General features: G+C 50.3%; 14 protein-coding genes, 1 long non-coding RNA gene, 1 other non-coding gene and 1 pseudogene across 50 annotated transcripts; 9 read left to right on the top strand and 8 right to left on the bottom strand.

Annotated features, from left to right (window-relative positions):
• Window positions 1–1258: 1258 nt before the first annotated feature.
• On the top strand, window positions 1259–19491 carry FOXN4 (forkhead box N4). Its single transcript, XM_036354324.1, has 9 exons — window positions 1259–1344; window positions 12286–12431; window positions 13375–13499; window positions 13603–13713; window positions 14038–14165; window positions 14782–14878; window positions 15881–16088; window positions 17479–17871; window positions 19130–19491. The coding sequence occupies exons 1-9, from the start codon at window positions 1259–1261 to the stop codon at window positions 19387–19389; spliced, it is 1554 nt and encodes a 517-aa protein (XP_036210217.1). The 3' UTR covers window positions 19390–19491.
• Window positions 19492–24779: 5288 nt separating this feature from the next.
• On the bottom strand, window positions 24780–111016 carry ACACB (acetyl-CoA carboxylase beta). Of its 5 annotated transcripts, none has more exons than XM_036353890.1 (53): window positions 110843–111016; window positions 97360–98003; window positions 75942–76074; window positions 73988–74126; window positions 70687–70796; window positions 70351–70432; window positions 69037–69135; window positions 67618–67727; window positions 67403–67513; window positions 65197–65406; window positions 64769–64939; window positions 63869–64030; window positions 62670–62833; window positions 61114–61264; window positions 60909–61012; window positions 60454–60535; window positions 59653–59798; window positions 59272–59422; window positions 58072–58206; window positions 56430–56576; window positions 55513–55701; window positions 54615–54715; window positions 53373–53461; window positions 53169–53293; window positions 52381–52494; window positions 52088–52201; window positions 51233–51322; window positions 49883–50001; window positions 49338–49475; window positions 48460–48559; window positions 48273–48380; window positions 46606–46662; window positions 46331–46372; window positions 45213–45428; window positions 43744–43899; window positions 42523–42726; window positions 41599–41754; window positions 40261–40383; window positions 39887–40156; window positions 38442–38539; window positions 37362–37482; window positions 36462–36572; window positions 35218–35361; window positions 34510–34630; window positions 32876–32972; window positions 31754–31850; window positions 31199–31334; window positions 29805–29982; window positions 28363–28475; window positions 27966–28120; window positions 27258–27428; window positions 27026–27162; window positions 24780–26412 (listed from the first exon to the last, which is right to left on the bottom strand). In XM_036353890.1, the coding sequence occupies exons 2-53, from the start codon at window positions 97992–97994 to the stop codon at window positions 26286–26288; spliced, it is 7359 nt and encodes a 2452-aa protein (XP_036209783.1). In that variant the 5' UTR covers window positions 97995–98003; window positions 110843–111016; the 3' UTR covers window positions 24780–26285. The 5 variants fall into 5 exon arrangements, with proteins under 5 accessions (XP_036209783.1, XP_036209782.1, XP_036209784.1 ...); XM_036353889.1 differs by lacking the exon at window positions 110843–111016 and adding an exon at window positions 109753–110045; XM_036353891.1 differs by lacking the exon at window positions 110843–111016 and adding an exon at window positions 103104–103223.
• A 4299-nt stretch (window positions 111017–115315) lies between these two features.
• Window positions 115316–124626, bottom strand: UNG (uracil DNA glycosylase). Its single transcript, XM_036354248.1, has 7 exons — window positions 124462–124626; window positions 123618–123824; window positions 122607–122702; window positions 120123–120220; window positions 118948–119036; window positions 117878–118056; window positions 115316–116531 (listed from the first exon to the last, which is right to left on the bottom strand). Exons 1-7 carry the CDS (start codon window positions 124591–124593, stop codon window positions 116391–116393), a joined length of 942 nt encoding a protein of 313 aa, XP_036210141.1. The 5' UTR covers window positions 124594–124626; the 3' UTR covers window positions 115316–116390.
• A 154-nt stretch (window positions 124627–124780) lies between these two features.
• ALKBH2 (alkB homolog 2, alpha-ketoglutarate dependent dioxygenase) lies at window positions 124781–134210 on the top strand. 5 transcript variants are annotated; one of them, XM_036353885.1, is made up of 5 exons: window positions 124784–125912; window positions 126909–127348; window positions 128618–128816; window positions 130314–130632; window positions 133776–134210. In XM_036353885.1, exons 2-4 carry the CDS (start codon window positions 127072–127074, stop codon window positions 130618–130620), a joined length of 783 nt encoding a protein of 260 aa, XP_036209778.1. In that variant the 5' UTR covers window positions 124784–125912; window positions 126909–127071; the 3' UTR covers window positions 130621–130632; window positions 133776–134210. The 5 variants fall into 5 exon arrangements, 4 of the variants coding, with proteins under 4 accessions (XP_036209781.1, XP_036209780.1, XP_036209778.1 ...); XR_004974863.1 differs by lacking the exon at window positions 128618–128816 and having other exon boundaries at window positions 124781–125912; XM_036353887.1 differs by having other exon boundaries at window positions 124783–125912; window positions 127071–127348; window positions 130314–134210.
• Window positions 131034–150334, bottom strand: USP30 (ubiquitin specific peptidase 30). 3 transcript variants are annotated; one of them, XM_036353884.1, is made up of 14 exons: window positions 150132–150246; window positions 148474–148649; window positions 146490–146599; window positions 145207–145389; window positions 143193–143296; window positions 142840–142938; window positions 142272–142317; window positions 140424–140518; window positions 138089–138148; window positions 137276–137362; window positions 136563–136643; window positions 136248–136467; window positions 133945–134065; window positions 131034–133427 (listed from the first exon to the last, which is right to left on the bottom strand). In XM_036353884.1, exons 3-14 carry the CDS (start codon window positions 146587–146589, stop codon window positions 133175–133177), a joined length of 1449 nt encoding a protein of 482 aa, XP_036209777.1. In that variant the 5' UTR covers window positions 146590–146599; window positions 148474–148649; window positions 150132–150246; the 3' UTR covers window positions 131034–133174. The 3 variants fall into 3 exon arrangements, with proteins under 3 accessions (XP_036209777.1, XP_036209776.1, XP_036209774.1); XM_036353883.1 differs by lacking the exon at window positions 148474–148649 and having other exon boundaries at window positions 142272–142314; window positions 150132–150334; XM_036353881.1 differs by lacking the exon at window positions 148474–148649 and having other exon boundaries at window positions 150132–150331.
• Window positions 150335–157235: 6901 nt separating this feature from the next.
• Window positions 157236–193020, top strand: LOC118678568 (SV2 related protein). The gene is made up of 16 exons (XM_036354387.1): window positions 157236–157485; window positions 165175–165335; window positions 167955–168040; window positions 169186–169284; window positions 170409–170480; window positions 172292–172416; window positions 177160–177223; window positions 178512–178637; window positions 179290–179418; window positions 181160–181233; window positions 183138–183214; window positions 186208–186315; window positions 188892–189003; window positions 190097–190178; window positions 190754–190843; window positions 192341–193020. Exons 1-16 carry the CDS (start codon window positions 157451–157453, stop codon window positions 192545–192547), a joined length of 1647 nt encoding a protein of 548 aa, XP_036210280.1. The 5' UTR covers window positions 157236–157450; the 3' UTR covers window positions 192548–193020.
• Window positions 193021–195828: 2808 nt separating this feature from the next.
• On the bottom strand, window positions 195829–214019 carry DAO (D-amino acid oxidase). 3 transcript variants are annotated; one of them, XM_036354379.1, is made up of 11 exons: window positions 213904–214019; window positions 208620–208822; window positions 207465–207579; window positions 206347–206423; window positions 205611–205676; window positions 204216–204270; window positions 202893–202997; window positions 201981–202063; window positions 200492–200609; window positions 199752–199850; window positions 195829–196531 (listed from the first exon to the last, which is right to left on the bottom strand). In XM_036354379.1, exons 2-11 carry the CDS (start codon window positions 208811–208813, stop codon window positions 196526–196528), a joined length of 918 nt encoding a protein of 305 aa, XP_036210272.1. In that variant the 5' UTR covers window positions 208814–208822; window positions 213904–214019; the 3' UTR covers window positions 195829–196525. The 3 variants fall into 3 exon arrangements, with proteins under 3 accessions (XP_036210272.1, XP_036210270.1, XP_036210271.1); XM_036354377.1 differs by lacking the exon at window positions 195829–196531 and adding an exon at window positions 198304–198602; XM_036354378.1 differs by lacking the exons at window positions 195829–196531; window positions 213904–214019 and adding exons at window positions 198304–198602; window positions 213778–213873.
• Window positions 214020–222229: 8210 nt separating this feature from the next.
• On the top strand, window positions 222230–271366 carry SSH1 (slingshot protein phosphatase 1). Of its 5 annotated transcripts, XM_036354369.1 has the most exons (15): window positions 222230–222415; window positions 228062–228102; window positions 247460–247563; window positions 249410–249474; window positions 249980–250101; window positions 252140–252208; window positions 253216–253281; window positions 255816–256010; window positions 256465–256558; window positions 257408–257536; window positions 259590–259636; window positions 262485–262631; window positions 264136–264336; window positions 267392–267950; window positions 268214–271366. In XM_036354369.1, the coding sequence occupies exons 1-15, from the start codon at window positions 222350–222352 to the stop codon at window positions 269444–269446; spliced, it is 3138 nt and encodes a 1045-aa protein (XP_036210262.1). In that variant the 5' UTR covers window positions 222230–222349; the 3' UTR covers window positions 269447–271366. The 5 variants fall into 5 exon arrangements, with proteins under 5 accessions (XP_036210262.1, XP_036210263.1, XP_036210265.1 ...); XM_036354370.1 differs by lacking the exons at window positions 222230–222415; window positions 228062–228102 and having other exon boundaries at window positions 247479–247563; window positions 249410–249493; XM_036354372.1 differs by lacking the exons at window positions 222230–222415; window positions 228062–228102; window positions 249980–250101 and having other exon boundaries at window positions 247490–247563.
• Window positions 271367–288588: 17222 nt separating this feature from the next.
• On the top strand, window positions 288589–351874 carry CORO1C (coronin 1C). 2 transcript variants are annotated; one of them, XM_036354374.1, is made up of 11 exons: window positions 288589–288734; window positions 314948–315147; window positions 332220–332342; window positions 339106–339235; window positions 342249–342430; window positions 343384–343503; window positions 344605–344709; window positions 346546–346691; window positions 347966–348023; window positions 348125–348370; window positions 349448–351874. In XM_036354374.1, exons 2-11 carry the CDS (start codon window positions 314953–314955, stop codon window positions 349565–349567), a joined length of 1425 nt encoding a protein of 474 aa, XP_036210267.1. In that variant the 5' UTR covers window positions 288589–288734; window positions 314948–314952; the 3' UTR covers window positions 349568–351874. The 2 variants fall into 2 exon arrangements, with proteins under 2 accessions (XP_036210267.1, XP_036210268.1); XM_036354375.1 differs by lacking the exon at window positions 288589–288734 and adding an exon at window positions 313781–313969.
• Window positions 307773–307879, bottom strand: LOC118678660. The gene has a single exon (XR_004974957.1). It is a non-coding gene; the product is annotated as a U6 spliceosomal RNA (small nuclear RNA).
• Window positions 351875–359251: 7377 nt separating the features above from the next.
• Window positions 359252–367589, top strand: SELPLG (selectin P ligand). Its single transcript, XM_036354249.1, has 2 exons — window positions 359252–359705; window positions 365524–367589. The coding sequence occupies exon 2, from the start codon at window positions 365529–365531 to the stop codon at window positions 366795–366797; it is 1269 nt and encodes a 422-aa protein (XP_036210142.1). The 5' UTR covers window positions 359252–359705; window positions 365524–365528; the 3' UTR covers window positions 366798–367589.
• A 14130-nt stretch (window positions 367590–381719) lies between these two features.
• TMEM119 (transmembrane protein 119) lies at window positions 381720–388273 on the top strand. The gene is made up of 2 exons (XM_036354304.1): window positions 381720–381803; window positions 386149–388273. Exon 2 carries the CDS (start codon window positions 386161–386163, stop codon window positions 387004–387006), a length of 846 nt encoding a protein of 281 aa, XP_036210197.1. The 5' UTR covers window positions 381720–381803; window positions 386149–386160; the 3' UTR covers window positions 387007–388273.
• A 14994-nt stretch (window positions 388274–403267) lies between these two features.
• Window positions 403268–409743, bottom strand: ISCU (iron-sulfur cluster assembly enzyme). The gene is made up of 5 exons (XM_036354320.1): window positions 409588–409743; window positions 407914–408027; window positions 406989–407099; window positions 405108–405186; window positions 403268–403779 (listed from the first exon to the last, which is right to left on the bottom strand). The coding sequence occupies exons 1-5, from the start codon at window positions 409699–409701 to the stop codon at window positions 403694–403696; spliced, it is 504 nt and encodes a 167-aa protein (XP_036210213.1). The 5' UTR covers window positions 409702–409743; the 3' UTR covers window positions 403268–403693.
• Window positions 409744–409943: 200 nt separating this feature from the next.
• On the top strand, window positions 409944–444070 carry SART3 (spliceosome associated factor 3, U4/U6 recycling protein). Of its 7 annotated transcripts, none has more exons than XM_036354310.1 (21): window positions 409944–410350; window positions 411026–411449; window positions 416223–416349; window positions 416623–416727; window positions 419914–420098; window positions 420753–420858; window positions 422060–422184; window positions 425758–425913; window positions 426593–426731; window positions 427178–427285; window positions 427955–428032; window positions 428158–428216; window positions 429417–429526; window positions 430503–430615; window positions 431438–431514; window positions 432092–432257; window positions 432368–432420; window positions 434018–434473; window positions 435258–435410; window positions 436171–436361; window positions 436672–437617. In XM_036354310.1, exons 2-21 carry the CDS (start codon window positions 411132–411134, stop codon window positions 436847–436849), a joined length of 3003 nt encoding a protein of 1000 aa, XP_036210203.1. In that variant the 5' UTR covers window positions 409944–410350; window positions 411026–411131; the 3' UTR covers window positions 436850–437617. The 7 variants fall into 7 exon arrangements, 5 of the variants coding, with proteins under 5 accessions (XP_036210203.1, XP_036210208.1, XP_036210206.1 ...); XR_004974920.1 differs by lacking the exon at window positions 409944–410350 and adding an exon at window positions 440240–444070 and having other exon boundaries at window positions 410482–411449; window positions 436672–437058; XR_004974919.1 differs by lacking the exon at window positions 409944–410350 and having other exon boundaries at window positions 410482–411449; window positions 436672–437058; window positions 437432–437620.
• LOC118678519 lies at window positions 431125–434014 on the bottom strand. Its single transcript, XR_004974929.1, has 2 exons — window positions 433772–434014; window positions 431125–433519 (listed from the first exon to the last, which is right to left on the bottom strand). It is a non-coding gene; the product is annotated as an uncharacterized LOC118678519 (long non-coding RNA).
• FICD (FIC domain protein adenylyltransferase) lies at window positions 435392–446353 on the bottom strand. Of its 12 annotated transcripts, XR_004974927.1 has the most exons (6): window positions 446253–446353; window positions 444151–444511; window positions 439155–440580; window positions 438692–438763; window positions 438253–438297; window positions 437725–437837 (listed from the first exon to the last, which is right to left on the bottom strand). XR_004974927.1 is itself a non-coding variant. In XM_036354316.1 (3 exons), the coding sequence occupies exons 2-3, from the start codon at window positions 444449–444451 to the stop codon at window positions 439505–439507; spliced, it is 1377 nt and encodes a 458-aa protein (XP_036210209.1). In that variant the 5' UTR covers window positions 444452–444511; window positions 446253–446353; the 3' UTR covers window positions 437873–439504. The 12 variants fall into 12 exon arrangements, 4 of the variants coding, with proteins under 4 accessions (XP_036210209.1, XP_036210210.1, XP_036210212.1 ...); XR_004974922.1 differs by adding an exon at window positions 435392–435519 and having other exon boundaries at window positions 437733–437837; window positions 438253–440580; XR_004974924.1 differs by lacking the exon at window positions 438253–438297 and adding an exon at window positions 435392–435519 and having other exon boundaries at window positions 437733–437837; window positions 438692–440580.
• A 2112-nt stretch (window positions 446354–448465) lies between these two features.
• Window positions 448466–448587, top strand: LOC118678692 (annotated as a pseudogene).
• The last annotated feature ends 16578 nt before the right edge of the window (window positions 448588–465165 follow it).

Here is a 465165-nt window from a genome sequence, read left to right as displayed (position 1 = left end):
CTGCTGCCACCGTGGGCCAAGTGTGAAGAGGGGTGTCCCTACCCCTGCGCCCCGCCCCACCTGGAGCCCCAAGGCGCGCCAGGCTGCGCCGGCTGCAGTCCCCTTGACCCTGCCCTGTAACTGACCCTCGGGGGAAAGACCCCCCGCGGGGCTACTGCGCATGCTCCGAGCTGGACAGCTCCAGAGAGGGAAATTTAAAAACGGTTCTGGCTGCGACGGCGACCAAATTGCAGGACGCGAGGGGCGAGCGCGAGGGCGTCCCCCTCCGCAACCCTCGCCCACCCCAGGAGCGCGGGTAGCGGCGGCCCGGCGAGGACTGGCTCCAGGTACCGCCATGCAAGGTCGGCTTTGCTCCCTCCTCCCGGGAAGTGCCCGGCACCGCATTTCCAGGGCGGAGACCCGTGCACCGGGCTTGCGGGGGCGGGCTGCCTTATTCTCCTCTATTTTTATTTATTTTTTTCCTTCCTGGGAATCCCTGAATGACTTTCAGGGCGGATCTGAGAGTCTTTGGTGGGTTTCTGTGTACGTTTCAGGCTTTGAGAAACTTAGGAAAGATTTCTTTTTTTAAAGGCTGTTTTTTACGGCAGCGGTGGGTGGGGGTTGGATCGGCTTGCCGAGAAGGGCAGGTGGCGTTTCTGAAGGCATTTCCAGGGCGGGAGCCATGCGGGCATTCCTCCTTTTGCAAGTGGGAACTGGGCTGCCCCGGAGAAACAGGCAGGACACCTCCAGCTGTCCTTTCTTGCTTTTTATTTTCAAAGTGATCAGAACTGCGTGCGGTTGAAAATATCAGCCTGGGAAAAGGAATCAGGTTTTTCTGATGTCTATTGTGCGAGCCCACATTTCCCAAGTCTTGACATTTAGATTCTAGAGTCTTCCTCTGCCCTTCCCCCATTCATTCGAAAGGACCTGGAATTTCATTCCATTCTCTTCCTTCGCTTCTAAAACCCTGTGGAATTGCCCTGGGAAAGTGACCTGGGACGCCTAGGAATTCTCTAGTACTTTTTTTTTTCTTCCTGGTTCTTTTCTTTTCTTTCTTTCTTTCTTTCTTTCTTTCTTTCTTTCTTTCTTTCTTTCTTTCTTTCTTTTTTCTTCTTTTCTCTTCTCTTCTCTTCTCTTTTCTTTCCTTTCTTTTCTTTCCTAGTATACTGTTGGTTGGTTGAACTCCGTCCCTCTGAGCTGTGGGAAAGTGGTGGTTTCTGCCCTGTCCACATCGTTGCTCATGGCAGCTTTGTCTTCTGCTTGTCTTTTCTCCAAGGAGATGATAGAAAGTGACATCTCATCCATAATGTCAGGAATTATTCGACACTCAGGGCCAAGTCATCACCGCTCTCCGCAGGAATACAGGTGAGGGCTTCCACCAGAACAAACGTTATGTTTCGTCATTGTGTAAAGGGGTGCGTGCTGTTGACGGTTCCTGAAAACGATTGTTACGTTGCATTGTGGGATTCTGTAGGAGAGCTGGGACGTTCTGATTTCCAGGCTGGTCTCTCTGAGGGTGCTGAGCTCATGGCCCGGGGCGGTGGGATCTCTAAATGCCTGTGGTCCTTTGTCCTTTGCAAGAGAAGCCCTCTCCTGGTTTAGAGACTGGGCATCCTGGCGAATGTTAAGATGACAAAAGCAGCCATGGCTTCCCCTCCAGTGGCCCTAACAGGGCTCCAGGAAATGCCCCCCAAATCGGGGTCTGGCTCCCATCCTCCTTGGTGCACTCCTGGGTTCTACTCCTGGCTGTGTGACTTTGGACAAGTCCCTTGCCCTCTCTGGGCCTCCGTTCCTGGTCAGTTAAATGATGCTCTTGAATTAGATGGTCTTAAGGTCCCTTCTAGGTCTCATGTGTTTGAAGAATAAATGAGATGGAGACTGAGGCCAAAATACAGGACTTCTTGAGACAGGATGAAGGGAAATACAAGTGTGGGTGTGGAGGCGGGATGTGTGGGAGGCTTCACCTTTTTCTCTTCAAACCTCAGGCCTAGAAAGGCCCTTGGGGGGGTCAACTAGTCCAGCCCCTTCTTTTACAGATGGGGAAACTGAGGCTGAGAGAGGAGAAGGGGCTTGTGCAGAGTCACACAGCAAATGGGAGGGATTAGAAGAAAAAAGGAAGGACCTGGAATGCCCCCTCCACCCCCCACAACCTCTCTCCCTTGATCTCTGAGAGACCTGACATGGTTCCCAGCCCCACCCCCATGGCAAGCACCAGATTATGGAGTGGGAGCAGGACAGGGGCCGGCCTGAGATGAGCAGGCTGTCACCTCACGTCCCCCATCCGCCTCCGGTGCCTTGTGGGGAAGACCCCCCTCCCCCGCCTCAATTAGAGGGAGGCGGCTCCCTGAGGGCTGTGGGTCTGGAGGCTGCTTTCTGAGGCCCAGATGAGAAGCAAATTCAAACACACATTTGCCGGGAGCCTGCTGTGTGTGGAGCTGCGACCCCAGGTGTGGGCCAGGCACACAGGAACCGGTGAGCACCTGCTGTATGCCAGCCCCTCCCTTCCAGCACTCATCTCAGCCTGGGACGCTGCTCTGATGAGTCGTATTGTACAGGTGGGGACACTGAGGCCGGAGACATGAAATGGCCCTTCCCAGGATCATACAACCAAAGGCCTCTGGGTTTCCCGCCAGCGCCCAAGGGTTTAAATAATGGCAGGCAGAGTGGGGGCAGCGTAACGGTTGCGAGTTTGGGCTCTGCAGTCCATTAGAATCCCAGCTTCTCTGGCTGTGGGGAGCTCTCTGAGCCTCAGTTTCCTCATCCATAATATAGGGATAGAGGTAGCACCCACGACCTGGAGTTGTTATAAAGATTAAATAACAATTTCTGACTCTGCTGCTTGCCCATGGAATGATCCTGGGACAAACGGTTTTTGTCATTCACATGGATTCAGGGTTGTTTTCTCATGTGAAACAGCTAGTATGTCTAGGAGGCAGAATGACAGCAGCAGCAGCAGCACCATCATCATCATCATCATCACTGGTGGTTTCTTAACCCTTATTACCTGCCTGACCTGGGCCCAGCGACCCCATCAGAGTAGCACTGTTGTGCCCATTTGGCAGATGAGGAAACCAAGGCCCGACCAGATTAAATGGCTTCACAAGGTGATGCCGCTCATTATGGGCACAGTGAGAACTTGCCACCTGAGGCTGTGGCCTCCACAGGGTATGGTGGCTGCCACCCCCCATGCCCCATTGGTGAAGAGCACAGGTGCTGGGACAGAATACGTGGTCCGACCACCTCCCAGCTGTGTGACCCTGGACAAGTCACTGGCCCTCTCTGTTCCTCAGTTTCTTCATCTGTGCAGCGGAACAATGAGAGAACCCAATTCTCGGGTTATTAGGCGGTTCTGCGCCTCCATCTAGAGAAGTTGTTTAGCCAGGCCTGGGGCAGAGGGGACGTTTTCATGATCATACACCAACTCCCCCCTCACCCCACCCCACGAATCCCACTTTCCCCTGCGTAATGGCCCTGGAGAGGTTTATGGGCTTCTCATCCGCCTCCCAGGCCTCGGAGAATGGCTCCAGGGACCCCTCAGGGCTGCTGGTCCAGCCTGGCTCCAGCCCCCACGCAGCCCTCCACAGAGCCGTCTGCCCCTCATCCCTAGGGGCCCAGTTTGGCCGTTAACTTTCAATGGTTGTGTTCAGGGAGGTGGGGGGAGTGGGCAGCAGCTGGAGGCGGCCGCCCTGTCCCCAGGGAGTCAGTGGCCCGGCCTAGACAACAAATTGGCAGCAATCTCCCTGCCTGCAACCCTGTGGCCAGGGGCCAGGGGTTGGGGCAGCCCTGACCTCCCGGGCAACGGCAAACGGCTTGTGCTCAATGTGGGTTAGCTGCTTTCCCCCTGGCTCAAAGCCTCTTAGAAGCGCTAAGAAATCGTTATTAAGCACCTACTGTGTGCCGGGCACCTGCTAAGCTCCTTAGCAAGTGCACCATCCCATTTCATCTTTATGGCAACAACTGTGAGACAGGTCCTGGCATTATCCCAGCTTCTAGACAAGGAGGTGGCTCCCCCAAAGGCATGCACGCAGGAAGGGGCTGGACCACAGATTTTAACCACCTGCCTTGACCTCTGGAATTTATTCTAGAGGTCAAGTCCAACAACCCCCTTTTACAGACTGGGAAACTGAGGCCCAGAGAGACGAGAGAAGGCTGGCTGCTGGCTCCTCAGGCCCTCACCTTCTCCCAGGACCATGCCAGACCCTCCTCTCAGAAATTAGGTGACCTTGGGCAAAACCCCTTCTCCTTGCTGGACAATGGTTTTCTCACCTGTGAACCACAGCACGGGGCACACAATAGATACTTAATAAATACTCATTGGGTGGATGGGTGGTTGGGTGAACATCGTGTGAGATATAACACTTCCAGGCTATATGCTCGTGATGACAAAATCCTGTCCCATGGACCAGACGGGCGGACACCACTTGCCTTTCCTCCAACCTCCCCCCGCCCCGCCCGCCCTCCCACAGAGCTCTGTGTGGTGATGGTTAACCCCCTGTCAGTGTAGCCCCACCCCCATCGGTTGTAACCTCCTTGCAGAGCGTGTGGGCTCCACCTGTCAGAGGCGGGACCGTCCCAGCATCCTTACAGTCCTTCACTCTCCTGGTGCCTGAACAGCTCCTCAGCCTACACTGTGGGCAAGGAAGAGGGCAGCCTCGCTGAGGTCTAGCCCTCCTTCGGGGTCCTGCAGTCCCACCCCCAGAAACATGCATGCAGCGCGCGTACACACACACACACACACACACGTCCCAAGCCAAGTTCTAGAAAGGGAAGATGCCCCTTGCCTAATTCCTAATGTAATCATTTCACATTATGCTCCCTCCCCCTTGGGCATTTCTGCACTTGCTTTTGAGTTCCTTTTTCCTGGAAACGGCTACAAAAGATATGTTGGCTAAATAAACACCCCTGTGAAATGCTTAATCCTTTCCGTGTAAAGGTTGAATTAGAAACAAGAACAGTTTGTGGTGAGGTAACAGTTTCTTACTAACCACATCTGGAGGAGGCAGGTGAGACTTCTTGTAACCAGCGTGGAGGTGACATCCCAGGGAGGTCCTGGCATGCTTCTGCACCGCTGGGGTGGTCGTCTGACCCCCTAGTGACAGTACTTTCTGGACAGATCCCTCCCAGTAACCATGAAAGGCACGAGGAGAGAACGCAGTGAGGAGGCAGGAAGAATCACGGTTTGAGTGCCTCCTGTATGCTGGCCACTGTCTTACAGTTTATCCGCCCTCTGTCGTGGAATCATCGTTACTAACCCATTTTACAGATGAGGAAACTGAAGTGCAGGGAGGTGAAGTGACTTGCCCAAGGTCCCACAGCTACAAAGGGGTTGACATGGGATTTGTACCCCCAGCAGATGTTCCTTCTACTGCTCAATTGCTATATCAACTCTAAGGAACCCCGAGATAGGAAATAAACGGTTCGCCGTGGGCTTGACTTCAGCTCTGTAGGCAAAGATCCCCACAGAACTGTACTCCATCCACAAATATGTGTGGCCCTGTGCGGGCACCTTTGCAAGAACACCATCGCATGTCACTGAACAGACAGGGCAATGGTCCTGGGGTCCAGTTCGCCTCGGTGGACAAATATTTGTGAGAGAATGAAAGCCTGGACTGGTATCTCTGAGTCTATATTCGGGTGTAGGACGAAGTGATCCCTGTCTTCCAGGAGCTTAGCGTCTACAAGGCGGATGTAGATGAGAAGAGATGCCCGAGTAAAAGTAATGGGTGATCGTGGGAGTCTGTGTCACGTGTAGACACGAATGGCACAGATCATTCTAGGGGATGAAAGATTGGCAGGTGTTGACTGGTCTGGGAGGGCTTCCTGGGGGCAGTGGTATCTAAGTGGGCAGAAAATGGAGAGAGATCGCGGCATGCAAGATACGTTGGAGCTGGGATGGAGGCTCTGCCTTCCTTGTCTACTCCAGCAGGTATGTAATAAGTGCCCACAGGCTGCCAGGCCTTGTTCGGGGAGCTGAACAAAACAGAGGGCTCCCCATCCTGACCCTTGTAGAGTGAAGCTCAAAACGTGTATAAATGCAAAACAAAGGGCCACTAGGGTTCGGGGAGTGGCCAGGAAGGGACTCTCAGAGGAGGGGACGTTTAGGCTGAGATCAGAAGCCTGAGAAAGAGCCTGCCGGGAATGAGTACATGGAACAGCATTTCAGGCAGAAGGAACAGCATGTGCAAAGAGAACAGACTGTTGGAGGAACTAAAAGATAAACAGGTTTGCCAGAGCAGAGGGGATGGGAAGGAAGAGAAAGGAAGGAGGGAGCCAAGGGCCAGATCATGGCAAGGAGCTGGACTCTGCTCCCTGACAAGTTTTCAGGACAGTGACAGGTTCTGGTGTCCCTTTTGAAAGGCCACTCTGGCCGCTGGGTGTTTCATAAGCGCATCTCTAGCTCTTGAGCCGCTCACTGTCCTGCACTCTTCCCGTGGTTTACCTGCTCGGAACCAACCAAGCGGCAGGCCCTGTGATCACCTCTGTTCTGCACAGGAGGAAACGGAGGCTCAAAGGCATCGGGTCGCCTGCCCAAGGACCCCCCATTAGGAGTGGAGCCAGGACTGGAATCCAGGTCTCCCTGGGCTCACCCCTCTAGTGCCCTTCCCCCCCTGGCTCATCTTCCATCCCTCCAGCAACATGACTGATTAAGGACATGGTTGAGGTTGTCAGGTTGGTCCCCCCCGTCAGTGTAGGATGGCAGCCAGGGGTGTCTCACGTCCCCCAGGGCCACCACAGGGTCCCCTGACCATGGCTCTGCCACCGTGGAGGCACCTAGCAGATTCTTCTAAAAATGGAATGACGGTGGTTTGCTCTTCCCCATTTACTTCAGCCAGGCTGGCAGAGGCTGAGGGAAGAGGCTCCAGGGCGAGTGGTTTAAAGCCCAGCCCCTTTGCTGACGTGCTGTGTGGCTGAGGGGCATCTCTTCCCCTCTCTGGGCCTCAGCCGTCCCATCTGTGAAATGGGTATGACCAGTAGCCACCCCACAGGCCGTCGGGAGATGAAGAAGGTGCAGAGCTAAGAGGACTGGCAGGAAGGTGGGCACGCCACGGGGTAGGTCTCCCTCCTCTCCCCTAGGCCCACTAGAAAGTGAGCTCCTTGGACACGAGTTTTGTCTACTTCCCGGAACAGGGCCTGGCAAGTAGAAGTTCGGGAAATGTTTGTGAAATGCTTTGACCGTCTGCTAGTGGCCATCCCCACGGAGGCCACTTTGTGCTGAATCCGTGCTCTTCAGAGGACGTTGGCCGTAACGGAACCTCTGCCGTGCAGGGCACATTGATGAGCTGGGCACCTGCCTGCATGGGCTCATCCAGTCCTCAAAACAAACACCCTGTGAGCTGGGTGTAGGTGTCAGCACCCCATTTAACAGATGAACAAACCGAGGCTCAAAGAGGCAGATGACGCCCGACAAGGCTCACAGCTACTAACTGGCTGGGCGGGATTCAAACTCGGCCTGGCCGACCCCAGAGCCCACACTCATAACCACGGCACAAATGTCACAAAGAGAACAATGAGGGGGGACGTGGCCTGGGCTCCCCGGCTGAGATGGGCTCACGCAGGGCCTGGGCCTTGTGAGGAGCCAGAGCCCTCTGAGCAAACCCACCAGGGCTCACGGAACAATGAGCTGACAGCACGTAGGAGCCCTCGGGAAATGCTGGCTGCGCCACGACCCTGATGACATGTTATTCTGGTGTTGGTTTTCCCAGGGTGCCACCTCGCTCCTAACCAGGCTCTGCCCCCCTTTCCCACCCCTCAGCATCCCCCCATTTCCCGGGTGCCCTGCAGGCTGTGGGTCCCAGTGGCAGCCCCGCAGAGATGGAAGGGACTCAACCAACCCCTTGTGTTCCGGATGGGGAAACTGAGGCCTGGGGAGGGCAGGTGGGAGGTGCTGGGGAGGAACCTGGGGCTGCTGCCAGGAGGCAGCTGAAGCACATTGACCTGCTCGGCCTCACCTTTCCTATCTGTGAAAGGGGTGATCATGCCCCCTAGGGGTGTGTGTGTGTGTGTTTTCATAAGGAAAAGATGGATTTGGCTGAGCTTTGAAAAGAAAGAAGTGCCCCCCAGCGTGCAGTGGGGAGCTGTGGGCAGCCTCCTGAATCAGGAGGTGACTCTGAAGTGCCGGACAGGTATTTGTATTTTTTTTTGCCCCCAAAGCTGGCCGCTCACTGATGGGGAGCCCTGTCTGTGACAGGCCCCCCCCCCCCGGGTTTGAGGAAGGCGCATTGTCAGGGGTCACTCCTGAAACCCTGAACTAGGCGTGTCCGCTGCTTTTTCAGCCAATGCTTAGTGAACTGTTCCCATATTGTCCGCAGCCCGTGTAGTGTAGGTGCCATTTTATTCCCACTTTATACACGGGGAGACCGAGGCCCAGGGAAGGTGTTACCTGCCTCTGCTCACACAGCCAGGAAGCGTGCAGGTGGGGCCCACCAGCCTTGGGGTCATGCCTGCTTCTAACCACTGTGCTACTCTGCCTTCCTGGAGCCCCAGCGCCAGTGCTGTGCGGAGGAAACGTCTCCTCTGCCACCCCCGCTTTTCAGATGGGGAAACTGAGGCCTCAGAGGGACAGGAGCGTGCCAGGATGGTAACGCTTTGGGAATGCAATGAGGGGGTTACCTGCACACGACTGCCATGAATTACAGCATCTTTGGAGGCTGTGTGAGCTCACCTTTCACCCAACAGAGGCCCTCGGCTCCTGCTTGCATGCCCCTGGGACAGGGAGCTCACTACTTGGTGTGTGGCCTCCGTACCCAGCTCCCAGGTTTACAGAGCCCTGCCCTGTCATCTCCTTGCTGCAGGGGGTGAGCTGGGGTACTCGTTTTTTTATTTTGTTGTTGACAGTGTTGCAGATATCTGCCTTTTTTCTCCCTTTTTGCTGGGGGAATCTTTTATAAGGAAACATACTAAAACTCAGAATCCCATGAAGTCAGCTCCTGAAATTTCCAAACCTAACTCAGATTTGTGCTTGTGATCAGGAGATATAGAAACACCACAGATTTTTTGCATTAAGGCCAAAAGGAATGTGCTAGACCCGTGGTCGGCAAACTGCCCCTTGAGTGTGGCTCTTCCTAAGCCTTAGGAGTACCCTATTTAATAACAGTGTACCTACCTATATAATTTAAGTTTAAAACATTTGGCTCTCAAAAGAAATTTCAGTCGTTGTACTGTTGATATTTGGCTCTGTTGACTAATGAGTTTGCCGACCACGGTTCTAGACCATTGCCTCCTGGTAGGACTTTCTGCACCGTCCACTGTGGCAGCCACCAAGCACGTGGGATGTGGCTGGTGTGATGGAGACGCTGAGCCTGTGATTTTAATGTTAATGGATTTAACTGTAAATAGACACAGGCAGCTAGTGGTTCCCTATTGGCTGGCACAGTGTGAGAATTTTCTAGAACGCACAGAGCACGTTCTTCAACCACTCCTGCAGGGCAGGGGAAAGGACAGTGGGCTATAATGAACCCAGTCTCCGGCTGGGGTATCCCAGACAAGCCCGTTTCCTCCCTGGCCTCAGTGTCCCCATCTGGCAAATGGGAAGGCAGTAATGATAACAATACCTGTCTGATCAGACTCTTGTGAATTTGACATGAGACCAAACACGTAACCCACTTTAGCTCAGGGCTGGCCACACGCCAGGGGCTCGCCACCCCAAGCTGTGTCCACGGGGGAGGATGGGGGCGGGGCATCTGGGAAACCTGGGTCTGTGTGCTCATTTGTCCAGCCATGAGGACTTACTGAGCACTGTGTGCCCAGCCCTGAATTGGACACTAGGGGTCCAGCTCCTCCCTCAGGGGGTGTGTGGTTCCTGCTTCAGCATCAGGAACTCCTGGGGCCACCTGCACCCAGCAGGGGGCTCTGCCCCTGTCCTGGCCTCCTCCCTGCCAGAGCTGGGGTGGCCCCAAGGTCTGGGGGTGCAGCCCCTGCCCTCCTGGGGACATTAGCGGGGCTCGGGAGAAGGTGGGGGTTTGTGGTTAACCAGGGTGCTCCCTGGGGCTCAGGTGGGGGGACACTAAAGGTGCTCAGAGCATTGATGGGACTGCTCAGGCCTCAGTTTTCCTATCTGTGAAATGGAGGGAGAATGTAGCCCAGGCTCTGGCATACACAAGTGCTCAACAAACGAAAGCCCTAGTGGGAGCAACCCCAGGAGCAGGTGTATGTGACCCCCAGAGCCCAAACCTTAGAAGTCCTCCACTCCCTTGAGACCCTAAGTTGATCATGAACATTAATGATATTAATATGAATGACAGCTAAGTCAGACACTGTTCCAAGTGCTCTACACGCAGTAACATTTAACCCTCACAGCACCCTATGAGACAGGAACTGTTTTTATCCCCATTTCACAGATGAAAAACTGAGGCTCAGAGAGGTTGAGTCAGTGGCCCACAGGTAAGTGGAGACCAGGATTAGAACCCAGAGCCCAAGCCCTTAACCACCATAGATACTGCCTGCGAGATGCACCCACCACCAGAGGTTTGACCCAGGAAGCTGGTTTGTTTACAAGCCACCCCCCCACTATCTGGGGGCTCCAATGGGGCCCCCACCTTGAGAAACCTGCCAGCAAGGACTCCCTTCCACTCCTCCCTGTGGCCCCAGCACCAGGCGGAGCGGTGAGGGCGGTGGGAGCTACAGCAGGTTGCTGAGCGGGAGTGGGGCTCCCACCACCAGAAGCTGGGCGGTGGGCGGGCCGGCCGTGGGGTGAGCAGGGGTGGGCGGGAGCCAGCCAGGCATTCCTGACAGCGGGTGGCACGCCCGGCTCTCTCCCTCAGCCTCACTCCGGGGTCTCCACGGGCCGAGGGGACAGATGGCATCACCCAGGCCCGGGCCGTGGCTGTCACTCGCCGGACGAGTTACAAGTGGCCCAAGGGGCGGCAGCTGGGGGGAGGGGGGGCTGCAGAAACAATGGCATTGAGGCCCCAGGACAATGGGGCCACGTGCCACAGGGGCAACAGTCGTTTGTCACACAATGGGCCGTGGGGGGCAGACGGCAGCCGGGCCAACTGCTGCCCCGACACGGGCCCGGCCGAGTTTTCAAATCATTTCCAGGCCGTGTTTTCCTGCGAGGCAGCCAATCGCCGGGCAGCTGGGCGTCACCTGATGCCAGGTCGGTGGGCCCAGGCCCTGTGACAACTGAGCAGCAGTGGCCATGGCAACGCTAATTGTGGCCCTAAAACACAGGGAAGGAGAGCGCAGGAGACATGGGAAGAAGGGGGAAGCGAGAGACAGGAAGAGAGAGGAGGGCGAGAATACCCGACCGGGGGGCCCGCAGATGGCAGGGGGCGGAGGCCGGTGCCCGTCTGTGGGTCCCGGTCACGTGCCCGAGAGAAGCAGAGGTGGCACTTCTTCCCGCTTTCTCTCTCCCTCTCCAGCTCTCTGTGTGACTCTTGGAGCTTGGAATTCGCACCCGGGGCTCACGGCAACAAACCAGACAGCCCCTGGCTCAGGGGGGCAGGTGTGGTGGGCAGGGGGTGGGATCCTGGCCTGGACGAGGTGCTGCTGCGGGCCCAGTGCTCTCACAGATCAGGCACCTGCCTGGCATCCTCGCTGGGCAGCCTTTCTCCTTCCATGGAAGGTGCTGTTTGGGCTCATGAATCTGTTCTTTGCCTGGGGCGCATGGGTCCTAAGTGGAGCCTCCAGTGGACTCGGTGCCCTGGGCCTCAGTTTCCCCATCTGTAAAAGGGGGATATGAGCATATCCTACCTGTCAGGGTTGCTCTGGGGATTGAATGGGCCTATGCTTTTTTGTTTTTCATTTATTTTTATTGATTTCAGAGAGGAAGGGAGAGGGAGAGAAACATCAATGATGAGAGAGAATTATTGATCAGCGGCCTCCTGCGTGCCCCCTATTGGGGACAGAGCCCACGACCTGGGCATGTGCCCTGTCTGGGAATCAAATTGTGACCTGGTTCCAGTGGGACTATGCTTTTTGAGCGCAGATGCCATTACCTCAGTTTCCCCATCTGTAAAATGGGTACAATAGTACTACCTGCCTTATGGATTAACCGGGAATGTTTCAATGGCCTAATTCCTCGAAAGGACTTGATATGGTGCTTGGCATATAGTAAGTGTTCAACAAACATTAGTGCTCATCATCTTGGGGCCGGGGCTAAGGAACGTGTTAGAAGAGTGAATGCAGGAATGATCTGAGGCTGGGTAACCTGGCTGCCAAAGGGAGGGTCCTGGGACCAGGATGGGGAGATTGAAGGGTGGGGGAGGCTCGGGGAGGTCAGGGGCTAAGGAGGAGACTCCAGAGGTAGGGGAGCCCCTGGAGCTGGCCTGAGCTCCCGCCCCTCCCGAGCGCCTGCCCTCCCTGCAGGCTCCTGGCCACCACAGGCGACGAGGACCTTCCCGGGGACCTGCAGTCACTGTCATGGCTCACGGCCGTGGACGTGCCCCGGCTGCAGCAGATGGCAAGTGGCCGCGTGGACCTGGGTGGCCACAGTGCACCACACGCTCACCCAGGTAGGCCCAGGAACAAGGTGGGGCGGCGTGAGGAGGGGACAGGGGAGGGGCGACACCTAGGAATGCCACCCACCGATGGGGTGGCCATGGCCGGGTCGCGCTTGGGGCCTCTGTCTCCACATCTGTGACATGTGCCTAATTCTGTCGTCCCCAGAGGCATGTGATTGACTCATTGGCTCCCCGCTATGTGCCAGGCCCCCTGCGAGCTGAGGGTTCCACGGAGAACAGACAGCCCCGCCCCTGCCATCTAGAGCAGCTGGCAAACGAGGGCCCGCGGGCCTGTTTTAGTACAGCCTTTGTGTACAAGTGGATTTCACATCTTTCAAGGGTTGTAAAAAAAATAAAAAAATAAAAGACAGAAACCACCTGGCTGGCCAAGTCTAAAATATTGGCTCTCTGACCCCTCATAGCAGTCTACTGCCCCTGACCTAGAGGTGAAGAGAGAATGCATGGAAGGTGCTGAGCGCAGGGCCTGGCACACAGCAGGTGCTCAGTCAATGGCAGCTGGTGGCAGTGACCGCAAGTGAATCAAATGCCTAGAGAGACACAGAAAGTGCTGAGCAAAAGCGATCAGCAAAAGCAGCATCGCCGTGCACTGGAAGCATTAGTGGCTGAAAAACGAGCGTCCAGGAGTATTTCTTTCATTGAACAACTTGTCCACTTCATGGGTGGTAGCCACGTGGTACAGATGGGGAAATGGAGGCTGGCCCAAGATTATCCCCAACCCATTCTTCATCACCACCCCCCAGGGAAGTGTTTTGCCAGCACCTACTACGTGCCTGGCCCCAGAGGGGTGGTATGGTGAAGAGTCAGGGCTTCAGGTCACGTGGCCTGGGTTCCACCCTACCACGTGGTCTTGAGGGAGGTGCCCAGGGACTGGGCTGTCCCTGCCAAGGCCACAGTGCCTCCAGCTGCGTGACGTCTCTCTGTTTCCCTCCTGCAGGTTCCCTGGCTGGGGTGGCTGACCTCCATGCAGGAGCCACCCCAGGGCCCCTGCTCCATGGCCCGGCAGGCATGGCCCCCCCGGGCGTGCTGGGCCTGGGCCCCATGGCCAGCCACAGAGCCAGCGTAAGTGCGGCTGCATGGGCTGGGGAGCGAGGGGGGATCCTGCAGGCTTGGGGTCTGTTCAGTCCCTCTGACCCTCTGTCTCTTCCTCTCCCTGCCCCTGCAGATGACCCAGTTCCCTGTGGGGGGGCAGCCCCCCTCCAGCCTGCAGGACCCACCGCAGATGTACTCTCCGGCTTCCCAGCCACCGTTTCCGCTCCCCCGAGGCACCCAGCAGGTACCAGGGGCTCGGAGGGGCCCTGGACTCGGAGGCAGACACCCCTGACTTCGACTGGCCAGGGACCCCTCTGAGCCTCGGTGTACTCCCCCGGAACATGGGGGTAACATTCCCCACCGAGTCCATGCCAAAGGCTCCTTCCTTCAGTTCTCCCTAAAGCCCTGCTGTGGGTGCAGACCAGACTGTCTCCGGGGGGCTGTCCACCCCACACCTCATCTCGCTTTTCTAGCCCGGGGCGGGGCGGGGGGATTACCCTGAGTGACTTATGCCCTGTCTCACCGTCTCTCTCTCTGCTGCCTGTACCCTGTCCCTGCCTGTGGGAAGTGCCCTCCTGTGGGCCTGTATGGCTCCCCGTTTGGGGCACGACCTCCCTACTCCCAGCCCCGCATGGCTGTGCATTCATCTCAAGAGCTGCACCCCAAACACTACCCCAAGCCCATCTACTCCTACAGGTGAGGTCCCGGGTGGGCCGCGGTGAGGGGGGCTCGCGGGGTGAAGGATGCCTGTAGGGCACCTCAGACAGCTAGGTGTGGTGGCCCAGACTTTCCAAGGGGGAGGATGTGGGGACTGGGAGCCCCCAGGTGTGATATGCTGTCAGGAAGGGCCACCATATGGTTAGCCGACCCCCAGGGTGGAGAATCCACTCCAGAATTGGGCCCAGGGCAACACTCTGTCACTCGCAAGCTGTGTGGCCTTGGGGAAGTGGCTTGGCCTCTCTGAACCTCAGTTCCCCCTGATGTCTAAAGTCATCAAAATAATAGTGTGTGTGCCTCACAAGGTAAACAGCCTCGTTAGCGTCTGAAGGCCCACAGACATTATTATGGGGAAGGGATAAACAGAGGAAAAGATGGGGTTTCTCAAATCGCCATCAATGGCTGAGCTCAGGGTCAAGGAAAAAAGGGCAGGGGGAGGGGAAGATGTAGGGCCATGAAGAGGTATCTACCGTTAGCACCATGAGTGTCGGGGCTGGTACCTGTGGGTCAAGCAGGGCAGGCTTCCCGGAGGAGGGGACCTTGGGCCGTCGGCCCGAGACGCCTTCATGCCTGGCCTGCCCACCTTCGCCTTCAGCTGTCTGATCGCCATGGCCCTAAAGAACAGCAAGACGGGCAGCCTGCCTGTGAGCGAGATCTACAGCTTCATGAAGGAGCACTTCCCCTACTTCAAGGTGAGGCGCCGCACGGGGGAGAGGGGGGCGGTGCCAGAGCTGCTCTGACCTCTCCCGAGCCCTGTCAGACCCAGAAACGGCCCCAGGCCGAACCGAGCCACCCTCCCGGGCTCCCAGTTATGCCTGAGACCTGGCAGTGAGGATGCTTGCACATGTGCACTCCCACAGGCACGGGCAGAAAAATCCAGAAAGAGAAGGGGGTATTTGAGCTGGGCTCTGCGGCATCCCGGGGGCAAAGGGCAGAGGGGGCAACCTAGTTACTCAGCACAGGCTCCGTATAAAATAGAAGGATGCAGGACACACCCCCGGCGAGAGCCTTTGCCTCTCTGAGCCTCGGTGTCCTCGCCTGCGAGATGGGGAGAGTCGTCCCCGGCTGGCAAGGTAGCGAGGATTCTGCATGTCAAGGTCCTGGCAGCTCCCAGCACGTGGTTTTGTCATTAGTAATGTTGTCCCTGTTGGCATCAAAGGAGAAGCTCAGAAGGTGCCAAGCTGTGGGGTCCCCAGCCTGGACAGTGTGCTTAGCAGAAATATTGTAAAATCGTGGCGGGAAGGGTGGAGCGGGGAGGGAGGGAGGGAGGGAAGGGCAGAGAGAGAGAATAGGGTACCATATGAGGTGCATTACAGTATCCGGTTACCGAACAATAAACTAAGAGCATTTACAACTGGCTGGCAGTGAATACACTTGACCGGTTATCCATGCATTAGCATCCTCTCGCTTGCTTGCCCCCTGAGTGGGCGAGAAAGTGGAAAACCCAGCAGCCCTGGGCCCTGTTCTCAGGTAGGAACCACGATGGAGCTGAGCTGTCGCTGCCCCTTTAATCAGGGCATCGGCCCTCCAGTTTGCCACAGTCCCCACCGCTCTCTCTCGTCTTCCCAACTCGAGGTTGAGTGTTGGGCCCTGTCCTGTAAGCCCGTGAGGCCCGAGCCTGAGACCCCCCCTGGAAGGAGGGTTTGCAGGGGGGGTGTCTGGAGGGGGCTCCTGCTGCCCACGTCTCCCCACAGACGGCGCCCGACGGCTGGAAGAACTCGGTGCGACACAACCTGTCCCTGAACAAGTGCTTCGAGAAGGTGGAGAACAAGACAGGCGGGTCCTCGCGCAAGGGCTGCCTGTGGGCCCTCAACCTGGCCCGCATCGACAAGATGGAGGAGGAGATGCACAAGTGGAAGAGGAAGGACCTGGCTGCCATCCACCGGAGCATGGCCAATCCGGGTGAGGCCCAGACCCGCCCGACACCCCCATACACGCACACACACACACACACACACATCACCGCCCCGCCCCGCCCCGCCCTCCTTCCCTCCTGTGACTTCATACCCTCCCTTCCCCACCCTCCCCAGGGGCCGCCGGCTGAGGGGCCTGGGCAGACACGTGACCAGCTGTGGAAGCCACACGAAGCAATCCCTAGTCCTCACACAGAAATGCTGGCACGGGTCTAAAAAGTAGTAGCGCCCAGAGTGGGCCGGGAGGTGCAGAAACAGGCGCCTGCATGTGCCATGGGTAGGAGCATAAGTTGTTCGACTTTTCCAGGGCAAGGTAATAGGTCCAAACCCTGCACACTGTACCCATTTATGGGTCCGGTTATTCTGCCTCTGCCAATTAATGCTGCAGAAACCGAAGATTTGTATGTATGCGCATCTATCAACACTCGCATAGGCATATATCCACACTCATTTCCCTAGATAGTTGAATGTATGTGCACACACACACACACACACACATCTATACATGGATAGCTATCTATATAAAAGCCTAAGCAAACGTCTGACCGTCCGGCTGGTCGTTATGCCGCACACTGACCACCAGGGGGCAGACGCTCAACGCAGGAGCTGCTGAGCTGAGGTGACTTGGCAGCTGGGGTTCTCGGGTGACACACCCAGAACCAGAGAGGAAGGAGCCTGATTCCGGGGTGCATCACCCGAGAACCGCCCTCTCGTAATCCGGGACCCTTCGGGGGATGTTAGAGAACCGATTTCGGCCTGAACCCCCGCAGGCCAGGCCGAGGGGCCCCACCGGTGCACGGATTGGGCCTCTAGTCTAAATATAAAGAGAGAGAGAGAAAGACCGGAAGAAACATACCAAAATCTTTACCATGAATAGAGAGAACACTGATAATTAATAGATTCTCTGCTTTTCTGTATTTCCCAGCTGGGGATCGAACCTACAGTCTAGGTGTGCACCCTGACCGGGAATGGACCCTGCACAGGACATGCTCCAACGAACTGAGCCCCCCCGGCCAGGCCGCAGTAACATCTCCTACTGTCTCTTAGGAGCAGGGAGTGGCTAGGACCCCTTCCGTGCTCATTCCGTCCCAGCCTCACGGGCCTTGGGAGCCCTGCCTCGCCTCCCTCTTGCAGGGCCGTGATGAGGTTCAAGTGAAGCCCAAGAGCTCGGGGCCACCCTCTAAGGCTCTGTCCCATGAGGGGAGCCACTGTCATGGTCCGAGCCGCCTCTCGTTCCTGACCAGCGTGGGTTTCATCACATTCCCACAATGACCCTGTGCAGGGCCTGAGGTTCACCGAGTCCGACAGGCTTGCTCAGGTCGCCCGGGCCCTCGTGCGGGGATCCGGGCTGCCAAGTGACCTCTCCCCCTTGCCTGCAGAGGAGCTGGACAAGCTGATCTCGGACCGGCCAGAGAGCTGCCGCCGCCCTGGCAAACCCGGGGAGCCCGAGGCACCTGTGCTGACCCACGCCACCACGGTGGCCATGGCCCACGGCTGCCTGGCCGTCTCCCAGCTCCCGCCCCAGCCGCTGATGACCCTGTCCCTGCAGTCGGTCCCCCTGCACCACCAGGTCCAGCCCCAGGCACACCTGGCCCCAGACTCGCCTGCCCCGGCCCAGACCCCACCCCTGCACGCCCTGCCGGACCTCAGCCCCAGCCCCCTGCCCCACCCGGCCGTGGGCAGGGCTCCCGTGGACTTCATCAACATCAGCACCGACATGAACCCCGAGGTGGATGCCCTGGACCCCAGCATCATGGACTTTGCTCTGCAGGGTGAGGCTGGAGGAATGGGTGATGGGAAGAGGGGCAGGGGAGAAGGTGGGAGGGGGGGCGGGGCAGGAAGACAGAGGAGGGCTGTCTGCATTCACCCCCAGCTCATTCCTTCAGCCAACACTTCCAACCACCTGGGAACAGCACATTACACCAAGCTATACATTCATGGTGCTTACTGTACACCAGGCCTGGCCCAGCTTTTCACAGGCAGCCTCCCACCTCACCCCACAACAAGCAGGCCTGGGAGGCCTCTTCACAACCCATTCAGCCAGCGAGGACACTGAGGCAAAGAGAAGGCCCAGGGTCACCTGGCTAGTCAGTGGCAGAGCCAGGATTTCAACCCCAAACGTCCCATCAGTAGCTGCTGCAGCCTGCATGTGCCAACCTCAGGCCAGTCACGCTGACCCCGCTGCCTGGCACACGGCCATCCTCATGCACAGGAATGAATGAGTGAGTGAATGAATGAATGAATGAACGAACGAACAAGAGAAGGTCAGGTTTCAGTGAAGGCTCATGATCCATCCACTCACTAACACAGGTGTACCTACTATGTGCTAGCCCATAGCCTCTGCCCTCCAGGCATGTCTATCGAGGAAAATGGACAGGCAAGCAGCATAGTCAGCCAGCAAGCTAGTGCGTTAGTTGTAGCTGGGAAACGGGGGTGTCGGAGCCTCCCTGCTTCTCCCCACATTCTTGTGTTAAACTGATGAAGGGAGTCACTGTTTTGTCCTCCGGCTTTGACCAGGATGGTACCCCTGAACGAGGGCCGAGTGCTTCCACGCCTCCCTGGTTTAGGGGGTGGGTTCTCAGATGCCTCCATTTCATCCGGGGGAGCTGAGGCTCTAGAACAGCGGTTTTCAACCTGTGGGTCGCGACCCCTTTGGCAGTCGAACGACCCTTTCACAGGGGTCGCCTAAGACCATCCTGCATATCAGATACTTACATTACGATTCATAACAGTAGCAACATTACAGTTATGAAGTAGCAACGAAAATAATTTTATGGTTGGGTCACAACATGAGGAACTGTATTTAAAGGGCCAGAAGGTTGAGGACCACTGCTCTAGGAGGAAGTGACGTTCCCAGGGGTGCCCCGTGGGGAGGTGAGGGCTGGGGCTGGGACTCCGGCCCCTCCAGGTGTTTCTCCGACAACACGGCATGTGTTTAAATCCCACACGTGGTCCCGGCCCCTCTCTAAGAGGGGATTGGAACTCCGGTCTGACATGAGCCAGCTCACTGAACGCCTTTGTCTTTGGAAGGGAACCTCTGGGAGGAGATAAAGGACGAGGGCTTCAGCCTGGACACGCTGGGGGCCTTCGGAGACTCCCCCCTCGGCTGCGAGCCGGGGGCCTCGGGCCTGACCCCAGTCTCTGGCAGCAGCGAGCAGTCCTTCCCGGACTTGCAGGTGACGGGTCTGTACACGGCATACTCGGCCCCGGACAGTGTGGCCGCGTCGGCTGCCGCCGCCTCCTCTCAGTACCTGGGCGCCCCTGGCAACAAGCCCATAGCCCTGCTGTGAGCTGATGGCCTCGCCCACCCCAAACCTGGGCCTGTGCTCCTCCCGCTCCCACAGGGGGCTGAGCCTCTGGGGGGCTGCTGGCCCCCCCGGCCCCCCACACACCTCCACAGGAAGCCTGTGGGGCCTCCCAGGTCAGGAGGACAGAGGAGAGTGGACAAGCATCCTGATCTTCTCCCTCCCCGATGCTCCTGGGACCGGAGATGCGAGGCCTCCAGCCGGCCTCCCGCTGGGCCCCGTCCATGACCTGCAGCCCATTGGGGTCACCTCGCTGCACCCCGGAAACACCCTGGTGGGAAGGAAGGCCCTTTAATTTATTCTCCTCGGATGAAACATCTGCCGCAGCCTCGAGTGGACAGGCCCTGAGGCCCAGGGTGGCAATCTGACTTCTCTTGGACTGCAAGAGGCTGAACTCGGAAATGGGTGCCCGCACCCCCCTCCAACACCCCCCCCGCCGCCGGCCTCCAGGCCCACTCCTCCTGTAGTCTCCCAGAAGTCCATAGAGCAGATTCCCCGGCCACGCCAGGCACCGTGACCCCGCGTACATTTATTTATATTTATTGGAGCCCAATCAAGCCACCTCTTCAAATCCAGCCCACAGCACCGGAATGAGATTCCGGGTCCCTGTCTGCATCCCGGCAACCCTAACACCTACCAGGGGTCCTCAAACTACGGCCCGCGGGCCACATGCAAATACAAATATTGTATTTGTTCCCGTTTTGTTTTTTTACTTCAAAATAAGATATGTGCAGTGTGCATAGGAATTTGTTCATAGTTTTTTTTAAACTATAGTCCGGCCCTCCAACGGTCTGAGGGACAGTGAACTGGCCCCTGTTTAAAAAGTTTGAGGACCCCTGAAAGCTCTCCGCGAACCCCGTCGCCAACGGGCTCTTCGTCCCCTTGCGGCCGGGCTGCTCTGTAGAAGGAACAAGCACTTTTGATCTGTGAAGCATCCAGTTTTGAAAATGTAGAGACCAGATAGTTTCCGAACTGTCCGTCATGATTCCGATCTTCCCCGCGTGGACGAAGGGGGGGGGGGCGCCACACTTTTGGGTCACCAGGGCTTCCTAAGGGCAAATCGGTTTGAAAGAGAGGAGTGGGAGGGGGGGTGGAGGGGCTTTGTGTCTGGAATTTAAGGCGCCCTAATGGGAAGGAAGCAAACTGAACGCTGGAAAGCGCGACCCACGCAGTGAGGGGGCACGAAGCTGCGATGCTGAGTATTCATTGGCACTTGTCCATTCCATTGCCCTGTGGCCATTTTAATGTGGTTTTTCCCTCTTGTTGCCAATTACTGACCTGCCCAGTGGCGGGCTCTGTAGACAGCCGGGGCGGAGGGGAGCCAGGTGCATGGCGTGGAGAAAGGGATCTCCCAGCTAGTGGCTTGAGCAACTAGATGTTTTGGGGGTGGGGGGGAGTTCCCCAATCCGCAAGCCAGAATTTTCCAATGAACCAGCAGGTCAGCCAGCCCCCGGGGAGGCTGGGGGTTCAGCCCTGTCTTGAAGAGCCATCTCTAAATCCTCAGACACAGCCCCGTGCTGCCCGTCTGCCCGGCTCTGCCGGCTGCTTTGTGGGACACGCCCCCACACGTTACGAAGTTTGAGCTGTTGTTAATGAAGCCCCGAGTTCAGGTGACGCGGGGACTATGTAAGCGTAGTATTGGATAACTTGTCTGTCAATAAAGGCTGAACGGCAGCTCTGTGGCTCCCAGGGCGGGGTGGGCGGGGTGGACAGCAACATCACACCTCGCAGGGCAGACCCTGTTTACAGATGGGGAAACTGAGGCCCAGAGAGGTGACACCACAGCCACACGAATCCAGGTCTTCTGATGCCAGGTTCCCATCACCCCGGACACTGGGAGGAGACTGTCACCACCAATAAGTTAGCACGGCTGCCACTTGCTGTCCCTCAGTGCCAGGCTCCTGACGGGCACCGTCTCAGCAGGGAGGTGAGCCCCTCTCAGGAAGGGGAGGGTGGGGAGGACTCTAGTCCAAGTGAAGAGGAGCACCGCGTCCAGCGCTCAGACTCCAGAGCCGGAGCCCAGCGGGACGAGGTGGGGCTACCTCTGGCGACCCCTGGGGTGGACGGACGAAGGCTGCGGTGCGAGCAGCTGCACCCTCACAGTGCCAGGCCCCGGGCTGGGCACTGCCGTGAACCAGCTGTCAGTCCCCATGACAAACCTGACAGGCGTGTCATTCATATTACACCCAGTGTGCAAATGAAGAAACTGAGGCTCAGGACACAGACACCAGGGGTGAGGGCATGAGTGGGGGTGAGGGCATGAGTGGGGCATGGGGGGCTAAGGACACGTATGTAATGCCTTAGTCAATAGCGAGGAACAGGCTCAGAGGGTAAGCAGGTGACTTGCCACCCAACACAACAGCAAAAGGATGTGATTAGGAGTCTAACTCTTAAGCCCACCCAGGAAGTGGCTTGCAGCCTCCCTGGGGAGGCCAGATTCTCACACTCTCTCTCTCTCTCTCTCTCTCACACACACACACACACACACACACACACACACACACACACACACAGACAATTAGCAAGTAAAAGGGTATGCGAGGAGGGGGTTGGGGTGGTATGAGGCCGTGCTGAAGGGAGCCCCCCAGTGGAGACCAGGCAGATGGCAGGGCGAGGATGCCTGCAGCACCCCAGCACCTGCTTCTCAGCTTGGCTCCAGGGGGGCCCTGTGACCCAGTCCCGGCCGAAGAACGCATCACAGCCTCCAGCTGCCCCCAGCGACTGGTTGGGGTCAGAGGGCAAGTGACCGAGGCCTGTGGGTCACAACCCGTACATAGCACCACCCAAGGACTCCCTAGAAGTGACCGGACAGGGGCACCCTCCGGGGCGCTGACCCGGGAGGAGAAAGCCTGAGCGGGGGGTCACCATGAGGAGAGGGTGGGAGCCGTGACGAGTCTGACCTCCGTGCCTGACACAGGCAGGTGGGCCCAGGCCCCACAGGCAAACCTGCCAAGGTCGCAGCCACAGGCCAGGATGCACTGACACCGAAGGAGGCGTGAAGGGGAGACCGGAGGGGCCGGCTTCACGGAGGCTCGCTCTGGAGATGGGCAACTAACGGGGCACCAACCACCTGAGCCCTGCCACCTGCCGCACTGAGTCCAGCACTCACAGGCGGCCTCTCCCTGAAACTGCGTGGCCACCCACCCAGTGCAGGCATGGTCCCATTTCCCAGGCGAGGAAACTGAGGCCCAGAGATGGTGAGAAATCACCCACATTCTAACAACCAAAGTCATCAAACACTGGCGAACGTGTAGGGGGGCTTATTCCTCCTCCTCCCCGTGGGACGTATAACCCCTGGGGTGGGCAGAAGAACGGCCTAAGACTCCTTATCCAGAACCCGAGGCCATGTTACATCAAGGGGCATGGAGGGAGCAGGTGCAATTAAGGGTGCTGATTAGCTGCCCTGAAGAGAGAGTCTTCTGGATTCGCCAGGTGAGCCCAATGCAACCACGGGATCCTTATCAGGAAAAGAGGGAGGCAGGAGGGTCAGTGTCAGCTCTGAAGGTGGAAAAATAAAACAAAAAACCAGAAAACCGCATCTTCCCTTAGAGCCTCCGCGAGGACCCAGCCCACCAGCACCCTGGTTTGAGCCCCCTGAGCCCCATGTTAGACTTCTGACCGCCAGACCCGTCAAAAAATAAATGTGTGGTGTTTAAGCCACTGCGTGTGGTCATCAGGGCGGCAGCCGCAGGAAACACACATCACCCTGTTCACAGAGGAGGAGACGGAGGCTCAGAGTGGCTGAGCACTTACCTGTGATGAGTGACGCGCAGGACGGATTTGGACGCCCTTCCTCCCCAAGGTCTCCTCAGCCTCAGATGGCCCGGCGGGCGGGCGGACGTGGGAGAACCTCCGAGGGTACACTGCTGGGCTCTGACCCCAGGCCTGCAGGCCTGCCGGCTCCTGGAGTAGCGTTGGCTCATCAAGGAGGTTTAGGGAGGGGGGGGGGAGATACGGCCAGAGCGGGGCACAAGGTGCTGGAGCCAGGGACCGCCACCTCGTGCCCACCTGTTCTTCCTCTGGGTGTAGATGCCGGAGCCCTGAGTGGGGGGGGGGGGGGGGGGGGGACAGGACAAACGCCAAACTAAGGACTGAAACGTGGAGAACTTCCTGGGCGGGAGGCAGGGGGCGTGGCAGCCCGGGCAGGAGCAGCTGGGCGGGCGAGGGAGGCACAGGACTGGCTGATGGTGTTTGTATATCCCGTCTGGGGTGTTGGGGAGATGCCAGTAAAAAGACTCAGTGACTTTTGAGTTAAAATTACTTCTAGGCGACCCCTCTTAGGATGGCTACCCCTCTTAGGATGGCTACTATTAAGAAGAAAAAGCTGCCCAGCCAGCGTGGCTCAGTGGTTGAGTGTTGACCTATGAACCAGGAGGTCACGGTTTGATTCCCGGTCAAGGGCACTGGTGGGGATGTGCAGAAACCAGAAGCCTGCGTGCTGATGGTGGGATGTAAAATGGGGGTGGGCGGAGGGAAACAGTATGAAGGCGCCTCAGAAAAATGAAACAGAACCATCATATGACTCAGCAAGTCGACCTCCAGGTATAAACCCCAAAGAAGTGAGAACAGACTTGACCAGATATTTGTACATCCACGTTCATAGCAGCGTTACCCACGGCAGCCCAGCGGTGAGAGCCGCTGCGATGTCCGTCGGTGGGTAAGTGGATGAACAACACAGTGGACTGTTAGCCACCTTGGAAAGGAGACGCTGACACGTGCTCTAACACGGATGCACCGTGAGGCCGCCACGCTAAGTGAGCTAAGCCGTGGCAAAAGGACCAATACTGTGGGATTCCTTGTCTGAGGTCCTAGAGCAGCCAAACTCCAAAAGAGAAAGCAGATGGTGGTTCCCCGGGGCTGGAGGGGAGGGGGACACGAGGAGTTAGTGTTAGTGGGTTTGGAGTTTCAACTGGAGCCGAATAAAATGTTGTGGAGACAGAGGGTGCTGGTGATGGTTGCACAACAACGAATGTACTTCATGCCACTGCACGCCAGACTGGTACGTGTTATGCATATTCTGCCACAATAAGCAATGTCTTCTAGGCCCTTGGCCTGTGTTTCCTGCAGACGACGCTGCTTGGAGATATACCACACGGGTCAGGGTATCACAAGACAAAACTCCCCCTCAACTGCATCCACAGCCAGTAGCCTGTCGTGTTTGTGATCGAGCTGGAGAGGCTCGGTACTCCCCCTGTAGCCTTCAGGGGAGGAAGTCCAGTCCCGGCTGTGTCCTGAGCTGGGGGCTGGCTGCAAAGCCAAACGGTGGCAGGAGGATGGCGAGCTCCGGGGGAAAGTCGTGGGGGGGGGGGGGGGGGAAATCACCTGGGGAGGCGGGCTGCCTTTGCTGATCCAGATATTCAGTCAAGGCCAAATGCTTCCTTTAAAAAATAATTTATTCCACACATCTCATGGTGGGTTCCTCCACCCCCAGTCCCTGGGTAGCAGCTAGTCGTCAACCGGTCTCTCCCTGCAGAATCAAGGGGCGTCCCCGACACAGAAGACATTCGGTTCCCAAAGCAGCACGGGCTCCCCTCTCCCTGGCCTCGGGATGGAGCCACCAGTAATTCATCAGTCCCCCACCCCTCACCGCCCCTACGCCAGCGATGTCATTAGCTGGTGACCAGACTTTTTTTTTTTTTTAACTCAAGACAGCCTCAAGCATCTGGCGTGCGAGGGGCTTCCCTGGGCAACCATTGTCCTCCAAATTGGCCAGGCGTCACGTTGGATGTTCTCAAACTGCCCGTCACTGACGTGGGGGTGGCCAGCTCCCCCCATGGCCGGCACCCAGACGGATGGATGAGGCCGGGAGGGCAGGCCCTTTTCTGTGCAGCCTGCGGGGCTGTGCTGGTGGGCGTGTCGCAAAGGCTCCCTGAGCAAATCGGCGTGGTCCTGTGGCCCAGTCCTGGGAGACCAACAGCTCTGCCCCTCGGCTGGATCCCGCCACAACATCAAGGCACCGGAGGAGAGGGTGATGGTGACTTGAAGGGGCCCCCCACAGGGGTGGTGGCCATCCCAGCCCTGATGCCTGTGAGCAGGTGGGCTGTGAGTTTGAGAGGGCTTTCCGCTGCCTCTGGAACCCCAACAGGGCAGGAGGGTACCTGGAAAGGGTGGCCAATCCCGTGGTGGGGGCGGGGCTGGTCCTTGTTCTCAGAGGGATGGGCAGGCAGGGGGCTGTGAGCCTCCCAGAAGAGATCTCCATGTGCCTGGGACCTTACCCCTGGGCAGCTCTGCTCATTTTCCACTCCTTTCCCCAAAACGGAATCTCTGCCCCTCAGCGCTAAGCACGGCCTGCCGATGGGCCAGCCCTAGCGACTCACTAGGGGACACTGGGGAACAAGATTCCATTTTATTCTCTTAATAAATATCACGGGTACCCTTGCCCGGGCGACTCGACAGTCTCCAAATAGCATTGTTACAAAAATAGGTTTCTCTTCTTCGTCTTGTCTCTTTATTTCTTTCCTCGGCCTCTGTGTTCTGCTGAAATATAGATGTTTACAGCAAGAGCCGGTCTCCAAGTAAAAAAAATAAGATCCCATGATCTGATATAAAACGAGCCTCAAAGGACACCTGGGTCCCGCACGCCAGGCACCAGAAGGGAAGGGAACCCGGGCGCTTGGGTTCAATTCGATTCAGTGATGCAGCAAAAATGTCTTCAGAGACAAATATTCCCAACAACGGAGAGGAGGCGCTTTCCGCCTGGAGAGGGCGCTCCTGAGCGGTTTATTGGACAGGAGTGAGTTGGGAGCCAGCAGCCCTGCAGAACTGCCCGAGGACTTTTTGTTTTAAAAAGCAAACCCCCAAGGTCCTGGCAAGGGCCTGCGGTCGGCGGGCCGGTGCGGTTCCTCTTGCCCGTGGTGCTGCGAGTGGCCAGTGGGCAGCGCTCAGGTGGAGGCCGGGCTGTCCATGGTGGACAGGAGGTGAGCGACCTGGGCCCGCTGGGCGGGGCTGATGTGCTCGCTCATGTACATCATGCAGTCCACAGCCACCTCCGGGTTCTCTTGGACCAGGCTGCAGGGGACGGGAGAGAAGGGTTGGGGTCACCCAGCGTGGCCCTAAGAATCGCTGTGCAGGGCCATGTCACCTTCCTGGGGGGGCAAAAACCCTGAGCTCCCCAACCTCTTCCTGCTGTGGTCACCATGGGGGGTGACGGTCCCGTGGGGGGCAGGAGGGAATACGGCCTGGGGGTCAGGCTGCCTCGAGGAACGACAGGGGACACTACAGGTCACTAGTTGTGTTACTGAGACCTGAACTTCAGCTTCATGCCCCTAACGGGGTCCCACATGATCTACTTCCTTCCTTCCAGGGGACCCCCTGAGAATGGGGGTGAGCAAACCATCCAGAAAGGCTGATACCGAATGGGAGCCAGCAGCCCAAGGCCTGTGGGTTCTCTGGCCATGACCTTGGACAAGCTGCTTTCTATTCCAACACGATCCTGAACTGAAATCCTCGCACACCCTTGCACGGCACCCCCAGGGCTCTGGGGGAGTCGCGGCCTCTTTGCTGGGGGCTGGGCCCAGGGCTGTGGTGGGGACCTCGGGGCCTGCAGTGTTGGGACAGGCAGCTGGAGGCCGATCCCAGCTCTGCACTTGCTGGTCAGTCCGAGGGATGGGCGGCCACTCACCCTCGGATGGTCTTGAGGACAGAATCCCGCTTCAGGTACTTGATGTTCTCGCCGATGGTGGAGCGCAGGCCGTCGCCCACCTGCCAGTGCTGCTCCAGCCACTGCACCACCATCTGGTTGTTGTCCCACAGGTAGGCCTGGGGGAGCGGGGGAGCAGAGGCTGCCTCAGGGGGGCCCTGCGCAGCCGCGAGGCCCACCCAGCGTCCACCCGCCCGCCTCCGCCCTGGCCCACCTTGACGGCGCCCTCCGTCTCCACGAACCAGCGGCGCAGCATGGACTGGATGTGCACGTGGCTGAGCTCGCTGCTGACCTGCAGGATCTCCTGCTTCACCTGGTCCTCCAGCAGCAGGCGGCGCAGGCGCCAGTACAGGAAGGTGCGCGAGGTCCTCCACTCCAGGATGTCCTGCGGGCAAGCCCAGGCCTGAGTCGCCGCTGCCCGGGGCTGAGCCGGCGCTGGGAGCGGGCTCTGGGATCATGCCCATTTCACAGGCCAGGAAGCTGAGGCCGGGGAGGTGAAGACACCTGCCCGAGCAGTGGCAGAGCCAGGACTTGGCAGAACAACAGACGGGCTTCCCAGAGGCAAGGCGTAGCAGGTGACTGACTCTGGGACGTCCTCTTGGGGGTGGGGCCCTGGGGCAGGGGTTGTGATGGCCAGAGGTGGGTGAACACGGGGCAGAAACCACGCTTCCCACATCCGGCTCAGCAGTTACAGCCACACACAGACTGGTGGTCCCAAACCTCCCTGCCTATTGAAATCTCTTGGGGATTTGGGGGGAAAAATACTGATGTCGGACTCCCACTCCCGAAATCCTGATGTAACTGGTCTGGACATGGGCTTCGGGATGTTGTGAAGCTGCCAGGGCGAGGCTGACATGCAGGGTGAGCCCAGTCTCCTCCCTGAGCTGGAAGCCAGTGCCTGGCCGTAGCCGCAGGTGCTTACGGAGATGACGCCCTTCTCCAGCATCCTGCCCGGCGTGTCGTGGAGGTCGGCGAACTGCACCGCCACCTGGTGGTAGATGGGCAGCAGCAGCTCCTCCCGGGCCTTCAGCCGGCCCTCCAGGTCCTTGCGCTCCTTGTCGGACAGATCAGCCACTCCTGCGGGCCCGGGCACAAACCAGAGTTTGCAGGAGGCCTGAGCTCTAACTGTGACCGCTCCCCCAAACCAAGCTGCTCCTGTAGGGTCAGAAGCACCCCCACAATGGCGAGATGGGGCCGACCTGCTACATGTGAACATTTAAAATCTCTCCCAAGCTGGTAGCTGTTTGGGTAGGTCTCCCACAGCGGCGTGGGCTGGGCCCCCCCGACCGCGGAGGGTGGCGCACGGCAGACCCTCGCACCTAACTGCTCCACGAGCTTCTTGTAAGTGGGGTCGATCCTCCTCATGGCCTTTATCTGGTCTTTCTTTCGGAACTTAATCTCCACTGTTCCCTCCGGCTCCAGAACGCCCCCCCTGAAAAAACAAGAGGCAGGGGTGAGGTGGGCGAGGGGTCCCCCCGCCTGTGCCAGCCAGCCAGGAGACATGGGGTTGAGGCAAGGAACCAGGACGTCTGGGTGTCAGTTCCGAGCTCTTTCACTGACTCGCTCTGTGACCCTGGGCAACTCACCTTCCCTCTCTGGTCCTCTGCTTCTATATCCGTACAATGAGGGGCTGAGCCTGTGTTTTAAATAAAGTTTCTGAACTCTAGGAGGCCCTTTCCGCTCTAAGTGTGTGACTTTTTCCAGGACAGTACAGCCCTCCGGCCCCTCAGCTGGTCCTTCTTGACCTTCCTAAGGGCTGCTCTCCCCCAGCCAGGGTACCGTTTCTTATCTCCTTACAGCTCTCAACAGCACGATGAGGAGTCCAACCCGGTCCCATAGGAGCTGCCCTCCCATATCCAACCCTCTCACCCACCCCTCAGATTCCTCTGGCCCCCTTTTCCTGTGATAACTTGGAAGCCCTGAGGAATATTGTATGTAGCTCTGAGCTTCCTGGCAGCCAGAGCAAAAAGTGAATGAGGCTGCTCATGCCTGAGTCCTCCAGGAGGATCTGGGCACCCTGGACGTGGGACAGGGTTAGCCGATCTGTGCCCTACCACAATGCCTAGCATTGCCTGGTATGTGGTAAGGTGCTTGATACATAGTCACTGAATGTATGGATGAATAAGGGCGTGAACACAGGAATAGGATGCCTGTATTTTGGGCAGAACTACTCTTAAGGCCTTTATATCCTGTACAGCACATAGCAGTGAGTCTTCACTCTGCCAAGGTTTCTTTCCCTGAAGACCTGGTATCCTGTCATGTGAGTCTTCATTCAGTCGTGTGTTTGCCGCTATTTCTCAACCACCCAGTTGGTGTGACTGTGCCAGGCAGGCCCTGGGTTATAAAACTGGACAAAATGCAGCCCCTTCAGGAACTCAGAGCTCTGGGAGAGACTCAGAGTTCAGTGAGGACCAGGTGACTGGTTCTCACTGGTCTTATTTCCCTTTTCATCCTGGCTGCCAGGTAGCTCAGATGCTTTTGGTCTTTCCTTACTTGATTGCAAACTTCCTTGGGGAGCAGAGGAGTGTAAGTTAAGAGAGAACAGACAATTCCTCCACCACCTCTTTGCTTCGGCCACTTGCTCTAATGAGAAAAACCCAATTGGATACTGGACGCGAGTTTCAGGTTAAACTGGAAGCGCTCCATCCTTCAGAAACAGAGCGCCCCCGAGATCCCAAGCTGGTGGCTCAAAGGTGAAGGGGCCTCCGACTGGCAGAGAGAATAAGAGAAGGCTGAGCCAGGCTGAGGGCGACACACCCACCTGCTCTCTTTGTCTGCGTACATCTCTATGCACAGGGGGTTGATGGTGGAGTCCAGGACCACCCAGGAGCCGCCCCGGAGCTCCGCGTAGGGCGGGATGTAGATGAGGATGGGCTGTTTGTACTGCCGGAGGCCGTCCACGATGTAGGCCCCGAACTTCAGCACCTGGTCATACATATCTGAAAAGCAAAGCGACTGCCCCGTGAGGCGGCTCCGGCCCAGAGCTCATACGCAAGCAGTGTGTGTTGTGCTGGGGGCTCTGGGAAAGCGTGCGCGGCTGGGAGGCTGCCTGGCTCTGTGAAAAGAGCCTGGGCTGAGAGTCAGGACCGGCCCAGGCACAGGGGGCTCAACCATCTGTGTGGTTGTTGTTTTTTAAATACATTTTTATTAGTTTCAGAGAGGAAGGGAGATGGAGAGAGAGGTAGAAACATCAATGATGAGAGAATCATTGATCAGCTGCCTCCTACACGCCCCACAATGGGGATCCAGCCTGCAACCCAGCCATGTGACCTCCTGGTTCACAGGTCAACACTCAACCACTGAGCCACGCCGGCCAGGCTTAACCATATATTTTATAACAGGGGTGATGTGTCCGTGCGACCCGGGAACAGTCGCTCGCTCTCCCTGCCTGGGCCTCCATGTCCCCATCGCAAAGGGAAACATGAGGGCATCGAGCACTAAGGTCCCTTCTGGCTCTGCCTCTGCCACACCCTGTCCCACGTTCCCAGCCACAGACGCACAGTCCCTTCTGCTCTTACTTCCCAAGGAACACCCAGGTATGTCTCTCCAAGTGCCAGACACCCTCCGTGGTCACACTAACGCAGTAATAAAGTCAACTGTAACCACACGGGCCCGAGAGGGGCCCATCGCAGCCTGACCTTGGCCCCCCGAGGTTGGCCCTATTCATGACCCCCTTCACAGAGGAGGGAACTGAGGCTCAGAGAGGTCGCCCAGCGAGTGAGGACTCACCCCAGGTCTGCCCGCTTCCCAGGCCAGCTCTTTCCTCCACACCCCGCTGACAGCCACGGTACCTGCCAACATGCTCGGGGCTGACTGCCGGCCACAGAGGCTCCCAGCAGCCCCCTGAGGAGGGCGGGGCATCTTACTGAGTGGGGAGCATGGAGCTGACTGCCCCATCCCTCGGCAGCTTCTGGGACGCCCCTCCCCGCCCTGCCACTCACGGCGTGACCTCAGGCAAGTCCCACCAGGAACCCTCAGTTTTCCATCTGTGAAATGGGCTGTTTCCAGAACTGCTCCCATTCTCAGGGTTGTGCAGGGGGCTCAGCTAAGACAACGATGGGACCAGATACAGAAAACACGGTGTCGCCACCCCGAGGGGGTGTCCTGGGTGCTGGCCCTGTGGTTTGAGGGCACCCACAGGGGAGGCTGCCTCACCTTTCATGCCACCGGAGAAACCCCTCCAGTTGGCAAAGATCATCAGGGGCAACTTCTCCTGGTTGAAATCCTTGATAACCTGGGCAGTCTTGTAGGCGGAGTCCGGGAACCACACCTGGCCCGCCTGCTGGGTGATCTGCAACACAGAGCCAGCCGCCTGAGAAGGCTCTGGGCAGGAGCGGCCTCGGGACCTGGGACAGGCGGGCACCCTGACCAGCGTGGGCACCAGCACCAGAGCCAGGCTCACAGGGAGGGCGCCTCCCACTGCAGCCCAGAGAGGTCCTGCTGTCCGTTTACAGGCTCAGAGGGGCCTGAGCTCGTCAAGCCAGAGGGATGGGCGAGAGGCGGGAGGGACTCCCGGGACCCTCTGGCATCCTCTGAGGAGGAAACTGGTGTGGAAGGTTCTGCCACCGCAGAGAGGGGGCTGGGGAAATGGCACTGAGTTCCAGGCTGTCTCCTCCGAGCCTCTGAGCTGGAGAGACAGGTTCGCAGCCACCAGGACCCACACCTGTGGCTGAGCCCACGAATCAGCAGCCCCAGCCCCCGGCCCCTCACCTTGGCCTCGGAATCCAGGTTGGCGGGGTCTGCGGGCACCACCACCTCCACCGTCCGCGTCTCCACGGCGATCACGCCGACAGGGATGCCCCCCAGCCTGCGAGGTGGAGCACAGGTGAGCGGGTGCAGGGCGCACCCCCAGGCAGTGCAGGGGGCGGTGGGGCCCACCCAGCCCGGCTGTCACACTACGGGTGTCCTGGGAGTGGGCAGCGGTGGCTGGAGGGAGGCTTGCAGGGCCAGCGCTGCTGTCACTGCAGGGAGTTTACTGGACGGCAACGCAGCTGTCCAAAGCAGTAAGCGCCTCGCGAACCGGCAGCTGGAAAGGTCCCGTGGTGCTCACTGGGGCCACGGCCACCACGGGAGGGGAGGGCCCGCCAGTGACAGCCTGAGGCAGCGCTGGCTGCGAGGACTCCCCGTGATGATGCCACGTTCTCCGTGCCACGAGCCACCCGGGGCTACCGAGCGCTTGGAATGGGGCGAGTATGACTGAGGAACTGACACGGCACCCCCTTTCATTTTCATTCATGCACATTGGAGTTGCAGCCACCACAGTGGGCAGCTCCATCGTGCCAGGCGTCTGCGGGGTGGACTCTGAGGATGCCGCTTAGGGCTCCATAAAGAGCGGAACTCTCCCTCAGGCCCCTGGCGTCACCTAAGGAGATGATGGCTCCACTGCTGGGGAGTGAGCTGCTCAGCTCTGAGAGCATTCAAGCAGTGAAGCCTTCCACAAGCTATGCTGGACAACAGGATTCCTGCCCGTGGCCCTCCCGAAATGGAATCCCGTTGTGAGTGTCTGTGCGGTTTTCTAGCCAGACTCCCAGGGCCACCTCTGAGTCCCAAAGGGGTCTGTGGCCCCCGGGGCTGGAGCGCCCTGTCCCAGGGGTGGGCCAGGGGCAAGGATCCCAGCCCCCAGCCAGAAGGTGCCCGAGATGCCTCCCAAGGCCACAGACAAACCGAGACTTTATGAAGAAGCTTGTCGTCCAGAAAACCACCCACCAAATTAAGTCCTTCCTTTGGGAAATCCTGGGGCCAAGAAGCAAGTGTCGCTGGGGCCACCTGTCCTGGCACCTGGGAGTCCCCATGCCTGGCGAGGCCAGGGGTGCAGCCTGCGTCCTCTGTTACCTTGCTCGTCCCGTCACCACGGTCTGGGCCCAGGGCGCCAGGATTTCCCTGAAGCTGCCCTGGTCGAAGAATCCGCTCTGCCAGGACCCCTTCAGAGCTGTGGGCAGAAGGCAGAAGCCCGGGCTGAGGGGCCGGGTGGGTGAGGACCCCCGGGGTCCGCTGGAGAGGACAGACTGTTCTGGGGTTTCTCTAAGGACAGCCTGACCTTGACCCCACAGCCCAAATGCTTTTTCCCCGGAACACGACACAGATCTCAACCCCTTGCAAAGAAATAGACAAATAAGTAATACAAATTTTAAAAATTAAAAACAAAAAAACAGAACAGGTCTGCAAAATGTATTCCAAGTCAGGGATTCAGTCCATATAGAATATCCGACCACATCAATCCCCATCAATGCCAAACACCGAGAGGCCCTCATCACATCTCTGCTGCTTCTTCCCAAGAGGCGAACAGCTGATGGGCGCCTTCAGGGGGTGGGTTTCAGAAAGGGACCATCTGCCCCGAAAAACTCATCCGTGACCCCTGACCTGCTGGCTGTAGCTTAATAACATTGAATCTCCCATTTAACAGAGTAACGTGTTCAGTTTCAGAGAGATAGATAGATAAGTAGAGAGAGGGAGAGAGGGGGGGAGGGGGAGAGAGAGAGAGAGGGAGAAGGGGGGAGAGGGAGAGAGAGGGAGGGGGGGACGGGGGGGGGGGGAGGTGTGACAAGTCGGCTGCGCTCCTGGAGGGAAGTGGTGATGTGAGCCACCCCTCGGTGTGCATGACTGCAGGTTGGATAAGAACCACCAAGCAGCGGGAGGGTCTCAGGTTGCAGGTGTGGGAACAAGGCGGCCCCACTTCAAGGTCAGCCTGAGGCCTGGCCGGATGGAGAAAACCATCACTAAGAAGTTGGACATTTTTAAATCAAGATAAAGCCGGCCCCCTCTGTGCGCACAGGTGAGAAGGGCCAACAGAAACGGAAGAGGGGGAGCAGGCACGGGGCTTCTTGCTGGCAGAGCCCAGGCGCCTCCCAACAGGCCCCCCTGCACTGCGCAGGGAGGAGCAGCCGAATGCTGAAGGTTCAGCCTTCGAAATCCGAGACTCGGGGCGATGGTAACAGGGTAGCTCGGCTTTCCTGTCCTGTTCTGGGTGCTCAGAGTGTAATCATATACCTCCAGGGGACAGACCTGCTGCTTTCGGAGAGGGAGAGGATGTGCGTGTGCAAGTGCATGTGGTAACATGCATGCACATGAGTATCTGCATGTGTGTGTGCATGTATGCAGAAGAGGTGAAGTTGCCTGTCCTGGGTAAACTCACAGACAGCTCCGTTGTGAAGGTTTAACCAAACAGAGAGAGAAAGAAGGAGGGAAGAGGGAGGGAAAGGAGAGAGAGCAGTCCTCGAAATCCTGACGTGCCAGCCAGGGCTCTGCATCTCATCTCCATCCTCAGCTCCAGAAACCGGAGGCTGGTTCCATCCTCCTCGGTCAGTCACTCGGGAAAGGCACAGAGTAAAACCTCAATTCCTCCGCGCTCTCCGCAGGGGACCTCAGGCACCCCCTCAACCCCGATGCTCCTCACCCAGGGCTCCTGCGTCTCAGGCCCAGGAAGGAGACCCGAGACCCAGGTCTCAGGCAAGTGCCTGGGGACTTACTTGGGTGAGACCTTCCTGCAAGCATCCACCGGGGGTCGTAGGGGGCTCTCGACGGGAAAAATTCAATCTCTCTGTCAATGGGGTCAGTGGGTGTGATGATGGGGACCGGGCTGTGATTATCCTGGAAAAGAAAGCTGGGTCTCCAACTCTGCTCCCCGGGTTCGTCAGCAACGCCTGTGACCTGCCCCTCGCGCTTCCCTCCTCTGACTGTGACTGTGGCTGGCTGCCCAGTAGAAGCCCAACCCAAACAAGCTCGTCTCTACGATTCTGAGTAGCATTGGTTGAGGGCCCACCAAGGGCTGGGCTCCAAACGTCATTTCACTTCATCATCAGGGTAACACTCTGGGGGTAGGGGCTATTGTTGTGCCCATTTCACAGAGGAGGAAACTGAGGCTTGGTTGTCCCCAGGTCTGATTGCTACTGAGGGGGAAGCCAGGAATCAAATCTAGCCCATCCCCTCCTAAAGGATCAACCGATGGCATCACTGGCCATTTATTTTTCTTTTTAAGGCCAAGAACAACTAGTGCAGGGTTGGGTGCCTGGGAGGGAGGGAGTCAGGGAGGGAGGGAGAGAGGGAGGGAGGGGTAAAGAAGCATTCACCCCACCACACCTGCAGGGCTCCCTGCTCCCCGTGCTCCCACACCACACAGCCAAAGAACGTCATGACAGCGTCTCCAGGCTCTAAGCTGTAGGAGAGGGATGCTGCACCTTTGGCATGTAGGACAGCCACTCCAGGATGGTATAAACGCCCTCGAAGTCGTCGGGCACGGTGATGTGGGAGACGCCATTGTTATGCATGATCTGCACGCCGCCCAGCTGGTTGTTGGACGTGTAGACCTCTCTGCCCAGGACCTGCTTAGACACGGCCGGGTTAGCAAGGTTCTGCCCGGCCCGGGGACCATCTCCCTCCTGTTTGGTGGTCATCTCCCTCGGTGGCCCTCACCCCGGGCTGCACGTTGGAATCACTGGGAGCTTTTACACACCCGGATTCCCGGGCTGCACCCGGTCCAATTATATTAGAGTCTTTGGTGTGTGTTTTAACTTCTGGATAATTCTAACATGCAGCCCAATTTGAGAAGCAGTGTGTCCTTTGATGACCTTGATTACGATGACTTATGACGACTTTGCTCATCTCAAAAGCAAAACCTGCCCGACTGGCATGGCTCAGGGGTTGAGCATCGACCTATGAACCAGGAGGTCACAGTTCCATTCCTGGTCAGGGCACATGCCCAGATGCAGGCTCGATCCCCAGCAGGGGGCATGCAGGAGGCAGCTGATCAATGATTCTCTCTCATCATCGATGTTTCTCTCTGTCCCTGTCCCTTCCTCTCTGAAATCAATAAAAATAAAAAATAAATAAAAAGGCAAAGCCCTCCCTCATGTTTCTGACTCAGTGGGTCTGGGACGGGGCCTGAGGATCTGCATCTCTAACCCGTCCCCAGGGGGCACTCATGCTGCTGGTTCGGCCGCACTTGGAGACCCTCCATGGGATTTGAGAACATTCTATCAGGGAAGCTTTACAGCAACGCGGCAATGTTGCCATGGCGTGAACAAAGCGGAAACCACACTGCACATTCACTGAGACTCAGCACAGGGAGGGAGGAGATGAGAGGGAAATACACCAGAATTACAGCAGGAGCACAGTTACATGTGGGGGTCTTTTTCCAATTTTCTGCAGGGTACAATGCTGTCTTAGGAATTTTAATAATTTTTGAAATTAACTAATTTTTGAAATTTAAATGTCAGGAACATAGAGCCAAATCCTTTTTGTTCTTTGGTTTTTGCTTTTTTGGCGGGGGTGGGGTGGCGTGGGGGGATTCATAAGAGGCCCAGATATTTGCAAACTGGGAAAACAGCTCTTACATCAGTGGGAATGATACCGGTTTCACACTGAGAAGACACCACCAGGGGACGAGGGGACGGGAAACGACCCCCAGCCCCTTCGCGCTCACCTTGTTGAGGGCGCTGGCTCCGGTCAGGATGATGTGGGAGTTTTCCACCTGGATCACCCGCTGGCCCAGCCTCACCAGGTAGGCCCCGATGCCCAGGGCGCGGCAGGTCACCTGTGGAGACAGGACCCCTTCTGAGTTCCCGAGGCTGCCCCGCCCCCAGCAGGAACCCGATGGACACAGATGGCGACCGGAGTCAGGGCTGAACAGCAGAGGCGAAGCCTGACCTTGAGGCTCCCTTGACCTTGGCTTCCCACCCAGGAGTAACCCCATCAACCAAGAGGGGTGCTTCAGACAGGCAGCAGGCACGGAACGTTCTGGTTCCCCCTCCCAAGGCACGCAGGGAGCCCTTCTGAGCTGGGTCATCCATGAGCTCTCGCAGCCGCTCCCACGACCCAAGGACGGCTGAGGGTGCGTGTGAGACGGGACATCCCAGCGAGGGCTGTGCCGCCTGGGAGTCTGTGCCCAGGTCAGTGCCCCGGCTCTAACAACGTGCTATCACGTGTGAAAGAGTCCGTCGCGGGGGAGGCTGGGGGAGAAGTGCCCGGGACCTCTCTACACTAACTTGTAACTGCTGGGGAGTCCAAAACTATTTCTAAATAAATGAATATGTACACACACACACAGTTGACCTTTGAACAACACAGGAGTTAGGAGAGCTAACCACCACCCCCCCAATAAAATCAGTGAATAACTTCCGATTCCCCCAAAACAATTACTAAGAACCTACTATTGTGTTATATGTATTGGGAGCTGTATTGCTACAATAAAGTGAGAGTACCTTGGCCAGTGTGGTTCAGTGGACCGCCCCCTCGTTATCAACTCTTTCCTTTTGTGACTATTTTAAACTTCCTAAAATAAAAGGTTGAGACACAACAGACAATGAAACCAGAGGAGACTCACCAAGCTGATGGTGACGATCTCGTCATAAGCCAGGGAGCACTCCCCTGCGATCATGCCTGAACCCCTCAGGTTCTCCACGCCCAGGCCATCGTCCTTCCCAATGATGTCCGTGATGACATACCTTCAAGGACCAAACACGAGTTAAAACGCAAGGTGGGGTCCAGAGAAATCCCAGGCTGGCCCCTTTCCCAAGGGCCTGAGGCAGGAGGGGCAAGCAGGGGATAAAGCAGCCAGAGGCAAAATGGAAGTCGAGGTCTGGGACCTTCGTGATTGGCCCTAAAGTTTCTAGGAGACCGTGCGGAGGCTGTCTTAGTGACATGTCATCCCCACCGTGCCTTCTTCCTGAAGCAATTGAGAACACCATTTGGTCTACACAGAGATGGGGAAGCCACTTAGCTCACAATCAATCAATCAAGACTGGTCACCCAAGTGTGAGAGGCACTGTACTTCCTAACCTGTTCGAGATTCACAAGGCACTGAGCACCTTAAAGGTTTGGGGGAGGCCCTTAGGAAAGGTGTTTGTTAGATTTTCATGTAACCCAGTGTTTCCCAAACCTACTTGATTATGGAAATTTCTCCTCCTCCCCACGTATCACCAACTAACATTGCAGAAACCTCAGCCTGGGAAATTCTGATTTAGTCACTCTCACTAAAACAGCAACAACACACCCACCACTTTCTCTGGAAGAGGCAGCTGGTAGCTGTGATGTTCAGGTGGAGCTGACCCCTGCCCCGCCCACACCTTCCCAGCTTGCCAAACCATTGCTGCATCCGTTGGCTAATTTGATCCTGTAATGTGAGCCTGCAGCTCTGGGGACTTCATGGGAGATTGATCTGACCCCCCCTTATAATGTGCTATCTTTTTCAGAGGCACAGCTTATTTGGGGATGACAGGGAGGGGTTCACCTTCGAGAACACCCCAGGTATTTAAGTCATCAGTGCCAAAGCTCCAGGGTCCCACTGTACACACCCCCACCCTCTTGGAAATACCACCACAGCCCGAGGCAGAGAGACAGGTTCCCCAGGAATAGCTGAAATCAACCCCAGGCCAAAGGAGGGAGCCACCTGCCAGTCACTTACCTGGATTCTCCTTCCTCCTCGATGTGTTTGCAGTGGACAGAGTTCAGGGAGCTGATCCTGGTGTACTCTTGGGGGGTCAGGTACAGGTACTTAAAGCCCTTAAAAACAATAACAACAAAAAACATACTCCAGTGAAACTATGAATCCATTTTCCTGCCCTTGGCAGCCACTGTTTTTAAAAACATATCAACAATGCAGAATGGATGTTAATAACGTGTAAACGTGTTAACGATATGTTAACATGTCTGACTTAATACCATGCTCATAAGAGCTATAAACGCAAGATCTGCGTTGTGCTAATGCTTTCCACTCAGCTTCACAGCATCGCCTCCTGTCTCCCTGCTCTGATTCTGTTTCCCAGTTACCTTCTCACTATCGCTCCCCTAGGGCCACTTGACTGTGGCTCTTCCACAAAATACCACCTGTGGGCACGCACGTACAGTGCGATTGAAACTTCGTGGCCCATGTGCAGAAGTCGGTATTTTGTGAAAGAGCCAATGTCAAGGGCCCAAAGAGCCACATGTGGCTCTCGAGCTGCGGTTTGCCGAGCCGCAGTTTGCCGACCACTGCCCTAGGGAGATTTTTCAGACTGTTTTCCTTATTCCCGGCCCACATGTTGTTGTAGTACTCTGTGTGTGTTATGTTTTTCACATTGAAAATCATTTCCTCTTTTGTGTGTGTGGCGGGGGGGCATGATTGCCCCCTTCGAAATGCAGGCTGTGGTTGCAAAGAGGGACTCTGTCCCCTGCATTTTCACGTCATAAAACGTGTGCTCTCACTCCTGTGGCCTTCCAGTGTAGCTGGTGTCTCCACGTCTCCCCACGGTTTTTAACAAATCTCCGAGGCCAGGGACGATGTATATTTCATCTTCGCATTCTCAGTGTTTGCTGCGTTCAGGAGAGACAGTATATATTCCATATCTGTATATACACCCGCATTAGCTCAGGGTTCATAAACCTTTTTCATTACTGTCCCCTAAGGAGCCTTTTTAGGCATGTTTTCCTAACGGCCATCCCCTCCCATGAAATTTAAAATATATATATGTATATATATGTTGTTGTTATTGTTGATTTCAGAGATGAAGGGAGAGGGAGAGAGAGAGAGAGAGAAACATCAATGATGAGAGAGACTCATTGATCAGCCGCCTCCTGCATACCCCACACTGGGGATCAAGCCCGCAACCCAGGCATGTGCCCTGACCCGGAATCGAACCCTGACCTACTGTTTCATAGGTCAACGCTCAACCACTGAGCCACGCCCAGCCGGGCTCCCATGAAATTTTAATACCGATACACCGTATGCCCGTTTATGTAGGATATCTGTGCACTATGTGGAAAAAGAGTAATAAGACTCGTTTCACCCCCTGTGGGCACTGCCGCCTCCACTGGAGATAGGGTGCCAGCCGAGCAGAGCGACGCTGCCACACTGCTCCTGACCTGACGTACCTTGTGGGGGTCTTCGGGGTCCACCCACGCCACCTTGAACACGTGCTTGATCTCCTCGGCGAGGCCGATGCGGGCCCCGCTGTTGGCGGCGAGGTAGATCTGGGGGATGCCCTCGGCCCGGGCCAGCTCGGACGCGCGCAGGTACAGGAGGTCCTCCCCGACGCCGAAGGACCCGATGCGGAAGGTGATGTCGTTGCTGATGAGGATCACGTCCCGCCCTTCCGGATACTCCCGCGTCTTCAGATTCATCTTGAAGGCCACCATGCCCACCTGGTGACGACACAAAGGCGCGAGGGAAGCGGGTTTGTGTCTTCGGGGGGACACTCTCGGAACGGGCGGTTCCGGCCAGGCGCTGGGCTCCGCTGAGACCTGACCTCGTTTCCTCCGGGAAGTCGGTTCATCTCCACCAGCTGGCCCTGCGGGTCCAGCACCAGCTCCGTGTATGTCAGCAGGTCTTTGGGGTACTTGTCTGGGGAGGCCCACAGTTTAAAGAGAGCCTGGGGAGAGGGGAGGCAAAGAAAAGCCTGAGTCACCAGTAGGGAGGCTCATTTACTAGCTCTTTCTCTTTTTAAATCATGAGCTACTTTTTCTTTTCCTATTTAAAAAAAAAATTTTTTTAATTGATTTCAGAGATGAAGGGAGAGAGAGAAACATCGATGATGAGAATCATCGCTGGACTGCCTCCTGCACGCCCGCTACTGGGGATCGAGCCCACAACCTGGGCATGTGCCCTGATTCGGAATCGAACCGCCACCTCCTAGTTCATAGGTTGATGCTCAACCACTGAGCCACACTGGCCAGACAATCATGAGCTACTTTTAACATGCAGAACAATAAATCTCATGGTTTTATCAAATCATAATTTTCTGTAGTTGCTTAAGATTTGTTTAAAAAAAATAAGATGTGGTTGGAGCCCTTATTGTACCCCTCCTCACCCATCCCTGACTCTCCTCCCCACTGCTACCCACAGGGAATCATTACCCTGAATTTAGTGTCTACCAGTCCTCTGCATGCTTGCATGTTTTTTTGTTTTTGTTTTTGTTTTAAATATATTTTATTGATCCTTCACAGAGAGGAAGGGAGAGGGATAGAGAGCCAGAAACATCGATGGGAGAGAAACATCGATCAGCTGCCTCCTGCACACCTCCTACTGGGGATGTGCCCACAACCAAGATACATGCCCTTGACCAGATTGAACCTGGGACCCTTCAGTCTGCAGGCCGATGCTCTATCCACTGAGCCAAACCGGTCAGGGCATGCTTGCATGCTTTTATTTCATCATGTATGCATACATTTAAACATGTAGTAGTCTTTTGCATGACTTAAACTTTAAATAAGTGATATCGCACTACACACATCCTTCTGCAACTTGCTTCTAAAGATTTTTTTCAATAAATACTATAAATGCATTTTCTCATCATTAGGATTTCCTCAATAACATTTTCTTTTCTCCAGCTTACTTTATTGTAAGAATACAGCATGTAATACATGTAACATACAAAATAGGTGTTAGTCAGCTATGTTACCCAGTAAGGCTAACAGTAGATTAGCAGCTACGTTTTGGGGGAATCAAAAGTTATATGAAGATTTTCGACTGCACCAGGGGTCGGCACCCCTAACCTCCACTTTGCTCAAGGGTCACATGTAACTTCTTTTTCTTCCTTTAGATAAGGAGACCCGGGCCCGTGCTGCGTCTCAGCCGCGGGACTTGCCTGCCTGAACATTTCCGGGAAGTCGTACACGTAGGTGGTCCCCAGGGACTGGGCCTGGAACCGCTTGGCCTGAAGCAGGTCCTTGGTGACGTAGGGAGTGTTGATCAGCATCCCGTGCTGGGCTCCTTGTTTGTTGCCAAAGGAGTGAAACATGATCTGGACCAGAAAGAAAGAGAGAGCGTGAGGGAGACACGTCTCCATGAAATCGCAGCGTGGGGAGCAAACCTTGTCACCTTACGGGACAAAGCGAGTGCCTGGCATTGCTAATCTCTCTTCTGCCTCTGTGGGCAGCCAGCACAAGGAGGGACAGTGGCAGATGTGGACACAGCCCCCAGAATATAACTGTGATAGTACCACACGTGCACACGCACACGCGCACACGCACAGACAAACAAGAGGGCCTCAAAGTGGATGAAACCCGAAGGAAGTCTGAATTTGGGTTAACAGCACTGAGCCCGGGTCAGTTTCCTAGTTTGACAAGGTTGGGAAATGGGGTGAAAGTACATGGGAACTTTCTGTGCTACTTATTTCTCTGTATTATTTTTGCAACCTCTGGAGAGTAATTATTTCAAAACGAAAAGATAGTTGCTATCCTAAAAATGGGATATTTCACTCACTTCACAAAAGTCTGTCCTAAAACATAGTTGTGGGAAATACCTATGTCCCTAAGGGAACCGATGAGGGAGGCTGCAGTATAATCACCCAGGGCACCCCACATCCGATCCCGGACATGGTCCCAGAATGGATTAAACACGGAGTCCCTGTTCTTCCCAGGGGAGTGAACAACGAGGATTCAGCAAAGCTTGGAGGGGCTGCCGGATCCCGCGTGGCCAGGCAAGGCAGCCACCGAGCGCGTTTCCCTCCACGTCCCACTCGAGGGCGCAGCCTGCCTCTGCCCTGACCTGGGGACCCGCCCGGCCTTACGTTTCCGGATCTGGGGTCGGTGACTTCCTTGTAGAGGCTGATGTCCAGGTAGTAGCCTGACTCGTTGGTGATGAACAGGCGGATGGGGATGGCGCTGCCGGCGGCCGTCTCGCGGATGTTGATCTTGACCTCGGCCTGGAGCACGCGCAGCTTCCACAGCCGGCTGCCGTAGCGCATGACCATGGAGCGCACGGCCTCCTCGATCTGCCCAGGTCACAGCAAGGCCCGTGTCAGAGCCCGGGCGGCACACACTCCCAGCAGCTCTAGCACTGACAGCCATGCAGTGAGGACACGCCGAGTGCAAAATGCCCGGGGCACGGTGTGCATCCAACAACTGCTGGCGACTAATGACCAGAGGCACCTGGCCAAGCACTCAGAGCTCATTTCCCCTTTTGTTTCGTGACTCAGAAGAGCCGGCATCTTTTTTTTTTAATCCTCACCTAAGGATATTTTCCATTGATTATTAGAGAGTGGAGAAGTGTGTGAAAGACATACACACATCGATTGGTTGCCTCCTGCACCAATCCCGACCAGGCTGGGGAGAAGCCTGCAACCGAGGTATGTACCCTTGACCAGAATCGAACCTGGGACCCTTTGGTCCACAGGCCGACGTTCTATCCATTGTGCCACACTGGCTAGGGCGGTGCTGGCATTTTTATCCCCCGTTTAGATGAGGACACGGAGGCTGGTGACCAACAGCTCGTGCTCCTTTGGGACACACCTGTATCCCATCATGCATCTCCAGCCCACCCATCTTCTCTGCTGGGAAGTGGGGGGACGGGTGGGCGGGGGCACCAGCATGGGCTCTCTGCACCCCACAGATGCCAGGATGAGGCACCAGGACCTCTTCCATCCCACAATTACCACCTTAAACCCTGCCTGGTCATGAAGAAAGAGCCAGCGGGGTGCCCAGCAGAGCCTGGACCCGGGGACAGGATACCCTTGTTTTTCAAGACGTTTGGGGCATCCGTGTGGTCCTCAAAGTGAGGCACATTCACGGAGGGTGAATGCGGACAGGGACAGTCCCAGGCTGGTGGCTCTAGAATTACACGGTGCAGGGTTTGTCTTCCACCTGCAGGACAGAGGCCCCCAGCACACACATGCGCGTCCTGTAACTCGGGTCTCGAGCGCCAGGAGGCGGTACCCAGGGCAGCATGGCACAAAGAGCCATTGGTCCCCAGGAACTGAGCCCGAGCGGGTGAGGGCCCCCAGAGACGAGACCTTGTAGGGGTCCATGATGACGGTGGGCACGAAGTTGAGGAAGATGTGGTTGCAGTCGGTGCGCACGCTGGTGTTGTTGAAGGCCACCTCCAGCTCGTCCATGGCCTCCAGGAGCAGCCGCTCGCCCTCATTCTGCAGGTACTCGAAGGAGGCCTCCTGCCAGGGAGGGGGCAGCCGCTAAGGCAAAGCCTCGGAGAGGAATCGCTCTTCTCCCAAAGGTGTGCCCGGCGAGCACAGCAGAGCCCCTCCGAAGGCCAAGGGCTGACAAAGGCTGTGCACATTCACTGTCTGTGTCCGGACACTCGGACAGCTGGGGCCTGGCTGGCCCTGGAGGGCCCAGAGTCAGCCGAGTCCTCGATAGGAAACCACTCCCCCACGAGCACACCTTCCAATGCAAACCAGCGCCTCCAGAGCCCTCGCCCCAACCACCTCCTCCGTGGGGCTCTCACACTCCAGGACGCTCCCCCCTGCTCAGGTCACGCCAGCTCAGGTACCGACACCTACAGACAGCCCTGTGCTCACAGCCTGCTGAGACTCCCCAAACTGGCCAATCCCAGGCCTGCTTACCTGCCTCACCCACTCCTTCCTGCAAAAACCACAACAAAGGCTCTCACCCATAACAAGCCCCCCCGCCCCCCCACTCCCACCTCCTGATGGCCCTGGTGCATCTCCATGTGGCCCTCCACGGCCTGGTGAGCCCCCCTCTTGGGCACTGTAACAATTTTTCCAATGGCAACTGTCCCCTGATCTGCTGGCCACACTGCACCTCAGCAATAATAAAACCGATGCAAACATCTACTTGACCGAGGCAGCAAATCAGAGATTAGCTCAACATCCATCAACGGGGGATCAGTAAAAAACGTTACACACACGGGTACATCCACGCACGGCACCCACATGGAGTGGGTCATCCTCATTAACATGGAAGGAGGTCTGTAAGTCCCTGGCCAGTAAAAAAGCAACACTCTTCGAATGGCCTGTCCACCTGAGCTGCCTGGAAAGGTTATGCATGGCGCTAGGTATGGACGTATGTGTCTAGAGAGGGTTACCAACAAGGCCGGCCCGAGTGGCAGGATTCTGGGCCCTTTTTTTTAATTTTTAAAAGCAGTTTTGAAAATTGTTTGAAATTTTCACAACATAATCATGGATAACTTTTCTAAATGGGAAAAAAAAAAAAAAGACCACATACTTAGCCAGCAAGTATCACTTAACAAAGCCCTGTCTTCTTTCTATGCCCACAATTCTCTTCTCGTGCAGAGACCATGTGACAGAAGAAATAAATCCATAGGCCACCAGTGTCCACCTGTTGCCGCCCGCCTGGGGTGTCCCAGGGGCCGGGCTGTGTGTGCCCAGGGCACCCTGCGATCCCCGTGCGGCCCAGGGCCTGGCACAGAGCAGGACAGCAGAGGGAGGGCCAGCGCCTGCGTGACAAGCTCAGGGGAAGAAAGAAACACCCCGAGACACGTTACCTTTGTAATCAGGTCCGAGTGCCTGATGATGGCGCGGATGAAGAACCTGTAGTCGGTCACCTCCACGCCCTCCTTGACCTTGGCAGCGCCCAGGTAAAGGTGCATCTTGTGGTTGGCGCAGGGCACGGCCGTCACGTCGAAATTGCGCATCCGGCTGAGCTCCAGCTGGAAGGCCAGGGCGGGCTCCAGGTGACGGTAAATTCGATCTTCTGCAAACTGCAGGCCGACGGAGAGAGGACGGACAGACAGACAGACACCCAGTTGGACGCTGGACCATGACCCTGCTTGGTCCACACCGTCCTGCAGACCGCTGGTGTCTGCGGGTTTAGCCCTCGAAATGTATGGTCATTATGTCATAATTGTGAGCAACCCCCTGGGCTCAAGCGGGCTGGGACTCTGCAGAGATCCAGACGACATGCCAGGCTGGCGTGCGGGCAGGAGGCTCCCGGGTGAGCCCAGCTGGTTCCCAGCACCTGCCCACACAGCCAGGCAGATCCCTCTCTGGCATAGGACAGGGTATTTCTCAAAAAGTCACTGACCCTTGGTTTCCTTATGGAAATTCGTCCTCAAAAGAAAGCAACGGATAATGCTTGAGACTAGAGACTGGCCGGCGTGACTCAGTTGTTGAGTGTCGGCCTGCGGACCAAGGGGTCTCGGGTTCGATTCCGGTCAAGGGCATATGCCTCGGGGGCAGGCTTCTCCCCGGCCTGGGCCTTGGTTGGGGCTGGTACGGGAGGCAACCAATTGATGTTTCTCTCACATCGATGTTTCTCTCTGTCTTTCCTGCTCCCTTTCACTCTCTCTAAAAATCAAGAATTAAAAAAAAGAGAGAGAAAAAAAAATAGGTTGGGAGGACCATCTTTCTGAGTCTACCCGCAAGTCCAAAAATTGTCCCCATGACAGAGGGACACCTGCAGTGGGCTGAAGGGTGGGAGGCGCGAGGTCTGAGCTCCACATGGAAATTCGGGGTTCACCTTGGAAATACCCGAGAGGAAGGGGGAGTCTGCATGGAAGTTGCCATGTTCTAGAGCACGGGGATATCTTAAGGACTGGGACGGTTTTCCTGAAAATCAAAGATGCCGGGGAGGAGAGAACAGTATCACTGCTTTTGGTCATACCTCATCTCTTGCTCTGAAGGTGAAAAACTTGGGAAATTCTTTCTGCAAAAGAGAAATCCACACAGAAGACCATTAAATCCAGCAGGGCGCGTGTCAACACGCGTGTGCCTGTTCTTAACGATGACCCCATCTGCTTCTAGGATGAATCGTTTGGAAAGCCGTCCTCCCTAGCGCTCCATCTCTCCCACCCCAATCTGCAGCGTGAACGTCAAGTGAACGGCTCTGGGTCTTGGAGAAGGGAGGAGACGCAAATGGGGCGCCGAGCGCCGACTGACCTCCTGGGCGATCAGGAACGTGATTCTTCGGAGCCCGTAATCCACAAGGATGTTTTTCTGCATTGAAAACCAAGCACACAACGCAGTGGTATCAGCCACAAAATGGGATCAAGTCTTGGTACGTGTTACCGCGCGGATTGGCCTTGAAAGCATTATGCTGAGGAAGGTGCCAGTCACAAAAGACCTCAGGCTGTCTGATGCCATTTATATGAAATGTCCAGAACAGGCAAACCCGTAGTCGGACAGGAGATGAGCGGCTGCCAGGGACAGAGGAGGAGGGCACCAGGTTGAAGAAAAATGGGGAGTGACTGCGAAAGGGTAGAGGGTTTTTTTTTTGGGGGGGGGGGGGGCGAGGGGGTGAAAATATATTATAATAATGTTTACACAACTCTATGAATATACCAGGAAGCATTGGTACACTTTAAATGGGAGAATAGTGTGCTCTGTGAATTATATTCAATGTTATATTAAAACATACAGACTTTTTAACATGTCATGAAATCTTTCATGACGCTGGCAGGTCGCCAGTTTGATTCAGGGTCAGGGCACATTCCCAGGTAGTGGGTTCCTTCCCTGGTTGGGGTGCATGCAGGAAACAACCAATAGATGTTTCTCTCTCTCTTCCCCTCTCTCAAAAATCAATAAAAACATATTTTTAAAAAAACCTACTGATAATGTTCTGTTAAAAAGAAGAAACAGGCCGGGGGAAATATGCCAATACTTTACAGTGGCTGCCTCTGGACGGTGAGGCCGTGGGCTTTGTTTTAAAACCTACTTTTCTGATTTGTCTGCACCTTAAACATGTTCTATAATGAACACCGCCAGCTGCTGACTGACCAAGCAAAGGCTAGGTACATCACTGACATTCACGGCACTACCCATGACACGGCACCAGGCCAGGTTCCCTGGGGGACCTCAAGTCCAGGCCATCAGGACAATATGGGGAACACAACACACACAATTACCACCGAGCCAGGAGGGTCAAGAACTAACAGCCAAACAGCGCGGCTGGCAGATGTGATTATATATGAACTAAGATTCTTAGCGTCCCAGATGGGGAAACTACAGATCAGAGAGGTGCAGTAACCTGCCTGAGGTCACCCAGCACCTTCCTGCTGTTTCTCCAACCTACACCTGCCAAGCTGCTCCACATCTGTTTGCAGCTGAGGCCCTTGAGCATACTAAACAGGTGGCCCTCTTGCCAGGGTGAGACTGGCAATGGCCACCGCGTTTATAAAAGCAACTGAGGCTACCTGCGTACACGGATGTCAATGCCAGTGACCATTTCAAAACGGTGACTTTTCTGGGCTATCCCAACACACATTCCACAAAACCCAGAACTATATACTGAATGTGTTTCTGTGCTGAGTGGTGTATAAACCCTGCCATTTCATCATTGCACAGCCTAAGTGTACAGACTCTGTCATTTCATCATTACAACCCTGGGAGAGAGAAACGCCACCCCCGTGTTATGGGGAAGAAGCCAAGCCTCTGCCTCGTTCGGCCACCGCTGCCCACGGTCACGGCCATGGGGAGTAGCAGAGCTCGGGTGAGAAGCCAGCTCTGTGGCTCTGAAACACTCAGCAGGTCCCGGGCGCAGGGGACACCTCCCCAAGACAGCCCGTCCTCCTCCCCCGGGACCCAGAACCAGAGGCACACGCGGGCACCTTGGACTGCACGAAGGTCCGCAAGATCGGAACCAGCTCCTCATCCTCCAGGTGCTCGGCGCACTGGATGGCCACGTTCAGGATGTGGATGGGCTCTTCGCGTAAGTTCTAGGAGGGAACAGGCAACGGTGTAAAGCACCCGGGCCCTGCCCGCCCCTCCCCCGCTTGCTCCTGCTCAGGCACTTACCTTGCAGTCCTCCTCACAGTACACGGAGGTTTGGGCCTTGCTGAAGAGGGGGGTGTCCCGGGGCACGTTGGCGAAGCAGGAGATGACATCATCGAAGTTCCTGGGGATGCGAGACAGAGAGGGAGGGCTGAGGGCTTGCTCCACCTCGGCCGTGGGTCAGGCCCGAGTCCTCCCTTCTCCCAGCCACCACTCTGCGAGCTAATTCTGTTCCTGACCAGGTCCAAGGCATCAGGGACCGGGTCTTTCCCAAGAGGGAAGAATGAGCCCATGTGATCTGAGATCACGAATAAAAGAAAGCCTGTCTGAACTCTGGGGCATCAGCTGGGCCCCCCTTTTACCAGCTAGGAGGCCCTCATGATTCACCCACGTCTCTGAGTCAACTGAGGACAACAGGAGTAATCACTACAGCTCCTGGCACTGTAGTGAGGACACAACATGACCCAAGCACAATGCGTAACACGCAGGAAAGGGTTAAAAAAGGGGCACTAATTATAGTAGGACTGATCACTGACATTCACTATGTTATTTACATATCAATGATACTTTAAATACAATATTAAAATGTACTATTTCACTTAATTTTTCTGGTGACCCTATGAAGTAGTTCCTTTGCTTATTCCCATTATACAGATGAGAAACTGAGGCACAAAAAAGGTCAAGTAGTTAGCTTCGAGTCTCACAGTTAGGAAGCACAGAGGCAGAATTCGCACACAGGCAGGCTGACACGAAAGCCCCCACTCTTGGCTACAATATTATTAAGCTGAGATTATTCATTTGTTGTGCAATATATCTGGGCCGCCCCCACCCCATGTGTCACATGAACAGAGACAGCTCACTCGGCCCCTCTCCTCGGGGTGCTGGGGAGGCACTCTGGGTACCTGGTGAACTCCTCGAATCTCCTGAAGGCGACCATGGCGCCCATCCGCTGGCACAGGGGGGAGAAGCCGCTGTCCATGTAGAGCTCGGTGCTGTGTCTCAGCAGGTCGGGATTGGTGATGCTCACAGGCACGGCTATCCTGCAGGGGGACGGCCGGTGGGGGATGAGGCCGCTGCTGCGGATCTGGCCCCACGAACTGCTCCTGCCCTGGAAACTTCGGTGAGCCAGCATCGGAGCTCTCCCCAAAGGGGGCATCAAATCGGAGGTGGAAGGGACTGAGGTCAGCGCCAGGGCTGAGGACTAAGAGCTCAACAAGTGAATGAATGTATGAATGAATGAATGAATGAATGAATGAATGAATGAAGCACGCATAGGAGTGTAGTCCCAACAGGGTCCCCAGGTAAATCCAAAGTAGTGAACTCAGCCAAACGGGATGAACACTCTCAGCGCCAGTTTCTAAGGGAGGGTCCTGGACCCGGAAGCCTGGGGAGGGGCAGGCTCAGTTGTAGACACACCCCAGGCCTCTGCTCCCCTAACACTGCGTACCGGTTGGGGTGGGAGGAGGGCAGCATGAACTGGAATTCCACCACGCAGGTGCCGTCCGGGAGCTGCCGGTGCTGCAGGCTGTTTAACTCGTAGGCGATGTAGCCCCTCCGCACATACACCTAGAGGGACAGGAGCACAGAGGACATTCTCTCAGGGGAGTGCCTTCGACACCTGAGAAAATTCAGGCTGGAGAAATGACCTCCAAATTGTCTCTAAGCCATCGTTAAGAGCAACTTCGTTCACATTTCAGAATGTCACTTCCTCTGCAAAGGGCTGGATAGATAGTAAATATTTTAGGCTACAGGGGATATATCATCTGTATCACAACTACTTAATTCCATGCTGTCACAGACAATATGTAAATGAATGGACATGGCTGTTCCAATAAAACTTTATTTATAAAAACAAGCAGGGGGCCAAATGTGGCCCACAGGCTACAGCTGACCAACTCCTGCTCTAGATTAGTCCTGTCCAATAGAAATGGAATACAAGCCACGTATGCAATTTTAAACCACTTTAAAAAAAGGTATCAGGTAAACAGAATTTTTTTTTTTAAATATATTTTATTGATTTTTTACAGAGAGGAAGGGAGAGAGAGAGTTAGAAACATCGATGAGAGAGAAACATCGATCAGCTGCCTCCTGCACACCTCCTACTGGGGATGTGCCTGCAACCCAGGTACATGCCCTTGACCGGAATCGAACCTGGGACCTTTCAGTCCGCAGGCCAACGCTCTATCCACTGAGCCAAACCGGTTCCGGCAGGTAAATAGAATTTTAATAATAACTTTATTTCATCCCTAACACCTAAAGTATCACCATTTCAACAGGTAATCAATATGAAAACTTATTGGTTGCATCTGGAGTTTGGATTTGGGGAAATTTCTCACTATGCCTGATACAAATGGTTTATGGAGCCTAAAGTGTGCAAACTGTATGATTTATGTTCAACATGTGCTTTCTTTCTGGGAGTTTAGAATTCTGGCGTGTGCTAGCCAGTTAGTGCCTATGTGACCCCCCAATAAAAGCCTGGATGCTGAGTTTAACTGTGCCCTGCAAGGAGGCGGCAGGAATGGCACACGAGATAGCAGGGGTTGCCAGCAGGGACTCTGTACGAGGGCAGACCTAGTGTGAACCCTTGTTCTGCCACTTCCTTGCTGTGTGACTTCAAGCAAATTGCTTCACCTCTCTGAGCCTCAGTTTTCTCCTCTGTAAAATGGGAATAGTAATGGTACTATCTTATCAGTAGAATAAGATCATGCCTGCAAGGTGTGTGGCCCGGGGTCAGGTGTGTGGATGCTAGAACTGGCCCGTGTGGTACTGTGCGGTCCTAGGAGCCTCTCCCACTTACCTCCAAGGACGCCATGCAAACCACCTTGTTGACGTGATAGAAGAAAGTGGGCAGGACGTCAAATATGGTCGTCTCCGAGAGTATTAATTTCTACAGGGAATGAGAAGGGAAAAGAGAGAAAAGTAAACCTGAATAAATTTTTTTAATATATATTTTTTTATTAATTTCAGAGAAGAAGGGAGAGAAGAGAAATAGAAACATCAATGATGAGAGAATCATTGATCGGCTGCCTCCTGTACGCCTCCAACCAGGGATTGAGCTCACAACCCAGGTATGTGCCCTTGACCAGAATCAAACCCAGGACCCATCAGTCTGCAGACCAACGCTCTATCCACTGAGCAAAACCGGCCAGGGCAGTAAATTTTAACCAACACCCGGATGAGTGGGAGGGGTGGGAGCAAGGGGGAGAAGCCGGTGGTGTTATCGCCAAGTGCAGCCAGTGCCCCAGGCCCATAAGATCTGAATGTGGGGCAGTTCTGAGTTCTGAGCTGACTGCACGGGGCCCCCAGATGCAGAGGGCCCACCTGAAAGCTTGTAGATGAGCAGAGGAGGGGAGCAGGGGAGCCCCGGGAAGACGAAGCCAAGACTCAGCCATGTGAGGCTGGCAGCTTCACAAGCTCCATCGCCTCCTTCCCGGGCGAGCCCTGCTGCCTGACCTTCCCCCCGCCCCCCACCCCCGAAGCCCCCTTGGGCAGCCCCGGCTTCACTGGACTAAGCCGCTGGCACCTGTGACTGTGCCTTGCACCGAGGGCCAGGGAGCCCGCCTCCCCCCAGGCCCCACCTGGGCCAGGGAGCCCGCCTCCCCCCAGGCCCCACCTTGCCCTGTGGAAGGTGGAGGGATGGAGCCAGCCTCACCTTGAGGTTTTCCGGGCAGAACTGGTGGCCGTACCTGTCGATGGCCGACAGGAAAATGGACTCCACCTGGTTGTGCCTCAGCTCGTAGGAGGGGAGGTGGGAGGCGATCAGGACCTGTGGGGAGGGGAGGGAGGGGCCGGGGTGAGCCACCTCACAGGGGAGAAGCCGGGGGCCGGGCCCATTGGGCTGGATGTGGGCGGCAGCAAGGGGCTGTGCCCGGTGGGGACGGAGCATGGCGGGAGGACGGCGCCCCGCGCCCCGCACACAGTGGGGACCGCGTCCCACAGCCCTACCTGTCTGGCTCTGAGGGCCACTTTGCAGTGCTCGGTCTTGCTCAGCTGCGTGAGCTCACTGAGGATAGCAGTCAGCTCCTCCGACAGGGAAGGGTCTGGACCACAGAGTTCATCCTTTGGGGGAGGAAACAGAATCGAAGCGGCTTTTGTCCGGCAGAAGGAAACGTGCCGGCACCACCCTCAGCCAGGGTGTGGCTGCCCCGGCAAACCAGACAGCTGCCCGGCCTCTGCAGACACCTGGCACAGCCGGAGACATCCCCTCCCCTTCCCACCATCACCCTATCCATTCATTCATCCACCCAAACACACCCTAACTCCCCCGGTAAGAAAAAAAATACATCTGAGTCTCTGCCTGCATCACTACCAAAGGCCAACAGTGATGGGGTGCTTCCTATGGCCAGGCAAGCGGCTAGGCCCTTGATATTCATCTCCCCAAATTCTCCCAACTCTCTGAGGAGCTGCCATCATGATCCCCAGTTTACAGATGAGGAAACTGAGGTCAGAGAAGCAATATGCCTCACCGCCATCATGCCAGGAGTGCCTGGCACACAGCAGGTGTTGGTTATGAGCCACCCCCCCAAACCCTCCCTCCCCCCCCGCCAGGGGCTGACAACATTTATCAGGACACAGCCACGCACATTCGCTTACAGGGTATAGAGGCAGCTTTGAGCATTCCGGCCTGAGACCATATGACCTGCAAAATCTAAAATATCTCCTCTCTGGCCCTTTCCGGAAAACGCCCGCAGACCCAGCTGCCCTGCCCGGGTGGGGCGCCCTGCCCCGCTTACAATCAGCATGATCACCAGCTGGTTCTTCTTGGCCACCTGCGCGTGGGAGAAGATGCAGTGCAGCACCTGCGCCATGTCCGGCTTCAGCTGCTCCCGCAGGTTTATCACGCACTTGTCGTAGTGGGCTGCAGGGAGAGAGGCCACGGGGTAAGGTCCGGCCCCGCCCGCCCCGGGGCGCGTCACCAGGGCCAGCTCGACTCTTGCCTTGTTGGAAGTGGTGCTCGACTTGTAAGTATCTCCTCAGGAGATCCAACACCACCGCCTTCATGTAGCCGCGGGTCCCGCTGCGGTATCTGGGGAGGAAGGGAAGGCGCCTGAGTGGCCCACTCCACCTCTTGGCGCCTGACTATCCCCAGGCAGGGCTTTTAGGATTTCAAAATAAAGCAAACGAGTCAAGTCTGTGGGGGATGCAGCCCTCTGACCCTTCGGCCTGGGAGGGATGCCAAGTTGGTTCATTTGCATGAGCTGTAGGGCAGAGAGCAGAGCCTTGCCCAAGGTCACACATCACGCCTGAGGCCACGCCCGAGCCTTCGGATGGCGCCTGCCCCATCCCCAGAGAGAAGGAAACACACTTACAGAGTTGGGATGCTGAAAGGGGTCAGCCTTGCATGCATGGTTGAAAAGAAAAATTTTCAATTAACCATCCACTGTGTAAAGACAGTTTGGAAAAAAGCAAGACTTGAAAGGCATTTACCAAACGGTCTGTGTCAATTTCGCTTCCCTTTAAAACCCAATTTTAACCTGGACGTTCCCTAGAACATTTCTTCTCGGTCATTTTGAACACAGGGAATGGGGTTTCTCGGGAGGTGTGACGCTGAGTTTTAGAGATGCCGAAACCAGTTTAACCCCAGCATCACCCAATAACAACGAAAAAGAAGAACCTATAACGCCCGTTTATTCAAATGTGATTTTAAAAATACACGACATGGCCCTGGCTGGGTGGCTCAGCTGGTTGAGCATCATCCCGTGCTATGAAAAATCGCTGATTCGATTCCCAGTCACCAGGTTACGGGTTCAATCCCCCAGTTGGGGCACGTATGGGAGACAACCAATCGATGTTTCTATCTCACATCGATGCTTTTTTTTTCTCTCTCTCTCTCCCCCTTCCTATCTCTCAAAAAAAGAAAATTAATGAAAACATATCCTTGGGTAAGGATAAAAATAATTAATTAAAAAAATGAATCCACTTAGAATGACTTACTGTGCATGAGGTGTTTTTATTCCCATTTTATAAACTGGCAAACTGAGATGCACAGAGGTCAGGTGCCTTGCCTGGGGTTCTGCTGTTAGGAATGGCTATGCCAGGACTGTCATCGGGGTTTCCCGACCCATGTGCTATCCCCCAGGTCGAGCCTGCCCCTCAGAGAATCCCACAGCACTACCCTGGTGTGACCCAGGGGATGATTCCGAGTGTCAAGTGCACCCCACGCAGGGCCCAGGACTCACCTCTGCACCAACTGCACGATGCTCTGTGTGTTCATGAAGAAGACTTCCCGGTCGGCCTTCCGCTGCAGGGTGGCCGCGTGGCAGTCCAGGATGTTGGCTATCTGGACGGGAAAGAGGACAGGTCTGGCCTCTCACAACCACACAATCTGGTCGCCACAAAGAAGTCACCCAAAGGACCCACCCCAGGCTCCCCTGGAAGCCCCATCTGAGGCTCGTTTGGAAAAAGAAAATTCCAGCCCCAAAGCCTCTGGCCACCCAGAAACAGCTCTGCCTGTCCTGCTCTGTGTGTTGCTTGAGGAATTCAAGAGCCCAGCATGGCCCATCGGTGTGGCTCAGTAGCGAGGAAATCACAGTTCGATTCCCCTTTAGGGCACATGCCCAGGTTGCAGCTCTATCCACAGTGGGGGGCGTGCAGGAGGCAGCTGATCGATGATTCTCTCTCATCATTGATGTTTCTATCTCTCGCTCCCTCTCCATTTTTAACAAATATTACATATACTTATAGCTGCAAGATTATCACCTTACAAGGAGGAGAATCTAAGCTACAAACTAGCAAGAAAAACTCATAACTTCCTCTATCACTTCAGGCAGCATCTCTTTGGAAAATGCTCTCTCTGTACCAACTGCCTACTCCTTTTCTGCATCCGAGTTTTCTGGGGTGAGGCCCAAGAACTGTTTATGTCCCTCTAAGCATCTGCTGCCTGGGGGGGGGGGGGGGGGGGGGGAATGCTGGGATTCAACAGGGAAGGCTCAGTCGCCAACATCTCGGGCCGTGCATGGGTTTCACGACGCCTGACTCAATCAGAGGGCAGAAGTCCAGCCCAACTGGGAGCTGAGTTCCCGAGGAGCGACCCAGCCTGGAGCGGGCACCCGGTGGGGCGGGGCGGGGGGCACACACCTGCTGGCTGGGGAACTGGCAGAGCACGGAGGTGATGTTGCTGGCGTACTGGGCCATCACCCTGCGGACCGACTTCTCCACGGGGGCGGGGATGCGGCCTGACACGTTGGTCATGATATCCTGCAGCTCCAGCAGCGGCAGCGACGGGTGTCGCAGGGTCATCATGAGCTTCTGCACCCACTCCTTCAGCTGCAGCGGGACCACAGCATCAGCCGGAGGTCCCACAGGGGGTGGGCACTGCCACCCACAAGGCACCCAACACACTCAACCCCTCCAGGCCCCACGCACGAAGACCTGGACCCAGCAGACTCTGGGACAGTCCGGAGTGGAAGGGTTCCCTGACCACAAAGGGGTGCCCAGTTCTCCCACTAGGAAGGTCCCACGTCCTCTGCAGGCATCCACACAGCCAGCACGGTTTGAGGATAAAACACAAGGCCATGTGCCGGCCGGTGTGGTTCAGAGGTTGAGCATCAACCTATGAACCAGGAGGTCACGGTTCGATTCCTGGTCAGGGCACATTCCTAGGTTGTGGGCTCCATCCCCAGTGTGGGGCGTGCAGGAGGCAGCCAATTGATGATGTTTCTGTCTCATTGATGTTTCTATCTCTCTATCCCTCTCCCCTCCTCTCTCTCTAAAAATCAATAAAAATACTTTTAAAAAATAAGAGAGTGACCCACATTGACTCCTTTCCTAACTGATTGCCTGGACATTCTCAGTGTGGAGCTGAACTGAACCCTGAAACACCAACTGTCACTTTTACGACAGTTTGTACAATCAGACAGAAGTACCCTGGCGTGTACAATCAAATGGCTGAACGTGCATCAGTAGAGCCCTCTGACCTCAGGGAGCAAACCCTTCTAGCTCATCACACGGACCTACACGTGTGTGGGAGACACCGCCCCGCACACGAGACTTGCCTTTATGCTAAAGATGGGCTCCGGCAGACAGTAGCCGCTCATGACGTTGGTGAGGTTCTCCAGGACGGTGTGGAAGACCTGGTTCAGCTTCTCCCCCATGATGGGCAGGGTCTGCTGGGCGGGGAGCTCCCCTGTGAACGGCTTGGCCTGATGAGACACAACAAGAACCTGAGGTCAAGGACACCGTGGTCTCCCGACCGAGACAAGCCGGGGGCCGAGGCAGACCCGCCAATGCGCAAGCCACTCGGACAATGTTCTCAGGATGGAGCCCAGAACAACATACTGGAAAGTGAAACTGGCAAGATGGACTTAATGTGCCCGTTTGTCTACGGATTCATTCTAGAAGGACCCACAGAACGCCTACTATGTGTGAGGCCCTGGACCAGGAGGTTTGGGACATCCGTTCTGCTGGCCCAGAACCCTCAGCTTCTGCCCCCCGCCCCCCAACACCTCCTCTCGTCCTTCTCCACAGTCTGATGCTGGCTTCCCCGTCGGACCTCCCATAGCCAGGGCCAAGGGCAGTCTCCCTGCCTGGAGCTGCCAAGCTGAATCACAAGGGCTCATCTCATAGGTGAGTGTGAGTCTGCAGGGACTGGTGGCCAGGCCCTGCTCGTGCTCCTGGCCCAGGAAATGTTTGCTGCAAGGAGTCACACTGCAGGCACACAGACCTTCCCACTGATCTAAAAAGGCTTAGACTGTTTCTAGCTTTGGGAAGCCTCAAGAAAGAATAATAAAAAGAATGGGAAGGAAAACAAAACTAATGGAATAGTCTGGGGAACAGAAACTATCTGATTTTTAAAAATATACTTTTCTGGCCCTGGCCAGTGTTTTCCAATGGTTAGAGCGTCACCCTGCACACCGAAGGGTCATGGGTTCAATTGCCGGTCAAGGGCATGTACCTGGGTTGCAGGTTCGATCCCCAGCCCCAGTCAGGGTGCAGGGGGAGGCAACCGATGGATGTGTCTCTCTCACATTGATGTTTTTTTTCCCTCTCTCTCTCTCTCTCCCCCCCTCCCTCCCTCTTCCATTCCACTCTCTCTAAAAAAAAATCAATGAAAAAAATATCCTCGGGTGAGGATTAACAACAACAAAACATTTCTAGCTGTTTTCCTGGGCATATGTACTAATAGCCATAGAGGAAGGAGCAATACTCGGATGAATGATGCACATGGCTTACTCAGAAGGGTGTAAACAGTCAGCAAGACCTGTTTTTTCCGGGTACCCACTGTGCCCGGAGCACGTCTGAGTGACAGCTCGCCAGAGGGAAGAGGGAGAGCCCTGAAAGCATCTGGGGGAGGTCCTCCCAGACGAGGGTGCAGGTCCCAGGCGGGGGGTCTGGTCTAGTTAAGCAGGGGGAACACGAGAGAGAATAAAGCCGAAGAAGTTGGGAGCAGCTGATGTGGGGTCTGGAGGTCCACAGAAGAACTGGGGTTTTCTTCTGAGTGGGACCGAGGCTGCTGAGAGGGGTTTGAGCAAAAGAGGGCACGTGTGCTCCTATCACACTGGCTCCGGGGGGACACGGGAGGCGGGAGACGAGCCGGGAGCCTCAAGTCTGCTCGGCTCCCTGACCAGGCAGGTGGAGGCCGTGAGCGCACCGGAGCCCACGTGAGCCTGCTGGGTGGCTGTGCCGGGCGCTACGTACCGGGTGCACTTTGGAAGGGTCATCGAGCTCCAGCCTGGCCACCACGCAGCCCGCTTCCAGCACGGCCCCCGGGCGCCTGATGTACTTCACCCGGCCACTTTCCTGCACGGTCAGGGTCATGATCATCTTCATCACCTGTTTTGCGGAAAGAAGAGCCGAGATGGAGCCCACCAGGGCTGGCCCGTGTGTGTGACGCCCAGAGTCCTTCAGATCTAGTAACTCTGGAGGAGGGCCCGCGGCATTTAAACAGAATGACGCCCTGGCAGGGTTCAAGCTGGAAGGATAGAGGGAAGCAGCGGTCACCGGAAGCCAGTCACGGTGCTCTTCAAAGAACATCCCCATCTGCAGAGCCGGCCGGGGAGGTATGTTTATGTGCCCATTTTACAGACGTGAAAACTGATCTTTACTTTGGAAGCACAGACTCTTAGAACTATCATTAAATCGTAGTATGTAGGGTGATTAACATACACGTTCCTGCTCCTTTTCTCAAGGCAGCGAGAAACCCTCTGGGGAACACTGTGAAATGAAGAATGTGCTCCCGGTACACACAGTGCGGGCACCCAAGTCCGCCAGGCCTGGGCTGCAGCCCCGGCACCCACGCATCCTGCGGGTGGGTGCCTCTCCCTCTCTGAGCCTCCCCTCTTGTGAAATGAGGACTCTGATAAGGATCAGCGAGATGAAGAACCTGGCCACGGTCCCTGTATTGTCATTGCCATTGTCAGGATATTATTTTGCTTGGCAGCCGGAAATGGAGGCTGTTTGAATCCTGGCTATGCGTGACCTCAAGTTTGAGTTTCTTAGCCACGTGGGCGCCGTTTCTTCATGTGTAAAATGGGGGTCAAAGTAGTGCCCGTCTCCTACGATGGCTGGGAAGATTAAAGGGGTAATTAAAGAGGTAAGATGCTCAGAATGGTGCCTGTTCCGTGGTAAGTGCTCTGCTGGTGTTGGCTGAAGACTTTGTAAAGGCCACCATCGCCGTCATGAATCATTTCTTACTCATTTCCAGGGAGGTGTGCATTTCTGCTTTAAATACTGCAGGAAATCTGGGCTGAACCCTGCACACTGGCTCTTAGGAATTCGCAGCTGGTGGCCCAGGTTACGAGGTGAGGCCCATTTGCAGAAGCAATGGCCCTCCCTCGGCGAGCGGGGACGGGGCACAGGGAAGGCCTCGCTGACCCCGGGGCCCTGCCCTGCACTCACCTCCATCTCGGCGTAGCTGTCCCCAGCCTCCACGTGGCCCCCGTCCTCCACCGTGTACTGCGTCAGCTTCCCGGCCGAGGGCGACCTCAGGACCGTGGGGTCATTCTCCTTCTCGAACACGCACGTCTTGTTGCCGATGGTGATCCGGTAACTGGGGAAGCGGGGAGCATCGCCCCAGCGCCCACGTCAGGCCTGCTGCAGCCTCTCTCTCCCTGAGGCAGCCCTGAGGGTCCCTCACCCTGTGTGCAGTTCAGGGGCTCCCCTTTCCCAAATGGTGGCATTTGTCACTACAAATAGATTAGGAACCAGTTGGGGAGCAAAGGGTGGAACCCTTTTCTGGCTGAGAGCCCGCCCTGCCCTTTCGGGGCCCCGCCCACACACCTGTCCACCTCCTCCTTCATGTAGGTCGTGTAGCTGTTCCCGTCGTAGGACAGCAGGAGCCCGCCGTCGTTCAGTCGGTGGGCGTCGATCTCGATGTGACCACCGTTCATGATGAGGACGAACATGGTCAGCGACTGCCGGGCCACCTGGGGACAGGTGCAACGTCCCCACCTGCATCAGCATGCCTGCTTGTCCCTGTGCCCCCAGAACAGCAGCTGCCTCGCCCCGACCAGGAGCTAGAGATGTGTCCACTGTGGGAGAGCCAGGTGGACGCCTCACCTGTCTAGTTCCAGGCCCCGATCACAGGGAGGGAGAAGCTGACGGGCACGGAGCCTGGAGAAAGTGCACCACACCTGCCTGTGGGTGGTCTGATGGTCGCTGGCCGAGGGCATGGACCCACCGGCCATCTCTCACCAACTGTGTACCCTCCTTCGCTTCCTGCCTCCAAGCATCAGGCCCCCAGAGGGCCGCCTGGGCAGCAGGGAGACGGGGTCCAGGGCTCTGCCTCCCACGCGTGGCTCTGCCCAGGGATTTGGGACTCTAGCTCAGGGGTGGGCAAACTTTTTGACTCGAGGGCCACAATGGGTTCTTAAACTGGACCGGAGGGCCAGAACAAAAGCATGGATGGAGTGTTTGTGTGAACTAATATAAATTCAAAGTAAACATCATTATATAAAAGGGTATGGTCTTTTTTTTCAATAGTTTTATTCATTTCAAACGGGCTGGATCCGGCCCGCGGGCCGTAGTTTGCCCACGGCTGCTCTAGAGTGTTGGAGACATTCGAGAAACACGGACCGTTACCTTGAGAATGTACTTAATGCCCCCATAAATTAATTCCACGTCCACAGTGTTCAGCAGAAAATCCGCAGGGAGGACCTGGCCCCTGAAAGAGAAGACAGATCGGCGGTCAGCCTTGGTTTCGACCAAGAACTCTGCGGCCAGGTCCCAGGACTGCAGCCCAACGTGCCTGGCTGTCCCGGAAAAAGCTACGTCTCAGTAAAAGGCGAGAAAACAAGAACCGTCCCAGGTCAGCACGAATAAGCACGTGGCTGTCTGTCTGTACTTTACCTTGGCCTTGAGGATGCTGACCCCCCCTCTTCCAGGGCAGCCCGGGTTTCTGTGAGGACTTTCAGAGGCGAGCATGCGGGAGGGGTTCACACATCTCCTGTGACTGCTCTGCACCCAAATAACGCATGTTCTGCCTCACCTGCCACTAATGCAAACCCCGAAAGGGGACAGTGACCCACGCGCCCCACCTCTCCAGCGAGTGCAGGAAATCCGTCATGCAGGTTCTGAACATCGCATCGGCCACGTTCAAGGCGCCACACACCACCCCGAGCATGATATCCGGCTTCTCGGCCTGGAAAAGACCCCACAGTTCAGTATCCATGGTAACCAAGCCCCCAGGGAGCTGGGGGAGGGTTCTCTGTGACCGAAGGGAAGACGTGTGCAGCTCCTCACCTGCACTTTCTCAGCGATGAGGTGATCCAGCCACCCGGTGTCGATGTCGTTGTTCTGGAAGCTCTCGGTCTCCAGGAGGTTGATGAGGTACTCCACGGTGGTCCTGAAGTCGCCCCGGATGGACAGTTCCTTCAAAGCCACCACCATGTTCCTTGAGGGGAAAGGCACACGGATTGGTTTCCCAATTAGCCTACGGGGTTCCCCCGTGGTTCCCAAAGAGCCAGAACAACAGGGAAGTCAAGAGGGTCCCGAGTCGGATACCCTGGGTCAATCTCGGCTCCAGCACTGACTGCTCAAGTGATCTTGGGCTCAGTTTCCTCATCTGGAAAATGGGGAAATAACCCTGACTTCACACAGGTGCTTGCGAGTTAAAGTGAGACCATCCACGTGAAGCACCCAGTCGCTGATCAGTAGCTGTCAACTGCTATGAATATGATTCATTACCGTGATTCTAATTCTAATGAACCATAGCCAGTCACTCTGCCTCACTCCCACTGGACCCATTCAAATCCCGGGTTCCAGAGCATGAGACAAGCCACAGGCCATTGCATCTGAAGTGGGCTGGGACGGTGGCCTCCTTCCCTCCCCTATTAATTCTTATATGCTGAATCCTCTCTCACCTTCAAGGGTCTAAATTTTTTTGCTGAGCATGATGAAAACTAATTACTCTGCTTGGCCTGTGTGGCTCAGCGGTTGAATGTTGACCTATGAACCAGAGGGTCACCATTTGATTCCCGGTCAGGGCACATGCCCGGGTGTGGACTTGATCCCCAGTAGGAGGTGTGTGGGAGGCAGCTGATCAATGATTCTCTCTCATCATTGATGTTTCTCTCCCTCTCCCATCCTCTCTGAAATCAATAAAAATATTTTTTAAAAAAAAAAAAATTATTCAAAGCTGGCAAATAAAACCACCAAACTCAATTTAATTCAAGGCTAAGTCCCAGGGCCAGATGGATTTTAATGTTTTTTAAAGAAAATGTCCACAACGGCTTTTGGATTTTTCACTCTGACGGACACTTACCCACAGACACAAGAATATTGAATTACAATGTGAACTGGTTTTGACCTTTTTGCCCCCAGGTCAAGGCAGAAAAAAAGATAAGATGTGTCTCAGAATTTGGGGGCCTCTTTGTGAATGCAGGTTTCTCCGGGATCTACTTGTGGGATTGAAATTTAAAGGCGTCTTCCCCCCCGCCCCACCCCCGAGACACACACACCTTTTTTAAAAGAGCCTGAGTACTCAGCACCTTTTAAACTTTTGGAATCACCTGGAACATTCTTTGGATCTCCTTCAAGTTCAACCTGCAATTAGCTCAAGAGCCATGACCTTGGAGAGGTCATCTTACTTCAAGGATCTCAAATCCAGGCAAGAGGGCGGACTTTGTCCTTGGACTTCGGCCCAGGGAATTAATAGGGGTCCCTTGCTCTCCTAACTCGCTACTGCACCTGAAGCCACAGGCTAACTCTGAGTTTCTTAAAGGAAGAAAGGGATGGAAGGAGGAGAGAAGGAAGGGAGGGAGGGAGGGAGGGAGGGAGGGAGGGAGGGAGATACTGACGAGATGGCCTCTTCCCGGTTCTCTCCCCAGGAGAAGCAGTGCCCAAACTGTGAGTCAGCAAACTCGTGCAAGCCCCCGGTGGCCGCCACGCTGAAATAGCCCCACACGTTCCTGCTGCTGCGGAAATTCAGCTCCTGGACTGTCCCGGAGCTCGGCTTGAACCCCTGCAGCCCAGACGAAAGAGAAAAAGCAACATGGAAGAAATCACTACTCAGACCTATTTTCATCAGAATTAAATCCTAGGAAAACCTAAGAAGCCCTGCCACAACCCAAAACTTAGCACAATCCAGGACACGTTGATACCTCTCCTCAGGGCTGTGGGTCTGCATATCAACGTGGGGGTGTACCATGTGAGCACGTTGATGCATGTAATGTTTACTTTACATAAACAATTTAAAAAATAACAACAGCCCGGCCGGTGTGGCTCAGTGACTGAGTGTCGACCTATGAACCAGGAGGTCACGGTTCGATTCCCAATCAGGGCACATGCTGGAGTTGCGGGCTCTATCCCCAGTGCGGGGCGTGCAGGAGGCAGCCGATCAATGATTCTCTGTCATCACTGATGTTTCCATCTCTCTCTCCTCCTCCCTACCTCTCTGAAATCAATAAAAATATTTTAAAATGTATTTAAAAAATAAAAACAACCACTACCAGACACAATGTGGGAAAACAGTGACCATGGATGGAGCCGAACCAAGGTACATACTGATTTTGTACTCTCGGCATTGTTGACAGTAAAGGCTTAAGTGAAAGAGGACTGGGTTTCCAATTCTGGGTCACGACAATTCCAGCAGATAAGGAAACCCAGCGTTAGCCTTGCTGATGCTGGCACTCGAATTCCCTTGGGGGATGGCCTGGCCCCTCTGAGTATAATTTGGGGGGGGTGGATCTGGACCCTCTCTCTGGGATTAAGACTCTTGAAGTGAGTGATGGAGACAGAGTTCCAGGTGCCCAGGCAAGTTACCCCGACCTCTTGATCTGTAATTTGGGGTAGCAACACCCAGCGGCGGAACATGAGCCGTGATACCCGTGAAGGGGATCTGCCTGGCACACACTCCGTGTCACTAAACTGTGACTGTCCCCTCCTGCACCTCTGTTTGAACCGAGGAGCCTGGGGGTCTCGTCTGAGGCTGATGCTGGGGGTCCCCCCCACCCTGGGAGAGCGGAGATGGCGGAGGCGTGGGGCCCCCACAACTTGCCTCATCAGGGTTTTCGCTGGTGATTCTGGCTGCAATGACGTGGCCGCGGGCGAGGGGCGGGTTGGGAGGGGTTTCGAAGGCGATGGGCGTCACGCCCCACGGTGACTCTCCGTACAGAAGGCGGATGTCTTTCAGCCGGTGCAGCGGCACGCCCATGGCGATCTGAAATCAGGAAAGCCATCACGGCTGTCAGCCCCACGAGACCCCCGCCCCCAACACCACGCAGGGAGTGGGAGCCATGGAGGAAGAGGCGCAGCGAACGATGTCAGATGTCCTGAGCACCTGATAGGCACACAACATGCCAGACGGTGGCGGGAGAAGCGAAGGAAGGAGGCATTAATTTTAAAAAACTGCGTTCAATGAATGCGGGCCTTCCTGCCTCTGGCCACAAGTTCTGAGTGGGGGTGATACTGTCCCCACGGGGACAAATATCTGCTCTTGGAGGTGGAAAAAAGTCTCCCTCTTTGTATGTATAAAGCACAGATGCACCTGTAGTTCTAAGACATTAAGATTTCACGGGGAGGAAGTTAGGGGGGATCATGTCTAAAAAGGCCCCTTAGGGGGGACAATAATGCAAAAAAAGGTTAAGAAACACTTCTCTGGATCTTCGAATGGGCATCATGGGTACACGAAGGCCCTGAAATTGCATAAAATGTATTTTTCCAGGAGAAGGTCCATGACTTTTGCCTTATCAAAGCACCATATACCATATGGCAGACAGAGGCGACCAACCACAACCCGTAATCTTCTCTACGTTGGTGGCTCTCAGTGCTACTCCCACATCAACACAGTTGCTCCCCAGGGACAGTCAGTCCAGAGGGGCCGGCAGGTCTGATCTGAGTGGAACGGGGACCCCGTCCTGGGCGGGAGAGGACCCCGGCCCGGAGCCCGTTTCCTCACCTGCAGCTGGGCGGCCGGCAGGTTGACGTCAGCGATCATTTCTGTGCAGGGATGTTCCACCTGCAGCCGGGGGTTCAGCTCCAGGAAGTGGAAGCTGCCGTCCTGGCTGTACAGGTATTCGACCGTCCCCGCGCTCACGTAGCCCACGGTCTTGGCCAGGCGGACGGCACACTGCAGAGCAACAGAGACTGGCTTCTTAGTCCCCCACCCAGTGCAGACGGAGGGCCTGCTATATGTCAATTCCTGGGGGACCACACAGCTCGTACTCCGATCGACCCACGCCAGGCTGAAATCACATCCACGGGGGCCCCCGGTTTCTTCCTGGGCACCAGCCCACGTTAGCACCTCGGACCACGGGGAGCTCTCGCTGGCTCTGAGCTGGGATGGCCCCCCCTGCGCTGCCCCCACACCCAGCTCCGCAGACCCACCTGCTCCATGAACTCGAAGACGACCGGGGTGGCGATGGTGGCAGGCGCCTCCTCGATGATCTTCTGATGGCGCCGCTGGATGGAGCAGTCTCGCCCAAACAGGGACACGGCGTTGCCATACTGGTCGGCGAGGATCTGCACCTCCAGGTGCCGGGCGTGCTGGGCCAGCTTCATGAGGAAGACGGGGGAGCCCGGGATCTCGCTCTGCACCTGCGGGGAAGGCAGAGCCGCTGGGACAGGAAGTTCTCCGCAGAGAGCAAGAGACGGTGCCGTCCACGGTCCCCTAGTCTCGTGTTAACGTGCTCAAGACATGACACTCTTGGAGCTTTAAATCCAACTGTGTGAAAATACATAATGTAGACAGTGAAACTTCCCCACAACCCCATCCCCCAAAGATAATGTGCCGTTAAGAATTGGGTAGAGCCAAAGCCGGTTTGGCTCAGCGGATAGAGCGTCAGCCTGCGGACTGAAAGGTCCCAGGTTCGATTCCGGTCAAGGGCATGTACCTGGGTTGCAGGCACTTCCCCAGTGGGGGATGTGCAGGAGGCAGCTGATCGATGTTTCTCTCTCATCGATGTTTCTAACTCTCTATCTCTCTCCCTTCCTCTCCGTAAAAAATCAATAAAATATATTTAAAAAAAAGAAAAAAGAATTGGGTAGAAACTGGTTAAGAGTTTAAGGTACTGTCGAGAGTTAACGTGGTTGAGAATTAGTGCTGCCATGGTGTCCACTGGGCACTACACTTACCAGGGTGATCACTTCATAAATCATATAAATGTCTAATGACTATGTAGTAACCTGAAACTAACATAATATTGTACATCAACTATAATTGAAAATATTTTAATTATTTTAAAAATGCCCTGGACAGGGTGGCTCAGTTGGTTGGGCGTCATCCCATGCATGGAAGGGTTGCCGGTTCGATTCCCAGAGGGGGCATATGGTCTGGGGGAGGAGTGTGTGTGCATCAATGTTTCATTCTCACATTGATGTTTCTCTCTCTCCCTCCCTCTCTCTAAATAAATATAAATTAATTGATATAAACAATTTTTTTTAAAGTTACTGGCCCTGGCCGGGTGGCTCCATTGATTGAAGCATCGTCCTGTACACCAAAAGGTTTTGGGTTCAATCCCAGCTCAGGGCGCGTTTGGGAGGCAACCAATTGGATGTTTCTCTCTCACATCAATGTTTCTCCCTCTCTCTCTCTCCCCCCTTTTCTCTCTTTAAAATCAGTAAGAAACATATCCTCAGGTCAGAATTTGTTTAAAAAAAGATTCCCTGCATAATTTTTGAAACATTGTCAAAAATAGGCACAATGTTTTAATAGTGGAAAACCAGCTATAATTAAGTAAATATACAATCACAGCTGACCCTTGAGCAAATCCGGGGTGATGAGCACGCAGTCGAAAATCTGATTATAACTTTTGATTCCCCCCAAATTTAACTACTAATAGCATACTATTGACTTTACTGCTAACATAAGTAGTCAATTAAACATGTATGTGTATATATCATGGTAGTACATGAGAAAATAGACTAGTATCTATATATTTTATTATATGCATTCGTGACATACTTTTACTTCCTTTTTTAATATCTCTAGGTTATGCAGTTGGTCTATGAGATCTTTCAAGTTGTTGAAAATCTCCAAAAATTTTTTTAATGTAGTTACTGAAAAAAACCATGTGTAATTCAACCCACCCAGTTGAAACCCATGTTGTTCAGGTTCAACCATAGAGTTCCTGCAATAAAAAGGGACCATCTAGAAACATGAAAAATACCAAGACTGCTACAATTTACACAACATCCCCTCTCTTGATAGACAAATATAGTCAGAAACAGATATTCTGACCCTGCTGCCAATGCCTTCACAGTTGTGACACAATAATGCTAAAAGGAAGAATCTGGCCCGGCCGGCGTGGCTCAGGGGTTGCGCATCAACCTATGAACCAGGAGGTCTCGCTTCGATTCCCGTCAGGGCACATGCCCGTGTTGCGGGCTCGATCCCTAGTGGGGCCTGTAGGAGGCAGCCGATCCATGATTCTCTCTCATCACTGATGTTTCTCTCTCTCTCTCCCTCTCCTTTCCTCTCTGAAATCAATAAAAATAGACTTAAACTGTTTAAAAAGAAAAAGAAAGGGTCTGCTGGCCAACACATGGAGAGAGGCAGTTCCCAAAGACGAGAAACAACGCAAGCGCGGCTCACCTGGCGGAACAGGATGGGGAAGTCCTCGGCGCTCTCCGCCTTCCGGATGCCTTTCCCGCCGCCGCCTTCGGAAGCTTTGATCATCAACGGGAAACCAATTCTTTCCGCTGCCTGGGAGGCAGAGGACAAGCAGACCCCTTTAGAAGTTAGACGTGGCCGCCGCCAGCAGGACAGGCAGACGTCCTGGCACCCGGTCCCCCCGGCCCTGCGCTGACCTCCAAGCCCTCGTCTATGTCCTTCACACAGCCGCGGTTGTACACGTCTTCCGGGACGCTGATTGTCTTCCCCTCCTGCAGGCCATCCTCTGCCCACGCCACCGTCAGGCCTGCAGAGTCGCAAGGGAAGCTGAATCGTCCACGGACGGCAGGGGCCACACACAACACAGACACCGCGAGGCCCTGACTCGCAGAGCTGCTCTAGACCTGGCCTCCGGGCCAGCGGAACATGGACACAGTCCTTCGGCTTAATTAATGAATGGCTTTTCGTTTTCTTAAGGACCGACTCATCCCTGAGTGGGAAATGAAGCTTCAGAAATTCAGACTGAGCCCTGGCCGGTTTGGCTCAGTGGACAGAGCATTGGCCTGCGGACTGAAGGGTCCCATGTTCGGTTTTGGTCAAGGCCATATACCAGGGTTGCAAGTTGGATCTCTGGCCCTGGTCAGGGCACGTGTGGGAGGCAACCATTCTATGTATCTCTCTCACATCGATGTTTCTCTCTCTGTCTCTCCCCCTCCCTTCCACTCTCTCTAAAAATCAATTGAAAAATATCCTCGGATGAGGATTAAAAAACAACAAGAACCAGAAATTCAGACTGAGTCTACCAAGAACACTGTATTAACCTGAATCTTAAAAAAAAAAAAAAAAATCCCAGTTCTACCCTATGGAATCACTAATATGTGAATCATTATTTTCCAATACCCTGTGAAGATTTTTTAAAAAATAAACAATAAGAAAAAAACACTTCCCATCCCAAATTTAAAATTCAATCTTTAGAAAAAATGAAATTGAATAGGAGACTCCTGAGACTTCTTTTCCATTTATTTTTATATAAAATGTTATCTTAGAAACCCCCCTATAAAAAATTTACTCTAAGGAAAGGATTAAAATGTACACAGAGATTTAAACATGAGATGATCAAGCCTCCAGTGCCGTTAGTAGTTTTAAGTTAGAACAAAGTAAACTGGAAACAACCTAAATGCATAACTAGAGAGGACTGTTAAGTAAATCATGGTGCATCCGTATGATATAATCCTAGGCAGGCATTTTAAATGTTGCAAAGTATATTTATTGACATAGAGAGATTAGTGAGAAAAATAATAAGTCCCAAACTAGCAAACATAAGATCGCTGGGTTTTTTAAAGGCTGTGCTTAGCAAGAAGGCTGGGAAGGTAGACAGACACCTAAAATGCAGCCAATGTTCCCCACTGAGTCACAGGATTATAAATGATTTCCGTTTCCTTTTTTGTATGCCTCATATTTATTTTCTAAGTTGTCTACAGTGCAACTGTGCCACGTGCTCAATAACTTTAAACGTTTAAATGAGAGAGTTAAAAAGCACGCTCTGTCACCCGCTCTGCTCACATTAGCCGCACTGGGCCGAGGAGTCCCCGAGTGTGAAGCTTGGGGTCCCTTACCGCTTCCGCTCCAGGGCAGCGTTGGAATCTGCAGCGTCTGGGCCACGATGGTGGAGGCGATCTTATCTCCCAGGGCCCACATGGCCTCACTGGGAGGGCCTGAGGGATGGGGGAGAAGGGGGGAGGCAGAATCGAGTCAGCCACAAGTCCCTCACATCCGAGGGCTGTGTACAGTGGAAGAACAACATTCAGGTCCAAGCGCTCAAGGAGTTTAAGGTCAAGTCAAGGGAGCAAACAGCCTGTTAGTCTGCTACGTCATCAGTCAACTTTCAGCGCACGTGGACCGTGCGCCTGGTCTGAGTTGCAACCTAAGCTACGGGACATACACAAAAGTCACTTTGAGACGGGGGAGGCAAAAAAGCGAGACCAAGAGGGCCAGCTAGCACCCAAAACACTAGACCAGGGGTGAGCGGACTTTTCCCATCATGAGCCAGATGGGGAATATACTCAGCTTTGTGGGCCTGCTGGTCTCTGCCACAAATATGCAACTTTGCCAGTGTGGGTGAGAGCAGCCACGGCAATCCAGAAGTGAATGAGCAGGGCCATGTTTCAATAAAACTATTTACAAAAGGCAGGCAGTGGGCGGGATTCGGCCTGTGAGCTGTATAGCTTGCCAGCTTGGGGGCTGGACCACCAACCTCCAGAGAAGCTAAAACTGAAGGAGAAGGAGAATCCTGTGTGACAGCCAATCAAAGACCAAGGACAGAAAAAACATCAGTGGGCACGGGTCACCCACCAGGCTGAGCTTAGAAATAGCAGGTGCTGATCTGCACTGAACTGCTTCACACAGAAGTCTATGTGGTGGCCCCAGAGGTAAGTGAAAGCAAAATGACTCCCCTAAACCATGCGAGGATGTCAGCGTAATTACAGAGTTTACAAATATAGCCACAGATAATAAGCATCGTTTTACCTAATAAAAAGTAGAGATGAGGGGCTCTGGTCCCAAGGGATTAAGGCATTCCAAAGGCCTGAGAACAGCCCCCGAAATGGCCTTATAAAAAATGTGACCTCCAAACCCTAGTGATAAATCTGAACACGGCTGGTATCTCAGTACCAACAGGAACCCGAGCAGAGGTCAGCTTCCCCAGCATCATTCCACTGTGGAAACCATGGTAACGGCTCCATTTCCCTGGGCACCAACCTACCCAGGTGCCCTCCCACTCCTGGACTGACTTGCTCCTAACCATAAATATGTGAGGTGGAAATACCAAGCTGACCGCCAACCTTACAAGGCTGCACGTGAAGAGAATCGGACCCGGAGATGAATCCCGTCAACACCCCGATCCCCACGTATCAGAGGGAGACACACTCTACCTAAGAAAGCAATGTGGTCCTTGCACAGGAGCTCCGGAAGTTTGGGGTTTTCGGAAGCATGGCCCCAGCCAGCCCACACCGCCTGCAAACACAGAGAGGCAAGAATGGAGATCATCCTTCACAACCAGGCCTCCCCGCCCTCGCCCTCCCCCCTACTCCCCCATCCCACCCCCCACCCCCTGCCCGCCATCACACACCAAGAGCTCTTTGCTGGGTCACATCAGCCCCGGATTTCAGAGTCTCTAGGACCCGGCTCCTCTGCCCCTCCCAAGTGCGGAATCCAGCCAGGGCTCAGGGCATCGCCCCAGGGGCAGACTGGGGCGCCGTCCAACCTACCTGCACAGGGATCCTCTTGGCGATGTCCACGATCAGCTCCACGTTGGCGTAGTTGTTGTTATTGGGCCCTCCTGGGACGGGGACGTACTGGTCTGCCATCTTGATGTACTCTGGAGTTAAAGGAAGAGAAAAGGGAGAAGAGCAGAGAGACTGAAGTCGGCCGTGGGAAATCTGCAAGACACCCCCACATACGGCCAATGAAAGCATCACCAGGACGAGTCTAGGGCGACACTGGACAGACATGTGTGATAATCAGAAGAAAACTGAACGTGACTTTATCTATGTAAAAATATGTGTGTTTAGCCCGGCCGGTGTGGCTCAGAGCGTCGACCTATGAACCAGGTTCAATTCTGGGTCAGTGCACATGCCTGGGTTGCAGGCTCGCCCCCCAGTGGGGGCTGTGCAGCAGGTTAGCCGATCGATGATTCTCTCTCATCATCAATGTTTCTCTCTCTCTCCCTCTCCTTTCCACTCTGAAATAAATTTTATATATATATATATATATATATATATATATATATATATATATATATATATATATATTAACAATACGTGTGTGGGGACTAGGCCTGGAGGGAGCAACAAAAAGAAAGAAGCAAGTTATCAAGTAGTGAGATTAGAGGTAGGGTTTTATTTCAAACTCCTAAACTCTTATCTTCACATTGTTTTGTCATGAAAGAATACAATGTTTGCATATCCTCCAGTGAAGGTTAAAAAATATATATAAGATATAATGCTTGCTTCTAATCATGGTAAAAACAAACAAACATAAAATGGACCTTCTTGCTCATTTTGGGAGTGTACAGTCCAGTCGTGATAAGTCTATTCTTATTGTTGCGAAACAGAGCTCCAGATCTTTTCCAGTTCACAAACTTAAAACTCTGTGCCCATGAAACAACTCCCCCTTCTCCACCCCTGCTCCTGGCAGCCACCATTCCACTTTCCGTCTCTAAGATTTGGACCTCTGTCTGTATGGACCTCATCTAAGTGGAATCAGACGGTGTTGGTCTTTCTGGGACTGGTTTATTTCACTTAGCATCACGTCCTCAAGTTTCATCCCTGTGACAGTAAGTCAGTGTTTTGATTTTAACATATTCATGCTCTTAAAGCCAGACGTTCCACGCCAAGCCCCTGCGGAGGTCCCGGAGATCATAAAGTGAGGAGTCAGACCAGCCCCCTCCTCACCGAGTTTCTCTCTCCTGCGGGAGAAGACAGACAAGCAAACAAACAGGATCACCACCCACTGCGGCAGTGCCTGGGCTCTGCGATGCGCAGGGAGGAGCGGAGACCGGAAGGAAGGTCGGCCAGGGAGGGGTGGAGGGCTGCTGTGCACTGAGCTTCAGGGAAAAACACTCAGAAAAGGGTCCAGGACACCCCAGGGCTCTGCGACAGGAAACAGCAAGGCCAGTCCAGGAACGGAGGCGGCCAGAGTGACTGGGACCCAGGGAGGGAGGGCGAGAGGCACGCGATGGCACCAGGAGGCCAGCAGGGGTTGAGGCCAACAGGGTCTGGGACTTCACTCTGAGCATGATGGGAAGCCTCACGGGATAAGGCTGTGGACTCAGACAGTCCTGGGCTCCAGCCTTGTCATGTCAAAGAAATAATGATGAGTGGCCCTGGCCGGTGTGCTCAGTGGTTAGAGGGTCGGCCCATGCACCCAAGGGTCAAGGGTTTGATTCCTGGTCAAGGGTTTGATTCCTGGTCGAGGGCACGTACCTGGGTTGCAGGTTCACTCCCTGCCCCCTGTCGGGGTGCGTTTGGGAGGCAACCAGTCCTATGTGTCTCTCTCACATAGATGTTTCTTTCTCTCTCTCTCCCCCTCCCTCCCTGCCTTCCACTCTCTCTGAAAAGCAATGGGGAAAAAATATTCTCAGGTGAGGATTAACAAAAATAAATAAAATATGATAATAATAAACGGAGCCACTTTAAAATGGAGCCGGAGCTGCCAAGCAAGAGGAACTGCCTTCCACCTCTTCTGCCTCAAATCTTTGGAATGTTGAAAAGGGCAAAATAACCTTTGGACTGGGCCCAGGACAACACTGTGTTGCAAAAAAGAAGCTGTTTGCAAAGATAACAAGAAAGCGGTTATTATGGCTACCGGACTGAAGATTAAGAACATCGTTCAGAATTAACATCACTATAGTATCTGCACCAACAGAAATGCCTTCCTTCTATTGATGTAATTATTCCCCTTCCCTTTCTCATAACTACCCCCTGCTTTTGTTTCCTAATCCGAAGACCGTTTGGGCTTCAGTCTGAATCAATGCATCCGGAATAGCTATTCTTGGGAGATCTCACCCGCATTTTGCCTCTCCCTTTGAAAATGAATAGTCGCATGCCGTTTGCATGACCCTGGGCAAGTGACTTATGTCCCCGTGCCTCAACTGTCTCATCTGTAAAAGGGAGCCAACAATCAAACCTGCCCTCGCCGTTCCCTATGAGTTACAAGGAGGCTGCATCAGGGTAGGGCAGAGCCTGGGGCCTGTGCCCAAGGTGGAGAGGTGGGGAGGTGGGGTTCAGGGGACAGGACTGAGGTTGCTGGTGCTAAGGACAGCACTGCAGCCTTGGAAGCATTACAGGAGCGGCTGACAGGACCTGAGCTGTGTTTTTAAAAGGTCCGTTTGCCTGCTGTGTAGAGAAGGGTCTGTAAAGGGATACGTTGCTCTGGGTAAAAAGCAAATTGTCCAATACCTATAGAATGATCTAGGCCAGTGGTCGGCAAACTGCGGCTGGGCAAGCTGCTGCTCGCGAGCCACATACAGCTCTTTGGGCCCTTGAGTGTGGGTCTTCCACAAAATACCGACTTCTGCGCACGGGCCACAAAGTTTCAATCGCACTGTACGTGCGCGTCCACACGTGGTATTTTGTGGAAGAGCCACACTCAAGGGGCCAAAGAGCCACAGTTTGCCGACCACGGATCTAGGCTAGTAGACACAGAGACAGTAAATGAATAGGCAAATGGATGAGCAGATAACTGAAATACAGTGATCCATCGGCAGGAAAAAGCGTCTGGAGGGAGAGACACCAAGCTGTGGCTACATGGACAGCGCTCACAGATGGGAATCCGCTGTGCACGTGAACCATCTGCACTTTTATAAGACACAGAGGTCACTCCTGTTATCAGCAGGTATTTTAATTAAATGAAGAAGAAAAAACAAATCCAGTAAATGCAGGCTCATGAGAGAGGTAGCCTGGAAGTCTGTTTGGGATCCAGAATGGACTTGCCCAGGTAGGTGCAGGTGAGGGCAGGTAAGGACAGGGCATGAGGGGTGGGAGTGGGAGGGAGTGAAGGCCCAAATACCTGCGTTGGCCTTGAGGTCCTCTGGAGTCACCATGACTACAAACCGGATGGCCCGCTCATTTCGGAACATCTCGTAGGCCCACCTGCGGATGGAGCGCATGCACTTCACGGCGGCGATGCCGTTGTTGGCGATGAGCACCTGGACAAGGAAATGGAGGAAGGGACGAGAGCTGCACATCTGCCTGCAACGGAGGCTGCATGCCACCCTGGGGTCCATCTCCTGGCTGCAGAGGCTCCTGGAGTACCTGGAGCACATGGCCCTACACAGGGCAGGTACTCTAAGTCTGAATGAATGGATAAACGGATGGATGGATGGATGGATGGATGGATGGATGGATGGATGAATGGATGGATGGATGGATGAATCAATGGCCAGATGGGTGGGTGGGTGGGTGAATGGGTGGGTGGATGGGTGGGTGGATGGATGGATGGATGGATGGATGGATGGATGGATGGATGGATGGATGAATCAATGGCCAGATGGGTGGGTGGGTGAATGGGTGGATGGGTGGATGGATGGATGACTGGATGGATGGATGATTAATGGATGGATGGGTGAATAAATGATTTTTGATGCCTGTTTGGCGCCACTGTGGTCACTTAACATTTTATGAGTGTTTAGGATCTACTAAGCTACAATACAATGTATTTCATTTCATTTTCGCAACAGCCCTTTGAAAGAGATTGTATTATTATCCCTGTTTGGGAGTGAAGACATTAAAACTCAGAGGAGTTAAGGCACTTGCCCAAGGTCACACAGCTGGTAAGTGGCAGAGCTGGGACCCGAGCCTTCCAGTCTGGCCTGTGCTCTGAACTCCACCCCCACCATGGCTGCCTCTGGGTGCTGAATGTTAAAGGGCCCCGATCTGGTAAGGAGGAAAGGCAGTAATGCTGGCTGTCCTCGCAAGAGAGAGCAACAGAACGGGTCCTGGCTTCAATTCTTGTCTGTATCACGAACGTGCCGTGTGGCATTAGACGGTTCCTAAAAAAATCAGGCGCCCAGCTTCAAAGCCCTGACTGACAAGAGCCAATCCATACAGGGGCGGGCAAAAGTAGGTTTACAGCTGTGAGCATGTGAAACACAGTCCATTCTTATATTATTATTTCTGTATTACTATATTATTTATTATTATTACTATGAACTTATTTTCGCCCGCCCCTGTATTTTAAGGCCCTTACATCGCTGACTAATCTTCACAACAAGCCCTGAAAGGCAAATCTCGTTGGAGAAGTGAGAGGTGATGGCCTCTGTTTTACAGAAGGGGAAACTGAGGCCCGATGTCACATCCCATGCATGGCCACAGCAGGCAGACCCCAGAACTCCTGCCTCGGGTTCAACGTACATACTTTCTCTCCTTTGAAAAATGGCAAGTTTGCCCTGGCCGGCGTGGCTCAGGGGTTAGAGTGTTGGCCCATGCACCAAAGGGTTGCAGGTTCGACCCCCAGCCCTGATTGGGTGCGTGCAAGAGGCAACCAATCTATGTATGCTCTCACGTGGATATTTCTCGTTCTTTCTCTCCTACCCCCTTTCCACTCTCTAAAAAAAAAGATAAATGGAAAAAATATCCTCGGGTGAAAATTAACAAAACAAAAAAAAGGGCAAATTTTAGCTATTTCCTTTCGTCACTGCCATTCTCGCCCATGGGTCTCCTCTCCTCTGAGGGGGCTGCAGGCCCTGGGAAGGCAAGGCTGGGCTTTATGCTTCCCTCCCTATAACCCAGAAAGCAGCCCCTTGCCAGAGGCACTGCGGGGTCCTTTGCGGAGCCCCTGATCTTGCTCAGAGGCCTCAGTCTCCTCCTCTGTGAAAAGCTCACGATCCCAGCACCCGGCACGTCGCACGTGCTCACCAAGGGCTGGCCCTCGCCCTCTCTCTGCAGCGTGAGCACTCCGTCTGCAGCTGATTCTCCACCCCACCCTGCCTGGCCTCGCCCAGAGCGCGGGACCCCATCTGTACCTTCTCAATGACCCGGTCCCCCCCAAAGCGCATGACAAACTCGGCGGGCGAAGCCACGGTGAAGTCTCTGTGCACGTCCACCCGCTTGTGTTCTCGGCCCCTCTTCACCAGGTGGAGTCCAGACATGCTGGGCCTGCGGAGGAAACAGGGCAGGCACGCATGAGCAAGGACGCCTGGGGTGCCAGGGAGGAAGTCGGGTGCCCAGCACCCATAAAACCAAGGTCCACACGGAGAAGCATTCATTTCCCCAGGAGACTCAAGAAGAGGCCAGCACACGAATAAAGCAGGAGCCGTCCCCAGACCCACCCCGAGCTGTACATTTTGATTTTTCGTCTGAAATTAATTTCCACTTGATATGCCCATCGTTTAGGAACTCAACACTAAGAAGCTTGGAAGAGGGGTGCAAGTGTATCATCAGGGAGGGAGGATCACATCCTAATACTGTAGACGTGTTCGACTGCAGTGATAACGTTCATACACCTTTCTGTGTGTACCAACGTTTTACAACTGAAAACAACAACAAAAAAACGTATAATAAAAAAAGTAGGGGTTCCTTGCCCCACCCCCTCCAGATCCCGCCAGCAGAGGGATCGCTCTGTGCCATTTCCGCACAATGTGTGTGTGTCATCCCTGAGCCACCACCTGTGGCCCTCCTACCCTGAGAAACGAGGAATCAATGCTCTTACTTGGCCATCCCGTCCACAGCCCTCCTCCCGACCTCTCACGAGGGCCCAACTAGATTCTCTGTTCAGTGTTTTAAGAGTGAGATCATTACCCACAGGTAAGGGTTGGGTTAGATTTTCCTTCCTTTCTTTTTTTTTTTGCCTGGAGTGAATGATTGTTTTCATTGACTTATTTTCCTTGCACTGTTGCTCATTCCTCCCATTCCTTCTCGCAGTTTCCCCCTAGCATAAGATCACTGATCCTCTCCACTGGTGACGTCTTCCCTGGAGGCCTCCACTCTCCTTTCATCTAGACTGACTGTTCTCTGGGCCCTCCCTCTGCTGACGTCCTTCCATTCTCGTTGCCTTTCCTTGAGATCTGCTCCCTAATTTGGGGGACCCCGTGGCTCCCTCTATCTTGGTGACCTCCCTGGTTTGGCTAGGGCAGTGGTCGGCAAACTGCGGCCCCTTGAATGTGGCTCTTCCACAAAATACCATGTGCGGGCGCGCACATACAGTGCGATTGAAACTTCGTGGCCACACTCAAGGGGCCAAAGACCCGCATGTGGCTCGTGAGCCGCAGTATGCTGACCGCTGGGCTAGGGCATGTCCTCTAGTAGCTTCATCCAGTTAAAAGGAGGGCACCATGGCAGGGCACGTGACGACGATGCCGCCCGACATGCCTGTCCTGCTTCTGGCTGCTTCTCCCTCGTCACTGTCATCCCAGAGTCGCGTGGGTTCTAACGTGGATGTTTCCTATCTCCAATGGTGTGGCTCTTCCTTGGTTTGCTCTCTTGTTTCCGTGGGAGACATCCTCGAGTAGCTGTCTAAGAAAAGGTCTTCAGGGAGGTAAATGTTTTGCAGCCACACATGTTCCAGAACTGTCTTCTGCCCTCATATGTGACCCTATCGCCCGGCCGCGTGCGGAATTCTAGAAGGGAAAACCTTCCCCTTCGGAGTGTCGGAAGCCTGGTGCCATTGTGTCGTGGCTTCCGAGGCTGCTGGAGCCGGAGCCACTCTGACCCTGGATACGTGGTGGGTGACCTGTTTTTCCATATCCAGAAGCTTAAGGGAACTTCTCCGTCCTCGGTCCTCACAGACTCACAGGGATGAGCTCAGATATGTGTCTGCTCCCAACAGGGGAGTCGAGGATCTCCTTCAACGTGGAAACTCACATCCTGGACTTTGTCTGTAGGTATTTCCTCCATGATTTCCCTGCCTTGTTTCCCTCTGCTCTTTCCACAAGTCCTAAGACTTGGATGTAGAAATTGCTGACCTGGCCCACCAGTGTTCACATTTCTCCCTCTCCTACTTTCTATCCCTTTTTTTTTTTTTTACTTCCTGGGCAATCCCTTCTCTTCTAACTGTTCAGAGCAGTTTTTCACTTCTGCTATCGTGTGCTTACCGCCTCAGAGCCTGTTTCTGGCCTGCAGATGTTCCTTTTTGTGCAGCCTTCATGTGACATCCTCGCCAACCTCAATGAGAGGATCAACAACAGCTTTTTCAAGTTCTCTTCTCCTAGTACGCTTTCTGTTTCTTCCAAGTGTCCTGTGTCCCTTTGTTTGTTTGGGGCCCGCCTTCCTATTAGAAACTGTACCCAAATGTTGGGTTACTTCTTCAGGGCCAGGAGCAGGAACTAAAGGGCTGATGACAAGAGCTGAGAATGTGGTCAGGCCACCGGACCCTGAGCTCAACTCTGGGAAGTCTGTGTTTTAATACCCCAAGTATCTTTTTTTTTTCCTTTTAAAATCTCAAGTGCTCCACAGAATAGCATTTTTTTTGTTGTTGTTAATCCTCGCCAAAGATATTTTTCCATTGATTTTTAGAGAGAGTGGAAGGGAGGGAGACAGAGAGAGAGAGAGAAACATTGATGGGAGAGATGCACATCAATTGGTTGCCTCCCACAGGTGCCTAGACCAGGGCCGGGGATCGAGCCTACAACTGAGGTACGTTGACCAGAATCGAACCCAGGACCCTTCAGTCCACAGGCTGATGCTCTATCCACTGAGTCAAACCGGCTAGAGCCCCAAGTATCTATAGAGTCGTCCTCCCTCGCTGGTCCCGGTCCCCTGGGGGAAGTGCCTGGGTCTCCTGCACAGAGGAAAGGCTGGTGAGGAGCCTGGGCAGGGAGGACGGGAACTGCTGGGACAGGTCTGGGAAAAGGGCAAGTTTCAGGATTCAGCACCTACAGTGACCTTTATCTTCCTGCTAGGAATACAGGCCCCACACCCCCAGGGTGCCGTCAGGCCCAAGACCATCGGCCTTTCCCCTCAGAGAGCAAACCTCCTGCCTCCCATTGGAGTAGAACCGGGCAGCCCCCAGCCATGAGGAGCCGGAGAAGGGGGGCAGCTCTGGGGCGCTCAGCCTTCCTCGCTGCTGCTTTGTGCCTCAGCCCAGTTGGTTCTGCTGAGCCAGTTCCCACTTGCCCACCTGCTTCCCATCCTCCCAGACGTTGCTGGTCGCCCCTCCTGTTCTCCCAGGCTTGATGGGCTGCTCTTTCTTGTAAAATCTCGTTGCTGTAGTTTGGGGGGACTTTGACAGGAGCAGAATCGAAAGGGATATTCCGTCCACTCTCTTAAACCAGCCAAAGGAGCCGCGGCCTGCCAGGAATTAGGTTAGAGGTTCACCGCCCAGACGTGTGTCCAGAGACCATCACCAGGCATCTAGGGAGGCTGGGGCTGAGTGGGCTCAGGGTGCTGAGAGTGTGGGTGAGAAGCTGATTGACTATAAGGAACACGGCCAGCACGCCCTGTCTATTATGAGGCAAATAAGCAGTCAGGGGGGAAAAATCCCATTTAATGGATGAGGAAACTGAGGCCCAGCCAGGCAAAGGGGGTGGCCCAGCACCTCGCCAGGCCTGGGGCTCTTTCCATCACACCAGAACGTAGGGCAGTGATGGCGAACCTATGACACGCGTGTCAGAGGTGACGCGCGAACTCATTTTTTTGGTTGATTTTTCTTTGTTAAATGGCATTTAAATATATAAAATAAATATCAAAAATATAAGTCTTTGTTTTACTGTGGTTGCAAATATCAAAAAATTTCTATATGTGACACGGCACCAGAGTTAAGTTAGGGTTTTTCAAAACGCTGGCACGCTGAGCTCAAAAGGTTCGCCATCACTGATGTAGGGTGTGGGCATCTTCTGCTCTATCACGTCTCTGAGTCCAGTAGTTTCCCATGAGAAAAAACCTCCTCTGCAAACCTGCAGTCTGTCCACCCTCCCCGCCCCCCCCACCCAGTGGCGCCACCAAAGGCTCCGCCTATCAGAGATCAGGAAACAGACTTCTGGGCCAGGGGAACAAAAAGAGAAATGGCTCTCCCTCCCAGGATCACGCCCGCACCTTTCCCTCCCCCCTCTACTTCCCCCAGGCGGTACCTTTGCCTTTCCCTCTCCAAGGCTCCAAGGCCCCTCTTCTGCCTCCATAACTTGTTTCCTGAGCCCACGCAGCCCCGCTGGCTCACTTCTGCTACCTCTGTAACTTTCTAAATAAACTTCCTCTTATAACTTGAAAAACAAAAAGAGAAACGAAGGACAGAAACCCATCGTGTCCATAGGCCGCTGGACGATACGTGCTTCACGTTCAGACTGTGTCTGTTCTGCTGTGATGTCTGAATGGACGAACGAGGGAATGAACAAATGAGTCCTGGTCCTTGGGATGGAGCAAGGGCCTCTGGTACACTGCCAGCAGCTTCTCTTCTAAAACCTGCCAGGACTGAACGGCTGCGATGCCCGAGGATTTAGGAAAGAGCTCTGGAAGGTCGATATCATCTTGCAAATGTGAACGGGGCTTTTATCATAATTACATTTCGTTAACCAGTTGCTTTTTAAAAAAAATTGATTTGAGCCCTAAGCCGGTTTGGCTCAGTGGATAGGGCGTCGGCCTGCGAACTGAAAGGTCCCAGGTTCTGGGACTCAATTATGGGTGGTTTCTGCTCTCTCCTCTTTGCCTGTGTTTGTTAAATTTTCTGCAATGATGTATTATTTTCAATGAGATGAAAAAGCTATTAGTTTTGTAACAGAGATGCTGAAAGCCATGGCTACTCCGGCATCCACCGCATAAGGTACTCAGTGTCCTTATCTTTAAAATGAGAGTAAGACCACGGGCCTCACTGGGCAGTGAGGGTTTAATAAGTTAATACGTAGGAAGTAAATGATGGCGTCCGGTACACAGTATTCTCCCTATTATTGTATCAGCGCAGTGGTGCCGAGAGGATGAAGCAGCTGATCCCCTCGACCTCACCAGGAAAGGCATCAGGACCCCCTCTGCCCAGGCCTGCTCCCCATCGTCCTCTCTCCCCACTTGGTCCACAGCCTTGATCCTTTGGCTTCAGAAAGTCTGAAACAGCCCTAGCTGGGGCTCAGTGGTTAGCGCATCGGCCTGCAGACTGAAGGGTCCCAGATTCGATTCTGGCCAAGAGCATATGCCTGGGTTGCGGGCTCGATCCCCGGTAGGGGGCATGCAGGAGGCAGCCAATCAATGATTCTCTCATCACTGATGTTTCTATCTCTCCCTCTCCCTTCCTCTCTGGAATCAATAAAAATATTTTTTTAAAAAGAGGAAGTCTGAAACATCCCATTCCAGTACACACAAACATTAAAGCTCCAGCAATCTGGCCCTGGCTGGGTAGCTCAGTTGGTAGCTCACCAAGGTTGCGGGTTCGACCCCCGATCAGGGCACATACAAGTATCAATTATGAATGCATAAATAAGTGGAACAATAAAAATCAGTGTTTCTCTCTCTCTCTCCCTCCCTTTCCTCTCTATCTAAAATCAATTAACTAGAAATAAAAATAAAAACCCTAACAATTTGACCTAAATTGTGTACTAGAATGGGATGTTTCAGACTTCCTTTATTTGAAAAATATTTTTTTTATTGATTTCAGAGAGGAAGGGAGAGGGAGAGATAGAAACATCAATGATGAGAGAATCATTGATTGGCTGCCTCCTGCACGCCCCCTTCCGGGGATCGAGCCCACAACAAAGAAAACCTCACGTGTCAGAAAAGCCACTGTGTGGCCTGGGGACAACCATTCACGAGCAGCATTTTGATTTCAGAGCCGGTGGCAGAGCCCCTCCATCAGGTGGGTCCGGGGCCCCTGGCAGCAGAGGCGGCAGGGGAGCGCACACGAGCGGCCGGCGTGGCTTTTTAAGGCCCCGTCCCTAGGCTGGCGGCTATTTTTATTTGTTTTTGACAAGGCTGGAGGCCAACCGCCATTGGCTCTGGAGGGCTGACCTTCGGCTGGCATTTGGCAAGTGCGGAAGGTGAGATATCCCAGGGTAACTTTGGAAATGGCTTCAGGTGCAATCAACACGCGACAGAGCTGTCAGCCAAACACCGAACGGTGTCAGCTGCTGGGGCACAAGACCAGGGCGAACTGCATCGGGAGGGAGGGGATCGCAGTCTCCAGCCACTAGGGGTCAGCACGGGGGGCTTCTCCCAGAATCCCCAGCGCCATCATCTCCTGCTCAGGATGAGGAAACTGAGGCTCAGAGAGGCCACTGACCTCAGGTCAGTGGCAAACGGAAGAGCTGGGCTTCCAATGCGATGCTACCCGGCCCTCAGAATCCAATGCTGAGCAGAAAGCTAGCTGAGATAAATGGAAATACCTCTATTGTCTGGACTTTAAACAACAAGCACTGCCTGGCCAGTGTGGCTCAGTGGTTTGGCATCCACGCTTGAACCAGGAGGCCGTGGTTTGATTCCCGGTCACATGTCCAGGTTGCAGGCTCGATACTCAGTGGGGGGCGTACAGGGGGCAGCCAATCAATGATTCTCCCTCATCATTGATTTTTCTATCTCTCCCTCACCCTGAAATCGATAAAAACATATTTTTTAAAAAAAAAAAAAAGCACATATGGTTGAAGAGTACTCAACCGGGGCCAATTTTGCTCTCCAGGGACACACAGCAATGTCTGCAGACATGTTCCACTGCCACAACTTGGGGGCTGCTACTGGCATCTGTGGGCAGAGGCCAGGGGTGTCTTTCAACAACCTGCAAAGCACAGCACAGCCCCCACACAAAGAACTGCAGGGCCCCCAAATTCACAGTCTGCAGCTGAGGAACCGTGGGGGACCAGAGCCATCCTTCCAGGCCCTGAGTCTAGAACCTACTGTCTATGACCTGGGTGATCTGGGGAAAATCACTCCAATCCTCTGTGTCTCAGTTCCCCCAGGGGATGGAAATATTTAGCAATATTAATAGCATCTGCCTCATGGAGCATGTGTGCAGGGCTTGTGGCCTGCAGTAAAGAGCTTTAGCTCAGGCGTCCCTCTGCAGGGGAGTCATTATAAAAGCCCCAGGATGGCCCTGGCCCGGGAGCTCAGGTGGTTAGAGTGTCGTCCTGATAAGCCAAGATGGCTAGTTTGATCCCCAGTCAGGGCACATACAAGAAGCAACCAATGAAAGGGAGGGGAGGGAAGAGGAGAGTGGGGGGGGGGGGGGGGGAGAGAAGAGAGAGAGAGAGAGAGAGAAAGGGAGAGAGAGAAACATCGATCTCCCAACAGGGAATCAAACTCACAACCTGGGTACGCGCCACAACTGGGAATCGAACCTGCAACCTTTTTGGTGTATGGGACAATGCTCCAACCACCTGAGCTACCCGGTCAGGGCTGGTCTTTACATTTTTTAATGTTTGAGAAAGAACTGTATTTTGGGGACACATAAAAATTACACGAAATTCAAATCCCATTGTCCATAAAGTGTGCTTGGACTACAGGCAGGCCCGTTCGATCACATATCACCTATGGCTGCTGGTGCGGTAAACAGCAGGCCTGAGCGGCTGTGACACAAACCACGTGCCACGAAGCCGACAATACTTACTCCCGGCCCTTTATGAAAACAGGTTGCCAACTCTGAGTTAGGCGGCGGTTTTCAGCCCTGACTGTACACCCCATCACAGGAGCAGCTTTTTAAACACACACACACACACACATCAAAACAAAAACCCTCAGGTCCTCAGAGAGCCCAGTCCTGAAGGGCAGAGCCAAGCACTGAAGAGCCGAACCCAGACCCGAAGGGGGGAGCCCAGACCCGAACGGCTGAAGCCAGTCCCGAAGGGGGGGAACCTCTCTCCCAAGAGCACAGCCTCACCCCTAAGCAATACTAATCTCCCAGCAGGCCCAAGGGAGCCAGCCTCGGTATGTCTCAGTGATTTCCACAGGCACCTCTCCCTGGAGAGCCAGCAGCCCTTTCACCCTCTGGCTCCTGGGCCAAGGCTGCTCACTGAAGGGTCTTTCCTGCGAGACAGACTTGTGGAGACCGGGGCTTCCCCATGGCCCGGGTCACTGTGATTTCAATGGACTTAGCCCGAGTAGCCCAGCCACGGCCTAACATCCGAATCCAGTCCCCAAGTGCGGACACTAGTACCAAGAGCCTCGCCGAACCCAGAAGAGAGGAGAAGCTTTAAAAAGTACTGATCTTGAGCCCCACCTGCACTACTGTAATTAATCGGCATGACTAGGGGTGAGGGTCGGGGACACCCAGGCATCTACGTTTTTCAAAAGTCCCCCCTGGAAAGTCGAATGTACAGGCAGAGGTGGGCACCAGCGACAGATCCACACCCAGCATTTCCACACAGGCCGCTGGCCTTCGTTCTGAGCAGAATGCCCACCGCAGTGACGTCCCCCAGCGTGGGTCGTGGGGCATGTGGGACTCACTGGAGACCAGTTCCTTCCGCCTTCCCCTCCCCAACTTGATTTCATCCCGTCCAACTCAAGTCTCTTCCCAGAAGCCTTCCTCCAACCTCTCTGCCCCGCATGCATTTCTCCATTCTCTGACCTCCCGCCCTGTTGGCACAGAGAGGGATGCTGGGCAGCATTTGGAATCTTGCCTTCCTGCTACTTCTGGCTCCTCCGTAGATGGTCCAGCCTTCGAGACAGGATCCCAACGGCCTCCTGACTCCACAGCCCCCTTTCACAACCCAAGTGGCATTTTACTGCTACCAGTTGTACAAATGTCTATTCTGACCTGGGACCACACGTAAGTAAGGCCAGCGCCTCCCACGGCTTGGCATCAGGCACAGTGCCCGGGTCTAGCGCTGGACAGTCTCAAGAATCCTGGAAAGGCCAGTTAGAATTAGCGCCGTTGACAGATGAGGAAACTGAGGTTCAAAGGGTGGATGTCATTCTCTCAACATCACACAGCTCAGTGGCAGTCTAACGCCATCTTTTCAGCACCTCTAAGCTAAGAGAAGTGACCCAATAAAGCATCTTCATATTAGAAATAGGGTGATGACATGGCCGAATTTGCAGGGACGATTCCAATTTCTTTTTTGTGTGTCTTCCATTAATTTTTTTTCTTTATTGATTAAGGTATTACATATGTGTTCTTATCCCCCCACTGCCCTCCCACCCCACCCCCATTCCCATTTCTTACACATTTGTTCTTTTGGATTAAAGTGTACAATTAAATGTGATTCAACACTTGCCTGACCTAGTGACTTAGTTGGTTGGAGCGTCATCCTGTGCACCAAAAGGTTTTGGGTTCATTTTCTAGTCAGGGCACGTACCAGATTGACCCCTGGTCAGGGTGTGTGGGAGGCAACTGATTGATGTTTCTCTCTCTCCTCTGCCTCCTCCTTCTCTCTCTCTCAAATCAGTAGACATATCCATGGGTGAGGATTAAAATAAATAAGTAAAAAATAAATGTGATTCAATACTTATATGTAAATTTTTGAAGTGAATAGCTTTATAGATGAGAAAAAAAATGTCTTCTTTGTAGTTCACGTGGCCTGCCTTGGGTGTTTTTGCCAAAGGAGTTAATTCAGGGCTCCAAATGTGGAAGAAATGTGACCTCTGTGTTCAACACAAGATTCAGTGCATGAGAAAGATCAAACGGACTCCCTGCCCCTCTGCAGGCCCTTTGCTCAGACACACCCTCAGCACCCCCAGGAGGGCCCCCTGAAGACAGATGGTCCAAACAACTACAAGGTCAGCCTCCCTCCTGGCGGATGACCATGTCTGGGGCATGTCCATGCCTTTTCTGAATGCCCAGCAAAGGAATTAACCCACCGCTGAGTTCCTTCCAGCTTCAGGAGTCCTCACTCCCTGGCATGATCATGAGCTGCAGTAACTAGTTTTCTACTAAGTCCTTTCATCTTCTGACTAGTCCAACATTAGGGAAGGACTCTTCATTTCTGAAGTTGTCCTCGTAGAGCAGTAGAAACGGGCTGCCTATAGAGAGCCCTTTGGGCAACAGACTGAGTGTGAATCCTGGTTATGTTCTCATTGGCACCGAGAGTCTGTTTCCTCATCTATAAAATGGGGATGAGCCCTGGCCAGTGTGGCTCAGTTGGCTGAGGGTCATCCTGTGCACCAAAAGGTCACTGATTCGATTTGTGGTCAGGGCACACACCCAGGTTGCAGGTCAGGGCACGATCCCAGTTGGGGTGGGTGCAGGAAGCAACCGATCGATGTTTCTCTCCCTTCCCCCGTCTCTAAAATCAATAAAAACATATTAAAAATAAAATGGGGGTCCAAGCCAGTCTGGCTCAGTGGATGGAGCATCAGCCTGCAGACTGAAGGGTCCCGGGGTTCAATTCCAGTCTGGGGCGCATGCCTGGGTTGTGGGCTCAATCCCCAGTAAGGGGCATGCAGGAGGCAGCCAATTAATGATTCTCTATCATCATTGATGGTTTCTCTCTCTCTCCCTCTTCCTTCCTCTCTGAAATCAATAAAAATATATTTAAAAATAATAAAAAATAAAATGGGGATAACAGCAACCACTTAGCGCCCCCTGGTGGTTGGTGAAAAGAGGGCACGAGAACGCACCTACAAAACATTTGGCCTGGCAAGTTGAGAGCACAAGACGAATGATAGCAATTATTCCAGTTGCAGCACATAGGCCTTGAACACATCCAGCTCCCCCACTGGCTCGAGCTCCCAGATGGCAGAGGTCATGTTTTTCAAGCATTTTAAAGGAATAATATGAACCCAGTAAAAAGCATGATGTAGAACAAAGGTTGGCAAATATTTTCTGGAAAGGACAAAATGGCAAATACTCTAGGACGAGCTTGCGTGGCCCAGTCTTTGTCCCACTGCTTAACTCTGCCCTTGAATTCTGAAAGCAGCAGCCAGAGGCAATGTATAAACAATGAGCATGGCTGTGTTCCAATAAAACTTTATTTGTAGACACTGAAAGTTAAATTTCAGGTAATTTTTATATCACCAAATAGTATTCTTTTGATTTTTTTTTTTTAACCATGCTTTACTGACAAACCATACAAAATTAGTCTGCGGCCACAGGAAGCTGAGCCAGTGGTAGAATACTTAATGTCCAGTGAAAAGGCAATGCTCTGTATACTTTGAATTCATACATTAAAAACATACCTGCCCAGGGGAAAAAAAGCTGTATGGACGGATACCCGGCAACTATTAATCAACATTGAGGGGGGGGGAGTAGGTTATGGGTGATATTTGTCCCTCATTTCTGCTTATCTATAATTGTCTGCATTTTCAACAACAAACGTAGCATCACGTTGGTAATTTTATAAAATGAAGACACACGAAAAAAAGAAAAGAAACGAAATCTAGGAGGCGGGGCTAAGAAGCACTGAAGGCACAGAAATGCCTACACTAACCTGCCCAGAAAATGACCTTAAATGGGATGCCTACTCAAAGGCACGTTGATTCTCCCCGGACTTGGCCATCACTGGGTTTCAGAGAGACCATCACCTTCATCAAGGCGAAGGGGAGGGAGAGGGGGAAGCAGGGCCCCGGCCGCCCGGTCAACCTGGAGGCACCTGTGTGGTCCTGCGCGCCCTGCTCCAAACAACGTCACCGCCAACCCGGCCTCCTCTCCCAGCGCCCAGGCCGGCCGGTGTGTGTGCGAGGCGGGCACAAGTTTGCAGAAGATAACGGTCGTTAAAATGGCAGGTTTACTTACTTTACTTTGTGGTCGGGGAAACAGACCTTGCACTTGGCCGGGCTCATGTTGACCGCCCCGCCGGCCGACCCCACCGGGCGCCTGCCGAGAGGCAAAGCATGTGTCCCCTTAACCTCCTGCAGCCGACCCGGGGTCCGGGGCCCAGCGGGGCGGCCAGGTCGCGGCCGGGAGGCGGAGGGGCGGTCCGAGTGCCTCTCGGGCCGAGCTGAGCGGCAGCCTGCAGGCGGCCGACTCCGCGCAGCGCTTCCTCCATCCCGAAATGCCTCCTGCGCGCAATTGTCCGGCCCAGACCCCGCCCCCGGCCCCGCCCCCACACGGGCCCCGCCCCCCGGGAAGGCCCCGCCCCCCGGAACCTCCAATCCTGGAGCCACAGCTGACCTTGGGCTGGGGCGACAGCTGCCGGAGAGAAAAGACGTCTTGGCTACTTGCCTCCCCAGCTCCCCTGACCGCAGAAGAGTCCTAGGACGGCCTCCCCCTCCAGACTGATAGCTGCAAAACACTCGCCATCAGTGTGCTTAGCTTGAAGACACAGACAGCAGGGAAGTGGTGGAAAATGTGGGTTATCTGGCATGTGAGTCAGCTGTCACTACAAGGAAAAACCCTTGTAGTCAAGTCAACTTTTGGCTTCCAGGTTCCTGTTTTTGCTTATTCTTCCACCTCTACTTCCACAGACTTGTTGGCTCCATGCCGCCCCCCCCTCTCCGAAGTGGGCTTTCTAAGCACATACTTTGAACCACCTGGGTCCCCTTCTGAAGTGAGGGCCTCCTGCCCAGTTGGCATGGCTCAGTGGTTGAGCGTCGACCTATGCACCAGGAGGTCAGGGTTCGATTCCTGGTCAGGGCACATGCCCGGGTTGTGGGCTGGATCCCCAGTGTGGGGCGTGCAGGAAGCAGCCAATCAATGATTCTCTCTCATCATTGATGCTCCCTCCCCCTTTCTCTCTGAAATCAATAATAAAAATATACTGAAAATAAAGTGAGGGCCTCCTAGAACCGGAAGACCCCAGACAACCTGAGACCCTAAATAAGGTCCTCTCTCTAAAATCAATCAATAAAATAATTTATTTTGCCGAAACCGGTTTGGCTCAGTGGATAGAGCGTCGGCCTGCGGACTGAAGGGTCCCGGGTTCGATTCCGGTCAAGGGCATGTACCTGGGTTGCGGGCACATCCCCAGTGGGGGATGTGCAGGAGGCAGCTGATCGATGTTTCTCTCTCATCCATGTTTCTAACTCTCTATCTCTCTCCCTTCCTCTCTGTAAAAAATCAATAAAATATATTTTTTTTAAAATAATTTATTTTTAAAAACCCAATAGGTTAAAAAATAAATAACACAGGTGAACTAAATTCTCAGTTCTTTAGAGTTTCTTTGTGACCTTGCCTTCAATCCCTCCAAAAAAAACAAACACACCTTAAGCTGATTTTTTTTTTTAGGTTTCAAACCAAAACCTAGAAGTATTCACCTTCACTCCAACGACCCAAATTTAAATGTAACCACCTCAAAATTATGAAAACAATTAAAATCAGGAAATGAAGGTATTTCAAATCACCCTGCCTGACCCAAAATCAGTTAGGATCATGCCGGCTAGAACTCTCACCAGGTTACTTCCATTGCTTTCGATTTTTATTCTCTATGGACAAAACCCAACACTCGCTGAACACTGTGTGATATTCTAACTTCTCTGCTCACATGCCCTCACACACCTGGCTTTGCCCAGGGCTCTCAAAGAGGGGTTCCATTTAGATGGCTGGGCTTTGCCTGTCATCAGAGCGATGATGACTTGGGTTTTTCTCTGCTGCATTACTAGCGAATAAAAGATGAGAAGGAAAGAATAACAGACATCCCTATACACACCACCATTATACAGACTTTAGTACCTGTGACTTTCAATGAAATGGTTCAAACTTGGCTGTGCTTGCAATCTCGTGCCTGTACGCCCTTCTCCTCAGACTTATCAGAGGCTAAATTTAAGTTGTTGATTTTGCAGAAAGCCCAGATTGGTGACAGCACACACACACACACACACACACACAGAAAATGCACATGCAACTGACTAGCAGCAGGTGGAAAGGCGCTCAATGACTGCCCTCAGGCCTGTCCATTCTCTCCACCTCCTCTTCCGGAAAATCCTTGGCATAATGTGCACTTTTGTGAAAAAATTAAAAAATAATCCCTCTTAATATATGATGGGGGAAATATTACAGAAAAGTATAGAGCAGAAGTGAAAGATTTTTTTCTAAAACAGGATCTTATGCTTAAGGGAAAGGGGAAAAAATAAAATGTTTGGTACTCTGTACCCTGTATTGACAGAATAGCCAGTCTCCCCCGGACCTCAACATTCATTCCACAAATAGAACAATGAAAAGACAGGGATCCCCTTGATCCCGGGCTCCCAGAGAATATCTTAGGTGCTAAAGAGTCTTGAAAATGGGGGGGGGGGGGGTGTCAATCCGTCCCTCCCTAAATGAATACATGAATAAATAAATTAAAATATCATAGAAAGATCATTGCATTCCATTTAGAGATACAAATATGTAGAGAGAGTTTAAAGTTTCATGAGCTGCTCACTAGTTGGAACTGATGAGAAAGGTATGGATGGCGACCATGAGGAGGAGAGGCCTGGGCAGGTGCCCGCTGCAAGCCCACCCCGGATGCTATGTGGGACAGGGAGAGCGATGCAAGTCCCAGGGGCCCCTTTCCTTTCCACTGCACCTTCACTCCCTGGCCGGGCTCTTTGCTTCATGTCCAAACCCCACAGACCCTCACTCCACTCGCCTTCCCAGGGCCCGAGGTGCGCTTTGCAAATCTCTCAAACTCCCACGTGGAAGTGAGCATTTTGGGAAAAGGCGGATCGAACCCCTGGCGCCTGTGGGCTCATTTGTGTGTTAGCCTGTCTCAGGGACACGTCACCTGCCGTTTCAATCCCTCTTCATCCTCGTGGACACAGGTTGCCCTACCTCAAAATCACAGTCCTGGCGGGGCGTTGGAACAGCCATGACCACAGGTAAGAACTTTGGAAGATGCCCATTCAACAGATGGCAACCGAGGCAGCCTGCGGCCATCCTCGCCCCACACTTCCTCCCCTGTGATCTCAACACCCCTCCAAGGGAGACCTAGTCTCACCCTGCTGCGACAGAGAAGGGAATTGCAGCTCAGAGAGGTCATGGGACTGCTCTGAGATGTGAACCCAGATCTGTCTGCCTGCGGGTCCTGGGCCCTTACTAGGACACTGTGCTTTGCACTTAATGACAGTGACTGCTCAGCGGGCCCTGCTTTAAGGGCTGTGCTCACAGTAACTCCACTAAAGCCTGACTCTGGCCCTGGGAGGTAGGGGCCACTGTGGCCTCATTTGAGAGGGCACGGAGGCACAGCAAGCTGACAGCTCAACCCCAGGTCACATGACGGCCGGTGGAGGAGTCAGCAGGCCACTCCTCAGTCAGCGGGCCTCCAGCGTGAGTGCTCTTCACCCCTCCACCACTCTCTCCACCTATCAAGGGCAATGTCCTGGGCTCCTGGCCGCTCAGCCCTTCCTTAGCCTGTCCTCCCTGAGGGCAGGGGCCAGGTCTCACCGTCCATGCGTCCACAGTGCCAATCGCAGTGCCTGGCACCCACCTGCAGGGCTGCAAAAAGAGCTCCCAAGCCAATGAATGGAGGGGACAAACCTTAGCTACTGCCCTTGACCATTTCATCTCTTAGCTTGTCCTGAACTTGCCTGGAACGCAGACCCTCTGCGGTAATTAGCAAAGGAGAAAATGGTTATAAATTAACGTGCTTTTTCCAATTTTCCAGCTGCTCTCTTTTCCCCATCTCCCCAGCCCCTATCTCCACACACAAAGAAACAAAAGCCAAGACTGTTAGAGCCACAGAGGACCTCAGAGCACCCAGTCTGGCCCAGAGAGGGTAGGGGGTGTCCCCAAGGTCACACAGCGGAATGGTTGCTTGATCAGTTGTCCCGTCTCCTGCCTCTTCCATTAAGGGAAAGAACAAGTTAGGAGGGAGGAGGTGCCTTTGCTGGAGCCCAGGTGAGGTGGCAACATCAATCCCGGGAGTTTTCAGACCACTTTCTAATCTGCTTCTGCTGAGGGTCTGGGTTCAAGGGGTGCCCTGGGCCTAAGCTGATCTTGCTGGGAGACCTGGGACAGACCTCCGAACCTCTCCAGCCCTCAGCTTCTTATCTAGAAAGTGAGATGACTGGTTGGCTCCCCTCCAATATCCTTTAAAAAAATCTTTATTGATTTCAGAGAGGAAGGGAGAGGGAGAGAGAGACAGAAACATCAATGATGAGAGAGAATTATCGATCGATCGATCCGCTGCCTTCTGCACGCCCCCTACTGGTTCATAGGTCAAAGCTCAACCACTAAGCCATGCCTGTCAGGCCCCTCCAATATCTGTTACGTTTTATTATTAAACATTGTTAAAACTTGTTGTAACAATATTTACAGCAGAAAGTTAGAAAACACAGGAGAAGATTTAAGTTACGGATAGTCGTACCGTAACTTAGAGACAGCGATGATTAATTATTCGGAGACACTCCTTCCCGCCACACGCACACATTTGTTAAGCACAAGCATTTTTTTTGTGCTCGTTATGTGCCAGGGATGTTCTAGGCTCGTGACATACACGTATCCACGGTCCTTTTTCCGAAACTCACGGGGCCTCATGGGCTTTGGGACTGGGGGATTTTTTTTTTCACGAAGGTAACACTTAACGCTTCACATTTTCATGTTAACATTTCGGCAGCAGAAGACATGACTATCCACACAAAATGGGATAAAGACTATAACTAACCACAACTATTCCAGGCAGGTTTGCTGGTAAAGGAGTTCAACGCCAACTCGTGAACTTGAGTTTCGTAACTTTGACTCTCAGGGCTGAGTTGTGCAATCCCGAACCCGTCAGTCCCACGTCCCACTCAGTCCGCACATGCGCCCCCCACAGGGCAGCACTGAGGATAACAAGCTAGCAAGAGGCGGCTTGGAACCTGGTAGCTCACCCCAAGCCCACTGTGCCCTGGCCACACTGCTGCTTGTTCAACAGAACGGGCCCACCTTCGTTTCATGGCACGTGAACGTCTATTCTGCCTCATCATGCGTGTTCTCATCACCTCTATTTCTGAGGGTTACATGGGAATTCCAACCCTCAGGGACTGTTTCCAAGTGCAAGGAAAGGTCAAGTCCCAAGTCCTGGCCCGCGATGAACCCCAGAGGGAAGAGACTGGGGGCGGGAGGAGGGGGGAGGGCGGGGGGGGGGGGCGGGGAGTGGATCGGAACAGACAGCACAAAGTCACTGGGTGGAAATGGAAGGGATGGGGGAGAACACTTAAACACATTTAAAAGCAGGAGAAAAGTTCAAACTTGGAGTTTAACCCCAGAACTAGTCTACAAAGTCACAAGATTTCTACAAAAAGAATTGTATGCACGCATTCTACTTCCACTCAAGAGCAGCACGGAAGTGCCTATTCATTCGTTCATTCACGCATCCACCCATTCTTCCGTCTCATTCATCAGGTGTTCTGCACGCCGAGGAACACAGCATTCTGTCTTTGACAGGATGGGGATGCCCGTTTCATTCATGCATTTGGCAAATATTTATCCAAAGTCTACAGTGAGCTGGCACTAGGCTCGGGAGTGGGGGAAAGCGGAGGCTCCTGGTTTCATGGAGCCTGCAGGAGGCAGGTCACAACTCAGGAAACAAGGACATTGAAGAAGATCTCAAAAAGTGATGACGGGTTGTGAAGGCAACACATCAGAATGATGGATCAAGAAATGGGGCACGAGCAGTGAAAAAGAAGAATCTCTTACCATTTGAGACAGCATGGAGGGACCTAGAGAGTATCATGCTAAGTGAAACAAGCCAGTCAGAGAAAGACAAGTATCACATGATCGCACTCATATGTGGAATCTAAGTAACAAAATAAACTGATGAATGGAGTGGATTCAGAGACAGGGAAGCATGGAACACAGTGCGGAATCTTGGAGGGAAAGCGGAGGAGGGTGGGTGGGTGGGAGGTAATCAACCAAGGACCTTTTATGCATATATGCATGGCCCATAGCCACAGACAATGGGGTGGTGAGGGCCTGGGAGGGGGCGGGCTAGAGGGAGTCAATGGGGGGAAAATCAGGACATAGGTAAAAATTTCAACAATAAAGAATTATTAAAAAAAAAAAAAAGAAACGGGGAACGAGGGGGGGACTTTATTTTTTTAATATATTTCTTATTGGTTTCAGAGAGGAAGGAAGGGGGAGAGATAGAAGCATCAGTGATGAGAGAGAATCATTGATCAGCTGCTTCCTGCACTCCCCCTACTGGGGATCGAGCCCACAACCCAGGCATGTGCCTTTGGCCAGAATCGAACCTGGAACCCTTCAGTCCGCAGGCCGATGCTCTATCCACTGAGCCAAACTGGCGAGGGCAGAGGGGGGGAACTTTAAAAGTGGGAGGGGGACAGGGAAGACCCTGGGCGGCAGAGACTCTGATGGGCCAAAGCCTGAGATGGAGGCAGGACCGGCTACGGAACTGACAAGGCCCACGGCCAGACGTAGGGCCCCTTGTTCAAAAGTTCTTAAGAATCTCGAGATGTGAGAGCAGAGCACTCAGCCAAGTGCACAGGGCGCTGTGGGACGGCACAGGTCAGGGCCACGGAGCAGGCCCTGGAGGGTGGAGAGGCGAGTCTAGGGCGTGAAGAAGAAAAGGAAGCATTTCAGCTCAGAGGGCACAGCGAATGCCACGGCCCAGATGGAAGTGGCAAGGGTGAGTATTCTGGGGCGCGGAGGGCACAGCAGGAAGAAGAAGGCCCCTTTGCAGACCGCTTCAAAAAGAACGCCCTCCAGCCCTGACCCGGTGGCTCAGTTAGTTGGAGCATCTTCCCATGCACCGAAAGGTGGCGGGTTCGATTCCCAGTTAGGGCACATACCTAGGTTGCAGGTTCGATCCCCGGTTGGGGCTCAAACAGAAGGCAATCCATCAATGTTCTCTCTCACATCGATGTTTCTCTGTTTCTCACATCGCTGTTTCTCTCTGTCTCTCCCTTCCACTCTCTTACCCTCAATGGAAAAAATATCCTCGGGTGAGGACTAACAAACACACAAAAAAATTTTAATAAAATAAAATCAATGAGCATATCCTCAGGTGAAGATTAAAAAGAAAAGGAAATGAGCATCCCCCCACGCATTAAGCACATGCATTTTCCGTCCATGGCCTTGCCAGTCTCCCGGTAGTTGGCCTGGCAGGAAGAGAGGAGAGCCAGGTGGGCCACAAGCTGACCTTCGGTGGCACCCAAGAAAACTGCAGGGGGCAGGGAAGATCCCCAGGCCCTGGAATAAACTCTCCAGGCCTTTGCTTTCTGTCTGAGAAACAGGGAAGGAGTGAGAGCCCCTATTCTCTGCTTGCATTTTGCAGAAACTGGGCCCACAAGGTTCAGAGATTTGCCTGAGGGTGCAGATGATTGAGCAACGGATCAGGAAAAACACACACATAATACTAATGAAGGGAACTTCCTGGAATTAACAGGGACTCTGTCACCACTTCCATTGATGCTCCAGCTGGTGGCAGGCAGGGCGCCAGCCTGCACCTCCGAACTCAATGACCCACATCTGAAAGTGGGCGGAGCATTTGACCTGGGGGCCCGGGGAGAGGCGTCACCACCCTGCGTAAGAGAAGGCTCCAGCAGCAGCCCTCCATAAGCAGCATATCGGGCAGCACAGTTCTAGAACGTCCCATTCTAGAAAGTTCTGTGGGCCTGCTCAGGTCTAGTTCGAAAGTTGCTTTTTCTAAGAGCTCTTCCCTGACCTGCACACACCTTTCTAAAATATTGCCTCTTAATAACCCCCTCTCCTGTACCCTGTTTCATTCTTGGCGTTGGACACACTTGGAGACTATCTTACAGGCGTGTTTGTTTATTTGTACACTAGAGGCCCAGTGCACAAAATTCGTGCATGGGTAGGGTCCCTAGGCCTGGCCAGCGATCAGGGCCGATGGGGGCCTTCTGGCTGCTGTCCAGAGCCTCCCTTCCCCAGCTGCTGGCCAGGGCCAGGGCCTCCCTTCCCTGGCTGCTGGCTGCCGCCTGGGGCCTTACTTCATTCCGCACTGCCCCCTGGTGGTCAGTGCACATCATATCAAGCGATAGAACTCCCTGTCTCCCGGTCGAACTCCCTCAGGGACACTTTGCACATTAGCCTTTTATATAGATAGTTTTCCCATCTTCCAGTTAGGATGGACCTTCTTGTTTCCTGCTGGAGCTCTAGTAATTAAGGTATCTTGCCAACCCTCCTACTTAGATATCACTTAGCGCACACACACACTGGACATTCACTTCTGCCCTAATCTCTGTAGTTCATCAATTTCGGTGACTTGGTTTAATAAACTGCTTTCCCTAATTGCTGCTGAAATTGCCACACTGAGGGGACAAACGGGGTTTGGAGGGGAGAGAATGTTTGAGATTACTAGACAGCATGCACTGTGGGATCTTTGGAAAGGTACTTCACCTCTCTGGGCCTCGGTTTTGTCATCTGTAAAATGGGGATCCACCGCCAGCCTTGTATCATTGTTAGAAGAGATAAATGGGTAATTTATATAATCTATAGGTAGAAGCGGGGTGGGGAAGCTCTGGGTCAATTCGAGTAGTGGGTAAAGTGGGTGCTAGTGGGCAGAGCACCAGCCCAGGACAGGAGAGGAATCTCCTGCTTATTAAGCACCTATTGTGTACCAAACGCTGTGCATACTTTATAAACATCATCCCTTTTAATCCCTTCAACATTTTGCAGATGCAGGTGAAGTGCCAAGCCCAAGGTCACACAGTGGAGCAGGGGGGCAGAGCCAGGGTTGAACCAGGTACTCTTTGTACCAGACCCTGAAGCCTTCTCTTCCTTTAACCCTTCCAGAAGCTCCGAATAGTCCCCCCTGGTCTGTGTCTCTTCTCCTTCCTTCCACTCTCTCTAAAAAAAAAAATCAATGGAAAAAATATCCTCGGGTGATGATTAACCAAAAAATCAAAATAAAAAATAGTGTCCCTGGAGATCTTCCTCATAGAACACTCGCATTTTCTTTTCTCTCAATCGCTTACTTCCAGGAACCAGGGTTAAAGTTAAGCTCCCTGGAAACGTGGGTCCCTATGGAAGAACCCAGCTCCTCGCCCAGGTTTTTCTCATGTTGACAAAGCAAATACCAGAGCTGCTTAAAAGAACAGCCAGCAAGGGAGCCTACCCCTCAATCCACACCCCTCACCCCGGCCTGTGAGGTTCTGGTTGGCGCCTCCTCTTGTCTCTGCTCTCCTATACTTCCCAAGTTTTCTACTGGGATCGACTGTGTTCCTTTTGTAATCTGGGAACGGAGGTGGCAAAGCTTGATAACAAAACAAAACCCTCCAAAAAGTCACCACCGGACAACATTGGTTCCAAATATTTGGGATCTGAGTTTCTGCTTTTTAGGCATCCCTCGGGGGAGGCCCGCTTCTCGGTTAGTAGCCTCCTGCTGAATAAATGAAGGGACAAAAGAACAAATAAAGGAATGTGTCTCTTTAGGAGGCAGGGAAACTGTCCTGCCCTCCAGGCTCCCATCATCCCTTGCGGCGTAAGCTCATTTGGCTTAAATTATAACTAGTTACATGCAGCGTCCCCTTCCCCAACTAGGCTGAGATTGTCTAGAAAGCCAGTTTCCCGTTTACACAGTAGGTGTTCAAGAGACGATTTTGAAAGGAGGGGAGGGAGGAAGGAAGCAGAGAAGGGTAACATCTCCTGCTTTTCACATAGCTCCCCTGGAAGCGCTGGCATCCAAGGATGGCTTGACAGAGCAGGGATGGCTTGACCCCGGTGTGAAGACCACTCCCTAACTCTGCGCCACCCTCCTGGTTACGAGGACAAAAAGGGCACATTACCTCATAGCGGGGACAAGGGTCTCAGAGTCGCCTGCAGCTCGAAGAGCCTCTAGGGTCAGGGCCCCCAGGCTGGCCCTGCTGCCCTTGCGGGAAGATTCTCGGCCAGAGCCAGTGCCCGGCTCCTCGTCAGAGGAGTTGTCGTCAAAGGAGCCCAGGATGAAGTTGGTCATCAGCTGCCTCTTGATGTGCGCCTGCTTCTGGTCTTCTTTGGAGAGGGTTCTGGCTCGGGCCTGGGGCCTGGCCGGCGAGGACAGGCCATTGGTGTCTGGGGCCTCCAGGCCTTGGGTCCTTGTCCCATTGGCTGGGGAGGCATCCCGGGAGGGAAGGGGGCTTTTTGAGGGATTCCTGTGTCGGGGTGGCCTGGAGGTTCTTTGCCGATCGGCATCTTTGGGACCTTTTTGGGAGGCCGGTTCCGCCTGGTTAGGAGTCTTTGGCAAAGAGCTGCTGTCTCCATTTTTCTGCGGTGGCTCCTCTGAGCTGTTGGACGCTGGAAAGGGCTCCTGGCTTGGGATGAAGCTTGCCTCCGATTTATTCTTGGTGACTGGCTTGGAGTCTGTCATTTTCCCCCAGATTTTTAACCAGGAAAAGGTCAGGCAGGAGAGAATCAGACAACATAGAAAAAGCAGCAGGGTCATTCAGAAAACCTGCAAGGAGAAAAGGAGAGATGCTTTAGTGTCTACGGCTTTGAGTTATTTCCCTTTTTAATTTTTTTCTAAATATTTTTTTATTGATTTTAGAGAGAGAGGACAGGAGAAGGGGAGAGAAAGAGAGAAAAATATCAATGTGAGAGAGAAACATCTATCCGTTGCCTTCCACACGTACCTGACCAGGGATTGAACCTGCAACCTGGGCATGTGCCCTGACTGGGAATTGAACCAGTGACCTTTCGGTGCACAGGACGACGCTCAACCAACTGAGCCACCAGAGAAACCAGAGTGAGTTATTTCTCTGTTAAAGGAGCTGGTGGGATGAAAGGCAGTCGGGAATCTATGTGTTCAGCCAAGAGAGCCAGAGGAGAGAAGCCAGGGGCAGAGTGGAGAAGGTCCTCCTTGCGGCTCCATCACGTGCTTGGTCTTGAGCGCACTCCTTAGCCCTCTGACTCGGGGTTGTTCACCTCTAATTTAGGTATGCTAACACATGCTCGCCGTGAATCGTAAACATGCATGTGAGAGAGAACTAAATGAGATCATGAACTCTAAAAGACTCTGGGATGGCATCGTAATAGCCAAACAGTTGGGACAATCCGAATGTCCACTAACTGATGAATGGGTAAACAAAATGTGGTCCATCCGTACAATGGAATAGGATGTAGCCATAAAAAAGAATGAAACGCTGATACGTAATAAAACATGCATGCATCTTGAAAACGTGCTACGAAAAAGAAACACCTCATATCGTATGATTCCATGTAGATGATGTGCCCGCAACAGGCAAATTCATAGAGACAGAAGATTAGTGGTTATCTAGGGATAGCGGGATACGGGTGAGAGCTAAAGGTGTCTGTTTGGAGTGAGGAAAGTGTTCTAAAATTCATGACAGTGATGGTTGCACGACTCTGTGAATATACTGAAAAACACTGAATTTTGCATGAGTAAATTTTCTGATGTGTGAATTACATTCCAATAAAGCTGTTATCTAAAAAAAGACTTCCCTAGCTCTAGCTGGTTTGGCTCAGTGGCTAGAGCGTTGGCCTGCAGACCAAAGGGTCCCGGGTTCAATTCCGGTCAAGGGCACGTACCTTGGTTGCAGGCCTGGGCCCTGGTCAGGGCGCATGCAGGAGGCAACCAATCGATGTGTTTCTCTCACATCGAAGTTTCTCTCTGTCTTTCCCTCTCTCTTCGACTCTCTCTAAAAAATCAATGGAAAAATATCCTCAGGTGAGGATTAAGAAACAACAATAACAGATCACAAAGTTTAAGCATACCAATGAAGTATCTAAAAGGGGGGGAGGGGGTTCCTTTTTTTAGTTTCAACACAATGTTTTTAAGGGAAAAGTTCTCATGTTTTCCCAGAACTCCATGGCCCACACTCTTCTTGCCCACGTTGGCCAACAGAAGTTGCCAAAATGTTGTGGTCAAGGAAACTTTCTAGGTAATCCATGGGGCCAGGAGGATTCTTTTTCTTTTTAAGACCATCTTGGTTTTGTTTAAAAGAAAGGGTCAGTCAAGGGTGGTTCAACCTCAACAAAACGTAACAAACCACACAGGTAGCAGAGAGGGGGGAAAAAAACACGTGATCATCTCAATGGACCCGGAAAAGCATTTAAGAAAACCCAGCAGCCTCTCCTGATTAAAACACTCGGAAAACTAGGAATAGGAAGGAACGTCAAGGTCACAACGCACATCTATGAAAAATTAATATCTACTCAATAGTGAAAGACTGCCATGCTTGCCCCCTAAGATCGGGAAGAAGACAAGGGTGACCACTCTCACCTCCGCTATTCAACTAGGTATATTCCAAAAGAACCGAGAACAGGGACACACAGATACACGTACACACGAGTTCACAGCACTAACTTTCCAACTTTCTGAGGCCCAAGCCTTGCCCTCACCCTGGCACGACCGACAGTTGGGACCGGAGAGTTCTTTGTGGAGGGACTGTCCCGTGCATTGTAGGATGTTGAGCCGCATCCCTGGCCTCCACCCACTAGAGGACAGTAGCTCACTCCCTTTAGTGGTGACAACCAAAAATGTCTCCGGATGTTGCCAACTATTCCTAGGGAACAAAATTGCCCTCGGGTGCCCTAGCTGGTTTGGCTCAGTGGATAGAGCATTAGCCTGTGGACTGAAGAGTCCTGGTTCGATTCCAGTCAAGGGCACATGCCTGGGTTTCCGCCTCAACCCCCAGTAGGGGGCGTGCAGGAGACAGCTGATCAGTGATTCTCATCATTGATGTTTCTCTCTCTCTCTCTCTCTCTCTCTCTCTCTCTCTCTCTCTCTCTCTTTCTTCCTCTCTGAAATCAGTAAAAATACATTTTTTAAAAATTGCCCTCGGGTGAGAATCAATGGTCTAAACCAGAGGTTCTCAACCTGTGGGTCGCGACCCCTTTGGGGGTTGAATGACCCTTTCACAGGAGTCGCCTAAGACCATCAGAAAACACATATATAATTACATATTGTTTTTGTGATTAATCACTATGCTTTAATTATGTTCAATTTGAAACAATGAAACTGGGGGTCACCACAATATGAGGAACTGTATTAAGGGGTCGCGGCATTAGGAAGGTTGAGAACCACTGGTCTAAACTCTTCTGCCTACTCCCTCCCTCCCGCTTCTGGGCCCCAAGGTGAGGTGGGAGCTTCTGGGAACAGAGTCTATTTCTTACTCATTTCTTGCACATAGTAGGTCCTCAAGGAAAGCTTAAGAAATGTCAGAGTCCTGAAACGACAGGCTTACAGTTGTCCTCAGGACAAATTTTGAAATCAGCAATTGGCAGATGGCATCACCAAAAATGCTGCCAAGGTTATTCTGGCTTCCCCAGAAGCTCCAACAGGTTGCAGTCCTACCCACTTCCTCCCTAGGCGGGATGGCATGGAGGGGGGTGAGGGGGGGTAGAAGGCCCACTCCCCCTCTCACGCCCTCTGCCGGCCATACTGGCCAAGCACCTTCACAACTCCCCAGCCCACCCCCACCAGGCTCTTTGCTCAGCCGGCCTGGGACTGTGCCACGCTCACCAGCGGGTACAGACCTCCATCCTGGTAACTCTGATGCACAGTATGGAAATGGCCAGTCCCTGGTCTCCCCTGGCCAATTTCGGAAGTCCCTTGGGGATAGGAACCGTTTGTCATTCATTTCTGGATCCTTGTGCCCAGCTTGGTGCTTGGTGCCCAGTCGTTGCTCAAAACGTGTGCATCGAATGAATGACAAATCCAGGCACACACACTGAGCACCAACGGGCGGCCTGAGGTGAGCTGGAATTTGGATTGTAGGGCTCCGTTTCTGGGACTGTGTCAGGAACGCCCCGGGAGCGAGCTGGGTGTCTCTGTGGAGGTTCTGAAGTTGAGAGCCAAGCGGGACACCGGATCCCAATGTGGCCGAGTTTAGGCACATTTAAAATGTGCATGTCTGAAATTGTGAGCTCTAAGACACAGTGAAAATAGTGCATGAAGTTGAAATGCTGAGCAAACCAGAGCAGCATCTCTAGGCAAACATGTGCTACAAGGGCTTGGGACTTAGGAATCCTGAGAATACATTCTTTTTTAAAATATATTTGTATTGCTTTCAGAGAGGAAGGGAGAGGGAGAGATAGAAACATCAGTGATGAGAGAGAATCATCCATCGGTTGCCTCCTGCACACCCCCTAATGGGGATGGAGCCTACAACCCGGGCATGTGTCCTAACTGAGAATCGAACTGTGACCTCCTGGTTCATCGGCCGACCCTCAACCACTGAGCCACACCAGCCGGGCTTGAAAATACATTCTTTGCGTGGATTCCCATTGGCAAACCAATCAAACTATGCAAGTTTTGCATTAGGCAAGCTCTTCGGGAACTTGCTCCGGGAATCCTGGCTGGCACTGTGTGGATGAATAGGTGGTGGGTGCAAAGAGAGGGAGTGAGTGGGTGGGCAGATGGGCAAGATGCAGAGACACATGCGCAGTGGGGATGGAGGGGTGGGGGTGAAGCTGCCAAGCTTACATTGGCGCCCTCTCTTACTCTGCAAATTCTTGAAGGCCTGCTGTTATTCTGATAGGGGTCAGTACAGCTAACACCCCAAAACCTGCCTTGTGAGAGCTACCTGCACGAAAAACCCCCAGGGTCCCTCCATTTTCTTTGTAGATTAATGACAGGGCCCCAAGGCCACCACACGAGTAAGCGCCTGGGGCCAAACGGGGGAACTGTTTGAGAAAGCTCTCAAAGAAACTCTGAGTCTCAAGTTTCCTCATCTGTAAAATGGGGATGCCAATTCTTGCCCCATTTTCCCGCCTCACAACTGCTCTTCCAATAACACATACACACAGATTCAGCACTCACACATACAGAAACCATCACGAGCACAGAGCGCCTTCAAGCTCCCAATCCTCAGAACAACTTGATGGGCATTGTTATTGCTGCTGCCACTACTTTAGTCCCATTTCGCTGCTGGTAAACTGAGGCACAGGGAAGCTCGGCACCTTGACTTCGCTCAAATCCAAGCCCAGCACCCACACCTTTCCCCCTGGCCCACCCCCAAGCTGGATTTAAATTAATCCCATAAAGTGGAGGGTGTTACTACGAGCACATGGATACAATCGTAAAACCAGACACCTGTCTGTTACGTAGAAGAAGGAACCGCACAGCGACCGGCACTGTCCTGTAGGAGCACTGTGCCTGCAGTTTGATTCCATGGGCAAGAGAGGCTCCCCGTGCAACTCTGTGGGTCACGCCATGCCGTGCCGTGGCCCTTCGCTGAGATAACCCAGCGGACCCAAAGACCCAGCACCGGCCAACGCTATTTTTATTTCTTGCAAACCCAACTCAAAGCAACAGCTGCTGGGTGCCAGAGCAATCATCGCCCTGGACACGCGAATGCAGGCCACGACGCGGCTCCAAGCAGTGCTGGCCAGAAGCCAGCCCAGGGCTGCTGGAGAGAGAGGGGGTCATGAGCTAGGTTTCCTGCTTCCCCCCCATTCTCCCCCCCCCCCCCCGCTCCCACACCCATCCCTGGCAAGATCTTTGAGGGAGAAGGGGAGAGTGTCAGTGGGCAGCCGGCACTCCCAGCTCCCACCAAGATGACCTCCCGAGGGCTTTCTGCCTGCCACTTACCATGACTGTGGACACAGCCACCAGCTGCACCCCGTCTGGGTCTGACAGGCGCCCGCTCTGACTAAGGGAGCCCAGCCCACGCAGTGTCACCTTTCAGCGGGAGGCCGGTGGCGTGCATCAGGCCATGGGGGAGGAGTTTGGCCGGCCGGTGCCCCAGCACGGGTAAGCTTTCTCCCAAGTCAGCTGTGCCGCACATGTTCCTGTTTGTCACCTGCCAATAGAAGCCATGTGCGAAGGTCCCTGCTCAGCCCTCACCTGGCCTCCGGCTCAGGTACTTAAGAGGCTGTCTGCGCTCTCGGGGCTCGCCGGCCCACAGGGCCACCTCCCTCCGGCTCGCCGGCCCACAGGGCCACCTCCCTCCGGCTTGCCTCATTCCTGTACTTAGGCCTACTTCTCAGCTCATGCAATCACCCCCCTTGCCCAACTCTGTATCTGTCGCTAAAGTAAAACACTCCCAGGATCACGAGTGCCCGGTGTAGACAGGGAAACCAGATTGAGACAGCTTCTGTTCCTCCGTGGGCATCGGTCAGGCACCTGACTGTGGGGAAGGGGGCGGGGTGGGAGGCGGGGCGTCTCAGCAGACCCTGGGTTTGGCCAAGTTGGGCATGAAAGAGAAGCGAAAGCTGTCAGGAGGAAGAGTGGGTGGTTAGGGACCCTCCTGCTGGCAGGTGATGGCGGAAGGCCTGTGAATTCACAGGTAATTAAGGTGACAGGAACAAACAAAGTTGACTGGCAGCTGCTACCTTCACCTGTACGATGGCCCAAGGGGCCAGGGGTGTCACAGGTCAGTATTTCCCAAAAGGACGCCTTCTCCAACCTACAGCCTGAAAGGGGGAACTGTTGGCCAGCCCAGTGTCCCTGTTCTATCGGTGAACAGAGGCCAGAGGTCACACATGAAATGAGGGAGCCACACACAGCACCAAGGTCCCAGCTTCGGGCCGGGGTTCCTTCTATACCGAGGCGCCAATCACAGCAAATCCCACTGTCCTGGGGCAGCTGGGTCAGGGCCTTGGAAACTGACCTGCGTTCACATGGAGGCTCTGCCACCCACACGCAGGGAGCGCCTGGGGCAAGTTCAATACCCTCTCCAAGCCTCAGGTGACTCATCCGCAAAATCAGATAAGGGCACAGCTTGCAAGATGAGGCCGTCGAGGTTGATGCCATCACCTACGCAGGGCACTGAGTCCCGCTCATCTTAGCCACTGCCATGAGCTCGCCCACCTCACAGGATCGCTGGATCAACCAAGATGCAACTAGTCGCTGAACACAACCTTCCCCTTCTTGTGCGTCAAAAGGAGAGAGCGAGGCAGGCGATCAGGAGTGCAGTGTCTGCTGTGGGGGCCTCCTCTATTCATGGGCTTACAGCCTGGCTGGCATGGTTCTCTAGATTTGGGATTCTTCTCCTGGGAAAGGGTGTGTGGGAGACAGGAGAGTTCCGCCCAGATAAAGAAAATGCCTTTCAAATCAACATCTAGCCACTGGAACACTGGAATCACGAAAAGTCACATCTTGAAGGCAGCTCAGAGAGAACTCCTTTCAGGGGTGGAGATGGGTGAGAGGGAGAGCAAAGGGGACATCCGCTGTGGGGCTTTGAAGGCTGAATAGGAGTTCACCAGGTCACTAAGGGGGCAGGACATCTCAAGCAGAATTTGCTCTTGGCACCTTGCTAGATGATAAGCTAAAAATTCTACTGGCTAAATATGGGAACTCTACCAAAGGTACTAAACCGGGAGCAGCAATTAGCAAACTGGTGTACCTTGTGTCATCCAAGAACCTTACCGACACCTGCCTGCGCGTGTGACCAAGGGTGCTGGTGCAAAGGTCACACTTCCTTACCCCAGAGGACAAACGCTCGGGGAGAGCAACAGAATTGCAACCCTCACCTCTAAGAATAGACTCTGCTCTCTGTGACTCCCTCACTACAAACACTAAGGAAAACGCCTCATAAGAATAAATAACAACAACGCCTTGCATCAGAGCGAGCATCTTGCATCCAGAATCTCGTTGACCCCTCACAGCAGCCCTACGAGGGAGGTACTAGTCTCCTCTCTTTCACATTATTATTGCTATCCTAGTTCACCAGGCATCAGAAAACCCAAGGCCCAGAGAGGGGGAGTGACCTGCTCCAAGTCACACAGCCCAGGGGGACATGAAAGCCAAACCCGTTCTGCTTGGCTCCAGAGCCAGGATTTGTAATAGGTGGACGTGAGCCGGCTGTTGATCCCATGGATTAACTGGCTATCCTCTTAACTGGGTGGAATCAGAAACCCAGAAATAAGACCCAGGGAGAGGCAGCAGCTCTCAAACTTAGCACATGTCCGAGCATCTGGGTCTCCGGAGAATCCCTTCTCCCGGCAAATGCTATTTGCATAAGCAAACAATCCTGAACTTTTGTGCCAAATCCAAATCCACTTGCCCTTGGAGCCCAGCAGGTGTGCAGCTGCAGGGGCCACCGATGTGGCAACAACTTTGGGGAGGAAGACACAATGGAGAGAAGTCTGTCAATTTCGGGAAAAGGCTCAGATGACCAAGGCCCATGGTTCTCCGGGAGTGTTGGCCTAGAAAGGTGCACTTGGGCAGGGCCTGGCACACTGCAGGTGCTCAATTAATGCCTGAAGAGCCAAATCACATGTTTTTTAAAAACTGATTTTAGAGAGAAAGGAAGAGAGAGAGAGAGAGAAACATCGATTTGTTGTTCTATTATGTATGCATTCGTTGTTTGATTCTTGTACCTGCCCTGACCTGACCAGGGACCCGACCCACAACCTTGGTGTATCAGGACAACACTCTAAGCCAGCGGTCACCAACCGGTGGTCCACGGACCACTGATGGTCCATGAGGTCCGAAAGGTTGGTGACCGCTGCTCTTGAGCAACCAGGACAGGCCCCAAACTGAACTTTCGATGGAGGTTGACTTGCCAGCCCAGGCAAAACTGGCCCAAATGGTTCCGGACCAGCCCTGCTTTAGAGAAATGTAAGAGGAGTGGGTCTGTCTCGAAGGCTAATCGGGCTCACCTATTCCTCTAACATCTCATGAGAGTCGTCCCTGCAGAAACTTCGCCTCAGGTCCTGGGCCCCCGCCCCCTTCGCAGATGGAATTCCATCCTCCTCCCCTTCTATTCCTTCTGTGCCGGAACCTGCCTCCAACCATTCACTCATTCAGCGCTTGGTAATTCCCAAGCACCTGCCAGGCGTGGCGCCGGCTGCTGGAGACACGGAGCGGACGGCGGCCCTGCCCGCGTAGGTTTAATCTCACCGCGTAAGATCACAGAGGCACGTGAGGGCACAGCGGGGAGAACCGTCAGAAAGGAGAAGCCTGCCCAGCTGGCGTGGCTCAGTGGTTGAGCATCAGCCTATGAACCAGGAGGTCATGGTTCGATTCCCGGTCAGGGCAAAGCCCGGGTTGCAAGCTCGATCCCCAGTGTAGGGTGTGTAGGAGGCAGCCAGTCAATGATTCTCTCTCATCGTGAATGTTTCTGTCTCTCTCTCTCCCTCTCTGAAATCAACAAAAAATAAAAAGGAGAAGCCTGGGCCGTGCACGGGACTGGGGCCCAGCCTTGGTCTTCGAGGTCAGGGAGGTGATCTCAAAGCAGGAGGCTTCTGCGGGGGGCGGGAGCGTGGTTCAGCCAGGAGGAGCAAGGCAGGAAGGTGGAGGAAATGGTGGGAGCAGATGGAGCAGGGATCCGCACAGGCAGCCCCATGTTTCCCAAACTGCGTGTACCCCAGCCCCTTCCCCGCCTTGCACGGGTCATCAGGCCAAACAGGAGGGCCCCACAGCGCCACTTTGTTGGGAGAATGGCTATAGGAGACTGCAGCCTTAGAACAGAGCGGGGAAAGCCGGCTAAGGGGGCATTTCCAACAACACATTATTCCGGTGACTCCTGGAGCCTGTGACCCATTTATTTTTATTTTTATTTTTGTTAATCCTCACCGGAGGGTATTTTTCCATTGACTTTTTAGAGAGAGTGGAAGGGAGGGGGAGAGACACAGAGAGAGAAACACATCAACTGGTTGCCTCCCGCACGCGCCCCAACCGGGGCCAGGGATTGAGCCTGCGACCGAGGTACGTGCCCTTGACCGGAACCGAACCCGGACCCTTCAGTCCAAGGGCCAGCCTCTATCCACTGAGCCAAACCGGCTAGGGCTCATGACCCACTTACTTCCAAATAGAAAGAAGAGCGTGTTGGGGGTTGTCCTTTAATGTCACTCTTAACCATGATTTAATCTGATTGGAAAAGGGGGAGGGGGCGGTGGTTCAGTGAGTCCAATCAGAGTGGCACAAAACCCCGGTATCCGGAGTGTGGCTGTGTCTGGGGCCCAGCACAGGTGAGGGAAGCTCAGGTGCGCTGTGCCCAGAGAGGTCAAGAGCAGCACTTCTGGCGTGAGGCTAACCCGGGTGGGTGGAGACTCTGCTGTTTGTCACCTGATGGGCCTGGGCCTGTCACGGAAATTCTCAGCACTTTGATTTCCTGGTCTGGGGAGTGGAGTAAGCAATACCCACCCACCACCTCCCCCAGGACCGTCCTAGTGTGTAAACGCCTGGCATGTGCCAACTTCTCAATACTCGAGACCTCAGGTTTCCTGCTGTACCCGCCTGGCCTGCCCAGTACAAGGAGTTCTGGATCCCCCGGACAAAGGGGCAGGGCCCTTTGTGCCACGGGGATGAGTTAGTTCCCTGGTATCACACAGGGCTCTATTAGAATGGCATCTGACATGCGCGTGAAGCCTGCAGATAAGATGCGAGGTTTCTGGCCGTGCTTCCGGGTTCTCTAGGCACAGGTGCGCTCTCCTCCGAAGGTCGGGATCCCCGAGTAAAAATTCAGAAGAAGTGTGAGAATAAGGGACCCCGACATTTCTACATGGATATAAGATTGAAAAGTTCCATCTCAGGTGACAATGTTTATTTCGCCATAAAGATGGAGTGCCTTGTGTAATGGAAGACGTTTCTACCTCAGACCTAAAAGTGATCAAACTGGGAGGGAGTCTATGTGGACAGGAGCAAAAAAAAATGCCTTTGCATAAACACAAAACGCCTTCCCCTGAGCGTTTCAAATAGAGGGCATGTCTGCACCTCACACTACCTCGCCTGAGAATTGGCTGGGTCTTTCCCTTTAAAACTTGGAGAAGCCAGTAAAGACATCACCTCTTGTAAAGGCCTCGCAAGACACCGTTAGAAGGAAAACGTTTCTTTCTTTCCTTTTCATAATATTTTTGTTGATTTCAGAGAGGAAGGCCGAAGGAGAGAGAGATAGAAATATCAATGATGAGAAAGAATCGTTGACCGGGCATTGAACCGTGACCTCCTGGTTCATAGGTCAATACTCAACCACTGAGCCATGCCGGCCCCGGCAGAAGGAAAACATTTCTCAAACAACATTTAGACCTTAGAGTTTTTATTTTTTTTTTTAATTTTTTATTTTTTTAAATATATTTTATTGATTTTTCACAGAGAGGAAGGGAGAGAGATAGAGAGAGTTAGAAACATCGATGAGAGAGAAACATCGACCAGCCGCCTCCCGCACATCCCCCACCGGGGATGTGCCCGCAACCCAGGTACATGCCCTTGACCGGAATCGAACCCGGGACCCCTCAGTCCGCAGGCCGACGCTCCATCCACTGAGCCAAACCGGTTTCGGCTAGACCTTAGAGTTTTTAAATGGAAAGACCCGCTTCCTGGGGAGTCCCCTCAGTCCTGGATAAGTCTGGGTGCGGGGTCACCCTACCTATGGGGAAGCCCGTTTATGTTAAAATAATCATGATCCGTGTGAAAGACATAGTTGCGTGCCAGATGAATGCGAAGAATCAGAGGCCTTCGGGGAAACAAGGTCTGGGAAGCTTTAACACAGCAGCTCCGTCAGGAGGAGGACGGTGCCAGGAGACACCCCGTCTTCCTCTGTACTGTTTCAATCTTTCACTTTTTGTACTACGATTTTTTTTTTTAATATATTTTATTGATTTTTTACAGAGAGGAAGGGAGAGAGATAGAGAGTTAGAAACATCGATGAGAGAGAAACATCGATCAGCTGCCTCCTGCACACCTCCTACTGGGGATGTGCCCGCAACCCAGGTACATGCCCTTGACCGGAATCGAACCCGGGACCTCTCAGTCCGCAGGCCGACGCTCTATCCACTGAGCCAAACCGGTTTCGGCTGTACTACAATTTTTAAAAATGAAAGAAAACCATGTCTTTCCAGCAATGCAGAAACACTATCAATGCTTTACTCGTAAGAGCCTGTTTTTTTTTTTTTAAAAAAAACAAAACAAAACAAGCAAGTTGGAGAAACAGAATACTTATCCTTATGACCGAAGTTTGGGGGCGACAAAAATAAATAAATGAATAAATCTCAGAACAGCCTTCTACTGGTAGGTAAACCTAAACCCTAAAGCATTCCGGCGCGTGGAACTAACGAGTAAGCACCGGATTCCCAGCAACGTGACCATTTATAGACGCAAAGGAAGACCCTTCTCCTTCATCTGTTACATTCAGAGCCCTTCGGATCAGCCTCCCGCACACAGAACAGGGCTGCTGCCCCGGGAAAGCCCACGTGCGCACCGCTGCGCAGGGGCCACTGTCCCTACGCACTGACTGCCCGGCCACTTGGTCGCTGGCGTGAAGTCCCTGACCCCAGGGAGGGGCGCGCTCACTTACCCCTTCTCTCCCGGCCTTCTCTTTCCCCATGTCCTCCCAACTGTGTACTCAGGCTCACGTTCTCCAGGGCTGTTTGCGGAGGGCCCGAGCCGAAGCCGGCTGGGCTCGCTGCTCCCTGCCGTGACTGTAAATGTCACTTTTAGATTAACCGGCCCTTGCCAGTTTAAAAATATCCCGGGTGCACTTAACCTTCAAGGCACCGAAGAGCAATAACAACCCAGGCGCAGCGGGACAGGATCTCTCGGCAGAGCGTTGGCGCGGCGGTTTCCACCTCTCAATCCCGCCCGCAACTTGCTTTACTTCAAAATTCGTAGGCGCCTAAGCCACCGGGGATCTAAAGTCCAAGCTGTCGTAAGCAACACAAAGCCATGCTGGCCCTCCTCTGACAGGCTGTGCACAGGCTGTTGGACATTTGAGAAGTGGCTTCTGGATCAAGCCCGGTGAATGGGCTCAGGGGATGGCTATCAAAAGATCACCTGGCTTCTCTCCGGGGGGAGAGGGGGTACGGGAGGGGGGGTGGAGGGAGAGATTTGGGTTAAACCTTCTCCATGCAAATGCCACTTAAGGTAAGTTTCCCATTCCCAGGGAAAGAAAAACAAACCCCAGCCAGAACCAATTTGGCTCAGTGGATAGAGCGTCGGCCTGCGGACTCAAGGGTCCCGGGTTCAATTCCGGCCAAGGGCATGTACCTTTGTTGCAGGCTCATCCCCAGTGGGGGGCGTGCAGGAGGCAGCTCATCAATGTTTCTCTCTCATTGATGTTTGTGGCTCTCTATCCCTCTCCTTTCCTCTCTGTAAAAAATCAATAAAATATATTTAAAAAAAGAAAAACAAACCCCAAAGAGCTCCATTCCCACCAGGGGTCGGCCGGCCCTGGCTGGGGCTGGGAGAAGCCCAGCATCCCCGGCAGTTACAGAATGTCCTGCCATGCGGGGAGGGCCAGCGGCATGTGGGACAAAGGTCATCTCCAGGTCCAAACTGGAGCTGCAGCAGGAAAGGGGAGGCTGCACAAAAGGGCATTGTACTCTGTAAACCCAGGAGGCAAGTGGGAAAAACGGCCGTAAGAGCTGAGCTGATGCAAAACAGTTTACCTGGTGGCTGGGCCAGGTGCAGTCAGGAGCAGCTAGTTCACTTGTGGGCTTGTTTTCCAAGAAGTGGACTTCTTGGGATTGTCTCCACGGCACTGATAAGCAGGACGAGCACTGCCTGCAGCCTCCCGGGTCCTCTTGAAACCTCGGGGTCATCCGCTGTCACCTGGAATAGTGCCACATCCGTTTTATAGGCGTTGAGGATAAAGCACTAGGGGTGGAGGGCTTAGCCCAGGGCCCGCGTCCCCGAGTTCTTGGTCATCGGCCGCCCCTGTGATGCGGTTATTTATCAAGGCTACTTCACTCTCGAGTGGCGCATGCGAGCCTTTCAAAGAGGCACCTCTCCAACCACAGACACGTCCTCCTGAGTTTCCTGGGAACGCCATCTGCGAGCGAGGGCAACACTTTAGACTCCACTTAAATTCCCGGGGACAGCAAATAATGATGGTCTGGGCAAAGTGTCAACAGCGACAAGACGATTGGGCTGTGAAATCGGGTTGCCATGGGTTTGAATCCGAGCCCTGCTACCTGTGGCTCTGGGCAACGGGCCCAGCCAGTGTCCTCCTCCAACTACTTCATCACACGGGAGAGAAAATGAAATGAAACAACAGTCAGCGAGCGGCTGGCATAGTGGCTTGCTCACAGCAGGCACTTCATAAAATCGAATCGAACTCCTTGCTTTCAGAAAGATAGAAAGCCCTAGCCGGTTTGGCTCCGTGGATAGAGTATCAGCCTGCGGACTGAGGGGTCCCGGATTAGATTCCAGTCAAGGGCACGTACCTCGGTTGCAGGCTCGATCCCCCACCTTGGTCAGGGGGCTTGCAGGAGGCAACCAATTGGTGTGTCTCTCTCACATCGATGTTTCTCTCTCTCTGTGTCTCTCCCCCTCCCTTCCACTATCTCTAAAAATCAATGGAAAAAAATATCCTCAACAAAAAAAAAATCAATAGAGGGAAAAAAGATTAGAAACACTTCCCACTCTCACCACACACACACACACACACACACACACACACACACACGTTCAGACAAAGAATTCTTTCTGGTGGCTCAGCTCTCCCTTGACACTCTCTCTTTAAGGCGCAGGTGTTTTCTGGAAGACAATGCAAAGCTTGGAACCAAAGTTCTTCACCCACTTTCCCCGTCGAACATAAGAACATTAATAGAAAAATGTATTTCTTCAAACACAGATTCAGAAAGTCTTGCATATCATTTGCCAAAAAGAAAAGAAAAAATAAATCACCTGGCCTCATGGAAAGACGTTGCCAGCCCTGCTGCAAACCGGCCCCTTTATCAACTGGGGGCCGTGTCTCCTCCTCCTCCCGGGGGCCAGGGAAATCAGAATTTCTGGGAGTGGGCCCGGCGTTAATATTCTTTAAAGCTCCCCCAGGTGACTCGGTGGTGAAGGTTGAGGAACACTGTTTGTTTGAAGCCTCCAGAACGCCCCCCGCTCCATCACCCCAAACACAAGGACACAGGAAACACACAACTGAGTAGCAAGAATGCCAAGTATTGATCGCCTGGTCTGCCCCACTCTCCAAACTCTGAGTTTCCAAACACGCTTCAAAAATGTCACCTGAGAGAATCAACAGGTGACTTTAGGCTGTGAGACTGCAGATTAAAAGTGTCAGGACCTGCCCAGCCGGCGTGGCTCAGTGGTTGAGGTTCTACCTATGAACCAGGAGGTCACGGTTTGATTCCTGGCCAGGGCACATGCCCGGGTTTCGGGCTCGATCCTCTGTGTGGGGTGTGCAGGAGGCAGCCAGCCAATCGATGATTCTCTCTTATCATTGATGTTTCTCTCTCTTCCTCTCTGAAATCAATAAAAACATGTATTTTTTGAAGTGTCAGGACCCTAAATAGGAAAAGAGCCTCTTCAGCAGGTTTGTTCTAGTCTTTTCTCAGTTGGAGTCACCCAGGACCCTCCAAAGTAGCCCAGAGCCCATACCTGGTATACATCTCCAAGGTTTGACGAAGATAAAAAGCCACTGCCACACACAGACACACCAAAAAGTTCACTTCTCCGGTCCAAAACCCTTCCTAAGACTTCTTAATGCCAGGAGCAAACCGCAGCAGGAAAGTGAATTTCAAAAGGGAAAAAAATCTATCTTAGCCCTGGCCAGTTTGGCTCAGTGGATAGGGCGTAGGCCTATAGACTGAAGGGTCTCGGGTTCGATCCCCAGTAGAGGGTGTGCAGGAGGCAACTGATAGTGATTCTCATCATTGATGTTTCTATCTCTCTCTCTCCCTCTCTCTTCCTCTCCAAAATCAATGAAAATATTTTTTTAAAAAATGTATGATCTTCTTTAATAATGGAAGCGTATTTACAACCCGCTGAAGCCTATGAATAAAACAATTCACATGCCCCTACCTTGCCCCACTGGACTCCGATCACAGATAAATGACTTTGATGTGGTTTTATAACTTGTGGTTCCCAGGACGTTATGCATAACTGACTTCCTTGTGTTTCCAAAAGCCCTCCGCAGATCCTCTGCTCCTTGCCTGAGAGGGGGAGGCAGGAATCGTTGTTGGCCAGGTTCTCCTGGGTGAGCCACACAGAACCGCCCCGACAGCGGGAAGACACAGCACTTGGGTCTGTCCTTGCTGGCGTCTGAGTAGGACCCCCTAGAACAGGGGGCTGCAAACTATGGCCTGTGCCGTCTGTTTTCCTGTAGCTCCTGAACTAAGAGTGGTTTTCACATTTGTGAAATGCTTGAAAAAAATAAAAGAGATTTCATGACACATGCAAATCCTATTAAACCCCAATTTCGGTGTCCATAAACATTTATTGGGACACGGCCACACCTGTTTGCTTACAGTTTGCACGTGGCAGCTTTCTCTATAGCAGAGTAGGTCGGAGATAGGATGGCCATAAAGCTTAAATATTTACTATCCGACCCTTTACAGAAAAAGCACGCAGGCCTCTAACCGAAAAGGCCAAGATTGCTTTCATTGTGGCATACCCCCTGCTATAATTGCAACAAATCCGAAAGCACGTGAAAAAAAAACTTAACCACCACTTGGCCAAAAGTTCATCACAATCAGCCTTGTGTGTAAAAGATCAGTGATTAAATTTGTATTTTTTGGGGGGGAGGGGTGGGGAGGGAAGGGGGGGAGTAATAGACCACGTAAGGGGCTGCTCTGTATTGTTTAAAGCATTACTATACTTCTAAGATTCACTATATTTTTTTTAAAAAGGAGTTTGCTTTTTGAATCCTTTATGGTAACTCCGAGCTTCCTGCTTCCTCCCTTCTCATGGCGCCGCAGAAATATTTACCCCTCGTTCCTCCCTTGGCTAAGGGGACCCATTGTAATGCTGAGAGGACTCCGGGTCACCAGAGGGCAGATGAAGAATGCATCTTTGTTCTGCGTCTTCCTTCGGTGAAGGCCTGCTTGCTGATGGCAGAACGTGGGATCGCAAGCCCTTCTCTTCAAACATAACAAAACTAAGACGTGGCGGGAAAGAGAGAGTCTCCAGCGAAAGCTTCCCAACTCCCTGCTTTCCTAAGAAGTGTCTGTGCTGGTCTAGGTGCCCTCGCTGGATACATCCTGTCCAAAGCTGTTAAATACAGGGAACCTGTGACCAAGCCCCCCTGACCCGTTACTGCCTCCGTCATCTGACACCAGGGGTGTTCACCCAGACTCTCAACGTTTTTCTTGTTTGTTAATCCTCACCCGAGGATATTTTTCCATTGATTTTTAGAGAGGGAAAGGCAGAGAGAAACATCCATGTGAGAGAAGCACATGGATTGGTTGCCTCTGGCACCCACCCCCAGCAGGGCCCCGGCGGGGGAGGAGCCTGCAACCAAGGTGGTGCCCTTGACCGGAATCAAACCCTTCGGTCCACAGGCCCATGCTCTATCCCCTGAACCGAACCGGCCGGGGCCAGCCTCTCATCTTGATGGGCCACCAGCCTCTCCAGCTCTGCGGGCAGGTCAGTGGGCTGTGGCCGTGTTTCCCCAGCGTCCTGGCCTCACACCTCAACGTCAGATTTCCTGGAAAGTTTGCAAACACTAGCGGAGGGAGGCCGGGGAAGCTCCCCGCGCACTGTCCCAAGGTTTGGCAGGACACAGCCCTGACAGGCATGCCAAGATCTCCGCAGAAATGTTTTCCAGCCGAAATGGCCCCTTGAGGGGTTCCAGCGGACCCTGACCCCACCCAGCCTCCCCACAGCGCTGGAGTAGGGCCCGACTGGACTCGGAGACCCCTGGCCACAGTCCTGCCTTCGCCCCTCCCTGGAACCCCGCCCAACGCTTACCAAAGCCCCGCAGACGGGTGGGCGGCTCCATCAGGGCGGACAGAGGGGGGAGGGGCAAGGGCGGAGGAAGGAGAGAGGGCGGCATGGAGGCGGCCCTTCCTGTCCACCGCAGTTGCCATGGCAACCACAGTCCAAGGGCAGCCCAAGGGCGTCCGCGGATGGCCGGGCCCAGGAGCTGACTGGTGAGGGGTGAGCAGCATTAAGCGCACGGCACAAAGTGAAACTTCAGCAACCTTTTATTACCAAACTCTAAGCAGGTTTAACTTTGAGCCCAGCTAACAGCATCTCTAACAGGACCTTGGATGGAGGCTCAGCCCTAATAAAGATGGTCTCTTAAACAAAGGAGTAAAAAAATATATACAAAACATCCACATAGAAATCAAACTGTGACGCCCTGGTTCATAGGTCGACCCTCGACCCCTGAGCCATGTCGGCCGGGCATCTAAATGTTTTTTAAAAAAGCGAAATTCTCCAGTGTTGCAGAAAATGGTATCCCAACGTGATTTCAGTCCAGAAAAAACAGCATTTGGCACTATGCTGCCTTTTCTCCCAGTTCAAGATACACATGGGAGAAAACCATTTCCCTTCTTAAAAAAAAAACACAAAACCAAACCCCTTTCTCCTTCCTGTTTAACTTCCACTGCTTATTCCTAGAAACACCCGAAGAACAATATAAACTAGGCCCCGCCCACTTCTGTTTCCTTAGGAATTTTCTCCTCTGCTACAATCAGGAAACTGACCCCTAATTTCTGGGAACTGGCAAAAATAAAAAAACAATAAAAATCCCATTTCCTTCCAGGAGGGGCCTGAGGGCTCTGTAAAGGATCAAAGGGCAGTGGCCTGGCCCATGTGCGAAGGGGGCCTTTCTATATAAAAACACCCAACACCTTAAAACCTAACGTTTAGCCTACAGGTAAAAGCGAGCAGCAGCTAACTGAGATACTAAAAAGGTGCTTATCTCCCCATCTTCAACCATAAAGGAAACAGAGGGGAGGAGAGTCTAGAGAATTTGACCTCCTCTCCTTTCCCAAAACTTTGACGTGTCTTCTAAGCCAAAGCCAAGTTCCTGAGACAGACCCGTGGTCACCGGGTACAGTCTCTGCCACTCCTGGGCAGCCTGGCACACGGCCCCTTTACGGAAACGTTCTCCCTGGTGTGCATCGTGCTTAAGGATCACTAGGGAAGTTATTTTCTCAATTTGACTTCGTCACTGACAAATACTTCAACAGCAGCTTCTAGAAACTGCCCAGAGGACCTCCTCCCTCTTCCCCCGTCCCCTCCCCCAGTTCAGGGTCACAGATCCTTCCAGTTGATGGGCTCCTTGCCAGACTTTTGCAGCAGCTCGTTGGTTTTAGAGAAATGTCTGCACCCAAAGAACCCTCTGTAGACCGACAATGGGGAGGGATGGGCGGTCTGCAGCACGTGGTGGCGCTTCTGAAAAGGAGAAAAAGAATGACCAAAAGTTGGTATGGCTGGGCCTTTATGGCTGTTGCACTTGAAGACAGTGTGCCATCCCCTTTGCGCTCTCTAAATCCTCCCACTTTGCTAAGTGTATTTATTTGCCCTCAGCGTTCATATTAGGACATCAATGCACTCGTTCATTTGTGGAGCAACTACCTTTGCTAGGCTCTGAGGCTCCGAGGACCAGTCTGTGAATTGGGAATATCAACAGTGTCTGGCTCCTAGTTACTGCAAAAGAATGAATGATCATGTGCAGAGAATATTATGAGAATTGAGGTCAAGTGCTTCTTAGCACCCTGTCTGGCACCCTAGAAATGTGAGCTGTGCTGAGCTTTGAAGGATGACTTAGCCTCTGGGGAAGAGACCTCTCCACTCAGGACAAAGGATGCAGGGCGTTCAAAGGCAGGCGGGGAAGTGGGGCACAGGGAACAAACCTGAGAGGTGCCTCCAAGCAACCTGGAGTTGAGAGTGAAGAAAGCTGTGGCTGAGACCAGGGCCACGCCCAAGGCCCCAGTTTATCAGCCTAAGTCAAGGCCTTCAGGGAGAAGGCATTTGAATGCTCCAGGCAAGATCAGAGGGGCCTAAACCAAGGCAAAGGTATTTAGGAGGGGGGGACCCCCGATGGGTTTGAGAGATAAGAGAGAACTTAGGCTATGAATGACAGACTGGATAGGGGGCTGGGGGAGGGAGAGGAAGAAAGGGGAAAGAGTGGGAAGGAGGTGTTATGAACGATATCAGATTTGATTTCTGGCTGGACAACTCGGTAGATCAGCAATTTTCAACCTTTCTCACCTAAGGGCAAACATTAAGTACCAAAATTCTGCGGCACACCAAAAAATATATTTTCTGATCTGACACACACAAAAAAGGTATAATTTTGATTCATTCACACCTGACGGCTATTTTTGTGTTGGCTGTTGTCATTTTTTTAATTTGACAGTCTAAGAGAAAAAAGGTCAGTGCCCCCTGACTAAATAGTCAGGTATTGCCATGTCTTAAAAATGCTTGTGACACACAGGTTGAACATTGCTCACTTACTGTATTATTTGTTAAATGAATGGTAGCTGGGGACCTGTGTACCTTTCTAAGTATATGGCAGGTTTATGCCTGTATTAGTAACTATTGAATCATAGGTTGGCCAGTCACTTTCCTCCTACATCACTGATCATTACTGTCATTTGTCTAAATTTTGTCCAATTTTCAACCCTAATTGCCAGTCTTCGGGGAAAATAAGCTTCATTTTATGGCGTGGATTTCCCAGGACCACACTGCGAGGATTTCTCGAGTCTCGCTGGTTTAACCTGCTAAAAACCACATACCCTATCGATGGCACTGCCCTTCTTCTGAGCGTAAGAACCCCAGAGCAAGAAGACGAGGCCACTCGAGTTCTGATTTAGCCAGGACACAACCGCATCGGTGAACTGCTCCCAGCCCCTCTCCTTATGAGAATTGGCCTGATGCGCCCGGACCGTGAGGACAGCGTTGAGCAGGAGAACACCTATGAACATACACCAGAGAAAGAGGTGAAAGGCAGGCTGCGACGGGTCACCCAGAGGCAGGGCTAACTAACTGCGCGAGGAAAGCGTTCTCAGGATGGGATCCAGAGCGGCCGGCTGAAATTCGGTCATAGAGAAAGCATTTCAACAGACTGCTCGGCACTTCTTAGTGCTACCAGAGGGCACTGAACTTTCACCTCTGCGCTTTCAACACCTTTCCAAGTCTGCAACAGTAATATGCACGTATACCATTGGTCATCAGAAAGAACTGTTTTTAAACAATATCGTAAATGATATTAAATAACCCCAGAAAATAACAAAAGGAGGCCAAAGTGTTTTTGCTGGGGGTGGGGGGTGGGAATCTAACGGCAAGAAGCCAAAGGGCAAATAGTTTTTCCTTATCCTGGTTATAATTTATTTGTTAAAAAAGAAAGAAAAGCCCTGCTTGGTGTGGCTCAGTTGGTTGGGCATCGTCCCGTGCACTGCAAGGTTGCCAGTTCGGGCCTATGCCTAGGTTGCAGGCTTGATCCACGGTAGGGGGCATGCAGGAGGCAGCTGACTGTTGCTGCACTCTCACATCAATGTTTCTCCCTCTCCCTTCCTCTCTCTCAAAATCAATAAAAAATCTGAGAAAAGGAAAAATTTAGTTAAAAAAAAAATAAACAAAAACCCATAAGTATTAAATACATACAACACCACCTATGTTGAAATGACAAAAGAGAGGACAAAATAATAATAAAGGGAAACACAGTTTTAAAATTATGATTAAAACATGAAAGAAGGGGAAGATGAAAACATGAAAGAAAACATTGGCTGCAGGGTAAAACGGAGATTCATTTTCTGACGTATATAAGTTTAGTCATTTTAGCCATGTGTATCAACAGTTGGTTTACCTTGCTTGGCCCACCCAGATAAATCTCCATGGCCAGGATGAACAAAACCATCTATGTCTGTAGACAGCTCTTTATAAATGTTTTCCAAACTGAAAGCAAGCCGGAAGAAAAAAGACAATCTTAAGTACAATGCAGAAAGTTCAGCAACCTCCAACAGACGTGTCAATTACAGCGTGTAAAGCCAGCCATTCCTGCTGACAGGTAAGTATTTTTGGTCTGTGTTTGGATTTAAGGAACAGCACCTTCAGAAGACCTAAGTACATTAACCCAGGAGTTACAACCTCCCTCCCAATTGATGCTTAGTTACAGTTTTATCTCTCTATGTATTTACTTATAAAAACCCTCTAGCCCGGCGGGCGTGGCTCTGTAGTTGAGCGTCGACCTATGAACCAGGAGGTCACGGTTCGATTCCCAGTCAGTGCACATGCCCCGGTTGTGGGCATGATCCCCAGTGGGGGGCTTTGCAGGAGGCAGCCGATCCATGATTCTCTCTCATCATTGATATTTCTATCTCTCTCTTCCTCTCTGAAATCAATAAAAATATATATTTTAAAAAATCCTCTAGCCGAAACCGGTTTGGCTCAGTGGATAGAGCGTCAGCCTGAAAGGTCCCAGGTTCGATTCCGGTCAAGGGCATGTACCTGGGCTGCGGGCACATCCCCAGTAGGAGATGTGCAGGAGGCAGCTGATCGATGTTTCTCTCTCATCGATGTTTCTAAACTCTCTATCTCTCTCCCTTCCTCTCTGTAAAAAATCAATAAAATATATTTAAAAAAAAAAAAATCCTCTAAAGAAGTAGTTCTTAACCAGGGATGATTTCTGTCCCACAAGGGACATGTGGCAATGTCTAAAGACATTTTTCATTGCCATTTTGTTAGAACTCTCTAGTTCTAGGAGGCAGTGCTCCTGGCACCTGGTGAGTAGAGGCCATGGGTGCTGCTAAACATCTTCAGTGCCCTGGACCAACCCTCTCCCCCACAAAGCCCCAGCCCCCAAACATCACTAGACTTTCCAAAGGCTAGCGAAAGTCCCCCAAATAGGTGTACCGATCATTGGAAATAGCGGTCGCCAACCGGTGGTCTGTGAGGTCCGAACGGTTGGCGACCGCCGACTTAAAAAGTGCACATCTGACAGTAATTGCAATGGGACCTGAGCCATCTATGAAGCAATCGTACCTGGGCGGAGGCGGGACAGGCCTTTGCACACTAAAGCAGAGCCCGTGAGCTTGATTGGGTCCATGATATGGATCCTGTCCCAGGATGACAACCTTCACCTGTGAATGCCAGGCGGCAGATTAAACAATACTCTAGCGTGGGCAGTGTAAAGGAACCCTGGGCTGACCGCTGACCTATACAAAGGGACAGGATAACGAGAAGGGCAACCCCCCCTGCCCCACCCATGACCCAACTAGAACCCCCAGAAGAAAGCAGATGGCCTGGTATCTTACTTACTTTCCATTACCAAATTCTCCTTCACTCAGCCACCCTACCACACCGCCCCCTCCCTTCGGACACAGGTATGGGAAACAAGTTAGGGTCCACTTTGCTTTCGTCCTTCTCATTTGTCAAATGACAAAAGTAAATACACCTTGAAAAAGTACAACCATCCAGAAAGATTCAAAGTGGTTAGTCATCTCCCAGTTATCCTATCTCATCCTGACGTTTTTAAAATTACCTACAGAATTGGGGTTATCGTACTCATTACCCTACATTTGGTGCTCCTCACATCACACATTTTAGCCTTCAAATTAATATGTAGGGCCCAGTCACTGATGGGCAGTCAGCTTGTTTTCCATTACAAAAAGTCACGCAGCAAGCACCCTGGTATGTATATGTTTCTCCACTGTTGCTTTTATTTCTGTGGAATACTTATAATAGTGGAGTTGCGGGTCAAAGAATAAGTGTATTTCAAATTTTCATTTCCAACGAGTTGAAGCAATTCGGATGCCTCACCGGCAGCATACGAAGGGGCCTGTTCCCCTAGATCTTCTAAGGAATTTAACCAGAAGGTAACGAGGTCAGGTCAAGAGCCACGGGAGTAGGCGGCAAGATGCAGTGGAAAGTAATTAGGTCACTGTCGCGGGCTGTGTTAAGACACGGCCAGTCCTTTTGATCAGGAGGCCGCCCACCTCTTCTTCATTCTCGTGCTTCTGCTCAAGGTGCACCTTCTTAGAATCTTCTTCCATAGCTGACATATACCTTATCCTTCAAAATCCAGCTCAGACAGCCCCCTCTTCAGGAAGCTTTCGTGGGCCGCTCCCTTCCTGCTGCTGGTGCTCAACTGTCCCCTGCATGAAGCCACCTGTCCCAGCATGGAAGCTGGATAAGGGACAGCCTCAGAGGAGCCAGGTAACCTCCCAGACCCTCCCTATGCTCATTTGCAAAGCCACTCTGGGCCATCTGATCCCCAGTTGCAGGCTCTTTTCTTATTCTTCCCTATTTATATCGATCGCTGGTATTCAAACAGGACATCTATTCAACCAAGGGGCAAAATAGCACTGAATTTAAAATAACTTAGTTTTTGTTTTTTCTAACTTCAGAAACAAGGAGCTATATCCAAAGTCCTTGCTCTACACTGAAAACTGGGAAGTTTGCTAAGTATTAGGTGTAGTAGCCTTATCAAGGTGGCCTATTCACCCATTTCACTTCTACTTGACAGATATGACTAAGTCACGGGACTCTTGCTCTCAACTTATAAATGGGGAGGGAAAAGGGTAAGAACAAATTGTAAAAAATCTCCCGTGTAAGCAGACACTAAGCATATTTGGGGGGGTTTCGAGGAAAACCAGATCACAACGGTAGTGGAAAACGGGATTCAGCGAGGTGCCATAGATCTATACTTGGTTTTAAGAGACGGAAGTGAGGCCCTAACCAGTTTGGCTCAGTGGATAGAGCGTCGGCCTGCGGACTCAGGGGTCCCGGGTTCGATTCTGGTCAGGGGCATGTACCTTGGTTGCAGGCACATACCCAGCGGGGAGTGTGCAGGAGGCAGCTGATCGATGTTTCTCTCTCATTGATGTTTCTAACTCTCTATCCTTCTCCCTTCCTCTCTGTAAAGAATCAATAAAATATATTTAAAAGAAAAAAAAAAGAGACGGAAGTGAGAAGAGGCCTGCCACAGCGTTCAATTCTGGTGTAGAAGAATGGGAGGTGGAGGTAAGGCTAGTTAAGTAGGACATGGCCATATTCATGCAGCCTCCATCGTTCAGGCAGTGGGAAGCCAGACAAGCTTCTGAACAGGAGGCTGACAGGACCAGAGACCCCAGGCAGCAGCCGGCTGTACAACCAACCAAAGCAAAGGGCTTTGGTAACAGGGTAGCAGACCTGTTTGGGCCAGATGTTAAGAGACTAAAGGACAGTGTGGTCAGACAGAAAGAATACTGAGCTTCTAGTCAAGGTGGGGTTGACTATAACCAGGTGAAAAAGAGTAACTCCTTTATGCCACAGCTTCCTCACCACCACCACACTGGTCGGGGATTGGTTTCAGGATTAAATAAAACACAAGAAAGGAGAGCAGATAGCCTGACAAATCTCTCAATTTTAGTATTTTATTTCGTTACCGAATTACGGACAGTGTTTTAACCCCAGTGTCCCTAATTAAGAAATACTCTTTGGTTCCCACTCTTCTTTTGCAAGAATTCACCCACAACCTGTACTTACATCTCTTATGTTGCACATTTGGGTCCACGTGAAGACTTGGTGTGGGGGTGGGTAAACAGTGTAACGTCTTCTTTCTTCTGCAACAAATCCCATTAGCTGATTGAAAAAAAAAAAAACTAGATTTAAAATGAGATTCTCACTGAAAAGCATATGAATTCAATAAGAAAGTTAACTGAAGCATTATCTAACGCTTTGCTAGGTTTTCTGTCCCAATTCTTTTCTGCCCTGGCCTGGCAGCTCAGTTGGTTAGAGCAATACACCAAGGTTGCAGGTTCTCTCTCCTGTAAGGGCACATCTCTAAAATCAGTAAGTAAAGCCCTAACCGGTTTGGCTCAGTGGATAGAGCGTCGGCCTGCAGACTGAAGGGTCCGACTGCAGACTGAAGGGTTCGATTCCGGTCAAGGGCATGTACCTTGGTTGCGGGCACATCCCCAGTAGGGAGTGTGCAGGAGGCAGCTGATCCATGTTTCTCTCTCATCGATGTTTCTAACTCTCTATTCCTCTCCCTTCCTCGCTGTAAAAAAATCAATAAAATATATAAAAAATAATAAAATAAAATCAGTAAGTAAAAAAAATAAAATAAAAAAATATTTCTAAATAATTTTAAAGAAAAACCCAGCAAATAAAAACAGTACCTGCTCCCTCCCCACCGGAGTTGCTCCAGCGCTTCCATTCCCTCCCTTGCTTGGGGCTGGGTCTAAGTTGATTGGCTTAGGTGCCTTCATTTCCTGTTCATGCCAACCCCGCCCCCCCCTTTTAAAGGCGGAGCCAGGTTCCAAGCCATCCGGTGCGCGGGTTTTTTACTTGGCCCCTCTTTCCTGGATAGCAGCCGAACTAGATGGACTAAAAGAAGCCACGATATCATCTTAAGTCGTTTAGCAACGAATATAAACGTGCAGGTTCAAAACACCATGGTTAACGTGAAAAGGACACCGAAGGAGGGAAAGCAGGAGACGACAAAAGCCATAGCCTGTAAACGCGGCCTGGGCCTGCGACGGCCTCCTCGCTGACCTTAATAAAATACGGCTTCCCGAACTCTCCGCTCAGGTGCTTCTTCCAGCTCTCCCCGAAGCCCACCGGCACGTTGCGAGCCGCGAGTCTCAGCAGGGCCGCGGCCTTGTTCTTCTGGATGCGGACCAACTGCTCGGGGCTCAGCGGCGACGAGGGCGGTGTGCCGGGCTCCTCCTGCTCCGCCCGGGCCTTCTTGGCGGGGCTGACCTGCAAGCGGTCCCCGCAGAGGCGGGTCAAGATGCGCAGCGGGCCTCGGCCGGGCACCAGCAGGTTCCGCCCCCCACCCCAAGGCCCATAGCAGAGGACGCCCATCCGTGGGTTCCGGCCGCGCCCGGAAGGTCAGTGCAAAACCGGACGCTGGGAACCCAGGCCTTAGGCCAGACCCGCACTTAGCAGGCCGATGCCCCAAGTTTCGTGTTTGGTATTAATGCGGGGCGGAGTGGAGTGGAGCGGGGCGCTGAAACGGAAGCCCCGCAACCAGGCGCCCCGCCCCGCCCGACCCGCCGCTGCGCGTCCCCACGTGGTCTTTTCGCGGCAAAAACTCTCCCCGAGGTCCCGCCCTTTCCTTCCTCCGATTGGACGCGGCCGAGAAGGGCGGTCCCCTCGCCTCTGATTGGCGCCGTGGGCTCCGGAGTTCGCTCCTATTGGCTGGCCCCTCAGCATGGCCGCCAGTGGAGGACCGCGGCGGCTGTTTTGAGTATGTGGAGGCTGCTTTAGACACGAGACCCCAGGTTACCGAGTCCGGGCGCGTCTCTGCAGCTCTTCAGTCGCGCGGTCCCCGCCGCCTTCCTCCCTCTCCCTTCCCCCTTCCCCGGCCCCACGAGCGGTCCCCGCCGCGCCTCACCGCTGCATCCCCGCTCTCCTCAGCTACGGCCGCCACGCCGGTCCCCGGGTCGGCCGGCTCGGGGCTGCGGGCACGTCGCTTCCCGACGGGGCTCGGGGAGAAGAAGGAGTAGAGCGTCTTCTGGCCGATCATCCCGACGCCGCCCGGGGACCCGCGAGGCTGGGGGAAGCGGAGGCGCGCCGCCCGGGGTCCCGCGAGGTTGGCTCCGGCGGTGGCGGTCCGCAATTGGCGCCAAGACGCGCGCGCATGCTCCCGCCGAGAGGGTGGGCTGGGCTGGGCTGGGCGGGGGGCGGCGGAGGGCCCAATACGCATGTGCGGGAGGGGCGGCTGGGGGCAGGGTTTCCTGAGGTCATCCGTTCATTCGTTAACTCTTCATTCTCTCATCACCCCTCTGCCTTGGGGCAAGTCCCCGCTTTCTCCTCCTTGTGGAGGGGGGAGGAGGGCGGAGAGGAAAAGATAAAAGTACCTGCAAGTCAAGTAGGAGTGGGAGTGAAATTAGCATTTAAATAGCATTTGTTGAGCTCTTGGATACTGCATTATCTCATCCAATTTTCACAACCCATTTTACTGACCGCTAGCTAAGGCTGAGAACAGCCCAACTTACTGTGCCTTACCTGTAAGTTTTGGGGAGACTTTGAGGACGTGAAGGTTGACCTCCAGAATAGTCATCCTCTGTAAGGCAACCCCGCCCCCCCAATACACCTGCCTGTCCTTCCCTCCCCATAGCCAAACCATCAACAGGTCCAATTGGTTGTCTCCAAAAGAAAGACTGAATTCAGCTGCTGCTCTCTCCATCTCCTGGCTAAAATCCCAGCTGGTCACATCTTTCCTACCAAGTGATCTGTTGGAAATGTAAAATTATTCATAATAAAACAGACAGTTTCCAAATATGCTTAGCCTAGAATGACCTTCACACCCTTGCACGCAGCAGTCCCTACCTGGAAGCTTCGGGTCTCCGCCCGGGACCCTTTCTCTGAAAGGCCTTCTCCTGCCGGTCACTCTATTTATAGCTTCTGTATTACCGAACATTATCCTCTGTATTCTTTCCTTGTTTATTTCTGTCTGCATCTCCAAAATGTAACCTGAGTGAGGGCAGGGACTGTATTCTTCTTGTTAACAGATGAGTTCCAGCGCTTACAACAGGGAGCTTGATGGGTAAGAAAGCGAGAAGCTCGTAATTTTAAATCATTTACCCACACAGCAACTCCCTGTGGGGATCCCAAATGAATCCCCAGGGAGAGGTGCACCGAGTTACAGCTCCCAAACCACAGGGTGATCCTCCAGTTACAGAACAAATTCTAAACTCCAAACACGGGGGGGACAGTACTTGCAACTCGCCCAGGAGGCCAGCAGGTGGCGCGCGGAGGCCGCCCACCGCCTTGCTTTGCAGCGCTGCCTGCGCTTCCCAGCTCGCCGGTCGAAATCCACCCGGAAGTACTGCTGCGGACCCGGTGAGTGTTTTCCCCTTCCCGCCCCCCTATAGACCGTGTTCGCGGGGTTCGTAAGCTGCGCAGACGCTGAAGTTTTAAAGAGAACCCTGGGCGCCCCCGCCCCACGCAGGTGTTAGAGTTATTTTCTTATCAGAATTCCGGCACTTGCCTAAGGGTCACGTTGAACTGTTTACATGTAGATTAAGAATCACATCCAGCCCTAGCCGGTGTGGGTCAGTGGGTAGAGCGTGGGCCTGCTGGACTGAAGGGTCCCGGGTTCGGGTCACGGGACATGCCCGGGTGGGCGGCGGGATCCCCAGTGGGGGGCGTGCAGGAGGCAGCCAATCAATGATTCTCTTTTCATCTCTCTCCCTCTCTCTTCCTCTCTGGAATCAATAAAAGGGGAAAAAAGAATCATATCCACTTGAGGGTCACTATACTGCTTCCCTATTTTATTTTAATATGGTGTGGGCAGGGCAGGCGGCTAGGGTGAAAGGGAGATAGACACACTGCTTTTCTGATGACTTTACGGTAGGCAAGCCCCTTACTTTCTCCTAGTGTTAGTTACCCCATCTGTAAATTTGCCTGTACAGTGTGAATTGGGGGGGGGGGGGGAGGAGGGCTGTGTCTATAAAAATACAGGTGCTTGCCCAGACGACCTGGCTCAGTGGTTGAGCATCAACCTGTGAACCAGGAGGTCACGGTTCCATTCCAGGTCAGGGCACATGTAGGGGTTCCAGGATTGATCCTCAGTGGGAGGCGTGCAGGAAGCATCCGATCAATGATTCTCGCTCATCATTGATGTTTCTATCACTCTCTCCCTCTCCCTTCCTCTCTGAAATCAATAAAAGTATATTTTAAAAAACTTCCAGGTGCTGGCGGGAGGAGTGCAGGCATTTGGGTCTTTGCAAGCTAGCCAGCTGATTCCAGCATAGCCAGGTGCGGGAGACTCTGGGCTGGACCAGATCATCCCAAGGGACCAACCATCCCAGCTTTAACCCTCTACTTCCTTCCTAGCATGTGATGTTAAACTTTAAAATGGAAACTTGAAAACAGCCAGGAGGAACGCCGCTGTGGATCCCTTGGCCATAGAGCACATTTTTGCATCCGGGACAGAGCCTGGGCCGTGTCTCTCTCTGCCCCACCACTGACTCCCAGGTCTTTGCTCTGTGGACACAGGATGGACAGATTCCTGGTGAAGAGGGCTCTCGGGGGCCTTGTGGGAAAGAGGGAGCAGGAGCAGACAGGAGCAGGCCCAGCTGAGCTGGGAGAAGACGAGGAAAGCGCCAGGAAGAGGCCCAGGAGAGAAACGCCGGGGAGTGGTGCTGACTCGGCCGGCCTCAGCTGGCGACGCATTCGATCCGAGGGCCTGGACTGCGATTACACAGTCCTGTTTGGCAAAGCCGAAGCGGACGAGATTTTCCGAGAGCTGGAGCAAGAAGTGGAATATTTTACAGGTAAGCAGAGGACTGCAGGGTGTGTGCTGAAGGCTTGCTCGACAAAACTAGTCTATATGTTTAGAGAAATCGGAACTCAGGAGCCATTAATTACTGATGAGTTTGTTAATTGATTCAACACATTCTCCGGGCCCCTGTGGGCCAAGATCCTACCTAGGCGCTTGGGATAAAAACTTAAAACAAAAAAAAAAAAACAGGATTGCCTGCCCACCGGGGGCTGACAGACAACTAGAATGAATCTCCATGGGGAGAATCATCTGGGAAAGTTGAAAAAAGAAAAAGATGCTGAGATCTGACCGAGATCAGTTGAATCGGAGTAGCTGGGGGTGCAGCCTGAGCATGTGTTTTCAGAAAGCTGCCAGGTGAATCCAACGTGCAGCCAGGGCTAGGAGCCACTGGCCCAGGAGAGACAGCAAATGGCCCGGTAACTCGGCAGTGCTCTCAGCATCACCGGGGACTCTGTGGCTTTTAACTCCGGTGGCTGGGCCCCACCCCACAGTCTACTCTAGTGTCTGAATTCTCAGGTCACGTAGAGGCTGCTGGGGTACCACGCAGTGAGAGCACTGGGAAGCTCAGGAAAGCCCAGAGGGGACCCCAGCCTACAGACGAAGCCGTACTGGCCCCACCTTTCAGGGGGTCCTATACCCTTGGTCTCCACAGTGGGCAAAATCACCCCCGTCAGTGTGTATCAACCCCTAACTTTATCTCGCTCACATCTCAGCCTCTTTATCCTGTTCCTACTGTAGTTAAGGCGATTGAGTGATGGTGTTTTTAAAGTCATTGGAGCAGGACCATGTTTCTCTACGTGTAGGACAAGAATCACTGTTTTTTAAAAAATATATTTTTATTTAGAGAGGAAGGGAGAGAGATTAGAAGCATCAATGATGAGAGGGAATCACGGATCGGCTGCCTCCTGCACGCCCCCTACTGGGGATCGGGCCCACAATCTGGGCATGTGCCACAATGACTTTTGAGGGGTCCTTGGTCAGGCTATTCAGTTATTCCTGCCCTGGCGGGGTAGCGGAGTCGTTAGAGCATTGTCCTGATATGTCAAGGTTTCAGGTTCGACCCCAGGTCAGGCCATATACAAGAATCAACCAATGAATCCATAAATAAATGGAACAACAAATCCATGTTTCTCTCTCTCTCCCTTCCTCTCTCTAAAATCAGTCAGTCAATAATTTTTTTAAAGTTACCCTGCATACTCAGGTAGTGAGTGTGTAGGCACCCACCTGCCCAGGTTTCTGAGCTGCCGTGCTTCATCTGCAGGTGCGCTGGCCAAGGTGCAGGTGTTTGGGAAGTGGCACAGCGTGCCAAGGAAGCAGGCGACGTACGGCGACGCTGGGCTGACCTACACGTTTTCAGGCCTCACTCTGTCTCCAAAACCCTGGATCCCCGTTCTAGAGCGAGTCCGGGATCGTGTTTCTTTGGTGACTGGGCAGACCTTCAACTTTGTGCTCGTTAACAGGTGACGCCCTACTTGTCTTTTACTTTTGCTGTAGGCCACTGCGCTGAATTTTATCCATCTCTGCCTCTTCAAAAGGGAGAGTTTGGGATTCCTCCATACTTGATTCCTTTGCACAGCGGGTGACTCCTTCGTGCACGGGGCTGTGGTTGGTGGTGGGGTGGCATGAACCGTCGGTCTCCCTGGAGCTCATGCCGCAGGGGAAGGGAGCGGTGATTCACAGATGAACAGCCGAACGAGGTAATTTCAGACGCTGATAAGTGTCTTGCTGATTTGATCGAGAATGGCCGGCAGGAAGGGGTCTGGGTTCAGGGCAGGGTTTCTCAACAGGATGTTTTGGGCCAGATAATTCTGTGGTGCAGACTCTCCTGTGTATTGTAGGGAGTTGAGAGCAGCATTCCCGGCCTCCACCCACTAGATGCCAGTAGCAACCCTCCCGTCATTGCAACCAAAATGTCCCCAGACATTGCCCAGTCCCAGGGTGGGGCAGAATCCTCCAGGTTGAGAACTCTGGGTTTAGGGGATGGCGGTGAGAGGAGGGCTCACAGAGGCGCTGACTTTTGCACTGATAACTAAATGGAGAGAGAGCAGGAGCCACACCGCCACTGGGGGGGGGGGGGGGGGGGGGGGGCGGGGGGGGGCCGGGGGATCTTGGTGTTTATGGAGTGAAAAATCCCATTGATATTTCCAGAAAGCAGTGAATGAGGGAAAGGGGTCTGGGGTGAGCTCAGAGGTGGGCAAGGGCCAGACTGTGAAAGGAATAAGGATTTTATCTAGGTGTAGGCAGAGACTTCATTATGAATCCTCACCTGAGGATATTTTTTTCCATTGATTTTTAGAGTGTGGAATGGAGGGAGGGGGAAAAAGAGAGGGAGAAACATTGATGTGAGAGAGATACTTCAATTGGTTGCCTCCTGCACGTGCCTGACCGGACTGGGGAATTGAACCTGTAACCCAGGTATGTGCCCTTGACCGGGAATCGAACCCGCAACCCTTCCGTGCGAGGGCTGACACTCTAAACCCGGGGTCCTCAAACTTTTAAAACAGGGGGCCAGTTCACTGTCCCTCAGACCGTTGGAGGGCCGGACTATAGTTTAAAAAAAAACTGTGAACAAATTCCTATGCAGACAGCGGCGGCAAAAACACCGGGCGGGCCGGATAAACGTTTTCAGCGGGCCGCATGTGGCCCGCGGGCCGTAGTTTGAGCACCCCTGCTCTAAACACTGGCCAGGGCAGGGAGAGACCTTTTCATGAGGAAGGTTTACATATGTGAACCGGGAGAACTAGAAAACATGTTTTGGCTTCTATGGGTGGTTGACTTTTAAAGCATGTGACACAGTGGAAAGGCTCTAGGCGTGGCTCACCTGCAGGCCCAGGTAAGGCCTCGCAGAAACTGGCATGCCGGGAGCGGCTTTTCACGGTGAGAACATGAGGATGCTCCGTGTTGGCGCATTTCTGGAGCGAGCTGTGCTGTGAGCTGTCCCCGCTTCCTCACTGCAGGTATAAAGACGGCTGCGACCACATTGGGGAACACCGAGATGACGAAAGAGAACTGGCTCCTGGGAGCCCCATCGCCTCCGTCTCCTTTGGGGCCTGCAGAGACTTCTTCTTCCGGCACAGACATGCTCGAGGGAGAAGCCCCTCCCGGAGGCTGGAGGTGGTCAGGCTGCCGCTGGCCCATGGGAGTCTACTGATGATGAACCACCCGACCAACTCTCACTGGTATCACAGTCTCCCCGTCCGCAAGAACGTTCTGGCTCCGCGCGTCAATCTGACCTTTCGTAGAATTCTGCCTACTAGAAAGTAAAAATATTTTCCGGTTAGTACTTCTGTTTTCTGTTTCCTCTCGACTCAAGGATGGAGCTGACATTGCCTTTACCAACGGGAAAAGAAAAGGCTTAACGTTACATAACCATTCAGAAAGAGGATGTTTCTGTCACATCAGTACATGATGAAATAGCCCTGGCTCAGTCGGTAGGAGCGTAGTTCCATCCACTGACAGGTCCCAGGTTCGATTCCTGGCCAGAGCACATGCCGAGATTGCAGTTTCGATCCCGGCTCCAGCTGGGGGCATGGTCAGGGCAAGTGCAGAAGGCAACCGATCGATGTTTCTCTCTCACATCGATGCTGCTCTCACTCTCCTTTCCCCTCTCTAAAAACCAGTGAAAATGTCCTCCGGTGAGGATTTAAAAAAATAAATTATGAAAGAATACCAGTTGATTTTTTCCTGAAAATGATTCTTTTATTGCTATAATACACAGCAGATACAAAAGGTACCTTTAGCAAGTACATAAATCAGCAGTTATTATGGCATAAACTACTACTTTAACTTAGGTTTTTCCAAAAAGAAGCTGTTTTGTAAATAACTTAAAACTAGAAATAAGATTATTTGGCCGCTACTTAATGCCTGATAATTTACAAAATGAGGAAGTCAGCTTCAAGTCGACTTAAGAGACTCTGCACAGCATCATTTTACAACCTTGGCTCCCACCCAGGCCTCTGACCAACAACCTGCTTACAATGTGCTCAAAGGATCAGCCCTTCCGTGCCCGGCATCTCTCTTAATGGCAGGTTTCAAAGAGGAGCCGTGGCAGAGCAGCAGTTACTCAAAGCTACAGGTGTGCAGTGCAGTTTAAGGTCACACGATTGGGTATCTGTTCCACCAGCCTCGGGGAACACAGGTAGGTCCGCTTGTTTCAACATCAAAGCCAGGGTCTGCCACGGAATCAGGAGGGAGCAGCAGTGAATGGATGGACCCAACGCTTCCAGCTGCTCCCTTCACCCCGCCGGCCATGACCTGGAGAACCTTCACAGTATGTTCTATCCGTGATGAGAGTCTGCGTCCTCAGAATGCGAGCTGGGCCTGGTGGGAGCGTGGCCTCTTGAGCTTTTAGCTGACACCAGGCATCGTCTAGAAATGTCTGCCTGCTCGCCCCCACCAGAGGAAGGGCAGGTCCTAGACTTACCTCAGGTGGCCTTGTGGGTAGGTCTGATTCCAAATCATCTCTCTGAAGAGTCCATACGAATTTGGTATCCTTTTTCTTTTTTGTTAATACAAAAAAAAATCTAGCTAAAAACACAGATACTCCCGTGTCATCAAAATGCCTTCGGCCCTGGTCTGTGTTCGTGAGACTCACCTGAAGAGGGAAGAGAATGCTCACCGCAGTCTCTCTGTATGAGGCTGCTGGGAACAAATACATTTAGGATATGGACCTATAACAGAATGACAATACTAGGTGTCAGCTGTAGCTGTGTTTAAAAAATAACTTGGACATCTTTTTGTGGAAAAGCCTGGCCTTGGATGGTCACTGAATCTAACCCTTCACTTTATGATGCGGAAACAGGTCCATGGAGACTGCAGCCCCGGGGTCAGTGCCTTTCCTTCCGGATCAGGCTCTCAGATCCAGGCAGGGCTGTCTTCTTACGCAGCCCCGGCCCCACCTGTAAGTCTTATGAGCTCCGCACGAGCAATAAATAAATGGGTGAGAATAACTGTCCAACTAGGTCTCTATGTGAGAAAGGGTCTTCTACAGAGCAGAGGGGTCGCAGGTGAGCCGATGCCGCTCAGTTCTGGCTGTTGAGGTGGGTGTATAACCCACCCAGTCCCATACTGAAGGTAGAAGCAACAAGTGAGCCAGCCGGTCACTAGCACCGACGCGGTCGTGAACGGGTTCCCCGAGGGGCAGATTTGGCAGATGAGCTTTCACTGGATATAAAGGGTCGGAAGGCTAGAAAAAGATGTACAAAAAGGAAAGGCAGGTGTTCTGTAGGCATCCGTCACCTGTCCTTCAGCCAGCCACTGAGAAACCTGGAAGAGAGCTTTTCAAAAAGTGTTGCTGCGGCTCTTAGAGCAAGTGCGTTTTCCAGAATGGACATGCTACAAAAGCAACCGGAAGTGAAAGGCACTTTTTCTTCTAAATTGTTGCCTTCAATAATTTCACTAACTCTTGTCAACAATTTTCAGATGGGCCTGCTTATTAAAAATAAAAGATCTGTGCTGAGACATCCGAGGACGTGACAAAGGTAACGCCCCTCGGAGAACACCTAGCATATCAGAATATAAAAACGATGCCTCCCGGAGTCTGATGTCTTTTAATCACCTGTATGAGGTGAGCAAAAAGGTGCTCTAGACATACGAGTGCTCTGCTAACACAACGAGGACACCTTGCAGGGCGCGCTAGCGAGCGGCTCCGGGCGGTTTGGTTTGCGTTGGGGCCACCTGCTCCCCGGGGGAACCTGCTCTCAGAACACACCAGGAGGCGGGGACTCTCGTGGGGCTGCCTGCACACCCGCGGCCTGGCTTCGTCTTCTTCCTGACGGCGTGGACAGCGCCATCAGGTCTCGCTCTGGGGCCGGCACAGTCACTCTTCAGACTTGTACTCCCGGCTCTTGGAAAGCACGCGCTCGTAGAACAGCAGGTAGGCGCTGGAGGACAGGACCTCCTGCAGGCTGGCCTTGCGGACGGTGTCGTCGGAGATCCACAGCCACTGGTTGCTGGTTGAGAGAGGGTTCTTGGCCGAAGGTGGGGACCGTCGGTAAGTCACGAAGTGTCCGGAGTGCATGTCTCCATGGTGGACGACAACCGCCATCAGCCGGAAGAGGTACGTGGAGGAGCTGACGGGTAGGAACAAATGCCAGTGGTTTACAAAAGCAAAAAGTAAAACAATCCTAGATATTCAACGACAGGGGGCTGCTACAATGGTACATCCGTACAAGTGAATGCTACACAGCCATTAAAATACAGACCTATATTTACTGGTACGATGCCCATTCTATGAGTGTCTGTATAAGTGCGCGCACACACATTACAGAGTGGAAGACATTAAGGATTTAACTGGCGATCTAGGTGGTATCCCAAGATATTAAAAATTTTCTGCTTTATACTCTTTCTACATACATTCATACATGTATGCACACATACACATAACATATATTTAACTTTTATAATTCTTATATTTATAGTGACTTCCATTTTGGACAGACAGAAACAGGAATGCATAATAATGAAGTTCCACCTATAAATGAAAGACAGCCATCTCCACACTCATTCACTTCGTGAAGAGCTAATTTTTGAAACCCAGAGAAACAGCAGCCTCCACGGAATGAAGGCTGCCTCTGAAGAGTGGCTCACCTGTAGTCCGGAACCACCGGGAGGGGGAAGGGCATTGGGGCTGGCAGGGTGGGCAACAAAGATGGGGAGCAGGCACCATTCATAAAAATTTGGGTTTTGGGGACCCCTGGCTGATTCAGAACTGCAAGAGAAAAAGGCCCGAGGCAGTTAAAATTAGCAACGGGTGTGGGTAAGCAAAACATGGTTTTGATTACTGATTACGCTGAAATGTAACTACCCAATAATGCTACAAAGAAAATATAAATATTTCTTTTTGTTACTGTAAAGTTTCCTGCCTTTTTGTCCCTGTTTTAATCACCAACAGGAAAAGCACATGGGGCTCCGGGTCCACTGTTCACTTTGACGGTTTTGTAAATCGCTGTCTGCTTAAGGGCCCGGGTCAGAATTAAGCAGTAGCTACGTTACTGGCATTTTGACCTAAACCTGCAGTTTCTCAACCTTGACATGATCGACATGTGGGATGGATAATTCTGCTGTGGGGCTTCCCTGTGCATTGCAGGATATCTAACATCATCTCTGGCCTCTACCTTCTACATTCCTGTGACACCCCTCTCGGCCAGAAATGCCACCAGCCACGCCCAATGTCCTCTGGGAGGCAAAATTCTTGTTTCGAACCACTGACCTAAACCTCCTCACTCCTTTCATTGTCAGCTTCTAAGGAATACCAACATGTAACAGTGTTCACACATGCTCATGGGAGTAGGTACAATAATTAAGGAGATATTTACATCTCGTTTCCTCTCAAGTGTCACATGGGAGGGGCTTTAAGTACAAGGAGTTTACTGTTGGCCTCTTTAACCATGGCCACCACGGGGTGACCGTGAGCAGACCTGCACTCCCACCCGGGAAGACGGTCGGGACTTGAGTGGGAGCATGAGGTGGTGGTTCAGGCTTGGAGCGCTTAACATCGGTGGGCTTCCTCATCTCTAACTCTAAAGCTCTCAACAGATGATATCAGATGCCTTTATAACACTGCCCAGCACTGCCTTCTATGCCCGTTCCCTGCTGTTGGCCTGGGGACCAATCATTTCACCTCTTGACGCCTTGATTTTCTCCTCGGTGAGACTGAGGGTAATAATAGTGACCTGCTTCACTGGGACCCCATTCAACGAGGGACCTCAAGTGAGGCTAGTAATGGAATTAGATAATAAATAAGTCATTCAGTAGAGGAGAAGCGTCAACCCCAGTGAGATGTTCAGTGATCTCTACCCAGGACATTTCTTCCCCACACTTTCTGTATAATTGAGATGACTGTGCTAAGGGGGAAAATAGAAGAAATTCACTGGGCCTGGCTGGTGTGGCTCAGTTGGTTGGGCATCGTCCCCTGCACCGAAAGACCACAGGTTCCACTCTCAGTCAGGGCACATGTCCAGGCTGCGGGCTTGAACCCCAGTGGGGGGCCAGTAGGGACCGGGTAGGGGGTAACCGACCAATGTTTCTCACATCAATGTTTCTCTCTCTCCCTCTCCCCTTCTCTCTCTCTCTGAAAAAATAAATAATAAAAACATTAAAAAAAAGAAAGAAAAAAAGAAGAAGAGCCTGGCTGGCATGGCTCAGTGGTTGAGTGTCGTCAACCTATGAACCAAAAGGTCACTTTCAATTCCCAGGCAGGGCGCATGCCCGGGTTGCGGGCTCAATCAACAGTGCGGGGCATGCAGGAGGCAGCCAATCCATGATTCCCTCTCATCACTGATGTTTCTATCCCTCTCTCCCTCTCCCTTCCTCTCTGAAATCAATAAAAATATATTTAAGAAAAAAATTTTTAAAAATTCACTGGAATGATATGTGAACCAATTATTGCTTAGTCAAAAGACCAGAAAGAAATCTTAAGCTTTCTTTCCTACATTTTTTCAAATGTTGACAGTTTTTAAAACTATACATCTCGCCCTAGCTGGCTTGGCTTAATGGATAGAGCACTGGCCTGTGGACTGAAGGGTCCCAGGTTCAATTCTGGTCAAGGGCACATGCCCGGGTTGTGGGCTTGATCCCCAGTGTGGAACATGCAGGAGGCAGCCGATCAATGATTCTTTCTCATCATTGATGTTTCTACCTCTCTCTCCCTCCCCCTTCCTCTCTGAAATCAATAAAAACAAACAAAAACAAATAAAACTATACATCTCATTACTATATCATTTTAACCTCTTTTAAGAAATCTTACCCTTCCGGCCCGAATCCTACTGTTTTCAAGAATTTCAGCAACCACTGGACAAGCCTTCAAGGCAGAAAGGCCCAGAAGCTAGTGGTACCAAGCTTCTTTTCTCTGTGCTGTGGGCTCCCGCTGCCTTCGCTCCTCCGGCACGTACCTGATCTGGGGGCTGCCGGCCCGTCCTGCAGTTCCAGCGCAGGCCTGGCCTTCTCCTTCAGTTTAGGACTGTGCTGACCAGGTTTATGTCCAAGAAGGCGGTACTTGTAGATGTCCATCATCAGGAACTCATTGAACTGCACATGCTCGTGCCGCTTCAGGGGCGTGCCGTGGCTGGACCAGCTCAGCCGCTGCAGGTGGATGCACAGACACTGAGGGAGCTGCAGGCGGGAGAAACCGGAAGTGCTGAGTGTCGGGAGCGGGCCCCCAAGAGGCCTCGAAAGCAGAGCCGACAAGGTGCGTGGTGTGGGCTCACCTTCCCTAGTTTTAGCTGCTTAACGAAAGTGGTCCTCTGGTGTTCCACCTTCTCCCCATTCAATGTCCCTTTGGCTTCAATCTGGAATAAAAGGAACAACATCCATCTGCTGAAATTCTTGAAAGGACATCTCTGGAGAGCTGCCCGTCAGGTTGGTGCTTATACCTGCACTCAACTTGCACTTGACTACTACCTGCTGAACTGAACTCAGCTGCCCCATTATTTGTGGGTTTTCCGTGTTTTATTTCTTAAGTACCAGCAACAGTGGAGGCAGGAGAAATAAAAGCTCTGACACTGGCATTTAATCTATTCTGTTGTGTCTTTTTTTTATTATTATTATTCTGTTGTGTCTTTAAAACTTCTGTTCCACACAGTCCCTCTTAATTCAGTTGCTTAGGGAGGTAGGCAGGTAACATAGGTAAGGCGGGTGTGAAACAAGTGGGAATGGAGGGGATTGTAGCGAATCGGAGAGGGCATGTCCAATCTCAAAGCATGGCATCAGATTTCTTCTTTAAATATTATGTGGATACAACAGAACTCATCAGGGAAAGAGATTTGCTCCATGGGCTGCCAGGTGCCCAACCTTAGGTGGAAATGGCAGTGGCTGAAAGGATCCTTGGCGAATAGTCAGAAGAGCTCAGGCCAATGGTGTGAGAGGAGCGCTATTGGGCACACAGGCTCTGGGGAGATGGCATTCGGGGCTGAGGGCCTACCTTTGTGCAGTTGTCACACACAACATCCCGCACGGATTCTGATGAGATGAAGTGGTGGAGGCAGTGGTCCAGGGTCAGTGGATGACCCTACAGCACGAGAAGAAAACGCTTTATCACAATTCAAAGGGGAGCTACTGACACGGTGAACAGATGGCACCACGAATCCCAGAGCTTTCTTTTTGCTCACGGAGGCAAAAAAGCATCACATACACAACTGGCTGCCTTCTGAACAAACATGGAGCTCAAGCACCCTAGGCTGGCTCCCATGATGGAGTCAAGGGTATGAGGACATAACGCTGCAGACAATTATGGACTCCCACACTCTTTTAGATATTTTGGAATGTGAGATTATTATGTGTGTGCATGTATATTAAAAAGCCAAAATTTCTGCAGCAAGAGACAAACTGCCCACCTCTTCTCCCCCAAAATCAGGCCATGGTACTACACATTAAAACTGAATGGGTTCAATCAACCACAGGTCTGAATAACACATGGCACTAGCCCAGCCATGGGCAAACTACGGCCCGCGGGCCGGATCCGGCCCGTTTGAAATGAATAAAACTGAAAAAAAAAAAAAGACCGTACCCTTTTATGTAATGATGTTTACTTTGAATTTATATTAGTTCACACAAACACTCCATCCATGCTTTTGTTCCGGCCCTCCGGTCCAGTTTAAGAACCCATTGTGGCCCTCGAGTCAAAAAGTTTGCCCACCCCTGCACTAGCCTGTTGAGCTACACAAAATGCCTCAAAGCCCTTCAGACTCCAATGTCTCCGAAACAGACCCCAAATGAACCATAGGTCAGTACATACCCAGGTGGCAGCTGGAATACTTAGTGAAAGGCTATCAAAGGTATCGAATCGAACAGGACTCTGAAACAAATATTGCAGAAAATCCAGAAAGGACTCAAGTTCAATTCAAAACTTTATAGATGGGAAAATACATGCTTATTAAAGTTTAATATTTAGAGGTTCAACACTAACATAATGAAACATAATGTACTTACCTAGAAGCACATTCTATTGAAAACAACCTTGTAAACATGCAATACAATAATACTAATCAGCTTGGAAAATCTAAGATGACATGGCTGACCCAGAAATTTTGGGATTTTATCCTAAGGAAATAACCATGGACACAACTACAAAGATGCCTGGCACAGCATTATCTATAACAGCAAAATGTGAATTGTTGGAATTTCTACAGAATGATTAAAAAACTCAATCATGTCCATGGAGTGGAATACCATATTAAAAATATAGTATAAGAATGTGTGATTATGTGGAAAGATGCGTGTTTTATTATTAATTGCTAAAATAGGGTAAGAGTTCCTGCATTTGGTGATGGCAGAGTAGCTTGATTAGACGAACTCTCCTTGAGATAACAATTGTAGAATCTGGACCCAAACAAAACAAAACTATATGAATGACTGGAGAGCTACCAAAAGCAGGCAGAAATTGAAGAGAAGTCATGTCTTGGTAAAATAGGAGCTCCATGGGTGAGATTTGCATTGTGTGGCTTTTTGTCTGAAGGTCTCCCTAAAACAATGTACAAATTTGGTGAAAAACATAGATGCATAGATTCAAGAAATTCAGCAAAATCTAAACAAATACAAAGAAAACTATGTTTATGCACTGAATGGGCAAACTACTGAAACCCCCAAAATGAAGAGGAAATCTTGTAAGCAGCCAGAGAAAAAGTGACACTTTCTATACAAAGGGATGAAATGACTGATGCTGACTTTGCATTAGAAAAAATGCACATCAGAAGACAACAATGCCTATAAAGGGATGAATTTTAAATAAACCAAATGAAACCAAAACAACAGCAACCCCAGATTCTATACCCAGCAAAACTATCCTTATTTTTTAAAAAAAAGGCAAAACTAAAAACATTTTCAGACAAATTAAATATAAGTGAAATTGTTGCCAATAGACCTGCAAGAAATGTTGAAGGAATCCTTTTAGGGTGAATGGAAAAGCCATCAAATGGACTTGGGTCTATGGAAAGGGCTGAAGAAAACTGAAAACAGCAAATGTCAAACTGTTTTCTTTTTAACTGTCTAAAGCAAAAAGTATGACAGTATTATGGGATCTGTGATGTATGTAGATGTAAAGATATATGACAAAAATACCACACAAAGGATGTGGGACTAGAACTATATTTTTATAAATTTCCTGTATTTCACATGGAATATAATATTAACTCTAAATGGTTAAAATTGCATGATTTCATCATGATCCCCTCTCCCCAAATTTAAAAAGTACAGCTAAAAGCCAACAGAGAAATTACAACAAAATACTAAAATGTATTCTAAGGAATCTACAACAAAACTTCTGGAATCAATAAATGAGTTTTTACAAGATTGCAAGATAGAGGGTCAATATACAATTGTATTTCCATATACTAGAAAAACATTTTATTTTATTTTTTTTGATAGAAACAAAGGTGATTTTTTTATTAGAAAGAAAAAAATAGCCTTATAGAAAAATATTTTAAAATCCCACTTACAATAGTATCAAAATACAAATAAAATGCAATAAAAAGTAAAAGAGATGAATGGGAAAGTTATAGATAAAAGATATTTAAGATGTAAGAATTGTATGGATCTTTTTTTAATCCTCACCCATTATTGATTTTAGAGACAGAGGAAGGCAGAGGGGAGGGGAGAGAGAAAGAGAAATGGGGAGTAACTGCTAAAATGGTAACGTACTTATTAAACGGAAACAGGTTTTTTTGGGGGGCGGTTGATAATGAAAATATCCTAAAATTGTTTGAGGTGATAGTTGTACAATTCTCTATTTCTGTATTATGTTGAAAAATTTCCAAGTAAAAATATATTTTAAAACCTCAAAAACAAAAAAACAAAACAATAGTCCTAGAATCTGCTGTGTCCACCATCAGTATAGACCCAAACTCAGGACTTGAATTCTTGCAACCCACAGTGGGTCTGTGGCTCTTGGTGCAGAAGATGCCAACTGAAGATCAGTGAACATGTTAGTACTGACCACAGGGGGGCAGTCTGTCCACTAAGGACCCAGGCAATCACAAACGGCATACACCAGTTAGTCCACACTCTCTGACCCTTCCTGAATCTTAACCTAAAAGAAAACATGGCGAGAAAATGTAAAGCACTGGTGTATTTACCTGGTGTTCACAGTGTTTGCAGACCATGTTACTAGTAAGTCTCCCATGAAAAGGATGCTGAGATTTCCAGTGATTGGATGTGGGATGAGGTGCCCCTGAAACACAAAACATCTTTGGATCTGCCACCGCCAGCCCTCTGGTACCAACCTCAAAATTCACCCTCCTTTTTATCTGTTTATTTTTATTTATTATTGTTATTATTATTATTATTTTAATATATTTAATTGATTTCAGAGAGGAAGGGAGAGGGAGAGATAGAATCATCAATGATGAGAGAGAATCACTGATCGGCTGCCTCCCTCACGCCCCCCTACTGGGGATCAAGCCTGTAACCTGGGCATGTGCCCTGACCAGGAATCAAACCATGACCTCCTGGTTCATAGATCAATGCTCAACCACTGAGCCACGGCGGCCAGGCTACCCTCCTTTTTAGTATGTGGTAGCAATGCTCTGTTTAGAAAGAAATACCCCTGAAAATTAAATTAAAAATAGCTTTTCTTATTGATATACATAAAAAAGACAAGCCATTTCCTTCACAGGAGAATTTATACGGGTCCTTAAATGTGGTTTCTGTATAACGGGTACAGCCACATTTTAGAAAGGAATTTGTGGTTAGTGATGTCTTTTCATAAACATATGCTTAAAATGTTTGAGATGTCAACAGGATACCATAAGTGAACATTCCACAAAGCAAGATAACCTTCTGAAATACCATCAGAAGCAGCAGATTCTGAAAGACACTCTTTAAAACTAGAATGGGGGTTAGTGGAATAAACACAGTGTGATGTGCTCGTTAGACACACAGGCCCTAGAGTCCGGCTGCCCTGGGCTTATTAGCTATGTCATATCATCTCTACAGCCTCGGTTTGCTGACAATGGGGATAGTTACTGTCCCATTATCACCAATCTCAGGGGCGTGCCGTGGCTGGACCAGCTCAGCCGCTGCAAGTGGATGCACAGACACTGAGGGAGCCAGTACTGGTATACAGTACGGGCTCCAAAGATAATCGTGTGGGTTTTAAAAAAATATATATTTCTATTGATTTCAGAGAGGAAGGGAGAGGGAGATAGAAACATCAATGATGAGAGAGAATCATTGATCAGCTGCCTCCACATGCCCCCTACTGGGGATCAAGCCCACAACCCAGGCATGATCCCAAAGGTAATCATTCTTATTGCTACTAATGCACAAAATAATTGATGTCTCTTTTTTAATATCTATATAAGTTTAAGTCTTAAGAAAACAACGATTTCCTTCTAAGGAGCACTGTGATCATTTGTAGTCAGCTGGCCAAAGTGGAAATGCTGAGAACATGAGTTTCAGCTTACGAAGTTCCTCACAGGGTCACTTCAGGAAGGTAAAAAGAGCCCGGCTGGTGTGGCTCGGTGGTTGAGCGTCAACCTGCGAACCAGGGGGTCACAGTTTGATTCCCTGTTGGGGTACAAGCCAGGACTGCAGGCTCAATTCTCAGTAGGGGGGTGTGCAGGAGGCAGCTGATCAATGATTCTCTCTCACCATTGATGTTTCTATCTCTCTCACCCTCTCCCTTCCTCTCTGAAGTCAATAAAAATATATATATTTTTAAAAAATGTAAAAATAAAACCCTCACTTGTAGTTGAAATAAGTCCGTTTGGAGGAAACTGAGCAGGCTAAGATGGGAAGGAATAATTCAAGATGTTCACAGAGGGAACCATTTAAAGCTGTCTCCAAAACACAAATTCCTTTGGGAGTACACACAGTTCAAGCTGGATTAGGTGGCACCAGAAAAAAAAATTTAAATGAGCAAACGATTGTCATATCTAGAAAGTACCCATCTTATGTGCTGCAGTTCAATGGACAATGACTACCTCTTGTGCGGCAGGTGATCTGTGTGGGAGGGACTTCCGGCTGCTGCTGTAAGGGAAAGAGAAACAGACTGAAGACCCCACTGCAACCCTTTTGTCGCCCTCAGCCCACTCCCTAATCTGACAAGTTTCTGTGCTGACTGTACCACGAAACCAACTTCTCATAGTTTTCTAAAAGCAGCCTGATCAGCCTCTCTGGTTGGTTACTGTGCCTGTTCCTTCATCCAATGCAATCAAAACACATTTCCTCTGTCCGAATATTACCCCCCTTTACCAGTTAACTTTTATAACGTTTCAGGGAAATGAAGATTCACTTAGCATTCCCAGGGCTCTGTGTTCCCCTGTATATAAAGGGGGGTGAGGAATGCATTTTTCCCTTTTTCAAGCAGCACAAATTGCAGCCACGAATCATTCTGAAGTCTTCCAAGTCACTACCTGCAAAGCATGCAGTTTCAGACCCTCTCCCCGCCCCACCCCCACTGCTGACTGTGACTGAATCTGACTTGTGCGTTTAAACTTGTACAAAGATAATACTTATAGTCCCTACACCTATTAAATATTCATGGTTTACCTCCAGGGAATGCACATCAAACAAATGTGTGACCCGGGGCTGGCGGTCCCGCTCATCTTCCAATGACGAGGTAATGACGTGGAATAACTCGTGAGCATCCTGCCAAAGGGCACAGCGTCCTTCAGAGAGGCCCGAGGAGGCCAGGGCAGCACCAGGACCACCCCCGTGTGGGCCACTGGGCAGCCCTCTCCAGCTAATGTGGACGGGACTTGCTTCCCACCTTCTCAGGGCCCGGCTCCTTCAACGGAAACAGCTCCGTCCTGGACATTTTCACAATGAAGACCCTCCCCAGCCGGAGAGCTCACTAGTGGGAAGGAGTCTCTAAATAAACCTGTTTTGAATGTTGTGTTCACCTGCTCTTCAAAGGAAGAGATCTGCCATCTGTACATCCTTAAGACGTCCAACAGGCAGCTTGCATCCAAGACCTCATCATCAGTAACTTCTTGGCAGGATAGAGCTGGAAACAAAAATGGTAACGTACTTATTAAATTCATCAGTGGAAGACAAATATGATTTCACTTATATGTAGAATCTAAAACACAAAGGAATAAACTCAGAGAGAACAAACTGACGGTTGCCAGATGGGAGAGGGGTTGGGAGGTTGGATGGAAAACATAAAAGGATTAAAAGTACAAATTGGCAGTTACAGAATAGTCACAGGGATGTGAGGTACAGCATAGGAAATATAATCAATAATATTATAATAACTATGTGTGGCATCTGGGTTACTAGACTTACCAGGGTAAGTTACAGAAACGTCTGACCACTATGCTGTACCCCTGAAATTAATCTATTGTCTTTCTGTTGTTGTTAATCCTCATCCAAGGATATTTTTCCATTGATTTTTAGGGAGAGTGGAAGAGGGAGGGAAAGACAGAGAGAAACATCAATGTGAGAGAAACACACTGGTTGCCTCCTGCATGCGCCCTGACCAGGGCCTGGGCCGGGGAGGAGCCTGCAACCACAGTACATGCCCTTGACCAGAATCGAACCCGGGACCCTATGGTCTGCTGGCTGACCCTCTATCCACTGAGCCAAACTGGCTAGGGCATATCATATTCTATATCCTGCTCTTCTAAACTTAATATTATAGCGCATATCCTCTCCCAAATTAGGAAAAACAAGACTTCATAAAGATGATTTGAATGGCTACGTACTACTCATGGATTGCTTAATCATTCCACCGAGGGACACGCATACTCTCTCCTTTCCCCCCCTTATAACGAGGTGTTGGAGATCTTTGTGCATACACCAGCAGCTCCCAAACTGCGTTCTGTTGAATGTCCTCAGGATGTTAACAGATGTCAATGTGGTAGGTAGGAGGAAGGACAGCTCTGCAGTCAAATGTGGTTTAAAAATGAAGTTAGAGCCCGGCTTGCATGGCTCAGCGGTTGAGCATCGACCTATAAACCGGGAAGTCATGGTTCGATTCCCTGTCAGGACCATGATGCCTGGGTTGTGGGCTCGATTCCCAGTGTGGGGTGTGCAGGGAGCAGCCCATCAATGATTCTCTCTCATCATTGATGTTTCTATCTCTCTCTTCCTTTCCCTTCCTCTCTGAAATCAACAAAAATATATATTTTTTTAAAAAAAATGAAGTTAGATAAGTGACTTCTTAAAATCCCATGTATATCGTGACTCTCCGGACTCAGGGCCAGAGTCCAGCCATTCCTACCCCCTCCCACCCCACTCAGGCTGGTGTAAATCACAGTCCACATTTCTAACTGTCTCCTTGAGCCAGGCTTCCAGACAAGGCATTGCTAAGCCCAATGGTGCGGAACATTCGGCAAGCCATGACTGTGCAGCTCCCAACCGTCCCCTGAAAGTTCCCCTCCCTCCCTCCCAGCAGTGTGTAGGAACATGTCATCCAACAGCTGGTCACGACCAGGATTTGTTTTTCAATCCTTGCTGACAGGAAAAAAAAACACAAAACAACAACCCAGGGTACCTCGCTGTTATTTTACGTCAGTTAGGATGCATGTTTGAGTGTCTGTTAGATACACTTTTTATCTATCGAAATACAATTTGTATTATTTTTCTTCCTTCCTAGGCTAACACACTTTAAAAAAAAACACAAAAAACCTTTAATGTTTTCGAAACCAGAGTCTTCGATAATCAAAATGGTTATGCCACTGGGTTTTCTTCTTCCCTAGAAATCTATTACTCAACTGATAATTTCTAGAATAGCTGGTGATGTATTTGATTTTGATTTTAAAGTAGCTGTTTGAATCTACTGGGCTCTTTGTGGTTTTCCCCGTAATGGCCTGTACGATCTTTTCCTGCACTGAGGCTATTAACCCTTTGTCTGCCATCCGAGCTGCTGCTTTGACAACGCCCACAGTCCCCCTTCGATGCCCAGCCAGATACCTTTCAGGAGGTGCAACAGTGTCAGGGATAAATACTGGTGTGGGGGGGGCTCCTTCTGATCCCCGGTGTACTGCGTGGTGAACTCCTCCAGCCACCGGATGAAGGCGGGGCAGGCAGACAGGCCTTGCAGCAGGGAGTTCATGAAGCAGGTGTTCCCCAAGTTCACAAGGCCAGGCACAAGCCCTAGACGTGGAGCAGGGAAGAGAAGAACACATCACCTTGGACCCACTCCCTTGTTCTCTCCCATTCGCGACCCAGTGTCTGCACCGTGGCCTTGGATTTGAAATCTGAACGTGAGGAAGTTCTCATCCACGGAGATCCGCAGCCAGGCATTCGGTCCAGGCTGAGCCCTGTCCTAGCACTGCTCCTTTAGGAGACGGCAGCGACAGATGGACAGGTCCCCGTCCGTCTGTGCTACTTCTGAAACCCACCACGGAGTCCGGTACAGTTCGGTTAACACTGGATGTACAAAACCTCATAGTAAAACCTCTCTTTCCCTCCCTCATCCTCTCTCTCCTTTGATAAAAAAGCAATGTTTCTCAGCACAGAAGAAAACAATTGTTCTGTTGTTGCTCCTGGGACAATGACCGTGTTCTTCTAATCAGTGGGAAAGACACTATAGCAATTCCGATCAGTCTTTCTGCAAAGAGACCAACAAAATCTGGCACATTTCCCTCTGCTGCTGACATTTTAAAAAAAACAACAACTTTTTATTATGAACGTTCTCAAACATGCCCAAGAGAAGAGAGGATATATAACGAATTCTAATAACCATTCTCAGGTTTAACAAAGATCAACATTTTGCTACACCTATTTGCCCCCCTCGAAGCTGACTTTAATCAACAGAAGTAGAGCAACATTTACAAAAGGGCACATTTTTACAAATAAGGAAATAGATGTTTGTGTTCACGAAGAAACTTGAAGCATTTAGTAGTGACTACCAGCTAGTCAGTGAAACCCCAAATGCGTCATATAATTAGTCAGTTCTAATACTAAAAAACAATGCCGCCACTTTTGCTGCAGGGTATAAAATCTGGCGCACGTAAATACTATTTTGATCTCAGCTACTGGTGATACTAGGGACTCTCTCAACTACCAACATTTTCTAATATCACAACTGGTATGATGCAAAAAAAAAAAAAATTAACTTCTGCTTAAAAGAAAGTACTATTCAAAAACTGGAGATACAAGAGAACCAAAAATGCCCTCCCTTTTTGTACTGTTTTGGGGTAATAAGGGTTTGGGTCAAGCCTATAGACCATGGTGCCAAGTCTAAGTCTTACCTTTTCTACGCTTCTTTCTTTCTGTGATGGGACCCCAAATAACATATATTCCTGCTGCAAGAGCAGCGGCGAGTCCACCTATAACACCCCAGTTCTTCATGACTTTATACCTAAGAGAGAAAATCAGTTTACTGTCTTCCCTCATCACAAACACATTCTGTGTGTATACAGATATATGAAGAAATAACATTCCGTCAAAATAATCCACTGGCTCCTGGCCGGTGTGGCTCAGTGGTTGAGCATCAACCTAAGAACCAGGAGGTCATGGTTGGATTCTCCGTCAGGGCACATGCCCGGGCTGCAGGCTCCATCTCCAGTAGGGGGCGTGCAGGAGGCAGCCGATCTATGATTCTCTCTCATCATTGACGTTTCTATCTCTTTCTCTCCTTCTCCCTCTCCCTTCCTCTCTGAAATCAATAATAATAATAAAAAATAATAACCCACTGGCCCACCAAATACTTAATTTTCAAATTAAAGTAACATATAGCAGAGGATTATGTCTTGAAAACCAGCACATTTAGACATGAGGATTTACAACTAAGTCAGAGCACAACCTGCCAACAGCCCCATCTCACTGAGAGGAGAAGCCAGGGTTTTCCTGCTCTGCCCTCACTCCCCCGCACACTGCCCGTCACACCACCTCTCCCTAAGCTCTCCCCCCACACCCCTGCGTGGCTCCCTCCTTCACTTCCCCTCCACGTCTAACTATGAGACGCTGCACTCCTGGTCCCTTGTACCCAGTTTGACTTTTTCTTTTCACCTTCTAATAGAAAATTCACTTATGCACTGTTTATTGTCTGTCTCTCTGAAATGGAATGCAAAGTCCCTGAGGGCAGGGCCCTTTGTCTGTTCAGTCACTGACACATCCCGAGTGCCTAGATCAGGGGTCCTCAAACTTTTTAAACAGGGGGCCAGTTCACTGTCCCTCAGACCGTTGGAGGGCCGGACTATAGTTTAAAAAAAAAACAAACTATGAACAAATTCCTATGCACACTGCACATCTCTTATTTTGAAGTAAAAAAACAAAACGGGAACAAATACAATATTTGTATTTGCATGTGGCCCGCGGGCCGTAGTTTGAGGACCCCTGGCCTAGACCATTCTTGGCATGTAGAAGGTTCTCAATGATAGCCACTGAATGGCTGTGTGTTGGAGAAAACATAGAAACAGGGTCATTTAGAGTACTAATGGAAAGGGGGCACACAACAGTAAATAAGATGTTAAGTATTTATTAAAGATTCTTCATTTTAGGTTTGTCTTGGACACTGAAGTTATTCTTTTACTGCACATGTAGAAATTTCACCAGCAATTTAAGACTGTTTTTATACAAAGTTATGCATTTCCACAGAATAAAGCAAACCATATCTGTATATGCATATATGGGCAATATACACTTTGCGTGTGTGTGTATGTGTGTGTGTGTATATGTATATATATATTAGGTATGTGTGTATGTATATACATGTGTATAATATATCCTTATTTCAATATCTGAATCATGTAAATGTTGTTTTGATCTCAGCTACTGGTGATCCTAGGAATTCTATCTTACAACTACCTACATTGTCCTACTGTTATAACTGATACGAGGCAAAACTGATCACTGAGTTTCAAAATAAATATTTGTCTTCCCGACTGGACAAAAATCGTGCACCTATGGATGAGGACAGTGGGTGGGGAGTGAGGGCGGAGGGTGGGGCGGGAACTGGGAGGAGGGGAGTTATGGGGGGGAAAAAAAAGAGGAACAAATGTAATAATCTGAACAATAAAGATTTAATTAAAAAATAAATAAATAAATAAATAAATAAATAAATAAATATTTGTCTTCCCACGCAGAGTCCGTGGTGCAGAGAACTAGGTTAAGCAAGTGGAGTCACATTAATCTGGTCCGACTCTGGCTCTGCCACTCCCTTCGGCATCATTGCACCTTCTAAGCTTCCCCTTCCCAATCTGTAAGATGGGGACACTCATGAGCCCTACCGACCTCACAGGCTTCTGGTGAGCAAAAAACAGGCGCGAATGCACCGGGAACACAGTAAGGGTAAATGTCGCCCGCTAGGAGAAGGAGTATAACCGTAGTTTATTGATGAAAGCCATTCTTCAAGTTTCTTAAGGCACCGCTGTGCTGGCTTTTACACAACAGGAGTGTTCACAAAGGGCCTGGGAAGATGAAAACGGACCGGCACTGAAATGGTAAAGCAAAACACACAGGCTGCCAAGCCCCCTTCTCACACACTAACATTTCCGAGTGCCTCCTCTACGTCGGGCACCGTCATCATCTCAGCTCCTCCCCAAAACAAGCCCGCGGAGCTGGGTTCCAGGATCACCTCCTTCTTCACAGATGAGGAAACTCAGAGCTGTAGCCAACTTGGTCAGAGAGGGTGAGACCGTGTGGATCTGAACGTGGGCCCGACAGGCTGCCAACCCTGTGCTTGGCACCACAGGGCTCCCGAGGGAAACGGAAGGGCCGCAGCGTGTGGAAGGGTGGGACAGAGAACTTGCCCATGTCCTTGGCAGGGAGGGCAGGGACAAAACAACTCGGGAAATGCCATTATTGCTCTGCAAAAAGACAGCAGCAGGAGGAGAGTATGGGCCCTGGGAGTGAAAAGCTCGGGCTTCTCCCCCCAGGTCAGCTGCAGGGCCATAGGCAAGGCGACTCAAGACACGTTTCCCATCTAGGGGGGTGGAGGGGGGAGAGGGGGGGCACTGCAGGGCGGTGATGGCTCCCAGCCTGCGACTGTAAGCTCTTTAGAGCTGCTCTGGTTCCAGAGGCAGGAAGCTGACCTGAACAACAGGTCTCAGTCATTCAGGGACAGGACTGGGGGTACAGGGCTCGGCTCTGACGCCTGGAGCCCGTGGAGGGTGGCTAAGAGGAGGGAAACAGGGGGTCTGACAATGGGGGACGATGCTGGGGCGGGGTGGGGGGAGCCTGGCAGGACCTTAGCCGGACTGGGAGCTTTAACAGGTAAAGGCGTCCTGGCTGGTTTAGGGACCCCCTTGCAAAAACAATGAGTTCCTAATAAGATTGGGGACCCAGACCGAACAGGCGATCCCGTGCGTAACCAAGACGGGGACGGACAGAAATGGGGGAGGGGACGGGGGTCGCGCTAGCCCGCCCCCCCCCCCGCATTTTGCAGGATTGGAACCATGCAGGGCTGGAGCGCTTGACAAGGCTGGGGAGCCCTGGCGGGCCAGGGCCTGACATGGCTGGGAACCCATAAGGATTGGGGGGATCCTGAAAGGATTAGGGGGACCTGGAAGGCCTGAGAGGCACCGAGAGGCCGAGGGGCACTGAGAGGACCTGAAGCCTTGCCAAGCCCGCGGTTGGCAGGGAGGGCAGGGAAGGCATGGGGGCAGTGACAGGCCTGGAGCAGGCGCCGGCATGCTGGGGTGGGGCACTGATGAAACCTGGGGGCGCTAGGAGGACTGCGGGGTGCAGACAGAATTGGCGTTGCCGAGGCCCCGGAGGCCCGCCGCCCCTCCCGCCTCGGCGCCTGGGCCTGCAACCCCGCAGGACGCAGAAGCCTCTAGAATGCTCTCTCCGGCCCGGGGACCCCGACGAGGACGTGAAAAGGCCGCCGGAGGCCCGAGCTGGGGACTCTGGACCCGGCCGCTCCGGCCGCCCCGCCCCCCAAAGCTCACCTGACGGCCGCCCCGGTCCGCAGGAAGCGCTGGAGGGCCCTGTCGGCCGCGCTCATCGCCTCCTGGGCCCGGGAGCTCAGCATCGCGGCCGCGCGGAAGGCCCGCCGCCCCCGCCGCCCCCGCCGGCCCCGCCACTCCCGCCGCTGACGGACAGAGGTCTCCCAGGGCTCCTGGGGCGGCGGAACCCGCGGTTAAAGTCTCAGCTCTTCAGGGGAAGGGATACCGAAGGACCGGCTCCCGAGAGGACCGGAAACAGCCGCCCCCGGAGAGGAAAAGTCGACGGACCACATCCTGTTTTTATTCCCCCCGCTTGGTAGCAATGGGCCCTGGCGTCGGTTACTAAGGAAGCCCTTGGGCCGGAGAACGCTTTGTTTTCAGGTTTTGCCAGGGCTCCGTTCATGAACACAGATGCCCCTCTTCCCACGAGGGAGCCTGTGTCATTTTAATGCTTTTTGGGGTGAAGAGGGCGGCCCCTCCCGAAAGCGGAATCAGGCCTCGGACTGCAGGTCGTTATTGTGGTCAGAGTTAAAGTCGCGGAGGAAGGGCCTTGAATGATCGATCACGTGGCCTGTCTCTGACGGCAGCAATGGAGAAACCGAGGCCTTTAATCATAGCCACCAGACTTGCTTTTTACTTAGGTGCATTGCTGAGCATGTCACATGCATTATTCACTCACATGCTGTCTTCACACCAACCTTAACATGGTCTGCGTTTTACATCCCAGGACACCTGAGAACTTTAGAGAAGTGATGTCTTTTGACACAGCTTGTAATCGGTGGAAACAAAGATCGGCCGGCAAGAATAGCGCTGTTCAATAGAAATATAGTGCAGGCCACGTTTTAAATTTTCTAGTAGCTACATTAGTTAAAAAAACAACAGATGAACAATTCTTTTACTTGACCCAATATGTCCAAAATATTGCCAATTCTACGTAAAAATTATTAGAGATATTTTACTTTTTTTTTTAAATATATTTTATTGATTTTAGAGAGGAAGGGAGAGGGAGAGAGAGATAGAAACATCAATGATGAGAATCATTGATTCGGTGCTTCCTGCATGCTCCCTACTGGGGATCGAGCCTGCAACCCAGGTACATGCCCTTGACCGGAATCGAACCTGGGACCTTTCGGTCCGCAGGCCGACACTCTATCCACCGAGCCAAACCAGCTAGGGCATATTTTACATTTTTGTGTGTGTGTTAAAGTACATTTCAATTTGGACCAGCCGCTCAATAGCCACACAAGGCCAGTGGCTACCATATTGGACAGCACACCTTACAACCCATTCGAGCCAGAGAGAATTTGCCCCTCTATTAATCACTTTCCTCAACTCCCAAGCAAACAACTGCAACAGTTTTAGTAAAGAAATCAATGCAGTGATTCTCTAAGTTTTTGGTCTGATTTTCCCTTGGTATGCTTATAAATTATTAGAGCTTTTGTTTATGTGGGTTATATCTATATTTATAGTATTAGAAATTAAAATTAAGAAATAACTTGGGTTGTTTTTTTTTTAAAAAGTGAAATACAATATATAATAAAATTCACCTAGTTTTAGTGTATAGTTCTATGAAGTTTTGGCAAATGCAGTCATGTAACTATTACCACAATCACCACATAGAATCACCACCACCACCCCAAATTACCCCCTGTCCCATTTTAGTCAACTCCTCACTTATCAAGACTGAGAAAAAAATTTAAGCCCAAGAGTATCAAAGCACATATTCCATTAGACCTCATCACATTTTATATAGCTTCTGGAAAATTCCAGGACACAACCATGCGTGAATGAGAGTGGGGAAGGCAAATAATATCTGTTATTTATGAAAATAGTTTTTACTTCAATAACCACCTGAAGGGGTCCCAAGGAGGGGTTCTGCAAATATACTTGCAGAACCTCTACTTTAAATGGTTTTTTAAAAATTGATTTTTAGGGAGAGAAGAAGGGAGAGGAATAGAGCTATGGAAACATTGATGAGAGAGACATTTCATCGATCGGCTGCCTCCTGCATGCCCCCTACTAGGGATTAAGCCCGCCACCCAGGCGTGTGTGCCCTTGACCAGGAATCAAACTGTTGACCTCTTGTTTCCTGGGTTGACGCTCAACCACTGAGTCACACCTCCAGGTGAGAACCCCTCCTTTAACTTCTTGAGTGAATACCGTGCCATCCCATCCACAGATCTGCTTAGAACTCTACATGGCAGACTAGTTTCAATAACATAGAGTATCCACAGCCAATCAACTCTCAAGTATTTTTGAGCACTTTGCATGCCTTGTCCGAATTAAATTCTTGCAACAATCACATGAGTAATAACAGTACATCACATTCATGAAGTTGGTATCTCCTCCAGCCTGGCCCTCACTGCTGCTCTAACCAGTAGGGGTATGGCTGTCCTTGACTAACAGATGTTCTTATTATTAAGGATATATTACTCATTATGGCAATAATGCTGCAGCCAGGAGCCAGCAGGGCCTGCTCTAACATCTATCCGGCAGATCAAGGGTTTGCAGCACCGAGAGCGAGCACACCATCACTATTTAGAGTCTTAGAGCTCTTCCAGCTGCTGGGATTACTCTGCAGGCAAATGGTTTATTCAGGACCCTCAGCTCCAGAGGATAACAACCAAAAGCAGCATTTTCCCAGCTGCCCCCATGTGTACTCAGTCGTACCTCTCCCTTTCACACCATGGAGTAGGGCCCTTGGAACACAATTTTTGTATCTATGTTTAGAGACCCATCATCTCCTTTCCATAGATATATTGGTGTTCTCTTTTTTTAAATTTAAAACTCAAATCTGATTAAAAAGTCTCCTCCCAGCCCTGACCGGTTTGGCTCAGTGGATAGAGCGTCGGCCTGCAGACTGAAGGATCCCAGGTTCGATTCTGGTCAAGGGCATGTACCTTGGTTGCGGGCACATCCCCAGTAGGGGGCGTGCAGGAGGCAGCTGATCGATGTTTCTCTCTCATGGATGTTTCTAACTCTCTATCCTTCTCCCTTCCTCTCTGTGAAAAATCAATAAAATATATTTTAAAAAAAGAAGTCTCCTCCCTGACCCCAGGGGAGTGAGTGTCTGAGGGAGAGAGGATAGCTCTGTATACCTTCTTCACTCCCTCTTCCGGCTTCCTGTGTGTCAGAAGGAAGAGCTCAGAAATTGTGATCAAGGTGTGACACAAAGTCACAAGAAAGATCTAGAATCCAATTAAGTATCTTCTTAATATGTTTTAATATATTTTTACTGATTTCAGAGAGGAAGGGAGAGGGAGATAGAAACACCAATGATGAGAGATAATCATCGATCAGCTGCCTCCTGCACACCCCACACTGGGACTGAGTTTGCAACCCAGGCATAGGCCCTGACTGGGAATGGAACCGGTGACCCTCCTGGTTCATGGGTCGACGCACAACTCCTGAGCCACACTGGCTGGGCATCTTTTTAATATTTTTTAAAAAATCATCATTGTTCTATATTTTCCTCCAGATAGGTAGGAATCCCAATAGTAGGGATATGGGGAGCTTCCAGGTTAGCAAAAACATCCAGTAAGGAGGGTGACATCCCAACTCCACAGGGCAGAAGCTCCTGCACACTCAGAACCCTCCCAGATCTCACCCTATGCATCTTACCCTATGGCTGTTCATCTGTGGCCTTTATCATCTCCTTTAATTAACTGGTACAAGTAATTAACTGGTAAATTACATTAAGTTAATTAAAGGAGATGATAAAGGATACAGATGCTTCCCTGTAGTGTTTCCCTAAGTATTTCCCTGAGTTTTAGGGAAGTTTCCCTGAACAACTCTAGTAGCAAATTAATCTAACTGGAGGAGAAAATCATGGGAACCTCCAATTTGTGGCCAAATCAGACAGAAGTTGTGGGTGACCTAAGGACCTAGGACTGGACATTGGCATCTGAAGTGGGGTGGGAGCTGTCCTGTGAAACTGAGCCCTTGACCTATTGGACATGACATTATCTCCAGGTAGATAGTATCAGAACTGACTTAAATTGTAGAGCACCCAGCCTGGCCGGTGTGGCTCAGTGGTTGAGTGTCGACCTATGACCCAAGAGATCATGGTTCGATTCCCCATCAGGGCACATGCCTGGGTTGCAGGTTTGATCCCCAGTAGGGGGCATGCAGGAGGCAGTCGGTCGATGTTTCTCTCTCCCTCTCCCTTCCTCTCTGAAATCAATAAAAAAATATATATATATATTTTAAAAAATTGTAGGACACCCAGCTGGTGTCACAGAGACTTGCTGGTGTAGGGTAAACCACACACGTCTGGTGTCAGAAGCGTTGGTGCACGATGCTCCAACCAACTGACCCACCCACCGGGCCAGGATGCCTTGACATTTTCAAACAGGGCTTAATCTCCTAACCAAGTCTCCCCTTCCTGCTGGCTCCTGCAGTAAGTCAGGAGGTTCTTACACTTCCCAGCACAATGCCAGGGACTGGGGAGTGACTCCAGGTGGCAGTGCCATCCCACCAGCACGGCTAGCAGAGCAGAGACCTACCACCAAAGTCTGAGTTTTCCCTTTTGGTCTTTTATCCAGTGTCAGTTCTCAAAAAAAAAAAAAAAAAGACAAATCTCTGTATGAATTTAAATCCATAGGCTTCCCTGTTAAAATTAAGTGCCATTTTTATAGCTACTAGAATATTGTTTTGATACAAAATAGGGTTTAAAACTCAGGTGATTGGAGAACCGCTTGTACATAGCACATGTTTTTTATATTCAGTATTTCAGGCTAAGGGGCAACTTGTCAGGCTCTATTCCAGCCTCTATTTAAAAAATTTTTAAATCTTCATCTGAGTATATGTTTTTTTTTAAATATATTTTTATTCGCCCTAACCGGTTTGGCTCGGTAGATAGAGCGTCGGCCTGCGGACTGAAGGGTCCCGGGTTCGATTCCGGTCAAGGGCATGTACCTGGGTTGCGGGCTCATCCCTAGTAGGGGGTGTGCAGGAGGCAGCTGATCGATGTTTCTCTCTCATCGATGTTTCTAACTCTCTATCCCTCTCCCTTCCTCTCTGTAAAAAATCAATAAACTATATTAAAATATATATATATATTTTTTTTATTGATTTCAGAGAGAGTGAAGGAGAGGGAGAGATGGAAACATCAATGATGAGAGAGAATCATTGACCAGCTGCCTCCTGCATGCCCCCCCACTGGGGATCAAGCCCACAACCCGGGTATGTGCCTGTGACCAGAATAGAACCTGGGACCGTTCAGTCCGCAGGCCAACGTTCTATCCAGTGAGCCAAACTGGCTAGGGCTGAGGATATGTTTTTTATTGAAGAGGAAAGGGGGGGGGGGGGAGAGAGAGAGAGAGAGAGAGAGAGAGAGAGAGAGAGAGAGACGCTGGTTGCTTCCTGTACATGCCCAACAGGGGATTGAACCGCAGCTGAGGTATGTGCCCTGACCAGGAATCGAACCCACAACATTTTCGGTGTACAGGATGATGCTCCAAACAACTGGGCAACCTGGCTGGGGCGCCAGCCTCTATTTTTAAGATGTTCGCTTTATAAAAAAAGAATCTGAGGGGGGAAATGATGGTGCTTTATGCCGCCGTGAAATAAAACCCATCTGGCTTTTGGCATGTCCTCATTTCCCGGACAGATGTATAATGCGGTTAGCTGGAGGCAACTGCCTTTATGATATTCCAATCTGCCCAAGGAGGTCTCAAAGATCAGAGGTATAAAAATGCGAGCCATGTTTGTCTCGGCTGATAGTATCATCCAGATGTAACTTTAGAACAGGGATTCTCAATTCTCACCTGCATCAGCATCACCTGGGGCCCTCTTACAAATGCAAACACAGGCCTCTCCCCGGATCTGCTGAATTAGAAACTCGGAATGGGGCTGGCTACCTGTGTGTTAACGAGCCCGTTCGGGGATGCTGACCCATGCTCAGAAGTAAGAAACCATTGCTTTAGAAAAAGACCCCCACATTTCTAAGAAAGACGAGAAAACATTATATTTTATGTTAATCAACATGTTATTTAGTAATTTACTTCTCTAAGACATTTTTTTCAAGGCCTATTATGTACTAAGTATTCTTTTCCCAGTGTTCAGGGGTGCACCTCTGGAGTCCCCAGAGGGCAGGCGGAAAATATAAACGGGCAACGCTTGCTCTGGCCCGGCTGCAGCGTGGACAGGATGGAGCGGACTGTTTTGGGGCCCGGGTTGCTAGTGGCCAGAGAGAAAGGAAGACCCAGGGGAGAAATGCTGCCCACCCCCCCACCCCGCTTTCCCAAGAAGCGAATAATCCTATTACATAAAAAACTCTCTGTTTAAATGTTGGAAAAATTGGAAACAAATTTAAAAAGTACTTTTTAATAAAAAGGGACAGCTTTATTGAGATATCATTCGCATGCCATATAGTCAGGGCTGTAAAAATCAGGTAATAATGCTTGTTGGGTAAACGAATGAGCGATATTTGGCCTTCTCACACTTGCCTTACTTTTTTTTTTTTCTTCCTTGATTCATTTCACTAGACCTTCAGCTCCGCGATGACAATGGCACGTCTAACATGTTCTCTCTCATATGCCCAGTGCCTATTATAGTAGGTGCTCAATAAACAGTTTTTTTAAAAAAATATATTTTATTGATTTTTTACAGAGAGGAAGGGAGAGAGATAGAGAGTTAGAAACATCGATGAGAGAAACATCGATCAGCTGCCTCCTGCACATCTCCTACTGGGGATGTGCCCGCAACCCAGGCACATGCCCTTGACCAGAATCGAACCTGGGACCTTTCAGTCCGCAGGCCGATGCTCTATCCACTGAGCCAAACCGGTTTCGGCAATAAACAGTTTTTTAATGCATGGACAAATTTAAATTTATTTTTTTTTCATATTCTGCATTTGTTAGAGCAGCCTGCGTTTCAAGAATATTATACCCATAACGTTCATGAATCCCTCTAGATAAGCATTGAGAGAGATGCCGTTCACCACAGGGCGCTCACGGGTACCTCGACAGCCATGTCCCAGGCGGGCGTGCCCTATGGGCACCCCAGTAAAACCCCACCGGCCACAGAGAGCCAGTCAATGCTTCTAACCAGAAGGGCTCTCCCCGCCCCCTCTCCCCGCACAGCTTGCTCTGCCCTCCGCCCCCTCCTCTCCGCCCACTCTCGCCGCGGTCTCCTGGCGGCGGAGGCTTTGTCTCGTGGGCTGGTTCCCCCGGCGGCTGCCTCCCCCGAACAGCTGCCGCCAGCGGGAGGAAGCGGCGTGGGAGCTGTCCGGCACCCCCGGTGCTGAAACCCCGACCGCTCGTCATCCACCACCACCATGTAAGGGCCATGAGAAGGGCTCGTCCTGGCGCAGCGCGGACATGGAGGAGGACTTATTCCAGCTCAGGCAGCTGCCGTGAGTACCAGGGGGGGCCAGTGAGAGGCAGGCCGGCTTTCCTTGCAAATATGAAACCCTGCACGGGGGGCATCGCTGCGTGGCTTCTTGAATTTAAAGGGAACCGTTTCAGAGGAGAGAATTAGGCCTGGAGGAGAAAAGCCATTTTCCTACCCCAGGAGCCCAGCCTCTGTATCTGACTCAGTTCGATTTTTATTTCATTTTTGTTCCAGATCCGTCAGAATCTTATGGGGCATCCACAGGCTGTTCTGCTTCCCCCTTTTAATTGCTCTCCATCCTAAAGGGATTTTGAGGTCTGTGTTTTCAGAAAGCATTCGCCGCTGTTTTGCAATATGGGCTGAATTTACGAGTCCATGCAATGACATGGGCTCTTCCCAGCCCTTCTCCCGTGCTGTGAAATTCCTAATTTTTCTGCAGGGGCTTCTGGAGGTGGGGGGGGGTGATGACTGATGTTGGAAACTGGTGTCTGAAAAGCCAAGATGCCTTCCCAGAGGGGAGGCCAGGAGGCGTGTGAATGAGAGGGCTGTGCACCCTGGCTGAAACCTCTTGCCTCCTTCTGAATGGAAGGTTTTTGTAACAGCTAGAGTGAGACTCACTGTCAACAGCTTTCCTTGGGAACATCAGCAACACACTGCTTAGCGGACGGGCATTTTTAAAGCGATACCAAATTTGTTCTGAGACCTTTGAGGAAATACAACCAAGCAAAGGACAGGACAGGGGCCTCTCAGGGGGGCTTAGGGAGGTCTCCTACTGCAAGCCCATGGTGATTTCGTAAGCAAATCCCAAGAGTCTGAGATGGGCATTAAAAAGCACGCTAAGGGGGGGACTGCTGTTTTAATCTTTAGAAGCGCTAGCCATTCGGATGGTAGCAGTCGACACCATTTGGATTTGTTGGGAAGGATACGATATTGTTCGTATGTGTGTATATTCTTGACTTGGAACATTTTTTTTTTCTCTCTCGCTAAGCCACTGAGGCATTCTCCCAAGTGACTTTTAGTGTGACTGACACAGCTCTCTGAGGCTCCAAGTCCTGAAGGATATTGCAATATTTACTTCTCAATCAGCGTGAAATTAATTTTCATTTCCAATGTTTAATTAACTCAAATGTTACTTTTAGGCTTTCATTAATTGATCCACAAATAGCATAGCTTATGTAACACAGCATTCTTTCACAAATGCTGAAGGATGCTCAGTGATCATATCCAAAGGTCGATGTCTGAATCCATAACAATGCACCTATCTGAGCGCAAATCTCTCAAGGAAAACACACCACTTCCATGGAAAATAAGTATCATGTTCAAAGCCAACCTATTATCCCCAGGTGAAAAAATAATGTAGAGACTGAAATATGAAATTTGGTCCTCACAGTAACAATACGATTCATATTGGAGCTGCCGTTTTCCTGGGATAAATTTTCAAATAATGTCAGAGCATGTGAACCTGGCGAGTTACTCAAAGATTCATGTACATTTAATTTACTGGTATACAAGCCTGACACTACCGTGACAAGTCCTTCCTTCATGAAAAAAGGTAAAATAATAGGAGGGTTTTACTTCTTTAAATTTAAAAAATAATTCATTTTATGTCAATAGATAAGATAAAGCACTATATCATCTATATATAGGGCAAGTTCAAAAAGAAGCACAAGAGTTAAAAGTAAGTCTCTCTCTGCCCAAATCCCAGTTTTATGTTTCTTGATTCTGATATTTTATGCATATATATGTGTATGTGTGTGTGTGTGTGTGTATGTATATATATATTTATATATTACATGTATATTATCTAATATATATAATATCTATTAGAGACCAAATTGTGTACTGGTTAAGAGTATTGGCTATTGAGTAAGGGCCTTGGGTTCCTATCCTGACTCTGCCACTTCCTGGTTATGTGACTTTGAGCAAGTGACTTAACCTTTCTGATTCTGAGTTTCCCTGGCCATAAAATGGGGGTCACAATTGTACTTGGTTCATGGGGTTATTGTGAAGCTAAAGTGAGACAATGTGTGCTACATACCTGACAGACACACAACATTCAACACATATTAACTATTATTATTACATCTGAAAGATCACTGGTAAAAGCAGAATATATAGACGTCTTATGTTGGACTTCCAAAAATTGTCCTCTGAAAAACCCAAATTACATTTGAAAGGAGCGAAAATTAGCCCTGAAATGTGTTGACCTCGGTTTATTTAAAATAAACGAAGTAAAAGGAACAGCCAGGTGACTCTGAGTGGGGTACAAATCACGACTGAGATGGATTTAAGCCACACCCTGTGTATGTTAGCCACAGATTGCAGGTAGCACATTTCCTGAGAGCAACATGGTTTAAAGAATCAGAGTGCCTTCTAGAGGGTTGGCAAGAGTGGGTTTGGAACGGGCTCGGTCCCACGGGAGGCTAAGTGTTAATGGATAATAAGCCGATAAGTAGTTTACGGGTCAGGGGAGGGGGGAAGGGGGCGACGGTGCCTAAGAAAACAGTTCTTCCTTGTACTTGGGCCTCCTTCACATAGCTCCAGGATGCCTCATGTGAGACCACGGACAACCTGTGCTTTTCACCTGCTGTCCACTCAGGCTCAACGCCATGTTCCAGGACATGCCGGAGGCTGAGATTCTGTATCTAGTTCTGCCTTATTGTGGGACCTTGTGCAGGTTAGACTTTTCTGGGTCTCTCCTTTCTAGGATGATTTCTTGAAAGCAAATTTTGCAGACTACATTGATTGATGGATGGATGGGTTGATTCATTTATCCAATTTACTTGGGCGCCATCCTTGATACAAGAGACTCTACAACTAAATAAGAGATGCTTATAACCTAGAGCTGCAATATATAACACAGTAATCACTAGCTTCATGTGGCTATTTAAATTTAAACGTAGCCCTCGCCGTTTTGGCTCAGTGGATAGAGTGTCAGCCTGCTGACTGAAGGGTCCCAGGTTCGATTCCGGTCAAGGGCATGTACCTTGGTTGCAGGCTCCTCCCCGGCCTGGGTCCTGGTCAGGGCTCGTGCAGGAGGCAACCAATGGATGTGTTTCTCTCACATCAATGTTTCTCTCTCTTTCCCTCTCTCTTCCACTTTCTCTAAAAATCAATGGAAAAATATCCTTAGATGAGGATTTAAACAAAATAATTAAAAAATGTAAACACATAAATCATGTCAGTATGTGAAATAACTTTAATAATATAATGCATATTATAAATATAATTTATAAATAAAATATGTGAAATTTGAAAAATCAGTCCCTTGGTAGCACTTAACCAAGGAGAAATGGTTCACTGTCACCCACTTCAGGCAAAAAGTAGGGAGAGCACAGGGAGCCTCTAGGTTAACCCACCAAAGCCTTTTACAGACTCACGTTCAAAGCCACTCAGACCTCATCATTTCAAACACATGGTAGCTAACTTCACTCTAAGGCAGTGGTTCTCAACCTTGGCTGCACATTAGAATCACCTGGGAATCTTTTTAAAATCCTGATTTCTGGGCCTCATCCTCCGGAAATTCTGTTTCTTTGTTACTAATGTTGTGGCCCCACCCCATAACAGCGGTTCTGGAGGATGGTTGTTCTGTATTTTAGTTGTAATTTTGATGTGGTTGTGGGAGGCGGCCTGTGCCGCCATCTTGGTTCCTTCTCTTTTACTCTTTAATACAGGGTTGTATTAAATCTCAACCTTGACTCTAGTCACATTTTTAGGCCAGATAATGCTTTGTTGTGAGAGGCTGTTCTATGCATTATAGGATGTTTAGCAGCATCCCTGGCCTCCACCCACAAGGTGTCACAACCACCATTCCCCCTGCGTTGGGACAATCAAAACTGTCTCCAGTCATTAATTAGTAATATCCCCTGGGAGACTAGATCACCCCCACTGAGAACCACTGTTCTCAAGGGTCCTAGTTTAGACCAACTATTCTGCCCTTGACCAGAACTGAACCCAGGACTCCGCAGTCTGCAGGCCGACGCTCTATCTACGTCTCTTCACACAAGACTTTAAGTGGCACCGTGAGATCATCACAAGGAGAGTTAAGCTTTCCTTCAGTCTGGTAGCTTCATGAACTTAAGGGATAGAAGTCCAGAAACTCAGATGGAAAGAGAAAAAAAAAAAAACCTTCCTTGTCTAAAATACCCTAATCGAGTCTCAGACCCTAACTTAAGGTATGAGGTGAATGAATTTCATGACGGTGCAAACAAGATCTTGACTGTTGACAGCTAGTTCCTCAAGCTCATCTTTCCTTTAAACAGCAAAATTATGTAAAATAAATGTTCCCAACTATTTTGGTGCATTATATGCTATCTATACCCCACAAATGCCAGGGTGTTATGAGCCAGCCTGCTTTGAAGCCCTCATATATTTAACATATGTCACTGCTATTTTCTTTCATATTTCTTTTTCTCTCCCTCTCTCTCTTGGGAAGTCTTGGCTCGTGTATTTGATACATACTTTTAGAAACCCGATTCATTCAAAATGAGGCCGGCTTTCCGAATCTAATTTAATGTCAAAGGTCCCCTGTTATGTCTGCCTCAAGGCAAGTGTTCATAAATAAATAAAGTGTTCATAAATACAGGTGCCCTGGCTTCTTGTGTTTAGCCAGAGGAGGACTGTGAGCAGATCCTGGCTTAAAACTGCAGGGAGCTAAGCCACTTTCTCAAGGTCACTTTTCGCAAAGGTCAGTGTACTCCGTGTTCAAGGCAGAAAGGCGGCCTGAGGGGAGCCGGGTGGGAGGCAAGCTCCTACTGACTCCTGGCCTGCAACTGCCCGTTCACCAGGCTCAGTGACACTTCACGACGGTCCTGCACGCCCGTCCTCGTTCCTATTTCACAGACGTAACATGCTCAGCAGACACTGCCCCATCAGCAAGAACTCTGTAAAGAGTCGCAATGGTTACGTATATTGATGATTAATGTACAGATGCCCAGTTTCAAAAATGCAACCATTACAGAAGGGTCCGAAACAAAAGTAAAGACTATTTCCTTTCCCTCGCAAGGAAATCCTCGTTTCCATCCTGTCCTCCTTCCCAGAAGCAACCGGTCTTCAGCGCTACGCCTCCTTCCAGACTGTCTCAGCTGTAGGAGCTTCGATAATCTACAGCAGCGCTTCTCAGACGTGGCCGTGCACTCATTGCCTGGGAACCTGGTTAAAATGCAGATGCTGACTTAGTAGGCCTGGGTCAGGGCTCCGGCCTGCAGTTCTAATGATCCCCTAGGGCAGTGGTCGGCAAACCGCGGCTCGCGAGCCACATGCGGCTCTTTGGCCCCTTGAGTGTGGCTCTTCCACAAAATACCACGTTTTTAGCAAAGGCCAGCTTAGGAGTACCCTAATTAAGTTAATAACAATGTACCTACCTATATAGTTTAAGTTTAAAAAATGTGGCTCTCAAAAGAAATTTCAATCATTGTACTGTTGATATTTGGCTCTGTTGACTAATGAGTTTGCCGACAGCTGCCCTAGGGGACACTGGGCCTCTGGTTGGCGACCACACTCAAGTCTTCATGGCAAGGACCTAGATCACAGGATCATATTCTAGCATATTTAATAATGAGCCCAACAGCTTTATCCTGCTGGCTCTTATAGATCAACTTGTGTGTATGCGTATGTATGTGTGTTTATTGTGATACACTATGCATTACATAAACTTGACCATTTTGATCATGGTAAATGTATAGTTAGTGGCATTAAGTAGATTCACATTGTGTAACCATCACCACTGCCGATTCTCCAGAATTTTTTTTATCTTCCCCAACGGAAACTCTATACCCATTAAACACTAACTTCCCCATCCTCCCTCTCTCCTGCACCTACTTTCTATCTCTGTGAATTTGACTCTTTTTTGCCGCCTCATAGAGGTGCACAATATTTGTCCTGGTGTGTAGGCTTATTTCACTTAGTGTAACGTCTTCGAAGTTCATCCATGTTGTAGAACGCGTCAGAATTCCCTGCCTTTTTAGGCCGCACTGTGTTCATCCATCCGCTGACGGACACATGGATTGTGTTTGTCTTTGGCTATTGTGACACAGATCAGCTTACAAATGGTTTTGAAGACATTTTCTTACGTGGCTGCGCCATCATCTCTGTCTTTCCTCCTCTCCCAATGATGGTTTCTGGGTTTGTTCATACTTGTCACATTGAGAGGATAATTATCACATGCGAAGCTGCAAACAGCCTGTGAGCTTCAGAGGAGAACAGCTCCAGCAGAGAGGCTGGGAGTGGGGACTCTGGGAGGGCAGGTGGCATTGCCAAAGCCTGGCTTACACACCCACGGTGTGACCTTGGACGCGCTCCCAGCCCTTCTGTGCTCGAGCGTCCTCATCCGGAACATGGGGAGAGTGAAAGTGAAGGTTAAATAAGATAATCGATGGACAGTGCACACCCTGGGCCTGACACACGGCTAGCTAAGAATCCACAGCGGGCCGTTATGTGGGCGGGAATCGTCGCCCGCTTGGGTCTACCCGGACAATGAACTGCCTGCACCGCCATTCTAGGTGGGCGCACAGAGCATGTTACCTTTTGAAAGATGTCACAGGTCACCTTCCAGAGAGGTTGCAGTGGTTGCTGTCAGTCACAGACAGAAGGAAGGTCCCCCCCCCCCGGCGGCCCTCGAGGAGAGGATGCGATCAAAGCCGTAGTCAAGGAAGATTTTCGGGCTATGTAGCCATGTCCTTCTCGGATGCTATCCTCAGAGTCGAGGGTGACTCACTGACCTTTCCTTCATCCCTGAAAACGAAGTGAGAATGTGCATAAATGTTCATGTCCTTCCTTTGCCTAATACGTATCGATGTGTTCGTCTTGTACAGATAGGTGCCTTGGGGGACTGTTTATGCTTTTATTTTGGGGTTGCTTCTTGGGGACAGAGAGTCCCTTCCTGGAACCCATTTCACACCACCCCTTACCCCGTGGGTTGCAGAGTTTGACAGGGACCACACTGACCAGATCTAACCATACTATACCCTTAGAGCAGTGGTTGGCAAACTCATTAGTCAACAGAGCCAAATATCAACAGTACAATGATTGAAATTTCTTTTGAGAGCCGAATTTTTTAAACTTAAACTATAGAGGTAGGTACATTGTTATTAACTTAATTAGGGTACTCCTGAGGCTTAGGAAGGGCCACACTCAAGGGGCCAAAGAGCCGCATGTGGCTCACAAGCCGCAGTGTGCCTACCACGGGCTTAGAGAGATAGGAGCCCCAGATGGCCAGAGGGCCTACTGTTTTAAGAGACATCAGAAGTCTTGCTTTTCATGCGAATTCTTTCAATTAAAAAAAAAAATGTAACATCCACTTAAAAAAAAAATCCCATGTAGGCAACTTCTTGTGGGCATGATGTAACCTTCAGGTGACCACGTTGTTATCTCTGCTACAGAGAGATGAGTCTCAATTCTGAAACACACAAGCTCCCAAACTATTAAAGTCCAGAATAAAGATCTCCCCAGTCCCATAGTCTACCATGTGACTGGAGCCCCATTGGAGCTGTGCGGTGCCCAACCTGTACAACCATATGTGGCAGCCCTGATGCAGGACTTTGGAAGTTGTCAGCCTCTACAGGCCAATTCAATAGAAATGGCAACCTCCTACCTATCCAACTCCCCTGACCATGAAAAAAAGCCATTCACCTGTCTTGGGCACAAGAGCTGTGCAGCAAGGCTGTTGCGGGGGAGTCCTAGCCTTCATGACCAGCTCTGCTCTCTCCTCTAGGGTGGTGAAATTTCGTCGCACGGGCGAGAGCGCAAGGTCAGAGGACGACGCGGCTTCGGGAGAGCATGAGGTCCAGATCGAAGGGGTCCGCACGGGCCTACAGGCGGTCGAACTAGACGATGGGGCAGCTGTGCCCAAGGAGTTTGCCAATCCCACCGATGGTGAGGGGGCCCTGCTTTTGGGGCATCAGCCCAGGCCACAGTCAGGGGCTCTGAGTGGCCTGGGTTGCCTCCCCAGGTGGCACTCTCAGGGGGATTTCGTGAAGAGGCAAGTAGGAGGGCCCAGAGGGCACAGAGGTGATACTGAAAGTGTGAGCTGAACTTACATGGCTTACTTCAGCAGGAAGTAAGGTTACATCACAATCCCTGCCACCAGCATCACTGCATAACACTTAGCTGAGGACAGCACAACAATGATGATGATGATGATGATGATGATGATGATGATGATGATGATAGTGGCTATGATGATGTGATGATGGTGATGACGATAGTGGTGGTGGTGATAATGATAGTGATGATGGTGATGATGATGATGGTGATAGTGTACTGGTGATGTGGTGATGATGATGGTGGTGATGATGACGGTGTTGATTATGATAGTGGTGGTGAAAGTGGTAATGATGAGGGTGGTGATGGTGATAATAATAGTGATGATGATGGTGGTGATGGTGATGATGATGAAGGCGGTGATGATGAAGGTGGTGGTGGTGATAATAATAGTGATGATGTTGGTGGTGATGGTGATGATGATGAAGGTGGTGATGATGAAGGTGGTGGTGGTGATGGTGTCAGTGGTGATGGTGATGATGATAGTGATGATGATGGTGGTGATGATGATGATAGTGGCTATGATGATGTGATGATGGTGATGACGATAGTGGTGGTGGTGATAATGATAGTGATGATGGTGATGATGATGATGATGGTGATAGTGTACTGGTGATGTGGTGATGATGATGGTGGTGATGGTGATGATGATGAAGGTGGTGATGATGAAGGTGGTGGTGGTGATGGTGTCAGTGGTGATGGTGATGATGATAGTGATGATGATGGTGGTGATGGTGATGGTGATGAAGGCGGTGATGAAGGTGGTGGTGGTGATGGTGTCAGTGGTGATGGTGATGATGATAGTGATGATGTTGGTGATGATGGTGATGATGATGAAGGTGGTGATGGTGGTGATGATAGTAATGATGGGAACAGCTGGCATTAGCTGCGGATTCACTCTGTGCCAGGCACTGTTTGAGGCACTTTATTCAAATTACCTATTTAATTACAACATTTCTAGTTAGAACTATTACGATCATCTTCCCCTTCTTGGCAGAAGAGGAAACGGAAGCACAGAAAGGTTAAATATCTTGCCTTAGTCACAGCCAGAAATTAGCCCTGCTGGATTTACACCCAGATGATCTGACCTCGGAACCCACTCCTACCCAGGACCTTGTGCTGCCTCTGGGTAGAGCTGGGCAAACCCAGGACCTGAGGGGGTGCTGTGGGCCCTGGTCTCCCCGCATCACAGAACATCCCATGCGCTTCTGAGAGGCCCCAGATTCCCAACAGGAGAGAGGATGATTGACTTGACCCCAAGGCCTGTTGTTGGCAGAGCTAAGGGCGCCAGGACCGGGGAGGGGGAGGCAGTGGTTGGGAGCAGAGGCTGGTCTGAGCTCAACTCCCACATCTACAGTGTGCCAGCTAAGTGACAGGGGAACGTCCATGTCCTCCTCTGTACATGAGGCTAAGACTGGGCCTTAACGGACAGTTGTGACAGGGACAAAACGAGAGAATGCACGTCCAGCTCCTAGCGCAGTGCCTGGCACATGGTGAACACCCGAGAGAGCACCCTTATGTCATCATTACTCTTCATATTACTGATGATGTCATAGGACTCGCTCTGCTGTCTCCTCAATATTTTTTTTTTAATATATGTCATTGATTTTTTACAGAGAGGAAGGGAGAGGGATAGAGAGCCAGAAACATCGATGAGAGAGAAACATCGATCAGCTGCCTCCTGCACACTCCCCACCGGGGATGTGCCCGCAACCAAGGTACATGCCCTTGACCGGAATCGAACCTGGGACCCTTGAGTCCGCAGGCCGACGCTCTATCCACTGAGCCAAACTGGTTAGGGCTCTCCTCAATATTTTTGCTGGGGGGAAAAAACACAGATCCTGCGGGTGTGACAAACATCAGCTCACACTTCTGGAGAATGTTATGGCTGACGTTAGAGGCCCATGATTGAAATTCCCAAAAGATGTAAACTGCCAGCAGGGACTGCTGAGATCCTGAGAGGCAGCCCACAGAAGGGCCACCAGCAGGATCCTCTAATATTTTTATTGTTTAATTAAATTAAAAACTTTAAAAAATATTTTATTAATTTTTAGAAAGAGAGGAAGGGAAAGGAGAGAGAGAGAGAGGGTGAGCCCCAGGGCCAGGGATCTAACCTGCAACCCAGGTACATGCCCTTGACCGGGAATGGAACCTGCAACACTTCGGTGCTCGGGCCGACGCTCTAACCACGGAGCCACACTGGCCAGGGCAGTTTTCCCTTTTGTAAACCATGTTGCAGTGGATTTTGCAGCAAGGTATCTGTTCACACTTGCCGGAATATTCTTCTAAGATAAATTCTAGAAGCGGCATGTGCTGCATTTAAAGAGCTTGGATACCCCCGGGACACCCCAACACTAGGACACCCCCGTGGACACCCCCGGGACACCCCGACACTAGGACAACTGCAAGATGCCCTGACTCCGTCCTCCTCTCCCCCTCCCTCCTTTCTAGATACTTTCATGGTGGAAGATGCGGTGGAAGCCATTGGGTTTGGAAAATTCCAATGGAAGCTGTCTGTGCTCACCGGCTTGGCTTGGGCAAGTATTTCGGGGGACAGGGACCTCCCGCTCAGTCTCCAAGAAACCCTAACTTCTGCTGCTCCCCTGGGTTTCCCTGATCTACGAGGAAGGACCCAGCTCTTTCCACAGAGAGCCTCGGGGTGAATCAGTCAGGGTCATGATGAGTGACCCTGGTGGTCAGTGCTTGCGGGTAATGCTGGCAACTGCCCTCAGGAGGAGTGGGCGTTTCTGGCTAATTAAATGGCTCTCCGTCCCTGGGGGCTCAGGCTACTCGGAGACTGTGATGTCATCCGCGGAGCTCCCCCTAGAAAAGCAGGCACAGAGAAGAGTGAGCCCTTTGCTTACGTCTCTTGTTAAAATCCCCTCGTCTACCTATTGCAAATAATGCATCTCGACCATTAATACAATCGAAATTGATTTTGGGGAATGGTGCAAGAGGGCAACCGGATTAAATATTTCCCAAAATAGATGTTTAATTTCCCCACTGATTTGAAAGGCCACCCGTATCGCCCATCACCTTCCCACGCCCACATGGGTCTGCTTCCAGACTCTCATTTCTACCCCATGGTTCTGTCTACCTCGTCCCATAAAGGATGTTTCATTACTGGCGCTTGCTAGTGTGTGTTAATATATTAAAAGATCAGACGAGAGAATTCTACAGGAACAAGGACCTTTAAACCAAAGACAAACTAGTCTTTAGTTGAACTAAAGAGAAAAGATTCTTGTCTATCTCTGTAAAAAAAAAAAAATTCTCAAATTTTTGAAATGCGATGTTTTCCCACTTCATTCAGGGAATGCCTTTATTTTTTTAAATACGGAAACACACACACACACACACACACACACACACACACACAATGTTGAATGGTTAGTTGTCAATTCCCGCATGTACCACACCGCTTTAACTACTAGAGATTGTGGTGTGTCCGATGTGTGGTAGGGCGCTCAGCAGGCAATGGAAGAGGGGTTCTTGCACGCTCTCTCGGGGGTCCCTGAGTGAGGGGTCAGCCATCCAGGCTCTCACCAGGGGCGGGGGGGGGGATCCCTGAACCAGAGGTCAGCTCTCCAGGCTCTCATGGGGGAGGAGGGGTCCCTGAGCCAGGGGTCAGCCGCCCGGGCACCAGGCAGCGTCCTGGCTCCTGACACCAGCTTGCTCCCTGCAGATGGCCGACGCCATGGAAATGATGATCCTGAGCATCCTTGCGCCCCAGCTGCACTGCGAGTGGCGGCTCCCCAGCTGGCAGGTGGCCTTGCTGACCTCGGTAGGCAGCAGCAGCAGCTCTCCCGCTGGGTCCAGTTCTGGTCCCCTGGGGTGGTCTGTGGGGGGGAGCCCCCTCCCCCTGCTGCTGCCAGCTGCTCAGCAGAAAAGAATGAAACTCTCTGCATGGAAACACCATGACCTCAGCTCCCTTTACTCCCCGTCGGTTGGCAGCCACCTCTACTGCACCCAGGGGTCCAAGTCCCTGGGGTCCCCAGACATCAATTGCCGGGAAGTTGCAAGCTACTTGGGCATATCACGGAGACCTTATACACCTCATTCATCCAAGAAGGGGGTGCCAATACCTTTCCCAGGAGGGTGATTTGAAGACTTCTTTATTTTTAAATAAGTTTTTATTGATTTTAGAGAGAAAGATAGACGCATCGATGAGAGAGAAACATCAATATCAATTGGCTGCCTCCTGCACACCCCCTGCTGGGAATCAAGCCCAAAACCCAGGCATGTGCCCTGACTGGGAATTGAACCGTGACCTCCTGGTTCATAGGTCGATGCTCAGTCACTGAGCCACGCCGGCCGGGCCTGAGCAGGTTTCTTAACCCTTCTGAGCCTCAGGCTCCCCTTCGATAACATGGATATGATGATTCCAACCTCGTTAGCTCTGTTCAAGGGTTAACAATGTAACAGTGACTTTGCCCGAGCACAGTCAGTGCCCCGTGAATGCTTTCTCTTCTAATGGGTTACAGCTCCCATCCCAACCTCCTGCCTCCTGTTTTCATACCCTCCAAACTCTGTCTTGCAACCTTGGATATTTTTTTTAGCAACAGGACAAGAAATCAATAATACTTGCAGCCATACTGCCAGAGTCCGGCCAGGGCTGCCCCACTTACAGATGTGGAACCCCGGCCACGTGACCTCCCCTCTCTGAGTCTCAGCTTCCTCATCTGTAAAATGGGGACAATAACAGCACCCACCCCCTCGGATGGTTGTGAGGTTTCGACAGTAGCATGGAGCGCCCATAATCGTGTTCGCCCCTTAGCCAGATCTCAGCGAATGCTGGTTCATTGTTATCGCGAGGGTGTGAGGTCGCAGATTCCATCTGTCGTGCCCTTTTCTCTGCGATCAGTGTTCCGTGTCACCGTCTAACAGAAACCCTCTTTCCACCCACAGGTGGTCTTTATCGGCATGATGTCCAGCTCCACCCTCTGGGGAAACATCTCAGACCAGTACGGCAGGAAAACAGTAAGGCCATCTCTCCTAAGCGCCTGTCCCCTAGCCTCAGTGGTCGGCAAACCGCGGCTCGCGAGCCACATGCGGCTCTTTGGCCCCTTCAGTGTGGCTCTTCCACAAAATACCGGCTCTTCCACAAAATACCGACTTCTGTGCATGGGCCACGAAGTTTCAATCGCACTGTACGTGCGCGCCCGCACGTGGTATTTTGTGGAAGAGCCACACTGAAGGGGCCAAAGACCCGCATGTGGCTCACGAGCTGCGGTTTGCTGACCACGGGCTTAGGTTATCCCCGTGGTGACGGCGACAAGAGCAACACTTAAGCTGCTTGAGCACGTGGGGGGCCTAGTTAGGAGTCTTGCTGACGTGCTATGAGAAGACATTGCGCTGGGGCCACTGTGGATCTTGAAGTCACACATTCCCGGGGTCGCCCAAGCATGTGCATGGCAAGACCCTTTGGGTTCCTCGGGGGAAAAATCTCCATTGAGCTAGCTTACGCCCAAAGAAAGGAATTAAGTCTGTGTGTGGCAGGCACCAACTTCATAGTCATGGGCTTAGGGGTGCATCAGTGTTGTTGTATTATTATCGCAATAGATCCAGGGCTTCCTTCTTGAATAATTCCTGTCCTACCTGTTCTCTTAGGTACCCAATACCTTTATTTGTATCAATTGTTGTGTGTGTGTAGTTTAATGACATGAATTTTTGGGGGGGAAAAGAAACTTGCCCTAAGGCAGTGGTTCTCAACCTTCCTAATGCCGAGACCCTGTAATACAGTTCCTCATGTTGTGGTGACCCCCAACCATAAAATTATTTTCGCTGCTACTTCATAACTGTAATTTTGCTACTGTTATGAATCGTCATGTAAATATCTGATAGGCAGGCTGTATTTTCATTGTTACAAATTGAACATCATTAAAGCATAGTGATTCATCACAAAAACAATATGTCATTATAGATGTGTTTTCCGATGGTCTTAGGCGACCCCTGTGAAAGGGTCGTTCGACCCCCAAAGGGGTTGAGAACTGTTGCCCTAAGGAAATATCTGCAAAAGTATATACAGTGACAATAAAACAATGTTATTAAGTTCTAGCTGCTCACCGTCGCCCACTGCTCTCTTGGTTAAAAAGAGAGATTGGTAGGTGGTCCAAAAGGTGTTAAAGACACCCTGGCACCACACGGATGCTTCCTTTGGCCATAACCGGAAGAATGACTATTAAAATGAAAAAGAAATCACTTCCTTGCAAGGTGATTCGCGGTTATTTGAAATATTCTCTCTATTTGTTAAAGTCATGTTCCCAAAGACCTGAAATCAACTGGTAGACCTCCACATTTCCTCTCTAGTCCTTTTCACTTAGTTTAAGGTTTTAATATATATATATTTTAATTGATTTTAGAGAGGAAGGGAGAGGGAAAGAGAGAGACATCAATGATGAGAGAAAATCGTTGATTGGCTGCCTCAGGGATTGACCCCACAACCTGGGCATGTGCCCTGACCAGGAATTGAACCTTGACCTCCTGGTTCACAGTTCGATGCTCAACCACTGAGCAACACTGGCCTGGAGGACAAGCCTTCCTGGGTCTCATGCACGATGGGACATCTTACACCTCTGGGCCCTGGCTATCCATGCCAATCATTGGGGCAACTAAGAAAGCCCCACAATTTTGCCACCTACCTCCTAGAAGTGGGCAGCACCCACACAGAGAATCCTTGGTTGTATGGGTCCCCCTTGAACAGGACCCTATGGGTGACTTTAAGTATGTGGGGGCCCTGAGACCTGGCGGTGCTGAGCAGCCCTGTGACTTGGTGTCTCGCATCTGTGCAGGGGCTGAAGATCAGCGTGCTCTGGACTCTGTACTACGGGATCCTCAGTGCTTTCGCGCCCGTGTACAGCTGGATCCTGGTGCTCCGGGGCCTGGTGGGCTTCGGGATCGGAGGGGTCCCCCAGTCGTAAGTAAATACCCAGCTCTGGCCTGGCAGCCAGGCAGCCAGTCACCTGTGTCAGGGCCTCGAGGTCTCACAGCTAGTAAACAGCAGAGCTGAGATTTAAACATCACTTGATCCTCCAAACATCCTATCTTAACTGTATCCTATAACTCTTTTTGTCTATGAGGAAAGCACATAAAAACCACAAACAAAATTACAGAAGAAATATTTAACCACCCAAGAGAGCCACTGGCCTCCCAGCTCTGTCGCTTCCGCCATTTACATAAAAATAATCGTCTTAATCAGGCAATGTTCTTATCTAGTTATAAAAATGGCTCCCCTCAGTTCATTATTTGGAAACATTTAGTTGAAGATATTTTTATGTAATTAAATGTAACGAAGAGTTTCCATTCGTTTCGAATAGCTTTACCCAATTGCACCACCTCACAAAACCAAATGAGGAGGATTTTGCTGTGTAGTTTTTAAGGGCCCAACAATGAGAAGTCCTTATAAGGTACTCTAAATTTTTAGTATGAATGCAAATTATAGCATTAGAATGTTTTAATTAAAATTTTTTCTTTCCATTTTATTGATATATAACCGACATACAGCAGTTTAAGGAATACGGCCTAATGACTTGACTTACATATCTTGCAAAATGATTACCTCAATAAGTTTAGATAACATCCTTCATCTTCTATACAGATTATATGATTAACAAGGAGCCAAATCATCTCTCTGCTCTGATCTGTGCCTTTCTATGTCCCTCCTCTTCCTTTGTTTTCTTTCCTTTATTTCTTCCCTCAAAGTAGGTGTTCACATCAGTTCTTGGTGAGAGCAACAGTATTAGCATTAATAGTGATGATGATGATGATGATATTAATTGAGTGTTAACCAAGTGCAAGGCCTGTGCCAGGTGCTCTCCTCACACTATCTCATCTTGTCCATTGAACAATCCTATTATCCCCACTTTACAGATGAGGAAACTGAGGCTCAGAGATCCTAAGTGACTTATGGGGTCAGGTGGTTCTTAAGTGGGGTGTGGAAGTTACTTTTGCTTTGTAACAAACAATCCCAACACTTATGGCTTAAAATAATGGTTTGTTTAACTCGTGATTCTGCAGTTCGTCAGATTGGTTGTTCTGGTCTCAATAGGGCTTACTTATGTGTCTTCGGTCACCTGGTGAATTGAATGCGGGCTGGTTAGTTAGAATGGCCACAGCTGACTCCTCTGCGTTCCACCAGCCTCTCGTCCTCCAGCTGGCTAGCCCAGGCACCTGGTCACATGGTACCTGGGCAGGGGTCCAAGAGCAAGCAGAAGCCACAGAGCCTCTTGAGGCCCAAGCTTGGGACTGGCACAGCATCCCTTCTGCAACATCCTATTGATCAAAAAGCAAGTCACAGAGCCCAGACTGAAGGGATGAGGACGTAGACTCTGGATGGAGTGCGCTGCCAAGTCTCATTGGGAGGGAGCACAGATGCAGGGAGGGGAAGTTGTACGGCAGCGTTTGCAAACCATCTACTGGTTCCAATCCAGGTTGCCCAACGCCAAAGCTCTTACACTTGAACAAATATTGGGAAAGGGTTCTGAGCTTACGTAGTCAGAGGTCCTGGTAAATCAGTAATGCCCATGGGGCCTGAGTACTGATTTGGGGAGGATTCTGGGAACGTAGAATGGGTGGTTCTGAGCAGGTGGTATTCTTTTTTTATTATTTTAAATTTTTCTAAGTTGATTTCAGAGGAAGAGAGAGAGGGGGAGAGCAACATGGATTTATTGTTCCACTCATTTATGCATTTATTAGTTAACTCTTGTATACGCCCTGACGGGGGACCCAACTGGCAACTTTGGTGTATCGGGATGATACTCTGACCAGCTGAGCCACTGGCCAGGTGCTATTCTTTTAATTAAGGCAGGAAAGAGGAATCACATTTAGGATACTAATAAGTCCATTTTCTGTCCATGAAGGAGCATTAGAAGAGACTTTAATTCAAGCAAGGGAGGTCAATGTCACTTTCTTTCTATCACTACAGACCATACATTTTCATTTTAGAAAAAAATTTCAGTGGGAATAAGCATCCTCCCCATCCCCAAATGATCATCGCCTATAATTGAACCCACCCCCCCCCCACACACACACACAAAAGAATTCGAGATACAGGTGGGCACCTGGCTACATCACTCCTTCTCTCCAGTAGAGGGTGCTGTCTGCTTCAGCAGAAATGCCACTTTCCCAAGAGGCTGGATGGAAACCTTCGTTCACTGGCGCCCGACTTGTGTTTTCGCTGCTCTTAAGAAATGCATGCGCACCCCAGGGAGCTGCCCACCGGTCTACCTTGCCATCTGCCCCAGAAGGTTCTTCAGATTGGTGTCGACAATAAGCTCGCTCACAAACCTGTCCTTGGCACGGCTTTTTCTTCCAAAGACTGAGCAGAAATGAGGAGTGGAGAGCACAGGTCATTTCTTTCTAAGCCTGGGATCCAAATGGCAAGTCTCTGTGGCCGACGCGCCGCAGTAAACGCGATGACTTGCAGCGAGGGTTTATTTACGCCAGGACCAGCTGCTTCTTGGCATGGCTAGTTTTGTTGCTCATTCTTTTATTTTTCGGTGTCATTGTAATCATAATCACCACACATTGGATGAAGATCAAACAGCTCGTTTTCATTGTAAACCGCTATGAATCATGGCCAAGTGTGGGTCACAACGATCCCGGGAAAAGACGTTTCTGGTGGCCTAGGTTGCAAAAAACAGGAAATGGCAAACATCTACATGTAGACCAACAGGGTTGTGGCTATTAGAAAATAATGCTGTAGATCTATGTATATGAATATGGAAAGGCTCCCAAGCTGCCTTATGAGAAGCAGATCCTGACACAGATTCAGGAACAAGAACAGTTGAGCCTTAAACAGTGAGGGGGGAGGTTAGGGACTCTACCACTCTGCAGCAGAAAATTCTAATATAACTTTTGACTGCCCACTGGCCTAGTAAAGGGATTCCAGGACATCTGGAGGGGCCCTGAGCACCATCTGCCTCGAAAGGGCTCGTGGAAATTAGGTTCCCTCTACCCCCACCTCCCTTATGAGGAGCCAGGAGAGTAACATGAGGCCACCAAGTAGCTCAGGTGCCTGGCTTAGGTGGGAGATGTGGGGAAAGAGAAGGTCTCCTTTTCCTACAACATGGAAGGCAGCATGGGGACGTGGTCTAGACGTTTCCTTCTCCTCCGGCCTGTCCAGTGGCTGAGGAAGGGAAAGGGGAGGCGGTGGATGGAGGAGGCTGCTGGTGCAGTTAAGACGTTGGTTACATTGAGCACACAAGTAAATTGACTGACCAGATACATAAATATATTGAGGATAGAGAGACCCAGATTCCTCAATGTTGGAGAAGGGATTTACAAACATGGAAACTGGAAGGTTAGAAAGAACCCTAACCTTCTGGTTGGACTGGAATTGAAAGTATCAGTATGAGCTCATTGTTGTTGCTTTTTAAATACCTGTACATGGATATAGATATAAATATATGGTGTGTATGTGGGGAGAGAGAGGAATGGACAGAGATAGATAGATAGATAGATAGATAGATAGATAGATAGATCTCTTAGCTGTGTTCACTGAGAGGGCCTAGAAGCAGTGACATCCCCATAGCAGACCTTGGTTTCTAAATACCATCATCTGCCAAAAGGAACCAGGGCTTCTTAGAAAAATGGCTGACACCAGGGCTCAGGCAAGGACGTCTTGTCATGCCAATAAGTAAGAAAGAGCTCAAGGAATGAGGGAGGCAGCAAAAAGACATAGGAATTAGCTTAAAAGGGCTTGCACTGTGCAGATCTAGGACAGTCTGAGCATCAAATTAATAATGGCAGAAATGGGTTACAATCCATTGAATAAAACAGAAGTCCACAAATCCTCATTGATTAAATGAATAGGTAGATAGGTAGACAGAAAGAGATAAAGGGGGCAGGGAAACCTTTTCCTTATAGTAGAATGTCAACCAATAAATGTAGACAGAATAATGGAAATAAAAATACCCTTTGTGACCATCATCGTGGCGATTTATTCAGGCAGAAATAATCAATAGACGGGATGCTTAAGCTGGAGGGTAGAAGGTCTATGGGTAACAGGATTTAGGGTCATCTCTGAATGTTCCCTCCCAGAGGACTTACTCATCACAAATGGAAAATAATAACCGTAGGGTGGAGAAATCTGTCAGACACCAACTTGATCCAGGGATGATGCTTAATAGCACCAGTGATAAGATGGGTGGACATCACGTCCCCCGACATCAGGCACTGGGAAGGGTTTGGCATTATTTCTGTGACTGTCTGCCCAGGTCATAAGGAGACATCAGCTGGACCCAGAATGCAGGGCGCCCTACAGACTGAAAGGCCTGTTCTCTTCCAGATTATTTGGGACTTGAGTGACAGGGAGAACCTGGGGAACAGTCCCAGAATGCAGTTGTCCATCACCCCACCACCCCATGTCCCCCTGGGTTGTGGAGAGGGCTCCATGAAAGCGATGATCACATGTGAGAATCATTTGGGGAGCTAGTTAAAAATGCAGATGCCAGGCCCCACCCCTTGGAGTCTTGTTTCTGAAGGTCTGGGGAGGGACCTGGGGGTGTACCTCTAAAGTCATCACCCCAGGAAATTCTGATGTAAGTGGTCTATGGACCACACTCAGGCGGATGTTGGCCTAGAGCTTCAGAAAGCTGTAGTAGCAATCTTCCTACTCAGTCCTGGCCTTAACCCCCTTTCTGTCTCTTTGCTTCCCCAGGGTGACGCTGTATGCTGAGTTCCTGCCCATGAAAGCCAGAGCCAAGTGTATTTTGCTGATCGAGGTAAGGAGGGTGGCCGGACTTGTGGAGAATTCTCAGTCTCTGGCATGAGGTTCTCAGGTGTCTTGAGCCGCAGAACAAGGAAAAGCGAGTTTAAGAAAAATATAAAAGCCCTGACTGGTTTGATTCAATGGATAGAGCATCAGTCCTCAGACTGAAGGGTCATGGGTTCAATTCTGATCAAGGGCACGTATCTCAGTTGCAGGCTTGGTCCTCGGCCCTAGTCAGGGCACATGCAGGAGGTAACCAATCGATGTGTCTCTGTCACATTGATCTCTCTCTCTCTCTCTCATTTCTTCTCCCTTCTATTCTCTCTAAAATCAATGGGAAAATATCCTCAGGTGAGGATTAACAAACAAAAAAAAGAAAAACATAACAGACTCAGTATGCAAAGACTTAAGTGGATCAGCTATGTTGATTTCAACATGGTTGTTTTGAAAGTTCTTCAATTGATGAGAGAGGGAGAGAGAGAGAAAGATAGGGAGGTTTGGCCAGGACTGTTGGATGGGAGCTGTAACCTTCACCTGAGGGATGCAGCCAGCGCATCACTACCCTGCAGAGAGGGAGCCAGAGGGATGAACACCCAATCTCTCTTTCCTTCCTCCCTCCCTCCCATCCCTGTGGGAAGCCACAGGACAGGGAGCCTGTGGATCCAAGGTCAACAAGGACGGAGAGTGACTTGGAGAAGCAAACAGAGGAGATGCAGTCCCACAGGGAAGAGGCAATTCTTTTTTAAAAAAATATATTTTATTGATTTTTTACAGAGAGGAAGGGAGAGGGATAGAGAGTTAGAAACATCGATGAGAGAGAAACATCGGTCAGCTGCTTCCCGCACACACTCCCCACTGGGGATGTGCCCACAACCAATGTACATGCCCTTGACCGGAATTGAACCCAGGACCCCTGAGTCTGCAGGCCGGCGCTCTATCCACTGAGCCAAACGGGTCAGGGCAAGAGGCAATTCTGATAAAGGACACTGGAGCACTGCGGGGCAGGGGAGATGGATGTCAATGGACAAAAACCAACATGTTCACTTACCATACTGAGCTCGCAGAATATGGGTCATATTGACCTCCTTAAGCATAGCTGCCACAGCGCACACTCCAGTGGCTGGACAAGGCGGTGGCTCCGGCCCAGCCACATAAGCCACAGGAACGGCGATGGCCATTCTGACCTTGCTGACCCCGAGGGCCCCGTACCCACGTGGGTTATCTTGTCGGCAGTGACCCTGAGATTGCTCACTGCGTTGACCAATGCTGCCCCTGCCGCTGACCTCCGTTCTTCTGTCCAGGTGTTCTGGGCCATCGGCACCGTGTTCGAGGTCGCCCTGGCTGTGTTTGTGATGCCCAGCCTGGGCTGGCGTTGGCTGCTGCTCCTCTCGGCTGTCCCGCTCCTCATCTTTGCTGTCCTGTGTTTTGTAGGTACCCTTTAAGAGATCTCAGCCTTTGCTATGGCCCTTCTGCTGGTCACTGCATTTTGATAGGGAGGGTGTGTAGGAGAGCACCAAAGCTACCCTTTTCGATTATTTTTTTAAATCAGGACATGAGACAAAGGTACAGGGCCTAGGATAGGCTCAGTGTGAAGTACTGGGTTTCCTCGAGACAACTGCTGCTGGGTTGCTCTTTAGGGAGATAGCGGGGGATGGAGGAGGGGCACCCAGGTCCCACCACTGCAAGATGTACCCTTAAGGTAACTGTATTAAAACGGTTGGGACTCTTAAGTTGTAAGTGACAGAAACCCAGCTCAAACCGGGTCTAGAAGCTCGAATGATCTCTCCATCTCAACTCAGCTCTGCATAAACTACACAACGTTCACCACCGCCCTCCCCCGCCCAAGGAGATCATGCCCTTTATCCATTTTATGGATGAGGAGATGGAGGCACAGAGAGGTCGGATCATTGCTCAAGGTCACACAGCCAACATACTCTATGGCAGAGCCAGGCTTGGAAGCCAGTCCTCTGGTTCCAGGGCCCCCACCCTTAAGGTCTCTACCCACAGGTGAGTGTGAGGCTGGAACCCAGTGTTCTGTTCCCCCCTAACCTGCCATGCGTGGTTCTCCTGTCCCTGCAGTGGCTGCCGGAGAGTGCAAGGTATGACGTGCTGTCGGGGAACCAGGAGAAGGCCATCGCCACCCTAAAGAGGATTGCGACAGAAAATGGGGCCCCCATGCCGCTGGGGAAACTCATCATTTCCAGACAGGTCAGTCCCTGGTCCGCCGATTCTGTGGCTTGCCTGTCCCTGCTTGGGCAGGGGTGCACCTGTGCATGGGTGGGGCCTGCGTGTGTGTGATGGCAGGCGTCCATGGAGTGGGTGGGGGTGCAGGGGGCAGATCCTGCAAGGTGAACCTGGCAGCTTTAATTGGTGTGTTTTCAGTGCCAAGCCCTGAAAAGTGCCACCTGGAGAGTTTATCCAGCGATTAGAGAAATGTAACGCAGTGCCCACTAATGGATCCCGTAACTACTCCTGCTTCGGTTTCACCTTTCAGCGCCCATTACATCTGATTAGCAAATGTGACTGATCGCCAAAGGCTGGACAATAAAACCATATTAGAAAGTGCCGTGATAGGCTTAGGTCCAGGGCGCCAAACTGCACTTGGACGGCGCCCTTAATGGATGGTGCATCGCTCGGATGGCAACACCATCAGGGAATCCACCCCAGTGAGAATGTATGGGCACCTCCCACGCGCATGCGCACGGAGCGCGGGGGGGGGGGGGGGGCCGCGGAGTGCGAGGTGCGAGGTGGGGGAAGAAGGCAGTCAGATTAAAGGCTGGGGTTCCTGCCCTCAGACCCTATAAGGAAATTATCTTTCAAAATAATATTATATTTCTGATTGTTTTTTATATTGTGCAAAAAGAACTGGATGAAATTTCCCCACTTTGAGGGGAGGGGTTTTGCATGGTCTGCCGGTTCACAGGCCAGAGGACACACCCAAATCCACTTCCAGAAACAGGATGGTCCAGGAAGGTCCAAGGAGGTGATGAATTCTGAGACAAACAAAAAGAGGAGAGAAGGGCAGACCGATTTTCCAAAAGCAGATTTTCCTGAATTAACTTGCTAATGTACCCACTTACCCAAAATGTGTCTTGAGGATTATTCTTTTTTAATATATTTAGTAAATAGGAATATATTTTCTCTATGTACCTATTCATACATTTATTCATCAATATATTCTGCTAAATATTCCTAAATATAGTCAGTAAACGCATTCTCAAATATATCCGATAAGCATATTTAATGAATGCTGTCTTTTCCTTGAAGAATATATTACCAAGATATTTTTATTCATGAAGGCAATACTCAGAGACTAAACCACCTGTGGCCTGTAATTTTTCCCCCCACTTTCACTTTTAGCATGCTTAAGTAAGTAAGCATTTCTCAAACTGCTACTAAGAAAAAGAATGTTCATTAAATATATCGAAGAAGAATATAATCAGTCACAGAATATATTTTTAAAAAAAGAGAATATGTAGGGCAAAGGTTTGATAAGTTAGCAAATTATATGACATTGGCAACTGGACCATTTAGCTAATCTGTCTCTTGGCAAATGGCTTTCGGTGATCTATTGGCACATTAATTTTTGTCACCTTGGGGGCGAGACGTGATACGGTTGGACACCCCTTGGGCTGGTTTGCTGCTCCCTGGGGCCATGGAATTACCTAAGAGGTGTCAGGGGGCCCAAGCCCAAGGGGTCTGCTTCCAGCTCCGGGATTCCAGGTTGGGGTGGGGCTTCAGAATGTGTCCATCCTTCGGAGGGAAGCCAGTGGACATTGCTGGGTCCTAGAGGGGCCAAATTGGCTTCAATGGGCTGGAGATTTGAGTCCTGGGTTCTTGGAGCCCGAGTGTCCGGCCCATGAGAAACCTCCCCCTCAGCCACGGGTGTCCACCAGTCTCCGGCCACCAGCCAATACCCACGCACCTGCATGTTTTTGTCTTGAAACAGGAAGACCGAGGCAAAATGAGGGACCTTTTCACGCCCCATTTTAGATGGACAACCTTGCTGCTGTGGTTTATATGGTAAGAGCCATTTGTTGACATTTTGATCCCCTTCGTCTGTGCTCTGTTTGGGGGCGGGGGGAGGGGGGTGGGTTTGTTTGAACACAAAGCACAGAGAACTTTTTGATCTCGGGGAACGTTTGCAAAATTCAGTGGTTGGAGCATCACTTTCCCGACCTCTGTCTCACCCAGATAGCGCCTGTACTATTATTTTCCCAGTTGTTTTCTTTCATTTGACTCACTTTTTACTCAGATGAATGCATTTGAAAAGGAAACTTTATATGTCTTCTTTAAAGGAAAAAAACACACACACACACTTTAATTTCAGGCCATAGATAGAAGGCGCCCTTAAAGATAAATACAGTGAAAAGTTGCCAGGTTGACGGTTTGCCAAGGTCTGAGTGGCTGTATTTAAGAGATAGAGAAACAGACAGAGAGGGGAGGTGCTAAGGACGCACTAACATAAGCAACTCATCACTTGAGACAGAGATACAATCAAAAGAATTGAAAGGAAATTTAAAAGGGATTTTTCCCCCCCACAATGAGATTTCATGTTGATGCTGTGTCAGTTCCCCGCTCCACTCATATTGCCTTGGGTACCACCAGTGGCACAGGGCCCGTAGTTTGGGAAGCATCGATTTGGTTGCCAGGGGCATTCTTAGAACTTTCAGTCCTGATCATATTCTATTTTTCTTAATAACCGGGGTGGGGGTGGGGCTTTTAACTCCACAACCAGTCAAATTTCAGCTACTCTTCCAACTCTCTTTCTAGCCAGCCGTGCACACAACATCAACAGTGCAAGTGCTGGCTTTGTGTTCTGTTTCAACCAGTGCTCACCTTTCCTATTCCCCTTTGAGCAGAACCTAGAAGATCTGGGCTGTGGTGTCCAAGGCGCTGAGACCTAGACAGTCCTGTCGTTATAGAAGTGACAGGACAGCAGACTCTTTAAAAATATATACATAAAAGTATATAGGAGCAGGGGTGAGGAGGTCAGTGAAAGTGGTTAATTGTAGGGAGGAGGAGGGGAACACTTTGATAATGTATAGAACGGGGTTCCATTTACAGAGTTCCATACACAGAACTCTGCCCCCGCCTTCCTGAGAGAGGAAACAACTCACCAAGCACTCATGAAGCACCTGCTGGGTGCCAGTCTGTCGGATTTTTAAAGGCGTTTGGAGGGGTGCAGAGTTGAGGGCATCTGTCTCTGAGAGCACGTAATCCCGTTGAGTCCACACTAGGTGAATACGGAAGCAATGAAGTAGAGGCTAACTTTAGCGCGCTGGAGAAATCACTAAATTTGCCAGCACATATTGTAGCCCAAGGAAGTGAATCAGTGGCGTCTGGTTGTGACGGGATTCCCACATACTGTACTGGGTGAGAGTGTTCGGTCCTCCAGACTTGAGGATCCGGGTTCCTGGGACGGTCAGGAATTAATGAACTGCCTCATTCTGACCTGAGGGTCTAGTGAAGTCTGCAGACTCCACCCCTGTCCTGGGTACACAGCAGTTGTTTAATAAATGACTGGTGCATTGATTTAGCTCTCAGGAATCCGGGGGGTGGGGCGGGGGAGGGGGGAGCTGGAGCCCAGTTCTGTATGTTCTGTATATTAGTAAAGCTTCCGCCCCCTCCTCCCCTCTCCAAGTGGGCCGACCAGACCAACTCAACCCAGAAGCCCTGACAGGTGTCAACGCTGTGCTTTCTTCTAAATGTTGGTCCCCCCCATCCTCCCCCTATTGCCGGTTGAGTGAACAGCCTCGAGGGTGGCATGTCTGTGGTAGAATCCAGCTCTTGATCTTTCAAAGGACACAGATTGAATCCCCTTTATCACATCACTGTGGTTTGCACCCGCCATCTTCCCGCTCCAAGGGCCCCAGGAAAGGCCCCGAAGGCCCATGTCTTTACCGCTCCTGCTTCTCTCCTGGCAGGTTTTCCAATGCGTTTTCTTACTACGGATTAGTCCTGCTCACCACGGAGCTCTTCCAGGCAGGAGACGTCTGCAGCAGTGAGTATGGCAGCCCGTTCACCGGTCACCACGCCTGCTCCCAACACGCCACAGACACACACTCCCACCCCAGGTTCTGCCCTCACAGGGCCTGGCCTTGCACAGATCCCACGGACTTTACCCCACAAACTCCAGGGAGGAAGTGTGTGCAAAATCTGAGCCTAGAAGATCTGGGCTGTGGTTTCCACGGCGCTGTACAGAGACTTAGACCAGTGATGGCGAACCTTGTGAGCTCGGCGTGTCAGCATTTTGAAAAACCCTAACTTAACTCTGGTGCCGTGTCACATATAGAAATTTTTTGATATTTGCAACCATAGTAAAACAAAGACTTATATTGTTGATATTTATTTTATATATTTAAATGCCATTTAACAAAGAAAAATCAACCAGAAAAATGAGTTCGCGTGTCACCTCTGACACGCGTGTCATAGGTTCACCATCACTGACCTAGATAGTCCTGTTGTTATAGAAGTTACACGACAGCAGTCACTCTTTTTAAAAAAAAAATAAAAAGTTTTTTTTATTTATTTCAGAGAGGAAGAGCAAGGGAGAGAGAGACAGAAACATCAATGATGAGAGAGAATCATGGATCGGCTGCCTCCTGCAGGCCCCCACAGGGGGTCAAGCCCACAACTCGGGCACGTGTCCTGACTGGGAATGGAACCCTCCTGGTTCATAGGTTGACGCTCAACTACTGAGCCACGCTGGCCGGGCAAGAGTCATATCTTACCGAGATCCATGAAGTACAGCACTGAGTTGAACCGCTAGGACTCTGCACATTAAGTCTGAGAACCAGGTTGGGGCTCAATCCTGGCCACACAACAGAATTGCTTGGGGGAGCTTTTCAACAATGCCAGCGCCAGTTAAACAATGCCCAGCCCAATTTCATCGGCATCCCTGGGGTGGAGCCGGGGCATCTGTGTTATAAAAGCTCCCCAGGTGATTCTGTTGTGTAGCTGAAGGTGGGAACCACTGGACAAAAGAAACGAATAAAAAGCAAAGTCTAGATGCCAGTGCCTGGGCTTTCAAATGGTTCTGTCCTTGTGATAATACTAACTTCCTAGCACTGAACCCAGGATGGGGGATAAAGGGGTCAGGTTCTCGCTTGTCTGCAGGATTTGCCCACTTATCTTTTTCTGTGTTAAGCCGTTTTCATCGTAGCTAATGGTTTTGTTTGTTGGGTTAAGGATTTAGTGAGATGGCGGAGTCACATCTCACTGTGGGGTGTGGGCGTCTAAATTAACTGCTCTGAGGAAGCAGGTCGGTTGTAGGTTTGGAGTTTGGGACTGATGGAGCGTAATTGCATGCCCCTCCCAGTGGACCTGCTTCAGCCAAGCAGAGGGCCCGGTGGAAGGTTACAAAGCAGGGGCTGGCAGCTCTGTCTATGAAGGGCCAGACAGTGAACGCTGTAGGCGTGGTGAGCCGGGTGGCTCGAACACTGTAGCCGTGAAGCAGCTACGGGCAATGTGTAACAACAGGCATGGCTTGTGGTCCGAGAAAACCTTGTTTGTGAACACAGATTTGAATTTCATGTCATTTTTATGCCACGAAGTGTTCTTCTTCTCCTTTTTTTAAAAACATATTTTTATCGATTTCAGAAAGGATGTGAGAGAAAGAGAGATAGAAAAATCAGGGATGAGCATCATTGGTTGGCTGCCACTTCTATGCCCTCTACTGGGGATCAAGTCCACAACCCGGGCACGTGCCCTGATCTGGAATCGAACTGTGACCTCCTGGTCACTGAGCCATGCCGGCTGGCCGGCCGGCCGGGCTCTGCGTTTAGTTTTTAAAAGTTAATAATTTTAAAAATGTAAAAACTACTCTTACCCATTGGACCAGGTAGAAACAGGCAGGAGATCAGATTCGGCCCCCAGCTGGTCATCCCCAACCCCATTAAAAAGCTCTCTCTCTTATATCTGGTGGGAAAGTAATTCTGTGGAACAAGTTCACAGCCAGAAACCAGGGAGTCTGAGTGCTAGCGCCAAGTCGCTGTGGGACCCTGGGCAAGTCAGTCACTCAGTATTTTCTTCATACCTGCTGGGTATGGTCCAGGTGTTAGGATATATCAGTGAACACAAAAGACAAATCTCCTGGCCTGTGAGCTTGCATTCTGGTGTAGAGAGAGGAAAAAGAGAGAAAGAGAGAATGGCGAAATAAGGAAGAAAATTATATAGTGTACTGGGAAGTGATCAGTGTGTTACAGGAAAAACTTTAAAGAAGTATCTGAGCACATTCTTATGCACAGCTTGCTTTCATTCTCTTGACCATCTTGTCCAGTGATTTTATTGGCCCCAATTTTTTTTTTAAATATATTTTATTGATTTTTTTACAGAGAGGAAGGGAGAGAGATAGAGAGTCAGAAACATCGATGAGAGAGAAACATCAATCAGCTGCCTCCTGCACACCTCCCACTGGGGATGTGCCCACAATCCAGGTACATGCCCTTGACCGGAATCGAACCCGGGACCCTTGAGTCCTCAGGCCGACGCTCTATCCGCTGAGCCAAACCAGTCAGGGCATTAGCCCCAATTTTTAAAAATATTTTTTATTGACTGCAGAGAGGAAGGGAGAGGGAGAGAGAGAGATAGAAACATCAATGATAAGAGAGAATCATTGATCAGCTGCCTCCTGCACGCCCCCCACTGGGGATCGAGCCCACAACCCGGGCATGTGCCCTGACCGGGAATCAAACCTGTGACCTGTTGGTTCATAGGTCAATGCTCAACCACTTGAGCCATGCCAGCCGGGCTGTCCCGGGTTTTTTTGTTTTGTTTTGTTTTGTTTTTGAGGAAACGGATACTCAGAGAGATGAAGCTCTAGAATGCTGGTTGGGATTCAGAGCTGAGGCTGTCTGACTCGTGAGCCTGGCTGGGCGCTTTTGACGGCACGCCAGCCAAATCATACTCTGCAGAGAAGGAGGTCTGGGGAGCAGGAGAGTGTGGCTCAAGGCTCTGCACATGGCTCATCCTCTCCCTCTGCCGCCCACCTCCCAGTTTCCAGCAGTAAGAAGGCAGTAGAGGCCAAGTGCAGCCTGGCCTGCGAGTACCTGAGTGAGGAGGACTACATGGACCTGCTGTGGACCACCCTGTCCGAGTTCCCAGGTGAGGGACGCGTGGGAAGTGGGGCCGGGCAAGGAAGCCTGAGAAGGTGGCGGCTGTCCAGTGCCACAGTCTTTTTTTTTTCTTTCCTCTCTCTCTTTTGGCAAAGCTGATGATAGTTTTATGGTTAATTCGCCCAATTAGTCCAATTATTATGATGCATTTCAGTTGGATTCCCAGGTAGTGCCACGTTCCTGGTGCCACCTGGAAGCAAATCCCATTTCCGGGGGAGCTGGGGATTGTTTTTTCCACCCTGAGCTACACATCGTCAAGAACTGTGAAGGGGCTGAGATTTCACTCCACGTGAAGGCTAACGAGTTTAAGCTGCCCAGTTTCGTGCATGCTGGCAGGAGACACGAAACTCCTGGGTCAGAGACAAACGGTTCCTGAGCACAGCAAACAGCACGAATAGCATATTAATGTCAGGTCCCCCTGCCCCAAGTCTCAGGGGGATGATGAAGAAGGGGCCAGGGAGATACTACAGTGCAGTGGATCTGCCCACAGCTGAGGAATTCGGGAATCTATATCTATATATATAAAAGCCTAGCAACCTAACGACCGGTCGACCAGTCGCTATGAGGCATTGACCACCAGGGGACAGATGCTCAAGGCACAGGATCGGGCTCCCTTCTGTCTGGATCGGGCCTGCAGGGATCGGGCTGAAACTGGCTATCCGACATCCCCCAAGGGGTCCGGGATTGCAAAAGGGCACAGGCCAGGCCAAGGGACCCTACCAGTGCACAAATCTGTGCACTGGACCTCTAGTCTTTTATAATAGGCTGCCAGCAACCTGCCCAGCCTGCGTCCCAGAGAGCGAGACATCACCTTTATTATATCGAACAGTAAACAAACATGCCCTTCGCTCTAGAAGGAGACTATATCTTTATCTTTCAAAGCTGTTTCTATACAAACAGCCTTGAAATGATAGCCTGGAACGAAAGGGCAGCTAGTACCTCTCTCTGCTCGCAAGATGTAGAGGAATATGAGAATTGTCCGCCAACACCAGTCACACTGGAAAGGGCCAGTGGGATGTCAAAAAATCCAAACCTGCCCATAAAGCAATGGTGATCTATCTCTTTCCTTCAGAAGGAATAGCAATGATTATAATGATAGTAATACGTCATATTTATTGAGCGCTTACTATATTTCAGGCACGGTGCTAAATGTTTCACAGATAAGTTCTCATTTAATCATTAAATCTAATTTAATCTCATTTAACTATACAATCTGAAGTTGTATAGTTATTCCCTTTTTAAAAAATATTTTTATGGATGTTTATTTTTTTATAGCATTTTAATGTTTTTATTGATTTGAGAGAGAGAGAGAGAGAGAGAGAGAGAGAGAGGAAGGGAGAGAGAAACATCCATGTGAGAGAGAGGAAACATCAATCAGTTGCCTCCTGCATGCACCGCAACTGGGGAATCCAATCCACTACCTGGATATGTGCCCTGACCAGGAATTGAGCCCACCACCTTTTGATGTTTGGGACAACGCTCCAACCAACTGAGCCACACCAGCTAGGGCTAGTTCTTCCCTTTTTACAGCTGGAGGCAGTGAGACTGGAGAGGTGTTGCAGAAACTGATCCTGCAACTTGCTGCTGCCAGGATCTGCATCTCTGTGCCCCAGGGCTGTCTCAGGAGGAATGGAAAGCCGAAAAGCAAGCAAAGTGGCCAGAAGTGCCAGGGAATTAACGCCGGGGAACAGCCTTCAGCCAATACTGAAAGCTCATGTGGGGCAGGATCTGCTCTCACACTCACTCACGCGGTTGTTGGCAGGATTCAGTTCCTCCAGGGTTGTGGGGCTGACGGCCTCAAGTTCCTCATTGGCTGTTGGCCAGAGGTCACCTTCAGTTCCTTTCCAGGTGGCCAACAAGGCAAGCACATGGAGAGAGAGAATGCCCGCCCCCCCCACCACCACAAAGTCATAGCCTTTATTAAAAAACTAGAGGACTGGTGCACAAATTTGTGCATGGGTGAAGTCCCTCGACCTGGCCAGTGATTGGGGCTGATCAAGGCCGGCTCGGGGGAGGGACCACCGGAGGTTGGCTGTGGGAGTGCACTGACCACCAGGGGGCAGCTCCTGCATTGAGCATCTGCCCCCTGGTGGTCAGTGCACATCATAGCTACCGGCCAGTCGGTCAGTTGTCTGGTAGTAATGGTTGCTTAGGCTTTTATATATATAGATATATTGTTTTATTGATTTCAGAGAGGAAGGGAGAGGGAGAAAGAGATAGAAACATCAATTGATGAGAATCATTGATCGGCTGCCTCCTACACGCCCCACACTGGGGATCGAACCTGCAACCCAGGCGTGTGTCCTGACTGGGAATCGAACCGTGACCTCCTGGTTCATAGGTTGATGCTCAACCACTGAGCCGTGCTGGCCGGGCAGTCACAGCCTTTTATAACCTCATTTCAGAAGTGACATTCCATCACTTGTGCTGTATTCTCGTCATTAGAAGTGAGACACTAGGTTGGCTCCCTCTCAAGGGCATTGCACAGGGTGTGACTGCCAGGAGATGAGGGTCCCTGGGAGCCACGTCAGGAGGTGCCCGCCATGGTGCCCTGCTCCCTTCCAGGTGTCCTGGTGACTCTGTGGATCATTGACCGCCTGGGCCGCAAGAAGACCATGGCGCTGTGCTTCGTCGTCTTCTCTCTGTGCAGCCTCCTGCTGTTTATCTGTGTCGGCAGGTGGGTGGTGACACCAGCTCTCTCTGGCCAGCAGGCTGATGTCTCAGGTCCTGGGCAGTGGCTCTTTGGGCCTGTGACCCTCTGGGGGTCATCAGAGGGATTCCCTCCAGCCCCTCCCTAGCGCTGAGGCCTGAAAACTGACCAAAAGATCGGGCTCAAAGTTGGGCCCCCCGGTGAGGGTTTGGTCCAGGTTCTCCTCCAATACCATCACATTTAGACCTTTGATATTATCTCCCAATAAAATCATGCATATAGCTGTTGGGTTTATGAATGGGTTTAAGATGTTCATTTGTCCTGTGGAAATATTTTAAATTGGCCCTGTGGTATAATCCCTTTTCTGCTCAAAATGTGGAAGTGGCCTGTGCCTCTTTTGATCTTGAGAGGCCCCAGGCAAAGCCTGGTGAGGAATCTGGGGAAGGTCTGAAGATACAGCTTAGAGCAGTGGTTCGCAACCTTTTGGCCCTTTAAATACAGTTCCTCATGTTGTGACCCAATCATAAAATTATTTTCGTTGCTACTTCATAACTGTAATGTTGCTCCTGTTATGAATCGTCATGTAAATATCTGATATGCAGGATGGTCTTAGGCGACCCCTGTGAAAGGGTCGTTCGACCTCCAAAGGGGTCGCGACCCACAGGTTGAGAACCGCTGGCTTAGAGCATGCAATGCTGATATTCTGAGATGTTTATGGGAACAATAGAACAGAAGGTTGGGGATCAGGATTCTCCTAAAATTACTGAACAGAAGTTGACTTCCCTTGGCTCAGTTGGTTCCTGGATCAATATACCTTCCGTACCGGGTCCTTTCTGGACTTCTGATTATTTATATCACTTCTCCCCAACCTGGGCGCACAGATGTTTCTATCTCTCAGCCTGGTGCTTTGGAGAATGAGAAACCTTTAAAAAGCAGGCCTTAGAGAGGGCACTGGGATGTGAGTGCCTGCGTGCCTGCATCAATTATGTTGGGTGGCGGTGGGCTTTGCCCATTTCTGGGGTGTAAATTCTGCCTGGGCAGATAGGACTTTGCTGAAACAAACTGACAGAAAAAAATACCTGCTTGACTTTTTTTGTTTTTTTGTTTTTCCTCCTCCTAGAACGATGCTCACTCTGTTACTCTTCGTTGCAAGAGCGTTTATTTCTGGAGGCTTCCAAGCGGCCTATGTTTACACACCTGAGGTAGGAGGGGTGTCTGGGAGCAGCTGGGCAGTGAGGAGGATACAGAAATATGACCACATCTGGGGGGTGGAGGCCAGGGGTGCTGTTAAACATCCTACAGGGCACAGGACCGCCCCCTTCCCGCCCCCATGGAGACTGGGCACGTGGCCACTCCTGGGGATGAACCTAGACGCCCTGTAAGCATCTCAGTCTTTCTCTGTATGAAATGCCTTTAACGTCCATGACCAGTGAGTGCTTCAAGGTCAACTGGTGGAAAGTGACAGGTAGGACAGTCCCTGGATCCTGAGCGGAGTTCCTGGCGGAGTCTTTGGCGACCACCAAGGGGGCAGGAGGACCTCCTTGCTGGGTTCCCACCCACAGCTCAGCCTCTCGCCTTCTTTCTCAGTTGAATTTCCTATGTCCTTTGGGGTAAGAGTCTTTACCCCAGGATCCCACGCCTTAGTGGGGTCACCAACACCTGAGAGATTCGCCCCAACTTGAGGCCCACCGTTGGGGGTCAGTGCCATCAATCCTGAGCTGGGGCAGCAGGAGGGACCTGCATTTTCTCAAGGCCACATCTGGTGGCTGTGTTTCAGGTCTACCCCACGGCGACGCGAGCGCTGGGCCTGGGCACCTGCAGTGGCATGGCAAGAGTGGGTGCTCTCATCACTCCGTTCATTGCTCAGGTAGGTGTCCCCCCAAGTACAGAGGGGGTGGGTGTGCCAAAAGCCAGCGCGTGGCAGGCAGTTGCGATATGCTGAGCCTTCTGTGGGGCCCTCCGTGTGTATTATTGTATTTCATCCTAACAACCCGTCTTATGAGGAAAGAAATACGGCTTGCAGGTGGGAAAACTCAAGCTCAGAAGGGTCAAGGGACTTGCCCAAGGTCACACAGCTGGGAAGTAGGGAAGCTGGGGATCAAACCCAGGTCTTTCCCACGCAGAAGACCCCTGGGGTGTCATATGATTTGGCTAAAAATAATTTGGATGGGAACAAGTTGGCCAGCATGATTTGTGGGAAATGAATGTCCCCGCCCCTGGCTTCTGAGTTGGATTGTTAGATGTAATTGTAGAATTTTGCAACCCGATGTGTATCTTGAAGCATTTCAACCCATTTTTAGGGATTTTTTAAAAATATTTTTTATTGATTTCAGAGAGGAAGGAGAGAGGGAAAAAGAGAGATAGAAACATCAATGATGAGAGAGAATCATTGATCAGCTGCCTCCTGCACACCCCACACTGGGGATCGAGCCAGGATCCTTCAGTCCACAGGCTGACTCTCTATCCACTGAGCCAAACCGGCTAGGGATCTTATTTTGAAATATCTTTACTTTTTACATACCTAATTTATTTTCTCCCTCTTTTTGTCACTTTTTAAAATTGAGACAAAAGTTTGCTATCACGCAAAAATGAACCATTTTAAACCAACAATTCAGTGCCATTGAGCACATTCCTAATGTTGTGCAACCATCACCCCTAGTTAGTTCCAAAACATTTTTATCACCCCAAAAACTCTGTACCCATGATGCAGTCCCTCCCCACCCCCGTCTCCCTGCAGCCCCTGGCAACCACCACACTGCGTTCTGTCTGTGTGGACTTATCTATGCTGGGTATTTCATGCACCTGGAATTCCAACACGGGCTTGAGCCAAGCAGTTCAGTTCTGCGCTGCTGTGTTTGGCCATTGTATGTCGCTGCTAACTAATACTGGTTGAGAGCCTGCCATGCGCCTGCCCGGTGCCAAGTGCTGCTACGGTATCTTCTCATTAGGAGGCGGACACTGCCCTTGTGCCCATTTGCCAAATGGAGGAAATGAGGTGCAGCTCTGCTGTGATTTTCCCGGTGCCATTGAGCTAGGGAGTCAGCAGAGGTGCTGCTGCAGGAGAGAGGGTTCATAGAAGGAATACAGACGCTTGGGCCTGCTGGGGTCTGGGTTCAAATCCCAAGCCCATCCTTCGTATCTCTATGAACCTGGGTATGATACTTAACCTTCTCTGAGCCTCAGTTTTTCCCTCTGTAAAATGGGGACAAGGAACCTTACCTCATGGAGCTGTCGTGAGAACTAAATGGGCCAATCAACACAGTGCTTACAAGAGGGCCTGGCATTATCAGTATCGTTTGAACGGTTGGTGGTCATTCAGAAAGGATGCTCTCACGGACACACATCTTCCCCCCCTCCCCCTCAGGTGATGTTGGAATCCTCCGTGTACCTGTCTCTGGCGGTTTACAGTGGCTGCTGCCTCCTGGCTGCACTGGCCTCCTGCTTTTTGCCCATCGAGACCAAAGGCCGCGGGCTGCAGGAATCCAGCCACCGGGAGTGGGGCCAGGAGATGGTGGGCCGAGGGACGCACGGCACAGGCGTCACCAGGTCGAACTCGGGCTCTCAGGAGTAGTGACCTCTGGGGGGGCTGAGCTGGTCTTTGAGGCCATGGAGCGCGGGGAGCTGGTGGAGCCCGTCTGGGGCACCGACCGTCACTGCCGACACCAAGAACTCACCCAAGAGCACAACCTGGACCCCGGTGGCTCCTGTTCACTGAGACCCACCCACGGATGGGGAGGCATTTGCTCCGGGGGGAGGTTCTGGATGTGTGGGGGGAGGCTTGTTAATCACCTGTGGATCTGCATGGGAAAACTGCCACACCGGTGACCCTGGTAGCCAGCCAGACACCATCCAGAGTTAGCCGGCCACACCCGTGGTGAGCAACAACCCAAAGGTCTCCATGGACACAGTCCAGGCCCAGGCCCCGGGAGCCCTGCCGCCCACCAACCAGACCTGGTCAGTAGGTTTCTCCTACACCCCAGGCCCCCGGCTTTCTTCTTTGAAATCGCAGGTGACTCAGGTGTGGCCTGTGCAGCTTTTTCTTGGGTTGGAGAAACGCTCCCTCGGAAAGGGGCCTCTCGGTTTGCCTCCCCAGGCAGGGCCTGACCCGTGGAGACTGGCAGATAGACGTGCATTTGACCTTGAGCCACGTGCTCCACCTGGCCCCCTCGGGAGTTGCTGTCCCTGCTTCCAGGGGATCCCAATGTGTCCATGGAGACAGCTGGGCTTGCACCAGATGACAACCCCAGAAAGCTGTTACCCCAGACACTGGGGACTGGGCCCATAGGGAGGCGAGAACCAAGCCCAAAGCTAAAACAGGGCCTTCCCGTTCAGAAGCAGCGGAGGCCCCTTTGGGGCTTCTTTTCCGGCCCCTTCCTCGGTCAGGCGGATTGGGGACTCTTGGGGGAAGAGGAGTTCACTCAGGTCTCAGCGCTTTGGATTTGGAGCTTGGGTGGATGGAGAAAAACAAATGATGCTACACCAACTGCCTCCTCCCCTTGGGGCCCAGGGGCCAGGAGTCCTTCCCCCTGGTTTCTCTGCCGCCCTTGCTCTCAAGGGTTGGCTTGGTCTCTACACAGAGGCAGCTCTTGGGATTCCAGCAATGGACCCACGGCAGGGGTGCCATGAGCTGGGGAGGACCCAGGGGGACCTGGATGTGTGAAACGTGTACATTTTCAAAGGAAGAGGAGGAAGGTCGTTTGGATTCGGGGTTGGCCCTGGAAGGGAGGGCTGACACCCACCTCCTGGATTTGGGTTACAGGAGCCTCCTGCCCACCAGGAAGGCAGGGAACCTAGGAGAGGAGGGAGGAAGCTGCTGGGTCCCAACAAAGGCCAGAGAAGCTTGACCCTCTGCTTGGAGATATCTGCTCGAAGTCAACCTTGCGAGGAAGCCAAATGTGAACGTTCATCTCTTATTAAAACACGTTGGCCCTAGCCGGTTTGGTTCAGTGGATAGAGTGTCAGCCTGTGGACTGAAGGGTCCTGGGTTCGATTCCGGTCAAGGACACGTACCTCGGTGGCAGGCTTGATCCCCGGCCCTGGGTTGGGGGGCGCATGCAGGAGGCAACCAGTCGATGTCTCTCTCTCTCTCTCTCTCTCTCTCTCTCTCTCTCTCTCTCCCCCCCCCCTTCCCCCGCTCTGTCTGTAGATCAATGGAAAAATATCCTCAGCTGAGGATAAAAAACAAAACAAAAACATGTTGGTGATGGACATCGCAAGGGACGAAGTTTGTCTGTTTGTCATAATGCCCTAGTGACCCTTCACCCTAATGGCCTTGCCCACCCTGTCCAGCCAAGGTCATCTCAACGCTTCCCTGTGCTCTGATAGGATCGTCTTTCCCATAAGGGGGAAACGTCGTACAGTTGGCTGCCAACATCGTGACTTTGGGTCTGTGGGAGGCAACACTTCCTCCGAACGCTGTGGAGGCCACAGTGGGCATCTTCTTCGGGCTCACGTCCTAGGTCAACGACAAACAATCCAGTGTCCCTGGAATCGGGGCTGCTGCCCCCTCGGCCCAGGCAATCCGTCGGGGAGGAGGCGGCTTGGCAGATCTTCCGCTCCCTGGCACTGGGGGTGGGGTGGGGTGTGTGTGTGTGTGCCCTTGAACCCCGAGTGGCTATAGCTCTAATTACTTCTGGTCTGCAGAGCTCTCCTGGGTAACGCAGAACCTTCGCTTGTCCTTTTTGCCTTCCAGCTGGCCAGACACTGCCGGATGAGCATGTCCACTCCCTGTACCCTCACATAACCCGGAGGGGTGGGGGACTGGTGGGGGGGGGGAAGTACTTGGTGGGCAGAAACCTTCTCCAGGGGCTGGAGTAGAGAGGCCTGCGACTGAGAGCTTTCTCTTCTCGAGAAAATGCAAGTGAAAAAATTCTTTGCCTTCTAGATCGCTTGCCCTTTCCAAAAAAAAAAAAAAAAAAAAATCAATATTACTGAAGGACACACGAGCTGCCACAAAAGTTGCCCAAGCCTCTTGCTGAAGACGTTTGCATCTAATTTTGAACTATCCGAAAGCTCCTGTTTCCGTGAATGGAAATGTCATCCATTCGTCTGCGTTAGGAAAGATTTCAGAAAATGGCAAAGGACGTTCAGTGTAGCTGGGGTTGCGTAATTTCTTCCCCTTCCTTCAAATATTCTCAGGAACACATCAACAACCCTGGCGGTGTGGGCAACGGCATGGAAGACTCTCGTAGGGATGGACTTCGACGTGAATACGGACGGTCTTTATTTTTAAGTAAATATGAAGCACCAGAGAGCCTTGAAGGATGAGATGGAGAGTCTCCCTCAGTTACTACGAACAGGCATCAAAGGACTGGCGACCTTGAGCTGCAAGCAGCAGTCAAACCAGTCAGTGGTAGCTTCAACCATTGAAATAGTCATTGTTCATTCAGTAGCAAGCCCAGAGTCAGGCAGTTCTAGGAAAGGCCCAGCAGCTCAACCGTGTCATCAAAGACCCAACTTCTTTTTGCCGTTCTTCCCTGCTCTCGTCTGCATGTTGGCCGTCTGAAACCTCATGGTCACAGGGGGACTCCCACAGGGCCGGGCATCGTATTTATTAGCATTTTTACAGGAGGAGTAGAACGGGGAAGGAGCAGTCCCTGAAGGTTTTCCTTCAAATGGGTCTGTTCCTTTATCAGACCTTCAGTAGGTTTACCGTTGCTTTGCATTGATCAGACCTGGGCCCATGCCCATCCCAGCATGAATTCTTCCCTAGGGCTGGTTGGGGCGGGGGGGCGGGTGGCAGGGGGAGACCTACTTCCCACAGGAGCCTTTTGAAACAGAATTGGGATTCTGTTAGCATGGAAGAAGGAAGATGGAGGGGGAGGGGGAGGGGTGGGCAGTTCCCATCAAGGCTGTTTTAATGGCAAGGACTGGCGATTGGACTCAGGTTAATTCATATGAAGAAGTACAGGAAGAGGGAAGGACTGCACAGCGCAAGGAGACAGGCCCCCAGAAAAGGGGCGGCCACTACTCAGTTGTAGCTGATTTTTTTTTTTTTTTGCATGATGGGATCTCCCAATTTTCAAGACAGGAATCTGGATTTTTATGTCAAATCTCCAAATTTTAGTAGGTCGGGTCAAACATTTTTCAATGATGTGTGAGCCCGATGAAATTCACTGCAGGCCCGGTTTGGCGAAGGGGCCGCCGTTTGCAGCCTCTGGTAGTGAGTGCCTCCTCGTGGCTGCTGCCTGTGCCGACCCTGCATATGGCTTCCACTCACCGCGGCTCGGCTCAGCTCTGCAAACATACCAGACTCGGCTGTTCAGTGTCCCACTTCCAAATCCTCAGGGGAGGAAGCCGATTGGCCCAGCTTAGTGTTTGCTACAGTCCTGGCCCAATTAAGATGGGTTGGGAAGACTGGGTCAAGAGGTGGCTCAAACATGGTGGGTTTGGCCTGCTCTGTCCGCACGCTGGCACAATGACCGGTATTTCTGGAACCCAGGCAGACACATATGTAACCTCTCCAGTCTGCTCATTGCCACTGCTGTGGATCGTGTGATGGCATGTGGTCGGCATGCATGGCGTCTCCACCATGCATCAAGCATGATGTTCAACACTGAGGAGGCAAAAAAAGAGTAAGACCTGGTCCTTACCTTCAAGCATTCAGGGTGCAGTGGGGGGTACAGGCCTAAACAGGTCACTGTGATGCAGTGTGATATGGGCGCGAATGGAGGGATGCGGGGTGTTGTGGGAGGCACACAAGATGGCAACCATGAAACTCTAGAAGGTTCCGAGGCCCCTTCTGCTCCTCGGAAACTCAGTGGTTTCAGCCAGATGTGAGCCAGGGGTGGTGCTTTACTGTATTCTGATTCTTTGACATTTGAACATACCTCACCTATAATCCTTCCTGGTTAGTCAAGAATATTTGATGAGGAACTACTTCAAATGCCCCTACTCCCACCATGCCAGAGAACAAAGCTCTTTCTAGAGTCATCAGTAAGAGAACAATTCCACTCACAATAGCATCAAAAAGAACAAAACTCTTGGGAATACACTTAACAAAAGAAGTACAAGATTTTTACAAAGTACCAAGCATCACTAGAAGAAGTGGAAGGTCTAAATAAATGGAGAGGCATGGCCAGGCTCATGGCTCAGCAGACTTAAAATTGTTAAGATGTCAATCAATACTCCCCCAAATTGATCTATAAATTCAACACAATCCCTATCAAAATCCCAGCTGGCGTTTCATGCAGAAGTTGGCATGTTGGTTGTAAAATTTATATGGAAACGCAAAAGACCCAGAAATGCAAAAAACAAAAAAACCATCTGGTGAAACAATTCAGGAAGAAACAGTAATGGCATGGACATAGCATGGTGTGGGCCAGTCGAGACCTCTTCTCAGCACACAGGGTGCCACTGATCCCAGATGCATGAAGACTTCTAGGCTCCAGTCTTTTTAAAAAAACAAACAACAAAACCAGACAGATGAAAATTCAACTTAAGAGACTGAGGCAGATAATTAGGGATGAAGATGCCAAGGTGGCTTCTGGGCTCATGTAAGGTTTTCAGAAACATCTGGAAGCCTGTTTGCCATCTCAGGGGGTACCAGCCAGAAGGTAGAGAGATGCTGAGAAACAAGGAGTGAGCTTGGTGAGTTCATTCTCTGTGAAGGGGTTCCTTGGGGGATGATCCTTCCCGTGGCCCCTTCTCCAGGATTACATGGTGTCCCTGGGGCCATTCAGTGGGCCGCTGATGCCATTTGGGACCCTGGATGTGAAACAGGCTTCATATGTTGGTAGTTTCATGCCTCATCTCTTCTGCCTCCTCTGTATTCCAGTTCGACATATAACTTCCTGTGAAATCTGTGCCAGCACTCCCTCCGGTTCATTCTGTGGCATTAGGGCTGGGCAAAAGGTTTCCATAGCCAGCTAGGTTTAGGAAGACAACATCAGGCAGGTGTCTTCGCTGCAGGACTTTTCAGAACCTTTAATATGTTCATGCAACTTGTCATCGAGTTACTTAACCTCAACTACCTCATTTCCTTGCTCGCCTCTTTGATTTTCTGAGATTTCCTTCCTTCTGAGGACTCGTGGAGTAAGCTTAGTAATGTCAGGCCCAGAGAGAGAGGTCAAAGTGTGCCCAGATGGGGCTGGACTCACCTCCAGGAATTGACCTTGTGATTCCCTCTCACCTCAGGCTTCTTGTCCACAGGAGCCAGGGGTGGGGGGCGGGGGTAAGTGATGACTTACGCAGCGGTTCTCAACCTTCTGGCCCTTTAAATACAGTTCCTCAGGTTGTGACGCGACCATAAAATTATTTTCGTTGCTACTTCATCACTGTCATGTTGCTCCTTTGATGAATCGTCATGTAAATATCTGATATGCAGGATGGTCTTAGGCGACCCCTGTGAAAGGGTCGTTTGACCTCCAAAGGGGTCGCGACCCACAGGTTGAGAACCGCTGACTTAGAGAGAAGCACATTGATTAGTTAGTTGGCCGAGGAAAGCGGGAAGTCCTTAGGTGGGGGGGGGGGGGGGACGGTGGTCATTGGCATCATCAGAGGTGAGATGGTGGCATCCTGAGCAACTTCCTTTCTTCCAAGACCTCGCCGAAGAGCTTGGCCGCCTCCAGGGCACAGCCCCAGTGGATGGTGAGCCCGTAGCCTCCATGGCCATAGTTGTGGATGACCTGGGAGAGGAAGAGAGGAGGTGGCCTGGTCTGCCCTGAGAGATTCAGGAACTTTCTGAAGAGTCCTGGACAAAGCCAGAGGACACGGAAACTCTTCTCGGCACCCTGGCGGGAGGGTGGGGTCTCTGGGAGCAGCAGTAAGGGGATTGTTTGGGGAACTGGAGGTTGATACCCTAGACTCCTCTTCTACTTAGGAGATGAACCTGCTTTATACACTCAGCACAGGAAATGCAGAGTCATCTAAAACTTGAAGTCAGAGGTTTTCACACACACACACACACACACACACACACACACACACACACACACACAAAATGGTTTGACGTTCTCTAAATCACCTTCCTCGTTCCCACCCTGCTCCGGATTGCTGAGCTTCCTGTGTGAATAGACGACTCTTCTACCCATGTCAGGAGGAAAGAAAACCAGGGGCCCCCTAAAAGTGGGGTCTGGGTAACGTGCTTATTCATCCTGGAGACAGAGGCAAGACCTTGGGGCCCTTTTCAAAGCTAAAACCATTAGCCGGGACTTAAAAGCTCCATCCGTGACTCTCCTGATTGTACACACATTCCCGGGATAAGAAAGGATGGTGACCTCAATGGGGAAGATTGCTTTCCTGATGGGAACGCAACCCCCACCCACTCAGGCCAGGGCCTTCAGCCCAGGACAGTACCTCCCGTCATTTCAATAAACCCAGTTCCTACCCTAGGAGAGAGGACATGAGAGGGGACCCCAGAGAGACAATGGAGCAGCCGCAAATGGTCACGTGGGAAATGTGGCTGGAGTCACATTCAGATCACATCCCAAGTCTGTCCCTCACCAGTGGTCTGATGTAGGGAGCGACTCCACCTCTTGGAGCCCCTGTTTGCTCATCTGAAGCTCAGGGAGGACAATCCCCACCCCAAAGAGCTGGAGGGGAGATTCCCTAAGGTCGTTCGTGTCATGGGCACAAAGCAGATGTTCAATAAGGTGCCCATTTCCTTCTGCTTGACCACAGGTCCCAGCAAACCAAGGCACTGCCCTCTATGTAACCTTGAGTGGGTCCTTCACCATCATGGAGCCTCATTTGTAGAGGAGGGGACATGAGCCAGCCATGCCAAGGGCCCTCTTAGGAGTGAGGAGGGCATTGCTTTCCATGCCAGGAAAGTGTACCTCTGTGTTTGAAGACCCGAAGCAAAGCTGTTCTCTTTCTAGCCGAATCTGGGGGCGTACTGGCCGGAAGCCAGTCAATTCAGCAACAATTTTGGCATCCTGGAAAGAAAAGTGTTAGTAATTCATCTCCGGGTTATTTTTTTCTGCTGCCATTTTTAGGGAATAGTTCACTTTTGGAACCTCTGTATCATTACCACCACCTTGAACACCATCACTGTCTGTTTTATTCATCCCCACTGCCATCATCACCACCTTTGTCAGCCACCAACATCATTACTATCACTCATTACCACCACTTCTATCAGCTTCTCCATCTTTATCAACCACCAGTCACCACCATGATATTGTCAACAGTCACCACCTCATCACCATCCTTATTACCATCCTCAGCATTTTCATCACCATCAATACCAACCACTACCTCCACCTGCTCGTCACACCCTCATCACCATCAGTGTTGTCATTGCCACTAACAGGCACATGAGAAAACTGAAATTTCTGCAACAAATATGTTTTGAGGATGTCACCTTAACAGAGAGTAAGTCTCAGTCATGGTCATATATGTTTCATCAGCCCATAGCAGGACTTCCCTGGACATTATCAAATTCAGGTGTATTCCACAGACCCTTGTTGAATTAATTCGCCCAGTTATCCCGTGGTGGAATCTTCCCCTCCTCACATGTCCTCACGATCAAGCTGCCCGGAGCCTGGTCTAGGGACCGGATACCTCTCCCTCTTACCTTCAGTGTGGGCTCCAGTCTGCAGCAGCCTTCCCAGATGGTGTTGTGGTCTTCACTATTGTTCACCTCGCTCCAGTTCCCCAGCTGGAAGATGCCTCCAAGAGTCACTGCCTGGATCCTACATAAAAGTAAGGAGGGTCAAGGATGAAGGGAAACGAAGCGTTTGAGATGAGTGGGGGTCATCACCATGCTAACCCTCACCACCATCTCTACCTAACTCACTGCTACCTTCAACATCCCTGCTCCCAATACCACCAACACCACGGCCATTGCCATTGTCATCACCATCAACCACCACTTCCACCATCACCGTTATTGTCATCTCTTCATGTGTACAGCATGGCAACTATAGTTAACAATACTTTATGAATACTTGAAAATTGCTAAGAGAATAGATTTTTTTAAAAAATATTTTCTATTGATTTCAGAGAGGAAGGGAGAGGTAGAGAGAGATAGAAACATCAATGATGACTGCTGCCTCCTGCATGCAACCTGGGTATGTGCCCTGACTGGGAACTGAATCCGGGACCTCTTGGTCCATGGGACGACGCTCAATCCACTGAGCCACCACGGCCAGACAAGAGAGTAGATTTTAAGTGTTCTCATCACACACAATGTCATTATGTGAGGTAATGAATGTGTTAACTAATCTTATTGTGGTAATCATTTCATAATATATACATCTATCAAATCATATTATGCATCTCAAATGAGCACAGTGTTGTGTGTCAATTATATCTCAATAAACCTGGAAAAAATATAGTCATATCCATCAACAGCACCATCTGCACTACTTCCTTTCTTGTTACCATCATCCCCGGTCACCATTTCCACCACCGTCATTAGCCATGGATATTGTCATTTCCTGCTCACCATCGACATCGCCATTGAGACAGCACAGCCACAGAGTTAACATGGCCTCTGAGACTGTCACCTCTGCCACTCTGTTACCGTTATCATTGCTACTGTCATCTCCATGAGCACTGTCTACCTCCCCCCCGCCCAGTCACCACCAGCATTGACACTGATCTCCTCATCAATAGCAATACTATCTTTACTGCCACCATTTCACTTTCAACATGGTGGTCATCGCATCAATACCACCACTGTATTCATTAACACCGTCACCTCTGTCATTAATATCACCATCAGCTCCAATCACCACTCCCACCACCCTTCCTGCTGTTGCCCTTCACACCACATCTAGTGTCACTGCCATCACGTCTTTGTCTCCAGCATCACCTTTGTCTCTGGCATCACTCTCATCCGAAAGCATGTTCAAGCCTGGCTGGCAGGGCGTGGCTCAATGGTTGGTGTTTCTATTTCTGTTGCCCTCTCCCAAGCATTTAATGACTCAACCACACTTTAAAAAAAACACGTTTGAAGAAAAAAGCTGAAGGGACTAAGCAAGGGGCCTGGGGAAGGCAGCAGAAGCTTAAGGAGGGCATAAAGATGGCCCCTCTTCTGCCTAGGATGCCAGATTTTTTACCCTGGGATGATGTACGGGGACTTGTAGATGCCTCTGTCTAGGTCATGGGTGATGATGAAGTGCTTCATCCGAGGGGCATCCACCTGTTGATAGAGGACAGAGAAGTCTCCCCAGGGGAGATGCATCAGCGGGCCCCCTGCCCTGCTCCCCTCCAAGACCACATGCTCTGTTAAGAGTGGACAATTCCCAGGAGCCCCTGCCGCCGTCTGCACCTGGCTGCCTGCACTTGCAGGAAGAGCACCCTGATTGAGAGCCAACCTGCCCCCTGAAGCATCGCACGTTTTCACCCACGTACCCACAGAAAAGCCCAGCACGTGTGTGCAAACACACACACATGCACACACACGCCGTTCCTACACACCTACACACCTACGAATGCACACGTGTACATTCACAAACAGGCACGCCTCACGCACATGTACACGTACACAGTGAGAGGTGGTGTGGACTGATGCTTATACCCAGGCTCTTACTCCAGGCTGCCTGGGTTCTAATCCCAGTCCCACCGCTTACTACTGCGTGAACTTGTGCATGTTCCTTAATTCCTCTGCCTCAGTTTCCCCATCCGTGAGACGGCGATGGTGATATGATAGACCCCATCTCAAAGGGTTGTGGTGAGGATTCAGCGATGGACACAATGTAGTCATCTTTTCGTTATAATAATAGGCATGCTCGCACACATATGCAGCTCCCATATATACACAAGCATATACTAGTATATAGACACACGTGCTGTGCTATTAAGAAGAAATCTCGAAAGAGAACATTTGGGAGGGTCATGTTGCATTGGTCTCTCTTGCTTCTTCGACAGGCAATTCCTCTGGCAGATGTCCCTGGAGATGAAATCAGCAGGCAGCTACCATCTTCCTAGCAACAAAAGCCGGAGGTCTCATCCCTCACCTCCACACTCACCTTAATGATCTGCCCCCGGCCTGGCTGCAGCAGCGGGTCCGGCTGCAGCGCCCCGGCCCACACGCCGGTGCAGTTGATAATCACATCGGCGCCTCCTCTTGCCACCTGGCAGCAACCAACAGGGCAGGTAGGGTGGAAGGGGGTAAGGATCCTGGTACTCCTGCCCCCTCTTCTACCTTCCTTTCACCTTAAAGCTCTCAGCTCCCTGTGGCACAGCAGGGAGGAGGCTCAAGGAGGAATTCCTGGGCCTGGCTCCTAATGTCTGCTCTGCCCTTGACCTGCCGTGTGGCCTCAGAAATGTCCTGTCACCTCCTCTAGGCTCAGCTGCCTTAGCAATAAAATGGGGCTGGTAATGCACATTCACAAGTCACTGTGAGGATCCAGTGTGGCTCTGGGTGTGAAAGTGCTTAGAAAGGAGTACCGTGGAAAAGGGGGGACCTTTCTGGGAACCTTCCAGAAGTCAGAAAGCAAGTGGAGCTCGCTCTCTTCCTCTTTCTGACTCCCTTTCCTTTCATTCTCTTGCCTTCTCCTCTGCCGAGACATCTGCAGAAGGCACGGTGGAAGCCCTAGTGCTGGGCATGGGTGGGATACTCGGTAGGTCCAGGATGTAGCCTGATGGGCACCCAGACTCCCAGCCCCGCCCCCGTGAGGCCCCGCAGAGGTCAGTCCTGGGGCATGCACATCGCAGGGCACTGTTACTGTTCATGAGCTAGCATTTGCTACACTGGACTGTCATCTCTTTGGGAATGAGGGCTGCATCTGAGTCGGCTGTATTTCCCAAGGGCCCATCTGGGCTGGGCGCAGAGCGAGGCTTACTATAGAATGCTAGTAGCTGTGGGGACTGAGCGTCTTCCATGAGCCAAGCACTACCCTAGCTGCCGGGACTGAGTGGAGTCCTAGAACAAAGCTCCTGGAGCAAGGCCAGCGCCTGATGGTAGCTGCTCCTGTCATGATGACTGGTGGTGGTGTTACTCTGGCGGTGCGTCAGCTGGGGCCCGTGACTTTGCAGAAGCATCAACCCAGAGGTCGGTAGGAGGCAATCCAAGTGTCTGGAACTTGGGGGTGGGGAGCAGCTGATACTGGGCTTTCATATAGATCAGCCCTTCATGGCTGCCATGGTGCCCCTGTCCCTTCACTTCTGCCACCCATATCAAGGCAAAATGCCCGAGTCCTTCTGGGATTGACAAACGTTTGGAGTCTGGGATGGGCCTCAAAGGGATCCTGGAAGACTGAGGAGGGGGCCCTCAACTCAGCAACAGGAAACAAAGGTCCGCCCCCCTCTCCTCTCTCCCACGCCCAGCCCCTGCCAGCCCTGCAGCTCACCTCCTCGAAAGACTCCACCTTCTGCTGGAAGAACCTCACTCCCCGCTTGGTTAACCTGGGATGATCAGATACATGGAAAAGCTCATTACTCAACCCTCCCTCCTACCTCTCCACAAGGACAGCACGGGGACACGTCCCAAAGACCCTCTGTCCCATGGGGTGCTCCTTGCTGTACAGCCAAACCGGTTCATGACCACCTTGGTGCCCCAGGGGGCCATGAAATGTCCCTGGGGAAACCTGAGACGGTCCAAGCTCCTCATCGGGCAGATGGAGATGGGAGAAGGGCCTTGCTGAAGGTCATACTGTGAGTCAGTGACGGGGCTGGAGCTCACACTAAATGCAGGGGAGAGGGGGGACAGGGTTGGACCAATGCCACCCCTTTGTCAGAAGCAGAGCATGAGGAGGGAGGGGGGCTAGGGACATTCACCCCTCCCTCTAAGTGTCCCAGCTGAAAAATATTGTCACTATTAGAAATATAGTAGAAGCATCAAAAGAACAAAAAACAACAAAACTATATAAAGGCTGAAGCGTAACCTCAGGACCATTTTATCTACATGGTTTCCTCAAAGTAGAAAAACCTGGAGCATTTGTTCCTGGAAGAGCCGAGACGGGAATCGTTAAGCGTCCCAAGGTTAGAAGAAATAACCGGGTTTTAGCGCAATAGTTCGTAAACCTGGCTGATCATCAGAATCACCCGGGGAATTTCCTCTAAGATACAAATTTCTGAGCCCCACCCCAGAGGTTTCGATTCAGTAGCTATGAAGCAGGGTCCTGAAAGCCACGTTTTAAAAAACTTCTCAGGTCACTTGATAAAAGCCACCATCTCTATTCTATATTTTTAAAATTCATAATGAAATAGTAATAGGTAGGAAATATATGGAATCTTTCTTAATGTGAAGGCATGTGAATATAAATACAAATGTATCTCTCAAGGTAATGTTTGCTAATGTAGAACACTTCAAGATTCCTATCAACATCAAGAACAAGACAGGGACATCTACTATCCCCTGTATTATTTAACATTGTTCTGGAGGTACTGGCCATAGCAGTTAGACAAGAAAAAAAAAGAAAAAGATGAGGTATAAAAATAAAGGCAAGGCATGTTTTGTAGATGATGTAAATAGACCTGGAAAACTTAAGAGAATCCATTTAAAGCTACTACACAAATGTTATGGATTTTAGTAAGGTTGATAATAGACATCACGTGTAAAGAGTTGCCCACATGGTTCTGTTGCCCAGCCAGACATGGGAACCACTGCACAGTGGTTAACTCAAACCACATCTAAAGGTTAACGTTTGGGGTTGGTCGATACAAAGACGAATACCATGAACAACCATCTACTACAACCCTGGTCCCTGGGAGGGCTTTCCTGAAGCTCAAGTTGAACATCTCACCTTTCAGTCAGCCACAGCAGATACCTCCTCCCCTCCAGAGTCAGGCTTGTGTTGAACCAGCCATAGCTAGAGTCACAGCAGGCAAAGGTGGGAATAAAGGGTCAGAATCAGAAGGTTATCCAATGGAGATGGGAGCAGTGTTGGGTGGTTGTTGTGCTTTTTGGAGGGGCGGTGGGAGGGAGGTGGTGGTGGTGTGGGCCCAAGGCTCGAGACAGGACCACTGTTGGGAGGAGTTCAAGTGGAAGTGGTTTTTAGCTCAATGCAAGGAAATTTGTTCTGTCAGACAAAGCCATCCCTGACTTGGGGATGTGCAAGTGGAGACTGGATGTGCATTTGGAGAGGGGATTCAAGCATTGGGTGGGTGAGGAGAGGACCGGAAAGACACTGGGCTATAGGGAAAAGAACAGAGGAGTTTGGTGTCACACAGACTGGATTGGAATCCCATTTTGGTCACATGGCTGTGTGACCTTCGGAAGTCACCTAGCCTCTTTAAAGGGGTACAGAGCTTCTGGCCTTGAGATCTGTGGTTCCATAACCCCCACTTCCTTAGCCCAAGGCCCAGTTTGGGTGGGTTTCTTCTCTGAAGGAGCTGAACAGAGCACCAGGAGACCAAGGTAGGAGGGGCTCTAGGCGTAGGATGGGATAGAACTTTGGTGACTCCATCTTCTGCTGCCTTCTGGACGGGTCTGTCTGAATTGTCGGGCCTCATTCCCTTTGCCCATGATAGTAACCTTACCTATAATCGGGGAACATGTCCAGCTCCCTGGGTGTCAGCTTCCGAAATCCCAGAACTATGTCCTTCCAGAAAGGGTCCTGCAGAAGAAGGAGAGGAGGGGACACAGGGATGGGTGCAAGTCAAGAGTAACTATAACAAAAAATTTTATATAATGTTCCCTGTGTGTAAGGCTCTGTTCCGAGCATTTTACCTATACCACCCCATTTAATCTTCCCAACAACCCATTGAGGTAGATCCTATTATTATCCCCATTTAATAGATGGGCCCAAAAAAAAAAAAAAAAAAAAAAAAAAAAAAAAATAGATGGGCCCATTGAGGCTTAGAGAGTTTAAGTGACTTGTCTAAGATCACACAATTAATAAATGGTGGAGCTGGGATCTGAACCCACACAGTTTGTCTTCAGAGTCCAAATTCTTAACCATTATGCTATACTAAGGGTAAGAGTAAGACTTGGGGTGAGTGACAGGGTAAGGGTTGGGAATATGGGAGAGAAAAGGGGAGGCAGTGAAAGTCCCCAAGGAGTGAGAGTGGGGTCAGACAACATAAATGGAAATTTCAGTCTCACCCCTGAACACCTTGAATTCTCTGAGACTCAGTTTTCTGGTCTGTATCATGGAGTTAATAGTCACTCTCGGTCCCTTGGAAGGTAATGGATAACATGGCTAATGCTCTTAGCACAGGGTTAAATGTTGACTAAACCTTGACTTGGGGTTGTGGGCACCCAGCCGAATCACCCTCTCCAAGCAACCTGAGAACATCCCCCATGCGGTCACAGACTGTCTGGGTTCAAATCCCAGCTCTGCCACTTTAAAACTTTGTGAGCTCAAGTAAGGTACGCCATTTCATCTGCAAAAGGAAGATAATAATAACACTCAATTATTGTGAGAGCTAATTGAGTCACTATTTGTAAAGTAGTTAGGACAGGGCCTGGCACACAGTAGGGGCTTTAGAAGTGTGCACCATGTTGAGTGTCTTAGTCCATCTTGGTGAAAAGCCTGGGGACCACCTGCAGGGTCACAGGACGTATTTTGGCCTCAGCACCAAGTGCCCACCACTATAGAACGTGACTCTGGTCTGTGATCAAGGCTCTGCCCCACGGTCAAGGGCTCCTCACTCACCGGAACAGCTTCATGGAAGAGGTTGTAGCCTGAGATCGGGGCCAGGCCCATGTTTGCAGCATTGGGGGAATGGATGTGGCTCAGGAGGTAGTCGAAGGTCTGCCGGTTCCAATGCCTGGAAGGGTCCACCAGAGTCTCATCACGTCATGCCCTGAGCTGGATAAGACCGCTCTGAGGGTCAGCTTGCCCAGGGCTGTGGTCAGGCTGGTGGGGAGGTGTCCAAATCCAGAAATCCATCATGGTCCACTTCTGCAGCCCCCCATGTGCCTAGGGGTCTCCCTCTTCCCCAAGCTTTCCAATATGTCCCCATCAATAGAAAAGAGAAGATGGAAATAGAGCATGCTCCCTCACAACCATTCGGACCCTACCTCCAACTTAGGATCACGGAGTTGCCAAGTTTAAATGAAGACTGTGACCTGCTCCGGAGACTGTGAGCCACAGGTTCAAGCTCTCTCTAGGCTCCACCCCACTGTGAACACCAGCTGGCACTCCCAAATGCTTCCTCTTCTCCCTGGGCTCACAGCTCAACTACATTTCCCGACTCCTTTGCAGCTAGGCGTGACCATGTGACTGCCTTCTAGCCAAAAGACCCCAGAAACTGTGCACACGTAGTCCTCATGCTCTGCTCCTTGTGCAGGTGCTGGCCCACGTGAAGGGCAACGTTGGAAGCCACGGAGGAGAATGACAGAGCCACGAGCTGGAAAGGAGCCCGATCCCTGAGCTGTCACCCACTGATCAGGAACATCGGGTTGGAATTTGTGGGGAGAATAAAACGTCTGTTTGAGCTGATATTCATCTGAGGCTTCCTTTGTGGAATCAGCTGGGGGTTTCAAAACTAACATCATGACCTTTGCAACTTCTTCGCTAAACCTGAGCATTGATCGACTCACTTAGAGGTATTCCTGGTTTAGGGGAGGAATGGAGACAAAGCCTCCATCGGTCTGGCACATGTCCCCTCCATCACTGCCGAGACCAAGTGTAGCATCTGTCCAGCACCTAGAAGGGGCTTCATATTTATTATTTTCTTCACATCATGCCAGGCCATAGCCTCCACAACGGTCTTGTGATTGGTGACAGGGACCCTGAGAGGGGGCAGCCCCCTCCAGACACTCAGCTCCTCTGATCGCCCGGCCACCCTCTGGGACCCTCACTCACGCCTCCTGCTGGTTGACGGGGTCGGAGAGGTAAGGCTGCCACAGGCCAGCAGCCACGTCGGTGTTGGTGAGCGGGGTGAAGCGGTCTGCGTAGATCTTCAAGTCCAGCGACTGCAGGGCCGAGTGGTAGCGCTCATGGATGCAGAGGGCGGTGGACAGCCCAATGACGCCCGCTCCGATCACCACCACGCGCATTGTGCCAGCCTGCAGGACCATCTCCATCACCATCGCCATCACCACCATCACCACCGTCACCACCATCACCACCATCACCTCCCCCACCCCCCACCCCCCCGCACTGAAGGCTCAGAGCAGTGGTTCTCAACCTTCCGGCCCTTTAAATACAGTTCCTCATGTTGTGACCCAACCATAAAATTATTTTCGTTGCTACTTCATAACTGTCATGTTGCTACTGTGATGAATCGTCATGTAAATATCTGATATGCAGGATGGTCTTAGGCGACCCCTGTGAAAGGGTCGTTCGACCGCCAAAGGGGTCGCGACCCACAGGCTGAGAACCGCTGGCTTAGAGAGTGGCGGATACCGCCAGACCCTTTTAACACTCAGTCCTCGCCAGGACCCTGAGAAAGGGAGAAACAGACATGGAGAGGCAAAGCCCAAGGTCACACAGCAGGTGAGTGATACCACCTCCTATGGGAAGCCTCCCCGAACGCACTGTATCCATCTGGGAACATTAAAAGGGCCTAACCCTGGTGCGTGTGGCTTAGTGGTTGAGCATCAACCCATGAAACAGGAAGGCAAGATTTGATACCCAGTCTGGGCACATGCCCAGGTTGCGGGCTCGATCCCCAGTGTGGGGCGTGCAGGAGGCAGCCGATCAATGATTTTCATCATCGATGTTTCTATCCGTCTCTCCCTCTCCCTTCCTCTCTCTGAAATCAATAAAAACATATTTAGAAGGGCGTAGGCAGAGTTCCTAGCCAGCTCTAAGCTGGGGTGTCAAATGGTTAGAACTATGGGCTCTGGCTTCAAATCTCAAATCTCAGTTCTGCTGCCTACTGGCCATTGACCTTGGGCAAGACGCTGCCCAAGTCTCAATTTCTTCTTCTGGAAAACGGGGAAATGAACTCATGCCTCGGAGAGTCGATGGAAGATTTACCAAGATGGCACATGTAAAACGTTTAACCCAGTGTCTAGTACAAAAGAAGCGACTGACTGACATTCGCGGAGCACCTAGTGCGTGCCGGCCTCAGCGCTAAACGCTTCCCATGCTTCATTTCATGTAAGTCTCCCAATATTCTTATTAAAGTAGGGACTAGTGTTATTGGCTCCACTTTCCAGATGAGGAAACTGAGGCTCCGAGAGATGAAAGCCACTTCCCCGAGGTCACAGAGCCAGGAAGGGGTGCTGCTGGGATTTCATGTCAAGTAAACTCACACGCACTTTTTGCACACCTACTGTGTGCCATGCCGGGCTGGCAGCTAGTGGATGCAGCTGTAAGCAAATCAGCTGCATCAGCTGCAAAGGCTGGCCTCAGAACCCAGGTCCTCCAGCGCACCCCCTCACGGCCGGCCTTGGGGTGCTGGGCTGCCTGGGTCCTCAGAATTTTAGAAGGCCTAGCAGCTTTTGACCTTGAAGCTGGTTGGGCCTGCACAGCAGGGAAATATTCTACTGGCTCCTGCTGAGGCAGAACAAGGGGACGTTTGTGCCCGAAAGGGCCAAATTCAACTTTCCCTCCTCTTTACTCACAACTCTCCTCCCACAGACCTTGGCTCCCCGCCTGTGGCCCTGAACGGCAGGACATTCTCAGTACGGCCTAGTTTTGCAAAGGAGGAAACGGCTCCAGGCCACAAAAACCGTACTCTGTTAGGATTTCAGCAACCAAGTTGAAGATAAAAAACGCCAAAACAAAAGAATCGCATCGTTGCTCTGGGCGATGCTTCTTCCAGCTGCCAACCTGGGCTTGGTTGGGAGGGGAGGGGTGGGGGACAGTAGGCAGACCCTCTTAGGACCCCCAGCCTCCTCTTGCAATTTCCTCATCAATAAAATAGGAGGAACCTGGTCTCACGGGCTTGTCCTAAGGATTAAATGAGCAGCATGGCAACAGTTCCTGGTACAGTGCCTGGCACGAGCAGGCCCTCAATACATGGCAGCCTCCTTCTGTCCCCCAGCACTTTGGAAATGACAAAGGAAAGAACATTGGGTGTGGAGGAAGGGAGAGGAAGAAGGGAGAGTCAGACCTGGCTTCACTTCCGCCTTGCTGTGTGACGTTGGCTAAGTGACTTCCCCTCTCTGGGCCTTCTGACTGTCTTTGCATAACCGCCATAGAGTTGAGCACTTTTGTACATCAACAATAAGACAGGCAGGCATAGAGAGCTTTTCTGTATTGTCCAAATTCCCCACAATGAATCCCGGGGGCGGCACGGCATGGGGAAACGGCAGTCACAGCCCAGGCCGTGGGTCAGACACACCCAGGTTCACAGCTGGCTCTGGCGCGGACAAACGGTGTGACCCCGGACAAGTCACGTAACCTGACCGAGCAAGGGTGGCCGACCTCCCAAAGTCCCAGGACTGAGGGTGTCCCCAGGACGTGGGGGCCGAGTGCTAACACCAGGAGAGTCCTGTGACAAACCGGGATGTGTGGTTGCTCATCGTAACAGCCTCCGCTTCCTCTTCCATAAACTTTTGAGGGTTCACAGAGCTCCCTGCCGGTTGTCTCCCCACCAGAATATCAGCTCCAGGAGAGCAGGGACTTTTGTCCACTGCTCTGTCCCCATGGCCTCGAACAGTACCTGGCCCGTAGCAAGGATTCATGAATGAATGAATGAATAGATGAATGAATGGAGTTCTTAGAGGATCAAAAGAGAAAATACAGTGGGGCCTTGACTTACGAGTGTCCCGACTAACGAGTTTTTCGAGATACGAGAGCCGTCTCTCGGCCGATTTTTTGCTTTGAGTTGCGAGCTAAAATTAGGGTCACGAGCCAGCTTCAGATACCCCACCGCTAGTTGGCGCAGCGAACGTCGCAGTGAACGCCACAACATCAGCCCAGCATCACGTGTCTCACTCGTTCACTTTTTGATTTGACATACGAGTAATTTGAGTTACGAGCTCCGTCACGGAACGAATTAAATTCGTAAGTCAAGGCCCCACTGTATTTGTAAAGCGCTGGGCAGCTCATAAATTAAACCGGTGATCATTGTTGTCCCTGGTTCGCAGCTGAGGCAGCTGAGGCTGGGAGAGAACAAGGTTATTAGAAGTCACAGCAAGAGTTGGAGGAAGGCGGGCGGGGGGGGGGGGGGGGGGGGGGAGGCGGGCAGAGCCCAGTTCTGCTTTTTCTAGGGCCCAAGTTTTTCTCATTCTCATGTCACCTAGAAAACCAGTGAGTAATTGAGGGGGGGGGAAGGAGCTGCTTATATAATAGAATTGTGTGAGATGAGAGAAGAGAATGTCTGAAAACCCTTAAGAGGTTTCTGGGCTGGGGGAAAAGGCTTCGAACAGAAGCAGAGCGGGCACATGGCACTTCTCAGATAACAAGCAAAGCCTCCGGGCGGGTGGGGGGAGTCCCAGAGTAACTTCCGGTACCAGCTGGCCGGATAAAGGGACAAGTCACAGCGCGGGGCTCAGTTTCTGCAGTATGTAAAATTCTAAAGGTGAGCAAGACGTCCTCATGCAGATGGGGAAACTGAGGCTCAAAGAAGAGGAGGGACTCAGCTGAAGTCACACATTTGTGACAAAAGATTTGTGGGCCTTAGCCAGTGTGACTCGGTTGGAGCGTCATCCCATGTAGGGGTCACAGGTTTGATTCCCGGTCAGGACACACGCCCAGGTTGAAGGTTCAACCCCCAGTCGGGGCACATATGACAGGCAACTGATGGATGTTTTTCTCTCACATCGACGTTGCTCTCTCCCTCTCCCTCTCTCAAAAACCAATAAAAACATATGCTCAGGTGAGTATTAAAAAAAAAAAAAAGATTTGTAGGGTCTTGAGGTTAAAAAGACCCTTTGAAAGGCGGGATAGGTCATGTACAGAAAAGAACTACAATGTGGAGAGAAACAGCAATGACAGCTTCTGCTAGTTTTTCAACTCCTAGGATTATGCTGAGAACTTTACATGCATGATCTACTTTAACCTTCCACCAACCCTTGGGATGATCATTGTGCCCATTTTACAGAGGAGGCAACTGAGCCTCAGACAGCCCCTGGTAAGAAGCAGGACCAAGGCCAGCCTGACTCACAACTGAAAAATCTGAAGGTCAAAGAGGTGAAGAGATACCCCAATGTTTCAAAGTCCTACACTGGGGGGGGGACCCCACATAAAATATAACAATTGCAGGAATGTTCAGTGTGTTGGTGATAGGCACAGAAGTGAAGAGGGAATATGTATGTCCTAAATTAATGATCTTAATAAAGTAGGTGAATCAAATTGGACACTGATGACAGTAACTTTGTGTGTGTGTGTGTGTGTGTGTGTGTGTGTGGGTGTGTGTGTGGCTAAGTATAATGTCTATTTAAGGATGGAGCAGAAAGGGAACCATTTTGGTCATCTGCCACTTGCCAGACACATGTAGATGCAGTGTAGACATCCTCTCACTTAATCCTCTCACCTGCTCCAGAAGGTTCTACAGAAGTGAAACTGAGGTGCAGGGAGCGAAAGCCACGCTCCCACAGTCACCCAGCCAGTGTGGGCCAGTGTTCAGACCTGCGCTTTCTGCACCGTGCCGCCGGCAGTACATGGACACTGACCCTTTCTGCTTGTCCTGTGCTTCTTTGCTAATCGGCTCCCTTTTCCCTAGAAAGTGGCTGGAGGCAGCTCCTGCCTTGGATGGCCACATGTGCGCAGCCAAGACTAGGAAAGATTTTCCTGAAAAAAATCAGCAAGTCCTGGGGAAGGTATTTGAATGAACATTATTAGCGCCTCCAAGTTGCGCCCTGGGGCTACTTCTGATGACGTTGATGTTTTCAGAGTTTATATTTAAAATGGAACAGATTTTATAAATGCTTGACAGCCAGGCTACCAGCTCCCCGCCCCCCAAATAATAATGGCCATGTATTGAGGACTTGGTGCGTGGCCAGTTCTATGCTAAGCACCTTACATCAATCGCCTGTTTTAACCCTCAAATCAACCCTGTAAGAGGTGAGTTAGGATCCCATCTTCCAGACAGGAAAGAGGGGCTTAGAAAGGCGAAGGCGCTTACCCGAGGTCCCGGCCGGACTACAAGGCTGTCACCTGCTTCAGACTCTAAAGTGGAGCCTTCTCCGCTGACACTGGGAAAACACGAGTTCTACTCCCCGCCCCCCAAAATAAGAACACCCCCACTCACCGGGCGTGCCAAACTTCTGGAGAAATGAGGCAGCTGCTGTGGGTGCAGGGTCCTGTCTCCTAAGGGGAGGCTCCTGATTCTGGGGTGTCCTGTCCTCAGTCCTCTGCCCGCCAGCCGGGACTGGAGCTCAGGGTCAAAGTCCGGAGTTATAGACAGGGCGCAGCTTGGCGCGGTGCTGCTGGCAGGGGCTGGACCCACCACCCCCTCCCCTCACTCCCAAGTCCCTGAAAAGCTGCCTGACTTTTCTGGCTGATCCCAAGGCCCTGTGTCCAGGCCTCGGTGGAAGAGAGGGGGCAGGCGGGGGTTCTTGGAGGGCTGATGGGCACAAGCAGGCCTGTCTCCCAGGCCAGCTGGAGGCGATCCTCTTTCTTCTCTCTTTCTGCTGCCACCCTGGGGGAGGGAGTGCCGTTTCCTGGCCTGCAGGGGGTGGGAGGGGTGGTCATCTTGGCAGCACCGGAAGGGAGGCCAGGGGTACTGGACAGGGCTCCCCGGGCCAGCCGGCCAGCCCAGTGCCATTCTGGGACGCTAGGTGGATGAGGCCAAGAAGAGACCACGAGAATACATGGCTCTTTGCTCGGTATCCCAGGGACACTAGCAGCAGGGCTCCAGGTCCCTCTCTGCAGGGCTAGACCTGGAGCAGTGGTTATTAAAGCCCAAAGGTCATCGGGCACCTCGCTGTATGGATGGGGAGATTGAGGCCCAGAGAGAAGAACCAACCAGCCCTCGGGGAGGCATCATTTGGGTCAGTTTTGAAGGACCAGCCTCTACTTGGCCCCTACCTTCAGCATCATCAAATAAAAAGGTGAAGGTGAGCATCGGCCCTCGGACTGAAGGGTTCCGGCTTGGATTCCAGTCAAGGGCACACACCTTGGTTGCAGGTTCCCCGGCCCTGGTCGGAACGAGTGTGGGAGGCAACCAATTGATGTGTCTCTCTCACATCAATGTTTCTCTCTCTCTCTTCCTCTCTCTCTCTCCCTCTTCCCTCCCTTCCACTTTCTCTAAAAATCAATGGAAAAACAAAACAAAACAAGGCAGCCTGGATTTACAGCTCCCCTCACACAGGCCGTCTGTGCCCAGCCCTGGAGCACCAGGCCACCACAAGAGAGCTTAACTGAGCGGGAACAGTGAAAGGTATCAGGGACCACACAGGGACTTCCCACACCGCAGGGCTGGGTGTGGGCTGTGGTTTCAGAGAGTCCTGTGCTGTATGTGAAAAGCATATTCGGTATTGTTATTTAATTTTGGAAAATGAGGTGCGGGGACACCCATTGTTTTCATGATACAAAGCACAGAAAGTAAAGTTCCACAGTATATTCTTGGCTATTGGATTAAGACATCCCCAAGGAGGGGTGTGCAATTTTTAAAATCTTTTATCAGAAGAGGGCGTGAGAAAAAAAGAAAAGAAAAAGCAAAAGCTGCCCTAGCCGGTTTGGCTCAGTGGATAGAGCGTCGGTCTGCGGACTGAAGGGTCCCAGGTTCGATTCCGGTCAAGGGCATGTACCTTGGTTGCGGGCACATCCCCAGTAGGGGGTGTGCAAGAGGCAGCTGATTGATGTTTCTCTCTCATCAATGTTTCTAACTCTCTAAACTTCTCCCTTCCTCTCTGTAAAAAGATCAATAAAATATATTTTTAAAAAAAAGCAAAAGCTAAGAAACACTGAACGGTTGAATGTGCCCATTTTACAGCTGAGTAAACTGAGGCCCCAAAGAGAGGAAGGGATGTGCCTTAAGTCCCACAGGGTATATGGCTCACCCGGTGGGTTGATTGCAAGGTCCTTGAGAAACTATTCTGAAGTCCCAAGTTCACTGGTGATGCTAGCAGGCCCCAAAGAACCTTGGGAAGCATTTTTTGTTTGTTTGTTTGGCTGGAATGTTAGGGATCAAGGATTTCTCTGGCCTACTGGCTGATCGATAAACAACGTGGCCTCCAAGCAGCTCTGAAACAGCACACTCAGGCCAGGGCAAAAGATCCATTTACTAGGAGGCAGAACTCTGTGGGGGCCACGAGAAGTTATAGAATAACAAGTTAACCCCCACCCCCACACACACTCTCTCAGACAAAATTAGCTTTACTATATCTTTTCTGAGTATTAAGATCATCATAACCTCTATAATTTATTACAAAACAGGAGCTATAAAGCAGAAAGTACTAACCCCCTGTAACCAATCCCACCACCAGGAAAGAGGGGCCATTCACATTTGGGGCAAATATCCCCAAACATTACATAAACACACCCCTTCATGTGCCCCAAATGGGATCACGTTGTGGGTGCTGTTTCGACTCCCAGTTCACGTATCAGTATGGTCTGTCCTGAACATGTTTCCACTCGGCTGTTAACCAGTGGTCCATTCATACAGGACCACTGAATGTGGGTATCACAGTTTTTAAAGGCAGACCCTATGGCAATGGTTCTCAGCCTTCTGGCCCTTTAAATACAGTTCCTCATGTTGTGACCCAACCATAAAATTATTTTCGTTGCTACTTCATAACTGTCATGTTGCTACTGTGATGAATCGTCATGTAAATATCTGATATGCAGGATGGTCTTAGGCGACCCCTGTGGAAGGGTCGTTCGACCGCCAAAGGGGTCGCGACCCACAGGTTGAGAACCGCTTTTCTAGGCTGTTCCTTGGCTAATGACAGCAAAACTCCAATTTCCACACGGCGATTTCTCTGTCTCTATCTTTCTGTCCAAATTTCCCCTTTTCGTGAGGGCATAGTCATATTGGACTGGGGCCCACCCTGATGACCTCACCTTCACTTGATGACATCTGCACAGACCCTATTGCCAAATAAGGTCACATTCACAGGTCACGGGGGAGGGGGGGGGGGGGGTTAGGACTTGGGCAGTCAGGCCCATAACCCAGCCTTGAAATAAGTGCTGTCCTTCTTTCCCCCTCCACAAAAGCAGGAAGTAAGCCGCAGGCAAAGGAAGTGCCTGCCCTGACTCCTAACATCGAAGGCCAGTTTGGAGCTGGCAGATTCCAGGGTTTTTACATCAACCTGGTGGGGTTGTCGTGTGGTCCCTCTGCTCAAATGTCATCTTGCCCAGAGGTCCCCTGGCCACTTGCCTAAACAGCCCCCTCCTCACCCTCTCACCTTAGCCTGCTTTTTCTCCCACCCCCACCCTCCCACCCCTGCTTTTTTTGTTTGTTCATCCTCACCTGAGGATACTTTTTCCCATTGATTTTTTAGACAGAGTAGAAGCGTGGGGGAGAGACAGAGAGAAAGGAACGTTGATGTCAGAGACACTCATCGATGGGTTGCCTTCCTCACATGCCCCAGGGATCGAGCCTGCCCTTGACAGGAATCAAACCGGGGACCCTTCAGTCCGAGGGCCCACGTCTAAGCCAGTGGTTCTCAACCTTCCTAATGCCGCGACCCTTTAGTACAGTTCCTCATGTTGTGGTGACCCCCAACCATAAAATTATTTTCGTTGCTACTTCATAATTGTAATGTTGCTACTGTTATGAATCGTCATATAAATATCTGATATGCAGGATGTATTTAGGCGACCCCTGTGAAAGGGTCCTTCGACCCCCAAAGGGGTCGCGACCCACAGGCTGAGAACCGCTGCAGCACTGAGCAAACCATTTAGGGCTCTCAAGCCCTTTTTACTACTTGATATCATATTTCATTTATTTGAACCTGTGCCTGTCTTGTTCTAAGAACCTTACCAATATTAACTCATTTAATATAACGTATTTTGCAGATAGTATACTAATGGCTTACACGGTTTGACTCTATCCCCTCTTCCCTTCCCCCCCATAGGCTATACTGGAAGAATCTCTGTCTTTTGCTTGAATTCTAAAGGAAAAAAATGTGGGTTCAAACCCCAGCTTCATCACGCCCTAGCTAAGTGACCTTGGGTGTGTGACTTCACCACTCCATGCATCAATGTCTTCATCCGTGAAATGAGAATCCGAACTGTGTGACAAGAAATACATAAAGAGGCCCAACCCAGTAACAGACACGGAGACTGCAGGCGCACAGATAAGGGAAATCTGATCTTCCTGTAGGAGGCGACCCCAGAGCAAGGACGGAAGACATTTAGATGTTAATAAACCACTCCCTCAACCCCCTTGCAAATCACTTTGCATAACGGCCTAGCAGACAGCAAATAACTTGCTGTTCTTTTTGTAAAAAAATATTTTTTTATTGATTTCAGAGAGGAAGGGCAAGGGAGAGAGAGTTAGAAACATCAATGATGAGAGAGAATCATTGAGGCCTCCTGCACCCCGCAACCTGGGCATGTGCCCTGACCGGGAATTGAACCGTGACCTCCTGGTTCATAGATCAACGCTCAACCACTGAGCCGCGCCGGCCAGGCAACTTGCTGTTCTTAATAGATGCAAAACTGAGCTGAGACGATAAGAATGAAGTCAAAGATGATTAGATAAATGATGACGAAAAAAATTAAGATGGTACCAGATGGAAAGGGCTCCACTGGGTGCAGGGAAACTTCTAGCTGGTTCCCCTCCTGCAAACCTGGTTCTGTGAGGCCTAGAGACTGAGGCCAGGGGGCTTTGACTTCCTTGCCCTCCCACCCCAGCCCTTTTCACTAAAGGGAGAATGACCAAAATTATAAAGAAATATAGGGTCGAATCAAGGCAGGGATCAGTAAAAGCAGCTTGCTGTGCCATATTGGATCCTGAAGCAAAAGGAAAAATCAGCAATACAGGACAGATCCTGTCGTTAAAAAAAAAGTTGATATTTCATGCATTGTGGATTTTTAAAAACATAACTTTTTTTTTTAATGTTACACTAGAATATTCTTTCTCGCCCTGGCCAGGTAGTTCAGTTGGTTAGAGCATCGTCCTGACATGCCAAGGTTGTAGGTTTGATCCCCAATCAGGGCACATACAAGAGGCAACCAATGAATGCATAAAGAAGTAGAATAACAAATCTCTCTCTCTCTCTCTCTCTCTCTCTCTCTCTCTCTCTCTCTCTCTCTCTCAAATACCCATTTAAAATGTTTCCATAAATTTCCTCCAAAAAGCACTTCAGAGGGACTATAGTGCCTCCATTGAGAATCACCTTTGAGATAAATGGTGCAGGAGGTACTGACCCCTGGATCTGCGAGAGGCAGGAGGAGGGATCCTGGAGCTGCCTGGGTTTCTGGTTGGTTAGTGAGATGGATGGTGGAGCCAGTTTTGCTAAGATGGGGAGCAGGATTGGACCACTGCATTTGGGGGTGTTTGTGCAATGTGCACGTGGAGCCTGAAGCGAGGGAAGGGATTTGGGATGAAAGAAAAGCTTTCTATTACCGAGTCAAGCCAGTACCTTGACTGATCTTTTTTGGTATCTTACTCCATGTCCCTGACTCCATCCCCATACTGGCTACCTCTTCCCAGGATGACAACAGCAGCCCATGTGTTGGTCTCCCTTCACTCGCCTGCCCCACCATCCATTCTCCATGCAGCAGCCAGAGCTTTCTACAGTGCCCCCTAACTCTTGCCATTGGTCCTCAGGAAAGCCTTTCCTGACCTCCCTGCCCCCAAAGAGGTGACTGGTGAGGAGCACAGTGAAGAAATAAAATGGAGTCACTACAGTCAAGCTGCTAAATGACTGAAATCAAGTAGGTTAAAGTGTGAGGAAATGAGTCTGTATTTGTTTTAACTAGCCTGGGAACTTGAACTTATGAACTCTGCAGTCCCGTGTCAATGCCTGGATAGACATCAGACCTCCAGATCCCCCTGTGGTTACCCACCAAGGGACTCACGTATCCAGACCATCTGGTATCCATCGTCTGGACTGCCTCTCTTTTTTTTTTTTTAAATATATTTTATTGATTTTTTACAGAGAGGAAGGGAGAGAGATAGAGAGTTAGAAACATTGATGAGAGAGAAACATCGACCAGCTGCCTCCTGCACATCTCCTACTGGGGATGTGCCCGCAACCCAGGTACATGCCCTTGACCGGAATCGAACCTGGGACCTTTCAGTCCGCAGACCGACACTCTATCCACTGAGCCAAACCAGTTTCGGCTGGACTGCCTCTCATCTGACTGATAATGGTGCTGGACCAATCCTAGGGCTAAGAATGCAGGTTTGAGTCTTCTCAAGAACGTACTTCTTAGTATAAGAAGTTTTAACTTTCCTCTTTGGAATATTTCTGGGTTTTTGCCTAGCTATGTTTCCGGTTTGCAAACCCCAAGGCCCTTGAATAAATTTTTATCGCTTATTTCTAGCCAACGTTTCCTGATTCACTTATGCTCAGTTGACACTGGGTTTCTGGACACATAGAAGAATTCACATAAAAATATTAGCAAAATAATTTTGAAAATGTGCCTAGTACAGTAGCCACCCATTTATCTGTGGGGAATATGTCCCAAGACCCCCAGTGAATGTCTGAAACTGGATAGTACCAAATCTTATATATGCTATGTTTCTTCCTATATCCACACACCTATGATAAAGTTTAATTTATAAATTAGGCACAGTAAGAGATTAATAACAATAACTAATAATAACATAGAAGAATTATAGTAGTATCCTATATAATAAAAGGCTAATATGCAAATCTGCCAAACGGCAGAAAGACTGGTCGCTATGACATGTACTGACCATCTGGGGGCAGATGCTCAATGCAGGAGCTGCTGTGGGGTGCTCAGTGCATTCCCACAGGGGGAGTGCCTCTCAGCCAAAAGCCCTGAGCCCAGCTCATAGCTGGGGAGTGCACCTCCATGACAGGGCTAAGGATATCCGACTGCCAGCTTAAGCCGTCAATTGGACATCCCCTGAGGGCTCCCGGACTGGGAGAGGGCGCAGGCCGGGCTGAGGGGCCTCCCCCTCCAGTGCACAAATTTCATGCACCAAGCCTCTAGTACTGTAATAAAAGATGTGTGAATGTGGTCTCTCTCTCTCTCTCTCTCTCTCTCTCTCGCTCTCTCTCTCTCAAAATATCTTATTGTACTCATCCTTCTTGTAATGATGTGAGATGATAAAATGCCAAATCTATACCCAGATCTGTGTAACCATCTCTTACTTGCAGTGAATGGTTTGACGTTACTCATTTCAGGGGTCTCTTGCTGAAGTCTCACTAGGGGGTCAGTGCTTTCTGGCACAACACTTTCTCTGTTCATGTCCCACCCCCTCAAATTTAATGTCCCTCCATCTAACTAAGCACTTATCACACTCTGTGGCTATAATTTCTGCAGTTTGAGGTGCGACAACAAACCAGCACGAATTTCTTATTCCTTCTTCACAACCCCATGGACGGAAGAGTCGTTCTTACCCTACTAAGGTCTTAGCAACCTCAGCACACAATATTTTTTTCTTTCCTTCACCTTGTCCCTTAAAGGAAGTGCTTTACGGCTTCCCTTCGGAGCGTCCGAATTGTGATCATCGCTATCCTCGCACTTTGGGGCCATTATTAAGAAAAATAAGGGTCACTTAAACAGTAGCACTGTGATACCGAAGCAGTTGATCTGATAACCGGGTACTAAGTGACTAACAGGCAGGGAGCACACTGGACAAAGAGATGATTCATGTCCTGGCAGGACTGAGCGGGGTAGCTTGAGATTGCATCGCGATACTCACACGGGCACACAATTTACAGCTTATGAATTGTTCATTTCTGAAATTTTCCACTTAATATTATTTTCGGACTGCGGGTAGCTGAAGCCCGGGGAGAGCGAGGCTTCAGGTAAGGAAGGACCACTATAATGCGACTCGCTTTTGTAAAATCCCCGAGGGCGGCCCTGCTCTCTTTTGCTCACTGTTCAGTACTCCAGGCTCTACAGTAGGTGCTCAGTAAATATTTCATCAATGGATGCATGGACGATGAGTGAAAATGAATGAATGGATGAATGAATGAATGAATGAATGAATGAATGAATGAATGAATGAATGAGTGAGTGAGTGAGTGAGTGAGTGAATGAGTTTCTGCAAAGACGGCCTGTCGGGGTTCTGGGCAGGGACCAGGAGGCTTTACTTTTCTGCCTCCCCACCCTCTCCCGGGCAGTCTCGGCTGCGCGGCCACCCGGCCTCAGTTTCCCCGCTGGTGCAGAGGGCGCGCCTCTGCAGCCGGACTTGAGGTCCGGCGCGCGCAGCCGCGTCCCCCCAGCCGAGGGCCGGGCGCGCGGGCAAGAGCGCGTGTGCTGGGCGCGCGGGGAACGTGACTGGCGGGCCCGCTAGGGCCTCCCGGTCGCTGTGGCTCCCGCGCCGCGCACGCGCGCCACCCCACGCCCCGCCCCGGCCCGCCCGCCCCGCCCGCCCCGCTCCAGGTCCGGCGCGCGCCGGCGCGGGAGGCGGAAGGCGGGGGGCGGGGGCGGAAGGCGGGGAGCGGGGGCGGGGGCGGTGGACGCGGACCGGGAGGGGCGGGCCCGGCGCGGCTCGGCCCGGCCGCCGGTGCGCGGCTCCTGGAGCGCCCCGGGCCCGGCCCGGGCGGCGGCGGCGGCTCCAGCCCGAGGCCTCGGTGGCACCCGCGCGCCGCGCCGCAGCCATGGCCCTGGTGACCCTGCAGCGCTCGCCGACGCCCAGCGCCGCCTCCTCCGCCAGCAACAGCGAGGTGAGCCCGGGCCGGCCGAGCAGCCGCCGCGCCAGGCCTGGGCCGCGAGTGCGGGGCGGAGGGCGCCCGGCGGGCGGCGAGGGGGCTGCTGCGAGCGGGCGGGCCGGGGCCTGCGGGGCGGCGCTGCTCGACCCGCCTGGGCAGCCGGACTCGGGGGGCGGCGCGGAGGCTGGGTGAAGTTGTGGCCCCGTCTGAGGGTGACTGCGGGACCTGGGGGTGGCTGTGTGCGGGTGTGGCTCCCGTCTGGGGGTGACTGAATGTGCGGGTGTCACCCCGACTGGAACTGCCTGTGCAGTGAAGCTGTCTATCTGTGACCCCTGCCTGGGGGTGACTGTGCAGTGAAGCTGTCTGTCTGTGACCCCTGCCTGGGGCTGACTGTGCAGTGAAGCTGTGACCCCTGCCTGGGGGTGACGGTGCAGTGATGCTGTCTGTCTGTGACCCCTGCCTGGGGGTGACTGTGCAGTGAAGCTGTCTGTCTGTGACCCCTGCCTGGGGGTGACTGTGCAGTGAAGCTGTCTGTCTGTGACCCCTGCCTGGGGGTGACTGTGCAGTGAGGCTGTCTGTGACTCCTGCCCCTGCCTGGGGGTGACTGAATGTGCGGGTGTCACCCCGACTGGGGTTGACTGTGCAGTGAAGCTGTCTGTCTGTGACCCCTGCCTGGGGGTGACTGTGCAGACACTGTGTGACAGTGACCCCCGTCTGGGGGTGACCATGTGCAGGTGTCACCCCGACTGGGGTTGACTGTGCAGTGAAGCTGTCTGTCTGTGACCCCTGCCTGGGGGTGACTGTGCAGACACTGTGTGACAGTGACCCCCGTCTGGGGGTGACCATGTGCAGGTGTCACCCCAACTGGGGCTGCCTGTGCAGTGCAGCTGTCTGTCTGTGACCCCTGCCTGGGGGTGACTGTGCAGGAGTCTGGATGTGCGCCTGGGACACCTAATAGGGCGACTGTGTGAAAGGCCGGTTCTGAGATATGTGACCCTGTGGCTGGTCTCAGCCCTTTCCCTGAGCGCCTGGCCGTGTGTCTGTCTGTGAGGACGTGTGACTATCGCTGCCTGTGACTCGGTGGCCCGTGTTCTGGAAACTGCCTGTGTGATGCTGTGAGAGAGGCCACAGGGTGCCCTCTGACTGTGCGAGATTGTTCCCCGTTGGCACGCCCCTGGGGTTCTGGCTCCCGGTGTCAGTGGCTGTGCCCGTGTCCCCGTGGCAGTGACTGAGTGAGCTCTGGGTGCCGGGCGACCGTGTGTCTTACGCCTTTGTGCGCAGCCCAGTCGGGGTCTTTCCTTTTTGTCACATCACTGGGGGCTGCATGTTTACGTGCCTCTGGCCGTGCGGCAGAGGCTGATGCTGGGCTTTCCCCGGCTGCACAGATGCATTCTGGGGATGCATGGTTGCCCTGCACGGGTTTCTGTGAGACTGTGTGTGTGACCTGGCCTATGTGTGTGGCTGGTTCCTTGTTCTGGGGTGTCGATGGGGAAATTGGTCCTCTGAGTCTCCACAGTCGGGCTGGACGGTGCTAGGCTGGGTCTGGGCCCTCTGAGCAGGTCCCTGCTGCGGCCGCAGGGCTGACCCTCCTGTCTCTACTCCTGCTCACCTTCTCGTGGAGAACCAGTGAAGGCCTCTGGTCTAAACTCCTCTCCATGGCCAGGCTGAGTGTTGGCTTTCAGGCAGCAGCTGGAGGAGGGGACCAGGCTGTTTGGAGAAGGGAGAGAAGGCTGGAGGAGGGGCCCCACAGGCCCAGGAAGTGGCCCTTCCAGCATCTGCGAGTCAGGCCCCTTCTCTGCGGGGGGAAGTTGACTGATAGCACGGAAGGTTTTGTGTGTGTCCGCGAGAGACAGAGAGACGAGGACCTGTATTTGGCTTCAGCAACCCTGCCTGTCCCGGCTCCTGGCAGGGTAGCTCTTTCGCCTGCTTTGCTGAGAGTGGCAGGAACATTCTCAGAATGGCTGCACCCTCCTCGCGCGGAAAGGCCGCTGATGAACTCATCTTGACAACAGACAGAAGATTCTAACAGTCCCTCCTCCGCATGCTGAGAAAGAACCTAGAAGTCAGGTGGCAGTAGCTTCTGTCCTGCCCACGGAGGCATCTGCCCTCCCATCATGGCTGCCTTGCAGTTGACCAAGTGCCTATGCACTTAATCTCGTGTTTCCTTCTCAAAAACTATGTGAGAGGCGTGAAGGCTTCAGCTTGAGGAAGGGCCTCTCAGCCTGGGTCTCTGCTTCCAAACCCCATGTTCCCGGTGTTACTCACCCCCGATCTAGTCCTGACTTAAGACACATTTAGAAATGTTTATTTTTTTAATTTATTTTTAAAATATACTTTATGAATTTTTTTGCAGAGGGGAAGGGAGAGGGATAGAGAGTTAGAAACATCGATGAGAGCCGAAACCGGTTTGGCTCAGTGGATAGAGCGTCGGCCTGCCGACTGAGAGGTCCCAGGTTCGATTCCGGTCAAGGGCATGTACCTGGGTTGCGGGCATATCCCCAGTAGGAGGTGTGCAGGAGGCAGCTGATCGATGTTTCTCTCTCATCGATGTTTCTAACTCTCTATCTCTCTCCCTTCCTCTCTGTAAAAAATCAATAAAATGTATTTAAAAAAAAAAAAAAGAAACATCGATGAGAGAGAAACATCGATCAGCTGCCTCCTGCACACCCCCTACTGAGGATGTGCCTGCAACCAAGGTACATGCCCTTGACCGGAATCAAACCTGGGACCCTTCAGTCTGCAGGCCGACACTCTATCCACTGAGCCAAACCGGCCAGGGCAGAAATTTTTATTTTCTATGTAACTCACATACCATAAGTTCACCATTGACCGTGTATAATTCAGTGGTTTTTAGGATATTTCACAAGGTTGTGCAATCATCACCTCTGTCTAATTCCAGAACATTTTCATCACCCCAGAAAGCATCCCCCACCCCTTAGGCATCACCCAGAGCCTTCCTCCCCGACCCTTGACCCCCGCGCGGCTCTCACCAGCTCTAGACAACCACTAATGCACTTCCTGTCTCAATGGATTTGCCTATTCTGGCCTAATAGACTATGTGGTCTTTCTATGTTTGGTCTCTTTCACTTACCTCATGTTTTCAAGGCTCATCCACGTGGTCCCACGTGTCAGCACTTCATTCCTTTTTATTTCCGTGGTAGAGATGTACCCCATTTTATTGGACATTTGGGTTTTTTCCACTAGAGACATTTTACGTGATTCTATGAAGCATTATTTTCTCAAGGTGCCAGGGACCTGATAAACATAGAATCATCCTAGCTTTTATTGGACTTGAGTGAAGTCAGTCGGCAGCATGAGTCGCCCAAGCGAGCCAGCCGAGGCAGGGCTGTTTCCTGGAAGGCAAGGCTTCCAGGTGGGATGAGGCATGAAGAAGAAGCAAGACAGAACAGAGAGCCAGCAGGCCGGACACTCGGGACGGGCGGCTCTGCCTCCGGCCTGACCTCCCTGAGGTCACTTCCCCTCTCTGGACCTCGACTCATTCAAAAGGGCTGAGTTCCCTCTTGAGTTTGCTCTTTTGACATATGTGGTTTGTCAAACTGACCTTCCCTGGCCTTTTATCCCGAGAATCAGAGAGAGAGAGAGAGAATGAATGAATATGAATTCAATGGTCTTGAAGTATCTACCCCCAGGTCACTTCCTCATTCATCAAAATTCTTCTCGGAGTGAGAGATGCTTAGGGCAGCTGTTTCCTGACCCAGCCTGTCCTGCCCAGTGGCGTGGGAACTGAGGGAAATCACGGCCTGGCCAGCAAAGCCACACTCCTCGCACTTTTAATTGTTTTCTCTTCCCCCACCCCCATCTCTCGTCACCTCCCTTATGTCATTTTACGGTTAACCTTAGCTCATTCCTTTGTGAGAACAGGTAGAGAGCGCCAGAGCAGGAAAATCCATAACCTTCAGGAATGGATCATCACATTAGGCTTGACAGACATTCACGATGACTGATTTTCATGGGCACATCTCCAGTTTCGTTCTGGGGGGTTGGGTCAGGATTTCTGAGCATCGGCACTGCTGACATTGGGGCCTGAACATTCTTGGTTGTGAGGGGCTGTCTTGCAGATTATAGTCTGTTTAGTAGCACTCTGTCCTCTACCCACTAGATGCCAGTAGCACCCTCCAAAAAAAGGCTCCAGACATTGCCCGGGGTCCCCTTCGGAGAAACATCGCCCCTGGGTGAGCACCACTGCGTTAGACCCAACCTTCTCTTCGAAGTCTGTGGTGTTGGGGGGTGGGTGCGGGGGTGAGTGGTTTGTACTGTATATGCTTCACTTCGAGACCCAATCTCACAGCCCTGTGGCCAGCAAAGCCCTCCTGATTTGTCTACTTCAGGATGGAGCAGGGAATGTGAGAACGTGCCACCAGTGCATGCCTGTGCATGCTTATATACTTAATAAATAGAGTTAATAAAACGAAGGGGCTCCAGAACCCTCCGGCACGTGTCCCTTGCTGCCCAGCCCCCTCCCCTCATCAGCTCTGCACCCTTCTCCCATTCCTGTCAGGTTTCCGTCCTCGGTCAGCCGCCCATCTCTCCCAGCCATCACTGCTTTCCAGGTTTCTCTTTCCCATTCAATGGGCTCCTCTGTGTAACATACAAAACACGCCAAGTCCCAGTGGTGCCGATGTTTGGGGTGTGTGTGTGTGTGTGTGTGTGTGTGTATTCTCATTTCAGTTTTCTTCTTGAAAGGGAGCGGGGAGGAAAAATTACAGTTGGGGCTTAAGTCGTGGTTACTTTTGGAGCCTCCCCTCTTGGCCTTTTAACTCTTAGAAAATATTAAATGTCCATTTCTTTCATGTATGTAAATCAATCGCCTAGAAGGTTTTATACTCAACATTTAAGCCTTTTTGAGAATCACCAAGAGCCATCAGACCCACAGACAGACAGCCTGATCCTGGCTGTGAAAGACTTGGCTGGAGTGTGTTGGTTTTTTGCTTTTTTTTAAACCCGAATGTTGAGGCTTAGAATGGTGTCGATCACTCGGTTACAGCTTAGCTCCGTGGTTGGCAAACTGCGGCTCGCGAGCCACACGCGGCTCTTTGGCCCCTTGAGTGTGGCTCTTCCTAAGCCTTAGGAGTCCCCTAATTAAGTTAATAACAATGTGCCTACCTATATAGTTTAAGTTTAAAAATTTTGGCTCTCAAAAGAAATTTCAGTCGTTGTACTGTTGATATTTGGCTCTGTTGACTAATGAGTTTGCCGACCACTGTAGGGCCTAGCTTGAAGGAGGAAATGGTTTCTCTGAAAACACAGCCCCCTCCCTTAAAAAAGAAAAACAGGATAAGATCCAAACACCCCGCGCCCCCCCCCCCCCCGGCCCCCAGGAAAGTTGAGAAGGGAGGGCTGCAGAGTGCCTTGAGCAGCAATGCCAGATAGCAATGTTCAGTTACCAGATATTGATCCAAGATACTGTGGAAGGAATGTGGGTAAACATTGGGAAACTTCTGAGTTCCTTCGTGGGAATGACCCCGAGGTACAGCCAAGCAGGCTTGGCGAGGAAAGGGTGCGGCTGTTTAGAAATCGCCAGGTTTCCTGGACGTCCGTCTGTGTCTTCTTCAGACACCAGAGCAGAGCCTGTGGGACTCATGTCGCAGGCTGGTTGCTGGTGCCGTCTGTGATGTGACGTTCTCTCTCTCTTCTCCGTAGTTGGAGGCTGGCAGCGATGAAGATCGGAAGTTAAACCTCAGGTAAGCAGGCTTTTCATGTTCCTCCTTAAGTCTTCTTTCAAGCAGGTAAGAAATACTCCTGTGTTTGTTTTTTCCAAAAGGGAAGACCCTCAGAATAGGATACACCGATTTTTTTAGTAGCGTCTTCATTATAAACAGTTTTAATAACATTATATAACGTTTAGGAAAGAAGGAAAATAATTGCCATTATCCTACCACCCTTGCTTTACCATTATATACTTTCTTCCAGATTTTACCCTTTGCTTTAAAAAAAAAAATCCTGTAATATGCTCTCACATTTCTATCCTGCTTTTGGTAGGATCTTTCTTTTGAGGTAAGGATATTGCTGATTTGAACCAGACAGTCAACCCTCTACGTTTATTAATTCAAGGTGTGTGTGTGTGTGTGTGTGTGTGTGTGTGTGTGTATGTGTGTGTGCTTGTGAGAAATCTTTATGCTCATTACAAAAATTCCTGAAACTACCCATAGTCCTCAGTTGCTATATTCAATAGTAGACACCAAAAGCATTTTTGTTTTTCTTTGCCCCAAATTAAGGCTTTCCCTTTGGGCATTTTGTTGGTTTACAGAAGATTTAGCGCTTTGTTATATAATGTATTCCTCTGTGCCAGGGAGCCATTCTTAAACTCTGACTCTTACAGTTCAGAAGAGTAAACAGTTTCAGGGACATTGTCCTTTAAAAAAAAAAGTCAGTTTCATCTTGTGAGGAGGAGGAAAATTAATTGGAAAAGGAAATATGTGATCAGAAACTGGCACTCATTACCGAGAGCAGGATGTTCCCGGGTTAAAACCCGAGGACAGCGTGCAGAAGCCACGCTGGCGGGCTCAGCCCGTTGGCGAAGTTTCCGAATGTTTGAGTGAAGGGAGGGAAAATGCTTTTATTGTGGCGCACGTGATGTCTAAACCTCCCGTGCATGTGGGGAAGCAGTAGCCTGCAAAAATCAAAGAGATGTCATATTTCAGTCGCCGGGCCCTCATTTTCACGTGATGCTCGAGGAAGGAGCAGTGACCATGGCAAGTTTACTCTTTCACCTGGCGTTTTTGGTAGCTCCGGGTCTTGGCCAGGGCTGGCAGGCTGGAGTCAGCCAGGTTCCCAAGTGGGGGCAGTCACGGGCTGTGTTGCAGAGCACGCTGGCACGCGGCTCTCTGCTTGGAGGCAGGGAGGGGAGGAGTGGAGGTCTGCTCCTCAGAGACTGCGTAGGGGCAGCACTGGCAGAAGGGCTGTCACTGCGACCACCCCGTGCGGGGCCCTTAGAGCAGCTGCAGGCACCCTCCAGCCCTTACCTGGAGTCAGAATCTCTTTCACCCTTTAACACCCATTCCTTTCCTGCAGGGCTCTGGCCCAGGACATAGGTCTCTCACTTAGATGGTCTTTGGGGCAAAGAACTATTTTTGGCTTTCTTTCATTGCCCTTAATTGGCTTGACAGCATCGTGTTTTGAAATGTTTTCAGTTAAGAACTTACCAACAGGCCTGGCTGGTGTGACTCAGTGGTTGAGCGTCGACCTATGAACCAGGAGGTCACGGTTGGATTCTTGGTCAGGGCACATGCCTGGGTTGCAGGCTCCATCCCCAGTGTGGGGCTTGCAGGAGGCAGCCAATCAATGATTCTCTCTCATCACGGATATTTCTATCTCTCTCTCTCTCTCCCTCTCCCTTCCTCTCTGAAATCAATAAAAATATATATTTTTAAAAAGAACTTACAAACAGCTGTGATATGAAAAATATGTATTTGCCCTTCTGGCCATAGAAGGCCCGTTCTCTTCGCAGTTTGGAGCTGGAGAGGACCTCACAAGGAAAGGAAGCCCCACGGTATCTGTTGCCATCTTTAATCCCACCACAATCCTATGGGGGGAGTATTTTCCCAGTTCACAGAGGAGGAGCCTAAGGCCCAAGTTATATGTGGGACGTACTGTGTTTATCATCCTGCTCTGCCTCTTGGAACCACTTCAGTTCAGTTGGATCACTGTCTCCTGCAGGTGAGGGAACTGCCTGAGGTCACCCGGGTGGCTAGAGGCAGCACACGGCCGGACCGAGGGCCGCCACTGACTTGTGGTGGTGACTCCCAGGATGCCCGGTCCCTCTGAGGACCACTCTGAGGTCCCCTTCACCGCTCTCAGCAGGTCCCCGGTGCCATTGTGAGCCTGGGAGACCCTGGCTGGAGTTGGGGGCCAAATTCTGAGCTTGTCCTTTTAGGTTCCTTTTCCCGTCCCTCTTCCCTCCTCGTGTTCAGGCAGAGAGACACCAACCAGCTTTCTAACCGTCTAGCCAAACAAGAACAGTCCTGGTGTCCTGGTTTAAGCTTTGACTGAAACTCACCCGCATCCATGTAATAATTTGCATTTCCAGGCCTTTTCTCTCCAAGCCTGTCCTAGAGGAAGAAAAAAAAATGTATGGAATAGTCTGTTGGTTTTGCTTGTTTTGGGGGGAGGAAAGTTAGGGAGAGCAGATTTCGCTTTGCTTCAAATTGATCCCGAAGGGAAACTGGCATGATTTAGTTTCTAAAGGATGTTGGTAAGAGAGAAAAACTGGGGGCAACAGTTTATTTCTCTCTGTTCTCTCTTCTCTGTCTACCCTTAATTGATGGCTTCATCTATGACAGTGGTTCTCAACCTTCCTAATGCCGCGACCCTTTAATACAGTTCCTCATGTTGTGATGACCCCCAATGTCATTGTTACAAATTGAACATAATTAAAGCATAGTGATTAATCACAAAAACAATATGTAATTATATATGTCTTTCCCAATGGTCTTAGGCGACCCCTGTGAAAGGGTTGTTCGACCCCCAAAAGGGTCGCGACCCACAGGCTGAGAACCGCTGATCTATGGGGTCACCCCCTCTTGCACATGCTGTTTTCCAGTCCTTCTCACTGCTCCCCGACCACGCTCTTTCTCTTAAGCCGGTTCTTTTTCACTTGGCCACATCCTCCCAGCCAGGTCCAAGGGCTCCCACCCCACTGGTTTGCCACGCCCCTCTCTGCAGAGGAAACAGGTAGCTCTGGGCTTCTCCATCGGTTCCAGGTGCCACGCCGGCCTAGCGTGGCAGGTGCTTGTGCTTTCGTGTCGTCCCTAACTCCCGGTGCTTCCCTTGGTGGCAGGGCCTTGTTCCCCGCCTGCATGTAACATTTCCACAGTTTAAATATACCAACGTAGCTTTGAGCCTGCAGTAAATCACGTACACCTATGAGAACGAGCAAGGTCCCGTAGAGGAAAAATGTGGGGTTCGGGGCCAGGCAGATGCAGGCTGGGGATCTGGCTCCTGCTCTAGCAGCCCAGTTCCTTTACCGCTGTGCGTTCCTGCACCTCCGTGGGTCTCAGTTGTCCATCTAAGACAGAGATAAACCACGGCCTTTCAGGGTCATCGGTAGATTGCATGGGCTCCTCTCACAGAGTCGGGCCCACGACGGGCTTGGAGAGCCGTTGCTGGGTTTGGTCTTCCTACGATGCTGCTCAGATCAGTTAGTTCACAGCGTTGAACTAGAGGGGCCGACTCCCTGCGGGAGTTGTGTCTCTTGTGTCACGCGGGGCCGGCCCCGAGGGGGCCACCACTGCATGCTCTGCACCCCTTACCGGGCTGCATCCCCCTGCGATGCAGATAGCAGCGCGCGCTTGCGGAGTCAGTGTTACGATTCCGACAGTTTCTCTTAAAGGCCTTCTGGAAAACGTCTCAGGAACCGATCATCTCATGCCCAGAGCGAAGCTGACGACGCAGAGCAGTGCAGACCCGGCTCCCCCGCTCCGCTCCCCGGCCCGGCCCTGCGTGTGCAGACTGCTGCCGGCCTCCGGCAATCCCCTTTTGGAAGCCGTGCTGTTCAGACTGTGGGAATCGGTGAGCAGATGGCCCTGCTGGCAGCGGCTCCTGGCTCCCTCGCCATCCTGGGAGCTGCCTCCGCCTGGCAGGCGATGTGAGTGGTTGTGTGCCAGGCGGGGCCCCAGGAGAGAATGTGGTTGTGAGGATCAGGAGTGACTGTTGTTGTTGTTGCTTTTCAGCATTTCCAAATCAAGCGCGTGAAAATGTTCATGAGAGCTCTTTTAATTTGCTTCTTGCCTGGCCAAGCAAATGTTTGGGCCAGAGCAGCAGGATTTTGTCTTCTCTATTTTATCTGGTGTCAGTGGTAAACCGTAAAGCCCCTTACAGCCCTGCCTTTTCCTCCACGGCTCCTTCCCCTTTTGGTCTTGACCTGGAATTCCCCGGAGGACCCCATTCTCCTCAGAACCTTTAAGTGTGGCTGTGCCTTCTCTTCCTCCCCCATCGCGTCAGGGTGGTCTCCACAGACCACGCTCCCTCATCTCCATTTAGCACCTCTTCTCTTACGCCTGCCCACCCTTTGGGGTGCCTCCTGCCTTTCTTGGCGATTTCTCAGTCTGGACTTGATCATTCCTGATCTGAGGATAAGCTGCCTGATCTGATGATCAGCTAAGTTCTGCCGAGAGGTGCCCGGCGTCCGCTGCATCCAGGCTCTCTGCAGCGGGTTGCTGTCAGTGAGCTGTTGCTGTGTGACAAGTGACCGCACACTCTGGGTCCAAAACAACGTCCGGCTGTTATCTCCCAGTTTCCATGGGTCAGGAATCCGGACACGGTTCAGCTGGGTCCTCTGCTTGGGGTCTCACGTGGCCGCAGTCAGATGTTGGCCGGTCCAGGGTCTCATCCAAGGCTCAGGACCTTCTCCACAGTCAAAGTCACACCGGTTCGTGGCAGAGTCCGTTTCCTTTCGGCTGTAGAAGCCGTGGCAGCTCGCTGCTTCCAGGCCGACAGGAAGAACTGCGGCCACAGGGTCCTGGGACTGAACGCCATCTCAGGAGGGACCATCCCTCACCTTTCCCGGACAGGGTCACCTACCTAAGGGAGCGGCTCTCCCGCCTTGTCCCCTGGCCCCACAACCGTCGGGATAGGGACTCACTTGGGGTGCCTGCACCAGTGGCCGGGGAGGTCTCGAGATGCCCCCATGCAATGTAGAGAAAGCAGTCATGCGGCTGAGCAGGCGTCCGTTCGGTGTGACAGAAGTAGCAGGTGTGGGTGAGGTGAAGGTGATGCCACGTGCGGGATGCTCAGTCCTGGTGGGAAGAGGAGCATCAGGAACCCACAGGGATTGGCCACCACACAGGCGACCACCGTGATCTCTGCTCAACACCGACCCCCTGGGCCGCATCTGGAGGTGTGGGGTCACTTGGATTTGCACCCACTTTGAATATTTTGGCCTCTGAAATAGCCATCCCCACTGACCCTTACCCGTGTTTTCCCTAAGCTTTGGTCTTAGGGAGAAATAGGGCCGGCTCCGACCTCTGTCATCTGTCACCTCAGCTGGCTGTTCTGTGACCTTGGGCAGGGCAGGCCTCCGTTTCCAGTGAGCAAAACCATACACAGCGTGTAGGTTGCTGTCAGATTTAAATGTGGTCACTGCACGGATTTCTCCTCCCACAGCAGGCATTCAGCAGATGCCCCTCTCTGCACCTCCCCCGGGGCCCAGCTTCTGTGGGGGTGATCGTGCCTCCCATTTCCTTCCCACGGGCATTTTTCTCTCTTTGGTGTTGCTTTGGTACTGGGTCCTTGCTTTGTAGAATTATGGCCACTTGCCCACTAGACCGAATTCCCACCTTAAGGACAGGGCCTTCCTGGCTCCTAGCCTCCTAGCACCCGGCACCCTCCGGATGGGCCATCGAGGTCTCGTAAATGGAGTCGTCTGTGTCTGTTTGGCGCTGTTAGATGTCCCTTCCCTTCTGATCTGGTTCCTCACAGGAGACATGCAAATGTTCCTCATCCCTTCCTGTCCCAACCCCGTGGCTTCATAGGCAGCGGCCTCCCAGTGACTCCAAATTTTAAATATTGGAGTACACAGACTTATAAAATTCTGGGGCCATTATACAGTTTTGCCGTTCCTTTTGGTTTAACTCAGGTATTATTCCTGGTAGTTTGGTGGAACATTTGATTTTAAAATCAGAATTTGCCTTCAGTATCCATTAAATTTTTTTGATGTATTTTTATTGATTTCAGAGAAGAATGGAAAGGGAGAGAGAAATAGAAAGACCAATGATGAGAGAGAATCATTGATCAGCAGCCTCCTGAACACCCCCTACTGGGATGAAGCCCGGGTGTGTGCCCTGACCAGGAATCGAACCATGACCTCCTTCCTGGTTCGTAGGTCGATGCTCAACCACTGAGCCACACCGGCCGGCGCGTTGTTGGAAAACTCAAACTAGAGTGGGGACAAATGAGAACAGAGGTGAAGTTAATTTGATTCTGCTGGAACTTAATTAACTTTATTATTAAGGTTAACTTAAAATGAATTCTGCTCAGAGTAGTCGGTTTCATTAAACTTTCCAAATACTCATACTTAGACTTCAAAAGAGTGCGCCTCAGGGCCCCTGTCTCATTCTTCCCACACACTTGGCACACCAGGGGGGCGTGTGCACATAACAGGAATGCTCGCGCAAGCTCTTCGCCGTAACAGTGGTGACCAGTGATCTCCCTCCTAGTAAATGGAACGAAGCCGTGAGGGGGAGTCAGAAAGCCGAGGTCCTGTCCCGAGATATATCACCTGCTGTGCAAGCTTAGGCAAGTTGCTAAGTGTCTCTGGGCCCCCGTTTCCTTCTTTGCAAAGTGAAGAGACGGATTAGATGATGGTTTCCAAATCCAAGAATCAGAGTCCTCAGACCCACCAGTCTGGTTCCGTGTTACATTGTGCTTCTAACCGTTCATGGTGAATTTGTAACATACTGTCAAGAGTTCCCCTTTATTCCCACACGACGAGCCAGGTCAGATATTTGTGGGGCGTCTAGCCAGGTCAGTGTTAGGCTTTGACCCTGCGACGGAGCAAACTAGTTGACCCCTGAGAAGAAGTGGGCCCACTCGTCAGGCACGCCTGGCCCTCAGGAGCAGGGCCACATGCACAGTAGCGGCCATTTGGAAAGAAGGGACTCACCTTCAGAGCTCGTCGTTGGCCTATGTCTTGCTGCGGTCAGATCTCTGGGTTTGGACAGCTTATTAGAAAATTCCTAGGGCTGGAGCATCCGAAGGAGTTGTCCTGCTTCAAGGAAAGCCGCAGTAAAGAAACAGGATTAATCAAAATAGGATTACTCACAATAAGGAGGAGTCATCTTCAAGATGTGCAGAGGCGTTGGGCCAGGATGGGGGCAAGACCCTGAGTCTGGCCCGTGGGGGTCCCACTTGGGGGCGGGGTGTGGTATTGTTGATGGTTCCCATGGTGGAGGCGATGTGCTGATGAGAAAACCAAGCTGGCCTGCCTGGGGGTGTGGCCCGAGCATCGCGGTGAGATGGGCCAGACAGCTGTGTGGACTACGGAGGTCACACAGGCCGGCCTGTGCCTGTCAGTGGGGCCTCTGGGTGGGTGTAGGCCCCTCCCCCTGACCACCTGCACGACCGTGACCTTGGGCCAGCCACCTGCCCTCCCTGACACTGAGGGTCTTGGTGAGGCTTAGAGAGTCCTGTGTTGTGTGCAGTGCTTCGTCCTTGCCTGATGCCGCCTGACACGTGGTCCCGTGAGTTACTTTCATAGATGGTAGCGAGGGCCCCTCCTGTCACCCTTCCTGACCGTGTTCTCCTCCGTAGGTGGACTCAAGGCCAGTTCCCCACAAAGGCCACAGGGTCATCCAAGGGGAAGCTAAGAGGAAAAACAAGCAACGTTTGACCTCATTCCCTCCCAAGTTCTACTGAACTTTGTACCAACTTTCACCATGCTTTGTATTTTTATTTCTGCAGATTTTTTTTTTTCTTGAATGGCTACTTTAGAAGCTATTTTTAAAAAGACTTTGTTTCAAAGAAGGTTGTTGGAGGTCCCCTGAGGAAAGGTCTGGTGCTCCCCCAACGGGGCCACCCTGCGCTGGCAGAAGGAATTCCCGGTCAGGGCTTGGCACGTGTTTGCCAAGAGTTCTCCAGGCGTCTCCCCAAAGCTGGGCCCAGTCAGGATTCCCACAGGGAGGGGACGGTAGGTATGGTTTGGAGACAACCAGGCCAGCTGCCACCTCTCACCTCTGTAAGCCACTTGCCACTTTCCAAATGCCCAGACCCCCCTGTTCCGTGCTGGGTCTGTGGCAGGTGACGTTTAAGAGTGGCCCTTTAAGGCTGGGGTTGAGGCCACTGAACTGTACGCAGAGGGCTTCCTACGGCCCCTGCTCCCCAAGCCCTGGGCCCCGTGTTCGGGCCCCACCACGCGCAGTGGGAGGGAGGGATGCCTCTTGTGAAGCAACCCGGCAATGGAAGCAGTTTTTATCTAACTCTTCGCTCTCTTTACCAATTTAGCCCATGTAAATGGGCTGCCTGTATGTGTCATGGGTTCTGTGCTGAATGCTGGGGGTTCCATGTTAAGTTAAAAAGTCTACCTCCTAGAGCAGTGATGGCGAGCCTATGACACACGTGTCAGAGGTGACACGCGAACTCATTTTTTTGGGTGATTTTTCTTTGTTAAGTGGCATTTAAATATATCAAATAAATATCAAAAATATAAGTCTTTGTTTTACTATGGTTGCAAAGATCAAAAAATTTCTATACATGACACGGCACCAGAGTTAAGTTAGAGTGTTTCAAAAAGCTGACACGCCGAGCTCAAAAGGTTCGCCATCACTGTCCTAGAGCAGTGGTTCTCAACCTTCTGGCCCTCTAAATACAGTTCCTCATGTGGTGACCCAACCATAAAATTATTTTTGTTGCTACTTCATAACTGTAATGTTGCTACTGTTATGAATCGTCATGTAAATATCTGATATGCAGGATGGTCTTAGGCGACCCCTGTGAAAGGGTTGTTCGCCTGTCAAAGGGGTCGCGACCCACAGGTTGAGAACCGCTGTCCTAGAGGTACCATGTGAATGCTGGGTCAGCCACAGCTCTGTTGGAAAGGGATTTGAAACAGCTTAGTAATTTCATTGAAACAATGTAATTTAAAATTAGAGAAGTGAGCTCGGCCCATATGTCTCAGTGGTTGAGTGTCAACCTATGAACCAAGAGGACACGGTTCGATTTCCGATCAGGGCACATGGGTTGCGGGCTCCATCCCCAGTAGGGGGCGTGAGGCAGCCAATCAATGATTCTCTCTCATCATTGATGTCTCTCTCTCTCTCTCTCTCTCTCTCTCTAACTTCCTCTCTGAAATCAATAATATATATTAATTGTAAAATTAGAAACATGGGAGAGGGAGAAAGTGGGGGAAATAGATGCAGTCATAGGAAGGTTTATAGGTGGAATGTATGGCGGAATGTTGCTACAGTTACCGGAGTTTGGCCACTGGTCTGACCGTGAGCTTCCTAGGAGTCAAAACAAAGGGAGAAACAAGTTCAGTTGCTTGATTCATGGCGTCCTTAAAATACCGCCAGGCCAGTTCCTCTGAATAACAATTCCTGACAGATACCCTGATAGATAACCCAGATAAGTAGTGGGTGTCCATAAGGAAACCCAGGGTGAGGGGTGGACAGTCAGGGCGTGGGCCCCGCAGCCCACAGGGAGAGCTGATGCTGTGTGTCCGTCCCACCAATTAACCCGGTGTTTGTGGTCCTGAGAGGTGAAGTCAGCCGTAGTGTTGGGCGCCAGAGCTGCCGGTCGCCCCAAACATCGAAAACAGGATGCTGAGTCACATCCTGCGGGCCTGCCGCATCCTGACTGTGCGTGCCCTTGACAATGGGAGGCTCGCACGGGCAGGTTGGCCCCTCACTGTTCCAGAGTGTGGTCTCGGAGCAGGAAAATGTTAAAATTAGGTCTTACAGGAGCCGGGTGTGTGTGTGTGTGTGTGTGTGTGTGTGTTCCACACAATCGGACACACACATAGACCAAGAGGAACTGGGAGAGCAGCGCTTCCCATCATGTCCCACCACCTAGCACACCTTGCATTCTGGGAAACACAAGAGGGAAAATGGTCCATAGAGATCTCCGTTGGTGAGGGAGGAAGTGTTCGAGATGGGAGGAGAAAGCCAGGAAGTATGCCCGTGACAACAACCAGTGAAATGGCCTTAAGCTTTTATCACCTGCCAGTGCAGAGTAAGTAGTGTTTTACCAAAAGCTACTTAAGTGGAAGTTGAAAAAATAAATTTATTTTTATATATATTTTTAAAATGTATTTTTATTGATTTCAGAGAGGAAGGGAGAGGAAGAGAGAAACATCAGTGATGAGAGAGAATCATTGATCGGCTGCCTCCTGCACGCCCCACACTGGGGAATCAAGCCTACAACCCAGGCATGTGCCCTGACCGGGAAGCGAACCGTGACCTGGTTCATAGGTCGACGCTCAATCACTGAGCCATGCCGGCCAGGCTGAAAAAATATTTTTTTAACATTTTGAAACAAAACTTACAGAAAAGTGGCAAGAACAGTACAAAGAACTTCTTTCTGAACTGCTCTGAGAGACAGCTGCCAGCCCGATGCCCTCTGAATACAGGCCTCTTCTTGGCCGTGCGAACTTGGCAAGTGACGTAACCTCTCTGAGCCTCAGTTTCCCTCTGTCTCAGATGCAGGCGGATGCTGAGGATTTGGTTAGGTAATATGTAGACAGTGCTTAGCATGACACTCTACAAAGATGTTTTATCATAGATGTTTCCCTGAGGGCACACTGTCTTCCGGGCACTGAGAGGGTCTGGACACTCAGGTGAGGTGGAGAACTTTGTTTTGTGTTGTTTGAAGCCCTTGGTTGCCAAGAGGGCCCGACCGCCAGTGCCTGTAACTCCACTTGCGGCGTTTACTTGGTGAGTCTTACTTGTCCAGTTCATCCTGTGCGTGGTGAGTGCCGAGTTCCAGCTGCTCGGAGATGACCAGGCTGAGTTAGTCATGAACTAATGCTCGGGGCTGGAGAGGAGGACGAGCTCCTTTATGCGTGGTTACCTAGAATCTCCGTCTGTCAGACGGGAAGGAGACTTTGAACATTCTGTGTGTCCTGGCCGTCAAGTCCCCTTGTGATGTTAAAGTGCCCTGCCGTGCCGATCACTTCGCCACCAGCTAGTGGGTCAATAGACCTAGGAAATTGAAGGTCTGTCTGGGAGTCAGGTTAGGGTGTGGTGACCTTGAAGAGGGGATGGAGCTACATACACCGAAGGAAGGACTAAGAACCTGGGACGGTGGAGATAAGCCATTGGTGGGATTTTCGCGTAGTTTCAAAAACATTTCCATCACGTGCCTTCTCTTTCTGGCTGGCTGGGTGGTCGTTGCTGCCACTGCACTTCCTGCACACAGCCTCGCTGGGGTCTTCGACCCCGGTATACCAGTTGTCCAGAGGAAGATGGCACCAGCTCTGGCTCCTATAGACAGGGCCTGAGGCACTTGGGGGGCCATCAAGAAACTACAGTTTATCAAGCCAACTGAAGGCACATCATTTGCTGTCTCATTCATGCAGTGGGGAAAAAGCCCGCTTTTGCGAGCCTGCTAGTCTATTCAGCTGCCTGCTCCTACCCATTGGTATGAAGGGGAGCTGTGGCGCTGGCTTCAGAGAATGTCTCTTACTGTCTGAAATGCTTCTGGACATTCCTTCTGTCTGAGAGAAGCCTACGCCTTCTAGCCAAACAATGCATGGCCCAGCAGCACAGACATTTGTAAGGAGGCCTGCCAGCATTGCCTGCCGGTGACCCCGTTCCTAAGTGCACTGCCCTGCGTAGCTGGAATTTCCCTGTTCCCAACCCTCTGTGTTGCAGGAAACAGTTGGGGAGCGCTAGCCGATAGCTGTGTCAGGTGCGGTCCTTGCTTGCTTGTGCCCTGAGGGATGGTGTTTGGAACAAGGCCCTGTCAGACTGTACTGGGGGGCACAACACAGAAAGACCGAGGCCTTGGTGCAACTCAGGGTCTTTGTGACTCGAACGTGAATTCAAAGTGAGGGGAGAACCCGTGGGAGAGAGAGCAGTGGAAGGAATCTCCCGTCTCCACCTGCCGTCGTCTTCGCCTTCTCCAGCTAGGACGTCTTCCATCTCCTTCACATCTCCATAAGCTTCACTTTGCTCGGAGTGGGGTTCTGAATGGTTCTGAGGTCCATCTGTGTCCACCCAGCTTTACCTGCTGCTCCTGCTGCTGCAGGTCAGCGCATCCTGCCCTCCGACCTGGGGATTCTGCAGGAGGAGCCCCAGATGGGAGCCTCTCCGTCCAGAGCTGCCACTTGTTAGACAGATGGCCACAGATAAGTCCTTATCGTCTCTGTCTTGGTTCTTTCGTTAGAAGAATGGAAGCTCATTCTTCTAAGAAATAACAGCAGAAATGGAGGGACAGCCCTCTGTAAACTGTAAAGCACCATTCAGGTAGAAGGTAGCATTTACTGCCTGGAAGCAAAGCTCAGTGAGTGCTCTTGCTGTACCAGGCGTTCAGGTGCTGAGAACTTCTTAGGTTGGCGGCTGGATGGCTCAGCCAGAAGCCTAAGGTTTGGTTCTTAGCTGTGCCCATTCGGAAGTGATCGGCATGGCAGGGCACTTTAACATCACAAGGGGACTTGACGGCCAGGACACACAGAATGTTCAAAGTCTCCTTCCCCGCCTGACAGACGGAGATTCTAGGTAACCACGCATAAAGGAGCTCGTCCTCCTCTCCAGCCCCGAATGGGCACAGCTAAGAACCAAACCTTAGGCTTCTTTGAATTTATTACTTGAATTTATTACTACACTCAGGGATGATCAGCTTCTGAGAAGCCAACTTATGTTAACCAAATTGATAAGAAACTGACTTATAAACCAGAATAGACATGTATGAGTTCACAGAGGGGCCTTCTACAAATCCTCCTCTGTTCACTACAGGGGAGGTGTAACGTGATCTTCCAAGTGCACGTGTGTGTGTGTGCACGTGTGTGTGTGCACGTGTGTGTGTGCACCTGCAGCACCCAGTATGTTCCTCTACTGTGCAACCTGCTGCCTTACTTCTCAGTTACTGCCCTGTGTCTGTCTGACCCACTAGCAGGTAACATTGCCCCAGGGCAGGAGCCATGCCTGTTTCATTTCTGAATGCCCAGGGCTTAGCCCTGACCAGACAGTAGGTATTTGTGAATCTAAATGGAATTAGCAGAACCTCCTCTTGGGAGTGGTCAGTGGTACCCACCTTCACATTTGTTCCCCCTTTTTTTTTTTCTGGAATTATCATCACATCTGCTAGACCCGTGGTCGGCAAACTGTGGCTCGCGAGCCACATGCGGCTCTTTGGCCCCTTGGGTGTGGCTCTTCCTAAGCCTTAGGAGTACCCTAATTAAGTTAATAACAATGTACCTACCTATAGAGTTTAAGTTTAAAAATTTTGGCTCTCAAAAGAAATTTCAATCGTTGTACTGTTGATGTTTGGCTCTGTTGACTAATGAGTTTGCCGACCACTGCGCTAGACTGACCACAGCCCACTCGGTAACCATGGTGCAGAGCCTAGTGCCTTCGAGGACTGGCTCTGTCCACGTAAAAGTTGTTTCAACCCGTCCAGTCACTTTGGACCCTTTTCAGAGCCTGGACTTGAGGCTCATGGTCTCTGATTTTGTGCGAGACGTGTGTCAGGAATCCTAAAACCATAGCGTTGAAGGAGCTTCCTGTTTCCTCGTCTATAAAATGAGCATAGTGATGCCTGCTCAGTCTTCCCGGAAGCGCTCCTAGAAGATCAAATCCGTTCACATTACCTCGAGTGCTTTGTCCACAGCAGAGCTCTGATCCGTCATTGCTGTTGCCATTCCGTATCGTGCAACGCGGCTGCCTGTCGAGGGCAGGGACACTTGTGACTGAAAGTATCTGGTAGAAGATGGGCAGGCGCGCCTTCCTGCCAACCTGTTCTGCCGCTTCCAGGGAGGGTGTTATTTTGTGCTCTGACCTGGCGTGACCTCCCTTCACGGTACCCAGCCGTGTTCCTCTCCTGAGAGGACCCCGCGCTCTCAGTGGTGGTATCGTTCACCAGCAGAAAACATTGATCGTGCGCTTACTGTGCGGGAGGTATTTTTATGACGCCCACGGGAGAAACCAGTGTTCCCGTGTCTCCTGCCACTGAGAGATTCGGGGGTTCACCCTGGCTATGGGTCCGAAGCCCTTTGGGGACTTTTAAAAAGCAGGTGCTCGGACTTACTGCAGACCTTTTGAATCAGAATCAGTTAAGGGTAGACCTGGGCATGAATATGTTTTAGAAGGTCCATAGGTTCCTCAGATGGACAGCCACGGGTGGACGTCGGGGCATTAGTGTAATATTCTGCAGCGTGGTGTTGCTACACTTCGTGTTTCTGTTTTTCACAGAATTAAGTTTCTAAGTGGCCTGGCACACACCCAAACCACCCAAACATACACCCGTCCCTTGGAGAGGGTCATTACCTTAGCCCTGGTGGACACGTGCACGGGCGTGGCTTAACATGTACTTCTTAATCTGCAAATATTTGTTGTTTGAACGAATGAACAGAATCCTGTAAGTGAATAGCAGAACATACATAGATAGTAGACCACGAGTCACAACCCAGACCCGTGTATTTTCTTTTCTTAAACTTCAGTGTGCACCAGAATCAGTCAGGGAGTTGGTTAAAAACGAGGCTGCCCTGGACACGGTTTCAGGAGTTTGACGGGCTCCCTGCAGTTGTCACATGGAGAAAGGCATGCCTGCCCCTCCGAGCCGTGGGAGCTGGACGCCATGCATAGCTAAGTGCCTGGCACAGCCCCTGCCACGTGGCAGGAGCTTGGTAATGACAGTATTGCAATGCTTGTTGATGGGAAGCAGCTCGGCCAGCGTGGCCGCGCCACCCACAGGACTCTGCAGGATTCCCACTCAGTAGGAAGGACGGAAGGATGTGTCCTGTGCAGGTGGCCGTGGGCAGGGTGGTTGGGGTGCCTTCCGCCTGTCCCCAGGCTGGTGGAGGAACTCTGATGCCGAGGCTTCTCTTCCATGTGCTGGGAACCAGCACTGGAGCCGAGTCCGGGTTCCGACTTCTCGGTCACGTGTGCTGTAGCGGAACCAGCCGCGTTGCAGTTAGCTGTCTGGATGGGCAGGGACGACGGGCAGTCCAGGGGTTGAGAAGGTGGACGTGGGGCAAACATACTTGTCTAATCCCATCTCGTCAAGTTGCCTGCTCCTGGGCAAGCTGTATCCTCAGCTGCCAAATAAGAATCGTTGTGTCTGTGTTTCACTTAATCCTTTTGGGAGCATTTGGGAGCTGGGGGAGCTTCCAGATAAGACCTCCCCGAGCTCCTCTCTTAGGGTGGGATCCCATCCTGCCTGCACTGTGGTTATTCGTACCCTTACTTTACTTCCCCGGCTGAAAGAAGCGCTAAAAGCAGACAGCTCCCGGCTGGCCCCTGTGGGTGGGGTCTTGGACCAGGTCCTCCAGGACCCGGGCCTGCTTTACCTGCGCAGCCTGGCCTGTCCTGAGCACCTTGCGTGCATTTCTCACATGTGCATCCGGGAGGGTCCCTCTATCTGGAACTCCCCCTCCCCAGTCTTGCCTCCTCAGGGAGCTGTTAGCATGACTGCAGAATTTCCAGAACGTAAACGTGCTTTTGCAAGTGCCCGGTAACTGTGGCAGCTGCCCACGGTCACGGCTGGGTGAGTGGATGGTGTTCTGAAAGAAACAGAAATCCCTCAGTGTGACGATGGCGGCCAGCATGGGTCCGGTCGCACGGACGTGTGCCTGGGCGGCCAGCTGTTTTCCCTCCCCGTTGCCGATGCGCACCCTCTGGCCTGCTGCTGAGGCCACCCCACGGCGTGGGAGGAAAGTGATGAGAGGAACTTCAGCTGCCTGGCTCCCTCTGAATGGCCCTTTCATCAGGATGTGCAGGGACAAGGGCCTTTTTCAACCCAAATATCAGGGGGAGACGAGAGTGCCACCAGAGCCATTTGCTCTCTGGGAGGGAGCATCGTCCGAGGCCGAGGACTCCTCGCCGAAGGACGCCAGCCTCTTCCTCACCTGCCTGCCTTCTCCTGGGGCGTGGGAGGCCGGGGCTCGGGGTCGCCAACCATGTGATCGCCGCCGTCATGAAGCTTTTTTGTTTTACCGATTTCTGTGTCTCCCTTCAGCCACCTCCTTACTTCTGCTCCTCAGAGGTTTCCAGCCCAAATTAGTACGTATCCCCTGCTGGTCTCTGTTCTCCTGCCCCGGCTGGGTGATGGGATGAGTGGCTGCTGATGCTCTGAGGGCTGGGGTTTTCTTGAGGAGCAACGATTGAGGTTTTTCTCTCGTCTTCAGTGCCTTGTAGAGACTTTAATCTTTCGGCGGGGAGGGAAGCGGCAGGAGCCAGTGTCTGAGAGCATGTTTGTCCCATGGAGATAACAGCGTTGGGGTGGGGGGCGGGAGGGCAGGGGCTGGCTTTGTTGTTACTTCAAGATTTTCCTTACAGCGACGGAGGGAAACAGTTCAGTTTTGTTCGTCTGGGTCTGACCTTCTGGAACTTGAGTCGCTCTTTTTAGGACGCCAGCGTCTTTGAGGAGATGCAGGTTTTCTGTAGCCGGGATGGGTGGTTGGTGGGTTTGAGCTTCCTGCCCTGAGTACCCCGGAAGGAGTGAGCCAAAGTGGGTTTGTTACAGGGCCTCCTTCCCCAGAGGGGCGCCTGGAGACCCATGAATCGGGGTACGCTGCCTCTGGGTCTTGGAGGCCTGTCAGAGACCCCCGACGGCGCCCTGGCAGTGGGAAACTGTTCGCATCAGCCACGCAGAGGGCGCCTAGGCTCTGGGCCTGCAATGAGCTCGGCACAAAAGCCAGGAAACGGTGGGAGAAATATCTGTGTCTTGTTTTCCTGATCCTGTGACTGCCTGGCTGTGCGGCCTCTTGGCCCCGAGAGTCATCTTGTGCGGCCATCCTCGTGCTGTGTCCTCTCACCGTCTCCCAGGCGCGGGCACAGGGCACAGGGCTGCCCGTAGCTTCCAGTCTCCTCTCCAGTACACGCCTGCGACGAATGGCGGGAGGAGGACAGGCCCCATACACACAGCTACCCCTACACCCCCCGCCCCCCCAGCCTCATGTGTGGATGGGAGGCCCTGGTTCTTTATCAGTGTCAGGGACCCCGAGGAACAACTGGCCTAGTCAGCGATCACAGGATAAAACCAGCCTATTCTTTTGCATTGTTCCCCTTTTTTTCCAAAGGAAGTGTGAGGGAAACCAAGGGGAATTTTTGCCCGTGATTTCCAAGGCAAAGGTCACGGTTCATGGCTGGCTGTTTCCAGAGCGCTTGGGGTTTGGGTCAGTGCGGATTTTTGTTTTTCTGGGGTTGCTTTTGTGTTGTTGTTTTTAACCCATGAACAAAAGAGGCTGATGTTGCCTTGAAAAAAATTTTCCCAGCTGCTTCAGTGAACTGGTGGCTGCGTTTCTTTCGTGGGTTTTGGGGTCCCTCCGGCAGCTCTTCCAGATTTCACCGAGAATCAGGAGTGAGTGATCTGTGTCTGAAACAGCAGTTCTGAAAACAGAGTTGCTTGTGAAATGTTAAGGAAGGAGAAGGTGACAAACGAGAAGGGTGATGGAAGGGTGCTGGGTGACTCCGCCGCCTGCTAAAATACGACAGCCTGGATTTCAGGTGGGCCACGTGGATCCTCGAGAGCCTCTTGCCTCCCACGGGTGAGAGCGAGACGGCAAAGGGAAGGGTGCCTCTCATTTCCTCCATCATTTAGAATCCTGGGCTCCTCAGCACTTTCCCTTGCAGCACACGTATATGACAAATCGGTGGGAAGGAAGGCTTGGCAGTACATTCGCTGTCATAAATAAAGAAGTTGTACAGGTGTACAGTATTGGTGTTACAAAATCTGTAAAGCCAGTTATCAGCAATTCAGAGGCCCAAGTAAGAGGCAGACGGAGCCTTCCTATTTGATATTTGAGCAGCCCCTATTTTTAGCATGGGAATTCAACCAGGAGAGCCAGCAGATATGATTGTGGGCTTGCGTTCTAGGAGATAACCGTGTCTGATTCCAGGATCTGCTGGCTGACTTGCTCGTTTGTGTGGTGAGTTTTCTTAGCACCTAGAGTTACTTGTTAGACGTAGCTGACTTGCTTATTCCAGGATTAGAAGGTTTACTCACAGTGGATGTCTGGGGCAGAGGGGATCTTCCTTTCTTATGTTACCGAAGACACTGTTGTGTTTCTATCAGGAACTGATTTGCTCTCTGTTCAAACAAAAAAAGTGCCGCATTTTCTTAAGAGATTTTCCTTTCACATCATTTATATATTAATTGGTTGCTCAAGAGAGAATTGATCATTTTTACAGTTTTCTAAAATTTAAACTAAAATTTGTGATCTTTCGTAAAATTAATAAAAATAAAATTTTTTTTCATGATAACATGTTGTACATATTTTGTATTACTTATGAAAGTCAAACAAAAATAATCATTTAAAAGAGTTAATATTTGCTCAGTGTAGAAGATTTGGAAGATACTAAGAGGTAGAAAGAAGATAATCATAAGTAGTCCAACCCCTCAAAAAACAGTTAATAATTTTGGAGTATTTTTTGGGTCATTTTCAGAGTTGACTATTTTTGAATAATTGGAAGTAATTAACAGATAATGCAGTCTACTACTTTATGCAGTTTTAATTTCTGCATAAGCTAGAGATTTTTTTAGAGCATTTGGAAACCTTGAAAACGTTTTAATTGCAAATTATTAAGTTATAGGTTGAATGTGAATGTTTTTGGTAGTTAAAGTAACAGAAGACCAAAGATTTATTCTGCTGAGAAATTCATTGGGTCGACGGGAGGTTTTCTGCAGCAACAGTGGGCACAGCACCCTTGACTGAGTTAAACCCCAGGTCAACGGCCTCTCAGCTTCTCTTCAGATGCAAACACAGTGACAGTGCCCCTTCCGCTCCCTTGGCTTCCATCAGAGGAAGGCCGCCAGGAGCAGTGAAGCTGTTAGGAGACACGGAGTTAGAAACAGGTCAGCAGCAAGACCACGAAAGATGCACCGCCTGCCCCCAGCAGAGGGCCGGTCCCTGTTTCTAGAGGCCGGTGTATCACCGTGAGATCCTCACAGTGTCCTGCAGGAGGGGGCTCTCGGGCCCGGCAGAGCCCACATGGAACCGGAGAACCTGGGTGTTCGAGCGGAAGCGTCGTTTCCGCACACGCACCCTCCACGGCAAGCTTGTAGCACAGCCGGGAAGGCAGCTCTGGGAAATCTTCCAGAAGCTCTGTTATCCCACTTGGGCGCTACGTGCTGCGCACCCCAGCTCTTCAGCTCTGTGGCACAGCGGTTCTCAACCTTCCTAACGCCGCGACCCTTTAATGCGGTTCCTCATGTTGTGGTGACCCCCAATTTCATGGTGACAAATGGAACATAATGAAAGCATAGTGATTCATCACAAAAACAATATGTAATTACATATGTGTTGTCCGATGGTCTTAGGCGACCCCTGTGAAAGGGTCGTTCGACCCCCCAAAGGGGTCATGACCCACAGGTTGAGCACCGCCGCTGTAGCACGTCTTTGCCCGCTTTCCTCTCTGAGGCCCAGCCTAACCTCCGGTCCCATCCTTCCAGCTTAAGTGAGAGCTTTTTCATGGTGAAAGGAGCGGCCCTCTTCTTGCAACAGGGAAGCAGCCCTCAAGGCCAGCGAAGCCTGCAGCACCCCCACAAGCACGCGGGTGAGTCGATGCTCTTCCCCGGGAGCGCGTTTTCTCTGCCGCGGGGGACCCCCGTTCCTGGTGGTGAGCCACGCGTCGGTTTTCAAGGCCAGAGAAATAGTGGGACCAGGGCTGTGACGACGGGTACAGGGAGAAGCCCTTCTGCGCAGGCCGGCCAGGCGTGGCTTCCAGGCGGCGCCGGGGGCAAGCAGCCCTTCTGAGCCTGGCGTCTACCTGACGAGTGAGGGTGTAAGGATGCCCTACTTACAGTTTATCAGGTAGCTGCATATTTTCAGTTGAAGTAGGGCTTTCTAAACAAACGCACCAGAATACGCTATCGTCAGGGGTTGTGCCCTTGAAACAGCCACCTTGGGGTGCTCTATACGCAGTCTGGGGATGCTGTCACTTCTCCGAGCATTTGGAAAACTCATTTGGAGATTTTCTTTCTCTCCGCGCCGCCCCCCCCCCCATATTCTCTATAATACCAAAAGAAAAAAATCTGTTTTTATAAAAGACAGTGGAATGAAAAAATAGTGATTTTTAAACTTTGCCAAGACAAAGTTCAGTGACACATCTGGCATGAGCACCTGACAGCCTGCCTCGCCTTATTAAGCAACATGTGTCCAGACTGTGTATCCTTCCCCCCTTTCTTGCACCCCATAGTTGGGAAAAGAGGATACCCAGGGATAGAACGAGTGAGATCTTCATCTATTTAGCCAGGGGCCAAGGGAACCCCAGCCCAACAGAGAGAGAGATTCGTAACTGGTCTTCAAGTAGAACGAAGCCACGACGCTGGTTGTCTCTAGGTGTTGATAACGTTTTTTTAATTCTAGTTTCCAAACTTTCTGTAACAGGGTGTATTACTTTCACACGGCAAAGAGAGCTCCAGGCAGCCTCGTTAGGGGAATGTCTTTACGAGCCCTTGGCACGCACTGAGATGGAAAGTCTTTATCTTTTAATGGTCGATTTGGTTGGAGGAAACAGGGAAGTGGTAAAGTAGGGATCAAACTGAGTATTAATTTAGGTTCAAACACAACCCAATAAGGAATGCCTATAAAGTAAATACACTGGTATTCTTTGGTGACTGACTCTGAAACCAAAGGCAGTTTGAAAAGAAGACTCGAGAAAACTTACTTGTGGGTAAGTGCTCCTGGGACTTCTGGGACGGGCAGCACACGCTGAATGTCAGCTGGAAAGTCCTCCGACCCTGAACAACAGGTGAAAGCAACTAGCCATTGGGGCCAGTGTTCTCGTCACTGTGATCATTTTGTTTGTCAAGTCATCCAGCCTGGTTTTGGACCTGAGAGCTGGGGTTAGAATTTTGTATCTTACAATTGATAGCAAACACCAAGGCTCAATCAGTATTTTCACATAATGGTGTTTGTCATCAAGATTTAAGTCTGTCTGAAGACAGGACAACAGTTGTTCTACACACGGAGGCAGTATGGTGTGGGGAAAGGACCTGGCTTCTGATCCTAGTTCTGGAACTGACTGTGTTGTCGTGGCCAACCTCTGAGCCTCAGTTTCCTGATCTTTAAAATGGGCATCACATACCAGTACCTTGGAGGTTATGGAATTTAAAATTTACGCAGGTAACATATTTACCTCCTCGTAGGGGCTCAGTGTATGGTCGCTATAATGATTACTTGCGGTGACTTCTGGTACAATACAGCTATAAACAGAACCTTTATTTTTGAATTTGCTATCCGTTTTGCTCTGATAGGAATTGAACCATTGTTTATATCTTAACAATAATACGTATAGCAAAGCAAATGCTCAGGCTTTACTCACTCTGTATAAAATGTGTCCTTCCTCTAAATCAAACGGTATTTTCCTACTGTGTGAACTTGATTTGTTGGTCCGATAGGTGACTTGCCCCAACATCTGCAAGTGATGATCAACCTTCTGCGTTGTGAAGATAGAATCAAGCTGGTAAGAAGAGACGAGAGTGGCAAGTTTTAATTTTTAATTGTGAAATTTGGTAGGGAATTACTGATGAGCAGTGGGTGGGGTGGTGGGGGGAGGGGAAGTCTGTGAGTTTTTATATTTTAGCAAATTCTCCTAAATTGTTCACAAAAGCCAATGTGGAGTTTGCTCCTCGGTGCCCAGAGGGTCTGGCGAAAGGATGTATGGGGTCTCTGTCAGTCTGTCAGCCAGTGCTGAGTTGGCATCTTCAGTGTCTGGATTTTATTATTCACCCACTTTATTATTAACACACTTGGGGAGCCACCCCAGCCTCCGCACCCCCCCCCCCCATGTCAGGCGCTGTCCCTCGTGTTGGGGTATAAATGAGATGTGGCTCCTATGCCTGAGAATCTCACCTTAAAGTCTAAACTCACAGGGGAAAGGTAGGCAGCAGATGTCCTTGACCTTGGTTGGGCGGAGGAAGGGGGCACGACCCGGAAGGGCAGGCCGTGAAAGCCTCTCTGCCCTGCAGGCCGTGCGCCTGGAGAGCGCCTGGGCGGAGCGGGTCCGGTACATGGTGGTGGTGGACAGCAGCGGGCGCCAGGACACAGAGGAGAGCATCTTGCTGGGCGTCGACTTTTCCAGTAAGGAGAGGTGAGTCTGATGGGACAAGAGTTGCTGCTGGAAAAAGATTTCTGTGACCCTGTATCCTTGGGAGTTGACGGTGGGATGCACGATGGTGGGTGGCAGCGTGACCAGGAGCAGCAGGGCACGGCATTTCCGCTCTTGTGTGCGGCACTGTGCCAGCTCCAGTCTCTGCTCTGAGCTCAGGGTCTCCTGAGAGGAAAGAAAGTGACACTGTGCTTGGAGGTCTGACACTGGGTGCCATCGGGGTGCTGGAGACAAGGGCACTTAGCCAGGAGGGCTTCCTGAAGGAGGTGACGGTGGTGGTGAACACCCAGTCAATGCAGGAGCCAGCCCAGTGAGGAGGGAGGACCGCCTTCCAGGCAGACGGGCCTGCATGAGCAGCATGTGCTCGATAGGCAGCGAGTCGAAGGCCTTATCCAGTGTTGCTGTCCTACCGATTCCCAAACTGGGAGACGGTCCTGGGTCAGAGGCTCAGAGAGGTTTGGAATTTCCCAATAACTAGAGGCCAAGTTCGTTGTATCATAGGCCCTATTATTTGTGTGAAATGAAGGCGAATGGCTCTTCTTACATCCAGGATAAGTTAATACAGGTGAGATCATTGCCAAGCCTGGATTTGTTAAAACTAGATGAAATGGGCTCCCCTTAGTCATCATTCATTAATCTGCTCATTCATTAAGCAAACAGTTTGCATTCTCCTGTGTATGAGGCAACAGGCAAGGCCCAGGTAAACAAAGCAGCAGCAGTACACACAGTTCTTGACCTCAGAGAGCCTGTGAGCTCAGTGAAGAAGAGCCGTCATCCGATGCTGGGGTGGTGGCTCAGGGATGCAGACATGCGGGGGGTCGTGGAGCACAGGAGAGGGGTGGGTGTAGAGGGGCCATGCCAAAGGCCTCTGGAACACACAGTCGCTAAGCCAGGTCTCAAAGGACGAGCGGGCAGTTGGGCAAGTCCAGGGGAAGGGACGTGTCAGTCTGGGGCTCTGAGGGGTCCCCTCCTTGCCTCGCCCCAGCACTGTCACAGCCAAGAAGTTCCGGGAGCTGTGAGTCTCAGCACAAGTTTTACTTTGCCCCTCTGCAAAGGAAGTGTCATTAGCCCATCGAGGACGGGGAGGACTGCAGGGTGGGACGAGAACTGGCCTAACACGAAAGGCTGGAAGCATCCGGCAGGGGCAGGCTCGCAGATGCTCAGAGGGAGAGCTGCCCTGTGAGCCCGGGGCTCCTGTCTGCACAGTCGCGCGCTCGTCACATTACTCCCTGGGCGGGCTGCTAAGTGGCAGCAGAGATGTAAGCTGGAGATCCCTGGAGGTTGTGGAGCTGGTCTTGGCACAGTCACAGCGGCTCCTCACAGCCGACTCCTTCAGATTCCTGAGGAATGTTCATGAGAATCCGAGGAGCCCCCGTGATAAGCCCTTCCGTTCCCTCGGCGCGCTCCGGCGGCGCCAGTCTCTCAAGTATCATTTCACCGTGAGGATGGGCAAAACAAGCAGATTAAGCTGGTTCTGGAACAGCAGCTGCACAAAAGGTAGAGAAAGAGAGGCCTGGCACTGAACTCCGGTAATGGTGTTGGCACGCTGCCCTCCCCCCTCACCCCAGGACGGGAGCCTGGGTTGGCTGCCTCCACTCGTCTGTGTCCCCCAGAGCGCGCATGGCTTCGCGCCAGGAGTGCGCCAGCCATCGGCGGCTTCACCCCTGCTGCAGTGAGGTCGTGTGGCCAGCTGGCCCCTCCTTTTCCCCTGAGAGCTGCAGCTGAGACCTGGTGCTTGTGAAGCTGCAACCACATCAAACCGTGGGGTCAGAGTACCCTGTGACTGTCTCCAAGCTGGGGTCACTGGCAACTCCCTCTGATGGGGCCATCGCAGCCCCGTGTCTTCTAGAAGCAGTGGTGAGCAGTCCCTACACACAGCCCATGAGCAGCTCCCAGGCCCACACTGGGAGCTGGACCCAGCCAGGTCAGGGGCTGGGCGAAGACACAGGGAAGTAGCGTGTAAGCAGGTCACAGGTAAATGTGACTCTAACCCTGGGCATCTTCCTTTCCTCCCGCGTAGCAAAAGCTGCACCATTGGGATGGTTCTCCGGCTGTGGAGCGACACGAAGATCCACCTCGATGGCGACGGGTAAGCCGTTCTCCTGAAAAGATTCTTTTAATCACTGTAAACTCTGAAATGCGAGTCGGTGTGGGCGTCGTTGGGTAATCATTAGCAGAAGAACCATGTGTATGACGTGTCTGTTGCATCAAGAGAAGTACTTTTGCCCCCCAATGAGCCACACGAGGAAAGGGACAGACATCCTGGTCATTGTGTGGGGAGTTTGGGTCATGAAGGAGCCACAGAAGCACGTTACAGGAGATCGCTGTGTGACGGTCAAGAGCAGCAGTAAGCAGACAGTCATTCATTCATTCATTTACCTGTCTTTGGTCCATGAATACCCACACTGTGTCCTCCATTTGGGGCTGGTCCCTGAAAGCTCACAGAGGAATGTGACACAGCAGGAGCTCACCGTTTTGGGGGTGCAGGGACAACTGACAGGGGGGCTGCAGAGGAGGAATCGTTTAGTTCGTTCTGGGCAGGAAGATGAGAGAAAGGGCCATTGGGCTCTTCATACGTGTGCCCCCAGGAGAACATATGGGCTCTGCGAGGGGCGGAAGGAGGCAGGATGGGACCTTGTCCCTGCTGGGATCCTAGCAGTAAAGGTTATGCCGCCTCAGATGGAATGGGGAGAAACAAACATGTGATTTCTTGAAGACATAGGATTATAGTAATGCTTTCCTGTTTTAAATGTTGTCTCCCACTCATATATTTCCCGTGCAATTCCCCAAAAAATATTGATGGGACATAGCAGGTGGGTTGGGCCATTGCAAAGCATGAACGAGACGGGGTCGAATGCTGTCACGGCCTCGCACCCTGTGCTGGGGTTTCCGTTTTGGTAGACCTCGCGTTGTGGGGTTGAGAACGCATCTTCCGGGATGGAGAGCCCATCTTCGCCCTCGTCTGATGCAGCCGGCCTGTGGTCCCTCATCAGACAGCATGAGGCAGAGTGTCCCCGGGGGGCCTGCCCCACCGCCTTGCCGTGATGTGGTCGGAGGGGCTGGTTTCTCACCGTGCTGTCTTTGTTTTTCACTCAGTGGCTTCAGCGTCAGCACAGCAGGAAGGATGCACGTCTTCAAGCCCGTATCTGTCCAGGCCATGTGGTGAGTGTGGATTTAGGGACTTTCAGCTCCTTAAAAATAGCTTCCCAGCTGACAGCAGGACTAGAAAACCCCCGGCTAGGGGTTTAGGTACATTTGTTTTGTGTATATGATAAGCTTTACATGACAAACCTGACCACTTTAACCATTTTTAAATGTGTGATTCGGCGGCATTAAGTACGTTCGCAGTGTTGTCCAGCCATCACCACCATCCATCTCCAGAACTTCTCCGTCATCCCAAACAGAAACTCTGTACCCATTAGCCACAAGCTCCCCGCCCCCCTTCCTCCAGCCCCTGGTCACCTCTGTTCCACTCTGTCTCTGCCTGTTCGGGTCCCCCGTGTAAGTGGAATCCTTGGTCCCTGCCTCTGGCATCTTGCGCTTAGCATCATGCTTTCTGGGTGCATCCATGCTGTAGCATGTGTCGGAATTTCCTTCCTTTTCATGGCTGAATACTACTCCGTGATAGGGCTATACCACGTTTTGTTTATCCACTCGTCTGTGGACGGACTTTTGAGTTGTTGCCACCTTTTGGCTATTGTGAGTAGAGCTGCTGTGAATGTTGGTGAGCAAAGCATCAGTTTGTGGTGCCTGCTTTCATTTCTTTTAGGTATGTACCTAGAAGTGGACTTTCTAGATCACATGATGATTTTATGGTTAATTTTTTGAGGAACCACCAAACTGTTTTCCACAGCAGCGGCACCATTTTACAATCCCACCAGCAGTGCACACGGATTTCACTTCCTCCACATCCCAGTTAACACTTGTTCTTTTCTGGTGGGTTTTTTTTTAATACTAATGGATGTGAAGTGGTTCCTCATTATGGTTTGGTTGCATTTCCCTAATTAATTAATGTTGAGTGTCATTTGATGTGCTTATTGGCCATTTGTACATCTTCTTTGGAAAAATGTCTAGTTTGTCCTCTGGCGACTTTTTAATTTGGTTGATTTCTGTTGTGGAAGGTGTGTTGTTTTTGCATATGTACGTTCAGTCCCTCCTGACAGGTGTCATTCCATCATAAGTTCACCTGCTCTTTGTACCTGGCACACAGTAGGCATTCAGATTGCACCATGAAGGGAAGGGCACTCTGCTAGGCACTGAGCATCTTGGGAGGCGTGAAATGGACGCAATTCCTCTCCGCGTGGAGTTTAAAGTCGGTGGGGGGAGATGGCCATAAACACAAAACAAAGCCATGTGTTACACCGAGGAGAGCTGGGAGGGCGTCCTCACGGAGTGCTGGGCTGGGGAGGTGCCTTCTACAGCATGCAGGGGCCTGGGGAGGTGCAGGGCCTCCCAAACATTCTGCTTTAAGGGTGAGGTCCCCGTGGGTCAGGGCTGCGTTGGGCAAAATGACTCACGTCCAGAGCTTCCCCGAACCCGGGACACACATCCTAGAGCCTTCCTCATCCCTAGAGGGTTGCACCACCCACACATGCAGCAAACTTTGAGGCCGGCCTTGAATAATCTGGGAAAGGCTCAGGAGAAAGCTGGTGGCGTCTGCGAGAAGACGTCTGGCCAGTCTTCCGTCCAGGACGGCGAGAGCTTTGCAGGAGTCTGCCACGGGCTTCGCTGCTGTCTCTCCCGCTGCTCACCCTGCAGGCTGTTCAGGATCCTTTGGGGGGAAGTCGTGAGGCCATAATTCCCTAGGTGCCCCAGATGTTCTCTGTGTCCCTGGGTGATTTTTTTTTTACCCTTTTTCTACAGGCGAGTAAGAAATAGGCCCACGTGCTTTTCGAAAACTTCAGAACCAGAGCTAGATTTCGTAAATACCCAGCCCAAGTTTGTTCCCTCAACCAGCCTGCAGCCATGTACCGTTGGAAAGGCACGCGGCCGCCATGGCTTTTACCCCATGTTGAGCGTTCTCTGCTCGCTCTCCCTCCACCCAGAGCTGCGCTCTTCCACCCTCCCCCACACCTAGCGCACCCCATTCGCTGAGAAAGGTTCCACTATCCTTTTGTTAAAAGAAGTAATACAAGAATGACTAAATGGACCATTATAACATACATTTTTAATATTGTTCCTCCTGTCCCAGCGCCTTCCCAAACCTCTTCTTCAGTTGGATTCTGCATTAAGATGACTTTCTAGAACTCCTTTCCTTAGGAGATCTAAGCTGTTAAAACATTGATGGGAGGGGTTAGAAGCTATGAGAAAGCAGTCAAATGTCTCTGCTGCTTAGTAATGAGTTCCCTTCCAACAGCGAGGCTAATTGTCGCTCCTGCGCTTAAGATGCCCACAGCCTCGGAAGTCACCTCAGTCCTTGGGAGTTCATCAGTGGACTGTAAAGTGGTCTGTGAACCAGGGGTGGGGAGAGTTAGGACATTTTTGTTTCCTTGCTGGGAAAGGTGAAGGATGTTCTATCTGCTCTCGGGCCAGTGCGTGTGTCACGGAGACTAGCCATGTGGCCTGGGAGGCCGGGAGCCCCAGGAGCCAGTCCTGTATGGCCTGCCCTTCCCCGGCCCGTTTAAAACCCTTTGCTGAGGGCAACCCCCAGCTCGCCTGTGCCTCCCAGGCCTGACCCTCTGCCCTCCTCACCCCAGGTCCGCCCTGCAGGTCCTTCACAAGGCCTGCGAAGTGGCACGAAGGCACAACTACTTCCCCGGGGGCGTGGCTCTCCTCTGGGCCACCTACTACGAGAGCTGCATCGGCTCCGAGCAGAGCTGCATCAACGAGTGGAACGCCATGCAGGACCTGGAGTCCACGCGGCCCGACTCCCCGGCCCTGTTTGTCGACAAGTGAGTGCGCTGCCTCCTCACCCCGCCCACCCGCCCTGTGCCTGACTCTGTCCCCACGATGTCACGCCTGCTGTGGTTGCACCTCCTCTCCCAGAGCCAGCCTCCCATGCAGCGGTCCCTGACGGGTGGCCTGTGGGTGGCCTACGGAAGGTCTGCGACCACACCTCACTTTCGAAATTATAGACAAACGTGGATGTGACTGCATCTCTTTGCGTCCCAGCCCCATGTGCCCTGTTGCTCTGTGGCACTGCAGGCTCCTGTGGGAGGGAGCTCTGGACACGGCGCAGGACTCTGTCCCTCTCTCCCACCTGCTGAGGACACACACACACCAAGACGTTACCTCTGTGGTCGGTCCCAAGCCACGTTCTGGTTAGCCCAGGAGCGCCGGGGTCTCTGTGAACTCCGACCTCAGGCTTCCTGTATAAAGCCCTGCACTTTCCTACTTTCCCTCCAGGCCAACGGAAGGGGCGAGGACCGAGCGCCTCATCAAAGCCAAGCTCCGCAGCATCATGATGAGCCAGGACCTAGAGAACGTGACCTCCAAAGAGGTAAGAGAGCTCCTCCCTTCTGAGCGGCCCGAGGGCACAGGCCTCCTTTGTCCTGCTGCCCAGACCCGGCCTTGGCCTTCTTTTCCGAGCGGCGCACGGCTCCCGGAGGCTTTTTCCTGCAGGGCTTGGCGAAAAGAGCGCAGCCTCAGAGTCAGACTCTCGTTCGAACCGAGCCCTGCCACGGGCCCGCTGTGAGGCTTGGGCAAGTTTCCTGGGCTCCCTGACCCTGTAAGGCTTTTAGTGAGCATCCCACGAGACCCGTAGATTGCACCGGGAAGCAGGTCCTGTGCGCGCCCTCTCTGCCCCACATCGCCTCACCAGCGAGTCGCTAACCCTGGACTGCTTTCCTTCTGCCTTTGCTGTGTCTCTGGGTCACTTTTTCCCCAGTCGCTTTTGGTTCAAGGAATACAATGCATGGTAATAACAGCTTAACCAAGGTAGATCTAAGAGGTTGAAACGGCTATTTTGAAAAGTTAGATGCAATCTTTTTATTAATAATATACAACATCATATTGTGATACCTTCCAAAGCAAGATGAAACTGATTTGGGGTTTGCACTGTGAAGTGTTTGATATTTAATTGTAAAGATATAAGTGCTTTCAACTCAGAAACGATCCCCTGGGAGTCAGATTCCCTGTGTGAAATAATGAACTCCCCCCCGTGTCAGGTTTACTTTGAGGCAGAGCAGCCTGCATTCCCACCACTCACACCCGTGCGCTGCTCGGCACAAAAAATGCAAAAAAACACCTTTTTGGCAACCAGCCTCAGCTTGCATTGTGACTACTTCTCTGGGGGGTGACAACTGTTTTCTTTAACAAATCGCTTTTCCTAATGTTTCCCACTCCACAGATCCGGAACGAATTGGAGAAACAGATGAACTGTAACTTGAAAGAATTCAAGGAATTCATAGACAACGAGATGCTCCTTATCCTGGGACAGATGGACAAGCCCTCCCTCATCTTCGATCACCTTTATCTCGTAAGAGGCTCAGCCCATGTCGGGGTCTGCCTTGGGGAACATAAGTCGGACCTTGGTTGTTTAGAGCAGGTCAGAGAGGGGGAAACTCGAGTTACTGGAGCTTCGATCCTGACTTTCATGGGAACGCCCCCCCCCTCCTCTGGCTGCAGCCTCGTGGTTTGCTCTCCAGCCCGATGCTTGTTGCCACAGCTGGGCTGTGGGGGGGGAGGGGGGTTGTTTAATAGTTAACTGGCAACCGTTTTCAGACTCTTGCCATCCCTTCTTCAGGGGCTAGCACAGGCCCCATCCAGATACCTCCAAATGGGCTGCAGGCTAAAACCCCCAGTGGCTAAAGGGAGCGTGCTCACCAAACCCCAGAATTATGCCTGGGAATCCCGAGACGTGAGAAACAGCCCGGACGGCAGACCGGACAGACACCTGGAGCGCAGCTTCCCCTCCGCGTGGCCAGGCAGCCGTGGCTCTCCGCAGAGCCCAGTGATGCAGCCTCCATCGCCTGCTCAGATTTTCTTAAAGCTGTAAATCTCCATAGAAGGCAACTGGCAAGTTTTCAAAGTCAGAGACCGTAGGAGAGGGCACGTTACTAAAATTAGAGGCGGCACAGCGTAGTAATGAAAGCCCGCCCCTCCGGCCCAGCTCCCACTCCCCGGCCTGATGGTCGTCCACATGCGTGTGCCGTGAGAGATGGCTACTGGGTTAAATATACATGCTTACTGTACGCAGATGTCTGCATGCGGATTTCATGTTAAGATGATTCTAAATGCGTGGGTTTGAAGCCCGTATCCAGACGAAAGCGATGTGGCAGCGCTGGCCTCTGGTCTCCTGAGAAGGTGACGGTTCTCCCTGGTGGAGACAGCTCAAGGCCCCGCCGGCCGTCTGCCCACTAGGTGGCGATCACGGCAAGAGGACGCTCGCAGCCTTAGCGAAGCGCTAGTTCCTTCTCCGTGTGGTTGGTGCTCTGTCACTTTTTCCATGAGAGATACCAAAGGAATTTCTGTGTTTGAGCCTCTCCCTCCAGCACGGAAATCCAACTGGCACCCACACGCGGCCAGTCCCCGCAGGTCCCTGAAGCCCCTGCCTCTGCGGGGTCTGCCCCTGGGAAGGGCCGTTCATGGGGGGACCGCGCAGGGTTGTTGCTCTTTGTGATTCTATGTTTGCATTTCTGAGGAGCAGAGTGGTAGTTTTTTCTTTGTGTTCTTTGCATGCTCAGAAATGGAGGGTTTGTGTTGTTTTTAAATATCGTTTTTTAAGTATTAAATTAAAATGTTACAGAAAGTTGGGAATATAAGTAAGTCTGAAGAAGAAAATTAAAGGCATTCCTAATTTCACAATCTAGAGGTCGTCACAGTTAGCATTTTGGTATATTTATTTTTCTGTCTCCTGGGTTTTCTTCTTGCATGTGTAACTTTTTTAAAAAGGAAAAGGGAAGAAGCGTACTGTTTATGTTTACGTAGATTTGTGTCCTTTACATTTTTGTTGTCATTATGTGGTGTTTCCCTGTGTTGTGAAATACCCTCCAAAAGTATGAGTTGTCTTCATGGCTCCATCATGTGGATCCACCATCATTTGTTTTACTAATTTCTCCCTGTGGGTCTTTGGGGTTGTTTACCCTATTTTGTTATTGTAAATAACGTTAAGTATCTTTGTACATAAATCTCTGTGCAAACTCTGGGTATTTCATTGGGGTAAGGTTTTGTAAGTGGAATTTCCGGGTCAGAATATTAATATTACCGAAAGACCTCCCGGAAAAGGTAGGCTGATTTCTGCTGTAATGAGAGGTCTGTGGAAGTGCCCCCTCCTGACTCAGAGGTCGGAGGTCACTGCCTCCCATGGGAGGACCCTGCTGGCGTCTCAGGAAAGGAAGTGGTGAGAGGGGAACAGGTTTTCCTGCGCTTGCCCTTCCCCTGTTGTGCTGTGGATGCCTCGGGAACCTGCCTTGATACCTCTGTTCTCTGAGGCCAGGGGCCGTGTACTCACCATCACCATGAGGGCTGTAAGCAGTCTGAGGCTGACATGTGACACTCACGGGGGTTTAACCGTGTGCTCTGTCCCCCAGGGCTCTGAATGGAATGCATCCAATCTGGAGGAGCTGCAGGGCTCAGGGTGAGTCTGCTCCCCTTGTCTTCCCCTCTCCCTCTCCCTCTCCCTCTCCCTCTAGGCAGCCTGGGAACCTGGGCTCTGCCCCCGAGGTCAGGGCCAGCCCCGTGCTGCCTGCCTGTGCCTGTAATTGCCTGCACCCCCGCAGCCAGGCTGGTCTGCATAGCTACACAGATGGGCTTCAGAGTGCCACCTCCGGAATAATTCATGGGTTTAGATTTTCCTGGGGTTTGTGTGATGGTGTGTGTGTGTCCCCCAGAGAATGATCCTAAATCACAGTCCAGTGCGATAGACGGCCTGGATGCTGTGCTGGGAGGTAACGAGCCCCCTCCCACCGGCCCACTGCCCTGCAGAGCTGCCGAGAGTCCCGGTGTGGACATGCCTAGCTGTTGGCCAGTCAGCACCTCTGACCCCTGAACCACCACTGCTGGTTCTATCTGAGCTTCTATCTTTGGGCCTGGAGGGAACCTTGAGCTAAATACTCAGCATTGGGCAGAAACACATGCCTGCCTTGGTCTGGGAAATGCCCAGCAGCAGGAATAAAAAATGTTTAAATCTAGACCTTCAAGAACAGATATCTGGACATTTAAAAAAAAACACAACACAGCCACAAAATCACCGTCCTGTGGGCCTGACATGATGACATCCTTGAATTACTGCACTTAAAAGTCAAGACTAAACAAATCTTAAAATATATCTTTAGAACTGCCGGTTAAGATGTGTTCTCTCAACAGAAAGTATTCTTAAAATGTAGGGTGATACTGGCTATGCTTTCTGTTTTCCTTGGAAGAAGTAAATTATTTTAAAGGCATTTTTTAAAGCATTTGTTAAGTATTCACTTATAAAATCTACGGGAGGTATTTTCAACCTCCTGAAATTGCTTTTGCCTTCCAGGAATATAAGTGTTCAGTTTAGAGACCTACAAAACCTGGTTAGCAGACCCTCTCAGCTATTTATTTATTTATTTATGGCCTGCCTTGTTTTAAAAAGGATGTAAAGTAGTTACCAAGGACATAAGTAATGGATAAGTGTATTCTGCTTTTTAACTATTTAAAAGTGGAGACTTTGTTTTTTCTTAAAGCCTCTGTATGCTCGTAATAGTTATGAATTTTGAGACTTTGAGTTTACTAGGTACCGGTTAATAATGCAGATTTTTTCAATAGATGGAGTTACACATATGTTGATATATATGCGATTTGATATGTATGCTATTTTGTTGTATTGACAACAAGCTTCAAAACTTCATATGTCAAATTTTCTGAAGGTGTTAACATCATAGATATTTTTACTCCTAAAAATGTCAAATTTCGTGCCAAAAAAAAAAAAGCATTTGTGGGAAGTTTTAATTCATTACTTTATTTTGAAGAAGTGCTGCTGAAAGTTATGATATACTTCGGGCAGCTTATGGTGAACACGCTCCATATCAAGATACTTGTGAATGCTGGTTTAAACGCTTTAAAAGTTATGATTTTGATGTGGAAGACAAAGAACGTCCAGGTCAACCGAAAAACTTTGAAGACCAACAATGACAAGCATTATTGGGTGAAGATGTGTGTCAAACTCAAAAACAACTTGCAGAAAGATTAAACGTTGCTCAGCAAACAATTTCCGATTGTTTACCAGCAATGGGAAAGATTTTAAAGGAAGGAAAATGGGTGCCACATCAACTGAACGAAAGACAAATGACCGAAAGACTGATGACCGAAAAGTCATCAGTAAAATGTTGCTTCAACGGCACGAAAGAAAGTCTTTTTTGCATCGAATTGTGACTGGCGATGAAAAGTGGATTTATTTTGAGAACCCCAAACGCACAAAATCATGGGTTGGTCCAGGTCAACCATCAACATCGACTGCAAGGACAAATCACTTTGGAAAGAAGACACTGCTCTGCGTTTGGTGGGATCAGGAAGGTGTGGTGTATTATGAGCTTCTAAAACCAGGTGAAACCATTAATACTGATCGCTACCGACAACAAATAATCAACTTGAACCAGGCTCTGATCGTAAAACGGCCAGAATGGGCCAGAAGACACGGCAAAGTAATTTTGCTTCATGACGCACCATCACACACTTCAAAACCAGTTAAAGACACGTTAAAAGATCTTGCCTGGGAAGTATTAACCCACCCGCTGTATTCACCAGACCGGTTGAAAATGCAGATACCAATTAAAAATGCAGATTTTGTAATCAAAGAAAACAGGATAATTTCAAGGGAAACATCAAAAGTGCTTTATTCACAGTAATGTCCACCGCTAGCTACACATTTCCCCCATCTTTCAGGTAATTTGTGGAGACCGTCCCAATAGAACTTTTCTTGTTGTGAGGCAGACCATTCAGAGCCCCAGTTTTCCACTTCTTCGTACGTTCTGAAGTGCTGCTCAGAAAGCGCGGGTGCCATCGATCGGAACAAATGGTCACCTGGAGGAGCAATACAACAAAACCGCATACATATCAAATCGCATATATATCAACATATGTGTAACTCCATCTTGAAAAAAATCCGCATAATTAACTGGTGCACCTAGTAAAACGCATTTAAGTAATATATATCTGCCTTCCAGAGTTAACAGTGCTTAGCAATGCTTTTAACTGTTTTCTTTTTATAAATTTTTTATAAAGAAGTTTGTCTGTTATTATAAATATAATACATTCTCATCATAGAGAGGGCATTTAGAAAATACAAAAAAAAATTACTATTAAGAAAAAAACAGAAGTCCTACCATAAATACATATGCCCTTTAATAATACATACTTGATTTTTTTCTCTGTTCAATTTTTGGTTATTTTGTTTTTTGTAGCTCCTCATTCTGGTTCTCCAAATGTGTTTCTTTTTTTTTTCTTTTTTGTCATTGCAGTGTTGACTACATCTTAAATGTCACTAGAGAAATAGATAATTTCTTCCCTGGCTTATTTGCATATCACAACATCCGAGTCTATGATGAAGAGACAACAGACCTTCTTGCCCACTGGAACGAGGCGTACCACTTTATAAACAAAGCAAAGTAAGTGGGCGGAGAAGCCAAAGAAACCGGTCTGAGGGAGAAACCGGCGGATGCTGGGTGGGCAGAAATTAATGACAGCCCAGGACATGGACATCTCCTGGCTTTAGGGAGCCTGGGTGTCTGGTGGCCCTCTGACTTCAGACCACAGGACCCCTCAGAGTTGTTGATCTCCAGGCGGGGGCCCGAATGAGCTGGTTCTCTCCCACCTAGCATTGGCTGTGACATTTGGCCCGTTTCATCATCAGCACTGGTTCCAGTTAAGAATCCAGTACCACATGAACACTCATGGGAGGCTCTGCCCGAGGGAGCCGCTGAGCCAAAGGAGAGAAGGGAGGGCCACTTGTATGTGGACTTGGAGCACCTTTGGGACTGCTCCCTCAGAGAAGTCTACTCGGGCGATGCCCTGAGCGAGGGCTGCCTTCCCCCCTGAGCTAGCGCGATTGTCCCGTCCCTCCCAGCAGAATGGGACAGACCGTGAGCCCGTCATGGTTTCACGCAACTGTGGTCCTCACCGTATTCTCCTGCGGAACAGCTCTGCCTTATGCAGTCAGAACAGAGAGCACCCCTTGGAACCCCATCTTCTGCTTTGCACCCCTCCAGGTCAAAGCGACATAACCTGCTCTTCCCTAGGTGACTTCATAGTTTGCATTCCTGGGGTAGACAGCAGACCAGCAGTCAAAAAAAAAAAAAAAGGCACTGAGATTCGGTGATGAATTTTAAGCCTGAGGTAGGAGAAATGAGCCTGCTCAACTGACAGGCTGGCTCCTCCTAACGTAAACAGGCAGACAGGTGGGCTCGCCTCCTGGGCACACAGAGCTGCCAGGTGCTGCCCTCTCCAGCCCGGCGCTCCCTCACGTTCTCCAGCAATGGATACAGAGGAGCGGAGGAGCGCCGTGTCTGGCCTTGTCCTGTCTGTGCAATCAGCCGCGCCCGGGCCAGCACTGCCTCCTCACAACCTCGGGCCCCATCCTCCCCTGGCTTTTCTCTGTCTCCGCCAAGTCCGTGGTGCTGCTAGCCTCGCCCTGGCTCCTTGACCTCCTGTCTCCAGAGGGCCTTGCGGCTTCCGGTTCTCTGACCCCATTCTTCTGTAGTAACCCTTCCCCGTCTCCATCTGCTCTAGCTGCTGTGTATCTAGAACTCTCTCTCTTGCAGATCTCTCTTTCGCTGCCCACTTGCTTCCCACAAAAGGGTTTCTGGTCTCCGAGCCTATCCCAGCAATGTGGGAAGATACCCACCTTTTCCCTGAAGTCCGCCCAGATTTTGAGCTCTCCCTGCAAAACTTGCTGGGCAAGGAGAGGTTTATCTTGATTCCCCATTGTGTGCTAATTGATTTCGCAGGGAAGCGATTTCCTTTAGAGGGTGTGGACATGTGCTGCGTAAACATCACATCGGGACTGGGAGCATTTGGGCAATGACATAACGCCAGGGTTTAAAACTGTCCGTTGTGAAAAAAAAAAACAGAGAGATTGAAGTTAAGCTTCCTTAAAACTCTCTCCCCCGCCAGGAGGAACCACTCCAAATGCCTGGTACATTGCAAAATGGGTGTCAGCCGCTCCGCTTCCACGGTCATCGCTTATGCGATGAAGGAATTCGGCTGGCCCCTGGAGAAGGCCTACAACTATGTGAAGCAGAAGCGCAGCATCACGCGCCCCAACGCTGGCTTCATGAGGCAGCTGTCTGAGTATGAAGGCATCTTGGACGCGAGGTGGGTGACTGTCTGCGAGGATTGGCAGGACTGAGCTCGCGGAGCCGCCGTCCGCCCGCAGCAGCAGTGGCTTCTGCAGCCAAAACCCTGACGCAGGGGGGCGAGGGGTGGGGGGGAGCCGGTTTGAGAAAAACAACTATTGTTTGGCGTTTGATGAGTGGTTTCCAGGAGGGATCTGTTCTGATGTTGTTGGCACGCACGGCTGTTTTGCTGCGGGAGGGAACGGTGCCTGACTCCTGCTCTAAGGCTCGGCTTTGTGTGCGGCACGGGCGTGTGGGTGCCCCGTTTCCTGAGCATCTGCTTTGGGCCGGCGCTGTGCCAGGCTTCGCCGTAGGGCAGTGCCGAGGACTGCGGGGCAGGCGGGGTTCCCCCACTGATGAGCAGGGCAGCTCAGGGCAGGCTCATCAGCTTCGCCCCCCCCCCCCCCCCCCCGGGCTCTTCTGAGCAAAGAACCAGCGCCCACCTGGTCTGGTGGTTGTGAGATGCACATGAGTACCGTCACCTTGTGGAGGCTCTGCTAGACCTGGCTGCAGTAGATGAGATGTCGTTTTTCTGCATTTTGTTAACGTAAAAAAACCATTGAAACCTGTAAAGAGTTTTTGTGAGTTTATTTGAGCCAAACTGTTGACATATGCCGGGAAGCAGAACCTCAACGAATTGAGGTAATGCTCCGGAGAATGGTGGGGTTACATCTGCATTTATACATTTGCAATCAAAGAAGGAACATAGGTGGGTTACATGAAATTCATTGGTGATAGATTAAGGAGGAGGGATAAGCAAAACAGGGAAACCCCTGGGATTGGATAAAAAGTAAAATGATGGACACATACTTAGGTGGGTGCAGGAACAATTAACATGATGATGAAGGAATCTGTGGTATCTTGTCCTGGGGCCCAGCACATTTGGTTGTGCCCCAGGGGCTCCAGATAAAGGGAAGTCACAAGTTACCCAGACATCCCAAGGACATGTTATCATAGATGCAAAAAGACAGATAGGCTCAGTTAAGGTAAAGGTTGACCTTGTCAGTGAAGATACCGGCCTAGGACGTAACTGCCCACCATAACTGCTTTTAGTTAAAGTTTAATTCCAGACCATCCTTTGTGGTTACTTTAGGTCTCGAAGTTTGCAAGAATGCCATGCAGGCCTCCCTGAGCTTGTCAGGTCAGCATGTGGCCCCTTTCGTCCACAATTTCTAACCCCACCTGGGAAGGTCTGCAGGGTACAGGTTACCCCCACTTACGGGAGGACGAGGGACTGACGCTGGAGGTTGGCTTGCCCCGCACCTCACAGCCAGGGACAGCAGAAGGGAGCACCTGCCCAGGTGTGTTGGCCTCCAAAGCAGGGAGGCCCCCAGGTTCTCCAGCCACCCCGGGGATCCCTGCTATACCTCGGAACTCAGTGTCTCTGTCCCCCTCCTCCCTTTCTGTTCCGTCTGCAGGAGGCCTCCCTGGTTATTTCTGACTGGTGCTGTGAGGGAGCCGCAGGCTAAGTCTCGGCCTCTGACCGCTTTGGGGAAGCAGGCTTGGACAGGGTCCAGAGGACAGCTCCGGACATCTCCACTGTCTAGCAGAGGGTGGCTGGACAGATCCCCAGGCAGGGCGGAGGCCAAGACGGAGAAGTGTGCACTGCTGAGCCCTTCGGCCCCTTACTCCACCAGTGCCCTTTCAGCCCATCCAGGGGTTTCCAGGCTGGGTTCACAGCTGCGTAGTGTTGACCTTGAATCGCAGCCCCATCTGAGGGCCCCCAGCCTCGCCCAGAACATGCCCAGGGAGCAAGCAGTCATGAGTGATCCTGACACTCTCTCGCATTGACCGACAATAGCAGAGCCTTCATTTACATTCAATTCTCTCATCTCAACCCTTACAACCCCATGATGTCTGTATTGCTCTCAGGTTCATGGAGGTGACTTCTTTACCTTACTTCACTATAAGCCTTTCTCTTTTTACCTTTATGTTTTGGAAATGCATCATAAAAATAACACCATAGTATTAGGAGACAGATTTTTAAAACGGACCTGTAATGTCTCTGACCTAAACGAATGAAGCAGAATTTTTGGACTGGGCAGGATGTCCCGGATTCTTTTTCCGCCGGAGTCAAAGAGTGAATCCACAGACAGAAGATGTTAAAGCAAAGGTGGAGATTTACTGAGGAACAAGTACAGACTCCCACTTGGGGAGGGGGAAGGGGTCCCACTGAGTTCCTTTTCCCTGCGGCTTATAAAGGCTTCAGGTCCTCGTGCCTTGATATCCCCTCTGATTGGTCACTATTCCCTTAGGCTGGTTACTATAGTAACTCCTGAGCTCAAGGTCGAACCTCACATGGGACATGTGAGGTTCTCCCCCACTTCCGTCCTTATTGTTTTCCTGTTCCCTTTGGGCTTTCTTCTACTCCTTCTGGATGAAGGGCTTCCTCCCTTTATTTTGTAAATATAGACATTTTGCTGTTCCCAGCTCCCTCATTCTATGGAAATGTACCGGTGCAGCTTTTCAGCTCCCCATTCCATGGAAATACACCTGCTGCTGCTCTGCAGCCCTGTGCTTCCTCCATGGTCCTCTTAATTTCTAAAATTTCCTAAAACCTGTCTTTTTCACCCCAAAAAAATCCAGTTTCACTATAAACAACATTTATAGTTTTCTGGAATCTTCCCAACTTTATTCACGTGCATTACGTACTCACATTGCTGTATTAGTATAACTATATACCGGTACGTATATAAATATTTATATTGACAGATGGAGAAACTGAGAGGTGAGACATGAAGTGGCATGACCCGATGAGATGGGACACTCGCTCCTGATAGCATTTCAGGTCTAGGTGCCCTTCACACGTCTGCCATGTTGTCGTCACATGACAAAGAATCCTTTAAAGTTTCTCGCGAGGGCCACGATGATTTTTGGGTCCTAGTTCTGCTTCTCTCGTCCTTTCATTTCTTGGGGACAGATGAACAGAAAGAGGCTTTACACCAGCCTCGCTGGCTCCCCCTATCCCTACCCCTCTTCCCAGGAGCGGCTGGGCCCTGGCCTCTGACGACCTTCCTCTGCCCTTCCTCCCCCAGCAAACAAAGGCACAACAAGCTCTGGCGCCAGCAGACTGAGAGCCGCCTCCAGCAGCCCGTGGGTGACCTCGCGGGGTCCGGGGACTTCTTGCCAGAGACCCTGGATGACACCCGGGAAGCCCGGCTGTCCTGCTTGGACGATGCTGCCCAGCCTGGGTTCCCAGGAGGAGGAGGACCCTCTCTCTCCTGCTGTTTCCGACGGCTCTCAGACCCCCTCCTGCATTCCCCCAGCGACGAAACCGGCGGCCTGGTCCAGCTGGAGGATCTGGAGAAGGATGCTCTGTTGGAGGAAGCAGCTCAGCCTCCAGCAGCGCCCAAGCCAGCCAGACCTCCCCAGGAAGGCCCCGGGCCCTGTGAGAAGGAGGTGAAGAAGAAACCGGAGTTCGGGAGCCCGAAAGCCCACAGTGGCCCCTTGCCGGCAGTGGAGGAGATGGAGAGGGAGGAGGCTCCCGGAGCAGGGCGGTGGGGGAGGTCCCCAGCCCAGCTGGATAAGAGCCTGCTCAACCGGGAAAACCTAAATAATAACAATAGCAAGAGGAGCTGTCCGGACGACTTTGAGGTAGGTGTGGGGCCAGCGTGTGGGGCAGCAAACCCGCCACATCACTTCTGTCCCACCCCCCTCCCAGCCCCCTCTGCTGCTTTGTTCCGCCAGCTCGGCAGTTCTTACCCCCAGGGACCCTTGGGTTTGTCTCAGAGCCAGCAGTCCCTATTCCTGCAGTGAGACCACCATCCCTCCAGGGCCCCCCAGCCCGCCCACGCCCTCCTGGTATGTCGTGGTCTTTGGCTGTATCATGCTCTCATGACGTTCTTGTCCCCTTCCAGCACGATGCTCTATTTGGGATCCTCAACAAAGTGAAGCCTTCCTACAAGTCCTGTGCCGACTGCATGTACCCCACAGCCAGCAGGGCTCCCGAGGCCTTCGGGGAGCGGCGCGAGACCCCTGGAGCCCCCGCCATCTGCACCCAGCCAACCTTCCTGCCCCACCTCACGTCCTCCCCGGTGGCCTACACAGCCAGCCGGTCCCGAGCCCTGGAGAAGCTGGCCTCCGGCCCCCCCGAAACTCCCCCACTCCTGCCACCAGCAGGCCCGAGGAGGCCGGACCCTGGGGGCTCTGGGCCCAGGGCTGCCCCAGAGCCGCCAGCTAGCCTTTTGGAACCTTCCAGAGAGACCCCCAAAGTCCTGCCAAAGGCCCTCCTTTTGAAGAATTCTCACTGTGATAAGAACCCTCCCGGCATGGAAGTGGTGAAGGAGGAATCGCCACCCAAGAAAGACGCGAAGCCGGCCAAGGACCTGCGGCTGCTGTTCAGTCAGGAAGCCGAGAAGCCCAGCGCGCACAGCTACCTGATGCAGCACCAGGAGTCCATCCTCCAGCTGCAGAAGGCGGGCCTGGTCCGCAAGCACACCAAAGAGCTGGAGCGGCTGAAGGGCGCGCCCGCAGACCCGGCGGCCCCCCTCAGGGACGGCCCTGCCGGCCGGCTGGAGGCCAGCATCCCCGAGGAGAGCCCCGACCTGGCTCCCGACCTGCCGCCGCCGGGGGCGAGTGACGAGAAGCCGGAGGCCACCCCCATCCCGCTGGAGGGAGCCTCGCTGAAGAGCCCCTCTCCCTTCCTCTGCCGCCTGGACCACACCAGCCACTTCTCGAAAGACTTCCTGAAGACCATCTGCTACACGCCCACCTCGTCCTCCATGAGCTCCAACCTGACCCGGAGCTCCAGCAGCGACAGCATCCACAGCGTCCGCGGGAAGCCGGGGCTGGTGAAGCAGCGGACGCAGGAGATCGAGACGCGGCTCCGGCTGGCGGGCCTCACCGTCTCGTCCCCGCTCAAGCGCTCGCACTCTCTTGCCAAGCTCGGAAGTCTTGACTTCTCCACGGAAGACCTGACCAGTGAGGCTGACCTGTCCACCATCGCCGACTCCCAGGACGCCAAGTCGAGCGAGGCCTCCTTCTTGCACGAGCCCCAGGCCACCCCGCGGAACCCAGCCGCCCCCTCTAAACCATCAGGGAAACCCTCCCCAGAAAACTTGAAAAGCTCCTCGTGGCTGAGCAAAAGCTGACCCGCCACCAGCTGATCACATGACCCCTCCCTGAGTCTCACCACGGGTTTCGGTCAGCCCCTCGCGTCTCTCAATTTCCCTCAAACTGTGGCGTTTAAGAACTCGCAGCCAGGAGGAAAGGGGAGTGTCTGTTGTGTGGCCAGCAGACTCTGAGCCCGAGTCATGCGTTTTCCAGGAGAGTCGTGTCTGCAGGGCATGTACAGATGCGCACACACGTCCAAGTACGCTGTTTGCAACAGGCACAGAACAGCTGTGGCGGCGGCCCCGTCGCCAGCCACATGGTCCTAGCTCGTTCAGCCCGCGTGGGAAAAGTCTTGGATGGCAATATAAGTCCTACCTCTGTTCTTGCTGTGCTTTTTATGTTTAAAATACAGTGATGCCCAAGGCTCATTCCAGGGAATACTGCTGTGTCAGAAAAAGGGTTCCCAAGGGGGAATTTTGTTGTTGAAAAAGGTGTTAGGATTTCTAACATGACCTCACCGGGCCCTGCGAGGGAAAGGGACGCGAAGGTGTGGGAGGCTGTTGTGGAACCAGCTCTGTGGGGCGTGGTCCTCTGTGCTGCCGACTCCTCGGTCCTGGCGTGTTGTTACTGCCGAGCCATGTGCGTCTGGCCCGCGCTGGGGTCCGGTGGGGAAACGTGTGTGATGTCCTCAGTTGTTGCTTGTGGTGGATTTCAAATTGCCCCCCATCTGGGGAGACGGACCCAGCAGCGCTGTTGGTCTCCTCTGCTGTTGAGCCCCCGTGGCAGGGAAGAGGGGTTGACGGTGTCTGGGGGTCCGGGGTCCTGAGATGCAGGCTGTCCTGCCAGGGACCCGGCACTCAGGTTCACTCATTGTCACATCTGCTCATGTTTGGGGGGAGAAAGAAGACCCAGTAGTGAGAAACGATCGGTTCCTCCCTAAGGGCAGCTTCTGTGAAAGAAACGCAGCTGTTGAATAGCTTCCCCATGTTTACAGTTGCCCCTTCGCTTCCCTCTGGTGGCTCCCAGCGGGTGGACGGGGCGCGGGAGGGCCTGCAGTCCCAGCCGGGTGAGCTGGGTGCCTCATGCTGCCGCAGCTCTGAGCTCGAGTGGAGGGTCGTCTGGTGTCGGTCAGCACGACATCGGGATGTTAAAATATTTTGAGAAGAGAGAAGGGGCTTGATTAGAAAGGTTGAATTCAGGGGTCAGCAAACTGTGGTATATGGTCCCATGAGCTAAGAATGGTTTTTCATCCTTTTCAGGGGTTATAAAAAAAAAAAAAATTAACTCATAGGCAACAGAGACCACGTAGCCTGCAAAGCCAAGATGTTCATTAGCAGGCCTGTGCATAAAAAGTTTGCTGACCCCTGGGTTTATTGGACAGCAGAGGGCTACCCAGGGCCCTCTTGGGAGAAACTGGGCACATGTGAAACCTTCCGGGCCTCATAACGCCTCAGGCCAAATCCTTCTCCCAGCCCAGACCTTGCAGCCCACCCCGAGGGCGTCTCCTACAGGCGGGTGGCTGTGTGTGGGTGGGACACTCCTGGCTGGTCAGCCAGGTTAATTCAGTGAAGCTAGAAAGCCCTCAAGGACCAGCCAGATTCTCAAAGTGGGTGAATGAGTTGCCACCGGACATTGGTCAGACTGGGACCCCCGACAGCCACCATTCTAGAAGCACCAGGCAGGGTCTTCGGGAACCAGGCTCGTCCATATTTCAACTAATGCGAGAGTTTGGTTTTTAGTTGTTTGCAAAAACCCTCTCTCCAGGAACTTTTTCTCCCTGACCATATCCTTTTAATTTTTAAAAATATATGTTATTTTACTTTATAGGAATTTATTTTTCCCACCACCATTCACTGAAATCACCTTTAAAGGGGATTATTCACTTTTCCCAAAAACCCTGTTAGGTCTTTTTTTTCTCTCTCTCTCTCAGCCAACAAAAGCATATTCTCAAAAAAAGAAAAAAAAAAATCAAGTCCAATATGTCTTGCCAAATTAAATTTCATGTGGTGGATCAATTTTTGTGTCAAAATAATCCTTTAGGTTTGGTGATGACAGGCTGTTTTGCTTTTTTAAAACCATGTGTATGAGAGTGATATATTTTCGAAAACTTTAATTTTGAAAGCCATAATTTTTCTGATCCCGTGAAAGGGTGGGAGGAGGATGACAAGTCTGAGTGGGTTTTTGGCTTTTGTCAAAACGATCGGTGCATTTTCAGAAGCACAATTTGTATTTTAACATCAAAACCAGGGCCCCACCTTCAGAGCAAAATGAAGAGACCTTCTTGACCCACAGACCCAGGTCCGTTGCGTGTCGACATCTGGCAAATTGCTACCTGAAACATACTGACTAGAGCATCCTGCCGGGCGGGAGGCGGGGTGCACCTTGGCAGACAGGTCATCAGGCCATGCTGCTCTCTGAAGGGAAGTTTGCCCCCCTAAGATGGCACCGTACCCTGACCGATGTTCTGTCTGTAATCTTAGCTGGTGGGGAAGATTCTTAAGGCGAGCGGCACAAGTGAGGGGCAGGGTGCGTGCCCTGGAAGTCCATGACATCGGCGACTGCCCCCTTCGTGGAAGGCCGTTGTCAAATTAGGAGAGAACAGACATTTTCTCAGCTTCGTTTCATCTTCCACCCCCCCCCCCCCGCTTTTAGTCACATGGCACGCCAAAGGTTCGGGGGAACTAGACCTTCCTGCTGCACTGGCCCAGGGGGGTCACCTGGCCAGGAGTTGTTAGGTATAAGGGGGAAACTGATCCTGGAGCGAGGAGATGCCGCTCTGACGATGGCGATTTCCATTTCTTTGTCGCGGAGCGATGTCTGTCATTGCGGGAGCTTCTGAAGAACAAGGTTCTTCTTACTCGTGCGATTTCCCTGCCTCCTTGGTCTCAGACCCCTGGGCTGGTGACAGCTCTCTGCCAGGAGATGACACCCTGTCCACCTGGTGTGCAGGTCACTCACCAGGCCCTCGGGTGGCTGCACTGGCCAACCCCCCTCTGTCCACCTGCCCTCACAGCTGAAAGCATTCCAGCTCATCCCAAAGCCACTTCCCTCATGGGTACGCCCAGAGGATGCCCCAGGATGGAGCCAAGCTTGCAATAGAATTAACACTTAGAGGACAGCCCTATACCCTGGCAGTCTTGTCTCTCCCCACAGGTCCGATCCTAGAAGGAAGAGGAATCCCCCTGCTCCCCTGGGGCTGTTTCTATTGGGAATAAACGCTGTATCATTTAGTCAAGATCATATAAGCCACCTCCCCCAAGGTGTCCGAAGAGGGACTTGCTCTCTGTTGCCTGGAAATGCTTGACGCCGGAATACATTTCACCCAACCCTCCCCTGGCTCCCCACCTAACAGGGCGCCCATTTCACCTCTGGCCGTGGAGCCAGGCAGGCTGGGAAGATGGTGACATCTGGACAGCGCGGTGCAGGGCCACCCGCTCTGGTCCCACCCTGCAGGCTCTCGCTGATGCTGCATGCCAAACCAAGGTAGTTGATTGACCCCCATGGTCAGCTACTGGTCTTTTTATTGTCTGCTCTGCCATGGAATGCCTGTTGTGTTTGAGTTCACTCTACATATATATATATATATATATTTGGATATATATATATATACATATATATTTGGATGTATATATATATATAACTTGAATCATATCATCATGTGCATCACTTCTCATTCACACACGCACCGTCCCCATGCTGTGAGGCGGATCCCCTGGGGCGGTCTGGAGTGACGCTGTGCGGTGCCACACCCTCGGTAGCTCCGGACAGGACTGCCCTGTTCTGGTCCTAGAGGAGGTGCTGCGGCCCTGGCCTCGGCCCTGACACGGAGGCTCCCCAGCCAGACCCCCAGTGCCCTGCTGTCCTTCCTGTCAGCTGTGCTGCACGAGGAGGTGGCCTCTTCCCCCCCTTCTTGGACACTGTAATTATTGTTTTACAATTGAGTGCCTTAATCATAGTTTACAAATACTGTGTATTTATGGGAAAGTGCTAAGCTCTCACCTTCTGTGATTGGATACCTGGCCTTGTCCGTGGTGGTTGGCGTTCGGGCTGGAGCTTGCCCTGCCCCGTCCTTCTGCTCATCTGCTGTGCAGTCTCGCGCGCACGTGCACCCACACCTGTCCGAGGAGCGTGGCTCGAACCGGCTCTGGGAGTCCCTGCAGGCGAGGCCGGCTCTGGCCCACGCCTCGCGCGTCCCGTGATAGTGAGGGAAGGCTAGAACTTGGGGTGCTGGCAGCTGGGGGTGCTGACGGCAGCCCAGCCCTCACCCGTTTCCCGGTCACACAGCTGTCCTCTTCTTTCACAGAGGTTTTTATTACCGCCTAGGCCACCCTGTTTTCGTCTCTGTTGGTGTCCTGAGCTCTTTGCAACAAAATGCAGGTACAGACACCCTCCCCCCGCCCCCCACCCCAAATCAGGAGCCCCACAAGATGGTTGCCCTTTGGTTTTCAGAAGCTGCCAGTGGGTTCCAGGGTGTTGTGTAATGATACCAATTTTTTTTATTATATTGTGTTTTTTATAGTATATATTTAAAAGGCAGTATCTTTTGTACTGTGAATTTGCAGTAGAAGATGCATAATGCACTTTTTTTTTTTTTTTTACTTCTGTTGGTGTGTACTGTATATAGTCCGTGTGCTTCTTGTGATGAAAATAAACGTTTTCTTTATAAATGCCTGATGACCTGTGGACTTGTGCAACAGGAAACCGCCTGCTCCACCCTTGCCGAGGTAGTCAGATGCGTCTGCATCACCGCGATGGCCGGGCTTTCCTGACCACCTACTGTGTGCCCGGCCCCACGCCAAAATCCCGGACAGTTTAGACCCAAGAAAGACACCGGGGAGGAAAGAGCTCCTGCAGGAATTGTCTTTTCCCCTGATTTTGCCGGTGAGGAAGAGCGGGCCCCGGAGCGCTGTCCCGGCGGAGTGGGACTTGGACTTGGAGCGATGTCTCTTCCTGCACAAGCAGGAAATGTAGAGCTAGAGGTGTGTGTGCTGGAGAGAAGCCCCGAGCAGGCTGCAGACACTGCATTCGTGGGAGGGACTGGAGGGATGGCTGCTAATGCCCAGGGCAGGGCTCCGGGGAGTCCCAGTCACTGACACGGCAAAGGCTTCGTTTTTCTTTTCTTTTTTTTTAAAATAGGTTTTTATTGATTTTTAGAGAGAGAGGGAGAGAGAGAGAAATATCGATGAGAGAGAAACATCCACTGGCTGCCTCCTGCTGGGGATCAAGGCCGCAACCTGGGCATGTGCCCTCACTAGGAATCGAGCCCGTGACCTCTTGGTATGTGGGTCGACGCTCAACCACTGAGCCACACCGGCTGGGCGGCCATGGCTTACTTCCAGCTCAGGTCCCAGTCCACTGCAGGTCAGGACTTTGCCGATGCCTCCCCTCCCTCGGTGACCAGCAGAGCCAGGCTGCTTGCATTTAACACCCTGCCTTCTCAGCGTTCTTTGCTTCCAGCTGTGCATTCGGTGGGGAAAGAGCACGGGGGCTCGTGTTCACGCTTGAAACCGCCTTTGGCTGCGATACCCCACGTCTGCTCACGTTCCAGTGGGCGAGGCCTGTGAAGTGGCCCCACCCCAGCTGCCGGGGCCGGGAGATGACAGGTGCACGTGTGCCTGGTGAGGGCTGACTGCCCACCCCACCCCCCGCCCCGTGCCTTGGCGTGACCCCTACATTCCAGTGCCCGCGGACCCAGAAAACACTTTACCTGGGCTTGCTCTGTCTCTGATCTGGACTCGGAGGAGATTGATGGGTAAACTGGATGGAATGGGAGTTTACTGCTTTACAACAGGAATTGTAGGCGTGGAGCCGGCCAGAGTATTCTCACTTCAAGCGAGCACGCCGAGTCCTTCCTGATAAAATATATACATGTGAGGTCAGTGATGGCCAGGAATTGCTTAGAGTCTGAGCTCAGTCCGTCCGTGAAATGACTAATGGCGAGCTGGACGTGGCCTTCCCTGTAGGATGTTTTCACAACAACCTCTGAGGGTCACGGTTCCGGACGCTCTTCCTCGGCAAAGCTGGACACACCTAGTATTTGCTCCTCAGGCTCCAGCCGTGAATCAGAGCCCGGCGATGGGTCCCCTGGGAGTTCTGTTGGCCGAGGCTCGCAGCCACTGGAATAAAAAGGTGATGCAATCCAGCAGGCTTCCACTGGGCTAGTTACAACCCCATTAACGCATGCTTTCTGGAGACAACGCCCACGTTGCCCTAACAAAACGGGTTTTCTCAAAACTCGTCAGATACTCAGTTACCCCGGGGCCCTCGGAGAACATTCCTGGAACGGGCTGTTTTCACCCAGATTTCGCCCGCAGAGTAACAACCCTGAAGTTGTGAGTGATCCCAGATCACCCCTCCAGCGGGGGGTGGCTTCGCAGGGCGTGCGGGCTTGTCTGTGCTGCCTAGGGAAGCCCCTCTTGGCAAGATGCTTGGAAGAGGCTCCAGCAGGCAGAGCTTGGAGAATGACCGCATGAAAAACATTTTTTTTTATTGATTGATTTAAGAGAGAGAGAGAGAGAAACATCCACTTGTTCTGCTTATGTATGCGTTCAGGGGTTGATTCTTCTTCTTTTTTTAAATTTCTTTATTGCTTAAGGTATTACAAATGTGTCCTCATCCCCCCATCATGGGTTGATTCTTATATGTACCCTGACCACAGATCAAATCTGTAACCTTGGTGTATCGGGACCATGGTGCCACCCACTGAACCACCCAGCCAGGGCAGGATGGCTGCATTTTAGGAGGATTTACTTCACAGTGGGAAAGCCCTTTCCAAAGGAGATGTCCACCAACAGTGCGCAATGTGAGGCCCGCCCCCAAAACACTGCCCCAATCACACACCCGCACACAAGGGGACAGGATAGACTTCTGCAGCACCCTGTGTGCACCCAGCACTTCACACAAGACATGGAGTCCTCTAAGGGGCCCTCTGGGCACTATCCTCTGTTTACAGATGAAGAAACAGGCCTGCAGAGAGTTTGCCCAAGGCCATTTGCCCAAGGTTACATCTCAAAGGTGGTGAAGCCAGATGGGTATTGCTCCTGCCCCACTGACACCTTTCCCAGCGCTGCCCCCACCCAGAAGTCGAGAGCAGCAAGCCGAAACTGCATCTTGATCTCACAGGAGCCTGAAATGAAGCCTCCGGCCCCTGGGAAATCTGACCCACATCCTGCTCCCAGGGCTCCCTGGGTGACACAAGGTGTTCCCTCCTCCAGTTCGTGCTCGCCGTGGTTTGCCTTTTAAAGGGAAACTGCGCCCGGCCTGTGTGGCTCAGTGGCTGAGCGTCGACCTATGAACCGGGAAGTCAAGGTTCAATTCCCTGTCAGGGCACCTGCCCGGGTTGTGGGCTGGATCCCCAGTGTGGGGCGTGCAGGAGGCAGCTGATCCATGATTCTCGTCACTGATGTTTCTTCCTCTCCCTTTCCCTCTCTCTTCTGCTCTGAAATCAATAAAAATACATTTTTAAAGAATAATTGGAGAATTAACTGGTTCTGGATGCAAACTCCCTTCTGCCCGGCACACCATCCATGCGGAATCAGTGGTGGCCGGGATCTCTGGTTCTGGCAGCGGGGATGGCGGGGAGGGAGGCAGGAGGGAAGGAGCTGACACTGTGTTACCGGGTTGATCCTCACAGTAAATGTGAGCCTGTGTTACAAAAACGTGGAAGCTCAGAGAGGTTAGGTAAGATGGATCAGGGCCACACAGCCAGGAAGGGTCCAAATTCACCCACTCTTTACAGCTGTGGTCTGTAAGCTTCTCCAGGCTGCTGTGCCCACTCTCTGAGCATCTGAGGGGCTGTCAGTGGAACCGGGAGGCGTGATGGTGCAAGGGTAGCAACCAGGGCTGCCTTCGTGGGCAGTTACACACAACTCCACACTTACAAGACCCTGCAGTTGGTCTAATGCTCTCCTGTCCCCATTTTAATATTTCTATTAATTTTTAAAATACATTTTTATTGATTTCAGAGAGAAAGGGGGAGAGAGAAACATCAACGATGAGAACCATTGATCGTCCCCCACTCTTTTCTCCCCCTCGTCCCCCGCACACCCCACATTGGGGATAGAACCCACAACATGGGCATGTGCCCTGACTGGGAATTGAACCGGTGACCTCTTGGTTCATGGGTCGATGCTCAACCACTGAGCCACACCAGCTGGGCTCTATTGATTTTTTAACCAGCAAATTACTTAGCTGGTCCTGGCACTGTCACCACACTGGTCAAGGGCTTTGGAGCAAGACAGCCCTGGGTTTTGCTCCCTAACTCACCCACTGTGTGACCTGGAGCAAGCGACTTAACCTCTCTGTGCCTCAGTTTCCTCACGTGGAAAGCAAGAACAACCTCAGAGTGGCGTTGTAAAGATTAGCACTGTGTAATTAGCCCAAAGTAAATACCACTGAAATGATATATTATTTGCCTTATAAAGTGCTTAGCACAGGTCCTGGATCAAAGTAACCCCCCCATGAGTACAGTAGTCGCTATAATCGTGGGGAAGACACAGGTCGCCGCCCACGGACCAGCCCTGCGGCCTGCCAGCCTCCCTCCCCACCCGGCTCCCTTAGGATGGCTCCGAAGGACAGAGAGGAGCAATCACAAGCTTCCTGGACTAGGAGGGACTCCGCTGGGATGTGCACATGCGTCCTCCCCCTGCTGCCACTGACCCCAAGGATGATGCTGGCTCTGCCTCTCTCCCATATAAACACCATTTGTCCCGACCGGGACCCCCAGCAGTTCCACCCATCAAGCCTTTGGGGAGGGAAGGCGAGGGCAGCCTGGGCGCGTGGGCTGGTCCCCGCTGCGATCCAGAGGCACATCCTGTCCCGGTGTTGCCATGGCACAGCCAAACATCTGCCACAACAGACGGCTGGGGCTGAGCTGGCACCGGGGCCGTGGACGGGTGAGGGCCCGGGCAGGCAAGGGAGGCAGGGTGGAGGGGCCACAAGACCCAACAAGACTTTTAAGCCTGGGAAAGAACCCCTGCCCCGAACACATGCATACACAAACACACATACATGGCACACACCCATGTATACGTGCAAGCTGGCCTTCTAGGACAGGCGGACTTCCCAGAGGCAAGCGTTCCCGATTCTCAACTTTCTTCCTGGAGGTCCCGGAAGGAGATCCCAAGTGCGCAGTCCTGGCAGGACTGGGCCCTCCTGAATTCTCACCCAGGCCCCATCCTGCTCCCAAGATGGGAATTCGCTTTCCTGTTTGTTATTGTTTTTCCTAATTAGAAAGTAAAACACAGTCGCTGTAACAAAATCACATGACCCAGAGGAGTTGGCAAGCGCTGCACTCGTGGCGTATGAGCCAGCCGGCCCTGGGCCTCAGACCTCTCATTCAAAGTAAGTATAAGAGGGCGCCCCAGGCCTCTGACGTCAAAACCCGTGCTCTGTTTTTTAAAAAAATATATATATTTTTATTGATTTCAGAGAGGAAGGGAGAGAGAAAGAGAGAAACCTTAATGATGAGAGAGAACCATTGATCGGCTGCCTCCTGCACGATCAGGGATGGAGACCACAACCCAGGCAAGGGCCCTGACCGGGAACCAAACCGTGACCTCCTGGTTCATAGGTCGAGGCTCAACTGCTGAGAAAGCCCATGCTCTTTCCACTAAATTGCTGCCTCCTCAAATCATCTCCTCGAACCCAACAAGGGCTGGATTCTCAGCCAAGGGCCAGGGGTGCTCACTCTTGTTTCTGGTCGCCATCCCTCAGCTCCGTGGGGGTGGGGCAGCCGACTTGGACATTGCATCGCTGGCCTGGCACCATGACCCAAAGCGTCCACACAAACAGGAGGTCCCCCTCACAGAAGCCTAACAGGGACCATGAGTTGGGAGTGAGAGTGAGGTGAAGACTTGAGGGTTGTGTGGGAGCCGGAGGTGGGCAGTTCCAGGCAGAGGGAAGCCGGTGCAAAGGCCCAGAGGTGAAGGCCGGCGCCCGAGCTTCTACAAGCTCTGAGGAGTCCGTTTAACAGGCAGAGCGAGGCCCAGGCGGTGGGTGGGGCACAGACCCTGCAGGCCTTGGAGGCCACGGTCAGGCCACGGTCCTGGACTTGATCCTGAGGTTGCAGGGAAGCCCCGGAGAGGCTGTTATTGTGCAGGAATGAGGTCAGCTCTCCCCCTAGAGCAGGGGTGGGCAAATTTTTTGACTCGAGGGCCACAATGGGTTCTTAAACTGGACCGGAGGGCCGGAACAAAAGCATGGATGGAGTGTTTGTGTGAACTAATATAAATTCAAAGTAAACATCATTACATAAAAGGGTACGGTCTTTTTTCTTTTTAGTTTTATTCATTTCAAACGGGCTGGATCCATAGGCTGCCCTAGAGACACGCTGCCTAATAAGGTAGCCACCGGTCACATTGTGAGGGGCTGAATGCTTGTGACCTCATGCCCCCAAGCATATGCTGAAGCCGAAACCCACAGCATGACTGTATTTGGAGATAGGGCCTGTGAGGAGATAATAAAGGTTAAATGAGGTCATAGGGTGGGGCCCTAATCCTATAGGGACAGAACAAAACACCAGGGTGCTCTCTTTCTGTGCTCTCTCCCTGCATCCCCTCCCCCCCACTCCCCACTCCCACCCCATATAAGGACACAGTCAGCCATCTAGGTAGAGAGCTCTCTCCAGCAAGTGGCTGGCACCTTGATCTTGGACTCCGCAGCCTCTGGGACTGTGAGAAAATAAATTTCTCTCGTTTAAGCCACCCAGCGTGGTTTACTTTTATGGCAGCATGAGCTGACTAATACACACATGGTGAATTAAAATTAAATTAAAAATGCAGTTCCTCAGTTGCCCCAGCCACGTTTCAAGCGTCCAGTCCCTACATGTGGCTACCATATTGGACAGGGCAGATTTAGGGCATTTCCACTGTTGCGGAAAGTTTTATGGGCAGCTTTGTGCTGGAAAGATCACTCGGTGGAAAATGTTTTTGGAGGAGAGCAGTGAAAATAGGGTGCCAGGAATTCAGTGACAGATGCTAGTGGCCGGAGCCTAGCACAGTGCCTGGAACACCTTACGTGCTCGGTAAATGTCCATTGAACAAATGAATGGTCAGATTAGAGTGAGGTGATGGGATGGAGACGGGAGGATGGTCTCAAGGGCACTTCGGGAGGCTAAAGGGGTAAGTGGTGGTGATTGGTTGAAGCGTCGGGGTTCTGGCATAGGTTCTGGCATGAGCAGTCGTGTGGATGGTGGGGCCCTTGCCTAAGATGGGAACCTGGGGAGGAGGCAGTGGGTAAGGGGGATGAGGGTGAGCGTGTGTCTGGGCTGCCTGTGGACTAGCCACTTGGAGAAGTCCAGGCGGCCACTGGATCTTCAGGCCGGAGGCCAGCAGTGAGGTGTGGGCCAGGCAGAGATTTGGGAATGGACGGGCAGACCCAGGAGAGGATGCGGATACAAGAAGAAGGGGACCACGTGGAAGTGAGCACGTGGACAAGGGGGCGTGGCCACGTGAATAGCCGGGAGTGAGCACGTGGACAAGGGGGCGTGGTCACTGAACACTTTGAGAAATCATGTGAGGATGGAGGAGGGGCTACGTGAAGATTGAAGGGATGTGGCCAGGAGCCCCCAGAAGCTGCAGAGGCAGGAAGGACCCCCCCCCCCGCGCCCCTTTAAAATCAACAAACATGTCCTTGCATAAGGATTTAAAAAGAACAAACAGCAATAACACCATGATTTGGGCACAGGGGATGGGGAGGGGAGAGAGCAGGCTCTGAAGTCAGAAACCCCATGTGATTCCTGATTCTGTAAGATAGATATATATAACCTCAAGCTCCTTCCCCTCCTGGAGCCTCAGTTTTCCTTTTCTGTGAAATGGGCATGATAATAAGCCCTATCTCCTAGGACTGCTATGAAGATTCAATGAGATCTTTTCCTGTAAAACCCCTCGCCCAGGAAGACCAAATAAGCTCCGTATGTCTGAGCCAGGGTTTCTCAATGTCTCCACTATTGACATCTGGGGTCAAATACTTGTTTGCTGTGGGGCAGGATGGAGGCTGCCCTATGCATTGTAGGATATTTAGTGGCATCCAGATATTGCCAACTGTTACCTGGGTGGGGGGGCTGGGGGCTGGGAAGCAAATTGCCCCAGCTGATAACCACTGATCTAAGCGTTTATTGTTATCAATGAAAAGTAGTCTATATATATATATACATATATATACATATATTTATATATATTATTGATTTCAGAGAGGAAGGGGGAGCGAGAGAGCTAGAAACATAAATGATGAGAGAGAATCATTGATTGGATGCCTCCTGCACGCCCCACACTGGGGATCAAGCCTGAAACCCCAGCATGTGCCCCTGACTGGAATCAAACCCAGGACCCTTCAGTCTGCAGGCCGATGCTCTATCCACTCAGCCAAACCGGCCAGGGCAGTCATCCCCTTTTTGTGCGAGGCTGAGGCATGTGATTGGCAAGGGGAGCATGTGCCAGGTTGGCTTTTGGGAGCTGTGGCTTGTGCTGTAGACAACACAGGCAGCTACAAGGTTTATTATCTCAATAACTAGATTTACATGGATGAATGAGCACTTTGTGTGCCAAGATTCAGGTTTAAGTTTTGGAAAATCTTCACAGGAGCATTGTCTGTCTGGAAATTCTTCCAGCTGGGCTCTGCTGAGCTCATCAGAGTGACATCGGTCTTGGGTTCCTGATATAACACCTTGAATTTACAGAATTCTTTCTCCCTTTTCAAAAATACAACTTTTAACATTCAAAGCCATTGAATGCACTTTGCAGAAAAATGACAAAGTACAGAACAGGGCATGTGAAAAGGAAACTCACCCATAACTGGAATTTCTATTATAATGTGTGTGTGTGCGCGCGTGCATGCATATGTGTGTGTATATATGTGTTTTATAAAAACGGGACATTACTGTTTTCTGACCTGCCTTTTTCATCTAACAGCACATCGGGAACATCTTTACATATCATTAAGCAACAGATATTTTTCCACAAAATTATTTTATTTTTCCTGCTTTAAAAACCTTCTGTGGCCTGGCCAGAGTGGCTCAGTGATTGAGCATCGATCTACAAACTAGAAGGTCACAGTTCGATTCTTGGTCAGGGCACATGCCCCGGTTGCAGGCTCAATCCCCAGTGTGGGGCGTGCAGAAGGCAGCCAATCCATAATTCTCTGTCATCATTGATGTTTCTCTCTCTCTCTCCCTCTCCCTTCCTCTCTGAAATCAACAACAACAACAAAAAATATTAAAACAAAAACAAAAAGGCTTCTGTGGCTCCCAGTGGCTGGGGAATAATCAGGCCACAGGAGGGGAAAAGGCTGAGGCCACCCTCCACTGTTCCTGTGAAACTGCAGTCCGTTACAGGCCTTCCCTGGACACATGGAGGCCAGAGTCCACAGACCTCCTGAAGCCAGAGGGTAGAGGCTGGGTTCTGGGAAGTCCTTTTTGCCTCCAGGAGGAGGTGCAGACACTTTTGGCTGCTGTCCATTCTCTCCAGTGCCTCGCCTCAGGGCGTCTTTGCAATGGGATCCCTCATTGACAGCATTCTTCGCAGTTCCTGCCCTGGAATGTATTTCTTGTCGCTTCCATCCAGGGCTGTCTCCCTAGGCAACAGTGGTGAGATAAACATCCTCACACATACACAGGTGATCCTGTATTCATGAATTTGTTGACGCTGTATTCAGGAATTCACCTTCTCCTAAAAATTTATGTGTCACCCCCAAAGCGACACTGGCGGTGTTTTTGTAGTCATTTGCGGGCATGTCCTCACTCAGACTAGTGAAACGTTTGCGTGCACATTGCCAGCTGAGGTCAACCAAGGCAAGGCTCTGCCTCCTCGTCTCAGCTCCCCTACTGTAGCAAAAGTCCTTTCGGCAGTATATTTAGTGCCACGTTTTTAGCATCTGTGTGCTGTTTTTGGCATGATTTCGCTACTTAAAATGGCCCCCAAGCATAGTGCTAAAGTGTTCTCTAGTGTTCCTGAACACAAGGAGGCTGCAATGTGCCTTCCGGAGAAAACGCATGTGTTAGAGAAGTTTCGTTCAGGCAGGAGCCATGGTGCTCTTGGCCATGAGTGCGGTGTGAATGAGTCACTTGGCTTGCAGGAACCTAACTCACCCTGTGTTTCCTCGAGGAGCAGTGACTCCGTCTTTGCTAATTCAGGATTCGTGGTGACTGTATAGACTATAACTACCGCAAAAAAATGAGAATTGACTGTATCTTTGCATGTGACCATGATTATTGCCTTAGGATAAATTCCCGAGAATGGAATTACTGAGCACAAGTAGAATACCTCTTCTAAGGTCTTTTGAGTTTGCATCAGTTAGTTCTTGCTGTGTAAGAAATCTCACTGGATAGAGTGTCAGCCCATGGACTAAAGGGTCCTGGGTTCGATTCTGGTCAAGGGTGCGTACATCCATGCAGGCTTACATCCTTCTCTCTCTCCCCCTAACCCCTCTAAAAGTCAATGGAAAAGTATCCTGGGATGAGGACTAACAAAAAATATTTTTAAAAATAAATAAATAAAATAAAAAATATTTTTAAAAAATTTAAAAGAATAAAAAATAAAAAAGCCCGGCCGGTGTGGCTCAGTTGTTGAGCATTGACCTATGAACCAGGAGGTCATGTTTCTTTTTCTTTTTTAAAAAAATATGCTTTATTGATTTTTACAAAGAAGAAGGGAGAGGGAGAGAGAGATAGAAACATCAATGATGAGAGCTGGAGAGTCTTTGGGCAGTTTCTTAAACTACTAAACAGACAACTGCCATATGACCCAGCAATTGTACTCCTGGGCATGTTTCCCGGAGAAATGAAAGCTCACCTTCACACACAAAACCTGCACACAAATGTTTATAATGTTTATAGAGGCTTCATTCATCAGAAACGGCTCCAAACTGGAATCAACACAGGTTTCCTTCCATGAGTGACTGGTTAAACAAACGGATACATCCATACCTTGGAATACTACTTAGCAATAATAAGGAACAGACGATTCATACATACAACAGTCTGGACCCAGCTCTAGAGATGTATACTGAGTGAAGAAAAACCAATACCAAAAGGTTGCATACTATAGGAGTAGTCATTTATGAAATAACACAATTATAGAAATTGAGAACTGATGAGTGATTGCTAGGGATTACGGAAGGCGTGGGGGCAGAAGGGAAGTAGGTGTGTCTCTAAAAGGGCAATGGGAGGGGTCCTCATGACGATGGAAATGTTCTGTATCTTGATTGTCTCAATGTCAAGATCTGGGTTGTTATATTCTACTACAGTTTTGCAAGTTGCTACCATAGGGGGAACCTGGGTAAAGGGTACCTGTGATATCTTTGTATTCTTTCTTTCTTTGTATTATTTCTTTTTTTTTTAAATATATTTTATTGATTTTTTACAGAGAGGAAGGGAGAGATATAGAGAGTGAGAAACATCGATCAGCTGCCTCCTGCACATCTCCTATGGGGGATGTGCCCGCAACCCAGGTACATGCCCTTGACCGGAATCGAACCTGGGACCTTTCAGTCTGCAGGCCGACGCTCTATCCACTGAGCCAAACCGGTTTCGGCTCTTTGTATTATTTCTTACACCTGCATGTGAATCTACAATGATCTCAAAATTAAAAATTCCATTGACAAAACATCCTTCTGTAGCCAGTCTATCATTTTCAGCTCTTATTTTGCAGAAAGAAGTGACGATCGAGATTTACCAAGGTAGAGTGAATTTTAATGCTCTCCGAGCATTGTCACTCAATTAGGGGTCTTGCCTACTGAGATTACTCTAGGGGCTCCAGTCTCTCGTTTATTTAATATGATTATCATTTGTTAATGTTCCCCTAGGGTAATTCACTCGGTTTCCAGGTTGCCCTGGCAACCTGAGAATAATGTCCCCCATTTGCTGCTGAGAGAAACGAGAAAAGCGATTTGCTTAGGAGCCTCCGAACCCAGGACCCACAATTCTTTCTTCTTCATACATGAGTGATTTGGAATCACTCTTATTTTTCCTGACCATTAAACTCATCTTCATCTAGCATCTATCTTAGGCCTCTTCAGAAATCACCACCTTTTGGAAGCAGGAAAAGACTCTCAAATTCAGCATCTTACCTGGACCTGAATCCCTCTATAATAGGGCCAGCTTGGACAGAGCCATGGTTTCCTTAGGGCCCACAAGGGGGTTGCTGTGGATTCAAGTTCAGTGAGAGGACAGGGGTTTTCTCCCAGCAACGAAAGGGTTTTGCACTTTTCCTGCTGCTTCTGGGAATAGCAGCTCTCGGCTGACCACATTTGGAGCAGGTGTGGGGTGGGGTGGGGTGGGGTGGTGAGGGGTGAGGTGGGGTGGTGAGGTGGCATTGCTTCTGGCTTTAGATGCTTCCTGCATAAGAATGACCTCCTTCAAACCAGGGATAAAACTAGGAACTGAAACAGGGAGGCAACGACCTTGGGATCTTCCTTTCACAGCGTATTCCGTGGCTGTTCTATCGTGGTGTCATTTCGGGGGATTGGTGTCATGGAGAATGTTACTTCTAATTTCATCATTTAAAGAAGTGGGAGAAGGGAAGCGACATGTTTTAGACTTTAAACACCTACTTTGTGCTGGATGCTTTGCCATGTCTTAATTCATTGAGTCTAAACTCTTGAATCCAAGCGCTCACTGAAGTAAGCATTTGGATGAACACACTGCAGAGACGAGGGGAGTTAGGGCTTAGGGACGAGAAGTGACTTGCCCAAGGTCACACAACCGGTAAGTAGTGGAGCCTGAATTTAGAGCCACGTTTCTCAGAATTCGAAGTCTATGTTTTCTTTCGTTTTATTATTATTTGGTCATGCTGCCATAGAGGTAGTTTAATGTAATGACTAACTGGCTAAGAGTACAGACTCTGCCGTTAGAGGAATGTCGGTTCTATCATGAGCTCCCCCGGGTTCAAGCTTGTGACCTCGGGCAAGTAATTTAACTTCGCATTTTCTTTACCCACATAAATAGGGATTATGAATTATTTTGAGGCCATAGTATTGTTGAGGGAATTTCAGAAGATTTTGCATTTACATCACTCAGAGAGTGCCTGGCATATAGAAGCGATGGGAAATGTTAGCAAGGATCTGTTTCTAAAGAGTAAGCCAGTTTGGCTCCCAGTTCCACCTCAGAACACTTTATCCATCTTCATTTTCTGAGAACCACTCAGAACTCACCTGCTATCCATGCCCTTGTTTCTTTCAAGATGGGAATCATAACAATAGCCCCTCATTTTTGTGCATCACCAAGCGCCAGGTGGTGCACTGGGGGCTTCACCACCTTCCTCTCGTTTTCACTGAAGCGAGCAGCAAAATCTAGCCACAAAAAGGGTGCTCAGTCCCTCCTGTTGTCAGCGATTGCTTCAAGGCAAAGTGCAGTGCGTCCCTCCTCATCGAAGCACAGCAGTGACAGCAGCTGGCGCCTTTGCCGAAGGCTTCTTACAAGGCAGGCAAGGTGCTAAGTGCACCACTAACAGCTCTGGGAATCCTTCAGGGAGAGGCTGCTGCTACAGCATCCCTATGTTACTCAAAAAGGAAGGGAGGCTTAGAGAGGATACATAATTTGCTGTGATAGCTGTTCCGGTTCAGGTGGTCATCGATTTACATAACACACATGTCTGAGGCTGATGTTCAAAATGAAACATTCCCGTGAATTGCAAAGATGCCTTGCTTTTGGCAAGTAAATAGCCCTATCCAGTTTCCCCAAATCGTGGCTCTTCAGAGCTTGGTATTTCAGAACGAGACTCGGCTATTATTAATAGGACGACTTTACTACATATCAGGCATATAGAGGTGAAGGAAACTGCCTTGGGACCCCCGTCTGACAGCAGCAGGGCTGACACTCAACCCCAGGGCTCTGACTTTCAGGCTGGGTTCTCTAGTTAGTAAGCAAATGGGTGAGGACTTTGGCCAGGAAACGGAAGGGAGGGACCCTGTCTCCTTTATTTCCTCACCTGCGAAAAGGGGTCAAGACGGGAGCTCTTTGTCGGGGTTGGGGGTCATGTGGGTGTGGCCCAGCCCAGGGTCAGCCACTGTGTTCTAGGAATATGACAACAGAAAGTGGGGAGAGGGCCCAGCCAGTGTGGTTCAGTGGTTGCGCACAGACCCATGAAACAGGAGGGTGCCGGTTTGATTTCCTGTCAGGGCACATGCCTGGGGTACAGGCTCGATCCCCAGAGGGGAACACACAGGAGGCAGCCAATGGCTGATGCTCTCATCAATATTTCTATGTTTCTATCCCTCTCCATTCCTCTCTCTCTCAAAACATATTAAAAGGATAATGAGTCTTAGCGGGTTTGGCTCAGTGGATAGAGTGTCCGCCTGTGGACTGAAGGGTCCCAGGTTCCATTCTGGCCAAGGGCACATGCCTGGGTTGCAGGCTTGATCCCTAGTAGGGGGCATGCAGGAGGCAGCCAATCAATGATTCTCTCTCATCATTGAGGTTTCTATCTCTCTATCCCTCTCCCTTCCCCTTTGAAATCAATAAAAAAATAATGAAATTACAATGCAACCCACATTTCTAAAAAAAAAAAAAAAAAAAGTGGGGAGAAGGCCAGAGCATGGGAGTCCCCAGAGGTGGTGGTGGGTGGGTATGTCAGGGCAAAGGAGGAGCTTAGGTAGCCAGAGGCGGGGATTCTAGAATTTGGGGCGGAGCTTGGAGTTTTAAGCGACTAGATGGGCAGTGGGCGGGGCTTGCGATGCTGCGAATGGGGTGGTTACTCTGTGGGCGGGGCTCCTAGAACTTGCGGCGGGGTTCTGTGTACCGATAGGTCAGTTCTGAAGCAATGGGCGGGGAGCTGGGTTTAGTGACAGGAGGCCGGCTGAGGGCTTGGATGGGTAGTGGGCGGGGTCAGAGGAGCTGACATTCCGGTTTTAAGGGGCTCAGGGGGCCTGTTTGAGGAGCCGGGGATGTGGCCCTGCAGAGCCAAGCAGGTCAGTGGGCGGAGCTCTAGGAACGCCGCTCCCGGTTTTGAGGAGCAGTGGGCGTGGCTCGGAGGCGCCTATGGGTGTGGCTCTCCGGCCACTGAGATAAGCAGTGGGCGGTCCTCCGCGGCCCACCTGCACGCTTCGGCTCGACCAGAGGGGGCGTTAGGGAGCGTGGATGGGGATGGTAAGGTGGGAAGCGCAATTCCCTGCCGGAAGTGGGCGTGGCTTTCTGCAGCCGGGCGGCTCTGGTTGGGCGCGTCGCGCCGCGGGGGCGGAGCCTGCGTGCGGCGGCGGGGGCGGGGGCGGCTGCCCATACCCCTCCCCCGCGCGGCGCTCAGTGCCAGGCGGGAGGCGACAGCGGTTGGAAGCTTCGCGGGGCTTTGCAGCGGGGACTTTGGTGGCGGCGGCGGCGCCTCAGGCACCTCGGCCCTGGTGAGCCGCGCGCGCCCGGCGGGGCCGCTTGGGAGCGAGGCAGGCGGGGGGACGCGTTCTCGCAACACTTGCCGGTGTCGGCTGACAGGAGCCGGCGGGGCGTGGGGCAGGGCCGGGTGTAGGGCAGTGGGCTGGGGTGGCGCGCGGGGTGCGGGCCCTTGGGCCGGGGGTTCACCTGGCCAGTGTGCAGGAGGTTGGGGTCGGGGGCTGCTGCCGGAGCCTCCGGGCCTGGGAGGAGGGAGTTGGGGACAGAACCGCTTGGCTTGGGGAGAGCGAACCCGGGTCCGTGTGGGGAGGAGACTGTCCAGGGAGGGGAGGCTTTTTGGGGTCCGGAACCCTCATGGCCGGGTGAGGAGCCGAGTGGTGACTGGGCTGACGGAGGAAGGCTTTTAGGGGTCAGGGACCCGTCTGGTTGGGTGGGGTCTTGGGTGAGGAGGGGCTGTTGGAGGCTGGGGCGCAGTGGCTGGGGGCGCCAGAGCTGGAGGCGGAGTTTGAGCGGCCCTGGGGAGCGAGTGGGTGCGGGAGGGGCGGGCAGGCAGGGTCGGGGTTCAAGTGTGGCGGGGGCGAGCTGGGCCCGGCCTGGGAGGGGCGTGGGGGTTGCCTGGCTTCGGGCCCCGAGGATCTGGGTTAGGGGTCGGGAAAGGGCGCAACGCGGCCGGAGCTGGAGCAACGTGGGTGGGGGCGGCTTGGGAAGAGGGCGAGCCCGGAGGTGGGAGCCGAGGGCTGGGGCTTGGCGGGGTGAGGTTTCGAGAGGAAGAATGAGGCAGGAATGCTGCAGGGTCGGCGGGGGGGTGGGGGGGGCGGGAAGCTGGGGGCTGGGGCGTCGGGGTGAACTGGGTGATTCCGAGATGGGGAAGCAGCTGGCGAGGGGCGCAGGGAGAGGGAGCGAGGTGCAGGTGGGGCGGCGCCGCGCCGGAATGCCTGGGGCCGAGGTCGGATGCTGAGGGTGGACCTGCGGGAACCCAGCTCTCGCGCCGGTCCGCACAGGCGCGCACACGCGCACACACACACCCCAGCTCCCCGGCTCCTAAAGGGCTTGAATGTGCCGGGGGAAGTGGCCGGCTGCGGGAGGGCCGAGAAGAAAGGGGCTCGCTTCCTCTCTCGGGGAGAGGCGCTGGCCCCGCCGTCCTTTTTTGGGAGTGTTCAAAGGGTTTTGCTGGCTGGAAAAGGAAACGTAGACTTCGCTGCCTATGGTGGTTTAGAATCACATCCTATATTTGGCCTTCATGTAGGCTGCCCTTGTTTTGCGGTGTCTGAAGTCCTTGCTCTCTACATGTTGCAGACGTGGGGCTGGGGTGTGAGAAGCAAATTGCGAGTTGCTCATCTCCAGCCCCGGATAGCAAGATTTTTTTTTTTTTTTAAAAAAGGCCTTTCTTATACCTGTAAAGGCTTTTTAAAAGAATTGGACGTCGTGCGTGTTTTTAAACTGGTACTCGGTGGTGGACGTAGTACTTTTTGGAAATAGTTATCACAAGAAATATTGGGCTCTCTTACTGGAGCCGTCCTGCCTGGGATTTTACATTGTAAAACTGTACTTGTAGGGCTCTTCGTATTCATGCATGTCATTGTCCTTATCTGGCAGAACTCTGTCCTGATACCAGGGCCTGCTGGTATAGTCAGAAACATAATGAAGTATACGCAGTGTGCTTTGTACCGTCTGTGCAGTTGTAAAGGCAAATAATGTATGTGTTTATATTCCTTCATTTACTGTATTCCCTGTAAAACTGAAGAAATGGGGAAAATATATTTTGGACTTGATTCTATATATTGTAGAAAAGTAACTTAAGGAAACGAAATGTTTTCTCTTAGAGGTCCATTTCAGAGCTGCAGTGTTTGGATATAGTCACCTTTGGGTCTGAAAGGTTCCTTAAATAAATGGGGTGGGGGAGCCAAATAAAACTGGAAATTTTATGTAGGTCTTGAAGGGCAGGCAGTGTTTTGTGGTAGGCAGTAGTCGTGTGTACTGAGGATTGAACAAAGACTGGTATGGTATAAAGGTCGGGTATACTCCTTTTTGACAAATCCGGAATGCATCTTGTATGTTTTTCATTATCATGGAAGGTACATTAAAGCACGATGAATTTTAATACACATACTAATGAGATATCACTGCACACAGTTTTGAAATTTTCATGATCATTTGTTACTTTGCCTGCAGATTGTGCTAATTATAATTAGCATTTATGTCTATTTATAATTTAGGATTAGATTTAGGGTTGAGAAATAGCATATTTATTTATTTATTTATTTATTTATTTATAAATAATCCTCATCTGAGGATATGTTTTTGTTGATTTTTGAAAGAGTGGAAGGGAGAGGGAGAGAGAAACACTGATCCATTGATGATCGGCTACCTCCTGCACAAAACTTGACCAGGGATCCAAGCTGCAACCTGAGCATGTGCTCTGCTCTGCCTGGGAATCGAACCCATGACCTTTCCTTGTATGGAAGGACGCTCCAACCAACTGAGCCACTCCAGCCAGGGCTAGAAATAGCACTTTTTAAACACTGTTGGATTTATTTTTCCTATTTAAGTTTTATACTTAATGTATCTGTCACTTATGGGATCCGCTTCAACTAGGAGGAGGAGCATCATTTGCATGCCTATAAAATGGAATGTTCAAAGGGATAAATGTCAGTTCTTAGTTATATAACTGGGGATGGGAGATTCAGTTCTTTCTTATGCAAATTACTTTTTAATATTTTGATTTGCCACAAACTGGTACTGTAGAAACAGATACTACTAGCGGGGCTGTTTTATCTTTGACTTCTATTTCAGAGGTGAAACTAATAAATTTGGGTGCCACTTTCATATTTAGGATTCAGATGAATGTGTGGTTTTCATTTGATGAGTTCCCTGTGTTATCCTGGATTATGAACTCTCTTCTGACACTTGTATGTCTTTTAAAACTTAAGATGCTTTTTCTGTATTAAAACATGGAAATTGTCATGAATATTTCAGTATGACCTAGTACCTAGAATGTTAAGTAATAGAATCTCTCTGGGTTTTCATTGCCCTAGTTCAGATCCTTTAAAGTGAGTGAACAAGATTATATAGTCGTTTTTGGGACTTTTTTGTGTGTTTTAATAGTGCAAAATGGAATCTTTTTTGTTTTATAACTGATTTTTTTTGAGATATAACTCACATACCGTACAATTCACCCATTTAAAGTATAAAATTCTATAGTGATTAGTATACTCGCAGAGTTGTGCAGTCATCATTACAATTGTAGAATATTTTCATCAGCCCAAAAGGAAACCCTGTGCCCTTTAGCAGTCCCCCTGGCCCCAGTCTCTTCCCTCCTTTGCCCTAGGCAACCACTAATTTACTTTTTGTCTCTGGATTTGCATATTTTGGACATTTCATGTAAGTGGAATCATTCAGTCCCGAGTCTTTGTATTTGTCTTTTACTAAGCATAATGTTTTCAAGGTTTATCTGTGTTGTAGCATGTATTAGTACTTCATTTTTTATGATTGAATAATACATTGTATCGATATACCATATTTTCTTTATTCATCAACTGATAGACATTGGGTGTTTCCCCTTTTTGGCTATTATATGAGTAATGTTGCTATGAACATTCATGTACAATTTCTGTATGGACATATGTTTTCATTTCTCTTGTGGATTGCTAGGTCATGTTGGTAACTTTATGTTTAACTGTCAGAGGAACTAACTGCCAGACTATTTTCCAAAGCAGCTATACCATTTACAATCCACCAGCAATGTATAAAGACTTAAATATTTCTACATCCTTGTCAACACTTGTTATTCTCTGACTCTTTGACTTTGGCCATCCCCTGGGGTGTGAAGTGGTATATCATTTTGATTTGCATTTCCCTGATGGCTAATGATGTGTCCAGCATCTTATGTGATTAGTGGACAGTTGTGTATATTTTTTGGTGATATGTCTATTCATATGCTTTGCCCATTTTAAAACTGGGTTCTCTTTTTATTGTTAAGTTATGAGTTATATTCTAGAAAGAAGTGTCTTATCAGATGGATAAGCAAACATTTTCTCCATTCTGTGAATTGTCTTTTCACTTTCTTTTTTATTGAGGTACTAGTGCCCCTGTGCACAGACTTGTGCACATTGAAAGGAAATTAATTAGAAGGTGGCTACTGGGGCGAGACTGGGCAAGATGGGCTGGACACGCCCTGGAGCCAACCTCCCGAGGCCCCTCCCTGGCCTTCCGCTCCTGGGGTGGCGCTGCAGCACGGTAGGGCAGGGCGTCTGCAGAGTGAGCGAGGTCCCTCGGCCTGGCCTGTGGGGATAGGGCCAAAACCCGCTCTCTGACATCTCCCAAGGGGGTCCTGGATTTCGAGAGGGCGGTTCTTGGGCCCTGGAATCAGGCTCCCTCCTCTCTGGTTCCAGGGTGCGTTACCCAAGAACCACCGCTGCCAAGTCACCACAGCGTGGCAGCTCCTGCATTGAACGTCTGCTCCTGGTGGTCAGTGGGAGTCATATCTACCAGCTGGTCGCTTAGCCTTTTATATATATAGATAATTGACACAACATTTTTTATTTTTTAAAATTGATTTTTAGAGAGAGAGGAAGGGAGAGGGAGAGAGAAACATTATGAGATGGATGTATTGATTGCCTCCTGCATGGATTGAACCTGCAACCTGGGCATGTGCCTCGACCGGGAATCAAACCGACAACCTCTTGGTGCACAGGATGACACCCAACCTGAGCCACACCAGCTAGGGTGACATAACATTTCTTTTCACTTTCTTTGAAGCACAAAAGTTTTTAATTTGGGGGAAGTTGAAGTCTAATTTATGCATAATGGAGTCAAAATTGATATTAATGCAGTTAGAAATTATTTAGACTTTAAATCATATTCTTATAAATATTTTGTTTATATAAATTAAAAGCCAAAGTGAAAGGGTTAGGGAAAGATTTGAATTAGTCCTAGATCAAAAAGGGTGCACCAGGGAACAATGTCATTCTGCTGTTTAAATCTTCTAGTCGTCTCCCACCCCATTGTCTGTGGTTAAAGTTCAAACTTCTTAATGTGGCTAAGGATCGAGGTGTCTCTGATTTCAGCCTGCCTTATCACTCACTACTCCCCTTAGGTTTTTATCTCCACTCAGTGAACGAATGATTATGGAATAAAATTAACTGGAAAGATCCTGAGGTCAGTGGGTTTCTCGGATTCTTATTTGTGGCTTTGTTGCTGTGTTAGAATAACATGGAAGGCAGAGGTAATTCCCCTTTGCCTTTCTGGCATCCAAGTCCAGCTCTTACAAAAAAAATTTGCTCAGATTGTAAAACTGAGTGTTTGAAACATTTTCCTGAGGGCAAAACATTATCGTCCAGGTTCTTTCCCTCTAATGGACAGAAATGACTGGCCCACAGCCTGTCTCAGTAGGGCAGATGGCCAGGGGACACATTTAGTTTGGTACAGTCAGCCACACCAAACGCTGCGGGCCTGCCCTGATGGTATCATGTCAGTGCTGGAACTGCCCCTGCAGTCTGACAAAGGGTGTAACCTGGGTTGTAAGGACGCATACTTTCTTCCGTTTCATTCTTTTGTTCATGCTCTCTTGCTTCTCTCAGAGCATCTGACGCAAGTAGTAGTCTTTAGTTATATTTTCTGTTATGTTCACTTTTACTACATTAATTAAAAATACTTAATTTCTTCCTGAGAATTAGGAGAAACTAGTTGGCCATTTGGGGTACATTTTCTGCTTTGGGTTCATTAAATTGTTGGATTGTGGCAAGGTAGTAAAGAAGAGAAAAAAAAAAACCCTATATAGTTTTTTGCTCTAAGAGAGTTTTTTATTTAGAGAAACCGAGGCAATGAAGGGTGCAGACCTTCAGAGCCAGACTGAACTGGGTTTTACTCTTGGCTACACTTCAATTTTTTAGAAGTATTTTAAATTGATTTTTATAGAGAGAGGAAGGGGGAGGGAGAGAGAGAAACATTGCTGTGAGAGCAGAACAGCAGTTGGCTGCCTCTTGCAGTTCCTATACCTGGGATCAAGCTCACAACCTGGGCATGTGCCCTGACCTGGAATCGGACTGGCAGACTTTCAGTGCAAGGGAAGATACCCCACCAGCTAAGCCACACAGGCCAGTGCTTGGCTCCATTTCTTAGTTAACGGTGACGTTGCCAGTGACCTCACCTCCCTGAGCCCCGGTTTCCTCTTCTGTAGTATGGAGATGTTAATGGCTACTTTGCTGGGTACTGTAAGCGTTAAATGAGAAAAAGTATGTAAAGTGCCTAAGAATGAGCAGCACTGACTAAATTTGTGTTTAAATGTCTGATGTAATGATGTAATGAATGGAACTTCACTCTTAAATGTCTGATGTAATGAATGGAACTGTGGAGAATCTAATAGAGTAGGCTTAATGCATTTTATTTCTGATGTTAAGCTATTTGCGCATGGCTTTCCACTTGCAGCTCAGCACTTTAGATTTTGAATCAAAGTTGAAACGACGAAGAGAAAAAAAGTGTCTAATTTTAGGATAGAAAAGTGGTAAAAATGAGGTAGTGTTTTGCTGTCTATCTGAATTGGAAATGTCTGTACAGACAAGCTTCTCTTATTCAGGTCTTATGCTTGTGTTCAATATGTCTGTGTTTGTCTGTTTATCTATTTTAAGGAAAAAGGTTTAGTTCCTGGCAAACGATGCATCTTAGAATTTGAAAGGAGGTTGCACTACAGTGTGTGAGATATTCATCTGGTTATAATGTGAATGGCAGCATTGTGATAAAGTGTAACATTCTGTGTGGGGAAAGAGCCACTGTAGTTTCATGGGATGTTAAATTAGGCCTGTCATTTGAATCTTCCATTACTAACAAAAGCAGGTTCCCCTGTTTGCTACAGTAAAGAGAAATTAAATCAAATTGATGCACAGGTCAGAGAGAGAGAGAGAAACTGGAATATAAATGGGAGTAGGAGGCTTTTATTTTGTAGGACTGAAGGCAGTAATTCCACAGTACAACATATTTATTTTTCCCCTTTGTTCTTGCAGTTATCTACATTTTCAAAAAATATGAATAATGGGTCCTATTTTAGTACCAGTATCTCAAATGCCTTTTAAAAATATATCATTTGAGGGGGACTTGGGAGATTATTTCTCAGGTCTAGAGGTTCTCATTCTTGAAGGTCTGTGAGGATCATCTATAGACCTTTGTACATGCAGCTGCCTGGGCTTGAGCTTCCTGGTGACTCTGAATCACAGCTAGAGTGGGAAGTACCTATCTGGTCTTACAGATGAGGGCTGTGGTCATAGGAGCTTGAGAGACTTGCTCAAGATCAGGAACTTAACTGTCCCTTCCCTCCTCCCTCAGCCACCCTTCACCTTTTTCCGTAAGTAGTGTGAATTTGTTTTTATAGTTGGTTGTGTGGGTTTATAGTATAGTGTGGATTAAAAGAAATTTTTTTTTTACAGTGTGAACCTGATATTAGTTTTCCCTTTTTAGTCCTTGAACCAATGCAACGGTTCCCTCTTAACCTTTCACCATAGTCTTTTGCCAGACATACAAAGTGAGCCTACTCACAGTTTATCTCTGTAGTTCATCATCACAATTGGTAGGTAGTACCAATGTTTGTCTTTTCCCCTCACATTTTCAGATTGTACATGTGTTAAATTACTAAGCTTGGTCCAGATTTTCAGAAGGTTTTTTAGATGCATTTTTTGGAAAATGTGAAAATACATGGAATCTGTTGGATAAATCTTTGGTAGATTTGATTTCCTAGTTTTAGTATAAAGTTCCTTGACAGTATTTTATTGATCCATTTTTATTTCTTCAGTCTGATAATCTGACTATTTGTAAGCAGTGGTTGTAAGGACTTATCTCAAATGTTTCAAAGACCAATTAGTATCCCAAAGAAGCCACTGCATTGTGTCTTGCCAGAATAATTGGCACCATTAGGCCATTTGTATATGCAAACACTACGCTTGACAGGAACAACACATGTCCAGTACTACACTACACAGATTGTAACAGGCATAATGAAAACCCCTTAGGATGAGCAGAAGTTGACCATTGCTTCACAGTGTGGTCATTCTGTCTCTGTGGGACCAAGATAGACTGGGAATCTAGGCACGTGGCAGCTTGGGGTAAGAGCCTTTTTGACCCGTTGTTGAATCAGATGTGTGCCCACGTGTTCTGACAATTGCTGAGGTCTTTATCCTGGCTGAACAAAGCTGTGGGTTTTCAGTCTCGTGAAAGGCCATACATAACGCACTTGGGAAAGGAAGTGTTGGGAGAGTAAAACCTTTGGGGGTGTATTTTCTACTCACATTGTAGAGGTTCTTGACAAAATTCACAAGCACCCTCTCCTTAAGACAAATGTTTAATCACCATTATTTACTTACTTCACATGAAAGATACTCAAATTCCTTTTCATAATGGTCAAGCATTCTTTTCTAGTTAAAGATTCTAATTCCTTTCATTCTTAGGAACTTAAAGAATTGAGGCTGATTTATTAATATAAAAACTCAAATGCTGCCTGAGTGGTGACTGAGAAACCATATAAACTTGAGCTATCATCTCCATTAAGCAGAAGGATTTATTAGGAGACTAGTCACTTTACAAGCTAGAGGGTGAATTAATTTTGTGGTTAGTAGTGTCTTTAGCTTCCCATTGTCATCCTAGTTGTCTTTTGGCAAGCAAGAGAGAGGCTGGAGCCAAAGAGTACTGGCCACAGGGGTGATATTTTAATAAGATGTGTGTTGTCTGTTTTAGAAATACAGTAATCCTTCCTTAGGCTCTTTCTCTTATGTGGGCCACTGTTGCTTTACAGTGCTACTATACTAGTAGGAGAAGATAAATCAGAAGTTTTGTGGTTTTTGTGCGTGTTTTTTTTTTTTTTTTTTTTTTATCCTAAGACTTCCAGTTTGATCTTATGCAATATAGAGATATCTTGCATGCACTGGGCTGAGTTACATTGTCAAGTGGAACAAATGATGCATCTTACCTGCAAAGGATAGTTGTGGACCATGTGCTTTTCTAAAGGTGAATGGTGGAGAGCCCTGATGCAGTTTCTGTTTTGGAGGCAGTCTTGGACATTCAGCCCTCAACCCAGGACTGGGTCATGTTCCAAAGACTAACTCAGTTACTTGGAACTCAGAGGGCATCGTTTGGTATAGATTCAGTATTACATGTGGTGAGTAAGTTCTCAGCCTAGACTGAAGAAATCTGTTTAATTCACAGCACAGCATTTGAAACTGTTAATGGTGATAATGGGATTCTGGATCCTGGGAATAGGAGTCCTGTGAAACAGCAGTAGGAACCATGCTCCACACCCTAGGTGCCTGTCTCAGGCTGTGTGGCATCCAGCAGCCTCATGCTACAGCAGCCTTCCAAGTTCTTCATCCTTCCCTCTTGATTTGAAGCTTCTCCCCTGGTTAATTTGATCTCCTTTAAATAGCAGTAGCAGGGAGTTGACTTTGGAGTACCTGGGGCCAGGTCAGTCTCATCAGTCTCCAGATGTCTGGTTTGGGGTCGGGGTGACAAGAAGGGATGGTGCAAGAGGAGGCTAAGACTCGGCGCTGCCGCCTGAGTGACTCTGATTCTGGGCTGGGAGACGAGATGCCGGGCCGACTTGTCCTCTGCTCCCTGCCCCTCTCTGCCCACAGAGTCCGATAGTGGCGGCCAGTCCGCCTGAGATGATGCCACTGAGAACCAGGGAGGTCCATTACTTTTCCAAGGTCATGCAGCAGAGAGTAGAGAGCAGATTGCTGGGTTGCACAGAGACCAGAGAGGAGGCTACTGCAATAGTCCCAGTGTTCCAGAGACTCTTGAGTGGATTCATCAAGTGGGCACCCAGACACACAAGTCTGGAGATCAGGAAAGGGTTCAGATTGGAGACATCCTCAACACCGATGATGTATGGATGGAGCTGTGGGTCAGGTTTGGCAGTGGGCATCTTCAGTCCTGGTGGCAATGCCGTTAGGGTCGTGTGACCTTTGAAGATGTGGTTATCTACTCCTGGGAGGAGTGGAGGCTCCTTGATGAAGCGTAGAGATGTCTGTACCGCAGTGGGATGCTGGAGAACTTTTCTGTGGTGGCCTCTCTGGGACTTGCATCTTCCAGGACCCATGAAATTACCCAAGTGGAGCAGTGGGGAGAGTCCTTTTTGCCTGCCTGTGGGGTCATGACTGTAGTCATTGCCAAGAGGTTGTTGGTGTGGAGCAGAGGTTGAGCTGAGTGTTAATGTAGAAGGAATGCTCAGAGCAAACCTTCACCAACACCAGAAGCTGTACTGTGGGGAGAGACCCTTAGGAAGAGAAGGTGGGGGATGGGGCGAAGGGTGAGAAGAACTTCCTGACTGGCTCTGGTCTTAACCATCAGGTGACTCATAGTACAGGACCACTGAAAGTCACCCTGAAAAAAGTCATGACAAGTGCAGCGAATGTGGGAAGCCTTTGGTCTGAAATACTTGTCTAGCACCAGAGACACACACTGAAGAAAAGCCTTATGAAGGAGTGACTGTGGGTCATTATTCAGCCATAAGTACAACCTTTTTATACACCACACTAGAGACCGATGCACAAAATTTGTGCAAGGGGCTCAGCCCCGCGGCTGCCTCTGCCTTGGTGGCTTCGTCCGGAAGGATGTCCAGCCTAATTAGCATATTATGCTTTTATTATTATAGACTAGGGGCCCGGTGCATGAAATTCGTGCACTGGGTGTGTGTGTGGGGGGGGGAGGAGGAGTGTCCCTCAGCCCAGCCTTCCCCCTCTCACATACTGGGAGCCCTTAGGCGTTGACCCCCATCACCCTCCAATTGCAGGATCGGCCCCTTGCCCAGGCCTGACGCCTCTGACAGAGGTGTCAGGCCTGGGCAGGGGACCCTCATTTCTCCCCATCACTGGTTCTGCCTCCAGCCCAGGCCTGATGCCTCTGGCCCAGGCGTCAGGCCTGGGCAGGGGACCCCCAGACTCCTCCGATTGCTGGCTCTGCCCCTTGCCCAGGCCTGATGCCTCGGCCAGAGGCGTAGACCCCCCATCACCCTCCGATCGCCTGATCGGCCCCTTGCCCAGGCCGGACGGCTCCGCCAGAGGTGTCAGGCTTGGACAGGGGACCCCCATCTCCCCCCAATCACTGGCTCTGACCCCCGCCCAGGCCTGAGGCCTCTGGCCCAGGAATCATGCCTGGGCAGGGGACCCCCATCTCCCTCTGATCGCTTGCTCCACCCCCAGCCCAAGCCTGACGCCTCTGATCCAGGCTTCAGGCCTGGGCAAGGGGACCATCATATCCCTCCAATCCCCAGCTCCACCCCCCACCCAGGCCTGATGCCTCTGGCCCAGGCATCAGGCCTGGGCAGGGGACCCCCAGCCCCCCGCCCAGGCCTGATGCCTCGGCCAGAGGAGTTGACCCTCATCACCCTCCGATCACCAATCACCGGATCGGCCCCTTGACCAGGCCTGAGGCCTCCGGCAGAGGTGTCAGGCCTGGGCAGGGGATCCCCAGCTCCCCGGGATCTCCCGCTCTGCCCCTGCCCAGGCCTAACTCCTCTGGCCGAAGCATTAGGCCTGGGCAGGGGACCCCCAGCTCCCCGCGGTTGCAGGCTCCGCCCCTGCCCAGGCCTAACGCCTCTGGCCGAGGCGTCTGGCCCGGGCAGCGGGGACCCGCAGCTGCAGCGGCCCCGCGATCGTGGGCTCCGCTTTAGGCCCAGGCAAGGGACCCCTAGGTCCCGGACTGCCAGCTTCGACCGTGCCCAGCTCCCATCGCTGGCTCCACCCCTACTTCCTGCTATCACTGGCCAGGGCGGCAAAGGCGCCTGATTCTCCGATCATGGCTGGGGGGCAGGGCAAAGGCAGCCCCAGGGCTGCCTTTGCCCTGCCCCCCAGCTCTTAGCTCCCCTCTGGGTTTCCGATCACTGTCAGTGGCAGGGGGCTTCTTCCTGCTTTCCCTTTTGCCTCCCTGCATTGTGCCTACATATGCAAATTAGCCGCCATCTTTGCTGGCAGTTAACTGCCATCTTAGTTGGCAGTTAATTTGCATATAGCCCTGATTAGCCAATGAAAAGGGTAGCGCCGTACGCCAATTACCATTTTTCTCTTTTATTAGTGTAGATAGTTCACACTGGTGAGAGGTTATGGATATAGTGAATGTGGAATATCCTTTAGCCACAATGCCAACCTTATTCAACACTGGAGAGTTCATGTTGGAGAAAAGCCTTTTATGTGCAGGGAAGGTGGGAAAGCCTTCAGGCATAATTCCACGCTTGTTCAGCACCACAGAATCCACACTGGAGTAAGGCCTTATGAGTGCAGCGAATGTGGGAAATTCTTTAGCTTCAACATAAGCCTCATGAAACATCAGAGCATTCACACTGGAGAAAGACTTATGAGTGCACCGAATGTGGGAACTTCCATAGCCACAGTCAAGCCTTATTAATCATTGGAGAGTTCACACTGGAGAAAGGCCTTATGAGTGTAAAGAATGTGGGGAATTTTTTTAGCCAAAGCTCGAGCCTCATGAAACACCGCAAGGTTCCCACTGGAGAAAAGCCTTTTAAATGAAATGAATATGGATGATATTTTAGCAAGAATTCCAGCCTTGTTAAACATCAGAGGGTTCACACTGAAGTGAGACCTTAACGAGCCCAGGGAATGTGGGACATTTTTCACCAGAGCAAATTTTGGAGGTTTAGTTATTTAAATCATGAATTCTGATGAAAAGCAGTGATAATACATTTTGGTGCTTTATTTGCAAACTTACTTAACTGACTTTTTTTTTTAACTCTGTTGTACCTTTTTTAAAAAATATATTTTATTGATTTTTTACAGAGAGGAAGGGAGAGGGATAGAGAGTTAGAAACATCAATGAGAGAGAAACATCGATCAGCTGCCCCCTGTACCCTCCCCACTGGGGATGTGCCCGCAACCAAGGTATATGCCCTTGACTGGAATCGAACCTGGGACCCTTGAGTCCGCAGGCCGAAGCTCTATCCACTGAGCCAACCTGGTCAGGGCTTAACTGACTTCTTGAATAAATTGAAAATATTGGTAGCATGGGGTTCTTAGGACTTTGTTTTATAGTCCAGTTAGAGACTGAGAATCAATGAAGTCCCATCCTAGTGGAAGCATGCTTTCATCTTGAAGGTTTTTGTCAAAGTAGATAGGGGAAAAGCCATAATTTGTATCAAGATGAGGATTTAAAGTTATGGAACCATGTCATCGAACAGCAGAGTTTCCCTTTACCCTCTTTCTCCTCTTCTCTAGTGTTTCATTTTTTTTTTTTTAATCCTCACTCCAGGATATTTTATCCATTGCTTTTTAGAGAGTGAAGGGAAGGAGGGAGGGAGACAAATATTGATGTGAGAGAGACACATTGATTGGTTGCCTCTTGCACAAGCCCGGATGAGGACTGGGAATTGAACCTGAGACCCTTTGGTGGGCAGGCTAAAGCTCTAACCAGTGAGCAACACCGACCAGAGTAGTTTCTCATGTTTTAATGCCTTGACTGACTGGAAAGTGTCCTTGTCTCACTGGTGGTTTGTCCTGAGGGGCTCTAGGGCTAGCCCCAGAGGAATCAAAGGTCAGGTCTCAGGGCATTTCAGTGGCTCCTGGAGCTCCAAGGATTCAGTGTGTTTGGAATTAGTTTGATCTGGGAAATTGGTAAGAACTGAGTAAGTTAAAATATGGTTAATTGTGCACCATTTTAGTTGCTGAATGGTCTCATCGTTTAGGAATTTATTTGTGCAATATTAAAATTTCAAAAATGACAGGCTTTGGTTTAAATCATGTTAGTGATTAATGTGATAAGTGATCACAAGAAAGAAATTGTTTTGTAATTGTGTGTGTGTGTGTGTGTTTGTGTGCTTTATTTCTGGTAATTTTTTTAAATTTTATTTTTATTGATTTGTAGAGAGAAAGGAAGGGAGAGGGAGGGAGGGAGGGAGGGAGAGAGAGAGAGAGAAAGAGAGATCTGAGAGTGACACATCAACGTTGCCTCCTGCACTCCCCCCACCAGGATGGAACCTGCTACTCAGGCATGTGCCCTGACTGGGAATAGAACCGGCAACCTTTCAGTGCACAGGACAACACTCTACCAACTGAACCATACTAGCCAGGGCTTCCTGGTAATTTTTAGAGATTACAAAAAGTATTTATTTGGTTATAACTACATTTTCCCAAGTGAGTTACATTCTTACAATTTCTTGTACTCTGTTGTAGATACTTGATATTATGTGTGTTTGTTTCCCTTTAGAAGAGGGGTTTGCTGATAAGGAAATAGTTTGTGATTTTATCAAAAAGGACCAGACAGACTGATTTGTCCTAAGTTGCAGTAACATTTTAAGAGGTATACTTTCCTGTTTCTATTGGATGTCTGAAAATTCTGGAAACATAGGGAGATTTTTATTTTAAACAGTGCTTGTTTCATTTTCAAATGTCATGCTCAATATTTTTACCTTCAAGCTCTGGGCATCTTGCTTGGCAAACTTCTTTAATTTTAAAGCCACAGATTCAGTTATTAATCTGTAAAGGTATAATAAGTGATTCAAATTATATTCCCTGTTTTTACTCTTTTCAGACACCTACTTGTAAAGAGAAGGCTCTTTTGTGCTAATACAAAGTAGTGGTTCATTTTCCTGGTTATTGATTCATCATCCCAGCATTAATGTTTGGGTGAATATTTGATTATGTTGTGTCTCCTCCAGTAGACTGTAAGCTCTATGAGAGCAAGGGCCAGGTCTGCTTGCTCACCATTGCATCTTCAATATATAGCGTAATGCCAGCGTAGTCAAAGCTCAGTAAATAATTGAATGTTCAATAAATGAATGATGAATGATTGGGATTAAAGACCTATTCAGCATTCACTGATGAGTGTACATGTTATATGTATAACCCTGTGGGTGCTAGTAACTAATTTGGTTCTTAGTGAATCCATGAGTTTTATTAGGGGAATGTGGACTGGATCCCAGTGAAAGAAGCATTTCCTATAGACTTGTGGGCTTTAGAAGTCATTTATATTTTAGTTTTCCCATTTTATAGACGAATCCAACAATCCTGGGATCAAAATGATTCAGTGGGTAGGTGACTGTCAGGATAAACTGTGTCTGACATCCAAGCCAGGGTTTTTCCTACTGTACCTTACCATTCCCTTGAATCATTGTCAAGAGTATATGTTTATTTAATCAGTTTGCCCACAGTATAGGCAAAAAGAGAAGACTGAAATTCTTCAGTTGAAGGTGATTACTTTGTTTTTCTACTCTGCCAGTTTTGCTTTGTGACTAGCCTTGTGAACATCTTCATAAAAATGTCTTAAAACAACAACTACAAAAAGATCTGGGAGTCCAATAATTTCATTTCCTGGTATAAGACTATTGCCAGAGAATTATTAAAATTTTATTCTGAGAGAAACTCCATCTGATTAAGTAGTGGAAACAGACTTAGCAAGTTTGAACAGTCATATACAGTGTGCTTTTTACCAATTGTTGATAGGAAAAGTAGGCCATCAGTTATAGAGAGTATTTTGAAACACATCCATCATTAATTTTTTAAGTGAGATTGCTGTGTCAGTCATGTCTGTAAAAGTCTGCAGTTGGTATGAGAACTCTTGGGATTAATTTGGCTCTTTGAAGAGAGAGGCGGAGTTCAGCTTCTGAGTCTACTGGTCTCCTGTGGTGCACTTTAGGGAGATGACTGCAGCCTCGGACGAATTTATACCGTTGCACAGTGTTCTCTGGGCAGATAGTGCCTGCCTCTGTCTCTGTGAGGGAGGGTCCTTCAGTCCTTTTCAAAGCTCCAGGGATGGGTGGAGGTGGTTTTGTTTATAAAGATGCTGGTAGTAAGCAGAAAATTGGGAGAGGAAGGATTGTAAACACATCATCCTTGTACATTATCTTGGGGAAAATTTATTCTTACTTGATAGTGTAATAAAAATATTACTTCTGTCAAGAGATGACTCCTAAAGCCTTATAATTTCATGTTTTAGTAACTGCAAAATTTCTGTAATGTCATTCTTATTTATTATATTTTACATGAGTTACAGGCCCCATTAGTGCATCTTTTAGTGATAAAGGGTCTCTCTTTAATACAAGTGTAAAAGAGTTAATTTGATGATTTCTATATATTTTTTTGTATTTAGGATCTTTATGTTGCTATTTTGCTGTGCCTATGCTTATTTCATTTTTTAAAAATTTTAGCTTTATTAAGGTATTTAAAGTGTATACCGTGGTGATTTGATTTATGTATATAGCTCATTTCATTTCTTGTCAGACTTCATTTTTTAGCAGTCATTTTCATAGCTGCACATTCTACTCTAAGTTATTAGTCAGTGTTTATGTTGACGGCAGGTGTTCTCCAACTTTTCTCCCAAGTTCCTAAAATGAGTATAAAATTGTAAAATGTAAATGTAAAAGTTGGGGTTTTCTTCTTAGAAAACTTTAAAAAGTATAAATGTCTTCATTATACCTTGCCTTTTAGAAATTAACATTGATGTGTGTGTGTGTGTGTGTGTGTGTGTGTGTGTGTGTGTTTCTAGAGTTTTATGCATGTCTTTTCATACAGTTGTTTTGTACAGTTGAGCACACATAGCCTCTGGCTTAAGACTGCGGGTTTTTAATCAGAAGTAAAGACTTGGCATATCTATTGTTCTCAGTATATTTGAATGCTTACAGCCAGCTTCTCTGTTCTGATTTTCCCGTGTTTTTTGCGTGAGCAAAATGCAATTTCATATGTAAAAATTGCACAAACAGGCCTGGTGGAACTATGAGTTGTGGAGGCAGCACCCCCACGAAAGAGCTCTGAGTGGCACTCTTTCTTGGCTGATGTGGGAAAGCCAAATTGTATGTGTGAAGAGGAGTTTATCATTGAAGAACTATGGAAGTTCAGAGGGTGGAAAGTTGAACTGGTCTGTACTTTGTGGTTCGAGATCATGTGTCTCTCTCAGAAGTCCTTTAAGTTTGGGCAAGTCACAGCGTCTCTAGGCTGGAAATGAAGGGCCTGGAACTGATGAGTTTTGGAACCCTTTCCACTCCAGGCTTCTGTGAGGACTGAGCCTGGATGTTTTATGGTAGATCTTACTTACATTTTCTCATCTTTTGTTCCTAGAAACATTTTTTAAAAATGGTATTGGGTTATTAAATTGAAACATATTACATTTATAATTGATATGCATCATTTGGATTCTTACCTATTACCTCAATGAAAAGGGGGATGATACTATTTGGAAGACTATAATGAGTATGAATTTTTCCCCTTTTTTTTTTTAACCTCCCGTTTATTCTTACCATCCTTGGTATCATGATAAATTGAACCAACATTAAGGCAGTTCAGTACTTGCAGTCAGTTGTCTTAAGTATTTAGCAGTTTTTCTGGAAAAAATATTTTTCCCCTATATACCTCAATGTCATTAATGGAGTGCAAATCCTTTTCAGCCATAGCTGTTATGTATGAGGTCTGTCGTGTGTCTGATTTTTCTGCTGTGTTTTGTGTTTTATATCATGTGATCGTTTTTCTTCATTGTAAAACAACTTATATCAAAGTAGGTAAACTAGGCATTTTTTCCCCTTGGAATGTCTGTTAAGGAAATGGATGCAATGAAAATGATTTGCTAAGGTGAACTCTTCAAATGTCACTGGTAGGTTTTGTTTAAGAAAATTCTAAAAAGCTCAGCCAACTCATATCCAGAAATGATGAATGTTGAATTTTTGTATTTAATTATAGTCCCTCCCATATTTGCTTTGGGTGTCTGCTCTTTTAGGAATGTGTATTCTATGTAGGCTTACATATGACATTTCCAGTTTGTTAAAAGGAAGTTTTCGCTGTAGGGATTGCAATTTAAATAGCTGAGCTTAGCATATTTGTTGCCTCATTTGTTATTTTACTTGCCGTTTTCTATTAAATAACGCATCTGATCTCTTCTACGTTAAAATGCGCCTGCCATCAAAGCAGCAGCTTAGAGCACATGTTCTTTCCCCACTGGGACACTCTGGAGCCCTGCAGCCCTGGCTAGGGGGCATTCTCGGCCTAGTGGTGCTCTGGAATGGCCTCAGCAAATGTTCGGAGCAGGATTTTGCTCCTAGTAGGGGTTTTCCTGTGTGTGTTCCTAGCAGGATGCGTTTCCTTTCATATGAACCACAGAAGTCCATCTGCTGGTATCTTTAAACAGACGCTTCTCAATAAACAAGGAAATGTCAAAATTGTGATCTTTTTTTTATTAGATCGATGGACGTAGTCAGAATAGAGAGAAAGTAGTAACATTTACTCAGGTTTTTCGAGTGTATTTTATTTAGTGCCATTACAATATAAACACCCTGTCTTGTATACATTTTTTTCCTCCTTCTACCCAACACATTTCTTATGTATGACTTATGAATTACATTTTCTGTGTATAACTTGACTTGCCAGTGCTGTAAGAAACATGCCTTTACACTCTCCTAGAGGTTGAGGATCATCAATTGAGTGTATTTTATTCTGAGAATGATTTTTTAGTGAGCTTCCCTCTGACACTTATAAAGTAAGTCCTTAAACCATAGAGATAGACATTATTTATTCTTCTGAAATAATCGACCCTAGCCCTAATAGCTGAGCCTAATCCTGAATAGCCCAGCATAGCCCTAAGAGCCTAGCCTAGTCCGAAATAGCCAAGCCTAAGTTGAGCCCAGTCCCGAAGAAGGAGCCTATCTCTGAAGGTCGACCTTATTTTTACAGCTTGTTCTTGGTTAAGATGTTCACCGTTTTTTGTTTCATAGATGAGCTGTTAGTATCATGAATGTCGGAATGTAAATTAGTACAGCTAATATGGAAAATAGTATGAAACTTCCTCAAAAAAAAAAAAAAAAAAAGGTAATGCCGAAACCGGTTTGGCTCAGTGGATAGAGCGTCGGCCTGCGGACTGAAAGGTCCCAGGTTCGATTCCGGTCAAGGGCATGTACCTGGGTTGCGGGCATATCCCCAGTAGGAGATGTGCAGGAGGCAGCTGATCGATGTTTCTCTCTCATCGATGTTTCTAACTCTCTAACTCTCTCCCTTCCTCTCTGTAAAAAATCAATAAAAATATATTTTAAAAAAAAAAGGTAAAAATAGAACTGCCATATGATCCAGCAATCCTATTTTATTTTTTAAAATATGGAACACTTCTCGAATTTGGGTGTCATCCTTGTGCAGGGGCCATGTTAATCTTCTCTGTATTGTTCCAATTTTAGTATATGTGCTGCCAAAGTGAGCACCAGCAATTCTACTTTTGGGTATTTGTCTAAAAGTAACAAAATCACCATCTTGAAAAGATATCTGCATCCACATGTTCATTGCAGCATTATTTACAATAGCCAAGATATGAAAACAACCTAAGTGCCCATTGATGAATGGGTAAAGAATGTGAGATATATAAAATAAAACAATGGAATATTATTTTCTATATATATAAAAGCCTAAGCAACCGGCTGACAGGTAGCTATGATGCTCACTGACCACCAGGAGGGGTAGATGCTCAACGCAGGAGCTTCCCCCTGGTGGTCAGTGTGCTGGCACAGCCATTCCTGCCTCCGTGGCAGCGCAGCAGGCACAGCAGGGTCGGGATGAGTGGGATTGAGTGGCCCGGGCTCAAGCTTCTTTCCAGCCCTGTGCTGCTTCAGGCACTACTACATCCCCCGAGGGGTCCCGGATTGCGAGAGGACCCAGGCCAGGCTGAGGGACCCCACTGGTGCACGAATCCGTGCACTGGGCCTCTAGTTCAGTATAAAAAAGAAGGAAATCCTACCATTTCTGACCACATGGATGGATCTTGAGGGCATTATGCTACGTGAAATATGTCAGAGAAAGACAAATACTGTATGATATCACTTATATGTTGAATCTAAAACTTGCAAAAATAACTTGAACTTGTAGAAAAGAACAGATTGGTGGTAGTCAGAGGCATGGAGTGGGGGGTGGTGATCAAATGGATGATAGTGGTCAAAACAACAGACTTCTGATTATAAGATTAATAAGTCCTGAGGATGTAATGTACAACATGGGGACTATGAAAAGGTTACATTTTACTTATTTATTTTTTTAATTTTTTATTTATTTATTTTTTTGTCCGGCCCACCCCTCCAGCTCGCACCCAACCCACCGAAAAGGTTACATTTTAAAAAAGAAAATTATTATGGTATTTGCTGGACAATCAAGACTTAACCCTTAATCCTCTGTCCTTCAGTATCACCTGAAAAATTGGGCTGGGGAAACTACTATTCATATTTCTAAAATAGAGTTTTCAACTAAATTCCAGTAAGTGAATTCCATAGTTGAGCCTGTGGTCTCAACCTATCCTCACATTGTCTTTCAAAGACATACTGGTTTTTATAATGAAAACCATTCTAGAATAATCCCAGTTTTACTGGAAATATGGGTAGGATGATAAATTGTATGTTATAAGGTCTTACGTAAGGTTTGTAATTCCCACATTTTGTGGAAATTCAAAACTGCATTGCATTTTCTCCTATCTAAAAGTCAATATATTTTGACACTTGGTAAATATTTGATTTGCTTAATGAATGACTTATGACTACATCATCTCCTTTAATACTGTGATGATCCTCCAAATGCAAACAAAAGGTCCTACAAAGTTTTAGGAATTTGACTTGAAAGACATAAGTAGGCAACTTCTCCAAGGTTGAACTCTGATAAGATATTTAAAATTGTATCAAGTATTACTATTTCCTTGGGCTTTTTATTTCAGGATTTTTTCATTTACTCTTTTTAATGTAATTGAGAATTAATTTATAAAATGCTTTGGTTTTGAGGGATACTTTACTTGTGTGATTTGGGACAAGATATTTAATAAAAGAACTAAGTTTAATGGTATGACATTGTAATTTGGAAGTTTGTAGCTACACATTAATGTGATGAAACATTAATATCACTTGATAATGCAGGCAGCTGTCTTGTGAAGAAGGGAGTTTTTCTGTGTGAGATCCTAATTTTCCTTTGTTAGAGGAGAAATTTAAGTGTAGTGAATCCATGCTGAGGTGAGAGAACAAAATATTTTGTAAAGGGTCCTTGAAAACTGATGCTGGTTCTCATATGTGAAAATTACGCTTTTGGCCCATAATCAGTAGAGAATTGATTTGGGTTTTTTCCCCCTTGGGTAGAAAAACCTATTAGTGGGCTCTTAAGTAATAATTGCTAACATTTATCAGAGTCTGTGCTAGGAACTTTGCAGCTTTAAAAAAAATCCACATCTTTTTTGAGATGTACTTCACATACCACACCAGCCAGGCTATATGTCTGTTCTTGTTCTAATACCTCACTGTCTTGATTTCCATTGCTTTGTAGTGAGTTTTATAACCAGGAAGTATGAATCTTCCTAATTTGTTCTTCTCTTTTAAGGTTGTTTGGCAACTGTTGGGTCCCTTGAAATTCCATATGAATCTTAGAATCAGTTCATGAAGAAGTCAGCTAGGGTTCTGGTAGGGATTACATTGAGTATTGCCATTTTAATGTTAAGTCTTCTGGTCCATGAACACAAGCTGTCTTTACATTTAATTGTGTCTTCTTTAATTGCTTTCATTAGTGTTTTGTAATTTTTAGTACAGGCATACTTCTGATATTGCAGGTTCAGTTCTAGAACACTACAATAAAGCAAGTGTTATAATAAAGCGAGTTGTAGTCTTTTTGCTGGTGGAGGGTCTTCATTTTAATTTGAAAAAACGCAACATCCGTGAGGCATTTTAAAGCCAACCATAATAAAATGGGGTATGCCTGTATACAAGTCTTCCACCTTCTTGGTTAGGTTTACTCCTGAGTATTCTCTTCCTTTTGATATTACTGTGAATGTTTTCTTTTAAAAAAATTAATGTGAGAGAGAAGCATCAATTTGTTGTACCACTTATTTACGCATTCATTGATTGATTCTTGTATGTGCCCTGATTAGGGATTGAACCTGAAACCTTTGCATATCAGGATGACACTCTAACCAACTGAGCTATCCGGCTAGGGTCTGGAATTGTTTTGTTAATTTCATTTTCAGATTATTTGTTATGAGTGTGCAGAAATACAGTTGATTCTTATATATAGGTCTCTTATCCTGTAACCTTGCTAATATTAATTCTAATAGTTTTTTAGTGTATTCCTTAGGATTTTCTGTATGTAAGATCATGCCATTTGCATTTGGAGATAGTTTTACTTCTTCCTTTACAATCCAAGGGCCTTTTATTTGTTGTTGTTTCTTGTCTAATTACCCACTCTAGAACCTGTAGTACATTGCTGGGTAGAAGTGGCAAAAGCAGACATCTTGCCTGGTTCTTGATCTTAGGGAGAAAGTATCTTACACCACTGGATATTGTTAGCTGTGTTTTTGTGTTTGTTTGTTTTTAATCAGTTTGAGGAAGTTTCCTTTTGTTCCTAGTTTGTTGAGTGTTTTTATCACGCAAGAGTGTTGGATTTTGTCAAACGCTTTTCTGTGTGAGACAATTATGTGATTTTTGTTTATTATTCGATTGATATATGTTACACTGATTTTCAGATGTTGACCCAACCTTGCATTCCTGGATAGGTTGCACTTGGTCATGTTGTATAATGCATTTTATGCTAGATTTGGTCTGTTAGTATTTTGTTAGGGATTTTTGCATTGATACTCAAAGAGATTTGTCTAGGGTTTTTTTTGGTCATGTCTTTGTCTGATTTTGGCATCAGAGTAATACTGGTCTCATAACATTAATCTGGAAGCATTTCCTCCTCTCCTATTCTTTGGAAACATTTGTGAAATATTGGTATTCCTTAAATGTTTGATAGACTTCAGTGGTGAAACCACCTGGACCTGGGTTTTGTCAGATGTTGTTTCTAATTCTTATTATAGATCAGCAAAATGAGGCTCAGAAAGATTAAGTAAGTTACTAATAAATGGTAAAGCTAGAATTTGAATCTGGGTTACCTTATGTAAAGTTCTAGAATGATAAGAGCGGACACATATTGTGTAATTAGATATGTGTGTTTAATCATACAAGGTGCTTTAACATATTAATCTCTTGCTACACTCCTATCACCAGGTGCTTACCTCATGTAATGATCACTTCAACTTTATATGTATTGTACCCATTTTCAGATAGAGAATCTGACACGTAAAGAGATTCATTGACTTGCCCCACTGAACCATGGCCAGGAAGTAAATGGTACAGCTGTGCTTCTCACTCACAAGGCTGTCTGACTCTGGAGCCTGCCCTCTTAATTGCTTTTCTCTGTTATGTGCAGGAAAAGCAGCTGTGCCACATGTGGACAGCTGAACCCAGATTAGGTTCAACCTTGGATGTGGATGGGCTCACACTGCTCTTCAGTCTCCACTTGGACCTGCCTGGCTCGGTCAGCACAGCACTGTGGAAGCACTGACTTTTCTCACTGTCTCTGCTCTGTAGCTGACACTCTAATCCATGGTTGTAGCAAAAGAACCTGTATATCATTCTGACTCCATGCGGTTAGGATGAAAATAAGTTGTCACTGTGTATAATATAGAAATGACTTTAAAAAGTATTTTAGTATGTAAGTTAGCCAGCAAATTTGTGTAATACCTTTCACTAACATATTCAAAGCACTTCACATATTTATATTTATTTATGTTTATATTGCTGGTGAGATTAGATGGTATCTAGTTTATTTGAGTGAAGAGGAAAGTTGTCTCTTATTTTTCAAGTTAGAGGCCTTCCTCAAATGTCCATTCACATTTAAAAGGGAAGCACAAAAAGGTGACCTCATGCCTCTGTGGGCTGAGGGGCTGGTTGAGTGGTGGACCTCACAGTGGGTGGTGAGGTCTGATCTCTTACCAGATGGGGCTGGTGGTATCTAGGCCTGGTAGCCAGTGTTTTGGGAGCCCCAGCAACAAGGGAGACTCCACTGTACAGAATCACATTGTCACTGTGACACCTGTTCATACCTGTGTTACCTGTCGACCTGCCCAGGGCATGCAATCTGGCTTCCGCTGGAGTGGATGCGGGGTAGTCCTGTGATTGTGCAGCATTGGAGAGGGTGATCTTGGTGTTGAGCTGCTTCTGATTTAGGCTTCAATTTTCTCTTCAGCCCCTCTCCCACATCCCTGTTTCTCTAGAGTGCTCTGGGGTTTCCATGGGCTTTGGTGTTCTTTTAATGAGCCTTTCCTCCTGAGACACGCAAGAGGACAGGACATTCACACTTCAGTCAGTTACATGTACATAATAGCTTTCTATCTTTTAAGATTTTGTTGTCACATTTGCATTCTTCTTAGGCTCCATTCAGTGACCTTTCTCTTGTCCTTTGGTGTTTATACCTGCTTTTATTCTTTGACTGCGATTTTATTAGGGTTCCAGGAAAGAGTGGAGATAAATGATGCCATTTGTATTTCTTTTGTAAATTACCTCTTCATGTCCTTTGTGTAATTTTCTATTGGGATTTTCATGTTTTTAATTTGTAAAAACTTTGTGTATGAAGGATATTAACTCTTGACATATGGTGCAATCCTTAGTTCTATGTTAACTTACTTTTGAAACACTTGCTAGAAGGTACTGGTGGGATTTGAGCTTCTGCTAACTTGTGCAGATGGTTGTGTAGGGAAATGGATCCTGGAACCAGCTGGCGGTACATTGGCTTTTGTATGGATGTGCTTTTCTTGTGGTTTTCACCACCTCTTGGAAGCTCTTTATCTCTTCACGCTTGAGAATTATTCACACTGTTTCACAAATGAAGAGCTCTGGCCAAGTGGAAGCAAATAATTCACCATCTCCTCTACCAAGTACTCTAAATGTATGGTCCTGGTAGTCAGCTGGAAAGGTCTGGCAACAGCTGGGCTGAGGAACATGGGTGCTCAACTGCCTGCAAGGGTCCGTTGCCTCAACCCAGCCATATGCCCCAGGCTTGTAGAGAGGCGACTTTTGCACATGCCTTGGAAGGTTAGAAAGAGGCTGGCAAAAATAAATTATCTCCCTTTGCGTTTAGCAGTGGGCCCAGCGTCATGAGAAAGGGAATTAGAGGGAAGCAATTAGCAAAAGCCCACCATGTGTCCCTTTTGGCATGAGTGGACAGGTGTTAGCTCTCCTCTGTACCTGATGGGGGTCGGAATGACTGGTTTTCAGCTGACCATGTTCCATTTCCACTTAGGTTTTCTCCAGGCCCCTTTATCCTAGCCCATATGAGCAGAATGTTCTCCATTAGCAGGTAGGATAATTACATTGGTACAGTCTAGGAAACCTTACCAGGTGGGGCCTGGTGATCTTGAAGAAGGAAGCTTTCAGTGCACATGCCTATCGGACAACCTAGTGGAATTTGGAGTCTGAAATGACCCAGGAGGAAGCCCAGGAATAACACCCCTCCCCCAGGTGAATGATCAACTCTGATGTGAAAAACCATCCTGGTTCATTTCCCCTCCCTGAGGTTTTCCTTTCCGCTGTCCAACTGCTGCTGCTACAGTCATTCCAGGCCTTTTCAGGCCTGGTTTATTGTCACAGCTCTTAGCCCAGCACCTTGCTTTTAGCTTCTTCCTGCCTAAAATGCTAGTAGGCCACTGTCAGACCTGTTGTCATCCCAAACATTATTTTTTTGTCACATTACTCTCCATTTAAATCCTTGCTACTTTTTTTTCAGACCTGGCTTTTGACCTATCAGTTGCCTTAGCCAGATTCCTGGTAGCACTCAGCACCAGGGGTTTGGTTCTGATTTGCTGTGATTATAATGCCTGTGTTGGAAGGCTCTTGAAGACAAGGGTGGTTGCTTATATTTCTTGAATTCTCCACTTCTCGTAGTTGGACTTGTGGAAACACTTGTGAGCGGGCAGAATTCTCAGACAGCAGAGTGCTGATGTCTGGGGGAAAATTACCTTGGCAGACTGAGGAAAAAGCCACAGTATCATATCTTTTTATGGGGGGAAGGGGTTCTTGAGCTCAAATCTACTACATAACTTGGAGTTTTCTTATCTTTAAAAGGGGGAGAGAGTTGAATTTACTTATCTTTCAATTCCCACCCAGTCCTGAAAGGCTAATTTTTCTTCATTCCTTGTCTTGATCTTTTTCCTGAAATTAAACTGATGAGCAGTTTCTGGATCTTGAATTAGGAATTTTTCATTTCTTTGTAATTCTTTCCCTGACGCATTTTCAGTTTTCTATGGGTATGTGCTGCTAAAGGAAGTTTGGATTTGCCATTAGTCTGCTTTTTTAGGAGAGCAGACAAAATGCCATGCCATTCTGGTTTTTGGGTGTTTTTTTGTACTTGGAGGGTTTTTTTTGTTTTGTTTTGTTTTTTGTAAAAGTAAAGCTTTCAGTTGAGTGCATGACTTTAACATAATTTTTGTTCTTCTACAGACACGATGAGGCGAGTGGTACGACAGAGCAAGTTTCGGCATGTATTTGGACAAGCGGTAAAAAATGACCAGTGTTATGATGACATCCGGGTTTCTCGAGTGACCTGGGATAGTTCCTTTTGCGCTGTCAATCCCAGATTTGTTGCCATAATCATTGAAGCAAGTGGGGGAGGCGCGTTCCTTGTGCTCCCTTTGCACAAGGTAAGTAATCTGACTTTCTGTTCTGTTAAACACTGTAATAGAATGCCCAGACCATTAGACTCTGATGTAATTGAGGTTTCATTCCTTACAGTTTACAACCACATCAGTTTTTCTCTAATAGAGAATCATTAAACAGAAAGGTGAACTCTGTTCTGGGTGTGCCCTCTATGGATCAAAATGATTATCATAATAATGCTGTGAGCATGGGCAGGCAAGGAATTTTATGATTTGGTTAGTAGTCATCCATTTTTCACAAACGTTTTTCCAAAAGGTGTAGTTTAAAAACAATCATTTTTTATATGGGCAGAAATTTTTAAGACTATCTTTTTTGTGTGTGAAGTCATGAGGACTGAGACTTTTGGTTTTTTTGAATGATAAATGAGATGAAAGCTCAAGAAAAGGTTCCCAGTGGTACAGATTTCAAGTCTGGATAACAGTAAAGTTTCAGCATAGGATCTAAACAGTGTTAACAAATGGTAGAAATAAAGGATCTTCGCTGAAAGTGATTTTGTGTGACCTTCTACATCAGTGGACTTCCCAGTACTCCCTACTCCAGTGGTCGGCAAACTGCGGCCCCTTGAGTGTGGCTCTTCCACAAAATACCACGTGCGGGCGCGCACGTACAGTGCGATTGAAACTTTGTGGCTACACTCAAGGGGCCAAAGAGCCGCATGTGGCTCGCGAGCCACAATTTGCCGACCACTGCCCTACTCCATCCAGAGAGTCATTTCCAATACAGCGAAGAAAGGAGATTTGTGATTTTCTGACTATTCTTGAATATTGTGGATGAAAATCTGTACTTGCTTTAATAGGAAATCCCAGAATCACAAATAATTGGGAGGGTTTGGGGGTAGGGGTCGGGGGGAGTTGTTGCTGTGTGAGAGAGAACCTGGAAAGAGTAATTTTCTAGTTAGCTTTTGGAGGAAAAAAAGTTGGTGAGTCCTGAGCTCTGATAAGGGCTCAGTGCTGGTGAGGATGCAGGTGTTGGGTCACATTACAGCTGTTTCCACTCTGCTGAGAACAGTGGGTCCCCCTGAGTCTGAGCCATGCATACTAGGGGCACGTCTCGTCATTATGGACCATGTGATTCTGAAAGTGGTTACAATAAAATGGTTTTCTGTCAAAGTATTGTTTCCCATATGGGTGTTTTTTCCTTAGGAAAACTCTCACTGGGAAAACTTCCAATTCTCTTGTACTTTTCTCTCAGATGCTTATGACTAACTTGTTTTATTTTAACATCTGATTTTTACTTTAGTGACTGGATTGATGTGATATTACATAATAGGACCATTTCACTATAGAAATAGGGGACGGACGCCTTTGGGGAGCAAATTCGATATGTGTTTTCAAATGTATCTTATAATTGGCAGAGTCATTGATGATATTTTAAAGGAGAATTTTTCATTAAATTGAAATTTAATTTTCTACTTGGATGCTTTTATTTCTGTGGAGAACATTGCTGTTTATTGGCAAATAATACATGACCATCTTATAACTGTACTTAAGCCTGATTTTGGGGTGGGAGTTTGAAATTAATGCCAGTTGCATTTGGTCTCCACAACTTTTTAGTTTATTTGTTCACCAAGAGCAAGGAGCATTGGGAAACCTGACTTTTTAATGGTGGGGTTTTGGTGGCCAGCTGAGAAGACGTTTCAGCTTTGTTGGCCAAGATAAGGCACTGGAATACTATGATCTGTTTTGGAGTTGAGTTTTTAGTTTTATAATGTGGGCTGCTTTTGTTTAAAAGTGAAGAAAAATCAAATTTGCACACATAACATGAAGTGATGCTTGAAATCAAGATCATAGAAAATGATGCTCTGGGTGTGTATTGGGCTTCAGTATGTGTTGATAGCAGTCTGGGATTACTGTAAACATGAACTTGAGGAAATGGGTATTTTTTTTATTTTTCAATTAGGGGTATGGTTTTTAAAAACTATCTCAGAGACTTCTGGTAATGTTCGTGTCAGTCCGTGTCGTGTCCCCCCCCCCCGCGCACGCATGCGCGCGCACACGCACGCACACACACACTTTTTTTTTTTTTTAATATATACAGGCAGACTGGTTTTGGTGATGCTGTCGGGGCTCTCAGTACATATTAATATTGAATATGCGTGTATCAATTTTAAGATGTATTGTGACACTTTCAGAAAGGCTCCCATTTAAAAACATGGTCTTCATTGAATTTCTCTTCAAAGCTGGTTAGTGTTAGCTGTAAATAGGGCTTATTATTGCAACCTCATGAGGCTTTTGTGGTCAGATTCTGGGAGAATCATGGTCTCTGTCTTGCAGGACTTAAAATAGAAAATGGAGAGAGTAGTAGGGACACATACATTAAAACACATACGCAGCAAGAGGTAAGTTTAGGCATGAATGCATGTTTATTTTAGCTGGTTTATGAGGTTTTTGTTAGGAAGGTTTTATTAGAGAAAGCGGGATTTTAAGAGGTCACTGTCAGAGGAATATGGAAAGTACTCAGCCCTGAGGTGGGGCGATTTAGGTTAACACGTGATTCAGGATCTCTTTTGTAATGTTTCCAGCAAGCTATGACATGCCATTCTGTCATGACTTTTTGAGGTGCGGCTTAGTATGCATTTTCTTATTCTTTGGTCTTTCAGAGGCTGAATAATAGCAGTCTTGCTGAACAGAAGTTGGCTTTGTGGTTTTGGCTATAGGGATTTTTCCCATCACAACTGCATAAACTGCCTTGTCCCAGTCCCCCGTGCACTCTCCCACGTGGGCATGAACAAGTCTCTCCTGTGTGGAGTAGCTACACTCGTGATGTGGGACTGAGGCGTTCCCATCCCCTTGTGAACCATGTGGGGCATTCAGACACATCGCACCATTTTGTGGTTAGGTGCACGTGCACCAGAATTTCAGATCACAGTGAGCCTGTACATTCTAACTTCAGCAAATAAGGGTGAGGGGGGACTTGGTTAGAATTATATGCTCTTGCTCTAACATACACTTGGATGGAGGATGCAAATTGAAGGGCTCCTATCTTGCCTAATTGCTCTCTCCCTTCCTCCCTAGACTATTCTTACCTGCTAGTATTGGAGTGATGGCTAATTTCATCCTCCCTTTAACTACCTTACAGAGCAGCTCTGCCCTGAGCCCTTACAGGATGGGTGTGGCCAGGTCTCTATTAATCTTTTGACTGTTAATCTCCTCTGTCCTTCTAGCTCCTCTGGTATAGTTGTATAATGCCTTATATACAGTTGTGTACGTTTCGACCATTTATTTTAGGAACTGTATCTGAGATCTTGCTATATTTATGTCTGTGAACTATCTTTTCAATTCATTTTGTGGTCTTTCTCAACTAGGGTTTTGTGAAAAAATTCAGCCCTACGGAAAATCATTTCAATGAATATTTTCTTAGTTCTCTCAAGGATGGGACATGGCTGTGCCTTCTAGATGCATAAGAAATAAATTAATTCATTACTTATAGTAGCTTCCTTAGGGCATTAGGACTTAAGTCTCTCAGAGCTTGTGTTGACAAGGGCTGTTTTGAGTGTTTTTCTGCCATATTTATTGAGGAAGAAACTTGATTTATTTCAGTCAGTATTCTGATTGTTCAGTGTCCAACTCACTTGTTACCTCTTCATTTGCCGAGACAGTGGAAATCATTCTTTGGGTTCTCTTAGCCTCTTGCCCATGCTACTAGTACTACAGACTTCATTGTCACATTGTATTATAATTATTTTCTTCCTTCTTAACAGATAAGGGGAGGGCAGTTAGAATGATATGCTCTTGATCCCCTGACATTCACTGGGATGGAGGATGCAAACTGGATGGCTGTTTGAATGGTAGCTCTTGATAACAGGTTCTCCAAAGTCTTGCGTTACACTATTGTGGTAGTGGCCTCCAATGATTCTTACCTCCTTGTGTTCATGCCCTGTGTGGTGCCCTCCCACATTAAACAGGGCTGACTGTATAACCATGAAGATACGGTGCAGTTGGTGGAGTGTGACTCTGAGGCTAGGTCATAAAGCATCTTGGCTCCACTTTATCGCTTTTGGAGCCTCCTTGTTTCAAGTAGTTCTGTGGAAAGGCCCATAGGACTTCTCACCAGTAGCCGGCACCAACTTAACAAACATGTGAGTGAACCATCTTAAAAATGGATCCTGCAGCCGAAACCGGTTTGGCTCAGTAGATAGAGCGTCGGCCTGCGGACTGAAAGGTCCCAGGTTCGATTCCGGTCAAGGGCATGTACCTGGGTTGCGGGCACATCCCCAGTGGGGAATGTGCAGGAGGCAGCTAGTCGATGTTTCTCTCTCATCGATGTTTCTAACTCTCTATCTCTCTCCTTTCCTCTCTGTAAAAACTCAATAAAATATATTTAAAAAAAAAAAAAAAATGGATCCTGCATCCCGGCTGACACCTTGACTCATGAGAACCCAGAGCCAGATTACCCAGATAACTGCTGCTTTTCAGCTCCTGACCCTCAGAAACTGTGAGGTAATAAATGTTTATTGCTTTAAGTAGCTGAGTTTGAGAGTTAAGCAGCAATTGATGTATTCTCAGAATATGGTGCTTGATTCACAATGTGAGGCCACATAATACATAAATGAGTACTTCACAATGACCCAAAAGGCCGTTTCATAGTTTTAAGCATTCCATTAAAAAAAACACACCTGTGTGTGTATTTGGGATATTTGATTGGAGGGTGATTACACACACGTACATATAAATAACATTCTTAAATAAATCTTATGAGTAATTGGGAGATGCTGTACAGAAGCAAGAGAAAGTTATGTTATATGGCAAGATCCTTATGTTCCATGATACTGTCATATGACCTAAAAAATATGTTATAAGGTCATACTATCTTATACATAACTTCAAATTATATTATTGGTTTTCAGGAATGTTAACACTGATGGTGGGTCTAAAGGTGATTTTTATTTTCTTTATAATACCTGTACAAAATGTTTTACAATGAACTTACTACATGTAAAGATGATTTTTAAAAGTATTATCAGTAATACTACCAGAGCATATAAAGAGCTAATTGTGTAAATTTTAGTGAAATCTAAAACCGTACTTTTAAAAAATCATATTCATTCATTCACATACTCATTCCTTAGAAATCACACTCATTCATTCATTCATTCATTCATTCACATACTCATTCCTTAGACATTTGAGCACCTGCTCTGTGCCATGACCTGTGTTGGGTTCTTGCTCTTAAGTTTTAATAACAGTTGACCTTGATCTTTTCAATGGGGAGCTTTGTGTGTGTTTGAAATGCTCTCACACAGCAATGAGAGATGAGTTCCAACTGAGGCTCAGAAGTCAAGGAAGTCATCACAGAATATTCTATTAGAATTCAGGTTTTCCTGTGTGTAGGACCTAGAGATGAAACAGAAGAGGAGCCCAGCCAATTCCCTAAACTGAGGTACAAGAGATGCTCTGGGTCGGCAAAGAATGAAGTGGGAGCCACATTCTTCCCTCAGATTCCTGGGTCTCTGGGAATTTAGATAGACTTTTCTAGTATTGGAGAAATTGGGATATTTGATTGGAGGGTGATTAAGAGAAACTGAAGGATAGTTGCTTTTAAGAAATATATATATTCAGAGAGGAAGGGAGAGGGAGAGAGAGATAGAAACATTAATGATGAGAGAGAATCATTGATTGGCTGCCTCCTGCACACCTCACACTGGGGATCGAGCCCGCAACCTGGGCATGTGTCCTGACCAGGACTGGAACCATGGCCTCCTGGTTCATAGGTTGTCACTCAATCACTGAGCCGTGCCGGCCGGGCTGAAGGATAGCTTTTTGATAGAAAATCACATTTCTTGGCTCCCCTCTCCCCCATTGTAAATAGTGCAAAATTGGTCTTTTCCGTGATCGTTTTATGGAGGAGAACCAGAATAAGCACTGTTTTACATTTTTTGGATTATTGTTGTAACTGGAACAACATTGCACGTTTCCTCCATATCAGCTTCAGGAAAAGGCAGTAACTTTATGTCATAGTCTTAAAAATGAGACTCCAAAATGACATCAGAATATGCTTAGAGGGTCCCCCACCTAAATGGAGTCTCAGTTTCTGCACATTGTAGTACTGCTGTCATAACTGTTCATTTGCAGAAATTGAAACTCAGATTGAGTGATTGCCCAGAGCTGTGAGTCTTTCATGAATTCGAATTTAGGTCTCAGAATCTTTGTTTGATTTGTACATGTATATTTTTTATTAATATTTTCCCCCTACTGAGTGTGAAAGATTTTGGGGGTGGAGTGGTAGGTATAGAAACTGCAGTCTAATTGACACTTAATTCTTTGCATCTTTCTCTGGGATTAGGGACTTAATCACAAAAACACTGGCTTGTCAGGGCTTTGATTCTTTTAGCTTAGAAAATTGTCTTAAGGCTTGTCTATACCATGTCTTGTGCAGAAACAGCGGCAATGAATGATGAAATCGCAGCAGTTCACATTTTTGAGGTTTTAAGTGCCAGGCACCGTGCTGATAGGTGCCTTCTTTCTTGGACTAATTCAAAAGAAATGGCAGCCTCCCGATGGTGCTTTTACCCAGCACCTGCTGGATTTGCACTGGCTGCATCACCCCCTTACTGTACACTGCTGACAGGCAATTTCCATTCCCACAATTAGCGGCGCTCCATTTGGACAAGGGTAGCAATGCCAGGAGCCCTGTGTACAGATGTGGACTTTGGGCCCGTGGTGGCTTTGGTGTTATGGGCAGGGGTTCATTGTCAGTGTCCTGGAATGCATGTCCACTGTCTCCTGAAATAGACACTGTCTGATGCCCTGAGCACCTTAAACTGTCAGTTGTATGGGCCCTGAAAGGCTGGGAGGCCGGGTGAGTGTGTTTGTGTGTGTGTTGGGGGGGGGGGGGGCGGGGGGTTGGAGGAGGCAGGGGGAAGGCACCAGGTGCAGAACAATGACTTCCAAATTATGTCACGAGCTGCCAGCCACACGAGCGAGCGAACCCTACACGGTCTCATTATCACATGAAGTGCCACAGAAGAGCCTTTTCATTTTCTCCCAGTGACTCCGTTTTCCATAGTCTTGCTGTGGAGGGTGGGGTGAGATGGGGGACACTCTACTCAACCTCAGTTAACAATGGTGCACAAAGTCCTGGCAGAAGGAACCTCACAATGTACCCTGGGGCTATTTTTGATTACAGTGAGTGACTGTGACTCAGAGTGTGCCCTGGCAGATGACAGGCTTCTACCCCCCTCCTTCCCTCCTCCTCCCCCCTCCCCTGGAGATGAGCAGGCTGCCTGTCCTTTGTGTGTTTCCTTGGCCAGCCTCTCGAACTGCTGCAGTTCACTGATATGTCCACAGCAGCCGGCCCACAGGCTTGACAGGGCTCTGACAGTGGTTTTTACCATATATGGCCATCAGAGCTCTGGGGCTGTCAGCTGGCCAGGATAATTTCCTTCCTTTGCTTTGATTGGCTGCACAGAGGCTCAGAGAACGGTGGGATCTGGGAGTGTGTGGTGAAGGGAAGCCACTGAGTCAAGTGCAAAGAACGTTTAACTCTTTCCTGTTTTTTTGGAGCCTGAGTCTGTGCAGAGCACAAGACAAGTGCTGCCGGCAGAAGCCCTCAGTGCATAAACATGATGGCCCAAGCCTGGGAAAGCAGCGAAGAAAAGGTTCTTGAATGCAGATTACTCTGAAATAGACTCAGGTTTAATGGACAAATTTCTGCAGTCCGGATTTGTCCAGAAGTCAGTATAACCATAGGTAGTAAATTTTCTGTTCTTACCAAGTTGAATATCAGTGCTGGTTAGGGGTGCGACCTGAGTTGAGTGCAGGGAAGGCTGAGCTGGGAGGACCAGTGATGGAGCACGTGTTGGCACTGTCAGAGGAGTGGTGACTTGGGTTTCTTTTCTGGCTGAACTTTAAGTCATGAGTAAATGATACAGGCTACTGAATTGGGTCTCTACTCCTGTCCTCTTGCTTATTTACAGCCGCTGCAAGATGGGAACTGCCACAGCCGTGAAGCCCAAGGCATTTACCTAAAACAGTTGTAATTTTTTTCTGCTTTTCATCCCCACTTCAAGGAGGGTGGATTTTTATTCTGAGGCCTGTGGGCAAACCAGTGTAGAACTGGGATTGGAAGGGGGAGCCCTGGAGTTCATCATTCTCAGAGGGTCCCAGGGGAGATGATCTCCAGTGTCATTTGCTCAGTGCAAGGGGTGAGGCAACCAGTTACTACTCTCCTTTCTAATTTGACACTGGATGCTTTGTTTTAATTTTCTATATTTGTACTTACATCAATAGTTCTTTTGCTTTGAAGCTGAATTTTATTTTGACTTGGTTCTTCTACCTCATCTTGGGTTTCTAGATTTTGTTTGTTCTCAGACCAGAAGTATCATATGAAATTACTTGTCTGCAATGATGAGGTTTTCACTTCATAAATTTTTTTGTTAAGTCAGGAAGTTAGAGAATATAGCTTCTCTGGTCACCATTGGGAATTTAGGCATGGTTAAGGAGATGTTAATTAACTTTTCCACTTTTTTGCTTTCTGATAATAAAATATCCATTGTTTTAGAGTAACTTCTCTCAGGTTTTTACAACTGAGACAGTTGTAAAGAGGACACTTGATGGCAAAATGATTTGCTTGTCATTTCACTGTGCCCATAAAGACCTTTTTTTTTTTTTACTCACAGGCAGGCGCGGTCTCTGCAGACCCACACTGCCCCTCCCTGGCAGCTTTAGTGCTTAGCTTACCTTACAGGACTGGGTAATCTCATCTGTGTTTTATTTCAGAGCACCTTCTCTTAGGTTGATGTTTCTGGTTCATTTAAAGTAAAACCTCCTCAGAATGTTTTATTCCTGGGCTATGAGCTGTCACTTTCAGAGACCAGCCTGTCAACAAGTCATATATTGCGTGTGCCAGTCCTTATGGTCTGCTGCAGAAGCCCCGGTTTCGTCTGGGCTACTTCTCCCCTGTCTTGGGACCACAGTCACTATAGCTCCTCCCTGTGGGGCAACAGGGCATTAAGAGTTTTCAACAGAACACATATCCACATAAATAATACTGTTACAAGAAAAAGGAAGTTGAATAAAAAGGAAAACCCACTTCAATAGACATCCTTTTTTGACTCCTTTGAACTTTGCACATTGTGAATGGAGCCCTTATGCCTGGGCTGGAAACTTTTCCTGTGCTTCCCAGCACGTGTTTGACTTACCATTTTCCTTGCTGAGAGTTAAAAAATTCTTCCTGTATTACTTCAAGGCCAGTAATGAGTTATTATCAATGTCTTTGAAAAGATCTTTTAATTTAGGGATATTATGATAAAGTTCTTGAAATTTGGGCACATGAAGTGATTTTGATTAGCATTTTTTCCTAAAATGAAAACTTTTATGATTATAAAGTGGGGATAAACAGTGGAAAGTCTTTATACCTTGTTCCTTGCATTAGGTTGGGGTAGGGCTGTTTAAGCCCTTACATCAGAGGGTGGTATAATCAATCTGTATAATCTGTATAATAAGAACAGGTTATAATAATCCTATATAATAAAAGAGTAATATGCAAATAGACCAAATGGCAGACCAACCAACCAACCAATCAAAGCGTAATATGTTAATGGTATGCTAAGGATGCTCAACTGCTCACTATGACGTGCACTGACCACCAGGGGGCAGACAGTTAACTATGATGTGCACTGACCACCAGGGGGCAGATGCTTGACCGGTAGGTTAGCTTGCTGCTGGGGTCCGGCCAATCGGAACTGAGTGAGATGGGCCGGACACGCCCTGGAGCCCTCCTGCAGTTCCTCCCAGGATCCGGCAACAGTGGGGTCCCTCAGCCTGGCCTGCGCCCTCTTGCAATCCAGGACCCTTCAGGGGATGTCGGAGAGCTGGTTTCAAGCCTGGTGAGCACTGCTGTGGCAGCACGAGCCTCTCCCGATCTGGACTGATTGGGCGTGAGCCACCCAGAGGGACCCCACCTGTGTATGAATTCGTGCACTGGGCCTCTAGTGGATTATAAAATGGCTGGATACTAAGATGACAGTAGATTAGAAGTTGGAAAAGTACTGGGAAGCTGCCTGTGCTGGACTAGATAAGGGAGACACTATAGAGAGCAACCAGAACCCAGCATCCTGGAAGAGCTTGGGATTCTATGATTGAACTCCAGAATGTAAACTAGAAAGAAATCATATGTGGAATACCTTGAGCATCTTAAAAGGAATTACTTGATTTGACTGATAAAATTAATGTGTCACCTTTTATCACCATAGGAGTTTACTAGGTTTATGAAAACATGTTAGTTATGAGAAAGACTAAGCTTGCTGGGTAGTGTTCTATGGCTTTAACAATATGTTACATTTTCAATGAACCAGTAATTATTAGGTTGATTTTCCTTAGCACCAGTTTGGTAGCTTCTTCAACCTAATACTGCACAAGCTAAAGTGTGGATCGAAAACAATTATCATCTGAGGGGCCACTCTCAATATGAAGAAATAATTATTCTGGCCTGGCCGGTGTGGCTCAGTGGTTGAGCATTGACCTGTGAACCAGGAGATCATGGTTCGATTCCTGGTCAGGGCACACGCCTGGGCTGCATGCAGCTCAATCCCCAGTAAGGGGCATGCAGGAGGCAGCCGATCAGTGGTTCTCATTATATAATGCATAGGTCATATCAGAAGCATCCCAATGGTAAATTTTGAGAATTTGATAATGTTATAATGTCTGCAGGTACATCTGTAATACGCCATTAGTTTGTTGTTTTTTTTTAAACCACATCATAGAGTGGAACTCCTTTATAGAAACGTATCTGTGAGATTTCTGTTCATGTTTGTTAGTATATATTTAGAATGTGTTGATTGAGCAGTACTGGCCTTGGCATGTAGGATGAGCATACCTCTTAAGTATGAATCGTTTGAAATGAGGTGTGAAAAATAAGACATACTGTTAGGTGTAAGTGGAAGCAGTGGTTGTTTTCCATTGATATTGATGGCAATTATCCTTACAACTAGAATTATGAATTAGTTGGATTTTGTATGTCTAAGGAGGAATGTTTTTGCAAAGTCGTTGAAATTTACACACATTCCTTCTTAGAGCAGTTGATCAAGTTATGTACTAACTGATGCTTAAATTTTTATTTCATTCACCACCACCCCCTCCCCCCTTTAAAAAATAAAAAAGACCATTGGTCGAAAGTGTTGCCTAACTCTGTAAGTTTAGTTGAAGCCTCAGTCTCCAGGAGCTCTGCTGAGTTTTATCTTGCCGCTTTGAAATGTTTGAGGACTTTCCCCAAACCTAAAGTAAATGATAGTGCTGGTGTCTAGGAGGTTTTCTGCCACTGTGAGGTTGCTGGCTGGAACATGTCAAAGCCATCAGCCTCCGCTTGGGCCAGCCACATGGAAATTGTGTTGTCACACTTCTCTCTTGTGCCAGCTGTACACACACTTTGAAGGTGGAATTTTCCCTGGGGCTCATGTTGCTTGGCCCCTGGCAGGCCACTGGATCTTGTAGATAAAGTCTGTAAGCTAGTGCCCTGACCTATTTCACTAATGTCCCCAAATTTTGAATTGGACTCTGGGCCAAAGCCTGAAGGGAACTTGGTGTTGGTCATTTTTTCCACTTGAGTTGACTTGCTGGTAATTCCCACCATTTGGAATTGTAGCTAAAGACGTACAATAAAAGGTCTATGGCATGTGATTAGGACTAGTAAGTAATTAATAAATAAAAAGCTTTGTTTAAAATGGGAGGTCTAAGTGGCTTACTGACAATTCTCAGCTAAATATTCAATTCCATGCTAGAAAAGTAGTGCTGTTCTAGATGATGCAACTGAGGAGACATATCCCTAATGAATCAGTGGACTCATTTGTTAGTAAATGAAATTATTTTATATATAAGCCTTGGAAAATTGATGGGTAGTTCTTAAAATAAATCACCATTTAATAAAAAAATTAAGGCACTTAAAAACAGGCATTAAATTCTTGTAAATCTTCCTTCCAGCCTCCGCATTCATTTAAATTTGCTGTTCAGAGGTGCAGGTAAGCTGTGTATGTCACCATGACTTCCGTGGATGTGTTTGTGAATGGTCCTTCACAGTCTAGCAAATTAGACATGGATTCCTTGGTTTATTCACTGGATGATAAATGAGGATGTGTCATGGATATGAATGAGAAATGCATTCTCATTTAGATCCTAGTGCAAAATGTCTTTCAGAAATGATGTGTTCTCATCTTTACCATATAAGGCCATTATTGTATGGTTTCCTTCAATTTCCGTGTTCTTGAGCTCTCAGCAGTTTATAAGTGCAGAGTTCCACCCTTTTAGTGACATACACATATACTCATTGGGTGAACTATGTTGTGCTTTTTTTAAAAAAAAAAATTATTTTGTTATGGATAAGAATGTGTGTTCTTGATTGTGTGTTGTGAACATACTGGATGTAAAATATCAGTGTAGATTTAAAATGCCAATTTTCTCACACTTTCATCTTTTTTTCTGTTCCTTTATCACTATCAGACATTTAGTCAATTCCCTTTCTGTTATGCTTCGATATGATGCCTACTTTCCCTGTTTTTTTATTGTAAGGATTTGTGATGATGTCACAACCAGAGGAAGCAGCTGTTTGTAGGATATAATTTTTTATTAACTCCTTGTTTCTGATAACCAGCTGCCAATAATTTCAGCATTACTTTAGTGCCTTTTTCATCTCATGGCTTAGTGGAAATTTTCTTTCCCTATAGAAATCTAGTGATATTTTAGATCTCTACTTTTTTGCTTTTCTGAGTACACAGTTTCTTTATTTAGAAAAATGGGGATAATAAAGTTCCTATATCATAAAGATACTTGTGAGAATAAAGATATAAGGGCTTTCAAACAGTTCCTAACATATAACATAAGCACTCTAAAAGTGTTAGTTGTTATTTGTTTTTTATTAGAAAGGAGGGAAGGAAATACGTGGTAGTTGCCCTTGAAATAACATTCAGATTCCGGGCTTAGAACTTGTATGCTATAGACTTGTAGGGGCTGAGTTGGGAATGGCAGAAATGCTTAATACTGCTCAAATATCTTACTTAACTGACAAATACTGGTTATAGCTATTAACTGTTGGCCTGGGTTGCTTAATTTTAACCTAAAAAAGTCATTTAGTAAACTTCTCAGTACGTAATTAAGAGCAACTCTTAATAGCACTTCCAGATTCCAAAATTGTTTTATGTCTGAGCAAAAGCTCTTCTTAACCCAAATTGAAAAAAAATATGTGGTGTCCTTGGAAGTTCAGAATTCAGTACTTTGCCATCAGGGGTGCCAGATATGGTTTGCTGGGGAGAGCCTAAGAGTGCAAAGACCCAGGGATAAAATAAAACAATTCAGATAGAAAAACTGTTTTCCTTGAGAGTAAAGATTTAAAAATGTAAGGTTAGCCTGACCAGTGTGGCTAAGTGGTTGCGCATCTACCTCTGAACCAGAAGGTCACAGTTCATTTCCACGGTCAGGGCACATGCCTGGGTTGAGGCTCCTTAGTCGAGGGTGTGGAGGAGGCAGCCGATCAATGATTCTTTCTCATCATTGATGTTACTCTCCCTCCCTCTTCCTTCCTCTCTGAAATCAATAAAAATATATATATATATTAAAAAGTAAAGCTAGAAACAAGTGTTTCTCAACTTTATTACTATTTTTTAAAAATAGGATACAAATCAAACAAAAAATAAAATAATAGGGCATTCATGTGCTCACAAGATTAAGCAGATGTTAAGATTTTGCCATGTTTGTTTCACATATCTTTTTTGAAAAACAATAAAGCATAACAGATGTAGCTAAGATACCATCAGCCTTTACTTCTTCCTCCTTCCCCAGAGGTAATTGTTTCCTTAAAGTTGCTATGTATCATATTTTGTACTTCTAATACATGTGTATATATCTAAACAGACTGTTATTTTGTGTCTGTTAAACTTTTATATGATACTTACTCCCATACCAAAGGACAGTGAAATTGCTTCTGTTTTCTTTTTTCCACGATTCCCATAGTGCTGCAGTTAATATCCTTCTTGTGCAAAACATGGGGCGTTCCTCTCACAGTCCACCTACAGGTGGGCCTGCTGAGGGGTGGGCATCTTCACCTCCCGCTGTTTCCAGATTGCTCTCAAAGAGGGCTGCAGTGGGATAGTCTCTCCTGTGATCAGTTTTTATGAGTTCCTCTTTCCCAGCACACTTGCCAGCACTTATATTAGACTTCCAAATTGTTGCCAATTTTAATAGGTATAAAATGTTACCTCATTGTTTTAATTTGCTGCTCCCTGATGATAGTGAGATGATGTTTTCATATATCTATTGGCTTTTCAGGTTTCCTTCCCTGTGAATTCTCTGCTCATATCACTTGCCCATTATTCTGCTAGGTTGCTGTTGACTTTGTCAGGTCACTGTGTTGCATATATATATATATATATCTTCCCCCAGTCTGCAACTTTCTTTTCACTTGCTTATGGTTTTTGAGAACAACCCACACTGCTGAATTTGGGTTACTTTTTATGTTTTAGGGAGTTTGCAATAATATTTATAAGTCTCATAGATTTACGTTTCTCCATATACTGCCCTTGGTATCTAGGTGTACGTTACTTTGTAACGAGCTCAGCAGTGCTCCTCTTTTTTCTTTTCTGGGAACATTTGTTTGAATGTTTGGTAAAGTTCACCTGTGAAACCGCCTGGCCTAGTGATCCTTGGTATTTAGTGACTGCTTGATTTATGGGGCTGTGTGGAATGATACTTAACTGGTTCTTTTATGCTTATAGGTCTATTCAGGTTTTCTATTTATTGAAAAATTTTGATAAGTTAGATTTTTATCTAGGAGATTGCTTATTTCATCTGGACTTTTAAAATTTATTGGCAGATGTTATTCCTAGTATTTTTATGTCATGTAAATTTCTACCAAATCATGTCCCCTTTTTATATCTGGTATTTGTGCCTTTTGTCTTCCATATGTAATTTTGTTGATTCGGTTTATTATTTATTTTCTTTTTGTTACTTTCTTCTCATAATTTTATGTTCTTTGGGTTTATTCTTACATCATTAATTTTCCGTCTTCTCTCATATACTATGCATGTAAGGCTATAAATTTTTTCCTAAGATCTGTTTTAGCTATATCCCACAAGCTTTGCTATGTTATTGAGAAGGGTTCCCAGACCCAATTTCTGTGTGTGTGTGTGTAGACTTCTTCACACCAACAAGCAGTTCTCAGACACCAGCAGGGCGCTGGAGCATTCAACTCCATTCTGACACTGGCTTCCCAGAGAGAGCGTCACACTCCACAGGTTAAAGGCTCAGTCCTACAAGGCTGATTCCCTCCCCCAACACATACTTCGAGTGCCAGTCAAAGTCCAGGTTGTTACCTGTGCTTCTGACTCACAGTGATGTTCTAAGGGTTTGATTAATTCCCTAGAATGGTTTACAGAACTCAGGAAAACTCCTTTACTCACTAGGCTCCTGATTCATTACAAAGTTTATTGAAGGATACGAATCAACAGCCAGATGAAGAGATACATAGATAAGGTCCCCAACAAAGGCGCTTCTGTCGTTGTGGAGCTTGGGGCATGGCCATGGCGTAATGGCATGGGAGGTGCTCCCCAAAAGACCAACCAGCTGTCTTCCTAGGTTTTTATGGAGGATTCGTAGTTAGATTGACTAAGTCATTGACCTTTGGCGTTGAGCTCAATCTCCAGCTCCTCTCCCCTCTCCAGAGGTCAGGGAGTGGGACTGAAAGTTTCAAACCACTAATCACATGGTTGGTTCTCCTGACTGCTAGCTGCCACCCTTGGATGGGATCCAAAAGTCACCTCATTAGCATACAAAAGACATCTTTATCACTCTCAACACTTAGGAAATTTTAAGAGTTTTAGGAGCTGTGAACCAGGAGCTATAGATGAAAATCAAATATCTTATAAATCACAATATGGCAGTCATGTATTTATTGATCAGTTTAAACGTCTGTTGGCTATTATAATTTTCTGTTTGAATTATTTAGTAAATTTAAAATTTTTTAGATGCATTGGAGATTTTTGGTTTATATTTTTCTGTTTTTAATTGCATTGCATTGTACTCAGAACATGCTCTACAGGATATTGATTCCTTGGTATTTTTTGAGATTTGCTTTGTGGTGTCCTAATACTGCCAAGAATCCTGCCCCAGTCCCCAGTGTTGTGATGTCTTGCCATAACAAGAGCAGCAGCAACAACAAAAGGGTTCAGTTTTGGGTGGCAGTGATTCCTTTTTGTTCACCAGCTGTTAAAGCTTGTAAGAACCTCAGCATGGACTAACATTAACTTGTTTGAAAAAGGAAGTAGCTTTTGAACACCTGTTGTTACAGCATCATTTGTTATGGTTAATACAGAAATGGTCTAAGCCAGGTTGGCTTGTTTGATTCAAATGTGTACCATGAGCAAATTGTGACGGTTACTTATGACCAACATTAAAAACTGTAGTTTTTAACCAATGGACATGGACACTGGGGCAGTGGGGGCTTGTCCTGAGGGGAGGGAGCGGTGGGGAGGGGGTCAATGGGGAGAAAGGAGACATATGTAATACTTTAAATAAAAAAGCCTGTATTCTTAATGAGATGTAGAACTGGATAATGGATAAAGTCTAAGCTTATGTTAATTTAATTACATTGTTCGGCTGGCATTTCTTGATTGAAGACGGGTGAGAGATAGACAGTAAAACATAGTATGTCCTTGAGCCCTTAAGCAATAGCTAAAAAGTTTATTTTTATTACCCAGTGTTGCTTGCTAATTTTATTGCCTTAACTTTGCTGTTCATTTCCAATACTTTAATTTTTATATTCAAGAATATTAACTTACTATATTAAAAGTTGTATTTTGCATTTTGAGTAATATCAAGATTTTTATAGTAGAAACACATGTATAATTTATATTTGGCTATCATAGAAAAACACTTTGGCTTTAAAAGACTTTTGTATTCTCTTTTGCTATGTCTATTAATGCAGTTGATTAAACTCTTTGTAGTACTAGAAATTTTGATCTTTAATAGACCATTGAGAGTTTTGGGTGGAGGTGATAAAGGAGAAATGGGTCTGAGAAAACACAAACTCTGTGGCGTTGACGTTACATAATAAATTTGCTTCTCTCTACTTTCAGACTGGTCGAATTGACAAATCCTACCCTACAGTATGTGGCCACACAGGACCAGTGCTTGACATAGATTGGTGCCCACATAATGATCAGGTCATTGCCAGCGGTTCAGAGGACTGCACGGTTATGGTAAGCTCCCAGGGTGTGGCGTAAGATTCACCGATTGCTTGCAAAAACTGTGTGTGTGTGTGTGTGTGTTTAGATGCTTGAAAAGCACAAAATCATAGCAGTTTTGATTGTCCATTGTATTATATAGGATTTAGTGACATTAAAAGTTTAATGACAGATAAGGCTTTTACAAGAGGTTGTACTATGTTATCTTTTTTCTTCTTTTGTATGAGTGTGTGTTTGCACGTGATTATTGACAGTTCTGTGGGAAGATTTTAGAGAAACTGAAATGAGTTTCCTATAATTCTATGAATGCCATTGGACCACATGACCTCTCTTCTCTCCCCAAAAAGAGAGAAAAAACTGTTACTAAGAATTGTACATTACAGTGAAATAAGATCCCAAAGGTTATACAGATAAAAAAGGGGTATGGAATAGATACTGAGAGGTAGTAAAGAGTTTTTGCAAGTGTTTCTTTCTAAGCTAACATCAGACGGTGTGTTCTCTCTCGTGGACCCTGGTTAAGAAAGCCCTTTCTGTGCAGCAGTGAAAACATTTTGAAAGGTTTTTAAAGTAAGTTCTATATATTTCCTCATTTGGATTCCAAAAGTAGATTACATATGAAATAAGGCTTTGAGGTACTTTTTAAAAATATTAATTTGAGAGAGAGAGGGAAGGAGAGAAATATCGACTGGTTGCCTCCAGAACACACCCCAACCACCAGGGATCAAACCCAAAACTTAGGTATGTACCCTGACCAGGAATTGAACCAGCAACCCTTTGGTGCACGGGATGACGCTCCAACCAACGGAGCCACCTGGCCAGGGTTGGTGTACTTTTAATATAAAGCTTCTTGTTCTTGATTATGATCTTAAGATCGTAATTGGTTTGGATCAATTTTTAATCTTAGCCCAAAAGGTTAGACATAGTACAGAAGGGAAGTACTGAAGTAAGTACTGAAACAGGTGAGTGTAGTAACTGATCAAGTTGCAAGCAGTCTCAGATTCATCAAGTGGGGAGCTGAGAGAACCCCTACTGTTACTTCCCTCTCCATTTTCTGTGGACTGAACCAGATTTAGTAACATTGTTTGGAAGCCTTTATTTTTATTTATTTATTTTTTAAAAATATTTTTTATTGATTTTTTACAGAGAGAAAGGGAGAGAGATAGAGTCAGAAACATCGATGAGAGAGAAACATCGATCAGCCGCCTCCTGCACATCTCCCACTGGGGATATGCCTGCAACCCAGGCAAACGCCCCTGACCGGAACCAAACCCGGGACCCTTCAGTCCGCAGGCCGACGCTCCATCCACTGAGCCAAACCGGTTTCGGCTGGAAGCCTTTATTAATTAAAATTATTTTACATAAACACACGTTAAGTCCAGAACTGTGACATTTAAACATTTACTCATTTTCACTCATGGACTTTTGGCTGAGGATAACTCCTGCGATCTCATAATTTTGGCAGCCAAAGCATATTAAAGAAATATGCTGCTGTTAAAAGGAATTGTTCTTTTTAATGTGCCCTGCTAAGTTGATCATTTTAATGGCCACAGACATTTTGCTGAGGGGAGAAGAACAGTATTTTGACCTAATGCCAAAATCTTAAATCTTAACCTCTCTTGATCCACCTCTTTCTGTTGTCAGCATTATTGGTCATGTTGTCCCTTAAAAAAAAAACACTTTTGTATTATGAAACATACTAAAGTCGAATGAATTCAGTTACGTGAATTAAGTGATTTATTACAAAGGGAATACCCGCTTGTTTTTGATAGCTCCCTTACTATTTGGTGTGTTAAGGTGTTCCAGCTCATCATGGACATCCTTTGCCCCACACCTCAAATCAGCTATTTCTCTCAGAAGTTCTGATTTCTTTTAATGGAAAATGGTATTTCTAGGTCACAATCTGGGTGCCAGGAATGCTGATTGTTACCATGGTGATTATTGTTTTTAAGATTTTGCTATTGTAATAACTATGAATGATGTCAGGTGAGTAGTAGACTTACTGGGAGGAGGAAGAACCTCATAAGTTATATAAAATATCTACTACTGTATGCTGTACACATGAAACTAATATTAAATGTCAACTGTAATTAAAAAATTTAAAAAAGATTGTAGTAAATGGAGCTAGAATATACATATATATTTAAAGATGTGGTAACTTTTGACTTCATCTTAATATTTCTAGTTCAAATTCAGGGCTATAGAGTTTTTAATCTAACCTCTTTAATATTACATTTCTATATCCTTTCTTCCACACTGAGAATTCGGGTTCTCATGGATTCAAAGGATGAATTAAAATATCCTAATCTATCTCATTTGCTTTTTCACAGTATATATACGGTAATCTCAGATGCATTTAAGGTAGTGCTTTCAATGGACTACTATTTGAAGTGATGTTTTATACAGCAAATGCAATTATACAAACCTTCCTCCGAGAAACTATACTTCACTCCTAGGTTTTCCATATTTTTGGTACTGTTGAGTTTTTTCCTCCAGCAATAGCTTCTTATAGAGAGTTTTAGAGAATATGGCTACTGGTGTTATACTTGGGAAAATTTTAGCTCCACGAAAAGAATAATGCTTTAAATAATACAAAGAGCAGCCAAATTAAGTTTTGTGAATGGTGTTGATTTGACATTGTCCCTTATCTGCAGGGTAGTAATCAAACACAAATTTTAAAGACGGCTAATTTAGCAAGGTTGCATGATTGTTTCTGGGAGAGAGAAAGTTTGAAGGCATAGTTAGGTGTCTTATTTGTCTCCAACTAGATGTTCTGAACAGTCACAAATGATTACATTTAAATGAATACTTTTCCATTCTCCCAAATCAGTCTCATACTTCTGTGGAAATCAACAAAAACAAACCCCCTATTTTATACATTTTTGCTTCTGTTGTAAATTTTCCTAATGCAGTTTTTGTCTTGAAATAAAAATGGAAGTGATGCTGTAGTTGGTGATGAGAGCGAGTTCCTCAGGATTCCTGTCCCTCTGTCCTTCACCAGGGCTTCATGTCATTTCCTTTTTGTACAGATTACATCTGGGCCATTTGCCAGTCGATATTACAGCCTTGGCAAATCAGAACCCTGCTCTCAGTTCTTGATTTTCCCAAAGCTAATGTTGTTCTCAGTGTCATGGCTCATTTATGAATGTCATGACTCTGGGCCTCCTACCCAGTGGGGTTAGTGGATCTGTAGGGGATTGTGCTGCTCTGCAGCTGCTACAGAATCTATAACCTCTTCCTGTCTTTTAAGATTATTTATTTCCTTCATTTTCCCTTTGGAATTGGTTTCCTTAGCTTTTAAAAAATATAGCCTTTGGGGAAATAGCCTTTTTTATGGCTGTAACTCTAGTGCCTAGCCCAGTAGCAAGTTCATGATGGGTGTAAAGTAGGGAAGCAGTGTCTGGAAGCACTTTGTGTGTATGCTCTAAATGTGCACCGTGTTTGCTTGAGAAATAAAACCTTCAAACAAATTGCACTTTAAAATTACTGCTTGAGAGAAGCCTAGCGTCTTAATTTTCTTTGTTTCTTGTTGGGAATATTTTCTTGAGCTGGCCTTTTTCCATATCCAGAGTTTCACATGTGAAAAGGATGCCGGTGATACAATAGTTCCCGAACATGTGCTTCAAGTTGTTTTTTTCCAGAACCACGATGGGTTTTCACTGGTTGATTCACTTTTTCATCTGGAAGCCTTGGGATTGATTGCGTTTTTCCCTTTCTTTCAAAACAAAACAAGACATTGCCATAGTAATGTGTTACCCAAATACAAAGTTTCAGGAACACATTATTGTTTAAAAACAAAAACAAAAATATCAAGTGGCAGGGGATAAAGCTGATAGCCCTGCTGGGCTGAGGGTTTTTCCTCTCCACTCACTGCATGTCTTTGAAAAAGCTGGTGGGTAGTAGAGCCTGTGTCCACAGAGCAGAGGAAGCTCACGGACCTGCCTGGAGCTCAGAGCTGCACTCATCGGTGCTGACTGGCCTAGGTGTGAGCTAGACCCTTCATGCAGGAGATATTTTGGATGTAAATTAGACTGTTGGGTATAGTGCTCAATTAACTTGAAGATAAGACTCATTCCAAGAAACTGTCAGACTTAACAATACATGGCGGTCATTGTAACAGCAAGAAAAAGAATCATAAACATATAGTAGGGACTTTTTCTTGCCAAGTGCTGTTTTTAAGCCTTGTTTTGGCCCTGCACGACAGTTTTGTCAAAGGTCACCCTATTGTGTATTTCACATTAAGGTAGTGCTTGGGTATACAAAATGTTTTAGTCCATTTGACCTTTCCAGTAACCCCTGAGGAAGCAGAGCTGATGCTGTCTCTAGTATCAAACAAGGAAATTGAGGCTCCACGAAGTGAAGTCCCTTTTTCATGCTAGTATGGCCAGTTAGCGTCCCATCTGTGACATCCAGGCCAGTGCCCTTTCTTCCACACCAGGCTGCGTCCCATTTGCACACAAGAATACTAAGCATGTACCCAGTGGCACTTCTGCTCTTTGTTGTCCTGCTGCTGCAGAAGGCATGATCCCTTCAGTCCAAACTGGAAGGCCCAGGCCCGGAAGCAGCAGACAGTCCTAAAAAGGGCAGAGAGCCACATAATGACAGGCCTATGAGTAGGGCCAGTGGGCACCAACCAAGGGGTGTGTACGCTTCGTGTGGAAAGACTTACAGCTCTGCCGGCTCTTTTCCACAGTCCACAATGGAGAGCAGCACCACCTTTATTTACCAGCAGAAGCAAGAGTTCCGTCGTCTTTTTCATTTAGTTTTACAGGCTTTTCCAGTCACTTTCTCCTCCCGCTGTAAAGCCTCGTGTCTGTGCTGTCTTTGTTACTCTGACCTTTTTCTTGTCAGCCACTCAGCCAGCCTCCTGGGGCATTCACTTTTTAGAAGAGTGCTATATGCATCTGTGTTTTTTATTTTGAAACTAGATACTTGATTTCCTTCCTTCCTTCTTTCCTTCTTCCTTCTGTCACCTCACTCCTTTCATCCTTACAGGTCATCTCCCTAGGAAGCCTTCTTGGATATACCAAACTTGAACAGCAAGAAGGTGACCTCATGACATTTGTATTTTCATTCAGCACTTAGCTTATGCCAGCATACCCTTGGTCACATACACTTTGCGGTTTCCTTGTAATAACAGTAGTTACTATCTATTCAGAGCCTGCCTTAATGCCAGGCATTATTCTAAATGCTTTAGATTCATATTCCCACATTGGTCCTCAAAACAACCAAGTGAGGGCAGGTTTATTATAGGTGAGGAGACTTAAGGCCCGGACAGGTTAGTGAATGTTCCCAAGGTCATACAGCTGATACATAGCCAAGTCAGGGATTGGACAGTCCGTTGTAGTTCAGGAGCCCATGTTCTTAACTACTGCATTCTCCTGTCTCTAATTTGGAGGGCACTGGTTGTATGCCAGGCACTGTTCTAAGGACCTTATTAACTCATTTAATCCTCACAGCAGTCCTAGGAAGTATAGGTACTGATGTTGCCTCTGTGCACAGTGACGCTGAGTTGTTTGCCCAGGACTCTCATGGTAAGTGGCCCAAACAAGATTTGAACGAGGATCTGTTTGGCTCCAGAGCACGGGCTCCAACCCTCTACATCATATGCCTGTCTTTGCTGACTTTGGCTTTCAGTCTTACAGAAGTCTCTACTTTTCTCAGCCTTTCCCCCACTGCCTGGTAATGGGCTGCCTCATAGTGGCTGCTCAAGACATGTGTTGCCCACCTCACTCAGCCCCCTCCCCTGCCTAGCCCTCCCCACACTATTGTCTGTGTCCATGGGCTATGCATATATGCTCTTTAGCTAATCCCTTCACCTTCCTTTAGCCCCCCAACCCCCTCCCTCTGACATTTGTCAATCTATTCCATGTATCCGTGCTTCTGGTTCTATTTTGTTCAATCAGTTTATTTTGTTCATTATATTCCACATATTAGTGAGATCATATGGTATTTTGTCTTTCTCTGACTGACTTATTTGTCCAGGTCTAACATGCTGTCACAAAGGGTTAAAAGTTCCTTCTAATGAGAAAAAAGGAAATGTGTTGCATGAATCTTTTGTTAAAGGTAGTAAAATGGGTTAGGTGCCTGTATTAAACGCATAAATCTAGTTGAAGGAACCATTGAATCTGCCAGAAGTAACATATAGAAGGAACAGAGTTTCCTTATTTTAAAAATTTTATAATAAATGTTTTGCTTCATCATTAAAATTTCCCCGCCATCGAAGGAGAAGATGGTGCAGAGGCTAGAGAAAGGGCAAGGTGAAGTCCCATGGTGAGCTCTGCTTCCGCCTTAATATTTAAGCTGGAAATGCTGTTTATCACCAAAGCCTCCCATCACTCTGCTTCATTAGGGACTAGGGAAACACACTATTTCATCGTGGTCTGTCAGGCACAGAGGTTTTGCAATCCTTGCAAGAAAACCCAGCAGCCCATGGGTATGGTGCCATCTGCAGATGGCAGATGGTATTACTACTTTCAGTTCTAAGCCTAGGTCAGAATTCATCTTGCAGAATGCATTTCCTGTTGAGTCACTGAAGTCTCATTTCATTTGTTTCCCTTGCTGACTTCATGCTTTGATCAAATTAGTAGTCATTTTCTGTTCGTTCTGACCTTTAATATCTTGTTAAATTTTAAAAACAACTGTACACAGTCATTTCATATTATTCTGCATTTTATCCAAAGACCATTGTATGTTCTGTTTCTGCAGAGCAAGTCTTCAAACCAGATGATCACAGGAAATGTGATATTGAAAGATGGGTCCTCTTTCTCTTTTCCAACAGGTATGGCAGATTCCAGAAAATGGACTCACCCTTTCCCTGACCGAACCTGTGGTGATTTTAGAAGGCCACTCAAAGAGAGTTGGCATCGTAGCCTGGCACCCGACAGCCCGTAACGTGCTTCTTAGTGCAGGTAGGAGCTAAGCAGTCCCCTTCCCCCATTGTCATCGCTTCTTGCAGCCCTTTCTGTGGAGCGGAGCAGCAAATGCCTTTAACTCTGTGCTAAACTCTGTGAAGCAGATCATTAGGAATCCATGAGGAGGTGCAGAGACGCAATGGCTCCCTGGCCCGTACGTGCGCATGTTTTCAGGCTACTTTGACAGTTGGTGGAAGATACAGACTTCCTGCTTAGAAAAATGAACAGATACATACTTATTTGCCTGTGATTTCAGCAGATTCATTATTCCTGCTGGGGCCCTCCGTGGACCACAGTTTTAGTTATTCTTGATCTAGTAGAAGGAACACAGATGGGAACCAGGAGCCCTAGGTTCCGGCCCCGGTGTTGCTGCCAACTTTAGGGTGATCTTGTCAGCCAAGTATTCTTCCTTTTAAGGAATACTGTCATTGTTCTCTTTATACAAGTAGTCGTGTATGTTACATAGATTACCTACAAACAAAAGGAAGAAAAGAAAAATCTATAATCCCACCAACCCAGAGGAACGTCATTATTACCATTTTGGTGTTTCTTTCCAGAAGATACTTCTGTGCACACACGTAAATGATTTCAAACATGAAGATGGGTTCAGAAACTTGCATAGATGGTCTTTTTCACATGCTGTTAAATGTTCTTAGGATATTTTTAATGACTCCATTAATAGTCCATTGTCTGGACTATTTAAACCTCAGTTGTTTAAATCAGCCCTTTATTTTTTGATAGTGAGGTTGTTCTTGATTTTTCACTGTTAAACCACTTTCAATTTCAAGTTTTATTTACAGAAATCTGTTTCTTTGTAAAAAATCTGAGATTTTTTTTCTTCTTTTATAGAAGCAATAGAAAGGACAAGAGGAAGCTTTGTGGGGTGATGGGAATGTCTTATATCTTGATTGTGATGGTGGCTACACAAATATATATACTTGTCAAAACTTCATGAGTGATATTTTAAATAAATGTATTGTGTTTGTTGCATGTAAATTATACCTTAATTCCAAAAAAAAAAAGTTATACTAATGTTAGTGGTAGAATTTTAAAGATCTTTCCCTTTACCAGTGCAAAGGAGGGGGCAGTTCAGTTTTTAGTGGTGATAAAGGATATTTATGGTATAATGAGTTAAATAAAAAGTTTAATGCCAGGTACCTATTGAAACCAAGGACTGCTTTTCAAAAAATCATACTACATAGGATTCTCCTTTTTTAAAATCACAATTGACTACACCTGGGAACCCTCCCAGTGTTCTTACTCAGAACCCCAGTCTGATAAGGAGAGAAACCAATTTCAAAGGTGGAATTCCATCATGGGATGTCCTGCTCCTCTTCTTATCGAGGTCACACTTACGGTGTGATCAGCAGAGTGCTCCCCGTGCTCCCCTTACAAGCACAGGAGGATGGTTGGTTGCAGCGTTCTGCACATTTTAAGCTCTACGATCCATCCTCGGTGGCTGCGGTTACCTGTTTGCCTGTGATGAACAAGGCAGAGGAAGGATCAAGTCTCTCCCACAGAGCTCTGCTCCAGCTTTTCATACTGTTGTGCAGTTTTCCCGCCCATTTCCTACTTCTCACTCTTAGGGAACTTTTAGGTGTTCTGGATCTTAGTGGCTCATTTTTCTAAAGTGCTTGCAAATTTGATTTATTGGCAAGAATTTGCTTTCAGGATGTCCATCTCTTTTCTTATTTTTCTTTATCTTTGAAATAATGTCCTGGGAGCAGCAAATGATAGTCTTTTTAAAGGGTCTCAGGGACTTGTGGCAGACCCTTGAAGGAAGGATGTTGATGAGCTGTGGGCTTGTGGCCAAGTAAACAGTGTGGCCTCTTTGAGGACAGTTTCGGACTATACTTTGGGCTTCTCAAATCAGGCTAGTGTTGACCTATTTCTCCCCCTGTTGTGGGCAAATAGTTAGGCCAGACCTTGCATTTCCCTTCCACTTACTGTAATTTGCTTTGCTTTAATCCAAGACCATGTAGTACATTATCGTTGATTTGAATAGCCTGCTCTCCACCGTCTTTGTTGAATGTCCCAAACAGTTTTTTAAGCTCTTTATTTTTAGCTCCACTGGAGAAGAAGTAAGCTGTATTTATTCTGATGCTTATTTTACTAGAAAAGGAAACTGATAGCCCAGTTAACTCGTAAAAAAACATAGGCCTTACCCTGGCCCGTGTGGCTCAGTTTGGTTGGGCATCATCCCTTGCACAAAAGGTTGATGGTTTGTTTCCAGTCAGGGCACATGCCTGAGTTTTGGGCTCGATTGGTGGTAAGGGGTGATTGATGTCTCTCTCTTTCTCCCTCCCTCTCTCTCCCTCTCCTATCCTCTCTCTCTAAGATCAACAAAAGAAGATATCTGTCTATTTGTATATATGTATATATGTATGTGTATATTTATGAAAGAAAAGGAAGCATAGGCCTTGGCCGTGTGGCTCAGTTGGTTGGAGCATCGTCCCATACACCAGAAGGTTGTGGGTTTGATTCCTTGTCAGGGCACATACCTAGGTTCCAGGTTCGATCCCCATTTGGGGAGCATACTGGAGGCAACCTGTCGATGTTTCTCTCTTTTTCTTTCTTTCTTCCTTTCTTTCTTCCTTCCTTCCTTCCTTCCTTCCTTCCTTCCTTCCTTCCTTCCTTCCTTCCTTCCTTCCTCTCTCTCTCTCTCTCTTTCTCTTTCCCTTCCTCTCTCTAAAGTCAATAAAAACATATCCTCTGGTGAGGATTAAAAAACGCAAACAGAAAAGATGGCATTCTACTTTTTTGTAGTTCTTAGTTTTGTTTGGTTGTTTTTATTTGTTTCATACAAACCCAAACTTAACAAACTGTATTTTTACTTTAACGCTGATTTCTTTTATACAAATTTCTTCTTTGTCACTTTCTTTGTTAAAACTACCTGTAAGTAGGGCCTCTTGTCAGCACCTTCCTTTCAATGCATGTCTTTGTAGTTTCCACAAATGTGCCATTGTCCAGGCATTTTAATAGCTGGGGACATGGTTGTGCTTGCTCCTAGGCTGTGATAATGCCATCATCATATGGAACGTGGGGACGGGGGAAGCCCTGATAAACTTGGACGATATGCACTCGGACATGATTTACAATGTAAGCTGGAACCGGAATGGCAGTCTCATCTGCACAGCTTCCAAAGACAAGAAAGTGAGAGTAATTGATCCTAGGAAACAAGAGATTGTTGCTGTAAGTATTCTTCAGACAGAAACCCCAGTATTTGTAGCCCTTAGGTGAGTGCGAGCTGTCTGCTTTCTAAGGCAGCCACAGAGGCTGTGCTGCTGGTCAGTGGGCCTTGCTGCGTGCAGATGCCTGTGAATCAGAAAAGGCTGGTGCAGGCTTCTGACTGTCTGCCAGTCACTCTTCTCTTCAGAGTTGTACATTTCTAGCTTTTACCCAAGGCTTATCTCTCACTTGGTAACCATTTTTTCACAAAGAAACAATGTTTGTATCAGTTCACAAGAGTCCTTAAAAGTTGACAAATGTAGATGAGCTACCCCAAATAGTGAACTGCATTCCTGGCTTAGTACAAAAAATTAATTAATTGATTCCCCACCCTGTTCCACAAATGACTATTAACGCTTTGCAGTCCGATTTTATTTTTGGAATTCAGACAGTCTGGTCCAAATTAATTGACGGGATTGAATGTTGAACTTACTGACAATGCATATAATCGCAGCGGTTTGCGGTGTCAACCTCAGCTCCACGTTGGACCTGCTCACGCCTGGTCTGTCGAGTCAGCCTGGACGTTGGACCGAAAAGGGTTAAAATGTCTCATAAAGATGCAGCAGGTTATAAACCTCTTGAGAAAAGCATTTGGCAGAGTCCTCTCATGTGTCCTGTTTTTGCAGCACATGGACATGGGTTGGCAGCGGGGCAGCTGGAAGGAATGAGGCTATTGAGTCAAGTCCTGACACTTGCTAACTTAAGCTGAGGGACCTTAACCAAATCACTTAGTGTCACTTTGTTTCCTCCTCTGAGGAGGGGAGCTGGTTATTAATGAGACACACACACGTACCAGTTAACGTGAATGGCGTGCGGGGTGCGGTTGGGTTTGGTATATGGGCCCCTATGCTCCCACCTCACCTTCCTTTCTGCAGTTTGAATGTGTGTAATGTGCCTCTTTGCTCTCTCTTCTGCAGGAGAAGGAGAAAGCGCACGAAGGAGCACGACCCATGAGAGCCATCTTTCTGGCTGATGGTAATGTCTTCACCACTGGTTTCAGCCGCATGAGCGAGCGGCAGCTGGCGCTCTGGAACCCGGTACGCCCTTCCCAGCCTCCCACCAGCTTACACTGGACCTTTCTCTCTTTTCTGAGTGGGTCTTTGGGTTGGTACGTAGATTACGGGGTTCTTAGTGAGGTTTCCTCAACTCCCACTTGTCGTAAATTGGACGTGAAGTTCTCATCCTCACTAGAGACTTAGTGCTAACTGTCTTTCAAAAAATGCATTTGTGATACTCCCAAGGAGTCTATGATGACTATATTTTTCAAAAAGAATGCATGAGGAATCCAGACTTGGGAAATGAGTTCTAAACTTAGTTATATTTTTATAAAGAATATGATCTAAATCAAAGTAGTCATGCTTGAGAACATGCTCATAATCACAAAAGTGGAAAAATAGAAAACTGGTCCTGGCTGGGTGGCTCAGTTGGTTGGAGCATTGTCCCGCACACCAGAAGGTGGTGGATTCCATCCCCAGGAGGCAGCTGACCAATGTTTCTCACATCGATGGTGTTCTTTCTCTCTCTCTTTCTCTTTCTCTCTCTTTCCCTCTCTAGTCAGTAAAAACATATCCTCAGGATTAAAAAAAAAACAAGAGTAAATTATTGCTTATTAAGAAAAAAAGCTAAACTCCACATAAGGTATGATCCTAATTTGTGTGTATTCGTGTGTTGGGAGGAAATAGACCAGAATGGTCATGGATTCTGCCACACACTGGACTGTGGGATGATGGCATATACAACGATTTTTATGTTCTTCCTTGTAACTTTTTAAAGAACATATATTTAATTTATAATAAGAAAAAAAGTACTTTTTGAAAAGAAAAGTCACAAAGGAGAAGGGCACTTTCATCTCTGTCATAGAATCGCACTGATATGTGCATTAATTATGTTGTCAAATAAACATAATTTTCAATGGGTTGAATGCCATTTGCTAGCCCTATTGGTATTTACATGTGTGAATGTTACATGTGCATTGTTTAAATTTCAGTATTCTAGGGAAATGGCTAACTTAATTAGGGATAAAGGAATGCATAGTAAGGTAACAAAAATTTACCCCTAAATTATGTGTGTGTGTGTGTGTGTGTGTGTGTGTGTGTGTGTGTGTGTATTGATATATATATATATAATTTTTTCCCCAGAAAAATATGCAGGAACCAATTGCTCTTCATGAAATGGACACTAGCAATGGGGTGTTGCTGCCTTTCTATGACCCTGACACCAGCATCATTTACTTATGTGGAAAGGTAAACAGTAATTTTGATGTTTAATATTAAATTTAATCCTGGGGGAGGAGAAGTTTGTCCTTCAGAGATTTAGTAGATGGGCAATGTATTGTATCATTTTAGTTGGTTTGTGTGTGTGTCTTACGCTATGATTTTGTTATGTGTGGGGTGAGAATGGACTGTGTGTAACTTGCCAGATGTGTGGCGTTAACCTACTGTGTTCAATACTCTTGACGGAAGCAGGGATTGGGCAGATGCTGACAGGAATCTTTGCTTGGGCACTCTGGTGAGATGGAGTACGTGCTGGTGTTTTGTTTTTCTTTTTTTAACTTTATTTTTTGTTCTTTTTTTGTTTTAAATTGATTATTGATTTTTATATGCTGGTGTTTTGTATTACCTGGTGGTGCTGTGTGGTTGGTGATTTCAGATTTCTCATGATTGGTGTTAGGAATGAGGAACCAGTTTGCCACATCTCATGCTGAAGTCTACTGGAAGGTTCTAGATTGGCTTTTACTGCTTATTGCTACATGCCATGCACTCTTAAGGAGAATGGTGCTTTGGGAATGTGAGCTTTTGAGGGTCTCAGAGGGTTCTTGTTCCTGGAGTTCAGTGTAGGGCCCTGGACCGGAAAATGTGCGGCCTGATTTAAGTTTCAGGAAGTGACGGTTGCTCCAGGAAGACCCCACACTGAAATAAAAGGTCTCCTCCTGCCTCGTCTGCCTAGTGATCTCTGCCTAACTAAACTGGTGGTGGCTTTATTGCTATTTCATTTCAGTAGGTGGTAACCTCAGTATTATTCTTTTCCAGTTTTCTTCCTTAGAAGTCTGTGCAGGTGAAATATATGAATTAATAAAAGTGGAGTGATATAGTCCCTCAAACCTGTTAGGGTACCCCTTGCTGGTAAAGGCCGGATGTTTCACTTCTTCTCGGTTCACTGAGCACACCGCAGAGCTGCTTTCCATTTGATAGGTCAGTCACTTAGAAACGAGATCTTGTCAGTTTTCTTGAAAGTCATTTACTTCAGATGTTAACAGCTGCATCAAAACAAACACAAGGACATGTTACCCAGAGGTGGTTAACACTGGGTGGAAAATTATTTTTAGTGTGCAGAGAGCAAACCCTGTGTTTAGCTTCTTTTCCATTGCTTTAGATTTTTATTTATATTAAATGGAAATTGTGAAGACAGAGAGGATTGTTAGAGTGTCATACTACCTAGCTATTTATGTCTTCATGGGTGTGTGTCTTTATATATATATAAAATAGTGCCAGGCAGAATTGCCTTGTTGTTCAGGTTGGTATAAATGTGTGACCATTAGACAATTATTTGTACTTAGAGAGACTAGCAAGATTATTATAGAATTTTATACATTGCAATGAGATAGAAAACCTTGTGAAGTTCAAGGAGATCACTAAAACGAAGGTTTCTTAATTAGAAAGTCTTAGTTTTTATTATCTGATGGTCTGACATTAGTGCCCTCAGGTCTCTGAACAACACTGCTGTTTGCCAATGAACAGATAACTCAGAGCAGTAGTTGCCCTCTCAGTGGTCCTTCTGGTCTTTCGTGTGTCTTTTGAAGTTGAATTGCAATGCAGTTGCTTGGCAGAGGCGTTAACAGTTTTGCCTGACTCTGTCTTGGCATCTAGCCCTCAGTAAAGGGGATGCTAGTGTTTGATAGGTGAGGGCTTACTCTGCCGGGATGAGAAACCATCACATGTGTTAGGCCTTTAAGAGGAAGAAAAGGCCAGCCACTGCAGCAGAGTCCTAATTAGCGCTGGGTTTATAGGGGAGAGAGATGCCCACTTAAATCAGATGTTTCAGTCAGTAGTAAACACACACTTGTCTCCCATTTCTTGTAGGGTGACAGCAGTATCCGCTATTTTGAGATCACGGATGAATCCCCATATGTCCACTACCTCAACACATTCAGCAGCAAGGAGCCTCAGAGAGGGATGGGTTACATGCCCAAGAGGGGACTCGATGTTAACAAATGTGAGATTGCCAGGTAAAGAATCAGCATGTAAAGCATTGGAATTGTTCATACCATCTGTGTTCTGCAAGAGCAACCCAACCACATGCAATTCTGTGATGCCCGGGTCTTTCTACCCTTGTGTGTGGCCCAGAATTAGTGTCTCATTTCCTTCCCCTCCTTAGAAGCAGGGGTTTTAGAGCAGGGAGGCAACTTTCAAAATCATCTCATCTAAACAGGCCCCTCCCCATTCTTCAGAGTCTATGACTTGAAGTGCAGCGGGTACAGTGGCTTCGTCTGCATGTGCTGGACACTTACTCGAACAGTGAAATCATCATCTCTTGTATGCAGGCCGAGGTTGGGGCCAGTGTCCCCGGGATGGAAATAAGGAATGGTGCTCCTGCCCTGTGGGAGGATGAACCAGGTTCCAAAGTAGATTGTGGACCCCACGGATCCTAAACTAGGGAAGCCAATGACCTACAGTGGGGTGTTGGGTTGGGGGCCCCTTGATTTGGGAAGTGTGATAGAATTCCCACCTCTCTGTACTACTATAGATTTTTAAAAATTTTATATTTCATAATGCTAGTGGGCTTCCTGAAGGGAAGGCTCTTTTCTCACGCTAGTCAACAGAAGATACTCAGGAGACTCACCACTGGCCATTTTAGGCAACAGAACTAGTAGCACCGGCTTATTCTTATCCGGCTAAGACACTAGCGCGCTTTATATAACACTCCGCTTCTGTGCACGTTTGTCTAAGTGCTGTTCTGCTCACACACTTGTTAAATAATTGACACATCTTTTAAAATAAAAAGAATTTTTAAGCTCTTTGTTACATTAATCAGTATGGGTTGTTTTGTGTGTGTGTGTGTGTGTGTGTGTGTGTGTGTGTGTGTGTGTGTGTTTAATTTAATTTAAATACATTCAGCTCTGTATTGGTACTATCTAATATGTAATTGTTTGTTCTCTCCTGTCTGTTGACCTTACCATTTTCACAAATGAATCATTGTCCGTGGTGTTATTCCCACCACAGTCGATCTGACCCCAGAGAGTTGGAAATCGACTGTCATCATCATGCATAGAGCTATTCCTGGTTCTTGTCTCCCATGCGCCATTTCCTTGCGTAGCTACGCTCAGCTTCCATTTTTTCATCTGTAAACTGGGAATGCTGAGTTCTGGTGGGGCAGCTGAGGTGGTGAGCAGAGTCTTTTGTATCCCTGGAGCTTTGTGGAAAAGTGGTTGTTAGTGAGCCTGTTGGTTACTTGGCCTCCTGTTTTACTTAATGCAACTTTGCCTTTATTTCCCTTTTGAAGATTCTTTAAACTTCATGAGAGAAAGTGTGAACCTATTATCATGACTGTGCCCAGGAAGGTAAGTGCCCAGTTTTCTAAGCAATCTATGCTTTTAAAAGTTTTTAAATCCCCATCTTTCTTCTTCCTTACTTAAGGGTTTCCCCAAAATGTCTCTTGTAGTCGGACCTCTTCCAAGATGACCTGTATCCTGACACAGCGGGGCCCGAAGCCGCGCTGGAGGCAGAGGAGTGGTTTGAGGGGAAGAACGCAGATCCAATCCTCATCTCCTTGAAGCACGGATACATTCCAGGCAAAAACCGGGATCTCAAGGTGGTGAAGAAGAACATTCTGGATAGCAAGCCCACTGCAAATAAGAAGTGTGACCTGATCAACGTCCCCAAGAAAACAGCAGACACGACCAGTGTGGTAAGGCCCACAGGAGGGTGAGGGTGTGCGTGGCTGGCTCAGGCCTGGTCCTCTTGCAGCTCCTTCTAGTCATGGCACTGGCAGTGCTGTCCCAGCTGTGGACAAAGGGGCTCTCAGTGAGTGACAACACCCAATATGATAAAAATGTCCTGTCATGGCACTGGAATTGGGGCCATGTTTGGCTCCTTTAGGTCTTTTTTATAATGACAGTCTACTATGGTCTTGGAGAGTAAACTGGAGCCCTTTGGGTTTTTCTTAACTGTCTTTTCCCAAACTGTACACCCCACCCATCTCTGGTGGGTAAAAGGAACATGAGGGTGTGGGGTCACAGCCGCCCAGAAGAGCAAGTCCTGGGAAGGAGGGGCTTATGGGTGGGCTCTGATGTTGTTGAGTGAGTGATGGAGGATTGGCCAGTGAATGGGACTCAGCCACTAAGATGAACGTGGGTAGGAGGTGGGGAGTGGACGGACTGTGGAACAGAGTTCCAGGAGCCAGAGGGGAGGGCAGTGAATCGTCAGTGGGAAGGTAAATGGAATAAAGAGGCAAAGTGCCTGGAGATGCTGGAGTTTTGATCATGACTGAGGAAGCCATGTGGACTTTGGTGATTGCAAGGTTTCCAAAGGAATCATTTCCATGCGGAGGAGACTCAGGCCTCTTTAGAACAGTTAGCAGGCAAAGGATTTAGCTCCCAAGAAGGCTCCTGGAAGAGCTCTGTGGCCTCTGGAAGTTTGCTCCTCACCTTGGTCACATAGAGCTCACTTCTGGTGGAATTGATGATTGGGGTTTAGGGTGGCCTAGGAGAATCAGCCTTGTCCTGCAGTTCAGTTGTGGCATCCAGGTCGTGCGCAGGCACAGGCTAGAAGCAGCACTGTGAGGCGCTGTTGTTTTGTTGGGGGCTTCAGATGGACCGGCCAACATTAATTACTTGCTCATGAGGCCCAGTCTGGCGGCTGTGTCTTTTTGCTCCTCCCACAGTGGAAAATTCCATTCTCTGCCTTATCTCTCTCACTGTGTTGACCTTTGTGTACTGTTTTTTAGTCACCCTCTTCCCCTCCCTCCTTTTTTTTGTTTCCTTAGCAAAATGAAGCCAAGTTGGATGAGATTTTAAAAGAGATCAAATCTATAAAAGACACAATCTGCAATCAAGATGAGCGTATTTCCAAGTTAGAACAGCAGATGGCGAAGATAGCCGCCTGAAGGTCCACCCCACCCCCCAAATGGGAGCAAGAACTCGGGCTTGGTAGCTGGTTGTTGGTTGGTGTGGTCCCGGGGAGGGCGAGAGGGAGGCACTGCCATTCGGAGGCATTCATTTCAGATTTGTCAACCAGCGATAGGCCCCATTCCAGTCAGAAAGCAACTCGTCTCCCAAATTTGCAGAAATGTGATTTAAAAGCTGAGCTTTTTATCAGAAAGCTTTTTTGATGTTTTAAGTGTTATATGTGACTCGTTGAAATTTTAAAAGACAAAAGTGCTACTTTTAAAATCCAAGATACTCTGAATTTTAGGAAACCAACCAATTCTGATTCAGTTTCGTGCCCAAGTACCTTTTTTTAAAAAAAAAAAAAAATAGGGACCAATGCCACATTGCTTTTTATATTTCTTCTTCTTCTTTTTTTTTTTAATGTTGCCAAACCAAAAGTAGCTTTTTTTCCCTTGTATTTTGCTACTTTGCAGTATTTGTGTGTGGGTTTTTTTTCTCCTTAATTCAAAAGGGACAGCACTGTGTATGTTTATAAACTAAATGAAGATAAGATATTATTTTGTATAAACCTTCATCTGAGAACAATCAGAGCAGTAGCCACATCGTGCTGGCTCGTTTGCAGCACAAACCTGGTCATTGTAATGACTGTACACAAGGAAGACTTGAAATCACGTGAGTTCGTATTACCACTCCTCTCATTTCATCGGGTCTTCTGGTCAGAAATGCGCATCGGATCGTTTACTCTCCTGCTTTCTCTTTTGTAGAAATTGGGTGGTTGTACCAGATGGAATTTTGCTTCTTGGTCACCCTGTGCTTCAGATGATTCTAATCTAACCTAAACTAGCACGTGTTCCTGCAGTTTTGTTGTCCACGTAGATGCTGTTGCATTCATCACTTTAAACATCATGTTTCAGGTTTCAATCAATACTTGACAAGGGTGCCCGGGACAAGAAGACACGTACTGTGGAGTGTTCCCTCTTGCCCATCCCTGCAGCTTGCCTAGCTCTCCAGTGCAGTGAGGGACCGAACCCGAGGGAACGCTGAGGGGAGTGTCAGCCCGTGCGGTCCTCTGCTTTCCTGCACGTCCCATGCCCTCCCCGTGCTGTGCTGGAGGAAGAAGCGGCTCTTTGTGCACCACCGAGCTCCTGCCTCCCTCTTCCTCGCGTAGGCAGCCGCCTCTCTCAGGGCTCCCAGCCATTCCTCTCTTCCTGCCTTTCACCCCTGACTGCTTTCAGCTAAGGTGAGGCCACAGGGTGCTATTGAATACTGAGACCGAGGGGAATGGTCTAGAATGGAACCAGACCAGGAGCGCAGATCTCTGCTGTAGCTTTAATGTGTACAGAAGGGTCCCTTTGCACCCTGCACACACACTAACCCGCTTCACCCCTCCAGCTCGCACCCAGCTTTGTCAAAGCACAGAGGCTCCCCAGACTCGGGGTGGGGGGCGGCCCACAGACTGAGCTCTGCTCACCCGTTCCATTCCAGGGTCCGCTAGAACTTCCTTCCATTTCCACTTTGTCATATTGCATGTTTGAGAAACAAAATTTAAGAAGCCTCTGTTTTGCAAGGAGTGAGTGTCTGTGATTGAACGTGAGACATATAGTGCCATTGGGACCACAGCGGGAACTCGTTTGCACATGCTGGTGCTGGTGTGGGGCCAGGACTGGCTGGTGGCATTTGAATACGGGAACCAGGATGGAGGCAGAGTGGGGACAGTGGGTTGGGATGCACAGGCAAGCTGGGGGGTGTCTGCATAGAAAAGGTACCATGTTCTTAACCGATTCTGGGATTGCTATCTCCATAACTCCAGGGCCTCTGAATGTTTGGTGTGGCTTTGTGTCTGTGTGTATTTTTAACATTGAAGTGGATAATGGGACATAAAATGGTAATTACAGTGACTTATATTCAAACCTGTATGCTTCTTTATCAACGTAATCTGCTGAGACCTTCATTTTTAAGATTCAGAAATGTTTTAAGGTTCTGATGTTAAATTAAGTAAACAAAAGTGTTGCTGATGGTGGTGAAACACCCTAGGGAATGTGGTGCAAAGGGAAGAGGGAGGACAGGAAAGTCGCCCTGATCTCAGTGTGCTTGTTTAGTGAACGATGCTCAGTTAGGCGCGGCCTCGCCTGCAGCAGTGTGGATTGTGTTTCCTGTTTTGTCTTTTTTTGTTTAAGCCGGGCTATCCCAGAGGAGAACCAGTGAATTACTCCCAGATCGGCTCTTATAGAGCAGCCATAGTATTCTGTCAAAACACTTGCTTCCATTTTCAAAGATAAAAAAGAAAATCCTTGATTACAAAATGGTGTCTGTGTTCATTTCCCACCGCGGCGGTCTCTGAGGAGGCCCTCTGTGTCACTGCTCCTGGCTCAGTGGACCCAGCCAGGTGACTGTTCCTCCCCGCGGGTAAGTACAGGAAGTGTGGGGGGCACTTGGCTCCAGCAGGAGGGGCCAGCGTCCCAGGCCTGGATATTTGAATCCTGCTCACAGCCTTCGCCAGGGGTGACCTGGGCAGGTTGCCTGACCTCATGGGATCCCTTTTCTACCTGGAAAGAGGATGGGGGTTTCATTCTGCTGTAGATGAGAGAATACCTGTGTCTGACCCCCCAGGAAGCCCTCATTGCACAGCTGCCCTTGTTACTTTGAGCAGATTCCCTGACAAGACCTTTGAAAGCATTTTTTTCGTTCAATAGAAGGAACTTTCCCTTTGGGTTGGCTGTGATTTTTATTACAGCAGAAGGCCTTCAGGGTCACTTAAATGTCATGGCCCCTTTTCAAGGGCTTCCCTTTTTGCACTAAAACATCATCTCGTAACGTTCAGTGATTGTGGCAAAGATTTTCCCACTGTTTGGTTTTTCTAAACGGCTGTGAATATGACCAGTCGGTGCACAGCTTCCCTTCCAAATACTTCTAAAGTTGCTGAGAAGAATGGCGGCCAGGGCTGTGGTCAGTCCGTGGCTGCAGGAAGTGGAAGTTGGCAGATGCTGTCTGCAGCCCCTCGGCGCCCAGGTCAGGGGGGCGACGCGTGGTGTGGGGTGTTTATGACTGACTTGGCACCTCGTTTCTTTGCCAGAAGACTCAAAGGTCACCATGCTGGCCCCAGACGGCCAGCCAGGCTGCATCGAGGGAGAACTTCCCCTTTTTTAAAGGTAACTTCCCTTGCTGTACTTGATGTTGGGTCCGGAAAACCTTTGTTGGTTCTTAGGAATTTGTTAACTCTAAGTGGCCTGGCCGCTTTCTACTGGCCCCTAAGAATGCCCTGCAACCCTCGTGATTGTCAAGGACACACTTTTTTCAGACGGGCCAAGCTGGACAGTGCCCCTTGTTCCTTTAAAGAAAATGTTTTAAAGTCCTTTTCTCCACTGTTAGAGGTAGTTATGCAAATTGGCACAGCCTTTCCAGAGGGCAGTGTGACAGGTATATCAGAAAGCTCACATGTTCTTACTATTCTTTTTACATATATTTTTATTGATTTCAGAGAGTAAAGGAGAGGGAGAGAGAGATCTAGAAATACCAATGTTAAGAGAGAATCATCGATCGGCTGCCTTCTGCACGCTCCCCACTGGAGATCGAGCCCACAAACCAGGCATGTACCCTAACCAGGAATTGAACTGTGACCTCCTGGTTCATAGGTTGACAGCCACTGAGCCATGCCGGCTGGGCACATGTTCTTACTTTTGACCCATGATTTCACCTCGGGGAATTTTGTCCCAGGGAAACTAACAGGAGATCTATTCAGGAACGAGAAGAGGAGAAAAAACAGTCCAGCTGGTTAATTTACTTGTCACATCCATATGTTGTAATAATGTATAACTCAAGTCATTTAATAGTATTTCTGGATATTGGACTTCCACCACCAGTGTATCTCGAGTGTCTCACAGTGAACTGTTACTAATGTCATCAGAAAAGTGAAATTTGTGTTACAAAAAAAGAATTCTGTCCAACTCTCTCTGCCATGAAGTCACTGTGAAGTAAATGGTGTTAGTTGGTGTATAAAAGTACTTTTTTCAAAGGTAAGATGGGGAGGGAGTTGAGTCCGTTAGACTAGACTTGTTCATACAAACATAAAAGGCCTGGCTCTATGACCTTGAATAAAGATGGATAAAATAGAATACCCGCCCCAGAAGGAATGTTTTTGACAAGCCCTTTTAAGGGTATATGCACATACAATGTATATTTGTGTGTAGAGTAAATGCCACAAATGTTACTATGTGGACATAGCAATCATGGATAATCTATTTAATTGAATTTTTCATATCAATGTCTTAATTCCCAGAAAGAAATTATTAAAAGTAGTGTATGAATGATAAATTAGTAATACATTAAAACAAGCATCACAGATCAGTGGTGGGAGGAATGGTGTGGCTACATTAAGTAGCTCGGGGCATGGACTCGTTAGAGCCTCCTGGTGACACCATTGTACACTATTAAGTCAATAGTTAAATGAAAGGAAACTATTTCAAATTTAGAAAAAAAAAAGTAAGTTCCTCCTTGTCTAGACTTCAGACTGGGGAAAACCATTTGTGATTTTAAAATCCCAAAGCAATGGTATAAATCACAGAGGAAGAGAGAGATTGGCTACATAAATATCAGACTTTAAAATGTCAAAAGATGAAGGCTGTACAGACTGGGAAATACATGTTCAGCCAATATGATATGGGACATATATTTTAATATGCTCAGTCTCGGTTCCACCTGCCCCCTCTGATTGAAATGGGGTGATGTCACCTCCCTAGTGGGGTGTGTCCAATTTTAAGTCCCAAAGGATAGCACCCCGGTCCCCGGCCCCACCAATGTAGCCCACCAGCAAACCGTCTATCAGACGTCGGGGTGGGAGGGCTTTGCTAGGAGGCATGGGGCCTGGTGTGCTTCATGAACCTTCTCCAATTGCAAGTTCTGGAAAAGGTGGAAGGGAGAAGTGGGGGTGGGAAATTGCTCCAGGTCCAAAGATACTGGCTGCAACGTTTGCTAGATCAGTTGGAATGTGGAGGGAGGCGATTTTAGAGAGAGGCTGGTGGGAGCTTTGAAATTCAGTGTCATTTTACTCTACTGCGTGGAGAGGAAACTGGGTAAGAAAACATGGTAAGAAATGGGGGCATGAAGGGTTTGTGTGGGGAACACACGTGACAGACAGACTTCATGGTGAGGGAACCTTGGAAAGAATGCCAGCCCATTGCCCAGGGAAGACAAGTTACTCCAACTCTCAGCTCAGGAGTCAGAAGGCAGGTGAAGAGCAAGTAGATGGGTCTCTTACCAAAAGGCATCCATGTGCTCTAGATGGGGACTGACCTCTAGCTGCTTAGGTTTTTCTCGTTTTAAATGGAGGCTTATTCACATCTCAAAGATTAAGAGTTCTGGGGGAAAGGGTTTGATGGTTTGGGGACAGCACCGGGTAGAAATTGTTCCGCCAGGATCCCAGAGGGCAGCTGCAAGCTTAGGGAAAGCTTCGGGTTGAAAGTGACATCAGTTTCAAAGGGGAGGAGCCAGGTGCCAGGTGCTGTGTGCACCAGGGCTTCAGGTACAAATAAGGCACCGTCCCCACCTTCCCGGCCAACCTGGGGTGCGAGTAGATGACAGTGCAGGGTGCCTTTGGGCCGTGAGGTGCTAGGGAAGCGGGGGAGGGGTTGCCAAGTGTGTTAACCTCGCCTCCACCAGGTGCCTCAGGTCCCGGCAGCAGGGCTCGCCTTCACTATAGCTCTGCTGTCTCATTCCTGATCCTGCCTGCCCCCCAGACATGGTTCTGTTTATCTTGGCGTTCGCTGGGTCACTGTTTTTACAGTGAGAGTGTAAAGGTCCTGGCGAACATTGTACAGGAGCGAGTGGCCAAATGGCCTAGCGAGGAAAGGTGTTGAGGCTCCGTGCCCTGAGGGTCAAGAAGTCAACCATCAGGATTTCAGCAAAAAAGAACCCAAGCTTGGGGACGCCAGCGACAAGCCTGAGAACCGGGAAGTTGCGCCATAAACAACAGGAAGCTGTTGCAGGTTTGTTTCCCCGCCGAGATGCCCTTCGGGTGTGGAAGGTACACAGAGCCTCTCATGGTTGCCAAACGCCTCAGCTGCGGTTCCAGGGTGACACGAGCTCTCACCTGGCCAGGGCCTACCGGAGGCAGTGTAGCGGAACGGCGGCAAGATGATGATTTTTTAAATCCTCACCTGAGGATATGTTTTCATTGATTTTTAGAGAGGGAGGGAGGGAGGGCGAGAAAGAGAAACATCGATGTGAGAAAGAAACATCTATCAGTTGTCTTCCATACACACCCCAACGGGATCGAACCTGAAACCTAGATCTGTGCCCTGACTGGGAACCAAACCCGCAACCTGGTGCCCTGACCAGGGATTGAACCGGCAACCGTTTGGTGTACGGGATGACATTCCAACCAACGGAGCCACCCGGCCAGGGTGAGATTTTTTTTTTTTAAATGCAGTGACTTTGGTGAGATTCTTATATGGGCATCTGAGCACCTGCCAGAAACCTCTTGTAGAGACTAGACCATTTTTTGAACTGGTTCCTCTACCTCTACTCACCTGTTCCCTTTTCTGCTTCCAGAGTGATGTGTTCTAGCACAGAATCTGTCAAGATTTCCCAGGGAGACACAAGTCCACACTCAGCCCCCAGGGCCCCTGCCTCCCAGCCCACCTGATCCCTGTCTCCTCTCCTACCCCACATGTAGGCTGTCAACGACCCATGTTGGCTCCAGCTTCAAAGTACATCCGTATCCCACTGCTTCTCCCACCTCCACTGTCACCCCACTGGTCCATGCCCTCATCTCTGATGTGGACTGAGCGCCTGTGTTAGGGTTCCCCAGAGAACCCATTGGATGGGTACAAATATATGCAGAGAGATTCATTATAAGGAATTGGCTCACACAGTTACGGAGGCCAACCAGTCCCGAACTCTCCAGTCAGCAAGCCGGACACTCGGAAAAGCAGATGTTCCAGTTTGAGGGCCATCTGACCGACAACTGGTTAGACCAGGCCCACCCACAACACCGGCAGCCCATCTGCTTTTCTCAGTCTACCCAGAAACACCCTCCCCGCACCCTCACAGTTTGACCAAATATCTGAGTACCCTGGGGCCCACTCACATGGACACAAAATGACCAGCACAGCTTTCAAACCGAGCTTCCTGTCATCCCCTGCGTTAGTCTCAGCACAGCAGCCGAGTAACCTGTTACGGCTCTGAGGCAGGGCTAGGTAAACAGGCCCGCAGGCCAAATCCAGACCTCCGTGAGCTTACGGAGCCCACAAGCTGAGAGTAGCGTTTACATTTTTAAATGATTGAGAAAAACCCAGAGGAACAGTGACAAGTAGAACTCACATGAAATTCAAATTTTAGTGTCCTTAAGTTAGTTGGCATCCAACCACGCCCCTTTGTTTCAGCATCATCCATGGCTGTTTTTTTTACATTTGCAGAGTTGAGTAAATGCAACCGAGACCCTGTGGCCACCAGTAAAATATTTACTATCTGGCCTGTTAAGAAAAGGCTTGCTGACCCCCGATAATTAGGCTCAAACCCCTCCACAACCTCTCATCCCACTCAGAGTAAAAGCTGAGATCCTCACAACTGGCAGAGGCCACCTGTCCCTGCGGTCTCTCCAACTTCCTCTCCTGATTCCCACCCCACCCCACCCCCCACCATGTTCAAAGGCCTCCTGCCTCCGAGCCTTTGCATGTGCTGTTCTCTCTGGACCACCCATCCTCCTCCCACCTCCAGCCCCTGCACGGCCCCCCACTCCCCTCCTCCCCTGCCATCTTCCCCATTACACGTTATTACTATCAGATCTCTGCACTCATTGAGTTGGTGCCGGTCTCCCCCCAAATCGAATGTAAACTCTGTGAGGACAAGCACTTATTTCCTTCTCGATGATATCCTCAGGCTCTGGATCATTGTATCAGTAATGATTTGTTGAAGGAATGAATGAATGGAAAATACAGACATCTGGGATGGGGGCACCTAGTGGATTATCTGTGTGGCAGGGACTTGCTTCCAGAATCCAGCTCTCCCCTGGCCACAGTTGACCCCAGGCTGGGCCACTGCGCTCCTGGGAGTTACCTGCCGTGTGTCCTGAGTTTTTGTTTACAGGGGCCTGGGAGTTGGGGAAGCCAGGGAGCCAGCAGGCAGAGCAGGTGCACAGCGTTGAGGAAGGACTTCTGGGTCCCCTTTGCTCCCTAAGTCCCCGCCAAAGGTCCAGCTGCATTTCTGACCTTAAATCCCACGAGCTACCCTGGGAATCCTATTGCCACGGAAGCCAGTTTGAGTCCTTCCTCGGGCAGGTCTGCTTCAGAACCCCCTGCGGCCCCAGGTCCAGCGCTCTGCATCCCTGCACCGCCCAGGCCTAGCGCTCGGGTGGCTGCCTCGGCCTGGGTCCTTCCGCTGCTAACCTTTCTGGTGAAATCCCTGGGTCTGGAGCAGGTGTCTAGATTGGATTGCCCTCCGACCTTCGAGTTTGGGACCAGCCCCTGCGCTGGCCACCCTCCAGTGCCCAAGCCGACCAGGTGACCCCTGGGAGCCCTGTCCTCCCTCCCCCTGGAGGAAGCCTGCTCCTGGGCCTGGGCTGAACAGGAACTCCCGGCAGTTCCGTTCCCATTTGAGAAGGGGAATTGCGTCCTAGCTGCAGTGGCCCCGGAGTGGCCATTTCCCCTTTAAATGACTCAAATAGGCAAATCTCAGCCTCTGAGCCCTCCCGAGGACTAGCAGGGAAGCAGTTGGGTAGGATGCCTCCACCCGCCCCCCACCTCCCTTCCAGGCCTGGGCCTCTTGTTAGAGCAGCTCTGTTGTCTATTTTTTGAGACCTATGTTTTTATTTGAATGAAAGGTCCCGTGGTTGGCAGGTAAATTGGGTAAATTCACACAGGTCACCATAACAGATAGAATAATGGAAAAGTTTGAAATATCGCCGGGATTACCAAACATGTCACTCAGAGACAAGTGAGCAAATGCCTTTGGGGAAATGGCACCGATAGACTTGTTCCAGGCAGGTTTGCCACAAACCTTCAATTCGTAAACCAAAAACACACACACGCAAACCCGCCCCCCGAAACGGTACATCTGTGAAGTGATACGGCGAGGTGTGCCTATATAAGGACACCACCCACGGGGGCACCCGTTTGCATTTTGAAACAACCTGTGTGCAGGGCGGGGTGTGCGCCTCTCGGCACCTGTCCTGAGCCCCACCTTGTGCAGAGCACAGGCCACACTCTGGAGAGCTCTGCAGCCCCAGGCCTCCCAGCCTTTGCCCATGGACTGCTCTCTGCCTGGGCTGCCCCCCCGCCCCCCAGGCCCGCCCCACTTGTTACCTCAAGTGCCACTTCTCCTTGGAAAGTCTCCTGGCACCCCTCCCCCACCCGGGGTGAAGGATGGGCCCCTCCCCAGCTCGCCACAGGGCGCTATGACCGCGCTGTGTCATCATGGTCTGTTTACTGGTTCACTTGCCGGCTTCCCCACCAGGTGAAGAGCTACAAGAGGGCCAGCGTCTGACACTGCTGGCCCTTGGATCACTGCATGAACCGATTAGGGGAGAGAGCCAGCCGGCCCTACCCTCGTGGAATTTGCAATCTAGCTCCTCAGAGGGGCTCTGGCTGCAGCTGAGCCGGCCACCTCGCCCCCCCCCCCCCCCACACACACACAGAGGGAGCGTTTGCACCACAAAGGAAGGCTGGGCTCTCCGTAGCCATCACCACCCTTCTTTGCATCTGGTTCCTGCCTTCCAGGGCGGGTCCCCTGTCGCCCCCATTCTCCATCAACTGCGGCTAATGCTGTGGCCTTTCTCAGCTTGGGTGCCTCGGCCATGGCGCCCCAGAACGTGTCCAGGTGGTTCTTGGTGTTGGCCTGGTTACCAGAACCTAGGAGTGACATTGGGCTCCCAGGCCCCTGTGCCCCACTGCCACCCAGTCCAATCAACAGTGTCACCCAAGCTGTCACAACGAGGAGGTGTGGGCCATCACGTGGCCCTATCTGAGCAACCACATTCTCGCTTCCTTCTTTCATACACGGCCGTTGGGCGTTGGCGGGTGGAGGACCACGGCAGGGGTTGCCACAGCAGTGCCTTGCAGCGTGGACTGGGTCCTGGTCCCTAAAACAGAGAAGCCGCTCTGGGCCCACGAGGAAGCTGTCCATGCTCCGCTGAGCAGGCCGGTAAGTGCTGGCTCGCAAAACCACAGGAGGTGCTGGGGGTGCCCAAGGGACCAGCGGTCCCGCCGAGCAGACAGCAGACGTTGGGGGGCTGGGGAGGCCCCGCGCCACAGCCCCCGGGGAGGGCACACCAAAGGTCGGGGGTCTTGGGACCAGGGCCTGCCTGGAGTCCGTGGCTGTATCCTGCTCCCCGCCACGGCTACCGGCCCTTGCAGGCAGGTTTGCCAGCAGCTGCTGGCTTGGGAGCATTCGGAATTCAAAAAATTGGAGAAATCGGGAGCGTTTCTCTAAAAATCAGCCTACCCACCCCCCCTTTCATGGGTGGGGCCCCGGGGCCCACAGCGGGGAAGGGATTTGCTCAGGAGCAAGGCTGGGGTTAGGTCTGGGTGATGCCTAGGAGGGGTGCACGGTTTGTCCATGAAAATGTCGTTTCCGAAGCCGCGTTCTTCACGCTTTTTTGTAAGATAGAGGAAATAACGTGTGGTCGTAGCAAATTATTGACATATTAGAATTAGGGTACCATGGCTAGCAAAATAAAACAACAACAATAATAATGGCAACACTTTATTAATTTTTATTTGGGGTGCTTTAGGGGCAAAAGGCGGTGGCCCCTACACACACACACACACACACACACACCGTAGACCAGGGTCAGGGCTCTAGTTGCCTGGAATCCTTTTCTTCCCTCCCAGGCCCTCTGGCTTCCTCCCTCTCCCGTCTGAGTTCCCCAGGCCAGGCCTCTCAAGGTCCGTGGGCAGGAGGCTCAGGAGGTGGCTCCCCCAGCCCCAGGCCCCGCGTGGCTTCCTCTGGGGTTGCCTGGCTGACCACACCTTACACGGCAGATGCCTCCCTCACCAGGCTTGGCCAGCAGCTCTGGGGGAGCGGAACCCAGATATGGATATGGACCGGCTGGGCTGCCAGGTCAGCGCCTCCTGGGGACCTCGGCCGGCCAGGCTGGAGAAGGGCCTTCCGAGAGGCTGGGGATCATCTGAGAACCCTGGGCCCCCTTTTTAGAGATGAGAGAACCGAGGCGTGGAGGGGAGAAGCAGACGCTTCGAGGTGTAGGGCCCAATGAGCTGATAGTCCATGTAAAGCTCTTCGACCAGTGCCTGGCACTGTCTGCACTTGGCATGTGTGATTTCCTGACCGAGGCCAGGCTGCCCAGGGCACCCAGGGCTGGCTGTGGAGGTTTCCAGGGCTTCCTGTCCTGGCCCTCTCTGACGGACAATGTCAGAGGTGCATCAAAGCGGCCCCGGGTTGGGGACTTTTCAGGGATGTGGCCCTACATGGAGAACAACAATGCCAACAGCAGCCTTTATCGAGCACTTCCTAGGTGCTAAACACCCCACCTGGACCGCTCACTTCAGCCCACAGCCCACGCGGTGCATGCAGGTCCTAGTATTACCCCTGGGTTCCAGCCAGGAATCCTTGGCTCAGAGAGGTGAGCTCCGTTGCCCGAGGTCACACAGCTTGTAAAGGATAGGGCTGGATTTGGATCTGTTGGGTTTTTTAAAAATATATTTTTATTGATGGTGGGGAAGAAAAGAGAGATAGAAACATCAATGATGAGAGAGAATCATTGATCAGCTGCCTCCTGCATGACCCCTACTAGGGATCAAGCCCGCAACCAGGGCATGCGCCCTTGACTGGAATCGAACCTGGGACCCTTCAGTCCATAGGCTGATGCTCTATCCACTGAGCCAAACCTGGAATCGAACCTGGGACCCTTCAGTCCATAGGCTGATGCTCTATCCACTGAGCCAAACTGGCTAGGGCTGGATCTGGTTTTCATACTGAATTTGATCCCAAGTTGGGCCAGGCCCTGTCCTGGCTGCCAGGACTTAGACCTGCACTGGGATTAGGGTGTGTGTGTGGCAGCGGGGTGGGGTGGGGTGGTGGTGGTGGTGGTGGTGGTGGTGGTGGTGGTGGGCGGTGAGGGGTCATGTGGGCCTCAGTTTGACCTACTTGTGGGTTTGGAGCCGTCCCTTCTCTTGTGGCTGCTCAGCCCACAGCTTGAGATGCGCAGTCTTCCGGATCCTAAGGTTCCAGGAACGTGAACGCTGGGACTCCTGGGGTCCAATATTCTGAGTGGGAGGTCACGAGTGGCCCAGGTGGTCTCTAGAGATGGGGTGTGTGTCCCCCTAACCCCCGCCCCCCCAAGCCCAGGTGGGGCTCGGCAGAAGCAGCTTGGTTTTAGCTTGGAAGACAGGAAATGGGCAGCGCCTGCCCTGCCGCTAGGTGAGCAGCAGACAGGTAGGGTGTGACAGCTCTCTGTCCCTCTCTCAGAGCCCTGCCCAGCCCCGCTCCTGTGGTAAGCGGCTGTTTTCCTGCCATTGGAGGAGAGGTGAGGTGAGACCTGGAGGAAGTCCCCACTCTGAGACTTGTTTTCCTAATCTGTATAATGGGCATCATCGCAGCCAGTGTGGAGTGAAGACAGGAGGTCCCTCCTATGATGGGATGATCTATCCACAGTGAGGGCTTTATTTTTTATCATTTATATTTTCATTGATTTCAGAGAGGAAGGGAGAGGGAGAGAGAGATAGGAACATCAATAACGAGAAGGAAATCATTGATCGGCTGCCCCCTGCGTGCCCCACACTGGGGATCTAGCCCGCCACCCAGGCATGTGCCCTTGACTGGAATGGAACCTGGGACCCTTCAGTCCGCAGGCCGATGCACCATCCACTGAGCCAAACTGGCCAGGGCTAGTGAGGGCTTTGTGAGACATCTTTGGTTATAGTACGTGTATGTGAGCCAATATCAGTTATTGTCCTACCCCTCACAGGCAGTGCTCACTCCCGGCTCCTCTCCTTTCGACCTGCGTGGCCCCAGGAGCCACAGAAGCTCTGGGAGCCACGTGTTCTTCCCACTAAATAGGCCGGTGCCTGGGACTGAGGGAGACGGGATCGGGGACGTTCAGCACTAATGTCAGGGACGTTCAGGGCAAGCTGGTGGCCTAGGTAGGCCCAGGCGGGGACACGTGGGCTTCCCAGTGCACTCGTCTATGGATAGGTACTGTGTGTTATTCCCATTTTACAGATGAGAAAACCGAGGCTCAACAGACAGGGGCGGGGTCTGCCCTCACAAGCCCCTGCGGCTTCCCTAACTGTGCACAGGGGTGGCAGGGGGGTTGCCATCTCTGTACCCTCCCTGGGGTGCACCTTTCCTCTGCTCCTCTGTCCACTGCCCTGAAGAGAGCCCCCCATATAAAGCGCCCGCCCCCCGCGGATGCCAGCATTGGGGCCTTCCCGGCCGCATCTCTTTCCATGCTCGCCACCACTCTTTGAAGCAATAGGACCTGTCTTACAGATGAGGAAACTGAGGCTCAGAGAGGGTGAAGTGACCTGCCCAGGGTCACACAGCTGCTAAGTGGTCTCCCCCCTGCCCCCATCCCACCCCTCTGCAAGCACGGGACTGTGGGGATGGGGCCGGGGTGAGGGCCCACCTTGGGAAGAGGCCCGGGCCCCTCCCCCCCATGGTATCCTCCCAGCTCCCAGGCTTCAGAACGTGGGGCCCTGACTCACCAAGAGGCCTCTCCCCACCCAGGAACTGGTGGGCTGGGCCTTGGGTGTTTGCCCCTCCCTCTGCAGGAAGTGGCTGAGGGCTCAGCCTTCCAGGAACTGAGAACTGCCCGAGGTGGGGGTGAATCTTCTCATAATTATGAAATATGGCTCTGAGCTGGTGGCTTCTTCCAAAGAGCCTGTGCCCCCTGGGGAGTGGGGCCAAGATTAGGCCACATACTCTTCCCCCAAGAAGGCACCCCCCTCACCCCCCATGTGCAAAGAAACTCTGCCTCCAAAAGGCAGGTTAGCGGGCAAAGAACATGTATGTTGGTGTGCATGTATATGTGTGTGTGACACATTTATTAAGCACCTACTATGGGAACTTCTAAATCCATCATCTCACTGCATTCTCTCAATAGCCCTATGGGATAGGTACTGTGTGTTATTCCCATTTTACAGATGAGAAAACCAAGGTTCAGAAAGGCAAAGATCTGTGTCAAGGTCACACAGCTTGTAAGAGCCAGAGCCAGGACTCAAACATCTTTTTGTCTGACCCCATAGTCTGTGCTCCCAGTCCTGTGCCCTGCATGGCACCTGGTACATATGGGGCTGGCCTTTCTAGGTGATGTGGCCTTTAAGGTCCTTCTTATTCTTACTCTGCCCCCCACCCCCCCAACTTGTTCCCCAACCCGAGCCACAAACACAGCAAGCTAAGCTCTCCTCCAAGCCTCTGCTCCTTCTGCCCCCACAGCTAGGTTAGGTCTCTCCTCAAAGCTGTCCTGAATCCTCGTTGGGTTCAATTCTGATCTCTGCCACTTACCAGCTGTGTGTCTTTGGGCAAATCGCTTCGCCTCTCTGAGCCTCATCCCTCCACAGCGAAATGAGGATAATCAGGAGGGCCAGAGGTGTCTGATGCAAATACCATAAAGCTAGGTTTAAGAAATTATTCTCCGATCTGAGCAGCTTGGCATTTCAGAAACCAACATAATTCTCACCCACAGGGGAAGGAGGTCAGAGTCAGGCTGGAAGCTGAGGGGCCTGTGAGCAAGTCACTGCTCTTTGCTCCAAATCACGCGATGAGCAAGGGAAGGTTCTGGAAATGACGCAGGCTCACTCTGCCCCCGGCGCTGAGGCAGGGGTGGCCCACTGCGGAGGGTCTTATGTCCGAGGACCCAGAAATACCTGAATCCTGCCTAGAACACAGCTGTCACTCATCGCGGGGTTTTGAATTGCACACCCACCAGCCAGTGCCAGGGGGAGTGTGAGGAGGGAGGAAGAACGGGAAAGCAGGAGCGTTCACAGTGCCAAGAAGTGAGACCAGGGAGCTGGCCGAAGGGAGAGGCGCTGCCCTTTCTGGCTTCCTAGCCCAGAGGCTGAAGTGGACAGTGACCCTACCCACAGGCCAACGATGCCTGTCAGCTCCCCGAGGGCAGGGCCAGTCTGGGCCCTGGAGGACTTGCGGGATAGGATTGTGAAAGATCAAAGTAGCCCCCTTTGCCGGAGCTTGCTGGGAACAGAGTGCTAAGGGCTCTGCATCACCTCGTTTCATGTCACAAGAGCCTAGAGGTAGGTGCTGCCATCCCCCGCGTGTGAGCAAGGACATAACCAGAGGGAGCCAGACTGAGCTGAGACCCTGAGACAGAAAGAGAAAAACTGTGCAGCTGAGGGAAGGGGGAGGGGGGAGGGGGCAGGGAGCCAAGACTGGGGAGAGTGGAACAGAGGGGTCAGGACCAGACACCAAGAGGCCTCCAGGGTCCAAACCTGGGGTCTCCAGGCTCTTGCTCCTGGGCCCCCCCATCAGCGGATGAGTGCATGGATCTATGGATGAACTGTATACAGGAACAACACCACTCAGGTTATATTACCAATGTATACAAAAATAGGGATCAAGAAGGGGGGACATAAAAGTCAATATAACTAGAAGCTCTAATAGTTCATATTTTCTATAAAATTTTTTTATTGATTTTAGAGAGAAGGAGGAGGAGGAGAGGAAGATTGGCTTGTTGTTCTACTTTCTTATGCATTCACTGGTTGATGCTTGTATGTGCCCTGAACGGGGATCAAACCCACAACCTTGGTGTATGGGGGCGACGCTCTGACACACGGGTGTTATCACGTTGATCAGTGGGAAAAGCTGCTGTTGGCGGAGGGCCCGCTGTGCACCGGGCACGCGCTGGGTCGGGAGGGTGCCTGCAGCCAAGTGTCTGCCCCAGAGCAGACACACGCCCAGCTGCGGCCGCCCAGCATCCCAGCCCTGGGGGCTCGGCAGCCCAGGGGTGGAGCTGTCCTGACGTCCCTCTGTCCGTGTGTCCCTGCAGGTGTCATGCCACTGCAACTCCTCCTGCTGCTGGTCCTCCTGGGCCCCAGCCTCCAGCAGACCCCGGCAGATATGGACAAAGATGACCTGGAAGAGTACAATGACAATGATGAGTATGGCACGGACCCTCCAGACACGCTTGAAACTATCACAGCAGGCGTGACCCTGAGCCCCAAGCTTCAGGCTGTGATGGGAACGTTGGGGCAGAGAGAGTCTGCAGGGCCTGGTACCCCCGAGCCAGCCACTCCAGAGGTGACCACAGGGGACTCTGCTGGCCTGGATGCCAGAGAGGCAACCCCTGGGAAGCTCAGCATGGAATTGGCCTCACAGGGGGTTCCTGTCACACCTGGCCCTCTGACCACAGATCTGGGCTCTACAATCCCTCCCATCATGGAGGCTCCATCCACAGAGGGGGCTCCATCCACAGAGCTGGCCACCACGGAGGCCCTGTCCACAGAGCCACTGACCACACAACCTGCAGCCACGGAGGCCCTGTCCACAGAGCCACTGACCACGCAACCTGCAGCCACGGAGGCCCTGCCCACAGAGCCACTGACCACACAACCTGCAGCCACGGAGGCCCTGTCCACAGAGCCACTGACCACGCAACCTGCAGCCACGGAGGCCCTGTCCACAGAGCCACTGACCACGCAACCTGCAGCCATGAAGGCCCTGTCCACAGAGCCACTGACCACGCAACCTGCAGCTGCGGAGGCCCTGGCCACAGAGCCGGCTACCACAGCGGCCCCTCCCACGGAGCCCACTACCACGGAGACCCTGTCCAAGGAGCCAGCCACCATGGAGGCGCTGTCCACAAGGGGTCTCTCCACGGCCTTTCTCGTGCTGTCTGATCCTCACGGGGGCACCACCGTGGCCGCCAGCAATTCATCGGACGCCTTCATCAATCAGGGGAAAAGCAGCCAGGGCCTCTCCCCACCGAGCTCCGCGTCCCCCGGCCTCACGAAGGGCCCGGATTACATGCCTGTGAAGCACTGCCTGCTGGCCATCCTGATCCTAGCGCTGGTGGCCACCACCTTCCTGGTGTGCACCGTGGTGCTGGCCGTCCGCCTCTCCCGCAGGAACCACATGTACCACGTGCGCAGCTACTCGCCCACCGAGATGGTCTGCATCTCCTCCCTGCTGCCCGAGGGCGGGGAGGCGCCCGCCGCCACCGCCAACGGGAGCCTGCCCACCGCCAAGGGCCCGGGCCTACTGGAAGGGCCCGGGGAGGACCACAATGGGGATGACCTCACCCTGCACAGCTTTCTCCCTTAGCGCCCCTGCCCGCACCCCTGAGCAGGATCCTGGCTCCTGGCTGCTCCCTCCGCGGCCACCGCCCAGCGCTCGGGCCCTGGGCCACCTGTCTGGGCTTCCTCCGAGCCCCTGGGGGAGGGATCTCTAGGGCAGGACCCTGGCCACGCCAACAGGACCGAGGGCGGCCAGGGTTTGAGGCCTCTCCTTCCTCCTGGCCGCTGGAATCTCATTCCCACGAGCCCAGGGGAGACGCAGGTCCCCTGCCCTCACCCACCGCTCTCATCTTCTGGTGCCAATCAGCATGCATTTGGGGGGGTGGGTCCTGAGGACCGTGGGGTTCCTGAGACCACTCATGCTGTATCCCGCTGGGGGCAGCTGGGGTGTTCTTAGCTACCCCTCTGGGGAGCCCAGGGTGAGGTCTTTCTTTTTCTCTTTCTTTCTGAGTTTCCACTATTTTTTAAAAAGAGTTCTTTATTGTTGAAAGTAGTACATATATCCCCTTTCTCCCCTTGCCCGTGAGGGCCGGGGAAGGCTTGGGGAGCCCAAGGCTACCCCTTCTTTGAGGCTGCATGGGCCAGCGAGCTCCCTGCTGGTGACAGAGTAACCCCCCATCCTGCCTTCTCTCGCCTTCCCCTGTGTCCCAGGTTCCGGCTGGGCTCCGTCTCGTACCCTGGAGTGTCCCGTATTCTGCTGCCCAGCCCAGGCCCAGTAGTTGGTACATTTTTTTAAAATATATTTTTTATTGATTTCAGAGAGAGAGAGGGAGTGAGAGATGGAAACATCAATGATGAGAGAGAATCATTGATCAGTTGCCTCCTGCATGCCCCACACTGGGGATCAAGCCCACAACCCAGGCACGTGCCCTGACCGGGAATCGAACCGTGACCTCCTGGTTCATAGGTCGACGTTCAACCACTGAGCGTGGCCACTCTCGGTAAATATTTGATGAACATGAGCTGGCTGAATGCTTCGAGACATCAAGGTGCCTCCTTCAGGTGGGGGATCGGTCCTTCCCCCCCAATCCATCCCCCTCAGGAAGCCCCATGCACAGGCTGTTGGGTTAACAGTATTGTGTCTTGGGCAGAGGGGGTGGGGGGTGAGGGTGGGGTGGGGTGGTGGGGAGGGCATCTTGGTATATCCCTGAGCAGCTGGGGAAGGTTTCAGGCCGTTTGGGGGTAAGGGAAGGGACCGCTTTATTCAACTCCCCCTTTGACCCAGTTCTGGCCTACAGAATTGGGCCCCCCCAAATCTCAGACAAGCCTATGCATCAATGCCAGCCCCCTCAGGACCCCACCGTGTCCTCTCCGTCCAACATGGGGCCAGACTCCCATTAACACCCAGGACCCACCCGCTCCTCCCGCAGACTTCATGGCTTTTGTCCAGCTCCCAGGAGTACCGACTAGCTGTCATTTAAAAGTTCGGGGCCAGCGGACTTTTTCTTAAAGCGCCAGGCAGGAAATATTTTAGGTTTTGTGGGCAGCAGGGTCCCTGTTGCAACTTCTCAACTCCCTTATCATACCCAATGCAGCGCCACGATTGATACTGTTGTGAATAAATGGGGTTGGCTGGGTTCTAATAAAACTTTATTTATAAACAAGCAGCAGGCTGGATTGGGCTCTGTGCGTTTGCTGACCCCTGATCTCAGCATTGGGTGACCAGAGGGCCCAGTCTGCCTGAAACTTGCCTGATTTTAAATTTTTTTCACTTTTTATTTTTATTTTGTTGGCGAATCCTCACCTGAGGCTCCATTGATTTTTAGGGATAGTAGAAGAGAGAGGGAAAGACAGAAACATCGATGTGAGAGAAACACACATGGATTGGTTGCCTCCTGCATGAGCCCGGGCCAGGGCCCGGGTAGGGGAGGAGCCTGCAACCAAGGTACGTGACCTTGACCGGAAATGAACGTGACCTTGACCGGAATTGATCCCGGGTCCCTTTGGTCCACAGGCCAATGCTCTATCCCCTGGGCCAAGCCGGTTAGGGCTAGACTTGCCTGATTTTAGCTCTGAAGTCCCCTGTGGTGGGAAACTGCAGCCCCAACAAATCAGGACGCGTGGCTGCCCGATTTACACGGCACCTGACTGCGTGCACCTGCACGCATTACCACTCTCCAAACCCTCCTTGACCCCGAGCTCAGATCAGATCAGAAAGCCGAGGCCTCCGAGGCGAAGCGACGGGCCCACCCCCGTGGCCAGGCCCACCTTCCGTGGCCAGGCCCACCTCCCGTGGCCAGGCCCACCTTCCGTGGCCAGGCCCACCTCCCGTGGCCAGAACCACCTCCCGTGGCCAGGCCCACCTCCCGTGGCCAGGCCCACCTTCCGTGGCCAGGCCCACCTCCCGTGGCCAGGCCCACCTTCCGTGGCCAGGCCCACCTTCCGTGGCTGAGCGGGATTCCGACTCGATCTTCTGCCTCCCGATGCCTGTCAGTCATTTTCCTACAGGGAGTGAGCAGGACCTGCTGCTTCAAGCCCACACGGCTCTACCTTCTAGAGGAAAAATGCAATTCATCTCGGGGAGGCGTTTTCTCCTCTAGAAAAATACCTCCAGGGGCCTCTCTGGAAGCGAAGGACCCCTCCCCTCCCGGATGTAACCTGCACAGAGAGGCTTGGGTCTGAGGTCCTGGCTGCAGCTCAGGCGGGAGGGGTTGGGAGGAAGAGGCGGGGCTGGGGCAAGGCAGGGGGAATAGGGGAGGCATCAGAGTCGGTGAGACGGTGAGACGGTGAAACGTGGAAGAACGCCCGCCCCTGCCCTGAACCTCCAGGACGAGTCTCATACAGAGGGAGGTGCGTTCGAGGTGCTTTGGTGGAAGAGGGGTGTCCACTGTGGTCCGGGGCAGCCAGTCCTGGAGAGAAAGGGCTGATGCGTTAGGAGCCCCATGTCACTCACTTCCCCTTGCAGCGGTTCTCAACCTGTGAGCCGCGACCCCTTTGGCGGTCGAACGACCCTTTTACCGGGGTCGCCTAAGACCATCCTGCATAGCAGATATTTACATGACGATTCATCACAGTAGCAACATGACAGTTATGAAGTAGCAACGAAAATAATTTTATGGTTGGGTCACCACATGAGGAACTGTATTTAAAGGGCCGGAAGGTTGAGGACCACTGCGCTTAGGGAGAGATCAGAAACATCAGCTGGGACGCTCCCCATATGGGGTTGGGGATCCAAAGGCTAAAAGACTTGCGGGGGGACATCTGAGAATTTCTCTCAGGGTCCTGTTACCTCGTCTTTCGGGGCAGGGAGCAGGTCTCCCTTTCTCCCTGGGGTCCTGGAGTGCCTGGTTTTCTGTGTGTTTCTCCAAGGTGCAGGATTGAAGTCAGGGATGATGGGTGCTTGAAGCAGCCACCAGGGTGCGCCCGGTACCAGCTCGTAGAGCCATTGGCAGCCCCGCGCTTCCTTCTGTCCAGTGTTTGAGGATGAAGGGCTGGCTGGTCAATGATTAGCAACTGACGCCTTGGGGGCAGTGGTACCCAAGCCACGATTTGTGGTGCTTGCCACTCTCCGTGGTGTAAATACTTCCATGGCCGATTTTGAGCCACTAGCCACGCATCCAATAGGTCAGTGGTCGGCAAACTCATTAGTCCACAGAGCCAAATATCAACAGCACAACGATGGAAATTTCTTCTGAGAGCCAAATTTTTTAAACTTAAACTCTATAGGTAGGTACATTGTTATTAACTTCATTAGGGGACTCCTAAGGCTTAGGAAGAGCCACACTCAAGGGGCCAAAGAGCCGCATGTGGCTCGCGAGCCGCAGTTTGCCGGCCACGGTAATAGGTGATACAATACATGTAAGTCATCTTAAGAGCATAAATAATAGGAGAATGTAGTGAAATAATTAGAAATTGGTGAGTTTTGAGTACGGAGGACCTTGGTTTGTAATGTAACATAGTTTAACTTAGGAAACAACTGGCTCGCAAGATTCTGAAAATTTGACAATCGGCTCTCAGACGCAGGCCGGCTCCTGCATACCATGTGCCCTTTCCTCCTGCCCGGGCCTCCCACTGTCCTTGGACATCAGCGCCCCAATTGCCCGATTAATCCATTCAGCAGAGACAGCCCGGGGACGCACATCTGCAACATCTCCTTGGGTCCCTTAAACAGCCTGGGAAGGAGGAACTAGCATTCTCCCCATTTTACAGATGAGAAAACTGAGGCTCAGAGAGAAGAACTTGCCTGCCCCAGCTCATGCATGAAGCTCTGGGATTGGAACCCAGGCCTGAATCAGAAAGCCCATAGCTGTTGTTTTTTGTTGTTTAAAGAAAGCCATGTCCTTACCACTATGTCACACCGTCCAGAGCAAGCGGGGTTCTAGGGGAATCCCATGTCCCAAACTCTCACCCCTGCTGACCAGCCCTGGTGCCTGGAAGTCCCCATCAGTTACTCTTTGCTGCTCCTGGCTGCTGAGGGAAGACGCTGGTGCTTGGAAGGGTGACAAAGTTGGACCCAGCCCCACCTTCTTGCAAGGAGCAGGAGCAGGAGCAGGAGCAGGACACAGACAAAGAGAGGAGGCTGGGGACAAGGAGCTGGCATTTACTGGGCAGTGACTGCGGGCCCGGCCCCGGGCCAAACAGTTTGTATGAGCTTCTTTAGGCCTCACAACAACTCTACGATGTGGACACAATAATTACCCCCTTTTACTGCAGGGGAAACTGAGGTTCAGAAAGCTGGACCACTTACTCCATCAGGACATACTGCTAAGAAACTAGACTGCTGACTTCAGCTCCAGTGACAGGGAAGGAAGGCGGGTAGACAGGAAGTGGGGGGGGGGGGATGCTAAGTTTACTCCAGGTGCCTTTTTTCTATGAGCTCGGGCTGCCAGCCCTGGGGTGATCTGGGCAGAGGTTCCCCAAACTCATTCTCCAGATCCTGCCCTTTACTGGCACCCCTCTAAGCCCCAGAACTCGATGGTTATGATGAGTCTGTTCTGTGCCAGGCCCTGTGCTGGGTCCTGGGATGCCAGGGGAGCCGTACAGAACTGGCCATGCCCTTTGGGGCTCCTGGGTCTAAAGGGAGAGGGAGATGAATCGAATGAACACCCAGATTGTGGCAGGGCCCAGAGTCCAGAGGAGAGGGGCGGGGGGCTCTGAGGGTGCGCAGTGTGGCCAGACCTTGGAGGTGGGGTGAGGAGGAGTCAGGAGAACGTCTGAGACTGGAAAGATGCAGACTTGTTCACTCGGGAGGAAGGATATAGAGAGAAGAATGTCCCAGGCACTGAGAACAGGCTTCAAGGAATTCCCCCCGGAGTTTTTCCGCAGCCCCCCAGCAAATAAATACGTAAGACAGTGGGTTCCCCTAATCCCACCAGCCAAAGCCTCTGAACCCCAGCTCCTGCCCTGCTCAGACCCCCATCTCACCTCTTGACAGATGTGTCGGTTGGATGTGTGAAGGAGAGCACCTGTCACCTCTCACTTGCACTCTTCCTTCTTCACATGCTCCTGCCTCAGGACCTTTGCACGTGCTGTTCCCTCTGCCTGGTACTCTCCTCGCAGATGTCTGCATGGCTGGCATCTTCTCGTTCTTTAGGTCGCAGCTGCAATGTCACCTCCTCAGAGAGGCCCTCCCTGCAGCCCGGCCCCAGTTGTCCTTGACAACAGTCCCCCTTTTCCCTGAGGCACCGATGGCTGACTGGAGTGATGTCGGTGATATATTGATTTTTGCTATGCAAGGTTAGGGGCCTCTGTCCCCCTTGTTCACTCTTTCCTTGTCCCTGAATAGGGCCTGGCACACACAGTAGGGGTTCGGGAAACATTTGCTGAATGAATGCATATGCTAGGGACACTTTCCAAGGGTGTGAGGGCAGAGGCAGGGCTATGGGACAAGTGCCACGGCGGAGAGCAAGAGAACCTCGGGTCTAAGGCTAGGAGTCCGGCAGACCTGGGTCAAATCCCCACTCCCTGACTAGGTGCAGGGCTCTGAGCTCTGGGAGCCTCAGCTTCCACACCTGTGAAATGGGGAGACGCGCCCTTGCTCCTCCCGGGGCTGCGGGGGGCTGAAATGAGCAGGGAAGTGGCTGGCACACTGCAGTTGCCCAGTCAGCGCCCATCCTGGGAGAGACAGCCCCTGGCTACGGGGCCGACGTGGACCATCCGAGGGGCACCGTGGAGGCCTCCATGTTCCCCCGAGCCTCAGAGCCTCGCAGCCTCGCCTCTGTGGGTTGGGGAGCCAGTCTCAGCCCTGCTGAGCTCTCTGGTCTTTTAGCCTAAAATTAGCTCCCAAATTCCTTGGCTGCCTGGCGGGTGCTTCCAAGCGACAATTCAAACCAGATGTTTCCAGCTGTTGGGGCCCATCCCCCCTGGCCAGCGCCCGTGTGCCTGCGTGTGTCCTGGCTCTGGGAGGCGGGACTCAGCCCGGGGAAGATGGGGGAAGACCAATCGGCTGTGCACATGCAGGATCCCGGCTGCCTGGTGGGGGCTGGGGGGCTGGGGGGACTGGGGGGACTGGGGTAGCCCTGATGGGTGGGGGAAGGGGTGGAGGCAAGCCCCAGGCCTGCATGCACAGCCTCCTAGGATGGGGACGCCCCTCGCTGACCGGCCTGTTGATGGGGGGGAGGGAGGGAGGGTGCTCTACCCCTTTCCATCCTGACGGAGCGCCTGCTGTATGCCAGGCCTTTGTGTGCCGTCTGGTCCAGATGGTGTGATAGAGTCTCAGTCCCAGATGTCACTCGTGGTTTATTATTATTATTATTATTATTATTATTATTATTATTATTTAGTGCCAGGTGCCAAGGCTCACTGTCTTCTCACAGTAACCCAGGGTGCTAGTATTACCTCCCATTTTACAGATGAGGAAACTGCGGCCCAGCGCGGCTGGGTAACAGCCCACGGTCACCAAGGTTCCCTGAAGGGCAGGCGATCTTGGCTTTTCCTGGGTGGGTTTTACCTCCTTGCTGTCACCCCGCGTGGCCCTGTCCCTCGCGGCGGGTGGATCTGGATGCGCGAAGACCCTCACTGTGAGGTGGGCCGGGGCCAGGTGCAGAAGCTGACTGGTGGCGGCTGCCCGCCGGGAGGAGTGGATCACCCGCAGGCCCCCGGAGCCAAAGCTCTGGTCCCTGTGGAGTCGGGGCTGGTGGTTGGGGCTGGGGACCTGTATGGCCTTATGTGGAGCCCCTTCTTCTCTCCAGAGGTGGGACCCAGCGCCATCTCTTGGTGGCACCCTGAAAGGCTATGTGTGGGGGGCGGGAGGGGGGCATAGAGAGGACAGGGGCCTGATGGGAGGAGAGGAAAAGTGGTGAAGGTTTCACAGGCACAGGGAGCCATGGATGGCCTTCTCCACTCTTAGTAAAAGCCCAAACCCCTGCAAATGCCCACAGAGGCCCCGCGGGATTTGTCCTCGCCCTCCCCCATCTCCACCCCTACCCCCACCCTGCTAGCCGTGCCCTCCGACCTCACTTCCTCCCGCTGCCTCCTCACTCTGTGCCATCACACCAGACACGTTTCTTTCCCACATTTGAAAACACCAGGCACAGCCCGCCTCAGGGCCTTTGCACGGGCTCTTCTCTGTGTCTGGACCGCTCTTCCCGGATCAGCTCCCTGGGGGACTGGCTCAGGGCCTTCAGGTCTTTGCTCCAATGTCACCCTTTCCCTGCTCTGTTTTCTCCACACCCCTTGCCACCGACTCCCACGCCACTGGCACATTCCCGAGGTATCTTTCTCCGGTGTCCCTTGTCCCACTGGAAGGCAAGCGCCATCAGGACAGGGGTTTGTGGTCTGTGCTGTTCTCTGCTGTGGCCCCAGTGCTTGCAAAGCATCTGGCACACGGTATGTGCTCAGTAAGCACCTGGAGAGAGAGAGAGAGAGAGAGAGAGAGAGAGAGAGAGAGAGAGAGAGAGAGAGAGAGAGAGAGAGGAAGGAAATGAATGGGAGAAAGGGAAGGGGAGGGAAGGGAAGAATAGAAGAGAAAGGAAGGAGGGAGGGAAGGAGAAGGGGAAAGAGGGAAGGAGGAAAAGATGGGACAGAAGGTCTTAGTGTAGAGTGAGAGGGTGGAGAGCAGGAGAAATGTGAGATGCCCTCCTGAGTGTTTGGGTGACTTAGGGCCCTGAAGTTCAGCCCTGATCCCTCCCCAGGTCTCACTCTGGGCCAGACCCGTTTCTCAAAGAGGGGGAGAGGCCCCCCCCCCCCCATTGCCAACAGACCTGCAAAGAAGTTCAGAAGCATCATCTGGATTCCCTCTCGTGATGGGGGTGAGGGGTCCTGGGGACCCAGGGCAGGGGAGGGGGACAGGGGAGGGGGCAGGAGGCGGAGGCCAGGTCTGCGGCGGGGTGCTGCGTGGTGTTTACATTCCTGCCCTCCCCACGGCCTCCCCCCACCGCGGGCTAATGAAGCCGCTCCCTGCACCGGGCCTGGGGAATGTAAATGTTTACAGCGCCTTGTGCAGCTGGCGGGCCCCACCACCACAGGAAGCGGGTCCTTCGGCTCTAGCCCCCTCCCCACTCTCCAGGAAAGAGAGGGGTGCAGGGTTCTTTATGTTTTTGTAAGAGAAACGCTCATGAAGTCACAGCCTACGGGAAGCGCACACGTCTGAAGCGTGCAGCTCGCTCTTTCCCTTGGAGCCCACGTCACCACCACCAGGTCCAGGGATCGGTTCCCAGCCCAGAGGCTCCCTCCCGCCTCTTCCCAGTCAATCAACACCCTCTAAGGGAGACTGCCTGTTGGTCTTCCGTCCCCAGCTTAGTTTGTGTGTTGGTTTTTGTTTTGTTTTTGTTATTTTTTTGGTTACTTCTCACCTGAGGATATTTTTCCATTGATTTTTAGAGAGAGTGGAAGGGAGAGGGAAAGACAGAAATATCGACGTGAGAGGAACACGTTGATTGGTTGCCTCCTGCACACGCCCCGACCAGGGGCAGGGGTTGAGCCTGCAACCGAGGTACGTGCCCTTGACCGGAATTGAACCCGGGACCCTTCAGTCCGCAGGCCGACACTCTATCCACAAAGCCACACGGGCCAGGGCCATAGCTTGGTTCGCCTTCGTTCTAGAACCATGTGAAGGGAATCACCCCGTGAGTATTCCGTTGGGCCTGGTTCTTTCGCTCGCTGTGTCTGTGCGATTTGCCCAGATTGCCGTATGTCTCGCGTCTCCCCCTCCTCTCACTGCTGAGAAGCGTCCCCCTGACTGGCCGTCCCACCGTCAGTTCCCCCGTCTTCCGTGGGTGGGCTTTGGGGTGGTTTCCACGTTTTCTGTTATTGGGGATAAAACCACGCTGGGCTTCTGTGGTTTTGTGTGCTTTCCTTTCCCTCGGGTAAGAAGACCGAGGAGCGAGGTGGCTGGGTCATCGGGACATTCTGGTTAATGTTACACAAATTCCAGACTGCGCTTCATGGCAGCTGCTGCTTTTCTCTCCCATCAGCCGCATGCCAAGCCCTTTCCCACCACAGGGCCTTTGCACGTGCTGTGTCCTGGGCCCGGAAGCTCTGCCTCCTGCTCCTTGAGAGGATCCTCTTCTCCCGCAGGTGCTGTTAGTTCAGACGCTTCTTTAGAGGACGCCCCTGAGCACCATTGCTCCAATAGCTGCCCAGGCCCCACCCCTCTCCTTCAAGCCACTTCCTGTCTCCTCATCCTCCTGATCTCCTGGATAGCGTTTTGCACGGAGGGGTTATCTTCCCAGATTGCCAGTGGACTTGTTTCTCGTCTGTCTCCCCTGCAAGGAGGTCCCCGAAGCGGAGGCCGGGCCTGTCTTGTTCCCCTGCAGGAGCTGGTGCAGAGGAAACAGTGTCAGCGTATCGCCGTCTGTACCCCGGGCAGGTGGGACTAGAATTGTTCAGCCAGTGGAGGGAATGTGTTGAGCACTTACCATCTTGCAGGCACTGGTGCTAGGGACCCATTGACAGAAGGGGCCCCGATTCTGGACCCGAGAAGTGGACAGGGTGGGGATACAAGTACGGAGGACATCACAGCCCCGTATGCCCAGCGCTCTGCGTGGGGAGCCTGGCTGCTGCTCTCCCTCCCCAGAGGCTGGGGTTCAGGGAGGGCTTCCTGGAGGTGGTGATGACTGAGCCGTGAGATGTGCAGGGGGTGGTCAGGCAAGGGGCAGAGGGAAGAGCCGGAGCAGAGGGGTGGCCGCGTCTGTCTTGTTCCCAGCTCCCCCTGTGCCTGGCCGCTGGGGAACAACCGAGAAATAAGGGAGCATCTTGAGTTGACAGTTGGGGAAACTGAGGCCCAGAGGTCTCACGGCACACCTCACGCTCGGGCCTGCGTGGATGAAGCTCGCTCCACCTCCTCGGAGCACCCAGCGGAGGCTGCTCCACGGGTGTCCCTCTGAAGACCAGGCCTGTGGGCCGCAGCCCGGCCTCTCTGGCCACATGAAAGGCGTGGGCTATTTTTTCCCAGCGCGCAGGCCCTAGTGGCCAGGAGCTGTGTAATTAGAAGGGGCTCTGAGCCCACGAGAAGCTGGAGCAGGGGTGCGGGGGGCCCCGCCCCAGGCTCAACTGGGGAGGACCCTGGCAGAGACTTGAGGAGGGTGGGTTTTGCCCTGGCCCTCCCTGCCTCCTCGGCCGTGCTGTTCAGCAGGGCGGGGGTCATGGCTGCTAATTGCACGGTGGGCACAGGGTGAGGTCGCTGAATGGCTTCAAGGCTGGGCAGAGGGCCCGTTGCTCTCTGCCTCTGAAATTGCAGGTTGCAAGTGAGCGGCTGCATGCCAGCGGCCTGCCTGTGCCCCCACCCCCACCCCCTTGGCGCCACAGCAGGGCAGGCTGTGGGGATCATCCAGCCTGCGCCCCGAAACGCTCCTGGAACTGGGGAATGTGAGATCCTCGGGGAGGGCGAAGAGCAAAATCTCGGGGCATGAAGTTGTCAAAAGGTGGGAACGCAAGCGTGGAGGTCAGCGTGGGTATTCGCACATCGACAAGCATTTATTGAGCACCTGCTGCGCTCCAGGCACTGTCTTGGCTGCTGGAGGGAAGGCAGTGCACAGAACAGAGCTGGTCCGTCTCCTCTCACTCGATATTAATCTTCAGAAATGGCTCTGAAGCTGCTGGGTTCCCGTCTACCCCAGGGCCTTTGCACGTGCTGCCCTCACTGCTGGGAATCCTCTTGCATCCTTGCCTTCCTAAATACCTCCTCATCTTCATGGGCAACTCTGCTGTCTCATGGAAGGACTCCATAACCTTCAGGACCAGACTAGGATTAGCCTCCCACAGCCCCTGAGCTGTCTCATCCCAACTCTTCGCCCGTTTGCAGTTAGATAGTCACTTGTTTGTTTACTTACTTCCGGGAGGCCTTCCCTCTGCTCTGTAAACTCTGCGCCTTTGTTTGCTCATCACTGACTCCCAGGGCGTGACACTGAGAGTCAGAGTGTTGAGAGCAGTGCTGGCGGGCTTGTGGCAGACATCCAGTCCAACCCCGTATTTAGCTGCAGCCCAGAGAGGGGCAGGGGCTGGTCCACCACCCACAGTTGATGTGTGATCGGGGGCTGGAAATCCCGGGTCCTTTTTCCTCCCCGCGGTGGCTCACATTTTTGCTGTTCTGACCTCAGATGGCAGGGTGGGCTTGTGGGTTGGCTGAAGGAGAGCATGTGTGTCTGTGTGTGCGGGTGTGTGTGTGAACGGTGCCGGGGGAGGTGGCACTGCTGTGGGGGGTGAGCCCCTGGCGGGGAGGCTCACTGGCCTGGCAGCTTCATTTCCACATGAGACACAGAGGCTGGGAGAGACGGGGCTCTGACCCTCAATATGTTGCTGCATCTCGGTAGGTCACACTGCTGTGAGCCTCAGTTTCTGCATCTGTCAAATGGGCTTCACTCATCCCTTCACCTCTCCCCGAGCAGTGACGGAGCCTGTGCAGTGGCAGGCGCTCTGGGAGGAGGAACCAAGTGCTTTAGAGGGTGGACGATCCCAGCAACCCAGGGAATAGGTCACAATATTCAACCTCCATGTGGGAGACGTCCACATCCTAGTCCCGGGAAGCTGCGGCTATGAATATGTCACCTTCCATGGCAAAAGGGATTTGCAGGTGTGATTAAACATAGGCCTTAGCCTGGCCAGTGTGGATTAGCCATTAACCGGTTAAAAATGCGGATACTGGTTAAAAAATGCAGATTAGCCATTAACTGGTTAAAAATGCGATTGACTATTAACTGGTTAAAAATGCAGATTTTGTAATCAAAGAAAACACGATAATTTCAAGAGAAACATCAAAAGTGCTTTATTCACAGTAATGTCCATCGCTAGCTACACATTTCCCCCATCTTTCAGGTAATTTGTGGATACCGTCCCAATAGAACTTTTCTTGTTTTGAGGCAGACCATTCAGAGCCCCAATTTTTTATTTCTTCGTACGTGTGAAGTGCTGGTTAGAAAGTGCGTGTGCCATCGATCGGAACAAGTGGTCATCTGAAGGAGCAAGGTCTGGTGAATACGGCGGGTGGGTTAATACTTCCCAGGCAAGATCTCTTAACGTGTCTTTAACTGGTTTTGAGGTGTGTGATTATGCGTCATGAAGCAAAATTACTTTGCCGTGTCTTCTGGCCCATTCTGGTTGTTTCACGACTAAAGCGTGGTTCAAATTGATTATTTGTTGTCGGTAGCGATCAGTATTAATGTTTTCACCTGGTTTTAGAAGCTCATAATACACCACACCTTCCTGATCCCACCAAACGCAGAGCAATGCCTTCTTTCCAAAGCGATTTGGCCTTGCAGTCGATGTTGATGGTTGACCTGGATCAACTCATAATTTTGTGCGTTTGGGGTTCTCAAAATAAATCCACTTTTCACTGCCAGTTACAATTCGATGCAAAAAAGACTTTCTTTCGTGCCTTTGAAGCAACATTTTACTGATGACTTTTTGGTTTTCCATTTGTCTTTCGTTCAGTTGATGTGGCCCCCATTTTCCTTCCTTTAAAATCTTTCCCGTTGCTTGTAAACGATCGGGAATTGTTTGCTGAGCAACGTTTAACCTTTCTGCAAGTTATTTTTGAGTTTGACACGCATCTTCATCCAGTAATGCTTGTCATTGTTGATCTTCAAACTTTTTCGGTTGACCTGGACGTTCTTTGTCTTCCACATCGAAACCATCACTTTTAAAGCGTTTAAACCAGCATTCACAGGTTTCTTGAGATGGAGCATGTTCACCATAAGCTGCCCGAAGTATATGATAACTTTCAGCAGCACTTTTCTTCAAAATAAAGTAATGAATTAAAACTTCCCGCAAATGCTCTTTTTTTGGGCATGAAATTCGAATTTTTAAGCGTAAAAATATCTATGATGTTAATACCAACAGAATATTTGACATATGAAGTTTTAAGCTTGTTGTCAATACAACAAAATAGCATGCATATCAAATCGCATGTATATCAACATATGTGTAACCCCATCTATTGAAAAAAATCTGCATTATTAACTGGTATACCTGGTGCCAGCAGGCTCACGCCCTCTGTCTCCTTCCTCAGAGGCTCTGTGGGGTGCAGGGCATGGTGGAGGCAGGATTTGAACCCGGGCCTGTCTCCCTCTGGCTCCTGGACTCCCTTTGGGGGCTGCTCTGCCCCTAAAGGGGGAACACAGAACGGACCCTGTCTTAGGCTGAATGGATGACATTCTGGGACTTCCCCTACTCCTGCTGACTTCCCAGCCCTTTTCTTTTTTTAAAAATATATTTTATTGATTTTTTACAGAGAGTAAGGGAGAGAGATACAGAGTTAGAAACATCGACGAGAGAGAAACACCGATCAGCTGCCTCCTGCACACCCCCTACTGGAGATGTGCCCGCAACCAAGGTACATGCCCTTGACCGGAATCGGACCTGGTACCCTTCAGTCCGCAGGCCGACGCTCTATCCACTGAGCCAAACTGGTTACGGCCCTGTTCCTTCCTTTGGTCCACGTCTCCTCCAGCCACCGGGCCTTTACCCAGGCTGGTCCTTCCCCCGGGAATGCCTCTCAGGGACTCTCTTGTTGAGACTCCGCTGGTTCACGGTCAAGTCCTCCAGGACCCTGCCCTGACTCTGTCTCTCAGGACCATCTTTGCCCTGGGGTCCCCGAGCACCTGGCCTGGCCCCTCTCCTGCCACAGACCCATTTCTCTTTTCTGAAAAAGTAATTTACATAAATGTCGTTCTCCCTGGAAGTCTTCAAGCTCCTGAGGGCTGGGCTTCACCTCTGAGGCCTGCTTGGGACAAGGCCTGATGCCCTATAGGAGTTCATGCAGAACATCTAGAACATTCATCTGCTGACTGAATGAATGAATGGATGAATGAATGCAGGGGCCGCTGGCCCATTGGACTCCTCAGGTGAGCCAGAGGTCCCAGATCCAGGGCTATGACTGACCTCTCAGTCCTCTGAGCCACTTGGACTCCTCTGCCTCAACTTTCCCCATCTGTGAAGTGGGGCCACAGCTCCTGCTCTAACCACTCCGAGGCCACTAACCTTAGAATGTCATTGCTGAGGGAGCCCCAACAGCTTCCCACCCACCCTGCAAATGGGCAAACCGAGGCCTGGAGGGGGCAGGGGACCGACCAGGGCCAGACAGTGGCTGCCATAACGAGCTCCCTGCCCCAGTCCGGACCCTCCAGCAGGCCTCGCTCATGCTCTGCCTTACACACACCCCGGCTCCCACTCTGCACCCCGAGCCTCGGAAAACCTGAGTCACAGCTGGAACCAAGGACTGGGAATTTCCCCCTCACGTCCAGGGGCCTCCGAACCGCCTGACCTCTTCTTTGCAGGAGGGTAGGACCTTAGTTTGCTGGGTTTTTTTTGGGGGGGGGCGGGCGCTGTGGGACAGCCCTGTCTGTCTGTGTGCCCCAGCCTACCCTGGGGACCATGGTCAGGGAGGAAGTGCCCCATCTGGGCTTCCCCGGAGCGTGGAGGGGGCGCCCGCGGGAGTGTGAGCGAGGGGGGATGTGTGTGGCCCAGCACAGCCCCACCCCTCCCCCTGTCCCCACCCTAAACCCCTTAATGAAATCAAGCTGGCCCCGCAGCCAGAGAGGGGGAGGGAGGGAGGGGGCGGGAGGAGGGCGGGGCGGCCGGCCCAGAGCAGCCCGGGCACTGGCACGGACTCTCTCTCGCTCCACCTGGCGGGAGACCAGGCCTGTGTGCGGAGGGACTGGTGAGTCGGGGTCCCCTCCCGTCCCCTCCTCTGACCGGGGAGCCCGGACATGTCTTGGCGTTTAGGGACTGGGGCCGGCGGGAGTGCTTGGGGGGGCGTCTCTAAGTGTGTGTGAGTTTGGAGGGTGTGCTGGATGCTGTGTACGTGTGTGATGTGCTGAGGGCCAGGGGTGCGGGATGAGTGTGCCCCCGTGTGCACTGCGGCCTTGCCGCACGGGGATGTGTTGTTCTTGCGAGTGGACGCCCGGGAGGTTGCTCCCAGGGTCGGCGGGTGGTGGTGTGGCTGGGACTGTGCTGTCTGGTCTGGGGGGACCCATGGGGGGAACGGGGTTGTGATGTGCATGTGTTGTCGGAGAATCAGCCCGTTGTGTGTTGTGTGTCTGTGCTGGCAGGCCCTGCGAGCTCTTGGGGTGCCTGATGTTGAGTCCGTATGTTGTGTGTCCTACATGTATTGTGTGTCCATGCTGCCCCTGCTGTGTGTGTGTGTGTGTGTGTGTGTGTGTGTGTGTGAGCCCTCAGGTTCCCCAACCCTCCCAGGCCTCCCTCCAGGGCCCTGGTCCCTGCCCTCGGCTGCCCAGCAGGGGCCACAGCGCTTCAGCCCGACCCCTCCCCCAAGGCCACTAATTGAAGCCAGGTTTTCCTGGGCCGCCCTTCCCCTCTGGCTACCAGTCTCTGGATGGGGGTGGAGCAGCTGCTGGGGCCCCTCGGCCTCAGGTCTTGGGGTACCTAAGTCTTAGGGGTGGATTTGCATCCTTGGCATCGGCTGGGCCGTCACATTTTAAAACAATAAACCCTGTGACGGCTCTACAGAGAGGCCCTGCTCCAAGCGGGGGTCCTCTCCTCCATGTGGCGCCCATTCACTGACACCTACTGAGCTCTGGGCGCTGCGGTCTGGTCCTGACAATGGTCCCGGGAGGTGGCCTTATCCCCACTCTGCAGATGTGGAAACTGAGGCCCGGAGATGACACGCGGGACACAGTGGGGTATTCTGAGAGGCCTCTCCGTTCTGGGTTCGGTTCAGGCTCCTGACAGGCTGTGAGACCCTGGGCAGCCCGATCCCAGTTTCAGCCCAGTTCCCTCCGGGTAAAATGAGACGGTTGGCCTGACCCCAGCTGTTAATGGCCAATGAGTTCCCGAGTCTTGGAACAAGTTCGGACCCGGGAAGGAGGGAGGGCAGCAGACGGGCTGCGGCTATTTCAGAAATGCCCAGGCCAGTGCACCCATTCCACGGATGGGAGGCTGAGGCCAGAGAGGGCAGGGCTCGTCATGCGGGGTCACACAGCGATCCCCTGAGAGGCCCAGCCAGCTCCCACACTTTGCCTGCATATTTCCTGGGGGGCCACGAGGGGTGGCGGGGTGTGGGGGCCTCTGAGAGATGGGTTCTCGGCCTTTGAGAGCCAGAGATAGTTTGTGTGGCCTCCTTCTCTGTCCTCTGTCCCCCTCACCCCAAGGCTTCAGGGCAGGAAGCACTTTTCTCTTTCCAGCTCTCTGCTGTGCATGTGTGCATGTATGTATGCGTGTGAGTGTGCATGTGTGTGTGTGTGTGTGTTTCTAGATTCCTCGGCGATCAGACTTTAGGGGATTTCACCCACCGAGGCATAAAAGTCGGCCTGTCCTGGAGGTGGGGGGAGATAGTGAGCAAATGCACATCTCGGTGAGGACTATCGTTTGTTGACTTTTGTGGGGAAATGCTGGCTGACCTTGGAGCTCTGCTAGGGTAGCAATTCAGCTGCTCCCCTCCCCAGCATGCCCCCAATTTACAGATGGGTAGAGTGAGGCCCCGAAGAGCCGAGATGGAGCCCGGATTGTAATCTGGCCTAACCGGCCTTCCTGCTTTGCCGCCTGCAGACCTGCAGCGAGGGGACTCCACAGTCGGCCCCTGGGAAAGCCCTGGGCTTCAGCCACTGCTGGTCATGGCTGAGGTCTGTGGTGAGAAGGTCAGCTGCCACCATGAGAGGTCTCTCCTGGGGCTTGACTGCAGGCAGAGGCAGGGGGACTGCTGCGGCTTAGACCCCGAGATCAAAGCTGAGTAGGACCTTTGCTACAAGTGCCCGTGAGAGGGGGGCCGAGAAGGCTCCTGCAGCTCATGTAGCATCTCAGATCTTTTCCCAGCTGACGAGTGATGCCAACCAGGGGGCGTGAGGCCAGCCCTGGGCCCGAGATAGACAGATAATAGATAGATAGATAGATAGATAGATAGATAGATAGAACACTTGGGTCACACAGAAGAAGGTTCAAACCCCAGCTCTGACACTATCGTCTCTCCTGGGGCAAATCACTGTCCGTCTCTGAGCCTCAGTTTCCTCCTCTGAAAGCAGACAATGGCAGGGCCGGCCCCCAGGGCTTCTGCAGGCTCGCACCCACAGAGGGGCTCTGAGGAGGGCCTGTGAGGAAAGCACTGACCAGCTCCCTAACGATGAGCCCTGAGCAGCGTTGCCTCTTCCTATGCCCTGGAATTATCTTTTGTTTTTGCCATCTGAGCCACTTTGTCCAGAGTCAACTTCAATGAATGGCACTTTCATTGAGAGGCCCGGCTTCCTTGGAAATGCCACTCAATGGCCTGGCGTCATTCCGACCTCATCTCCGAGTCCCCCAGGTCACCCTGAGGTCAGTGCATCACCCGTGGAATGAAGCGGGGCGTCCGGCCCAGGCACTCAAGGGGACCTGCGGTCAAGGTGTTGGACACCTGACTTCCTTCTTCAGCCTGGGAACTTGCTGTGTGCCTTTCGGCCTGCCCCTCGCCTTCTCTGGGCCTCTGTCTCCCCATCTCAGTTCCCTGAGAGCCTCAGACGCGATCCTACGGCTTTTCTGTCTTGGAGCCTCTAGCCCCACTCAGTGTCAGGGTCCTGGGCCCTCCACTGGGTCAGGATGGGGTCCTAGGGCAGGGGTGGCAAACTTTTTGACTCGAGGGCCACAATGGGTTCTTAAACTGGACCGGAGGGCCGGAACAAAAGCATGGATGGAGTGTTTGTGTGAACTAATATAAATTCAAAGTAAACATCATTACAGAAAAGGGTACGGTCTTTTTTTTTTTTTAGTTTTATTCATTTCAAACGGGCCGGATCCGGCCTGCGGGCCGTAGTTTGCCCACGGCTGTTCTAGGAGGTGACCTGGGGGCCACCGAAGGGGGTCTCTGGGTTTATCTGAGTGCCTAGCCCCACTCAGGTTGGCAGGGAGGGTCAGTAAACCGGGGCCATGAGGAAGTTATTAGCTAGCCGGCTGCCTGGGCCAGATAGGGCCTGAGGGTTCATGTTGGGAGCAAGTGAGGTGCAGAGCTCAGCTGGTCCCCATTTAGTGGCGGGACTCAGGCTCCAGTGGACTCCAGCTTTGTCTCAGGCACGGGGAGGGGTGGGGAGTATGGTTACCCTGGGGTGGCGGGGGTTACCCTGCAGCCTCCAGGTCCTGCTCTGAGCCTTGAGGGGAAGTTGGCCATGGGGCAGATGCTCCCAGCATGCTCCTGGCGTGCAGGCCCTCTGCTGAGCTCAGAACACGTGCAGGCTTCAAAAGCTATGACTCTTCCCAAGAAGGGAAGGGGACCCCAGAGGGGCTGGGGGCTGCTGGGGAGGACTCCCCATAAGAGGGGGGTCCGCTGACAGTTACTCAGTTCCTCACTTACTCAGCCCTGCCATCTTCAAGCCCCTGTTCTGCCTTGGCACGTCACGGAACCCCATCTGAGCCTCAGTTTCCATACCTGGAAAGTGGGCGAATAATAGCACCTCCCCCCTTGGGTGGTCCTCAAGAGGCAATGAGAAATTCCACATCAAAAAAGGTAAAAGAGTACCTGGCACAGGGCAAGCAGTAAAAAGCTAAATTATTACCATTAATTCAAGTCAGTCAAGATACATTTATGGAGCACTTGCTGTATACCAGATACAGGGCCAAACCCCGAGGATGCCGAGATAAATAAGATTCAGGCCGTAACCGGTTTGGTTCAGTGGATAGAGCGTCAGCCTGCGGACTGAAAGGTCCCAGGTTCGATTCCGGTCAAGGGCATGTACCTTGGTTGCGGGCACATCCCCAGTGGGGGGTGTGCAGGAGGCAGCTGATCGATGTTTCTCTCTCATCGATGTTTCTAACTCTCTATTCCTCTCCCTTCCGCTCTGTGAAAAATCAATAAAATATATTAAAAAAAAAAAAAAAGATTCAGACCCTGCCCTCCAGGACCTCAGAGTGGAGATGGGGGCGGGGGAAGGTGTGAACCCCACATAGGAAGGAACGGGGGTCCTTTGTACCACGGGGAGGCTCAGGCCTGAGGAAGGAAGTGACTTCATATTTCTTGCACCTCCTCGGGGTCCCCTAAGACCCTGAGTCCACCCCTGACCTCTCCCTGCCTCGCTCCCCCACAGGTCCCGGGCAGCATGGTCTCTGCCATGGCCCCCCGCCTCATCGTGTCGCTGCTGCTGCTCGTAAGGGTCCTGCCCGCCGTGGCTCACTCCGTGCCCGTGCAGGTCTCCTTCCTGGAGGACATGGGGGGCAGCGGGGAGGCCGATGACTCCTCGGCCTCCTCCCCGAGCCTCCCGCCGCCCCGGACCCCGGCCCTCAGCGCCACGTCAGTGGGGCCCCAGCCCACGCCCCTGGCGGGCCCCAAGCCCCCCACCAACTTCCTGGACGGCATCGTGGACTTCTTTCGCGAGTACGTGATGCTCATCGCCGTGGTGGGCTCGCTGGTCCTCCTGGTCATGTTCATCGTCTGCGCCGCCGTCATCACCCGCCAGAAGCACAAGGCCTCCGCCTACTACCCCTCGTCTTTCCCCAAGAAGAAGTACGTGGACCAGAGGGACCGGGCCGGGGGCCCCCAGGCCTTCAGCGAGGTCCCCGACAGGGCCCCCGACGGCCGGCCCGAGGAGGCCCTGGATTCCTCCCAGCAGCTCCAGGCCGACATCCTCGCCGCCACCCAGAACCTCAGGTCTCCCACCAGGGCGGCCCCGAGCGGTGGAGATGGAGCCAGGATGACGGAGGGCAAGTCAGAGGAAGAGCAGCCAGGCGGCCAGGAGGAGGACCGGGACGCCCCGGGGTGTGGGGTCCCCACGGAGAAGCCAGGGGTGACGGAGGGGCCATGCTCAGGGCTGGCAGAGGGGGTCCTGGGGGCCCTAGAAGGCCCAGGGGAGCCAGAAGCGGCTCCCTCATTAGCCCAGGAAGCCGGGGACCCAGCAGGCCCCCTCCAGAGTCCCTGTGCTTGTGGCAGTGTCACCCCTAGCGTCTAACAGGCCCCCAGGGCTGTGGCCCTGACTGTCTGGCCCCTAGTGGTCCCCTCTGGGCCACCCCCAGCTGCAATTTCCAGCGTGTCCCCTCCTACAGCGAACAGACGCTGGTGTCCGCTCCACCCGGGAATCTCACCAAGTTCTAGAACATTTGCCTCTGCAGCCCCGAAGGGCTACATCCCAAGCACAGCTCCTGTGGGGAGGCGGGGCTGGGGATGTGTCCCCCTTACAACCACGTCGATTAGGAAACATACTTGGCGGGTCCCCTGTGACAGGGACAGCATCACCATCGAGGTAGAAATGTAAACCCATCAGCTAGGAGTTTTGGAAGATTTTAACCGGGAGACGTGGAAGTGGCCGGGGCGGGTGCGGCTAGTGCTATGGCAGAAGTAGGCCCCTCACCTGCTCACCTCATGGCAGGTACGAAAATGACCATTTCCCAAACTGGGTTCCCTGTGGTACCCTGACAGGTACAAAAATGAGTATTTCCCAAACTGGGTTCCCTGAGGTACCCTAACAGGTACGAAAATGAGCATTTCCCAAACTGGGTTCCCTGAGGTACCCTGTGGAAAAAAGATGTTGGCGTCCAATGAATTGAGGAAATGCTGCTTCTCGACTCCCCGCACCCCCTTAGACCACCCCAGGGCTCTGACAAGTCCTGCAGTCAAGGCCCCGGGGAATCTGGTGTCTGGTTTCATAGCCTTTCCCAAACTGCTTTTGACCAGGAAGTACTCTCGTTATTATTATTATTATTATTTGTTAGCAGCTACAGTGGAAACTGCTGCAGGGCGCACTCTGGAAATTACTACTCTCAGTGTTCTGGAAGGTGCCCCACAGCGTCTGGTTGGTCTGGGGTGTGGGATGTGGGGGCTCAGCCCGCTACTGCCGTGGGGATGGGGTGTGAGGATTGGGTGAATGAACTAAATCTTTTTGTCAGGCTCCTAAAGCAGCCTAGAAGCCTTGGGCTCTGAGTGAGGCGACCTCACTCTGGGGGAGTCTGGGGGGTGGAGGGTCTCTGACGCCTGGCCTGGAGCAGGGCACCCAGGACCCCTCCTCCCCCCTCCCCACCCTCTGCTCACACTTGGTGTCTGGCAGCCTATGTCCACAGCCTTCTTTAGTCCTCGACCAGGGAGCCTGAGCTCCGTCCTGATTTGGGGAGGCTCTGGGGGGTCCTCTTCCCCATCCCTCCATCTGGGGTCCCCCCAACCTCTGCACAACTTTCCGGTGCTGAGCTGTAACAAACCAGCACAATAAACTTTATCCAGCCTGAGTCTCGCTGCTTTTCTGAAAGGCACTTCCCCTGCGCTGTTCCATGGGGTGGGGCAACTTTCTGGGGGAGACACATCATTGGGGCTCCAGGGGCTGAATCAAGTGGGGAAGGGAGGCAAGAGGGGTGTCCCAGGGGGTGGGGCCTTGACTCATGTCCCCAAGGCTGTGTGTCCCCAAGGCTGAGCAGCGGCCCTGACTTGTGGCCACAAGCCAGGTTCCATGCCTGGCGGCCACAGGGGTGCCCTGGAGGAGACATGGGCAGTGGGGGGCTCCCAGGGGAGGCTACAGTTTCCCATCCCCCTGCAGAGTGGCTGAGGATGGGGTGGGTCCGGAGGCAATGCCACACTCACCGCACCAGCACCCTCCCTGGCGCCTGGGGTTGGAGGCAGCCCTGGCCTTTGTCTCCTCGCCACCAGGCTGCTCCTTGCCTTTGATGGCAAGTTCCTGCGGCCACTGCTTCCCCTCTGCCCGGAGCTGCCAGCTGGAATCCAGATGTGGCTGGGCTGGGAGCCCCGAGGTGATGGGGGCAGGGAGGCCATCCCCCGCGGCCCCTCTCCTCCTCCGGCCCCTCTCCTCCTCCGACCCCACATCCACCCGGAGGGGGCCGGATTTGGGTTTCCCAACACACAATGGCCTCTGTCTGGCTCAGTGGGGAACGGCCCTTCCTTAGCCCAGACCAGCTCCCGCCCAAGAACACAGGGAGAATTGAATACAAACAGAGTCCCGGAGGCTGTGTGGCTCTGACAAAGTCACTCAACCTCTCTGGGTGTGACAGGATCTCGGCCTGTTCCTGAGCTCCTGCTGGGGTGTGCCTAGGAAGTGCATTAAGCTGCCCTGTGATGGGCAACAACCAAGTAAGATGGGATCAGGCTTGGAGATCCCTGCGGAGTAGGCAGGGGTGAATTTCCAAGTCAGCTGCTCCCTGGACTGGAAGCTGGGTCTCCTTAGCCATAGCCTGTGTCCCCTGGGCCATGGGGCATTAAGGAGGAGGTCTGAGCTCCAGTGCAGGAAGAAAAGTAAACTATGAGTTTTTTTTGCTGCTATTCCCTCTGCCTATAACACCCTTGCCTTGTTAACTCCCTCTCGTTCTGGCTTAGATGCCCCTTCCTCCTGGGAGCCTTCCCTGATGGCCCCTGACCAGCCTCTCTTCCACAGTCTCCTGAGCTCCATGACAATAATGATTGCTCACAATTAACGAGCGCCTGTTATGTGCCAGGCACCGCTCCAAGCAAGGGACTCGCCACCCTACGAGGTGGGCACTGTTATTATTCCCATATCACAGGTGGGAAGACTGAGGCCCAGAGAGGTGAAGTCGGTTGCCCGGGTCACACAGCCAGGACTCCAGTCCTGCAGTCTGATTCCCGAGTCTGAGTTCTCTGCTGGGCTCTACTGCTTTTTTGATAAATGAATGAATGAGTGAATGAATGAATGAAGCCCTTGGGGAGTGGGGGACAGCAGGGCCCCACTCCTGCTTAGAGCCCCTCCAATCTGCTCCCACAATTGCAGTGCCGTTACCCAAGAAGAGCCTTTTATGGGCACACATCTGGCTGGGCACCAGTGGGGAGTGAGCCATGGAGGGAGACAGCGGTTGGGGGCTGTGGCCGGCCAGGGGGGAGAGTGGGCTTGAGGGTAGGGGTGGGGGTGGTGGGGGGTTTCACTGTTCCCAGGGATCCAGGAATCTGCCAGGGCCTGAACAGGCCCCTACTGTCCCGGGGCTTATAAAACCGCACAGCTGCCCTCAGCCTGGGAGTCTGTCCCAGGGCCAGGCCTGGTCTCCATAAAGAGGGAGAGAGGAGTGAGCCAAACACCGCAAGACATGGGCCCCAGCTCAGTGTGGGAATGGGGGCTTCGGGGGTAGTGGAATGGGGGTGGGGGTACTGAAGAGTGGGTCACGGTTTGATTCCGGTCAAGGGCACATGCCAGGGTTTTGGGCTTGCTCCCCAGTAGAGAGCGTGCAGGAGGCAGCCGATCAACGATTCTCTCACCATTGATGTTTCTATCTCTCTCTCCCTCTTCCTTTCTCTCTGAAATCAATAAAAATATATTTTTTAAAAAGATGGTGGACATCCATTACCTCTAATAGGTTCTTTGTTACCTCTTGTAAAACCCTCCTTACTGTTCCTCTCCATCCCCCCGCCCCAGTCTCCAGGCAACTATTAATTTGTTTTCTGTCACTGTGATTCTTTTTTTTTTAAATCCTCACCGGAGGATATGTTTTTATTGATGAGAGAGAGAGAGAGAAATATCAACGTGTGAGAGAGAAACATCGATTGGTTGCCTGACTGGGGATCGAACCCACAACCGTTTTGGCGTACAGGATGATGTTCCAACCAACTGAGCCACCCGGCCAGGGCTGTGATTCGTTTTTATTTTCTGGAATTTTATAGAAATGGAACCATACAGAGTGCACTCTTCTGGTCTGGCATACATATTTTGAGGTTTACTTGCGTTATTGTCTGTATCAATATTTCGCTCCTTTTTACTGCTGAGTAGCAGTCCCTTGTCAGGGTGTATTACAATTTGTCAGTTCACCTGCTGATGGACATTCGGGTGGGTTCCAGTTTGGGGCTATTACAAAGAAACTTGCTATGAACTACGGATGTTAGGTTACTTCTCCCTCATAGCCCTGTTAATGAGATGGTCATTATTTCTCCCCATTTTACAATCGAGAAAAACAGAGAACCAGAGAGGTCAAGTAACTTGTCCGAGGACACACAGCCAGTAGTTGGAGCATAGAACCTTCAACAGTGGGAATGTTTGAGCTCAGCGACTTAAGGGAACCTCTACAGTTCAGAGGGTCTCAGAACCCCTAATCGAGGCCAGCCCCTCACTTTATAAGTGGGCATATGAAGACTAGATAGGAGCTGGGACCCGTCCGGAGCTGGTGAGAATCGGGGTCTCTGGTGGGCAGCCTGGCGCTGTGTCCAGCCCTGCTCTGCCTCATCCTGGCTCTTCACTGGGTGTGGGGGAAGGATCGGGCCTGTCTGGAGAGGGACAGGGATTTGACCTTTTTTTCAGGAAGTTTTCATTTCAGGATTTCTCCGGCTGCTCACAAATAGCAGGAGGATTTGGCACTGGCTCCAGGGCCCGGGAGGTTTCCCCACAGCTGCGCCCCTCTCCCCAGGCCGGCCCAGGGTTTATGGAAGCAGCTGCAACGTATAAAATAGCCCGGCTCATAAATCCGCTCCTGCCAGGGTCCCTGATGCCAGAGGCCCCTGCGATGCCCGGCACAGACCCCACCCCCACGGGGGCCCTGCAGGGCTGGAGGGTCCAGGTCTGGGAGGAGCCACCTGGGGCATCTCCCTTGGGTTTGGAGAGCCAGGCTCAGCTGGAGGGTCTGCAGGGGAAAAAGGAGAAACAGGGTTGCCAAGGGGTCAATGACTGGGGACAGCAAGGGGAGGAGGAGGAATAAGGAACCAGGAGACCCAATGAGGCCCCTCCTAGCTGTGTGGCTTGGGGCAAGTCAGCTTCTCTCTCTGAGCTGTGGGTTCCTCCCTTGTAAATCTGGGGCCACAGCCCTTGCCTTGTCCCCTGGACCGCACAGGATGCTGAGAGGTTACTAGATGCAAATGTACTTTACAGTGTGCGGGGCAGTGTAGCATTGTGGTTAGGGGTTCAGGCTTCGGAAGACCTGGGTTGGAATCCCAACTCTGCCATTTCCCAGCTGTGTGATCTTGGGCAAGTCACTCAACCTCTCTGGGCCTCAGTTTCCACATCTGTGAAATGGGAACAATGGCGGCACCTACCCTACCCTGGAGGGGAGGTGGAGGCAGAGTTGGCTCACTTAGAGTGCTTAGGACAGTGCCCCCACAGGTGCTCCAAGGAAGTGAGCTTGTTAGCTGTAAACTGTGAAGCGCTGTGGCCCAAAGAGGAGAGAAGGAGGTAACTCCTCTCTCTCTTGGTGTCGGCAGTTCTGTGAGTTACCTCTTCCTTCCAGGATTGGGTTTAGAAGCTTCATGAGATCAGTGATTCTTAGATGCTTGGCATTTTAGTCTTAACGTCTTTCCTTGGGGGCTAAGGCAGCGGGTTCTAGAAATGTCGGCGAAACCAGAGCAACGCCAGCAGCCAGGGGAGATGCTGTGGGCTTCAGGGAGGGGTGGAGGATGTGGCCAGAGAAGAGAGATGGGCTCACGCTGCCCTTTGGGTGATGTAAATGCCCCCCACCTCCTGCGCCCCTCTGCAGGGGTTTGGCGCCCAGAGGGGGCCCGGGGTCATGATGCAGCTGTGCCCTGTCTCCCTCTGGGGCGTGGTGACCCCAGCCAGGGCTTAGGCATTGTCTGGGCTGGCAGAGCTGGACAATGGCTGGTAACATGGGTTGGGGAGCCCAGGGACTTGGGCCCAAGGGGACAGGCGCCAGGATCATTTCTCGGGGGCTGGAAAGGCGAGGGGGACCAAGTGGGATTCGTTGCCAGGTGACGTGGACCGGTCCTCTCCTCTCTCTGTTGTGTCCTATCTGGAAGACAAACCGAATTCCTATCAGCACCGGCTCTGGCAGGAAACTCCTCCAGGCACATGGAGGGAGGACACAGGACACAGGTGTCTGCATCCTGAAAGGCTGGTGTTCAAATCCCAGGGTTTGAACCCCACTTCCGGGTGGTGTGGCCTTGAGCAGCTTCTGCCGCCTCTGGGAGCCTCGGTGCTTCCCCTGTGAAACCACAGGTCCTGCTGGGTCACAGGCTCCGAGGAGCATGGCCAGGCCAGGATGGACAAGGAGTCCAGGCTCCTGGTTCTCCCGATTGTCCCTGTTGCTCCTCCAGGCAGGAAGCTCCAAAGAGGTTGGCGGCTTCTCCTCCAAGCCCTGGGGGTCCAGCCCGGCATGGGGCGTGGTACTCAGCAGGTGCTCAATGAATGCTTCGCAGGGAGTGCTGAGCTACCGCTAAGGAGCTCCTTGAATGAAGATCAGAGGGTCCCCATTGAGGGCGTTGGACAAGCTCCAAGACCCCCCGTCCCCCAATTTTGGGGCACTCACTGTTTAGCAGACAAGGGCCCTCACAAAGCTGAGGGAAGCCTGGATATTATCCACCTTCTACAGAGGAACACACAGAGGCTCAGAGAGGTGCAGTGACTCGCCCAAGGTCACACAGCCAGAAAGTACCAGAGCTGGGCTTTGAACCTCCTGGGGCTATTGGTCCCCATAGCCACTGCTCCACGCTGCCTGCAGTCCTACTCATGCATGAATGAATGAATGAATGGCTCCACGAATACATGAATGAATGAGTGCGTGAATGCAGGAGAAGGGGTTGGAGGAGGGGGCCGAAGGCCAATGTGTTCAGACTTCACGTGGCCCCCCCAGCTAAGCTGGCTCAGGTGTTTTCACTGCTGCCGGGTGCCACGTGCCCAGTGCCACGTGCCTCGTGCGTCACGTGGTCTGCAGGGCGGAAGGGCTGCAAAGAGGCGGTGACCACAACCCTCCGCGGGCTTGGGCTCTTCCGGTTCACAAACAGCGCATGCGCAGCGCACCCAGTGCGGAATGCCCGCTGGGGCGTCACGACCACCCGACGGGCAGCCCGAGGCCACGTGGCCGGCGAATGACCCAGCCAGCGTGCGGGACCCCAACGCTGTGGCCCGGCCCCAGATGCTGCGGGCAGGAGAGACGCCGAGCGCCCGCGGGGTCGGCGGTCCAGCCACGGGCCTGGGCTCTCCGGAGGCGGGGACGTGGCGATGGGCGCCTGGGAAGACACTGGCCCCGGCCTGGCGCCCTGGGTGGAGACCTGCGCCGCCTCTTCCCCGGCTGGGCTGCGTGGCAGGTCCGCCACTTGCACAGGGAGGCCGGAGGCTGGCTGTGAGTTTCCGCGGGTGGGCCGCGGACTGTTCCAAAGGAGTCCCTCGCCTCTTGGACCAGAAGATCCTGGGAGAGCCTGCTTCTTTCTCCCCGTCTCATTCACCCCAGAGAGGCCAAACCCCCCCCCCCCCCCCCCTTAAGAGACCCCTGGAAGAGAGCTCCCCGGTTCTCTGGTCGCCTCCTCGCGGATCTCAGCAACCCCGCACCAGCAGGACGTCCCTTCTTGTAGCTAATCCAGGAAATCGGGCCCGAAGACCCATTTCCCCGCCGCCCGGCCTGCGGTAGGGCTCTGGCCGGCGGGCCGGGCCAGCCATTGGACGGTCACTTAGAAACACTTGAATTTTTCCCATGACCTCTCCTGAGATAAGAACATTTCGTCTCTGCCCGGGTCTGATCTTCGCACTGTCTGGTTTTGAGCAAGAGAGAAATGGCCCGTTCCGGAGGGTCCCGGGGCGGCATCTACCAATGTTGTAAACGTCCTTGCTCTTTGCCCCAGGCGTGCTTTTCTGGAACCTGCCTGCAGACACCTGCCTGTGGACCCTGAGATGGACGTACAAGGGTGTTCGTGCCACTAAGTTTAGAATAAGCGAGCAAAAGGACCCCCACCCCCACCCCCACCCCCGTGCACGTGGGGTGGTTAGAGAGACAGGGGCCTGTCCTCGGAGAGGATACTCAGAATTGGCTGTGGGACCAGGGTCTGGAACAGAAATATAGCCAATAATTTTCCAACTTGCTTCTCACATAAATGATTTCGTGTGAAAAATCGCTACCAAGTCGGTTTGATCAGCATCATTTAGCCAAGGAGACACCCATCTCTGCTCAGTGACTTGTTGACGAGCACTTGGTAACACAGCTGGTGAGTTGGGGAGAGGGGTCAGGTGCTAGGTTCAACTTGGCAGCTCACCCTCCGTGTGGGTTGCCGTCAACCTTGCGGGAGGGGGGAGAGCTTTGCACTCTAGGAGGCAGGCCTGATGGGATGGACTCGCCCAGGAAAGTCACCTGTGAGAGGCATGAGCCCAGCCTTCAGCTCACCTGGGCTTCGGGTGTCTTTGGAATAGAGCCGGTTCAGGGCTCCTCTGGGGCCGGGGCAGGCGCTGGGCGAGCTCCGGACCCGAGATCACAGATTGCAGAGTTGGGGGCCTTTGTGTCAGCACACGTGTCCAAGGACACCCTGCATATGCAGACACGTGGTGGTTCCTGGGCCCTGCTGGTGGGACCACTGGTGAAAGGGGACGTGGGTAGCGTTTTCAGAGATGCTGCCGATTGGCATTTCCAAGGTGCATCTCACCCATGTCCATTCCCGTCTTGGTTTAAGAAGCGTGTTGTCATTTTCCCACGCTTACAGCACTGCTCGTTTTCCGTCTTTGTTCCAATAGGTGAGAAGTGGGACCGTGCTGTTGTGTTAGTGATGGCGCTCTGATTCCTGGTGAGGTAGCTTTTCCTCATGGAGTTCCTCTGTGAATGATCTGTTTCCATCCTTAGTCCCTGTTGGTACTGGCTGTGTATCTGCTGATTTTCAACTTCTTTGAGCCACAGAACTCTTTGTTGTAATAGACTTTTACTAGGAATGCTAACATATGTTGAATGAAACTCCAGCTGGAAGTGGGGATGGGATACCCAGGGGCATCTGTGGGCCTCCCTTTGCCTCTTGCAGGGGCCCCTAGGGCTCAGTGGAGCATAGTTTGCAAATAATTGGCATAGTCCTACCACTCAAGCTACACATGGGGAAACTGAGGCCCAGAGTCACCCAGAAAGGTCATGGCTGAGGCAAGTCTCCAGGCCAGGTCACCTGACTCGGTCAGTGCTCATGCAAGGAGGATCCCTAGGTAAACAGATGATCAAAGCATCCAGGAGTGACTGTTGCATAGCTTCCTGTCTATGCTCCTCACTTTACTTGTAGTGTGTGTGTGTTAGTTATTGCAATGGCTTGGACTTCCAGTTCAATATGATTGGCAGTGGTGGTGGAAGTGATGTGATGATGGTGATGGAGGTGATGATGGAGGTGGTAGAGGTGGTGGTGATGATGGTGGTGGAGGTGGAGGTGGAGGTGGTGGTGGTGATGGTGGCTGAAGTAGGTGATCATAATGATGGTGTGGAGATGATGGAGGTGGAGGTGGAGGTGGTGGTAGTGATGGTGGTGGAGGTAGAGGTAGAGGTGGAGGTGATGATGGTGGAGATGGCAGAGGTGGTGGTGATGGTGGTGTTGGAGCTGATGGAGGTCCTAGAGGTGGTGATGGTGTTGTTGGAGGTGATGGAAACCCTAGAGGTGGTAATGGAGGTGATGGTAGAGGTGATGATGGTGGTGTTGCTGGAGATGATGACAAGGCTGCTTGTGGTAGTGCACATTCTTGTCTGGTTTCTGATTTCAGCGAGCATGCTTCCAACGTTTCCCAGCGGCCAAGATGTTTGCTGTGGTTTTCTGATCAATACCCTTTTTCTGATAAATAGACATGACTTTCTGTTCTTGAGTTGCCAAGATCTGGGGTCGCCAGTAGGTATTGAAGTTTACCCAATGCTTGCCAGTATCTACTGTGATGAGACAGGTCTCTCTTCTCGCTGTGAGGAACGAGAGGAGACCATCCCTAGGAAATCTGAACGAGCTGCTTTTGTGTCCAGCAGGGAACGTCTCCCTCGCGTTCACTTCCCCTGCCTCCTCTTTCTCCCTACAAGGCAGACACTTTTCAAGGCCCAGGGAGCTGGGCACTAGAGGAGGGCGAGGCATCAGAATAGAAATGATCTCCTCGTGCTGGGTCAGCGCTTTCCGCCAGCTCAACTTCTGCCGCTGTTTCCTGTGCTAATCCCAGGGGGAGCTGCTCCCCCCACCGGTTCCAGACATAGCCCGAGACATTCTGAGGTTGCCTTAAAATGCTGGTGGCAGACAGACGGGGGATCTTGAAGCCTTGCATTCCTCTCCAGGATACCAGAGGGGGTTGGGGAGGGTGGGGGGGAGGCTGGGAGGGTGTGTGGTGGGGGAGGAATTTTTCTGGGGGGGGGGGGGACTTGGTTCGGGGTATGGGGAGAAGGGCTGGTTGCTAGGCAAAGTCGGCAGAGATGAATCATGTTCTGGCGTGAGTGGGGTATTGGCAAAAATGCGAAGTTTGTGGAATTTTTTTGTTTGAGCTGGAAAGGAATATGGATTTATTGGGCCCAATCCCTCATTTTGTAGATAAACTACAAATACAGGGAGGGGCAGAGGTTTGCTCAGGGAGTAGGGACGGATCTCTCGCCTCCTAACTTTCCAGGGCCCTCACTGTGGGTGCAGGCCCACGGCCAGAACAAACCGCTGGGAGCGGGTCCCACATTGTATGTAGTCATGTTCTAGGCATCAGAGATTAGGTGGTGACCCCCAGACACACTCTCCCTGAGCAACGCAAATCCAAAGGGGTCTGTGCTTCGAAGGAAATGAACAGTGTGATGGCCGAGTGAGTAGCACGGGTTTCTGCTTAAACCTGGGTTGATGGGGTGGCCTATCTGAGGAGGTGACACTTGAGGTAAGAGACCTGAATGGAGGAGGCAGCCTTGTGAAGCTCTGGGGAAGAGGGCTCTGGGCAGAGGGGCCAGAAGGTGCAAAGGCCCTGAGGTAGGAATGAGCTTGGTGAGTCTGAGGGACAGCAGGGAGGCCAGAGCCCCTGGAGTGGGCTGAGCGAGGTGATAGGCGGGCAGAGCCGGGGTCAGGCGGGGCTTTGGAGGCCATAGGCTCCACGGAGAGCTCTTGTTCCGCGGAAAGTAGAGGCCTGATCTCCCTGTCACTCCTCCTGCCCCGTGGTGCCCGCCAAGGGCCTGTCCTTTGGATGAATGAGCACTTTAGTAAGCACCTATGGTGTGCCAGGCTGTCCTGGGCACTTTGTCTGTGCAACCTTAGTTCATCCTCTCAGGTTGTCCATGTGAGGAGGACAAATAAGAGAGGCCCCCACTGGCCCGGGACCACCTAGCCTAGGCATCCTGACCCAGGTTCTCTCCCTGGAGGCCCTCAGCTCTGTGAGCGCAGCCAGAAAATGACTCGCCCGCACAAGCTGATTGTCCTTTGGTTCAGCAACCTAGAAAAAGAGTGGGAAAGGTCAAGAGGAGCCGCGGATCCCGGCAGCGGAGCAGGAATGCCTGCCAGGAGGCAGGGCCATGCTGTCCCATGCCTTTAGGATGAGACACCCTAGAACGGATGAGCACCCGCTCGAAGGGAGATGGTCCTCAGGGGCCCGGCTGCTGTGGGAAAGTGAGCAAGATTCTGGGGCTGACGGGCAAATGGGACAGTGTGAGAAGCTCCCACAAAGCTCCTTTGCCCCCAGATATTAAGCCCAACAGATGCCTGGAATTCCGTCATTAACCAGTTCTTCATTGGTGGTAAGCATTGCTCTTGGTTCCTTTTCTTGTAAAGTGCAAATCTCCTTCGGAAAAAGAGAAGAGGAAGTCTCAAATCCAATAGTGCGACTCATTTTAGAGATTGTAAGTCAGCGGTTCTCAACCTGTGGGCCGCGGCCCCTTTGACGGTCGAACGACCCTTTCACAGGGGTCTCCTAAGACCACCCTGCATATCAGATATTTACATGACGATTTATAACAGTAGCAACATTACAGTTATGAAGTAGCAACGAAAATAATTTTATGGTTGGGTCACAACATGAGGAACTGTATTTAAAGGGCCAGAAGGTTGCGAACCACTGTTAAGTGATAGGGGCTCTGACTGTGGACAACTCTTTTTTTTTTTTTTTTTTAAATATATTTTATTGATTTTCCATAGAGAGGAAGGGAGAGGGATAGAGAGTTAGAAACATCGATGAGAGAGAAACATCGATCAGCTGCCTCCTGCACACCCCCTACTGGGGATGTGCCCGCAACCAAGGTAATGCCCTTGACCGGAATCGAACCTGGGACCCTTCAGTCTGCAGGCCGACGCTCTATCCACTGAGCCAAACCAGTCAGGGCACCGTGGACAACTCTTAGGAGCCATCAGATTTGGAGCTCCCCATGGGGTCAACGGAGACTCTTGTTGGGGCTACACTGCTGCCCATCGCCTCCCTTTGCCCAATTCTGTGTTATTAACTGCCCTTTCCACAGGCTTTGATCTCGGGGACACTCCCCAATAAACACCTTGTGTGCTAATTTCCATCTCAGAGTTGGCTTCTTGAGGAATCTGACCTGTAACAATGATGGTGATGATGACAATGATGGTGATGACTATGATGGTGACAGTGTTGCTGCTACTGCTGATATTGGTGATGATGATGGTGACAATGATGGTGGTGGTGATAGTGATGATGATAGTAGTGATGGTGGTGATGATGATGGTGGTGGTGATGATGACAATGACAACCATGACAGTATTGAGGAGGGTTATGGTGGTGATGGTGGTGAAAATGGTGGTCTTAGTGATGGTGATGATGATGGTGATAATGATGGTGGTGATGATAGAGATGATGATGATAGTGGTGATGGTGGTGATGATGGGGATGATGGTGATGTTGATGACGATGGACATGACCATGATGGAGTTAATGATGGTGATGATGATAGTGACGGTGATGATACTTATGATGATGATGGTGATGATGGTGGTGATGGTGATGATAATGGTGGTAATAATGGGGATAGTGGTAATGTTGATGACAATGATGGCATTATGATGATGGTGATGATAGCTAACAGTTAGCATGCACTTACCACATGCCTGGCACTGTTTTTTTTTGTTTTGTTTTGCTAGACATTTGATAATTTAATCCTCACAACAGTTCTATGCCTTAGGAGCTAGTTTTCTGCCAATTTTACAGAAACAGAAACTGAGGCTAAAAGAAGTTAAGTATCTGCTTAAGGTCACATGCAGAAATCATGGCAGAGCTGGGACCAGAACCCAAGCCCCCAAGTCCCCATCCAAGGTTGTTCCCTAATGTCCTGCTCAAAAGGGGCCAGTGACACAGGGTGGCACGTAGTGTTTGGGCAGAGGGAGGTCCAGCCCAGCCCTTTGACCCATTGGCCCAAGGCCCCAGGGCCAGGAAGGGAGGCCGGCGGAAGCTCTTTGGCACCGTAGCTCCAGGCAGTAAGAGTTGTCCTCACTGGGGGTGGAGGGCTTTCGAGTTATTCTGAGAGCTGGGCTTCTCTGAAGTGAAGCCAGGGGTGGAAGTATCTAACATGACATTTCCAAAGATAGCTGGGCGGGGCTGGTGCCGTGGTGTTTGAGGCTGGCCCTTGGGAATAGCTGTGCCGGGTGGTTGGCCAAGCAATGTGGAGTGAGCTGGCCTGTCAAGTGGTATGTGACAGAAGTCACATGGGCGTGTCTCCTGCTTGGGTGCAGCGAGACCGCTCTGCTTACTTTCGGAGGCCTTGCTGTGAGGCTGGTCCCTCGGCACACAACATAGGTTGTTAGGTTAGAGCAGCGGTTCTCAACCTGTGGGTCGCGACCCCTTTGGCGGTTGAACGACCCTTTCACAGGGGTCGCCTAAGACCATCCTGCATATCAGATATTTACATGACGATTCATCACAGTAGCAACATTACAGTTATGAAGTAGCCACGAAAATAATTTTATGTTGTGGGTCACAACATGAGAAACTGTTTTAAAGGGCCAGAAGGTTGAGAACCACTGGTCTAGAGGCTACAGTATTTAACAAATAGTAATGACAGCACTACTACTAGTAACAATAGTGGGGATGGTAGCAATAGCTACTATCAGTAATGGTAATTATGCCAATGCTAATATCTATATATATAAAAGGCTAATATGCAAAGTGTCCCCTTGGGAGTTCGACTGGGAGACCGGGAGTTCGATCGCTCGCTATGACATGCGCCAACCACCAGGGGGTGGTGCAGAATGAAGGAAGGCCCTGGCTGGCCTTGATCGCTGGCCAGGCCTAGGGACCCTACCCGTGCATGAATTTCGTGCACTGGGCCTCTAGTAATAATGATAATAGCAATAGAGAATGCAGTGGCAGCCTTGGCCTAGAATCCTGCCCCCACCACTTCCCCGCTGTGTGATGTTGGACACACCACTTAACCTTTTTGTGTCTTCATGTGTAAAATGAGATAATCATAGTGTTTAGGATTTCTGTGAGGAGTACATGAGGTCCCAGCAACTGTGCCTGGTAGAGTCAGGGCTGAAGTTTATCAGAATCATGACAACGGCCGAAACAAAGATGCACTCTTTTTATGTGCCACATGCTCTATGTGCATGATCTCATTTATTCCTCATGTCACCCTGACCGGGTCGGCGCTATTATCATTCCCAGTTTACAGATGAATAAACTGAGGCTTGGGCGGCTGAAGGCTCTTGTTCAAGGTCACACAGTGGTAGCCAACATTTGAACTCACCCTGTCTGACTCCAACACTAAGGCAGATGTGGGGAAGTGGTGGGAGGGGTGGAAAGGAAGGGATTCAAGAGCTCTTTGGTGATGAGAAGTGACTGACATCTTCTCACAAAACTGAGCCTCCATCAAAATAATTTTAGCAAACTGCTTTGCAATGTGCACAGCACTTCATGGTGGGTTCCACCCATGAGTGAGGACCTACTATGCGGCTGGCACATTGGAGACTCCTGGGAGCTTTTAAAAACACCAGTGCCCAGCCCCCACCCTGAGGGCTGTGATGCACAGCCAGGTGAGGGCCGTGCTGTGTGGTGGTGAGTTGGCCAAATGAATGGATTGGGCTCATCCTGTTGGCTCAGCTTCTTCATGCAAACGCACAGGGCACAGGTGAGCCCCTGATGTGCGGTAGAATCCCCGGTATGTTCCGCCAGAAGGAAACGAGGCGGGAGAAGCATGGGCTTTGGGGTCACCCAGCCCAGGTGAGCCGGCTTGAGTCTGTCCACCTATTCAGTCAGTTTCCTTGTTGGAAACAAACCTCAGTGGGTGGTCATGAGAATGAGCAGGATCACAGACGTCAGGGCCTGGCACAGAGCACGGTGCCTGGTGCCTGATGGACAGGTGTAACTCACACGTCAAGATCTCCGTGGGCCTCCGTGGGCGAGCCCACTTGGAGAGGCTGAGACCCATTTGGAGACCCAGAAACGCTAGACCTGAGCTCATCGGAGGGTGCACGGTGCCCCCGTGTGGTTAAAACTAAGTCTGTCTGGGAACAGGAGTGTCTCTAATGTAAATTTAAAACAATACTCATTGCTTTTAGCGGCACCACCTCATACTTGAGGTTGGGGCTATTCTGGTAACATCGTTTTGGCTGTTTACAAGCAGCTTCTGATGCGCAGAACTCAGCTTCAACTCTCAGGGGATGTTAACAGGGACAACAACGTCTCATTTAAAAAGTCTCAGACGTGTGGTGGGGAATTGTAGTGTTGTCACATATAATAAAGGAGAGACCGCGCAGCTGGGAGGGCTGTGAATTAAACAGAACACGCCACCCAGGGCAACCTGACATGGCCCCACCCGGCGGCTCTAATTTGAGGTCCTGCCCTGAGGTCTCCCAGGCTGTGTGTGGAAGGAAAGGCCTTTGAAGTTCTGAGCCTTCTCCAGAACCCATGGGGTTTCAAAATATCTTCGTATATTTTAAAAAGAGGTGTATTTAAGAGAAGAGGCAGCTAGCTTCTGCCCGAACCAAAACCCACCATCGGAAAAGACAAACACATCTTCCTTTGGAAGGGTGGAAGGTCTGAGATTGTGAGCCGCAGTTCCAGTGTCACGCTGTCCCTAGGAAACCAGGCCGCCTCTGGTGGGATTTTAGCTGGCACACGACTGTGGGAGCCTCAGAAGGCCCCTCTGCCCTGAGCTCACTGCCCATGTGCAGACAGTTCAGAATGAACTGTGTGACTATCATCCCTGTGCAGGCAGGGCCCGGGACGAAAGCAGCTGCTTCCCTATGGCGTGGCTTGTCTGCCACCATACAAATCAGCGTCACCTGCCCCGACCTGACACAGAGCTCTGGGCCTGCATTCTGTATTTTAGGCCCCGGCCCCAGGTGCTCTGCACCTGTATTTGGTCCACAGCTTGAGGGAATTGTCTAAGCCAGCACTTGTAGATTTCAGGATTTCATAAATGAGTGAAATTACAAGTATCTTCTGTTCTCACTTGGAGTTGTCAACCTACTGTTACTCTGCAGAGAACAACCCAAAGTGATGGCCACCTCCTTTCCCCTCACCCGTTTCCTGAGGGGGCAGTCTCCGTGCAGTCCGTCCCGCCCACGGTGCTCGGGAAGCACTGTTGCCATGGCCCAGCACCTGGGAACCCAGGGGGCTTTGGGCAGCACTCGGGGCGAGTGAAGCATCCGAGAGAGAAGGCTTAGAGGAGAAAACCATTGTCTTACACGCTTTAATTTATTATATATATGCAGATCTGTTCTATGTACAATACTTGGTTCTATCAAACAGTCGTACAAGGCATTCTATTGGTAATCCTCCCCAAAATAGATTCAGATAAAATAGATCTTTGTGCACTTTGTGGACTAGCAAAACTCGACTTAACTGATTTCAGTTTTGAGGCCGTACATTCAATTCAAAATATACAGAATTAGGATTAAGGCGGTAAGAGTGGGCTGAAAGAAACCACAGGATTCGGAACTGAACTGTATTCTCGCGTCAGAGCCACAGTGTGAACAGCAAGGGTTGTGCGCATGGCCTTTCACTGTAGTGTGAGGAGCTTCCTGGAATCTAAGGTGATGCACGGGGCGGGCAAGCAGCTGAAGGCCCTGCTGGAGGTGCCAGGGGCTCATTTCTTCTCTGCCTCTCCTTTCTTGGGTTCTTGCTTCAGTTTGTAATCAGCCAGGGCGGCCTTGATCGCATCTTCAGCCAGCACTGGAAGGACAGGAAGGAGAGAGAAGCTGAGTTTCTAGACAAAAACAGTCTTAGGAGTGGAATTTCTAAGAGGCGAGGGCAGCGGTACTGGGCAGGGCCTCACGGTCACCCAGGTTAGTTTCTGAGCCTCTGCGGATCGACTTTCTTTTCTATAAAACTGGACATCCTGCTGTTCTTGCTGGGACTGTGTGAGGACTTACTATGTGGCTGGCACACAGTAGGGACACAACAAATATTCGTTCTCATCTGCTCACAGGAGACTTAAGGGAATGTAGTGGGTGCTGGGTAAGCTAGCAGCGTAACTTAGGTCATGTCATTTGCTGATAGCATGGTGTCTGCCACATTACTCTCTAGTGATCTTAAGCTTGAACTTACTTAGGACTGAGGCTATGGAGGAAAATAAAAATTGAGAGGGCTGGAATGAGAGCAGAAAGCAAGCCAAAGGCAGAGCCTCAGCTCAGGTCTCAGGACCAGAGAAGCTGGGATTTTTCTGAAGTGTGTGAAAATGTTTACAAGCTATGTCCTTTATTCATGGCTACTTGAATTCCAACTCAAGTGGAAAGAACTTGGGTCTTAGCAGACTTCCTGAAGACTGCATCGGCACGTCCCTGTCCCAGTTCTCGGCTCTCGAGTCCTCTCCTGGCAAGAGACCTGGCTCTCTGCTGGTGTTTAACTAATTTGGTCAGTAAACTCCCGTCAGTCTATTAGGAAGGCTGTTCCCATTCCCTCCTTCCCAAGAAGGTTGAGAGGAGGGGGAAATAGCTTTAAATTTAAGTCAGAGACTGAGCTGGAAAGCCAAGCATCAGTCTTAAGACATCTGGGCTTAGTCATCCCATAGATGCAGATACAGAGCAACGTATGTGGATAGGAAGTGAGGAAATACACAACGAATGGGGTTATGTGGAAGCTGACTTTTCTCTTCTGCGGCCCTCACTTTCCTGCAATGGGGTGGGAACAGCACAGATTCTGGAATCAGAGACTGGGGCGTAGACTGGGGCTTTCTCACTTAAGAGCCGTGTGACCAGTGCTTTAACCGGAACCCGTTTCCTCATCGTAAGGGGAGAGACATGGCACCTTCTGTGGCCTGAAGGATGTCGCTGAAGTTTACAGATGATGCTATGGAGTGCTCAGCACGAGGCCTGGCACACACCACCTCCCAGAGGCTGTCCTGGCGATGGCTGAGGCCGTGGGCTTGAGCCCTCGAAAGGTTATAAACGGACTCCATGACCACAAAGGACTCGTCATTACTCTGTCACAAATGCAAGTTGACTCCATTACCCAATTCCTCCCAACTGTCCGGCCGCTGGCCTTTGGGGGCAGAGACTTACTGGAGCAGTGCAGCTTCACGGGGGGCAGGCATAGCTCCTTGGCGATGTCTGTGTTCTTGATGGTCAAGGCTTCCTCCACCTGAGGCACATGGGAAAGACACGCAGTGTCAGCGAGGCTCTGTCTTGAGGGACAGACAATAACCTGGGAGGCCCCAGAGGCCCTCAGGACAGGGTGAATGGGGGTGGTTTCCGTTAATAACCCCAAACAAAGGACCCAGGACCTTCTCAGGACCCCACCTGGGTGTCAAGGCTGCAGGTGGGATTCTTGGATAGGAAGTGTGCACAGCGGGGGGCTGGGGTGAGCAGGACCCGCACACACACTCTAGGAGCTGAAGAGAACCTGAGAAGTCTCCTTGGAATCAGATTTGCTGGAGACCAGAAACATGAGTCTTTCTTTAAAAGGCAGTGACTTGCTATGCTGGTTTTGTGACTATCAGCTTCTCTGATGTCCTTGTACCAAATGTTTAGAGTAAGTCCCTTCAACTAGCAGTGCTGATGGCACTAGGCGGTCGGAGGGGGCGGACAGGCTGTGGCACTCCAGCACTGTGGCAGTGGCACAGGTGGGTCCTGGGCTAGGAGCTCCCTTTGGGCTCATCCCAGGCTGAAAGGAGACTAACTCCTCCCGCCTGGGGCTCGGTCCGGAGCCTGAGGGCAGAACAAGAGGCAGGTGGTTCCTTGCCCCCCTGGAACAGTCCCAGCATCTTAAGGAAAGCCAGGTGTCCCCCTAACTTCCCAATGCCACTAATTCTACTCCATTATGACTTTAGTTCTGTTCCTGGGAACTCAGGATGGGAGGATGTAAAGGTCAAAGAAAGGCCCTCTTCCCCTATTTTCTGACCACAACTCACAGGCCCCTCGGGTCAGGTCCTGGGAGCACAGGTGCCTCGTCTCCCTTTCCCCCCTTTCCCTGCAGACAGTTGGTGACAAATCACCGCAGAGCCACCTCCTGCCGGACAGACCAGGCCTGTGCTTCCTTGGCACCAAGGAGCTTGCCAGCCAGAAGGCCCAGAGCCACGGAAAGCAGGTGGCATGAGGCGTGGCTTGTGCTTCGCTGTCGAGCTGCCCAGCTCCTTGAGCAGTCTTCTCTATAACCTTGAACTTGGTCCCTCGGGGTTACAAGGATGAGCAGCCTGCGGTTTAGCTTTTCTGAGAGGTTTGAATGACTAGATTTTAGGAAGTCCAGTTCTTCACTGGGCTGGGGACCTTCTGCAGCTGCTGGGGAAAGAGGCGCTGGCAGAGAAAAGGATGGGAAAGATGTTCCTGCCTTTCTTGTTCAGGCCTCTCCACTAGGAGGGCCTGCCCCCCCCGACCCCTCACTGTTTGGATGTGCTTGCTCACTCTGCCCCTCCCTCGATGTGCGTTTGACTCTTCAGTCTCTGTTAGTACAGGCCAGTTTGTTATTCCATGAACCCTTAAAAGCCACCTGCAGTTCTTTCCGAAACAGGATGGGAGGAAATAAACAAGAAAACAAACCACTGCACAACACGCCCTGACCTGACCGACACGCTTAAGAAATTACACCACCAGTGACCTTGGAGAAAGCTAAGGTTTCTTTTAAGCTCTATCTTGTTAGGTGGAGAGGTGAGGATCTTTTTTTCTATTTAATTAGAAACAAAACATCACAGAAAACCCCGAATAAAAATGATCAACAACAAAAAAACCCCAAACTAAAAAACTCTTAACAAAACAGAACAATCCACTGTTCCCAATGTGGAGAATTTAATAAAAATCTGGGCAGGAGAAATTAAAAAGGAGTCTCAGAATGTATTTTTTTAAATCAGTTATTTCCGCCCCCCTCCACCCACCAGACCTTTCCCTTAACTGAGCGCCATGTTTGTGGAAAACGTGACTTGATGCTGTCAGTTCTGCGAGTGATCTTACCGTCTTTCCTTTCACCCATTCGGTGGCCAGCGAGCTGGAGGCGATTGCGGAGCCGCAGCCAAATGTTTTAAACCTGGCGTCCACGATCTTCCCCTTCTCATCCACCTGGATCTAAAGAGACAGGGGTGGGGCTGTCTGTAGAAGCGGCACTCACAGGGCTGCATGGGCTCTTCCCAAGACCTTGGCCTTGTTTCCACTTGAAGTTCTGGCACTAATGACGATGTTTCCTGAGTCTGCTTTGTTCTGAGGAGCTCAGGGATAAGAGTCAAACATAGACAATCACATAGGCCTGCGGTACAGATTAGCTAAATAATGCGCCCCTTTGAAGTTTTGTTTTGTTACCCTCGCCTGCTTTTTGGCTATGAAGTTCTGCTCACGGCTGCTGTGTCAGTCTGCCCTGGAAACGCTGGGGGAGCCTACGCTCACGGTCTCTAGTTAATGCTTTTTCCTTGGACACCAAACCATGCAGTGGTCCCGCCCTGCCCTGTTGCTGTTTTCTAAGACAGGCAGGCAGTTTCTGGCACGCTGCCCTCCCTCCATGAGGAAGCAGATTGTGAATGAAGCTTCGGTTTACCCAGCCTTCCTGTTGTTGCCTTCAGTTTGGGGGAGGTCTGCTTTATTGGATTTCTTATCTCACAGGGGATGGCTAGCTCAACGGCTGTGGTTTTCCTTTGGTAAAACACAGAACCTTTTGCTTAACTGACGCTGGAATTGAAGCTGATTCAGTGAGCAGAACAGGGTGATCAATTTACTGTATCGGAAAGGGTCAGCACAGTGTACCAGCAGGAGCGCTAGGACAGGCTCATCCTGCCTCGCAGGAGTCCAAAGGGAGACCAAAGGAGACGGTGTGTGCAAGTCTCTGTGAACTACGATGCACTGTCGGCCAACAGGTTCCATTCCCGTCCCCGATGAAAACCAGCAGTACCTGTAATTTCATCACGTCGCCACACGCTGGAGCCCCCACCAGTCCGGTCCCAACATTTTTGGATGTCTTGTCAAGAGACCCCACGTTTCTGGGATTTTCATAATGATCGACAACCTGAAATGAGAGTTAAGAGAAATCAATGATCACTCTTTTTGGTCTTGACTTGATGGTAAGCACCAAGTCAGCAACCTGAACTTGGCAGGCAATCACTAAATGCCAGATTTTACCCGGGTGGGAAGGCTCACGCTCAGGTCAACGAGAACCGTTTGTGACCCAGAGTCTTTTTGCGTCTCCTTTCCAACGACCTTATTAAGAGACTTGTGATACTGGAGGAAAATCATGTCTTCATTCCAGAGGCTTTTTAACCACCTATAACCGTTGGACCTTGACCCACCTAGATGGCCAGGTTTGGGCTCAAATGGCATTTTTGTTATTTCCAAATACAGCCTCTTCTCAAAGGATAATAACGAGTCAACAATTCTGAAAGTGACTATGAGCCATAAATTGAAGGCTTTCCCAGAAGCCTCGAGGAGACTGTTACAGGGAAACGATGCTATGAAACGTGTCCAAGTGGGTACGACGATAAAAATCAGGTCCCATCAAGATTTCAGGGCCCCGAGGCCTCCCCGGTGCAGCAGCGCACCCCGGTGGCCAGGAGGCGGCCAGCCCGAGTCCCTTGGGCGGGCACTGTCCACAAAACACACCCCTGGGTGGGGGAGGAGCCAAGTCCCGGGCGGCGAGCTGAAGCCAGGAGAGAATAAATGTCTATTCAAACCGGCACACGGAAGGCTCTAATAACCTTGAGGTTTGTTTTTTTGTTTTTTACCAGTTAACCCAAGTGTGCCGATCGTCCGGCCCCCCTCCCCCCTCCGTTCCGACCAGGATGCCGACTCCAAGCCCAAGGACCTACAAGGTAACATCCAATCGGTACTGTTTGCCCCCATGGTGATTCACCACCTTCTTCGGTTGGTTGTGTCACAATCTCCCGCCCAAGGGACTTGACACGCCCCCCCCCCCCCCCCAAGGGCTGCAAATCACACACCCATCCCTATGCCCCGCCCCAAACAAAACACGAAAATAAACACACGACTGCGTACTGGCTCCACTCGGGGCTCTGAGCTCCTACAACATAGCGGCACCTGGAAGGTCCCTCTGTGCCGGGCACCCTGCCGAGGCCGCCACAGCACCCCCTTGTGTAGGGGCTGCTCAGAGAACCCCTTTCCGAATGGGGAGCAAGCTCGGCGAAGGACAGCGCCTTCCCCGAGGTCACTTGACCGGGGCAGTGGTCCAGGCGTCAGGCCGGCAGGTCCTAACAGGACCCTCCTTCCCGGGCTCTTAGGACGTTCAAGGGCTGGGATGCAGGGCGTCGCGGCCAGCGGCAGGGCCCACGGACAGTTATTTTTTTTTCGTGCGCGGTCAGCGTCACTGCGCAGCGAGGCGAGTGGAGGCAGTGTCACGCGAGGGGTGGGGGGGGGGGGCGATCCCTCCATCCAGGGCCGGGCGCCATCCCCACCCGGGCCACGGCGGGGGCTCCCCAAGCGGCGCAGAGTCCCGCGGCCACTCCTCCCTCGGCTGGGCCTCTGTCCGGCACCGGCACCCTCCAGTCCCCTCCGAGGTCCTCGTCCTCCCGCCCCGGTCGCTGCGGACCCCGCGCATCCCCCTTCCAACCCCTACCTTCTTGTGATAGAGCCGGGCGGGGGCTGACAGCTCCCGGGGCGGCAGGCGCGGGGTCCGGAGCAGCAGGACTGACGCAGCCCGCCGCAGACGGCCCGCTCCAGTCGCCGCCATCTTCCGGTTTGCGCCTGCGTAGGCCGAGCGCGAGGCCGAGGGGAGGGGCGCGCCTGGACGACGTCACCGCGGTTGCGTGCCCGCGCCCTCACGCTCCGGGCACGTGTCGCGCACGTGTCCGCGCTGGGACCACGCCCCTCCGGGGGGCGGGGCGCGGAGCGGGGCGGTCTAAGGGGCAGGAGGGCTGGTCCTGGGTGCTGGGCTCTGGGTGTAAGAGGACCTCGGGCTGGAATGCGGGACACACGTTTACGTCCGCCGAGCCCACCGCCCGAATGCGGCGCGGAGGGCCAGCCCGTCCATCTTTCTCAACCCCCACGTGCAGCCGAGGCCTTGTCGGTTCCGAGCGGCTTAGTGACTTATCCAGAGTTGCTCAGGAGTTAGCTGCACTTGGGATTCGGATTCAGACAATCTGCGTTAGAATCCCGGTGTTGCTCCTTCCTGGTTGTGTGACCCTAGGCAAATGACATTAGCTCCCTAAGCCTCGATCTTTTGTAATATGTAATTCAAGGACGATGTTTTCATTCATGGGCAAGTACGTGTGTAGTACCTACTATGCGTCAAGACGCTGTACCAGGCTTTGGGAATCTAACGGAAAGAAAAGCAGACATAATTCCTGCCTCATTAAACTTACTGGGGAAGGAGAAAGGCAGTAAGTAAACACACCAGTGCTCCCCTACCTCAAAATGGGAGGCTTAATTAAGAAGGAAACGAAACCCTGTCCTGATTTTTTAAAAACGTACATGTCTATATTATCTATTTCTGTACAAACTACAGTAAACTTATATGACAATATCTGGCAATTGAGAGTTCCTAATTAAATGCCTAGTAGTGTAATTTATTAATGTTGGTGTGCAGAATAAGATCTTATAAAATGAGAAAACTCACGTGTGCCTTTAACGCCTACTAAGCATCAGGCATTACATAAAGGGGGAAGAATCTTTTTGGGAAATGTGTTTTTCTCATGAATGGTGCATCGATCCCTGAGGACTTGGGGTTTTCCCTGCCTTTGCGGGTCAGCTGGCGGGGATATTTGAACCAAACGCCAGGTCACACTAGGCAGTAAGGTATTTATTCCCAGTCATTTTGACCTTCTCCAGATGGCGCCAAACCCTTAACTAAGTCATCAGGCTCCCTCCCGGACTTCCGCTAATGGCCCCACTTCCTGTCCAAGGACCCCATTCTGTCCGAAGTGAGACGGAACACACGCCGTGTTAGGGAGGTTATTGTTTTTCTCAAGAGAACTTTCACAGGTGTATGAAAATAACATGACTTGCGTGTATTTAGAGATTTTCCCCGTCACCTGAGGCTCACATTTCCCTTTCAGGCGCCAAGACAGCGAGGTTTTTGATCAGGCGCGCGCCGCGGACAGCCTCTACCTCCAGGGGTCTTAGGCGGCCCAGGGCAGACCCGGGAGTCGCTGGAAGCGCAAGATGGCGACGGCGGCCGCAGCGTCGGCTTCGGAACCGGAGACCGATCCCAAGGCGGGGCCCGAGGCTGAGGGCGAGGAGGACGAGGCGAAGGCGGACAGGACGAGGAGGAAGGTGTTAACGCGCGCCGTGGCCACGGCGGCCTACAAGGCCATGGGGCCAGCGTGGGATGAGCAGCGGGAGGAAGGCGTGAGTGAGAGCGATGGAGACGAGGAGTTCGCCATGGCCTCCTCGGCGGAGAGCTCCCCCGGCGAGGACGAGTGGGAGTACGACGAAGAGGAGGAGAAGAACCAGCTGGAGATTGAGCGGCTGGAGGAGCAGGTGCGCCCGGGGGTGGGCGGCGGGGTCCCCCTCTCCCCCAGGTTCCCGGGCCTGACTCTCCTCCTCCCGGGTCCGGAGCGGTAATGAAGCCGCCGGCCGGGGCAGCAAACCCGCTATTCACCCGCAGCTCCCAGCGTTTGGGGCGCTTGCCTGGGGCTGTGCGGGCGGCATCCCATGGCAGCCTCACCACGACCCAGGGAGGCGGTAGTGTGTCCCCCGTTTTACCGAGGAAACGGAGGCTCTCCGTGGAGGGACTTCTCCGGCGCGAGGCTACACTTCCTGCAAATGGGGGGCCACACCTCCCCCTCCCAGCCTCCCCGTGGAGCTACGCCCCGCAGCAGAAACACCGCTCCCCTCGCCAGGGAGGGGTTTCCCTCTGGGAACGAACGGTGATGCGGGACCATGGGGTAGGAAAGGCGGTATCGACCTTGAGGACGGTCGTAAGAATGGAAAGGTAGGGGTCTCGGCGTCCGGAGGCTGAGGCCCCGGCTGTGTGTGCTTGGCCGGGTTTTTATTTATTTACTTATTTATTGATTTTTTACAGAGAAGAAGGGAGAGGGATAGAGAGTCAGAAACATCGAGGAGAGAGAAACATCGATCAGCTGCCTCCTGCACCCCCCCCCCCCCCACCCCCACCCCCACTGGGTATGTGACTGCAACCCAGGTACATGCCCTTGACCGGAATCGAACCTGGGACCCTTCAGTCTGCAGGCTGACGCTCTATCCACTGAGCCAGACCGGTCAGGGCTTGGCCGGGTTTCTTCGAGTCTTTGAGCCTCAGCTGCCGCGTCTGTAAATTGGGAGCAGCACTTCCGTGTCGTGTAGTTGCGATGGCGGCAGTGACAGCTGCCCAGCGCCTCGCAGTAACCGGATCTCTATCTAAACCAGTGGTTCTCAACCTGGGCTGCACATTAGAATCACCTGGGAATCTTGTTAAAATCCTGATTTCTGGGCCTCCTCCTCCGGAAATTCTGTTTCTTTGTTACTAATGATGAGGGCCAGAAATCAGGATTTTTTAAAAATATACATTTTATTGATTATTTTTACAGAGAGGAAGTAGAGGGATAGAGAGTTAGAAACATTGATCAGCTGCCTCCTGCACACCTCCCACTGGGGATGTGCCCGCAACCAAGGTACACGCCCTTGACCGGAATCGAACCTGGGACCCCTCAGGCGTCCCAGGCTGACGCTCTATCCACTGAGCCAAACTGGTTAGGGCAAGAAATCAGGATTTTAACAAGATTCCCAGGTGATTCTAATGTGCAGCCCAGGTTGAGAACCACTGATCTAACCTGTTAACTCCAGTGCGGTCCGGGGTCCCAGCAGATGTAAGTTAGGATAATTTGCGTTAAGGTTAATAGAGGGAGGGACCACCGTGTTTGTGAAGGTGGGCAGGGAAATGGGGAGGGGAGGTTGGCATCCCAGGGCTAGTCACAGCAGGACCTGTGTCCATCTTCAGGCCTGAAGAGGGGAGGGGGGACCGGTATTTTGAAAGGTGTGGATAGAGCACCCGGGAAGCCAAGGCCTTTGGTCAAGGGGTGCAGCCCTGGTTTCCAATCAGGGGGTCGGGGTGGGAGGAGGCATACCCTGGCCTCCCTCTCTTCCTCGTTCCAAGCATCTGCTGGTGCCTGCTGCTGGGCAAACCCTGCTGGAGGAGAGAACCAGAGACCCATCTGTGTGGTCCGTCTGGCGGGGGAGGGGGGGGTGTGTGCGGGTGTGTGTGTGTGTGTGTGTGTGTGTGTGTGCCGTGAACTTAAGCACATTCTTTCTCACGTGCAAGCTATTTCAGTCTCAGAGCCTATGGCGTCCCAGCTGGTAAAATGAGGGTTGTTGTAGTGTCACCCCCCCCCCCCCACACACACACACACGCAGGGCTGTTGTGGACCTTAAGTGACAGTGTGTGTAAAACTGCTGGCAGCGTTTGACACAGAGTAGGTGCCATGCAAGGCCTCCTTTCTCCTTTCCCTGCCTTTGCCGTGGGTAGCATGTGTCCTTCCACAGGCCTCTGTTATTTCTCCACCCCCAGCTCCAGGTCCAGTTTGTGCCGGTAGGGAGTTAGGAAATGGGTTAGATCAGTCTGTGCAGTGGCTAAGCCGCCTCCCTGTTAGAGCTTCCTTTGTTGTTCACGAAGTTCTGGGACGGGAGTAGACCAGCGTGTGCGCTCACTTGTCAGTGCGGAGTGAGCTCTGTGAAATGTCTTGTACGTGCAGCTCAGCATGCATTTCATGTACAGACTTTCAGAGCACCTCCTATCCATGCTATCGTCATTTGGGCTAGACATCAGAAATTTAGACCAAAAATCACCCTGGAGGCAGTTCCTCTACGTCGTGACTTTTATACCTTTGTCTTCTGAATTACACATGGTGCTCCTGAGGGATGTTTGCACAGGCCTTCCTCACACTAACCGGTAAGGGCTCTCCCACCCTCTCCAGGCTCAGAAAACACATTCAAACCCAGGGAAGCTGTGAGTCGGTGGGGGACGGGAGAGCCTAGGATGTTCTTTAATGAGGAAAGCACATCTTTCACAAACTCAACTTTTTAAACTCTCGTTACTCGTGTGCCACACTTGACAGTCAGTTTGGAACCGTCAGTGTGTGGTGACAGCCACTCGAGCTCATCCTGGTGCAGGTGAGGACACTGAGGACCAGGGGAGACGAGGGCATGTGTGTCCTGGCCTCGTCCAGCCCTGTCGAACCATCACATAATCATGGATGGGTTCAGCTTGTCAAGCTTTATAAATCACGTGTAAGAGAACCTTGCTGCAAGTCTTTTAAGGTTTTTGAAAGAATCAGGTCATATTCTTACCTGTTATTGATTCTTCTTTATCTTTTTTATGTGAATTGATACATACACAGTTCACATCTGTAAATTAGAAAGTATGGTAATCAAATGAACACCCTTCGCTCGTCTGCGGGTTAGAGCTGCATGGGTACTGCTGCATGTGTCTTGGGCGCCTTCCCTATCCCAGTCCTGCCTTGCCCCTTCTCTCGTGCCCCCTCCTAAAACCCAGTAACTACGTTCTTGAATCTTCTGTTTCCTTCTATTGGCAAACATACAGTTTTATCACTCAGGTATGCGTCCTTAAGCAGTGTGTTGTCCACTTTTGTTTGTTTTTGAGCTTTTAAAAAAGTCCGTCATGTTATACATAATCTTCTGGGACTGCTTTCCACCCAGCAGTGGGTTTCTAAGGTTCATCCATGTTACTTGTCATTGCAGTTTATTCATTTTGACAACTGTTTGATCAGTTCTAGCATTTGGATAGCTATAGTCCCGCCCCCCCCCCCCCCCATTACAAACAGGCTACAACAAAACATTGTTTCTGTTGAACTGTGCTACTGTTGAACACGTGTAAGAGTTTCTCTGCATTGGTGTTTTTCCAATTTATCTATTTTTTTGCATCGGTGTTTTTCAAACTGGGGTCATGGTCATGGGTCATGAATTCAGTTTGACTTTCCTGGTATTTACGTTTTACCACTGAGTGAGGTGTGGCAATCTCCCTTCCATTTATGTCCCTTTGCATCCCTGCTTTTTAAATATCGTTGTTTTGGGTTTCAGGTAGTCTTACTAGTAAAACATTGTACATACAATTTAGAAAACACATAAGGAGAAGGATAACTTATATAGGGTGTCCCAAAATTCACGCAAGAAGTAATTTTGATAGAAAACACAGGTTTATAATTAAAAATTGTAAATTTTTTATTGATTCATAAAGTATACAGTATAGGGTTATGTATGGAATAGCACATCGGGTAAATGGCCTCCACGGCTTTGCTGGCACATACGCAAAGCCTTGGTCTTCATTGTCCCTGCTCCTGGGCCATAATTGGTACTTGGTAATGCTTATCAAATTGAAGGGATTGAAATCAAAGGGCAACAGATATTAGAATCTGATTCAATAAACCAAGTAAAATTAGGCTTTTATTTTTTGTTGTAGTTGTTAATGCTCACGCAGAATTAAAGTCTTGCGTGAATTTTGGGACACCCTATACTTACCCACTTTTCTGCTCTTTCTTGTTCTTCTTGATGCCAAGATTTCTTTTATCATTTCCTTCCTCTTTGAAGAACTTCCTTTAGCTATTCTTTAAGAGTGTAAGTCGGATAGTAACATATTTTTATAGTTTCCTTTTGTCTCAGATGTATGATAGCTTTTTAAGCACTTATTTTAATTTATTGTTTAAATTTTTAGTTTGAAAAGTTTCAGGTATAGAAATAGACCTTTATGTGCTTATCACTCAGCTTCAGAAGATATCAGTCTGTTGTCATTCTTATTTCTACCAATAGGGATCTTTTTATTTATTCAGTAGAAGAAAAGAGCTGTTACCTATGTGCCTGGCATATGCTAAAGCACGTTACTAAATTATGTTTAAAATCCTCACAGGAACTTTATGAGTCAGAAAACGGTGATTCCCCCATTTAAAGTGAGGAAATGGAGGCTTAGGACAATTAATAACCAGCCTAAGGCCACACTATTGCTTATTTGTTTTGTTAGAATGTTTCCTGTATTTCAGAGAGAACCAAGTGTGTGCTGATGGGAATTGTGACGGACTTGAGGGAACTTTATGGTTATTATAAAAAGCCTCTTGTATTGATCTTTTTTCTTCCTTTTCCTGAGGTTTCATTTCTGTTTCAGAGGCTCTCCCAGGTAGCACATTTATTTTGTTTGTGACAGATGTGTGCATTGTCACCAATGGTAAAAAAAAAAAAAAAAAAAAAAAGCTAAGTTATTTTGATGATGGCATTTTAAATTTCACCGGCTGTTTCTTTTCCTTTTAGCTGTCTATCAACATCTATGACTACAACTGCCATGTGGACCTGATCAGGCTGCTACGGCTGGAAGGGGAGCTCACCAAAGTGAGGGCGGCCCGCCAGAAGATGAGTGAGATCTTCCCTTTGACAGAAGGTAACTCCTCACCAGCCGGGCTGCTTTTATAGACACCGAATTTGCAAACCATGAAGTGCCCAACAGCTGTAGAATATTATGATTTTAGTGATTTGATCTTATCTGGAGCCATAAACTTCTGTGCTTGGTGCAGGCTTTAAGAATTGAGTTTTTGTGACCTGTGCCAGATTGTGTAAGATGATGAAACGCTTGCCTGCTGATGACTCCTCTACATTGCTGCTTTCAGACCGCCCTCTTGGGAGGGAGGTGGTAACGCAGGCTGTTGTCTTGTAGAGCTCTGGCTGGAGTGGCTGCACGATGAGATCAGCATGGCCCTGGACAGCCTGGACCGAGAGCACGTGTACGACCTCTTTGAGAAAGCCGTGAAGGATTACATATGTAAGTTCCCGCAGGCGTTTTCCAGGGGGCCCGGCAGTGTCACCTGCATCAGTCTCTGCTGTCTAGATTGTGTTGTGAGATGCTGTTGCCCAGAAGACAGCATTCGTCTAGCAATTAGGAAGATTGAGTTCATCTATTATTGTTTATGGTTTTCAGTTGAAGATATTTGGTTTTAAGACATAGGCATATCTCACTGTATTGCACTTAGCTTTATCGCATCTCACAGATGCTATTTTTTCTTTTTTGTTACAATTTGAAAGTTTGTGGTAACCCTGTGTTGAACAAATGTATCAGCACCATTTTCACCAACAATCTCAGATGAGAGTTAGCATTTTTTTAACAAAGTTTTAAAAAATTAAGGTATGTACATTTTTAAAGACATACTCTATTGCACACCTAATAGACTACGTTATAGTATAAACATAACTTTTATATGTACTGGGAAACAAAAAAATTTGTGAGATTGGCTTTATTTCGATATTTGCTTCATTGGGGGGTGGGGTGGAGGGGGTGGCTGGAACCGAACCTGTAATATCTGAGGTTCATTTAAGTGGATGAATATACTCACACCCAGCACTTACCTGGCAGGAAGAATTTACATGGTAGTTCCAGATGACTAAAGGTCACCTTTTACACATTGAATAGATTTTTAGAAGTTTTGGACAGAATTTTTATTTTTCATATTAAAAACCTTAAAACTTCTTTTTGAAATAATTCTGTATTTATAGGAAATTGCAAAAGTAGCACAGAGAAGTCCTATGTACTTATTTCGTCCAGTTTTCCCAGTAGTTTATAACAGTAGTATAGAATCAAAACCAGGAAGTTGACCTTGGTGCAGTGCATGTGTGTCGTTCTGTAGATGTTATCCGTGTAGCTTCCGGTGGTCACCACTGCGCTCGAGGTACAGACCCTCCCCCACCACAGAGCTCCCTGGTCTCCTGGTGCTGACCGGTCAGCAGTGCAAGTGAAGGTGGATGCCTGACTTCCCCTTAAGACCCTTCAGCCGCCCCTGTTGATGGTTAATTCTCTAAACATTGTCTCTACATATATTGGGGAACACATCAGTGCTGTGGACAAAACGCATTAAAAAGCATTACAAGGTCCCCCCCTCCCCCTTTTTAAATTAAGCCCTTCTTCCCCATCTGATTTTCCTCAGTCTTCACTCTGGGCATTTCCCCTTGAGAGCAGTGTCAGCACTTAGTAGGTAGACTGCCCAAAGGGAGAGGATTTTTTCTGTACCTTTACCAGCCAAGAAGAATATAAACTTTTTTACTTTTTATAATTCAAATAATGAAAATAATAGTTGTTTGGTGAATATAAAATTATACTGAATGTGCCTTTAAAAGCTATCCCGTGTCTTTGCTCAGATGGTGCCGGCCCTGTGGCCTCTTAGAATCTCTGAGTTCCAAATGCATGATGTACCTTGTTTTCTGCTGGTCCTGTTACCCCCTTCTTAAGGTCTCAGAGTCATTAACAGCACCAGCCCTCTCTCTGCAAGGATCTTTTGTCCTTCCAGGCCGCCCGTGATGGTTCTCAGTCCCTTAGGGTTTGCAGTCCTCCCTGCCGGCAGGCCTCCGCTGTCACTTAGTGCTGATGACAGCGACTGCCCTTCCACCAGCTGCTGCAGGGCTGCTGTGGGTCGGGGACCAGGTGACCACCTCCTTAGAGGATGTCTCACAAGTCGTTTTGAATGGGACCCCCAGGGGATGTGTTATTTTCGGGAGCTTCAGTGTGTGCAAATTGCCACTTGTTTTGAATGTTCAGAAGCCACTCTGCCTGCTTTTTATTTTGTTGTCCTTTTTATTTATTTTTTTCTATTCTTTGTATTTTAGTATTTTCCTATTTAACTGTTTTTTTAATATTTGAAGATGCCAAGGATGGCCTTCCTGTGTTTCTCAGCATGTACTCACTCAGTAGTGGGGTGGTTGATGCCCCAGTAGTCGGAGATGGCTAGGCCTTTTGGCTCCTCAGAGGCCCCCCCCACCCCAGCGGACTGGGGAGGGCTTGAGGTCCGCACAGGAAGAGGAGGAGGGGGAGGGGAGGCCCCTATCTCCCAGTCTCCCCCTGAAAACCTCCCTTGGCTCCGCAGAGGTTTTGAAAACCCGGCTCCTTGGTCTTGGAGGAGCCTTGTGCGGAGGCTTCATGCCTGTTCTGAGCTTGGGGTCTAGTGACACCTTCTTTTGTTTGTCTCTCAGAGTCACTGTGGGCTCGGTACCCTTGGGTTTTCTCAGTTAAAATGCCGTTTCTCATATTTGCCCCTGTCAAGATTAAGTGTTGAGAGGGGGCATGATGTCATCTGTTGAAAATTACCTTCTCTGAGAGGAGGAACCGCTTCACAGACCATCTGTAAACTTGACCTCCCATCACTCAGCCCTTCACCTCCAAGAGCTAGCTCATTTCCATTTTTTTTTTGCAGCCCATCTGGCAGCTTTTTATTGGTGCACGAAACAAAGTGGCTAAAGCTTTGGCTAAGTTCTTGAAATAAACCTGCCTTAGGAAAACATGGTCATCTTCAAATTGGCTTCTGTATCTAGCATTTTTATTTTACAAAGTTAGTGTATAGGCTTCTGAAATTATTTTTAGGTCTTTGAAAAGTACAGGCAAACCGTGTACAGTAAGAATGGATGCATTCATGAAGATCTTTCAGTGGTCTGGTCTTAAAGTTGTGGGAGTGAGTAGATAAAAATTTAAAAAGAGTGAAAGAAACAAAGCAACCAAGCTTTTTTTGTCATTGTTTAAAGTCATTAAAAACAGAGATTTTAAAATACAGATTTCTATTAACAGTATTGGTGCTTTTAATGTTTTTCATTTTGAAAAATTCTAGGCTTTGAAATCTTTCTGAAGATTGACTCAGATTCTTAAGTATTTTCATTGAAATCTATCACTGAGTTTCTTCAGTTTTAATAAATAAGCTTTATGATCATGGTCTTTTTACATATTACCTCTTGGCATATACTGTTTATTCAGCAACATCTCAACGAATATACCTGCTAGGAACATTGTTTGGGTAGACTTTCTTTTTAGGCTGCAGCATTAGTGTAGGTGAATTGGGATGCATATTGATGATGCTCTTACCTTTTTGCATGAATGAGTACTTTTTTGGTGGGCACATTTCTTTTGTTATGCCTCATTTTTGATATTTGGGTGTCTCATGTTGTTAACTAACAGAACTCTCCTCATTTTTAGGTCCAAACATTTGGCTGGAGTATGGCCAGTACTCAGTCGGTGGGATTGGTCAGAAAGGTGGCCTGGAGAAAGTCCGCTCTGTGTTTGAAAGGGCTCTCTCGTCTGTCGGTTTACATATGACCAAAGGCCTGGCCATCTGGGAGGCTTACCGGGAGTTCGAAAATGCGATTGTGGAAGCTGCCCGGGTGAGTTCCCCGCCTCCGTGACCAGTGCTTGCCTTTGAATAGTCGGGCTGTCTCTGTAAGTGCTCTTGGAAGGACATAGTTAATAAAATGGTCTTCGCCAATTCCTTAGTGTATGGGCAGGTAAATATATGAAATAAAAAGTTTTTTAGACTAGCAAGAATGATTTCTTACACATGACTCTACAATTTGTTCTTGATACTTAAAAATACTACTGCTTTAGTTACTGGTTCCAGAATAAAATACAAAAATAACCGTGTCACTACCCCTTCCCCACCCCCTCCCCCCAAAAATGTCCAGTAGAAACTGTGAGAGATTTGACCCAATCAGAATTGCAATTTTTAGACTACAACTTACAGAATTTTACTGTCCCTCTCCACTCTGTGTGGGTGCACAGTTATTGATACACAGTGAAGCCCTCTAATGTTTGATTGTTATTGTTAAAGTAACCCAGTTCATTCTTGAATTACGTCCCTGTTGAAAAATTGGCAGTGCTGCCTTCAGCTTTACCACGCATTACCTCATGTGTAAGAGGTCATAATTTTTTTTTTTTTTTTAGTTTGAACTAAAAGTGTGTTGAAATAAATTTTTTTTATGAAATAATTTTGAGGTAGGAAGGACCAAAGTTTGTCATTTACTACAAATTTACTTCTTTAGCCCATGGCTGGCTTCCTTTCCCCTTTTGACCGGGAACAAACCTTTGATTCACAGCTGGAGAAAGTGCACAGTCTCTTCCGGCGACAGTTGGCAATCCCACTCTACGGTAAGACAAGAGCCAGCCCTTCGTGGTTTTTAAAATGCTTTGGGGTATGTCATGTGATTCGGCCTTTCCCAGCATCCCACGAGGCAAATGTGGCTGGTGTCCTTACTCTCACTGGACAGCGTGACTGTGGACGAGTCCCTTGGTAAAAATGTATCTTGAGTTATTAATGCTCAAGTTAGTTATGAGGGTCAGAGGCAGGAAGTCCCAGTCGTGTGGACATTGTTGGAGAGGCAGAGAGGCGGCTCTCTGTCTCTGAAAGGAATAGAGAAACTGACTCCCTGTGTTTTCTGGGGAAGCTGGATTGAATCAGAGTTCCATTCGGAGCATTTTCTCTTGAGAAGTACCCTCTTCCATGACCTGGGGAGTTTACGTGGGCCTGGACCATTCCTCGGTGGGGTGATCTGGTTCAGGAGCACCATGGGTCGCAAGTATTCATACCTGAATTTCCTGGGGTTTGGTAAGGATTCTCCTTTTTTGGGGAATATATATTGGAAAGCCACGCCTTTGAGGTTCTGGAGCTGGAGCATGAGCAGCACTGGGAGGATTTTTCCGAGCATGGGAAGAGTTTGGCGTTGCCATCTTGTTTGTTCCCTAGACCTGGTGTACTGTGCACCCTCAGACCCTCTGGATAACTTGACTTGAGCCCAGAAGTTATTTCTCATTTTACTTCACAGCTTACTTGGATTTCATTTAACAAAGTATAGCCTGTCTCTCCAGTTGAATCTTTGGGTGACATGCAGAAAAGGCTAGAACGGAACTGGCTTGTAGATTTCATCTCATCCCAGTTTGAGGCAGCGTAGCATAGTGAGTAGCGTTCAAACCCTTGCTCTGCCGTTTCCTGTGGACAGTGCAAAATGGGGATCACAGTAGAACCCACATCATAGAGTTGTGAGGATCAGACGAGTTAATGGCTATGATGACTTAGAACCTAGGAAGTGCCAGGTTAAGTGTTGTTAAAGCTTTGCTATTAGTTTCATGAATTCTGATTGATTAATTGGTAGGACTGCCTGGGATAGTATTTGGAGACAGAGTCTAAGGCCAAGTGTGAGCTCAGCAGGAGAGCTCAGGATTTGGTCATAAGAGCTGCTATGGCCACTGATGTGGGAGGGGTTAGTGGCATTCGACTCTCATGGTTTAATCTATGTTTGGATTCTTAAGATCCAATTACAAGACCCAAGGGGCTGAATCCATTTTTCAATAGATATGGAGGCAACATTTGCAGAGTATGAAGAGTGGTCGGAAGACCCAATACCAGAGTCGGTAACTCAGAGCTATCACAAAGCGCTACAGCAGTTGGAGAAATACAAACCTTACGAGGAAGCACTGGTAAGTGTTGGCTGCTTTTACAGTAAACCTCTCTCTGTAAGCTTTTCCCTGATCGGTAGTTGCAAGTAAAACAGTTTCTTTAAAACTTGTTTTATTGTGAAATATATAGAGTGTATAAATGTCTATTACAGTTTACATACTAATAATAAAGTGAACATCCATGTACCTACCACCCAGGTTAAGAAATAGAACATTGCCAGTACCTTAGAAGTCTCCTATGTGCCCCTCTCCGATTGCCTCCTCTTCCCTCTCCCGAGAGGTAATCACTTTCCTGACTTTTGTGATACTCATTCCCTTGCTTTTCTTTATAGTTTTACAACCTGTGAACGTATCCTTAATTAATATATTGCTTAAAGTTTATTAACTTGTATATAGTGGAATCATGCTGTATATTTTTTATTCAACCTGATCTGGGGTTTTACTCATTGATAAGTATAGTTCCAGCCCATTTGTTTTGCTACAAAGTTGTCTGTATATAAACGATCTATCCATGTCCTTAGTTGGGTTATTTCCAGTGTTCTGCTAGGAGCCACAGCGTTGCTTGGACATTGAACGTATCTCTTGGACACAGGGAAGCGAGTTTCTCTAAGTGTGTACCTAGGAATGGAACTGTTCTCCAGGTTGTCAGTTTACAGCCTCCAGCAGCACCTGGGATTCCTCCTAGCTTTTGTTACCTTGAATATTGACATACTTACATTTAGCCAATCTGTTGAGTCTGAAACGTGTTCTAATGTGCATTTCCCTGATTACTAACGGGGTTGAGCATCTTTTCACATCGATTGGCCATTCAGATTTTCTTTTTTTGGTGAAGTGCCTCTGTGGTGAAAAGTGTCTTTGACACATTTTCCTTTTGGTTTATCTTTTTTTTCTTTTTTCTAATTGATTTGTGGGGGTCCTGAAACTTAAATCTTCCTTTCGATCGTAGGTATTGCAGAATCCCCCCCAGTCTTAATTTTAATGTACATGGGTTTATCATTCTCCTCCTTATTGTTTGTGCTTTTGCTAGGCTTAAGAAATCTCTCTATACTCCAAAATCATTAATGTACTTAGCTCTATTTTTTTCTGAACGTTTATAATCTAATACTTTATGTTTAGGTATCTATTTGGAGTTGATTTTTGGGTATAGTATGAACCAGTTTCATTTTTCCATATGGAGAACCAGTTGTTTCCGCACTCATTCTCTTAATTCATTCTCCCCTCACGCATGTGCAGCCCCACATCTGTCACAGATGAGCTGTCCATTTACGTGTGGATCTATTTCTGGCCTCTTTGTGCCATCCCACTGGTTTACATTATATCTTTTTTTAAAAAATATATTTCTTTATTGATTTAAGGGAGGAAGAAAGGAAGAGAGAAAGAGAGAGAAACATCAATGATGAAAGAGAGTCATTGATTGGTTGCCTCTTGCACGGCCCCTACTGGGGATCAAGCCCGCAACCCAGGCATGTGCCCTTGGTCAGAATCGAACCCAGGACCCCTCAGTACATAGGCCAATGCTCTATTCGCTGAGCCAAACTGGCCAGGGCACATTATATCTTTTTAAAGATTTTATTTTCTAGTTGCTCCTGATATATAAAATGTAATTTGTTTTTAATTTTTTATCTAACTTGCTAGATTCTTACTAATATTAATAATTTATGCCCTGGCAGGTAGCTCAGTTGGTTAGGGCATCATCCTGATACACTAAGGTTGTGGGTTTGATAACTCTGGTTAGGGCACATACAAGAATCAACCAGTGAATGCAAAATAAGTGGAACAACAAATCCATGTTTTTCTCCCTCCCTCCCTTCCTCGCTCTCTAAAAATTAGTAAATAAAATTAAAAGTAAGTGATGGATTCTTTTGGATTTTCTGTGTTGACAGTAGTTGTGTTTTTTTATATAATATTATTTGTAAGTGGCATTTTTTTCCTTTTTCTTGGTCTTAGAATACTTTTAACTTCATTTACCGTTCCTCAGACTTAGTCTCTTGTGATCTTGTATTTCTTGCCTTTTTGTTTGATCTACAGGCATCATTGTTAATTTTGCATCATACAGTCTAGTTTGTTTACATTTACTGCATGCATGTCCCGCGTTCTGTCCTCTTCCTCCCTGCGTCCTAGGTTTTCCATCTGGAATCACTTTTCTGTTGCCTGACGTCTCTCCTTTAAGCTCCCACACTGGACATTTGCTCATAACAGATTTTCCAGATTTTCTTGGTTTTTGTTTGAAAAAGTTTAACTTTGTTGCTCTCCTTGAAAGTTCATTTCTCAGGATATAGAATTCTAGACTGACAGTTGTGTTCTCTCAGCAATTAAAGATACCTTTCTGCCTTTGGCTTCTGTTGATGACACGTCAGCTGTCTGTCTAACTCTTGCTTCTTTGAAGGTAGCTCTTATTTTTCCTCTGGTTGGTTTTGCTAGCTCTCTGATTTGTGTGATGCCCTACAATTTCATGACCGTAGGCCCAGGTGTGGGTATCTTTGTATTTATCCTGCTTGTGGTTTGTGGGGCTCCTTGGCTTTGATTTTGGTCTCTCTCGTGGCCTAAAGAATACAGATACTGAGAGCCAGGCCACCTCCAGTTTGAATTTTAGCTCTGCCGCTTAGTAGCTCTGATTTTGGGCTTGTACTTAGCCTCCTTGTGTTTCATTTGCCTTGAATAATATGGGGGTAGTAATGATACCTGCCTCATAGGATTGCTGTGAAGATCAAAGTCTTAATATATCTTAGGCCAGCAAACACTTAACCTTCACTTAACCACTTTCACGTAGACCTTGTCCTTAGTATTTCTTTACGAGTTTGTTGGTGATTTTCAGGATGCTTTTTATATTTAGTCCAGCAGTGTTAGTAGTTTTCAATGGCACAGTGTGTCAGGGTCACTAGTTTGTCATGTATACTAGGAACTGCAGCTCTAAGACAGCTTCTTTCTATGTTTAGAACATGTGTGCTCTCTCGCTGGTCTGCATGTGCTCCCTCTCTCTCTTACCTGTAAATGATTTTATGTAATTTATTTCACAAAGCCTCATTAATGACAGCCTCAGCCAGTTCAGTTTTGTTTCGACTATCAGCAGAGTGTGGCTGAAAAGAAAAGTTGAATAAGAGGGTTTTGTTCAAAAAGATTTTGATTGTACGTCTTTGGATCAATAAACATTCAGCATACCTCTTCCAGCTTCTGCATGTGCCTGTACTTGGCAGGAGCTGGTATTTGGAATGAGAAACCTGAACTAGCACAAGGCACCGGATTACTCTAGTGTGGCTGCTTTCTCTCCTCCACTCAGTAGGCCATGGAAATAACTTCTGTTTTGGAAGGATGGCTTGCATTGGTCATTGGCGAGGGTGCTTCTCCTTCATTCAGTTCCTGATTTAAATTCCCAGTAGTCCAGGGATGGATTTAGAAAAGGGTTTGAGGAGCTTTTGTAGCTAATGCAGTGAGTGACGGGGCACTTTTGTGGGCCCTGATGTGCAGAGGTTCTGAGCGGGGATTGGTGGTTCTTGGAGTAGCCAGTCTCAGCAGAGTTGACTATGAAGATGTGTTGTGCTTCCTGACAGTATCGAGCAGCTCATTTCAATTTCTTTGCTGTTCTCCTTTGTCCAGTTGGAAGCAGAGGCTCCCAGGCTGGCCGAATATCAAGCATACATCGATTTTGAGATGAAAATCGGCGATCCTGCTCGCATTCAGTTGATCTTTGAGCGTGCCCTGGTTGAGAACTGCCTGGTTCCAGACTTATGGATCCGTTACAGTCAGTACCTAGTAAGATAACTATTCTGATTTCATTTTACTTTTACCAATTTGGGATCTGTCTAAAGAAAACCAATAAGAGTGCTCAGAGTTAGTTGTATGCTGCCCATCTCTGTTCTCCTAATTTATCCTTCATCCTCCTTCCGTTTGTCAGGTCACTTAGGAAGTTCTCCGAGTGTTTTAGGATTACATAGTCTTACTATTAAAAACTTTATAACAGATTAAATTAAAAAAATTTTTTAACCTTTTATTATGGAAAAATGTAATCACATAAATGTAGACAGATTAGTGAAATGCAACCTTATGTACCCATCACCAGATTCAACAATGACCTAATGGCATTAATGTAGTTTCATCTATAACCTTACCTACGTTCCCCATTCCATGTTGTTTTATATTAAATCCAGAAATCACATTTCCTTGGTAAATATTTCAGTATGTGCGTATAACAGATTTGAATCAGGGTCCAAACTTGGTCTCTACATTATGATCGGACATTTAATCCGTAGGTTGCCCACTCCACCTCTCTTCTCTCTCACTCCTTTTGTGATTTCTTTGTTGAAGAAATCAGTCACGAGAGACATTCCTAAGGAAATTCCGTCTGTCAGTTGGTGGTTCTGGAAATGTCTCGTGGATGGTGAACTTTAAACCATAAATTTTTATCTCCTAACCCTAGAATTCTTTGTCATAGGACCGGCAGCTGAAAGTAAAGGACTTGGTTTTATCTGTACATAATCGTGCTGTTAGAAACTGCCCCTGGACAGTTGCCCTGTGGAGCCGGTACCTCTTGGCCATGGAAAGACACGGAGCTGACCATCACGTGATTTCTGGTGCGAATGTTTCTCTTGGAAGCCTTCAAAACTTCTTGTACCAAGTCAGAGCTAGGGTTCTGAGGACGCCACTGAGTCAGCATTTCCCAGGGTGTTCTTGGGAGAGTGGGTAGTAGTGACAAAAAGGGCTCTAAGTGGGAGGTAAACTGGTTGTATTTCTGACTTCTTAGAGCTTTTTAACATGCTGATGTTTATTGTGATCTTCCAGGAGCCTTTTCTCCAAACTTACTTGACCTGGAACTCTTACTGCCTTTTCTAGAACACAGCGTGTGCCTTGCCGCAGTAGCTGTCCTCTTGAACATGTCTTTCTAGCTCATTGCATCTTATTGTGACGTTGAATCATATAGTATTTTATAGTCAGTAAAGGTTTTTATAATAATCTTGATAACTGTACATTTGTTTCTTTTTTCATTGGCCACAAACCCTGTCTTTTTCTTCACCTCCAGTGACCTTCGAGAAAGCTTTGAGTGCTGGCTTCATTCAGGCCACTGACTATGTGGAGATTTGGCAAGCATACCTTGATTACCTGAGGAGAAGGGTTGATTTCAAACAAGGTATTTAAGTTCCTGTGCTTTATACCAGAACTGCTTTTTCTTAACATATCTTTTGGTGAAATGTTCTAGTTGCCCAAGTACATTGTGATTGGGCAAATGTTATAGACCAGCCATTGGTACCCCCCGCCCTCCCCCCCCCCGCAAAAAAAAAAAAAGCTTTAGCGGTTTAAGTCTTGAACAAGTCATGCTGTGGATTGTAAAGGAAGGGAGTAATGGTCCTTGGGTTTTATGCTGGCTTCTGCTAGCTTCTGTCTCATTTTGTATTTTTCTCTTCCCTCCCTCCTGTATGTTCGAAATAGTTCTCTAAGTAAGACTGCTGTGTTTCTATTAAATCTTTAAACCTCTGCAGGACTCCCTTTTCTTTCTCTTTCCCCTCAAAAAGAATAGCAGCCAGAACCCCGTCTAACTTGTTCTTGCATGTGACCTTCAGCCATTCTGCTGGCTGGGGGGACCCCACACGGCACCCTGTGCTCACTGTTGTCAGTGTACTGCCCGTGCTGAGCTCTGCTCCAGTCTCTTTCCCACCGTGTGGTGAGGGCAGGGGCTGGCAGTTTCACTTTTGTGTCCCCAGCACGGTGCCAGGCGCATAAACAGGCCCGTGGGCGTTTCGGTGTGCGATAAGAAGAAGGCGTGGTACGGGGTTTCATTAAGCAGCCCTCTTGCTTCCAGACTCCAGTAAAGAGCTGGAAGAGTTGCGGTCCGCCTTCACTCGTGCTTTGGAGTTTCTGAGACAGGAGGTGGAGGAACGTAAGTGTGGCTCCGGCCCCCTGCTCGTCCCGTTGTGTTTCTTGCTCTGGGTTGAGGTGCCTTTTCAGGCAAAGGCTCTTGGTCTTTAAATTACTTTCTGATTTTGATGACTTCTATTTTTAAAGGTTTCAATGAGAGTGGGGATCCAAGCTGCATGATCATGCAGAACTGGGCCAGGATCGAGGTAAATGTTTTTTGTCAAATCTGTCGGTTTCCTCTGCCTTTGAAGGGCCTTTGTCTACTAGTGTGGCTGAATTTGAGTCAGAATCCCAGCTGATGGTCTAGGCCAGTGGTTGGCAAACTGCGGCTCACGAGCCACATGCGGCTCTTTCGCCCCTTGAGTGTGGCTCTTCCACAAAATACGACTTCTGCGCATGGGCCACGAAGTTTCAATCGCACTGTACGTGCGCACCTGCACATGGTATTTTGTGGAAGAGCCACACTCAAGGGGCCAAAGAGCCGCATGTGGCTCACGAGCCGCAGTTTGCCGACCACTGGTCGGGCTCTGTAGAGACCTGTGCTGTTTACCTAGCTTGGTGCACATTTGTTTATATCTTAGTGAAAATATTAGCTCCCAGGAAGAAGATGTGCAGCAAAGTCTGAATGCCAGGCATTCACTCATGTACTTCTCGCCCTTTCCCAGTGTCTCATTCATGAGAGCGTATCAGGTGGGCACTGTTTGCCCAGGCACTTGACTGGGTGCTGGGGAAGTGAGGTAGACATAGTTTCCTGCACTGGTAAGATTTAATCTAGTGTGGAAGACAGGCGATTTGATGAATAGTCACAGGGTATCATGAGTTGAGTGTTATTATTGGACCAAGGACCCCCAGGGGAGTAGGACATGGACCTGCCCTGATCGCCAGCTCAGAGAATTGTAAGATTCCAGTGTTTTATTCTCTGAGGGAGTCAGCCAAAGAAACACCTCCCGGGCAGTGTGTGGGTGGGGGTTCGTGTCACCGTCTTCAAGATGAGGCACCTGAGGTTCAGAGAGATGAAGCAACTTGCCCAAGTCAGTAAGTGGGGGGCTGGCATTTGCTTCTGGATGAAACTTTCTTCTCGACACTGCCTCTCAGATTAACCCCTTATAGTTATTAAGTTTGATAAAAATAAAAAGCGGCTAGTCGGTACTGTGGTGCCCACGGGCTCCCACTCTTTGTTCTCAACAAGAGGCCTAGGCAGACACCTTGAGGCTTGTCACTGCAGAAAGGCTGACGTGGTTGGCCTGGGCCTGTTACCACGGAGGGCGGCCTAGGGAATGTCAGGGATTTATGTCAGTGATCATTAGGGGATGGCTCTTTCGGCAGGTCTGTCTGCAGTCTCTTCTGGAAGGGGTGTTGGTGTCATCAGGTTCAGGTGCTTTCCTAACTGGGCCTTGTCATCTTAGGCTCGACTGTGTAATAACATGCAGAAAGCTCGGGAGCTCTGGGACAGCATCATGACCAGAGGAAACGCCAAGTATGCCAACATGTGGCTTGAGTATTACAACCTGGAAAGGTAACGAACTGGGTGGGGTGACGGTGCGTTGTCAGGAGTAACTTGTCTTTAGTCCCGGCTGACCTCGGCTGGCTTGGGCTTGCTCCTTGCAATGGGCCACTGCCTGCCTTCATCGCTCTTTCTTTAATGGGCCGGGCTAGAGAACCTAGCACATAGTATTTTGTGTCTGGGCTGTTAAAGCTATGTGTTTCTTTTAAATTTTGGTGTGTTTTTTTCTTTTTTTGGTTGGTTTGTTTTGATTTTTGGACATGAATATTTTATTTGACTTTTTTGGGAGCTATTTATTTTTATTATATCTGTTTTGTATAAAAAGTATAAAATACTAGAAAGCACAGAAGGAAAAAACCCAAATTATTTACAATTATGGACCCAGTAGTAACCACTATTAATTGTTTGGGTATATTCTTCGAGATTTTTCTGTCTAAAAAATGAAAATGCAATTGTAGTGCCCCTGTTACAAACCTCTAAAATGACTTTAAGGTATGCCCAGTAATATTGATAACATGGGGAGGACATAAAGAATATGACCAGCTTTGTTCTTCAGTAGATCTTGAACACAGAAGTGAAAGTTTCCTATAATCCCACCCCCAGAGATGACACTATTAAAGCTTGTTGAATTTTCCTTCAAGTCAGAGGTTCTCAAACTTTGGGTCTAGAACCTGTTGGCACTCTAAAAGTTTGAGGAGCCTCCCTCCCACAAGCTTTTGTTTATGTGAGTTATCTAGGACTCTGATATTTACCACATTAGAAAGTGAAAATGGTGTTCCATGAAAAAACTAGATTAGATTGCACCCAGACACCAACAGTGTTTTCTTTGCTACAACGTTGTACTTGGGGTACAGAGGAGAGCTTTATGTGGAGGGTGCTGGAGCCGGAGCTGCTGGTCCTGTGGCTCTAACCTGTGAGAAGCTGCCCCTCCCTCCTCGTGTGCCTTCTGCTTCTGTCCTGGTGGCAGCCTGTTTGCTGTCTGCCCTAGGGCACACGGCGACACCCAGCACTGCAGGAAGGCTCTGCACCGGGCCGTCCAGTGCACCAGTGACTACCCAGAGCACGTCTGTGAAGTGCTGCTCACCATGGAGAGGACAGAAGGTAGGACCCTCGGCTCTGCTTCCGGCTTGGAGTCTGTAAGGACAGACTGTGCACGGCTACCCCGTGAGTGGCGTGACTGTCACAGGGCGCTCCCCATGAGATCGAATCCTCTGAGATCTCCAGATCCAAGGAGGGCCCTGCATTGTATAGTTCTAGCGTGGGTTCTCAGAATTCTTTGTAGGACCCTGTGCATCCTAGCGTCTTTAGCAGCATCCCTGGCCTCTCTGCCCACTAGTTGCCAGCACACCTCCCTGCCCCCAGTCGTGACAATAAAAAATGACTCCAGTTGATCCCTGGGGTCAGGATCACTCCAGTTGAGACCCTCTGCTCCAGCATGTCATGCACGCCACAGGAGCAGAGGCAAATGAGTACTGTGTGCATCACCTGCGAAGTTCAGAGCCTCAGTATTGTGTCCAGTAGGAAAATAGACAATGTATTCCTGGGCAGTGGTCTGGATTTTGGGTGGGAATCCCTCAGAACTTGAAATGAAACATCCAAACAACAACAAATGACAAAACATTTCAACATTTATCATTTGAGATGCTCAACTGTCATGTCTTATACCTTTTACATTGGAATGTTTTCATAATCTTTGCCAGGGAGCACCCGTAATAGGTCATATTCTGGTTCTCAAGTCTCTCCTGAAAATGAAGGGATGTTTTAATCCCATCTTGGAAGGACTATTGGAATTCGAAAACTTTCAGTGAAATCACCTTGAAATGGGGAGCTGACTCTCTGAGGGGAGAGCTCTCCTGAGGGTGGGGAAATTAAGAAAAGCTTCCCAAACCCCAAAATGGAAAGTTTGCTTCTTTTTCTATCAAGGTACTTTAGAAGATTGGGATATAGCTGTCCAGAAAACGGAAACTCGATTAGCCCGTGTTAATGAGCAGAGAATTAAGGTAATGATGCTGTCTATATGAAGTCTTGGGATCCTCTGATCGCTGTTTTGACCGTGTTTGCGATATTTTTTGTCAAACCTTTGAGGTCTTTCTAAAACGTGTCTTTTGCTTAGAAAGTATTTATTATGACATAGTTGAATCAATATTTAAACCAGTCTTTTGTTATTTTTTAGAACAGCTTTAAACTTTAGCCCCAGCAGTAAATACTATTTTATGTAGTAGGGGAATTTTGGCCCTAAAATTTACTAGAATAGAGGAAAAAACAGGAAGAGCCTCTTAGCCTAGTGGTTGGAATATGAACACCCCCAAGTCAATTAGGGCCCCAGTTTCTTAGATTCTTTTCTTTCTCTTGGTGAATAATTACTGGGGCTGTTGTGAGAAATACTGTGGATTTGAGAGGAATCCTGAGAGGCCGGAAAAGCCCTGGCAGGGAAGGTTGTGAGCACATTTTCCATGATCTCGTCCTGTCACTGGGTATGAATCCCACTCCCTGGCCCCTTTCGTCCATTCTCATTACAAGGCGGTGGAGTGTATGTCACTGCTCCGTCCAGTGATGCGTCATCTGCCCCTTTTCCAGGCTGCGGAGAAGGAAGCCACCCTCGCCCAGCAGGAAGAGGAGAAGGCTGAGCACCGGAAGCGGGCCCGGGCTGAGAAGAAAGCGCTGAAAAAGAAAGCAGCCAGAGGCGCAGACAAGCGCAAAGCCGATGAGGATGCTGAGAAAGAGTGGCGCGGCGACGAGGAAGGTAAAGCTTTTCAGAAAGTTTGCTTTGGAACAACTCACCTTCCAGAGAAGTTGCAAAAAAACCCAAAAAACAGTACGAAGAACTTTTTTTCTTGAACCATTTGAGAACAGGTGCTGGCAAGACACCCCATCACCCTTCCTGTCTCTGCCTACCTCTGTGCCAGGTACTGCCCTGCAAGGGACCTGCGCTCTACTGCCTCCACTGCGCCGTTGCCTCCACTGCCCTCTGTGGTGCCATCCTCACCCCACGGGCTCCCGTACCCCAAGCTGTCCCTGTCCCATGTGTTGACATCCCCTTCTTCCTGCCCAGGGTGCAGTATCCTGTACCATTGCCTAGCCCAGTGGTCGGCAAACTGCGGCCCCTTGAGTGTGGCTCTTCCACAAAATACCATGTGCGGGCGCGCATGTACAGTGCAATTGAAACTTCGTGGCCACACTCAAGGGGCCAAAGAGCCGCATGTGGCTCGTGAGCCGCCGTTTCCCGACCACTGGCCTAGCCCACTGCACAGACACCTGCCTTCTTGCCCCCACCTATGGTTTTGAGTCGGTAGAGTTTCAACCGGTGTTTCTGTCAGCCATGCCACTTCAGGAATGGGCAGGTGTGGGTCAGATTTATTTGAGCAAAGTCAGTCAAGGTAAAGAATTGTCTCCAGACATTAAGGAACTCTGTTCATTTTCCTGGTACAAAGCTGTCAGCCAGAGGGAAATGGGAATGGAGCCATCATTCAGTTGACCTCTCTTGCACACCTTTTTGGGGCGTTCAGAAATGACCACAGTAGCTCATTGCCCCTCAGAGCTCCTGGTTTAGCAGATAAGGCAAACGTGCCAGGTGACTGCGGTGGTGTGGTCAGGACTGTGGCAGGTTAGATGTGAATTATGGTGGAAGTCAAAGGAGGCATGAGTGGGTCAGCTCCTGCAAGAAAGAGTTCAGGAGTGATGTGTGCACCTTGGCATCGGGGAGGAGTGAGTGACTGTTGAGTGGGAAAGAAGGGAAGCCAGACAGAGCTGGTGTCAGCACGAGGCACAAAACAGCCTGGCACTCTCTCTGAGCAGCAAATGACTGGGTGTGTGCCCCGATGCATGCTGGGGGCCAGGTGCATGGGTGGTGAGGCTGCAGCAGCAGGCAGGCCAGCTGGCTGGGCCCCACTCAGGGATGCTCTTGAATACAGTGTGCAGGGTTAGACTTCATCAGGAAGCAGTGGGAGCTTGGTGGAAGGGTCTGGAAGTGGGGGGTCCAATGCCAAATGGGTTTCAGTGTTGCGCCTCTGGAGAAAGTGGGGAGATGGGTTGGAGTAGAATGTTGTCTAACTCTCTTGAAGGACACAAGACAATAGTAAACCCTTTGTAGAGCTTTCCAGTGTGGCCATGTGAAGCACACACTTCAGAGTCACCTAAGTGCTTGTTTAAACGCAGGTCCCCAAGCCTTATGCTTGCTGACCTGAGCCTTAAGGGAGAGGGGCCTTGGATTGGCCAGCTGCACTTGACCTTTTCTATAACTGAGTAGACAGTGAGGACTGTTTCTACTTGAGTCAGCCTCCTCACCCGCATGTCATCAGAGTCCAGAGCGTGGTGGGCCAAGCCTGTGGGCCAAGATGGACCTGGCAGGTGTGGTGCTTGCAGGTCAGCGGGGAGGAGTGAGTTGGTCACGTGCCGCTGCTGCCGACTGGCTGTCTGCAGTGGGAAGAGGGCGTACAGGGACCGGCTCAGTGAAGGGAGGAAAGTTAATTGTTGCTGCTCTTCTCCCGACAACCTGTAGAGCAGCCTTCCAAGCGCAGAAAGCTTGAGAACAGCGTTCCTGCAGCTGCAGAAGCAGCACCAGACCTGGAAGAGGAAATGGGGCTCTTTGGGAAAAGCGCATCTGCAGACGTCACCCCCCCCTCAAAGCAGAAGGAGAGGGCCGCCGCCGCCTTGAAGAGGGACGTGCCCAAGGTGCCCCACGACAGCAGCAAGGACAGCGTCACCGTCTTTGTCAGCAACCTGCCCTACAGCATGGAGGAGCCGGACGTGAAGCTGCGGCCGCTCTTTGAGGCCTGTGGGGAAGTGGCCGAGGTCCGTCCCATCTTCAGCAACCGGGGCGATTTCCGAGGCTACTGCTACGTGGAGTTCAAGGAGGAGAAGTCGGCCCTGCAGGCGCTGGAGTTGGACCGGAAGAATGTAGGGGGGAGGCCAATGTTTGTTTCCCCTTGTGTGGATAAGAGCAAAAATCCTGACTTTAAGGTATGTTTGTGGGAAAAAGAGTGGCTTTCATGCAGGGTTGCTATAGACTGACTAAATATTGTTTTTTGGTGCAGCAACTAATATTGCAAACATACATGGAATAACTATACTGTTCTGAGCTGGTTAATTAAGATCTGATTCAGGCTCAGTCACTTGGAGCTTGCATTAGCTGATACATGATCATAAAATGAGGAATTGTAATAATGGCGATGGTCCAGTGAGTGCATAGGAGTGACAAGGGACTGTGCTAAATGTTTTATGTATTACCTTAGGGCAGCGGTTCTCAACCTGTGGGTCGCGACCCCTTTGGGGGTCGAATGACACTTTCACAGGGATCGCCTAAGACCATCGGAAAACACATTAAATATATAATTACAGATTGTTTTTGTAATTACTATGCTTTATGTTCAATTTGTAACAATGAAAATATATCCTGCATATCAGATATTTACATTACAATTTATAACAGTAGCAAAATTAGTTATGAAGTAGCAACGAAAATAATTTTATGGTTGGGGGTCACCACAACATGAGGAACTGTATTAAAGGGTCACAGCATTAGGAAGGCTGAGAGCCACTGCCTTAGGGGATCCCCACCCAAACTCTGAGAATAGCTACTTTCATTGTTGCCATTCTGTAGAGGAGGGAAGTGGTAAGTGACATGCCCAGTTAGCCTTTCCCAGCATCCAGCCTCAGCTCTGGTCTGCCCGGCTGGGCCTGCCGGAGTGGCCAGTGTGCTGGGCTGGGCTTCTAATTGTTGGTTTTCTGCCTCCTTCCTTCCTAGGTGTTCAGGTACAGCACTGCCCTGGAGAAGCACAAGCTGTTTATCTCGGGCCTACCCTTTTCCTGCACTAAAGAGGAACTCGAAGAGATCTGTAAGGCTCATGGCACCGTGAAGGACATCAGGCTGGTTACCAACCGGGCTGGCAAACCGAAGGTCAGTGTCGGAGTGGACGGTCAGCACACCGCCCTCCAGGCTTGGATGAAGCCAGTTCTGCGTCTGTGCAGAGATCACTGGGGTCTAGAGTGGGTTCCTAGTTTGTCTGCTAAGAAACAAATGACACGTGAAGGATAGGTACATTAGGCTCTGCTTGCATTTGGAATCTGTATCTAGTTGTACTAAAAATATAAGGCATTAAAAAACACTCGCATGAATTCGCAGAGGAGCACACGAATTCCAGACTGTGGGGCCTTGGGGTGAGGGGCTGCCCTCTGCAGTCTCCTTCCTGCCCGGACTTGGCCTCCAGCCATTTCCTCAGCTCCCTCCACCCCCTTAATCCTCTTTGCACCACATTTTTAGTAGCGGACCCATGTTGTTTAAACATGAGTTTGTATTACCTTTCTTCTCTGCCCCCTCCCCCGCCACCCCCATCCAGGTTAATCAGGAGTTAAAAAGAAATAAGGAGGGCGCACACAGACATTAGGCCCACCTGGGCTGCTCCCTGGGCCAGGCCACCTCAGCCGAAAGCTGGATTTACACTGGCCTGTCGGTCTTTTTCTTTCTTTTGCTGGAGCAACCACAAGAGGTACTGACCTTACAAAGGTTATTGAAGTTACAGTCAGTTACAGAAGTGGAAAGTCGGGCAGGGAATAAACCTGTAGACGAAGGATGGCACTGGTGGGGTCGGTCACCTACTGATGGGGCACCTGTCCTGATCTGACCCCCCAGCACCTGACCTGGCTGTGGCCTCTTTCAGGGCCTGGCCTACGTGGAATACGAAAATGAATCCCAGGCATCGCAGGCTGTCATGAAGATGGATGGCATGACGATCAAAGAGAATGTCATCAAAGTGGCCATCAGCAACCCCCCTCAGAGGAAAGTTCCAGAGAAGCCAGAGGCAAGGAAAGGACCAGGTGGCCCCAACGTACCCCGGCAGATATATGGAGCGTAAGTGTTTGCATGTTAGCCAGTGCAGGCTTTGTCCCGTCATACCCGGCTGGATTGGTTTCCTGTTAGGACAGACAGCTAGGGCCTGCTGTCCCCTGTAGTCCTGGAGCAGGGTGTCCAGAGCATGTCCCTGCAGCGCAGCCCTTCCTGGTGTTGGCCAATTGTGATTTATTTAAAGTCCTCTTTGCCAGTTGAATCCATGTGTTTAAACATAGCCTGACAACCAGATGCTGGCCAGGGTCAGCTACAGATCAACCAGGGGCCACCAGTTATTACTTGGAAAGGGTACATTCAGTGTCTGCTCTTCCAGGCGGGGGAAGGGAAGGACCCAGCTCTCTCTGCTGCCTCGCGCCCTGCACCGCCCCAGCACCACCGGAGCTCAGGCCGAGAATGGCCCTGCCCTGAAGCCAGCGGTCACCACCTCAGAGGCCACTGAGGCTCCCAAGATGTCCAATGCTGATTTTGCCAAGCTGCTTCTGAGAAAGTGAACGGGACTCAGAGAAGGGAGATGCCTTACTTCATGCTGGCCGGGAGGACACCATCTCCCAGCTGTACCTGGGTACGGAAGGGCCCAAGGCAGCGCAGTTTCCCCTGGTGTCGACAGAAAGGGAACGGGTGTCCGAGCAGAGAGGCTTCACATGTTCCCTCACATTGAGGGTGACAGCAGGAAAACAGTCACTCCATGACTGGGCACCAGGTAAAGTTTCTAAGGTATTTTTTGTCTTTAAGAGAAATGGGAGTGAAACTTGGACACACCATTTTGAGACACACTTGTCCAACTGTTTCAGCCAACTCAGGCCCCTTCTTATAAGACACTTCTCTTACACTCTGTATAGTCCATATGCCCGTCACTCTTTTAATTTTTAAAAGACAAAACGGCAAATGCTAGTAATTCACCAGAATGGCCTATTTTAGTAAAGGGGTGGGGATAGGGCCAATCACCTAAAAAATATTTGATGGGTTTTTGTTTTAGGGGGCTGTGCGTTTTTATATTATGTTTTTGTAAATGACATGTCAACCACTGTTTTATGTTTCCTCAAAGCAAAATATCTGACATTTGTTTTCTATAGGAATTCTGTGTGCCACCTGCTGTGGACCATTTTCTTTGCCTAGTGAATAGTGGACTGTGTTGTTCTTTGTCTAAATATTGAGTTTCAGCCGTTGGGTTTTATTTAAATACCATGTCAAGTGCGGACTTAAATTTTCCTCATTTAGCTTTGTTTATTAAACTGAAGTTCTCTTAAGAACCTCTCGCAGAATGGTACTCCGCTGTGCAAATATGGGCGTGTTTTGAAATTTGCGTACCTTGCTTTACCTAACAGATGTGTAAGTAGAACTTTTAAGTCAAAGTGACTATGGGATTTGACTTACAAATCTTTTCAGCTGTGATGTGTCTTCAGCTTTAAACTTCATAAAGAATAGGGCTGAAGTCCTGACACAATCCCTCCTGCATCCTTCTGACAAATGGGACCATTTCTTGAAAAAGAACAAAGTCGTCTCAGGCATTTATTTAATACAATAAAATACTTTATTAGAATCAGTTATTTGTTAAAATAATATCCTTCACATATAGCTAAAGTGCCAATTTCTATAGTAAAAGCAAGCACTTCCATCAGGCTTCCTTGGTGAGCTTATAAAATCAAGACAATAGATTTAAGGTTAAGAAATACCTTATGGCAGCATACAAGTATGAAAATATTTTTATAAAGGTCTGAATAACTATCACCTTGGGGCCATGTCATACATCTTTATGCTTATTTTCCAGAAAACCATTCTGAATGTGCTTGTTAAACAATTAAATAACTATAAACTAAACACCTGCTACATAAGAGCAGTGCCCTCATTGCTACCAGGATCTGAATTCTCAAATCAGACAACATTATGTTCTCACTGACATTCAAAGTGCAGCACCGGGTTAGACATCATGGCTCTGCCCCTGGAACGGGAAGCAGAGGTTTCTGGCCATTCTCACTAATTAGCAGCAGTTTTATTGGCACCTGGGCCGTATGTGATTGAAAGAGAAGATTCTACTTCATAGAATGACAGCTTGCCCATATGACATAAACCATAGTTGTTAGGCAAGTAAGGCCACTCCAAGGCAATCTATTCTGCTTCCCCCAGGGGGACGCAGGGCCTACAGGGGCTGTGGGAGGTGGGGGCAGGTGAACAAGTGCTGTGGTCAAAGGGTTTTTGTGGTTTAGCACAAACTGGTGCTCTAATTCACTATCAAGATGCTTTTTTGGTGTTGATGTGGCATCTGATTTAACACCTACCAATAGAAGACGTTAAACTCAGGGGGGTGAGGGCAGACTCGCCCGACTGCACAATACCTGGTTGGCAGCAGGATTCAGCTGTTTGGTGAAAGCCCAGGGAACTTTCAGACTAACATCTGGTCTGAGTTGCTGCAAATGAAGTGAGAGAAACATCAACAGAAAAACCAGGGTGGCCATTCCCCTATTAATTAGAAAAATAGTCTTAATATGGAAAAACACCCTGACACTAGAGTTTGCAAACTATGGCTCTTCCCTGAAATAAGCAAGGTACCGAACTAGAAATGTCAACACTCGCTGCTTTCGTTTTGTATCTCAGAAGTTTGCCCTGCCAGTAAGAATTAGTCACAACACTAATCTTTGTAGGGAAGCAAACATCTCTAAACAAGCAAGCTTTCAATCATTTCTCAAAACTGGGACCAGGTTTTCCCCAGGAGTGCTGACCTCCAGGCAGTCTCCGAGGAAGACCCGGCGGACTCATCCTGTGTCTCTGGACCTCGCCCCAGTGCTGGCCTCTCCTTACCTTAGTGCAAATTCTGCTCCAGAACTGGTCTGGTCACGCAAGGAGCCCTGGTGCCCCAATGCCTGCTGGGACCACCACAAGAATGGGCCACCAGCACAGATGGCAGACACATTTACTGGCTCAAAAGAAGAAAATAAATAACTTGGCTGAATTATAAGTTATCTTAGAGACAAGGCTTAATAACTTAGTTATTTTCTTTAACTAAAAAAAAACATTTGGAGGTAAAGAACGTTTAAGTTCCTTATCTGTTTCCTTTTGTTTTGGAGACGACAAGGTTTCTAGAAATGCTAAGTTTTGATTTTTTTTTCTCCCCCTGGAAACCTTCTGTCACCAAGGGAAGATGTAGAGGGTTAAGGTTTCACAGGTAGCGTCTCCTTGAACCCTGAGTGATTGGGTTTGGCCTCTGGCAGTGCCACTGGGTACTCTGTTGTGGCAAAGAGCAGGGTGTCCAGGGTGGTCTCTGTACACTTGGCAATGAAGCGAATGAATGGCCTCACGTCGCCTTCATTGGCGACCTCCAGTACGTGGTAGTACTCAGATCTCTGCTCCTTGCGGATGGTGATGGGTGGGTAGCCCGCCTGCATTAGGATGAGGTTCATCAGCAGGCGTGAGGTCCTTCCATTGCCGTCAATGAAAGGGTGGATGTAAACGAGTTTATAATGGGCCAAGGCTGCAAACTCCACTGGGTGCAGATTCATAGCATCCTCGGAGTTGAGCCACTGTATGAACTCTTGCATCTGCTTTTCCACATCTTGAGGATGGGGAGGGATGTGGTGTCCCACAAGGACCTGTGTTGTCCGAAACCTGCCGGCTTCCACGGGATCCACGTAACCCAGCACGCGCCTGTGGATCTCCAGTATGTCGCTGATGGTGACGGACCCCATGCGGGAAACCAACGTGGTGTTGACGTACTTCATTGCCGCGTGCATGCCAATGACCTCGTTCTGCTCCTCCAGGCTTTTCCCCGGCACCGCATAGCGGGTCTCCAGGATGTGCCTGATTTCCGAGAGGGTGAGGGTGTTGCCCTCGATGGCAACCGTGTGGTAGATGTGATGGTAGTACGTTTCCTCCATGACCCTCTGCAGCGCGGAGTTGCCCTTGGGGATGGACATGACCTTCCTCACTTTGTCGTCGATGATGCTGAAGTACCTCTGGTCGATCTCCTCCACCAGCGGCAGCGTCCGGTCCCGGCTGACCAGCGCTTTCTCGTGGTAGGGCGAGATGGTCAGCGCTCTGGTGTACAAGAAGTCTGCCTGGATGATGTCCTTTTCCTCTTCGGAGAAGATGCCAAACTCGGTGAGCGCATCCACCGAGTCTGGGTCCATGCTCAGGGCGTGCAAGAAGAGCTTGTGGGCCTTCTTCCGCTTGCCCTGGCGTTTCATTTCCAGGGCTTGGTGCAGAGCTGCTTTGGCTTCCAACCGAGCGGCTAGAAAAGAGCCAAAGGAGCATTATCAGGGAGGGCAGGGAGTGGCCAAGGACACTGAGGTGACCTGTCAGGGGAAGACATAGCCTTGGGGTTGTTCTAGGCAGGCTGCTCATGCCCAGTGCCACTGCACGTATGGATGTGGTGGTTTTCCATTTGTCCCCAGAGCCATTCTCTGCACCCCAGGAGGTACTACCTGGCCCCCTGCCTTCAACTGCCATATTGAGTGGCTGTGACCCTGGGGCCACAACTCCCATCACTGGGCTCTCCCTGCATCTTCTCCAGCTCTTGGCTGTTCTGGTGATCCATCTGATGGTGCCCCTGCCGCTAGGCCAGGCTGGGAATAACTCCCCACGGGTGCTAGCTCCCTAGGCCTCCCCATTCCCGGGCCCTTTCATTCCTTTCATCTTCAGCCACACCTGCTTGACATCTAGTCTTCCTTCCACCGTCCCCCAACGCCCCACTCCCCACCCTCCGGAAACCCAGTATCAGTATCAGCCACACACACTGGGCTTCTTTTAGTTCCTCAAGTGCCCAGGCTCTCCTACCCTCTGGTCTCCGCTGGAGCACTCTCCCCTCACAACTTCCACTGGGTCACTCCTGCTTACACTTGGTCTCAGCTTGGGCACCTCCTCCTCCAGGGAGCCTTCCTGGTGTGCTCCTGTGACCCCTTCGCTCCCCCATCACCACATGGTGGCGCTGTACCTGTCACCTGTCTGCTTATATAGGCTGGCTGGGAGGCCAGGGCTGACTTCTTCACTGTAATACCCGTGCCCTGCCCACAGGACATGGTAGACACTAAACATCTATCCCAGTGGCTCTCAACCTTGGCTGCACACTAGAATCACCTGGGAATCTTTTTAAAATCCTGATTTCTGGGCCTCAGAAGAGAGTAATGTCAGTATCGTGGGGGAGTGAGAGGACTCCATTGCTTCTCCCATATAATGTACAAAAAAACCACTGTAACTCAACAAAGGATCACCCACTCAACACACAAATGCACCTAAAAGATCCACGCACAGGAACATCTGAGGATGGGAAGTAGGGGAGGTGGGACAGAGGAAGGACAGGGACGGAGACGAAGTTCAGTGTCCACTGTGGCTCCAGCGAGTGAGGTAGGTAGAGATGGAGAAGTGTGTGCAGCCTGCAGTGTAAGGGGCAGGGCAGGTTCCCTCCAGGAAAGAACATCGCCCTTCCCCGCCGCCCGTCTAGGCTAAGCCAGGTAGAGGTAGCTGGGAAGCCTTAACACAGTGGTGCCCACCCTCTGCCGCGGGGTGGGGGCGGTGGGGGGAACTGAGCTGTGAGGCCGCAAACTTGTCTCCCCTGCCCCAGACACCCTGGCAGAACCCGGGAAAGGAAGCTGGGAAATGAAAGTCCCTGCATCCCAACAATTTGGGGATGAGGCAGAAGTGCAGAGTGGGCGTCATCTACACAGCATGGCACTGGCAGGAAAACACAGACCAATGGAGCCGGGATTGAGAGTCCAGAAATAAGCCCACACATACAGGGTATCCCCCCAAAATATATACGCACAACGTTTGTGATTCCATTACACTTTGAAAATGAAATGTGTTTTCATAAACACTGCCTTTATAATTATGCCAAGTGTGTATGCATTTTGGAGGGACACCCTATATATATATGGACAACTAATTTTTGTAAAAGAAGCCAAAACATACACTGGAGGGAAGGAAAGTCTCTTCAATAAATGACACTGGGAAGACTAGAAAGCCACATGCCAAAGAATGAAACTGCTATCTGAGACCATACACAAAACGTAACTAAAGTGGATTAAAGACTTGAATATAAGACCTGAAACAATAAAATACAGTCAAACCTCGGTTCTCAAATGTCTCTCATCTCGAATAATTTGGTTTCCAGCCAGTTGTTCACAGAAAAAGTCTTGGTTTTCTACCTGACAACCCTTCCATGCTGATACCGCAGCATGACAAAAAGCATCTCTTAAGCAACAAAGGAGAGAATGCTTTTGTTGCTGGCGAAATGGACAGTTAGCACAATTTCAAAACATAAAGAGGCCATCAACAGGGCTGATGTGTGAAAGTGCTCACAGAACAACCACCAGGCAATTGAATAGGTAGAAAAACTTGGTAACTGGATAAATGAGAAGCAGGTGGTAATAGCATTGTGGAGGCAGTGGTATAGTTTAAGGCTAGTAGGGGGTGATTTGATAAATTTAAGAAAAGTATTTACAGATTAAACAGTCCATTAGATATGTACTGTGTATAAGAAAGGTAAAACAATCATTTGGGGATCTGGAACAGACAATTCAATTTACATTATTTCTAATGGGGAAAAATGATTCGGTTTTCGAACAACTCGCTTCTCAAGCACCTTCTGGAACTAACTGAGTTCGAGAACAGAGGTTCCACTTATATACAAAAAATATGGGCACTAAACTTACAGACCTTGGTCTCAGGGGTTTCTGTGAACTTGACCCCAATGGTAAGGGAAGTAAAATCAAATAAAGTGAAAGGTACTGCAGCAAACCAAAAAGCTGCACAGCAAAAGAAACCACAAAAACAAAAGGCAACCAACCGAATGGGAGACGATATTTACAAATCACACCCCCAATACCGGGCTAACATGCAAACTATATAAAGAACTCATACAATCCAACAACAACAAACACCTGGATTAAAACATGGGCAGAGGACCTGAATAGACGCTTTCCAAGGAAGACATAAGAGCCAACAGATACATGAAAGGATGCTCAACATCACTAGTTATAAGGGAAACGCAAATCAAAACTACGAGATACCATCTCACACCTGTTAACAGTGGCTATTACCAAAAAGAAGAAATAAAAGTTGTAGAGGGTGTGGAGAGGGAGCCCTCTCCTGCTGGTGGGACTATAAGCTGGTGCCGCCACTATGGAAACCAGTACGGAAAGTCCTCAAAAAATTATGAATAGAGCTACCATATGACCCAGCAATCCCTCTTCTGGGAATCTACCCAAAAAATTTGAAAACAACTTATTCATAGATATTTGTAGTCCTATGTTCACTGCTGCATTATTCACAATAGCTAAGACATGGAAACAGTCCAAGTGTCCTTTGACGGATGAATGGGTAAAGATATGGTACATACATACAATACATACACACTTAACCGTAAAAGAGATGAAATATTGCCATTTGCCATAGCATGGAGGGATCTTGAGAGTATCATGCTAAGTGAATATCAGATGGAAAAGGACAAGAACTGTATAAATTCGCTCATATGGGGGATATAAAACAAAAAGCAACAAATGAACAAACAAAAACTCATGCAGACAACAGAATGGTGGTTCCCAAAGGGGAAGGGGCAGTGGGAGGACAAAGAGGGTGAAGGGGGTCAAATACATGGTGACAAAGAGAGACCAGACTGTGGGTGGGGAGCACACAACCGAATATACAGATGTCGTATCATTCATTGTACACCTGAAGTTTATGTTACCAATGTTTCCCCAATAAATATAATTTAAAAGTGTGAACAACATAAATGATAACAGATAAATAAAATATGGCACAATCCAAAAAACCAAGAGCCGAAGAGACGGCCACTCTGTCTTACCTGGGGAGGACGTGGCCTTGACCACCAGCAGGGCCGCGTCCTTGGAGGTGACGCTGAGTTCCGTGGATGGGCTGGTGCACCTGCTGACGGCATGCTGGGCCCTGTCCAACCTGCTCCTGAGCAGGGAGAAGCCTTTGAGCAAGGCCAAACACTGCTCCTCCATGGCCCCCAGCGGCAGCAGCAGGGCCAGCAGGGACCCCAGCGCCATGCTCAGCAGCATCACCCACAGGAAGCGGCCCCAGATGGGGACCCATTTTGGTTCAGCTACGGCCACCACTGAAGCCATCGGCATGAGTGTCATCTGGACTCAGGGGTGCGCCCCTTGCACATACCCACAGTCGCCGGAGAGAGCGAGCCGGATCTGAAAGGAACCAAGAGTTGTAGGAGATGAGCCGATACGTTTAGGACATGTTCCTGTCTCCGCGAGGGCTTGGAGACCCTACACTTCTTAACTCACTATGACCAGGGAGTGGGGGCAAGCAAGGAGTGGGTATCAATGGGGAGGGGCCAGTCTGGAAAGCAAGGCTGCAGTTGCCCAGCATTTATTAAGCACCTGCTGTGTACCAAGCACAAAGGACCTACACATACCCCCCTGCCATCCACAACAGGAGCTGATGCTACTGTCACCCCCCCTCCAGACGAGGAGACAGGCTCAGAGAGGCCAAGTGTCTCCTGCCCGAAGTCACCCAGTGAGCCAGTGGCAGCCTTAGGGCTTGAACTCAGCACCCCGTGGCTCTAAAGTCTCCCCCCTCCATCGCAAATCCTTTTGTGCTGAGCATCTAGGACAGTGGTTCTCAACCTGGGCTGCACATTAGAATCACCTGGGAATCTTGTTAAAATCCTGATTTCTGGGCCTCATCCTCCGGAAATTCTGTTTCTTGGTTACTAATGTTGTGGCCTTACCCCATAACGAAGAAACAGAATTTCCGGAGGATGAGGCCCAGAAATCAGGATTTTAAAAAGATTCCCAGGCGATTCTAATGTGCAGCCCAGGTTGAGAACCACTGGTCTAGGAAAAAAAATAGTATACACACACACATCCAGATTGGCTAAGCCAGTTCTGAGGTCCATCCTTTTCCGATCAGCACAGCTGGTGGCCTGATTTACTGCCCAATGGCCCGCCACCTCTCCCGCCCTTACCCTGGTATCAGCCGCAATGCCAATCCCCTCTCCGGCCTGCCTTCCTTTACTGGCGTGTATCCCCGAGACGGTGGGGTCCCCGCCTAGAGTTTGGGCAGCCAAGCATCTCAAAAAGAACTCTGGGTGAGGGCCAGAGCGAGTGACCCCTGGCCCTCTGTGCCAGGGGCTTGTGGTTGGGGCTGGCGTTGGGGGGGAGGGGGGCAGGGATGCAAGCACCAGGATGCTAACAATAAGCATTTATTGGGCAACTATGGAGAGCTGAGCGCTAGCCACGCACGAGGCCACAAGCCTCAGTCCCTGGAGGAGGAAAGCTAGCCAGCTCCATTTTACAGAAGGAAACAAGCCACAGGCAGGGTAGGCCAACCCCCAGAAGGCCCGCAGGGAGGGAGTACATCGAGGCTCCGGGAGCCGAGCCCAGGTGCGTCTGGGCGCAGGTGCCGGGCTTCCCCTCTCCCGTATCCACCCCCAGGGCCTGTGCACCTGCCCCGGCTGCTCCCGGTGCTGGGCCTCCACGATGAAGGCGGCTCATTAGGTTTCTGGTCGCTTCGGGCTGTGAGTCTAAGGGAGCAACCTGGCTCCATAATGGGACATCAGAAATGGCTTGGGACGCGCTCTAATGGGGGGACGGAGACGGCGTGGGTCCCTGCTTCGTCCGGGTGGTCTGCGCCCGCTCCCCGAGCGACGGGCTCCTCGGCGGGGCTGCAGTTGGCCGGGGACCCGGCTGAGCGCCAGGAGGTGGCTGTGTGCTCCCGGAGGCGCGCATTCCTCACCCCCCGCGACGACAGGAAGGGGAAACCGAGGCCCGGAGAGGGAAGTGGACTGCACTAAGGTCATTCTGGGGAGCCGCCCCTTTCCGAACCGCTCACCGCTCCTACCACCACCCCAGGGCTCTCGGCCCTGCCGCACCCTTCCCCACTCCATCCTTCCAAGGCCCTCGGGCTCGCCCCCGCCTCACCGCGCACCTCGGCCAGGGACCACCACCGCCGCCTCCTTCCCGGCGTTCTCAGGCTCCGCGGCGCGAACTCGCAGGACCTCCTCCGCCGCCGGCCTTCTGGCCCCGCCCTCTCCGACTCGCCATTGGTCGGCCCGTCACGCTCCTCACCGCGGGTTGGCTCCCTTCACTGGTCCGGCCCTCGCACTTCCGGGTTCTCGCGTTGACGTCGGCTTCCCGGGAAAGACTCGCCGTGGGCCACTCTCATTGGCTGGCTTCTGCGTAGCTCTTGAGCCCGCCGTAGCCAATCAACAACAGGAGAGGCGGGACCTGGGAGACGGCGCGAGCAGCAGGTGCAAAGAACGCTGCGCGGGAGCTCGGAAACTCGCAATCCCGCCCGCATCTCCCCTGGCCTCAGTTTCCTTAGGTGTAATATGAGGATGCTGATGACTTGCACCTCTCCACCCTGCTAATCTGACTTCACAGCCCAGTTCTTATCCTCCACCTTGTGCTACCAGGATTAGCCTTTCCCCTTTCTCTCACCCTCTCTCCTGTCCTCCCTGACTTTTAAATTTGGATCCTCCAGAGAAGGGCCTGGCTGCTTGTTTTGCTTTCTAGAGAGACAGAGGATTTTTTTCCCCTTCATGCAGAAGCTGAAACCTCCATTTTTTCTGAAACCTCCATCTCAACTCACAAATATTGAAACATCCAGGACCTGCCCAGTAATTCTAAGCATTAAGATGTTACGTCAGCCCGGCTGATGTGGCTCAGTGCTCCAGAGCCGACCCATGAACCAGGAGGTCACGGTTCAATTCCCGGTCAGGGCACATGCCCGGGTTACTGGCTCAATCCCTAGTAGGGGGCGTGCAGGAGGCAGCCGACCCATGATTCTCTCTCATCATTGATGTTTCTATCTCCCTTTCCCGTCCTCTCTGAAATCAATAAAAATATATATTTTTAAAAAGATGTTATGTCAACCGACGGTCGTTGGTGCCAGTGCTAACAGGAGTCTCCACTTTGGGCCCTGGTGAAGTGAGAGACGATGCAGTGAAAACAGCCCCGGGGTGAAACAGCACAGCTGTGGGACAGCAGGCTGTGAGGTGGCCTAGCAGAGGCGGCCCCAGCTGGGCATCGCAGCCCCCATGGGACAACACTCCTCGCTGGTGAGCTAGCTGTGGTGTTACAGCTCAGCTCTGCCGTCAGGATCTGACCTCCTCTGCAACGCACATTCCCTTCGGGGTGTCACCTTTGGAGTCACACAGCCCTCAGTTCAAACCCCATGTTTACCACTTGCAAACTGAGTACATTCAGCGATTTGACCTCGCTGATCCCAGTCTGCTTTTTGCAAGTTTGGGACAATGTGATGACAGGACAGCCTCTGGGGTTTTGTGTGCGGGCGAAGTGACAAGTGTCTGCTATTGCACTTGTTTCCCAGAGGAGGGCCTGCTGTATAAGCAGCTAAATGACGGGAAGTGGTTGGTGGAGTGGAAAGCAGTGAGGCTCTGGGGTCAGACAGGTGTGTGTTCAAACGCAGGGCCCAGTACTTACTGTGTGACCTGGAGCAGGTCACTTATCCTCACTAAACTGGGTAATATGGGGCTTGTGGACCTATGTCCCCTCCTCCTGGGCGTAAGGTGATATAATCATCTACTTTTATTATTTTTTTAAATATATTTTTATTGATTTCAGAGAGGAAGGGAGAGGGAGATAGAAACATCAGTGATGAGAGAGAATCATTGATCAGCTGCCTCCTGCATGCTCCCCACTGGGGGTCAAGCCCGCAACCCGGCATGTGCCCTTACCTGGACTCGAACCCAGGACCCTTCAGTCCTCAGGCCGACGCTCTATCCACTGAGCAAAACCAGCTAGGGCAATCATCTACTTTTATCCGTTTTTCACCCCTTCTTAGGATGCCAGTGCAAACTCTTTAATGAGTTTAGGCCATGGTAACAAATCCAGAAGCCATGTGAGAACCATTAGTGAGCCAATAGGGAAAGGTGGGGAGTGTGGCGAATGTGAAAGCACCTGTCTTATTCAAAGTGGGCAGCAGCTTTTCAGCTCTAGCCTACATTTATTATGCTAGGGTGCAGTCCAGAAAATGGCAGGTTTTCCAATTATTTTCAAAAGATGTGTCAGGCCTAGATTTTTCAGCAAAATCTCCAGATTTTTAAACAGTTGGCATGTTTACTTGCCGACTATAGAGAGCTGCCAGATCCCTGCTTAAAGGCTTTTAAAATGGACGGGAAGCCAGCCCATGAGTCTGCTCACCTGACTGTAGGAATTTAGAGAAAGCTGGCAATAGAAAAACCATGTTATGAGCCTTAAAGACACTGAAGTCATTAAGGTTCCTGAAAATAACTATAAGAAAAAAAAACACCAAAATAAAATGGGCAGGAAATGATGGCAGTGAACTCAGGAAGCAACTCCACAAATGACTCTGCAAATGGCTGCACCACCGTCTTTGGACACCAGGGGGCAGTAACCCACCTGGCGTCACTTCCCCGGTTCAATCCCCATTGTCAGGAGCGCACACTCAATTTTCTTCCTGGACTTTTGTCTGCATTCAGCAGTGTTAAATGCACAAAATATGGTCCCTGAAGCGATATTGAAACGTTATTTTTCTCCGTCTTAAGGATTCTGTGTTGGGTGGAAATTGCCTCCCTGAGGCCCACAGAGGAGCTTTCTAAAAGCTTACCTTGACACTTGACAAAGAACCTGGAAAGTGGCTGTACGGGAAACGTGTCCATTATGCAAAAACCAAACAAAACCAAAATAACCCGGAGGCGTCTCTAAGAAACAGCTTGCAAGCACTTCTTGCTGGCAGAGGCAGATCCCAAGACGTAGAAAACACAAAACTCCCCAACTTCAGGCTGGCTAGCATTGGGGTGGCTGCAGAACGACTAGACTCCCCTTAAAGGACATACACCATCCTGGTTCTCGCTCCCTTCACCCCCAGGCTCCGCTGTTTCCCAGCCTGCTTGGATTCCCCCCACACCCCCACACCCCAACCTAAGGATGCCGCAGAAGAAGCGACTCTAGCAGCAGCCGTCCTCCCTGGCTGCTGACCCTCCTTATTAGGGATCCCCAGTGAGGTCAGGCCCAGGTTTTAAGCACCTCCAAGAGACAGACTTTTGGGGACCCTGTGCGGGTGCTGCTGGGCCGATGGCTCATGCTCTGGACCCAGGATGTTCCACACATCATACGGTGCTGAACTGATTTTCGTTCCATTAAGCCCCGAATCCATTAAGATCTCAGACATGCACCTAAGTGGTGTTTTCAGAGCAAGTCGTTTGCGGACGTGATATTTCTTACTTTCAAAAAAAAAAACAACCCAAAACATAACTGCTGTTTTTTCTTGCTAACATCACCACCAACTACGCTATCCCTTAAAAGCAAGACGGATCGTTATAGATCTAACAGGAGACACAAATAACGGGAAAAATACCCATGCACGACTGTGCCAGATATTTTTCTATGGAATTATGAAAAACTTCAGACGTACAGAAGGCACAGCTAATACAATGGGTACCTGTGTACCTGCCACCCAGTTACAAAAACACACACCATATCGTCTTACCAACGCCACCCCTTTCCCTATGACATTCCCTACCCTCCCTCCCAGCGGTAACCACCACCTTGAATTTGATGCTTATTCTATCCATGAGTGGCCTCTTGGTTTTACCCATGTGCGCATATTCCTAAATAATGTATGGCGATGTTCTGCATGTTTTCACATGTTATATGTACCCTATGTATCCTTCTGCAGTTTTTGGTGTGTGGGGGGGCAGCATTATGGCTTAGAGATTGATATCCATTGTAATATACTTAGTTCTGGCTCATTAACTTTACAGTGCTGTGTAGTATTCCATTTAGCTACGGATGGGCATTGGGATCGGTTTCCGTCCTTCCCTATGACTTCTGCAGGCCTGAGACGTGCGTGCCTGTGAGAACAGTGGGCGCCCAGTGGCTGACCGCCTTTCCCCTGGCTGGTGAATGAAAGCTTTCAGGGCCTGTCACTCTCACTGGCCGGAGACACTGCCTTCTTCTGCCGAAAACGATGGTCACGGAGACACGGAGACTGGCTCAGGTGTTCCCGATGCCCTTTAACATCGCGGCCTCTGAAGATGTGACCTGCGTGGTCATGGGGGGGCTCAGGGTGGCCACTTGGCTGCCTGAAGCACAGCCCTCGAGGAACCCTTTGTGCACCCTCCTTCCCCCACTTTCTCAGACATCCCTGCTGCAGGGCTGCCGGCAGCCCCTCCTGGAGGTCCATCGGCCAGGCGGCCCCTCCCGCAGGTCCATCAGCCTGGCGGCCAGGGCGCGGGGGCCGCTGCATAGAGAGGCTGCACTGCACCCTGGGTCCAGATTGCAGTCCCTTTAGGACGAACCCCAGAAGCTCTCAGTGGCGCTTTCTGTTGCCATAGTAACGCCAGACAAGGAAATTAACATGGGTGCTTGGCTAGCCAAGAAAGCCAAGCTTTTAATGGCACTCCCCTCTCTTAAATAGATAAGAATTCCTAGGAGGGCTTTGGATAGACATCAAAGGGCCTTTTTTCAGGTGCTGAGAAAACACTCTTTAAAAAATTCTCCGAAGGGAGGGCAGCCCTAATCAGAGAGATGGTGGCGGCGGCTTTTGGGGAGCTTAGGAACCTGAGGACTAAGTTTAGAGCCAACGCAACTTTCTTCGCTTGTTAATAACAGCTTTCTCGAGATACCATTCGCATGGCACACCATTCATTCATTGCACGTGGACAAGTCGATGGCTGTCATTATACTCGCCGAGTTGCGAAACCATCACCACAATCGATTTTAGGACATTTTCATCGCCCCAGGAGAAGCCCCATACCCTTTTGCAATCATTCCCCGTGTCTCCACCACCGTCCTGTCCTCCCTCGGCCCCTGCATGGATTTTTCCCGTCTATTTCCCGTCTGCATGGATTGCTCTGTTCTGGACATTTCCTGTGCATGGACTCATACACTAGCTGGTCTTTCGTGACTGGCTGCTTTCAGCATTTCGAGTCTTTGCCTCCTTCAGGTCCTCCACGGCTTCTCCGACAGACAACAGCTGGAAATGGAGGGGAGGGAGCTGGCTCCTTCAAGGCCTCCGAGCCTGGCCCTCCCTCTTCCACCTCGAGCCTTTCCAGCTGCTCCGAGACGGTAGTGGGACAGTGGCCCCGCGGAGCACGGCTGGACACGTGTGACGCCAGCATGGCCACATGCTTCCCACGGAGGCGGGGGCAGGAGAACGCTGAGCACAGCCAGCCAGGGCCCCTCAGTGCCGGGCTCCGCATCACACGCTGAGACGATCGCCTTGTTACAGACCTTTTCCTTTTCTTTTTCTGAGATTCACTGAAAAGCTGCCTCTTTTACTTCATGAAGACGTTTCTCCGAAGCTATCATCTGGGTCAGTTTCCTGGTTTTCAGCCATAAAAACGCATGTAGAAATGATCTCACTTTTCACCTCTGCTAGTCTACATATTTTCCTTGATTATTATCATTATTTTTAATTCTCACCTGAGGATATGTTTCTTGATTTTAGAGAGAGAGGACGGAGGAAGAGAAAGAGAGAGAAAGAGAGAGAAAGAGAGAGAGAGAGAGAGAGAGAGAGAGAGAGAGAGAGAGAGAGAGAGACATTGATGTGAGATAGAAACATGGATTGGTTGCCTCCTGTACAAACCCTAACAGGGGACTAAACCCACAACCCAGGCAGGCTGTGGGAAACACAGAATTCCCCGAAGGTGGTGAGCTGGGCTCCTGGCCCAGGGTGAGCATTTGATGAAGGCTTGCTGTTATTTTTAGCCTGAGCAGCCAGAGGAACGTGGGGTCCCCAGGTTGGAGGACCACCCCCGCTCCTCACCCCTCGAGCGGCATCCCTCACCCCTTTGGGGCCAGGGAGCCGGAGACATCTTCTGGCTACTTCTGAGCGCTCGGGCCAGATGGCTGGACAGATCTGAACCCTGACAGTTGGAAAGAAGCTGTGGGGTCTGGAGAGAGATGTTCACGGTCCACAGAGGCCCAGGGCACCCAGGGCCCGAACAGGCCTCAGCCATTGTTTCTGGCCCCGGCAGGCGCTCCTGTGCCAGCGATGGCAGGCGTGCGGGCGGCCAGGTGTCCGCCGTGAATGCCCCGCTCTAGCTGAGCTCCCAGAACACCAGCCCGCTGCCGGTGGACTTGCCCAGAGCCTGTACTGGCTGCGTTTTTGTTCTTGTTTAGTTATTACATTAAGTCTCCTGTGATTACAGAGCCGACAGCTGGTGAGGATTTGCATATGGCATGAAATTAAGTTAGTTCGTTTTAATGTCTAAACTGAGCAGGGCGCGATTTGTCTGGTGAAAACTCCGTCTCCCTTATCTTCGCTGGCGCATCTGCTTTGGGCGCTGGCTTCTAACGTCTTCAAGTCTGATTTCTCCCCGCTTCACCCAGGGAGGCCGGGGTCCCCCACCTTCCCCCCCGATGAGAAATCCAGAAGGGATTTTGCACTTGGAGCTGAGAATGCTCTCTTTCAAGTTTCAGGAGGAATTAAGACTCAAGGTTCTGCTGTGAAAAGACCAGCGCCCCTGTCTCTAGCTTTGTGTCTTTTCTTTGCTGTGTTGCCTTGGGCAAGTCACTGTCCCTCTCTGGGCCTCCATTTCCAAAACTGTCCAACGAGGACTTGGAAGTTGGTAAGCGCTCATCTGTTGGGGTGTTTGTGACATCTGCAGTGGGGCAATTTTTCATTGGGTGGGCCTGGATGAGGTATTGCATAGTGTTTAGCTTCCCTGGTCCTTGGGCATCGTATGCCAGCATCCTCCTCACCCCCCAAGTGCTGCCAACCAAATAACACCTCCTTACACTCCTTAATGCCTCTGTAGTATCTCCGTCAGTGATGATAATAATAAAAATGCTCCAGCGATCTGCCTCGGGCCTGGCCACCTCTCACAGGGGACCTGCACAGTCCCCAGAGCGCCCTAGGGCAGTGGTTGCAAACCGCAGCTTGTGAGCCACATGCGGCTCTTTGGCCCCGTGGCATGGGCCACGAAGTTTCAATCGCACTGTACGTGCGCGCCCACACGTGGTATTTTGTGAAGAGCCACACACAAGGGGCCAATTTGCCGACCACTGCCCTAGGGAATTGAGCAAAGGCTACCCTGTGTGTGACTGTGCCTACTGGTTTGTCACAGGAACGTTCCCAAATCATTTTTACAGTCTTACCTTAGGACAGTGATGGCGAACCTTTTGAGCTCGGCGTGTCCGCATTTTGAAAAACCCTAACTTAACTCTGGTGCCGTGTCACATATAGAAATTTTTTGATATTTGCAACCATAGTAAAACAAAGACTTATATTTTTGATATTTATTTTATATATTTAAATGCCACTTAACAAAGAAAAATCAACCCAAAAAATGAGTTCGCGTGTCACCCCTGACACGCGTGTCATAGGTTCGCCGTCACTGCCTTAGGACCTGCTTCTAGAGAACACAACCCAAGGCAGCCGCCAGGGGGCGGTCTAACCCAGAGTGACGACGACCTCTGAACCAGATGATCTCACATTCAACACATCTTTGGTGTCGAATATGCTGGGATGCCCTGGGAAGAGTGTTGTCCAAGTCCTGTGTGACCTTGGGCAAGGCTCTCAGCCTCTCTGAGCCCCAATCTTTTCATTTGAGAAATGGAGGCACAGATTCATCCCTCCACCCCGGGGCTTGTAAATTGGAAAATGATACACCATGTAAGGTGTGTAGTTTCCTCTGGGTTGGGGATTTATTTATGTCGGGTCTTTGTCTACCTTTTATTTTATTATTATTATTTTAAACTGTATATTTTTACTGATTTCAGAGAGGCAGGGAGAGGGAGAGATAGAAACATCAGTGATGAGAGAGAATCATCCATTGGCTGCCTCCTGCACACCCCACACTGGGGATTGAGCCTGCAACCCCGGCAATGTGCTCTGACCGGGAATCGAACTGTGACCTCCTGGTTCATAGGTTGACACTCAACCACTGAGACACGGTGGCCGGGCTTTTTAATGGGATGGGACTGTGTATTGAATACGTCAGCTATGGCAAAATACCAAGGACCAAGGGGCTTAAAGAGCAGAAATGCATTTACTCACAGTTCTGGAGACGGGAAGTCTGAGACCAAGGTGCCAACTGGGTTGATTTCTGGGGGGGCCTCTCTCCTTGGTTTGCAGGCGGCACCTTCTGTGCTGACGTGGCCTTTCCTCTGGGCACACAGCGGGGGGGGGGGCAGGGAGGAGGGGGATAGTGAGGTCCTTTTCTCCTTTAAGGACACTAGTCCTATCTGATTAGGGCCCTACACTTATGACCTCTTTTAACCTTGATGACCCCCTTAAAGGTCTCATCTCCAAATACAGCCACAATGGGGTTTATCGGTTCAACATATGAATTTGGGGAGACATAAGCCCATAGTATGTCTATAAAATGCTTGCATAATGTATAGCAGATGCTCCCTAAATGCTCATTTCTCCCCCCTTACTTCTTCTTCCCCTCACCCTCCCTCATCCCTCCCTTCTCTTCCTCCCAACCAGTGGTACATCCACACAGCCCCAGCCTCCGTGTGTTCTGGAAACACCTGACCTCTCACCCCTGGGGAGGCAGAGTCAGGCGCTCCAGACTGGGCCTGAGATCCCGAACACGCAGTGTTTGAAATAAGAGCTGTTCCGCTCGGGCCCACAGGCAGGTGGGCCCCAGAACGAGGTTTAATTAAAAAAAAAAATAGTGCCTACCTTGAAAATACGATTTCACTTCCAAATGCCTCTTTGCAGCTTCTCTTGAAATAATTAGCGGAGCCCCCGCCCTGGGCCTGCATCGTTGGGAGGCCTTTGCTGGCTTGAGCTGCACGGCTGCCAAGCCACCCTGGGGAGACAGGGAGAGTGGTTTGGTTCCTTCCTCCCCTGCCTGGTCTGGTTCAGTAATTATTACCTGCCCGTCCCCTGTAGGTATTAAGATCTGCAACCGCTGGTTTAAATAACCGTGACTGAACTTCAGCAGAGCCTGGCTTGGGCCCCGACTTTCCCCAAATGGACAATGGGGTTAGTAGACTTTTGTTTTCTATTCCTTTTTCGTGGGCTTTACAGCTCCTTGAATGTGGGTAGGGTTTGGGGTGCAAGGGGGCTGGGGGAATTGGGGACCAGCATTGTGGTAGGCTGGTTGCATCGATGGTCCCAGTTAATACCCTACCTGTAGCCATGCCCTTTGTCCTGTAACTCCTGGCCCCTCCGACTCTGGGCTTGACCATGTGACTTTCTTTGGCCAATGGGATATTAGCAACAACGCAAGCAGAGGCTGGAAAAAGTGCTTGCCTATTCCCACTTGCTCTCTTGGACTTCAGCAGTCAGCATGAGAATGTGCCTGGGTTAGCCAGAACACACGCCCAGGCCTGTACACGAAAGACACATGCATGTGGGAGATTAGCCCAGTTGTCCCGTCTAAGGCCATCAGCCCAACATCCCGCTGACCGTCAGACGTGTGGGTGAGCTCAGCTGAGGCCAGATGACCTGCCGGCCACCCTGCGGATTTGCGAGCAGTAATAAAAATAGGAGCTGGTTTAAGTCACTGAGTTTTGGGGATCATTTGTTACGCGGCATTATTGTAGCAGTTGTAACTGATGCATTTACATTCTATGTAGGCTCCCTTCCACCTTCCTTCCCAGTCTTCCTTCCCCTCTCCCTCTTTAACTGGTATTTATTGAGCATCTACTATGTGCCATGGGTACATTCTGAGCAAAACTAGGTATGGTCTTTGTCCTTAGGCTGTTTACAATATTGCTCGATTTCTATCACCCACGTTGAAAGACTGAACTTCAACAAGAAGACAGTTCATGGTTAGAACGCGTTCTGCTCCAAGGTGACCTGGGATGGGTCTCTCCCCCATAGAGGGGTTAGTTATAACTTCTGTCTTTCCCATTCTAATTGTTCCAGCAGCCACTGCAGAGAGCGCCCCTGATAGAAACAGTTCTTCCCAGGAAAAGAGAGATCTTTTTGAAAAGATGTGGACAGCGGGGATGTTCTTAAGTAATTCATATAAAGAGTGAGGGATTCCCTGTATTGTTTTTATAAGGTAGGGCGAGTTTTATGGACTGCACCGATTGATGTATTGTGATGCATTATGTTTTGGTCCGAGGTCTATGCAGAAAAGCATGGCGTTTCTCTGAGTTCTGGGAAAGGTACCATAAATAAAAGTGGTGGTTTACTTCTGGGCTGGCCATTTCCTCTAATAATGTGAAGACATGTCAACACCCATTTCTTAAGGGCAAAATATGAGGTTCTCCCCACAGAGGAAGAGTGACTAGAGCTTGCTGGGTTCTTTAGACTCTCAAAGGAGGGGGGAGGCCTGGGCCGGAGCCTGTGGCCTGGACAGGTTGTGGTCCTCAGGCTTCCAACGGACCCATCTGAGTTCAGGTGAATTAGGGGGGTTGGCACCATCTGACCCCGGGCTCTTTCCGCCTCCCTCTTCCGTTTGGGTGTCGTTCCCAAAGACGTGCCAGCTCTGCAAATCCCCGTGAACACGGGGAGGCTGGTCACGGTCCCATTCCTCACCCCGGTTCCCCCATCTGTAAAGTTACCCAACGATGACTTACAACCTCTTACTACCAGCAAGACCAGTGCCATTCCTTCTCTGGGTTTATCTTCTGTTAGGTACGTCTCAGAGACAGAAGACAGCGTGTTTGGGAGAGGAAGGGCATTTGGGTTTGCTGTGTGTTTGAGGGATGCTGTTCGATGCTCCTCGGATGATGTGAGGTGGCTGGTGCCTTCAGCAGAAGGAGCGCTGAACCGGGCATGAGTCCTGGTTTGGCCATGCACTGTGTGGCCTTGGGAAAGTCCAGTCCTCCCTCACTCTTGGCCTCAGTTTATTCCTCTGCGTAGTGGGGCGGCTCTCCCAGCTCTGGCGTTCTAAAATTGGTTGAATCCTATGTGTCGGAATGTAAGAGGGGGTTTCCCTCCAATCCCCGTCTTACCGTGGGGATAGAATCCAGAGTGTGAGTCAGGGTTATTTTGATGGAAAGCCTTAAAAACTGAGTTCAAATGGGCTGGGCCAAGGTAGTTTTCTGGCTGAAAAATCCAGGCACTGCCATCAGGCATGGCTGGACCCAGGTGTCCTTAACCAGTTTAGAAACCCTGATTGAAAGGGAGAACCTTTTCCCCAGATGTTCTAGCAAAAGTCCCAGGGCTGAATGTCATTGGCTTAACTTGAGTCACATGCTCACCACTGAGCCACTCTGATTGGACAGACCTGGGTCATGTGCTCACCTTGGAGCTGGGGGCAAGGCCAGCCCCATCTAAAACCACCAACTGAGAGAAGCAGAGGTCCCTCAAAGGACAATGAGGCCCAGAAGGATGAAGGATGGGGAATGGGTACCAAGCGATGGGCCCACCGCCAGGACCGGGCTGGGATCTTATTGATGGAACCTTTGCCTTTTTCATTCCTGGAGTCCTGAATGGCAGAGCTGGGTGAACGCTCAGGGACGATGCGGCTCAACACCTCCCAGGCCCGCATGTCACGGATGAGGAACCTGAGGCCGCCTGCCCACCGTCCCTGAGTGTGGAACACACCATCCTCCACAGCCTCAGGGGGCGGGCGGCCCCAGGCCAGCTGATCTTTCTCCGTCTCTCCGGGTGGCTCACACCCACTGCCCCCTGGGAGGATCCTCACCCCACATGGACCCTCCAAGCCTGCAGCACCCTGGCACGGATCACCCACCACCCACCGCTCACCTGTGGTCCCGCGCTCAGCAGCCTTGGCACTGCGCAGAGCTGGGTAGAAATGCAGAATTCCAGGCCCGCGTTGGACTTGCTGGATTGGGATCTGCATGGGAGCAAGGTCCCCGGGGACCGTGTGCTGCAGGCCGGGGTTTGGGAATCGCAGGTCTACACCCCGGACCGCGGGCTTCCAGGGTCTGTGAGCCCCTCCACTCTCGCATCTGGATCCCAGGCAACCCTGACAAGGGCTCTCTCCTCCTACGGCCTTGCAGAAGAGGAGGACATGGAAGATGGTGGCATGCTCTCGAAGGCTCTAGAAGGTCTTCTTCACACCTGACCTTCCTCCTTCCCGAGTTGCCGTCGTCCTGGCCTTCCCAGCATCACCGCGGATGGCGTGAGAGGGGCTCGGGGGCCTGAGATCTGGGGCCGGCCCTGGGGCTTTGGTGAGTGGCCTGAGTTGGAAAGGACACATTCTGGGCTTTGCTTTTCCATCCCATTAAATGAAGTGAGCAGCCCTGGCCGGGTGGCTCAGCTGGTTGGGACGTCGTCCTGTACACCGAAAGATTGGGGGTTCAAGCCCCGGTCGGGCTCTATCAGGAGGCAACTGATGGATGTCGCACGACCTCTTATATCAATCTCTCTCTCTCTCTCTCTCTTCCCTTCTTCTCTCTCTAGAAATCAATAAAAATATATCCTTGGATGAGGATTAAAAAAAACAACCACGAAGTGAGCAATCCTTGCTTTGTTCTTCTCCTAGACCCAATGCCAAGGTTGAGTGAGGTCAAGGACATGGATGTGGGTGACAAGCCTGAAGCAACCTACAGCTCAGGGCCACATTCCTTTCTCCCCCACACCTCAAGGAGTGTGTGAGGTCACTTCTGAGGTCCTCCTCTCTCCTCTCCTCTCCTCTCCTCTCTGGACTGGGCTCATCAGCGACTGGCTGGGCGCATGGGGCCACCAAGGGGCCACCAAGGGCCCAGGCCATTAGGAAGAGCCTAGGAACATGAACTACACCGCTCAAGTCCTCTAGGGGGCGCCGGACGCGGCTTCTAACCAGGGGCCCAGGAACCATTTCTGGGAAGCAGGAAGCCCTGCGGTGTTTTATCAAATGTTTATGGCTGTTGGTTTAGGGGGTGAGTTTACAAGGCCCCGCAGGCTGAGCGCTGGGAAATTAAATTCCTTGCATTGTGACTCAGTCCTAATCAGCGCCAGCCACGGGATTTATGGGCTGTAAAGTGTGGCGCGCAGTGCAGGCGGGCCTCGCTTCTGGCTTCCAGCCCGTGTCCTTGGCCAGAGGCCTCCTCCCAGAGCCGGGGCTCATCTGCCCGTTTGTTCAGGAAACAGGGCTTGGAGCCACCTGAAGCCGGAGGAGGCACGGAGGGATGATTTCCTGGACTGTCCAGAGGAATCAGGGCCCTACGGCCAGCTGCATTCCGGAACAGAAAGAGAGCGAATTTCTGGTGTCCCAAGCAGGGCGGGTGGCAGGGCCTAAAAGTGCTCTCCCTCGGTCGGAAGACTAACCGTGGAGGGTGGAGCATAGGGGATGGTACTGGGCTGTGTGTCCAGCCTGGACACAGCAAGGGACACAAAGAAATCAGAGCTCGACAACCACTCCAGAGACACTGTGGCCTCTCTGGGGAGATATGGCTCAGTCAGAGCTCATAGCTGAGGCCGGAACAGTGGGCCGAGATTCTGAGACGGCCAAGAACCTCATAAGCTGAGAACATCAAATCCAGGAGAGCTTCCCGGCGGAGGTGGCCCTGAAGGAAGGGCAGCGGTGGGCTTACAGAGAAACGGGGAAGACAATGACATTAGGTGCCCCAAACATAAAAACTCTTCATACCATTGAGTGCCTACTACACGTACCTTCATGCTCCCATTCAACCCGCACACAACCTTATTCCTATCCCCATTGTACAGGTCGGGAGACTGAGGCCCAGTTAAGTCACACGCAGATGTTAATTGATGGAACTGGGATTAGTGCCCACCCGGGTTAGCCCTGGCCTCTGGCTGTGGCTTTCAACCCCTGTCCTGCTCCCTGCACCAGAGAGGAACTCAGGAATTCCAGGTCCTGGCTGCTTTAAAAAAAAAAAAAAAAAAAAAAAAAAGAAGCCACCTTTTCAATCTCTTTCTTCCTGGCCAGGAAAATTGCCTGGGGGGTAGAGGGGAGGGGGGAGGAGGGATGAAGTAGGCAATGACCAGGCCAGGAAAAGGTTTCTCCCGCAGTCTCCTATAGGAGAATAAATTCCATTCATCGTCTCTCAAGAAATGGTCCCTGTTTTCATTTTTCAAAAAGGGCAAAGGAGAGTTGCCTCCAGAGAAGCAAGGGGTCTAGGCCTGCTTCCCCCATGGCCAAGGCGCCCTCTGCTGGCAGGATCGTGAGCTCTAAGGAACATGACAGGTGCTGGTCAGCTGGCCTCGCAGCGGGCGGTAGGGAAATCGGCTTTGGCTTGATGATATTACCTGGCTGTCCCCACAGAGGTGAGAAAATAGACCTAAATCCCCCTGGCTTTGTGCCCCTCGCTCCTCCCCACTTCACCCCTTGCCGAACCGGTGGTTCAAGCAGAAGATGGCTATTAAAATAGCTGCTTCAAAAGTGGGTTAGCTGGGGGAAATGTTATCAGAAGGAGAATTGTGTCGGGGGGGGGGGGAGAGAGAGAGAGAGAGAGAGAGAGAGAGAGAGAGAGAGAGAGAGAGAGAGAGAGAAGAAGAAGAAGAAGAAGAAGAAGAAGAAGAAGAAGAAGAAGAAGAAAAGAGAAGAGAAGAGAAGAAAGAGAGATGCAAATTAGCCCTTATGCTTTCATTAAAAGGATTGTGTGCCTGGCTGGTGTGGCTCAGTGGGTTGAGCGTTGACCTATGGACTAGGAGGTCACAGTTCCATTCCCTGTCAGGCACATGCCTAGGTTTTGGGCTCAGTCCCCAGAGTGGGGGAGGGGGGGTGCAGGAGGTAGCCAATGGATGATTCTCTCTCATCACTGATGTTTCTATTTCCCTCTTCTTCTCCCTTCCTCTCCCTGAAATAAAAACATATTTAAAATAAAATAAAATCATATTTCTAAAGAAGTAAAATAAAATGATTGGGCACCTTCATAAAGGAACAGTACTGTCTCAGTGGGGCATGGCGAGAGAAATCCTGTAAATAATCCTGGGAACACATGTTCACACCTACATGTATTTCTAGATTTTTTTTTCTATATATTGAAAATCATGATACCCCTGATTCTAACCCATCACCATAGAGTTCATTCTGCTTTTCTTTCTTCTCTGGTTTGAAACTCCCTTCTCTGATGGTGAGAAATCTGGCTGCCCTTATTCCAATATGTTTAATTTTCGATCAGTGAAGCCATCCTCCTGTTACTGCTGTCATTTCTATCTTGCGTGGACGCCCTTGTCATCCTGCCTCTGCTCTCCTCCCACCTTGGTGGTCCCCTTGTGTGGATAATACCCTCCTCATCCTGCTTGGACTCTTATTGTTGTTCCTGTTGTTATTGTCATCATCTTGGTGGGTTAGTGGGGCAATGGAGTGGGTGCTTCTCTCACTTAGACAATCCGCTTTTATCTAGCCAAAAGGGCCCATCCTAGAGGCTCACGGGCGTGTTTCTATATTCATAAGATGCTTCTCTTCAGTCCCCTCAAAGAGGTCAAAGCAATTAAAAATCCTTAATTAGTACCCAACGTTCAGCCACTGATGGCTGGTTCTGAGTGCTGTGCCTTTATTCTCTTCCGCCGTCCCCCGCAGAAATCTAAGAGAGGGAGGGTACATAGCAGCTGAAACGATCCCCCGCTCACTTTCTATAAAGAGGAAAATTAGCTGCTCTAATAATCATGCATATTAATGTATAGACAATTTCACTCAATTAAAGTGATGATCTATAATTTTGCCTCGGAGCTTTATGGAGGCCATGTCAGTGACGACCGAGTGGAGTTGGGTGCTCTGCAGAGTTGACGCATTTGGCTTAACTCTCTCACCTCCATCTGCTGGCTTCCATGTAGGATGGGACCTTCAGTTCTTCTCTGACCAAATGTTCAGTGCTCCGAGTTTATGCTTTTTATGTTTCTAGGGCCTAGAAAATATCATTATCATGGCAGGTTTATGAGTTTCTGTCCAACTCACACTGATTCTTTTTCCTGGAACACTGCCCCCCCCCCTCACCACTACAAATCCTCTGATGCACAGGGTCCCTGGGATGTGTACTCAGGGGTCATATTTGTTCAATGAAGTTCCTCTCTTCCTGGTCAGAGCTGATTGGCCAAAGCAGGAGACCCTAGCCCTGGATGGGCCAGTGAGAGGCTCTTCTCTGGGAATTTGGGATTGGGACCACGAAGGACTAGTGTCAGAGGGATGCCTTTGAGCAAAAGCATAACACTCAGGAGCTGCAGGCGATTTCCTAGCCCTGTAACTGGCATAGGGTACGTGCTCAATAAATGTGAATTTTTGCTTGAGCTCCACTAAGAGAGGTCGTTCTCCATTGTTGAGCAGCACCGGTTGTTCATTCCTTAGCACTCGGATTGGCTAGTTAATTCAGCCAACACAGGACTGTGCATATGGTGGCCAGATGATTTGCCTCTCCCAGGAAGAAGTTGCCTCATAGATGAGAACTCTCAGAATGCTGACCTCCTGCACTCTCCAGGGCCACCAGCCGATGTCCTTAGGGTAGGATTTGGAGGTAGGACCCTGAGCGGTGCTGGAGTGGTTTAGACAAACCTTAGAGTTGGGAGATGTGCGTTCTGGTTCCAGTTTTCTGTTTAAACTTGGGAAACATACATCCCCTCGACTAGCCCATTTCCCACTGGAAAAAGGTGGGTGTGACACACTTAGATCATTTAGCCTCGGGCCTTCATGTGCATCAGAATTCTTTGGGGTGCTGTGTCACAAGACACATGGGGGGCTCCGCCCCTCAGATGTCGGAAGGAAAGGTGCCCCAGAACACACTTCAAGCAACTGTGAACTACATGATATGTGACATTTCCTCTCTGTGGTTCTGGCACGGTTGCAGCCCGCACCCGTCTCCACCTTTAGCACTTTGCTTTCTGTAGAAGTCGGGATGAAGTAGTCCCCTTGTGCAACCTTTTCCGCAGCAGGGAGCTTTCCATGGTGCTGAAGTCAGTTCCAGGGCTCTGCAGAAATCCTCCCCCGTTGGCATCGTCCCAGTGGCTGTTCTTTCACAAAGGGAGAGCGAATCCACCGCAAGGGCTCCTCCACCTGCTCTGAAGTTGTTCCAGCCTTACCTCTGCTTGGCGGCGAAAGAAGAAACCACGTTCTTATTCCCACGCCACGCTGCCAGCGAGCTGGTTTCCATGACAGCAGAGAGAGGGAATAAAAGCCAGGCTCTCACCTACAGAGGAATTAAGGGCCGCCCTCTTGGAAAACAAACAATGACTGCAGGAGAGTGCTGGCAATGGAGGAGTGTCAATTCATCCAGCCACATAGGATGGGGCTCTGAAAAGGAGAAGGTGTGGGGGTAGGCGCCCGGAGGGAGAGGGTGGTTTTGGAAGGGCGTTCATGGGGAGAGGGATACAGAGTAATGACCAGGCAGTGATAACATCTCACTAGTCCACCTCATTTTAAATGTATTGACAGACACTTTAGGCCCTCAGTACGTCCTATGGATTTTACTCAGGCAGAAACTTGGACTTCAAGTGGAGAAGAGATTCACACAGCACCTTCTCGCTGGCTCTTTAGTGCTTGGGGCTTCTCATCCTCGGCCAGGACTTCCCCAAGCACTGACATGCCTCCCCCTCCTCGTCCTCCTCTTTCTCCTCCAAATCTGCTAGCCCCTGTCCCATTCCTTCTCATCCCTGACAACGGATGCCCCTGAGAGGCCACTCTTAGCTAGAGACCAACAGTGAATGCAAGGGCTGCTCTCTCAGGTCAAGTTTATTTCTGGAGGCAGCATTCTAATCTAAACTGGCGACTCCAATGGCAAAGAACTGGCACTTTGTCAGATTAGGGAGGGAAAAAATGTGAATACAGGTGCATCTCCTCATTCTGCTCATATGAAGGGTTGCTCTCACATCACCCCGAGGGACTAGCTTCATGTTCTATATATTCTCAGGACAGCCTTATGGCAGGAGCTGTTATTATCTACATTTTGCAGGTGAGGGACATGAGGCCCAGAGGGGTTAAGTAACTTGCCCAAGTTCACACTGCCAGGAAATGCCAGAGCTGGGATTGGAACCCAGGCCACGGACATACCAGTTGGACACAAGTGTCCAGCTGGACAAGAGCCAGGATAAGCCCGCTCCAGGCACCTTGCTTCTTGAAACCCAGGGCACTTCCGGGACTCTCGTTAATTTCAAAGTGGTTTCCTTAATCAGGAGGATTTTGAAACCTAGCAAGACATCTAGAGAGAAGGGGGGTTAGATGAACCCCGGAGGACTTCTTGGAGAAGGTGACACCTGAAGGGGAGAAGGAGCCGGCTGTGCAGACACCTGGGGGCTGAGAATTCCAGGGAGAGGGAACAGCAAGTGCTCAGGCCATGGGGTGGGTGGAGTGAGCAGGGGTTTCCCCAGCATTAGAAGGAAGGTCGGGGTTAGTGAGGGGAATTCTACAGGAGATGAGGTCTGAAGTGCAGACAGACCATGTCTTTCCTTGTAGATCAGGGTGAGAAACAGGTTTAATTTCAAGTGCAGCCCGAGCTCATTTGCTGGAGGCTCCCAAATGGGGAGGGACACACGATCCAATTTAGATTTTAAAGAGAGGACTCAGGCTCTTCGTGGGAACGCCGGCGAGGGAGCCGGCGCGGGAGCCAGGAGAGCAGCGAGGAGGCGGTTGCCTGGGACGGGAGCAGCCTTGGCTGAAAGAAAGATCTGGATTCCCAATGTATTTTGAAGGAAGAGCTGATGAACTTGCTGACAGGTGGGATTGGGTTGAGGGTGATAGACTTGAACTTGTCTGTCTCCATTTAGGTCCAATTCTATTTTAATATTAACCTTCCCATGATGATTAATATCACTGCGCCTCCGATTCCTGGGAGGGCAGGAGAAGGGAGCCGTAATAGAGACTCACACTGAAGTGATGCCAGAGGCCTGGGTCATCGCCCGTCTCCGCTACTGTCTGGTTAAGTGATGTTGGCTAAACCCCCCCCCCATCCCCTCACCCACCACCCCCATCCCTAGATACGCAGGATCCCAGTGCCTGGCGGAGGGAGGACACATGAACACCCAGGGTGTAGAAAGCAAGGAAACGGAAGCGTGTGTTAGGATTTCATCAGGAAATGTCTCCATCCCTCTCTCTTTAAAAAAA

This window comes from Myotis myotis, unplaced genomic scaffold (genome assembly GCF_014108235.1).
Source record: "Myotis myotis isolate mMyoMyo1 unplaced genomic scaffold, mMyoMyo1.p scaffold_m19_p_20, whole genome shotgun sequence".
Taxonomy (NCBI): Eukaryota; Metazoa; Chordata; class Mammalia; order Chiroptera; family Vespertilionidae; genus Myotis; species Myotis myotis.
The sequence above is the reverse complement of the archived record's forward strand: the minus strand, read 5'-3'. Positions and strand labels throughout refer to the sequence as shown.

Excerpts from the sequence above, each read along its gene's own strand:
- FICD (XM_036354316.1), bottom strand. The coding sequence starts at position 444,451 with ATGACACTCATGCCGATGGCTTCAGTGGTGGCCGTAGCTGAACCAAAA. Across the intron at positions 440,581-444,150 it reads CAAGGCCACGTCCTCCCCAG|CCGCTCGGTTGGAAGCCAAA; the intron begins GTAAGACAGAGT and ends GCTCTTTTCTAG.
- UNG (XM_036354248.1), bottom strand. The coding sequence starts at position 124,593 with ATGATCGGCCAGAAGACGCTCTACTCCTTCTTCTCCCCGAGCCCCGTC. Across the intron at positions 123,825-124,461 it reads AGGAGAGCGGGGATGCAGCG|GTCAGCCCCGCCAAGAAGGC; the intron begins GTGAGGCGCGGC and ends GACCGCTTGCAG. Across the intron at positions 119,037-120,122 it reads CCTGTCCCGCCTCCGCCCAG|TTTGGAAAACATTTATAAAG; the intron begins GTACGATTGCTT and ends GCTTGCTTTCAG.
- ISCU (XM_036354320.1), bottom strand. The coding sequence starts at position 409,701 with ATGGCGGCGACTGGAGCGGGCCGTCTGCGGCGGGCTGCGTCAGTCCTG. Across the intron at positions 408,028-409,587 it reads CCCGGCTCTATCACAAGAAG|GTTGTCGATCATTATGAAAA; the intron begins GTAGGGGTTGGA and ends CTCTCATTTCAG. Across the intron at positions 403,780-405,107 it reads CGTGAAGCTGCACTGCTCCA|TGCTGGCTGAAGATGCGATC; the intron begins GTAAGTCTCTGC and ends CTGTCCTTCCAG.
- ACACB (XM_036353890.1), bottom strand. The coding sequence starts at position 97,994 with ATGACCCTGCTGCTTTTTCTATGTTGTCTGATTCTCTCCTGCCTGACC. Across the intron at positions 58,207-59,271 it reads ACAGCTACGCCGAGATGGAG|GTGATGAAGATGATCATGAC; the intron begins GTGAGTGCAGGG and ends TCCGCAAAACAG. Across the intron at positions 53,294-53,372 it reads CGAGCACCACTTCCAACAAG|CCCACTACGACAAGTGCGTG; the intron begins GCAAGAGTCGAG and ends CTCTCCCTGCAG.
- CORO1C (XM_036354374.1), top strand. The coding sequence starts at position 314,953 with ATGAGGCGAGTGGTACGACAGAGCAAGTTTCGGCATGTATTTGGACAA. Across the intron at positions 343,504-344,604 it reads AGCTGGCGCTCTGGAACCCG|AAAAATATGCAGGAACCAAT; the intron begins GTACGCCCTTCC and ends TTTTTTCCCCAG. Across the intron at positions 348,024-348,124 it reads TCATGACTGTGCCCAGGAAG|TCGGACCTCTTCCAAGATGA; the intron begins GTAAGTGCCCAG and ends TGTCTCTTGTAG.
- SART3 (XM_036354310.1), top strand. The coding sequence starts at position 411,132 with ATGGCGACGGCGGCCGCAGCGTCGGCTTCGGAACCGGAGACCGATCCC. Across the intron at positions 428,033-428,157 it reads GAGACAGGAGGTGGAGGAAC|GTTTCAATGAGAGTGGGGAT; the intron begins GTAAGTGTGGCT and ends CTATTTTTAAAG. Across the intron at positions 436,362-436,671 it reads CCCCGGCAGATATATGGAGC|GCGGGGGAAGGGAAGGACCC; the intron begins GTAAGTGTTTGC and ends CTGCTCTTCCAG.
- SELPLG (XM_036354249.1), top strand. The coding sequence starts at position 365,529 with ATGCCACTGCAACTCCTCCTGCTGCTGGTCCTCCTGGGCCCCAGCCTC.
- SSH1 (XM_036354369.1), top strand. The coding sequence starts at position 222,350 with ATGGCCCTGGTGACCCTGCAGCGCTCGCCGACGCCCAGCGCCGCCTCC. Across the intron at positions 252,209-253,215 it reads ATCCACCTCGATGGCGACGG|TGGCTTCAGCGTCAGCACAG; the intron begins GTAAGCCGTTCT and ends TTTTTCACTCAG. Across the intron at positions 253,282-255,815 it reads GTATCTGTCCAGGCCATGTG|GTCCGCCCTGCAGGTCCTTC; the intron begins GTGAGTGTGGAT and ends TCCTCACCCCAG.
- DAO (XM_036354377.1), bottom strand. The coding sequence starts at position 208,813 with ATGCGCGTGGTGGTGATCGGAGCGGGCGTCATTGGGCTGTCCACCGCC. Across the intron at positions 202,064-202,892 it reads GCCGGGGGCAGATCATTAAG|GTGGATGCCCCTCGGATGAA; the intron begins GTGAGTGTGGAG and ends CTCTATCAACAG. Across the intron at positions 199,851-200,491 it reads GACTGGAGCCCACACTGAAG|GATGCCAAAATTGTTGCTGA; the intron begins GTAAGAGGGAGA and ends TTTTCTTTCCAG.
- USP30 (XM_036353881.1), bottom strand. The coding sequence starts at position 150,214 with ATGCTGAGCTCCCGGGCCCAGGAGGCGATGAGCGCGGCCGACAGGGCC. Across the intron at positions 138,149-140,423 it reads GCAAACACTGTGAACACCAG|AGTCCTGTTCGATTCGATAC; the intron begins GTAAATACACCA and ends TATTTGTTTCAG. Across the intron at positions 136,644-137,275 it reads TGTGTGACAACTGCACAAAG|ATTGAAGCCAAAGGGACATT; the intron begins GTAGGCCCTCAG and ends CTTTTATTCCAG.
- LOC118678568 (XM_036354387.1), top strand. The coding sequence starts at position 157,451 with ATGGAGGAGGACTTATTCCAGCTCAGGCAGCTGCC. Across the intron at positions 189,004-190,096 it reads CTGTTTATCTGTGTCGGCAG|AACGATGCTCACTCTGTTAC; the intron begins GTGGGTGGTGAC and ends TCCTCCTCCTAG. Across the intron at positions 190,844-192,340 it reads TCACTCCGTTCATTGCTCAG|GTGATGTTGGAATCCTCCGT; the intron begins GTAGGTGTCCCC and ends CCTCCCCCTCAG.
- ALKBH2 (XM_036353887.1), top strand. The coding sequence starts at position 127,072 with ATGGACAGATTCCTGGTGAAGAGGGCTCTCGGGGGCCTTGTGGGAAAG. Across the intron at positions 127,349-128,617 it reads AGAAGTGGAATATTTTACAG|GTGCGCTGGCCAAGGTGCAG; the intron begins GTAAGCAGAGGA and ends CTTCATCTGCAG. Across the intron at positions 128,817-130,313 it reads AACTTTGTGCTCGTTAACAG|GTATAAAGACGGCTGCGACC; the intron begins GTGACGCCCTAC and ends TCCTCACTGCAG.
- TMEM119 (XM_036354304.1), top strand. The coding sequence starts at position 386,161 with ATGGTCTCTGCCATGGCCCCCCGCCTCATCGTGTCGCTGCTGCTGCTC.
- FOXN4 (XM_036354324.1), top strand. The coding sequence starts at position 1,259 with ATGATAGAAAGTGACATCTCATCCATAATGTCAGGAATTATTCGACAC. Across the intron at positions 1,345-12,285 it reads CGCTCTCCGCAGGAATACAG|GCTCCTGGCCACCACAGGCG; the intron begins GTGAGGGCTTCC and ends CCCTCCCTGCAG. Across the intron at positions 14,879-15,880 it reads AGCACTTCCCCTACTTCAAG|ACGGCGCCCGACGGCTGGAA; the intron begins GTGAGGCGCCGC and ends GTCTCCCCACAG.